The sequence below is a fragment of the Mytilus edulis genome, chromosome 6, assembly GCF_963676685.1.
Source record: "Mytilus edulis chromosome 6, xbMytEdul2.2, whole genome shotgun sequence".
In the NCBI taxonomy this organism is placed as follows: Eukaryota; Metazoa; Mollusca; class Bivalvia; order Mytilida; family Mytilidae; genus Mytilus; species Mytilus edulis.
Genome location: NC_092349.1, coordinates 59,316,949 through 59,893,664, shown reverse-complemented (window position 1 = coordinate 59,893,664; position 576,716 = coordinate 59,316,949). Strand labels below are relative to the sequence as shown.

Genomic DNA, 576,716 nt, shown 5'->3' with positions numbered 1-576,716 from the left:
TTGGAAGACAAAATTATAACCGGATGTTTTACGACAATAGTAAAACGACCAATTCCGGACTCATTTCCGGGATTAGTTTTGTTTATCAAATTCACAGGAAATCGTCAGCTTTTTAACTGTTTTACCTTTAATAGTGTTTGAATATTAATTATAATAGTTGGACTTGTTTAATTTAGCATGAAATCATTTTGAATTTACGATTTAGTGTCTAATTTTCGGAAGAGCATTACAAGCATGCGTATTAGTGAACAAAGCACGTGTGTTTGTAGTGAAACAATATTTTGTTCTACGTAAATTAATTTAATTTTAATTTAATTTTAAATCAGAATTGACAATTGTCTAAGCTGAGAAAAGTAATTAAATAATGCAGACAGTTGTTATGAACTTTTAATTTCTTTAAAATATTAGTTCTGAGCTTGTGATCAATAGAAAATTTAATTAAAAACACAGGTAAAGAGATTAGCGATCATTAGCCAATATTTCCCCGAGGCATTACTATAGTTAATAGGAGGGCCCTCAGGATTATAACACTTTACTGGAGTGGCAGTTTTATAACAGGAAAAGGATAACAAACAAAAAATAAGTTCAAAATGGCGATTTAGACAATGTTAGAAACTCGATCTCAACGAAATGACATTAAATGACCGAAATTGTTTCTGTAAAAAAATAAAATTTGTCCTAAATCCCAATTACTCATTTAGGACAAAATACTTTCAGTTTAGGTCAAGACTGGCATATATGACCGTTTCCGGACCCTTGACCATGAACAAACATAACAGACAAATATATCTACATAGAATTCCATTGAAAATAGGGTTTGACTGGTTGTTCATGAACAACTCTTGGTCAATGCATGATACAAAAGGGGCCAAAGATACAAACTCATTGGTCAAGAAAAACTGACAACGCCATGGCAAAAAATGATGGAAAGACAAGTTCACAAAACACTACATAGAAAACTAATGACTTAATGATTTGAACCCACACCAAAAAAACTGGGCGTGATCTCAGGTACCCTGGAAGGGTAAGCAGATCCCTCTAGTGTAGAAATGAGTGTGGAGAAAAGGTAATAAAAAATAAATATAACAATAATTATTATTTTATGTTTTAGGATTTTCTTTTGACAAAATACAGTGTTGTGATTATTGATGAGGCCCATGAAAGGAGTGTTTATACAGACATTCTGATTGGTCTGTTATCTAGGATTGTACCACTTAGAAATAAGGTAGGATTGATTGGTTTATTATCATTTGGCTATGTCTGATTTTAAGGAAGATATTATGAAATTGCTTGAAAATTGGTGAGTTTCAGCATATTTGATTTTGTAAGTCTGAAGTTAAGAAACATACTTTAGTCAAGAGTAAAAACTTGACTATATCCATCACTGACAGGCATAGAAATCCATTCAGGTAAACTTAAAATCAAATTGACAAAAAAATGTTCCTGAAACCAAACTAGCTATTCAACCATAACAAAGCAATTTGTATGTTTTCAGCATTGATGAACCAGTGAAACTGAATAAACAAAGCATGGTACCATACTTATGAAATTTCTACAAACAGATATAATAAACGAAAAACCATGCACATATCTTTTTACATTGTAATTGATTGTTTACTGATTTCTTTAATGGTATAATTTTTAAATTGATTTCAGCAAGGAAATAGACTGAAGTTAATCATCATGTCTGCAACCTTGCGAGTAGAAGATTTTACAGAAAACAGACGACTATTTAAAATAGAGCCACCTGTTGTAAAGGTCAGTATTTTTAAGTTAAGGGAACAGTAGAATCTTAGATTTCAAACCTGCTTGTAGGAGTGTGCATGTATAGTATGCCTCAGATTCATTATCATTTTGGTTTAAAAAATTTAGAGTTAAAGTCAAAATCAAGAAGTACAATATTGATAAATCAATTTATAATTTACCAGTATTCCTTGTACCATAATATAAAATTGCACTGAAAGTAGTTATTTAAAAGAAAAACAAAATATAAGCACCGTTTATAATTATTTCCAAGAACAGGTTTGACTAATCAATATTATCCCCATATACCTAGCTGCTGTGTATTCAAAGATGTACACATTTGTGCATTTGAATTTGTGATTGTTAAACATGTTTATAACAATGAAGACAAATGAAAGAGCTTTTTTTTTTTTTAAATTTCAGCAAAATGTTGCATATAAATAATGCTATCAAATTTATCAACTTGTAATTTTTTCTGTTGATATTGTTTTTTTTTTTTATTATGACAGGTAGATTCTAGGCAGTTTCCTGTTACAATACATTTTAACAAGAGAACACCGCTGGAAGATTATCTTGGCGAAGCCTTCAAAAAGGTAAATCAATGTTGGAAATTAGATTTCTGGTAGATCAAGAGGGGTATATGTTTAGTTTTCCAAAAACCCAGTAGGCAAGAAAGATTTCTTTGCATAAAATTTCAACAATTCAACAGGCTTATATTATTTGTTGAACTGCAGGCATTTGACAAAGTTGCTGATTAAAATTTTTAAAGACTTTAAAATTGGCCAATGCTGTTTCTGTGCAAATAATGCAGAACATAGTCTGCCTGTATTGAATGAATTGTCCAAGTAGGGTGACTTGTTTTTCTGCAAATGATAGTAAGTAAGACAGTTAAATTTCTAATTTTGATGTGTAGGTCTAGTTAGAAGCACTGCCTTGGACATTGTAATATAGAAAACTGGAAAAATCTTTATATAATTAATACTTTAATGGTATGTTTAAGAAAAGTGATTGATCACCAATGGCTATCTATAAGCATGGCTGCTATTTCCAAAAATTATTTTGTCTCTTGAGAACACAATTTCACAGTGCTGGTAATAAATTAAGTCCGTGTTATGAATAGAAGTGTTTGTAATACAAGCTTCTTTGAGCCTCTAGTTTGTCAATTTTAGCTGCATTTTGTTTTATAGGTGTGTAAAATCCACAGAACGTTACCTGAAGGAGGGATATTGATGTTTGTTTTACCAGCTCCTATGAGCCTCTAGTTTGTCAATTTTAGCTGCATTTTGTTTTGTAGGTGTGTAAGATTCACAGGACATTACCTGAAGGAGGGATATTGGTGTTTGTAACTGGGCAACAGGAAGTACACACCTTATGTAAGAAGCTACGTCAAACCTTCCCTTTTGAAGGCAAAGCTGGTAAGTATTAAACATGTCTACAAGACTCTCCTTTATGTAAACGGCTTGTATAGATATAAGTATAACAAAGTTACTAATCATTCTTTTTATGCATTCAATTTCATTACAATATCAGGAAATTGGGTCCTAGCAATGTTTTATAGTCATACATTTTTGTAAAGTAACCCTGGTCCAAAGTTAATGACCATGATATCGATGAAGAAGATGTATGCACAAAACATAGCCAATGAGAAAAGAAGCTTGTCATGATAGGAAGCAAAAAATTATATCTGTCAAGGGAGATAATTAGACCAAATGGTCCACATTTTAGTACAATAGATTGCTTTGCTGTTTAATGCAGGGTAAGGCTTTATATAAAATAAGAATCAACATGCATAGAGAAACTTTTGCTGTATCAAATCAGAAGTTCCCATATTATATCATGAAAATACAAAGTAGAAACTAATTAACTCAGTTAGTATTTCTATTTACTGTAAACAAGACCCACTAGTTTGTTACAACATGTACAATGTGACTGATGCCAACAATTTATAAAAAACATTTAAATTTTAAATTAGTTTTAGTATTTAATTTATCTTTTTCACAATTTATGAACATGATGAATGTGATTGAGGTATCATGATTATTTTCTTTTACTGTTTTCAGAACAAAAGTTGAAGAAGAGTCGAAGGAAAAAGAAAGAAAGCAAGACAGAAATTCTCCCAAAAATAAATTTAGATAAGTATGTATAGTAGTAGCTGTAATATCCTTATTTATAGGACTTCTTACATATAAAATAAAACTTAACAAATTTTATATAGAGTTGTCTTCCTACAGAGTCGATATATGCAAATGCTTCAATAACAAAACATAAAGAGAATTATACATGAACAAAGCTACAATGTATTTTTTTTCTATTTTGATGAAGATATAGTTGGTACATTGAGACTTTAAATATATTTGCGCAAACCTTAAAGGAGTAGGTCTGGTAAGGACCGATTTTGGCCTCAAATTTCAGGTTCATCTGATGAAAGATTTTGACCATTTTTAAACACTTAAGTGTCTATTTCATTTGATTCGATTAGTTTATGTGAAAGATTTTAACTGATTTAGTCCTTAAAAACGATCCGATTCAAGTCTAAATATGAAAAATCTACCAAATATGCCGGAAAATGTCACTTTTCAGATGTTTTTTGTCAAAAATGAAAGTGGCCACATCCGTGTTTATCCTCAACCTTTATATATGTTATGTATAATCATAAAATACAACTTACATTTCAATATTAAGGATGAACACGAATGCGGCCACTTTCGTTTTACATGAAAACCGTACAAAATTCAACTAAAATGCTAGAATTGTGAAGATTCCAGTAATTTAGCATGACTTAATGGTGCTAGTACCCGATATATGTGCATTGTATTATCAAAAACAGCCCATATTTATGTAGCAGAAGCATTCTACTGTCCAATAAATAAATAAAAGATTACATTTTAACAATTTTGTAAAAGTGTTATATTTTGGGGCCTAAAACGGGTCTAACCTGACCTACTCCTTTTACACACTTGACAGATACTTGGCAACGCACACTATAAATGATTTTGTAAGAACGATACAAATTGACACACTAGACAGATACACTGAAACACACACTATAAATAATTGTGTAAGGACATTTTTAGCTGTATTTTATAGAGTTATAATTAATATTATTTATAGTTATTCCATTGAACCAGTAGATGAGGAAGCTGAAAGAGAGGCTGATGATTCAGATCAAGAAATAGAGGATAATTTTATGGAGGGTGATGATGATGTGACTTCACAGGTACAGTTATATACTGAGTAATACAAAACATGCAATGCCACCTCTTATCTGATTAAATTTTCTTATTTTCTCTGAAACCACTAAACCAATTAGATAACAAATGACAAGATTGCTCCTTATGGTGTCTAGAATATTATAGGATTAAATGTCTTTTTAAAGGAATTTATTGGTGTATAAACTCAACCAATTCACTCACTTTTATAAAATGTTTGTGAGTGACTTGGTCCAATTTATACACCAATAAAAGCCTTTAAAAATGTGTTTCATCCTTGGAATTCTTTAAAATTGGAAATATGGAATTCTAATCACATGTAAATTGTATATTTGTGTCATTGAATTGGTGTGGCGCATGCATTTATCTTTATTAATATAATCTTCACAATATTAAGTATTTGATAAAGGGGTTCTCTTTGTAAAGATAAGGAGATGTATTATAATTGCAAGTGAGAAAACTATTCAATTATCAGAACTTGTATATATTTAGGATTTGTTTATTTATGGGGGTTAAATTTTTGAAGAAAATTGCATACCCCTCTGAATGTTTTTGCTGTAAACGGGGTGGAAAACAAAAACATTTTTTGAACCCTTAATTCTTTTGCAGCAATGAGAGGTTATACATTATAACTTCTTTAATTCTTTTTTCAGCTTGGTGAAGATTTACAGACAGGTGGCACCACAGAACCTCTCTATGTTTTACCTTTATATTCATTGTTGTCAAAAGATAAACAGAGCAAGGTAAATATAAAATAACAAGTTGTCAAATTAAAATGTGTATTAAGAATTTTATAAAAGATCCGGTTGCAACTCCATCAGTACCGTAGTACATATATTCTATACAGAGGGTAGGAAGGGACTTTCAAATTATCCCTACAACCAAGAACCATTTTTTAGATAATTTTGCATTGTAATAATTATAGATGCATATCCAAAAAAGACCCACGACCTGTCCCACTTTCAATTATTAAACTTCCCTTCCTACCCTTCCACATACATTTTAATGGAATAACCCTTAGATTATCCTTCGTATGAGACAACATGTTGAATTATGACTTGTAAGATTTCTTATTGAATGGGAAAAAAAAGGTATATCACTACCTTGCTACCCATTGGTTATAGCAAATTACATGTAATGAGCTTAAAAAGTATAAATTGACTCTGGTTGGGGAAATATAGGCATTTTTATGTTATGTTAGATAATAAATATACTAAATGACTATAAAACTTCTCTGATGTAATATTCAGAAAAAAAAACAGATTTCATTTGGTCAATATTGGAAATAATAAAATTATACATTGTTTTTTTTTTTTTATATACTTGTAGGTATTTGATCCTCCTCCAAAAGGTTGCAGACTTTGTGTTGTGGCAACCAATGTGGCAGAAACTTCTCTTACTATACCCGACATAAAATATGTGGTGGATACAGGAAAGGTAATATTTTATACAGAACACTTAAAAAGATATAACAACATAAACACATGTGAAGAAGAGAATTATGAACACCAACTGTGTATACAGGGAAAGTAAAAGAGGAATTACAAAAAAAAGTGTTTTCAGAGATACTAGATTTGCTGGTTTTGTTCAGTTCTGTATATAGTCCTATAGATAATCAGCATTTTGTTTAATATAAATTAGTGGTTTTGAAGGGTCGTTATTTATTAAGAAAGTGGTACAAATAAACATGGTATTAAAATTAGTAAAAAAAACTGTTATAATAAGTAAATATAGTGCTCAAGTTGATGTGTGACATCATAATATGTAATTCTTATTTATTAAGTCTGCTTTCTAGATGGATTTTGTAGTTACCAGTTTGACAAATGCAGGGGAAAATCTAATCTGGTATTGGAAGATATTACATCTACATCTGAAGTTTTATATTTCTTCATTTTGTATCATATTTTTTTTTTTTATATATTTGTACAGGTAAAGACCAAATTTTATGACAAAGTGACAGGTGTATCAACCTTTAAAATTACCTGGACTTCTAAAGCATCAGGTAATCAGAGAGCAGGACGAGCAGGTCGTACGGGTCCAGGTCACTGCTACAGGTATGTTATCAATAACTTCATTGTGATTGGGGGTTACTGTAAATCAGAAATTGTTATTGCAATTTTGTCATTTTAGATTAAAATGCGTTTAATTTATAAAAATCTGGTTTAAATTATTGCAATAATAAACCTGTCCCATTTTTCGCAAAAATAAAAACATCACAAGAATTTACAGTATTGGGAAATTAAGGGGTATGGCCATGAAAAAAGAAGGTCCTTGTTGTAAAGTAAAAAAAAAATTTTAAGGAAGAGGTGTTATTGACTTAATAGAATCACACCTTCAAAACGTAACTAAATCTGTCCGTAATCAGTATTAACAAGATATTTATGATAAAGTTAAGGTCATATTATAGAAATGTTGAATGTTGTATGTCTAAAAAGTAATTCAGTGGACAGTGGACATTTTATAGATGTTCATATCTTTCATGGATTAATATAAAAATTATCTGTTAATGCGCTCAATCAGTGATTAAAAAATTAATGAAACAAGATGGACACTTTACATGTCAGTTAGTGAACAAGATGTTTATTTAAAATTATATCAATTTTGTTACTTATTATCCCTTTGTAGATTATATTCATCTGCCGTGTATAATGATGATTTTGAAAAGTTTTCATTGGCTGAGATCATTAGACGACCTGTTGACGACCTTGTTCTTCAAATGAAGGTTAGTTTACTGATCAAGTATAAAATATCATCAGAAATTTACAGATTGATTTTTATTATTCTTTAAAAAAGTCATATTATGAACTTTTTTTTTTGTACTGACCATACAAAACAATGCTTTGTAAATTTCTTGTGTTTGGAGCATTTTTCTAAATTTCAATAACTTCATCATAAAAGATCGAATCCTAAAACTTGAAAGCCAGGGTTGTATACATACTTAAGGAGGAGATATATGACCAAGTAGGACAATTTTTGTAAGCTAATACCATCCAAGGAAACTTATTGTTTTAATTATTTCAGAATTTTTAAACATTTGTGTTTGATATTAAAGTAACCTGACTTGTACTTTGACACCTATTTATCAGAGAAAAGAATTCACTGTAAAACTTAAAATGTGTATTAAGATGTTCTGTATAATTTTATCAATACAAGAGTTTCTGACCATCATCAATGTTTCTAAACAACATTTGCCCCTTAGTTCCTTATGGTGACTAACAACATAGGGGATAAGTTGAACCAAAACAGATTGATTGCTAATTTGATATCAGATTGATACTGTGAATTTGGAAATTATTGCGTGCATTTGTTATTGTGATTTTTCCAGAATAGACAAAAATACAAGTTTGATCATTGTGATTTTCAAAAAAACTGTATACAGGTCTATGTTTCAGTTATCAGAATAAGTGTTCTAATTATTGCAATTCTCACCCAGTCACATTATTCTTATTAATACATGTAATAAAAACCTAACAATAATTTCTGAATTAATATTACATTTACTTTTTATACGCCCGTCGTCTTTTAGACGGGGCGTATTATGGTATACCGTTGTCCGTCTGTCCGTCCGTCGTCCACACTTCGGACAATAACTCAAAAACGCTTTCACCAATTTCCATGAAACTTGAGTGAATTGTTTATATCTATTGACGTAAGCTCCCTTTTGTTTTTTTTTAATTTCAGATTTTAAGTTTTGGATTTATGGGGCTTTATTCATAAAAAAAGGGGGGATTTTCAACACTTCGGACAATAACTCAAAAAGGCTTTCACCAATGTCCATGAAACTTTGGTGAATTGTTTATATCTATTGATGTAAGCTCCCTTTCAATTTTTTTAAATTTCAGATTTTAAGTTTTGGATTTATGGGGCTTTATTCATAAAAAAAAGGGGGATTTTCAACACTTCGGACAATAACTCAAAAAGGCTTTCACCAATGTCCATGAAACTTTGGTGAATTGTTTATATCTATTGATGTAAGCTCCCTTTCAATTTTTATAAATTTCAGATTTTAAGTTTTGGATTTATGAGGCTTTATTCATAAAAAAAGGGGGATTTTCAACACTTCAGACAATAACTCGAAAAGGCTTTCACCAATGTCCATGAAACTTTGGTGAATTGTTTATATCTATTGATGTAAGCTCCCTTTCCATTTTTATAAATTTTAGATTTTACGTTTTCTTAAGTAATGAATTTTTATACTTAAAAAAGGGGGATTTTATGAAACTTTGGTGAATATATTAATGTAACATCCCTTTTGATTTGTATATATATTTATAGTTGATCATATAAATTCATTTAAAGCATAAAAGACAAGTTAAAAGAGCAACGGGCGTATCATGCGCTAAAGCGCAGCCCTTTATTATAATACAGAATTCTACATGACTTGTATTTCTTCACTATATTTTTTCAGTACATGAATATAGACAGAATTGTAAACTTTCCTTTTCCTACACCACCAGATGATGAGCAAGTGAAGGTAAATAGTTATTAATTGATTTTCTGTTTTTTTTCCTTAATGATTATTGAAAATATTCATTTTGCACCTAACATCATTGAGATTATACACATGAATTAAAACTGCATATATACATAGTTGTATAACATTCTTAAATGATACAGTCAAATTAAACATATAAAAAAAATATTGATGACAAATGTTTATATTTAGAATTTTAAGGGTTTAATTTTTGTATTAGACAGTCCATGTCTAGGATTAAATATATGAAACAAATTTGATATATAGGATCAGTCTTTTTCTGTCAATCAGACTTACTTTTGTTCAGGAAAGTTCTTTTTCACAATCAAACAATAATACACCCTCTTTAATTGTTATATTGATTTTATTTATGATATTTTAGGCAGCAGAAACATTACTAGTATCTCTTGGAGCTCTGACAGAACCAGTAAAATCTGTTCGTATGAAAGACTTAAAGAAAACACCAATTACAAAAATCACACCTCTTGGCAAAGTCATGGCATGCTTTCCAGTGTCTCCCAGATATGCTAAAATGTTAGCTCTAGGTCATCAACATGACCTTCTGTCATATGTGGTTGCCATAGTAGCAGGGTTATCAGTTCAGGAAGTATTTGTAGAAATGCAGAAACCACCAGATACAGATCAAGAGGTTAGTAGGTCAAATAGTAAAGCCCCTGTTTCTGACAGAAGTTAGTGTCATAGAAACAATAAGTTTTTTTCTCACAAATTTGCAAAAAGATCTGTCAAATCATGATGTATATTATTGTCGTTAACACAATTTGGTCTCCATGGGATGTTAAAATACAGATGAAGTTTATAACTCTGAGCAAACACTAGGGAGATATGTTTGACAATAAGTTGTCTTGCATTTGATTGTTAATTGAATGATCTGGAAAATGAGAAAATCATAAAGAGTTGCACATAATTTATTTTACATTTTAAAGTGAATATTATCTGCTCTTTGGTCAGGGTTGTTGTCTCTTTAACATAATGCCCATTTCCATTCTCAATTTTAACAGATTACAAAATTGTCAAAATGACTCATCACACAAATAAAAACAGCTAACACAATCATCATTTCAATTTTACAAATGAAATACATATTTCTCTATTTTTTGTGTTATTTTGACATTTCCTGAGCATTCAATATGACAAAATATTTCTCATTACTAGCAATAAATCTGTTCTCAGCTAATGATTGGCCGAAATTTAATTATGATGTTAAATGTTCTTGATTTCTTCTGAATTACCTATTGTGACTTTAAAAAATAAAGGCAACCATGTCGGATGACGTCACATAAAAAGTACACAACTTTCTACAAATGTTTGAAAAGGAAGGAAAAAAAATATTAGAGAAACAGTGGATATGAAAATTAGGAGTTCAAAATCTTACCAGAAAAGGAGAAAAAAGAGTACAATAGATCCTAGTGTAAACATTCTTAAGGAAGGTTGGTCAAGTTACTTTTGAGATCCTAGTGTAAACATTCTTAAGGAAGGTTAGACTAGTTACTTTTGATATTTCTTTTACAGCAAGATGATTTCAGAAGTCAAATACAGTACATGTCACAAGTGAAAAAATTGTGGGCAGGAACCGTAAGTCATTTACTTAGTTTAAAGTGCACTTTAAAGTTAATAAGATCATTAGATGTTGTAATAATAAATAGAATCTCGGATAGATATTCATTAGATGAATGAAGTAAAATTCTTCAAGATTAGAACTTAAAATTACACAGAATAGCCTGCTAAAACTAATCAATTTGAGACCTCCAGGACCAACTGACGACATTCTGATAGTAGGTTTATAAGTAATTGCTTTGATCTTTTGAAAGAAAATTAATGTGATGTAAAGAAAAAATCTATAGAAAGGCATCCCATATTTAGAGAACTTTCCCAGGCACTAACCATTTTAAAATAGTAAAGATGTGAGCATTTTCAAACTTTTGTTCTAACAATCAGAAGTTGACGAAAAAAATTGTTTGCAACTGACAAACAATCAGAGACATCAGTGTCAATGAACTTTCTGTAAACGTTTTTTTTCTGTATACACTAAATGCCTAACATTATGAATTGACAGAAACTTGTTGAGAGAAAAAATATAAGAAAGAAGTGAAGTCCAAAAATCTGACAGTATAATTTTAATAAGACGCATGTCATGAAACAGACAGACATAAAGATTGCTGAATATGTATGGTTTAAAAAAACCCAAACGTTTTGTATTACTTGCACAGGCCAACACTTTAGGATATATTACCATGTAAAGTAACCAAAGATTTGACAACTGATTCTTAAAGAGACCTACTATCTACAAAAAGACAAAAATTCCAGATACATATAGCAAAGAAATAAGAAGAGATTTCAAACATTGATATTTTTAGGGTCATTCTATGTTGCTTGGAGACTTAATGGTATTACTAAAAGCCATTGGTTCAGCTGAATACCAGGGATGTACCATTGAGTTCTGCCAGAAACATGGACTACGATATAAAGCTATGAAAGAAGTTAGGAAATTGAGAGCACAGCTAACAAATACAGGTAGCAGAATTGTAGTTTATACAATTGGTGATGTGATTTTGATCAGATTATTTTAGAATTCTCGTAAATCATTTGAACAGATTTTATTTTTCCAAATTCATTTTTTTGTTTCTCCTGTCACATAAAGTGATGCTATATTATGAAAGTACTTTTATCTATGAGCACCAGTTCTTTGGAGGTTTTAGAAAAATTCTAATGTATGAATTCTTGGTTTCTGTTTCACATGTTAAAATAATGAGTAGTCAAATCATCTTGCAGTTTTCATCCTAGTGACATAAAACATTGTTTGTATTTATGATGATTATATGCACTTCATTTTATTTACTCATGTAAAAGAGTTTTCAAGATTAATTAGATGCTGATAATCCAACCAGTGTTCAGCCACATTTTGGATGAAGGGTTATCAATTTCTCTACTACAGTTTACAAATGTCAGCTTTTAAACATTTTAAAAGAAAAACAGCTGTTTCATTATAACATACATGTGACCCAGGGAAGGAAGCTTTAATTTACCACAATCATACCTGCCAACTTTTGAAAATGCCCATGGGGGTTTTAGCGCGCGACAACAGATTCAAAGGTAACAATTCTTTGCGACGACTATTTTGCGCGTGCTGTTTTGTAGTCTAGAAAAAGTGTCATATTTGTAAGATGAGCTTACATGCCTTTTTCTTAAGTTTATTTGCATGATTCTAGTTATTATATCAGCAGAAAATATGAACATGTAGCTGTAAGACCAGGAATTATTTTCATGTGTAAGGATACTAGATAGTTGTTGACTTTTAAAATTTTAAATTATACACAAAGAAGGACCTTTATCAGGTTAGGAACAACACCTAGGGATCCCCCCTCTATGTAAGGACATTAAAAACCACTTTTTAAGTACAAATGAGCACACATTCATATTATTTGAAGAAACTTTTCCCAAAGAACTATACATCTTATGATCTATATGGTATTATATGGTCAACACATGTCCAAAAATTTTGATATGTTCTTGGCCTTATATCTTCTTTATAATTGAAAATAATAGGACTCTTCATTTAGAAAAGCTGTTCCAAATATAATCTCAGAATTTCCCATTTTTAAGTTAATAAATCTACATTTTTCTATTTTATTTTTTACAAGAGTGACCCCTTGACTAAGGGTAGTCCCTCATTTAAAGGATTCCTCATGTTGATGGGGGAGGGGGGGGGGGGGGGCATGTGAAAAATAATGAATAGTACATTATACTTTAAATGATTGAATACATAAATAAAATTATGTTACAGCAAGTGTACATGCATGTAATGTCAATAAATTAGTGAATAAACTACTATTTATTATCTTTATGGTAGTACTGCATCATTGTAGTTTGTCAATCAGCCATGCTTTTATTCTTATTCTGTGTAAGAACCTCCTTGCAGTTGAAAAATCATTTGCCATGTTCACGTTTTTAACCAACAAACAGAGGAATACAACACAAGTTCAATATCTAGCATGTTAAAATAATCTTGAGAGAAAACGTTTTTGATTGGCTGATTAATTTGATCATGAGAAACACACAATTTTTTTTTTTTTTTAATTTTCATTTTTTTATTGAAATCTGTACATTTGTTAGTAATGAAAACATCGAATACCGGTACCTTATCCCGGCCTCGTTAATGTTAGCAATAGATCATGTAAATATATATGTGTTAGTATTTGTTAGTTCATTTTACAAAAAAATATATCAGCTGTAGTTACAATATAATACAACATTTTTCATTTGCAATAAAAATAACATAATAAAAGTTCAAAAATAAGGACCACAAATACATGAATTCATCATATTAGAATAATCATTTTAACAAACATACAGATATTCAAGATTTTTTCATTTTTTTAAGAATGGAAAATTTGAGGTTAAATTAATCAATTTAAATTAATCAAAATTTAAAATAAAGAAAAAAAAAGAAAAAATTAATACAGAAAAAAAAATAAAATAAAAATAAATATAATTTTCTGATGAATATTTGATGTAGCTTTTTTGATAGTTCAAAAATTAACATTCTATCATTTTTTTTTCACATATGAATTATAATAGGACTTTAATTACAATTGAAACAAATGAGTAAATAGAATCCACAATTTATTAAAACTCTCAAGTTTATTGTTTCTTACTGCTATACACTTCTCTAAATTATAAAGATCTTTTAGTACTTTCTTCACAGCATGAATTGATAAAACTTTCTGGAAATATCTTGTATTATAAATATATTGTTTAAGACACAGAAAAATCAGATTTGAAATTTCACCCTTGTATACATGTGAGACATCACCAAACAAAAAATTCTTTTTGGTGAATGAAATACTTATACCATTAGATAAAAACCATATATCTATTTCTTCTAATAAATTCTGGACATTTTCACAATTCCATAGTACATGTTCTATAGTTTCTATTTCTTCCTTACAAAAATTACATAGCTGGCTATTTATGACATTAATTTTACACAAAAATTTGTTTGTAGCTAATATTCTATGATTTACTCTAAACTGTAACCATTGTAATTTTGTGTTATTAGTAACTGTAAAAGGAAGTTTGAAAATTTCTCTCCATTCCAATTCATTAAGTTCCAAAATTTGATTCCACTTTTTCTCCCCATTAGGAACCACTTTAGGTATTAACATCCAATATATATCTTTAGTTCCCTTTTTCCTTTTTAAAATGGTTTGAACAAAAGAGGGAATAAAAGGTTCTGTGAGCTTATTATCTCCCCTTGAATACAGCTTCTTTGTCTTATTTAATGCTGAAATGATACTATTATACATCATTATATTCCCAGAAATATCAAATTTGTCTTTTATTTCCCCATATGAGAGAAACTTTCCACTATTACTAATCACATCATTTACAAAAACAATACCTTTATTATACCAACTTCTATAAAATACATGTTTATTGTTGATATTTATATTCTTATTCATCCATAATGGACTAGCAAGAAAATATTCCCATGTAGAATTTATATCTTTATCTGCAAAATATTGCCATGCTTTAAATACATCAATCCAAAATTTATTTTTGACATTTGAAATAGTATTTGTTGTGTAACTATTTCCTAGTTTAAACAATTTTTCTTTATCCATATTTGTAAATAAAATAGTTGACCATTTACAGTTAGAACTAAACAATTTTCTTATCCATGTACATTTTAAAGCTATCATAAATAGATGAATATTTATCATCTTTAAACCACCATTCTTATAATCCATGTGTAACACTTCTTTTTTAACTCTATGAACTGGTGAGTTCCATAAAAAATAATAAATAGCATCATTAATTTTCTTAATCATCTCAGCATTTGGGTTTGGTAATGTTAAAAAGAGATGATTAAGTATTGGAAGAATAAGAGTTTTAACCACAGATATTTTACCAATAACTGTTAAGTTTCTTTTAGACCATGTATTTATCAAATTTTTTATCTGATGATACCTATCAGTATAATTTAAGTTTAAAATTTTATCAAGATCAATATCAAAGTTTATCCCTAACAGCTTAAAAGAAGTTGACCCCCATGCTAAATCTCTGTTCTGGCATAACATTTCTCTACTGTATTTTTTACTTCCTATCCATACTACTTGAGTTTTTGTAAAATTTATCCTTAGTCCAGAAAGTTTCGCATACCAATCTAGCTCTAATAAAGCTTCTTCCATAGATTCTTCACTTCCATCTAAAACCAGAGAAGTGTCATCTGCAAACTGAGATAGTTTATGTTCAACTTGAGAAATTTCTATACCCTGTATTTTCTTATTACCTCTAACCTTTATTGCCAAAATCTCTGCACATAATATGAAAAGGTACGGTGATAATGGGTCCCCCTGTCTACAGCCTCGTCCAATACCAAAGAACTCTGATAAATTTCCACCCTGAATGACTGAAGAGCTAATATTATTGTAAAGTACTTTTATCCAGTTGATTATGGAATTCCCAAAGTTGAAAAAAGTCAGAACTGCTAAAAGAAAATCCCAGGATACTGTATCAAAAGCTTTTTCAAAGTCTATCAACAGTAATAAACCAGGTATATCTTTTTCCTCGGTATACTGCAAAATATCATATATAAGTCGGATATTATCTCCCATATAACGCCCACTTATAAAGCCAGTTTGATCTAAATTGATAAGTTTATCTAAAACTTTTTTAAATCTATTTGCGATCACCCCTGACCCAATTTTATAAACTGTATTTAATAATGAAATTGGGCGCCAGTTCTTCAGAAAATGGCGTGGCTTGTTATCCTTTGGTAAACATGTGATAATACCTTGTTTTTGAGTGACTGATAATGATCCAATGTGAAATCCATAATTTAGAGATTCTACAATAAAATATTTTAAATCTTTCCAAAAAAATTTAAAAAACTCAGTCGAAAAACCATCAGATCCAGGAGATTTATTATTTTTCATTTTATGTAATGTTAAACCTGCCTCAGCTATAGTTATCTCCCCTTCTAAATTATTTTTTTCATCCTCTGTCAATTTTTCAAAATTTAAATTTTTTAAATCATTTTCTAATTGTTCTAATTTACAGCCATTTAAACTACAGTCCCTATTTTTATATAATGTTTCATAAAATACTTTTGTTTCTTTTAAAATATCACATTGCTTTGTTATAATCCTTCCATCTTCTGTTTCGACTTTTGGTATAATTTTACTAGTAAAATTTTTTGACTCAAGACCACAAAAATATTTAGTTGGCTTTTCTCCTTCCTCAATCCATTTTACCCTTGAACGTATTAATTTACCCTTCATCTTTTCTTTCCTTATATCCTCCAGTTCTTGTTTTTTATCTTTTAATTGATTTATTAATTCTTCCTTAAAATTTGCTTCTAATAAATCAATTTCCCTTTGTAAATCTAGAACCTTTTTATCCTTTTCTTTTTTCTTATAACTTGCATATGAAATAGTCTTTCCTCTGATTTCCATCAATAAAGTCTCAAGAAATAATTGCTTGTTTATAGTAAGTTGTAAATTTTCATCATAAATTTCATCAATATGTTCCAAATCATAAACATGTGCACAATATTGTTTCTTGACATCAAATATTTTATCTTTAACAATATTTACATATTCTTGATCATATAATAAGGAATTATTGAATTTCCACAGTCCTTTACCTCTTATAAATGGGTTAAATTGTAGCTCTAAAATTACAAAAGAATGATCTGAGCGATAGCTAGGTTCAATTTTACAATTTAGTAAATTTGTTAACATATTATCTGTAAAAAGAAAAAAATCCAACCTAGCCTGTTTAAAGGGCTTCTTTTTTCTCCATGTATATCTACGCAAGTCTGGGAAAAGTTCCCTAAAAGGGTCTATAAGGTTCCATTGATCTATAATTTCTAAAATTTTATCTCTAGCACTAGGGTTATTAATATGTAAATAGTTACAATAGTCTATATTGGGATACAATACAAGATTAAAATCACCACATATTATAAAGTTTTCATTTCCAAAATCTTCTATAATACACATAATAAGATGGTAAAAATTAGGATTATCTGCATTAGGACCATACAATGATAGAAGTGTTACTCTCTCCTTGTCTATAACAATATCTAATGCTAGATAATTACCATTTACATCTTTCTTCTCTTTTAATACTTTAAACTCAAAATTATTATTAAACATTACAGCAACTCCTCTAGAGTTTGAGGAGAAAGATGAAAAATAACACTCATAGCCCCACATGGTCTTAATATTCATTTCACTTTCATTTGTGAAATGTGTATCTTGAATGCAATAGATGTTGCATTTTTTAGACTTAAGGAAATTAAATACATCTCTTCTCTTTTCAATGTCACCTAGACCTTGACAGTTAACTGATAATATCTTTAGAGACCCCATTCAATTATGCGAAGAACAAAATGTGAAGTCCAAAAAGAATACAATAAATTAAAAGCAATATTCATCAGATGGGTTATTTGTACTGAAAAAGTATCTTGTTTTAACAAAAAAAACAAAAAAGGAAAAAAAATAATTTGAAAAAGTGATGAAACTATGAGATAAAAAATTATAAACAGTATCAAGACAACAGGCATTCTTCCTGTTTTCTGCATACAATGTAATGATGCAGTTTCAATTTTTGCAATATTTTTCTCTGTTTAGTTAAATATTCACTCAACTATCTTAATAAATCTTTATTTTGATTGACATAATATATAATCAGATCAGAAATTTCGAAATAATATACAAACTTTAAGTAATAATTGTGTGTTTTTTTTTTTTTTTAAAGTATCTAGAATTATCTCCCTTCTTTCAGTATTGAGTCTAAATCAACAAAGTACATGTATATTTCTTAACCTCCAAAAAGTCAGAGTTACTTCCCTTCTCTCAGTCTTCTGTTGATGTCATCATACAACCCATATTTCATTTGGAGACCATTATCAGTTCTGCCATAAATGCCACAGTTGAAATACCACACCTGATCAAACCTTCCACTATCTTCAAGTCTTTTTATAAGAGCCATATTTCTGGTGGTAACATCATCTACAAATTTTACTTTGTTTCTTAGTTCTTTTCTTTTTCTCATTATACTCCTCTTTACGTCAGTATTAAAACACCTTACGATTAATGGTCGTGGTTCTCGCTGTGCAGGTAAACGATGGATGGCTACAATATCTCGGTCATGCAGTGTTATATTTAAGTCAGACTTTACCATTTGTATAAAATCTTGACGGAGATCTTGCTGCTCTTTCCAGGGAAAATTAAATACCTTGATGTTATTCTTTCTGGAGTATTGTTCATTGTAGTTACTGCTTATATTTGTTACTTTAGCAATTTCTGTTGTTTCAGACAGTTCTTTTTTAATTGATATTGTTTTGGCTTCATTCTGATCTATCTTCCTTCTCAAATGTTCATTTTCAATCGATAAGGCCTCCACCTTTTCTTGCATGTCTGTTTGGATTTTATTCAATCTCTCATTCATCTTTTTATCTAAAGTGGATTCAAATTTACTAAAAAGTTTTTTCACAATACCAGTAACCATATTCTCAAGGTCCGCTGTTTTGACAAGGTCTTTTGTTACTTCATTCAGATCATCTTTTGTTGTTACATCCTTGAGGCTAAACTTGATTTCATCTAGGTCTTTTTGAAAATTAATTATCCCTGATAAATCCATACTTGTATTGGAATCTGTTGACACATCTGAGCGAGTTCTCTTTGTAGGTTGTTTACTAATATCTTTATCTTTCTTAGCTGTTAATAAAGACTGAACAGTTTTAACTTGTTTCTGTTTATCTGCTGATTGACTTGAAAGTCTATTTGAAGGGTTACTACCTCCAGGCATATTGCACACAATATAATTATATATGTCTATAGTAGATAAATCCAATCATTCAAGTTTACACAATAAAATCCTTGAAAATGTCTAATATTTCCTATTTTCTTGAAATATATCACACAAAAAGCATATCAATGGATGCATCACTTCAAAAACTACTTCTTGGCCATAAAATTAATCCATTTCAGACAATTAAACTGCTGAAAATATTGCAAAAATTGGGAGCTGACTTTTCACAGTGTTATCAGCTCAGCGGCCATCTTGATCCATGAGGAATACAACACAAGTTCAATATCTAGCATGTTAAAATAATCTTGAGAGAAAACGTTTTTGATTGGCTGATTAATTTGATCATGAGAAACACACAATTTGATTGGCTGAACACGATTTTCCTCCATTGGACACAGTTCAAAATCGGGAACAACAATATTTTTCGTGAAGATTTTCACCAAATCGTGTTTTAGAGGGTTTTCCAGGAACACGATCGTGCAATCGTGACAAAGGGTCAAAATCGTGTAGTACACGCCTAAATCGTGAAAGTTGGCAGGTATGCACAATGGGTGGGTGAGACAACACTTCTCATATGTATGCAGGTCTCTAAAACTTTTATGAGTGGTTACCTTATACTATGTGCAAATGTATGTCTTAAATTAATGGAAAGCCTAATGTATATTCTAGCAATATAATAAACATTTTTTTTTATATTTGCAGTTAATATGGTGATACCAGATGCCAATATTTGTTTGGACCCTAAACTGAAACCCCCATCAGATATACAGGCGAAATTAATCAGACAGATTATACTTGCTGGACTAGCAGATCATGTTGCTAGGTAACACATTAAATTTAGTATGAAGTCCCCACAAGTAGTCTGTTTGTATCAGCATGATTTGATCTTTTTATCATAATCATACCACATCATTTTATTGTGGAGCCTGCAACTTTTTTTTGCAGAAAGCTCGACATAGAGATGGTGATCTGGCGGCGTTAGCTAACTTCTTAAAAGGTTTATATTTAAGAAGGTGGAAGACCTGGATGCTTCATACTTTGTATATGGATGCCTCATGTTACAAAGTTTCCATCAGTCACATGTCCAATGTCCTTGACCTCATTTTCATGGTTCAGTGACTACTTGAAAAAAAAAAAAAATTTGTAATGTTAAATTATCTCTGATTATAAGTAATATGATAACTATATTTGGTATGTGCGTACCTTGCAAGGTCCTCATGCCCGTCAGACAGTTTTCACTTGACCTTGACCTCATTTCATGGATCAGTGAACAATGTTAAGTTTTGGTGGTCAAGTCCATATCTCAGATACTATAAGCAATAGGTCTAGTATATTCGGTGTATGGAAAGACTGTAAGGTGTACATATCCAACTGGCAGGTGTCATCTGACCTTGACCTCATTTTCATGGTTCAGTGGTTATAGTTAAGTTTTTGTGTTTTGATCTGTTTTTCTTATACTTTATGCAATAGATCTAATATATTTGGTGTATGGAATGATTGAAAGGTGTACATGACTAGCTGGCAGGTGTCATCTGACCTTGACCTCATTTTCATGGTTCAGTGGTCAAAGTTAAGTTTTTGAGTTTTGGTCTTTTTTTCTAATACTAATTACAATAGGTCAACTATATTTGGTGTATGGAAATATTTTATGATCTATTTGTCAGTCTCGCAGGTTTTATTTGACCTTGACCTCATTTTCACGGTTCATTGCTCAGTGTTAAGTTTTTGTGTTTAGGTCTGTTTTTCTTAAACTATATGCAATAGGTCAACTTTATTTGTTGTATGGAAGAATTGTTAGTTGTACATGCCTGCCTGGCATGGTTCATCTAACCTTGACCTCATTTTCATGGTTTATTGGTCAATGTTTAGTTTTCTTGGTTAAGTTTATGTGATAGTTGTAAGAAAGCTTTATATTTCAGTGGCGGATCCAGAAATTGTCATAAGTGGGGGCCCACTGACTGCCTAAGAGAGGGCCTGCTCCGGTCATGCTTCAGTGATCCCCTATATAATCAGGCCATAGTTATTATATTTTTAGTTTTACGAAATTTTCTTACAAAACCAATGGGTAGGAGGACGAAAAAAAAAAAAAAAAAAAATTCAAGATTTTCTTTTTTTTTTTATTTATTTCGTTTTACGGACACCTATTAAGAAAAGAATGGGTAGGAGGAAGAAAAAAAAACAAACTTCCAAAACAGAACACATTCCAAAAACAAACTGCAGAACTTCACAAATGATGACATGCGCTTGTGCTCTGAACATGGATTGATTTAATACTCTTTAATATGTCAGTATCTATGTACTTCATCTGGAATTAAAACAAATTTTAATTCAAGTATAAATACTTTTTTTATTTATTTTTTACAGCAGACAATGACAGTTCAATGTTCAATTTTGGACTTTTTAACTTTTTTGGCATTCCTGGTCGCAGGTTTCATTTTCTTCCAATGCATCCTTTGTATATGGGCTGCACATTACTGAAGTCTTCCTTCAGCTGAACTATTTCAGGATTGTTTGCAATGTCTTCAAAGTCCCTACAAAAAAAGCAAACATCATTGAAAACCTGTGATACCTATTTAAAATAAAAGATGAAAAAAATCTCAGAAATTGTTTCATTCATACCAGTGATTCAATCATATCATACCACTTTTTCTGCCTTGTACATTTTTAATATAAAGGGAAGAACCAAAAATTTGCGAAAGCAAATTTACAGATGTAACATTGTTGGGTTGATGTTTAGACGAGTTGTATATATATATATATATATATATATATAAAATAGGAATTTTGTTTTACACTGAAAAATACAATTTAGATTCCAAAATTGTTTGAGACTCCAATCATGTTTGTGTATGAGGGTTTTGATTCCCTCCTCTAGGAGACAATTCAAATGTTATCCTGGGGCAAGGTCGGACAGACTATCTTAAGTAACTAAGATTCAGTCACAGTGGACTGTTTGCTATTGCAGTATTCACTACTAATATGTTTTTTTTTCACATATAACTATAAGAAAAAAATCTCAGATAGAAACTACTACAAAATTACAGCTATAAATATTGTTTTCATGCATTTCACCAACACACAAATGTTGCATACTTTCATATTTAAGAATTGCTTTTCATCTTGATGAAATTCTAATTTAAAAATACATACCTGCATAAATGATAATAAGTCACCTCCATCAGACTTTCACAGGACAAGGATTCCCTGACAATGACTTTGTCTTGTTACACATTTGGCCAATAGATGTATCAGACTCCCCTTTTACTTTGTTTTTGATTACCGCAAGGTCAAAATCATAACCAACTATATACGGAACCACCGCACCATGGTGGCCAAAAACATTCAAGTCCTTTCTAACATCGATCGCTAAGCGTAAATTCCTATTCTTTCAAGCGCTGTGCAGAGTCGGATCTAAAAATACAACTAAAAACCAAATTATTTTATTTTTACAACAAAGCACCGCGGCGGGCGGAAAAAAAAATTTAAAAAAAAATTGTCGTTTTCCAATTTTATTTTTTTTCCAATTCGGCAAAAGTTAGGGTCGGCGGATTCGTAAAACTAAGAATAAAATAACTATGGCCTCAACCAAATTTTTCCAAGAAAAGTGGGGGCCCGAGCCTCCCTGGGCTCCCCTCTAAATCCGCCTCTGTATTTAGGACTATCAACATAATATCAATGATTAGTGAAAGCCAGACATTTCAGCATGTGCACTCTTCTTGGTGAATGTTAAGTTTATGTGACAGTTGTAATAAAGCTTTATATTTAGGACTTATCAACATAATATCAATGATTAGTATAGAAGGCGAGACATTTCAGTGTGTGCACTCTTGTTTTTAAATTAAAAACATAAAAACAAACTTTGGCAAATCCCATCATATCAAATCAAATAATTTTTTTTTCAATCTACAAAAATTGGTATCCTAGAAATTAGATGAATCTACAGTACTTTAATTTAAACTTCACTATTACAGAAGATTCCCTGATCCTCCACCTGATGCTGATGAAACTTTAAAGAAAAGGAAACATGCCTATCAGGTCAGTTGATGACATTTAATATGAAGACTTGATTCTCATATTTTTTTTACTTTTGATCTTATGTTTTGTTACTCCTGAGAGAAATTATTTAAACTTGAAGTGGTAAACAAAGATTTACATATAAATTAAATACCTGTCTATAATCGTGTCAAATAGAAACTTAAAATTCTCGGCTTTACAGGGATTACTATAAAACATGGAATTTTTTTTAAGTTTGATAACTTTTAGAAAACATGGTTTCAATAGTAATGATAAGAACTTTTAAATCAAAAGCTCAAAAACATCAAACAATCAGAAAACAGTTGCCATATTCCTGATATCGTACAGTCATTTCCTAATATAGAAAATGGTGGATTATACTGGTTTTATAGATAGCTAAACCTCTCACTTGTATGTTACATTACATTATTTTGAAAGCAATATGTGAACAAAACAGACATAATATGTAAAAATATCAAATTATGGGTACCACTTACAGGTATATGGTGAATAAAAAATCATGCTTTTTTATTTTGAAGATTTCTAAAGCTTTCATATGTGAAATCTACCTTGAAACATTCTTAAAATGTGGACATTCTGTATGAGGAAATCTATTTAGGCTGTTTAGTGTAAATGATTTTAAAATATCTGAACTATTGTTTATTTTGTGTTACAGTGTACAGAATTAGATGAACCAGTATTTATTCACCCTTTCTCAGTATTATACAAACAGAAACCAGAATTTATTGTTTACCAACATATAGAAGAAACATCAAAACTATACATGAAAGGTATTGTCATATTTATACACAGCTTAATATATGGATATGCCTTTTATCCATACAGTATATCTATATAAACCATTTAAATTAAGGGATTATCATCAATAACATGTCTACAAATAATCACTTTGCATTCATCAAGATTTCAACATATTTTAACAGTTGCATTCTGCAGAACAAGATCGTATTGCTTTAATTGTATTATTTTTATACCAGCATATACAAGAGAAATCAGAAATAACGTTTAAAAAGGATGTTCGGGATAAATGTCAATAGAAGAGTTACTCTACAACACAATAAAACTATAGATGTAGATATCAAAATACAGATTTCAGAAGACATGTCTACAAACCAATTTTAGCTCTAAATGTCTACAAGTCTCAAAAAGTTATGAGTGAATAAAACAGAGACTATAAAAGATCCACCATAAACACCAAGTTATCCAAATATGAAGGAAAAAAACTCATTAAGTCTAAGACAAAAGACAATAACTGAAGAGGCTCCTAAGCTGTCAGAGTTTTCTGAGATCTCAATTGGTACTTATATAACATTTAAATTTGTGTTTCACATATATCCAGGAAATCCATGACAATTGGTATTCCTGAAATCAAATAATTCCACAATATGTTTTAAGACCAATTGAATTTAAGGGTTTCTTATATGATTGTGTTTAAATCAGAAAGGCTGTATTTACATCAGAGGCAAATGATACCAAAGGCACATTAAACTCATAAGTTGAAAATAAACTTTACAATGCAATGGCTGAAAAAGGAAAAGACAACTAAAGACTAAACACCACCAATTAAGCTGTTAAATTTAGCTTTTACCATTATTTTTGCTAACTTTTCAGGTATCAGTGCCATTGAATCAGAGTGGTTACCAGTTTATGCACCAAGTTTTTGTACTTTGTCCAAACCACAAGAAGATCCTCCACCATCTTATGACAAATCAAAAGATCAAATAAGATGTCACATGACTAGCACTTTTAGTAGGTGTTGCTGGGAAGTCCCCAGTGTTGATTTAGAATACCCAGCTAATTTAGATAAATATCGGTGGTTTGCCAGATTTCTGCTTGAAGGAGCTGTTGTTCCAGGAATGAAGAAATATGTTACTATGTTGCTGTCGTCACCATCAACTATGGTCAAATCTTGGGCAAAGTAAGTTTCTTATAATCAACCTTTTCAAACACCAAATATGCTTTTGTATAATGAGAGTTGCAATACATCTGCAAAATGAAATAAAAATGACAACGTCAATGACAATAACACTTAAACACTGTAATTTTTTAGAAAAAATATGTTTCATAGGTCATGATATAAGCAACAATTAATTTATGTTATCAAAAGAATAATTTCTAAAGGATTTATTTTGTTTATGCATATTTTATGAAACCAAATTTTTTCCTCAAACCAGTAGAATTGCTGTTACTTTCATAGATTAAACTTATGTTTTATATGCATCCATCACACAGTTTTAGGATACATTTGATTTTCAGATCTTAAATGGTTCAAATCTAAGAAAGAAAAATACAATATGTCATAGATTTAGCAGTTGAGTCCCTTAAAAACTATGTTTTATGAGCTAGATATTACCTTTAATTTTGAAATTTGGCACCTATGGTAAAAGAACTGTGAAAGTGAACTTGATAAGGACAATATTTGCCAGAGGCTAGGTCCCTGCTTAGTTTTATTATCTCTGTGTATTTATGAATTACAGGCTTTAGCAACTTCTGCCTGCCCTTTCTTATAGTGAAACTTTTACATGGAAGCCTAATGCTTTCTGCACCAGTTGATACCAAGTTTGATTTTTAGGTTCTTTGTGATATGTATTGGTTGTATTGGTAATCACACATGGTTTACTTTTACAAATTGTGACTTGGATGTAGAGTTGTCTCATTGGCACTCATACCACATAGATCTAGATCTTCTTATATCTATGCAATGTCTGTGAATCTCTTTATGCATATATTTTATTCTTTTCAGATTGCAACCAAGAACAGAAAAATTATTGAAGGAACTAGTATCAGCTGGTGTAGATAGTAAAGAATCTTTGTTAAAAGCTTGGCAGAAAGATCCAAAATGTAAGTTCTACAACAAGTTTTGATATGTTAAGGTTACACAATATTTTTATTGATGAAATCAAGTATTTTTGTTGTTGTTGGATTTAGTATGATCAATAGAGTTGTCTGTTTTTTGTTTTATATAAATCCTATGTAGGTTTAAGATAAACAGAAGGGAAAGAATCTTGTTCATTTTTTCACGTCAAGGTCATAATTGTTAAATAGGACTGAGATATATAAATGTGATGTGCAATTCATTTAAAAGAACAATTGTAATAGGCATGATCCTAAAGACCTTGCCTGGTCAAGGGAAAACCTGTTTAAATTTCCTTTACTTCGGTAATCAGAAAGTTTTTATGCCCCACCTACGATAGTAAAGGGGCATCATGTTTTCTGGTCTGTGCCTCCGTTCGTGCGTCCGTTCAGGTTAAAGTTTTTGGTCAAAATCAACTTGAAACTTAGCACACATGATCCGTATGATATGATCTTTCTAATTTTAATTTCAAATTAAAGTTTTGACCCGAATTTTAGGTCCACTGAACATGGAAAATTATAGTGCGAGTGGGGCATCCTTGTAATATGGACACATTCTTGTTTTCTATATATGATGATCTAGAGAGTTATTTTGATACTTTCAATTCAAATAAATTGACTTTTATTTTGCATTAATATCAATGGGTATGATGGGAAAACATTCAGTGTAGTATCGGGAGCATAAATTAACTTGGAATTTCTGTATTGATAATGAAGGATTTTTCAACCTGAATTAAAGCACCATACCGAATTCTTTTTCCATTATGCCCACATTTTGACTTCATTCTTTTGGCTAAGCATTCATATTTAAAAAAAAAATTAAATTGGTTAATTTTGCAGTTTAGTAAAATCTCTGGCTACAATTTCCCTCAACTTTTAAAGTTAACTATTTACTGAATTCTGATTTTCATAATGGGTATCAATGACCTATATAACTATGCCCGCATTAAAGAGTGTGGCTATATTGTAACCCCCTTGTCAGTCTGTCAGTTTGTCTTTAAGTTCATTAACCAAATATTTTGGTCAATCTATTTTCACAAGGTGTTCATATTTTATCAGCATCTTGTGTACCTCTTTTCTGATCAGTCAGATACTTTTGACTAATACTTAGTTACAAGTGGGGTATGATTAGCACACCTACATTTTATTCCAAAATTTTGAACTGTTCTGTGTTAGGGACGACATCAAAAGTTCAATGTAGGATAAAAAACTTCATATAGTTTATATATAGTATATTGTCATAGTTTTTTCACTGACCCCCTACCCCCCTCTTAACTTAATTTGGGAAAAATTGATTGACCAATAAGGATATATATAAAATCGATGTCAATTAAACAAAACTTGCAGCAATTTTGACCCCCACCCATAAACAATTTGAATTAAGTTATTTATCCTTCATTGATTTTTTTATGTCGTCCCTTATGTCAGTCAAATTGGAATTCTTTCAAAACAGCAATAATTTTCAGATAATATTTTTTTTTCAGATCTGCTCAACACATTTTGCCAATGGGTACCTCAGTCTAAACATACAGAAATTGAAATGACCTGGCCACCAGTTAAGTGATTCTATCCTATAATTCAAAGGAATTAAAACAACCTCTACACAACAGATATTGAGAGATCAACCTCGCCCAGCAGATAACATAGATAATGTTCAGTTCATTCATGCAAGGAAAAACCATGAGGTTAAGAAATGTCCTACGGTCAAGCGACAGAAGAAACTTAAGTAGTCTGTACATTGATAACATGAGAGTTTATTTGACCAAGTGATTGTGTTGTCTAGTTGTGTATACAGTCTGTGATAAAACATTCATCTCTTTATACATAATATTGTTATGATGTTTGCCAATAATGAGGTTCTGGATGAGAATAATGGATCAATAACGCAGAAAAAAAATTAAAAAAATAAGAATTAGAGAAAAATAGGCCTAACATATTATTAGGGTGCTTAATTCTAAAGAAGAGATAATACTTTTTAGAATAAAGAAAAATTGCCTAAAAAAAATCAGTAATACAGAAATGGAGATTCCCCATCCAGACCCTATATGTTATTTGTTAATGAAAATATAAAAGCATTTAAATAGACTACTAATTGGTTTTTTTTACTTTGTTGATTTTGATTTCATTAATTTATTAACCAAGCTATGTATAGATGTTGGATTACATTCATAAACTTGTGTATATAAAAGTAAGAAGATGTGGTATTATAGCCAATGAGACAACCCTCCACTAGTGTGTTTGTCTTATTGTTTAACATGTGAAGATATCTGCATTCCTTATATTATAGTAATAGTGCAGTAGGAGTTGCCATGCTGTCACAAATCCACAAGTTAAAATTCCTGCAGATTCCCAAAAAGTGTGGTACTGTATCTATCTGAACTTTCTTATTAGTTGATGTTCCTTCTGATGGAAGCACAAACCTTTGTGGTACATTTATCTAAACATTCCTTTTAGTTGATATTCTTACAAAGAGAAGCACAAACCTTTGTGGTACATTTATCTAAACATTCCTTTTAGTTGATATTCTTACTGAGAGAAGCACAAACATTTGTGGTAAATCTATCTGAACATCCTGCTGAGGGAAGCACACACTTTTGCTGTGTATCTATATGAACATTCCTGATTATTCTATATTCCTGCTAAGTGATGCACAAATATTTTTTGTACATTTATCTGAACTTTCTTATTAGTTGACATTACTGCTGAGGGGAGAACCAAAACAAATCTGTTGATCTTTCTAAACATTTTACATAATTTTTATTCCTGCTGATTCAAGCACAATCTCTCTTTAAACATTTACTCAAAAGGTTTCATACTTTGTAGGACTGTTTTTAATAGTGTGTTATTAACTATACTACTACAATATGGACAGTTTGCTTTAACAATTTTAAGGAGTTGCAGGACTTTTAGTATTTTGATATCTGCTGTTACCAGACTTTTACTATCTGTTGTTGCAGGACTTTTACTACTTTGATATCTGCTGTTGCAGGACTTTAACTATTTTGATGTCTGCTGTTGCAGGACTTTTACTTTTTTGATATCTGCTGTTGCAGGGCTGTTGCAGGACTTTTACTATTTTGATATCTGCTGTTGCAGGACTTTTACTATTTTGATGTCTGCTGTTGCAGGACTTTTACTATTTGGATGTCTGCTGTTGCAGGACTTTTACTATTTTGATATCTGCTGTTGCAAGACTTTTACTATTTTGATGTCTGCTGTTGCAGGACTTTTACTATGTTGATGTCTGCTGTTGCAGGACTTTTACTATTTTGATATCTGCTGTTGCAGGACTTTTACTGTTTTGATGTCTGCTGTTGTTTGGCAGTTGTCTAAAAACGTTGTAGCATTTAGAAAAAGACAGATGCTTGAGGATAGTATAAAATCACTTGTTTGAATTAAATGAAACTATAAAAGAATTAGGTATACCAGACATGTTTTCCACATCTAAGCTCTTATCACAAATATTATTATTAGTTTGGTTGTTAATCATATTAGAATGATTCTTTTTGGATTTTACTTTTTTAACTCTGAATCTTTTTTTATCATCAGGGATTGTGAAAATTGTTACCCAGTGTAAGATGATAGTAGCGTAAATGTGAAGATATTTTGTTTCAGTTTTTACGTACTTCACATGGTTTTCCAACTTGTTGTTTTACTGTACTTGACTGAACCTGCCCTCGAGGTAGCTAGAACTTGACTCTAGAAGTTAAAATGATGATGTTTAAGAGAATTACTACCTGTTCGATTTAAACTCTACTTACACAAGAAACCTGAGTCAATCAAATCGAAGTCGACCCAGATGGAGGTACTGAATCGGCGGAGTAATTTACAATATTATTCATTATTCTAATAAGATTTGGATTTTCAAATACTTAGGCGTCAAACATTAATGAACAGAAATTTGTTATCAAAATGAGTATCTGGTGCAGAAAAAGTGGTATAGTTTATGTTATAATAGTTACAATAAAGATCTAACGACAACAATTATGCCCAAACAAAATAACTTAACATGGAGCAATGACCAAAGGCAGGGTCAGAGTGTGCGGATGACGCATGCAATGCAAAACATCAGCATACCACGTTTTGTCAACGTTAGTTCCATAGTATTTTAAAAATATATTGACAGAATAGATACAGGTCAGACATGGTTTCAGTGTTCTCCCCAGAAATTTTGGATAGTATCACATTTGGCGTAAAAAAAATCAGTTTTTTTCTTTGTCATTCACCGCTGTGTGACGATGTCTTTTTTCCTCTTGTAATGTAATTGTAATACTGTATGTATGTTATATGGTTGCAGATGTGTCTATATGTCTATATTAATAATAAAATAGCAATTTGTAAGTTCTATATACTTTGATAATATATAACTAAAACAAGCAACAAAATACACAATACTGAAGTTAAAAGCACAAGATTTCAAAAGCACTATTGTCTAAAACTCTAGGTTCAGTTTTCTCTTCTTTTTTTTGCAAGTGCTGTTACACAAGCTTGGAAATCAAAGTTCTGTAAAGAAGGCCCCTCTGAGGAGATTGTCATCAGGCGGTTCAGAATGTGTTGGCTGAATCTGTTTCTCAAGATACTCTTTACACTGTTCAGAGTACTGAAGGTTCTCTCACAGTCTGCAGTGGAGACTGGCACTACTAAGGCATTCTGGCAGTATTTACTGAGTATTGGGTAGAGGTTTGTCATCTTTGCTGTCTTTTCAAAAACCTGTCTGGTTGTCCGGTCTTTCATCTTGGAGGCAATGATGTATTTTAGTGAGGTTAATTCTTCTTCAGCAGTATCAGAAGTTCCAACTTATGGGAATTGCTTGGCTAGTTGCTGAAACAGATAAATATTAAAATTAATAAATAAATATCACAAAGAAATTAGAAATTTATTGCTTGTTACATATAAAAAATTGTGTCATAGTTGTCATTAGGAACCTCTAAGTAACTAAATATTTAATAATTTATAGCATCTGCATACAATTTGAACAAAATTAATATGTTGCACCAATTTTCAATATTATATTAGAAAGAGATAATACTTTAAACTTCTGAAACTGCAAGTACTCATTGGTGGATGGATCTTTGTTGTCAAGCAAGTCTTGATCAAATACTGAGAAGGAGTCTAATACACTGGTGTTTGGGAATCTGTCATGAAGGTTGCTGATAACATTGTTGATGAAGGGTTGGTATACTTGCTCCCGGAATCTGTCAACTTCTGTCTGCTTGTACTGTACATCATACTCCTCAAGGCTGTTGAAGTAGGCTGCAATGTCTTGTATTGGTTCCTGGGTTGTCTAGTAGGTTTGTTAGTACCAGCTGAGTTGAAGAAAGAAGTGTGTCTACAATAATGAAGTCTATAGATGTTTTCTGTAAGAGTTTGGACAGGCAGTTCAGGTGTGGTAGGATATCCAGTAACATGGCAATGGCACACAGGAAGAATGGAGACTTCACAAACAAGGCTAGTCCAGCTGCTGTAGCATCTGTACTTGCAAAGGCTTCCCTCTCAAGACTAGCAATGAGTGCTGGGTGGCAACGCTTGACTGCTTAAAATGAGTTTTTATTATTATTGGTCTCAAAATCAAGTTTAGAGTGATCTGCCTTTTGTATCTCGACCCCCTCCCTTCTGATCCAGTCCATGATTCAACTTCAAACCAAATTTGGTCAACCTATTTTATGTAAATAAGAAATACAACCATGTCAATATTGTTATTTAATTCAGTAAGACTGCTAACGAGAAAACTATGCAGATAACGTTTTGTGTACAAAACAAAAATATTTCCTTGCATCTTTTGACCAACTTACACTTAGTTGTGTAAATATTCATACTTGAGTAAAATCTCGAACTGGCATCACCAAGGTTAGATTTTGATTTCCTTTTAAGAACTCAATTTTAGCTTTTTACATGTACGATAAATAATGTTCGATATAATTGATTTAATACCTTAAAAATGATATATTATTAAAACAAATCCTTTATGTAAATCCTTCTAGAAAGAAGATTTTTGGGGATTTTTTTGGCGAAGTCTTATTTCTATCATACTTTCATCTTGGCCTTGTCACTACCTTCACTTTTCACAATACATTGTTCCTACATGATTTACTTATTTGAATATATTATGCAACTGCTAGGACTACTTAAATAGTAAACATTTCAAGAAAGCAGTAGTCAAAATACTCCGGAAGAAATGCTCAATATAATAATTAGGAACTATATTCCTTGACCACGAACAAATGGAATGAATTGTGAATCCGCTACTCTTCTTTTATCTTTGATGAAGGAACGGTATCGGCCGATTTCACTCTCTTAGATATATTTGGCTGAGTTTGATTCTCATTGTGACTGATACATGGAAAGACGGAAAGGATTTACCTATTTTCTTTTCTTTCACAGTTGTAGTGTAAATCGCACCGTTAAATTTCTCTTTTACATTGTTTTATATTTTATAATACTTGGGTCCATCATAGCTTATATCATAGTTATGTTTCGAATTATGATTCCTGTACGTTATATGTCAAATTCCTTGTGTGTTAATTTATAAAAACTGTTTACAATTTAAATAGAATCAAATCAGATATCCTCATTACAAGTACTTACAACTTTGTACCAGGACTCTCTTCTCTCTTTGTTAAAGCTACTTTTAATCATTCAAGTAACATTGTTAAGCAACACGTGTATATTAAGCAGCCCATTTAAAGAGGTAAGATATACATAGAAGAACATGTTTGTTCTAATCTATTTTCTTTTATAGTTGTAGTTTAAATCACGCCATCGGTTTTCTCATTTGAATTGTAATACTGGTGTCCTTTATAGATTTCTAAAACATGTTAAGATAGTGTATGGACTTTCCTTATTGTTGGTTACCTATTATTTATAATATAGTTGGGTTTTTTTCTCTCTATAAATACTAGTAGTTGATAAATTTACAATCATTTCAAATATTAGTATGCTTATAATTTCACATTCGATTGTATATCTTATTTCAAATTAAAAAAAAAAAAAAACAATTGGAAAAAGTGTCTGTCAGAAAGCATTTACATATAAAAATAACTTGCCAGGACTTTGGGCATGCGCTAATATAGATGGACGTGTAAAAAATCTCTCTTGTGGAATGGGACAATACGATGGATAACTAAAATATAACGGGTCAAAACTGAATACACCGACAACAGAGTGAATCTTGTATGATTTACACAAACATTTAAAGCCAAATTATAATTTTTTGTTTACTTATCGAGACTTTCCTTTGTCAACATTCAAGGACAAAGGACAAACAACATGGCTGCCCCCACGGATCAAAACAATGAACTTAATTCTGAACCATTGATTTGTAGTTCACAACCTGTAATGTCTCTTAACACTCCTACAACTAAACCATCAAACAAACGAAAAGAACTATTAAGTCCGGAGCTTCTCCCAGGAACACAAAAGCAAACAACACGTCAAATAAGGCGTCGCAACTCAGTGGGTGATCTTAGAGAAATGGAAAAAAAAAAAAATACCTGCACCAAGGAAAAGTATTGCAGATAAAGTTCTAGAGGCCCTGTCTAGCCCTGATGTTATTAATAAAATTGTACCCATTCTTGCTGAAAAAATAGGTGAATCTTTTTCCTCAATGATTGAAGAGGAGGTTAAAAAATGTGTTGATCAGCAAGTAAAACCGATAGCTGAATTAGTCGAACAACATGGTAAAAGACTTGACACTGACAATATTAGAATTAGTAGATTATATTCTAATGTCGAAAAAGTCAACGAGGATGTAAAAAGTAACACCACAATTGTTAATGAAATTGATACAGAAGTTGGCACTCTCTTCAAAAGAATTGTAGAACTTGAAACCAGATTAGAAAACCAAGAACAATATTCACGCCGAACAAGTTTGCGTTTTCATAATATCCGCGTGCCTATCGATCCCCGTACCGGTAAAATTCCTCACCCTATTAACACTGATATTTATATATTACAAGTCTGTAATTCCAAACTTGGCCTGAATCTAACTGTGAACGATATAGGGCGTAGCCATGTTATAGGGAAGGTAAAAAACGGTAAATCCCAGGTTATAGTAAGATTTCTATCATATCGTACAAGAAGCAAAGTTTATACCAACAAAAAAGCCTTAAAGGGTGATGCAGATGGCATATTCATAACAGAAAACTTAACACAGTATAGAACTGGTCTTACACAAAAGTTAGCCGATCTCAAGTATAACCATAAAATTTTCGAATACTGGACATCCGATGGTCGCATATTTGCCAAAACAACAGAAAGGCACCAAAAAACTAATCAAAAACTATGACGACATAACAGCTCTTGAGACAACCACAGACGACGACAATCAACAACAAGAACCAGATCTATCCCCAGGTACCACCAATCAGAACAGCGATGAGAACCACAATAATGGCACATATTAGATTACAAAAACATAAATAGTGTAAATATATGTATCTTTGACAGTTGTCACTTGTTCTTTAAATGTCTCTAATGTACATTTTAAAAATTGCTTCATGTGTTATTAATATTGCTAGCAAGTAAATCTAGTATAACTTAATTGTATCAAAAAGTGTCAAACAATTAAAACGTCTGAATAAATTCCTAAACTCATGTTACAATGAGAAAATAGTATATAAAAAAAATCACGTTATACTTTTTTCTTTCTTTTTTTCTATTTGACATCTTTTCCTAATATCGATTTTGTTGTTGGTATTCCTTTTATTTTCTATTAATTTAAACAAATATATATAATTCCTGAAACCTCGTTTAAATAATATTTGTACTGGCATCCGTATGCCAGTTATAGTTACAAGGAGCAAATTTAAATAAACAACAAAATATAATTGTCCCAAAAATTTATACCTGTATAAAACTATACTGCTATCAAATATTGCAATTGAGTTTATCATAGTTGTAAGAAATCAATTTCAAATCATGTTATCAGATGTTATATCACGGCCGACACTCGGCTAACCGAGAGATAGGTCGGTTAATCTATATTGAGTATGCGGCTATATCGGCGGTTGGTCTGTTAATCGGGTTGGTTATACGTCTGTTAAGAGTAAAACGCACAATTTTAATATTAAAATCTATTTAATATACAGATTTTAGGTACATTATAAGAATCAAATCAAAAAAAGAAAAGTGTCTGACAAAATGATATATATCATAGAACATTTTCCAACTGTAAAAACATTTCATAGTCTGCGCAGTTTTCAGTAAAACTAAAAGGCGTCGCGCAAGTATGTAGTATTTATGCTTATACGCATAGCAATTTTTGTAATGAAAGGCGAAAAAAAAAAACAATTTTAGATATCATTTAAAGGACACAAAATCGTACTTTGGTTCTAAAATATAAATTGAAATTAGTAAATATTTCATAATTGTAATATAACGTGAGTAATACCACGTTTTAGTGAACATTATGGGAATAAAGTCTGTTAATGGGTTGGACAATTGAAATTGTGTCAGTTAAGAGTTATTTAGCCACGACAATAGTTGTGCTACCTTTATATTTTCCCTTTGAAAAAGTTAAGAATGAGATGCTCTTGAGTAAAAAAATGACAATACGCTGCAACAGTATCCTTCTAGTAAGAACATTTTTATTTTCACTTCCTTTGCATTTTATTAAGGGGTGTGTCACTTCAATATATGGATATCGATTGCCTGCTGGAATATGCATGAATCTATTATTAACGTTTTCTTCAGCCTTAATTTTTTGTGTCTGTTTAAAGTAGCACGTTCTCAAATCCGCCCGAAAGTGTCTTTCTAATACAACACAGGGTACATATAACGTGTTGTCGTTCTCATATGCACATGATATTTGTCACTGGACGTTAAACTCTAAATCGTCAACATCATCCGATTGGTTCTTTTCTTCTATTACTGAATCATCTGTTGTTTACAAATCAGTCTAAAGAAGTAAATGGAAAGGAGCGAATGCAGCTACATTTGGTTATCTTAAGTTTTAATTCATTTTATTCTGTTTAGTTCCTTTCTACATACGTGCAGAGGAGAACTGCAGTTGTCCGCACGTAAACTTTTAGCATTTATTACCAATATGAGTACATAGCAATCCGTTACTGTTTCAGCACCCAGGGGTGTTTCATGTCTTTATTCTCAAACAGTTATTATTTTTTTCTATCTTTTTTTTATTAATGCATCACTTCCTACTGTCCTTATCTATTATTCTATATATTCTGTGTTTCCATCCAGATTCTCGTGTATACAATGAGGGTCCGGATTGGGGGTGTTGTTTATTTCTATATTCTTTAAATTGTCTGTTACTTTTCTCTACATTTTATTTTATCTTACTCATTATTATTTCTTTATTCTTTATATATTCTAGCATCCCAATATATTTTACTTACTGATGTTTAGTTACATTACGACGTTTATCTCTGATTTATATACTGGTTAATACCAATTTAGATACAAATTAGTGTCATTCATGACAACCTAAACAGAATCTACATGATATATGCGACCATTCTTAGATGAAATCAATATGTATAGATTATAACATGCCCTTTTCTATATTAGCCCTGGTATCATCCCGAGACTCCCATATCGGCCTCGAGGCTTTAGCCGAGGGCCGATATGGGTCGAGGGATGATACCAGGGCAAATATGGAAAAACATGTTATAATCTTTAAGCTATTTATCACATATTTAAGTGTTGCAGAAAAGAGGGAAAAAAAGTTCAATTATAACAATTTAATGAAACATAACAGGTAAATCTTAAAAATGTATCCGTATCCGTAACAAATATGTGATAAGATATAAATAACACATAGCTGAGAGGGTGATAGAGCAGAATCACGGGTGTCATTCGGTTTATCGAGAGAAATGATCGTGAAAGAATATCTAACGGCGGTCAAGTATTGAGAGACGATCGTGAAAGTTCTGGTAACGGATCGTGAAAGACATTTAACCGAGAAGACATATGAAAGGTCAATACATATTCTAATTTAATTAATTACACAGACAAATTTACGATAAAATAAAACTGTCTGTCAAAATGGTTCAACATTATGATCAGTATGTGAGAACATCCAGTTTTAAAAGTACATAGTTATTACAAAACAACAAAAGGCAGATTGCTTCTCGACATTTCAATGACATAAAAAATGTAAACAAACATGATTTTTTTCACAAATTCGACTAGAAAAACTACTTTAATACGAATAAGGGCATTCTATTTGAATTAATCAAATGGTTTCATAGTTATTTTGTATAAACATAATCTTAAACTTGGTCAATAAAGAACTATTTACACAAAAAATGATTTTTCGGATCGTGAAAGATCACGTACCGCATTTTTGAAGATCGTGAAAGATCTGATTCTACGAAGACGTTCAAATTATTCTTCAATTATATCATAATTAATATTTGTTATTGGTATTGAGAAAAGCTATATAGGTCAACATCCTCAATAGGTTTAAGCTTTTCAAAGTATTAATATTTTCAGAAAATGAAATGTAAAATAGTTGGATGATTGTAGGATGAAGCTTTTTATTGTCATGTGAAATACTCACTTATCACGAGTTATAGGATACCCACATTTTGTATATTGGATCCTATAAACTACATGTCCGTCAGACAGGATTCACCTGACCCCGAATTTTCCTTATTTCATGGATGAAGATTAATTTTTGTGGTCAAGTCCGTATCGCGGATTCGTTAAGCTTTTGGATAACTGTCTGTTGTTATGATTGTGAGGTGTACATTTTCGACTTCTGCAAGGTTTCAAATAACATCGAACTCATTATCATGCATCATTCGGCAATGTTCGTTTTATGTTGTCTAGCCTTTTGGATATATACCTGTATGCTATAGCGCCATGGTATTTCGTGTATGGTATACATATATGTCTGCATGTTTCATATATGACCATGATGACGTCAATTGTATTTGATATATTGAATGATAGTAAGATGTCTATGTCTGGCTGTCGTTCAGGGTTAATATACTTTTGACCTTATGTTTCGAAGTAATTGGTCAAGCATAACTTTTACATTTATCAGTTTCTAAGGCACTGTAAGGATCGGAACACATTTATTTGGTCTACGGGATATTTGTAGAGATCTGTATGTCATGGTTCATCTGACCTTGCACTCTTTTTATGAACCATTGACAATCATGATTTAAAAAAAAGATGTGGTATGATTGCCAAAGAGACAACTATCCACAAGAGACCAAAATAACACAGACATTAACAACTTTAGGTCACCGTACGGCCTTCAACAATGAGCAAAGCCCATACCGCATAGTCAGCTATAAAAGGTCCTGATATGACAATGTAAAACAATTCAAACGAGAAAACTAACGGCCTTATTTGCATAAAAAAAATGAACGAAAAACAAATATGTAACAGATAAACAAACGACAACCACTGAATTACAGGCTCCTGACTTTGGACAGGCACATAGATAAATAATGTGGCGGGGTTAGACATGTTGGCGGGATCCCAACCCTTCCCCTAACCTGAGACAGTGGTATAACAGTACAGCATACATTTGTGTAAGAACGAACTATAAAAATCAATTGAAAAGGCTTAACTCATCAGATGGACAAAAATACATTAAGCGCATTAAGCGCATTTGACACTTCTAGTAAAACCCTTGATATTATAGATGTTCCAAAAATAATTAACTATCATAAGTAAAGCAGACGAAACATTACAGCATTTGCGCTCTGGTATTCTATAGTCTGTAGTATATAGTTAAATAAATCCACTTCTGCGTTGTATATACAGAACTTAAGAAAGTACTGTTGCACAAAATGTTTGGTTATCGTTCAATCTCAAATTACTCATGAAAGATGCTGTTTTGCTGTAATTTTTTGTTTGATGGATATCATTTTGGTTTAAACGTTGCATATCCATACTATTGGCTAAATAGTGTCGGTCTGTCTGAATTGCACTTGACCGATTCTCAGAGCTGAATCTTTCAAACTTATTTAGAGACGTTTTAAGTTGTTGTTTTTTAACTTTCGAGGTAAAGTGTTGAATAAAAAAAAAAACTTTAATGTTCATCCTTATCAAAATAGTTACAGGCTTCAACCAGTTGCAGGTTTATCAAATGGTAAAAGAAATACTGATTTCTGATTACTATTAATAAGTCGGGTCACGCATTATCTTTCACGATCAAAATAATGCGTTGCCTGATCTTTCACGATCAAGTTTGATGAATATTCAACAAATTCAAGGTTTTCATATACAAATTAATGCTTTTAAGAGAAGAACTTACCTTAATTTCACTGTACTATCAGATACACCAAAGATTAAATTTCAAATATATCACGATAAACTGATATATGACCATTATAGGTACAAAAAAGCGTGTTATTTGTAATTAATTCCATAGACATGCATTGCGCCTTTTGTGTTTTTTCATAAAGTACTGCATATTTTCTCTATCTTATTTCACAGTTATGTTGAGGAAGTTAAACCATTTTGACAGACATATTTTTTTGTTAGGATTTGTTCCGCGTTTTGAAAATTAAACGATTTTTTCAAAGATTCTGAACTAGAATGTACATTAAATTTCTTTCACGATCCGTTACCAGAACTTTCACGATCGTCTCTCAATACTTGACCGCCGTTAGATATTCTTTCACGATCATTTCTCTCGATAAACCGAATGACACCCGTGAGAATGGGTCCCGAGAAAACATTGTCAACCGCGGCGAAGCCGAGGTTGACAATGTTTTTTCGAGGGATATCGATCTGCTCTATCACCCTCTCAGCTATGTGATATTTGATTTATTATAATGAATGTCCTATCATCATTTTCTTTAACAGATGCGTTTTATTATAAAGTATTTTCTATGTAGTCACGTACTTGACAGCGTAACGGGTATCTGACAAATCATCAGAAGTGAAGTAAATAGACAATAGTTACTGTAGTGCATTGACTTGACATATAAACGATACAAGGATTAGGCCTGAAACGGGGAAAAAGCTCTGCTATCAAGAAAAAAAATATTTTCAATTGTTGTTATTTTGTTATTGTTATTTATTTTATTTAAATTTTGGGTAAATACCCCTTTTAAAAGGCCTCATATCTGGCTGAGAAATATACATCACAATGAACATGATGAAATGTACATCACCAGTTGAAACCCATCGATGGTGAACGAATGCGTTTAATATCAACAATAAGCATAACACACAATGATTTATAGGTTTTAAAGTAAATATATTAACAAGTGAAATACGTTTTTCCAACAATTGTAAAAGAAATAAGTTTGAGTCGTTCCACGCTTCGTTGTATAGTAAATTAGAACTTTAAGCATTGTCTATAAAATAACTTGATGTAGATTCAAATCATTGTCGTTTAAACTGCCGATTTTTGATTGGTCTAGCCGAGAGGGTGACATTCCAAAAAATTGTAACCCGCTCAGCCATGTGATAGAGTAAATTAACACCTTCGTATTAGGCAATCAAAATATGGCATTTTAACATGATGTATAATAATACTTTAATATTACACTTTTTTATATCAGTTTTCAATATTCATGGCCTAAATTCATTGTTCATGTCAGTGTTTCCGTATATATTATGTTTCATTGCTCATGTGTTGTTCCGTATATTTTAGCCACTCGTCTTGAGCCTACCCATTTGATCCGATAACACCCTATACAGCAATAAAATTATACTTTTATTGCCATTCATAACTCTTAACAGACCAATAAACAGACCGGGTTTTATACATCCGACCCATTAACAGACCAGGTTTTAAATAAAGATTGATTTATGTCACCAAAATACAGATTTTTGTGTAGATTTTTCACACAATGATATCAATTTGGTTGACAAACATAATGCCTGTCTTTGTGCGATGTTCAAAATATCGCATGCAAGTAAATTCAACCAACGTGTCTTTTTGTGTACATTTTGTGTGTGTAAAATGTGTATAAATTTATTGATGAGTAACACGCCTTTTCATTTTATAGATCGTACATCGAAGATAGAAAAATAATAATTACACCACTGGATTCAGTACATTGAATTGTTTTGTTAGACATGAATAATTTTTATGATAAACATATATTTAAAAAGTTATACAATGAAACATGCATGATTTCCAATGATTTCTTCGATAACACCTGATTAACAGACTTTAGCCAACCCGATTAACAGACCCACCGCCGATATAGCCACATACTCAATATAGATTAACCGACCAATCTCTCGGTTAGCCGAGTGTCGGCCGTGTATATGTATATTTCATGTGCAGCTACAGAACACCCCTTTTATATATTAAAGCTTTGATCAAAATCAATTAATCAAAAGATTTGCTATATAGATAATAGCATAAAGTATTGAATAGTTTTGTTAAAAAAAAAAAAAAAAACCCAAAAAGCCCGGAATTTATATTTAAAGTTTGTTGTGAACTAATTTTCCCATTTTATGAATCGAAAATGATTTCCTTCAATTTAATTTGTTTAACAATGTACTTTTCTTTTCTTTGTGTATGTTTAATACCTGTAAGACTTTGGATGATGATGTGTGTGATCTACTTTTTTTGTGTAACCTGAATGGCAACCTGTCTTATAACATGTTATTGTTTGTTGTACTTTTACCTAATGGGTAACTGTATTGAACAATACAGGGTAGCCATAGGGTTATTTAATTCATGTAAATTTAATTTTTCCGGATCAGATATTTTTTGTTTCAACGGAGAAACATTTTCGGAAATTCTACTTACCAATTGTCGTTGTTCATTTCTCGTCGTCTCCTTGTCGCTTCTCCAAAGCCTTGATCCAAACATAAATGTTTTATTCCTTCTATTTGTTTTACATTTTATCCTTATAATTGGAAGCGTTGAACAAAATCCTGGTCCAATTGAACATGAAAACGACTTTTCTCGTGAAAGTGATAACTCCATATCAATATGCAATATTAACATTCATAGTTTACGAAATAAGATTGATTTCATTCAAAATTTCGCAGAAGAGTTTGATATTGTAACAATCACTGAAACGCACTTAGATCCAAACATAAATAACGAAGAATTAATGATAGATTCATTTTCACAAAATATATTCCGTAAAGATCGTAATAACGCCGGAGGAGGCTTACTCATTTACACAAAAGATGATATGTCAGTCACCAGAAAAGGTGTACTCGAAAACCACATTGACGAAACTATCTGGGTTGAGATCAGAGGTAAAGGTAAAACTTTTTTATTATGTTGTACTTATCGACCGGAATGGTCAGGTGTTGAATATTGGACACGGCTACATCATGCTATTGAACTTGGTTATCAGTATACAGAAAACATTGTGATTTCTGGAGACTTGAATTCAGATTTATTTTCGTATAATAATAATAAGTTATATGATATAATTCACCAATTTAATTTAAAAAAATGTAATTAATAAACCAACAAGGGTAACTGATCACAGTAGTACTTTGCTTGATCCGATCATATTAAGTGATGCTATACAATTTTCTTTTTCTGATGTACTGAATGTACCTGCTAACATCAGTGATCACGATGCCTCTATTATTTTTTTACAATGTCCAAAGTCCGAAACAAAGTCGTTTAAACGGGAAATATGGTTATATGAAAAAAACAGATGTTGAAAAGTTTTCAAATATGATGAATGCAATTGAATGGAACGAACTCTTTTCCAATGTTGAGGAAGTAGACGAAATGGTCACTATATTCACTGAAAAAAAATCCTAAGCATTGCAAGAGAGAGCATTCCAACCAAAATAGTAACTATACGTGGTAATGACAAACACTGGTTTAACAGTAATATCAGAAAAGCAATTCGAATAAGGGATAGATTACGAAAAAAATCAATTAAATCTAAAAAAGAAACGGATATTAATAAATATAAGAAACAAAGGAATAAAGTAAATAATATGAAAAAAGAAGCGAAAGAAAATTTTGAGAAAAACTTGGAAAATATAATACTAGATAACGCTTCAGACTCTAAGACTTATTGGAAAATTATGAAGATGCTTATAGAGCCAAATAGAGGATATAATAACATACCCCCATTAAAAAATCTTCTTAATGATGATCGTTTTGAGGAGTTCGCCGATAGAGACGACGAGAAATGCGACATTCTAAATAAGTATTTTTGTTTCATTTCATCGCTAGCAGATGTTGATGCTCAATTACCCGATTTCGACAAAAAAACTAACAATTTATTGAATGATATAGTGATTAGTACTAGTGAAATTGTTGATATCCTAAAAACTATAAATCCAAAAAAAGCGTCAGGCCCGGATGTCATTAGTCATAAGATGCTTAAAATTTGTCCCGAAAAAATTACAATTCCATTATGTATTATATTTAATAAATCCTTGCATCAGTGCAAATATCCTTCCAGCTGGAAAATAGCAAATGTTATAGCCTTATTTTAAAAGGGGGATAGTTCATTACCTTCCAATTATAGACCTATATCACTCATAAGTTGCATAGGCAAAGTCATGGAACGTGTTGTATATAAATATGTTTACAACCACTTACAAAGATTTAAAATAATTTATGAGTATCAATCGGGTTTTCTTCCTAAATGTTCAACGGTTCACCAACTGTTAGAAATATATTATTGCATATTGAACTCACTTGAAAAGAAAGAGATAAGTTGTTTTGTTTTTTTGCGATTTCTCTAGAGCCTTTGATAAAGTTTGGCATGATGGTTTATTACATAAAATGAAGGCTTATGGTATAATGGAAATCTGTTAAAATGGTTTAGAAGCTACTTAAGTGATAGAAAACAAAGGGTGGTTATCAAGCAATCTTCTTCAAAACTTTGCAGTATTTCAGCTGGAGTTCCTCAAGGGTCGGTCCTTGGACCATTACTTTTTATAATATATATTAATGATATTGCAGAAAGACTTATTTCTCTGTGCAGACTCTGATCATGATCTAGAAAAGCTGAACGAATGGTCCAAAAAATGGTTAATGTCTTTTAATCCAGATAAAACAGAAATTATGTTATTTTCTAATGTTGAAACCCCAGAAATGAACTTTATATTCAATAATAAAAATATACCTATTACAAATATTCATAAACATTTAGGGGTTACATTTAGCAATGATGCTAAATGGAATGCCCACGTTGATAATATTATCTTAAGCACGTCTAAACATATAAATATGCTAAGGAAGTTGAAATATAAACTGAGCAGGAAAAATTTAGAAAAACTCTATTTAGTTTTTATAAGACCTTTATTTGAGTATGCAAGTGAGGTTTGGGATAATATTGGGGTAGGTTATGTCAATAAACTGGAGCAATTACAGCTCCAAGCTGCTAGGATAGTTACGGGGTTACCTATATTCACAAGCTCAAGGATTATTTATGAAGAACTTGGATGTGAAACATTAGCTGAAAGAAGAGAGAGAAGAAACATTCAAATGTTTTATAATATTCAAAATAATAATGTTCCAGAATATTTGTCAAATTTAATTCCCCAACAAATACAAAGTATGACGGTCTATCCTCTACGTAATGGAAATGACACCATTATTCCATTCTGCAGACTAGCATTAACTAATGATTCTTTTATTCCATCAACCATACGTCTTTGGAATAATCTTGAGGATTCAACTCGTGATGTGGAATCAATTAATAAATTTAAAACTGAACTAAAAAACCGTTATCCTCAGAGTAATATATTTGTACCGAAGCAATATGAATTTGGAAATCGAAAATTGAATATAATTCTCACCCAACTTTTTTTGCATCATCCTTAAACTATGATCTATATAGGGTCAATATTATTTCTGACCCTTCCTGCCGCTGTGGTGTTAATCGTGAAGATTCCTATCATTTCTTTTTTAAATGTATATTATATTCAGACATACGAAATAAAATGTTTGAAAGTCTGCGCTGGCTTCCAAATGATTGTAAAATTAACATAGAACTACTTACCTCGGGTAGTTGTCTTCTTTCTCTAGAGCAAAACTAAACCATTTTCAAAAATGTCTTTGAGTTTATTAAAAGTTCGGAAAGATTTCAAATTGTCTAGGTAGCAAACGATGATCGCACACACATCATCATCTAAGTAAAATTTCTTCTCCCCTTTTTTGTCCTTTTTATTTTTCGATTTTTTGTTTTTTTTGTTTTGTTGTTTTTTTTTATTATTATTTGTTTTTTTGTTGTTGTTATTTTTTTTTTTTTTTTGTGTTTCTGTTTTCTAAATAATGATTTATTTATTTATATATTTTTATTTTTGATTTTTTTTTCTGTATTATTATTGTTTTTTTTTTCTTCAATTTTCCGTCTTTTGATCCATATTTATATATATATTTACTAAATAGATATACCATTCTATACATGCATGCTCATACATATATTTTTGTATTATATTGCTACAAATGCTAAATGGAGAAGACTTCATAAGTCTGTTTGACTTGTGTCTTATCCAATTTGTACTTTAACAAATAAAATATGTTTAAACTAACCAAAAAAATAAGTAATACTTATGCTATATTATGACCCCAAGGAATTTCATCATGACACGTCAAGAAAACAGTCGGCAGGTGAGATTCTTTTATAATATCCGATTATTTTATTATAGTGGATTGGGAAACAAGTTTTGCAACTTATATTAATCCCTTTCCACTTTGCGGGTGCGAGTGTGGTCTTATAGCGGCATTAGCCTGCTCTTTTTCGAAATCTACAAGGGTGTCTTTAACGTGCAAAGGATATGGGTCTCTCTTAACACGGGTCAGCCATTTATCGTCCTCTACGATAGATTTTCATCATTTCCCCAAGAACATACTTGCAAATGGTATCAAGAGAGAACCGAACTTTCAATTTTATCTATTTGATTGCCTTAAAAAATGCCCATTGACCTCAATTTTCTTTTTTTTAAATCTTTTACATGTATATAATTATAAGCCATCTGTAAAAGTCTTGTAAAATTTTAATCATTTTTTGATAGTTTTTGAGAACTTAAACTTGTCAATGATAAATCTATGAAAAATAGAGAGAACATTTTCACGCAAAAATTTCAATGGTTTATATTTCGAAAACAAGCACATTGATCATATATATATATTTTTGCTCGTTTGATTTCTTTATTTATCACCTATCAATGTATACATAAGTTTTGAAAAGCTTATTATTTTGAAACTGTGTAGCGAACTCCCTTAACAGACTGAAGTGATCGAACAATTGAGTAAAAATAACGTCATCTTGGTACATTTTAGTGTACTAGTATGTCAGCGCAATCTCGAATAAGCCCAACATTGTCATACGATATACACACGAAGGACGCTTCTTTAAACCGAAGGTAGCAACCCTTTAACTTAAAAAAATGTAGTATGATGGTCATTGAGGCAATTCTTCACAGAAGAACAAATGAAACTGAAATCAACAATTATACGCCAATGTATGGACTTCAACAATGTGGAAAGTCCATACTGCATATTTAGCTACAAAAAAAAAGATCGCGAAATGACAAATGTAAAAAAGTCCAAGTGAGAAAAACTAACTTTTATGTACAAAATGATAAACGAAAATCAAATATGTATTGTTGTGTGTTAGTTTTTTTCTATATTGGCTAGAGGTTAAGGTGGGGAGTTGAGATTAAAAAAAACATGCTTTACCCCACCAGGTGTCCCAAGTCGGGATCTTCCGGCTTTTATTAGCCTTGTACGCTTTTTAATTTTAGTTTGTTGTGTATATTTCGGAGTTAAGTATGACGTCCATTATCACTGAAATAGTATACATTTTTGTGTATGGCCAGCTGAAGAATGCATCCGGGTGAAAGAGTTTCTTGCTGCAGTTAGGACCCATTAGTGGACTTTGGCTGTTGTCTGCTCTTTGGTCGGGTTGTTTCAGTATGTTGAAAATCGAATGTTGAAAACGAATGTTGAATGTTGAAAACGAATGTTGAATGTTGAAAACGAATGTTGAATATTGAAAACGAATGTTGAATATTGAAATCGAATGTTGAAAACGAAAGTTGAATGTTGAAAACGAATATTGCATATTGAAAACGAATGTTGAATGTTAAAAACGAATGTTGAATTTTGACCAATGTTGAATGTTGAAAACGAATGTTGAATTTTAAAAACCAATGTTGAATGTTGAATACGAATGTTGAATGTTAAAAACGAATGTTGAATGTTGAAAAAGAATGTTGAATGTTGAAAACTAATGTTGAATGTTGAAATAGATGCAAAAAAAATGTTGAATATTGAAAACGAATGTTGAATATTGAAATCGAATGTTGAATGTTGAAAACGAATGTTAACAACGAATGTTGAATGATGAAAACGAATGTTGAAAGTTGAAAATCAAATGTTGAAAGCTGAAAATCAAATGTTGAAAACGAATGTTGAATGTTAAAAACGAATGTTGAAAACGAATGTTGAATATTGAGAACGAATGTTGGATGTTGAAAACGAATGTTGAATTTTGAAATCGAATGTTAAAAGTTAAAAATCGAATGTTGAATACGAATGTTGAATGTTGAAAACGAATGTTCAATGTTCAAAACGAATGTTGAAAGTTGAAAATGGAATGTTGAAAACGAATGCTAAATGTTGAAAACGAATGTTGAATATTGAAAACGAATGTTGAATGTTGAAAACGAATATTAAAAGTTGAAAATCGAATGTTGAAAACGAATGTTGAATGTTGAAAACGAATGTTGAATGTTGAAAACGAATGTTGAATGTTGAAAACGAATGCTGAATGTTGAAAACGAATGTTGAATATTGAAAACGAATGTTGAATGTTGAAAACGAATGTTGAAAGTTGAAAATCGAATGTTGAAAACGAATGTTGAATGTTGAAAACAAATGTTTAATGTTGAAAACAAATGTTGAAAGTTGAAAACAAATGTTGGAAACGAATGTTGAATGTTGAAAACGAATGTTGAATGTTAAAAACGAATGTTGAATATTGATAACGAATGTTGAATATTGAAAACGAATATTGAAAGTTGAAAATCGAATGTTGAAAATCAAATGTTGAAAACGAATGTTGAAAACGAATGTTGAAAACGAATGTTGAATGTTGAAAACGAATGTTGGATGTTGCCATCGAATGTTGAATGATGAAAACGAATGTTGAAAGTTGAAAATCAAATATTGAAAACGAATGTTGAATATTGAAAACGAATGTTGAATATTGAAAACGAATGTTGAATATTGAAAACGAATGTTGAATGTTGAATTTTAAAATCGAATGTTGAATACGAATGTTGAATGTTGAAAACGAATGTTGAATGTTCAAAACGAATGTTGAATATTAAAAACGAATGTTGAATGTTGAAAACGAATGTTGAATTTTAAAAGTTAAAAATCTAATGTTGAATACGAATGTTGAATGTTTAAAACGAATGTTCAATGTTCAAACCGAATGTTGAAAGTTGAAAATCGAATGTTGAAAACGAATGTTGAATTGAAAACGAAGGTTGAATGTTTAAAATGAATGTTGAATGTTGAAAACGAATGTTGAATGTTGAAAACGAATGTTGAATATTGAAATCGAATAGTGAATGTTGAAAACGAATGTTGAAAGTTGAAAATCGAATGTTGAATACGAATGTTGAATTTTGAAAAAGAATGTTGAAAGTTGAAAATCGAATGTTGAAAACGAATGTTGAATGTTGAAAACGAATGTTGAATGTCGAAAATGAATGTTGAATGTTGAATACGAATGCTGAAAACGAATGTTGAATATTGAAAACGAATATTGAATGTTGAAAATGAATGTTGAATGTTTAAAACGAATGTTGAAAGTAGAAAATCAAATGTCGAAAACGAATGTTGAATGTTTAAAACGAATGTTGAATGTTGAAAACGAATGTTGAATGTTGAAAACGAATGTTGAAAATTGAAAATCGAACGTTGAAAACGAAAGTTGAATGTTGAAAACGAATATTGCATATTGAAAACGAATGTTTAATGTTAAAAACGAATGTTGAATTTTGACCAATGTTGAATGTTGAAAACGAATGTTGAATTTTAAAAACCAATGTTGAATGTTGAATACGAATGTTGAATGTTAAAAACGAATGTTGAATGTTGAAAAAGAATGTTGAATGTTGAAAACTAATGTTGAATGTTGAAATAGATGCAAAGAAAATGAATATTGAATATTGAAATCGAATGTTGAATATTGAAATCGAATGTTGAATGTTGAAAACGGATTCAAGAAAAAAAAAATAAAAAAAATTGAATGTTGAATGTTAGGTATTGAAATCGAATGTTGAATGTTGAAAATGGATACAAGAAAAAAAATTTGAATGTTGTTGAATATTAAAAGCGAATGTTGAATGTTGAAATCGAATGTTGAATGTTGAAAATGGATACAGGAAAATAAAAAAAATTGAATGTTGAATGTTGAATATTGAACCAACTTGACACCCGTCCTTTATGAACATATGTTCATTTATCAAAGAAAAAATGTTTATGTAACTTCAACTTTGACATATATTTTCTTAATATGTTTTACATTACTTTATAATTGTGCAAAAGTGCACGTAAAACTTATCAAAAAATAAGTTCATCAAATCTATGCCTCTTTCATCTTGCAATCGTATTTAAACTATTGACTTTTCTATACTTTACGCAAGTATTTCCCATTCCAAACTAAATGTCAAATAGACAATGTTGTCTTAAGGAGAGATACATATTACTTTGTAAAAACACTCAGATTCAAACAAAAAATTCTCTGAAACGAACATTATCAAGATGCTTGATTTATTGATTGACAACATATTTGATATGTTTGGAGGACGCGTTTTTCAACACACTATCAGTATTCCCATGCGAACCCGTGTCTGGACAATTTGTTCCGTTATTCTTATGAGGCTGATTTCATACAGGAACTTTTTAAGAAGAAAGAAAAGAAGTCACTAGTATCCTTTAACTTACTTTCCGCTTTCTCTCACTAAATAAGTCAAAATATGGTGACTAAGTTGAACGCATCTATCCCATCAAACTAGAGATAAAGGACATAACATGAATTTTGAAACATCCTTCAACTTTTACAACATCTTGATATTCAAAGTAACTTGCATCAACCTAACTAGATTTGAATGTCAAACCGGTTGAAGTAATCATTAAGCAATGCAAACCAATATTCATTTTCCACATTGTTAATTACTAAATGTACCGATAAAAATTGTTTAAACGAAAATTTAATTTGACGTGCTTAACCTTAAGCTGTAACAAACAATCTTAAAAAGAAAGTGCAAAGAAAACACTTAACATAAATATATTTGAACTAAAGTATGATATAACGGGTATCCTTGAAATTTTTTTCTTTAAACCCTGACCATCTGCAATTTGAAAATTAAAATGTTTACCTAAATATGATCATTTCAACGCGCAGATGTTGCGGTCATTTGCCTTTGACTTTGGGTAGTAATAAATTGGTTTTTCAAAGATGAAAGTTGTGCAATAGAATTCATTTTTAACCAACTGATGACTTTTTCAGTCTTCAAAGAGGCTTTAATTTACATCTAAATAAAGGTAGTCGGATATATTAACTATTGTAAGTGTTGTAATCGAAGATTATGATGGTTCATGTTCAATTAACGGTAGGATTAAATGATATAAGTCATAAAAATAAACTCTGCAATTTAAAACGAATAGTTTTAATCTCAGTATTATAAGCAACAGAACGAAATAAAATTGAGAATGGAAATGGGGAATGTGCCAAAGAGACAACAACCCGACCATAGAAAAAAACAACAGCAGAAGGTCACCAACAGGTTTTCAATGTAGCGAGAAATTCCCGCACCCGGAGGCGTCCTTCAGCTGGCCCCTAAACAAATATATACTAGTTCAGTGATAATGAACGCCATACTAATTTCCAAATTGTACACAAGAAACTAAAATTAAAATAATACAAGACTAACAAAGGCCAGAGGCTCCTGACTTGGGACAGGCGCAAAAATGCGGCGGGGTTAAACATGTTTGTGAGATCTCAACCCTCCTCTATACCTCTAGCCAATGTAGAAAAGTAAACGCATAAAAATACGCACATTAAAATTCAGTCCAAGAGATGTCCGAGTCTGATGTCAGAAGATGTAACCAAAGAAAATAAACAAAATGACAATAATACATAAATAACAACAGACTACTAGGAGTTAACTGACATGCCAGCTCCAGACTTCAATTAAACTGACTGAAAGATTATGATTTCATCATATGATCATCAGGCACAATCCTTCCCGTTAGGGGTTTAGTATCATACCATCATAACATATATGAGAAGAACATAACCCGTGTCATGCCAACAACTGGTTTTTGAATAAATGTGTTTAGTTCCGATGCAAAGACCCTATAAGTGAATCAATATTAACGCCAAAATATGCAATCTTTAATGACCTGACAACAGTATCGTAACTATATCCCTTCTTAATAAGTCTATTCAAAGGTTTTGTTAGTTTTTGAGGTGAATACTGACACCTTTGTGCTTTATAAAGAATATTTCCATAAAAAATTGGATGTGAAATACCTGAACGTATAAGAAGTCTGCATGTTGAGCTATATTTACGAATGATGTCCTTATACAGGTGATAAAATTTAATAAATGTTTTGACTAGTTTGTGATATCGAAACCCTTGTGTAATAATTTTTCAGTAATACATAAATTTCTCTCGTTAAAATCTAAAACATTGTTACATACACGAGCGAATCGTACAAGTTGAGATATATAAACACCGTAAGATGGTGACAAGAGAACGTCACCATCTAAAAATGGATAAGTAACGATAGGAAATGAAAAATCATCCCTTTTATCATAAATTTTAGTATTCAGCTTTCCGTTAGTGATATAGATATCAAGATCGAGGAAAGGACAGTGGTCATTGTTAGTATTAGCTTTATTTAAAGTAAGTTCAGCAGGATGAATTTCTTTAATATACATACTGAAGTTGTCATTATTGAGAACCAAAATATCATCCAAATATCTAAAAGTATTATTAAATTTGTTTATCCGATGTTGTTTCGATGGGTCTTTGCTTATTTTTGTCATAAATTGTAACTCATAGCAATACAAAAACAGGTCCGCAATGAGTGGTGCACAGTTAGTCCCCATTGGAATTCCGATAATCTGACGATAAACGGAATTCCCAAAGCGAACAAAAATGTTATCTAGTAAAAATTCAAGGGCATATATAGTATCAAAGCATGTCCAATTGACATAGTTTTTTTGTTTATTGCTACTAAAAAATGACCTAAAAGAGTTTGAACATATATATTCACATTCTGACTTTTTAAATGCCCATTTAATTAGATGTGTGAATTTTTTCTTAATAAGAATGTGAGGCAATGTGGTATACAGGGTAGAAAAATCAAAACTTTGAACAGATTCAAAATCACCAATATAAGCATGCAATTTATCAAGTACTTCCAACGAGTTCTCGACACTCCAAAAGTAATTAATTCCACTATTTTCGAAGGCCTTATTTGAACAATTTATTATCAGATTTTTAATTGTACCAAGTGTGCTGGTAAGAAGAATAGACAATTTAGTAGTGGAACAATGGCTTGAAGACCAAATAAATCTATATTTGTAAGGTGTTTTGTGTAGCTCCGGAAGCCAGTACATAGTTGGGACTTTCATTGTATTTGGCTTTGCTTGTAAAGCGGTAGCTAAAAGTTTATGTTTGTTACAGATGTCGTTTTCTGAAAATGGAGTCAGTTGGAATGTTGGTGAATTGGTGATTTCTTTTTTCAGAACCTCAATGTAAAATTTACGTCAAACAATAATAATGTTATTAGCAGCTTTATCGACCGGGACATAAACAAATTTCATGGCTAGTTCTTTTAGTTTATGTTTGATACGAGAAATAGGTTTTTTTGTGGTTATTGTAATAGTAAAATGTTCTTTAAAATGTTGAATACGTATATCAACTATCTTCATTACTGAATTAAAAAAAGGAGTCCAAAGATTTTTTGTCAGCTTTTTCCCGTTTTATCCATTTCATACAGTAAGTATGGAGTGAGTCGTGGATGATATTACGACACTCATTCCAATTAATAATTGACGGGGGACGATATTTAGGTCCTTTACTGAGGAATGATTTTAACTCTCGGTCTTGAACGATGTTAAGATCTCCTGTTATAACATGGGAAATGGGTCCATAAATATATTCGGAGGTACTACAATTACATCAAGTAGGTGTATTTTCACTGATATTAACATCTTTACACAGTTGACTATAACATGTATAATTAAACACAAATTTCCGTAAATTCAACTAAATTCAAATTGATCTCTGTTTTGTGGTCCCCCCAAGGGTGACTGGGGTATAGAAATATGGTCACTTGGTCTTCTCCCGACCGGCAGTAAAACGCTTGCTGAAGTGGTGCGTCCGTTTGGCTGTGCGGGGTGTATCAAGTTCGCAGTCACGTCCGTCAGAAGGGGACGTTAAATCCGATGCCTCGTGTAAAGAGAGTGCCACGCTCTTTGCACGTTAAGAACCCTTGCAACAACTCTTTGAGGGGTCCGTAGGTGGCCTGTTGCAAGGCAAAATTTCTGTCCCTATCCAATATACCCTCATTTTCCAGTGGCAGTCCAAATTTCCCCGACCATCATCCTAGATGGCCTCTATTACAACAACCTACCTATTGTATTTATTGTGAACTTGTTCTCGTCCTGAATATGCATGAAATATTTGCCACTGGACGTTACGCAACCAACAATCAATCAATCAATCAATCAATCAAATTTCCGGCTAGATTTCTTGTAAATATAACAAATAAGAGGTAGCTCAGTATTGTCAAAATATCCAGGAATTTGTTCTTTAACAGAATGGTCGTTAAATATACCGGCAATATTTACAAAATCAAAACCTTAATTGACATACTTTATTTTAATAAAATGCTTTTTATGATCTTCGAAAGAAGATATGTCACCATACAGTGACAGTGATATACTATATTCACGCCTCCGTCATTCTATATTTAAATTTTAAAACCTATTTAAAAAATTATCATTGCTTCGAACGTTGTCAGATTTGACACAACCTGTTTTAATCCACCAAAAATCATAATTCATTTGGTTCTTCACAATTGTAAACTAGATGGCAATTTTGTGCATTTAATTCTAATAACTATATCTTTGGTATGCATTTACTTTTAGCGTAATAGTACAAGGAATCCTATGCAAGTTAAAGTTGATCATCAGCTAGAATATAAAATCGGTAAGAAGACCACAAATCAAAATTTTAGCTGTAACATTTATATTTTGTAGTTGATTTCTTTCTACATGTACGTATGGAATATATAATACGATTTTATTAACGAACTTGATTTAATCAGGTCATTGCATTCCATTGACTTTTATGAACATATGTTCAGTTATATAACTATTAATGTAACTTCAACTTTGACATATATTTTCTTAATATGTTTTACATTACTTTATAATCGTTAGATATGGTACGTTAAACTTATCTTAAATTAAGTCCCACCAATCAGTCATACATACATGGCAGTGACGTTTTATGTAACATTAAATGTCAAAGATTATTTGAGAAGGAAGGTAAAGAGGCAGAATTCTATCCTCATATCAATTGATAAAGTAGTGTGAGTAACATGTAAATTATTAATTTATTTAGGAAAAATTTTCGATATATAATTGTTTATTGTATCTTTGGTATTGTCTGTCTTTTTTTTACTTAAGTATTTAGGCATTCTATTATTTGAATCAAGACCGCCTAAAAATATTTACTTTTAATCAAGAACACAAGCACTCGGGCAAGTATAGTAAGTAAAACGAAGGAGAAAAAAGAACACCGATGAAATTTAAAAACCATTTTGTTCTTCTTTGGTACATATTTGTATGTTTTTTAGTGATTCAGATTATAACACGATATTGACCGCTGTAATGTTGACATTTTTACCTTTTATGTCTGTTTCATTTGTTCACGCATCGTTGTCAATATAATGGCATTTGATGCAACTGTCATACAATTGAGAGGTTTAGCTAGCTGTAAAACCAGGTTCAAACCACCATTTTCTACATAAGAAAATGCATGTACTAAGTCAGAAATATGACATTTGTTATCCATTCGTTTGATGTATTTGAGCTTTTGCGATTTGATTAAGGACATTCCGTTTTGAATTTATTCGGAGTTTTATCAGAAGGCAAAATCAAAACTCAGACGCATCAACCGAATGGATAACCACTGTCATATCTTTAACTTGGCACTTGCATTTTGTTATGTAGATAATTATGGATGAAACCGTCGCAAAACATTCTATTATATTGACAACGATATTTGAACAAAACACACAGACATAATCAGAAAAAGGTAAAAAAAAAAATGGAAACAGCAGTCAACATTGTGATATAATCTCAATCACTATAAAAACAAATATAATGTAAAAGAACAACAAAATGTCATATAGACACTGCTCTTAAGCAAAATTTTAAGTCAAGACTACAAAAAAAATAAAATGGCAGGATGTTTACGTACCGAGCCACGTTAAAAGGATATTACAAAAATGGACTTAGCAGTTAAGATTAACAATTTACAAAGACAAATAAAGAACACTATAAAACGTAAAAAAAGTTGCTATTTAATGTCAGTACCTATGATTTTTACTGCAAGATCATTATGTATTATTCAAAATATCATACAATCATGTTAACATGCATAAAAATTAAGGTCACAAAAATACTGAACTCCGAGGAAAATTCAAAAAGGATAGTCCCTTATCAAGTGGTAAAATCAAACGTTCAAACAAATCAAACAAATGGATAACAACTGCCATATTCCTGACTTTGTACAGGCAATTTTTTATGTGGAAAATGGTGGATAGCCTGGTTTTCAAGCTAGCTAAACCTTTCACTTGTGTGACATCAAATACCATTATAAACGAATCTTTCGTCATATCAAATATAAACTTTGAAATGTCCGGGATGTGTGTAAACAACTAACTGGGATTGACCTTCTTTTATGCCGATGATGTACCATACGAAATACTTTTATCCTGGAAGTTTCAATTTGATGAAGTAAATCTGTCTACATGTTTTATTAAGTATCAGTTATATTGATGAAATATTGTTATTCTTCATGTTCTTTATAGTAATCATTTCTTTGAACTAATACTCAAATATGAAGTAGAGTAGACTGCTGTCCCCTGATATGTCAAGACGTATCGCACAATACTCCGTCAAAAAGTGATAAAAATCGTTGTTTCGAAACTTAAAATGAACGCAGAAGTGGAAGCATTGTGTAAGAAAATGACCCATGATCGCTTTCTGCGGCTTTTGGAAGGTCTACAAGGTATAGAATCGTTTATAGATAACAAAGAAGCGACAGCTCATCAAATTGTAAACACAGAAAAAATGACGACCTACGCCGAAGTAATGTCATATACACATTTCAGTCAAGTTAACACACTATCTGAACAAACTAACATTGAAAAAAGCAGTCAATATAGTAAACCAAAGAAATCAAGTGACCCTAGTGATCTTTTTAAGCCAATTTTTCTAAAAGATCAAGATGTGCATGGCTCGGAAAAACCTCCTCGGGCGCAATGGCTAACTAATGTTGAAATCTTCAAATCTATTAGTGCCAAAGTCCCTAAACAGTGTATAAAAGGAATACAGAGAATCAGAGAGATATGGCGAATCTATATGGACAATGAGGGTGACAGACTGTCTTTGTTGGTACAGGGGTTAAACTTACGTGGCAGGCAAGTACCCCTTCACTCACAAAACCCTCACAATCCGTCAACGCTACAAAATGACACAATACGCATAAAGGTGAAAAACATCCCCCTTTCTGCGGATGATTGGCAAATACACCGAGCCCTAACCCTTCAAGGCTGTGAAATACAAGGTTTATTTCGAGAGTATCTAAGAATAGATGGTAAGATGACAGCTTGTGAAACAGGAGATAGGCTTGTTATCAGCAAGACTCTAGACAAACCAATCCCAAGAAATCTGCCTATTGGAAGATATTTTGGGAGAGTTTTCCATGCTGGTCAACCAGAATTCCAAAATAACAACACTGGTTAAAGAGAAGAGAGAACATGTCACAAATGCCTTAAACCTGGCCATATGTTATTCCAATGTCCCAATGACTGGGTGTGCAAAATATGTAAGGAAGGCGGTCACAAAAGATAGACTGCCCAAAACATTTTCAGACTGTTAATGAACATGATCATGATGAAGCTAGACAGCAACCTGAGAATGACAATATTGCATCTGTTGACAACACAGATCAGGATGAAAATGTAAATCACACTGAATTAGAAGTTCCTACAATACCACCTGCTAAAAAACATTCTGAAAAAAAGAGCAATAACAGCAAAACATCTACTAGCAAGACAGTAGCAACAAAAAGAAATAAAGATGGAAATAGTGACAATTTAGACAAAGCACAACCCCCAATAGATAGATTTGTTAGAACACCACATAGGAGAACAGTAAATGCAAGTGACAGATCACCTCCAACACCTACAGAAGCTTTACATGACAAAACAAGTGGAAATATTGGAACTAAAAAAAGTAAAGGATAATTCAAATGTATAGAATCACAAAACAATGACAATGATTGTACGATAGTTTTATCATACAAATTTACTAAAAAAAAAATGACAAAAATGACAAATAAATTACAGCTCATTTCAAGAGTTTACCAATCAAATAGACAAAACATAAATTGTAACTTTTGCTTAATCTGTTTCAGTATTGTTTTTGTCTTGCTGAAATTTTATCTTAATTTGATATCATTTAAAAAAATAATAAAAATATGTAAAAGTTCTAAGCTCTTTAAAAGAGTTAAAAGTTGCTATGAAGAAGTATTTTTCAAATGTGAAGTTGTACTAAAATGTGAAATATGTAACCAAACTGTGAAAATGTCAAATGTAGTGTGTAGATGTTGTTTAACTATCATGATACATGTAATCATACATTAGCTGTTCAATGTTTACATTATAAACTTAGGAATTAGGTTTTTACCTATGCTATATATAGTAACACGATTCACACTATCAGTTAACGGTAAACAGAACAAGAAACTGTTCTTTCTGAACCTTACATCACTGTTGAGATATTATCTACAAATCAATAAAACATATAGAAGTAATATGATAGACCAAATTAACTACTTACCTGTAGAATACGTATATAGTCAGGCAGTATGCACATATATTTGTCCACAACTTTTCAATCAGAAAAAAAATGCACAAAGTATATATCAATTACACATGTATACAATAAAGCACCGCACTATATCCATTGTATTAAATTGAAAAACCATGCAAGTAGCGTAAATCAGAAGAAATTCTCCACGATTCAGAATATTTCGAAACATGCTATATGCTGTGTTTCTGGTTCTAAACTTAACCGTAAAAACATGAACGGCATTAAATTGTCCACCTTTCAATCGTGTCGAGTTCATGCTGTCAATTTAATATCTAATATTTACATGATAGTATTTTCCTTTCAAACACGGACATCAAATTCTAAATTATTCAATTACCATGCGTTAATTCCTACACTATCAAACTATCCAAATTTATATACAATGCGTTTTAAAATACACATTACTTTCACGAGGTTTAATAGCGGAACAATTAGTTTAAGGTCACACCAGGTGAAAGGTGATTATTATGTAGGTTGTATAGATATGTGTAACAACTATGCATTAACTAAAATAATGAATATGTATTTTAATTGTGTACCAATTGATGTAACTGTATTAAATATCTCTGAGTGTTATAAAATTGTAACTGTGTGTAGTGTGTTGAAACTTAAGTATAATCATAATTTATATATTATTAACTATGACATTTACAAATACAGTTAATCTATGTAGTCTCAACGTAAACGGAATTAATTCAAGAGAAGAAAGAAATAGAGTTATAGAATTGGTTACCGCTCAAAAAAGTGTCATAAGTTTTTTGCAAGAAACACATTTTGATGAAATTATCGAAAGGGATATAAATAGTAAAACAGAATATGATGCGTTTTGTAGTCATGGTACTACGGCTAGTAGGGGTGTAGCTATCTTAATTAAAAAATCATTTAGCTACGAACTAATTAATAAATTTATTGATAGGGACGGAAGATTAGTGCTTATCAATGTGCAGATGAATAATTCAATTTTTACATTTATTAATGTATATGCACCTAACTGTAAAACATCTAGAAATTCTTTCTTTAAAAAAGTCAGCGATAATTTAAAGGAACACGGTCTAGGAATAGCAATAATTGGGGGCGATTTTAACGAGACAATAAAACCAATTGATAGAAAATCTATACGTCCAAGTAAATTTACTCAACCTGTACATGGTTTAAAAAACTTGATTAAATCTAACAAACTAACAGATATATGGAGAAACTTGAATGAAAATAAACAGCAATTCACATGGAAAAGAAGAGATAAGTCACAAGCTAGTAGGATTGACATGATTTTTATTGGGTCAGATTTTTTACCACTAGTCGAATTTTGTAAAATCAAACCAGCTGTTATTCGGTCTACTGACCACCAAAGCTTATTTCTAAAATTTAAGCCAGGGGTATCAGAAAGGGGCAATGGGTATTGGAAAATTAACAATTCAGTATTGCAAGATAAAGCTTACCAAGAACTGATTTATACTTTGATAGATAAATATAATTTCGAAAAGGAAACATTAGATTGTAGATTATTATGGGATGGGTTTAAAATTGCTGTAAGGGAAGTAACCACAAATTATTGTAAAAATAAAGCAAAGTTAACAAAGGGACGAAGATATACTCTGGAAAAAGAATTAGAAGAAAAAATAAAATTAAGAGACGAGACAAATATAGATGACGATGAAATAGAAAAAGAAATCAATGGTATTGAAGAAGAGCTAAATAAGATATATGATGAAAAAGCGAAGGGAGCTCAAATGAGATCTAGAGAAAAATGGTTAGAGTTTGGTGAAAAAAATAATTCTTACTTCCTTGGGTTAGAAAAAAAATGACAAGTTAAAAAATCTATAAGTAAGCTTATGGGAGATAATGGGGAAATAATTTCGGATCAAGAGAAACTTTTAAATAAAATAAAAGATTATTATGAAAACTTGTATAACAAAAAAAGTTTAAATAAAGATTTAACAGAAGAATATATCAGCGATACAAAATTAGAAAATACCGTTGATGAAAATGACAAACTTATAAATAAAGGCAACAGTAGTACACCGCTGTTCAAACTCATAATTGGTAATTAAATGAGTTTGAAATGAATATAACAGATATACATAATAAAACTGAAGTATTAACTCATTACATAAAACAAACACGAATACATAAGGAATGACCAACACAGAATAGACACGCCCGACTCAGTTCAGGCCTCAACGCAGTAAATTATGAAAAGGACGTCACATACGACGGTGAAAAGGCATTAAAAATTACGTCACATACGATGGTGAAAAGGCATTAAAAATTTTGAACATATGAAATTTCTGAAACAGCAGAAAAATTACGTCACATATATAAAACTATATCTCAAAAGTGAGATAGAATTAGGATTGATTAAAGATTAAAATAGAACTAAATACTGATATTACATTTAAACACAATGCATATTGCAATACTTATTAATAGCAATTAACTATAATATGTATATGTGCAGTTTGTTATGAATCCAACTTCAAACTTAAATTATCGTACAGATTATGTTGACCAAAATTAAATCTAATAAATGACGGCGGTGATTAATTTTTGTTTCCATAACACATAAATATAATAGAAAAAACGTCAACACATTTGACAAAATCCGATGAGAATTACAAATATAACATTAAACATTTAAAACTAAATACATGAGTTTGGGATAGACAAGTACAGTAACACGTCTTACAGTAATGCAAATTCACACTCAGCAAAACAGTCACAATCGGGAATAAGTCACGTTTGGTAATTAAAAGATTAGACGACATAATGACAAACCACAATCTACCATGTGGTAAAAATGTCCTTAGCTAGTTTGGTTAAACACACATCGTATGGATCCACCAATTCGTGATGGTGTCCATAAAATTTACGGAGTGTCAATTTTAATCTGTCCTCCTCATAACTTTGTTGGAGAAGTTTCTGCGTAAGTAGCACACTCCTGTATATAAAGTCCGTATAGTGTGAACAAGCACGTGAATAACGTATCAATTGTGATATGTAAACACCATACGAAGGGGCAGATGGTATGTTACTGCTGAGAAATGGGAAATTGATAATTGGGAAGTTGAAATCGTCCCGTTTGTCATAGATTTTCGTGTGAAGTCGTCCATCTACGTCAATATTGAGGAAAAAAACAAGTTATGAAGCAGTCCTTCTAGTATCAGTAGTATCCTTAATTTCAAGTTCACTGGGATATATGAGATGTAAGTATTGGCTGAAGTATGGGTTATTCAATGATAGAACATCATCAATATATCGGAAAGTAAAATTAAAGGTGCTTTTTCGTTTTGTCTTTTAGAAGGTTTTGAATGAACTCTGCTTCATACGAGTACAAAAACAAATCAGCCAGCAGGGGTGCACAATTAGTACACATTGGAATACCGATTGTCTGTTGAAATATAAATCCTCCAAACTCAACAAATATATTGTCGATCAAAAAGTCCAGCATTTTGATAATATCCTCTTCAGTATATTTTCTGGAAGATTCAGTGTGATTCTTCACAAAATATGAATTATTGTAACCCAAAACAAGAAATTTGTATCTACGATTCCCATTTTTATAGAAAAAGCTCTGTTTTATGAGATGGTGAAGTTGATCTTTCAACTGAGCATGGGGAATAGTAGTATATAGCGTAGAAAAATCAAAAGTTTTTATGTTGCTGCAAAATTGCAAAGATTGTGATCGAAGGTTAAGCAGTAGATCTTTGGAATTTTTGAGAATCCACATCTGGTTAACACCACTGGTAGAATATATCTCCTCACAATATTTTTGAAGCCCATCTTTAACTGTAGAAAGAATAGTAGTCAGTACTTTAGAAAGATGTTTAGTCGAATATTTTGAAGAACCAGCTATGTATCGTTCTTTATATGGAGTTTTGTGTAATTTAGGTATCCAGTGTAATGAGGGCAAGTTTTCTTCGTTTTCTTTGATGTTGATACCAAAAGAAAGAAGGACAGATTTATGATTTTGTAAAATTTCGTCCTTGGTAAATGATGTTAAAGAATATGTAGGATTACCAGTATTTTATCAATTCCAAGCTCTGTAGTGAGACATTGCAAATAATGTTTTTTTACATATGAAGACAATATTATTGGAGGCTTTCTCTGCTGGAACAACGACATATTTGTCATGCAAAGAGGATAAAGCATCCACAACCTCCGGATTCTTGAAAGGGTTAGAAACTCTAGTACTCATATTACATCGTAGTTTATGTATGCGCCTCTGAATGCATGATCGAATAGCTTTGATCCATTCAGACAAAGTGTCCAGTTCTGGTTCGTCTGGTTCGCGCTTTACCCATTTTCTTGCATAGTCCTCAACTGCATCCATCAGTAACTTGAAATTCTTTTTCCAGTTGATGGGCTGGGGAATTCTATATTTTGGTCCCTTGGCTAACAACTCTCTTAGTTGTTCATTGGTAACAATGCCAAGGTCACCAGTAATGATATGACCAGCTGGACTGTAATTGTATTGTGACGATGTACATGAGCAATCCGGAGGCTTGGATTTTGTATCTTTGAGGTTAAAAGCCTCTAAAACTCTCTTGTGGTTGAAAATCTTGGATGCAATAGACTTGGTGTAAGTATAAGAAATAACAGGTGTAGCTCTATTTTTGAAGTAATCAGGTATAGTTTTTTGTACAGATTTTTGATGGAAAATATTGCTAATATTTACAGCATCTAAACCTTTATTGGCGAATTCTACCTTAAAAAAAACAACGTTTTTCCTCACTGTTGGATGTAGTGGATACGGGTTTGAATAGTCTATGGTTAGCAATGTCCATGATAATTGAAACTAATCTATACAAAACAGAACGAGAATCAGTAACGGAAGTATTTTTGGCATCTTGAAATAGTAAAGAAAGTTTTGACAATGGAATGGAGTATAATTTAGTTCTAATGTGATGAATTCCTAAAGGTTTTTGAACAGACGTTAATAGACTATCAATTGTCACGGTGTGTACAGCAGGTGGTATATATTTTCTGTGACCATGAATTCTATTTCGTCGAGCAGAAGTATTAAATAATTGTAATGTATTGACGGTACTACACCTGGGACTAGACAACATACCTACACCATCAATTTTGTCATTGCATCCATAGGGAATGGCTGTTCCCAACTCTCTTATCCAAAAGTCTTCTCTTTGTAAACGATATGGTGTACTCAATATGGGGTCATTTGTTGGATGATATATTTTCTCTATAATCCGGACTTTCATTGAAACAATAGAATGGTCAGGCTGATTGAAATGTTTATAGAGAAATTTGTTGTTATTAGGATCATTTACATTAGACCGATGATCATTCATTCTAAAATTGAGTCTTTGTCGAGTTTCCCCGACGTAGATCAATCCACAAAGAGTACATTCAATACCATATACAATATTGGAAGCAGTGCAATTCAAATCCTCATGACTATGTGTATTGTAATTTTTGGTGGTTAAATTACTTTGAAAGTGGGTATCAGTTATTAGCATATCACAGGTTTTACAATTTTTACGGTTACATTTGGAAATAGAGCAATATTGATGGTTGTCATTGAAATCTAAAATATCTGAAAGTTGAACAGTACACGGCCGAATATATTCAAACTTGTCTGAATTTTTATAGTACAATGAGGATTCAGAAGACTGCACATGTGTCATTTTCATAACATCATTTAAGATGATCCTGGGGACACCTGATAAAATCGGTGTTGTTGTGTCCTTGACAACAGCCGATTGACACCTTTTTATCCTGGGCGTCGTATCATCCAGTATAATATTTTTTGTTCTACTAGTTTTCATGCTGTTAGGCTACCGGACTGGTAGAATCCTCGGGGACAGATTGTCTACAGCAGAGATTCCGGTCCGGTGGTGATAAATAAAGGCAACAGTAGTATACCGCTGTTCAAACTCATAAATCCATGGACAAAAAACAAAATCGGGGTAACAAACTAAAACTGACGGAAACGCATAAATATAAGAGGAGAACAACGACACAACACTACAATGTAACTAACACACACAGAAACGGACCAAGCATCAGACAAAATCCCACGAAAATAACAAATATAACATCAAAACCAAATACATGAATTTGGGATAGACAAGTACCGTGACACGTCTTATCGCAATGTCAATTTACACTCAAAAATAAGAGAAAACAAACGACGCAACGTTAAACTGTAACACACACAGAAACGAACTATAATATAACAATGGCCATATTCCTGACTTGGTACAGGACATTTTTAAAGGAAAAAATGGTGGGTTGAACCTGGTTTTGTGGCATGCCAAACCTCGCACTTAAATGGCAATGTTAAATATAACATAGAAATGACAACATAATATTACAGGACTACAATACAAATAAATAGGAAAACGTATTAGACAAGGAAACACATGATTAATGAATAACAAAAAGGTTTAAAATTTAATACGCCAAAAACGCGCCTCGTCCACACAAGACTCACCAGTGACGCCCAGATATAAAAGATCGAAAGCGATGGGAAAATTACAGTGGAGGAATGCACATATGGTATCTTTAAAATGAAATTAAATAAATCTCCATGTCTTGATGGACTTACGGTAGAATTTTATAGATTTTTTTGGAATAAACTTAAATCACTACTAGTAAATGTCTTAAATACAGGATACGATAGAAACAGTCTTTCATATTCACAACGTACTAGTATATTAACTTTGATATTTAAAAAGGGGGATCCATTACTTTTAGAAAACTATCGTCCAATATCACTTCTTAATATAGATTTTAAAATTTTGTCATATGTTCTTGCGCAACGTTTAAAAAAGGTACTTCCAAAAATAATAAATGAGGATCAAACCGGTTATGTTAAAAATAGATTTATTGGGTTTAATCTGAGACAAATCCAAGATGTCATAGACTACTCAGAAACATACAAAATAGAGGGAGCAATTGTTTTTGTGGATTTCACAAAAGCATTTGATTCTTTAGTGTTATTGTTTGTTTTGGCTGTTGAAATTATGGCTCTTAAGTTGAGGAACAGCAACGAAGTAAAAGGAATCACTATTAAGTTAGATGGGAAAAGTCACAGCATTAAAATTTCACAACTAGCAGATGATACAACATCATTTTGTAAAGATAAAAACGATGTAATATCTGCAATGAATATAATCGAAATTGTTGGCTCATTTTCAGGACTTTTGGTAAATAGAAATAAAACAGAAGGATTGTGGATCGGGAAATTAAAATCATGTAAAGATAAAATTGCGGGAATTAATTGGGGAGATAAACCCATTAAAGCATTAGGGGTGTTTTTTGGACATGATAAAGATGAATGCAAAAAATTAAATTGGAATTGTAAAATAGAGAAAATGATGAAATTGGTCAAGACATGGGAAAAAAGGAATCTATCAATTTTAGCGAGAATACTTATTATTAAAGCATTAATTTTGCCGTTATTTACGTTTTTGGGAAGTGTCTGCTTAACTCCTGAAAATTATATTAAAGAAATAGAAACAAGAAGCTTTAAATATATTTGGGATGGGAAACCAGACAAAGTAAAACGAAACCTGATAACACTTCCTTACGAAAAAGGAGGACTACAAATGGTCGATTTTAAAGTTACTTTATATCGCTTAAAGCATCATGGGTATATAGACTACTTAATGGTAAATTTGCCAACTGGAAGCTTTTAAATATTTAAAAGTGTCTAATAATATTTTAGTTATATTTAATATGAATTTAAATGATAGAATATTTTAAATATGTTCCAGAATTTTATAGAGAAGTAATAAAGTCCTGGATTTTGACTGGGGGTGGGCAAACAAAACAAGCAGTGACATATGCTAATATAAGAAAACAAACAATTTGGGGGAATAAATTTATTGCATTTCATAAGAAACCAATTATCTTTGAAAACTGGATTAAAAGTGATATAATATACTTGAATGACATTCTAGATGACACTATGTCACTATCAGAAAATTATATTTTGAACAAATTAAAGTGTAAAGTAAACTGGATTGCTGAATTTCATAAATTGAAACAATCCATTCCACAAAATTGGATTGACATAGTTAAACAAGAAAATTCTGTCCAAAGTAAAGTAAATATCCAGAGAAATAAGATCACATGGAAAGATCGTTATTTTGAGACTACATTTTTTTTTAAAATAAAATGTTATATGACTCTCTAGTGAATAGTAAAAAAGAAACGTCAGTAAGAATACTTAACTGAAAATAAATTTAAAATATACAGATGGAAACTACTACAGGTAATTGTACCAACCAAAAAGCATTTATTACAATGGAAAATAACTAATAACAGTTTGTGTAATTTTTGTAACATAGAAGAAGACTATGCTCATTATTTTTTCAATTGCTCTTATTTAACAAGATTTTGGCAACAAATAAACGATCTCTTAGAAAAGAGTAATTTAGATTTTTCAATAAAATTACAACACATGATATTTGGATACAAAATTGCAGACAGCAAGTATTTCCCAATAAATTTTTTGGTTACAATTATTAGTTTTTCAATATATAAGTCGTACTATGTATCTGAGCAGAAAACAAAAAACATAGACGTATTCAGAATTTTTATTAATGAATACTCCAAGAGAGTAGATACCAATATTAATGGACATAAGACATTAAGTCCAATGTTGCTTTCAATTAAAAGAAACATAATCAATGAATAATTTTTTAATATAGAGTTTTGTAAACAAAATGTATGTCAATTAATTTAATCAGCTGCATTATTCCCTGGGTAGTCAGTGGATTGTAACAGGGTACGTCAAGAGAAGCTTGGAATCTTGATGGTTTATGTAACAAGCAATATTTGATGAATAAAATTATTATGTAGTTAAAAAAAAAATTATGAAAAGTAATTGTCGTCTTTTCTTTGAATTCATACACAAATATGAAATGTAATTGTCGTCTTTTCTTTGAATTCATACACAAATATGAAATGTAATTGTCGTCTTTTCTTTGAATTCATACACAAATATGAAATGTAATTGTCGTCTTTTCTTTGAACTCATTTACTCAAATATGAAATGTAATTGTCGTCTTTTCTTTGAACTCATTTACTCAAATATGAAATGTAATTGTCGTCTTTTCTTTGAACTCATTTACTCAAATATGAAATGTAATTGTCGTCTTTTCTTTAAACTCATTTACTCAAATATGAAAAGTAATTGTCGTCTTTTTTTTTAATTAATATTCAAATATGAAAAGTAATTGTTATCTTTTCTTCGAACTAATACTAAAATGTAAAAAGTAATTGTCGAGATGTAAAATGTGTCACCAGTGTATCTGTTAACTATAAAACAAAGATAAAACAGGAACCATCTTAAATTTATGTCACGTTCCTAAATCCGTTTTTGAAATTAAAATGGACAAGGGGAGTGGAGTTAAATTTTCTTTTAATATACTTGGTACTTTATTATATTAAGCTAAACTTATATATAAATAAATAAAAGAAAACAATATGGAATTGATAATAGATTTCACTTGTGAATAAGAGAATGTGTTGTACATACATTTATAATCTGAAAAAGAAGAATTAACAAATATAACACAAGTGAACCCAACCTACGCTTAAATCTATAGAATAAAACTGAACTGCGTCCAGTAATTTCTAATATTAAAGGAATAAGGTCAGTTTCAAATACAGTAAATCTACACTGACACTATAACAAACCAAATTTAAATACTGCTTATACAACATAACCTTTTTAAAAAGAAACTATTGTAACTAATTTGTTTGTTATTTTGCATCAAAATGAGGCGTATTTGTCAACTGAACTAAAACAATCTGTTAAAAAAAATGAAAATGAAACAGAGAGTCATTAATGCTCTTAAAATACAGTATCGCGTTTCGATAACAGGATTATCATCTGATTAAATTGTATTAGTATGGAAATATACAAAGAGGTGTTAAAGTTCACAAACGATGTATTTATGCAAATTTTATACGCCTAGTATTCAAAAGTTATATGTGAGCAGTTGCAAAGAATGCCAGAAACAATAATTTAGAATACTTGGAATAGCTACTATCCCCTTCCCTGCAATATTTTCGGTAAGAGTAACGACATAAAAAGTAAAGTTATATATTTAGACTAATACAAATTAGGGAATATTCTGAAATTATAAAAAAACAGAAATATTATTGTCTAAATGTTTTTGTTTTTGTTTTTGTTAAACATGTTTTATTATAACATATCGTACAGAACAAAAAAATAGAAGATTGGAGGTTAATACACAATGGTAAAGTAAATATCATGTCCATACGACTGCATAATAAAGGTGTTATATAATGTAAGCAAATGCCCTCCAAAGATAAAAAAATAATTTTGGTTTATAATACACACCAATAGATAAGCCGATAAACAGACTCTTCATACCTGTATATACGCATGAAACTTTTTTTTCGGAGGAACGTCTATTTCTTTCCGTTCATTGATACAAAAATAACATAGGTTTCGAACTTCAAAATTGCAAGATTACTGACCGAAATATTACATTTCGGTTTCATTTACAAATGTATCTATAGAAACTAATTATATATTGGTTGATGTAATCTTTGATGTGCATTTTATTGTTGAAATATGAACAATGCATTTTCTTTCTATAATAACTATTGAATGATAAACTAGTTTAATAATACTCATTAAAAGCTGTGCATTCGATATTTTTATATATGTATTTGTGAATTGTAAAAAGAGTAATAGGTTTGGAAGTCACCCTGTACACTAATTACAAAATATTTTAATGAATTCTCCCTTTACAAATATGGATTATGTTAATATTTATGTATTTTATTACAACTACCTACTACAACTTATCCGAAAATATCTATTAAATCCCACTAAATTATATCATTAGACTTACTATAAAACATTTGGCTATGTTGAAAAATATTTTAGGACACTTTTGTTTTTTGTTTTTTGGTTGATCGTTATGGGATAAATGTAAATTTCTGGGTTACGGGTAAGTTATAAATAAGTGGTTACCAAACGTGTCAAGTTTTCATATATCAGATGTATATTAACTGCAAAGCTGCTCTATTCTAACATTTTATTGATTGAGACTGCTATTCTTATGAACTCCTGAAAATCATTATTCTTTCTTTACTAACTGCCTGAATAATTGACAGTTTTTCCCGTTATTTAATATATATTTTAATACAGCCAAAATCATCAGACTCTAGCTGGCACCCTATTTTAACTGATAATCTGTAAATAACAAAAATGATTGTCGTTCTATGAGAATCGCGACAAAACGCGAATATTTCGAATTCCTCTGTCAAAAGAACCCTTCTACACTCGAAATAATGAATGTGTTTTTATAATTTGATAGATGCTTTCTGGTTTTTTTTGTAAATGTGTGTTTGTTTTGAGATTGTAACACAGTGATGACTGTGTGTAACCATATTTTGACTATTTTACCGATAAGTCTGTTTTGTCCACGCATTGTTGTAAAAAAAAAAACGGAATTTGACGCGACTGCCATACAAGTGAGAGAGAGGTTTTGCGCTTTAAAACAAGTTTCAATCCACCATTTCTAAATTTGAAAATGCTGGTACCAAGTCAGGAATATGACAGTTAATGTCCATTCGTTTGATGTGTTTTATCATTTGATTTTGCAATTGGATTAGGGACTTTCCGTTTTGAAATTTCCTTGGACTTCAGTTTTTTATGATTTTACTTTTTAATATATACAATAAGTTTTTAAGATTTTTAGTATGATTAAATTTTTAGAATTGGTTTTCGATATGTCATAAAAATTGGCTGCTGTAAAAAAAAAAAGCGGTTGCTATCTTGATTGGTTGCTTAAAGTGACTGCCGGTTCGAGTCTTGAGCAACAACCCAAATTTGTGATAGCGAACCCTAAGGATATTTGCCTAAAGATGAAAATAGGTTTAAATGGACGAGCAATGTCGAATGATAAAATGAAGCATTGTTCATACACATATCGATTGCAAATCAGAAACGCAGTTGTATCACTTAAAATAATATTGACTTTTTAAACTTTTATAGAATGTTTCTAGGAGAAGCTTTGTTAAAGATTTCCTCGATTGCGTCATTGACAAACTTTCTGAGTTTAGTTCTTCATCCCAGACCTGTGGACCCACCAGGAATATTCGAAACTCCAATCAGTAACATATATGACTACATCGTGGGTAAGTTTGTCATTAGAGATTTCCTTTATATTCGTTTTGTATGACAGCTTCTCTTATTATTATCAAGTTTTATTATAAAAAGGCTATTCCATTCGAGAATAATTCTAAAACATAATATTAAATTATCAAAATGTGATATGATTGCCAATGACACAACACTTGATCAGAAACAAAATGACAAAGACTTTTACAACTGAAGGCATAGACAGCTATGAAGAGACCCAAAATGACAAATGGGGAACAAATCAAACTTGAAAACTAACGTCAAAATTGTATAGAATACAATGGACGAAACACAGCTTTACTGCCAGTGACATGGTAAGACTTTGAATTGAATGTTATTTATTATCAAATACGAATGAATGTATTAAAAGTGAGGTAGTAACTAAGAAAGGTAAATTCCATTGTTTTTACCAACTTTTTTTTTATAAATATAGAGGGAGAAGATATCATGACAATTCAAAACCATAAGTTAAAAACAACAAAGTAGAAAACGGAGAAAAAAGAAAACAATATATCTCGATAAACAAGAGCCCATTACACGAACCACAACATCGACCATACACTCGGGTTCTCCTGCAGAATGGTCAGCAATACCTGCTTCACTCGCAGTCTTATTCTTGTTGTCTTTCATTGCATATTTTTGGTTGCAACTTATATTGTATGTGTTGTGTGATTCGGAATCCAACATTTATATTTCTGTCCTGTCAATGTTAAATCAATTGGTTTAAGTCCTTCTGAGAAGACCAACTTAGTGACTTGTATCAATTATATATAACTTGCAGTGTTGTTGCAAAGTTGTTTAAAAAAAAACACCAAAAAACTTCAACCAATCTTTCTCTCATTATAAAAAAAGTGCCAGATAATAAGCTGAAACATCGAAGATCAACTATGTTTGATAAACATTACAGTCTTACGTTGAAGCCAAGATGTTCATCAATCGACTTTTCATTATCTATTGCCATATCGATCAAATTTAACTTCTTCAATATTAATCCTTATTAATGCTTGAATATTTTATACCAAGTAAAACCATTTCCACTGTAGTGGTTTAAGAATATTTCTATATGTACACCTAATAGTTTTGCTCATGCCGTAGTTTTTATAAAGACTGAGGTATGAAACATTGATAACAATATAACCAAAAGGGATTTGATGTTGTTTACTAGTCACAGATAATAACGAATGAAAAAACACAATGTTCACTCCGTAGTATTGTTAAGATCGTAGTTTGATAAAATCTGAGATACTCAAATATTTATAAAAATATAGCCAAAGGGAATTTGATATTTCTCACTTTGATGATGATATAACCAAAGGGAAACCTGATGTTTTCAATAGTCCCAGATAGGAAAACACAATTACGAGCACGTTATCAAACCTTTTGTTTAAAACTAATTTTCTATTGAAGTTGGAGCAGGGTCAGCAGGCAGTATTGTTGCTACACGTTTATCTGAAGATGGTGCTAATGTATTACTATTAGAAGCGGGAGGAACAGATCTTGATGATGAAAGAACACAAATACCTTTAATGTGGTTTTTCCTTAAAGGCACTGCAACGGATTGGGGATATTGGACAGTGCCTCAAAAGTTTTCACATCGGGCAATGAAAAATGAGGTAGCAATGTGAAGTTAATGGTTTTATGTTCCTATGTACTGCATACGTTTTCTTGTGGCTGATTTGCATACTTCTGTTAAGTCGAGACTGACTTGATTTCCATAGATATGTAATTTTCGTTATCATTTGTGACTTATTTCGTAAAAAAAAACAAATAAAATGCGCCAGTGAATCAAAAGTGATTTTTACCGTAAGAAATGTTTTGGTTTATGTTGGAGATTTAAATAGAAAAAATGGTATCGTTTTAAAAATACGATCGATAGTGATTCATCTAAGATAATAAATCTAACTAAAGAATACCTGTAATGTTCAATTAGAGCCCTATGCATGTTTTTAACAGTAGCTTCTATCTTTATAAGGTCGTGCGTAGGAAGGATTGTAAAAAAAACTACAACAAAGAACTCGTGCCTTCTCTACAACTACATCATTTCCGGCGAATGAATTGAAATAAATAAAGGATGAAACCAATATAAAAGAACCATCATTTTCAAAAAATAATGCTCCAATATTGGTTAATGTCATTCAAACTCAAGGTAGGAAAACTTAAGTACGTCTAATGATTTTAAGATTTGACGAACAGTAAAGCTATGAAGCTATGAAAACAAAAGTACAAAAAAATCCTAAATCCAGTTTTGTTCGTCTGCTTGAATCTAAACTGTTGGAGATTTATTCAACATATATGAAATAATCATAGATATGTATTTAAAACTGATACCCACTCTTTATTATATATAATTATCATATAGTTATGCACGTGCCTGTAAGCCAAGAAAGAAGGACTCTATAGTAAGTTTTATTCCACTGAAAGTACAGATAAATGTTCATTAGATATAGCACCATTAAATTGAGGAAAGACACGGGGCATGTGTCAAAGAGACAACAACTCGACCAATGGATAGAAAAGAGCAGAAGGGCACTCATAGAACTTCAATACAACAAGAAAATCCCGCACTCAAAGGCGTGCTTCAGCTGACCCCTTAACACAAATATGTACTAGTTAGGTGATAATGGATGCCATACTAAACTACGAAATATATGAAAGAAACTTAAATTAAAAATTAAAATCTTACAAGACTACCATGCTCATGCCCATCTATTTTGCATATACCTTCCTCGTATTTAATTAAATAACTGCAGTTTAATCTTAGGGAGTCACCATTGACTTAAAAAAACATTTCACATCTTAGAATATCACAATATTCCAATGGCAGGTTTTACAATCTATAGAAATAAGATACTCTGGAGTGTTACTAAAGCAACGTGTACTTATGTATCCCCTTTGATAAATCATTCCTCGTTTAATTGCTGAAATGTATCTAGTAAGCCCAAATTCCTTAACCATGCACACGTGATTTTTTTTTCTTAAACTTATATGATTTCGAAACTTTCTTTATTTAGAAATGGTTCTACATGTAGTACATATAATGTAACAGTTTAACATATTTGTTTCTTTTTTTGCACAGAGTAGTTATTGGGCACGAGGAAAGATGATTGGGGGTTCATCGGCAATGAATGCTATGGGATTTGTTCGAGGGAGTCGGTTCGACTTTGACCAATGGGAACGTGAAGGGGCCACTGGCTGGGGATACGATGAAGTTTTGCCGTATTTCAAGAAGCTGGAAAACGCAAAATTAACGGATTTTGGAAATAGCGGTTATTACTTTTAACAATATATTTTGTCAATAATTGAAAAAAAGAATATGTTTTAGAAACAGATTAAACACTACTAAAAAGAGAAAAAAATGGAAAGTATCCAGCATCAAAGTTGATCGCCAAACCTGGCAAATAATTTTGTTGAAAGTTCCACCGCGAACTTGTGCTACAATGTTCCTGGTGAAAGAAAACCATGAAATTCACTACAGACGCACGAATTTTATACATTTGTTTTATTATTCAAAGGTTGTTGTACACAAAGCTATGTTTAACATTTGTGTGTTGTTGGGTATAATTTTAAAAAAAATCGTAAAAAGACAAAAAGCTTAAAACGCAAAAAAAAAGAATAAACGACATTTAAATTCTTAAATCATTTAAAGTATTGAAATCATTACAGGAATATTTATTTCTAATATAAATTTTAACCCATTTGTTTCGTCTTTGTATATTATCATACTAAGTGTGAGGGTTATTTCAGGGCCTGAAGCTAATGTTTGTCCTTCACATTTGAAATTTAACCAATATTTTATTTTTTATGTGGTTAGCAATACACATTCTTGTAGTCATTTTTTTAAATTGTTATCATATAATGGATATATACAATAGACAACTTTATTGATATATAGAAACTCGAGGAAAATTTGGACCCATAGTAGTGAATCAAGGAAGCGCAACACCTCTAAGCTTTTTCCACCAAAAAGCGGCTGCAGAAATGAATCTTCCTGTTATTGACTGCAGCGATCAAAACCCAAGAGGTAAGTTTAAAAATGTGAAAGCATGCATAAAACGTGGAATATTTCCATTTTCAGCAACTGAATTTGCATTTGCTGTTCTACATTCAGTAATAACAAAAAATAACAAAACTTTAAATTTTTTTATTTTTTTCGACATGGTGGTGATCTCATTTTTGTAAATAAGCGCAACTGTATGCAAATGAGGCTAGTCACAAATAACATGAATATGGAAAGCCAAAATTGTTAGATATTCTAATTGAATGCACAGAGTCAGACTATTAATAAAGGTACATGCAAAAACAGTTTGACGTCATAATAAATTAACATAACAGACATATTTGTGGCATAGTAAAGTGCGGTTATATTCTTTTTGTCATTTCAACAATCCTGCTTTATTTACCTTGAGATACCGAAAAAAACACAACAAAATAGTTTCCTAGATGCGTCTAAATGCTTGGTTTGAACCTCTACCACATTCAGGAACAATAATCTGCTGTAATATTGAGACAAGGTTACCTTAAATACATCATAACTAATTTAACGTAACCTCCTAATTTCAGATTGTATGACGGTTGAACGAGTCACATCACAGATAACAAATAAACTTTCGTAACATATATGTATAGGATATTGAATGATATATTTTATTCACTCTTATTGAGTACACTACTGTTTTTCATATTGCAGGTATTTGTGTCACTCAATCCAATATAAAAAATGGAACTCGTTGTAACTCCGGAAATTGCTACTTGAGGCCTGCCTTGGAAAGACAAAATTTGCAAGTTAGTCTGAGATCTCATGTTACAAAGGTAATTACTAAATAGTTTGTAAAGATAAAAAAAAACAATTTGGAGGACCGTGATCATAAACTAGTTTTTGTTCATTTAACATAAAATAGTAAATGTAAAAAAATGACATGCATAACATTTTTCCTTTGTTTGCGTCATTTGTATTTCTACAAACAACTACATGTATTGTTTTTTTCATTTTTAAATGCAACTTCCATATCCTTGCCTTTTTTTTTCTTCATTTTTCTTTGTTTTATGCCACCTATATTTAATCAGTTACAGTCCTTATTCCCTAGCCTTGATCTGTGTCTTGTGAATGATCTTTATTCTCATAAACCAAATACATAGTTACAAAGAAGAACAACCAATTACATTAATTATTATGTCGTCCTGAATATATATGATATATTTGCCCCTGAGAATTAAGGGATTAACAATTAACCAACCAGTCTAAAATAATTGATTGTTGATTTTTAACCTGCAAGTTTCTATAGATATAAGAAGATGTGGTATGCGTGCCAATGAGACAGCACAGTCTTCAACACATTGGCTCGCACCAAACAGCAACCTATACATGCTATAAATGGCAAAAAAAAATTTACTTGTTTAAAACCATTCAAACGGGAAAAACCAACGGTCTAATCTATATAATCTCTCTCTCTCTCTCTACATGTATATAATTATTTTCGAAATCAATAAACGTTGTATAATGGTTTTATGTCAGACAAAGTATTGACAATCCAATAAAAAAAGGTAAAGGTAATTCAAATCATATGTCCTTCGCATTTAAATTGTTTTACGTTCATAGTTGGAAAAAATAAAACAGATTTTTTTAAAGATTTTGTTAATGAAGTTTTTGATGAACGTTTTAGATTTTGTACACCAGTAAACTGTCATTGCCTTTTGTGACATTTATATTACATTTAATAAAATGATAAATATACGCCAATTAACAAACAAAAAGAAGGTTTTTCAAGGTTTAAAAAAGTAAAGGTAAACTTGTATTTAATTTTGAATATTGCATATATTAGTGTGACAATAAGAGAATGATAGCATGATTCCAATTTTTCCTGTAACTTCATGAAAATATTACAGATTATATTCCGCAAAAACAAAGCAGTAGGAGTAGAATTTGTGAAGGATGAAAAAACCATGAGAGTGTTTGCCAAAAAAGAAGTAATACTGTCGGCAGGGGTAATTGGTTCAGCTCAGATTCTTCTTTTATCAGGCATTGGACCAAACGAGCATCTTCGACATATGAATGTAAGTTGATTTAGTCTAAGGTTTATTTTTGTTGAAAAGTGTTTAAAAAAAATTAGGACGCATCAGGTAAACATTTTTCATGAATTTTGTGTAGGTCCAAGAAAATCCTTTAGTATTATCATATGCGTATGCCAACGGATGGAGCGATTGGAAATATTGAATAAACACGATAAAGGCAATAGTAGTATGTGACTGTTAAAAGTCATAAATAGTTTTAACTGTAACAAATAATCGAATGATGGTTCTTATTATATTTATTATTGATATCGAATCGCCAGGACACGCAAATATATCTTCCTATTCGTAGTGAAGAGGTCAACAATTAGGAAAACTCTGTACATGCAGCGTGCAAATAAAATGCAAGTTCTGTTTATACTCGACCTTTTGCAGGTTCCTTTCTGGTCGATTTCGAACTTTAAATGACATATATATTTTTGTAAATCCATATTTTCATAGGACTCTGATTGCGGGTCTCGTAATAACAAAAGAGCATGCCGATGAGAGCGGACGTGAAAATTTTTGCAGAGACAATCCTTCAACATCATTGAAATTGCTTTGTCAAATTGATTTCATGGATAAATATTATTATCCTTACATCGTATATTTTATGATTTGGATTATATTTTTTTGTTGAGAAAGGTTTCTGCAGATATTTTCAGGTTTATTTGAGACATGTAGTCAGATGGGATCCATTAGTAGATTCCATGTGGGAAACTATCAGACCAATCTATTTGATGTCTGAGGGTTTTAGCTGTTCCCCTAATGGATCGGTAGTTTCTTTCCGAGATCCTTTATCATAGGATTTTCGGCTTTCCTCTACCAGGAATACAGCTGGGCATTTAGCGGTATCGGTTTGGATTCCAAGTATGTCCTCTCCGGTTTCCCGTTCGTTGTCTAGGCATTTGTGCGGCATCCGGGTTGACCTTATCCTTTATTTTGTATATAATTTTTTTTTATAATATGCATTTTTTATATTTTTGAGGATGAGCGAGTCAGGTGAGTGGATGTGTTCGTATGCTTTATTACATTGTACTTATTGTTTTGGGGAAGGTTAACTTTCTGGTAGTAAGACCCGTCACGACCAGGCTGGGAAACTGGATAGGCAAATGCTCACATTAAATCTGTATCGATACAGTGTGTTAAATGTCTTCCTTTTTACACCATAACCCATGGTGGTGCTCCTACTAAAGGAGGGAGATACGGAACATACATACATACATACAATAACGACAACCATTTCCATTGTCAGCACTTCGGTGTTGACATGAATATCAATTATGTGATAATTTTTATAAATTTCCTGATACAAAACTTTAAATTTTTCGAAAAACTAAGGATTTTCTTGTCCCAGGAATAGATTACCTTAGGCGTATTTGGCACAACTTTTTGGAATTTTGGATCCTCTATGCTCTTCAACTTTGTATTTTTTGGCTTTATAACTATTTTGATATGAGCGTCACTGATGAGTCTTATGTAGACGAAACGCGCGTCTGGCGTACTAAATTATAATCCTGGTACTTTTGATAACTATTTACACCACTGGGTCGATGCCACTGCTGGTGGACGTTTCGTCCCCGAGGGTATCACCAGCCCAGTAGTCAGCACTTCGGTGTTGACATGAATATCAATTATGTGATAATTTTTATAAATTTCCTGATACAAAACTTTGAATTTTTTCGAAAAACTAAGGATTTTCTTCTCCCAGGAATAGATTACCTTAGGCGTATTTGGAACAACTTTTTGGAATTTAAGATCCTCTATGCTCTTCAACTTTGTATTGTTTGGCTTTATAACTATTTTGATATGAGCGTCACTGATGAGTCTTATGTAGACGAAACGCGCGTCTGGCGTACTAAATTATAATCCTGGTACTTTTGATAACTATTTAATGTGTTAAAGTGGTTGAAATTGAAATAGAAAAGTTATGAGAAAGGAAATGTAACAAGACTTCCTTAGACCAAGGATACAGGCAAATGTAATGCAAATAAAAGTAATGCTGGTAACTTAAATTTTTCGAACATTCTTAATGATAAAACAAAATGTCTTTTCATTTGTTACGAATAAAAGTTCTGATTTGAGTGCCCAGATACTGGAAGCTATTACAAAGCCCATAAAAATAATTAATTTATCAATTTCTGAAGATAAAATAATCAATTTAGACACTCACAGATTCAGTGTACAGACTTTATAAACAGTTAGCACAAAACAAGACATGTGTAATTTCATGGATCAATAAATCGTAGATCGCATTTACATTTACGGCAAATAAAAGCGATATCACCTTACAATTGAGGATGTTAAAACCTGTTTGGAATACAAATGCTAGAAACTTGCTCGTTTGTGTGATTTTAATTTCTATCTTATTGACTCAAATGTATCCGTTTATCCGTGTATCCTTTTTTTTAACTTCATTAATATGTTTACAGTTTCAGGTTAAGTGTCATGTGTGCTTTTCCCTTTAAAGTTTACGTAATGATGACACTGTAAGCCGTTGAATCTTTTATAATATAATTAACCTATATTTTCATGTTACAGATTAAAGTCAAAAAAATCTTACCAGTTGGAAAAAATATGCAGGACCATCTTGAGTTTTTTCTCCAGTATAACATAAATATGAGCTTGAATACCAACAGTGAAAATTTTGCAACACCTAGGCGAATACTTAACTACGTTTTTAACAAGAAAGGTATTTCAATAAAGTTGTATTTGAAAGAAAACGATATCTTTAAAGAACATATCACTTAGAGATCATTCATAAAAAGGACTATTTATACATTGAGAAAATTAAAATAGTTCATACAGGGCAACTCAGTTTTCTTAAATGCGTATATTTTCAATTTAGACTCGTTTATATTTTTTCGTTTGGGCTTGTATCATATTTTCCCTCCGGTTTATATGATCCGTTCATCCTATACAGACTCTTAAAATTCAAGAGTCTATCTAAAAATGAGGGTACTTTTTATATGGCCTTCCAAATACCGTTTCGATCCCTAACATCACTGAAGAGACATTTATTGTCGAAATCCGGATCTGGTGTACTAAAAAATATTGAAACCGTATGTTTGTGGCATAACAACGTGGCCACCAGTTAAATTTTTTTTTCTGTTCAGTATTAAATTTATATTAAGATCCATTTTGTGACATCTTGTGATCAATTTTATTTGGCAATCGCCATGCAATGGCAGTCAGCAGGGTTAAAGAACATCAGTTGTTCGACCTGTTAGTCAAATGCGTTTTGTTTGAATATACTTTTTCACTTTTTTGGTCTTTTGGAAAATGTTGTTTGTGCTGTTTTTAGACCCTTCTACAACGAAATTTGTTTTACATGCACACGTATAAAAATTGCAGTTTTTATCCAACGCAATCATAGGTTTGAACGTAGTTTTCAATTTAGACTCGTTTATATTTTTTCGTTTGGGCTTGTATCATATTTTCCCTCCGGTTTATATGATCCGTTCATCCTATACTGACTCTTTAAATTCAAGAGTCTATCTAAAAATGAGGGTACTTTTTATATGGCCTTCCAAATACGTTTCGATCCCTAACATCACTGAAGAGACATTTATTGTCAAAATCCGGATCTGGTGTACTAAAAAAATATTGACACCGTATGTTTGTGGCATAACATCGTGGCCACAAGTTAATTTTTTTTTTCTGTTTAGTATAAAATTGATATTAAGATCCATTTTGTTACATCTTGTGATCAATTTTATTTGGCAATCGCCAATGGCAGTCAGTAGGGTTAAAGAACATCAGTTGTTCGACCTGTTAGTCAAATGCGTTTTGTTTGAATATACTTTTTCACTTTTTTGGTCTTTTGGAAAATGTTGTTTGTGCTGTTTTCAGACCCTTCTACAACGAAATTTGTTTTACATGCACACGTATAAAAATTGCGGTTTTTTCCAACGCAATCATAGGTTTGAACGTGGTTTTCAATTTTAGACTCGTTTATATTTTTTCGTTTGGGCTTGTATCATATTTTCCCTCCGGTTAATATTATCCGTTCATCCTATACTGACTCTTAAAATTCAAAAGTCTATCTAAATATGAGGGGACTTTTTCTAAAAATGAGGGTACTTTTTATATGGCCTTCCAAATACGTTTCGATCCCTAACATCACTGAAGAGACATTTATTGTCGAAATCCGGATCTGGTGTACTAAAAAAATATTGACACCGTATGTTTGTGGCATAACATCGTGGCCACAAGTTAAATTTCTTTTCTTCTGTTTAGTATTAAATTGATATTAAGATCCATTTTGTTACATCTTGTGATCAATTTTATTTGGCAATCGCCAATGGCAGTCAGCAGGGTTAAAGAACATCAGTTGTTCGACCTGTTAGTCAAATGCGTTTTGTTTGAATATACTTTTTCACTTTTTTGGTCTTTTGGAAAATGTTGTTTGTGCTGTTTTCAGACCCTTCTACAACGAAATTTGTTTTACATGCACACGTATAAAAATTGCGGTTTTTTCCAACGCAATCATAGGTTTGAACGTGGTTTTCAATTTAGACTCGTTTATATTTTTTCGTTTGGGCTTGTATCATATTTTCCCTCCGGTTTATATTATCCGTTCATCCTATACTGACTCTTAAAATTCAAGAGTCTATCTAAATATGAGGGTACTTTTTCTAAAAATGAGGGTACTTTTTATATGGCCTTCCAAATACGTTTCGATCCCTAACATCACCGAAGAGACATTTATTGTCGAAATCCGGATCTGGAGTACTAAAAAAATATTGACACCGTATGTTTGTGGCATAACATCGTGGCCACAAGTTAAAATTCTTTTTTCTGTTTAGAATTAAATTTATATTAAGATCCATTTTGTTACATCTTGTGATCAATTTTATTTGGCAATCGCCAATGGCAGTCAGCAGGGTTAAAGAACATCAGTTGTTCGACCTGTTAGTCAAATGCGTTTTGTTTGAATATACTTTTTCACTTTTTTGGTCTTTTGGAAAATGTTGTTTGTGCTGTTTTTAGACCCATCTACAACGAAATTTGTTTTACATGCACACGTATAAAAATTGCGGTTTTTATCCAACGCAATCAAAGGTATGAACGTAGTTTTCAATTTAGACTCGTTTATATTTTTTCGTTTGGGCTTGTATCATATTTTCCCTCCGGTTTATATGATCCGTTCATCCTATACTGACTCTTAAAATTCAAGAGTCTATCTAAAAATGAGGGTACTTTTTATATGGCCTTCCAAATACCGTTTCGATCCCTAACATCACTGAAGAGACATTTATTGTCGAAATCCGGATCTGGTGTACAAAAAAAATATTGACACCGTATGTTTGTGGCATAACATCGTGGCCACAAGTTAACAATTTTTTCCTGTTTAGTATTAAATTTATATTAAGATCTATTTTGTTACATCTTGTGATCAATTTTATTTGGCAATCGCCAATGGCAGTCAGCAGGGTTAAAGAACATCAGTTGTTCGACCTGTTAGTCAAATGCGTTTTGTTTGAATATACTTTTTCACTTTTTTGGTCTTTTGGAAAATGTTGTTTGTGCTGTTTTTAGACCCTTCTACAACGAAATGTGTTTTACATGCACACGTATAAAAATTGCGGTTTTTATCCAACGCAATCAAAGGTATGAACGTAGTTTTCAATTTAGACTCGTTTATATTTTTTCGTTTGGGCTTGTATCATATTTTTCCTCCGGTTTATATGATCCGTTCATCCTATACTGACTCTTAAAATTCAAGAGTCTATCTAAAAATGAGGGTACTTTTTATATGGCCTTCCAAATACCGTTTCGATCCCTATCATCACTGAAGAGACATTAATTGTCGAAATCCGGATCTGGTGTACTAAAAAAATATTGACACCGTATATTTGTGGCATAACATCGTGGCCACAAGTTAAATTTTTTTTTCTGTTTAGTATTAAATTTATATTAAGATCTATTTTGTTACATCTTGTGGTCAATTTTATTTGGCAATCGCCAATGGAAGTCAGCAGGGTTAAAGAACATTAGTTGTTCGACCTGTTAGTCAAATGCGTTTTGTTTAAATATACTTTTTCACTTTTTTGGTCTTTTGGAAAATGTTGTTTGTGCTGTTTTTAGACCCTTCTACAACGAAATTTGTTTTACATGCACACGTTTAAAAATTGCGGTTTTTATCCAACGCAATCAAAGGTTTGAACGTAGTTTTCAATTTAGACTCGTTTATATATATATATATGACTGTATACAACTATATATATATATATATAACTGGTCTAAACATCAACCCAACAATGTTAGATCTGTAAATTTGCTTTCGCAAATTTTTGGTTCTTCCCTCGCCGGGATTCGAACCATGCTACTGTGATATCGTGACACCAAATCGCCACTGCAGCCGTCCCGCTAGACCACACGACCACCTGGGCTCTAAAAAAAAGAGCTTTCGCTGGCCGTATGTTACCTTTCCTCGTCAGTTTTAATCTAGCGGCGTACTACAGTACATGATATATAAGGCATGAAGATGTTATTGTTACAGATCCGCTAAATTATCTATAGTAAAGGATCCTACAAATTAATGTAATATACAGTCACAGAAAATAATTATATTTATAAGTACGTCTGAGTCAGTGACAACTCTACAACAGATGTATCCATCGGATCGCCATCAATGATGGTGATACATGGCTGTGTACATAATGTATATACAACTCGTCTAAACATCAACCCCACAATGTTAGATCTGTAAATTTGCTTTCGCAAATTTTTGGTTCTTCCCTCGCCGGGATTCGAACCCATGCTACTGAGATATCGTGACACCAAATCGCCTGCACTGCAGCCGTCCCGCTAGACCACACGACCACCTGGGCTCTCAAAAAAAGAGCTTTCGCTGGCCGTGTGTTACCTTTCCTCGTCAGTTTTAATCTAGCGGCGTACTACAGTACATGATATATAAGGCATGAAGATGTTATTGTTACAGATCAGCTAAATTATCTATAGTAAAGGATCCTACAAATTAATGTAATATACAGTCACAGAAAATAATTATATTTATAAGTACGTCTGAGTCAGTGACAACTCTACAACAGATGTATCCATCGGATCGCCATCAATGATGGTGATACATGGCTGTGTACATAATGTATATACAACTCGTCTAAACATCAACCCCACAATGTTAGATCTGTAAATTTGCTTTCGCAAATTTTTGGTTCTTCCCTCGCCGGGATTCGAACCCATGCTACTGTGATATCGTGACACCAAATCGCCTGCACTGCAGCCGTCCCGCTAGATCACACGACCACCTGGGCTCTCAAAAAAAGAGCTTTCGCTGGCCGTGTGTTACCTTTCCTCGTCAGTTTTAATCTAGCGGCGTACTACAGTACATGATATATAAGGCATGAAGATGTTATTGTTACAGATCAGCTAAATTATCTATAGTAAAGGATCCTACAAATTAATGTAATATACAGTCACAGAAAATAATTATATTTATAAGTACGTCTGAGTCAGTGACAACTCTACAACAGATGTATCCATCGGATCGCCATCAATGATGGTGATACATGGCTGTGTACATAATGTATATACAACTCGTCTAAACATCAACCCCACAATGTTAGATCTGTAAATTTGCTTTCGCAAATTTTTGGTTCTTCCCTCGCCGGGATTCGAACCCATGCTACTGTGATATCGTGACACCAAATCGCCTGCACTGCAGCCGTCCCGCTAGACCACACGACCACCTGGGCTCTCAAAAAAGAGCTTTCGCTGGCCGTGTGTTACATTACCTCGTCAGTTTTAATCTAGCGGCGTACTACAGTACATGATATATAAGGCATGAAGATGTTATTGTTACAGATCAGCTAAATTATCCATAGTAAAGGATCCTACAAATTAATGTAATATACAGTCACAGAAAATAATTATATATACAACTCGTCTTAACATCAACCCAACCATGTTGGATCTGTAAATTTGCCTTCGCAAATCTTTTGTTCTTCCCTCGCCGGAATTCGAATCCATGCTACTGAGATATCCTGACACCAAATCGCCTGCACTGTAGCCGTCCCGCTAGACCACACCACCACCTGTGTTTCATAAAAATGAAGCTTTCGGTGGCCTGGTGTTACCTTTCCACGTCAGTTTTAATCTAGCGCCGTACTACAGTACATGATATATAAGGCATGGAGTTGTTATTTTTACAAATCAGCTAAACTATCTATAGTAAAGGATTCTACAAATTAATGTAAGATACAGTCACAGACAATAATTATATTTATAAGAACGTCTGAGCCAGTGACAACTCTTCAACAGAATTATCCATTGGATCACCAGCAGTGATGGTGATACATATATATTTATACAATACTTTAACTATTTAATAATTTCGTCAAAAATACATGAGTTACTCTGTTTTAAAATTCTGTAAAAAATTGGAAAGTGATACCAACTCCTACTGTGTTAAATCATTTGAATTAGAGATCAATAATTGAAATAAGAAAAAAGAATAGTTATATTTGAAGAGTTTCTGTATAATCATGTAATTTCAAGGTTGCTATTACCTAGATTTCTGAATTCAAACTATTGATAGAGTTAAAGGAATTTTAAATGGGGTACTGATCATTTTAAATATCACCATACCATATGTTTGAAACGTGTATATTTGCTGCAAACAAACAGAAATTTAACATTGCTTTTGGTATTGTTTTGCAAAAATGGATTTTTTTTAACAGTTTCAAACAATAGACGAGGGCATTTCACTATTTGTATATGGTATTGTACATCGTGATTACTGCTATATCTAAGAATTAAAAATCAACTGTTGTGCTGATTCAAAAAGACGTTTTAATTCTCAAGTGAAAATATTCTTTTCGCAAATAAACGTATGTGCAAAAACATAGCAAATAAGATCTGTAGTAAAAAATCTTACGTCTTTTATGAAAATTTTAATCGAAAACTTTCTACTTTTCTGAATTGAATGACAGGTATATTTTCTGGAAGCGGAGGGGATGTCGATGTTTTTACACATACATGTAGGAAAATGAACGAAGGTCCAAATATTCAACTTACAATTATTCCAACTGCTTACGAAAAAGGCGCAGTTGAAGATCCCTTTCTAGGTCTAAAGGAAGAGGTAAGCTCTATGTATATTAATACCACTAAACTATAGTATGTCACATCTGGTTTCGTGCTAAAATAAATATTTGTTTGTAGAAAATAACGTCTTAGTCATAAACACATGTCTTAGATGTTTCAAAGCACCATTATTGGTTTCTTTTGTTTGTGTTAAATATTTTTGACACTGTTACTTCAGCCAAAAAAAAAAACCCATAAAAACATGAAATGACCCTTTCGTTGGATTAGAAAAGTATATGAATTAGCACACACAATTGGTTGATAAATTTGTTGTTGTAACTCTACAATGTTGGCTGCTTAATCCCTGTTTGACATTTTTTAATTTTTATTTCTTTTGTGGAATTTTATTTTTGAATTACATAATCCAAGTATGGCATTAGTGTCTAAATTATGAGTCCTAATAACTTTTTTTTTTAAATTTTACTATCAATGAACATTAAATTAAAATAAATTAAAAATTTTGTTTTAATTCTAAAAGAAGTTTGATCATGGTTTTATCAGGAAAATTCTTGTCAATTTACATCATATATCTTGATAACACAGAACATTAAAATCATATCACAATATTTATCGCCTTTAGATAAAGGTTTTAATCACCGGGCTCACGTAAAAAACATCCGTTATGCTTCATGATTAAAAAAAGAACACGAACTAGCACACACAATTGGTTGGTTGGTTTGTTGATGTTACTCTTAAATGTTATAAAACTTTACAATCAAACACAATAGTGCAAAAATAGAACACATCAGTTTTGAAATTTTACCTGTATTGTTATTTTCATTACAGGTAGTTAAGGAACATCTGAAACGTGTTAACTCAAACAGTTTTCAAGTTATTCTATACATCCTGAAACCAAAGAGTAAAGGATATATGGAACTAGTATCTACAAATCCAATGGATCATCCTTTACTGGATCCTAAGTATTTATCACACAAAGATGACGTGAAAACATTTATAAAAGGTAATGCTGTGAAACGTTTCGAAACACGAATAATTGTTTAAGTTTCTTTGTAGCAGAATACAAAAACGTTTTTTTTCTAATTTTAGGTCCAACACTATACAAGTCATGAGAATTATATTTGAATGTATAGATTCTAATCATATAACAAAACATAAGTCTTATATACTAGAAACTAACATTGTACGTATGCATGTTCGGATCACAATAAATAAAAAAACCACACTGACATCTTACACTCATTTTTGTTATGTCTTTAATGCCCTTGTGACTCAATGAATCGAGAAAGGAATTGTAGGTTTAAAAAATGAGCTATTATTGACTAATTATGATCATAGATAGTTTAAGGCACTTAACGTGTTGATTTGGTTGATTGTAGAATATAATGAATAATTAATCAACGATAAACCTTAACTCAGTTCTTGTAGCAGCAAACGTATTTTGACCATGGTGTTCATCGTGTTTATATCAGATACCTTTCTATTAATTGTATGCTCATGTTAGTGGTCATTCTGATTATATATCTGCATTGCAAAGGCACATAGTCTCGTCCCGTTCGGGATTTATGACATATCAATAACTACTAGTAAGTCTATTTTTTCAAAATGGATTTCTGAGTTTTGAACATAAATACCCATATCTAATTTTATCAACACGGAGAATGATGGGTTAAAAAGTTGGCGCCTCATTTTATATTTTCATCATCTGTAATTTTAATATTTCAGTATATACCGATGCTAATGCTATTCGTGTACTTTGAACTTCTATACGCGTCACGTTAAATTACGTTAAGCAGACGGCATGCGATTATGCAGAATACATGTCAATGATAGAAGAGAAAAACTAAAATCATCATGTTTTTCATTAGATATAAGTTTTAAATCGACCATTTATGTCAATTTCAAGAAAGAAATCCATACAAGTGTAAGAAAGAAAAGTTACATTTATATTTTAGGTATCCGTTTTACTCGTCGTCTAGAGAAAACTAGTGCTTGGAAAAGTATAAATGCAACTTACATAAGACACGATACACCAAATCACTGCAGTGAAATAGAGTATGACTGTGATGATTATTGGGAGTGCATGCTGCGCCATTTTACAAGAAGGGGAGATCATCAAATGGGAACATGTAGAATGGGATCAGTAAATGATCCCTCGTCGGTCGTGGATCCTAGATTGAGGTTAGTACATTATTTAGGGCAAATAAAAAAGGATTCAAAAATAGAGAGATACTGGTTATCAAAAGATTCAAATAGATTCGCTCATGAGGAATCACATTAATTTTGAGGAAGAATTATGCATGACAGCAAACACACTACATAAATAACCAAATGACTTCCACCATGGGAAAACACAAACAGGTGTCTGAAAATTACGTCAAGTCCTTAAGTGTCCCAAAAAATTAAATGATTGTGCATGTGAATGAGTTAAGCACTACTCAGTTTAGATATACTGTTATTTAAATATGTTCTAAATCAACAAAATAATTAAATAAGACAGAAAAAACGTTGAAAACAACAATTACCTCGGGAGTCATGTATACATGTTACCAGTTAAAGCTGGTCTGTTGAGTTATCAGCCCTCACATGTAAAAACTGAATATGGTTAATAACAAAATACAATGAAACATCAGTACACTGAAAAAAATAATTTTACAGTTAGGGCATAAACATAACAATAATTAATAGGAAGTATCAAAACACATATAACATAAAGAGACATGATATGATTGCCAATAACACTACTATCCATCAAAGCGCAAGTGAAGCGGATTTAAACGACTATAGGTAGAAATGGGCACATCAATACCATGATAATAACTATAAAAATTCATAAGGGTTCCGCGGAACCTAGTGTCTCGCCTACATTTGCTATAAATCACAGTCTCAACAAAAATGAGGGAAAAAAACAATACAAATATTCCTCTGGATACTAGCTTTTGTTCAAAAATAAGCTTCTGTCTAAGTTTGGTACAAATTCAAAATAGTATGAGAAAGTTATTAAAATTTTAAAAACTTTAACCACAGAGTGAACGTGTTGTTTCCTGGCAGAAAATCTAAGTCCATTTAAAAGTAAAATACGGAAAAAAATGGATTTATTTTTATTACAAAATTTACTACTGGATACTAGCTTTTGATCATAAACAAGCTTCTATTTAAGTTTGGTACAAATCCAAGATAGTTTAAGAAAGTTATTAAAATTTAAAAACTTTAACCACATAGTGAATGTAATGTTTCCCGGCAGAAAAACTAAGTCCATTTATAAGTAAAATACGGAAAAAATGGAATTTTATTTTTACAAAATTTACTTCTGGATACTATCTTATGATCATAAACAAGCTTTAGTCCCAGTTTGGAAGAAATCAAGTATAGTTTAAGAAAGTTATTAAAATTTCAAAAACTTTAACCACAGAGTGAATATGTGTGGACGCCACCGACGACGACGACGCCGACGCCGATGGAATGTAGGATCGCTTAGTCTCGCTTTTTCGACTAAAGTCTAAGGTTCGACAAAAATGTGTAAAAAACTAACGACGTGATATTTTACATCATAACAATCAATGAAAAGAATGCTTTCAACTATATAAATATAGCTATACGCATTATTCCTGCTGATAAGCTGTCATGAAGTCTTCCATTTTTATACTTGTGGCCTTATTTGATGAAAGAATTCTTTCAATTATATAAATTTAGCTATACGCATTATTCCTACTGATAAGCTGTCATGAAGTCTTCCATTTTTATACTTGTGGCCTTATTTAATAGAAGATGGTATTCACCAACGTCAAAAACAATGCAAGAAGACAATATATTCTGCAATTCCAAGAATATACTTTCGGAACAGAATTTAAACACTGTAATTTCACATTTCTTCAACTTATTTGTCAGTCAAAAAGGGTGTTTAACCAAAAAATAAACCAAGAAGCAGTTATTGAAAGATTAATTTATAAAACCGTAATCAAGATCTACAAGACAAGATCTAACCTTCTTAGACTTATATATAGTTTTGTACACAAATGTTGAAAACCTCTTTTAATCTAAGTAAAATAAACACGCTTTGCAATTTAATTCATTTAAAGGTACTCCACTAAAAATCTCTATATTGTGATAAAACTCATTGCGAATAATGTAAGATAAATCCAGAATACATTTTTTGTCCTAATGCACATTATGTTTCCATTAATATTAATCAATTGAAAATTTACACTTTCTGAGAAAGCTGATGGAAAATCACCAGAAAGGAGGGACAAAATAAAACAACAAAAATAACCGAACTACGTGCAAAATTTGAAACGAAAAGTCCATACATTTCAGAATGGCAAAATATCCTGTTTGTTATACATTTATGAATGAATTACCAGTAAAATAATGTTAAAACACACAACCGAAAACCAAAACGTGATAGAAATTTGAAGCAGCTATTTGTAGAGGTTCAAAGTTTCATTCAAGCAGAAAAACAGGTCAATTACGATAAAAGGACCTTGTATACGATAGGTGATAATATTACAAATAAATAGCTGTACATCGATCTATTTTAGGGTCAAAGGAATATCTAGCCTTCGAGTAGTTGATGCATCAGTTATGAGAACTTTAACCTCAGGGAATATCAATGCACCTGTAATGATGATCGCCGAAAAGGCGTCGGATATGATTAAGGAAGATAACAACAGAGTACACTATCAGTACAAATAGTTTTTTTTAGAAATACGATGTAAACTAAATTTGGAACTATAGTCTAAGCAATGATGTAAATAAATACGAGATAAGGAAACTAGAGATATTATCATGACATGAATTATATTAGTTACTATCATACCCACATGACCCATGAAAGAATATTGTTACGAATGTTTCTGCTTTAAATAAATTCATTTATGTGCTTATTTATGCGCCAATAGTATCTTTGTTAGTTTTGTAGTATTAGAGGAGATCTTTGATTGATGTGCATCGAGTTTGTAGTATTAAAAGTAATTGCACTACAATTAAATTTCTTTAAAATTGGAATGCAAAATGCATGTATTACTTCATATCTCCCCATTCATTAACAAGATCTTCTTTTTCGAAGTGAGTTTTAGCCTAACGGACTAAAGAAACTAAAATGAAGACTTGGTGGTCGAAAAGTCTACCAGTCAAACAACTATATAACTATCCTATCAACACTGACGTTGTGTGTTCGAATCTCAAGCGTGGCAATTGCGCTGGTATCTTATTTTAATTAATTACAGTTTTCTGTTTTCTTACCGATTGTAGTTGATTCTCTCCGAACCTCCACCAATAAAAACTGACCATCACAAAATACATGTAGCACATAAGTGCAGAAAGTGGCATTAAAGACCGACAATTTTGCCAAGAAATAATAAGAAGGAAAATTATCAGTACACATATATAAAAAATAGATTTGTCAGAAAGACACTGTGAACTAGACGGTGAACGAATCGTCGACGCAAATAAATACATTTATGCGCCATTATTTTATTAGTTATATTTGTAGTATTATACGTGATTTTTTGTTTGTTATTTCAATTCTAGTTGCAAAACATTGTTATTTCTACATTCATTAACTTCATGATTTTTTCCAAGGTGAGTTTTAACTCATTAGCTAAAAAGCAGTCCTGTCAACACAACTGATCTTGGTCAGTTTGCCTTCACTGGTGGTAAGCGAATGGTCGTAACGTAAATTTACGGTTAGCCGAAAATAGGAGTCAACTCTGGAAGTCATTTTTTTCTCCTTCATATTTTTTCATTTGATTCATTTGAGTCAAACTGCTTGTCTCATACATACTTATCGTCAGTGCGTTGATATTGATGAAATAAAATTTGATACTTAAAATAATTTGAACTTTAAAAAAAATAGTCTTTCAAAAATTCGAGTATGCTGGTCGTAACTAAAACAACAATAATGTTGAGGATGGTCGTAACTCTTATTAAATAGGTCCGAAAAAGGCAAGTCAAGAGTTTTTAAGCATGTCTTTTATGATATGAATATATTGTATGATATGTATGTAAATTTTTACAACGTATCATAAAGCAATTTTGGTCCGTGTATTTCTTATCAATTTATAATTTTTAAAAAGTTTTTTGGAATTTTGATCAAAGTTTTGATATATTAAAATTCAAAATTTTACAATTTTCACATAATAATAAAAAATAAAAGGGGTAAAAATATAGGATTTAACAATGTCCCCCATGAAATTATATCCACCGGCCATTATTTCATAGTAAATACTGTCAATGGACAATTTTTACTAATTTGAATGTGCCAAGGACACAGTTTCCTGAGGTATGAAAAAGTGTCCATGAACATGGACATTATTTAATAGGTGGACATTTTTTCACATGACATTATTTCCGCTAGGAATTTTTTTGATATGATTAGGTATCAATTGATATCCATTGCCTTGCTATTACTGGACGTATTTTAAAATATACATTGTTACATTGACAGAGTTGTCTCATTGACACTCTTCTTATTTATGTTTTTCAGTTTATATATATGTATAATGATTTAAATTCAAACAAGTAACAGATGTTGTTCAGTATTATTTTCCTGAGAGGACACAATCAAATAACAATTACTACGAAAAATTGTCATTTGGATGGACCATATTTCATAACAGTTGCTGTAAAATGCTGTCCACTTGAACAGTTACTGTTACTTGAAAGATAACGCATAAAAAAACCCAGAGTCAATAGTTGTAAGAGGTTATATTCATTACAAAATAAATATTTCTCAAAAGTGGAGACTTCATTTAAAAACAAGAGACACAGCTCTGGTTACGATCATTCTTAGTTAGGAAAAAAAAGCACGAAATGTATCAAATCATTTGTAATTACAAAATAAATGATTTTTAAAAAAACCAACAAACAAAACTATTTGAGGATGTAATTTAACAAAAAATCTACATTTGAAAATTGATACTATTAGTCAGAAAAGCATTAGTTAGGAATAAAAAAAGTAAATAATATTGATCGGTTATGTAGGTTGTTATCGAGACTAGATCAAATGTCGCGGGTTCGTACCTGAATTAAGGAACGTACGCCTCATTTTCAGCCTGGATTTTTAGAATTTGTATTGTCATTTAGTAAAGTTAAGCTGACCCTAAGATGCACAGTTATTCCCTGTGCAATAAAGAAGTTCAGGTATGGTTATTTCACGTGGTTTTAGCAAATCCTGAATACACCTATTGGCACCATGCCAATTTGTCTATGTTGAAATTATGCAAACATCCTATATAGAAAATTACACGGATTATTTATATCATAGCCGTGTTCTAAGTGACACGTACATGCAGGTCATAAATTAATTTGTTGAATGAAATTAAATCGTTAACTACTGATGGGTGCCGTAGGAGGTCCATTGGAGTTTCGAGCGAGGATTTATTGGCATGGGTTGGAATACCAAATTGCGACAATGAACGATGTGGTAGTTTCTAACGTAGGAGGCTGTTGATATATATCCGCTATACACACTGAATTGAAGAATTAAATTAAATACGATTGAATGAGTGTATGAGTAGTTAGGAGCCAGGATAATATTTAAAGGTTGAACTTTATGCTTCAACTCAGCGTTCTGTTATTGTAAAAGCTGAATACATTCATACAATTAAAACATTTATCGTCTACATTATTTTCAACCTGCATAAGTTTGCAGTATACCGTAAATAACATCTGAGTTTATTAACATGGTTATGTGCACATTAATTTTTAAAATACTTTGATAAAAGTTACCACCATCGTGTGTTAGTTACAACCAGCATCTAAAATGCTATAGTTGACGTTACGACCATCACACATTTAAGTAGCAACCATCATGCTCGAATTTTTGAATGAATATTTTACGAATATGTTCCTTATGCCGTAACTACGTATACAATACCTTTTCCTTTTCACGATTGTGACCCCTTTGAATTAGACTTTTTACCGGATTTGTAATAACATAAGCAACACGACGGGTGCCAAATCCTTAGATTGAAATGATTTAGTTGAAAGTTTCCCGATAAATATGAATCCAGACTTGATAAAGTGTTTATCAAAATACCGAATTCCAAGGAAAATTAAAAAGAGTAAGTCATTCATCAAATGGCAAAATCGACAGTTCAAACACATCAAAAGAATAGGGAAAGATGTCATATTCCTGCCTCGGTACAGACATTTCTTTATGTAGAAAATGGTGTATTAAATTTAATCTTATAGTTAGCTAACCAATCACATGTTTAAGTGTTGCATAAGTATCCATTATATTTACAACATTGTGTGAGCAAATCAAACAGACACAATACATTTTGTATGTTTAAACATTAAAAATTTGGGCAGAGCAGTCAAAATTGTGGTATAATCTAAATCATTAGGTAACTATTTCATGAAAGAAAATAAAAAATGTTATTTAGACAATGTATACTCAAAAATGAAAGACACGAATGCGATATTGACCATATCGCATTTACAAACAGTAGATTACTTTTATCTACGAATTTAAATGTCCAATGAAATATAACAACTATTGTCTAAACTAAGACATAGATGGACAGATCCCCATGTATGTTCGACTACATGGATACGGGAATTGTTACTTTTATCTAGAAAATACATAGAATAAAAGGAAGAACATTATGAACTTCATTTTAAACTCCAGAGAGGATTTACCCATTTAATCCTTTTATGATATTAACTTTGCAATATTCTTCAACCGAGACAATTTGTAAACATCGCTAATATCGAAAAGCAATTATCTTCATACATATTTGATCAATATTGTCATTTATAAAAGACAAAAAACCATTAAATTTGCAATGTCTCATAAATCATATAGAACAACAGTCAATTCTTTTCAAGAACTTTTTTTCGCAATAATTGTTTTCTTTAGAAAACTAAATTATCAATGCTATTCAACTTCGTACTTTATTTTGCCTTCGAATAAGAGCACTTTCATAGTATCAAACTTGATGTAAACAGTAAAGGTAAAAGATACATAGAGATTCTTACATTGATACGAGTGAATTATCGGATTTGTCCAATCGAGATAGTTAAATTATCAATTTTAAAGTCCGAGCCTCGAGTGCCTTACACATTGCACGAAGTTGTCAATTTCATTAACACCTGTTAAAGCATATTTTGATTCATCCAGCTAGCTAAAAAGGTCATGACCCGTAAAATCATCCTATGATCTTTTGAGATCACCGACAACCGCACGTTGATTAATTTTTTTTATACAATGGGTTCGGAAAGGGATAAATTTCCATAGAATTAGAGAAAAGTATTTATCAACAAGGTTTCGGTATGTTCCGATGAACTTCTTTTAAAAAATGACGAGACGTTTGTTGTTAAACGGTTTACATATTAGAAATATAAAGACAACAATTACTATAAAGTTGTCATCATCAATTCAAATGATGAACATAGAGAGCATTGTAACTGTTTACCAAAACTACATGTAAAAAATGAATTGGCATAAGTTAAGCTTTTACTACAAGATGAAAACAACTTTGAAACCAAATTTATGTAGTCATGGTTTTGCATTTTGATTTATGGTAAACGTGCTTCCCCATATATGCATTAATTGTTTTCAGAAAACCAGAGTATATTTAGTTGCATGTTGCACCTGTCAATCATTAAATGAACATCAGGGTTGATCCTGATACTGATTCGACGATGCGACCGCCAGATAACTGCCAAATTAAATCAAAATGTTCAAACGAAAACAAATACACTGACCGGACGATGACCAACCACTGGACAACAAATAGACGAATGCGTTCAAATATGGTAAATTGCTATACACAATTTTGGATCAAAATTAAATTATTAAGGAGGGAGAAAAATGTTGTAGCATACTTCCGAAAAATTATTATTTCCAATTAAACTGCACCTGAATTAGGAATTCTATTTCCATTCCTCAGTCTTTAGTTTTCTATATAGTGTTGGTGTTGTTTTTGTTTATCGTTTTAAGCTCTCCTTGTCAAAAACTTTTCTTTTCATATGACGTCTGTTGTCCGTCGTCGTCTATCGTAAGTCGTCGCCAATCGTCCGTCATCATATGTCGTCCTTATCCATTAAGCCATGGTCACAACGAACCCACGACACATCTATTCAGCGCAACAACATGAAATTTGGTCAAATCGTGGGTCATCTGTGGTCATCGTACGACAGTTGCACGACAGTCGCACGATATTTTCAGCATCGTGGCACTGTCGTGTGTCGTGGCACAAAAATTGAACATGCACTTTTTTTGCTCTACGATTTGTTTGTCGTGTCACTGTCTTGTGGCTGTCTTGAGAGTGTCTTACCACTGTCGTGCGATAAACACATTGTCGTGGGTGCCAAAATAAACCATTTTAATAAAAAAAAAAAACAATCGTACGATTGTCGCACGCCTGTCGCAAGACACTCGTTATACAGTCGCACGATTGTCTCAAGATCACCAAATTTCGTACGATGCTATCACAACATTGATTGTATATCGTACGACAGTGGTACGTTCGTCGTGCAACATATTTTCGTTTTGTTTAGAAAAATACAATTCGGCGGGAATGTTTCCGTCCCCCGTCACAGTGACGACATTATCAGCAGGGTCGTCTACAGAAGTTTCCAAATAGTTTAAGCTTGTGGTAGGGATCTGGTCACCATCAACTACGTTTACTGATACCACCTTTCTTATGATAACTTTTCTTTTCGTGTGCATCCTGGTTTAAATTCGCTGAACAATTATAATATAAACTAATACGAAAAACGTCGTTTATTTGGACCGAACTTATAATGACACTGAACAACATTGTAAGCAAATGGCACGCAATAAATCGGGCCTTCTTTACAGAATAATAGTTCTGAGTCAAACGCGCGATTGACCCACGACTATTGTGCGACAGTCTTGCGACAGTCGTTCGACAGTGACACGCACATCCCATGACAGGAAAACCTGAAAAATAGCACCAAACAATTCACGATTGTCGTACTGCTGTCGCACCACTCACTTGCGACAAACCCAAGACAGTACAATTACCATTCTTTTTTTTTCTGTATTGTACCCATCGTGGAACCATCGTGGACATGTCGTATATGATATGACCACTCGAAATATTTTTTTGACACTTTGCACGACAGTGCCACGACAACTATTTATAGATCTTCCACGACAAAAAATCGTACGATCTGTTGTGACCGGGGCTTAACACACATCTTCTCTTCTGAAACAACTTGGACTAATCTAACCAACTTAGTTTCAATCATCATTGAGGTATCTTCTTTAGAAATATATGTCCGACGACACTACCGGTCAACCAAGTTGGTTGGGTTGGCTAAAAATTACAACAAAGGGGTAAATCAAGTTTTGTCTATCTAGTATTTTGACGAAGAGCCAAAATCTGACATGACAGAACTGTTCATACGTAATGTTAAGCACTACATGTTATTAATCTACGTCAAACTGTCAGACGATTTCTTCTAGTAGTTCAGTCCTATAAAAAGTCGAATTTAACCGGATTTGTTTTAAATATTTGCCTATTAACATGAAACCTATAATTGATTTTCTCTTTCGCTTCGATTTTTTTCTCATTTTAGTTGCTAAACAAAATCTGTATCTTACCGTCAATTCATAAGAATGCAATAATTAGCAAAGGTTAAATTCTTCGTTATACTGACAAGTAACAGACATAAGTGCGATACCATCTGAAATTTCTTTAGGCTAGACGTGCATCATAAATGTTGAATCCAATTAGCCACAATAATTGATTTTAATTCTCCATGTTCTCGTTTTTACTTCTTTTTTTTAACTTTTTTTTTCAGATTGTATTTTAAAAATGTATTATTTCGTTAAGTTGTGATATTATTTAAATGTACAAATATTCAAAATGCCAACTGTTTTATATTCGATTGCATTTGATGAGGTTATGTATTGTTTCATTTATAAGCCTGATATCTTTAATAAATTTTAACAACTTAGTTTTTTTTGCACTCCCAGGCAACGATTGCCTTTTCTACACTCAGTTTGGAAATTTTTAGTTTTAATGCTCTTTAACATTGTTATGTTAGCAGTGACCTCGAATATGTTATAATGCTGTCTAATTTCGTACTGTAGAATAGTGTTTTTATCAAGAAATTGTTTTTCATCTATATGTACAATGTATAATAATTCGTCTATATTTATATCCGTTGACATATCCGAAAGGGATTAAAATGAGTAATTATATAACACAATGGAAACAAAATCTCGTTTAAATCGGATGTTAAATAAAATTGGCAGTACGTTGACTGAGCATGCACGAAAGCGTATAAGACACGGATCGTTAACGGTCTCCGAATTTGGATATTTTCTCAAAAATTGAGGCTTTCTGTGAATTTTTTTTTTTCAAAGACAAATTAAGGCAATACAAAACACTTCATTCATACGTCATATCACAAATATTTCCGACTCTGTATGGTTTCAGAGGCTCAATGAAATGTCATTTTTTAATAGTATAGATGGATGTGTTTAAAATGATATTTCAATTTTAATTAATGTTATATTTTCAATACATTTACAGAGTCAAAATAAAAACAAAATGCTGTACAATTTCACGATAATCTATATTTATCGCTGTTGTAAGAAATTTTTCTTTGATCTTGCTCAGAGGAGTCAAGTGATATGAAAAATTATCGCTAAAAATTAAAGGGGCACGTTGCGTTGCTAATGAAATTGACATGAACTTGACAACATCGTCATAGGTAAAATAGCGATAAACAGATTATCATTGGTCATCTCCACTCGATTTTTTGCTTTTCTCACTTTCGCCGTACCGGCTCACGCGAGAAAATCAATCTCGTTGAGACGATAAACGATAATCTATAAATACGTTAAATACTATAAAGTATATAATATAATACAATATAGTTTTGGGTCAAAATGTTTTGTTTGTATTTGTATGTTTTATTAACTTTCAGATTACTAGCGTTTTGCCATGCAAGTAACGTGTTTTTCTTTTACTAATTGTCCTCTTACATGTACATACACTTTGTAAGTCATTTGGTCGAGATTTAGAAGAAGTAGATATCTAGAATCTACTAAATATTTTAAAAACATATGCATTGTAAATATCTTTTGTGTGAATAACTTATCCTGTTATATGAACATCTTGTATTCTCTATAGAATATGCCTTTCACCCAGGTCGAACCATTTAAAATTTTTGGAATTATTTATTATGTAAATTGTTCTGTGTGTTTGCATTTTATAGATGTTTGTCCCGTTGCTCCTAGCAAATAGAAATAAATCAGTGGTTTATAATTTGGTGTCCAATTAAGCATTCTCTTCGCATAATAAAAGCATCCATTTAAAATGCAACCAATCGAGTAGTTATGTAATTCTAAAAGCTCATTAATTAATCATAATTATTTCAATATAACCGTATTTGACATCAATTTAACAAACCTAAACGCTTCAGCAGTAAACCAAGATAATATCTTCAGCAAGGAAAAAAAAAACCATAGCTTGAAATATTTCAAAAGTGGAAACAGACCAATCAACACATACATGACATAATGCGCATCACCTGATCATATAATGTCAGCGCAAAGAAAAACAACTTACTGATAATTTTGTAAGAGCAAGCTATTGAAGTTGATCTTCTTGGAATGTCATTCGACATGACAAAAATTATCATATCTATCATATTTCTATACATGCAAACTATGTTCATTGCTGTTATAAGTGAATCAAGAACTAGATTGATCTCAGCGCACCTTAAACCTGAATATGACAACATGTACGAAGTAGAGAACGCCATTGGAAGCTATTTTGATATATTTGTAAGTGAATGCGGTGTGATGTGTTTGTCAAATAAGCGTTGTGTATCATTCTTCTACAACAATCTTACAGGAATGTGTATTTTACACTCAAATTCGTTCACCTATACTGTGATGTCAATCTCAGAGAAAGGGTGGAAATTTTACCTTTCACAGGAACGTAAGTTTTATAAATTTATGCACAAGTAACGTCGTTTTTTCCCCCGGTTAAAACATTTAATCCTAGGACATACGATACGTTGTTTTACAAACACTGGGTCGGTGTCACTGCTGATGGTAGTTTCCTTCCCAATTGTATCACCAGACCAGTAGTCTGCAGTTCTGTGTTGATATGAATTATTGTTGATTATGTTAAATTTGATTTTTTCCACATGTTGATGATTTTCTACTCCAGTGTTGGCCCTCAATGTTTTTTCAATCTTTTACATTATATGGCCTTTTAAACGTTTTTGGTTCGAGCGTCACTGATGAGTCTTGTTTTCAGAAAAAAACCCGTTATAAAGTTATTCTTTACAATCTATTGTTATCGCCTTCAATAAGATTGTACTTGTTTAATGTCAAATTAATCATAGTAATCAGCTGGTGCCCCGTTGACTTCAGCTCCGGTTGGGGTTGCTAAGTGTTTTGTTTTTTATGTTGTTTTTTGCATAATGTTAGCCTTTTTGGTAAGTTTTCAGTTTTTGTGTTGCCATGACAAATAAGTTTGAATACTCTTTGGTATCTTTCACCACTCTTTTTAAATCACATGAAATTAGGGTAAAATTTTATTATAATTCATTAGGATTTTAAATCAACATATTCTCAGGTGGTGTTTCAGGGAAAAGACATTAAATTTCTTCTGGATGTTTTTTTGTGTGTGTACATAACCCTATCTTTATTATGTGGACAAGTAGAAAACAAGTATCGTTACTTATTCAGAAAGGTTTAATTTTTACGAACTAAAGATAATGCACAAGTATATTGAATGCATAATTTTCGTTCTTTTGAAGCATGTTTGGTACATGTCCTTAACCTTGATTATATAAATAAATACGGAAAATCTGTAAGGTTGAAAATGAAAAGCAAATAGTGAAGCAGAGTAGTGAAATAATAGTGTTGAAACCTTTATCTTGTTGTTTTTTTGCATAACACTGATCAAGTATTTCACTTAATTTATAGACGTAAGGTCCTGCAACCCACTCACTTACTTGAAATTTGCATTGGAACCGCTGGACATAAATACCAAATCAACAGCTTTGTTTGAAATTCTGAAATACAAATGTATTTAAGGAACATGCCATTACAAAAAATTCCATGCCAAGACAGAAAACTATAATTACAACTCGGGTCTCTCTCACAGTGTAAGTGGTATAAAATTTGATATCTTCCAACGTTAACTTTCAGGATGATATTTTTTTGATTTACTTTGTTAGATAACAATGTCATCTTTGTTTTTAATATGGACACTGTGTAAAGAAATAATTGTTTAAAATGTCCGTCAACAATAGTTGATGAAAATCCCACATATTTCTCTATTCTTAGATAAAAAAAATGACTATTGATGGATATATTAAACAATAAATTTCTTGATCTTAAAATAAACATTTTTAGTTTACTTACTATTTCATCTATCAATATTTTTTTCCATACTATAATAACTACAGTTAATAACCATCTTACCAGGTGCCGGTCGCTGTTTGGTCAACTTCTTCTACTACAGAGAACTGGACTTGTGTTATGAATTTAAACCGCCAATTCCAAGATCTGTTATTGATACAGGTTTCGTGTGTACAGGAACTGAGCTCATGCGTATTGATTCCATTGAAAGACAAGAGTATATCAAGCTTGTTACAGGTAATTAAGGAGGTAGACCTAGGTTAAGGGAAATAACTTTTAAAATCATCAGTACGTTTGTGTCAACCATTTTCAAAAACATATTCTAAGCTTCTAGGTTACATAGATTATTTTCAATCTGTTTCAGGTAAATGCTTAAAATACATAGGTGAACTTGACTTTTACAAACGCTTGTCTGATTTAAAGAGTTATCTCCCTTAACCTAGGTCTACATCCTTAAGTAATACAATAAAATAGAAAACAACACGTTATAAATTGTCTGAACCAGTTTTATGGATTTGCCTCCATCAGAAACGCTTAGAGCCGAACATTTTAAAGCCAAGGATTTACAATACCGAAAAGTTACTTAATATGTGTAAGTAATAAATCATTTTATCTGACCTCCTATACATTTCTAGGAATATGATTGGTTAAAAGCGTCCTCGTGAAAACCGTGTATATTCAATGTTAGGTTAGTTGGGAGGCGGGGCTTATTCCATACACGGTTAGTAGTGGAGTTACGTCCCTTTATATTCCATATAAGGTAATAAGGAGGCAGGGCTTATTTCATACACGGTTAATAGTGGTGTTACGTCCCTTTAGAAAAACAAAACAGTACTGAGAAAAAATCTTAAAGATTTCAACAGACGAAGAAAGTGATGATCAAGTGAAATAAATTCAGAAAACACATTTAAATCTAACAAGTTGTCATCATGTTAATGCTAACTGTATTGAAGACTTGCTCGTTTTGAAAGGTCACTAGTCTAAATTTTTCACGTTAAGATAGTCGGTAAGATAAATTCGTTACATAGTGTGCTAGTGACGTAATACGGTATATATGGGGTCAGTAAATTCCATATGGGGATTCGAGCTTCGCTCTCACCCCATATGGAATTTACTAACCCCATATATACCGTATTAGGTCACTAGCACACTATGTAACTAATAATATTATATTTTTACTTTAGGAAATGTTATAATTATAGAAAGAATGCAATAAGCATGATAAGATTACGGAAAAAAAGGAAAACATATTTCTTTATAACAAAAAATCTTACGATTTCCAAAATGAATGGGTATCAATCATTTGCAATCAAACGTTAAAAATAATATAATTTCCTTCACTACCTTAAGGAAAGATAATATTTCGAGAGTTCCTTACCCACAACGTTTAAACCAATGCCACATATATGTACTTGATTCAAGTTTTCCAGAATATTCCTAAGTATTTAGAAATATCCTTAGTACTCTCATATCATCAATTAAGTATAAATACTTTAGAACATATGCAATAAGAAGACATTATTGAATTATTGGATTATTAACCCAATTCTTTAAGTCATTGGTTCAAAGGTCACGGTGACAGCGGCTATATGTTATGGTATTTATCAGACATCTTTAGCAATATGTGTTAGATTAATAACCCATGAATGAAAAAGGCCCCCAATGAAGTCAATGGGTCAATAGTCAAAGATAAAGTTTCAGCAGCATAAAATGTTTTCGAATTATATCTTTTGAACCAATCGTCTTAAACTTTGGTACAATTCCTTTGGAAACCTCTATTGATTATTTATACTTCAGAGAACAAACTTCTTCCAGACAATATCGTTAATATATAAAGGATGTATCAATTACGAAAGGGTAATGAGCTTTTGTTTAAGATACTTAAATTCATTTTGAGGCAGCTGTGTGAAAGGTCAAGTTCACAACAGCAAATATTTATAGCCCTAATTGATAATAATTACAGACATGCATTTATTTCAGCTGACATCGGAAAAGTGTACCCTGATGAAATCTGTATACAAGGTGAAAAGACACAAGGTAAATGGACGTACAACGATGGATCTACGATGGAGTATTTCAGGTGGCTACCAAATGAACCTAGTGAAAAATCTAACGTTATCCGTATGGTTCGGTTGAAAAACTACGAGTGGGGGGTTATTAATCTTCGAGGAAATTGTACCTATATGTGTGAATATCGATTACAGAGTTAAAGCTGGTGACGCTATTCAATATAACGAAAAAGTTTTTTTCTTCTTTAATGTTAACTTTTCAACTTTTCTGTTTCGTATACTAATCACCAGAATTAATTTACAAATTTCCTATTCATATGCTAAAACAATTTATCGTTGGTAAATCTTATACTTGTACGAGTGCACATGTCACCACAATATTACCGAGACGTTTATATCTGATTAATACTACTACTCAGTTATTCATGCAAGCCATAAATTTGTTTGGGATTTTCACACTGGTCCAAGCCATTTTTTATTTTACCCCCTGAGGAAAAAAATAATTTAAAACTAAAAAAATCAAAAGTATATATAAAAGTCTATGGTTTGCATGAATTATATATTAAAAAACCTTCCGAAAAAAATGTGTTAAATTCGTATAATTTCTACAATTATTGCAATTTATTTTTAATGGTTTATTTATGCTGGATCCAATTTACTGTCTAATCAACAGTTAACGAAATGTAACTTATGAGTGAGATCACATATTTACTTGTACATATCCGTTATCATATTATGCGATAAATGCAATAGAACAAAATGAAAATAAAAACTATATAAGAAATTCATTTTAAAGATAGATTTTTAAAATTTGCAGCGTACACATGTTTGGCCAACCTTCAGCTTGGGAGATTTTATTCGTATGATATCATGATTTGCAATGACGTCAATACATACCAAACTATGTTAGACATCACGTGACTTAGCTGACGTAGCACTCCGCCATCTTTAGTAAATTTGTCTCATAAACTGGCCCTTCAATAAACTCTAATGTTACCGTTTGCTAGCTTTTGCTAATCTTTCCTTTCTTACATATATATCTCTTCACATATTGAACCTGATAGTTTTAATTCAGACGACATTACGTCCCTGATCAATTGTAAATAATCCTCTTTTTTCCAGATGTGCCCATAGTCTGTATTGTAAAAACTAACAAACTTTAGCCTTCTTATGCATCAATTTCACAAATTCCTTACACAAAAGTATAAATTTGATGCTATATTGTAATATCTGAAACATATGTTTAGCACTGCATTCTATTTTTAACAGTTTAGTTCGTTGGCTAATTATGTCTCTTATCAATTTGAAACTATGAATTTTTCGACCATGTTGGAATTTTCAAAATGGCGGCTTTGTCATTTATTGTGTTCATACTTCAAATAAATTTGCCTTTCTCATTATGTTTTTCCATATAGTTTTAATTGTAGTTTTTTGAAAAAAATAAATTTGTTGTAATCCATGTATATTATGAAATCTGCATTAAGATACACAAAGGCACATACCTAAATAAGAACACACGTCTATTTATTTCTCTAAGGAAGGCAAAACACCAGGGAAGCCTGACAATATACATCAAGACTACATCACACAATTATTCAGGTATTACATAGGAAACATATCAAAAACCAAATGTCCATGTTATAATCCTCTATTAAACAAACTAAGTTTAAAAAAAATGTACGATATCAATACAAGATATAATATCAGATCAATAATAATGAAATAAAATCAATATCTTTAAAGTATTTTTTTCTGTTGTTTTTTGTTGTTGACAAAATTAATATTGAAATTTGACCTATTGGAAATTTAAGATAAAATACACATAATTAGATAAAATTATTTATCATATAATGTTATGTAATGTTGTCATTTTAATGTTATATTTAACATTGTCATAAAAGCGGAAGGTTTGGCTAGCCACAACACCAGGTTCAACCCACTATTTTCCTGTACCAAGTCAGGAAAATTGCCATTGTTATATTATAGCTCGTTTCTGTGTGCGTTGCACTTTAATGTTGTGTTTCTGTTGTGTCGTAGTTCCTTCTTATATTTGATGTGTTTCCCTCAGTTTTAGTTTGTAACCCAGATTTGTTTTCTTCTCAATCGATTTAGGAATTTCGAACAGCGGTATACTAGTACTGCTACCTTTATGTATCAGCCATTTACCAGCCGAGCTGTGCCGACAGAGTTATCGACCCTTATATTGACTTGTCTAGCTGCGTATGCCGTTAATACTTTTCATCAAATTTCGCAGTATATCATTTTATTTTGTTATACATTTTTCAAAACTATACCGCACTTTTTCGTTTCGGTTTGTTATGCAATAGAATAGAAAAATTTCCTGTTCAATAGGTTGTTTTAAATTTTCAATTTCAACACAGCGAAATCGAAAAAAGTGTTTGCCCAAAAGTTTACAAAAATAATATATTAAATTATATGGGTGGTAATTTGCAACCGCAAAACATACAGTACATTTGGCGACATATGCCTGACAGTCATAACTCAATTATTTGTCAGGTACAGCTACCTACATGATCCCCTTTCATCCTTAATTTTATACAACTCATATATAAACATGGTAAAATATAATCAATTTCTTGTCATTAAGTAACAGTTCATATTTTAAGTATTCTTTAACAAGTTGGTGAATTACGGTATATCAGGTGCAAATCAAAAAATTAATCATGCATTACAATCTACTGTTAGATTGTCGGAAACGTACATTTTTTGACACAAAGCAAACAAATTCGTAATTATATAATTAAATTTATCCGTAATATCAATTAAACACATTATTAATTCATAAAATGAACTTGACCTCACTCATTTTATAAAGGATGTTTTCTAGCTGACAACAATTTACAAAATCCTGCCGACAGTACGAGCTAATATTGGCGGTAAAATACTTAACGGTGAACACGAGTTATATCAATAGGTCAGATTGCCAGGGTCAAATAAGTGTATTGACTGATGAAAAACTAAAATGATAAGGCTCTTACGGGTATGGAGATGTGGGAATTAATTTTGTTACAACTTATTTATTTCCCCGATTTTGAAAAATGATTCAGTTAGAAGGATTGAACAATTTGGATGTGTATGTATAATTGGAACTTTTGGATTATAGCTCTACATCTTTTATATAAGCTTTGGATTTTACATATTTTGGCCACGAGCATCACTGAAGAGACATTATTTGTCGAAATGCGCATCTGGTGCAGAAAAATTGGTACCGTTAATGTTATTAAATGATTCTTTTTAGAAATTTTTTATGCATTCACCAAAAATAATTATCCTTTTCTGTTTATTCAGCCGTAAATTCTTTCATAAATTGGTTCGGCTGATCTAGGTCAAATTCCAGCAGTGATCGACATGAGAAAATAAATGCAGAGGCTCTTACGGGGAATGTGAAATCGGAAGAAAAATAAGTTTATAGTTTAAAACTGATTAATTTCCAAAGTTTTAAGTGAATAACAATTGTTTTGTACATGACTTATATCTAGCATGATGAAATATCTAACTAAGCTGAAATAAACAATTTTAATGTTCATATTTTAGCTAATAAATAAAAACTGAAATATTTTTTTATCCGTAATTTCATCTATGAAAACGGTGAAATAGGTTACAGGATGCTATCATTCATTAATCTATCAAATGAATAGGTAAGATTACAAATTTATCAATCACAGCTACAGATTAATTTACGACCTTCCAACAAGGTATTACACAGGTATATCACTGCAGGGGTAATTACAGTCAGGCGGATGTCCGACTAGTTTGTCTTCTTGTCCCATTGGCACATATATAGGAGCAAGACTTAAAATGTACTGTATGTACATGTCTGAGTTTGAGCTTAATATTCATATTTCGATGATTCTATTACTCTGTTTATATAAAGAATTGTTATAATGAATGGCTGTGAAGGAAGTTCTTTGTTGTACGACTCAATGGCATTGACGAGAAGTTTGTATTTACATATAAAACTGTTTACATGCCATTAGAGTACCAAAAGTGTTTTTCCCTTATACCAAACTCCATTGCGCTTTATATACACTCTATAATTTTGATTTCGCTTTAATGATCGGAAGTTACTATTAAAGTATTAAAATTTACACACTGAATAAAATGTCTTAAGGAGGTTCGCTACTCAGTTTCAAAATGTCAAGCTTTTCATAACACTAGTATATATTGTTAAGGGATTAATAAAGGAACCAAAGAATAAAAAAAAATATTTAGATCAATGTGCTTGTTTTCGAGTTATAAGCAATTGAATTTTTGGCGGGAAAATGTTCTCTCTTGACTTTTCATAGCTTTATCATTGACAAGTTTTAGTTCTCAAAAGCTTTTGAAAAATAACAAAGATGTTATAAGACCTTTACAGATGGCTTATAATTATACAAGTAAAAGATTTATAAAAAGAAAAATGGGTATCAAAGGGCAAAAATTGTTAAGGCATTCAAATGGACCAGAGGATTCCGAAAATCTGACAAAAATCACAAAACATGACAAACGAACATCCTAAAGATGTAACAACTATACAGATGGCATACGATAGAATATTGAATAAGCAGAAAGTTTTGAAATTAACAATCAGTTTAATAGATATTTCAATCGTACAGGAGCATATAGGTTTGTTATAAACTTCAGTCTGATAACGCAAACATATGTGTTTCTTTTGAAATTGGAATTTGTACAAATTCTTTTTTTGTACAAATTATAATTTGAACAAAGTCAAAATACAAATATAATTTATACGATTTGTTTTGTACTAATTACAGTTTTAACAAAATGATAACTTGTAAACAACATATGTTTATCAAAACGTCAACTAATCATTTAACATGATTTTATCAAGGAGCGTGAGTGTTGATTTTCAAACCTTGATTTTATTTTTAAATAATTGTATTATTCTATTACTTTTAATGGCTCATATATAAAAAAGTATCTATCTGAATAATGTGTTCACAATCTACAACTTAAATGAAGATATACATGATATATGTAAAACATATCTCATAGACTTTTGACTTTTTTTATGTTCTCAAAAAAAGGTATTTTTCACTATAAGAAAAGAATGTACTGTCTTTCTTTTGATTATTATTTTATTTGTAAGTTTTGTCGGTCCAGCGTTAACAGTCCGAAACCTAAACGGCTTGTTATCATTCAAACACCGTAACTGTAATAGGTAGACTAATCTCTAATACCTCACCTTTGGTTGATATACTAATTAGCAGGATATATTCATTGTCATTGTAATTTTTTATTTTATCGTTTTTTATACCAGTTAGATGCATGACAAAAAAAAAAATTTGTAGCTTCATCTCTAAAAGAGTTGTATAGGTGTATATTTTTAGACGAGTTGTATATACATTATGTACACAGCCATGTATCACCATCATTGATGGCGATCCGATGGATACATCTGTTGTAGAGTTGTCACTGACTCAGACGTACTTATAAATATAATTATTTTCTGTGACTGTATATTACATTAATTTGTAGGATCCTTTACTATAGATAATTTAGCTGATCTGTAACAATAACATCTTCATGCCTTATATATCATGTACTGTAGTACGCCGCTAGATTAAAACTGACGAGGAAAGGTAACACACGGCCAGCGAAAGCTCTTTTATTGAGAGCCCAGGTGGTCGTGTGGTCTAGCGGGACGGCTGCAGTGCAGGCGATTTGGTGTCACGATATCACATTAGCATGGGTTCGAATCCCGGCGAGGGAAGAACCAAAAATTTGCGAAAGCAAATTTACAGATCTAACATTGTTGGGTTGATGTTTAGACGAGTTGTATATACATTATGTACACAGCCATGTATCACCATCATTGATGGCGATCCGATGGATACATCTGTTGTAGAGTTGTCACTGACTCAGACGTACTTATAAATATAATTATTTTCTGTGACTGTATATTACATTAATTTGTAGGATCCTTTACTATAGATAATTTAGCTGATCTGTAACAATAACATCTTCATGCCTTATATATCATGTACTGTAGTACGCCGCTAGATTAAAACTGACGAGGAAAGGTAACACACGGCCAGCGAAAGCTCTTTTATTGAGAGCCCAGGTGGTCGTGTGGTCTAGCGGGACGGCTGCAGTGCAGGCGATTTGGTGTCACGATATCACATTAGCATGGGTTCGAATCCCGGCGAGGGAAGAACCAAAAATTTGCGAAAGCAAATTTACAGATCTAACATTGTTGGGTTGATGTTTAGACGAGTTGTATATACATTATGTACACAGCCATGTATCACCATCATTGATGGCGATCCGATGGATACATCTGTTGTAGAGTTGTCACTGACTCAGACGTACTTATAAATATAATTATTTTCTGTGACTGTATATTACATTAATTTGTAGGATCCTTTACTATAGATAATTTAGCTGATCTGTAACAATAACATCTTCATGCCTTATATATCATGTACTGTAGTACGCCGCTAGATTAAAACTGACGAGGAAAGGTAACACACGGCCAGCGAAAGCTCTTTTATTGATAGCCCAGGTGGTCGTGTGGTCTAGCGGGACGGCTGCAGTGCAGGCGATTTGGTGTCACGATATCACAGTAGCATGGGTTCGAATCCCGGCGAGGGAAGAACCAAAAATTTGCGAAAGCAAATTTACAGATCTAACATTGTTGGGTTGATGTTTAGACGAGTTGTATATACATTATGTACACAGCCATGTATCACCATCATTGATGGCGATCCGATGGATACATCTGTTGTAGAGTTGTCACTGACTCAGACGTACTTATAAATATAATTATTTTCTGTGACTGTATATTACATTAATTTGTAGGATCCTTTACTATAGATAATTTAGCTGATCTGTAACAATAACATCTTCATGCCTTATATATCATGTACTGTAGTACGCCGCTAGATTAAAACTGACGAGGAAAGGTAACACACGGCCAGCGAAAGCTCTTTTATTGATAGCCCAGGTGGTCGTGTGGTCTAGCGGGACGGCTGCAGTGCAGGCGATTTGGTGTCACGATATCACAGTAGCAAGGGTTCGAATCCCGGCGAGGGAAGAACCAAAAATTTGCGAAAGCAAATTTACAGATCTAACATTGTTGGGTTGATGCTTAGACGAGTTGTATATATATATATATATATATATATATATATATAAATATATATCAAAATTTACAGGGATGAAATAATAAATAGAGAATAATACATGGCAAAATCCGTATCATATGTCGTATCATCCCGAGACATCACTATCAGCCCAAGGGCCTTTAGGCCCGTTGGATGATATTGGGCGAGGGTGATACGGCATGTGATACGGATTTTGCCATGTATTATACACTTTATCATATATTTCAACAGAAGAGTATTAATATGAACTGTTTTCTGATCCATAGCACTGGGTTACCTTCAGTTCTACTTTTGTCTTGTTTCAAAGGCCTTAAAAGAACTGCCCAATTACTTATCCGAAGCACCTGGGTTACCTTACAATTTGAGTGCTGTTGTTTTAAAAATATTTTGTTTATTATTGTATTAATTTGTGTGTTTTGTATATTCTAATTGTTGCATTTAGTGTGCAAAAAAATATGAAAACTTGACGTTCGTGACGTCACATACAATATGAAAACTCGACGTTCGTGACGTCACATACCAAACAATGACGTCATTCAAAAAAATTACCTATTTTGAGGAAAATCTTTCTTAAGCCAAAAAAAACACCAAAACTGACTTTATGTAAAAAAAAAAAATAAAAAAAAAAATAGGGGTGTGATAAAGGGTAGGGGTGTGATAAAGGGTATTTGATAAAGGGTGCGCATCACAGTTGCGCGATATGGATATAACAACAGGCTATGTATCACATATGCAAAACTACTGTATTTACTACTAAACATATGATAAAGGGTTTTAGTAAACGGTACATTAACATACTTAATTTCTTGATTGACAACATATTACGTTTGAAGGATGTGGTTTTCAACAAGCAATCAAAATTCCTATGAAAACTATGCTCCTCTTGTTGCCGTTTTTAAATTATTCATACGAGGATGACCCCAAATAGGTGTTTCGTATAAAGAATAGAACGATAAACGCATTATCCATAAATTTTCTGCTATAAAGATGATGTCCGTTCTCTAAATAGTTCAAAGATTGGTGACTTTGCATATATCCTGTCAAACTTAAAATGGAGGATCAAACAAATTCAGTTAAGACCGTCTCATACCTAAACAGTGTTTATGAGGGTCAGTTGCGAACACAGCATACCTTTCTATGTAGCAATTTTCAAGCAGCACCAACAAATGGAGTATGTATCTGCCAAATAACACGATATTCCAGAGATTGCATTGTCTATCATGATTCCCTTGATAGGGAGTTGTTGTGTACAATGATGCTTTTGAACCAACAGTTCGAAGTGGTAAAGTTGAAAGCCTCCCATCCAAACATACGAAAGTTTATCAACGTGATCACGAATTGGTTAACCTGTATTGAATATATGACGACGGATATGTTCCAATTTACGTATCAAGAATCCCTTACTAGAACATAACATACTGTTTGCTTACTTTTGATACATTGTGACTCAGGTAGAGAGTTGTCTCATTGGCACTGATAAATGTTCTTATTCATATTGTACTAGCAAGAGCAACATGACGGGTACCAAATGTGAAGCAGAATCTGCCTACCCTCTCAGGAAATTTAAGATCATCCCCGGTGTTTGATGGGCATGATGAGGTTCATGTTGCTCAGTATTTAGTTTTGTTACGGATTTTTTTTCATCTCATCATCCACGTATACCATGGCCTTGTTAGTATTTTTTCTACTAATGATAACCTTTGGTATCTTTCTTCACTCTTCTGCAACATGAATCCAACTATCATAATGTTTAAGAGGTAGAATATACCAAAACGACAATCCAAATGGATTAGTTGATCAGTATGAGCTGTGCATATTCGGTGATAGGTACTAGCTGGTGTCGTCACAAACGAAGAATATGATTTTACTACGACAATATAAATATATCTGTTGCTTTGGTTTGAACAGTCAACAAACAAATGTGGCGAACGGAAAATTTCCAATAGAATGCAATCTGGTACCGGAGTCCAACAAATACACAAGCTTTGTCTCGATAGGTTAATCTGAGAAATACGTACTCCATATGCAGTCGCAAATGTGATATTGGTTTTTTAATTAGGAGTAGTGCCCAACCGACTTCTAACCTCCATTTCCAAATTTAGTAAAAAATATCACGCAGGCTTGACTGTGTCCGTAGCATTCTTTATTCTACTGTCATCGAAAAGATGAGTAAAAAAAAGTCACTACACTTTGAATTATTTAGTAGCTCTACATTACATTTTGTTCTAATCAGAAAGGATGTCATGATAAACTCAAAACAACTTTCAAATTGCCAAAGTAAACAAAAATAAACAACATTTCATTTAGCTATACCCGTGTCTGTTGTGACGTATTTGATTTTAACGAACGCAAATTATTTTACCAGGTATATCGTTACCATAAATTACTTGAAACCTTTACTGATTTTTTCCATATATATAAAGATTTGGTTTTGAAGTTTGGTCGTACCTGTAGAAAACTTATTTCAAACGGGATAGCACATCCTCGTGTTTACGGAAATGTTGTTAACCGTGCCCCGAAATTTAGAAATGATCCTGGTAAACTTATCGCTCCTTTAAATAAACTTATTGTAAAAGGTTACCAATTCAACACTGTAATTACATCATTGAATATTGTTTTTATTGGTATAAATATTGATTTTGTTATCAGTAAATTAAAAGCAAAATAAATATCACTAGTATGTTATATACATATACACATTCATGGATCTACAATCTGTCGATACCTGTATCTTGGCATTGCACAAGGTCATGTTTTTCTATGACTGTTTATGACGTCTTTAAAATAAATCTATTGGGGGTTGGATGTGTACGGATTGATAATTTAGTCTTAGATGCATAATTTTTTTATAAGTTGTTAGTGGCTTTGAAATAGCTGTCAGTTAACTGCGAGTACTCTAAGATCTGTATCAAGTGTCTTTTTGTTGTTGGGATTTACAAGTACCCGGCCACGTCCACTGGTATTTTTGTCCATCCGATGAGTTAAGCCTTTTCCAACTGATTTTTATAGTTCATTCTTATGTTGTATTGTTATACCACTGTCCCAGGTTAGGGGAGGGTTGGGATCCCGCTAACATGTTTAACCCGGCCCCATTATGTATGTATGTGCCTGTCCCAAGTCAGTAGCCTGTAATCAGTGGTTGTCGTTTGTTTATGTGTTACATATTTGTTTTTCGTTCATTTTTTTTTATATAATTGGCCGTTTGTTTTCTCGTTTGATTTGTTTAACATTGTCATTTCGGAGCCTTTTATATCTGACTTTGCGGTATGGGCTTTGCTCATTGTTGAAGGCCGTACGGTGACCTATAGTTGTTAAGCTCTGTGTCATTTGTGTCTCTTGTTGAGAGTTGTCTCATTGGCAATCATACCACATCTTCTTTTTCATATAAGTTATGTATTCTATTACAAGATTTATAGTAAAAGCTATTCAGATGGTATGGTTTGTGTACATAACATTCTGTAACTCAAACAGTATTTTTTTCTTAGAATGCACAGTAAAATGAATAAAACAAACACACAAATTATTTAGTAAATTATAAATTAAAAAAAAGAAGTTTTTGTGTTACCGTTTATAGTATATACACTTTTCGATAACGTGAAAAATAAGTAAATATAAATACATGCCTGGGCTAACAAAACAGAAGTATCACTGTAAAAAGCTTATGTATTCGAATTGCCACCCAGGGCCTTTTCCACTCGCATGTATAAATACCAAATCATGTCAAAAGTACTGCGGCAAATAAAAATTCCAAAATGATAGCACGAAAACAAATAAAAAGAAATTTAAGTAAAATAAAAAGATTATTAACGTTAGCAACTTTAATATATAGCAAAAGAACATCCTGTTTTATTTGTAAAGTATACGCTGAATATTAATCCATTTAATTTACGTACTTTTCGAAAAAAAAAAGGACTAAATGTTGTTTAGAAAACCCTGACTCAAACTTATATAAAATATAAGATCAAAATTAAAAGGACTTTCCACCTTTTAAAAAAAAAATGAAAGAATCAGTAAGAAAAAAAAACCAAACATAGCAAATAAATGCACGAACTTCAAAAGGAGCAAGAAAAGGAGCAAGAACAAGAATGTCGATTAGAAGAGCGATTTATGCTATGTATATGTTACAGTGAATTTGTATAATCAGTGATTATGTAGAATCCCTGAAATTTTCAGGGATTATGTAGAATCACTGGCCAGTTTAGGGATTATGTATAATCACTAGAAAAAAAAGTCAGGGATTATACATAATAACTGAAATGAAGAAATAGTTTTAATTTATAAAGAAAATGAATAAAAGTCAAATAATTTAGGCTATAAATGATCATAATAAAACAGCATTACACTGTATAAACATAAACTGTAAAATGTTAGGCACAAAATATCCAAATGATTACCCATTTTTTTTTAAATATTAGGCACAATATATTAAAATGTTAAACACAATATATTAAAACAAATGCCTCTCATCTGTTATTACCACAATATCCTAATTTTAGAAACCATTTTCATTCACATATCGATTCAGATTTTATGACCCGCTTAAGAGAAATAAAGTGTTCAGTAAAAACATCTGTAGGTACCCCCCAAAAAGGAAATTAGCAACACCGATGTGGTTCGAGCAAGACACCATGTTTTTGGCCAGGCGATATCCTTTTTCAGACTTTTGGTGAACAATTATCATTAATATTTTTGGTATCCCCTTTTCTTTTTTACCCTATGGAATCATGCTAATAAGATTTAATCATTCAGCATTAAATCAATTTAATAAATTGAGAGTATCGTCTGCTAAACTAGAGTTAACTTTTCTTTAATTTTGACGGACTTAAGCGTCTTTTGTTAACCTACATTTTTCATAAGCGGTTTTCCCGCTTTTATTTGGTATAAAATTGCATGCTTTTCGTGATTTGTTCATTGCGTGATTTGAACTCTGAAGGAACACAAACAGGACAGGTAGATTCGGACATAAGATAAGTACATAATGTTTTATTGATAGTTAGATTAGTTACTGCAATTGTATTTTCCGGATTATTTTTATTTCTGTAATTTGTAAAAGAAATTATTTGATTTTAAATGAAAGTTATTTCTTGCAAATAGTTCGATTCATTAATTCAATTTTCTCTCTCACTTGAATAGCATATTACACGGAACAAACTATATTCTAATAATAATAGTTATGTTATATTGTGCACACTTATATTTCATTGACTAGCATTAAAATTAAATGCTTTACTACAGGTGATATATTTTGTTTTAAATGTATTAGCGATACACTTTGAACAGGTAATTACAATGTATGTTGTGTATGCCGTGTTATCATTAACATGACCGGAAACGTTTAATTTGCGGAAACATAGTTTAATTAAGTTAAGCGTGGTAATAGAAGCTATCAAACGTTTTTAAAACGATGTGTATTTTGTTAAGAAAGCACACATCGTAGCTGTTTTGAGTTATGTTTTTATAATCAATTTCATTTGTTTTGATGCATAAAAATATATCAAAAGTTTAGTTAAGACTACGCAGTGTAAACATTTTGGTATTTCAATTTATTTAAATTTGAGTAATTTATCTCATGTTAAATTCATACATGTTTAAATATGATCTGGACTTTTAAGACTTGATGTATGTATCTAATCTGTATTTATGATTATAATAGTTATAACAATGCCAAGAGGTAGAGGTAGACATCGCCGACAGGACCAGGTCAGAGGTCCGGAGCTTCGGGTTAGGAGGGCTCCCATTGAAGTACAACAGCCACAACCAGTTGTGAGAAACGTGGGAAGGCGTCCGCCAGCTGATATAGAGCAAGATGTATATATAGAAAGAAGACGGCGGGTTGATGAACCCGAATTAGTTGCCATGCGACCTGTTGACATTCGAGTTAATGAGCCTCAATTAGCTGCATTAGGTGAGGTAAATGAAGTTTATGATGAACCTCTAATGTTACCTGGCTTTAATGAAGTCGACATATTTATAAGCCAAAAATTTAAGGAAAAAATTTGGAATTTTGAATACATTGATTTGTCTCTTATGCACCGTAAGAATTTTAACAGCCAAACAAATAATGAAAACACAATTGGCATCAATGAGGGTATGCTTGTTATTCAAAACAAAGTTAAAAAACCTCATACTGTTAGTTCTGTTGAAGATTGGACTGATTCATTTATTGCCTATGCCCAGGTCCTTATCGAAAGGTATCCTGGAAAGGCAACTGAACTTTTTTCGTATATGTCCATAATAAGGGGTGCAGCAGCTGATCATTCTTTTGAAAAATGCTATTCTTATGACCAACAATTCCGTTTAAGGGTATCAAGGGATCATACAAAGAAATGGTCATCCATAGATGGTTTTTTGTGGTTACGTATTTTAACTGCCAGTACTCCAAAACAACAACACGCTGATGTTAGTAATAAATGCTACGATTTTAATTTTAAAGGTTTTTGCAACAAAAGCAATTGCCAATACAGACATGCATGTCTCAAATGTGGTTTAGATCACTCTTCCTTAAGATGTCGTCGATTTATGGACAATGAAATTGATACTGATCCATCTAGGTATAATAGGAATGACATTGCACCTTTCCAAAACAACTCTGCTAATAGACAAAACCCAAAAGGAAGTTTTAACAAAAGATAATTTACATATAATGTAAATGAACTCTTTTCTAATGCTGATTTACATTTGTATGCTGACAGTGCAGGTGGTTTTTTCTTGGGTTGTGCAGTTTATTTAAATGGGTCATGATCATTTTCAAAATAGCCATATAATTGGGAAAAGTTTTATTAGTTGACATCACTTATTTAAAAATAATACCTATGCTTTAGTCATCTTTTTATTCATTCAAATGAATTTCGTTGTGGTAATTTGGCTATTGTTGTAATTTGAAATATAAAAATTATAAGCTTCAAATAGCATGTAACTTCGCATTTGCTGCATTTTTACGTGCGAGTGAACTTGCCACTCCATCACATGTTGAACATAGGCGAGATATATATATTGATCATGTAAAGTCAGCTTTTTATTACTATAGGTTTTTCTGAACTGATAAAAAAGGGAGATCCATTACTTTAAAAGTTTGTTGATAAAAATAAACAAATGAGAATTGTCCTCTACATTTACGTAGTTTGATAACTTTTTTCCAAATAAGACCTGGAAATAATGGTCCGCTTTTATACATATTAAAGGGAAATCCTTTATAAGAGTTCAGTTTCAAATTTGTTTGAACATAGGACTCCGGTCAAGTGAATAAATGTTGAGTTGTACACGTTGCTTATATTTGTATTGTTGTATAGTATGGTTGTTATACTACTTTGAACTGTTGTATAGTATGGTTGATATACTACTTTGAACTGTTGTATAGTATGGTTGATATACTACGTTGAACTGTTGTATAGTATGGTTGATATACTACGTTGAACTGTTGTATAGTATGGTTGATATACTACGTTGAACTTTGTATAGTATGGTTGATATACTACGTTGAACTGTTGTATAGTATGGTTGATATACTACGTTGAACTTTGTATAGTATGGTTGATATACTACGTTGAACTGTTGTATAGTATGGTTGATATACTACGTTGAACTGTTGTATAGTATGGTTGATATACTACGTTGAACTGTTGTATAGTATGGTTGATATACTACGTTGAACTGTGGTATAGTTAAGTTCATAAACATGTACTACGTTGAACTGTTGTAAGTATGGTTGATCTACTACGTTCAATTGATATGGTTGAATTTAAAAACCTATGTAATTTCAGAATTTGTTTAAGTGTGAATTTTTTGTCATGGATTGATAAATTTTGTTTGGCGATGCTCACAAACGGAGTTTGCTAGCATTTGGCTGAATTTATCACAGTTGGCGTCTGGTAGCCCAGTTGCCATTTGGAGAAAACATATGATGGTTGCCCTTCAATGTTTTTATCTTGGACATTAATGAGAAATTGTCGATGAATGCAAATTCGTTGGCCGGTTGATACATAGTTGAACTGTCCTAATAAATCCATGACAAAAAATTGCCAAAATTCAAACTTACTATTTGTTGTTTTTTATTATGATCATATATTAGTTTGTCTTACAATTTGTTCACATTTGTATAACGAAGGTAATCTGGAGTCGTTGGAAATATTACGAGGGATTTCAACGAATTTGGGTTATCTTTTATCTGGTATATCTTATCCTAAATTGACTTCTGTTGGTTTCTTTCGAATATTTAATAATAAGATTTAATCATTCAGCATTAAATCAATTTAATAAATTGAGAGTATCGTCTGCTAAACTAGAGTTAACTTTTCTTTAATTTTGACGGACTTAAGCGTCTTTTGTTAACCTACATTTTTCATAAGCGGTTTTCCCGCTTTTATTTGGTATAAAATTGCATGCTTTTCGTGATTTGTTCATTGCGTGATTTGAACTCTGAAGGAACACAAAAACCCACCCTATCCCACCCTTTAGAATATTTTTTCTGCTGTTTGTTGTATATTTTCAGATATTGCCAAAAGAAGCGTCATGGATTGGACAGAATTTTTACTGAATACATAGTTTTACTGAAGGGCTGAATTTATCACAGTTGGCGTCTGGTAGCCCAGTTGCCATTTGGAGAAAACATATGATGGTTGCCCTTCAATGTTTTTATCTTGGACATTAATGAGAAATTGTCGATGAATGCAAATTCGTTGGCCGGTTGATACATAGTTGAACTGTCCTAATAAATCCATGACAAAAAATTGCCAAAATTCAAACTTACTATTTGTTGTTTTTTATTATGATCATATATTAGTTTGTCTTACAATTTGTTCACATTTGTATAACGAAGGTAATCTGGAGTCGTTGGAAATATTACGAGGGATTTCAACGAATTTGGGTTATCTTTTATCTGGTATATCTTATCCTAAATTGACTTCTGTTGGTTTCTTTCGAATATTTAATAAGAGAATATTACACCAAATGCCAGCTTCCTCTAAACTTTTGTTCTAATTGTCAATCCTTAGTTTTTCTATACATTTAGATACGTAAGTTCTCTCTGTTTAAATTTCTTGTTCAATTGAAAAAAAAAAAAAAAAAAAAAAAAACAAATGTTCCATAATCGTCTTCACCATTTGTTTTCCATGTACCACAAATAACATGGTCTGTGGATTTACAAATAGAACATAAATATCCATTGGACTCTGGCTTTAAATAAACAAACAATACATGTAAAGTTATCGCTTTAAAGTGAATCTTGATAATATTAATTTTGAAAGTGTTCAACTATATCTCTAAACCTTCAGTTGGTTGTATCTTTAAGATCATCCTCTGTGTTAAAAAGCAAAATTATTTCATCTACAAGGAATATGAAAGTATGCTTTACTTGTGTCTAATCCATTTTGCTTTAATTTAGCAAATAAAATATGTTTAAACTAAACTATGAAAGTAAAAAATGATGATTAGTCTATATGTATTATTCTTTTTTTATCAAACAAAGGATCCTTAAATTATTCATAATCCCTGAAAAAAATATTAGGGAATTTGTAGAATAATTATTAAAATGTTCAGTGATTATGTAAAATCACTGGTCATTTTCAGGGATTATATATAATTACTAATGATTTTAGTGATTCTACATGTTCCCTGAAAAATCAGGGATTCTACATAATCCCTGATTATACAAATTCACTGTAACATATACATCCGATGTTATGTAAATCCAGTCTCATTCTAAATGAAAGGGAAATGAACTAGCTTTCCAAGTATCGTGAGAGATCCAAGACCATAGGTAATGTTCCTCATATGTAGAGATGCAGGTACATCTTATCGTTAAAAAAAACCTGTTGAATACAAACATTGTGTGTTATCGATTTCAATTGCTCTTCCTAAACACAAAGTTTAATCAGTTTTTTTGTTGGAATATGATTTTTTCATTTTGATGGTTTAATTGTAATATGATGACGAACACGCATCAAATATCAATAAAGTTATGACAAAGCCATACGATTGGACAAACTTTATAGTTCTTTTCAAGAATGCGAGGTTGACGATTAGAAAACAACAATCATATTTGTTTATAAATCGAGTTTCGTGCGTACGAATAACTTTTCTCGAAAAACTTTGCCAGGAACTATAAAAAGTGCATTCAACGGAAATCCTCAATTTGAATTGTTATATATTTAATTCCTACAAGTTCACTCATCTGTAAACACCGAACGATTATTGTATTTGGTTTTGTGCATAGCACAATCTTTTCATAAGATTGTTAAATATTTTTAGATCTTGTCGAATTTAAAATGATTTGAATTGAATTTTGTTACTTTTTGAAGTGTCTATCCTTGAATATAACGTACAAGTTAATCCGATTACATGCATCTTGCACTTAACTCCAAAAGAAGCAATTAATAAGTTTAGTCGGAATTAGATTATCACTTTCAAGAGGTTAACTTGTTACAATATACGGGCTTACGTTAAAAAGCAGCCACAGTGTCAATTATAGACCAATAAATTTTAGATCTAGAGGCATTTAAAATGACTGCCAACAGATAACATTGCATTATGTAGCTAAACAAAGAAAAACCAATTGGTATTTTTACACAATGCAAACAAAATATTGCTATGATCCTATCTCTTAAATGCATTATATTTGACTTGAAACAACTAATTATGATGTACATCAAAAAACTAATTATGATGTACATAAAAAAACTAATTATGATTCACAATTTCTATTGAAATTCAGAAATAATCGCATTTCGTATTATTCAATAATCAAAGGAATACATACATTATGTTTCATCAAAAGAAGACGGATAAGTTTTTAATGAAAATGATACACCGGATTCATACCGCTCACATGATTTATAATATACTAGTATATGTTTGTAAGTAACCAAAAAACAAAACAAATCATGTAGTGAAGGCCGTTGACTAGTTTATAAGTACGAGTGTATTCTTGCCTTAGAAACTCAAATCTATGCTACAGAATTGTGACATGTTTATGGGTCGTGATTCGCAAGACAGGAGATGCATCGATTGGAAAGGGGAAGATAAAAAAAGCTGTGTCGACTAACCAGGACTCGCTTCTTTTGAGGTCATGTTATTTCCGCTGTGTGTGTCTGTTTTCTTTTTTGCAATTTAAATTTATAAATGAATTATGAATTATTAATGAATAATTTATAATTGACTTTCATACGTTTAGGCTTTAGCGTACCTGATACATGTTTATCATTAATGTCATATACATTGCAAACAAATTATATTCATTTGCTTTATTTTTTACTCTTGTCTGTGTAAACCTGGACAAAAGACACTATTTCCTAAGCATCAGAAATGAATCATAAAACGTACTTTTTCAACTGAATTTCATAGTTCGTTTTTATTTTGTACGGTTACAATACTGTCCAAGGTTAGAGGAGATTTGGGATCCCACTACCATGTACAACCCCAACACTTTTTGTATGTATGTGCATGTCCAAAATCAGGAAGCTGTAATTCTGTAGTTGACGTTTGTTGCTGTAATCTATGCCTGTGATAAGGAAATCATTAGTTTATCGAAAATCATACTTTTGTCAACAGGAGATTTTGAACAGATATATCATGTTAAGGAGGGGTATTTGCGAAAAATACCAGTCGAGAGAATGTTAAATTTCATGAGCCGTAAGGGAAATTCATTCTCAAGACTGGTATTTTTCGCAAATACCCCTCAATAACATGATATATCTGTTTAATTACACCGAATGTTAATGTACTAAAACGCATTTATGATCGTGACGTTACAAGCGTCCAGTCGGATAGAGTATTTTTTGGCAAATACCACGGCAGAGAGGGTAAAAAAGGCATATCCTTTTAGCAAATACCCCGGCGGCGTTAAAAATGAACGATATTAATTTGATCAAGGAAAATTGGTGAAAAATACACTGGCTATTAACCAATCAAAACCCCGGATTCTTACATAAGGTGTTATTAATAAAAATGACCATATAATTAAATTAATGTCAACACCGAAGTGCTGACAACTGGGTTGGTGATACAATATGCAAGAGAATGTTTTTTTTAATTACATTTTTTAATTTTTAAGTTATAATTGGTTTTGAACTATTTCCTTTTTAATCCGAAACCAATATATCATTGGCTTATTGTTAATAAAAATGAATTACACTTACTTTATCAAAAGCAACACAGCAATCCGACAAATGGTAACATTGATGTTTTACTATTCAATTCGTCCACATGTACAACAAATGTATAGATCTTACAAGTTTTGTTAACTATATTTTAAAACTATAACTGTTTATTAAAAATGAAGTGCGTTTACGTAAGAAATACCTTTAAAACCATTTAAAAGGTACTTTTTACATGTAAATTTGACATTATATAACTGAACAAATCTATAATAATACTAGTCTTCAGTTTATTTAAAACCTGTAAAAAAAACCTTTGTTCGATTACTTATCATGTATCTGTATCTCTATCAAATATAACAACTTATATTTCAACCGATCAAGTGCAACAAAATGGCTACAATTTCAGATACTACTGTCAATAGATTAAAATCACTGTCACATACAATAATCAGAAGAGGAGTTGTATTCTGTTTAACTTTATGCCGTCATTTCCGAAAACAAACTATCCTTTTTAAAGAGGGTTATAAATGCCATGTTAAACTTTGTTTTTTACTAACAGAAAAATCCATTTATAAAATGTAGACGTAGTATATGACGTAATGTTACTTAGTTTTTATCTATCACTGGCTTCTAAATGTTTTTTTTTCAGCATTTTTTGGTGACAGCTACAAATGCATTGCATTAATCAAGTCTTATTACTGACACCTGATTCATACCGCTCACATGATTTATAAAATACTAGTATATGTTTGTATGTAACCAAAAAACAAAAAGCGGTTGAAGAACTAACAGGGTTTTTTTAAATGCCAAAAATTTCATGTAGTGAAGGCCGTCGACTAGTTCATAAATACGAGTGTATTCTTGCCTTAGAAACTCAAATCTATGCTACAGAATTGTGACATGTTTACGGAGTGTTGATTCGCAAGACAGGAGATGCATCGATTGGTCAGGGGAAGATAAAAAAAGATGTGTCGACTAACCAGAACTCGCTTCTTTTGAGGTCATGTTATTTCCGCTGTGTGTGTCTGTTTTCTTTTTTGCAATTTAAATTTATAAATGAATTATGAATTATTAATAAATAATTTATAAATGACTTTCATACGTTTAGGCTTTAGCGTACCTTATACATGTTAATCATTATTGTCATATACATTGCAAACAAATTATATTCATTTGCTTTATTTTTTACTCTTGTCTGTGTAAACCTGGACAAAAGACTCTACTTCCTAAGCATCAGAAATGAATCATAAAACGTACTTTTAAACTGAATTTCATAGTTCGTTTTTATTTTGTACGGTTACAATACTGTCCAAGGTTAGAGGAGATTTGGGATCCCGCTACCATGTACAACCCCAACACATTTTGTATGTATGTGCATGTCCAAAATCAGGAAGCTGTAATTCTGTGGTTGACGTTTGTTGCTGTAATCTATGCCTGTGATAAGGAAATCATTAGTATTTCGAAAAAAATCATACTTTTGTCAACAGGAAATTTATAAAAATGACCATATAATTAAATTCATGTCAACACCGAAGTGCTGACAACTGGGTTGGTGATACAATATGCAAGAGAATGTGTTTTTTAATTAGTTTTTTTAATTTTTAAGTTATAATTGATTTTGAACTATTTCCTTTTTAATCCTAAACCAATATATCATTGGCTTATTGTTAATGAAAATGAATTACACTTACTTTATCAAAAGCAACACAGCAATCCGACAAATGGTAACATTGATGTTTTACTATTCAATTCGTTCACATGTACAACAAATGTATAGATCTTACAAGTTTTGTTAACTATACTTTAAAACTATAACTGTTTATTAAATATTAAGTGCGTTTACGTAAGAAATACATTTAAAACCATTTAAAATGTACTTTTTACATGTAAATTTGACATTATATAACTGAACAAATCTATAATAATACTAGTCTTCACTTTATGTAAAACATGTAAAAAAACCTTTGTTCGATTACTTATCATGTATCTGTATTTCTATCAAATATTGCAACTTATATTTCAACCGATCAAGTGCAACAAAATGGCTACAATTTCAGATACTACTGTCAATAGATTAAAATCACTGTCACATACAATAATCAGAAGAGGAGTTGTATTCTGTTTAACTTTATGCCGTCATTGCCAAAAACCAACTATCCTCTTTAAAGAAGGTTAGATATGCCAGGTTGAACTTTGTTGTTCACTAACAGAAAAATCCATTTATAAAATATAGACGTGGTATAGGACGTAATGTTACTTAGCATTTATCTATCACTGGCTTCTAAATGTTTCTTTTCAACATTCTTTGGTGACAGCTACACATACATTGCATTATTCAAGTCTTATTTGTTTTGTTCTTTTTACTTACACCTGATTCATACCGCTCACATGATTTATAAAATACTAGTATATGTTTGTAAGTAACCAAAAAACAAAAAAAAAAACGGTTGAAGAACTAACAGGTTTTTTTTTTAAATGCCAAAAATTTCATGTAGTGAAGGCCGTTGACTAGTTCATAAGTACGAGTGTATTCTTGCCTTAGAAACTCAAATCTATGCTACAGATTTGTGACATGTCTACGGAGTGTTGATTCGCAAGACAGGAGATGCATCGATTGGTCAGGGGAAGATAAAAAAAGCTGTGTCGACTAACCAAAACTCGCTTCTTTTGAGGTCATGTTATTTCCGCTGTGTGTGTCTGTTTTCTTTTTTCCAATTTAAATTTATAAATGAATTATGAATTATTAATAAATAATTTATAAATGACTTTCATACTTTTAGTCTTTAGCGTACCTGATACATGTTTATCATTATTGTCATATACATTGCAAACAAATTATATTCATTTGCTTTATTTTTTTACTCTTGTCTGTGTAAACCTGAACAAAAGACACTATTTCCTAAGCATCAGAAATGAATCATAAAACGTACTTTTTCAACTGAATTTCATAGTTCGTTTTTATTTTGTACGGTTACAATACTGTTTAAGGTTAGAGGAGATTTGGGATCCCGCTACCAGGTACAACCCCAACACATCTTGTATGTATGTGCATGTCCAAAATCAGGAAGCTGTAATTCTGTGGTTGACGTTTGTTGCTGTGTTACATATTTGTTTTTCTGTCATTTTTTATACATTAGTTAGGCCGTTAGTTTTTTCTTGTTTAAATAGTTTTACATTTGTCATTTCGGGGCTTTTTACAGCTGTGTATGTGCTTTGCTCATTATTGAAGTCCATATGATGACTTGTAGTTGTTAATTTCTGTGTCATTTTGTCATGAGTGACTCATTGGCAATCATACCACGTCTTCGTTTTATATTAAATATAGTATTAAAAAACCTAACATGTTTCTTGAAACTGAAAGAAACAAACTCGTAATTGCTTTTTGTTATTCAAAAGATAAGTTTTGGTCAATTATGACTTTGCAATTAAAAGAACAGTTTTGAAATAATTTATTCTATCATTGAATTTAAAAAAAAAACTTACTGAGGGTCAACTTACAAATCACTGCATCACAACATAACGCGATACTGATTAATAAAGTAGTTTGCATAACCCTTATTTAGTAAAAGATTTCTTTTAGATTAAACATTTAAATACGAACGAAGTCAATAGAGATTGTAGACTGATGAGGCAAATACAATAAAAACACATCATCCTGATCATAATCAAACATTTTGCTAATCGTAAATTACATCAATTTGCAACTGTGGAACGATTCGGTATTAAAGTTATCCATGCACATATATATTGTTATGTTTCACTATCATTATCTCGTCTTGATTTTAGTACATAAATGTGTAGTATTGAAGATGAATGATTTATTTACGAACATTTCAAACCATGTAATTAAAATAGCGTGTATGGTGTTTTATAAATAAGACATGAAGACAATCATTAGATCACGATTTGTGTATACTTTGAAAGTTTTATAGCTAGTTTTAGTAGAGGAAAACATAATTCCCAAAACCTAGTAAAGCTTGGGCTCGAAAGATCGCTTTTGTATGTTTCCTTATGATTTGGAATAAGAAAATATCGGTTCCTATGGTTAACAAGAGAGATTTGAGATATATGTGTTACTATATATTCAAGATAAAAAATAATGGCATATTGGAATCATTCAAAGGAGATTGTTCGTTTGCCTTAAATGACCGTCTTACTACAGCTCAACTAATCAAATTATCAGAAAAATGTGCAAAATGTATCTTACATATTGTATATTGACAATTCACTTGGAAACTCAACATATACCCTCACGACACTTACCAAAGAGGAAATCTTGGATAATCATAGGTCTGTTCTGTGTTCCTTTGGAATTTCAACCAAAGATGAAGAACTGGATCTGCCATCTCTGTATTGAATACCTAAACTACATAAGTGTCCTTACAAACAACGGTATATTGCTGGGTCCTCCAAGTGCTCCACGAAACCTCTTTCTAAATTATTAACATCTATTCTACCAGCAATCAAAGACGGGCTTCAGAGTTATTGTGAAACTGCCTATTCTAGAGGGGGCGTGAATCAGATGTGGATACTTAAAAATTCCAAAGATCTTTTAGAGTACATACAATCTAACTCTCTTTCATCTTGTAACAGTATTAAAACATTTGACTTTTCTACTCTGTACACTAGTAATTGAAAGAGTTGGTATTGCTTTGCTTCGTAAAAAGCAACTGATACTTTCCGCATAATTTTTGCATACAATAAACAATTCTATATTTAATCATAATAACTTCGTTCCTCTTCCAAAACATGAGAGAGAATATGATGTGAAAATTCATGGCGCACTTCATGGAATAAAGAAAAAGTGAAGGCGGATATACTACAATAAAAGAACAAAATAACAATAGATTAATTTAAATAACTTTAATTCACGTTTCAGTATCAAATACATATTAAGTAACTGTTCTCATAACGATACATCAAGTGTTCAAGTAAGAACTATTATACAGTCCTGTATTATAATATCCGGAATTTAACATAATCTTTTTAACCACATGTTCCTGAAAAAAACAAAAAAAAACGACAACTTATTAAGAGTTCAGAAATGTCAAACAATGATAATATTATTAACTCAATTCTCTTGTTATGATTAATTAATGAAAATTCCTTAAAAAGCATCAATTGAAAAAAACGTGACTGCTTCCATCATGTTATGTATAATAGTGACTTTGTATGAATGTTTGATTTTCCAAAAATGGAAGAAGGACGAAGGACGAGGAGAAAAATGTATTCTTTAATTTTAAAAGATAAAACATAAATAGATAAAGGAGAAAACAGAAGAAAACCAAATGAAATTTAAGTGAAATAAATGTACATATGAATAATCTAAAGTACTTATACATCCCCGTTATTCTGTTATTGTGCTATGGTTATTTTATGTAGACTTGTCTTTAATTTTTGCTTATATGCTTGGTCAACATGGTCTATATGCCATTTTGTGCTTCTTTGTTACATATTTGTTAGTTTCTATGTCATTAAGATTATAAATTAATGTTGAGTGCTGTTCCCCTATTTTTGACATGTTTACTTAATATGTCTGTTTGTTCACACAACATTTTCAATAGAATTGAGTTTGATGTGACTGTCATACAAGTGAGAGGTTTAGCTAGCTTTAAAACCAGGTTTAATCCACTATTTTCCAAATAAGAAAAAAGCCTGTCCAAGTTAGGAATATGACAATTTGTTTGATTTGTTTGAGCTTTTGATTTTGTCATTTGATTAAGGAGTTTTCTTTTTGAATTTTCCTCTGAGTTCAGTATTTTTGTGATTTTACTTTTTATAATTATTTACCACTTAAGATCACCAGAGACTTTTGAATTAGTTTTTATTTAAAATACTTTAGATTTATATGTTTTAGTTTCGCATTTTAATTCATTGTTTTTCAGACTTGTTTTACAACTGTTTAGCTTTAAATATTTTGAAATTTTCGACTTGGTGGTCTGTTCATATCGTAATTTTTGGATTAATTCTAAAAGAACAAATTTACCAATTTCACCGAGTGGAACCTCAATCAATTGTTTACCAATACATTTTAGCGGACTTTGACATGGACATGCATAGGTAACCGCATCAGGAGGAGTAGAGGCTGATCCGTATCCTACATAACATGCTGAAAAAGGAACATTTAGGACTCATTCAGATCATCGTCCTAGTGACAATAGCAATATTACACATATACAGCCATGTTCAGTTCTCCTTAAAGACATTTTGGTGTTTGATGACACAGTACAACACTGTCGCATTTCAAAATGTGAGACCAAAGGCTGCAAAACTTGTGCTATTTTAATTACAGATGCTGAATTCACTAGCAATTTGACCAAGAAGTCATATTTTACCAGAAGTTACGATGATCTGAATTGTAAATCGATAAATGTCGTCTACGGATTAGAGTGCAACCTTTGCGGATTGGTATACGTCGGTGAAACGAAAGGAAGGCTTAACAAACGTATGTGCGGTCATAGATCAGACATTAACCTTAATGCTAACGACATTCTATACCAGCATTTCAATCAGCCCGATCATTCCATCGTTTCTATGACAGTTCGCATTATCGAAAAGATATACCATAGCTCTAACAATCCTAATCTTTCAACGACTCTCCGTAGACAAAAAGAAGACTACTGGATTAGACAATTGGGAACTGCAACACCTTATGGCTGCAATGACAAAATTGATGGTATATGTATAGGTATTCTATCTAGTCCTTCGTGTAACTCGGTGAATGTGATGAATATTTTCAACTCGACTCCTCGACGTAGACGCAGTCATGGTCATCGTCATTATACATCACCTTCTCTGCATGATGTCTCTATTAATGACTTGCTGCCATTCATACAAAAGCCGTTAGGTATTCATCACATTCGCACGAAACTTTATTCATTACCCCTTTCGAAACTTCATTCTCTGTTCAATTTATGTTTGGAATCCACTGTTACAAACCCTCATTCAAACCAATACAAACTTGAATCTATAATTTCGGATATTGCAAGTCACAGACTTTTCAAGCCAGTTCGCATTGGAAAAGATGAAAAAGAGAAAAGATCTTTTCTTAATCTTTCCTTTGCCAACAAAGGTCTCGATGGCGTCAACCTAGGCAATATCCTTCATCATAAATTAGTGCAATCGAAAATACCTCCTTATTTCAAAGACCAGTCTGTACCAATAATTTCTTATACCTATACCAAACCTATTGCAACTAAAATTTTCAATTACAAACGCGTTTTGCAGGATCTCGATATTGACGACTTCAAGTCTAAACCTCCTGATTGCACTTGTGCTAGTTCCAAATTCACATATAATCCTGCTGGCCACGTTATTACCGGTGACCTTAACATTGTTAATAACACTTCTCTACGAAATGTGTTATCGAAAGGTCCCAAATATCGTGAGCCTAAATCCATCAATTGGAAATACAACTTTAAAATTTTGATGGATTCAGTCGAGGATTATGCCAGGCAATGGGCTAAGCGCGAGAAGGAAGACGTAGACACTCTTTCCGAATGGATTAAGGCAGTGAGGTCGTTGATACAAATCAGAATTAAGAAACTGAATGGGTCCATCAATGCCCATGCTACGTCAATCTTTAAGGACCCAAATGTTGCAAAACACCTATCCGACCTCCATGACAAATATGTTGTTGTCCCTGCAGATAAAGCCCCAAATAACATCGTTTTTGTGTGTAAAAGTCACTACATCAACTGCTTGATAAACGAATTAGGTATTGACAATTCACTTGGTAACTCAACATATACCCTCACGACACTTACCAAAGAGGAAATCCTGGATAATCATAGGTCTGTTCTATGTTCCTTTGGAATTTCAACCAAAGATGAAGAACTGGATCTTCCATCACTGTATTGGATACCTAAACTACATAAGTGTCCTTACAAACAACGGTATATTGCTGGGTCTTCCAAGTGCTCCACGAAACCTCTTTCTAAATTATTAACATCTATTTTATTAGCAATCAAAGACGGGCTTCAAAGTTATTGTGAAACTGCCTATTCTAGAGGTGGCGTGAATCAGATGTGGATACTTAAAAATTCAAAAGATCTTTTAGAGTACATACAATCTAACTCTCTTTCATCTTGTAACAGTATTAAAACATTTGACTTTTCTACCCTGTACACAAGTATTCCACATTCCAAACTAAAAGACAAATTGAAAGAGTTGATATTACTTTGCTTCATAAAAAAGAATGGCCAACGTAGATACAAGTATCTTGTCTTAGGGAGGGATAAATCCTACTTTGTAAAGAATCACTCTGATTCAAACAAAAAATTCTCTGAAACTGATATTATCAAGATGCTTGATTTCTTGATTGACAACATATTTGTTACGTTCGGAGGACGTGTTTTTCAACAGACTGTCGGCATTCCAATGGGAACAAACTGTGCCCCTCTACTCGCCGACTTGTTTCTTTATTATTATGAGGCTGACTTCATGCAGGAACTTCTTAGGAAGAAAGATAAGAAGTTAGCAATATCCTTTAACTCTACTTTCCGCTATATAGATGATGTTCTTTCACTAAACAATTCAAAATTTGGTGACTATGTGGAACGCATCTATCCAATCGAACTAGAGATAAAGGATACTACAGATACAGTTAAGTCGGCTTCATATCTTGACTTTCATCTAGAAATTGACAATGAGGGTCGGTTGAAAACAAAACTTTACGACAAAAGAGATGATTTCAGCTTTCCAATTGTGAACTTTCCATTTCTAAGTAGCAACATTCCAGCAGCACCTGCATACGGGGTATATATCTCCCAATTGATACGATATTCCCGTGCTTGCATTTCCTATCATGATTTTCTTGATAGAGGTTTGCTGCTCACAAGGAAGCTATTAAACCAAGAGTTCCAAATGGTGAAGTTGAAATCATCCCTTCGTAAATTTTACGGACGCCATCACGAGTTGGTTGACCGTTATGGAATAACCGTTTCACAAATGATATCGGATATGTTCCTTACGTCGTAACTACAATCCCCTTCCCTTTCATGAATATGACCTACCGAATTAGACTATTTACCGGATTTGTAATCACTTAAGCAACACGACGGGAGCCACATGTGGAGCAGGATCTGCTTACCCTTCCGGAGCACCTGAGATCACCCCTAGTTTTTGGTGGGGTTCGTGTTGTTTATTCTTTAGTTTTCTATGTTGTGTCATGTGTACTATTGTTTTTCTGTTTGTCTTTTTTATTTTTAGCCATGGCGTTGTCAGTTTGTTTTAGATTTATGAGTTTGACTGTCCCTTTGGTATCTTTCGTCCCTCTTTTAGTTTCATATTGCTATCTTTGGAACATGTGCAGTTTATAAACTGAATCATACATAAATTAATGGTACTAATTCTCATCATCCAACATGCTGAGCAATAATACAAATATTTACCACAATATGTTCAATTAACTAATCTTCAATAAAATATAAGAGAAAAAACAACATAAAGGCAACAACAAAAGAACACTTTACTTAAAAGATATATTAAGATACATCTTATACAGCACGACATAAAAGTTTGGAATAACAAATGGTGGTAAGTGTGTTGCTCAGTCGTTAGTTTTGAATGTTGATGTGTGTACACTGTTGTTCATCTTTTGGACTTTTCTTGCTGTTTTGCCATGCTGTTGTCAGTTTGTTGTCGACTTATGAGAGTGAATGCCCCTTCGTATATTAGGCCTCTTTCATCGTTCATATATATTTAGCGTATTACATAATGTACAAAATATATTTCAAAACCCTTCTCTATTCGGAGGCCACTTTAACAGTGTTAGCGTGTTTACTTCCACAATATTACAATAACTATAAAAGGAAAACAAATACTTTAAGTATATCTTACAGGCACCGTGATGTCCCAATGGTACACAGTGTCCATAGCTGTTTTGTCTTTTTCCTCGTGGAGGGTTATTGCTCAAACAGCATTCATTGTGATGACAGTCTTTTTGTAAATTACAGTTTCTTGGTGCGGCCGTGCCCAAGATAAACTGAAACAAATATGTTACATGTTATTTATTTGTCGACAAATACATAAAGCAATAACCCTTATCCTTATTGTATCGAATAATCCGAATATCGAACGCTTAATGTGATTAAATACTTTTACAATGTATCATTTCATTTAATGAAGTATACATTATTCAAATGACGTGCTCCAGAATAGAAGTACAGAACAAGATATAACTCAAGTCTTATTAAAGTTGAAACGTTTGACATACATATATATTCCTTGCATAAATTTGTTATTAGCCCATTTATAATCTCTTTTCTTTTTATCGCTCTTTACAATAGTTGATGGCCACTTTACTGACACGTCAAAGGGTTATCGCTATCTTTGGTAACCTAGCAGTTTTCATAAACATATCAGACACAGTCTGTCTAAAGAAGTACAAGAACAGTCTAACCTTGAATCTGCATTTTAAGAAACATCCCAATTACTTACCCCTAAACACAATACAAGAACGCACAACTGTAAAACGAACTGCATTGTATTATTCTAAAAGGAAAAACGTGTCCTATTCAAATGATAAGATAAACATGCATACCGTTACTATATTTATCAATTAAGTACAACCACCAGCTGTCGTTGAAGGTCAAAGGTGGGTATAGCATTTCGTTTGGCAGACCTGCGCATGCTCCTTCCTTACTTTTCTTTGTTTTGAAACTTCTTGCATGTAAAAGGACATTTACGGTACATATATACTCAATTCAATGACAAGATCAGGAAGCAGTAGAAAAGGTTTATAGGTACATAATGCTTACGTAGTAGTCAATTACAAGATAAGGTTTATATCGTGTAAGTTCCGTTAATCTTCATATCTGGCGTGCAAACTGTCATTATGAAGTTATTTGTTTTCACATTTCTGTTGGGAATTAGTTTTATTTTGTGGTATGTTTTTTTATTCTTCTTAAACAATAAACATTTCCTAAAAAGACGTATTTTATGAAGCACAATGTATATATTTGCAGTTTGATGAAATTGTCATGATAGTAGTTTCAGGAAATGAATTTTGTTTCTTTATTTTGATACAAAATGTAAATTAGATGTTTTTAACTTTCAAACTCAATGAAAAATGTAAACCGCATTTTTTTTATTCATAAAGACCAATCTTATCACATTGTAAAACAAGCATTAGCCTTTCAAAAAGGGCTAGTCGACTCTTAGCTGATGAAAATGGAAAGTGCTCTCGCTTTGTAGCTTAATTCATTTACTAGAATAGCCACGTGCATCAATCAACAAATTTTACCACACACTTGAAGTCACACGTTATGAAGTATTATATATCGTTTAACGTTGTTGTTTACGAAACTCCAGAAGATTCGACTATTTATAGATAAAAGTTACCTGTGAACCAATATCATGAATATGCATGATTAATGACCAGGCAAAATCTAATTGCTAAAATAGAGAGGACAAATCCGATACTCTACGGGATTGAAGGACATTTACTAGGTTTGGATTGTCCTAATCAATCAATAAACTTTGCTTATTTACGTCTCGTAATATCTTCCAATCAGGTAGCAAGAAAAATTCACGCACTGATTGTCCATCGTTCAATTCTAATATCGACTCCTAGGAGTCGATAACAAATGTTTCATATGTTAAATGTGAATGGGATAAATGTTAAAAACGTCTTTTATATCAATACAGCGCCCATCCACATGGTGGGTTAACTATTCCGGAAGTTATTGAGAAACTATGGCTACTAGCAGATTTAGACAACAGCAACTGTTTGTCACTGACAGAATTTCAGGCAGAATTTATTACTTCATTCGACCATGACCGTGAGTAAATATTAATGACGTCGATTCAACATAAAACAAATGTGGTCTTTCATATGAAAAAGAAGATGTTGTATGATTGCCAATGGGACAAGTCTTCATAAGTAACGATTTAGTCAATCATCGAACAATTCGCCGTTTCAGAATCTAATGCATCCTGGGGAATATTTTCAAAAGTGTACACCAAAACGTCGTGATTGGTTAAAAATGTCATAAACCATGGAAATTCAACCATTGACGTGACGTTATTTTCATTTTGGGGTACGAACAATGAAAGAGGGACGAAAGATACCAAAGGGACAGTCATTACCCATAATTCTTTAGATTCTTAAACGGCCAATTATAATCATTACTGTTACTACTCTTATTGTTACTGCTTCCTTTTTGATAACCAAAGTATTGATGTTCATGTTAAATATAGATAAGAACTGACCTGTAGCCTTTCAATCAAAACCATGTTTAGCATTTGCGTATTCCCCCCTCCCCTTTCAATTACTATTAATATTTGGCTTATGTGTTACTTGTACAATGTTTATCTTAATTCTGTAGTAAATATGAAAATATGAAGATGTGCTATAATTGCCAGTGAGACAACTCTCCACCAGAGACCAAATGACATAGAAGTTTACAACTATAGGTCATCGTACAGCCTTTAACAATGAGCAAAACCCATACCACACAGTCAGATATAAACGACAAATGTAAACATTCAAATGAGAAAACTAACGACCTGATTTATTTGAAAAACAGTGAACGAAACACAAACGACAACAACTGAATTACAGGTTCCTGAAATGGTACCTCTCTTTTTATGTCATTCTCGACTTATTTAAGTTTTAAAAAATCTGATCTTTTTATGGTTATTTCAAATAATTTCAAACTGATTGGTGCACATCAACTGTATATTTCTATAGTTGTATCATTGTTTGAATTTATTCTTATTGATTCAACTAAAATCGATAATATCTTATGTGCAGTTGTAATGTTTTTGCTCATGTCAGTTTTATTCAAATTTTTACCTGTATGAAGGCCATCGAACTTCATGGAAGATGCATGTGTTTTAATTTACAGCCGATTGCATTAGGTTTTAAACTACCCTCCTTTAAGGGTAGACTAGTCCGACAAATAATCAATCTATCTGTCTGTAGGACTAGGCTACTTCGAAAGGAGAGTAGTATACTAGCTTTACCTAATAATGACTTCACGGTTCAGCTAGAAAGCAAGCTAACCAAATATATTAACTTTACCTACACACTCAATGCAATCGGCTGTATGGTTCAGTCTTGTTTGAATTGCTGTAAAAACATCGTCTTTCTTTCAATAATAAATGACGTCAACACACGACATATCAGCTAAGCACGTACATGATAAAAATGCATTAAAACTGTTCATATTTTTTGCAAATAAGCCTTTTATGTATTTTATTAGATTCTGGGTCTGTAGCAGAGCACGAATTTGTTCACCAATGGCAGCATAACTATAAGGAGCACCACCAGATTGTTGTCCACATTTTCCAACATTTTGACATGGATAAAGACGGCGCATTGTCCAGTACTGACCTAAATAACCTTTTCCAGCGCCTGGACAATAATGGTAATATAAAAATAGTACACGGGATTTTTTTTCATAAAAAAATCTTACGACAAAAATAGATCGTACATACATGTAGTACTGAAATGTTCATGATTAAGAGAGTTTCTTATCATAAGATTTTTTTTTGTGAAATTGAAAGCAGCTTAAGAACCTGTTTCAGTTACACGACTCAATTAAAATATCAATGACTGTTTTATTTGGAATAGTTTGATCCACCAAAATGCGGCAATATAACTATAGAACCTTGTGTCAACTGCCATGATAATCTACTCAGTCATAAATCACTTCGCGGGTTTATTTTCTACAACTTTTAAAATCATTCAGATAAGAGAGGCGAAAGATGCAAAATGAATATTCAAATTTATCAATCGAAAAAAAAACTCACAACAAAGAAAAACAGAAAGAAAAAGAACAAATTTGAAAACACAAAACTCAAAACACAACGTAGTAAACTTAATACCTAGAGCAATACGAACTCAACCAAAAAATGATGGTGATCTCAGGTGCTCCGGAATGGTAAGCAATTCCTGCTCCTCACCATGGGGCACCGTCATGTTACTGAAGTAAGTATTTAACCTTTTGCGATATTAAGAACATATCCACTATCATCTGTGAAACGGATATTTCTCAACGGCCAAATAATTCATAATTGCGCCGTAATTAACGACGGGAAGAAATAAAAGACAAAGTATTTTAATTCCAATTTTGTATAATCCTATTTACTGTTTTTGTTTTTGTTTTCAGTCAATCACTGTTTGGAACACAACGAGTATGCTGCATTGATGTCATATGTAAGTAAACGTTATCATTGTTTTAACTTCCTTTCATCATTCTTGTTTCACTTTTTGATACATGTTTCTATCTGACAACATTAATGATCAATTCATCAACAATTTATCGCTGATGTTATGTTTTAAAAGGACATATAAACTGGAACTATTTCATGAATTTTTTTTAATGAGTTTAACAAATGAGGATTTAAAATTTCTGAAATGAAGTGTTTCAATACAAAGGATACAAGTCATTCATGGTTTACTTTTATAAATTGTTATTTGGATGGAGAGTTGTCTCATTGGCACTCACACCACATCTTCCTATATCTATTTGACTTATTTTGTAATTTATATTTTTCAGTTGTACGGTACTGCACCATTGCCAGAATTACAACCCTAGAGAATGCATAAAAGAAAATACGTCATAAATCACTGTAAGCCCAGATGAAAAAAAAAAAAAAACAATTACAAGCAACTAGCATTAAAATACTTGATATACTGTAGTAGATGTATAATATTTTTTTGAATAGTTTATCTATTGAATATAACTATCCATCAAACATCAAACGAAAAAGAACTGTTTAACCACATGTCCTCGTTTGGTCTTCAAGAATGAGCAAAACCCACCAAATAAGTGCGGCATTGCAATGTACAATGTAAAAAAAAAGACGTTAGAGAACAACAATGGCCTTATTTATAGTAAAAACAAAAAACGAAAAAAAAAAAAAATTTGCTGAAATCAGCTTATTGCCTGTTATTAATTGGTAGTATATAAAAACAGAACTTCAAAATAAGAAAAAAAAGTGACAGTTTCGTGTCCTTGGTTTCGAGATATCACCATTTCCAAATTTGGCTGGAAATGATCTCTCTTGATTTTTCCCTACATTTCAGATTGCCACTTTTCTTTCATTCAAAATATATGACAAAATAAATAGATGTAAAGAAATGTGAAAAAGCAATAACGGGTAAAGGGGCACATTTCTCTACATGGATAACAAGTAAAACTGCGAGCTACTGCTCACTGATGATACCCCCGTCAAAATATTTCGGTAAACAGGAAGTTGTTGAGTGATGGATCTAAAAAAACCATCACACGGTATAGCTGACTTATATTAACCATGAAAACAAATTTCAGAAATCCGTGTATAGAAGTTCCTGAGAAAATGTGAGGAAAGTTTTCAATTTGGCTATCATGTGTAAAATGATACAAGTGTTCGGTCAACAGAAAGTTGTTGAGTGATGAATCTAAATACCCATATCACACGGTATAACTGGCTTATATAAACCCTGAAACCAAATTTCAGAAATCCTTGTTAAGTGTTTCCTGAGAAAAATGCGACGAAAATAATCATGGGACGGACGGACTGACTGACGGATGGATGGATAGACAGAGGTAAAACAGTATACCCCAACTTTTCTTTTAAGCTGGTGTATTATAAAAGATTCCGAATATCTAACAAGAAAAGCAACCATACTTCAAGTAATACAAATTAAAGTAGATGTGGATGGACGTCAACGACACGTCAAAGCATCGACACAGAAATCTTTATGACATCTAGAAGTGAACTACGGTCTTCCAAGATTTATAGGTGTCTATAGTATCAAAGGGTCCAGGCCAATAATTCGATACGAGATCACACAATTTGTAAATAAAACTAGTCTATTTTCTTATTCTGAACAGTTAAATTTTTAATTTTTTTTAATCTTAAATAAAGGAAGGACATTAGCCCACAAACATACAGTAACAATGATCGTCTAAAACATTAAATTCTGTTATAACGATACAATAATATTTGATAGAAAAAAACAAATACAAATAAAACAATAATACACAATATCGTTTAAATGTTCGTTATTACTAAAAGTAAGCTGAAAGGTTTGACATGCTGATAAGAAACACGCCGTTCTACACTAAATATAATTCGATGACACATAGTTCATATACGAAGCACTGTAACATTTCGTACTCTTTTAGTTGACAAAATCCTATGTCTTTACAGAATAAGACCATAAAAGTAAGAGCAAATGTTTCAACTCAACATTTACATGATAGCGCCTAATACGCCAATGCATGTTATTTCATACAGAAATAAATACGTCCACGTGTTACATGCGTAGTCTCAAAACTATTTTGTAAGAATTTACCTAATAAAACATTGCACAGTCTTCGTTCATCACATTTTATCCATTGAAAATAAAGTCATAACATAATCAGCATTTCAAGAATATATCTGTAAACTATAGCTGAAACAAAGAGTTGAAACAATAATATAATTAACGATTTATTATAATAAAGTTATTAAGAATTTGACTGTGCCACATGTGGAGCAGTATCTGGTTATCTTTTTGGAATACAAGAGTATTTTGGCTTAGTCTAGTTTTCTATGTTGTGTTGTGTTTAAGGTTGTTTGTCGTTTGGTCTTTTTATTTTTTTGCCATAGCGTTGCCAGTCAGTTTATTATCCAACTTATGAGTTTACATATTCCTTTGGCATCTTTCCCCCTCTTTTACATTGTGAAAATGACAGTTTGTAAAAACGTAATGGTATATGGTATAATCAATCAGGATTAAAGAGATAATAAATCGATACGGGTCGATTAATAAAAGTAGGTTGTTAACTGCACTGATTCTTAAAAAGGTCTAATGCAACCTGATAAGTTCTGATTCCGTTTCATCTCAATTATAACAACAAATTACTACCACAACAACAACACAACACATAAAAAAACCAATAATATATCTGCTTTCACAAAAGGTTTTCCTCTGATAAATAACTAGTAATCAAAAGACGTTGTTTTGCCCATTGTATGATTTTTCATTAGTATGTAACTTTACATTATTAGCAAGAGCTTTTAATCATATATTTCAAATAAAATTCAGATGTATAAAACATGCAGTAACAGTTATGATATGTGTGGATGTTTAAGACCTTGATAATTATGCATTGGTGGCCAATATCTTATGAATATCAGAACTAGAACATGTGCATTAAAGAGGACCCGTAACTTAAAACGAAACCGACACGGAAAGCCAGATATTTTTAACGTGACGGTTCACATTGTGGCCGTCATCAGAAAGACATATTCCCTATTCCCGACACTGAGTTCATAATTCCAGGCTTCTAGGGTCGTACAAATGTATATATGAAGATACCACTGAAACTGGGCGCTGATAGTTATTTATTTTTGATTTTATGGGTTAGTTTTTTAACGTAAGTTAAAATTAATTTGGCAAGACTTCGGTCTTTTTTAGTTCGGAATGCCTTTAATCTTCATACTCTGCTTGGCCTTTAAATTTTTAAATTCGAGCATCGCTGATGAATCTTTTGTAGACGAAACGCGCGTTTGTCGTACAAACTTGTCAGCCTGATATCTTTGATGATTTAAGGGTATAATAATTACAAAGAAAGCAAATAGAGGTTGAACAAACATGTACGGTGATGAGACAATTATTTATATAGTCTTTAAATTAAGACACCATCTCAGCATTTACTCAATCTACCTTTATAATAACGGAGTTAAACATCTCTATTCGTCCGGCCATCCGTCTGCGGATGCGCAAGTCTTCAATATCAATAAAAGTGTCCTGTGACGCGGAAAGTGTCCCGGATGAGGTGTCGGATAACACACGCGCGTATGCAATGGACGTTTTGAGAATTTCTATAGCAGTGATTCCAGAACAATAGCGTATATATACATGTTATCTGTGAGGAATAAGCCTGAAATCAAAGTGAAATTGATGATTTACCCCCATTTTCCTTATGGAGGCAAAACGCATTCGGAAAAAATACTATATCAAACTTGCTAGGATCGATGCATTATTATCAGGTTATACTGCAACAGAGATCTATGAACATACTGATATGCCTGGACTGGGAATATGACACGCGGCGAGGGTTGGGGTATCGCCCCTTTTTTTCTGTTGTATCTAATATACATTTTTTTCTAAAAAAAACCCATTACTTATCGAAAACACAATCCTATTTTTTGTGACAGGTTAACAATTTAAATGAAGACTTGTGCATAATCATATTACCAAATTTCACTGAAACAATAAATTCAGGATCTTTTGGAATCATAGATGAAGCCAATAATGATTGTCCCGACTATTTACTTTACAGAAAATTCATAGGCAGAACAACAAAAGAAAGAATCATTTTTGCCCCCCCCCCTTTTTTACCCAAATTCCTTTAGAATATTAGAATAACAAAAATCTGAATCGTTTATTTTTCTTTTATTAGAATGAGCTCTTTTTCATGAAACGATGTTAGACAATATATTTTAAAACAACTCGTGCTTTATTTAAAACCTTTAAAACACGATGTTATATCTTCATCGTTACATTTTTGGCTGGACAAATAGCGAAAAGCCGTAAAAATGCTATTTGTCTGGCTTGCCGGATGAATAGACATTTTTGACTATTTGTCCGGCTAGCCGGACGAATAGCCACTGCCTTATAATAATGTGTTATTGATATAATTGACATAACAACAGATTATAAGTACTTACTAGCTGTAATAGTATACCTAATGTTATAGATAAGTTTATTGTTTATTCCGGATGAAGTGTTCGATGGTGAAGGTAACGGCGCTGATAGCTGATCTTCGGGAACCCCTTACAAATAAAGAGTTTATTAATTTACTCATACAGTACAACTTCCACTAAAAATGTTGAAAGTTTTTTAAACATAAAAGCTAATTAATAAAGAGTTTATGCATGTGAAAAGAAAGCTACTATATACTAGAACACACCATCTATATTGTAAACGTCATACTTAAAATAACATATACGATTGGTATTGGTGTCGGATTCGACACGGAATTGGTTTAAATATTAATATTAATCATGTTGAAAACAAAAGAGATTTAAATCATGTAAATTTTTATGCGGCTAAAATTACCCTAGGTCCAATAACAGGGTATTGCCTGATATCGTTGGTAAGCAACAGTAACAAGAACAAGTATCAATTTAAACTATTGGATTATTCAGTTATTGATTGTTATTGCTTAATGAACAGTGAGAAAAATATAAAATGAATATAAAAAAATAATAAATCACGTGGTAGACCTACATGCATATAGTTAATTAGAGTTGAAAAAATATGGTCAACAACCGAGTGTAAAACCAATGCTTAAGTTTGACTTCTGTTGACCCGTGTATGTATACAAGCTAAAATTAATTGGGGTTGCAAATGATCATTATTACGCGCAAAAGTATAAAAAAAAAGTATTACCATAGAGTGATTGTATTCCTGTGATGTCGTCCTGGTGAAGATTCCAACCTGTGTCCATTCTTTTATAAAATGGCGCCATTAAAGACTCGGTATTTTGCGAATGACCAAGTCCTAAGGCATGTCCAAATTCATGTGCAGCTACAACTTCAAGGTCTGTTCCAGTTCCCGATCTAAAAATCCAGGTTTCATCGTCATCAAAATGGGTGTCGCCATCGGTTGGATAAAACGCATGAGCTAAAACTCTTCCTGTTATACAAACAATTGAGAGAAAAGAGAAGAATCACTTATCGAAAAAACTGGAGTAAATTATAATGGTCTCATTTCTACTTTTTCTTTAGTATTGCCAGTTGTACGGGCATTGTAAGAAATTGATTATAGATACGAGATTAAATTGTGTACGCCATAAACGTATTTGATCTACAAAAAGCTCAATAGTGAATCCCGAATCAATACTAGTAGTTACAAAGTTGATTAGCATTGTGGACCTAAATTACGAAAGGTTATGTAAATTATAGCTAAAGTAGAAAAGCCTTATTATTTTGAAAAAGTTGAACATTTAATAGGAATAAGACATTTAATATTTATATGTCCATTCTTTAGAATTGGTTTAAACAGTGAAAAATACAATTTCTAGAGGAGAAGTATGTTATTTTAATAGCTACTCATTTGATTATCAACATGGAGTAAGTTATACCTTCTCTTCTTAGGACACAATTAATATATGTATCTGTTCCTAATCATATGTGTATTTGGACCAGACGCGTTTGGTCATGACTCGTTTGGTTAAATGTATAAACTGACCGGATTATATAAGTGAAGACCATATAGGTGCTTTTCGAATAAATATATCTTCGCTGGAATATTCAGCTCGTTTTCCAAACCAAATCTGCATATGTTACTTACTTAAATCCTTTATTCTCTGATATTTTGATCTGTTCTGCCCATTTTGAACATGTGTTGTTTGGTAAAGATAATCCTTGAAAACCAAGTCTTGCTTTAAAAAAAAAATCTTCTTATTCTACTTAATTCTACTTGATTTATGTGGTCTTTTCCTATTCAAACGATCTTACAATAATATGTATCAAAGTATATCAGTTTAGAAACTTCTAATGTCATACCTTATGAAAATAACAGTGATATTCATCGCAATCACTGGCACTTTTCTCAATTTTTTATGCGTTATTTATTCAAACTGCATTAAATACCTGGACCATCAAAGGCGTTATATGATCCGTCACCATGGTTACCCCTGGCAAATAGAATTTCAATATCTGGATAGCCTTCTGTGTTTTCAAATATCAATGGCGTCACATCGGACCATTTCTTTAATGCACTTTTGAAAGCTGATCTATATAAATATAACTGATTTCATATACATTATAATACAATACAAATTAATTAGGTCTTTCCACTTTTCGTAGAAAGACCTTTTGTTTTTCTTCTGATTATTTTTTATTTTTTATTTATTTTGTCTTCTGCCGTCTGAGATGCTTTTCTGTCTTACAACATATCGAATGGATTTTTGGCCAATGATGTTGTACAGTAATGGGGGTTTCAAAACTCACCCTGTGTGACCGAACACTTATTCTTATAGGAGTTATCTCCCCGCGTCCCCTCTTTCTTGTTATCGCTATATCTCTAAAACCGTAAAAGATTTTAACAAACTGTTTTCACAAAATTGTTGTCTACTCTAAGGAATGATTTGGTTAATTTTGACTGGAGTGATCGGAAAACATCTTATGAGAGTTATTTCCCGTTGAAAATTTAAGATAAGCGATATGTTGGATAAATTCCATCGTTATAAGTCGTAGAGGCCTACAGTCTTTTGCCCTGAAGTCCTTGGTCCATGTGAAGGAAATTGAGGTCACGGTCAAAGGTCAAGGTTATGTAATAAATTTTGAATTTTGCTTGTTATCGTTATTCAAAAAAACTGTTACAGAAAATGATATGATGTGTTTGCCAGATAACTGTTTACAATAAGGCGCAACTTCAACTTATTTAAGTCGGAGAGTTTTGGTTAACTCTTATAGGAGTTTTCTCCCCTTGTGTATTTGAAATCAGTATTTCTCAAAAACCATACAAGTGATTGACCTGGGGTCTTTTGATTTCAGATCACTGACCTAAGACCTCAAAAATAAGGTCAAGGTCAAAGGTCAATTTGACGTTCTAGATTTTGACCTTTGCTAAAAATTCTGTCTGGTTCATTATAAAACAATTAAGTATTCTGCATAAACCTATTAATCTTATTTTTTTTATAATCAGTTTGATTTACCACATTACATCAACACGGAGTGACATTTTCTTAAACATCGTTTTTCTAAATTTCAGTCTTATTATCGAGATGGAAAGACCTTTAATTGTTTTCTGAAGAATTGGGTTTTAATTCTAATTGTAGTTGTTCCGTATTGGAAGCGGCGGTTTTTAAAAATTTTGATAGGATATTTGTGTTGACGTATTGATGAGGGGTTGAACGACTGTTTGTTACAAAACTTAAAAATGTGAATTTAATTACCGATATTTAAAACGCAGCATAGCTGGCCATGGGGAGCTCATGCAAATTGTTTTCATTATTTAATGGAAGGCAAATATTTGATGGTTTATTTCTAATTCGTTCTCAATATTTATAGACTATTGTCGTTTTAGAGCTTGATAAATTTTTTTACATAATAGTTCCTATGTATTGTTGAATAATAATAACACTCTGTAAATTGCGTCTGTTTGAAGAGATTTTCTGGATTTATATCATCATGAACGCTCAATCCGACAACACTGCATACAACTTGACGATTATTCCCGAGGACATAGTCGTTTTATTTAGGATGATAATCTGACAGTGTCCTTGCAGTAGGTTAAAATAAATATATAAACAATATTCCGATTACCTTTGTGTTGCATTAGGAATTTGATTTGTATATCCTGTAACCTTCCATGTTATAGTTTTCCTACTCCACTTATAACCTAAAAATTATTTTAAAAAATGACTTAAAAAATATTTACTTAGCATTTCATACTTTATATCATATGAATTTTTGTTTTGTTGAGATTACTAATGTCTTCTGACAATGAACATATTTTTAGATTATCTGAGTTTTTTTTACGTATTACCAGCGTCAAATTCCATTGCAAAGTGTTTCCCTTGTGTGAGCGCAGCGAAAACACCAACAACTATTCATACTGTGATAGGCAGATATAATATCTTGCAATGTTTGTATACAAAAATAAAATAAAAAAAATATCCATGTCAAAGTTCACAATTTCATATGTCAAATCTTTTGTCACAAACATATAAATACAGAAGGGCAGAACAGAATGATATACCCACACGGAAAAACAGTTTAATGATATATTTTGAAAATTACATGGTCGTTGACTCTATTTTCGTAGAAAGGACATTGCTTTGACGCGGACTGAACACAACCACCAACCAGAACTGTCCGTTAAACAGTCATTCGAAAATTACCACATGTTTACATAATAGGAAATATACCAACATACGATATCATATAAAATAGCAAACCGTTTTAGTATACCAATATTTGGTGTAATAATATGACTGTTTCTATGAACAATTGAATTCCGCAAATGGCATCTATATGTATGCTTTAAGATTTAGTATTTTTCTATTTAAAGAACTCCACAAGAGAACTCGGGTCCACTCTCCCACAGAAATAAAGAAAATAGCACTTTCACAAGTTTTGAATCGGGAACGTTAAAAAAGAGGGACGAAAGATACCAAAGGGACAGTCAAACTCATAAATCTAAAACAAACTGACAACGCCATGGCTAAAAATGAAAAGGACAAACAAACAACAGCACACACGACACAACATAGAAAACTAAAGAATAAACAACACGAACCCCACCAAAAAACTAGGGGTGATCTCAGGTGCTCCGGAAGGGTAAGCAGATCCTGCTCCACATGTGGCACCCGTCGTGTTGCTTATGTGATAACAAATCCGGTAAATAGTCTTATTCGGTAGGTCACATTCACGAAAGGGAAGGGGATTGTAGTTACGACGTAAGGAACACATCCGATATCATTTGTGAAACGGTTATTCCATAACGGTCTTAAGAGACGAGTATTATTTATGAACCAGCGCATATATTATTCCTCACCTGGCGCATTGAACTGCAATGGTCTGTCTCGAGAAGACTCGTTGAAGTCTGCAACTCCACAACGAGGTTGTTTTATTTTCTCTATTGTTTCTTCGTCTAGCTCTCCCGTGATATTCATTCCATTAAATTGTTGAAATTTGCTATTCAGAAAATTAAGAAGGAAAAATAATTGAAAACAAAAACAGTGCTTTGTCTATATTGCGGCATATCCTTTTTCTTATTAACGATTTATCTGATCTACGTAAACTATGATGTATTTGTTATCAGTGATCGTGGTTTTTTTTTGCATTAGAGTATTTTTATTACCAAAGACAAATCAAATATATATCCGTCTTAATCATCGTTGAATGATAATGTTAAATTTTGCCAGTTTGTGAATTCTAGATCTGTAAATAGTCACTGTTATATCCTTTAGTTGGTAGTTCCATTATATATCCGACATTTCTCCATATTTTTAAATCGGAAGTAAGATTTAGAGAATGCAACTATCAATCCCAATTCATGACGTCAAAGTTTGTAAATAAATCTAAAATAAATGTTTAATTTAAATACTTAGACGCTAATTTAACAATTTATAAGTTAACCGTATTGCTTCTTTTCTTTTGACAGCTTTGTTCACATGTCTTGTTCTTGTAGTTATGTTTTTCATATAACCAAACCGCATGAAAAATTCCTATAAAAGAAAACAAAGCAAATAAATGATTAAGATATGTACCCTGAGTTACCATGATAAGCTCTACTAGGCTTCGAGCAAGGAGGAGTTTGACGACGCTGAACATTTCTGTCCTGTTATATGACATTTACTAATAATTTGTCTATAAAGACAATACAGTGTTTAGCATATGATATCTTCCAATTTATGATTTTTATGTATTGAAGATACTCAACACATATTTGAAATTACATAACAAATAACTTTTATACCCACCTTTAAAGACGTCAGACCACCAATTCACCCACTTTAATTGGAAACTAGTCTTCCTTGACAAAAATCGTACTTTTTTTATGTAATTATTTCCTAAACTTTACCAACAAATTTACACAATTGAAATTTTCGGTAAAAGAATACTATATTTTGACCATTTTGAGCCTTGTCTATAACTTTGAATGAAATTGAGAATGGATTCTAACATAAGATTTCCAAAAGAAAACACGATTTATTCTTAATAATTGTATTCTGAACGGTGATGTTTCATTACAAGAGCTTAAACAGTGGCACGTAAGTGATGCAATGAACATGTACAATGTACAATTCAAATTAGTTGAAAAGATGAGGATTTTGAATCGGTGGTCTGACACCTTATAGTGATTACTTATACTGTAATATTACGTACCGATTTATAAATATTATGGTTATTATGCATTCGTCTCAACTCGACCGATTCCGTACCCTAAGAAGAGTAGCGGATTCTACCGAGGATTGCCGAATGGGTTATTATGATGTAAACATATATTTGTAACAAGATCAAATGGAATAGGAATGACTGAACAAATACTTACATCCGCGTTCTTAGCCTGGATAGCTTCTGTAAATAATGTTTCGTCCGCAAATGGTCGGATAGGAGCTGCTTGTAACATTCCTATTAACATAAAAACATTTACTATGAATATATGAAGTTTCATTTGAAGAAAAATTGTATAAGTAACTCTTCAGCAAAATATGTATGCTACTTCTGTTGTTTATTTACTGTCAATATGTAATATTTTTGTGTGTTGTCTAATGCGTGGTGCGTGGTTAAAGTACAACCGGTAAAGAAAACATACCTAGTAAACAGTAACAGGAAGACTCTTTCCTTATAGTTTTTTAGTACAAAATTAACACTATTTGCTATGATATAATACACGTAGGTATGTATGTAAATGTGTATATATGCATAACATTGTTTACATCATATATCTTATTTAGAATTCATACACATGTAATCTATACCTATTAAAAGAAAAACCACCTCTTTTATTATATGTCACAGTAAATAATTCCGGCCCGAAATTAAAAACACATTTATAGGTTTACAGATACGAAGTATTAGTTCAACAGTATTTTTGTCTTCTATCTTCCCTCCAATATACATTCTATAACTTGTAATATAAATAGAAGTCAGTTTTTGAAAGAAAAAAAAACCACCAAGAAATATCACTGAATTTCGATATTTCGTGCAAAATCTCATAAATACATGTACTTGACTGCACGTACTAAAAGTGTATATAATTCATTTTATTTACACAATAATTTATTCAGAAATCACCATGCAATCGACCTTACTACCTTACAAATACAAGTGTACTGATAACATCCTGTTTCTGCTGCGAGCGAATGATAATAATCGAATTACTATTATAGTAAAAAGTAATTAACAATTAACGTGTAGTTCAATGTGAGTTCTAATTGCAGTCTACGTTTTGAGTCGAGTTGATTTCGTTAAAAAATAAATTCGACTATTAAGAAGTACAAATCTATAATTCAAATATTGTGCTCGCTACGAAACAGGATACTAAGTTACTTTAGTTTACTACAATGTACGAATAGTGTCTACATTGGTATATAATTGACTATTTTAATGATGCAGTGTATAATACATAGCGGAATAAGTGTAACCATTGGTCGGAAGCGTTATTTTTGTAGTACATGTATTTACGTTTACCCACAAACCGTATCTTTGATGTAAATAATCAATACACATATACATATACAACATGTAAACTCAAATAAAACCAACAGTATAAAAAAATAATAGCCGAGAGTGAGATACAGGAGATTGATGCCCGTAGAATACTTTGTTTCGTCTATACCATTTTGTTGTTCTTTATTAAAATGGTTATTTGTTTTTATATATAATGGTTATGATTATAACACAAGGTTGACTGCTGTACCCAATTTGTTTTTAAATCTTTACCTATGATAGTTTGTTTGTTTTTTGCTTACACATTGATATCAATGTAATGGAGTTCTGTGCTACTGTCCTCCACGTGACAGGTTTACCTATTCATACAACAACTTGAAGGTTTAATCCATCGTATTCTACTGAAGGAAATACATGTACCGAATAAGGAATATGATAGTTCTTTTCCAACCGTGTGATGTGTTAAAGCTTTTAATTTGCTATTTGAAAAAGGCGTTTCCGTTTTGAATTTCTTTGGAGTTTGGTAATTTTGTTATATTATTATCATGAGAATTAAACAAAAGTGAAAAAAATATGTTGCTTTTTATGTTGACAGTCTATATGAAAGTATGCGGTCGAAATATAATACTTGTCTTTAAAATTATCGTTTTGAGATTTGTCTGCATGAGGGATGACGTTTTTAAGAATTTAGAGATTTCACTGGCTGAGCAAAGGATACGGCTAATTGTCTCCCTCATATAAACCAATCAAAATCTAGTATTTTAACGTAGAGAATAATGACAACAATCATCATCTATAAATGATTTGTAAATGCTCTTCAAGGTTTGCACGGTAAATAAATGCACAGCAGTATACCGCTGTTCAAAGGTCACAAGTCGATTGAGAGAATACACATCTGGGTTACAAACCAAAACGAGTCGGCACAAAAACTATGAGGAAAACAACTGAATAACCCGGACACTGATGTGCAACAAAAACAAACCCCAACACAAATAGAGACGAACATTTTGATAGAAACTGTCAAGAAAATAAAGAAACCAATATATTTAAATAACTCAAAGCTGAGAAGTGTGACATAGGAGATTTTTGTCACTAGAAAAAAGTCTCCACGATACGATTTTACACCATGAATTTATGTATCCGTTTACATACATAAATATAGGAAGAACTTTTCTTAATACAAGGTCATAAACTGTAAAATTGTCTTTTTTACGAATGAAGAAGAAAACTTTGACAAATCCATGGGCAAGGTCACAAACTAAAATATTTTCTGTTTTCCGTCTGTGAAAATGTCGAGTAGGGAAACTGTCGACTTTATTTATGAAGCACACGAACGGATAAAGCCGTTCGTTCATAAAACACCTGTTTACACTAATACAACCTTTAACAATCTCATTGGAAAAGAAGCCTTTTTTAAGTGTGAAAATTTGCAGAAAACTGGATCTTTTAAAGCTAGAGGAGCATTAAATACTGTAAGTTCATGCATGATAACTTGTATTCAATTCACTATCCAAATGCAAATGCATCATACAGAACACATGAAAATATACATTCGTAAAGATAAAGCCCCAAAATAACATTATGTGTATGTGTTAATCACGTTACATTAACCCGCTTGATAAATGAATAAGTTTTGACAATTCACTTTGAAACTCAAAACATACCCCACGACACTTACTAATGAGGAAATCCTGGATAATCATAAGTCTGTTCTATAATCCATTTGGAATGTCAACCAAAAATGAAGAACTAGATGTTTCTATGCTGTATTGGATACCTACATTTCATAAGTCTCCCCACAAACAACGTTATATTGCTTGGTGTTTCAAGTTCTCCATGAAACTTCTATCTAAATTATTAACATCAATGTAATCAGTAATCAAAGCCGGGCATCAAAGTTATTGTGAAACTGCAAATTCTATACTTGGCGTGATTCAGATGTGGAAACTAATATATCCCAAAGATCTTTAAGAGTACATACATTTTAAGCCTCTCTTATCTGGCAATAGTATTAAAAAACATACAACTTTTCTACACTTTACACAAGTATTCCCAATTCCAAACTAAAAGACAATTCAAAGCGTTGGTATTACTTTGTTTTATAAAACAGAATGGCCAACTCCGATTCAAGCAGAAAATTCTCTGAAACTGACATTATCAAGATGCTTGATTTCTTGATTGACAACATCATTGTTACGCTTGGAGGACGTGTTTTTGAACAAATGATCGGTATTCCAATGGAAGCTAACATTATCCCTCTTCTTGTCGACTTTTTCCTTTATTCTTATGAGGCTGATTTCATACAGGGACTTCTTAAGAAAAATAAAAAGAAGGTAATAGTATCCTTAAACTTTACTTTCCACTAAAGAGATGATGTTTTTCACTAGATAATTCAAAATTTGGTAATTATGTTGAACGCATCTATCCAATCAAACTATAGATAAAGAATACAAACGATACAGTTAAATATACATAATATCTTGACTTACATCTAGAGATAGACAATGAGGTTCGGTTTAAAACAAAACTTTACGACAAAAAAGATGATTTCAGCTCCCCAAATGTGAACTTCCATTTGTATGTAGCAACATTCCATCATCGCTTGCATACAGAGTATATATCTTCCAATTGAAACGGTATTCCCGGACTTGTATTTACTATCATGATTTCATTGATAGATGGTTGATGTTCCCAAGAAAGCTATTAAACCAAGAGTTCTAAATTGTGAAGTTGAAAGCATCCCGTCGTAAATTTAAGGGACGCAATCACGAGTTGGTTGACTGTTATGGAATATCTGTTCACAGATTATAACAGATTAGTTCATTTAAGAATTGAATGCCTTTTTTGTAACTTTATTGGGGTGTAAAAGCGTTGACCGAAGTACATTTTATATGAAGCGCGGAAGCGCTCCATTCTAAAATGTGCGCACGGTCAACGCTTTTACAACCCTATGAAGTTACAAAAAGAAGCATTCAATACTTATAATTACATTTCTTTGCTATGATGATGAGAACACGAATACTATAAATGTTTTATTTAATTCAAATGTGCACTTTATTGTGGGACCACGTGTTATCATGAATGATACGTTTTATTGAGTAATGCAATTGTTTAAGGTATAACACGTTATGTGCAGTTAGCCAATCAAAATAAAATATTATAGTGAAACATACATCGAATTTATCATATGAAATTAATAAAAACTTACATTTCAGATATTGAAACTCAAAAAGAGTAATCCTAATCTAAAAGGAGTTGTGAGTATTGATGATTGTTTTCCATAGTATAGATTATAAAAAAAACACGGCTTTATGGAAGAATCAATAATATATACGTAACACAGAAAACAAAGAACTGATTATTTGTAATAAAAACACGTATAATTTCAACTTCTTTCCATATGACGTGATGTCAGAATAAATGTTCAACAGACTTAAAAGTCAACTAAAACAGTCGTGTTTTTAATGCGAGAGAGCGTTTAACAAAAAACTGAATGATAATTATTTTAAAATGCATGAAAGCGTTTAACAAAAACGGAATGATAAATATTTTCAAATGCATGAAAGCATATAAAAAAACGGAATGATAAATATTTTCAAATGCATAGAAGCGTTTAACAAAAACGGAATCAACACACCGATCGAAGAAATTTATACCAGTGAGTGTTAGGTTTTTATTCGGAAAAAAGTCAGTATATATACAATATACGTAGAGTTTGCTTTAGATGTGGTCGGCATATCAATTGATTTTGAAGTATGGAATTGGAAACATCTTTTAAGGTAGCATACAGTAGTGGCAATCATGGTCTAGCTACAGCATGGGCATCTCGTTTGGCAGGGGTAAAGTGTTCGGTAGTTGTTCCCAAAACGACATCTGAATTCAAAGTCACAGCAGTACAAGGTTATGGAGCAGAAGTAGTAAAATGTGAATATGATCCGATATCTAGGTTTGTTTTTGAAAAATATATGGGGAATATGTATGTGCGGCCAATAAAAAAAATGTTTCTGAAGAAAAATTGAAATTCACAATTGGGACCTTGAAATCAAGTATTAATTCTTAAAGATAAGTAAAAGAGTCCTTTTTAACTGCTGGAAGAAAAAGTTGATCGATCTTTATCTTTGGTATCATGTACTCAAATAAGTTAAAGAAAGAGTAGATAGATCTTTATCTTTCGTATCCTTTATTCATATTTCAATTGCGTCACTCCAAAACATACAAATGAACCAATATAAAAAACACAGAGGTCACTATAAGAATTGGAAACTGAGGAAACTAAGCAAAAGTACAATGACGAAAAGGACTACTAGCATAACTGACGTCCCAGCCGATGTAAAACTGATCGAGAGATTATGTCTTCGTCATCATCATCAATTCCTCCCGTTCGTGGTTTAGTATCATGACATTTTGATTTATACGATGAACAGTGAACCCGTGTCATTCCAACAAATTGTATTAGAATACATGTATTAAGTTGCGATACAAAAGACACCATCCGTTAATCAATATCTATTACTTAAGATGAATTTTAAGTGACTTGGCAACAGTACCTTAACTATATCCCTAATGCATGAGTCTATGTAGAGGTTTTGGTTAGATTTTGAGATGAATGACGACATTTGTGTGCCTTGTATATAATATATTCATAAAAGATGATAATGTTATATACCTAAAAATATAAAGAATGATGTCCTTGAACCTATAACATGTATAACATGTATAAGTATTAGTAAGTTTTAGTAAATTTTATTATAGGTTCAAATTTAGTAAATGTATTGGCTAAGTTGTGATATCGAAAATCCTGGTGTAATGATTTATAACAAATTGAAAATAGTGGATATCCACAGAAATTACATAAGAACTGGTCATGGTTATAAAAAATATTGTATTATTTTTTAAATCCTATATTTAGATTAGAAGCCTGTGAAACTATAGCAACAAAGGAAGGATATGAAATAATCCATACTTCAGATCATGATGACGTTATACATGGACAGGTATATTATATAGGTCAAAAAGCATACGAGTTTACATCAATGAGACAGTCAACCAGTAGCACAAGAAAGCTTTTATCAATAGGTTTCGATTGCCCTATGTATACATATACAGGTACGTTCATGCGTGTTTTTTTTCATCCAATGAACAATGAATTTATTGTTTTTTTCTGGAAATGTGAGGTCTATCCTTGAATATAAAGATTACTATATAATCACAGCATCACAACAAGGGTTGGTTCAGGTACAACACATTGTCTTCTTTTGTTTCAACAGTGGTACCATTACTAAAAATTTGTTTGATTATGTGTGATATATACATTTACAGCTACGTTCGGTAGGATTAATAAACCAAAACACAGAAAGCAAACAACACTGATACTTTAAATTATTCACATTGAACACGAATACACATGTGTATTCATAAACATATTAAGAGGTAAATCATTACATCAATAAATTGTTCACGTATCAGTCGGTGTTCATGTGCAGGAACAGACTGTTTTGTTTTATGGTGGACCATTCAAACAAACATTTCTGACTGAAACGATCACATTTTCAAATGTTCATAACTAATTAATACTGATTTAGTAAATGTCAATCATTCAGGGAACAATCGCATTGGAGTTATTACAGGAAGTACCAGATTTAGATGCGATATTGGTATCAGCTAGTGGAGGCGGAATGATATCTGGTATAGCCATTGCAGCTAAAGCTACCAACAAAAATATAAAAAGTAATATATACTATTTGTTATATTTTCATTTATGTGTTACATCTGAATTATTTTGACAAGAGTAGAAGATCCCCAGAAATCTGTATTCCAAACTTTACTCACACCTTAAATAAGTCGTCCCTTATAACTTATTTGAAAAAAGTGAGTTTTAGCATTACTATTTGCGTTTAAACGAAATTACTTTTCAATTGGAATGCATACCCTACATTATGTTTCAAAAGCCAGTGAAACACTGTAAAATACTAGAATGAAAATAGATACATAAAGGCAACAGTAGTATACCGCTGTTCAAAACTCGTAAATCTATGGACAACAGTAAATTGCAACTACTAATTTCAATGAAATATCGTTTCTACGCAGACTCTGGTTGTTAGCAATCTTTGCATTTGAGAGGCAAGCCATATTTTGTCAATAAGATTAAATGATTTCTGTTTTAGTTTTTATGGTAGAACCTAAAGGTAAAATGGCCGAGGAGAGCTTAAGGTCAGGTAAATATTTCCATTCAATATTATAGGAATGAGCTGACAACATATTATCAATTTATCTGCGTAATCTGCTGGATCAACTTTCATCGCACACTTTTTTTGGACATATTCGTTTTGCTTAGTTTTTAGTTACCTAGGTAGTGATTGTTATCATCCGCCTTTATTTCAATAAATAGCTATTAAAATGATTATCATTAATTATAATTGTGATAACAGTTATTTAAAAAATATGTTTAACAAGAACAAGAAAAGTTTATACTATCTTCAAATTCACAATTGTTTATATTTCATGTTTGAAATTGCTGACCCCGGCCCTTTCTTAGGAATACAACCGAAGACGATGGACAGAATTTGGCAGCACCTAACATGTAACTTGATACAAAAATACACAAATAACATGTGTGTCCTGTTTTCTTCTTCATACTATGGATAGTTATCATTTGTCTATTAGCAATTTTTTTTTAGCGCAAACACGAGTTAAAGGAAAACCATTTTGTTTATTGTTATCACTCTTCGGTGATCTACAATTGTTTATATGTCATTTGATCTCTTGTAGATGGCTGTCTCATTTTTTTATTATATCACCTCTTCTTATATTTAAGATGTACATGTATATTTAAAATTACATGTTAACTGAATTTTTTGTAGGTTTTTTGTACATGCATGTTATGCTTTTGTTGTAGGCAAGAGATTGTGGCCCAACCCCCCAAAGTTTATAGATACTATTGCAGAAGGACTAATGAGTCAACAATTAGGCAATCTCACCTTCCCAATCATCTGTAGATTAGTAGAAAAGGAGGTTTTCACTGTTGTAAGTTTTGCTATTAAAAGCTTAAAAAAAAAGAATGACACACTTAAAAAAACTGTCGATGTTAATCGGGGATATAGAAATATAATTATCTGCACTTATTACATCCATCAGTTAAAGGTAAGCTTAATGAAGGGATCGGATTGATTGTACGTGATTTGCATGTATATATGCATAGCAACGTCCGATTGAAATTTGGCAGTTTAATAAGTTCAACTGTTCAATGTAACAAAAGAAGTCATTGATACATTTGTCTATTGAATAACGCTCTTAATTAGACTACCCTCCCCTCCTACAGGCTCTCTAGGAAAAACATTAATGCCTAGTTTTTAAAACAGATACTCTTTAAACTTTGCATTTTGAAAAGTATTTAACAAGTTTTGAAATTGGACTAGGTGATATTTATCAATTTAAAAAAAGATCACACAAAAACAATTATTGGTAAAATGTAGAGTTTTTAACTGAATATATCATACAAAATTCATAACATCCCATTAATATATAATTAAATTCATATTCTAAAATAAAAGGTAAGACAAAACTGTAATGACACTGATATTGATATAAAATCAAGGTTAAAAAATGTATAAGTAATCCAAAAAAATATGAATTTGGGTATTTATTTTCGGTATTTTTGATATATAGCTCTTCAACGATTTTCGGTACTTATACATCTTCGGATTTCAAATGTTTGGCTTTGAGCGTTCCTGATGAAGGAGAATCCAGAAAAGCGTTTCGGACGCAATAAATTATTAAACGTGTTGTTTTCCATTTTGTACATGAATGGGTCGATACCTCTGCTGGTGGACTATCAGTCCGCGAGGGTATCATCAGCTCAGTAGTCAGTGCTTCGGTACTGACATGATTTAACAAACTTTACCAAAATTGTTCGTTTACAAATTTTGAAATTATTATAAAACAAAGGTTTCAACTCACTCTGGCAAAGTTGGCTTTAGGTGAATTTGGGTATTTATTTTCGGTATTTTTGACATATTGCTCTTCAACGACTTTCGGTACTTATACATCTTTGGATTTCAAATGTTTGGCTTGAGCGTTCCTGATGAAGCTGAATCCAGAAAGGCGCTTCAGACGCAATACATTATCAAACCTGTTGTTTTCATTTTTTACATGACTGGGTCGATACCTTTGCTGGTGGAATATCAGTCCGCGAGGGTATCATCAGCTCAGTAGTCAGTGCTTCGGTACTGACATGATTTAACAAACTTTACCAAAATTGTCCGTTTATAAATTTTAAAATTATTATGAAACAAAGGTTTCAACTCACTCTTGCAAAGTTGGATTTAGGTGAATTTGGGTATTTATTTTCGGTATTTTTGACATATAGCTCTTCAACGATTGTCGGTACTTATACATCTTTGGATTTCAAATGTTTGGCTTTGAGCGTTCCTGATGAAGCTGAATCCCAAAAAGCGCTTCGGACGCAATACATTATCAGACGTGTTAACGTTGTTTTCCATTTTTTACATCACTGGTTCGAAACCTCTGCTGGTGGGGTATCAGTCCCCGAGGGTATCATCAGTTCAGTAGTCAGTGCTTCGGTACTGACATGATTTAACAAACTTTACTAAAATTGTCCGTTTATAAATTTTGAAATTATTATGAAACTAAGGTTTCAACTCCCTCCGGCAAAGTTGGCTTTAGATGAATTTGGGTATCTTTTTTCGGTATTTTTGACATATAGCTCTTCAACGATTGTCGGTACTTTTACATCTTAGGATTTCAAATGTTTGGCTTTGAGCGTTCTTGATGAAGGTGAATTCAGAAATGCGCTTCGGACGCAATAAATTATTAAACGTGTTGTTTTCCATTTTTTACTGTTTACAACAATGATAAAATAGTTTACGTTTTATATTTCTGCATGCCCCAATATTGGTTTAAGTTCTTTGCCAAATTCATAATGGCAAGAAAAGAGTAGAATTGAAAATTATGGAATTTTATTGAAAAGAGTTTATTTATTTGTCAAAAAAGTTGCAATATATATTAAAGAAACTTTAAAATTAACAGATACATTCCTTAATCATACATACAGTAAAAGTACAAATGTATTACTGCATTTAAAGATAATATGGTTTGAAAGTTGACGAGAGGTCAAGGATACATAAACCATCAACACAACATACAGTCGACATCAATATGACATAAAACTTCAAAAGTAATCTGGTGTCTGTGTAATGTTATTAGCCTAATATAGCATACAAATCAGTACAATGAAATATAATGCGTGCAAAAATCGGTGTGATAGTAAGCTCAATCTGTATATCCTCAATTCCCAATAAACGACAGCCATTTAGAACCAATGTATTAGCCTTCACTGCACTTTGGCTTCACTTCTTTTCAACTGAATATTCACGTAAGCGATATAATACAAGGGTAGTTATATACATATTGTATTGCATTGACATTGACTTGTTTATCTAATTAGAAAGATTATTTCCTTTAGGGAAATGAAGATATTATAAATGGAATGGTGTTCTCTTTCCGGTATATGAAGGTAAAGTTACATATTCAACGCTCCTGTGATTACTTACTCTGTCACATTTGAAACAATTAATAAAGACAGCAGTAGTATACCGCTGTTCGAAATTGATAAATCGATTGAGAAAAAAAACAAATCCGGGTTACAAACTAAAACTGAAGGAAACACATCAAATTTAAGAGAACTACGACACAACAGAAACACAACATTAAAATGTAACACACACAGAAACGAACTATAATATAACAATGACCATTTTCCTGACTTGGTACAGGATATTTCAATAAAAAAAAATGTGGGTTGAACCTGGTTTTGTGGCGTGCCAAACCTCCCGCTTTTATGGCAATGTTAAATATAACATTAAAATAAAATTAAAATAAGTAAGACACGCGTAAATATACTCGAAAAGAAAAAAAAGAAATGTCTGTGGTGAAGAGTCGGTCCTGCTTTGTTAAAAATAAAAGAATTACAAAGTAAATACAAGTATCCTATCTTAGGGAAAGGATTTTCCACTCTTCGGGGGCATATGAAATCACCCCCAGTGTTTGGTTGAGTTCATGATGCTCAGTCTTATGTTTTCATAGTTGTGATTAGTGTATTGTTGTTTGTTTGTCTTTTTTTTTTAGCAATTGCGTTCTCAGTTTATTTTCGACTAATGAGTTTGAATGTCATGAGTTTATAAGTACTAAACCTGATTATTGACACTAATCATGCAACTCTTGAAAAAACATACTTTTAAATGTGTCAATTATTTAAAATTGTCCTTGTATTTAAGAATGCTTGATAAAAGTTGATGTTTTAAAAAAATATCTATAGATGTAGAATCACTTGTTCGAGGTTGTTAGAAAGAACTTATACTACTTTACACAAACTAGTTTGCATAACTATTATTTTGTACACACATAAAACATTTTGATACTATTGATTTCAAATGAAAGCTTGATGACTTTGGATCACTGTATAACAGTTATTGCAAGTTCCCGTTGTATAATAAGAAAAAGCAAATAAGGTACAAAAGGTTGACATTTACAAAATTTCAATCTAGGTATCTATGATGATTTTATTTACAACCACTGGGTCGATGACACTGCTGGTTGATTTTTTTTCTCCGAGGGTAACACCAGCCCAGTAGTCGAAATTTCTGTGTTGACATGTATTATCTTTGATATGGTAATAATCGTAAGATAACTGTTTACAAAATTTTGAATTTTTGAAATACTAAGGCTTTTCTATCTCAGGAATGAATAACCTTAGCTGTATTTGTCAACACGTTTAGGAATGTTTGGTTGTCAGTATTCTTCAACTTTGCATTTAATTTGGCCTTTTTACATTTTATTGTATTCGAGCGTCACTGATGCGTCTTTTGGTGACGAATCGCGCCTCAGGCGCCAATACAAAATTTCAATTTAAATGCAATTACAAATGTAAAGATATGTTCATTTTCAGTACGAACAAGGATAAGATTTTGACTTGAAATGTCTGACACTTTATCGAATCACAAGATTTTTTTATTATTAATGCTTGAATTTGCTGCATTTTTCAATCGGGATAATATTAATTGGTGTTATTCCATAAAAGTGAGATGACAACTGAATCTTAAAAGTAAAATATTAAAACCAAAACTTAGTGAAATATTTATTTTTATTTAAGATGGTAATAGAAGCCGCTGCTGGAGCTACAGTGGCTGCTGCCATGTCAGAGAAGTTAAAACAGATGGATCCTGGTATAAAGAAAATCGGAGTTATATTATGTGGTGGAAATATAGATATATTAAAATTACCATGGTACTCATCAACATAATAAAAATGGACCGAAACGGTTTAAACTATTTTGAAAAAAAAAAATATTGTGTACACGTTTTTTCCTATGAAACAAGAAAGAATCAATAAATTTCTAAATAACCTTTTTTGCAGATTACTACACATTTAGCATGTTTAGGTAAAAAAAGAAAAAAATCACGAAAAAGACAGACGGATAACTAGAGGTTTCAATTAGTGACACTCGTCCATATCACATATTAACATATATGTCTTTCAAAGGGTTAACACTTAGTGAATACATCAGATCACTTATTCTTGAACGATAACAAATGTCGAATAAAATAGGAGGCCAAACAAATGCAGCCTAAATTTATGACAGATACGCGCGTTTATCCATATTCATGCTTTTCCAGAAAATAAAAGAAGGCACTCTTAGAACTTATTTTCAAATTTAAGTGAACCAAAAAAAAAAAAAAGGAAGAGAGAAACAAAGGTCTGTCATTAAGATAATTATAGAAAGACCAGATTATGCTGTCTGAAACAAGAGGTTGTTTATAAGGTTTGTATTGTTGTACATACCAAAGGACAACAAGAGTTTAAAGTAAAACAGGGCAAATGATTCTTGAGGTGTGTTTCTTAGCTTTTTCACTACAAACATAAAACGCATTTGTGTAAAGCTATACCTTAATTTTGAAGTTGAACGCATGCATTGATTCCTGAATCACATACTTATTGCAAAAATTAAAATCACAAAAATAATGAATATCTGTCATATTCCTGCCTTGGTACAGGCATTTTATTGTGTAGAAAATGGGGAATTGAACCTGGTTTTATCATGTTTATAGGTAGCTAACTCTCTCACTTGTATGACAGTCGCATCAAATTCCTTTATATTGACATGGATGTGTAAACAATCTCGTCTTCTTTCCTACAAACTTTACCTACCGAAGCTTAGACCTTTGCGGTGTGTACTTATCATCTCGTTTACACTTGCGAGAGCAACACGACACGTACCACTAATGGAGCAGTATCTACTTACCCTTACGGAGCACCTAAGATCAATATGCATTTAAACAGTTTCTGCATACGAACTATTTAATTTTTCACGGCACTGAACAAATCTGTATTAGGTTTTTGTAATTGTAGCCTTCATAAAGAAAGAAAACAATTAATGTTAGAATATTTACAAAATTATTATTAACCTCTTAAATAATCTTTTTACACCAGTTATAACTTCTGATCATTTATAATACATGTTTTGTAATATTTGTAACTTTTTTTTTGTAATTTGTTTATTTTTGACATAAAGACAGAAAACAATCAAGCAGGATTACACACATGTACAGTTTCAAGTATGGTCTTAAAGATATTATTATTATATGACAACTCTAAATAGCAAGACATACAACAAAATATAACTATAATTTTCATACCAGTTATAAAATATTTAAATCACCTAGGACAGATTGTAATGGCAACCATTTTTTATCTATATATTCTTTTTGTGTAGGAGATAAGAAATTTACTGTATGTTGTTCTATTCTTATACAGTATTTTAAATATGCAATACTACCTTTCACAGAAGGTTTTTCTCCTGAGTTTTTACAGCTATAAATATAAAATTTTAAAATCAACATTATATGTTGTACTACATTATATGGGTCAAAAATTTCCCCAATACCAAAAATAACATCTTTTGCCTCTATATGTTTAAGGCTAAATCCACATTTTAATAATAAATCTTGAAGTGCTATCCAAATATTTTTGCTATATATACATTCCCAAAAAATATGCAATAAGCTTTCTTTGGTTTCAGTGCAAAAAGTGCACAGTTCTGTTTCTATTAAACCACATTTATAAAGAAAAGAGTTTGTGTATACAATTCTATGTAATAACTTGAATTGAAAATTTTGACGTTTAGTGTTTTTTGTTGCTTGAAATGCCATCGAATAGATTTTGCCCCAATCATCAATCTTAACACATAAAGCATCAGACCATTTATTTTGTGATCTTAAAGGATTTTCTTTAATTTTTTCTAGAAATAATTGATAAAAATATTTACATGGTTTTTTATCATTTTTGAGTTTTTCTACAATATCATTTTCAATAATATCTAATCTACCATGATCTGAAATTGTTTTCTTCCAGATATCTGGGATTGCACTAACAAGACCATAATATTCAACAAAATTGGTTTTAACTGCATACTGAGTTTTAAGCTGCTCAAATGTCAATATGTTTTTCCCATCTGAGATTAAATCATTTATAAAAAATATACCATCGTTACAATAATTTTCAAAAATAAAAGGCTTTCCACATCTTTTAATATTAATATTCAGCCAAATGGGTTGACTCAGGATATTAATGGGATTGTTTTCATCTTTCACCTTTTCTGGCTTCAATTTAGCCAGATTTAGAAAAATGTCCCTCCAAAAAGGATTTAACTTTTTTGCAACTTTTTCAAGACCCTCTTTTGTCAGGTACAATATTTTATCCCCCCCATATTTTTCTATATAACTCAATAATAGAATTTTCCAGGGAGAAATATTCAAAGGATCTAGCAATTTATAAAGCCATGACATTTTAAGGGACATACAAAAACTTTCTATATGTGGGAACTTTAAACCTCCCTCATCATAATTATTAATAATAACTTTCCTTTTTATTTTGTCTGGTTTTCCATCCCATAAAAATTTAATGAAAATTCCTTGTATTTCTTGTATAACCTGAACTGGTGGATTTGGAAGGACTGTCAGAACCTGTACCAAAAGTGGGAGAGCCAAAGTTTTTATAACAATGGTTTTGCCAATATATGTCAAGTTTCTGTATGACCATAAATTGAGAAGGCTTTTCATGCTTTTAATTTTTTCTGTATAGTTTTCTAAAGTTTTATCCTCATTTAAGAGATTGAAACGAATTCCCAACAGTTTAAACTTTCCTGAAGTATTCCAAGATAAATTCCTATTTGGTAACAGTTTTTCGTTACTGCCTAATCTTGAGCCAACCCATATGGCTTCAGTTTTATATACATTTACCCTCAAACCAGCACAGGCAGCAAAACTATCAAAAATGTGCAATGCTTGTTTAAGAGATTCCTCATTTTCATCCAGAATCAGAGAGGAGTCATCTGCATATTGACTTAGTAAAAACTCAGAGTCGTAATATTTGTAACTTATGTATACAGTCACTGAACATTTCAAAAGCAGATACATATTTCACCATGACTTTTAGCTATAATTTTAGAGTGACTATTTACTTTAAAGGCATTTAAATTGTTTACATAAGGTTGCAAAACCTTGCACATAAGCACAGATTGTGAAGATTAAATTATAATTGACACCACCTAATTGTTAAAATAAACTTCAAATCGGTGAACTAATTTACTACTGTCAATCAACATTTAAAAATCTTTTATCAATATCAAATTGTATTTATATATATATATATGTCCTCGATTGATGACGAGGTCAATCAAAATGTAGATTATGTTTATAGTACGACAATTATCCACTCATTCATTTAGTATAAAAAATTAACCCTTGACAAACTATTTTTTAGTATATCTGTAGAACGTATTTAAAAGGTAGTGCTGATGTTGTGTAAAATGTTATAGTTTAACATTAAATTGGACAAAACATGCATATGGAAACAATGGTTCGTTGATTTTGTTGAAGGTAGTGTTGGCGTAAGTTATGTGAACTTTAACAATACAAATTAATAAAGGTTATACGAACTCGCAACAGCACAGAAGTGACAGAATGCTGTTTGTAAGATAATTAAATGCAAACGTACAATATTCCAGGGCTTGCACTTCCTATCATGATTTCCTTGATAGAGGGTTGCTGCTCACAAGGAAACTAAATAGTTCCTAGTCCTAGTGAAGTTGAAATCACCCTTATGTTAATTTAACAGACGTTATCACGAGTTGTTTGATCGTTACAAAATATCTGTTCAACAGATGACAACATCAATTGTCTTTAGTACAATCCCGTCTTCTTTCCTACAAACTTTTCCTTCCGAATCTTAGACCTAGGTGATGAGTACTTATCATAGCGTTTACACTTGCGTGAGTAACACAGCTATTACCATTTATGCAGAAGTATCTGCTTACCCTTTCTGAACACCTAGGATCAACCCCAGTTTTTGATAGGGTTCTTCTTGCTCAGTCTTGAAATGAAAACTTATAGATATGTTAAAGGCATATCATCACTTCAGGACGTCATTCATTGGTACATGAAGTATTGTTCGGACACTGTCTTTTTTAAAATAACCTTCTTTAAACAATAAATGACAACTATTAAACTCGACATACATGAATATTCAGGGTTTTAGTGTTCTAATAATAATCTTGTACTATGATAACTTTTTATTTTTTCTAGGAACATGAGTTGTTAATGCTAGATAATTGTTTTTCCACAGACATACACATATGTACGCGTTGTTGTTCCAGCAGACAACCACTTTAACAATGCTGGCTGTATTTGCCATAAAAAATATGAAATGTCTAACGAAAGAAAACTGGATTCAAAACATGACTCCGAACCCCACATTTACCACTACATCATTTATGAAAAAGGAGATTTAAGAAAATCACCACTACGTCTTCTTGGTGCCTAATGTTAGGTATAACCATAAAATGGCTATGAAAATCTCATGTCTCTATACTAAATACATAAACTTTACACTTTTTCTTTAAATAAACTATATTTAGCCGAATTGATAAGATGTTATATGATGACGGGTTGCAACGGTCAATAGGTGAAATTATGTTCGTCCTAGATAAAACAAACTGTTTTAGAACATGTGAAACTGTAATCTACACCTTATTTTCTAATTGTCATCTTTCAATTTCACAGTAAAAAAAATTCCTCTGCCAATCGCTTGCGGTTTCCAAATTTCATTCAATACTTTAAGCTCTAGGTTGATCATATAACATAATGTTTGTTAGTAAGGTGGCCTCCTTGTGTAAAAGTTGAAGAGTAAAGACTGTAATTTTATCAATAAGTAAAACTTTTCGGTTATTTTGTTTCAAGATGAATACTTGGGATCACTCTTGTGCCCTTGATAAAGGTTTTTGTTGAAAAATATAAAATGTGTTTAAATTTAAAAAGGATGGCACAGTTACACTTTAAATCAGAACAACAGTATCTTTTGTATGTACTATCAAACCAGGAATCATTGTGCTTTTATACATGTATATGCAATTAAAACATGTAAAAGTATACGCTTAATTTGTTAACACAAGTCAGAATAAGGTATATTGATATAGGAAGATGTAGTATGAGTGCCAATGAGACAACCCTCTATCCAAGTCACAATCTATAAAAGTAAACCATTATAGGTCAAGGTACGGTCTTCAACACAGAGCCTAGGCTTACTAGTTTGGACATGAAATAACCGACACTTTATTTCAACTTAAGACAGAGTAGCTATTAATGCTTTAATTAGAAATGGAGCTATCAATTAGTGGTTGTACTCCTAAATATTCTTGTTACATCAAATTAAATAGACCGATACTTTGTACAAACTGACTGAATGATATGAAAATGATTTTTCTTTTTGGAAAAAAACGAACAGCCATTAAGTTAAAAATTGCGACGAAATACGAATTCGATTATTTTTGACAAAGAAAATGAAATCCTAACAGGATCAGTAGACTCACAGTCGCGTCAATAAATTGATGATATTCAAAAAATGAATTAACTGTTAGTATGTTATCTAAAATTAGCGAAAACACAGGTTAAATAGAAATGCCATATCAAGTGATATTAGATTTTTTTTTTATAAAGAAATAAAGAAAAATCATTTTTTAAGTAATATGTAAAAAACGGGTTTCTTAAAAAATTGTTTTGACCCTAATAAGATAAAGACAACAAACAATATTTTCGGTGCACTAAATATGACTTCTGGTTTTACACAAGTTCACTTTTATGTTATTTCTGCATGTCTATACCATATTAAATACTCGAAGCAATACCTATGTTATCGGATTGATAATATGCTGAAAGTGTAAACGTTTATTGAGAACTCTTAAAAGCAAAATTATTTAAAAAAAAATAATGGCATTTACTACGCCATCACCGCCTGATTTGAATCTTTCCTTGATTTTTTTCTTTGCTTTTCATTATGTTTGCAGCCTTTTTATAAAAAATGCAAAACAAAGAGATAATTAGGTTAATATTTAAGTAATGTCAAATAATTTAAATACAGGTGCATCAATACCATAAAACGTTTTTAACAATTAATTCTAATTTGTACACAAATGTTTAAATAGACGGTCATTAATTTTGGTATCATATCTGATTGCGTATCTACACATACTTTAAGACTAATTCTTCTCGTTGAATAAACACAGAGTACCATACAGTGCATATTGTATTTTAACCCATATATTTAAGTTTAAAATATCACATGGTTCTGCGAAAACATTAAATCTTTTCATTACAAATATTCCTTAAATGACCAAGAATTCTTAAAATATTACCGAGTTCAGTAATAGACACATCAATATTACGAGGATTGATATGAAAGCTTTGATAAAGTAAGTGTCATTTTTATTTACTACGTCAATACTATTAAATGATCTCTAACATCTAACATCTAATAAATATGCATGTATGATACTGATGAAACCGTTCTATTGGTAAAAGGTTACAATATGTAGTTGTTAAATCATTTTCATACTTGTAAATTCCATATGGCCTAAAATGTAAAACTAAACCTTATATGTGTATTGGAAATTTATGCCTCTGGCATACTAGTCAGAGGTTAAGCTAGATTTAAGATCAGGTTTAATTAACCATTTGCTACATAACAAACGCCTGCACCAAGTCAGGAATGTGACAGTTGTTATGTTTTGTGATTTTACTTTTTGCTTCTTGAATCATGATTTATATTACTTCTTCGCCCGGAACTATTTAGGATTGTATGATTTATTCTTTCAAATATTGTGTGCGAGCTATATAATTTAAAATGAATTTGCATAGATTACAAACCTGGACTGGAAATCAGAAATATAACCAATATTGACGAAACAATTCGCCGTAACATAGGTCAAGTTCAAATGCAATTTTATGTATACACAATCTAATGTTCAGTTTGATTTAAATATAGCATGAAGGGTTAGGATAATTAAAAGAGTTATGAAATGTCTATCTTTGTATTTGTCCGGGTTTAAATTCTCAATCAGCTGTATATGGCGTCAATCCTTCGAGCCTTAGGGACAATACAACCTTCCTCGAATATATATATACCAGAGTTCTTACTGAAACTGCTTGTTAATAATACTTTATTATTTCTTATTTGTATCAAATTGATAAATGAAATTGAAAAAATTAAATCGAAATCAAATCGATAGTAAACGGAACAGCCTTTTCAAAACGACTTAACAGTCTTAACTTACAACAAGAACAAACATTTGTGAACACAACGTTAATGCATTTAAACATCTTTGATGAAATGCATCAATGATTCCAAGTATATGATTACGAGTTATTTCCCTAACAAGAGGTCTACCACATTAAACGCACCACACCTGATACAAATCAAAACACCGAACATGTTTGATAGGTCATGATTTAAGAAATGATTCATGGAAGCCATACATTTGTTGAATATTTACACATGGCCTGGGCTGTGATATTCGAATTTTATCCTGAGGTGATATACTAATGTGTGACCCTGACCAATTGCAGTGATATTAAGCTGAATATCGCTCAAGACCATAGCTTTGTAAACGATAATATAATATGCACTCTCAAGGTAGTAACAGTGGTGGGAATTTCCATAGCATTTCTCAAATGATGTAATAGATTCTTTTGTATTTTGTTTTCATTCATGCCTTTGAGGGTAGGAGCAGATGCCTTATTCAGGAGGAATATTTGGTTTTAAATCCACAAACCAAAGATATAAAAAAAGTTACACTTACGGACTTCATTTATAACTAGTGTTGTCAACGGTTAACCGTTTGAACGACCGAATACCGAATACCAAAAACGCTCACCGGTTAACCGGACTTTTTTTCAATTTTGATATAAATTTGTTATGAAATCATTAAATAGTTATGTTGTCTTTAAAAGTTGTCAACGTGGTAATTAATTTGATAGATCAATTATCCAGTAAATTGATTGCTATTGTTAATAAAACAAATATAATATTAATAAGAACTTGTCTCTCAGCTCGGAGCAAGATCTTAAGGGAACATAATTATTATATATATTTTGTTAACAGTAAAAAGTAAAATCACAAAAATACTGAACTTAGAGGAAAATAAATTCGGAAAGCCCATAATCACATGGCAAAATCAAATAACAAAACGCATCAAAAACGAATGGACAAGAACTGTCATATTCCTGACTTGGTACAGACATTTTCAAATGTAGAAAATGGAGGATTAACTTTAAATCAGTAATACGATTAGGTTTCACGATTTACTTTATTATTTCATTTTTGTTCTTATATTGTGTAGACCTACATCTGATTGTGCAATCTCCGTCGTGCAAGGCTTTGTCAAACTTTGAACGAAATGCTAACTCAAAAATGTTGAATTGTAAACCTATGTGAATGTAATCATTGTAAACGTGATAGTACGAGTAACAAGCTTAATCATTTCAAATTGAAACACTTCACATTATTTTCGGAGAAAACAAGAGAAAATGAATGAATCATCGGTTTCAGACATATAAATTCTACGAGATCAAGAAGTTTTTTTTATTTTTTAATTTGAATTTAGTACAAACTCCATAGTTGATACGATTTATATGATTATTAAAAGTAAAACTTTGCGGCAGGAATCTTCATAAACAGGCCTTGTAATACCAACTTCAATTCAGCGTATTATAAAAACGTAAATGTAAGACTTGGATGGAAGGTTGTCACATTAGCACTCATACCATATCTTCTATATATACATGTGAAGGGTACTATACATAAGGTCTTCAAACATCAACATAAACTACCGGTTAACCGGTTAATCGGTTGAACATTTATCCGAGTAACCGGTTAGGCAAAAGTGTACGATTTGACAACACTACTTATATCTGTCGGTCTATTGAGCACTAACACATATGTAACTGAAAGAGGATCGAAAGATAAGAGAGGGAGAGTCAAACTATTAGATTGAAAATAAACTGAAAACGTAATGGCTTAAAAAAAAAAGACAAACAGACAAATAAAAGTACAGGAGACACAAACTAGAAAGCTAAAGACTAAGCAACACTAACCCCACGTAAAACTGGGAGTGATCCCAGTAGCTCCGGAAGATAAGCAGATCCTGCTCCACATGTGAAAATGATGTTGTTAATTCGTACATATCAATCCCTCTTAAATTATACTTTGGTAAATAACTTCCTCTTCCTTTTTGAACAAATTAGGGTTATTTGTTGAAAGCTAAAAATTTACCGTTAATACAAAAATGTTCTTCAAATTTCTAATAAAACAATAGTGTCGTCTATAGATATAGGAAGATGTGGTGTGAGTGCCAATGAGACAACTCTCCTTCCAAATAACAATTTAAAAAAAGTAAACCATTATAGGTCAATGTACGGCCTTCAACACGGAGCCTTGGCTTACACCGAACAACAAGCTATAAAGGGCCTCAAAATTACTAGTGTAAAATCATTCAAGCGGGAAAACCAACGGTCTAATCCATATAAAAAATGAGAAACGAGAAACACGTATAAATTACATAAACAAACGACAACTACTGTACATCAGATTCCTGACTTAGGACAGGTGCAAACATTTGCAGCGAAATTAAATTTTCTAATGGAACCAAACCATTCCCTTTTTCTAAAACAATAGCATAACATTACAACATAGAAAAACACACGATAAAATATCAATTGACAGGCCTAACTCAATCAAATGACTGTTTGCTGTACATGCAAAAACAAAAGAAAGAAAAAAAGAAAAATAATCTTACTCATCTCTTGTAATAAGTTTAAGATTGTAACAAAAATGTTTTGATACTTCATAAAAATTTAGATACGAATAATATAATCATGCATGTATTTTTTTTATCATCTCTATGATTTCAATTATGCATTAAATCGTTTACGTTCATGTTCTTTGGACTCTGGTGGATAGCGTTCACATTGCCAGTCATACAATTACAAATACAAAAATACCAAAACAATTATTAAACAATCGTTATAAATTAATAATAAATAACTCATTCCTGTTCCATATTCCTTGAAAAGGTGAATCAGGTTAATTAATAAAGTGTAATTTTCATTTACATTTGGGACTAATTCACTGCTAGTACAGTGTTTTTTTAATTATAAAATAACTTTCTTTACTTTCAAATCACCTTGAATACATTCACCGTAATCATTCGACGGTATCTAACAGAGGGCATATGGTTTTATTTTCCATATCCAATTTCCCATTATAATTACAAACGGGTGATATAATTTCTCCACTGCTTTTCTAGTTAGTATTGTACCCACCTTGATTCTCATATCTCAATATAGATTTATCCTTTATACAAATTTAAAAATACATATCAAGGTTATTTGTATTTTGTTTCTTTTTATTCATTTCCACTTTTTAAAAAGTTTAAATCGTATCTATAAAAGGACAAACAAACATTTTGGATCACTAAAATAGTATTACTGGTAAATGTGTTTTAAATATTGATTATAAACATGATTCAACACTTCAAAATTAATTGTGAAATATAAATCTGTATGCATTTATAAATGAACACGATTCTCAGTGATTGTCTTTGAAAACTATTGACATAACTATATAATATGTAATATAAATTTCTATCTATTATATACTATCAACTATTTAATTAAAGTCGCATTCAACAATTTAGTTGTACAATGTAATTATAACGTTATTGACATTTTTAATCAATGCATGCATATAAAAATAATTAAGTCCTGTATACAGGTAATCTTTAAATGTTTACAAATCTGCTACGAATTTTTGACATATCATATTTCATACAGTGATAGTTGGTCGCAAGCTAAGGCAAAACAAACAAAGTATATATGTTTACTGTCGCATGCTGAAAAAACCCAGGATAGGTAGGTAGGGATTTCTTTCTTTTACATTAAGTCTATGGGAGCACCATTGTGACTTTAACAGTGCTTAATTATAAATGGCCACAGTCCACTGAACATAGACAATGATGGTGCGGATGGGTCATCCGTATACTATAAACAAATTCTTGTTTGATGCTATTTTTCCACTGCTGTTTTTAGTGCCACTGCTTTGCTTTTGTGCAGGATATAAGCACCAAATAAAATACAATATAAATTTGATGTGGTTAATAAAATTTTTATAACCATAAGCATACTCAACAAATATATACCCATTGCTTGTTACGGCTAGATAGTTCTTACTAGTATTTTCATTGAGATTAAAAATAGATTAGAAATAATCACTATTGATTGGGTAAATAACACCCATTTGGTTTCCAAGTCAATAAAGTTCCAAAAAGATAATTTTAATCTGAACATCTTTTAATTTTCTGGACGTTATTAAATGTTTAACACCAGAAACGTTAAAAAGATTGATGAATATCTAGAAACTAAGATCACAAACTTATAACATTAATTCAGTTTTGCAAATGAAACATTCTTTATAAAGATGTTTAAACCCATGATTTCAATTTCCTCAAAAGAACTGTGAATTCAACATGTAGACCATTATATAAATGGCTTTGTCGTTGTGTTCCTGGTCCACTTGATATGACTAATATGTAAGACGTTTGCCATTGTAGCATTCACCACATTAACTTGATTAAGGGTTTTCCCTGTCCACAACTCTGAGTTTATTATACTCCGATAAATTGCCCTTCCAATTTTATATACTTTAATCTAGACTTATACTTTTATGATAATTAATTTCAATAAATAATTTGTAACAACCTGCGAATATATTGCCTATCACAAATATCAACAGTTTGAACCGATATCAATACATACACGATTCGAATATGTATGGCAGAAGTTATTGCGTTTCAGATTACCTGGATTATTCTATTTAATGATTGATCATGTGTACTTGTAAATTATAAAGGTAGGATGTATCAATTATGATTTATAGGTATGACGGCGGTTTCTTCTACAAAAGATGGTTTTAAGATGGAGACTCTAGGTGAAATTTCGAGAAAAGAGGGATTTGATGACATAAGGCCATCACAACCAATCACAGAAGAACAAGACTATCATAATTATGACCTTATATCTGTATGCATATTAGATTTTTTCTTTATATCGTTTGACTTTCTTTAGAGTTGATGTGATTCTCCCAGTCATGATAAAATGATTTTTCAAACTATTTTTTATTATTATACTTTTTCTGTCCAATAGTCGACTTTTTGAGAATTTGCTGAGATATTCTTATCATACCTACACATCTATTGTTTCTTTATACGGTACCCATGGTCCTTATTTGAACCAGGAAATCTATATAAAAATATGATAAATCAGGCCATGAATGAAGATGTTGTAAAAAGAACCCCAAAAAACAGTATTAGTAAAGGACCCTGACTTAGGAATGGGTCTAGTTGAAATATAACTGTAAGTGTCACCACAAAATTAAAAGATCTACTTGCAAATCTTATGACGTTTGAGTTTCAGAATGTATGCGGCTTGCTAAAAATTGTTCTGGTAAACTACTCTTAAACAGTATAACAAAAACAAGGAACCTTCTGGCTTTGGTAAATTCCATGAGGGGAATTGAAAAAAAATTACTGAATCAAAAAATAGAGTTTTTCAACTTAACATTAATACTTCCAGACAATCTCGATCTAACACATAGGCTTGTTTAAATTTAAAACATTCAAATTTCAGACGATCGGTATCTATCAGTTTATTGATATGTGAAGGTAAAACTTTGTTATTTTTGGCAGTGTCTTACTTGTTTATATTTGTATATATCTAACAATTGGATGGACAATATTAAGATGAATTGTCATTTTCGGAAAATTTTGGAAACGCAGTTGAGGAGACATTAAGTGGACATGGTGTAATGATTGTTTATTCATAACTATACATTTTAAAGCATTGGATTGTTCAGATAATTTAAATAATTATTTATATTGAAATAAATATTTTTTTATAGACAGAAATTCAAGATGAACCACGAGTCCAGGGTTATTTATCTTATTTTTCTACTTTTGCTGGAGAAAAAATTACTGATCGCTATGCTGGAGGTTTGTGTCTTTGCAAGAAGTGTTTAAATACAAATATACTAGTAGATATGTTATTTTGATGCTAAAATCATAATATTGAAGAGACTTTTATCAACACCTTCGCATTTACGCATATTTGAATGACAATAGTGACTAAGCTCGATATCTATCAATAAGGGACATGCAATGTAAAAAGTAGAATAACAAAAATACCGATTACAAGGAAAATTTAAATCTGAAGTCCCTTGTCAAAAGTAAAATTAATGCTCAAACACATCAACCGAATTAAAAACAAATGTCTAATTCCTGAATGCGTACAAGCATTTCCATGTGTCGGAAATGAGGGATTAAACCTGTGTTCAATGTTAGTTAAACCTCTTAATTGCATGACAGTCAATACAATTTCACAATATTAAAAGCAAGGTTTGAACTAACAGAAAAAATAGGTGAACATGTCAAAATAAGGGGACAACAATACCCTATGTGTCATCAAACTTATCTTCAATACATCTTTCAATGAATTAAAAAAAAAAAAAAAAAAAAAAAAACCAAGCCGATATATAGAGTATTTTTAAATGAATGCAAAATCTATCAAATTTAACAATATGCTAAATTTCAATTTATCAAAAAACTAAATGTAATGAAGAATTGCACATGTTTAATGCTACTTTAGGTAATGCATACAATTAACTAACCAAGCAACCTACTGATAATCATGTTAGTAAAGGTGAAAAATCCATTCAAATTTGTTTAAATGTTCATTAGAAGCAATATTATAGATTAAAGCTGGTTTTTTTTACAATACTGAATTATTTTGAGCTGATATAAAATCGTTTACATGCTCTTTAAACTCGTATATATATTTTTAAAGAAAAAATCAAAGAACGGTCAAGAGTAGTCAAAACATCATGGACACCCAAGGAAGATATGCAGTTAGGCACCATAGTCAAGGTGAAGAAATCAGGAAAAGAAGTCCATGTGCAGTGGGACAAGCTTGAAGAAAAAGTTAACCTGTTAGATCTACGCTTACTTGACAATGCGCCAACAGGTATGATCAAATTGCATTTTTTTACTTTTTGTTTTATCTTGAATTGACTTTAACCATTGTCTTTTTTGTGGGGCTTTATGTCTTTTATCCTTAATTTCAGTTATTTATCATTTCTACTTACCGAATACTTTACTTTATTGCACGAAATTAAAGAACACAGCAACAAATATCAAATTAAATGATAATTTGATCAATATATTTTCACATTATCACAACCCAGTTAACATGATCATTTAAGAATTGACCTTCTAATTACCGAAAAGATTTCAGTGAGAAAACGTCATTTGTAAGCCATTTAACAACATGCATAATTCAAAGTGTAAAATTGAATGAAACCACCATGTGCTTGAATGACAGATTTAACCTTGCATCTCATTCTTGCAGGCAATCATCGGATTTTCTGCTGTGATAGATGTCATTATTTGAGCAATGTTTTTTTTAAATCAATATTTACATTTGATATTCGTGGTAAAACAATGATATTCAATATATCATTGGGTGTTTTTCTTTTGTTTGTTCATATTCGAGCCGCAATGTTTCACGTATAGGATTTCAAATTATTGCACCGCTTGAACAATTGTATTTTGCCACGTAAACAACCTTCAACAAGGTGTAAAAAATCATTTGACTACTGTCAGCACTCTAAAACGCTTGAACTGTTTCAAGTTTTTGGACATATGGGTAAAATTGTATACACTGCTAAAACTCTGACAATATATTAGAAATTGCCTGTGCCAATTCAGAAATATGCATATGACAGTTGTTATCCATTCGTATGATGAGTTTGAACTTTGGATTTTAGCCACTTGCTTAGGGACTATCCATTTATAACTTTGTTTCGGAGTACAGTATTTTGAAGTTGTACTTTTGACTGTAACATATAATAAGTTTACTGTTGTCACGCTTTTAAATACTACAAAACAGGTAAAGTTAAAGTAAATTTCACTTATTTTGTTGTTTTAGATCCTATCTTGATTCGAAAAATGTTATCAACTGTTACCTCTCTTACGGCTATAATAATTTAGTTGAGGACTTGAGTATTATCTAAATGAGTGATGATTTTGTTTGCCTTTGACAAAAAGTTGTAATTATCGAGTTACATTTCATATCTTTACAAATGTACTTTAACAAACTAATGTGAAGAAACACATATTTTCACACGAGTTATATAAAATTTATGAATGATTACATTTTCTTTAGAGAAAAAAGAAAAAAGTTCAAGAGTAGTATTGATATCTCGAACAACCATAAACAGCAGTACAGTAAGCGGCATACATGCTGAAAGAAAAGTAAACCTACGTTTATTAGACAATGCACCCATTGGTATGCACTTTTTATATTTTTAGTTTTAACTGTGAACTCTACCTTTTTGCACTAAGCTGAGCCTATATTAGCTTTAAGATATCAGGTAATCATAAAGGTCAGTGTAAAGCATTATTCCTGTTCTACATCAACGACATGCCAGATGGGATCAAATCCACTGTCCGCCTATTTGCTGATGATACAATAGCATATCTTACCATCTCATCTGACAAAGATTCAAATGACCTTCAAAGCGACCTCGACAAACTGGGAACATGGGAAGACAAATGGAAAATGTCCTTCCATCCGGACAAATGCAATGTTCTCACCATCAGCCGCAAAAACAACACCATTCCAACATCTTACACATTGCATGGCCACAAACTGGAACCTGTCAAAAGTGCTAAATACCTTGGTTGCACCTTCACATCCGAACTGAAGTGGAATGATCATATCAATAATATATGTAACAAAGCCAATAGGACAATAGGCTTCCTTAAGAGAAATTTAAACATAGGAGCAACTTCAGTAAAAGAAAATGCATACAAAAGCCTCGCAAGACCAATAATAGAGTATGCAAGTCCAGTATGGGACCCATACTTTAAAACGGAAATAGATCGCTTAGAAATGGTCCAGAGAAGAGCAGCAAGATACGTTTCCAACAAACACCATAACCACTCAAGTGTCAGCAAAATGATTGAGCACCTGGAATGGCCATCTCTGGAAAAAAGGCGAAAAGACGCTAGGCTAACCATGCTCTATAAAATAGAACACGACAAAGTGGCTGTAACTAAGGAAGGTCGTCTTATGCAACCAACACGACTGTCGAGGAACATGCACGACAAAAGTTTTCAAATTCCTGCAAGCAGAAGTGATTACAGGAAATACTCATTTTTCCCAAGAACAATCAGGGATTGGAACGCTCTCCCTCCTGGGGTAGCATCAGCACCGTCAGTTGAGGCCTTTAAAGCCTCACTGACAAATCTGAACTAAATTATCGAATTGGGGGGGGGGGGGGGGGGGGTCTGTATGCGCACCTAAGTCATGGCATAATAATCAGCTCGTTGATTGTGGCCATTATCAGGCAGAAGCAGAAGCAGAAGCATACGGCTCAATATGTATGAAGTTTTGCCTTTTATTTTAATTGATAGAATACACAAAAAAAGAAACAGGATGATGATTGATTACGAATTAAGCAATTGTAAGAATTAAAAAACATAACCAATAATTGATGTCTGCCTGTTTCGAAACCAGTGTATCAAAAATGTATATGTAATAATTTTCATCAAATCTTTAGGAAATTATTTTAATTAATTTAAATGTTTACAGCGCTTAAGTAAGCAAATATAATATTTTATGGTTTAAAGAGCCTTAATTGGGATAAAATAACATTCTAAAATGCTTATATCTCTCAGTCTATGACATATATGTGATACCACTGATACAACGTCGGACGAGTTTTCCCGTACATTACTGTATTAGATATAACGGATGTGATTTTTTTATATGAATAACAATCTATCTTATCAATCCGATGCAAACAAAATAAAGTTTGTCATTTTTTAATCAGACTAAATTTGATTGGCATTCATTTCAAATTTCGAAGTTACATGTCAATGTTATATATTAACCCAAATATTCCAGTGGAAAAGTTTTGACATTTTGATATTTTTGTATCCATAGACAAAATAGAACATGGAGTAAGAGTAGTAAAAAAATCATGGATACCTAAAGAAGAAATGCCATTAGGTACAATAGTTATGGTGAAGAAAGTAAGAAAAGAAGTGTATATCCAATGGGACCAGATTGAAGAAAAATGTAACCTGCATGATGTACGTTTAGCGTCTGATCTTCATTGCGCTAACAGGTATAAGTGTATAATATTTTGTATAAAATATATTTAGAATGTGACGTGGCTGTTGTATATATTTGTTTAAACAGAACGCATAAGAGTTGATTGCGGGTTTGCAAAAAGGTGAATTTCAAGATATATGTTGAAATTTGCGTCTAGTATAAGGCCTGGCAAACAGTAATTAGTTCAATGATATATTAAAAATTAAGTAAGTAAAAATTCTTAACAAATAAGGACCCGATACCTATAGTACTATTTATGTTCTGCTATAGATTATTTAATAGCAGCAGCATAGTTTTTGCCAGGTTATTTTCAGTTTATTTTCTACTTATGAGTTTCATATTTGAACAACGGTATACTACTGTTGCCTTTACTCGATTATCCCTATGAAAACGTATGCCTATTTTATTTTTACAGCTATTACAATTTATTATGACTGTTATGTCAGAACCGGATTAATTGTAGCGCTTTTAAATTGAATTAGAAAATGTTACTAACAGTCTTATTAATATTACCAAATTTTTGAAGAAATGTTTTTTTTCTCAATTAATAATAAATGTATTGTATAGTTTGTTATTTAGATATAACTGGTTTGAATTTGGCATAACATTGAAAATGATAATTTCTTTTATTTTAAACACCAAATGATTTAAACAAATGTTTACATATACAACAGAACGCATACTTAGGTTTTACATTTTTGGGTATTTGTTTTATTTATAGTGAAAAAAAGGAAGGTTCAAGAGTAGTAAAAGTTCTGACGACCTCCAATGAAGAAAATTGTCTAGGTACCATAGCTAAGATCATCAAAACAAAACAAACAGCTCGTGTTCAATGGGACAAGCAACCTGAAGAAAAAGTTAAACTTGTTAAAATACGTTTAGTCGCCAATTATCTTACAGGTATTAACTAATGATATCTTTAAAACTTTTAATTGCTTACTCTATATATTTTCAAAAAAAAAAAAGAAAGAATCGAAAGACAATTTCGCATTGTTGAAAAGTTCAACACACAAGTTAAATGTTTATAGAGATCTGTGTCTCATATTAGGTCATGATATCTATTCCATTACTTGACAACTTGTATTTCCGATTAATGCATTTTACGTTTTAAATCTGTTTATGCTTTATCTCGTATAAAACGTTGTTTTAATTCAATCATGTGTTGCCAAATGCATATATTGGATGTGCAGGATGAAGGTCATTATTAGAATATGAGCCTGGGACTCGTAAGTAATGAATTAGCTTAACTTTTCTATGAGGGGTGAAGCTTACATGTAATATCTCTGTTTAAAGAAACAAACTATAACCACCAGACCATAGATGGCCAGTGACCTCAACCCTAGTATATAAATACCTGTTCCATAATAATTTGTCATAATTTAAAGCAATATTGTGTCGACCATAAAACCCATTGGAAAAGGGTGGGTTTGACTGATAATCCCTAGTATGGGAAGTAATTACTTTCGAGCCTCAGGCTCATATTCTAAGAATGACCTTCATCCTGCACATCCAAGATATTCTTGGATGAAGGAACATTCTTATTCATATTTCACCTTCGGTCTCAAGTAATGAATTAGCTTGGTTAAAGTGTAGACACAAACTAAACACAATTTTTAAATAAATGCCACATTTAATAAAGCATAAAACTCACAAGATCATCCAGTAATTACAACCGAAGAAAAGTGTTGTATTACTGATATTATTCACTTCCCTGTTATAGAACTTATAAAAAGTGTTAGCACATGTCCAGACTAAGCTGTTGCCATAATGTCTTTAATAGAACATCCTGAAGCTAAAGGCACTTATGAAGAGGTTCCTCGAAATGAGTGAACCTTAAAACGTCGGCTAAAATTAGAACTCTCTCTAACTGTCTAAACTTAACGAAAAGTTCCATAAAAATAAACAGACTAAGATGAATTCCTCACATATTTTGTACACAAAACCTAATAAATTATTGTCTTAACAACACAAAGTTTAGGTTTATCAAAACCCTTGAACACCTCATTAGGTAGACTAACTAACAGATCTAGTATTTTTCAAAAGCTCATGTTTATGAAAATATAAAGTGCCTTGTCTCTGAATGAAAAACATATAATGTAAATCTAAAGATTGTACTTTAACAGCTGTAGTCAAGGCAAATAACGACACACGTATAAAACACAGTCTTCAATGTTAAATCCTCCAATGAATATAAAGAACTTTAAAAAATTTGCACTAAATTCACCTCCGAAGTGAAAGAGTATCGAACTCTTCAATTGCAGATTCAGGTTTAAGAAACCTTTCACATATAGTAAACTAACAAATTTAGTAACATCTACTTCTTAAAGGATCTAGTCTGTTTCAACATAGATCAAGTAAAATTTACATTGAACATGCTGAATATGAACAGCTTCTGTTTTACAAAAAAGTTCAATAATCAATAACATCCTTTTCAGATGGTGATAAGGAATTGGTTCTCCTTTGAATACACAAAATAATGAAATTTCTAAACAAATATCGAAATTGCTTCATCATAGATGCATGGTCTCCACGATGAAGTGTAAACATATTTTTCAAATGATTCTGAAATCTTCTATTTATGAAAGAGGGACGAAAGATACCAAAGGGACAGTCAAACTCATAAATCAAAACTAAACTGACAACGCCATTGCTAAAAATGAAAAAGACAAACAGATAAACAATAGTACACATGACATAACATAGAAAACTAAAGAATAAACAATAGGAACCCCACCAAACACTAGGGGTGATCTCAGGTGCTCCGGAAGGGTAAGCACATCCTGCTCCACATGTGACACCCGTCGTGTTGATTATTTGATAACAAATCAGGTAAATAGTCTTATTATTTAGGTAAAATTCATGAAAGGGACGGGGTTTGTAGTTACGACGTCAGGAAGATATCCGATATCATTTATGAAACGGTTATTCCATAACGGTCAACCAACTCGCGATGGCGTCCGTAAAATTTTCTACTAAGAAATGGAAAGTTCATAATTGGAAAGCTGACATCATCTCTTTTGTCGTAAAGTTTTGTTTTCAAACGACCCTCATTGTCAATTTATAAGTGATTTCTGAATACAATACAGACGTTTTTACCCTACCGCACAATCACCACTTCAGGTGTTGGTTCAATTATAGTTTTACAATACACATAGGAAATAAACAGATTGTCCAATGATTCAACCTCTTAATTAGCTCCATTAGCTATCCATTTTTGGACTTAAATGATTTCCTCCTTATGTAAATCGAAATGTATTTTATTCACAATGACGAACCTTGTGGCACAACATTAAAAATAATTTTATAACAATTTCTTATTAAATCTAATATAAATAGATCATTAGTTATATTTTCCAATTCATAATATTTAAGTTATCTACTGTATATAGGAACTGGTTGATAATTGGTACCTCTTTGAGATTCTCTGTTCCCTGTTGGGAAACCTCTCCCTTTCAATGAAGGGAATTGCCATACACCCTGTTGACAGACAGAGCATCCGCAGATAAAAGACTGATACTGCCTTTCCAATAACTGCTGGGAATGAAATAATTGCTAGACTTGGAACCTCTTCCAAGGAATTTAGGATTTGCTTAGAATCGTTGTATAATCACCAAGTTTGCATTTGTTTGGCTTTTTAACTATTTTGATCTGAGCGTCACTGATGAGTCTAATGTAGACGAAACGCACGTCTGGCGTATAAAATTATAATCCTGGTACTTTTGATAACTATTGCTTCATGCAATCATAACTAAAAATGTGATTAATCAACTATCACTATCAGAATTACAAATTGGTTTTATCATCTAGATATTTCTGAGCATGTCGTAAGCGTTTAATCAGAAACCCATGGTCAAACAAACAAATATAATATCACAATAAATTCCTTGTATCATTAAGATCTAATGGCTCATTCTTACAACAAATATTAGCCAACTCAACAATAGGGGTGATGGTCAACCCCTTTATAAAGTATCTCTGGGTTTTCTGCATCTTTGAAACCACTGAAAACTTTAATGCAGGATCGAAAGAAGTATCAAATTCAGGTCTGGCTGGACTATAATCAGCCATGGCACAAACACCAAAAAGGAGGTACATGCACTGTATCATTTCAGCATTTCAGATCAAAATCTATAACTAAATGTTCATTAAAGTAAGCCTCTAATGGCAAAATTGGAATACAGAAGCAGGGTTCTCTACAACCTCTGTTTAAGTGGAAGGCAGATAAACTGTCCCACGCCTCATGTTACATACAAGCTTTTTACTACATTTAATAAAAATTAGTCAAATTCAATGTATCAATCTACATGCCTATTTGAAATCTCAACAGTGCTATCTCCTCTTGAGAAATATTCACAAATCTATGAGATTTTGAAGCTTTACCAGTAGCACTAGATTTTAAAACTTCCTTTTGACAAGTTTTGTTGCCTTTTCACTTGTCATTAATTTCCAATTGCAATGCCATTTTTGTTCTTTTATAAAACTACTAGGTTTTATAAATGTTTAAGAAGAGGATTTACTCAAAATATCTCTAGTTTTCCGATTAAATTTATCATGTTTAATAGCCATAACCCTCATTAGAGTTAACATCATTCTAAACATCTTGCAAAAGCAATACATCTGCATTATCAAATTCAGCCATTGTAATAAAATAATGCGTACCTGTACAGGTAATACACATGCAAATTCTGAAGAGTACGCACGACCTTCGGGGCAAAAAGAAATACTTTTAAATATCTACCTGTTTAACAAACAGGAGTTTATGAATTGCCGTACATCGTAGGCAAAAACTTAATGAATATACAAAATTGTCTAAATCGTAGACAATAAAAGTTTAAATTTATTTCCATCAACAATTGTCATACATCGTAGACAAGAAATCTTTAATTCATTTCCATCAACACTTGTCATACATCGTAGACGATTGAGAAATAAGTATGTCTAATTAACATAATAACATTAGCACTTGTCAGACATCGGAGACAAGTTAAAAGAAATCTAAGTAACATTCCCCTAAATCTAAGATAAAAAATAAAATAAATAAAAAAATGCAAGTGAAGTGTTCATTTCACACCCTCTAGAAAAATAATGACAAGTTATTATGGAACAGGTGCTTATATACTAGGGTCAAGGTCACTGGCCATCTGTGGTCTGGTGGTTATATTTTGTTTCTTTAAACAGAGATAGTACATGTAAGCTTCAACCCTCATAGAGAAGTTAAGTTAAGTAATTGCTTGAGACCGAAGGCGAAATATGAATAAGATTGATCATGTTTGACAAGTCCAAATAATTTACACTGTAAAACATCTTTTTTAGGAGATTATGACTGATGATGATAGTACTATAATTTTTTACAAAACTATTTGGTATCCGTTCAATATGTTCAAGAAGTTAAAACGACATTTTATCTTTTCTTTTGTAACTAATTTTGCGTTAATTAATACTATATTGAGAGTAATAAACTAACATATAATGAATTGACACTATTCAAACGTTACATCACAAAAATTATTCAAAATATATAGATTTAGGAAGATGTGGTATGAGTGCCAATGAGGCAACACTCCTTCCAAGTCACAATTTTTAAAAGTAAACCATTATAGGTCAAATATAGTATGTTTATATTTTGAAATCCCTGAAATACTTAAGCAGCTGTGTGTACTATTTGATGATTCTGAAATGATTTCAAGAGATATAATCTACGATTTTGATTTTGTGTAAACAATATGCGGTACTTTTAATGATGTTAGCGAAAAGACCATTTTTCATGTCATTTGATATTGTAATAAAAGCAATTAAAACCATATACTGTATATTCCATGCCAAGAGCGATAAAATAGACCTTCAAGAAACATACATTTGAGTATAGAGTACACATAAGCTTGACATCTTCGAATAATTGATTTTATTTATAGAAAAAATAGAGAAAGGTTCTAGAGTAGTTAAAAGATCACAGACAGCAAGAGAAGATATACCTTTTGGTACAATAGTCAACATAAATCAATTCAAGAACGAAGTTCAAGTTGAATGGGACAAGCCGGAAGAAAAAGTTGACCCGCTTGACCTTCGCTTATATGACAATGCGCCATCAGGTAGTTCATAGTTATAATGTGTAACTTTTATATGTGAATGACATTTGTAATTGGAAACAAAATACAAAGCTTTCGTTAATATCCGTTATCTTGAAGTCGCTTTTATGTATTTTTGGTATATTCCACTTATCATTTTTAAAGGTTCAAAAGGTTTTTCAGCTATAAGTTCAAAAAGTTACATTTGATCCAGTATCTATTTTTAAAATAGATGTTCCTGTCTTTAAGGCAAAGTTGACTTTATCACTATTGTATTCATCTCCAACTTCCTCAGGCAAAGTTGAACTCAGATGATTTGTCTATTGTGTTCTTGTTCTCTTTATAACAAACCTCTCTAACCGCTTTGTTTCTTATTTAAAAAATGCTTGTCTTTCAAACATTTTGCATGAATTATACTTGATGATAGTAAATCGTGAAAAGCTTTATCCGCATGGTGACCAATAGATGTAAACTTCTATGTCATCTTTTGGATTGTTGTACCCATGACAAATATACCACATCTTTTTATTTTTATATTTAAAAATGTAATAATGAGGACTTCATTAGAAAAAAAAAGTAGAAGTAAAGTCAATTTTGATGTTAAAATGTTATTTGAATGTTAATTGAATTTGTGAAAAATAAAAAATTGAAAACAATGGTGTTTCTTCATACATATACAAGTAATGGCAGGAAAGTCAATTTTTGGTGAAACCGGATCCATTTTTTTGTAATTGCTAACAGTTAAAAACCTTGTCCTTGATTGAAAAAAAAAATAATCAGCATATTTAGGAATTTATCTTCTTATGTATTTTTTCAAACAAATTCTGGACTTCATATGATTAGGTTTAAGAGTTCCTAATGAAGATATCACCAAGAATAGTTTGGGACGAAGAACATATATTAAACTGTGTTTTCATCTCCTGTGAACACTGATCAGTATAATGTTTAAAAAAAATTCGAGGTGAATGAAAACAATGAATTGAAAAGAAAACCCTTGTGATTATTGCACCACATCATGTCAATCTTACATAACACAATAGCTATAAACCAAAGCGCAGTCATAGGCAATACTTATGAAATGATATTATGACCATTGAATCTCACACTACTAATAATATTTCCATAGAAAAATTGTTTTAACCAAATGAGATTTGCCTGTTGTATTGTATTATATATTGTATTCTAAAATGTATTTCACTGTTTGTTCCAGGAGTGAAGCATTCAAATGTAACATGTGACGAATGTTATACGTATCCTCTTCGTGGCATACGATGGAAATGTCTCCACTGCGACAGCTACGATCTTTGCACAGTCTGCTATATGGTTGATGAACACAATGTCAATCACATTTTCAGTCGTATTCAAAGTGAGGATTCAAAAGGGTAATAATCTACTATTTTAATCTCCATTATTTTCCCCCTTTTATCCTTTATTCTATTTTTGGGTCTTGGTGGCTGAATGGGGTAAGAAGCCCAATTTATGTATTTCCAGCCTACCAACATTGTTGTGAGATTGATTATAATCATCTCCACTAGAATTATCTGCTTCCTAACCTAAGATAGTTCTTTATAGACAACCCAGCTTCCCCAATAAGTATAAAAAATGGCTATCACAAAACAGACATAAGTTCTTAAAGAGGCGATAAACACCAATTTATTAACAAACACACATATATATATATATTTGTTCAAGAAAACAATGTTCAATACTGTTGATTTTTAAGTATATCGTATGCATTTTATAGAACATTATGGATTAAATCTGGTTTGATAGCTAGCGAAAATCCCACTGTATTGACATCAAACTGTGAGCCAAATAATACGATATGGTGAACAAAAATGGGATACAGCTGTGTTACATTGTTACAATAAAACAAGCAAGTATGTCGACAAATAAATGGCACAATAGCACAATGAAGGGATTAATAGATACCGAGCCACTCCGAAAGGATATTACCATACAACCTACTAAGTTATACAAAGACACATTAAATAAAAACACGTAACCACGTAATTTAGATGTCAAGTGGGTTCCGTTCCTAGAAATTATATTTCAAGATTAATATGTATCATTTGTGATGTTTATACGATTATCTGTCAACAAGGGGTTTGTTTTAAGAAAAGGACGAGACGTTCGTTGACCCAACCCAGAGTTACAGTTGCAAGCTCTACGAGTAAGGTAAAGAGATATACATTCGTTTTCGTTACCCACAATTTACGACAATCAAAAGTATTTGTACGAAGAAAGCTGATTTCATTAAAAAAATCGTTTCATCTTTGTCTTACAGAAAAGAACTGCCAACACGGTTTGATGTGAAACTGACTGGCTATGCATTTGCATGTGGCATATTAGAGAATGCAGAAGTGTCGCTCCGGAAAGATAACAGAAAAAGAGGTACAAACATTACAGTTTGATTGTCATACTAAAAATTAATTTTCCCCTCTGTGGTAGTTTCTATGAAAATATATCTGATTAACATGACTTCATAAAATTTTAAAAAATCCCTATGCGATCATCAGCTATTTTTCAGTTCATTTTATGAACACTGAAATTAGTATAATTGCGAAATCCTGCAAGTCGATAAACTTTAGATATGCTTTTCATCAGCAAAAAACATCAGTAAAAGCATTGTTTCCAAATGTTATGTTTGTCAGTTATTTTTATTATGGTCCAATGAGGTTTCGAAATATTTACAAACATTCGTATAGTTTTGTTATAAACAGCAAGGGAGAGTGGTGAAAATGTGTAGTGACAAGAACCATCAAACATATACTTTTATTTAGGTTATTTGCCTCACATTTGCACTTTGATTTATAGACTTATAATTAATAATAATTTTTGCGTTTTTTCTCTGAAAAATATAAAAAAAAAATGGAAAATTAATTCGTCTAGCTTATTCAGATGGAAACTTCAAATGAAATTAATAACATCATGTATAAATGTAGATGTTTACTTAGATAAACTCCTTAACAACAGGTTTAAAAAGGAGGAAAAGTAATTACCGAAGGCAGTACAATAGTAATTGCACATCTTATAAACATAATTAGACATCACCGAAATAAAAACAAGGTATGCACGACATTGATCAAAAGTGATCAGTAAAGAGGAAAAGGCATTTGAGAAATGTTCATTGACTTTCAAAATAAATTATAATATTTGTAGTGTTAAATGAGACCTGTATATATTGAAGAACAAAATATGTAATGCATTGTGTCTTTGTCACCTCTAAACTGTAAAGCTAAAGGGTAACATGTATTTCATTTATGGAAGTTTAATTTACAAACGTCCAACATCATTGCATTTGTATGTTCTAGGAATTGGGTATGATTTCATTCGTCACTTCCATTTATACATTTCGTATGATGATTAAACAGGCGTTGTTGATAAAGATATAGATATTCTGTTCGTTTTAATAGATTTTAACATGTAACCGTAAACATAGAAAACACAATGAACTTTGTACTGATATATTACCCAACTGATATTTCAATTCAAGGTTTAGTACTAGCAATACGTGATGATGTAGTTGACGTACAATGGTTGACTAATCATAAAAGAAGTCGACACAATATTTTGGAGCTACAATGCGAGGTTGCAGAAGCACGGCAGTTTTATCCGGACCATCTGCCAATACTCGGGAAAGGTTACAATTATTTACTCTTCAAATCAAGTATCTATATAGGACATGATAACGACTATGTTTAAATAATAATGGTACCATTTAATTTTGAACGTGCCTTTAACATAACCAGTACGCCCCTTCACCAGACTATTGAGACAAAGTATATGTATAACTCGTTTCAACACTTCACATTTTATTTAAGGCTATTAAGTTTAATCTTAATTCATGACATATCGGAAAAAGTACGAATACATGTTCCATTGTTGCTAGGCACATCTTTTGTTGTATTTTAATGCTAAACTGTCCGAGAAAAAAAAAATTGAAAGCCCACAACAAAACATCAGATATAGGAATTTTATATTTCATTTATATATATAAAGAAGTGTAGAACGAAGCTGGTCAAAGTAAATAAAAAGGGAATAACGGAAAATGATACCGTATATCTATTATTTTGGAACAACAAATGGCCTTTGTCACTGTCAACATTTTTTTAAATACGCAATGATACAATTTACAGAACTGATCAAGTTAAAAAGAAGGTTGACACTGACTCATATCAATAAAAGCCTTTGACAGTTAAACGCGTTTGACATGCTTATATGCAATATGATCCGATTTTATGACAATGTCGTCAATGAACGGTTACCAAGACAATGGTTGAAATATTTATAATTTGGGAATTAGACTTTTGCAATGGACGAGGTCATATATATTCGACATCGTTGTTTTCCATGAACATTAAGATGATGTTCATCATTAACGAGAAATTCTGTTGGGAGGCAAAAAAAAAAGGACGTCGATAAGAAACTTAAATGAGCACACAGGGTCTTCGACCAACACAATAATTTTTAACGTGCTTTATTTCACGTCTGTTTGAGACCTAACGTCAATTTCAGTCGAATTCATACACATAAATGAAAACATATTATTAGACCTTTAGACGCGGATAAACGCACTTACAATGATGTTCAGCGTAACTGGTCCCAACGATTAATTTTGCTATCAACAAATGCATTATAAAACGAACGTTGTTTTAATTGTAATTATTTGTATAGATACTCTAGGCCATGTTGACGTTGATTTCAACCACAACAACATAACAGAAAAGGTAATTCATTTTAATTTGTGTACGTACACTCTGATTTTTGTTTAATTAAAAATACGTTTTTTTTTTTAAATACATCTTGTTTCAAAAGGCATGTGATGATTGGACGTTTTTCTGGTTATAAAACGTGATTGTAAATATTCAATTTAGTAAGCCTTAAAACCAAGTTTTAACAACCATTTTCTTTAGAAAAAGTATGTACCATGTCAAGGAGAAAGGACTATGGCAGTTTTTTTTCACTGATTGTGTTAAGTCGTTGCATTTAATTTTGTCAGTTTTACTGGATTTCCCATTGGAATTTCACTTGGTATATTTGCTTTACTTTTTAAAATACCAATTGAATTAAACAGATTCAGGTTAACATTCGGTACCGGATTGAAAAGGAACAGAAACGATCATACAAACCTGTGCTGTACCTTATTTTCGCAAATAATCAAGACACAGATCACAAAAAAGAAAAATGTCTCCTACTGGATGAAGTCTTTGAATATTCAAGTAGGTAACTATAAACATTTAAAGTTATAGTAATTATGCATACATCATACGTTTTTAATATTTATATTTATCTTTATTTCGCGTCTCTGTTGTATAAAACGTATTACACGACTTATTTTTTAAGCTTAATTTTTTCGTTTCTTGATATAATTCCGATTGTTTGGTCATATAAATTAATTAATCACATTATGATAGAAAACTATTACTTTTATTAAGAAATTAAGTATGTAATTTATGTTTCATATTTCACGAAGGTAATAATAAACCTGACAGATTGTATTGTTATACGTTGGCCTCTTCTGTTTTATACAGGCTGATATTTAATAAAATTATCAAATAAAGAGATCCTTTGGGATTATATTAATGTTATCGTATTTCAATATAATTCTGCAACGATCATGTTACAGAAAAGACAAAATTACCATGCCATGTCATCGGAAAGAAGGTATTATTTCTGCATGGTTCTTCACGAGTTGTATGTATTCACCATACCACCAGTAATCATACAATCAAGGTAATTGTAGATTACATTTATTTATCATATAGCAAACTAATCTGTTTTACATAGTACACATATTTTTGATTTCAACTAGCATCTGACTCTTTGCATATATGATTCATATAATACAAATTGCATCACATTCCAGCTCTTAAAAAATTTACAAAAACACTATACTAATCATACAGGTTGTCAAGAAAAAATTGAGACACAAGTCATACTTTTTTTAAAATGTCGAGTAATAGCCCATGCAAATTAATACAAAAAGTGTTTTTTTCGGACTTTTGGACTTTTTTAGTGTATGTTTTGCTTTTGAGTCAAATTGTTTGTTAAATAGTAAGTTAACGAAATGAATTGATATAGATTGTTGTTTTAATCAAACAAAGGAATTAGTAAAGAAAGGATTCCGGATTTTCGAAAAAGGCGATACAAACACAAAGGAAACTGAAATCAAATACTTCATCAGAATGGCAGAATGTAAGTATTCCAAAAATATTATTAAATTTACAACAAAAGTGATGATTTTCAAGTCCTGCTATGAACTGCAATTTCTTTGTAGCACCTGCATATTGAGATGTTTACATCCTAGTTTAAACAATACTCCAGTACTTATGTTTATTTAGTATGCTTTCCTCGAAAGATAGTTGCTTGCGAATCATAAGGATCCTACATGCAATAACCACAATAATTTTCAAATGTTGAAGTCACATTTATTTATTTACAAATTTTACGGACGACATCACGAATTTGCTGATAAGTCTGACATGTCTTTTTCATAGATGATGCAATATATATTCCAATATTTGTTGTAACCACAATCCGGGTCACGTGTTTTTTGAATTTGACATTATGTTATAAACTCCTTGTTACTCATTTTTTTGTTTTCTATGTTTTGATTCGTATGCTGTCTTTTTTGTCTTTTTCTTTGTATTTGCCATGTCAGTTTATTTTTTTTACTTATAAGCTTGAATGTCCCTTTGGTATCTGTCTCCTCTCTATTAAAAGGTATATGTTATTTGTTTTATAATATTTGCATTATGATATTACTTTTACATTTTCAGATGTGTTAGATGAGAAAGTTCTACCAATAATTATTTCCTTGCGCAATGGTGGATTGCATAAAGACGTTTTAGTCAGTGCTAGCAGTTTATTACTCCCTATTATTCGATTTAAGGTACCAGATTAATTTAACAACATGTTATTTGTTAAAGGTATTTTTCAAAGTGATACAATGCTTTATGAAATTGTTCAGGATGGGCCTCTCATTGATCCTTCATTGATAAAAAAATGGCTATAGTTTTAGTAAGTAAGATACATGTTGTTATCAAATAAAACCCTTTAGATAATCCATTCGATTACTTTAAGGGACACTATTCGAGACATTATCTGTGCATTTCTAATAATCTGCTTTTGTAGAAAAACAGTCCAGACGCAACAATTTTAACGCTTGCAAATGACGGGTCTACTGAACAAGCAACTGAACATATCACAAATTTAAAGACTCCGTGGACTGTCAGAAAATCAGAATCCCTTATTGTAATAAAGAATGCAGAAACAACAGAAGAAATATCAGCTATAAATGATGTGCAAAGTAATTTGGATTTCGGAGCTTTGATATGTCATGTCGTTATTGGAGGTATGCCCGTTTCAAATAGTACATCATTAGTATTTATCAAAGGTACCAAGATTATAATTTAGTACGTCAGTTTTCTCGTTTGAATTGTTTTACATTGTCATGTCAGGGCCTTTTATAGCTGACTATGCGGTATGGGTGCGGTATGGGCATTGCTCATTGTTGAAGGCCGTACGGTGACCTATAATTGTTAATTTCTGTGTCATTTTGGTATGGTTGTGGACAGTTGTCTCATTGGCAATCATATCACATCTTCTTTTTTATATTAGATGTTATATACATAGATATTAACGAAATTCAAAAGAAACTATGCATACATTGTTTGTGAATTTGATATGCATTAACAGCAATTTTTTATTCCAAATAAACGATTTATCGATTTGGCGTATAAACTACCAAATGAAGACGTTTTATGTATTTTATGATATATAGGCATATAATTTTAACTAATGTGATGTTTATATCTATCTTGAAATCATGTTTCCTTTTTTGCAGTTTTCATGGCAAACAAGAAAAACATATACGTAAGTTCAAATTTACCATGCTAATTAAAAAACTATTTTTATTTACTTTCTTAAAAGAAACAGCACATGTAATATACCAAAGACTGTGCAACTCAAAACAAACTCTCGAGTGGTCTCATGTTCTTTTGAAGGGTAGGCACATCCTAGTCCAATGGTTATATCCATCGAGTTGCTCTTCATCACAATAGTACACTTGAGAAACAAAAACCGCTTGAAAACCAATTTTAAAAAACCTTTAAAGTAGATTAATCGGAACAGAGTACGACGTTCTCCAAGACAAAATAGAGACTCAATTGAAAAAAGCAATCATAACCAGAATCACAGTAATTGATTGAATAAAAACAATAAAACTATGGTTTACAATCGATCTAGACCTTTCGATCTCTAAGTTTGACTGTTCCTCTTGTATTTTTCGAACCTGTTTTGCACAACGCTTTGCTCCAAACTTAAGTTGCGTCCGAGAAAAAGGTCCTCCACTGTAAATGAGAACTGGCATATTACTTATCTTGCGAACAAGTTGTAATATAGGGATTCACGCCATTTAGATTTGATAAATGTGTCTTTTCCAATAATAAGACAATTTCAAATCTTCACAACGGTAGCCAATGGAATGTTCCCAACACATCAAAATTTCAACGTAAAAATTGATCAATTTTAAAGATATGTTTATAAACAATACCACATATCAATGGTTCTATAAACTAAACAGCAACTTGATATTGATTTATTGGTTGGTTTTAAACATCAACTTAAGCACTATTTGTGAAGAAAGTCACATTGTCGGGGAAGAACCCCCGATCATCGACAGAAACACGCACTTTATACACAACTCTATAATTTTCGGAAATGTTACTTAATTAACGCATCGTTGTAAAAATAATGCAATTTGATGCAACTGTCATACCAATTAGAAGTTAAGCGCTATAAAACCAGACTCAATATACCATTTTCTACATTTGTACCAAGTCAGGAATATGACAGTTGTTGTCCATTCGTTTGATGTGTTTTATCATTTGATTTTGCAATTTCATTGGGGACTTGCAGTTCTGAATGTTCCTCGCAGTTCAGTATCAGTATGATTTTACTTTTTTCAGTAAAAATACAAACTATTTTAGGACACAGATAAAGACGTTTACGCAAACATATTATCGATGTACCTTTTGAAGATTGAGAAATGGAGAATTCCGGAGGACGCAATCAAAATGGCATTTGATCATCGATCTATTGAATACATATATGAAAAGGTAATGAAAGTAATGGAATATATTCATCTACATTATAAGACGACACAAGACACATTTGTACATCATTAATTATCAGTTCTGACTTCACTTATCAAACCTATTTTTGCAATTAAAAACAATTGTAATATGACGTATTTAGAATGAGAAGTTCAATACTGGTGCCAATCGAACATTTAGTTGTTTTGCAAGCCTTTTCATAGTGTTAATATATGTTTGTTTTGATCGATAAAAACGAATAAAAATCAAAAGTATAAGGATTATAATTTAGTACGCCAGATGCGCGTTTCGTCTACATAAAACTCATCAGTGACGCTCAAATCGACATATTTATATTGCCAAACAAGTTCAAAGTTGAAGAGCATTGCGGATTGAAAAGCCACAACAGTAACCCATAAGAGCAGTTCAAGAAATTGTTTATGACATTTATAATTCGATTACACTTATTTATGATTTAAAGAACTGTTTATACACGTTCCATTCTTGGTGTGGAGCTTTAATCTTAAATTATTATATGACGTGCTTCGTTCACTTTGTAAACAAACCCATGCTCGAAAACCAATAAACTTTGTTTGCACATGCGTATTTTGACTACTACAGAAAAATGAATTTAATATATTCTGTTAACTTTAAACACTTTCAAACTTTTAAATGATGCACACGTTGTTAAGAAAAGATAATCAATGAGTTCAATGTATTACAATTCGCAATCGACATATTTTACCAAGATACGACAACGTTCAAGTTGGCTGTTCAAATTCACTCCCTCTGAAAAACACATTGCTTGTAGTATGCTTGTTTACCTACAAAAAAGGGAGGTTCATGTAAGACCCTACAAAAACGCTCTACATTTATACATATCAGACATAGAAATTACCGTAACTGTCCTTATCAGAATCCAAATAGTTGATGCAAGCTATCGCTACGTAAAAAATAATCATGAATATAATGCCTTACCATAAAACTACAATAAAGAATAGCTTGAATCAATTATTTCTTAAATCTTAACCATACTCTACCAAATCTGAACCATATTTGACCAAATCTGAACTGTATTTGATTAAGTTGAACCATTCTCGACCAAGTCCTATCAGCCTCGACCTATTCGTTATCTATATCTCTTTATTTATTCTGTTTAGATTCTTTTTTCCCAATAATATAGCGTATTATCATGCTATTGTAAAACTTGTTTGTTGCTTGAAATTCATTTTTGGTTTGTGCTTTGTCTATACGCATTTTTATGTTTCTTTGTAACATATATGACTTGACTCAGTACTTACAAATGTATACATCCCGTCATTTTGTTATTGTGATATGGTACGTTTGTGTATTTTTGTCTTTAATTTTTGATAATATGCTTTTACTTCTTTGTTACATATTTGTCTGTTTTCTTTAGTTATTAAGATTATAACTGAATGTTGACTGCTGTATATTTGACATTTGTACTAATTATGCCTGTTTGTTTTGTTCACGCCTCGTTGTCAAAACTTTGATGCGACTGTCATACAAGTTAATTGTTAAGCTACATGTAGCTATAAAACCAGGTTCAGTCCACAATTGTCTACATAAGAAACTGCCTGTCTCAAGAATATGACAGTTGTTGTACATTCGTTTAATTAGTTTGAGCTTTTGATGTTGCCATTTGATTCGGAACTTTCCGTTTTGAATTTTCCTCGGAGTTCAGTTTTTTTTGTGATTTTACTTTTCAATATTCGAGAACTATTTATTTGATATGAAAAGTAAAATCACAAAAATACTGAACTTATAGGAAAATCAATTTGGAAAGTCCATTATCATATGGCAATTTCAAATAACAAAACGCATCAAAAACGAATGGACAAGAACTGCCATATTCCTGACTTGGTACAGGCATTTTCATATGTAGAAAATGGTGGATTAAACCTGGTTTTATAGCGCTAACCGTCTTAATTTAATGACAGTCTCATCAAATTCCGTTATATTTACATTGATGCGTTAACTAAACAGACACAATAAATAAATAGTCAAAATATCGGTACATCAGTCATCATCGTATAACAATTTTAAAAGGGTTTCAATATATTGTATCGAAAATAAATGTTAAATTATCTACATTAATGTATAACACTTAAAGGATTTGACAACTGCATTCGGTAGTGGATTACGGACTGATTTGGAAGCTTTGTCGAGGTTATCGGATTTGCCAACAGATTGGAAGGAAAAAGGTGAATATATTTTCATTGATAATGCTTTAAACATTAATTGATAATCTTAGTAACAATGTAGGAGTATCAGAAACAAGTTTCTAAAAACCTTATACGTTACTTATCAAAGGAAATGCATAAAGTATGGAAAAATGCTTATTGATATTGCACACAATTCCAACATTTACAGTTCAGCATTAGTCAATTAATATGCTATGCATGTTTCATAAATATATTAGACGGCCGTGTTCAGACCAATCACTATGTACAGAAAACATGTTAGTTAAATGTAATGTACACTGGTTTCACATTAAATGTGTTCACAACTATACACTTGGTTTAAAACCTGTACATGATATTTGTTCACACTTAAAAAGTACAGGTCATAAAATCGAATTTTAATTTCTCGGACAACTATTCCAGCCGTTATAAAATCCATCTACTAGATGATTTGCAGTACTTTAAAGATACTAAAGATATATCGATTACTCAGTAAAAAATATTTAAACGAATCATTTAATGCCGATATGCACTGTTTTCACTACAAAATACATTTCGTTTTACTTTAATCGTTTAAAACCTGATATATTTATTAGATATTGAGAGGGCAATCACAAATTCTGATGTAATCGGCCTCATATTTTTGACATTACTGCGGAAACAGTTTTATTCTGGGGCAACTCAGCTTGTAGACACAGGATTTGTAAGTAAATTTTAAAGTTCAACATCAATACATTGAAAGGTTGCATAAAGTTTGAAATGAGTATCAATTTTTGTGGTACGCACCTTGCACATAGGTTAATTTATATGATATGCGCTATACGAATGTCCATATGAATATAAAAAAATATGGAATTATTGCATGTTACATTTGTAAAAATGTGTACATTGTATGACTGTTTCATAACAAAATACATTGTTTTTGTTATTGCCAATGAGACGACTTTCTACATGAGAATAAAAGCCGTAGATAAGTAGTCGCGCAAGCAACATAACATATACCATATACTGATCTATTAAGCGTTTTTTTTAAACTTCAACCACAAGGAATATCATTGTTGGTTTATTGTTGTTATATGTGTTTAGGTATTATTTATGCTTGTTTATTGGGAAAATGATTAAGTTGTATGTATGTTGTTAACATAGTTACATTAAGAGCATTGTTGAAAAATGATGTAATCCAATTGAGCTTCTTTAAATTTTAATTTCGAAATAAACATTTCTAAGGTGCTAGTTTATATGTTTTGATTTTAAATGAACTCATCATGCATACCAGGAAAAATAATGTCTAAGCTACAACAAACTCACAAGAGGTGCCAGAGCAAAACAGTTTGAATGTGCCAAACAAATTAAGAAGCTGGTGAGCAAATCAGTTCCCAATAGTTCAAAGAGTTTTTTTCAGACACATATAAGGGAAAGTTGAGATGAAAATGGGGAATGTGTCAAAGATCGAGACAACAACCCGACCAAATAGCAAACACAGCCAAAGGCAACAAATGGGTCTTCAATATAGTCAGACAAAACCGCAGCCGGATGAGTGTTACAGCAGACCCATAACAAAAAAACGTGTACTAGTTCAGTGATAATGGACGTCAAACTTAGAAAAAAATAAACGAACTTAAATTAAGAATTATAGAAGACTGACATAGGCCAGAGGCTTCTGACTTGAGAGAGGCACAAAACTGCGGCGGGTCTAAACATGTTGTTTGATATCTCAACTATCACCCTTTGCCTCTAGCAAATGTAGAAAACACAAATACATAACATACGTACATTAAAACTCAGTTTAAAAGTAGTCAGAGTCCGATGTCAGAATATGTAATGTTACAAAGGAAACTAAACAAATGATCAATCAATTTACAAAGGTCTATTAGCAGTCATTTACATGCCATCTCCAGACCTCAATTATATTGATTGAAAGATTATGTCGTCATCATATGAATATCTAGCACAATCCCTCCTGGTAGGGGTTTAGTATCAGTACCATGCCATCATACAGTGTTTATGAGACGAACCCAACCCGTACCATACCAAAATTGGTTTGAATAAATGTGTTTATTTCCAATGCAAAGTCAACATATGTCATCTTTTACATGTATAATTACCCGACAACTGTAACGTAACTATATCCATTTCTAATAAGTCTATTAAATGTTTTGTTATCTCATGTATCTTTTGAGGTGATTGCCGACATTTTATTGCTATGTAAAGAATATCACCAGAAAAGATTGGATGTGATAAACCTGAACGTATAAGATGTTGCATGTTGATTTGTATTTAGGAATGATGTTCTTGTACCGATGATAACATTAAGTAAATGTTTTATCTAGTTTGTGATTTCGAAAATCCTTACGTAATAGTTTTTCAGTAATATGTATATTTCTTTCGCTGAAATCTTATACGTTGTTAAGCCCTGTCCCACTAGACCACGATCGGACAACGCTCACCGCGATCTAAAATTAATTCAGCTCGTGGTGAGGTCGCGATATAAGCGGCATTAAAATGTTAATTTTCGTTATTTTCACGATGATACTACGTCCTCATTACGCTTCTACAACGATCCCGATTATACCACGTTCTACGATTATCATGATTTTACTACGCTCATCACGTTCTCACTACGACTATACCATAAGTTATCCGATTGAAACACGATATTACCACGCTTCTGCTGCGATTATAGCAAGTTCTTACCCCGATTGTACTACGTTCATACCGCGATCTTACTACGTTCTCAGCAATAACGTCAACATCGTTTTCCATGTCAATACTATTCCATTCCTTCTTTTTCTGATTAATACGTAGATTTCTTGGAAACAATACAGTCATGCCACCAAAATCTACTAGAACTCGAAGGCGTGGCTGTAGGGTAGATATAGAGATGTTGGACCGACCAATCCTACCTTAATTACAACCTATTGCTCAAATGACTATATTAAAGTGAACTTTAGCAGAGATGACACAGATGTGTCAAGCATGGCTGAGCCGCTAGAGAAAATGAACATGAAGTCCTTATTACATATAGACAAACAAAAACCTGGAAAGATTTAATATATTTTCTGTGAAAATGACAAAGAGAATGATGGTCGTGGTATGAACGTAGTCAGGTCGTAAGAAGAGCTTGATTAGGACGGCAAGGCGTATAAGAATCGTACCATGGTCTTGAAAAGCGTGGTGTAAACGTGGTATAGTCGTAGTGGAATCGTAGTTGCGTCGCGGTGATAACGTGACGATCGTAGTGAGGTCGTAATGACCTCACTCTGAGATCGTAGCGCCGTATCTCCGAATAGAATCACGCTTTCGCTAAGCTCTAGCTACGATAGTACAGTAACCTTTGCGATCTTACCACGACCTTATTACGCTCTCACTACCCTTCTACTACGATCTGATTTCGACACGACCGCACCACAATTGTTTTGAACATGTTCAAAGTTGGCCACGCTCATCACGATTTTGAAGACCTCACCACGACCGTGATACGACCTTACTGCGATCTACACGAGCGCACTACGATCGTCAAAATTTGCATTTTTTCACAGATCGTAGTGCGATCGTGGCCTAGTGGGACTAGTGAGACTGCGGTATTACATACACGAGCGAATCATACTAGTTGAGATATATAAACAACAAATGATGGTGTCAAGAGAATGCCACCATCTTAAAGTGAATAATAAACAATACAAAATGAAAAATCATCTCTTTTATCATAAATTCTAGTATTAAGCTTTTTGTAAATGATATAGATATTTTCCTAACGGAAGAATATTCTCAGTATTTATTTTTTTAACTTGGTTATGTCAATTTGAAAGTTAAAAATGCAAAGAATGTTTTTTGTTATTAATGTTAATGTTTAGTACCTGAACAAAACAAGATTAACAAAAAGAACATTGTAACAATATATGTATAGTGAAATTTAAGATTTGATCATAATATTTGGTTTACTCTTGTTTAAATAGGAAAATTGAAGTTTGTATAGCGTGTCTTTACATTTAATGACAAAAACAGGTATCCAAAAAAGGGCGCATAACTATTTGAAAGACATGAAATATGTCTTATATTTAAATTGTTATCGAAACGAAAAAATGCATTTATTTTCAAAAATTAAAACAATCATAATTTTGGTATCTTCATCTACTTTTGAAGGTTCGCATTAGTCATATTTTAGTTGGTTGCAAAATTCTACAAGATGCTAGTGATGATAAGAAGAATGAGCAAATACATAGGGAGACATCCACAAGATTAAAATTGTAAGGCAAATACCAAAGCAGATGCAATATAGAATGTTTAAAAGATTGCGAGGCCGTCTGTAATTTTTTTTTTAATGAGTTTAAATATTCATATATCCTACTAACTTAAATGTGAATGTTATATAAACTGTTATTATTAAAGGATTACTAATTACCCAATTTGACTCTAGTTCTTATATTCGACTAATAACATACTAAAACGCATATCCATATTATAAAAAGTCCAAATTAAAATCAAAGATTCGATATTTTTTTTTAGCATGTCGTGTGTATTTCAGTTGAAACGCCATTTTACCATCAAGGTGACATTGGCAGATTGCCGACTGTCATATTATCCGATTAAATCATAGGCATACTGATTGCAAACTCCTGCACTTTGATTTTGCTGAGTCTGTTTGAGTTCATAAAAACAGGTCAAAAACATATGTTTATAATCGTTTTAACTTGTATAAGAATGAGTTTTTCTTGTTCAAATCGTTTTCACTTCCAAATTTTACAACTTTTTAATTTAATAAATAAAAATGATTATTCCATGCATAACCTATCTCTAGCTATTTAAACCAATTAAAATTCATATGAATACGGATTCAATTAGATCGAAGTATTCAATTGCATGTGAATAATTTATTAACCCTCTTTCGTTATTTAATTTGAACCGACAAAAAGAATCATATTGATTTTTCCTGATAAGCATCACTGTATATATAATATACAATAATTATTGTATATCCGGTTTACTGAAAAAAAAACATGTGTTGATTTAAACTCGAAAACTAAATATTTGATTGAGAACAATGAGTTATAGTTTAAATTGGAGATTATTGATGTGATTAAACAAAATTTGTATCAATATCAATGTTGTTTTACTATTCAAAATCATAGCCTAAAAACTATTATTTTTTGGAACTGCACATACAAACACTACATATACATATGAGTTTAACATATGTTGTAGTTTTACACTTTCAACAATACGAAAAAGATTCATCTACATCATTGTAAACATGATTTGAAAATGATAATAACTAAAGACTATAAAATGGTTTAAAGATTAGTCATCTATACGTTCGGTCCATGTTAGATTTTCAGAAAATGTTTCTTTATTTTAGATATTTCACGGAGCGTGCAACTCTGATTACGAGTTTTATTTACGAGGCCACTTCAAATAATGATTTAGTTGAAAATGAACTTGATGAACCGGTTAATCATGCTGGTCGTCTTTTGGTGAACCACGGGTATTTAGAAGATGCAATTAGGACACAAAACAAGTCATTTCTTGAAAACAAAATCGTTACCGATATCCTGCATAAAATGTGGTACGGAGAAGAGGAATCTGTATTTCGTCAGGTATGTAATAATTATGCATACTGAATATTAAATGGCTTGGCAGTCATTTTAAGACAAATATGTTGCTTTCAGTTTTTTCTGAATTGTCGTGTTTTTTGGTTTATTATGTTTTGTCTTTTATATTATTAGATAGTGATATTGATTAAACCAAAGTTTCCCTATTTTTATAATATACTGTGGACTCATTATTATTCGTTGGATACCAATTTTCGTGGATTTCGTTGATTTAGGTGAACCACGAAATTAAATGTTCAACGAATGACAAATGTCCTAAAGGCTTGTATAAAGACTTCGGCAAAACCACGAAATTAAATGTCCACGAATATGCAAGTTTTCCTTCATCCACGAAAATAAGTGCCCACGAAAATAAATGAATCCACAGTATTTGTAAACAAGAAAGATTTTTGTGTACATGAAATTTGTGCGAAACTATCATCCTCGCTGATAATTCATTTAAAGGGTGGATACATGGTGAGGGTTAAAAGATATTACTGTTTCGAATAGTACTTACAATACGTACGGAGCCCCGCTAGGGACATGCACAATATATTATTTTGTGCGCACAATATATTTTTTTTTCTTTGCATGTCCCTAGCGGGGCTCCGTACATACGTACTTTATATTTGTTTTACCTTTTGGTTATATATTTAGACGTTTAAAAGTCTATAAAGCTCAAAATAATAATGTTAGCAGTTGACTGTTTGATAGTTTTCAAGAATTAACTAAGTTTTTATATAATTTACGTTTTGCATTGTTTGTGTAGTGCTAACATGGTTAATAAAGCAGATAAAGTTTATCAATGCAATTTTCTAAAGCAAACCCATTCAGGTAAGGAATGTGCACTTCCTGCAAAGACATGATACTTGTTTTCATGTGATTGATATGACCAAAAACTGTAAAGACATATGTTCGTGGTTGAATTAGAAATACATCGGAAAACATTTTGTGCAAATTTAACACAGTGTCATAAGTAATTAAGATGAATCTATGACGGCCATTATCGCTGAACTAGTACATATGTTTAAACAGCGGTATACTACAGTTGCCTTTATTTAACTAAGGGACCCGCTAAAAAACGCTCCGGCTGCGGGATTTTCTTGATGCATTGAAGAACCATTGGTGGCCTTCGGCTGTTGTCCGATCTTTGGTAGTATTGTTGTCTTTTTGACACATTTCCCATTTCCGTTCTCATTTTTATTAGTTACTTGAAATGTATTAGGAGAGGTTATTTTTGGATGATGATTATCTATCTTGCAGCCAGAATGTCAGCCATAGAATCTTTTTAAAGACAAAATATACAATATGTTCTACATATCACGACACAAGCACGCATATATATATATATATATAGATCTGCAGTAATGTGTTGGTTAACAGTACGTCTATATAACAGATGATTCATTAAAGGAATAATCATACCACGAAGTTGCAAAATTAAAATAACACCATGTCAAAACAGAAAAAGAATACGAATACACACAACCAAAGGTTATGATACATAAATAACCCTGTGAATGAGCTCACATACTCCGGAACCTCAAACAGCATCATTTGTACATTTTACAAGTACAAGCTATGACGAACAGACCATGATCTACACTGTAAATAGTTAACTCTTTATAGGTTGGCATTTTCATCATGTTAGCCCTGTTACACTTACTTTTGATGCCAGTGCTAATGATCAACATTACAGCTCCTCCTCTTAAATGGTGACTGTTAAGATTTAAAAATATTACAACATGTATAAAACGATTCAAAACTTAATAAAGGTTCGTATCATAATCTATTTGAAGGTCCCTGTTTGTCTATAATATGGAAGGTCCTTTTTGATGTTTTATTTTGGTATGAATTATATTTTTGTTTATGTAAACATTTAAAACTCATTCTAATATGACGTGCTTCTTTCGCTTTGTAAACAACACCGTGAAGTTCTCTATATATCTATATTTAGCGCAGACTTACAAATACTAGTGCTTTGCGAAATCTACAAAATCCAAAAAAACAAAACAATTCCGTGTTTGTCCATTAATGCTTTTGGCGTATTTAAGCTCGTTTAAAACATGACGTCATACAAATGGAAACGCAAAAAGATAGAGGTTTTTCCGTTACGTGAACCATCAAAATTCCTATAATTTTGCATTAAATACATTTTTGAGGTAGATTTTGATTTGTTTTCTATTCTATGACATTATTCGCATATTTACTGATTTTAGCAAATCACATGGTGGCTCCTTAGTTACGAAAAGTCAACTTTGGATTTGACAGTATATTACAAGAAAAACATGGAAAGCAAAAATGGAAAATATTGGGTTTGAAAAATCATAGGGAGTAAAAAAAGAACAGCCCCACATTCGGCATACCAACTCTTGCTTCAGTTTTTTAATGATCGTAATTGTCCTATTAGAATCGAAATAATGCATTGAAGCTTACGCTCAGGATACAATTCGAATAGCACGGCCTAGGCCATGTGTACAGTAAATGTCCAACAAATCTATGGCTTCCATTTAAAAAATTAATTTGCAATTGGTGTAGTAATGATACCATATACAATACATTTTGGTTGGATATGAAATCGATCTGATTACCACAATTACAAATGTAGCTGCCATATTATATTTTGATTTGCACTTTGAAATCTTAACACGCTGTTTAAATTATCGTATAAAGTACCATACCTGCTCTATGGTCGGGTTTTTGTCTTGGTGACACATCCCAATTCCCATTCTCAATTTCTGTTTACTTCAAATACAACATGCATGCTTTCAAATGCTAGTGTCTGTTTTAACATACAACATTTTAACTTATGCTAGTGTCACATTGTAATGTTTGAAGTTGCACATCTTTTCTTTTCCCTGCGTGAAGTTTTTTGAAGATGATAAAATTAAAAGAATGCACGTTAAATAAAGCGAAAAGAAATATAATGCATTGTTTTGATTGTAGGTTCTACCAGAAATACAATCTCCCTTTTATGAAAGCCTTGATTCAAATGGTAAGAAACATTTATTTCCTTTAAGGAAACATGCAATATACTACCATCTAATGGTCAACTGTATAAAAGTTCTACGTAAACGTATCTAAAGATTATTAAACATGTTAAAAGAAATATATCAATTGACTCCTTAAAAAAAGAATTACATTCAGAAAAAGAAATATTGTTAAAGCTACAAATTAAACGATATATTTACATAAAAAATAAACGATTTCTAAAAGCAGTATTTGAATAGTTTTTTCTCGTGATAACGGGTTAGTTTGATTAATAGGGTATGGAAGGTTTGTCTCCTATCTATGATTTTAAAATAGAATATTATAATACTTAATTTCTACAAGAAAGATCAATTTAATCTCATACAAGTGAGAGATTCAGCTAGCTATAATACCAGATTTAATACACAATTTTCTACAGAAGAGAATATATGTACCATTTCCGGAATATGACAGTTTTAACTATTCATTTGATGTTTTTCAGATTTGATGTTATCATTTGGTTAGGGACTTTTCTTTTTGAATTTTCGTCGGACTTCAGTGTCTTAGTGATTTTACTTGTAATACGTATATTAATATCAAATTATAGAGTTTTTTGTTTTTGTAACTGTCAAAGTTTATCTGTTCACATTTTAGCTTGGATACTTGGCTTTGCTGATGATATATGCGTACATGTTGCTCTTTAACTACATACATGAAAAATTTTCTTGGACAGATGGAATAATAGTAGGATGGATGATCAGTTTTTTGCTTAATGAAATTAAGCAGGTATATAAAATAGTTGTATTGTTTTTTAATCCCTTTTTTTTTAAGAAAAAAGGGGTCTGCTTTGACTTGCTAGTTTTGATAAAATCTTACGTACATTTGAACCAAAAAGTATACGAGTCTCCGTAAAATACTTCTAGTAATTCTGACACCAAACCATGTGTCATACGGCAAGAATTACTTTACTCTATGCATTGTTTAGCCTACATACCGTAAAAAAATAAAACAAATACAAATCTGTCCATTGAATGTCATAGATGAGTCTTAATTGAGATATTCTTTTCAAATGCATTTAGGTTTGTTTTCGATCTACGGTTCATTTATAATTTGAACACACTAGTAATTAATCATGCTAATAAAAACCCGTCTGAAATCATTAACCAATTGTACTAAAAATGTACTGTAATTGCCAGAAACAATTATCAATAAATTGCTTTGGTGTATGAAATATATAACTTCATTTGTATGTTATAAGGGGTATACTATGTGTTTAATAAAACATTTCTATCGTGGAGACGCTGCTTAAAAAGAAGCATTGTTTTATCTCTTTTGTTGACAATCAAATGATTCTAAATGTCTTAAAAGGGAATCAGGATAAAATATTATAACCTCCCTCATGTATAAAGTAAGCGGTTGTGTTTTTTTTAGAAAATGAGAATTTATGAACATTCAATTATTTGATAGAGTGAAGGTATGCATAAATTTAATGTGATCATAAGAGCTAGCACGACGAAAGCTCGATATCTTTTTGAAAACAAAACATGAACATCCAGAAGTAAATTCCAGTTTTCAAATACTTTGTTAGCCACTTTTTTGGCATTTTGAAACTCATGTAATTTCTTCACTGATTTAATATATTAAAAAAAATCACATAAAGCATGTTAGTTTTTACGAAAGTTACATGATGTGCAATCTACAAGGTTTTTGTATTTCAGTCTAATAAATCGAAGAATGGATAGTTTCTGCGTTATCCCTACCAATGAAATGAAGTGAAATCCCGATTGGGAAAACACGATTACTGTCAAATGAATGTAAGGCTTCGGACATGTTTTTAAGTAAGACATACACAGTCATAGTAATCAAAATAGCAACATCAATGTTGATAGTAAAAGAAATCGTTATTTCAATTGCATATAATTTTATTCATTTAAACTTGAATTATTGATTTAGTTTTAAGTTAACGATTTTCTTTCCAAAGGCAATTGTTTCAGCTATAAGACATAGATTTAAACGGTATGTGTGTAATGTATGGAACCTCCTAGATTGGACACTGATGTTTGTGTACGCAAGTGGAATGTTTCTAAAATTGGGAAAAGATGTTACATATGAAGACTCGACAAAAATATTATTGGTTTTAACTTTCATTCTACTTAGCATTCGCATATTAAACATGTTTAGTATATCTGAATATCTTGGACCAAAACTTGTTATAATTCAGAAAATGGTAAGAATAATTTAACATATTGACGGAATTAAAACAACTGAACTCCCCCAAAAAAGACACTTCATCATAATTTGACAATTTTTTCATTTAATAAAATGCTGATTAATTGCAATAAACTTGCCCAGATATAAGCACTTTTGTGCTGACTTGAAATATATATGTTCCTTTTTTTGTAAATTTACAGTTAATTCAATCTTGCAATATTCGATTCAACAGATTATTCAAATCATATGTATAGATTATCAAAGCCGCACAAATTTTAAGAATGTTCAGTAGTTAAACGCCTTGAACGTCGTTATGTTTGATACATTTGAAACTTTTGAATTTGACCGCGGCGCCCCTTGTGAGTCTTCGGCAGACGAACCACTTGTCTGCGGCACCAAATTATATAAACTTGTATCTGTGATAAGTTTTGATGACAGCGAAATACCCGTATTTTGCCTTAAATGCACGGTTGTCAGTTGCGCTCAACACAGTAAGACATCGAAACAGTTGTTTTATTACAAGCTTTGGTTTGAACCTAGCAACGGTAACATTATGAACATGATGAATGTACATGTATTCGGCGAGAAACTAATTTTTGAAATTGATTCATGTAAGCAGACATGGTAGATTTCTACGCAATATAGGACATTTGTTTATAGAGTCTACAAAAGGAGAGACGGACGATGCAAAAGTGATATGTTAACTCAGGAGAAGACTTAAAGGAAACCCTGTAAAAAAACGACCAAAAATAGAAACAGTCAATATTTGTTTTATATATGAACATGTGTTATACTTATAATTAAGATAACACAGCTACACCGATTCAATTATACAGCTTCCTTCAGGTTGTATCTCCAGTTGATATCAATATGTAAAGATAAATATCTGTTTTACAATATGAATAGTCCTTTTTTCTTGTTTAAAGGTTTCATTATTTAAATCAACAATATGCATACAGAAATTAAGATACAAAACTTAATATATAAATATTATGAAGTACTGTATATCATACATTTTGTCATAAGAACATTTTTATACATTTTTTTCCGTTTAATTCATAAACTTTTTCTCTTTTTTGCAGTTCAAGGACACGTTTGTCTTTCTCGTTATCTTAACAGTTATCATGATGAGCTACAATGTATCTTATCATTCTTTGCTCTATCCAAACTCTGAACTTAGTTGGCAAGAGATAGAGAAAGTAATGCAGAATGGTTATTGGACGCTTTTTGGAGAAGTTGGGTTAATAGACAGCGAAACACGTGGGTTATTTTTTCTCATTTAAGATACGTTCGTTATTCAAACCCCATTGATTGCGGTCGAACATATTTTTGACAATCTGTCGAATACACCAGTTTAGCTTGATACCAGGGTTTACCTTACATATCTTTATTTTTCGAGATTAAGAAATATATAAAAATATTGTGAATGCTTTCGACTCCAATATTGATTGACTAGGATTATCAATATTTTCTGTCGAAGGTCGGTGAATTTCTCCGGGAATTTATGGCTTTTTCCATAAAATTTGAACTAGCCGAAATAGCACAAAACGCTGGTTCAATGTGGCGTTAAAATACGAAAAATCAGAATCAAATTTATGTAAAATTATTAGTTTTGTCTTAGATGTTGATATGATATGCAACATTACACACTAAAGAAAGAAAATTACGTTGAACTTATAGAATAATACATAGAGATTTGCCTATTTAATTGTCATACATTCATGTATTTATCACAGAATTTTCGTTTAACATATACATAAATTTTAGATTCATAATGAAATGGCAATGATCTGTTTGCTTTTTTTTTTAGTAAAAAAAGAGCCAGGGAATATTACTTTAATTCTATCTTAATTATTTGTTAGTCTCTGATTGTACTGACGATGAAACCATTTACACTAGTCGTAACCATACAGTGAAAAGGGATAGATGTCCTACGCATTTGGGAATACACATTTCACCATATTTAAAAGCCCTCTATGGATTGATTGCAGTGATTATACTTCTGAATTTGCTCATAGCAATCTACAGGTAAGATTTTAAACAGGTGATATTGACAGTTATGATCCATTGGTATTGTATTTGTTGATTAGAACAAAACCAGCAGTTTAGTAGCATATTTATTTAAAACATGATATCAGCGGTTACATGTTTAACTCACTGAATGAATGTTACAAATACTATTTTTTCCAACTAAAGTAACAGCCATGTTAACTTTAATGAACTATGTACGTGCAAAACCACAATTTATTTTCCACTATTAGTCTTTGTTAAATTTTAACTTTCCAAAAAATTGTCCAGAATTTATCTTTATTTCAAATATAGAAATACTTGACATGTTTTCCCTGTCCAGTACTATAGACACAATTTCACATAATAATTCATTCTATAAGACAAAATACCCGTCATTAGAAGTTAACCAATCAAATTGCCACCACCTTTTCACCCGTGTATAAATTTTAGAACTTACCTCGTAATTCAGAAATATTATATAGAAACACCCAATGAAAAAATAATGGGTTTTTAAAACAATAAGATATATATGTTTATGACCCAGAAATGATTTACTGCAATGTTATGTAGAATTAATTTCCTAAAGTCCGGGGAATATTTTATTTCGACCTTTTCTTGGTTAGCAACTGGATGTGACGTACTATGATTTGGTAGTTTTACATCTGTAACTCTTTTTAAATATGAAATGAATATATGTGAACATCTTGTTGCAAATTATGTGTATATAGTGTGATGCTGATACTACACAAATAATTTCAGTGATACATATAAAAAAGTGAATGATGAATGTAAATTCCATTGGTCACAGATTCAGACTGATTTCCTTGAAGAGTACAGCATAGAGACAATTTTCCCGATACATTTGAAGCTTCTTATGTTACCTTTTGGTATTGTCCACGTCCTCGTTTGGTTAACTCAATATTGTTGCTTCAAAATAAAAGATCGAAGATTGAATAAAATTGAACACGAAGATCAACATGACAGTTTAAATTCTTATGACAGTGAAAGGGACAAGTGGAAGGAAAATCCAATGTTTGTACGAGGTAAAATGAATTCCGATAACATTAAGATTATATATCTTCATACCTTATAAATAAAGGCAATGTTAGTATACCGCTGTTTGAAAGTCATACATCTATTGAGAGAAAACAAATCCGGGTTACAAACTAAAACTGATCGACACATCAAATATAAGAGAAAAACAACGAACCAACAGAAATACTAAAGTGCAACAAAAGTACCAAACGACAATGCAACACAAACAGAAACGAACTATAAGATAACGATTGTCATTTCATGACTTGACACAACACATTTTTTGAAAAAAAATGTTAAGTAGAACTTTTTTTTGTGACTAGACAAACCTTCCGTTTTCATGGCAAAGGTAAGCATAACACTAAAATGACAACTTAACATGACAGGACTTCAACAAAAATAACGTATACAGATATTGAAAAAAAATATATAATTACGTTTTGTTTAAATATTATAACAGAGTAATGCATTTCTTTTATTTTTAGTATTATTCATATATTACTTCAGTTTGAAATCCGATGGCCATATAGTCAAATTTAAAAAAAATAATTAAATTTAAAGAAATTAGAGAAAAGATTTGCCTTTTTCGTTTCATAAATATAAATTCATAGATTTTATGTATTTGACTACTTTATATTTGTATATAAAGTTAACAATAAGTATCCAATATGTTATGATAGATAACAGGGGTAAGAGATTTTTGGGAAGAGGAATTAATTTTCTCACTAATCAAACAGTTTCCCCTATGTGTTTTGACTGATAGTTTTATTAATTCAAATGTGACGTCATTTTTCATTTTTGGTGTGCTGTTTTACAAATTCAAATGTGACGTTATTTTTTTTGGTCCTTTTTTACAAATTCAAATGTGACGTCACTTTGCGTTGAGGCCTTGACTTATTCGGGTGTGTCTATTTTTTGTGTTGGAATTTGTCAGGTTATGTTATGTATCCGGTTGTTTTCTGTAATTATTTAATACTTCAGTTTTATCATGTATATCTTTTATATAGTCATTTTATAAAATTTACTGCTTGCAGAAGTATAAATTATTATAAATGATAAGGATGTTTTAGTACCTAACAGAAAACCCTTGCCGTTTTTTGGCACAACTTTTTTGAATTTTTGTCCTCGATGCTGTTCAATTTTGTTCTTGTTTTGTCTTTCAAACTTTTGTATCTAGGCGTCACTAGTAAGTCTTGTGTGGACAAAACGCACTTCTGACGTATTAAATTTTAAACCTGGTGCCTTTTGGTAGCTATTATTCGTGTGTTTCTTTGTTAATGGTGTTCTCCTATTTTTTTGTATTAGTCCTGTAATGTTGTGTTGTGATTTTAATGTTATATTTAACATGGCCATAAAAGAGGGAGGTTTGGTATGCCACAAAACTATATTCCATCCACCATTTTTTTCTTTAAAAAATGTCCTGTACCAAGTCAGGAATATGGTCATTGTTATATCATAGTTCGTTTCTATGTATATTACATTTAAACGTTGTGTTTCATTTGTGTCTTTTGTTTCCTCTTATATTTGAGTGTGAACTCATATTATTATAAGACGTGTCACGGTACTTTTCTATCCCAAATTTATGTATTTAGTTTTGATGTTAACTTTGTTATTCTCATCGGATTTTGTCTAATGCTTAGTTCGTTTCTGTGTGTGTTACATTTTAATGTTGTGTTGTCATTCTCCTATATGTAATGCGTTTCCCTCGGTTTTGGTTTGTGACCCGGATTTGTTTTTTTCCTGTCGATTTCTGAGTTTTGAACATCGTTATACTACTGCCTTTATTTCGATAGATGAAAACAACCGTTTTCTACATTTGAAAATGCCTGTACAAAGTCAGGAATATGACAGTTGTTTCCCATTCGTTTGATGTGTTTTATGCTTAGTTCGTTTCTGTGTGTTACATTTTAATGTTGTGTTGTCATTCTCCTATATGTAATGCGTTTCCCTCGGTTTTGGTTTTGGACCCGGATTTGTTTTTTTCCTGTCGATTTCTGAGTTTTGAACATCGGTATACTACTGCCTTTATTTCGATAGATGAAAAACAACCGTTTTATACATTTGAAAATGCCTGTACAAAGTCAGGAATATGACAGTTGTTTCCCATTCGTTTGGTGTGTTTTATCCGTAGATTCTGCCGTTAGATTATGGACTTCGTTTTGAATTTTCCGCGGTGTTCAGTTTTTTGCGATATTACTTTTATTTTCATGGTGAATTCATGTTATGGTCAAACGTATAAATCAAAATCATGGCATGGTACACAAAGATAAAACCCATAACGTATGAAAGGCACAAACATGAAAAATATGAATCTAAACAATTGAGAAAACCAACCACCGAATCCATAACAAAATAATTAACGAAAAACAAATATGAGAGACATGAACCAACGATAAACTTCAGGCTTCTGACTTGTGACAGACACATACACAATGTGGCATGGTTAAACATGTTTTGCAATACTCAAACCTTCTCATAAACTGGTATAGTTTTGTTTAAGCACACATAAGCACACACTTGTAATCAGTTAAAAAGAGCTAAAATCAGATCGACATAAAGTAAAATCATCAGATCGACATAAAGTAGAAAAACACAAACAAAAACAACAACGGAACGTAGCAGAGTAATTATACACCATTAAATAGTTATCAAAGGTACCAGGAGTATAATTTGATAACGTCAAACATTGACATTAACCTTAAACTCCAAACCATGTTGTACATTAAGTAAAATATAGAATTTCCTTTTCTTTTATCTTAGTGTTTTTGTACAACGCAGACTATGATCTGAAACTGAAGTCTACAGAAGAAGCGGAGAGAATTGGAGCTGCTAGGTCAAAGGGGTAATTAACTTTTAGTTGTATGCTATCTGAGCTGCTAGGTCAAAGGGATAATAAACTTTAAGTTGTATGCAATCTTGCTGTATCGTAAAAGTTAGCAGTGCATAGAGAATTGGAGCTTTAAGGTCAAAAGGGTAATACACATTTAGTTGTATGCTATCTGAGCTGCCAGGTCAAAGAGTGATACACTTTCAGTTGTAATGCAATCTGAGCTGCTAGGTCAAAGGGGTAATACACTTTTAGCTGTATGCAAACGGAGCTGCTAGGTCAAAGGGGTAATAGACTTTTAGTTGTATGCAATTTTCGTGTATAGTAAAAGCTAGCAGTGTAATTGAATAAAAATTACGTTTTGTATTGAATGTAGAATCTTTGAAAATCTGTTTTACTATTAACTTAATTCTAAAATATTTTTTTCAACGACCATGGTACTCTGTATATTTGTAAAAGCTCGTACGAGTTAAATAGTCTAAAGTGTGAGTCAATTCCGTATTTCGCGAGACTTAACTGTCATTATAACGCTGTATTCTTGATGATGGAGCTATGTTTTAAGCAAAAACCGCATTTTTATACCTGAATAAACTGCTCGTTTGCGTTTGATAGTCGGGAAAGTAGAATTATATTTATTATTATAATCTTAATAACTATCATCATTATCATGTGGTTTATAAATATGTCATGTTTTTTTATATGGCTTGTTTCTTATAAGTCGTATCATGAAACGAATAAACTAAATTTTGTTTGTGTTTGGTTATAATAGGAAAATTGAGATCACAGAAGAGGATAAAATAACGGTAAGAATTTGATATTAAATCAAAAAGATAGACAAAAGATACAACGGGGACATTTAAACTCTTAAGTCGAAAAAAAACTCACAGCTACATGTCGAAAGAAGATAACGACAACACACCAAAAACAACAATAATATTGAAAACACAACATAAAACAATAAAGACTGAAAGTTCAAATTCCAACAGGTTACATAAACTATGTGTGTGCCTTAGTTAACAAAACATTGCTGAGAGAAACATTGTTATCAACCATTAACAGTTTTGTGAAATAGAATAAAAGATCAGATATAATCAACCCAATTTGACATCAATGATGAGGTTGACAATTTTGCACTGATTAATCTCTTTAGACAAAAAACGAGTTATTTTGATTGAAAACAAATTATGACATACATTTAAATACATATGACGTTTTCTAGGTTAGTGGTGTAACTTTACGAAATCTTTGTATATGTTGTAATACAAACATATTATATCGAGTTACATGCATGGAAAATATGTTAGGAAATCCCCCTGGTTATTGCTCGCAAGCAAAATATGAAAATAAAATTGAGAAAGGAAATGGAGAATGTGTCAAAGCGACAACAAACCGACCATAGAGCAGACAACAGCCAAAGGCATCATATGAATATCAGGCACAATCCCTCCCGTTACGGGTTTAGTATCATACTATCATAAAATATATGAGAAGAACATAACCCGTGTCATGCCAATAACTGTTTAAAAAAAAATAATAATGTGTTTAGATCCGATGCAAAGACCCTATAAGTGAATCAATATTAAAGCCAACATATGCAATCTTTAATGACCTGACAACAGTATCGTAGCTATATTCCTTCTTAATAAGTCTGTTTAAAGGTTTTGTTAGCTTTTGAGGTGAATACTGATATTTTTGTGCTTTGTAAACAATATTACCATAAAAGACTTGATGTGAAATACCTGAACGTATAAGATGTCTGCATGTTGAGTTATATTTACGAATTATTTCCTTATGCCGGTGATAAAATTTAGTAAATATTTTGCCCAGTTTGTGATATCGAAAACCCTGGTGTAATAATTGATACAAACATTAGATTGATCATATCGTATTACACATACAATGTATAGGTATTAACTTCTCAGTTGTTATAATTAACACTGCCATTAAAGCAGGAGGTTTGGCATGCTACAAAACCAGGTTCAACCCACCACTTTTTCATAAAATGTCTTGTACCAAGTGTCAGGAAAATGGCCATTGCTACATTATAGTTCGTTTCTCTGTGTGTTACGTTTCGGTGTTGTGTCTCTGTTGTGTTGTAGTTCTCTCATATTTGATACGTTTCCCTCAGTTTTAGTTTGTAACCCGGATTTGTTTTTTTCTCTAACGTTTTGTGAATTTTGAACAGCGGTATACTACTGTTGCCTTTATTCAGTGTCTAACATAATAAGTTATTTACCTTATCTCAGTTAAAAATTCAATATTGATGTACCCAGACTCTTTAACAATTTTTATATTTCTCTCGTAGAAACTTCAAAATCAGATAGACGTTATGAACAGAGAGCTTAAGGACCAGCATAAAAGAAGTGACGAGGTAACAATAAGAAATTAAAAGATATTATTAAGTTTGTTTTTTTATTCAGTTTATTGGTGTAATTGGTTTCAAATTATACATTCATTTCTTTAATTATTCAATGAAGTATTTAAGATCATTCCATCCAAAACAAATGAAAAAATACAAGAACAACAATTTAGTGTTGGAAATTATTGTTTCTCTCAACTATAAAACAGACAACTATGGTATATAGATATAGGAACTTGTGGTATTAGTGCAAATGAGACAACTCTCTATCCAAGTCACAATTTATAAATGTAAATAATTATAGATCAGGGTACGATCTCTAGCACGGAGCCTTGGCTCACACCGAACATTCTAGCGTAGAACCATTCAAACGGGAAAACCAACGGTCTAACCTATAAAAAATAAAGAAAGTTGTTACGATGCTTTTAATTGTATGTTTTACTTTGTTATTGAAGACATGTAAGCTTGTTATTTGATATTTGCACATTAAGAGAACTACATGTACTTTCATATGTTTAATTAAAAAGTAATTGCATTTGTTTTTATGAAAAGATGTTCAAGACGATGAAAGAAGACATGTTGAAGACGATCAAAAATGAGATGTTGAAGATAAACCACGACAATTTGAAAGAGATAAAATCTATGGTTTGTTATTTTCTTGCAAGCACTCATACAAATTATAACATTAGTCAAGCATTTGTTATTAATATAACCGGAGTATTTTTAATATAGGTTGCACTTTGTAAATACAGCTGTTTCTGAAAACACGCCTCTTTTGGGGAGATCTTGAATATTCATAGAAAATTAATTTTGTTTACATACTGGTTCCCAGTTATGCTCTCTGTGTTCCATCTCACAGAGACATAACTTGGGAATGTTACCAGTAAATAAACATGTGCATATTGCATGTATTGTTTACATTGAAGTCTGTGGAAACCTTTCATTCGAGGTAGGGGTATTTAAGAAAATAAGGGTTAGTTTAAACTCTGAGAAGTTCAGGGCATATAAACGTTGAAAATATGCCGCACAGCCCTATATTTTGACATTTGAAAAAAATTGTGGTGCATATTAACTTTCAATTCTAGGATAAGATCTATTTTACATTTGTCATTTTGGGACTTTTATAACTGACTATGTGGTATGGGATTTGTTCGTTGTTGAAGGCCGTGCGGTGACGTATAGTTGTTTATTTTGTCTCTATGACAAACATTTTCTGCCACAATATCTTCCACTAAGTTATCAAGAAACTTCGAAGTAAAATCGGCACTATTTGATAAATCCTATGAACAATGTTAAACTGTATTATCAAATCGACTTTATTCAACTTTATTCCACTTTCAAATTTCATGAATTCTTGAAAAACAGCAATAATAAACTTGCCATCTAAAACATTCTTGTAACAAACATGTACATATCCCCTAAAAGAGGAGCCAAAGATACCAAAGAGACAATCAAGCTCATAGACCGAAACTAAACTGACAACGCCATAGCTTAAAATGAAAAAGACAAATAGACACAGGACACTACATAGAAACATAGAACATAGAAAACCAACGACTTAGCAATATGTTTCTCAACGAAAAATGGGGGTGATCTCAGGTGATCCTGATGGGTTAGTAGATCATGTTTAATATGTGGCGCCCGTCGTGTTGCTTATGTTATTTCCACCCCGGTAAATAGTCTTATTCGGTAGGTCAAATTCATGGAAAGGGTAGGGGTTGTACTTACGACATGAGGAACATATCCTATATCATATGTGAAACGGTAATTCCAAAGGGTCAACCAACTCGTGATGGCGTCCGTAAAATTTACGGAGGGATGATTTCAACTTCACCATTTATAACTCCTGGTTTAATAGCGTCCTTGTGAGCAGCAACCCTCTATCAAGGAAATCATGATAGGACATACAAGCCCGGGAATATCGTATCATTTGGGAGATATATACTCCGTAAACAGATGCACTAAGATTTGCACAATTGTCTGACATCACACTGACATAAGCAATGTTACATATATAGACAGAAAGTTATCATGGAATACACTTACGAAAAAACTTAACATTTCCTTGTAATGATTGACGCATTGTACTATCTTTAAATTACAAACAGTCACGTGTCGATAACATCGGTCATTTTGAAAGTTTAAAAAGAGAACCGTATTTCTTTATATTTCATTTTCAAATTGTTGAGAAGTAACCACCATTTATAAATTAAAATTCATGTATTTATCTCTTTTTTTTAAATTGACATATATCAAAATCTGCAATACCCTTATTGATATTTCTTTTTCAAGGGTAAACACACACAAGCTACTTATCCAATTGACGCTTGTCATTTACATTTATTATCACCACCCGATATTTCATATAATATTAATATTAATAGCGACTTTAAAATTATGATTGTTTCTAAAATATTCTTTATGAAAGACATCAATGTATTGCTACAGATAAAGGCACAGTTCAAGCACAACAGTGAACAAGAAGGCCAGCCTGCATCAACTCAATTGTAAAAGTAAGACACTGATATCGTTCATGATAATGAACCGAGCATATGTGCTATACATATACTACACTCCATACATCGTGTTACATTCGTTGATTCAGCCGTTAATCATAAACATCACAGGCCGAAAGATATATATTATATGGATTAGGTCTAAGGTTCTTTACATTACAAATGGTGTTCAGTCGTTAATATTATAAATGTTTTAAGTTATTTCTTTTTATGTATCGTTTTATATGGACTTTAATTGGTAGCTTTAAATGCGTGTTTTGATAGTTGATTTCTCTAACTAGGATTTCTAGATTCAAACTTCTTAAATGAATAAAATCAGTTAAAATCAGTAAGAGGTTTGTATTATATATCTGATATTTAAATCTTCAAGAAAGCCTTTATAAGAAAAAAAGCATGAATGTTAATAAGGTTATGGCAATCCTACGGACAAAATGGTGATTATCAAATCAAAACGCGAAATGGAATCAGCATTTTAAATACTTTAATGTTTTAAGGTAAGAAATTCGAGGTGAATTTTAAAATTTCAGCTTAAATTTCGGATAAGATAGATGTTAATTATTTTTAATAAGATTTCAGTTAGTATGTTTAGGTAAACTGGCGAAAAAAGTTTTTTTTTTGTTTTAAATTGAATTCCAAAATATTATATAAAAACCTTGATAGCCAATCATCCCCTCATTAATAATAAGATTCTGCAGCCAACGTTGTGTTATTACCTCAATCACTATAAAATATAACAGATATATAAACAAACATTTACCATGACACAATAACACAATGATGGGATGAATAAGTACAGAGCCGCATCATATGCAAGAGTGGAACACACAAATGCACACAGACAAAACACTTTAGCAAAACCGAAAGACATGAATACAGAAATGTCATCTAAATAAAACGCAAACACTTGATTGTATCAGTCTTTGCTTCGAATACAGCGTCATATTCGTGAAGGACAACACTATTTCTAAAAAGTGATTTGAACAGCGTGACCCTGCTGAGAGTACTAATCTACAAAGTTTTCTTTCTATGGAAGTTAAAAAAAATGTCAAATAGTTCTATAATATAACAATAGTAATGATGATAATGAAAACTTTGTTGCTGTAGATCAAGAAGTCTTTAAGAAGAGATAATGACAAAGAAGAAATAAGAACAAAGTTGTTCAGACATTATGTTACGTTATATGTGATCAATTTATATGTATAATATGTATGCATTTATATATGTAATGGGTTTTCATTTTAAAACATGAGTCTTACATTTAATGATTCTTGTACAATAAACTGGTTTTTTTTTTTAAATTATCTTAGTTGCTTTATTGGAAAAGGTGGCGGGGGAGGAGGCGGCTATGTTTAGTTTAGTTTTGATTTGTTTTTGTTTGTTTTTGTGTGTTACTGTAGTGTAGAGGAATTGTGAATTCTCATCGATTTATAAAGTTTTGTTTAAAATAATTTGATCTCGATACATATTTCTTTAATGTATTTTTATCATAAGGATGTCATCGACTACTGGAGTATTTGAGTATCCATCCAGCTAGGAGTATTTTTTGTTCTTCATTTACTTGTTATATACATGTACACATTAGTTAACATAAATGTACAAACTGTATTTGTTCAAAGCTAAAAAATGTCAAATAAAAGAGGGGCGAAAGATACCAAAGGGACAGTCAAACTCATAGATCGAAAATAAAACACCATAGTCAAAAAAGAAAAAAAAACCAAACATTAGAATAATAGTACACAAGACACTACATAGAAAACTTAAGACTAAGCAACACGAACCCCAAGTTGATAAGGATGAAGCGAATAATATTTACAGAGATGTTGGTAAATGTTGGATTTGTTTGCCATTATCAACAGATGTACTTTAAATATTGTGTATGTCTTGCTTAATAAACTGTTATTGCTATTAATATTGCAAGATTTTTTTTAAACATTCTATAATTATGTGCTGTTAAACGGTAATAAATTAACTCACATTTGAGCTAAAATTAAGCAACAGAAAAGTTAAACAGATTTTTTTAGCTGTTTATTGTTTCGTCACGTGCTGATGTTTTCTGATACTAGTTACGTAGCTGCTTGTACGGTTGCTTGATCGCACGTGGATATCTACAATTTTTCCCATCCATTGGCAAAATGTGGCTCAGCTGTTTTGATTAACTTCACAAAAAACTGTAATGTCATCAGTGAACGGAAGAGCTGTTTAAATCTCTTTTTTATGTGACATAACATGAACATTTTTCAACCTTATATAAGAAGTAACTTGTGGGACAGACGAGACGAGGTAATTACAGAAGAAATCAAGAACATCTTTACCGCTTTCTTGAACCTAAAAAAGATAAAGTTTGATTTACCAACATCTGGATTAGCATTATCACAATTTACAATTAATAAAATTGCAATCACTTGAAACCGTTCAGAAACAGCCAGGACAATCCCAGAAGCAATGTAAAACATCCCGTGAAGTTCGGCAATTATTTTGGATAGAAACACATCAAACCTTCTTCTCGGTCTTAATGACAAATATTAGAACAGGTGAACATAACTTAACTTTCTGTTGATGTCATTAATATTGTCGAAAAACGTCTTATAAATAAAAGGTCTCATGGTAAACGTAAACGTAAACCGTAGTCAATGTATTAAACATCGTATACATTATATCCTATCCTGATTTCTTTGATAGGGGATTGCTGCTCACAAGGAAGCTATTTAACCAAGAGTCCCAAATGGTGAAGTTATAGATTAAGTAATATTGTGTTTTATTTCATATCAGTTAAGAATAAGCTTCTCTTATTGGATAAAAAGGGACCACATTATTCTTCGGTAATAAATTCCATCGATCGTTAACAGAAAAAAACGGTCCAGAAAACTGGTCGTAAACGGATTTTTACATGATAATGACCGGTGGGCATAGTTTCCGTCTGTTAATGGCCGTTGGGGCGTGGTTTCTCTGTTTAGAGAGATGTCTCTTTAATAAAACATTTTCCTGTTTTCAAAATAATATTTAAGTTGTTGAATTGCTTACCATATGTTTTCGTACATTATAAAATTATAGAGACCTTGATTCAGTATTCATATACTGAAAAATTGCATTAAAATGAATGGCAGTATTACTACGACTACTCATCAGTTTTTGGCATAGAAATCGCACAGCTACTCAAGTTTGCTTTGGACATTTTGAATTTAATAGAATTTTTAAAAACATGGTTCCTGTGGGCAGTCCATATATCACGATAATGACAAGTTTTTCAAGAACTATTATGTAATTATCATATCATTCACCGAATAGATAAAACCAGAACAAAAAAGAAAACTAAAATATCTGTGCTTTAGGCAATTTTCATATTAGGAAATTCAAACATAAATGAATTATTTAATCAAAACTGAAATATTTACAGTACTTAGTGCATTCATGACATCTTTATATAAGAATATTTACAATGAACTCCTCCCCTAATTCCCATTCACAAAAATAACTTCAAAGCACATGAAACATATATTATGGTTAATTTCTGTAATTTTGTTATACAGATACTGAATCATTCTAAATAAAAAAAATATTATTTTAACCATGACTCCTAATAGCTAAAAAATGTAGATGTCTAACGTGAATTCTAAAATAGTATAAAGTTTAAAGATATTTAAATTGTTTGTCTTATGTTGCAAAACCTTGCAAACTTATACAGATTGTAAAGATTAAGTCATATTTGACACCGCAGTATTGTTAAAATAAAGTTATCACAAAAAGACCGCATGAGTCGATTAAATCTACAACTGTCGATCACATTCTTAAATATTTCCTAAATATAAAATGTGTAAGAGAATATATTTAGGTCATCTATTGAATATAATATAAAGCTACATGTAAATGTTAAGTGTTATGATAAAATTTAAATAGACAATAATATAAATAAGAATAATACTAGTAGACACAATGGTGCGATGTATTTGAGAAAGTTAATAAGAATAAGATATGTGACCTTAAACATCCAATACTTAAGCTTCATCGACCTTGAAAAATCACAAGACAAAAATTGAAGTCATGTTGTTCTTAGGTCAAATGATCGAAAGCCATTATAATGTCACGGGTTTGGGTAGCGTGTACGTGATACATTTAACTCTACTAATAAAAATGACGTTTTTGTTCATGGGATGGGGAAAATATGCATTAATCAAATCGAGGAATAATGTAATACATGTATACAATAAATGATTTATTGAACTTCTAATGCTATTTTTTATGACAGGATTTCCAAGAGTTACAATAAAGAATCACCTCAGTAAAGTAATTGTAAAGCTTAAATAAGCTATGAAATATACATGTATCTTGCTTTTATATTAAATAAAATAATTTTTTTTTGTACCTTTTCTTTTTGTGAATATCTGTATTTTTTTCCGTAAGTCCTTTCCTCTTTGACTGTCGAATCCCAGAACCCCCGAATAAGCCAAACGCTCTTGTTTTTATATGACGATGTTATTTAGCTATATCAATTGCTAAAATTAAGCTATCCCTATGGTGTCCCCATAGTTACAGCTAAGAGTGGCGCGAAATTCGCCATCTCTTAGGTAACGATAAGAATCTCGTATTTTCATCCCAACAACATGTTACTTCTTTGTACTATCAATATCATTCAGCTTCCGTTAAATAAACCTCAAATAAACTTTATTTCATTGAAAACTATTACCAAATATAGAATCAGGATAAATTTACCCATATCGAGCCTCTGAAAGTTTCCTTCTTTTTTCATCCAAGTACGCACATGCGCAAAGTCAACTTTCGAATACACATCCTCTATGGAACTTTGTACATCAGGAGTTTGTAAACATTGACCGATAAGACAACAATTTGAAACAAAAATGAAATGTTGACATGCTAAAAAAGTAAGACCAAAAGAAGTCCGACCGACGCATAACCTCCGGAACAGCTGCCATGGGCTTAAACGAAAGAAATCCTCTAAAACCAGATGTCCCACTTCGTACACAAAATGTATGTTGACTCCTCCACATGTGCTTACATTTACCAATCTCATATACCAAATATTTAAATGAACTATACCATTACCTATAAAAGAGGGACGAAAGATACCAAAGGGACAGTCAAACTAATAAATCCAAAACAAACTGACAACGTCATGGCTAAAAATGAAAAAGACAAACAGAAAAACAATAGTACACACGACACAACATAGAAAACTAAAGAATAAACAACACGAACCCCACCAAAAACTAGGGGTGATCTCAGGTGCTCCGGAAGGGTAAGCAGATCCTGCTCCACATGTGGCACCCGTCGTGTTGCTTATGTGATTTCAAATCCGGTAAATAGTCTAATTCGGTAGGTCATATTCATGAAAGGGAAGGGGATTGTAGTTACGACGTAAGGAACATATCCGATATCATTTGTGAAACGGTAATTCCATAACGGTCAACCAACTCGTGATGGCGTCCGTAAAATTTACGAAGGGATGATTTCAACTTCACCATTTGGAACTCTTGGTTTAATAGCTTCCTTGTGAGCAGCAAACCTCTATCAAGAAAATAATGATAGGAAATGCAAGCACGGGAATATCGTATCAATTGGGAGATATATACCCCGTATGCAGGTGCTGCTGGAATGTTGCTACTTAGAAATGGAAAGTTCACAATTGGAAAGCTGAAATCATCTCTTTTGTCGTAAAGTTTTGTTTTCAACCGACCCTCACTGTCAATTTCTAGATGTAAGTCAAGATATGAAGCCGACTTAACTGTATCTGTAGTATCCTTTATCTCTAGTTCAATTGGATAGATGCGTTCCACATAGTCACCAAATTTTGAATTGTTTAGTGAAAGAACATTATCTATATAGCGGAAAGTAGAGTTAAAGGATATCTTTCTTCCTAAGAAGTTCCTGCATGAAGTCAGCCTCATAATAATAAAGAAACAAGTCGGCGAGTAGAGGGGCACAGTTTGTTCCCATTGGAATGCCGACAGTCTGTTGAAAAACACGTCCTCCGAACGTAACAAATATGTTGTCAATCAAGAAATCAAGCATCTTGATAATATCAGTTTCAGAGAATTTTTTGTTTGAATCAGAGTGATTCTTTACAAAGTAGGATTTATCCCTCCCTAATACAAGATACTTGTATCTACGTTGGCCATTATGTTACTTTGGTATAGGTTATGTGCAAAGTTAATAACTTGCACAACCTCTTGTAATAAAAGGGGGGTCAGTTTTTAGATCATTACAATAATTAACGCTATAAACCCAATTGACAATTGACAATCGACATAATTTCTTTCTAAAACAGTTCATACAATTCATACAACCATTTTTCCTATTAATCTATTGCTAATTATAGAGAAATCCATCCATTATTGTTATTCATATGTAAAATTGAGAATGGAAATGGGGAATGTGTCAAAAAGACAACAACCCGACCAATTAAAAAACAACAGCAGAGGGTCACCAACAGGTCTTCAATGTAGCGAGAAATTCCCGCAACCGATGGCGTCCTTCAGCTAGACCCTAAATAAATAGATATTCTAGTTAAGTCATAATGGACGCCATACTTAACTCCAAATTGTACACACGAAACTTAAATTAAAAATAGTACAAGACTAACAAAGGCCAGAGGCTCCTGACTTGGGACAGGCGCAAAAATGCGGCGGGGTTTAACATGTTTATGAGATCTCAACCCTCTCCCTATATTACTAGCCAATGTAGAAAAGTAAACGCATAACAATACGCACATTAAAATTCAGTTCAAGAGAAGTCCGAGTCTGATGTCAGAAAATGTAACCAAAGAAAATAAACAAAATGACAATAATACATAAATAACAACAGACTACTAGCAGTTAACTGACATGCCAGTTCAAGACTCTCATTAAACTGAAAGATTATGTCTTCATCATATGAATATCAGGCAAATCCTTCCCGTTAGGGGTTTAGTATCATACCATCATAACATATATGAGAAGAACATAACCCCGCGTCATGCCAATAACTGTTTTTTTTTTTTAAATAAATGTGTTTAGTACCTTTGATAACTATTTACACCACTGGGTCGATGCCACTGCTGGTGGACGTTTCGTCCCCGAGGGTATCACCAGCCCAGTAGTCAGCACTTGGGTGTTGACATGAATATCAATTACTAGTATATGGTCATTTTTATAAATTTCCTGTGTACAAAACTGTGAATTTTTCGAAAAAACTAAGGATTTTCTTACCCCCAGGAGTAGATTACCTTAGCCGTATTTTGAATAACATTTTGGAATTTTTGGTCCTCAATGCTCTTTAACTTTGTATTTGTTTTGCGTTTTAACTGTTTTGATCTGAGCGTCACTGATGAGTCTTATGTAGACGAAACGCGCGTCTGGCGTATTAAATTATAATCCTGGTACCTTTGATAACTATTTAGTTCCGATGCAAAGACCCTTTAAGTGAATCAATATTAACGTCAAAATATACAATCTTTAATGACCTGATAACAGTATCTTAACTATATCTTTTCTTTAATAGTCTATTTAAAGGTTTTGTTAGCTTCTGAGGGGAATCATGACATTTTTGTTCTATATAAAGAATATTTCCATTAAAAAAAATGGATGTGAAATACCTGAACGTATAAAAAGTCTGCATGTTGAGCTATATTTACGAATGATGTCCTTATACTGATGATAACATTTAGTAAATGTTTTGACTAGTTTGTGATATCGAAAACCCTGGTATAATAATTTTTCAGTTATACATAAGTTTCTCTCGTTAAAATCTAAAACATTGTTACATACACGAGCGAATCGTACAAGTTGAGATATGTAAACACCGTAAGATGGTGACAACTTCTAAAAATGGATAATTAACGATAGGAAAATGAAAAATCATCTCTTTTATCATAAATTTTAGTGTTAAGCTTTCAGTTAATGATAAAGATATAATCAAGATCGAGGAAAGGGCAGTGGTCATTGTTAGTATTAGCTTTATTTAAAGTAAGTTCAACAGGATACATTTCTTTAGTATACATGCTGAAGTCGTCATTATTGATAGCCAAAACATCATCCAAATATCTAAAAGTATTATTTAATTTGTGTATCTGATGTTGTTTTGATAGGTCTTTGCTGATTCTTTTGTATAAATTGTAACTCATAGCAATACAAAAACAAGTCTGCAATAAGTGGTGCACAGTTAGTCCCCATTGGAATTCCGATAACCTGACGATATACGGAATCTCCTAAGCGGATAAAAATGTTATCTAGTAAAAATTCAAGGGCAAATATAGTATCAAAGCATTTCCAATTGACATAGTTTGTTTGTTAATTGCTACTAAACAATTGTGCATTTTTAAACATTTGATCGGTATACTGCAAAGTCTTAAATAACAATCTTTACAATTTTGCATAAATACAAAAAACTTTTTTATTTTTCTTCGCTTGAGAACGCTTCTTCTTTGCTTAATTAAAGATCAAATTCATCCTCTTCATGAACAGTACTTCTTCTTCGAGAATGGTAATAGTGAATACAAAATACTTGTTTAAGGTCATGAAAAGTCTTACGTTATAGATAACGCATATTTTAAGGTTTTTCTTGTCGAAGAACACACCGAGGGGTGTCAGGATTGATCAAATGAAAGACCGACCGGAGGGAGGTCATTCTGTGAACAATCCTGACACCCCGAGGTGTGTTCCAAGACAAGAAAAACCTTAAAATATGCATTATCTGACTTATATACCGTCAAAAAATATTAATTTTATAAAGTTTTGTAAAATTTAGTATCCTATTTTACCGACAACACTAAAGTGGGATATTCCTTTCTAATACGTTCAGGTTTTAAATAAGCCCTGCGGCTCATTTAGAATGTAAAATAAAACTCACTAAATAATTTAGATATAAACCTTTTAAAAATTATTATCCATACACAATAAAAATATTACTGTAACTACATGAAGTAAGACACAAATGTATTGTTACCATCCGATAACGGTGTATGACAAATACAAGACACATTGTAATTGTAAGTAATTTATTGTACCACATACAAATGTAGCTTATGGAAAAGGGGGAGGAGTATGGTTTTTTTTCTATTTGTTATGTTATTTCTATCGCGGAAAAGTGTTGTTTTTTTTTAACAATTTTATTTGAATCGAATGAGATTGTCTTTTGAATAGCAATACATTTTATTAAAAGATAATCTGGATATAATTCTATACCCTCCGCACCTGACCTTTTCGTGAGTTACGTTAATGTTATTCAATAGAATATAAGATTATCTTATTAGTTGATCATTTGATAGAGTAAAAGATATACGTAAATTTAAAAAAGTTAAGAACTGACACGAAGACGAATATAAATACATGTAGGTCACAGTATGATTTCCTATTCAGTGTGTATCGTTCTGAACATGCATGAACTATTTGCCACTGGACGTTAAGCAAGCAACCAAAAATCAGTCAACCTTTTCAGTTTGACTCAATAAGATTTTCAAAATCTTACACACGAATATGTTAAATCTGGATTTATTTTATGAAAGTCTACATTAAAATTCATCTGACATATATGATAATGTTTCTTTATTGTAGCGATAAATTAACAAAACTTCACGTTATTTGTTTCTAAAATTAAAATACGGGACTTCAATGACGGTTTCTTTTACACCTTTCATCGATTGAACTCTAAAAAATAAATTTCCAAATCGGCAACAAAAAACTATTAGACGAATAAAGTTTTGAAGTAAATCATAGATTGCATGTTTATCAAGGAAAATAATGACCTCACACAGGTCATTATTTTATGCCTTGGAGCATATATCATTGAAACATGGTATCGTCCGGGTTGATTCTGAAAAAGAATGACCTGTCGTTCTGAATGAAAATAACTCCATATAGGTATATAAGTTGTGATAAACCACTTTGATTCCGAAACTAATATATTGAAGATGATTTTATCTGAAGGCTTGATGTTTTGATCGACACCATATTACCTTAATTTAAAGAATTGATGATTCAATAGTAAACAGCTGGTATTGTAAAGGGTTCCAATTGTTCATTCCTACTGATCGACTTTTTCATATATTCACAATGAAACACAATTCCCTCAAGTCATTTTGAAATATAAAGTGAAAACTATCTTGAGAAGCTCTTTTATTTCAGTTTAAGTTGTGTTTCTAAACGCCCTCTTTGGTTTAAATAGATTGAACTTATGTTATGTGTTTTTGTTTTGTTAATAATATTTTTCGTAGCCCTTATAGTATTATCAATATTGTTAATAAGCAGTCAATGAAGATTCATTCAGTCTATTTTCAGACTGAAAAGTAGCCATTATGAACCTTTATTGAGCATAACAGTTTTTAATTTACATGAAAAGTTACCAAAAAGTTGTGTTTTTACAGCAAGAAAAGTTAATTCATCTCACTTAATTGACGCAACACATATTTGCTTAAAATTAATTAGAATGATCAATGCTGTAATACATTGGTATGTTAAGACTATATTAAAGATAGCTTTTAGCTCAAATTCACCGATTACTTATACAAACTTTTGACTGGATAACATGAGTATGTTTGGAAACACAAACTTCCATCAATATAGGTTTAGTAGCAAATATTTCAGTCAGATCAGACGGCCATGCATGATATACGGTTAAAACAAATAAGTAACGGGACGCACGCAAGTAATAAATGATAAACGCTGATTTAAGTAATAAAAGAAAAGTTGTATCCAGAAATTAAAAGAAAGTTCAGTACATAGATGGATGTGGAAACAAATTTAAATGTGTCATAAAATCATGTTCTACCTTATATTACTTAATCATACATTGATATATCTTTTAACCTGTCATAACATAATGAAAAGATAACTTGATACTATATTGGATTCACTAATTTAAAAATGATTCTACTGGTTTAACTCAATTTCACTGCTTTTATTTCTACTGGATTTACCTAACTTAAACAATTAGTCTTGTTCATAAAGTGATGATAAGACATTTTAACGTTTTTGAAAGACTTAAACATTTGTGTCAGATGTAAAGTAATTAGGCCAAATCAAAATCATCATTTCGTAGTGCTGTAAACGTTAAATTTAAGTTTCAGCAATGAATGAGGAAAATCGAAGACCTATGAGTTGGCGGTTTGGGGAGACAATAAACGGACATAGAAATGTCCCCTCTGTCACATACATACTTCAGTCCCTTTGTTAGGGGGTATATAATATTTCTTCTGGTAACAGTTGCATCTCCGCAGTACACGTAATTCAGGTCGTTTTTGTAGAGGGGTGTGTAAACTGAGAATATTGTGTACAATCATTATTGCACGTAGTTAAGATATTTTTTTACTCTGAGTTGCACATAGGGTCCTTATTATATTCTTTTTAATTCATTGGCTATAAGATTGTTTGTCTCCCTGGAACTGGCAAAACATTTTCATCTGTCATTTTAAAATATCAAATATTAAACATGATGTTGGTTATACACTTTTTGCATTTTTTGTAATATAAAGGCCTTGTCACTGAACTACTCCGTTACTTGAATGTTTAAATGGACAGTGATTCCTATTGATATCATATCTGATTTTATGTTTAACACACAACCAATTTTATAATGCAATAAGAAGTAGAAAGTGCATATTATGTTTTTACCCATACATTAAGGTTGAAAATGTCACATGGTTTGGAGAAAAAAATCTGTCAATTCAATATTTAAAAATGTTAAATTACGATTTTACCTAACATTTAAATTTTGAATTGAATAAAAGACAACATCAAAATTACCATTCGTCGGATTGGAATACTGATTTCTAAACAGTAAGTGTATTTCAAATATATTCATATTATATTTATGAACATCAATACAAACATAATATTTTAAGAAGTGAATGAGAAAATCAGATAAATACAGAAACATCAGCATGTTCAGTACGAATGATATCGCCCTGTTGATATGACACATGCACGAGTTAAAATTGGTCCATAACGAGGAAAAACTAATTTGTGCGTTTAAATTAAAAAATATCGGACACAGTTTTTAGTTACAAATGACACGAACTAAATCATAATGATCCGTTTTTGATTTGAAGGGAAAACATTCCACAACCTTCCTGATTAGAATTTTAAATTGATCAACATTGTTTCTTTTGCGTCATTTAAAAACACAAGAATGCATACGTTGCGAGGGTATTCTCATTATCCTTCTAAGGTAATAACTATTGGTGCTAGATAATATGAATTGCATAGGTATAATTGAAGTGCCTAGAATAGAAATAAAAAATAAATTATCAATATTGAAAAAACAATTCGCTGTGACTGGAAAAGGTGAAGTTCAAAGTAATTTCCTGTGCCAACAATGTATCTATCGATAAGATTACAAGTGAGTACGAGGGGTTAGACAAGCTGTTTCTTTATTGGCCCTTCTATAGTTATTTGTTCAGCTGTATTTGACGTCATCTCGTCGGTTCTTGGGGATATTATAGCTTCAATTGTATCTATATTAGAAACAATAATACAGAAACAGCCAGTAAATAACACTATTATATATCTAAGTTATAAACCAATTATATCGAAACCTAGATGACAGTCAACAACAAATTAATCAAGAAAAGACATTTAAACATAGCGAACAGAACAAACGCAAACGCACACAACGGGAGTTATATAAGTACATGTACAGTATGCTTGCTTATAAAATGTAAATACATCATGCTTGACATACAATATTCATGGCATTCCCTAGCAGGTAATATAGTGATATTAACATGCTGTTTCTGTAATTGGCCAGATATACATTCGAGGTTCGCAGGATTGGCACCGAGTTGTCGAATCGAGGGCCCAAAATGACCGAGAATTTAAAAGATAAAGAAAATGGAGTTTTAAACTTTTTGCAGTTACCTTGCACTATGAAATTTCCAATTTCTCCTCCAAGTACTTTATATGTGCTATTTCAATTCATTTTATCTAGAAAGTGTAAAGTAGGATTAATCAAATGAAATTCTCTTAAATCCGTTTCAAATCGTCGAATAATATTTTTCTTATTTTATTTAAAATCACAAAATATTGAAGAAATGTATGATATGACTATTGGTATACGTCCAGAGTAAAGTTAGGCATTCATAAGTTTAACCGGAAGTGAACGTCCCGAAATAGCAATCGGGTCAAAACGGTTTAACAATGAAACAGCAGTGAATTAGTTCATAATTTATTCTAAAAAGCCGTAATGGCCCTGTTCGGAAAGCAATATTAACTTAATATAATGATTTGGACATATCAGCTAAAAAAATCCAGATATCAATCAATTTTGTTGATCGTTAATGGTTCAGTATGCACAAATGATGCAGGCGTGCTCTGCATCAGGTAGAGAGGGCAGAGTAAATTGTGAACCTGGGTCTTATTCATAATTTGTAGTGATATACTTTCATTTTAACTGAATATTACCCGAACTCAAAGATCTGTGAAAATAATGAATTCTGCATCATCAAGGAAGTTACAGTTGTGGAAATATTCAAAGTATAAATCAACTCATATATGGTTTATAGATATGAGATATGAGTTGCGTCGGGTAGAAATCGACCTTATACAAATGAATAGTACAATGTAATACAGCTTTATGCAAAGTCTTTAACTGTTAGACAGTTTGATTGCTGTAAGAAGTCTAAAAGAAGATGCACTCATGCTTTTGTAACTAAAATAAGTGTTCTTCTCATATATGTTATGATGGTATGATACTAAACCCCTAACGGGAAGGATTGTGCCTGATGTTCATATGATGAAATCATAATCTTTCAGTCAGTTTAATGAAGTCTGGAGCTGGCATGTCAGTTAACTGCTAGTAGTCTGTTGTTATTTATGTATTATTGTCATTTTGTTTATTTTCTTTGGTTACATCTTCTGACATCAGACTCGGACTTCTCTTAAACTGAATTTTAATGTGCGTATTGTTATGCGTTTACTTTTCTACATTGGTTAGAGGTATAGGGGAAGGGTTGAGATCTCACAAACATGTTTAACCCCGCCACATTTTTGCGCCTGTCCCAAGTCAGGAGCCTCTGGCCTTTGTTAGTCTTGTATTATTTTAATTTTAGTTTCTTGTGTACAATTTGGAAATTAGTATGGCGTTCATTATCACTGGACTAGTATATATTTGTTTAGGGGCCAGCTGAAGGACGCCTCCGGTGCGGGAATTTCTCGCTACATTGAAGACCTGTTGGTGACCCTCTGCTGTTGTTTTTTAATTGGTCGGGTTGTTGTCTCTTAAACACATTCCCCATTTCCATTCTCAATTTTATTTGTTCTTAATTTTTACGTATCAACCTGTCTTAGAGTTATGCTTTTTTGAACATGTGAATTATTAAGGTCTTTCCTTTTTCAAAAGGGAAAGACCTTACTGTATTTCTTCTGTTTATTATTATTATTATTATTCCGCCAAACTTTGACGAAGTTAGCAGCCCTAACCGTAAGACGTGTCGCTTTCGTGTTCACACTTTGTATCGGTGTCATGAATACCTATGTGGAACTCACCCTGTGAGTCGAAATATTTTGTCGGTTCGGAGTAATGCCTCCGAAACCCAAAAACCTTGTAACCGTTCCAACACCGTAACCGTAATAGGTAGAAAAAAAACAAAGGGTGAAATTTGTTCAGGACCAAACCCCGGTTCTTCGTCACATTTGGATCGAAAGGATTCAACGACTCATTGGTAGGGTTATGCCCCCATTAAAATTAACCGGTGTCGGTTGGCCACCCAAACTCAGAAACCGTGAGTCGTAGACACCTAGGATCTTCACCATTCATCATTAATTCATGAGACTTTGAAAAATACCTCAAGGTCAAAAGTGTATGTTGACCTTGACCTTTGACCTAACACCTTGTTACCGGATAATCTCAGCAAATATTAAACTTACAGAAGTTTTAAATAGTGGAAAATGTTTGGGTCATTACGCCGCAACTTTGTTACATTTTTTCCGTAGAGATTTGACCTTTTTCTAAGGGGCATAACCCCTGTTTTAGGTTTCTGAAAAGACAAAATCAGCTTTTACTATATAACCCAAGGTCCTAGTCCCATGGGGTCTTCAGCAATCACATTGGGGACTAATGACCTTGACAAAGGTCAAAAGGTCAAAGGTCAAGGTCATGTCTCAGATAGCGAATTTAGTGTTTTTTACCTTATATAAACGATTTTTAGTGTGTTTTCAAGCTTTGTAAGGTTGACCTTGACCTTTGACCTGTCAACTTTTTATTGGATATATCAAAAACGATTATACTTACAGAAATAGTAAATAGAGAAAAATGTTGAATTGACTGAGGCGCAACTTTTTTACATTTTGACCGAAGAGCTTTGACATACCCTTAAGGGGCATAACCCCCATTAACGGTTTATGAAAAGACAAAATTAGCTTTAGCTCTTGTACCAAAGGTCCTAGACCCATGGGCTCTTTTATGATGACATTGTGGACCAACGACTTTTACAAAGGTCACAAGGTCAAAAGTCAAGGTCATGTCCTAAAAAGCGAATTTGTTGTTTTTGTCATATTTTAACGGTTTTTTGAGAGCTTTTCAATGCATTCTACGACTATTGGAACATGTATTTTACATTACGAAAAGGAAAGACCTCTCAATTGTTCAAGAACAATTGACATTTTAATTTGTTTCTACTTTTTGAGCAAACGAAAATAATGTAAACAGAAAAACATTTAAAGGATTGGAATGTTGCATTTTGTAAATATCACAAACCACGCCTCTTTTGGGATGACATATAATACTCATAAATAATTTGTTTTATTTACGTACTGTATGTTTTATCTCATAGAGATAAAGTGAGAATATTACCATTATTAGAAAAATTATTGTGGTAAAAATTGAAATTCTGAAGTAGGCTAGGAGGGGTAGTAGAGATATTTAGTTAAAGTTTAAACTCTAACACGTTGGGGCATTTACATGTTAATAATATGCCTCACAGCCCTATGCTATGACCTTTTGATAAAGTAGTATTGCCTATCAATTTTCCATTTTAGGATATATTTTTTTACGAAACTTAAAAGTGACACAGGTTTAGCCGCAAAGGGAATTCCTTTGATAAATTGCATTGTCTGTATTTACATAAATTCAACCTGAATGCGCATTGCATTGCGACGGTGAAAATAAACATGTTGTTGTGGTCAAAATCTAAACAAAAATTGTTTTAATTATAGATAAGTCATTTTGATAACAGAATAACTTATCAATTATGTTAAATAAATCACAACAGCTGAAAAGTATTAGCTCAATCCGTTAATTTTACACAACAAATGCAGGCATCAATTTCTTAGGAATGCTGCAGAGCAGTTGAAATGGAGTTAAAATTAAGGTACTTTATCATATACACCTGTCAATCTGTTTGCCTTCTGACCTGTCCTGTAAATAAACTCACCATAGACACTAGGATTAAATTTGAATTTACGCTAGACGCGCGTGTCGTCTACAAATGACATGTCACGTTTTGATCAGACTTGTTTGCAGATCTGTCCGTTGATATCTTGTTGTGATGAAATCAAATTTCTCAATAAATCTATTTTATCTAAAAGCTCTATGCTATAATGGTAAAATGTTAAATTATGCAGTAAATGAAGCTTCAGTTTTATTTTTAATGACACTGTAATGTCTTCTATGACAGTTTCGTACAAAAGAAAACAAAAAAAACGAAAACAATCCAGCATAAGTAAGAAGTAAATAAATAGTTTATTATAGTGTCACGCGAAAATATACATAATCATATACAATATCGTACCATTAATCATATCATTTAAACATTTCATCCTTTTCAAAATAAAAATATTTTCTATACTGTAGATTAAATAGTTAGATAAGAAAAGCAGTTTTAATATGATACTTAAAACTTTAAATAGATGTTTTTTTTTATCAACTAAATAGTTGATAACCGGTATAATGTTTTAAATTATTTTTCCAAAAGCATTTTGCATATTTTAAGTCATACTAGTAAACGTTTGAAAAGAAAAGCATGACAGAACAGATCTTAAGATATTATTTTCTGACATGTTTGTTCGTGAACCTGAAAATGTTAATAGCTACAATGCATAGTGCTATTTATATCTATATTATTCGGTCAGTAGAATGTAGAAAACAACTTTACAATTAACTGCCATATTGCCATTGTGTGCATAACTGATAAAACCTTTTAATACAGCACCCCATTATGACATAATATAGGAAGAGTCAGTCATGTGCTCAACTGGTTTACATTTTCTAATCGAATTACAAGGTTGATATTTATTAGATAAGCTATTTAATAAAGAGACTTTTAATGTATTTTTAAAATAATCGTTGCATATTTTTTTTTTATATCAAACGTAAAATTCCTGCATTACACTGATCTTGGTAGCTGGTTTTAATACTTTTTTTCTAAATGAAATTTTTCTGTTTGCTTAAGCAACACATTATAAATTATATACATTTGAAGCGCTTAAATTGGTGAACAGGCATCAGGAATGATCAAAGCCAAATATTTGAAATCCAAGGGTGTATAAGAATCGAAACAGTTGAAAAGCTTTTTGACCAAAACAACATAAAAAATACGCAAACCCATCTAAGGTAAACTTTTATTGAGGGAATTTAAGGGCATACGGTACAGACTTGTTCCCACGATAATTTATTCACTTTCAGCAATTTGCATACAAGCTATGTTCACCTAGTCAGTTAAAATATATAATACAGAGAATACCTGTATATGCAAAATTTTAAGATAAATGGGATCCAATTTAAGACATTTACTAAAAATTTGGTTTCTTGGACAATTTAATCCTTTGGACGAACAACCTAAACTGTTTTGTTTCAAAAGATTAACACATGCGAATTTTTGTGAAACGATTTCGAACATTTACCTTGCAAAAGAATGCTATTAATTCGTACAACAGTTGTATATATGAATAACTGCTTTTTTATGATCAAAATCTAAGATTCAATTGTGAAGACAGACTGCCAAACAAAAGACAGAGTATTCATTTGTGAGAAATTTGAAAAACAATCACCCAAGACAATGCAATTCGGGAAATATCTAGCTACAATATAACATTTCGGACAGATAGATATAAACACATATTTTATTTGTAGTAAATGCCTCAAGAATGGCCATAATACAAGTGACTGTTCCAATGAATGGACGTGTACTGCAGGCTGCAACTAGTCACGTCACATATTAATAGAATGTCTCTCATTTTTTTAAAGAATGAAGCAATTAGAAACAAAAGACCAACAAGATAAGGAAAACAAAATAACTGAACATGTCAACACAATACAAGAAACAGAAAAATATGAACACAAAGAAGAAATTAGAAATCAAAACAACAAAGAAGATGTCACAACAGATGAACACACAAACCCTTCTAAACAACCAAGTGCAATTTTGGAACACAACATACCAGAAAAAACACAGTGTAAAATCAAAAACCAACAATACTGATAAAGAAACAAAGGAAACAAAGTCCAGATACACTTGGACATAAGCAGATTTACTACTCCAAATAGAAGACGAGAAACTCTGAAAGGAAGAACCCCACCGTTTCCACCAGACCAAGATAGAAAAAACATGGCTTCAAAAATTCTTTTTGATTCTTATTTGTCATTTATTACAAAAGAGTAATAATACAAATTTATTCTATATGTCATACACTCAGTATCAACATAAAAGCAAATGCTATCTGAAGTATTTAACATTGATGATACACGCACGTCTGTATTTTATCAACATATTTACTTTTGAGAAACGTATAAACGATTTTAAGTAACAAATCAAGCACTATTAACAACAGGTACAATGCAACTAAATCGCAACAAAAAGTATTTAAAGAAATGAAAACAACCCAATACTTCTGTCTGACAATTACTGCTTGTCTAATCTGGTCTAATACACCTAAAACAAAATCAATTAAAGTAAGTAAAGTATTACATATTTATATTAATAAGATTTTATATTATTTATAAATGATGCAACTGTTTGTAGATAGATGTGTTCAGGTACATATTAAACAAAAGTTAGGTAAAACAGTTATGAAATCATGCAGTAAACGAATAAGTTCATGTTTTAGAACTTGTTGTATTACTATAACGCAAGGTGAACATTTACAGCTATATAGACATTGGTTCATATGTGAATTGTTGTATACTCTTCGTTTCGACAACACAACAGAGAAACAAAAGAGTGTTTACCATCCTATAGGTACTCTCATGTTTTTATCATGCATGTATTACAGTGCATATGATACCATCATTGTACGCGCATGGGTTGCATGCTTGTGCTACTGCTATTTACTCGTATGTATATGTTATATACATCGTATAATACGCTTAACTCTTATAACATGTATAAGGTCATAAAACAACATAAAGTGTATATCTAAAGTAAGAACAAACATGTTAAACTACCATACATGACTACCGAGAACTTCTACTAAACTAGTCACATTTCAAAACAAAGCTAATGAATTAAAATTATCTTAATTAAGGAGGTACAGAACACCTAGGAAAAGATAACTCTACATCATAGTCTGATTTATTGCTACATTTTAAAATCATGTGCAACATGCAAGCTTTTAAAAGATCATGATCAGAATGTGAACATTATTGCTAAGAGAAGCTGTACATCTATTATTATTCATTTAATCTTTTAATTCATTTAAAGTAACTCATTTTCCATAAATGAAACTTCAAAGAGACATAATAGGGAAATTTCAAAGTGAAATGAATTTACCAAAAGAAAACCAGGACGTTAGAAAAGGAGGGAAACAGAAAAGACCATAACTGTTTTCGTTTTTTACTTGCCAATGCCTAGGTCTTACATAAAATAAAATAAAGTTCAAAGAGTCAAAAGTCTAAGGATGCGATCATTTGATTATACGATGTGGGAAGGGTAAGGGGATTGGACTGGGATCGGGTGTTTTTTTAAGCTCGGTATTTCGGGATCCGGGAATTCTTTTTTCGAATTTTGGGATGTCGGGATTTAAATTTATTTAAATTCGAGATATAGTGTTTTTTGTCCATGGATTTATGAGTTTTGAACAGCGGTATACTACTGTTGCCTTTATTTAAGCCCGGAATTTCGGGATCAGGATCCTTCATCTGACATCATTGTCCTGCATTTTTATTTTTCATTCTTTAGAGAGCTGCAATTTTCATTAGTTTATCCTGAAATTGTTTACATTAATTGTAATCCTGTTTGTAATGCCAAATTACTGTTCCTGCCTGATTTGCTAAAAAACCTGTCTTGCCGTTTTTCATATTGCATCAAAGCCTCCCCCTCAAATGGTAGCTCCCTCTGACAATCAAATTGTAACCAAATAAATAAATAAACCATTGACAATTATACAATGCTTCTGTTCGTAGATCTCCGTACCAAATTGATTAGAATCAAAACTAAATTGGCTCAACAATACCTATTTTAAAACCATACAGGTAGTTTTTAATATAATACAATATGGGCTTACATGTAGTAATACACGTAGTAATGTTAAATATGTTATGAATAATTTAAAATTTTACAATTTCTGGCATAGTTTTTTTAAAGTGCAATTGAATATTTTATTACACGATTTATATTCATGTAAAAAGTTAGAAGATACCGAGGGGGATAATCAACCACCAGTGCATCAGTTACATGTTACGGAACAAAGACAAAAAGAAGAAAAGAACCATCCAATTCAGTCCACAAAACACTACACATATTTATGTACTCTCACATTCATCTGAATAAAAAAATACTACATCTTCCTAGTATCTTTTTTCAACCTTTATCCTGACAGGTGTAGAAAATAAACGAGTGTCTTCTATTCCGTTTGCAATTTTAGGGAAAGTAAAGTCTATATTAAGAATCATGGCTGAAACTACACATGTATGATATAAATAGAACATGTTATTTTGGCTTTATCAAATTTAAATTTCGAAGGGATAGCAACATTTGTTATTTTTCCTTTGTTGTGCTTTTGTCATATGTGTGTATGTTTCCGAATTTTTTGAACAACTGCAATTTTGAAATAAATATAAAAAAGAAAATGTGGTGTTATTATAATATTGCAAGTGACAAGTAAAAAAATGTTTTTTTTCTCAAGTCTCAATTCAAGATTATTACTGAATAGAGTAATCATTTTCTATAATAATAAGAGTTCCAAAAATTTGGCATAACTCCTCCTACTGTTTGATTCCTAGAAAGTTTTCACTTTGCTGTCTGTTGAGTAGTTAAGTACGTACTCTGCCCTTCAATAGAAAATATTTCTTTCTTAAACAATTTTATGTGACTACATGTTCAGTATGTATTTCGTGTTCATGGAATGGGTCGACATGTCATAAAATGTGTCAATAATGTTGTATGGTCGATTAAAGCTTGTGTAAGATGATTTTTTAAAATAAATATGAATTCATAACTACATAAAAGTCATGGCCCGTACAATTGTTTCTTACCAAAAACACAATTATCGTCCTTGAGGTCAAAGTTAAAGGTCACATGAAGGTCAAAATGTTAAGAAGGCACACCACCTCATGATGATACATCCACATGCCAAAGATGTAAAGCCTAGGTCAATAGGTGAAGCAGTTATGACCTACATGGTTGTGTATTTTTTAACTAAAAAAAATCAAAAACATAATGTTGACCTTTATGTCACATTTGAAGGTCACACACAGGTCATCATGATGCAAGACCCTTAACCCCGTGATGATATATCCACATGCCAAATATCTAAGGTCTAGTTCAAAAGACGAAAAAAAATGGTTATTATGTTCTTTTTGAATAGATTTTGCTCTTATTTAATGAATCAATTTGAGGGTGGGGCGTATTTTAAACTTAAATACCAAAATATATAACGGTTAAATTTTGAAAAAAAATTGCAAGAACAACCGACTAGTTTAGCAATCCAAATGCTTAGTTATATGTAAAAAATTAAACGACACGTTTTTTTTTCAAAAAAATATTTTCTAATTAAATATTAGAAGCACCGCATTCACTTTTTGGGGCTGACTCTGATACCCTTCTTAAAGCTCGGGCAACATTTTAAATCCGGAATAAAAAAAACTTACAAGAAAAGGATATCAGTGAACTACAAATGTAATATTCACCTCAGCTATCATTATTAGCTATGCCAAAAAATTTAACATATTTAACCCTATACCGATATTTCAGAAACGTCCAACTTTGGTCGATACTAGTATGTAAAAGATGCCATTTTTGATTGGACAAATCTTTTGAACCTATGGTTCAAATTTTTAAAAATTTTACAAGATGTTTAGGTTGGCTTAGTTTATCAATGAGAATACATTAGGAAAAAATAAACGACAATTTTTTTTTGGGTGTAGTGTCGGGTACCCCCTTAAAACTCCCAGCAAAATATATTAATATAAACAACAAGTGTGTATGTGTAAGAAAAAAAACCAACGATTATTTGTATCTTTATTCTTGAAATGTAAAAGCGTGTTTAGAACGGAAACAATACCTAAAACACCCAAGATAAAAATCAAAATTATAAACAACTTTGAAATGTTAATGACAATGAATGAATGGCATTATAAGTAACCCGACAGCTTTTAACAACTTTATCATCAGGTTGTCACCTGTTACACCTTTTGAATTTATCAACAAAGAAAGAAAGTACATGCCAGTCAAACGTACTTTAAATAAAGTAAACAACAAACTTAAGAACAATCAAATCAATACTCAATATGATTTTTTGGTGTTTTAACGCCAATTTTAAGCACTGCATGAAGGCTATTTCGTGGCGGTCAGTTTTTATTGGTGGAGGAAATCGGAGTGCTCGGAGAAAACAACCGACCTTCGATAGGAAAATTGACAATCCTAGTCAAGTAAGATTGGAGTCGAGTGTACCTGCACGATCGGGGTTCGAACTCACTTTCTCAGTGTTGACTGGCTAGAGATTACAGTAATGACTACTTATTAATTTTATTTTTTTATCATTAAAATTATTTATTTACTATTTACATAAAAACACCGAGAGACAAACCTCTTTGGTGCCATCTTTGGTATGTACAGAGTTGTAATTATTAACCATTTTGTTAGTAATGATTTCCATCTTGATATATTTTTTAAAAGACAAGTGTTTATAAAATAATGATTATTAATTCAATGTATACCGAAAGAGAGATAACTCTAATGTTTTCTCAAAAGTCAAACACACCTTTTTGATATTCATTTATCTGACACTTTTCCTTTTTTCCTTGTTTTTCCAAAATTGTAATGTTCTTTTAACGGTTCAAAATAAAATATTCAGAAACTGCTCGTTAACAATTGTAATCATTTTGATATAGATTTCATTTGTTAAAAAAAATAAAATTATTTTGTCGTTTTCAATACGCAGTAAGGAATTATTGCGTAAAACATATTTATCGAAGATCTGTTGTTGATGTTTTATTTTGTAATAAGTGTATGCATATTCTATGTATTTTCTAATTGTAAATTTGAATAGTCTCACTGTGTATATTTCTTTGTCATAAAACACTTTAAGATTGCGTGTTTTGAAGATGCATAATCTAGCTATACTCAGAAAAAAATTGAAAAAATATGTGTTCACAATCTTTGAACTACATTGTACCAAGGTACCCAAATATCATCAGTTTCTCATAATTGATCAAATTCACAACATCAGGAGGATAATCAATAAAAATGTTATGCAACATATCTTTCAGAAAGTAAATGTGTAGCGGTAATCAATGAAAACAAAGACAAAGACGGCAGAATACTTATGTTAAACATAGAAATAGAAAATATAATGTATTCGCTCATTAACATAAATGCAACAAACATAGAAACTGAAAGAAACAAGTTCTATAAAAACTTTCTGATTTCATCAGTAATTATGCAATTGGAACTGTAATAATAAGGGTTGACATGTGTGATGCACTGTCAAATTTAGATAGAAAACTTACTAGCGATAAACGCAAAAATATAAATCTAGTAAATAGTTTAAAATCATTTATCAAAACACACAATCTTATAGATAAATCATGTACTTTGTTAGAGAAGTTCTGCACAAGGAACACATATATATATCAATACCGTATAGTATGAATATGCATGATCATAATTTGATGAGACTGTCATTAAAGTGAGAGGTTTAGCCCCATAAAACCATGTTTAATTCCCTATTTTTTACATTTGAAAATGCCTGTACAAAGTCAGGAATCTGACAGTTCGTGTCTATTCGTTTTTGATGTTTTTTGTTATTTGATTTTGCCATGTGATTATGGACTTTCCGCTTAGATTTTCCTCTGAGTTCAGTATTTTTGTGATTTTACTTTTTACAGAAGGTTAAAAAACACAAATTGTAACTTATTGTTAAAAGAAAATTACCCAAAAGACTGAATGAGTCAATTTCATTTACAATCTCAATTATATTTTATTTAAATCTTTTATGTATATACAATTTGTATGGGAGTACATTTCGGTCACCTGTTGATAATGATGTCAATCTAAATATAGATTCTGATTTAGATCGACAATTATCTATTCAATTATTGAGTTGCAAGTATTTTCAAATATTATTCTGTAGTTCTTATATATGACATGTATAAAGGTAGCACTGCAAGTTAAATCATAGTTGTTAAAAGAAAATTATCCAAAGGAATGCATCAGTTGATTTAATTTACAATGGTAAATTAAATTTAAAAATCTTTTTTAATATACAATGTGTATGTGAGTATTTTTCGGTCATCTGTTTATAATGATGTCAATATAAATATAGATATTGTTTTAGATCGACAGTTATCTGTTTATAAAAAAATAAACTCCGTGAAAAATTCAAAACGGAAATTCCCTAATCAAAAGAAAAAATCAAAAGCTCAATTATTGAGTTGCTAGTATTTTCAAATATTGTTCTGTAATACTTATATATAAAGATAGTACTGATATTAGATACAAGTGTTATGCTTACATTAACATAGACAATTATAGAAGTAAAACAAATAGAAACAATGGTTGGATGGATTGGATTGTTAAGTGTATTGACATATTTAATGTGACCTCAAATAAAGGCAACCTTAGTATATCGCTGTTCAAAAGTCATATATCGATTGAGAGAAAACTAATCTTGGTTACAAACTTAAGATGAGAAAAACACACTCATTATAAGAGGAAAACAACGCAATAACAGAACACAGAATTGCAACAAAAACAAACAACAAAATCAACATACGTAGAAACGAATTATGGTATAACAACTGCCACATTCCTGTCCTGGTACGGGACATTTTTAAGAAAGAATGGTGGGTTGAATCCTAGTTTTGTGGCTCGCTAAACCTCCTCGCGTTATGACAATGTTAAATATACCGTTAATATGACAAAATCACAAGACGGAAATACTGTACACATGCATGTAGAAAAAGATACATGTACCTACATAAAAAATTACATTATAGTACATTTCGACATGTTAACCACAGAATAACTACGAATAATTAAAATTAATTAGAAAAGTACACAAAAAAGAGCTTAGTAAAATTATGAAGTATTTGTCCGTAACATGGATCAACGCCACAAAAAATAACGTCACACTAACAGGTACATTTTTAAAAATTGGATATAAACCAAGATTATGTTTCTTATATGTAGACATCATGTATAATTGTGTTTTTTTAGTGATAGTGCAACTAAATATGTAGGCCTTTCTTCTAAATCAAACTGTTAAAAACAAAAAGATCATGTGCACATGATTTTTTTTAACCAAAAATCACACACATAAACTGGGTGATACCCTCGGGGACTAATAGTCCACCAGCAGAGGCATCGACCCAGTGGTAGTAATAAAATTAACGGTACCAATTTTCTTGCACCAAATGGGTATTTCGACAATACATGTCTCTTCAGTGATGCTCGTGGCCAAAATATTTGAAATCCAAAGCTTATATAAAAGACGAAGAGCTATAATCCAAAAGGTCCAAAAAGTATAGCCAAATCCGTGAGAGGAATCAGAGCTTTGCATGAGGGAGATACATTCCTTAATTTATAATAATTTCGATCATTTTGTAACAGTAAATTTTAATAACACAAAAAATCCGTATTTTCATGCCAGTACCGAAGTACTGGCTACTGGGGTGGTGATACCCTCGGGGACTAATAGTCCACCAGCAGAGGTATCGACCCAGTGGTAGTAATAAAATTAACGGTACCAATTTTCTTGCACCAGATGCGCATTTCGACAATACATGTCTCTTCAGTGATGCTGGTGGCCAAAATATTTGAAATCCAAAGCTTATATAAAAGATGAAGAGCTATAATCCAAAACGTCCAAAAAGTATAGCCAAATCCGTGAAAGGAATCAGAGCTTTGCATGAGGGAGATACATTCCTTAATTTATAATAATTTCGATCATTTTGTAACAGTAAATTTTAATAACACAAAAAATCCGTATTTTCATGCCAGTACCGAAGTACTGGCTACTGGGGTGGTGATACCCTCGGGGACTAATAGTCCACCAGCAGAGGCATCGACCCAGTGGTAGTAATAAAATTAACGGTACCAATTGTCTTGCACCAAATGCGTATTTCGACAATACATGTCTCTTCAGTGATGCTCGTGGCCAAAATATTTGAAATCCAAAGCTTATATAAAAGATGAAGAGCTATAATCCAAAAGGTCCAAAAAGTATAGCCAAATCCGTGAAAGGAATCAGAGCTTTGCATGAGGGAGATACATTCCTTAATTTATAATAATTTCTATCATTTTGTAACAGTAAATTTTAATAACACAAAAAATCCGTATTTTCATGCCAGTACCAAAGTACTGGCTACTGGGGTGGTGATACCCTCGGGGACTAATAGTCCACCAGCAGAGGCATCGACCCAGTGGTAGTAATAAAATTAACGGTACCAATTGTCTTGCACCAAATGCGTATTTCGACAATACATGTCTCTTCAGTGATGCTCGTGGCCAAAATATTTGAAATCCAAAGCTTATATAAAAGATGAAGAGCTATAATCCAAAAGGTCCAAAAAGTATAGCCAAATCCGTGAAAGGAATCAGAGCTTTGCATGAGGGAGATACATTCCTTAATTTATAATAATTTCTATCATTTTGTTACAGTAAATTTTAATAACACAAAAAATCCGTATTTTCATGCCAGTACCGAAGTACTGGCTACTGGGGTGGTGATACCCTCGGGGACTAATAGTCCACCAGCAGAGGCATCGACCCAGTGGTAGTAATAAAATTAACGGTACCAATTTTCTATTACCAGATGCGCATTTCGACAATACATGTCTTTCCAGTGATGCTCGTGGCCATGATATTTGAAATCCAAAGCTTATATAAAAGATGAAGAGCTATAATCCAAAAGGTCCAAAAAGTATAGCCAAATCCGTGAAAGGAATCAGAGCTTTTCATGAGGGAGATCCATTCCTTAATTTATAATAATTTCTATCATTTTGTAACAGTAAATTTTAATAACACAAACAATCCGTATTTTCATGCCAGTACCAAAGTACTGGCTACTGGGGTGGTGATACCCTCGGGGACTAATAGTCCACCAGCAGAGGCATCGACCCAGTGGTAGTAATAAAATTAACGGTAGCAATTTTCTTGCACCAGATGCGCATTTCGACAATACATGTCTCTTCAGTGATGCTCGTGGCCATGATATTTGAAATCCAAAGCTTATATAAAAGATGAAGAGCTATAATCCAAAAGGTCCAAAAAGTATAGCCAAATCCGTGAAAGGAATCAGAGCTTTTCATGAGGGAGATACATTCCTTAATTTATAATAATTTCTATCATTTTGTAACAGTAAATTTTAATAACACAAAAAATCCGTATTTTCATGCCAGTACCGAAGTACTGGCTACTGGGGTGGTGATACCCTCGGGGACTAATAGTCCACCAGCAGAGGTATCGACCCAGTGGTAGTAATAAAATTAACGGTACCAATTTTCTTGCACCAGATGCGCATTTCGACAATACATGTCTCTTCAGTGATGCTGGTGGCCAAAATATTTGAAATCCAAAGCTTATATAAAAGATGAAGAGCTATAATCCAAAAGGTCCAAAAAGTATAGCCAAATCCGTGAAAGGAATCAGAGCTTTGCATGAGGGAGATACATTTCTTAATATATAATAATTTCTATAATTTTGTAACAGTAAATTTTAATAACACAAAAAATCCGTATTTTCATGCCAGTACCGAAGTACTGGCTACTGGAGTGGTGATACCCTCGGGGACTAATAGTCCACTAGCAGAGGCATCGACCCAGTGGAAGTAATAAAATTAACGGTACCAATTTTCTTGCACCAGATGCGCATTTCGACAATACATGTCTCTTCAATGATGCTCGTGGTCAAAATATTTGAAATCCAAAGCTTATATAAAAGATGAAGAGCTATAATCCAAAAGATCCAAAAAGTATAGCCAAATCCGTGAAAGGAATCAGAGCTTTCCATGAGGGAGATACATTCCTTAATTTATAATAATTTCTATCATTTTGTAACAGTAAATTTTAATAACACAAAAAATCCGTATTTTCATGCCAGAACCGAAGTACTAGCTACTTGGGTGGTAATACCCTCGGGTATCACATGAAGGGAGTTTCCCTAGCCACCTTAAATTGACGTGAAGTGCACATGTTCCTAAATGGTGGTTAGCAGGCTGATATTAAAACATTATTACTAGTAACTGCTTCCGGTCATTACCGCATTGCTTTCGTAACGTTAATGCATGGCATTACTCCGATAATTCAGGAATATAGACATCAATGGTGCGTTTTAAGTAAAAAAATACATAACAATAAACTTATTAAAAAAGGGTACAACACGAATATTGGGCAACAGGGAAGTATATTATGTAACATACAAAACACTGATACAATAAATGCATTATTCAAAGTTTTAAAAACATTCATTTTTCATATGAGGTATACATTGTATAATTAAAAAATGGTAGCATGTCATTTTTTTTTATTAAATATTGATGACTTTTTATCCGTCAATATAAAACAATTTACATTTGTATATATTGTTGTTTTTCCTCTCTGTGAAAGAATATGATAGAGAATTCCATATCAAACATGTCAGATGGGTTTTGTTTTCATTTAGGGTGTGTCGTCTGTAAACCACTAACGTTTTGAACCTCTACTTGAACTAATTCAATATTTTTAGAATTGGTGTTTAGCGGGCTGATAGGGAAAAAGTGTCACATGCTTCCAGTTATTATCACATGCCTTTCATTAACGTTGTTGCATGGCAGTGAAAAAAACCAAACAAAGTACATGTAGGATACAATCAATTAAAAAAAAGTATATGATGTAAAACGGAAAAAGATATTCAATAAATGCGTTTTATCAAAGTTTCAAGCATTATTTAGAAACTTTAAGATACTTTACAGATATTGACCTTTCTCAACTGTGCTCATTATGTTTTTTTGATTTGTTTTCTAGTCAAATGTATTAAATTGTTGCTTCCACCTCTTTTGAGAAATATGACATTTTTTTTTATTGGACGCTTTACATTTTGCCGCCCGACGTCTGTACATTTAAAGGATAAATATATTAAACAGGTATTTTTTCGGCATTGTTGAAGTATATGATAAAAAGACCATAGCATGTCATTTTCCATATCAAATGTATTATCAGCTCCCTGTCACTATCAGCCCTCGAGCCTTCAGTTCTGAGGCTAATCGATATTACATCTGATATGAAAAATGCCATTTTCTCATATAATATCATTTAACGATGAAAATCTCCGCTTTTACAAACAAATCAGAATGTCTAATAATGATGACGTCGCTCTGTTTGTGTGTATCATACGTTATTATTTATGTTTGGTATAGTCCATAAAAAAGCCATATTTGCGCGGCTGCATTGGCTTATACGGAGTTTTCACTTTGAGTTTGACATTGTTTACACTTAACCTATTTTGTTATGAACATAACATAAATAGGACATATTTTTCTATTACAAATGACGAAAACAATTTCAAAATGATCCTTTTCTTTTCTTACGATTTGAAGGGAAAATATTTAAATACATTTCCGAATAGAATTTTCAATTTTTCATTATTGCTTAATCTTCATTTTTCAATACAAAAACACAAAATCGCGTACATTACGAATAAGACTTTATTCCTCCTACATGAAGGTACTTAGTGCGTGCTCGATAAAAATGAATTGCATTAGTATAATTAAGGTACAAAGACTGGAAATTTAAAGACAAACATTATAAAAAAAAAAGTTATTTCCTGTAACAACAATGTATATAACGGTAAAATTTCTAGTGAGTACAGATGTTTAGAATCATTATACAAGTGTTTCAAACAGACTGTTGCTGTTAATTCTCTATTATCTATTTTTGACGTCATCTCTTTGAGCCTTGAGCAATAACATCCAGTTAATAACATTATAACATATCTTAGTTTTCTTCAATTTACATATAGAAATTGACAATGATGGTCGGTTGAAAACAAAACTTTACGACAAAAGAGACGATTTCAGCTTCCCAAGTATGAAATTTTTATTTCCATGTAGCAACATTCCAGCAGCACCTGCATACTAAGTATTACTTCCAATTGATACGATATTCTGGGCTTGTATTCCCTAACATGATTTCCTTGATAGAGGGTTGTCGTTCACAAATGGTGAAGTTGGAGACATTCCTTCGTAAATGTGATGGACTCCCTCACGAGTTGGTTGAGCGTTATGGAATATCCGTTTCACAGTTGGTATCAGATATGTTCCTTATGTCGTAACAACAATCCGTTTCCGTTTTCACAAATGTGACCTACCGAATAAGACTATTAGGTTTGTCATAACATAAGCAACACGACGGGTACCACATATGGAGCAGATCTGCTTAACCTTCGGGAGCACCTGAGATCACCTCCATATTTTGGTGGAGTTCGTGTTACTTAGTCTTTAGTGTTCTATGTTGTGTCTTGTTTACCGAACTGAACTCATTACCGAACTGAACAAAGAAATAACATGACGGATGCCGTATACGGTGCAGGACATGCTTACCTTTCCGGAGCAACTGATTTCACTCCCGGTTTTTAGTGGAGTTCGTGTTATTTCTTATTTATTATTTGTAACTGTTGATGTAAATGTCTTTTGGTTATATGAGACTTTGTTTACTACCTGGTTTTGATTGTTAATGTCTTACTATTATTTTTTAAAACTTTTTTTTTATCAATATATTTGTCAGTTTATTTCGATCTATGAGTTTGACTGTTACTCTGGTATATTTTGCCCCTCTCTTATCAATGCAATCATTCAAATCGAAACCAAAATGACAGTAAACAGTCAACTTGATGAAAAAAAGGACAGTCTTGCCTTGCGAACAGAACAAACACGAACGAACACAACGGAAGTTATATAGTTGTTCTTGTCTGTGTCATTTTGGTTTCTTGTGGGCAGTTGTCTCATTGGCAATCATACCACATCTTCTTTTTTTTTATATTATATAGGTATATGTATGAAGTACTAATCAAAGGTAAATACACAATTCTTAAATGTATTATAGATCCCCAAGGCCTTTCCAATAAAGAGAAAATCTGAGGCAGTTATCACACAACAAATAAACGATCATGTCTTTTTCCCTAATCTTCAATGGATGAAGTTGTCGCATTGGTAATCATAACCATTTTCCTATCTATAGGAGATGTAATTATTAGTATTCAATCTGTCGATACAAGTATCTTGGCATTGCAAAAGGTCGTTTTTTTTCTTATACTGTTAATGACGTCTTAACAATAAATCCTTTTGATATTGGATGTGGAATGATTGCTAACTTAGTGTTAGATACACAATGTTTTTTTTATATAACATGTATAAGTTGTTATTGGCTTTGAACTAGCTGTCAATAACTGCGATTATTTTCATACATGTACTTAGTTTCCTTTTGTTGTTGGGATGCACACGTTCCCGGTCACGTCCTCTCTGATATTAATCTGTGTATTTATATTTGTATGAATCCAGGTTAAGGAGATTGTTTGGAAGGCTGAAATGTTTAATCATTTAACAAGTGTCTCTCCCAAGTCAGGAACCCGTAATTGAGTTGTTGTCGTTTGTTGTTCTATTACATGTTTGTTTTACCTTCATGTGTTTGGTACATGAGTTATGCCGTTTGATTTCTTGTTAGATATATTTCACATTTTTCATCTTGGTGCTTTTTATAGATGACTGTGCAGTTTTGACTTTATTCATTTTCGCAGACCTTTAGTTGTTTTTTCCTTTGTCATCTGTTCATCGTAAGAAGAGTTGGCGCATTATGCAATCATATCATATCTTCTTTTCCATAGTTAGTCTACTTTGACTTTAATCGTGACTAAAATGGCTTAAATATATGTTATGTTATCTCAGATGGACAGTTTTGATATTTACATACATATCTCTCTTTTATTTCTTTATAAAACCATTAATGTCGAAAAGGATGATTCTGAACGACCGTTGACTACCCACGAGGGTCTTAAAAGGTCTGCTCGGGCTTGTGTCTTTTTTTGGCATTAGAGATTATTACAGATAATTGATATAATTCAAATGACAAAAAGAAAAAAAAACTACCATGAGCTAAAAGCGAATTGAGCAATAATCTGAAACATCAAATTAATGAATAGATAGATATATAAATAGGTACTAGATACATAGATAAATAGCTATAGATACTAGATAATTAAATATATAGATATTAGATATTAGATAAATAGATACATTGATGAATAAACGATAAAACAAATATTACTTGAATTAAGAGTTTGTATATATTGTCCTCTTGTACACATGTATGTGTCTGAAGTTATGAATATAATCTTGAAATTCTTAAATTAATCAAATCAATGACATAATGCCTTTATTAGGTATCGTTAATAATCCGTTCATTAATGGAAATACATAGAAATTACCTTTCTATAATGTATCTCCCTCGGATTTAGCTAATTTGAGAAACATTTGGCAAATATGTTTATGTCTTGTTTGGTTATGTACTTCATATCATGTTCAGATATCTATTTTTCCCGAGCTTTCACATGTTTTGTTAGAGTTTTAATGATGATGATGAATACAGAAAGAGCTTTATAAAATTTTATTTGAATCAAAATAATTTTTGTTTGCTTTATCTTTTTTTTTTATCAAAGCAATGTCTTATTTATCATGTAACTGTATCTACTAATGTGTCTAACTTCGATTCGACGTAACTACAATCACCTTCGAATAATACATTTAAATGCCTAATTTTATGTAGTACCATAAAACCTCACATGAAAAAACCACCAAAACGATTTTCTTGTGTGTTTTTACCTAGCATCAAACTTGATCAATAGTAAGTACTGTTGCAGATCTAGTATCAGAACTAGCCCTTTAATACAATAGGCTATAAACAAGACCACACAGAATTATGATGAGCGACAAGCAGTACCATCGATACAAAGGAAATACAAAGGAAATGAGACAGTTCAGAATTAAGTGATAAGATTCAAAGATACAAACCAAATTGTCCCTTATATAGCCATCTTTAGAACACTCGGATGACCATATACCGTGTATTATCAATAATCTATCAGAATTCCCGTTCTTAGCTGCTTAGTAAGCACTTCCACTTTTAAATCTATACAAAATGCAGATTTATCCAAACCAATATCTTCCAGCTAAGTAATAGTTCACGAGCTGTAGTGTACGATAAAGATGTATTGTTTTTATTTACCTTGTAAACACCTTCTGATTTTAAAAAGGACCAATAACGAAACATTAAATACTATGAATCAGATTATAAGCCAGCTAAATTTTAATAAATCTTTAACCACTTAATAGAACAAATGCATTCCCGGTTCTAGCAATTAAAACCTTGTGTCCTCTTCTGTACAATCCCTTTTACTCTAATCAATATCAATTTCACCATATGTATCGTGGAAACTGATGTTAATTTCGTTTTATATCAGCTAATTCAGTTATGAAATGAGTTTAAGTTACAAATCATCAAGATTTTCATAAGTCCAAATTTTTAAATTCGAAAATTTAGATAATGTGGTTCAGAGTGTCAATTGAAATTTTCTCCGGCATCGTCAACTACGGAGTGTTTGTTTATCGGTTCACTGATACAGTAAGGTGTTCGCGTGTCTGTTTTACAATCTATTTCATAAAATGATATTACATGTAAGTATAACATGTATGAATACAATTCTTGTTTTGATAGATGTTTTAGAAACTTTTGTAGAAGGCGGTCGTAGAAAATTTTTGAGTAAACCAATTAAAGAACAACAGCCGATCACTACTTACAATGTAATTTGATTGTTTATATCTATTGTTCTAAACATGATTTGTTTAACTGTGTTTACTACGTCTTCTAGGATTTATCGGTTTCTTGCACTACAGAAATTAGTGGCGTAGCTTGCATGACTGCTCAGATGCTCAAGCGTCCACATCATTTTGACAAAAAAAAATAATATAAAAATAAATATATAATTGCACATGTTCGAAGCAGATACACACAGATGTGTCTGAATGTAACAAGGGTGAGGATATGAGATTAACGTCTAATCATTTCCAAAGCAGTCTACGTGGTCTTTCCTTTATGATCATTTATTTTATGTAAACAAAATGGATAAATCGCAGAAAAGTGCTATTGACTTTTTCGTATAAAGTCTACGTCTTAGCGTGTCGTCGGCAACGACAAGCGCAGGGAATGATGATACGTGGACCTGCAGACATGTTGAGTCTGAAATTGAGCCAAGCGGAGCAATGAGATTGCAAAGTTACTAGTTAACAATGAAATGAATTTATGTCGAGAAATTTATACTGGCGTTGAATATCGCCCTATTTATCATAAACATGCTCTATTGGACTCTATTGGAGAAGAAGTCACGGTTGCACGTTGAAGGTAGTTAATACAGCCCTTGACCGCTGTTACGACGAAAACAGGGCTAGCAGCTATATATCATCTATATGTTTCATGTCATAGAGAAATAACGTGAGCATATTACCATTTTTAGAAATATTATTGTGGCGAAAATTGAAATTCTGTAGTAGACCAGTGGGGATAGTAGAGATGTTTAGTAAAAGTTAAACTCTAACACGTTCGGGGCATTTACATGTTAATAATATGCCGCACAGCACTTTTCAATTCGACCTTTGAAATAATGTAGAATGTCATATCAATTTTCTATTCTAGTAGATATGTTTTTACGAAACTTCAAAGTAAAAGTGACACAGTTTTAGCCGAAAAGGAAGTTTCTTTGATAAATTGCATAGCTATATTTACAGAAATGCAACCTGAATGCGCATTGCATTGCGACGGTGATGATAAACTTGTTATTGTGGTCATAATCTAAACAAAAATTGTTTTTGTTAGATACTAGTAAGTCATTTTGATAACAGAATAACTTATCAATTATGTTAAATAAATCACAACAGCTGAAAAGTATAAGCTCAATCCGTTAAATTTGACAAAGTTTAAACAAATGCCGGATGCAGACATTAATTTCTTAGGAATGCTGCAGAGCAGTTAAAATGAAGTTAAAATAAAGATAATATATTATATAGAACTGTCAATATGTTTGCCTTCTGACTTGTCCTGTAAATAAACCCATCATACTTGAATTTCGCCAGACGCGTGTTTCGTTTACAAAAGACATTATACATTTTGATCAGACTTGTTTGCAGATCTGTCCGTTGATCTCTTGTTGTGATGAAATTAAATTTCTCAATAAATTTGTTTTATCTAAAAGCTTTATGCTATACCGGTAAAATATTAAATTAGGCAGTAAACGAAGCTTCAGTTTTATTTTCAATGACATAATACTGTCTTCTATGATAATTTCCCGTACAAAACCAAAACAAAAAACGAAAACAATCCAGCGTTAGTAAGCAGTAAATAAATAGTTTATTATAGTGTCACGCAAACATATACATAATCATATACAATATCGTACCTTTAATCATATCATTTGAATGTTTCATCCTTTTCAAAATAAATAATTTTTCTATACTGTAGCTTAAATAGTTAAATACCAAAAGCAGTTTTAATATGATACTTGAAACTTTAAATAGATGTTTCCTTATCAAATATATACCCGATATAGTTGATAACCGTATAATATTTTGATTATTTTACCAAAAGATTATTTTTTGCACATTTAAGGCATACTTGTAAACGCGTTGAAAGAAAAGCTAGACAGAGTAGAGCTATGTCACTTTCTGACATGTTTATTTGTTCACTTTACAATATTATTAGCTACAATGAACTTTACAATATTTATAGCTACAATGCACATTGTCATTTAAAATTACATTATTCGTTCAGTCGAGAGTAAGTTACAACTTTACAATTAACCGCCTCATTGTTATTAGGTGTTTAACTGAAAAAAAACTTTTTAAATGCGACACCAAACAAAAACATGATACATCCAAATAAATAACGTTAATGTTAGTGAAAAAAGCTGTGCATGTTATTTTTCATGAATGAAAACTTAGAAAAAAGATCAAGTCTCAGTCGTTATCTAAACATATAGAACTGCTCAATTATTTCCTAATTTCTAATAATAAAATATTCTTATTTTTATGAGTGTTATCTTTTTGATAAGCGCCACTATCATACTAACTTATTAGCCTTATACTTATAATAACTGTGTGCAATGACTCGTTAATTAAAGCTTATATTGTTAAGCATATTCATATTTGATTATAGTCTGACTTAGATTGAATCGAGCAGACTTGAGCTTACTATTTGAAATTCTATTTTCACTGCTTTCTAACTTTATTGTTTTATTTTTTTCCTTTTGCTTCCAATTCAGCGCCCTGATTTGCTTAATGTGAAGAACATGCGTATCAGATTAAATACAACATAAAGGTTATGTGGCTAATATAACGTTACATCCATACAAATGGTATAAAATATATACCCTTTTCTTTTTTTAAGCTAGATAATTATTTCTTATATGTTTATTGAAGTTAATAGTACAGCTTGAAAAAATACAAACCGAAAGAAAGTCATGTTGTTCTCATGTCAAATGTTTGAAAATCATTGAAATCAACCCAATCGCCAAGATAATCAATTTAATTTCTTTCTAAATCAGTTGATACAACAATTTTTTCTATGAATATATATTGCTATTAGATACATTCAGTCATTATTGTTATTCATATGTGTATTTTTAAAATTTTTATCGATATAGTGCATAGTTTCAAATTACAATCTTTACAATTTTGCATAAATACAAAAAAATAAATTATTTTGTTTCGCTTGAGTTCGCTTCTTTTTTGCTTAATTAAAGATCAAATTCATGGTGTTCATGAACAGTACTTCTGCTACAAGAATGGTGATAGTTAATACAAAATTCTTGTTTAAGGTCATGAAAATTGAACGCCCATGATACGTTTATTAATCACCAATAAAAGGGTTAATAAGGTTGTTATCTGAGTAATTTAAAAGTGTTTGGTTACAGAAACATCATTTCCATATAAAGGCCTTGTCAATGAATCCTGCTGTTACTTGAATGTTTAAATGGAAAGTTTTTACCTATTGAAATTATATCTGATTTAATATTCAACACACAACCGATTTTCTTCTGTAATACGTAATAGAAGGTGCATATTATGTATATACCCATACGTTAAGGTTGAACATATCACATTGTTTGGAGACAAAAAATCAGTCAATCAATACCTTAAACATGTTAAATGAAGGTCTTACCAAAATTGTTTTCATGTTACTAAATTGAAAAAAGAACAACATCAAAATTACCATTCGTCGGATTGGAATACTGATTTCGAAACAGTAAGTGTATTTCAAATGTATTTTATATTATAATTCAGAATGTCAATACATACATATTATCGTAAATAGAAATACAGAAACATCAGCATGTTCAGTACACATGATATTGCCCTGTTGAAATAAACCATGCATAAGCGAAAATTGGTCCATAACGAGGATAAACTAATTTGTTCGTTTATTAAGTAGAAATCGGACACATTTTGTACTTACAAATGACGCGAACCATTTCATAATAATCAGTTTTGTTGTTATGATTTGAAGGTGAAACATTCCACAACCTTCCCGAGTAGAATTTTCAATTGATCGACATTCAAAAACACAATAATGCATATGTTACGAGGATATTCTCATTATTCTTCCAAGGTAATAACTAATGGTGCATGATAATATGAATTGCATTTATCTAATTGAGGTGCCTGGACTTGAAAATACAAAAAAATATCAACATTGAATAAACAATTCGCTGTGACCGGAAAAGGGCAAGTTCAAAAGTAATTTCATATTCTGACAATGTGTCTATCGGTAAGATTTCTATTGAGTCCGAAATGTAAACTCTTTTTATATAAGTATTTTGAACTAGCTGTTTCTGTATTGGCCCTTCTATAGTTATTTGTTCAGGTGTACTTGACGTAATCTCTCCGGGTCTTGGGGATAGTATAGCTTCCATTGAATCTATACCAGGAACAATGCAGAAACAGCCAGTAAATAACACTTTAATATATCTAAGCTATATAGAAATTATATAGAAACCTAGATGACATTAAACAACAAATGAATCAGTAAGAGACATTTAAACCTAGCGTAATGAACAAATGCAAAAGCACACAACGGAAGTTATATAAGTACATGTACATGTATGCTTGCTTTTAAAATGTTAATACATTATACTTGACATGCAATACTCATGGCATTGCCTAGCAGGTAATATAGTGATATAAATATGCTGTTTCTGGCCCGATATACATTCGAGGTGTTGGATTGGCACCGAGACTCGTCGGATCGAGGGCCAAAACAGATGACCTAGAATTTAAAAAAGATATAGAAAAATGCAACTTTGAACGTTTTTGAAGTTACTATGTACTATGACATTTCTAATTTCTCCTCCAAGTACTTAATATGTGCTATATCAATTCAATTTATGTAGAAAGTGTAAAGTAGGATAAATCAAATGAAATTCTCTAAATCCGTTTCAAATCGTCGAATAATATTTTTCTTTTTTTATTTAAAATCACAAAATATTAAAATGTATGATATGAATACTATTATACGTCTAGAGTAAAGTTAGGCATTTATAAGTTTAACCGGAAGTGAACGTCCGGTAACAATCGGGCCAATACGGGTAAACAATAAAACAAAAGTGAATTAGTTCATAATTTATTTTAAAAAGCCGTATTGACCCTGTTCGAAAAGCAATATTACTTTATATAATGATTTGTACATATCAGCTGATAAATCCAGATATCAATCAATTTTGAATGATCGTAATGGTTTAGTATGCAGGCGTACTATGCATCAGGTAAAGGGGGCAGAGTAAATTTTGAACCTGGGCAGTTCATGCAATTAGTGGGGTCTTATTCATAATTTGCAGTGATATACTTTCATTTTAGCTGAATATTACCCGAAATCAAAGATCTGTGAAAATATTGAATTCTGCATTCCCAAAGAAGTGACAGTTGGGGAAATATTTAAAATATGAATCAACTCATTTGGTTAATAGATATGAAATATGAGCTGCGTCAGGTAGAAATCGACCTTATTCAAATGAATAGGTGTAACACCACTAATTCGGGCCCGGCCAGAAAGCACATACCAGAAAGTAGTACATATTTAACGCAAAATAGTTCCTACGCATGAGTGTAACTTTCAAAATATGTAGGATATTTAGGTATTTTTGGCATCAAATGAAAGCTAAAGGACTGGTGATCATTGTAGAACACTTTTGGACTTTTAATTTTAAATATTAAAAAAACTGCACCAAATTTTAAAAAGAGGGTACATTTAGTCTGTTTGTCAGATCTGAAGTACCTGTTTTGGTATATCCGAAGTTCCGGGAACCAGTTCTTTCTTATATGCCATGTAAGGTATGTTGATTTTTTCAGTAGAAGACACCATAAAGTGTTGCTTTGACATGCAATGATTGTCACTTTATTTGAACTTAAAATGAAAGAGGTGTGCCTGGTTGAAATGGAGGAATTTAACATAGAAAGTAATGGGACCATGAATTAGTTGTGTACTTCCAATAGTAATATAGCTATATGCAAAGTCTTCAACTGTTAGACAGTTTGGTTGCTTTAAGAAAGTCTAAAAGTAGGTGTACTAATGCTTCTGTAACTAAAATAAGTGTTCCTAGTTCTTACGTATCAACCCGTCTTAGAGTTATGCTTTTGTAAATATATTAATTATTTGTTTCTACTTTTTGGGCAAACGAGAATAATGAAAATAGACAGACATTTAAAGGATTGGAATGTTACATTTTGTAAATACCGATGTTTTACAAACCACGTTTTTTTTAAGGAGACATATAATATTCATAAATAATTTGCTTTGTTTACGTACTGGTTCCTAGATGTTATCTATATGTTTCAGCTCATAGAGAAATAACGTGAGAATATTACCATTATTAGAAAAATTATTGTGGTGATAATTGAAAATCTGAAGAAGACCGGTAGGGGTAGTAGAGATATTTAGTTAAAGTTTAAACCCTAAAACGTTCGGGGCATTTACATGTTAATAACAACCCTATGCTATGGCCTTTTAATAAAGTAGTATTGCATATCAATTACCATTCTAGGATATATTTTTTTTAAGAAACTTCAAAGTAAAAGTGACACAGGTTTAGGAGTTCCTTTGGTAAATTGCATTGTCTATATTTACAGAAATGCAACCTGAATACGCATGTATTACGACGGTGATGATAAACATGTTGTTGTGGTCAAAATCTAACCAAAATTGTTTTGGTTATAGATAAGTCATTTTGATAACAGAATAACTTATCAATTATGTTAAACAAATCACAACAGGTGAAAAGTACAAGCTCAATCCGTTAAATTTACACAACAAATGCCGGATTCAGGCATTAATTTCTTAGGAATGCTGCAGAGCAGTTGGAATGAAGTTAAAATGAAGATAATATATCATATAGACCTGTGACTATGTTTGCCTTCTGACCTGTCCTGTAAATAAACTCATCATACATACTAGGATTAAATTTGAATTTACACCAGACGCGCGTTTCGTCTACAATAGACATGTCACGTTCTGATCAGACTTGTTTGCAGATCTGTCCGTTGATATCTTGTTGTGATGAAATCAAATTTCTCAATAAAAGAAAAAAAATAAATTAGGCAGTAAAAAAAGCGTCAGTTTTATTTTCTTCTATGACATTTCCCCGTACAAAACAAAACGAAAAACGAAAACAATCCAGCGTAAGTAAGAAGTAAATAAAGAGTTTATTATAGTGTCACGCAAACATATACATAATCATATACAATATCGTACCTTTAATCATATCATTTAATTTTTCATCCTTTTCAAAATAAAAATATTTTCTACACTGTAGGTTAAATAGTAAAATAACAAAAGCAGTTTTAATATCATGCTCAAAACTTTAAATAGATGTTTCTTTATCATATATATATGGGTAACAACCGTATAATGTTTAAAATCTTTTTTTCAAAAGCTTTTTTATTGCATATTTAAGCATATTAGTAAACCTTTGAAAGAAAAGCTAGACAGAACAGATCTTAAGATATTATTTTCTGACATGTTTGTTCGTGAACCTGAAAATGTTAATAGCTACAATGTTACTTATATCAATATTATTCGGTCAGTAGAATGTAGATAAAAACTTTACAATTAACCGCCATATTGACATTGTGTGCATAACTGATAAAACCTTTAAATACACCACAACATAATGGCATAAAATAGGAAGAGTCAGTCATATGCTCAATTGCAACTGGTTTACATTTTCTAATCGATTTACAAGGTTGAAATTTATTAAAGCTATTTATTAATGTGACTTTTAGTGTATGTTAAAAATAATTGTTGCATATTTGTTTTATTTTTTTTATATTTATCAAACGTAAACTGTCTGCATTAAACTGATCTTTTTAGCTGGTTTAAATACTTTTTCTAAAGGAAATTTGCCTGTTTGCTTAAACAACACATTACAAATTATATACATGTCGGCATTCCAATGGGAACAAATTGTGTCCCTCTACTTGCCGACTTGTTTCTTTATTATTATGAGGCTGACTTCATGCAGGAACTTCTGAGGAAGAAAGATAAGAAGTTAGCGATATCCTTTAACTCTACTTTCCGCTATATAGATGATGCTATTTCACTAAATGATTCAAAATTTGGTGACTATATGGAACGCATCTATTCCATCGAACTAGAGATAAAGGATACTACAGATACAGTTAAGTCGGTCTCATATTTAACGTACATCTAGAAATGGACAATGAGGTAAGACAAAACTTTACGACAAAAGAGATGATTTCAGCTTTCCAATTGTGAACTTTCCATTTCTAAGTAGCAACATTCAGGCAGCACCTGCATAAGGGGTATATATCTCCCAATTGATACGATATTTCCGTGCTTGCATTTCCTATCATAATTTTCTTAATAGAGGGTTGCTGCTCACAAGGAAACTATTAAACTAAGAGTTCCAAAAGGTGAAGTTAAAATCATCCCTTCGTAATTTTTACGGACGCCATCACGAGTTGGTTGACCGTTATGGAATAAACGTTTCACAAATGATATCGGATATGTTCCTTACGTTGTAACTACAATCCCCATCCCTTTCATGAATGTGACCTACCGAATGAGACTACTTACCGAATTTGTTAGTGTTTGGCAGGGTTCGTGTTGTTTGTTCTTTAGTTATCTATGTTGTGTCATGTGTACTATTGTTTGTCTGTTTGTCTTTTTCATTTTTAGCCATGGCGTTGTCAGTTTATTTTCGATTTATAAGTTTGACTGTCCCTTTTGATATCTTTCGTTCCTCTTTTGATGCGCTGAAATGGATGAACCAGCATCAGGAATGATCAAAGTCAAATATTTGACTTTTATTTTCATTTTTATTGCGTTTAAATAGATAACGATAATGCTATTGCCAAAAACCGAAATACTATTCATGACAGAAAACTTAGAAAAACAGTCTAGTCTCGGTAGCAATCTTAATATATAGATAAGCTATTTGTTCATAATTTCTTTCCATCAACAGTCTTATTTTAATAAGCGTTATGTATATGACAAGCGCCACTATCATACTCACTTATTAGCCTTGTATTTTTAAGTTTGGGCAATCACTCGTTAATTAAATGGTTACATCATTAAGCATATTAATACGTGTGTTTACATCCCTACGAATAGTTAACAAATATATACATATTTATTTTTTAAAGCTAGATAATTTCTACTTGTATTTTTATTGAAGTTAAGAATAAAGAATTACTAAACAAATGCATAGTTTATTAGGTAAACAACACCTATTGTCCACCTGGAATTATAAATGTCTTTCTAATTATGTTCCTGGTCACTTGAATATGTCTGAAATATATTGAAGTGTATAGCATTAAAAATATGATTTGTACCCTGTCGACAAGATTAATTTGATGGAATTACGATAAATTGTCCTTGAAATTTTATCTGCCATAATCTAGACATATACTATTATAATAATCAAGTTCATTTGAATAATGTGCAACGACCTGAGAATGTATTGTCTATACAAAGATCAACACTATTTCAAGACTTTAACGATTTGGATATGACACATATATGTATCACACAGGTTGTTACGTTTCATATTCCTTTTTGCAACTATGATTATATTGTATTTGTGAAACATTCAAATAGAATAAACATTATTCAATTTATAGGTATGACAGCAGTTTCGAGTTCAAAAGATGATTTTAAAACGGAGACATCAAATATTTCTCCTGGTGAAACATCGAGAACAAGCGGGTTTGACGACATCTTGCAAGCAAGGCCAGTCGCAAAAGAACAAGACTACTATACACATGACCTTATTTCTGTATGTTAATTTCTATATTGTATGTCCTTTTACTCCTTTTCGAGTTCATGCAATTCATCCATTTTTTTAGTTCCTTTAATTGTTCTTCCTAGAGCTTATTACATTATGCTTTGTACCATAATCAGAATAAAATGTATACATGTTTAACTCGGTCTATGCATATTGTTTGCAAGTATCAATCTGAATAACCTTGTTTTTGGTAACAGTTTATTCAAATAAAGCAATCAAGCCAAATTTATGAACAATCATGTCCAGGTTTTAAAAGTAATCATATCCATGAACCAATCCCAGCAAAACTTTGTAATATCATGGTCTATAGGAGATGTTATTTCGTGTCCGTATTTAATTTATATAACTAATTCCAGGTCTCGATATGTATTAGTTATATGCATATATATGTTTGCCTCCAAAAGGAGATTGATTTACAATTATTATATACCTAATATACATACTTGAAGATATCTCGAAATTAGAAAAAAAAGCCTTCTAGAAAAGGAGATCGATTTACCATCATAATTTACTTCCGATAAATGTCATCTCTGATAAGACTTTTTTTCGCAATGGGAAAAAAACTTCTAAAAAAGGAGATTGAATAATATTTTAAAGAAATTCACTATAGGTGAGAGATTATCATCAACTCAATACCAATCTGAATCTTATCTTCACAAGCACATGAATTCACACTTGTGTTTACTAAAATCACGATAGAGAGTTTTGTATTCGTATGACCACAAATAGAGTCAACAAACGCCATTAAAAAATACAATTAATCGTACAGGAAAGACTTAACATTCAAGAATGTCTTATAGAAAGAACATATCGTTCAAACAAATGGGAAGGCAAATAAGAAAACATTGGCAGTTGATTTAAAATGACACAATTTCTAGAGATCTATTTACCAAGACCGACTATAATTGCATATCGGAAGCACAAAAACAGTAAGGAGTACTTGACCAATAACAGTAGACGACAACAGTATAAATAGACAAGAAAGGACATAAGATAATCAGGGTTTTACAGATTCAACAGGTTGTGCCCCCAAAGTTTAACTGCATTTGATACGTTACACGATAGACACATATTGATAACGTTGGAAAAATCCTTTCAAATAAATAGGTGTTTAAAAGCTGATTATAAACCACAGAATAATCTACCGAGAAAAGGTTAAATCATGTTTTAACAGTTAAAGATAATATGCATAATTCAAAATAATTATATATATTAGCGTAACATGTAATATACTTATGAATCAGCAAATCATGCATTAACAAACATGGAAAAGCAATAACAAAATAAGCTTGTAATTTAAGACAAACATTTAAACATGTTAAATGGACATAAAATTGCATATATCGTATACACAGCGATTTACCTTATAATAAAGAATTCAAACATAGAAAATAATTATAGAAATTTGATATAGGCACTAATTGTAGAAAGTTTTGCTCAGATTAGTTCATGGACACGATTATTTATACAAAGTATTACTCTACAAACAATTAGAAACTAGCTCTCTTATAGAATTGTGCTTTTGTCACTGTTGAAAATATATATGTGTGCAACTTATTTCGTTTTTGATGTTTTCATTTTACAAAGTAAATTTTGCAAATAGTGAATTATTGTATACCAGATCTATATCTGTGGTGCACCGTACACCTTGCAAATATTACAAAAACCAAAATTGTTTGCAGTACAAGGCCCCGACATTTTAAAAACACGTAAAACAATGCAACGAGAAAATTACAAAATTTATAGTCATATCAGTAACGAAAAACAACCAACATATTTGAGTAGCATGGACCAACAAAAACTACTGCAGTACATGCTACTGGCTTTTAATAGGCATTCAAGGAATATGGAATGTTTTATATATATTTGGAGCGTCCAATCCTTCCAGAATCTCAGAAAGCTCAATAAATCTTAAAAAATAGTTATGAACGGCATACCCAATAGATAACCCAATAGATTGGTAGGGTTCGTATTGTTTATTCTTTAGTGTTCTATGTTGTGTCATGTGTACTATTGTTTGTCTGTTTGTCCTTTCCATTTTTAGCCATGGCGTTGTCAGTTTATTTTCGATTTATGCGTTTGACTGTCCCTCTGGTATCTTTCGTCCCTCTTTTATTTCAAAACACAAAAAATAAAACTACTAGCAAACAACAATTGACTCAAATATTCGATATAAAAGTTTCATCGCACTTGCCATCGGCTCATTGATAGCCAATTGTAACAAAAAGATACACTAAGTTCACTTAGCAAACTAATATGACAGACATTATTGAACCAACTACACACACTTTATTACAGACACTTGACTTGGGACAGGTACTTAATAGAATTGAGAATGGGAAGACGGTTTGTAATTTAAGAGATATTATGTAATTCTGTTTGATTTACGTTCATATATTTTTAAAGTAATACATGCAATGGTTAAGATAATCGGAAAATAATGTCTATTAAAGTAAATTTTTTGATAGACAGAAATTCAAGATAAACCACGAGTACAGGGTTATTTATCACATTTTTTTACTTTTGCTGGTGAACGAATTACTGATCGCTATGCTGGAGGTAAGTGTCTTTGTAATTAATGTTTGTATTCATATATACACATATAGGATTGTTTTTGCATTCTAAAAATGTGTGTTTTATCTTATAACGTTTATAAGATTTGAGTATGACATCGATTAAAAATACCCTTTTGTGGTAAATTTAAAATGGTCACTTTGAATAAGTAATTGGTAAATTTAAAGAAAAGGTAGAACTATGGTAACATTAGGTTTTTATCAAATTAATCATCATGAATGTCTCAAAATACCGAATTATAACATGTCTGTTTTTTATTTGTTTGTCATTTGATTTTTCCATGTGATTAGAGACTTTTCGATTTGATTTTCCTCTGAGTTCAGTATTTTTATGATTTAACTATTTTCAATATAAAGTTATCAAGATTCCAGTTTTTGAATTTGTCGAATTATTTTCTTTACCGGTACCGTTTCAGGTTAAAAACTTATGTAATATATGTGTACACCATTTTTTAATTGTTAGCAGGTTTATTCTTTTCCTGTTGATTATTGTTATGTAACTAACGTGTGGGATGTCAGTACTTCATTGACCAAAATCATTCCTTGCGTTACATTTTCCTGCTCTCTTCTGAATTTCATATAGTGTTGTCTTTAAAAAAAGGCGAAGGATGATGTTAAAAATGTTTACAAGAAAAAGGAGTATAAACTTTGTCTGAAAATCGTCTTATGTAAGAAATACACGTTTTAACACAAAATTTATATCTTCAAAGTATCCAACTTAGAAAACAGACAACACAAAAAAAAAAACATATACATGTTAACAATATTTGCAATTAAGATTGGAATTTTTGAATAACTTCTTACATTTATAGAAAAAATCAAACAACAATCGAGAGTTGTTAAAACATCATGGACACCAAAGGAAGATATGCAGTTAGGCACAATAGTCAAAGTGAAAAGATCAGGAAAAGAAGTACATGTTCAATGGGACAAAATTGAAGAAAAAGTGAACCTTCGTGATCTACGCTTAGTTGCAGCAACAGGTATTCATCAATTAGATTGTTTAACTTTTTATCGTGAAATATGTTTATATCAGATTTCAACAATAGCAGGACCTGTTGACCATCCCGAGGCACGCGTGTTGACCACCGTTTCGTGTCTGTTACTTGGTCCTCAATCTTTAGTTTTCTTCGTTTTTTTGCGAAGTAATTTACAACTGTAATATTTTATACAACTTTTTATTTGTTTATTTCGCCACAATGGTGTCTCCTCTAGGGTTTTGATATTGTTCTTTTGTCATTCTGTCATTAATTTAATGAACAGTAAATATTACGGATGGTTTTTTTATTCATTTTCCAAAGGTCAGCATAAAGTATACAAATTTCAACTAAGTAGGTTCAGTAAGACCCCTTTTTGGCCCCAAAATTTAGCAGTTTTGCAAAATTGTGAAAATGTAATCTTTTAGCTATTTTTTTGGAAAGTAGAATGCTTCTGTTACATAAATATGTGCTGTTTTTGACAATACAATGCACATATATCGTGTACAAGCATCAAACAGTCATGCTAAATTACTGAAATATTCACAATTATAGCATTTTAGTTAAATTTTAGACGGTTTCCGTCTTAAATGAAAGTGGCCGCATTCGTGTTCATTCATGATATTGAAATGTAAGTTGTTTTTGATGATAATACATAACATATATAAAGGTTGAGGATGAACACGGATGCGGCCACTTTCATTTTTGATGAAAACCATCTGGAAAGTTACGTTTTTTGGCATGTTTGATAGATTTTTCATATTTAAGCTTCAATCGGAGCGTTTTTAATGACTGAATCAGTTAAAATCTTAAACATAAACTAATCGAATCAATTGAAATAGACACTTAAGTGTTTAAATAGTGTCCTAAATATCTCGTTAGATGAAACTGAAATTTGGGGCCAAAATCGGCCCTTACCGGACCTACTCCTTTACTTGTAAGGCTGTTTCTCAAAATGAGGTCTAAAAAATTTAGAAAAAATTTAAAAAAAACCCCCAACAATTACTGTCTCCTTGTGCACAACCGTTTTGGTATATTATATAACTGCTATAACTTTGGCTTCACTGTAGGACATTGTTTTACCTGTTGCCTTTTTTTTAAACGATAAGTACAAAGTTATAGTTTGTTTGACTTTATTGTTGTGCTAAACCCTATCTCGTTACATCAAATGTAATCGATTGTAATCTCTTATACATCTTATAGCTGTACTCTCTTTGTTGAGCATTCATTTTCAGTTATCCATACAATAAAAAATTTAAAAAAAATACAAGAATGAAGTTTTTGTTGGTACAGAGCTGAATTAAATGTTGATTGATTCGTGGTGGAATCATCTTAGACAAAATAAGATATAATTATCTATTTTATCAAATCTTTATACGTCATTAAACACAGATGAATACAAACAAAAATTATATTTTTATCATATTTTAAATTAGTGATGAAATTTTAATCTTCAAATTACATATAAAAAGAAGATATGGTATGATTTCCAATGAGACAACTGTCCACAAGATACCAAAATGACAGACATTAACTACTATAGGTAGTTCATCATACGGCCTTAAACAATGAGGAAAGCCCATACTGCATAGTCAGCTATAAAAGGCCCCGATAAGACAATGTAAAACAATTCAAACGAGAAAAATAACGGCCTTATTTATACAAAAAAATGAACGAAAAACAAATAGGTAACACATAAACAAACAACAACCAGTCAATTACAGGCTCTTGACTTGGGACAGGCACAAACATAAATAATGTGGCGGGGTTAAACATGTTAGGGGGATAACAACCCTCCCCTAACCTGGGGCAGCGGTATAACTGTACAACATAAGAACGAACTATAAAAATCACTTGAAAAAGGTTTAACTCATCAGATAGACAAAACTTGTCTTTTTTTATCTTCATTTTAATAAAATTGCATGTTGTTTTGTTTTTACAGAATTATATTAAGCATTTTCGGATGAATGTATTTTTTTTATAGAAAAGAGTTATACGACATTAAACACAGATGGATACAAACAAAAATTATATTTTTAGCATATTTTAGATTAGTGATGAAATTTTAATTTTCAAATTACATGTCTCTTTTATCTTCATTTTAATAAAATTGCATATTTGATTTGTTTTTACATAATTATATTAATAATGAATGTATTTTTATAGAAAAGAGTTCAAGAGTAGTTTTAATGTCGCGGACTATCATTCCAAGCAGTACAGTAAGCGAGATGCAGGTTGGAAAAAACGTTAACCTACGTTTATTAGACAATGCGCCAATAAGTATGCACTTTTTTTCTTTTCTTTTCTATTTTGATTGCGAACTCGTCGTTGTTGTAAAACAGAGAGCTTAAATGAAATAGATGATTTCGGGTATTCGAAAATGTTAAGGTAAAGCATACAATTCAATAAATATGATGATCAGCCTTGTCTATTTAGTGAGTTGTTTTTACCAGTATAGAGGAATGCCAAGTCAGTGTGTCTATAGTAATTATATGGGATATGAAAATAGGATAACATGTTATTAAAATATGATGTTTCAAACATATGATGTCGCCCTCTTGCTCTTATTCCTTGTCTGACTTTTGCTCCTCTATATGTTCAATAAATATGATGATCAGCCTTGTCTATTTAGTGAGTTGTTTTGACCAGTATAGAGGAATGCCAAATCAGTTTGTCTATGGTAATTACTAGATGATTTTATGTATTCTTTAATGTTACGGTAAAGCATACAATTCAATAAATATGAAGGTCTGCCTTTTCATCCACTTATATAAAAAATAGCAATAATTATAATGTTAGAAACAAATTGAGAACATGTTAGTTTAAGATCAAAGCGGGTTCTGTCTAGGTCAAATCATAGGATTTTTTTTTAATAACAGAATAATCGATTAGAGCGTTGTAAGATAGATTTTTGTATGCAAAGCATACACTTAGAACCTGTATTTTAATCAGAATGAGTTTCGATTCAAGTGTCATCGATGATTAGTGTTAAGACGAAAAGCGAAAAGACTAAAGATAAGACTTGTCAATTTAGTGAGTTGTTCTGACTAGTATACAAGAATGCCAAGTCAGTTTGTCTATAGTAATTATATGGGATATGAAAATAGGATAACATGTTATTAAAATATGATGTTTCAAACATATGATGTCGCCCTCTTGCTCTTATTCCTTGTCTGACTTTTACTACTCTATATGTTCATTCTGGTTTGATCGGGTCTTCAAATTTGAATTAGTTTTGGATTTCAAATATTTTGGTTTATGGTAAAACAAAACACGAATTCGTGCCCTTTAAAAAGAACATACAAGAAACTTGTACACATTAAAAAGATAGATCCCACGTATACAAGGATCTGTAACTTTGTCAATAGGTTTAAAATTTGAACATTGTGATACTGAATGTAAACGTAAAGGGGCACTGACTGTCAAATTCATGTTCACCGATTTTAATAAAATTCTCATATCTAATTTATAACAATGTAAAGCATTTATCAAAACTATTAAAAGTCTGAAATAGGCAATTAACAGGGCATGTGCATGATAACATGTAGCTCCGTTTTTTGTGTATTTTATTCTATATGCCATCCAATTAAATATCGAGTTGACCTCAAAAATCGTCCGATGACCATATAATCAATGTAAACATAAATATAGATACAAATAGATTAAGCAAATGCGTGTTGTTGGATATGTATAGGTTTAATTGATTTCATATTATAGATGATAAAATTAAGGTTTATCATCGTTTTTACTTCTATACAAATGGTTTTTTTGTGGATCGAATCATTCATTCAAATCATTTATCGTTCAATGTTGAAATTCTTTTCCTTTAAATAACTTTACGCATACAATTCACTTGTTATCCGTCCCAAGCTAAGTTCACATATATACGGATTCAATGAGGGCAAATTATTCACTTGCAAGTGAATAATTCATAATCAATATTTTTTCTTTTCTTTATTTGACAAAATTGAACCATACTTGCTGCTAAAAGCGAATTATTAGTTCACTACTTGAATTTCATTAATGATTGAGCAATACAAATAATATATTAGATTTTTCTATATTTTCTATATCTCATATCCCTTTAAGGACTATGGATCACTGTAGAACCCTTTTTGAGATAGAATCCATGGCAAAAGAAAGGATAAATTTTACACCACTTGAATGTTGGAAAGTTGTAACTAACACTTACAGTTTTGATTATTATGTCTCTATAAAACACTGCAAGGTCACTTTTGAATGCCAAATTCAAATTAAGATATAAGTAGGCAACATTGTTATATCATAGTTCGTTTCTGTGTGTGTTACATTTTAACATTGTGTTTCCGTTGTGTCGTTTGTTTTCTCTTATATTTGAGTGTGAATTCACATTACTATAAGACGTGTCACGGTACTTTTTTATCCAAAATTCTTGTTTTTGGTTTTGATGTTATATTTGTTATTGTTATCGGATTTTGTTTAATGCTTATATATAGATATAGGAAGATGTGGTGTGAGTGCCAATGAGACAACTCTCCATACAAATAACAATTTAAAAAGTAAACCATTATAGGTTAAAGTACGGCCTTCAACACGGAGCCTTAGCTCACACCGAACAACAAGCTATAAAGGGCCCCAAAATTACTAGTGTAAAACCATTCAAACGGGAAAACCAACGGTCTAATCTATATAAACAAAACGAGAAACGAGAAACACGTATATATTACATAAACAAACGACAACTACTGTACATCAGATTCCTGACTTAGGACAGGTGCAAACATTTGCAGCGGGATTAAACGTTTTAATGGATCCAAACCTTCTCCCTTTTTCTGAAACAATAGCATAACATCACAACAAAGAAAAACATACGATAAAATATCAATTGGCAGACTTAACTCAATCAAAAAACGTATGATTAAACAATGAACGAATAAATTTGATCTGCGATATCTGAATACAAATGCACAGTTAATTAAATATTAGAGACAAACATTCATGACCAAAAAGCTAACAAACAAATTCAAAAACAGGACATGACTGAGAAATATTTAACCAATCAATGTTCACTTTAGAAAAAAAACGTTTTTTTTATAATCTTGAAGTGTATACAAATGTTAGTCTGTTTCTGTGTGTGTTTCATTTTAATGTTGTGACGTTATTCTCCTCTTATATTTAATGCGTTTCCCTCAGTTTTAGTTTGTTACCACGATTTTTTTTTCTCCGTCAATTTACGAGTTTTGAACAGCGGCATACTACTGTTGCCTTTATTTAACATCCCTTTCACATTTGTTGTATTTACTCATACTTTTTTGGCTGTAATTTTAGTCATCTACAAAAAATGTATATAGTACTGAATTAAGTGCCACTGGTGAGAGTTGTTTTACTTTACGTATTGTATTATGTTTATCTAATGTTTGTTATCATTCAATTTCTTTTGGCAAATCAGTCTCATATATCCTATCTACTTTTTTGGAGAAAAAAAAAAACAACTTTAAAAAAACTAATTTCATAGTGTATTTTGTATCAGTGTAAACCTAATTGCATTCCACTTCGAAGTTAAATGACGCAACTGTATCATGTGGTTATATTCAACCTAAAAATTCCAGGAACTAACGCTTGTACATTGACAAAAATTAAACTTGACATGCTTATATTTGACTTTTCCGGATCTTGAAATTCATAGAAAAAATAAAACAAGGTTCAAGAGTAGTAAAAAAATCATGGATACCCAAAGAAGAAAAGCCTTTAGGTACAATAGTTATGGTAAAGACATTAAGAAGAGAAGTGTATGTCCAATGGGACCAGATTGAAGAAAAAGTTAATCTTCATGATATACGTTTAGAGTATAGTCAACCATGCGCCAACAGGTATTACTCATCTAGATTATTTATTTCTTGATTGTGGCTTTTGTTATCCAGAGAAAATGATGGTTTCTAGTTTTGCGAAAAGATTCAAAGAAAAAATATATAACCAAGTCTGCGTATTAAAATGTACATTATGTCGTCTAATTGACAACGACTATTAATTACGGGTAGTGACGTCGTCATATCGTGGTATATTTTGATTTTGTCATAGTCTGGTTGTCATAGTTTGAATAAGTAGATCATAGTTAAGTTAGGTTACTTCCATGAACGATTGGTTCCAATACTTTTAAGTAAACAAATAGAAATCAAAGAAGATGTTTGAATATATAGGGTAACTAAAATATTGAAATTGATTTGGTTTGGTTAGGCAATTGGAAAGTTAGTTTTAAGTGTCTAGATATTGTAATGGTGTTGATCATATTTGTCATGGTTTAGTTGAAATACATATATATGTGTTTCATATTGATATTAATAGTCTATATGAGGGCGCCTCAAAGGTATACAATTTACCAGTTGACTACGAAGAAGAAATAATCCTTTTAAACCAAATTTGGTGGTCGTAATTGACAAACCGTAGCTTATACATTCTTGTGTGTGTTTCATTATTTAGAATTACTATTGCCACTGCTTGTTTAAACTACAATTCAATTGAGTTAGTTACTTCTGTTTCAATTGAATTTTTACTCTGTATTTCTATAACAGACTTTGCCGGGAATACCGTGAGTTCTCACTAATTAAATGGTTAAAGACGTCTACCTAAAATTAGAAAATGTAGCAGCCAGTCAAAACATAATGTTTGTTTGACAAAAAAGTGTATTTTGTATTAGTTTAAATTGAAATTAATTTGGCTACCACTTGGCACAAACGTGAATGGAATAACTTATTATTAAACTTAAAAAGTCAAGAAATCAACTCTCACAGTTTTACTTACAGTCAAATATAGCATTTAAGAATAATTGATCTCTTGATAGAGCAAAAGAAGAAGGATCAAGAGTTATTAAAATATTATGGACATCTGAAGACAAAAGTTATGTAGGTACAATAGTAAAGGTCAACATAACAAGACAAACAGCTCGTGTTCGTTGGGACAAGCAGCCTGAGGAAAAAGTGCAGCTTTATAAACTACGTGTAATCGGCAATTATCTAACAGGTATATACCAATAATAATTTTTTACTAGTACCTGTCTACTATATATATATAGGAAAGTAGAAAAGATGACTTCATTTTGTGGAAAAGTTCAGCATACAATTCAATATATACATATGAGAATATGTCTAACAACAAGGCATCCAATTCATTTCACAGCTTAAAATCCTTCTTTGTAAGTGTACTAGAATTTGGGCAAGCGTTAACATGAGTGAATTAGCTGCTTAATTCATTAGGCATGGTTTTTTTTCTTAAAATGTTCTGTACCAAGTCAAGAATATAGCAGTTGTTTTCAACTAGCTCATCTTAATGTATTTGGTATTACAACGTTTGGTATTGTTGTAGTTCAGTGTTTCTACTGTTCTGTTGTTTTACCCTTATACAGAATGTATTTCCCTCGGTTTTAGTTTGTGACCCGGATTTGTTTTCGCTCAATGCATTTATGACCATTGAAAGTCGGTATTCTACTGTTGCCTTTACGACACGTGTAACGCCCATATATATCAAATATCAATACCAATAAAGGTAATATCTATATTCATTAAACTATCAATTATTTCCTTTTCCTAAATGTGCGAAACGCTTAAGTAACTGTTTTTGATATTGTATTTTAATATAACAACATTCAACTTGCCGTTACAATATATTTCAATGATTTAAATTTATTTTTTCTACGATTATTTTTTAGCTGTATATATGGAGAAATGTTATAGGCGTAAATGAAAAAAAAAATATATTTCATGTCATTGAGGTACTCTAATGAGCGCAGTTAAGATTATAACTGTATTGACAATCGTTAACAATTAAAAATGAGCCCATAATGTATGCATTTTTGTATACATGTCTAGAAGGATGAGCTAACTATATAGATGATGTTTCGAACTTCCCTCACTAAATAACTCAAACTTTAGTGACTATGTTGAACGCATCTATGCAATAGAACTTTAAATAAAGGATACAACACATACAGTTTAGTCTGCGTCATATCTTGAGTAACATCTAGAAATTGGTAATAAGGGTCGGTAGAAAACACAACTTTACGACAAAAGAGATGATTTCAGCTTTCCACATATATATGTATCAATATTCCGGCAGCGCCTGCATTCGGAGTATATATCTTCCAATTGATACGATATTCCCGGGCTTTTATTTCCTACAATCATTTCTTTCATAGAGGATTGCTTCTTGCAAGGAAATCAAGAGTTCTAAATGGTGAAATTGAGATGTTCACTTCGCAATTCTACGGCCGCTATCACGAGTTGGTTGACCGTTATGGAATAACTGTTACACAGAAGATATCGGATACTATGTTTCTTATGTTATAACTATAATCCCCTTCCCTTTTCACGAATGTGACATATCTAATTAGACTACTAATATTTACAAGGTTGCGAGAACATGACAAACACGACGGGTGCCAAATTGGAGCAGGATCTGCTTAAACATCCGGAGCACCTGAGATTACCCCTATTGTTTGGTAAGGTTCGTGTTGCTTAGTATTTAGTTTTCTATGATGTGTCTGTGTACTATGATTTGTCTGTTTGTCTTTTCTTTAATAGCCATCGCGTTGTCAGTTTATTTTCGATCTATGAGTTTGATTGTCCCTCTGGTATCTTTCGGTCCGCTTCTAGATATGTGACATCTTAAAATATTTTTTTTTCAATTTATAGATAAAATAGAAAAAGGTTCTCGAGTAGTTAAAAAGACACAGACAACTCGAGAAGAAATACCTTTCGGTACAATAGTCAACATAAATCAATCCACAAAGGAAGTTCAAGTTAAATGGGACAAGCCTGAAGAAAAAGTTAACCCGCTTGACCTTCGCTTATATGACAATGCGCCATCGGGTAATGAAGAGTTATGATGTTTAATGTACTTTGAAATGTGAACTATATACATTAAATGTTATAAACCGTTTTATAAAGCGTTGTGTTCAACATAACTGGAAGATATATTCCTTGATATTTTCCGCCTTTTGTGGCAGGTCATTAAAAGGATAAAAAAGATTCCATGGAACTGATCAGTCACAGAAATGCAGCAAACACCTCACAATTTTAAAAAAGAATAAATGCAAGGTTAATTTTATACTCCAAAACCTTTTAAAAACAATCTTTGCTCCTTGTTATATTTTGCTGTCTATATACTGATTTTGTGTCGTAGGTGGATGCCACACACTCTTTATGGTCTTTTATATCATTCTTGTTTGACAAAAAAACCAACAAAAACACAGTCAAAGGGATATCTTGTATGATAATGTGATGTGTATGAAGTTAAACAATATAAAATTTTGCAAAATAAAAGCAATTAATATTTGTGTTGAAAGGTTTCTTCGTTGGATTATCTAAATAAGATATTGGATACTATATATATTTCTTTAATGTAATTAACTGTTTGTTTCAGGAGTGAAGCATATGAACGTAACATGTGATGAATGTTATACGTATCCTCTACGTGGCATACGTTGGAAATGTCTTCACTGTGACTGCTACAACCTTTGCACAGTCTGCTATATGGCTGATGAACATAATGTCAGTCACATCTTCAGTCGCATTCAAAGTGAGGATTCGAAAGGGTAATGTTTTGCTTTTGTTGGCATACATTTTGTTGTCGACCAAACATACTTAAGTTATTCACGACTTCTGAACGCATTGAATATAATTTTAATATTTATCAAAGGTACCGGGCTTATAAATTGATACCCAGACGCCTTAATGTTCTTTGCAGGTCTTAAAAAGTTGAACAAAATAAATGTATTGTTTCAAGTGACAAAACGTACATATATGATAATTTACAACAGTGTATCAAGTTGATCAATTGACAATAGTGAAATAGAACTTTTTATGTCTACAATGTATCTATTCTCACAAAGCATTCACAATAACATAACATTAGAAATTGAAAATTAGTTTTGATTAAAACCATACTAACGCCTGATAAACAAAGAGCGCAAAGTTAACAAACTAAATAGTCAAGTTAAAGTTCAATATACAATTTTCGAAAAGAAGCATACTGTTAAAAGATTTTTTGTCGAGTAATCCGCTGTTTTCAACTGCAAAAGTACATCTATACATTTGCTATACTTAATCAACCTATTTATGGAAGTAAAAGGACGGGTATGACATATAAAAAAAAAATCTGCTGACACTTTCTGAAAAAATAAGCTCACTTCAAATTGATGTATGATTTGTAATCTTCAGTTTTCCGTTTAAAGTGTTTTGTAGACATTTGTTCGTTTTGTTTTTAAATTAATACTACAAAATCATGAAGACATAAGCAAATTTCATAAGACATTTATTTTCTTTTCGTTTCAGTAAAGAACTACCAGCACGGTTTGATGTGAAACTGACTGGCTATGTATTTGCATTAGGCATACAAGAGAATGCAGAAGTGTCGCTTCGGAAAGATAACAGAAAAAAAGGTAACACAGTTACTGATTGATTGCCAGGTTTTTTTCTTAATTCGATTTTTCTTTCTCTGGTGTTTTTTTTAAGAAAATGTTTTAATTCTATAAAAAGTTAAATACCAAAACAATTCCTATGAAAAATTCAAAATATTAAATCAGTAATGTATGAAAATTCTTACAATGTTGCAATTCTAACAATGATTCATCTATCATCATTTTAGTACCATAGCCCTTCTCGGAATTTGATAATGCATGATAACTCTAGGTTTCAGTATATATCGTGTTGCTGTTATACCCCAATTTGTGACATTTTTGCCTATTTTATCTGTTTGTTTTTTTCCCACATCGTTGTCGATAAAATATAATTTGATACGACTGTCGTATAAGTGAGAGGTTTACATAGCTTTAAAACAGTTTAATCCTTGGAATTTTTGGTCAACAATGCCCTTCAATTGTGTGCCTGTTTTGATTTCTATTTTTTTTACGTGAGCGTTACTGAATGAAATCTAGACGAAACACGCGTCTTGTGTATTAAATTTTAAGCCTGGTATTTTTTATAACTAATCAATCCACCATTTTCTACATATGAAAATGGCCGTACAAATTCAGGAATATGATAGTTGTTATCCATTCGTTTGATGTAATTGAGCGTTTGATTTTGTTATTTGATTTGGGACTTTCCGTGTTGAATTATCCTCGGAGTTTAGTTTTTTTTTTTGTGATTTTACTTTTTGTAAGGTTGTGTCGTCATTGTCCTCTTATATTTAATGCGTTTCCCTCGGTTTCGGTTTGTGACCCGGATTTGCTTTTTTTCTCTATCGATTTATGAGTTTTAAACATCGGTATAGTACTGTTACCTTTATTTTGGACATTAATTGTTTTACAAAGATACATTTAGTATGAATGAACACAAAAGGTACTAATTATAATCGAATACTTGCAGTCTATTTTTGCAATCAATTAGCATTCGATCACTCTGATGTTTGTATGTATCGATTACAATTGACTACTTAATCAAATGGGTTTTTTGTTTCTTTAAAAACAGTCAATAACTTGCTATAACATGTTTAATATAAAAAAAAAATAAAAGTTTGCCACCGTTCTTAAAAGTTTCTTGGTATTTGCATTGTTCCCTCTAAAATTCCATTTCGAATTGCAATTGAATGAAGAAACGTATAACACAAATGTCGAGATCGACGATATACCAAAAAAGGGAAAGTTCATCTACAAAAAACAGTTTTTGTAAGAAATATGAATTTAGAAGTTCGATTGTTGTCCAATTTCTATTCTTTATACATTTTTGGTCCTATTTAAATTAATCAGTAATATTTCACAACTTAAAAGAGATAAATATGCTACATGTATTTTTATCGATTTTCAGTTGAATGCAAAATTTTACCATTTACCAAATCAGATTGACTGTTCTTTGACCCAAACATGTTATAAAAGTCTACTTTTGGTAAATTTTGTATAAAATGAGGCGTTGTAGATTTAACAATATGGTATTATATTGTGATGATAAGATTTTCTCTGCACTTCTTAATGTAGAAAAACAAAGCACCATTCTCGTTTTACTGTTGATATTATCTAAATGATGTTTCAATTCTAGGTGTAGTACTGGCAATGCAAGATGACACAATTCAAGTGCAATGGTCAGCAAATCATAAAAAAAGTCAACACAATATACTAGAACTACAATGCGAGAGCACAGTAGCACGGCAGTTTTATCCTGATCATCTCCCGATACTTGGAAAAGGTTACCATCATTTACTATTCAAACAATATACTTAGAATACAAAGTTATGACTATACTAATATAACTTAAAAATGAATCCTAAAAACATAACACTATGGACCTACACCAGATAGAAATTGTATGTATTACCGATATAAATGGAATGAAAAGTTGGAAATACCATTAAAAATAAGTTACATGTAATTATTTGACACTAAAACTATGATTTCTTTTGAAAATCCCCCCGAAAAGTAAGTTTTTACATTCTGTATTATGTTAAGAATAAATTTCCCTGAAATTTTGAAAGTCCAATACAGAAAAAAAGGCATTGGTATTTCATATCATATTTCTATCTGAAGATTTGTGGTGCGATTCTTATAAAAGTAACAGAAAATAATATCGTATTGCCAAACCTTTCAGTAACATAAATGAACTCTGGCAGTGTAAATAATTCTCTGTGTGCAATGTTACAATAAAAAAATCTGTCAAAAGGTACAGAAAAGTGACGGTAATAAAATAGCACAATAAGTTGACGCAAAAGAGCGAGAGGGGCTTCGAACAAGCATATTGATCATGATGTCTCTTATTGGACTCGATTTGAGTCCAATACATATATAGGTAATCGAAACATATTTAACTTTTTAGTGTTCAAAACGCTCGTCAACGATTCATAAACTCTCATACAATAAAGTGTGGCGTTACTGACCGTACCATTATGTTGTAATTACTATCAAATATGTACTTTGAAAGCTTTTAAATACATTTTATCATTTAATTATTTGATTATTTGAATAGATACGATAGGCCACCTTGATGTTGATTTCAGCCACAACAATACAAATCAAAAGGTAATTGATATATGCATGTTCATTGTTAGCTATTAGATTAAAAGAAGAGAAAAATACAATTTCATACATATATTAACGATATATTAAACAGAAATCACAACTTTTTTGGTCTGTTCGTGGTCCGTCTCCGCACTGAATATAAGTTGTTATGGAGTTCAAATATGTTTAGCCCTTAGTGGTAGTTTCAACTCAGTCACTATGCAACTGTATCAAATACATCTAAAGCTTACTGCACCTGGGATTAGTCTATTTTATGAGCTTAACTTATTTAAATGGAATACATAATTGGGAAAGTGACATTTTAGAATAGCCTCTTCATGGTCTTAGTTTACGAATGTATGTACCAACGGCTCCATCATATATCATTCGAAAGTCAAATAGTTAAATAGACGGTTGCTGCTCATAAGGAAGCTATTAAACGAAGAGTTCCAAATTGCGAAGTTGCTTCATCATTTAAGAATTGAATGCTTCTTTTTGTAAATTTATTGTGGTGTAAAAGCGTTGACCGAAGTACATTTTGTATGAAGCGCGGAAGCGCTTCATTCTAAAAATGTACGCACGGTCAACGCTTTTACAACCCTATTTTTGCGCCTGTCCCAAGTCAGGAGCCTCTGGCCTTTGTTAGTCTATTATTATTATAATTTTAGTTTCTTGTGTACAATTTGGAAATTAGTATGGCGTTCATTATCACTGGACTAGTATATATTTGTTTAGGGGCCAGCTGAAGGACGCATCCGGGTGCGGGAATTTCTCGCTACATTGAAGACCTGTTGGTGACCCTCTGCTGTTGTTTTTTATTTGGGCGGGTTGTTGTCTCTTTGACACATTCCCCATTTCCGTTCTCAATTTTATTATAATTACATTTTTTAGCTATGATCAAGAAAACACGAATTTTATATATTTTATTTTTTAATTCACCTGTGCACTTTTTTGTTGGAGCACGTGTTATCATGAGTGAAAAGTTGTATTGAGCAATGCATCTGCTTACGGAATAACACGTGATGTGCAGTTAGCCAATAAGAATAAAATATTATAATGAAACATACATCTAATGTAATTATTATGGCATATCCGTTTCAAGTGATAGCGGCTATGTTCTTAGTGTAGTTACTACAATCCCTCACCCTTTTCACAAATGTGACCTACATTATTAGAGGTGATTATAAACGTTTAACCAAGATACAAATTAAATTATATAGATTCAGGTGAACATTCGGTATCAGATCGATAAGGAACAGAAAAGATCATATAAACCTGTACTGTACCTTATTTTTGCAAATAAACTGAACACAGATTACAAAGACGATAGATGTCAACTGATGGATGAAGTCTTTGAATATTCAAGTATGTAATTTTAAATCTCTAACATAAAATATAAAGTAGCAATATGCATACAGGTATTTTATGTCTTTACCTCTTATTTCTGCTCTCTGTCATGAAAGACGTTTTACAAGAATTCATTTATCTAGACTATACGCATGTTTGTTAATATGATTTCGTTTTCTTTAACATTTACGAAAGAGAAACGACAGATACTAAACTGACATCCAAAGTCGAAAACAAACTTACAATGTCATAGCAAAAAAAGAATGAAAAATGACAAAAAGGTCACACAGCAGTAAAAAAAATGCAGCACAGAGTTATAAAAACTGAGCAATAATTAAAAAAAACCAAAAGAACCGAACTCAGAAGAAAATTTCCAATTGGAAAGGTCGTAATCAAAAGGCAAAATCAAAAGCTCAAACAAATCAAACGAATGGATAACAACTGTCACATTCCTGACTTGGTACTGTCATTTTCTCATGTAGAAACCAACACCAACCCGTACTAAATTGTTAAGCGACGTCATAATTATAATAACTGTTTACAACTTTAGTAAGGCATTATATGTTAACATTTCACATTAACGATAATAATACTGATGTAATATTATATTAGCAACTCCAAACTTTTGAGACTGATTCAAATTTTATAAAAACAAAAACATACTAAAAAATTTATCAAAATTCACTATTTAATTGTTTCAGGCATTAAAATGCACATATTCATTGCAATATAATCATGGTTTTAAATCATTTCAAAATTGAGGAATGTGTCTCAAATTCATTTTTGCGCTCTGGCTTTAATTTGTTCTTTTTGTTGTTTTTAACAGCTCTCAAATTTTTCTTCTGGGAACTTTTACATATTTTGACCTCAATAAACACAGATTTATAATATGTTATGGTTGAAATGCGCACGTATTGCAATTAAATCAATAAAACGAATTGGAAAGAACTTGACTTGATTTAAGAAAAAAATAAATGAGCATACATACTTGTTTATATCGTTTCGACATATGATATCTTCTCACTGATTCCATTGCTCAGACTGTTGATTTTGTTACAAAAAGACTATCGACTCAAGTTGAACTTGTATTCTAACATGAAATACAGACCTCTCAACTGTACAATACTCCAAAAGTATAACTCTATTATAAAAATGAAGTATAAACCTGTTCCAAGTGTAAAATGACAAAACTGTAATACTAGAAGACATAAAAGAAAGGCGAAAAATACCAGAGGAACAGTCAAACTCATAAATCAAAAATAAACTGACAACGCCATGGCTAAAATGAAAAGGACAAACAGACATATAACAGTACACAGGAAACAACGTAGAGAAACTAAAGACTGAGCAACACGAACCCCACCAAAAACTGGGGGTGATATAACGTGCTCCGGAAGGGTAAGCAGATTCCGCTTCAAATGTGGCATCCGTCGTGTTGCTCATGTTAATACAAACCCGGTAACATATAGATGAAAACATTGTGTTCCCAATGTAAGTTTTGAACTCAGACTGTTTGTTAACATAAATGTTTGGTGTATTGAACTTTAACGCTCTATTATTGCCACTCTAACATTACATTTACAGACGTTATAAATTCCGTCACATTTACAGATGCTCCTTAATTTCGTTACATTTACAGATGTTATAACGTTCCATCACTTTCACAGATATTGCTGTTTCCTTCGACTTATAAATGTTTATAGTCCACTTTTGGACCTGACCCCTTTGTTTTTTTCAAAAACGAATTTAACTATGAAAAATGAAGATACTGTTATATCAGATTAATGAAATATCTTAATACAATTCTTCGACGATCATCTTACAGAAAGGACAAAATTGCCATGCCATGTCATCGGGAAGAAGGTACTGTTTCTGCATGGTTCTTCGAGTGTTGTATGCATTCACCCTACCACTAGTGATCGTACAATCAAGGTAACTGTACATATGTAGTTCATAATGTAAATAGCAATCGAGTTGCTTTTACATACAGACATTCTTTAAACCCGCCGGACATTGTTACTTTGCATATTTAGTTCATATTCATATTTTGAAAGAAACTAAATGCAACTTTCTCATAATGTGTGTTCATATGCAATTGAAATTACATGGTTCATTACTTATTCTGATTCGCATGATGAACATTCCTTTTCTGTCTATGCAATATTACGAAAGGTAGAGTTTCACCATCGTCAGGAAGCATTGGTTAACTTTCCAAAAGAGACCAAAATTGACACAGCTATAGGTCACCGTTCGACCTTCAACAATTAGCAAAACCCATGCCGCATAGTCAGCTATAAAAGGCCCCGAAATGACAATGTAAAACAACTCAAACAAGAAAACTAACGACCTTATTTATGTACAAAAAATGAACGAAAAACAAAAATGTAACACATAAACAAACGACAACCACTGCATTACAGGCTCTTGACTTGGGACAGGCACTTGCATACAGAAGGTTTGGTAGATACATTGCCATGTTCAAAGTTTTAGCTGTTTGTGTGTACGTTTTATTCGTCTTTTTTATGCATTCTTTTCTACATTAATTGTTCTCTGTTCTGTATTGTCGAGTGCGTTTTATTTCTTATTCTCATATTTTTTACATAATGGTTTGCCTTCCTATCAAAATATTATGTTTAATAGTGTTTGATGTAATAAAATTGTCTTACATTTTTGTTTTTATCAATATAAGGAATTGGTGAAGAAAGGATTTCGAATTTTCGAAAGAGGGGATACAAACACCGAAGAAAGTGAAATCAAATACTTCATCAGAATGGCAGAATGTAAGTTTTCCAATTGAACCAATGAGAAGCAAATTTTTATGTAGCAATTTTGAGCAGCGCCTGTATATAGAGTGTATTTATCCAAGTTGATACCATTTTCCAGGGGATGTTTTTTATCATGATTTCTCTGTCTTTTTTTCTTCTTATATGTATATATATTAACTGTATGTCCTTCTTATCGAAGATTTTTCAAGTATTAAAAAAGATTGTACAATAATGATATTTACATATTGATCAAGACATGATAGCAATTGAATGATTTAAATGTCACATATTAATTAGAGTGATTGAATCAGTTGAATGTCACTTTAAAGTAAATGATAATATTTCTGAAGGTAAGTTAACTGTTATAAAAAAACGCTGCACATTCGATAAACATGTGTAATACAAGTTTTGGAGAATTAAATACTGTTATCATTATCCAGATCATATTGCGTATAACATGACAAAAGTGTTGCTGTGAATGTGGATGACTCTATATTGTCTAGATAAACACTGAACACAATCGTATTAATACTTATTAGGTCCTCCCAAAGCTTTGCTTTTAAGTCGGATAGACGATCGCACATACACATGATATGTTCAATAACGTTAAAGAAAAACTGGCCACATTTATTGCATAAGAGAGGCGACTCTTCTGTTCGGATGACGGAACATAGGTCAACAATATATTTAGCACCTTCTCTGAAATTAGGATTAGTTTTAGCAATAACCCAAGCTCTGTGCGGTACAATGTGTTTGTGAATTGTAAGGAGAATTTTAAAGTCACTGTCAATAGTTATCAAAAGTACCAGGATTATAATTTTATACGCCAGACGCGCGTTTCGTCTACATAAGACTCATCAGTGACGCTCAGATCAAAATAGTTAAAAAGCCAAATAAATACAAAGTTGAAGAGCATTGAGGACCCAAAATTCCGAAACGTTGTGCCAAATACGGCTAAGGTAATCTACTCCTGGGGTAAGAAAATCCTTATTTTTTCAATAAAAAATTCAAAGTTTTGTAAACAGAAAATTTATAAAAATGACCATATAATTGATATTCATGTCAACACCGAAGTGCTGACTACTGTGCTGGTGATACCCTCGGGGACGAAACGTCCACCAGCAGTGGCATCGACCGAGTTGTGTAAATAGTTATCAAAAGTACCAGGATTATAATTTTATACGCCAGACGCGCGTTTCGTCTACATAAGACTCATCAGTGACGCTCAGATCAAAATAGTTAAAAAGCCAAATAAATACAAAGTTGAAGAGCATTGAGGACCCAAAATTCCGAAACGTTGTGCCAAATACGGCTAAGGTAATCTACTCCTGGGGTAAGAAAATCCTTATTTTTTCAATAAAAAATTCAAAGTTTTGTAAACAGAAAATTTATAAAAATGACCATATAATTGATATTCATGTCAACACCGAAGTGCTGACTACTGGGCTGGTGATACCCTCGGGAACGAAACGTCCACCAGCAGTGGCATCGACCCAGTGGTGTAAATAGTTATCAAAAGTACCAGGATTATAATTTTATACGCCAGACGCGCGTTTCGTCTACATAAGACTCATCAGTGACGCTCAGATCAAAATAGTTAAAAAGCCAAATAAATACAAAGTTGAAGAGCATTGAAGACCCAAAATTCCGAAACGTTGTGCCAAATACGGCTAAGGTAATCTACTCCTGGGGTAAGAAAATCCTTATTTTTTCAATAAAAAATTCAAAGTTTTGTAAACAGAAAATTTATAAAAATGACCATATAATTGATATTCATGTCAACACCGAAGTGCTGACTACTGGGCTGGTGATACCCTCGGGGACGAAACGTCCACCAGCAGTGGCATCGACCCAGTGGTGTAAATAGTTATCAAAAGTACCAGGATTATAATTTTATACGCCAGACGCGCGTTTCGTCTACATAAGACTCATCAGTGACGCTCAGATCAAAATAGTTAAAAAGCCAAATAAATACAAAGTTGAAGAGCATTGAGGACCCAAAATTCCGAAACGTTGTGCCAAATACGGCTAGGTAATCTTCTCCTGGGGTAAGAAAATCCTTATTTTTTCAATAAAAAATTCAAAGTTTTGTGAACAGAAAATTTATAAAAATGACCATATAATTGATATTCATGTCAACACCGAAGTGCTGACTACTGGGCTGGTGATACCCTCGGGGACGAAACGTCCACCAGCAGTGGCATCGACCCAGTGGTGTAAATAGTTATCAAAAGTACCAGGATTATAATTTTATACGCCAGACGCGCGTTTCGTCTACATAAGACTCATCAGTGACGCTCAGATCAAAATAGTTAAAAAGCCAAATAAATACAAAGTTGAAGAGCATTGAGGACCCAAAATTCCGAAACGTTGTGCCAAATACGGCTAAGGTAATCTACTCCTGGGGTAAGAAAATCCTTATTTTTTCAATAAAAAATTCAAAGTTTTGTAAACAGAAAATTTATAAAAATGACCATATAATTGATATTCATGTCAACACCGAAGTGCTGACTACTGGGCTGGTGATACCCTCGGGAACGAAACGTCCACCAGCAGTCAACTGATATTCTTTGTTGCCATCTGTTGTTTTCAGAATACGCTATGGAAGTGGAAATATATCTGTTCTATACAACCTTACTTGGGAAGCTGCCTGTATTAATGAAATATTCAACAAAGTTTATCAAATCATATCTAACGGCTATTTTGATTAAATCTGATACAAAACCATTTTGCTTTTTAGCACATTTGTTTCTAAGTCGTAGTAATAGTATACGTTTTTGAAGCAAGTTATTGTCCATCCTACATAATCTTCCAAAAAATTGTAACTTACACTTGTCAATATAGCACTCCACAGGAAGTCAACCGAGTAAGCTTGTGTACTTGTCGGGTCGTGTTCGTGCAGGAAGTCCTTGAATTATTTTACATATATATTTGTGAGAACGTTCTAACATAGTTAATTCAGTATTTGACCGTACCAAAGCTTACACGCAAACATTGCCTTTGGATAACACATCTGAAATACTATTTTGGAGCACGTTAATAGATTAAGAAAGGATGGGTATATTCCGGATTTCATTTCAAAATCCGGCATGCATTTAAAGTTCTGGACATGCTCTTAAATTCAGCATTTAATATAATTCCAACATGCTTGGTTGATGTTACTACTGGAATGTCCGCTCCGTAAAGTTTAAATGGTTGACTGATGGTAGCACATTTTGAAGAACCAAATTTCAGTACTTTGCTTTTTGCTGATGAAAATCTTTAGCCCCAATTTTTACTATATGTTTGGCAAATGTTCATTAAAGTTTTCATACCTTTTGAAGTTGTAGATATAAGGGCAATGTCGTCCGCTTGTACGGTACTGATTACTCGAAGATTGAATAGCATACTTCCATAAGGACTTTCATCTAATTGTCTAAGAAGATCATTTATGAACACTAAATAAAAGATAGCAGACAGTATACCGCCTTGTTTTACGCCTCTTTTGAGTTTAAACCATTTTGAACACTTTCCTTTAAATTGCACAAGATTTCTGATACATTTTATAGATCAACAGTTAAGTTAAACCTCGAACTCAATATATATACAACGTAACTAATAGTCCTTTGTGCCAAAGAGTATCAAATGCTTTCATGCTGTCCAGAAGTGTTACGATAATATTGCTGTGACGCTCCAAATTATGGTGTACGACTTAGTGCCTGTTAAAACTTGCATGTGTGCTAGATAATGTCTTCTGGTAGGCAACTTGTGATTGGTGTGGAAAGTTGTGATGAAGCGATGGTAAACGAGTATATAATGCCTTTTCAGACAGTTTTGATATGCTACATAGAAGAGAAATTCCCCGATATAAATTCGAATCAGACTTTGATTTGTTTCCATCTTTGAATAGAGGTATGATACAACTGTCTTTCCAGCTTATCGGTGTGTAGCATGTTTCCAGTACAAGATTAAACAAACTACATAGATGACACTGAAGTAGCTTTCCGCCGTGTTTCAAATGTTCGTAACAGAACCCTGACGATTTGTTATGCGGAAAATTGTCGCAACGTTTATATAGTTCGTCGAAAGTAAATTCCTCGATATTTTCATTTGTGTTTGTACGGATAGTTTCTAACAAGTCGTTGATAGTATTATCGACAGCTTTTTCATTCACAGGGTTGATCAAGTTGCTATCGAAACTGAATACAGATTGGAAATGAGTCACCCAACCGTCACGTATTTCGTCTGAAGAAATAAGTTGAATACCGCTAATATTTAATTGTTGACAATGCGATACACTTTTCCGGCCACTTTTTATCACAGACCATACAAAACGTTGATCACAGTCTACAGATTCTTCGATTTTACGATTTATTTCACTAATGTAGCTTTCATATGCTAGCTCAAGCTGTTTTCTAAATTTCAATTTAGCGGTTTTGTAATCACTGTAATGTTTGTCATTACAGTCGTGAAATTTGCCATTCTCAATCCATGTTCGACGTTGTAATTTCATAATTGTATGATATTCTTTCACAGATTTTGTCCAATACGGTTTTAAATGTTTTACATACATGTACTGTTTACCGGGAAGAGTCTCGATATCGGCTCTCAAAATAACATTCACTATTCCGCTGTAGTATTGTTCAATATTAACCGGAGTAGCAGTTGGTGTTTTAATGTCCCATAAATAAAGGCAACAGTAGTATACCGCTGTTCAAAACTCATAAATCCATGGACAAAAAACAAAATCGGGGTAACAAACTAAAACTGAGGGAAACGTATTAAATATAAGAGGAGAACAACGACATAACACCGAAACGTAACACACACAGAAACGGACCAAGCATCAGACAAAACACCACGAGAATAACAAATATAACATGAAAACCAAATACATGAATTTGGGATAGACAAGTACCGTGCCACGTCTTATCTCAATTTCTCAAAAATAAGAGAAAACACCAACGACTTAACGTTAAAATGCAACACACATAGACACGAACAATAATATAACAATGGCCATCTTCCTGACTTGGTACAGGACATTTTAAAAGGGGAATAAAAGTGAAAAAGGTACAAAGTTGTACAGCACTGAAGATAAAAAGTTGAAAAGGTTTTGCCAAATACGGCATTGTTTTTATGCCCGGGATAAGAACATCCTTATTATATAGAACAATTCATGCTATTGCAAACAGTAAATTTTAACAAATGAATATGAAAGAGATATACATAATGAAACTGAAGTATTAACTAATTACAGAAAATTAAACCCAAATACATAATGCTATTAAAGTTTAACACAGAATAGACACACCGGAATCAGTCCAGGCGTCAACGTAATTAAAAACATTGTGACACGGCAAAGGAATAAACGGCTATAGCACCGTTCTGTACAGCTTTAGTCCATGATATACGCCTTTGATCACTAAGATCATCGTCTTTAGATACATAGATTGTATTGTCCGATAGGGCAAACGAACATCTAATGGGCTAATGGTCTGAAACGTTAAACATATGTTCGTCAGAGACTTGAATTTTTGAACATTTGGTTAGATTTTCAATGTATTAGTGGCGGTTTTTGGTCCTCCTTGATAGGACTGAAAGGTACAAACTGGCCCATTTCCATTTGTTTGCAGATATAGAGAACGCAGATTATATTCCTGCATAAATGACCGAAAACTGTCACTTCGTTTATCATAATCGAACGTGTATCTTGGACCTTCAATTTTACAATTGAAATCTCCAATAAGGACAACAGTTCCCATAGTTGAATAAATGCTATAGACATCTATCAGAATTTCAACTTCTTTCAAGAATAATTCAAAACTTTGTGTTACTGCTGGTAGATAAACATATATGAGATGAATGCTTGATGTGTCTGGAATATTTATTTCAATCCCCATTATTCTATTACTCGGAATGTCAAGTACTTCAACAAAAGGCTGTAGCCTTTTCGATACCAGAAAGGCGAAGCCGCCTCTTATATTAAAGTTGAATAATTGGTGACAATTGTCGTCAGCGCCTTTCCCGTAACAAATATAATTAGTCGAATCAATTGTATCTAAAAACATCAACTGACAAGACCGAAGCCATTGTTCTGCAATAGCAATTACATCAATTCTATTTGTATTTAAGAAGTCAACAAGATAAGGAACACTAGACATTTTTCCACGACAGTTCCAACAAGCAAGGTTTAGTTCCATAATTAGGAGTCTCCTTTGTCGTGAATAAAATGAAGCCCAAGGCTTCCAATCTCTAGTAAAGATTCCCTTCGACCAGAAACTGGAGTCGTGTATATTATGTTCGTCTCGTGCATCGATATTGAGTTGAGCGGAAGCTATTTTAAGTGATTTTTTGTCAAAATATCTCAGAAATGTCATTCTAATTCCGCTTTGTTGTAGAAAATATCTCATTTCTTGTTCTGACGAAACGGTTTTGTCAATACCACCGACATCAAAACGAGCGACTCTTTTACGTTCAACATGAATGAGACCAGAAAAGTTATGAACTGGGTTGCATAATGATCGAGGGAAGTGAACTAAAATGTTATGATTTCCGTTATCTTGGGAATTTTTAATATGGTCTTTTGCTGATTCAGCATCGTCAAACGTATTATGTATTTCAGCTGTAGTGACAGAGTCTCTATTTGAAAGTTCATCTAATTGAGCCGAGTTTGGTTTCGGAGGCAGTTTGCACGATGTATCAGTAATGTTCATACCTTGACTACTCACATAATGGACCGTTGACTTACAGAGGTGTTCATTAACCTTGTTCGCTTCATTGACTTTGTTTACTTCGTTGCCATTGTTTACATCATTTATTTTCCTTGATTCGTTGACTTTATTGGATTCTTTGTTTTCAACCAATGATAATGGGGTAACCTTTTTAACAATTTCTGAATAAGTTTTCTGGTTTTTGTTTACAGTTTTTAATTCCTTTTTTTCTGCATTAACAAGATGTTTAAGGACATCGGATACTGATACGCTCAGTGAGCTATATGTTTTACATGCTAATTCTACTTGGGCATCTAAGTCTTTCAGCTTTGAATTAATAAGATCTGTTTTAGATTTCAGACTGCTTACACCTTTAGCGCGGATATCGGACTTTCGGTTTAGTCGCTCGGACTCTGCATTCACAGTTTTGTCTATTGTTTTCATGTTTACAGTATGTTTCGATATATGTTCATGAATTTTATCAATGTCTGATTTCATCTTTGTTACTGATTTTACACTCTCCGAAAATTGAGAAACCAAAGATTTTAGTTCACTGTTTGTTTTACTATTCTGTTTACAGTTTTGTTGTAATTGAACTTTAATTGTTTTCACGTCCATTTGAAATGTTTCTGTACATGTTGTTATTGATTCTGTTTTGGTTTTTATCACATTAATTTGATTTTGTAGGTTCTTGAAACGATCACTGTATTTGAAATCCCGGTCTTTGAGTTGTTTATTTTCTTTCTTTAGTTTCTCAATTGATCTGTTCAACATCTTAGAGTCACGTGCATATTCAGATTTTAATAAAATTATATAATTTTCTAGACGAACTAGAGTATCCTTTACTGCAAGGTTAACTATTGCGTCATTTTGTGATCCAGATATCTCATCAGTAAACGATAAAGTCCTATTTAAGCTTGATGAAGATTTTACACTAAGCGCGTTTTTTTAAATCGTCTCCAAATTCCCCGACTGAGGCTAAATACAATACATAACAATCATTTCCAAGTTTACTTTTAACCGAATCTCCTGTTAATTTTCTAGGACATAATCTTTTCTTTAATATTGCATTTGGATTTGGAAAATTCTGTTGACGTTTCACGACGTCAATAAGTTCCTGTCTGACTGTTTCAATGTTTTTCTTTGATGATTTGCAGTTTTGTATTAATTTTTGAATGAAAGTGTCTCTAGCATGTCTAGGAAGTGAACCCAACTCATTGTATATTTAACTTATAAATTCGTTGGATTTATTTTCTAATATTTTAGAGTCATTCTCTGTGTACGGACATGGTTTGGATAGCGGTAAATTGTAATAATGCTCATGTTGGCTCCCGTCAAAACTTGAAATAGAAATACTCTAGAAATACACAAAGATAAAGGTACAAAGTCCAACTCCGTTCGAAATGTTGTGAGCTCTTTCCTATGGGTATATCTGCCTAAGGGTATAGTCAGGACAGGTCTCAATGAACGAAATTTGAAGTTTCTTTGTTTAGTTCATAAAGTTAATAAAGTGGAATTTCGAGCTTCTAATGTTCAAAATTTTCATAGCATCAGTAATTTATAATAATAATATTCACGTTTGCGAAATGTTAATTCCATAGCATGACTAAAACTATCCTCAATCTGTGAATTTTGGCAGAGCGAAAATAACAATCTATGTTGTACAGATCATGTGACAATATCCTTTTTATGATCATAAACACATGTTGCTTATTCATGCAAAAAAAAAAACAGTTTATTAAAAAAAGCATTGAAAATATCTTTTAATTTTTATATGATTTGCATTATAATTACAAACACTTTTTCATTGCAGATGTGTTACATGAGAAAGTTCTACCAGTCATTATTTCCATTCGTAATGGAGGATTGAATGAAGACGTATTAGTTAGTGCTAGTAGTTTATTACTCCCGATTATTCGATTGAAGGTACGAAATTCTGGCAACAATATGATATTTGTTTGGTGCATTTTTTCAGGAATATACGACTTTTTTTAATTTATGCAAACTTCTTATTACTGCTGTATTATTGCGTCACTGATGAGTCTTATGTAGACGAAATGCGCGTCTGGCGTATTAAATTGTAATCCTTGTACCTTTAAAAATGCGTTACACCACTGAGACAATGCCATTGCTGGTGGACGTTTCGTCCCTCAGGGTATAACCAGCCCAGTAGTCAGCATATCAGTGTTGACATGAATATCAAATATATGGTCACTTTTAAAATTTCCTGTTACAGTACTTTGTATTTTTCAAAAACCTAAGGATTTTTTTTTTATCCCAGGAATAGATTATCTTAGCCGTATTTGGCACAACCTTTTTGAATTTTGGGTCCTCAGTGACCTTCAACTTTCTATTTGTTTGGCTTTATACCTATTTTGATCTGAGCTTCACTGAAGAGTCTTATGTAGACAAAACGCGAGTATGGCGTATTAAGTTATAAACCTTGTACCTTTGATAACTATTGTACCTCTTTAAAAATGAAAAACCGAGAATTAAAAAGTGTAATATGTTTCTACAATGATTTTCAATGTTACGGTCATTATTGCTTGACGTCATAATCGAATGACGTCATTGTTTAGCATGTCACGTCACAAACGTCGAGCGGTCGTATTTTCTGGCATATGAAATGCAACCCTGAAAAACACCTGGCAGCAAGAGGGTTAAAAAAAGAAATCTCTGTATAACTTATCTTATATTATAGGTATTTGTCAACAATGGTAATATTCTATACAAAGCACACAAATGCCATCATTCACCGAAAAATATAACCACCCTTTAAACAGACTTATTCAAAAGGAAATAGACACGAAATTGTAAGCAGTTCATTAAAGATGGTGTAGTTTGGAATTAATATTGATCTACTCATAGGTGTTTTGCATCAGAAATAAACACTTTTATTCTTAAACCAGTTGGAAGTTGGTTAAGTTTTTTCCTTCATTGTATGATGGTTCGATACTAAACCCATAACAGGGGGGATTGTGCTTGATTTTTATATGATGAAGGCATAATCTGTCACACTGTCTAATTAAGGTCTGGAGCTGGCATGCAAGTAACTGCTAGTAGTCCTTTGTTAGTGTATAAATCATTGTTATTTTACTTAGTTCGTTTTATGACATATTAGTATTATGAATTTTGACTCGGACTTCTTTTCATGATTTTTTCTTAGATTTCACAAAATTTTGTTATACAGTACAGTATTTTCGCACTGTCTCCAGTAAGAGAATTCTGGCATTTCTTAGTTTTGTATGTTTTCAGTTAGACTGGTTCCTGATCGCAATATTCAGTGTGAGAGAGTATGGCTAATAGCTAATACCTGGAACGTAGTGCCGTGAACAAGGATAGTTTTTAATCTATTTATATGTATCGGATGTGAGTGTGACGTCTTTTTTCTAGTAGTTGTCACTTTGACACATTACCCATTTTATTCTTAATTTTAAAACAAAGTTGTATAGTAAGGGCCTCATATGGTATCATTGATGTAAGTAAGAATTTTTGTAAGTAAGAAGCATATTTTATCAATGTTGTCATAAGGTTTAAACCTGAGGATAACTCGTTTGATTATGAGATACAATTCGGGAGATTGACTTTGACAATGTGTCTTTTATCGTAGAAAAGCAGTCCAGACGTTACTGTTTTGACACTTGAAAATGACTCCATTGAAAAAGCAACTGAGCATATGACAAATTTAAAGACTCCTTGGACTGTCAGAAAATCAGAAACGCTTATTGCAATTAGGAATGCAGAAACAACAGAAGAAATTTCAGCTATTAATGAGGTGCAAAGCAACTTGGATTTCGAAGCTCTAATATGTCACGTGGTTATTGGAGGTATGTCTGTTTCAAATTACGCATCATTTAATAAACTTTATAAAAAAAAAAGTAAAATCACAAATGAATGTTTCATTTCACATGTACTTCATTGTCCTTATGAGAAATGAAGCTTTTATGTAGTTTTATGGGTTATAATATTTTTGTATGCTTTAAAAATGAGACCATACCCTAATTACTTAAGTAACCTGGACTATAGTATTACATTCTGGAAATTCTTTTTAGTTGTACCAATTCATTTTTCTCTGATGTTTCTCAACTGAAGATTTATTAAACGAAACACACACATTTTCAATTAATTTGCATAAATACTATAGATCTAGATTTTATCTATCACCTGAAATACCACTTAAAAAACATCAACTGTTCAATCCCACTACAAGAAAGACGTGTGTATTCAATGAATTAAAACATAAATCTAGATGAAATGTATTCTCATTTTTTTTATTTTAAGTATTGTTCTGTTCAAAAATACTTCCTTAAGTGATTAGATGGTCAGATTAATTTTGCTCGCGAAATATTGGGTACAGCATTGGGAACAATCAGATATGATCTTTCAAATTTTAATGGCAAATTAAAGTATTGACCCAAATATCACGGTCTACTGAACAAAGAAAAAGATAGTGCGAAGCTCAAGTTAAAGTTTTGGTTAAAGTTTTTGGTCAAGGTAGTTTTTGATGAAGCTGAAGTCCAATCAACTTGAAACTTAGTACACATGTTCCCTATGATATGATCGTTCTAATTTTAATACTAAATCATTTTTTGTCTATACACCAGTGACGATTTGTTTTTATAATTTGTAGCTTTAAAAAGAAAATGTTTGGCATGTGCCTGTTCGATTTATTAAAAAAAACAAACAAAACAAAATATTACTAAAAGTACATTTATACAGCCTGTACATGAAAAATTCTGCCTTTATTGTTCTTTCTAATTTGCTGCAAATACAAGGTCCAACAAGCATAGACTTTTACAAAAAAGACAACGGAATGTGATTGTTTTCATCTATAATTGCCAATGAGACAACTCTCAACAAGAGACCAAAAGATACAGAAATAGATAAATATAGGTCACCGTACATTCTTAAACATTGTGCAATTCATAGTCAGCTTTCAAAGGTCACACAATGACTAATCTAAAACAATATACACGACACAAAATTAACGGCGTCATTTATTATATGAACAAAAAACAAATATGTAACACAAAATCAAACTACATCCACTGAATCACATGCTCCTGATTTTGTACAGGCACATACAAACAGAATATAGATAGATATTTTAAACATGTTTAATTCAAGGCAGCAGTAAGAATAATATGTCTTGCTATTGTAATAATAAAATAATAGGTGGGTTTTTTCATTGTAATATCATCTAAGTATATTGTTTTTTCTCCTAAATACACTATCTATTTTGAAATTATTTATCTCTATTGCAGTCTCAATTCAGAACAAACAAAAAGTATATGTAAGTTTTTATTAACATGCTGATAAAACATTGAGTTTCTTCAAAAAAACAGATATTGTATTGTTGTACTAAACACAGAGCAACGTGAAACAGAACAAACTCACGGGTGCTCCGATATTCTTTATAGCAGAAATGAAAACTGGCATATAAGTGAGCTTGGAAAGGTTGGAATATAGACTTGGTTAATGTCTCTTTTCCAACAATTATACAATTTTAAACCGGTAGCAAATGGAATGTTCCTAATACAAAACAATGTCAGCGTAAATATTGATCTTTTTAAACTATGTACATAAACAATAAGGCGTATCGATGGCTCAATACATTTCACAATTTCTTGATATTTATTGAGGGATGATTGGTATTTTAAGCTATTCTGAGCACTATTGGTTAGTTTGTGATGGTTTGTTTTGTTTTGGTGGCGGAAACCGGAGAGAACAACCGACCTTCGACAGGAATACCGACTTTATATAAATCGATAAGCTTCGATTATTTTGTTGATATATATTGAATGTTATGATGTTCGCTCCTCTGTTTCAAAATAAAAAGCTTTTGAAAAGAGACTGTTAAAAAGAGATAATATAAAAACAACAGAATTCAAAAAGCACAAAAAGTAAGGTCCGTGGCCTTTTAACATTGACACCTTTTTTTTCTTTAAATAAAACTATGAAATAACAAAGATGTTATAAGATTTTTTATAAATGCCTGTTCAAACTATATGTAAATTTCTATATTGGCATTACAAGGATAAACTGGAGGCTTCCTATTATCTGACAAAATTAAAAAGACAAGAGATGCAAATATCTTTAAGAAAAATTATTAACAATTTTAGGAGACAGACAAAGAAATGTATGTAAACGTATTATCCATGTACCTTTTGAAGATTGAACAATGGCGTATTCCAGAAGACGCCTTTAAGATGGCATTTGATCATCGATCTATTGAATACATTTATGAGCAGGTAATTTAAGTAAATAAATATATTAACCTACATGCCTTCCATGCATTAAACTATCGACTGCTGACATACAACCTGTTCACACATTTCATTCAGCTATGTTTTTATTGTTTACAAACGTCGAGTAACGACGACATGTACTAACATGATCTGTTCTAGCAACAGTTCCATGTAACATTGAATTATAATATTCGTATTAAAGCAAATTCAACATTTAGAATGAAGCAACAAAGTATCTATAAGAAGGAGATATTACATATATATATATATATATATATATCTATATATTTAATATATAATATTATTCTCAAAACTATTTCCGAAAAACTAATATGACAGACGCAAACCAAATCCAACTTCTGACTTCTTCTTATAGTAATTTGCGGGATTGTCAGGCTGTGTTGGAGACCAATTGGTGGCATTGCGCTGTTTGCTGCTCATTGGTCGGGTTGATATCTTTGGATATATTTTTCCTTTCTCTATTTTATAACACATAGGTAAGATGATGATAGAGCGGATTTTTACCCCGATAATTGTCAACCAATTCAAAGAAGCTTATCACCCTCTCAGCTATGTGTTATTTATTATTCTGAATATTCTGTCTATATAATTTCAAATTTAAAGTAATAAGCTATGACTGTTGTACATAACAACTATCCGTATTGAATAAAGTGTGCAATTGATCAAGCGTCTACATGAAGGATCATATAGTATAAGTCAAGGAAAGGAGTAAATTATATCCATAGTATTAACTGATCAAAGTGTGGCATTCTAATTTGAAGATTAATAAAGCAAGACGACAACCAAGATGACTGATAAACACTTCAATTATAGTGGGATGTTTTATATATATATATATATAAACACATTTTTGTTTTTGAGGTGTAGCTTTAATTTATCGAGATATTATATACATGTACTATATGACCGACAATAGGATTTGAAAACTGCATTTGCCAGTGGATTACGGAATGATTTGGAAGCATTGTCCAGGTTAACTGGTTTGCCAACAGATTGGATGGAAAAGGGTGAATATATCATATTGAAGATAATTCTAAACATTAATTGAAATTTTCAGTAACAATATATGAGTACCAGACACAAGTTATTGAAATATGTACATTAATGATAAATAAATAACCGAATTTAACAAAATGGTGGTTGATACTACCTTCAATTTATGTTTTTAGTTAGGTAATCCATGTTCCTTTTTTGTTTTATAAATATATATGACAGGTATTTAATATGCCTGTTTAGCGCTCGAGAGAAGGCATACTGAAACTGATTGTCATATATGTGTTATCGGTAATTTATCCAACCATATTTTCAAAAAGTATGTCATGTGTATATAGTCTACATGTTCTTTTAACTTTTTTCAAGAAGACATACTTTTTTAATGCTCTAATCTCCGCAATATTATTCTATATAACTACTTGTTAACATTTTTTTTTTAAAATATTAACCATTTTATTGTTTTCCAGTAAACATAAGTGAATGATGACCTATGTTGCTATATGAACATACAACATGTACAATGTGTTTACTTAGAAAAAGTTACCAAATTATTATCTTTTCTAAAACTTGTGTGTTTTAATTTATACTATTGTCATAACAAAAGACATTTCATTTTGCTATAATCTTGTATAAAATACTGATGATTTTTTATAGATATCAAGCGGGCAGTCTCGAATTCTGATGTTATTGGACTCATATATTTAGCATTACTGCGGAAAAAGTTTTATTCTGGGGCGACTCAGCTTATAGATACAGGAGTTGTAAGTCAGTTTTTAAATTAAGTGAACAATCATATAATTTGCTATTCAATTATAATGAATTGAAAGGCTGCAAAAAAGTTTACAGTTATTTCTATGCTCATAGTATGCAATATGCACTAGTTTTTATTTATCGTATATACGATTTTGACCATTTTTAAATTGGAGCTTTAATCATAAAAAAAGATAACTACAATCATTGAAACGGGTGTCGAATGCAAACCAATAAAAACCATTCAAATTCCGTTTCATCTTCGCATCTAGTAAGCGTTCTACTACTAAATTATTAGTGCTTCTCACTACCTTCTTTACTACTATCAAAGAACTTGTTACTAACTTTTGTAACATGCTACTTATTGTCCTTGTAAATTTGTTGACAGTTATGATTTTTCTAATCTCTACACTACACTTCCACACAATCTTATCAAGAAATGTTTTAATAAAATGATTTTTTGAACAATCTCATTGCAAATGTATTTTCTGTAACTCTTTTAAAGCCCTTTTCTGTTACGAGAAAGGAAAGTATGCTAGTTACATTAACTGGAAATATATGGAGAAATGATTGACGCTTTATTTTTTTCTTCTATACAACATATGTGCACGTTTCGGCGATTAAGTGTATCGACAAGTAGTAGGTATTCCTATGGGCACTCACTGCGCCACTTTAATAGCAGATGTATTCCTGTATTTCTAGGAATTTCAGTTGAGGACCAAACTCAGTAAAGACACGTCATTTTTTCATTTGTTGGATAGATTCAACAATACCTACCGTTAACTGGATGATATATTTTCGTTAAAATCCAGAGTTCTCTAAACATGCTACCAAAATTTACCAAAAGAAACTTACTTTCACAAAATCCAGCTTAAGTAGCAGTAGTTGTTCTTGTCTAGTTTAGACTTTCAATTTCTTAGTAGAAACTCCATACAAAAACTTACGACAAAAGAGACGATTTTCCGTTACCTATTGTTAATTTTTCTTTTTTAGACGGCAATGTTCCTTTATCTCTATCATACGGTGTTTACCAACTCGTTCGTTATGCCTGTGTGTGTGTTTTGTGATGTCATAGATTTAAACGAACGTAATCAGTGTATCACTGGTATTCTATTAAGTCAGGGTTTTTGTTACCATTAATTACTGAAAGAAAATTACTAAATTCTTTTATAGATACAAAGATTTGATTAGTAAATTTGGCCGTACCTGTAGAAAACTTATTTAAAAACGGTATTTTACATCCTAAATTTTACGGTAATATTGTACTTAAAGCGCGTGAATTACTATGTGATCCGTGTGAACTCAACAAACCTTTAAACAAACTTAGTAAAGGTTATTTTATCAATATCGTAATTATATCTTCGAATATAGTTTACATTGGCACTAATATCGATTTTTTCATCAAATTATGACATAACTGAATTCGTATTATTTTCAAACGGAATTTATAAAACCACACACGTTCATCTTGATCTCGAAAGAGTTAAAACTCCTAAATATCCTAATGCCTGTCGATGCATTTATTTTTGGCATTGCATAAGTCATGTCTTCTCTGACTGTCCATGACGTTAAAATACTAAATCCCTTGGATATGTCTTCTTCTTCTTCTTCTACTTCGGAAGACCACCCTATTTGCAGGGTCACCGCATTAAAAATATCCTAGTTTTAGATAATTTTCAAAAATGCGTACTTATTTATAAAATATTAAGAATTGTTCGGTTAAAAATTGTAACTTAGTTTAAGTAAAACAAAAATAACAAGGATAAAAGGTAAAAACTTGTTTTTACACTGTGGAGATCATACTGCCATAAGATTAAAACACTGATTAGATTTCAAATTAAAAAAATGGATAAAACTTAAAATTAATAAGTTTAAAAAAGTCCACTTGTTAAAAGATAAAAATATGTGTTAAGATTTATTTATGTCAGTGATGATAAAGAGTAAACATCAAACGAGGTTCCTCATTAGATGTTGTATTAAAGTCTAAAAAAAACTCTCATTAATTCATGTCGTTAATTTATTTTAACATGTATTATTATCTATGTTAAAAAATAGAACATTGAGGGTAACTTTAGATATAACTTAATATCTAGCAACTGGTTTACATTTCTATTTAAATGGAGTATTTAAGGTTGGAATGACAACAAAAATATCATTAATAACCATGATGATATGTTATTATTTATACCCCTTCTCATGACCGACATAAGCTAGAATTTTAGATGATGGGATGTTCATCTGCAAGGAGTCAAGTACAATTGTTCATTATCCTTCACTGAATTTCTGTACCCTTGCAGTTAATATGCAGAGTATAAATGTTATATATATATTTCACTGTAATTCTGCTCTTTTGGTATGTAATGAATATACCCAGTCTTTGCAGATTCTTTGTATAGCTACTAATTGAGATTTTGGTATCCGACGGTTGGTGGAACTGTCAATTGATAATTGGAGTAGATCATTTTCAGATTCAATGATGTAGTCGTAGTTGATCTGATTTTCAATCATCAAATGTTTGAGTCTGGTATGGTGAATTTTTCTGACCGGGTTAAGGCTTTTGCAGTTCACAAGAAAATGTTTATAGTTTTCTGTTTCTTCCACACATAGTTTGCATTCTGCAGATTTTGTTGAAGCGGTTGTTTATACTTTGAGTTTTATACGTTCCAGTAAGTATTCTGGATTTAATTATGCCTTTAGCAACATCTCTCCTGTAGTCTCTGACACTGCTCCAACAATAAGTAGGACTTCGGAAATTCTATTTGCTTATTTCCATATATTTAATGTTGATTGTGTTTCAGCTATCTCAGACCATTTTGTTTTCCATGTTGAATCTATCATATCATGGGTCAATCTTTTCCAGTTTTTCCTTGGATTTAAGACTATCTCATGCGTAGAGGGCAATCCATATGCCTTGAGAATATTATCCACTTTGATGTACCAGCTGTTGGAGTTCTCATCTTTTATCGCTAATTGTCTGATTCCTATTTTGTACTCAATTAAATTTGTATCTTTTGAAGTTCTAAGGAATAGAGAAATCATTGCCTTGTGGATGAGTTGTTCAATGGATTTAGCTCCAAGCAAAATATATATTGCAGCATATGCAGTACGTTGTGGTAGAGATAGCAGATGTTTAAATGTCTTTTGCTGGAAATTCTCCAATTTCAAAATATCAGTCTTAGTAAAATTAAGAATTTCAAAGCCGTATAGCATTCTTGGTATGACAAATGTTATCCACAGTTTATATTAAATCAACGGATTTACTCCATTTATTCCATGCAAGCCTGCTCCCATGAGAGAATACATGGTAGCTCTAGCAGTGAATATTCTGTTGACTACATTTGTGGTATTTCGGTCTTGTCTTTCAATACCCAGATGCTTTATGGTCTGTTTTTTACTAATCTTCTCGGTGAGAAGTTTTTGTTGATCAATAATATTTCGGTCTATTTACTATTGATTTTAACTCTATCATTTTTTGGACAGCTTTCAATGATACGGAGTTGAGTTGAAGCATCCTGTTCCGAAGTTGCACATAGCATAATATCATCTGCACACGTTTGACAAACCAAGTAATTGGTTCCGATCTTATAAACATCAAAAGTTTTTCCGTTTATCTTTTATACTGTGTATACATCACAATTCCGGTACCTGTACATGAAGAACACGAAGATTTATCGAGCACCAATTTTATAGTTGTATTGCTGATGTACACCCTACATGTACCACGTTTTAGAATAGTTTAATTGATATACAAGAAATTTCTAGGTATTCCTAAACGGAAGATTATACAGACAGAAGAAGACGTATACTTAACAACACAATTATTTTAATTAACCTGTGTATAATATGACGTATTTTTTTTTCTGAAATTGTTTAAAACTTCACAGCGGTATATGATTTTTACTTTAATTATTCATCCTTTGTATTACAATGTATCATTTCGTTGATTGTATGTTCATTTGTGAAACTACGTTTTGTGATTAAGCTATGCCATTCCAATTATTATTTTATAGTGTTTCTTTCTATGTTGTGATGTTCCTTTATTGTTTAAGATAAGGAGAAGGTTTGGTACCATTAACACGTTTAATTCCGCTGCAATTGTTGCACCTGTCATAAGTCTGAAATCTGATGTTCAGTAGTTTATTGATGTGGTTCACAAGTGTTTCTCTCTTTTTTTCAATATAGATTAGACTGTTGGTTATCCCCTTTAAATGGTTTTATACTAGTTATTTTTAACCTTTTATAGCTTACTGTGTGAGCCAAGCATCCGTGTTGAAGTCGGTTCCTTGATCTCTAATGGTTTATAAATTTTTACTTGGATGGAGAGTTGTTTCATTTGCACTGATACCATATCTTCTTATATCTTATACACTAAGATTACTGTTATAGATCAACCGATTCATCTACAACATGTAGTGGTAATCGGATTACCCACCATTACGGTTTTAAGTGTTTTATATTTTGATTTGTTGATGTGTCAATTTGCATTTGTTATTTCGTATATTCCTATACTTTATAACGGTTTGCATGTAGCTGAACTCCATTTAGATTAATTGGTACGCTTTGTTTCTTTAACGGAAATGATATACGACTGTAAATAGGAAAAAGAAAACACAGGAGAATTACAAATAAAACTAACCCATGCTGTATAGTCAGCTACATATAAACAGGTTAATTTGCAACTTCAAACACACCGTATTCTATCGTTGTTTTATTTTTTGCATATATATATTGTTTAAGGTGAAAACATTTATTATGTTATTCATGTAGGTTATATTGTAATTAATGCCCGACGCGCTAAACCAGTCGACCATCTTAGGTGATCGATTGGTATAGTGTGTCGGGTATAGTGCAAGGCAAGTTGGTGCACTGATATCTCAGTAGCTTGATTTCGAATCAAAGCAAGGGAGGAACATCAAATTTATTACCGCAAATTTTCAGATCAAAAGTTTTTGTCTGTAATTTAGACGAATTAGGAATACAGAATGCTTTATGTAGCATGTACTGTGTTACAACGCTGGATAAATACTGACGAATAAAGTTAACATCGGCCACCTAAAGCTTTATTACTGTAGAGTCGAGCTCCGAGGTGGTCGAGTGGTCTTGCGTGTCGGAAATGGTGCAATGCGATTTGGTGCCACGATATCTCAGTAGCATTAGTTAGAATCCCGGCCAATTTACAGATCTAACATTGCTGGACTGATATTTAGACGAATAGTATATATAAATCCGTTTCGGGAGGTGTTACCGTCCCGTTTGAAATCAAGACGCAATACACAAAGTATTTTTTAGTATACAGAAATGATCATCTACACATCTCTTTAGTATCATTATACAGGATGCCGTTTTATTTTTAGAAACATAAAATCACTGTAAATCTATATAAAAATATGTCTGCCCTATGGTCGGGTTGTTGTTTCTTTGACACATTCCCCATTTCCATTCTTATTTTTATGTATGCCTATATATATAATTACAGTGAATTTGTGTAAGTAGGGATTACTTTGATATTTTTTATAGAAACAAATTCTATCTTTCTGAAACACAAAATGCATTTAACTTTATATATATGGACAGGTAAGTCTGTACTCAGAGCACTACAAACCATTAAAGTCTGAAATGGCCTATATCTGTACTCGACTGTACTGATTTTTACTCGACCAGTCTGAATTGGTCTGACTTTTACTTGACATTACTCGATCCCAGTCTGAAATAGAGTAAATAATATGAAAAAAACGACAAAAAAAATTTTGAAACAAATTTGGACTGTCTAATATCGAAACAACCCTCAAACTCGAAAACGTATTGGAAATTAGTGAAAACGTTAATTAAATCAAAAAAAGGTTCAGAAACCATACCCCCTTCTACAAAATATTATAAATGATTATGAACTGAATGATACTGAATATGAAGATGAGGAGAAATGTAATTTGTTAAACAAATATTTTAGTATGATTTCAAAGCTAGATGAAGATCATGTTGATTTGCCCGAATTTGATACAAAAACAAAGAGTAAGTTTTCAGACATCCAAGTAAATATAAAAGAAATAATAGATATTATTCAGATATTAGATCCAAACAAAGCATCTGGTCCTGATGTGATCAGTCATCAGATGCTAAAGCTGTGTCCAGAAAAGGTAGCAGTTCCGCTCCATATTATATTTAATAAGTCCTTAAGAGAGGGGATTTACCCAACTAGCTGGAAGATGGAAAATCTGATACCCATTTTCAAAAAGGGAGGCTCATCTCTGCCATCAAATTATAGACCGATATCCTTAATTAGTTGTGTAGGAAAAGTTATGGAAAGAGTTGTGTTTAAGCACTTATACAATCATTTAAAAGCTAATAAATTAATTTATGAGTATCAATCAGGATTTTTCTCTAAAAATTCAACTGTTCATGAACTCCTAGAAATATATAATTGCATCCTTGAAAAAAAAGATATAAACTGTTTTGTATTCTGTGACTTCTCTAAAGCTTTCGACAAAGTTTGGCATAGGGGTCTTATATGTAAAATGAAAGCGTATGGTGTTGACGGAAACGCATTGAATTGGTTTCAGGATTATCTACACGACAGAAAACAGAGAGTAGTATTAAATAACTCGTCTTCTTCCTTCTGTAATGTCTAAGCTGGTGTGCCCGAGGGATCAGTTCTGGGCCCTCTTCTCTTTGTCTTATATATTAATGATATTGCTGATAAGCTTACTTCACTGTGTCGGCTATTTGCTGACGACACATCATTCAATTATTCTGGTAACGACGGAGAATAGATTAAATCTGTTATCGATCGCGACTTGAAAGAGCTGGATGTTTAGTCTTCTAAATGGCTTATGTCATTTAACCCAGATAAAACCGAAATTATGATATTTTCAAATATTGAGACTCCAGACCTTAGCTTTTCCTTAAATGGTAGAATATGCCTTTAAGTACATCTCATAAGCACCTGGGAGTTAATTTCAGTAGTGACGCAAAATGGAACAATCATATTGAAAGTATAATTACAAGTGTAAAGAAACACTTAAATGTTCTACGTAAACTTAAATACCGATTATCTCGAAATAATTTAGAAAAGCTATACTTAGTTTTTATTCGACCCATTTTTTGAATATGCCACGGAAGTGTGGGATAATTGGGGAATAGGCTACTCATATACATTAGAAAATTTGCAATCAGAGGCCACAAGAATAGTAACAGGTCTACCAATATTAACAAAAACTGAAACTTTATATTTTGAGGTTAGCTGGGAATCTCTTTTTGAAAGAAGAAGTAGAAGAAAATTACAGATGTTTTATAACATGAACCAAAAGCATGCACCATAATATTTATGTAATCTTGTACCTCCTTGTGTACAAAGTACAACCAACTACCCGTTGCGAAATGGTCAGGATATTATTGTTCCATTTTGTAGACTTTCCCTTACTACTGAATCGTTTATTCCCTCCACTATACGTGAATGGAATAAACTTGATCCAAAAATTCGCAGTGTCGACTCTATTTCTAAATTTAAGAAAGAATTAAAAAAACGATAGTCTATTATGTAAAATTGAAACGTTTTATTTGTACGACCCAAGAAAATTAAATATCATCTTAACGCAATTGCGATGTTCCGCTTCATTCTTAAACAATGACCTATTTAGAGCTAATATTATAGATGATCCTTCTTGCCATTGTGGGTCCGATATTGAGGATGTCTACCATTACATGTACTTCTTTGTTTACCCAAAATGCACATTATGTAGAAAAACCCTGTTCCATAACCTTAACTGGCTATCTGAAAACTTTGTTTTAGATACAAAACTATTAATTTGCGGACACTTGGAACTTTCGAACGAACAAAATACCCAAATTTTCAAACATGTTCAAAATTTCATAAAAAGGTAAAACAGATTTCTTATGCCTTGATAGAGCGTTATTATTACTGACACGGAACGTCATCATTGTCATCAATTCACAAGGCAACGTCCCAGAATTATACGACTTTTCAAACTTTCTTTTTCTCTTTTTACTTTCTATCCTCTTTCTTCACCTATCAAAGCTAGTATTATATTGCATAAATTGTTTGTTTTATATGCATGTCCATTATATTATAATATTATTGTAACTTTATATTGTATTATGGAGAAGACTTCATAAGTATGATTTACTTGTGTCTAATCCATTTTGCTTTAATTCAGCAAATAAAATATGTTTAAACTAAATTCCAGTCTGAACCATACTCGACTGTACTTAATCGTACTTGACCCTTATCTTTGTCGTTGAAAATAGTCTGAACTATTACTCGACCAGTCTGAAACAGTCTTAACCCATTCTTGATCTGTACTCAACCTATTTTTCCAGTCTGAACCATACTTAACCAAAGGTCTGAACAATACTCGACCAGTCTGAACCATACTAGACCAAATAACCTCTACTTTTTAACTGTTAAAATAAAGGAGTAGGTTCAGTAAGACCCCTTTTTGGCCCCAAAATATAACAGTTTTACAAAATTGTTAAAATGTAAACATTTAGTTATTTATTGGACAGTAGAATGCCTCTGCTACATAAATATGAGCTGTTTTTAACAATACAATGCACATATATCCGGTACTAGCACCATTAAGTCATGCTAAATTACTGAAATCCTCATAATTTTAGCATTTTAGTTAAATTTTAGACGGTTTTCGTGTAAAACGAAAGTGGCCGCATTCGTGTTCATCCTTAATATTGAAACGTAAGTTGTATTTTATGATAATACATAACATATATAAAGGTTGAGGATGAATACGGATGCGGCCACTTTCATTTTTACCAAAAAACATCTGAAAAGTGAAATTTTTTGGCATATTAGGTAGATTTTTCATATTTGAGCTTGAATCAGATCGTTTTTAATATCTAAATCTGTTAAAATCTTTCGCATTAACTAATTAATTCAAATAAAATAGACACTTAAGTGTTTAAAAAGTGGTCAAAATCTTTCGTCAGATAAACCTGAAATTTGAGGCCAAAATCGGTACTTACCGGACCTTCTCCTTTCTTTTGAACTGACTTATATAACAACAGCCAACAAAATTAATACATTGTTTAACCTATATTAGAAACATATTTATTATTATATTTAGGATAAAAAAATAATATATTATATATAATTTATATCAAAAAGGGATAAAAATAAATAAATAGATAAAATTGTTTTTCTGAGTAGTGGTGAAATATAAAGTATAACCTCTGCTTGGGGCAAACTCATAAATAAGATCACAACTGGTCAGAGGTATTAAATTCTAAATAACATTGCAACATCCTGTTTAACTTAAAAAAAACAAGGCCTTTCGAATATACAAGATAAGTAATACACAAATGTAAGAAAATAGGACTTTTGTTTTACCTACAGATAAAACACACATGTACTGAGGCAATTAGACCATATTAAAGTGCTTAATGAATGCCATGTCTTTAATTTGACAAAAAATACTTAAATCAATTGAAATAGATTTTTACTGTTACTTTGAAACACATTTCCTTTTTAAAAAGGTTATCAAGGATCGCCATGGAAATTCTATTAATAATGATTATGTTAAATTTTTGGTTTAATAAAATAAAACAATTGAGGTCTCATTATTTAAAATTTATTAAGTTATTTTATAAACTATTTTATATTAATATTAGTCAACTGACAACATAAATCTATACTAAGCGTAAGTTAATGGTGAAAAAGCCTGTTAGCATAAAATACTTAAGAAATATTCATAAAATAATATTGAATAATATTGAAAATGATAGTCGCAATTCATTTTTTTATATTATTTGATCAGCTTGTTTTATTTGTATTTTAAAGTTGATATATTATTATGTAAGTGTTAATTAATATTGTGTTGAAGTTATATTATGATTGATTATTGTGAAATTTAAATTTCAATACTATATTGAATACATTTTTAATTTAAAGTTGTGTGTTCGAATTTCATTTTTCTTAAAAATATTTCCTAAATTGATAAAATTCAGTAGATAGATACAAAGAATAGGTCTAGGTTGGTTAAGACTTGGTCGAGTATGGTGCAGACTAGGTCAAGTATGGTTCAGACTAGGTCGAGTATGGTTCAGACTAGGTCGAGCATGGTTCAGACTCGTATAAAATAGTTATGAACTGGTCAGGCTACAGTCGAGTATTATCAAGTAAATTTCAGACCAATTCAGACTGGTCGAGTAAAAATTAGTACAGTCTAGTACATAGATAGGCCATTTCAGACTTTTACTGGTTTGTAGTGGAGTATTTTTTTAATGTAAATACAGCCATTCCTTTTCAGATGAAATAATTTTGCTTTTAAACATAGATGTAATCTTAAAGATATAACCAGTATAGGGTTTCGAGATAACGTTGAAGACATCGAAATTAATAATATCAAAATTCCATTTAAAGCGATAACTTTACATGTAAGCGTCAAATTCACAGTCATATTCTAATTGTAATTCACAATGTTATGTTCTTTTTTTTTTTTGTCACAAACCCACCATTTTTCTTTTTGTACCAAGTCTGGTATCTCGTCGTTTGGGTTTTTGTTGCATTTAAATGTTTCTGTTGTTTCGTTGTTTTCCTCTTTACTTGGCGTGTTTCCCTCGGTTTTGGTTTGTAACCCGAATTTGTTTTCTCTCAATCGATTTATGACTTTCGAACAAGGTATATTACTGTTGCCATTTATAAATGGAACATCTTTTTTTTGAGTTCAAAAGAACAAGAAATTCCAACCGAGAGAACTAAAGCAACTAAATGAATAAAGAACAGGAAAAACGTACATGTACTATGGTTGACAGATCGAACAAACTTCATATTGATACGATATTCCCGTGCTTGTATTGCCTATCATGATAGAGGGTTGCTGCTCACAAGGAAGTTATTAAACCAGGCGCTCCAAATGCCGAAGTTGAAAGCATCCGTCGTTAATTTCACGTACGCCATCACGAGTTGGTTGACCATTATGGAATAACCGTTTCACAGATTATATCGAATATGTTCCTTACGTCGTAACTACAATCCCCTTCTCATTCATGAATGTGACCTACCGAATTAAACTATTTACCGGATTTGTTATAACATGCACTACAAACCACGAAAAGTCTGAAATGGCCTATATCTGTACTAGACTGTACTGAATTTTACTCGACCAGTCTGAATTGGTCTGAAATATATTTGATAATACTCGACTATAGTCTGAACCATACTTAACAGTCTGAATTTGTACTTGACCAGTTCTTAATCATTGTTTACGAGTCTGTACCATGCTCGACCTAGTCTGAATTATACTCGACCTAGTCTGAACCGTACTCGACCGAGTCTGAACCATACTCGACCTAGTCTGAACCATACTCGACCAAGTCTTAACCAACCTAGACCTATTCTTTGTATTTATCAATTGAATTTTATCAATTTAGGAAATAATTTTAATAAAAATGAAATTTGAACAGCAACTTGCTATTAAAATGTATTCAATATAGTATTGAAATTAAAATTTCACAATAATCAATCATAACATAACTTCAACACAATATTACATGATAATATATGTCAACTTTAAAATACAAATAAAACAAGCTGATCAAATAATCTAAAAAATGAATTGTGACTAATATTTTCAATATTTATAAAAAATAGTATATAAAACAACTTAATGAATTGAAAAAAAAAATGAAACCTCAATTGTTTTGTTTTATTAAACTAAGAATTTAATATAATCATGATAATATAATTTCCATAGCGATCCTTGATAACTTTTTTAAAAAAGGAAATGTGTTCCAAAGTAACAGTAAAAATTTATTGCAATTGATTTAAGTAGTTTTTGTCAAATTAAAGACATGGCATTCATTAAGCACTTTAATATGGTATAATTGCCTCAGTACATGTGTGTTTTACCTGTAGGTAAAAAGAAAGCCCTATTTTCTTAAATTCGTGTATTACTTATCATGTATATTCGAAAGGCCTTGTTTTTTTTAAGTTAAACAGGATGTTGCAGTTTTGAATAAATGTTATTTAGAATTTAATACCTCTGACCAGGTGTGATCTGAGTTTGCCCCAAGCAGAGGTTATATTTTATATTTCACCACTTCTCAGAAAAACAATTTTATTCTATTTATTTAATTTTATCCCTTTTTGATATACATTATAATATTATATAATATCTTATTTTTTATCCTAAATATAATAATAGATATATTTCTAATATATGGTTAAACAATTTATAAATTTTGTTGGCTGTTGTTATATATGTCAGTTAAAACGAAATGTATTTTTACAGTTAACAAAAGTAGAGGTTATTTGGTCTAGTATGGTTCAGACCTTTGGTTAAGTACGGTTTAGACTGGAAAATAGGTCGAGTACAGAGCAAGAATTGGTTAAGACTGTTTCAGATTGGTCTAGTAATAGTTCAGACTATTGTCAACGGCAAAGATAAGGGTCAAGTACGATTCAGTACAGTCGAGTATGGTTCCGACTGGGGTCGAGTAATGTCAAGTAAAAGTCAGACCAATTCAGAATGGTCGAGTAAAAGTCAGTACAGTCGAGTACAGATATAGGCCATTTCAGACTTTAATTGTTTGTAGTGATGAGCAACACGACGGGTGCCACATGTGGAGCAGGATCTTGGTTGAGTTCGTGTTGCTTATTCTTTAGTTTTCTATGTTGTGTCATGTGTACTATTGTTTGTCTGTTTGTCTTTTTCATTTTAAGAAATAGCATTGTCATGAGTTTATGAGTTTGGCTGTCTCTCTTGTATCTTTCGTCCCTCTTCTTATGGTCAGATCTCAAGAAATCAGTTCGAGGCTACTGATTCCCTTTTTGGACCTTCAGATGTTTGTACCGAAAATTTTATTTCTTAGGCGTGCCGTAGAATCGTATGAGATATGTGAAGGAAAACGTTTGGTTATTTTTTGTAATCAAAGGTACGCTAGACAAGCGTTTCGTCTATATGAGACTCGTCAGTGACGCTCAGTCCAAAATAGTCATAAAGTCAAAAAGTTGAAGAGCATTGAGGACCCAAAATTCAAAAATATAAACCAAACATAAGGTAATGTATGCCGTGGGTAAGGAAATCCTTTAGTTTTTCGAAAAATTCAAAGTTTTGGAAACAGGATATTTATAATAATGACCATATAATTGATAGTCATGTCAAAACTGAACCGCTAACCACTGGGGTAAGAAAAAAAATGCATTTCCCTCGATTTAATAAAATATTCACAATCTTTTTCTATTCTGCAGGTTCGCATTCGTCATATTTTGATAGGATGCAAAATTCTACAAGATGCTAGTGATGATAAGAAAAATGAACAAATACAGAGAGAGACATCACAAAGATTAAAACTGTAAGGGAAATATCAATGCAGATACTGTACTGAATGTTTGACAGATGACGAGCTCGAGACCTTTTGTCAAATTACGAATTTATTTCATAGCATTTTGATTAGTTTCTATACTTCTTACTCGTAATAATGGTGTAATAAATGATTATTCAAAACAAGTACATAATAATATTATATTTTTTTTTATGCATGATGGTTTTTGTCCGTTTTACCAAGGGGTTTGTTCATTAATAGCGCACTTCACAAATACACGTTATGCAGATGCTTTTTTTTCCATAATTCAAATGCAAAATTGCAATAATTTTACAATCTTTGTATTTTGTGAAGAACTAAAACTGTCAGATATGTTTCTTAATGTTATGTGAGTGTAAAGAGATTCAAACCTATATTTGATGTCATTTCAATAGAATGAAAAACTACTGAAATAACTTGTAGTTAAAAGTGATAACAGTCTGTGCTCAATCGTTCAATTATAATCTGTGTCTCGTTGAGTCCACATTTTTTACTGATGTTGCATTACACAGTTATTACAATGTATTATCAATCAAAACATTACCTTACAATTTAAAACCATTATCTAAAAGCCTAACACGATTTCGAACTATATCTACATGTATGTTTGAGTATAAAACATAATATTTATTTACCAATGCCTTTATAAAATATATTATATACAAAAATATGCCATACTTTGCAATCATAATTTGAAAAGGGTCAAAACTAAAGACTATATTATGGATTAAAGATTTGTCATAAATATGTTGTACACATGCAATGTTCAGTAAAGGGGTCTATTTTATAGATATTTAACTGAGCGGGCAACCTTAATAACAGGATTTATTTATGAGGCTACATCAAACAACAATTCAGTCGAAAATGAGCTCGGTGAATCAGTGAATCATGCTGGTCGTCTGTTGGTGAACCACGGTTACTTGGAAGATGCAATTAGGACGAAAAATAAGGCATTTCTTGACAACAAAACCGTTACAGATATTCTGAATAAAATGTGGTACGGAGAGGAGAAATCTTTCATCCGTAAGGTATGTGATAAGTATGCATATTGAATAACGGGGAACGAAATAAGATAGTGCTTATCCTAAATATAACGAACGCATGTCGGTACCGCACGCTTTCAAAACTAAGCTATAAAACAACCAATTGAATATTCCCTGTTGTACTTTCATTTAACTATGCAATTAAGCCTTTCCCTTCGCAAGTAAAATGGATTCCCTCTATCAGTCAGAGGCGTTACTTAAACAAGTAACTTTTTTTAGTTACTTATATTGGTAATTTTAGTTTTAAAAAAAATATAAAATTACTAAATAGAGTTAGTTTGAATTTCAATAAAAGCAGGGACTAAATGTAGTTTTCATGAATTTTTACATCATTTTATATCATAAATTTAAGAATTTGTAAGATTTGAGAGGAAAATAGACATAAAGGGTTACTTTAAAATTAATGATAAAAATGTTACTTGAATAAGTAATATTGTACATCTTTGAAAGAATTAGTAATAACACTTATTTTAGGAACATATGTAATTGTTTTGGGTTACAAATTATAAATAACTTCAAGTCTTAATCAATTCATAGGTTCTATCTATTTAACGTCTTTCCTTTTTCAAAAGGGAAAGACCTTACTGTATTTCTTCTGTTTATTATTAAGGTCTTTTCTTTTTCTAAAGGGAAAGACCTTACTGTATTTCTTCTGTTTATTAGGTCTTTCCACTTTTCCGTGGAAAGACCTATTGGTTTTCTTCTGATTATTATTTTTTTTTTCTTCTGCCTAATTTTTTTTTCCTTCGCTGTTTTTTTGTTTCGCAAGATGTCGCTTTGATAAATAAAATATGATATCGAACAGTTTATGCGCTTTTGAAACTGACCCTGCTAAACCCAATACTTTCTCATATAAGAGTTATCTCCCCGAACACTGTTTTTCTTGTTATCGCTTAATCTTCGCAACCGTATAAGAAACAGACATATTTATTTTACCAAATTGCTCGTTATATCCTCAGGATAATTTGATTCATTTTGACCGAAGCTATCCGGAGACTCCATATGAGAGTTATTTCCCCTTTTATATTTGATATAAGTGATATGCATTTTTAACTGGAAAACCATAAGTGGTAGAGGCCTAGGGTCTTTTGATTTGAGGTCCTTGGTCCGCAAAAATGAAAATGAGGTCAAGGTCAAAGGTCAAGGTCATGATTAAAATTTTTATTTTGGCTTGTTATCTCTTATTTTCAGAAATCATACAAGATATCGACAAAATATTTTCACACAATTGTTAGTAAGTGACCTTAAAAAACACAACCGGAAGTGACCTTTTGTAAACCGCTAGAAGCTATTTTTTGTACTAAATCAATGTAAAAGTATATAGAACCATATATTTTTGTAATCAGTGTCAAGTAAACTATCAAACAATATCGAAAGTAAACTTTTTAAACCGGAAGTAAAAGATTATCTCCCTTTTCTATATATTTTTTTTATATAAAACATATATTTTTTGAATAAGCGTTCAATAAGCTGTCATTTGACGCTAAAATTGAAAGGAGTAGGTCCGGTAAGGGCCGATTTTGGCCCCAAATTTCAGTTTCATCTAACGAGATATTTAGGACACTTTTTAAACACTTAAGTGTCTATTTTAATTGATTCGATTAGTTTATGCTAAAGATTTTTACTGATTCAGTCATTAAAAACGCTCCGATATGAAAAATCTATCAAATATGCAAAAAAACGTCACTTTTCAGATGGTTTTCGTCAAAAATGAAAGTGGCCGCATCCGTGTTCATCCTCAACCTTTATATATGTTATGTATTATCATCAAATACAATTTACATTTCAATATTATGAATGAACACGAATGCGGCCACTTTCATTTAAGACGAAAACCGTCTAAAATTTAACTAAAATGCTATAATTGTGAAGATTTCAGTAATTCAGCACAACTTTATGGTGCTAGTACACGATATATATGCATTGTTTTGTCAAAAACAGCACATATTTATGTAGCAGAAGCATTCTACTTTCCAAAAAAATAGCTAAAAGATTACATTTTCACAATTTTGCAAAACTGCTTATTTGTGGGGCCAAAAAGGGGTCTTACTGAACCTACTCCTTCAAAACCAAATTAAAATATGTTTATATAAAAAAGGTCTAAACCGGTGGAAAGACCATCAATGGTTCTCTGAACAATTGGTTTTTAATTATTATTAGGTCTTTCCACTTTTCTGTGGAAAGACCTATTGTTTTTCTTCTGATTATTTTTTTTTTCTTCCGCCTAATTTTGTTCTTGCGATAAACATTTGTTTCGCAATATGTCGCTTAGATATTTGGTATATGATATTGAACAGTTTATGCGCTTTTGAAATTTACCCTGCGTAAACGAATACTTTTCTTTGTAGGAGTTATCTCCCCAAACACTGTTTTCCTTGTTAGCGCATCTCCTTCGCAACCGTAAAAGATTATGACAAATTTATTTTACAAAATTGCTCGTTATATCCTTCGCATGATTTGTCCTATTTTGACCAAAGCGATATGACCGCTCCATATGAGAGTTATTTCCCCTTATGCATCTGATATAAGTGATATGAATTTCTATCTTATAAATCATAAGTGATAGAGACCTAGGATCTTTTGGTTTGAGGTCCTTGGTCCCAAAAAATGAAAATTAGGTCAAGGTCAAAGTTCAAGGTCATATTCTAATATTTGAATTTGGCTTATTTTCACTTATATCCAAAGACTGTTTAAGATATCAACAAATTATTTTTACTAAATTGTTACTTGCGACATGTCGTAAGATGTAAATTTTGATTGCAAGCGTACGTTGAATGTAAAAGGGAGTTTTCTCCCCTCTTGTATTTAAAAATACGCGTTTGGTGATGTAACTCATTAACTAAAATATAATAAAGACCTATGGTCTTTTGATTTGAGGTCCTTGGTTTATGACCTTGAAATTGATCTCAAGGTCATAGCTTAATTTGACGTTCTAGATTTTGACCTTTGCTTTTATTCTATATGTATACATGATAAAGATATACAACTTTTAGAAAAAGGTATCAAACCATTTAACCTTGTAAAAAACAACCGGAAGTGACCTTTTGTAAACCGGAAATAGCTATTTTTTTGTACTTTATTAATACAAAAGTATATAGAACCAGATATTTTTGGAATCAGTGTCAAGTAAATATTCAAATATAATCGGAAGTAACATTTTTCAAACCGGAAGTAACAAATTATCTCCCTTATTTAAAAAAAATGTATGGAAACAATATATTTTTGGAATCAGCTTACTTGGAGCTATCATTTGACGATTGAAATGACATTTTAAACTTAGTTTCACAACTTTTCATATCAAAATACATTGTTTTGATGGAAAGACCTTCAATTGTTCTCTGAACAATTGGTTTTTAATTATTATTATTATTCTTCCGCCAAACTTTGACAAATTTATCCGCGTAAACCGTAAGAAGTGTCGCTTTCATGTTCACACTTTGTATCGGTGTCATGAATACCTATCAGGAACTCACCCTGTGAGTCGAAATATTTTGTCGGTTCGGAGTAATCCCTCTGAAACCCAAAAACCTTGTTATCGTTCCAACACCGTAACCGTAACAGGTAGAAAAAAAAAACAAAGGGTGAAATTTGTTAAGGACCAGACCCCCGTTCTTCGTTACATTTGGATCGAAAAGATTCAACGACTCATTGGTAGGGTTATGCCCCTATTAAAATTAACCGGTGTCGGTTGGCCACCAAAACTCAGAAACCGTAAGTCATAGACACCTAGGATCTTCACCATTCATCATCAATTCATGTGACTTTGAAAAATATCTCAAGGTCAAATGTGTATGTTGACCTTGACCTTTGACCTAACACCTTGTTATGGGAAACTCAGAAACCATTATACTTATAGAAGTTTTGAATAGTGGAAAAGGTTTGGGTCATTAAGGCTCAACTTTGTTACATTTTGACCGAAGAGATTTGACCTTTCTATAAGGGGCATAACCCCTGATTTAGGTGTCTGAAAAGACAAAATCAGCTTTTACTATATAACCAAAGGTCCTAGACCCATGGGGTCTTCAGCAATGACATTGGGGACTAATGACCTTGACAAAGGTCAAAAGTTCAAAGGTCAAGGTCATGTCCCAGATAGCGAATTATGTGTTTTTGACCTTATTTTAAGGATTTTTAGTGTGTTTTAGAGCTTTTTAAGGTTGACCTTGACCTTTGACCTTTCAACTTTTTAGTCGATATCTCAAAAACGGTTACTCTTACAGAAATAGTAAACAGTGAAAAATGTTTGGGTGACTGAGGCACAACTTTTCTACATTTTGACCGAAAGGATTTGACATATTCTTAAGGGACATAACCCTCGTTAACGGTTTCTGAAAAGGTAAAATTAGCTTTAACTCTTGAACGAAAAGTCCTAGACCCATGGGTCTTTTATAATGACATTGTGGACCAATGGCCTTCACAAAAGTTACAAGGTCAAAAGTCAAGGTCATGTCCAAATTATCGAATTTGTTGTTTTTGTCATTTTTTAACGGTTTTGTGTGTGTTTGAGAGCTTTTCAATGCATTCTACGACTATTGGAACATGTACTTTACATTTCGAAAAGGAAAGACCTCTCAATTGTTCAAGAACAATTGACATTTTATTAAATCTGTCTTTCTTCAAGATTTTGAAGGAAAACGATATTTTAATAGTCCCAAGAGACCAATCTTTGACCAAGAAGCGTCGATATCAAAGATAAGTGCATCAGAAAAGCAATTAATGTTTCAGAAGGATTAGATTTTATATTTCATGGGAAAACTAACCAGATGTCTGTAAAAATTTGTTAAAACTAGTAAAATTTGTATAATTGGTCACCTATAAAAATAATATTTAGAAAAGTTACTTATATAAGTAATTTTTAAAATAGCCTCGTTTTCAACATTACTTATACAGGTAATTTTAAAAGTTACTTGTTTAAGTAATGCCCCTGACTGTCTATTTGATTGGGTCTAATACCCTTCAAAATTTTTGCTAATGATTCAAAATCATAATGATTTTATTTTTTAGAAAAATATTGTTTTAGCTTTAACTTATTATTAAGACAAACTCTATGTGTTTCTTTTATATGTTCAGTTCATTGGTCTTGAGAATCAATGTTTCATGTTGATCATATTTGTTTTTCGTAAATTATTTGTTATAAATTTGGACGGTTAGCTTTCTTGTTTGAATTGTTTAACAATTTTATGTTAAGGCTAATACAGCCGACTATATGGTATCTGGTTTTGATAAAAAAAAAAAGATCGATAGTTTCAATCAAATGTTCAGTTCATTGGTCATCTGAGTTAGTGTGAACTTTGTTCCGAGAAATCGACAGTATTTATTTTTGTTTCCGATGAAGTCTTTTAAAATGGGCCTACAATGTTCCAATATTTTCTTGTGTGTGTGTGTGTGTGCGTGTGAGTGCATTTGTCAGCTTTCCAATGTATATATGTAGGACTCAAATATATGGTGAGTTCCAAATGTATGGCATATTCCTAATCAATGGTAAATGTGACGTCATGCCTTCCTAAATCTAGGCAGATTTTTTACAATCCTAATTTATGGTAAGTTTGGTAATTTCCTAATCTATGGCGGATTCTTGATGTTTCCAAATATATGGCACGTCATGTTGTGCAAATGGAAAACAATGCAGTAAAGACACATACGACCAATGACTTGTCTTAAACATGTGGAAAGGTACGACGGAAGCATGTCTATAAATATTTGTGAAATTAACATTTCATAATGATCAACCAAACCGTGTTGGCAACCAACAAATTCGTAAATGGTGAATTCATATACTTTATTACAGACTTCATGATTGAAATGATGTGCAACGTATAAATAAACATTTTCTAATCTGTGCATGTTACCTGTTTAATCTAAACATTCATTAAACGAACTGGTATGTAACAAAGTATTAGATTTTAGCGCAATTTTTTGCAGCAGACCTGTCGCGTATTTGCAGCAAACATTCCGCAAATACAGAATCTATGTTCGCTGCAAGTCTGCAGCAACTTCGCAGCAGACCTGGAGCAACTTTTTGCAGAAGGCAGATTTTTTCGGTAAGGGAGGTGCAATAAAACTGCACTGTCTTACATGCTGTTCTTACAAAAAAGGTAAAACCTGGAAAAATAATGTTTATAGGCGGGTAAACGTAAGGATTCGTTTCTAATGAAAAATATTGGGCAAATAAATTTACACCTGCTGGCACGGTAGAAGGTGAAAGAGTAAAATGTTTGAGTTTTTCACCTGACGTCGTCGTCATAACATTTGAATCAAATGATATTAGATCAAAATTATGTGGTTTGTAAGTACTTTCTAGTATGGACAAGCTTTCTAAACTAAGTTCTGAATCAAGTGAAGAAACTGATTGAGATGGGGCGTCCGCCTCATTGAGAGTAGGTGGAATGTACTGTAAACGAAGATCAATATTATTTTCGCACACCAGCATAAATGAATCCTTCATGATGTCATTAAATATTTTGTTTTTACCTCCCTGATTTTCCCGCACGGCAATAACTGATTTATTATCAGTTACGATTCTAAACTATGTTACAGACCTTCTAAAATTCAAACTGACCATTATTCCGTGCGTTCATCGTGTATCGTGCGTGTTGCGTGCGTGCATCGTGCGTGTATCGTGCGTGTACCAATCGTGCGTTCATCATTCATCGTTCCGTGTATTTTCCGTGTAACGTGCCTGCATCGTGTATTCTTAATCGTGTATCGTGCGTGTATCGTGCGTGTATCGTGCGCTCATCAAACATCCATTCTTAACCGTGTATCGTGCGTGTATCGTGCGTTCATCAATCATTCATTCTTAACCGTGTATCGTGCGTTCGTCAATCGTGTATAATTGTGTAGATCAGATAACGTGCATTTGTGAAACGTTCATCTCTAATTGTGTAACGTTCATACATTGCGGTTTTTATATGATAGTCGGTTATAGAGCGGTTAAAGTATATGTATGTATATATATATATAATATATGTGTATGTTCCGACTTTAAATAAAATTTACAGTCATACTTACTTTCTTGTAGACTCTTAATTAACTTCTTCGTACATAACGTTCATACAGATTCATGACTGTTTGTGTAAATATTTTATCATCTGTAAAGATTTTGTGGTTATTCGGTGAATCTTGGCTGGGACTGACACATTTTGATATAATGATACATGTTGTACGTACAAACAATAACATAATATTGACATTTCTACGACAGAAGAGTTAAAATTGGAATTTCTATTCAACTGAGCCAAAATGGACTTAAAAATATACTGTTGGCCAACTGGTATTTGTTAAAAATATTCTGTCAATTAAAAACAAATGTGTTTTTGCAAAATTTAAATGTGGGGTAGCTCCACTAAAAAAATAGAAACTGGAAAGTATGAAAGAAAAGAAGTCCACGAGATGACATGTGTTGTAGCTCTACTATTGAAGATGAACTTCATGTCATTCTAAAATGCCCATTATAGTATAATATTATACATTTTAATGAACATTTTAACCCGCGGCTATAATTATCAGATAGCGAAAATTTAATATTTTTATTTAATAACGGCAATGTTGCTGCTATAGTCTCCAAAAACACCTTATTTCATTGAGAAAATACAACATACAAGATTGTCGGGTAAATGTGGATTGCGGATTAAAATGTTAAATGTCAAACATGAATTAACAAATCAAAGTGAGGCGAATTAACACGAATATGTATATTCTCTTCAACAGTGGTTGAATTCTCTGTTCTGAATTTCGTTTAAACTAAGCTAAAATGTTTTGTTGAAAATTGAATAAAAATAAACATTACATGTATTTGAAGGCATTATTTTAATTAAACAAATATAAGATCACGCAAATATGTCATGTATTATTTTAAATTGAGGAACTTAAAATTGGATTTACAAGTTTGAGATATAATATTGTTTTTTTTTTATATAAATTAGTTAAATATATGGTATTATCATAACAAGTATTTACTTGAATGGAATAAACATGGAACACTTTCACGGATTCATTTTTCATTGTGTTCATGGTTGTCTATCAATGACACCGTTTTTAATGTATGTCTAAAAGATTATTATCCGAAAAATAATTCACAATAGTACGTTGTTACTGACTAGGTTGGTCCCCTCCGTAAAACATTCAGTATGCCTTCGGAACATACAAATATTAAGGTATTGTCAAGAATTTCAATAACGGCCGGGAAACAAACTAGTTGTTAACCTTCTATGATTATTAAAGAATGACGGATGTTTTTTTTTTTTCGGTACGTCTTAACACTGCTAAGAAATCCTTAGTGCTCACTAAGGCTTTAATTGACTATACAATGCCACTAAGGAATAGAAGGAGTGCTGTTATATGTATTATTTTTATATATCGTGTTAGAGATTGATATTTAATGCATAAATTTCAAATTTTACAGAAAAATAATCATAAATAAACGAGATATTCAACATTGTTTAGACACGTGCCGGTTTTTCTTTGATATGCCGAAAATCAATGAACTGTTTGACACGTGCCAAATAACATATATATATATATATATAGCAACTGACGATCTTTTTTATTTTAAGTGATTTAAAACAATTGTATCGAAAAGATTTATGCTTCAAATACTTAATTTATGTGTTGTTCTTATTTAAAATGATGAAAAGGACAAAAAATTTTGCTGTTGTTTCATGTCTTTTGCAACAAAATTGTTTGCCATAGGAGCACGACTTTGATGTGCGCCAACTTATAAATAAGAGTGTGGTCAGCTTGTTAAAATGTTTATGTAAGATATACGTCGACAAAAGGAATATATATATTTAAAAGTATTTTGTTTTTATTTTAATTCCGACAAAGATGCGCCCGTATGTCAGAAAGAAATCTGATTTGTATGTTTTTGTCGAGTCTTCGACTTTAGTCGAAAAAGCGAGACTAAGCGATTCTACATTCCGTCGGCGTCTTTGAAATTTTAATGGCCGTTTCTTAAACTATCCTGGATTTCTATTAAACTTGGACAGAAGCTTTAAATAAAGCTAATACTAACAATGACCACTGCCCTTTCTCGATCTTGATATCTATATCACTAATGGAAAGCTGAATACTAAAATTTATGATAAAAGGGATGATTTTTTATTTCCTATCGTTAATTATCCGTTTTTAGATGGTGACGTTCCCTTGTCACCATCTTACGGTGTTTATATATCTCAACTTGTACGATTCGCTCGTGTATGTAACAATGTTTTAGATTTTAACGAGAGAAATTTATGTATTACTGAAAAATTATTACACCAGGGTTTTCGATATCACAAACTAGTCAAAACATTTACTAAATTTCATCATCGGTATAAAGACATTATTCGTAAATATAGCTCAACATGCAGACTTTTAATACGTTCAGGTATTTCACATCCAATTTTTTATGGTAATATTCTTTATAAAGCACAAAGGTGTCAGTATTCACCTCAGAAACTTACAAAACCTTTGAATAGACTTATTAAGAAGGGATATAATTACGATACTGTTGTCAAGTCATTAAAGATTGCATATTTTGGCGTTAATATTGAGTCACTGATAAGGTCTTTGCATCGGAACTAAACACATTTATTCTAAAAACAGTTGTTGGCATGACACGGGTTATGTTCTTCTCATATATGTTATGATGGTATGATACTAAACCCCTAACGGGAAGGATTGTGCCTGATGTTCATATGATGAAATCATAATCTTTCAGTCAGTTAAGTTGAAGTCTGGAGCTGGCATGTCAGTTAACTGCTAGTAGTCTGTTGTTATTTATGTATTATTGTCATTTTGTTTATTTTCTTTGGTTACATCTTCTGACATCAGACTCGGATTTCTCTTGAACTGAATTTTAATGTGCGTCTTGTTATGCGTTTACTTTACTACATTGGTTAGAGGTATAGGGGGGAGTTGAGATCTCACAAACATGTTGAACCCCGCCGCATTTTTGCGCCTGTCCCAAGTCAGGAGCCTCTGGCCTTTGTTAGTCTTGTATTATTTTAATTTTAGTTTCTTGTGTACAATTTGGAAATTAGTATGGCGTTCATTATTACTGGACTAGTATATATTTGTTTAGGGGCCAGCTGAAGGACGCCTCCGGGTGCGGGAATTTCTCGCTACATTGAAGACCTGTTGGTGACCCTCTGCTGTTGTTTTTTATTTGGGCGGGTTGTTGTCTCTTTGACACATTCCCCATTTCCATTCTCAATTTTATTGTTAATAATCATAAGATAGTATCAAGAAATTTTAAAACACTTATTAGATTCATAAACTGTCCCGGGTTTTTATCAAACTTGGACAGAAGCTTTTTTCAATCAAAAGATAGTATCAACAAGAATATTCTATTGATTTATTTCCTTATTATTTTTTTTTAACAAATTGTCTGTTTAACATATTGTTTGAGATAATTTATGAAATAATTACTGTGGTGTGTTCATTACTAACTGTTGAAGGCCGTGGGGTGACTTATGTTGAAAACTTCTGTGTCATTTTATTTCTGGCGATGAGTTGTCTCATCCCCAATCATACCACATTTTTTTTTCTTGTTATCAAAACTTCAACACGTATTTTCAAAAACTTTAAGAACGATTGTACGAATATGTATTGAAACCTCGTAACCAGCTTCAACATGTTCATGTGTGGACAAGTATCATTTGCAAATATTTAAAACACGTATTCAAAATGGCGATTAACTGGAAACAACAAAGTATTAAAACCAGAATTTGTGAAAACGCTCCACGAACAACTCAAGCTGACGACTTTGGCGCAATGGAGTGCGATGGTTAATAAAACGCGGGATATCTTAATTAAAGTCTACATATGTGTAATTATCATGAGCAGTATATTTGTTTCAATGTCAGTATATAAAGCATTTTTTTTAATTTGTTTTTTAGGGATGCACCCAGTTGCACCTTTTCATTTAAAATATATTTCCGTGACGTAACCTCGAAAGATTAGTCACATCACTAAAAACAATAAGGGAAATGAAACTTCTTCTCGCATGTTGCACTTTGGGTAATAGTTCTCTTCGACAAAATACTGCCTTACACTCAATTTTGGTATAAATATAAAGAAGCCAAAATTTGGTTCTGAAATGTATATTTTTGTAAACTCTAAAAGCTAGGTAGCATATCCCTTAATTGATATACTAGGCTCTTAAATTCGACAATGTTTAGAGACAGTGCTAGGGCTGTTAGCAAGTCAAGGTCGTTTAACTCTCATTACCCGTTTAGAGATTTTCTGAAAATACAATGGCTTTTGCCTTATTCGAAACAAAAACATTAGCAAATATAACTGGTGGCCTTCGGCTGTCAATTGTTCTTTTCGGGTTGTTGTCTCTTTGACACATTCCCGATTTTCATTCTTAGTTTTAAAATAACTAAAAATACTGTTTACAATTGTCAGTTCAAAATACATTTAAGAAGTCAGTGCGTTGATAAATGATATATTCTACTGAATTTACTATATCCGTTATTATTACGTAATATATATATTATATAAGTCCTGTGTCCAGGTGGAAATAACGGGCCGTAATAACAATATGTGATTTGTATGTCAGGTGAAAGTGACAACGGGTGGTATGTATACTAAAATGTTTATCGTCTTCCATTATACATGAGGGTGTGAATGGGGGTTTATAGAATGAAATTATAGACAAAAAAATAAAGAATACAAAAAATAACCAGACAAATAGAAAAGAAAATGATGAGGTACTAGAATATATGGAATAAAGACTGATCGGCAAAAGGTAAAACGAATTATAAAACAAATTGCCTAAAAATATAGAATACAGAAATACTGAATCCCCATTCAGACCCTCATGATCTGACATTTAAAGCTTTAGGGCATTTATGGGCATGCGATACAGTTTTAGACCGACAGTGATTTTTTTTACAAAATCAATTTGTACATGTGTATATGTGCTAAAAATTATATCTTCATGTGCTGAATTTAAAAGACAAATGCGTTTGAATTATTCGACATTTACTTATTAATATTTCGGTTTCTTGGACATTTCTGTCCTTTGAGCAGACAACCTTAACATTTTATGTTTCAAAATATAAAGATATGCAGATTTCGGTAAAGAGATAAGGAATATCTTCGTTACAAAATTGGGTTCTTCCTACATTTGTGTAACAATTCTTTGTTAATAATTCATTTTTGTTAAAAGAAATTGATTTCAGAAAAAACGGTATTTTTGTTGAATATCATCTTCGCTAGCCAAGGGTTACGATCTACTCCCGTTCTCTGAAGAGAACGGGGGTGGATCGTTCAGAGAACGGGAGTGGATCGTTCAGAGAACGGGAGTGGATCGTACCCCTTGGCTAGCGAAGATGGTTGAATATTTATCTAGTTAAAAAAAGTCGTTAATTTCTTCATAATAGTTGGAACAAAAATCTACATACGGTATCAAGCCAAATTTCTAAAAAGAAGGGAAATATGCTCTTAAGCTAATGGTTAAATCTCGAAAAAATGTTAAAATGCTAAAAGTTTTTAAAAGAAAGAGAAATAATGTCTGCTATTTTAGATTAATTCTGCGAATCGTTTTTGTCTGCAAAAACATAAAACAGAGAGATAAAGAGAATCACAACTAATTGAATAAAATGGAGGATTGAAATGGAGAATGTGTCAAAGAGACAACAATCCAACCAAAGAGCAGAAAATGGTGCGTCTAAACACGGCTAAGGACTCATAAATGCACTAATATGTTATAATATGCTACTTAGGACTAAAAGAGTGATGTGCAGTGTAAACAAATTTCCTATCTAGATTGAGATTGATATTTAATGCATATATTCAAATTTAATCAATAAAAGATCATTGATAATAATTGAACAATGCCTGGTGCCGGTTTTCGTTAATTTTTCCAAAAATCACTGAACTATAAGACACGTGTCAAATTACATAACTGATAACACTATTACCTTAAAAAATGAAAAAAAAATTATTTAGAGAGGAAAATTACCCAGACATTTAGATATATTTACCACAAAAATATGTTTTTAAATTTAAAAAAAATCATTTAATATGAATCGGTTTATGATTTAATGAAAACATATAGAAAATTGTGAAGCTGGTTTTTTTTTCAGGAAAGAAAATAATGTTTGCATCTAGAAAAATAGCCCCTCCCCTATAAATGATCATTAATTTACCTAAGTGGGAGCTTAAATTTTGGAATCAATCGCGAGGCCTTGTTGTCACAGTGGAAAAATGGACACAAAAAAAATGATTTGAGACTTTTCGGACATTTTGTAAAAGATTTTGTAAAATCACTGTTTTGTTATAATTGCAATATTTCACTAAGGGATTTTGTCATTTTTTATTGTGCAAGATTTAAGTCAATTTTAGAAGATTAAGCTAATCTAATTTCATGTTTTAATTTGTTTTTCAATTAGCGACATTTTACTTCAAAATGATGTATTATTCGTATATGACCAGCCAAACCTTTAATTCCATAAATACGTCTGTTTGTTCTATTGTTAATTATTATCTATGTGTTGATTTTTCTGTTATCCCTTAATTGAATTTTCCCACTCATTTAGAGAAATATTTGTCAAGTCTATTCAAGTAGTTTTTGGTTTGTTATATAAACTATGTTGTTTTTTAATGCGGCAGATTGGATTTAGTATTACACTGAGCAGTTCCAACTCTGTTCAATTGTATTCCATGCTGAACTTATTAAATTATACCTCGCGCTAACCAGAGTCGTCTTTCGTTACAAGAGCTTGTCCCAGAGTTAGAAGTCCGTGCAGACTTGTCGTACTGTTTATTGTGTGTGTGTGGTTCCAGGTCAACACATTTCCCAGTCACAGATACACCCAGAATCTATTTGTGACATTTTCGTTAAATCAATCCGAAGCACGGGGTCGTGCTTCAGTGGGAGAAGAGGCATGTTGTCACAGTGGAAAAATGGACAAAAACAAAAATAACAAAATCCCTTAGTGAAATATTGCAATTATAACAAAACAGTGATTTTACAAAATCTTTTACAAAATGTCTGAAAAGTTTCAAATCATTTTTTTGTCCATTTTTCCACTGTGACACCTGACTGCCATAAACAACAGATTACGAACAGCAAACAGTGGATACACCAATTCATTGATATGTATGAAAGACAACGACGGACACAAAATGATTGCACTGAATAATTTCAACTACTATTGAGATAGATTTTTCAAATCTCCTTATCAAATTAGACATGCATTTAAAAAAAAACGTTAGGATATCTATTACCGTTAGGTTTCAAATTGGAATTAAAAATTGCATTTTCCCAAAGAGTTTTAGGTAAAACCTCGTGAATCTCACCTCCTAGAAATTTGAAGTGTCAGCTAAGATGTTTGAAAATATGTATGAATTTTCTTACATACTTGAAATTGGAAAGGAATATAAACACATCCAGTATGTTTACTGTACAAACAAACAACAGTCACCAATTGTGTCTTATATTGTTGACGTCATTTTTATTGAAATCAAAATTTGATTAATTGATTATTCAGTGGTTGTTTAAACGTCCAGTGGCAAACATTTCATGCATATTCAGGACGAAAAGTCTTTTCAGAAGTATATAATGAAGTATTTGGTATTACAAATGTTTAAATTTTCTAATTATTTAGTAAATGTCATTTTCTTAGGTAGTTCTAATTAATTTGTACGAGTCAAATTTTTCTGACAAAATAATATCTTTTGCTCTCAATTAACACATACGATTCTGATAACAATGGATAATATAAGTAACTTTGTAACTTAAAAAAAGAAATTATGATTGTTTAATCAGGTGTTATGTCAGTTCGCTTGTGTCAGTCGGATCACTGATTTTCGGCAATATCAAGGAAAAACCGACACTTTCTAAAGATTGTTCAACTACTCATTTATTGGTGAAATTATAACCTAATATGTCCTGTTGATAAGTATACATGTACATAACTACAAAAATTTGCAGTGAATGTTAACATAAAAGAATCAAATAATTTCTGCTATGCTTGTAGTGAAAACGAAAACCGCTTACAATATTTTTTAGATATATACATATATAATCGTTTATAAAATGTATCCGTCAAAGTGAAAAAAATATATAACATGTAAAAATACATAGATCATTCATTTATTGCAATCAATTATATCAAACATGTTAGTTAAAATAATTTCTAGAACCAGTCACTCTCTGTAGATATAATGCGTCGGACATTGTATGCATACAAATAAAATCTCGATTTTTAACTGTATGAAATAAAATTAGTAAGAGTTTCGTGGAACACAATGTCTCGCCTTCGTTTGCCGTAAACTTGAACTCTCAGGGTGAGGCTGAACAAAATCAAGACACTATATTTTGATTGTTATGAGCTTCTGTCCAAGTTCAAAAATATTTCCGGTGCCTATAAAATAGCCGACTTTAATTAAGTTATTTGAATCTGAGCTGGCAAAATAGCATATTATCTATTATGGTGGTATCGGCAAAACAGCTACAAGTATTGCCTTTAATGAAAATGCATATCAATTTTAAATACTATTCTAAATAAAATAGCTTTGAGAATCGTGTAAAAAGCGTTCGTTGTTCAGTCGTCAATGAATCATTCAACGTGCGTGTATCGTGCGTGCGTGTATCGTGTATTTATCATTCATCGTGCATCGTGTGTGTATCGTGCGTTCATCATTCATCATTCATTTTGCGTTAATCCTCCGTGTAACGCTCATCGCTCATCGTGCGTGTATCGTGCGTGTGGTCAGTTTGAATTTTAGAAGGTCTGTAGCACACGGGGACACATGAAGACTCCATTGCTTTGGTAATGGCATCTGCCTCTTTCGGGCGAAAAGGACGCTCGTCTTCATTTTCCCAAAATTCCCAAGGCTGTAAACCCTGATTTTCCCCGTAGTAACTGAAACCCCATATTTTTATAATGAAGCATATGTTGCAATAGTCAGTTGCTTGTGTGATTTGAGTCTCCAAGGTGTTACGCCCTTCCAATTATCTAAAACCTTCCAGTGTTCTATCTCCCTCTTCAGGTCACCATCAATGTTTACATCACGTGAACTTTTATTGCCGCTTGAAATAGTTGCGTTGACCTCTCTGTAAAAAAAAATGTGCTGCTGGTATAGCTAAGTTCATTGACAGACATTTACCTTCAAACCGTTGCAAAGTCCTCACGCTGACCTTCTCAGATTTCAAGATAAGCTCTCGCAATGCAATAAATGATAGTTTCTTATCTGACGGCAAATAAAACATTTTTGTTCTGAGTCAATAAAGAAACATAAAAAGTTATAGTCTGGGAATGGTTAAATCTACTTTTTGTTACATAGATAGTGTGTAACCTAGTCTAGTAAGTAATTCCACTAAAGCATAACTGATGGTGTTTATATTTCCATGGGGAAGGTGAGGCTTTACAGATGCAATTAATAGCCGATCACCAATGTATTGTAAAGTCAAGATATCAAGCTTCCTGAGGAATGACGTTACAAGCATACCAATTGATTAATAAATGAAAGCGGAAGCTTTCCAACCGAAAAGAAGAAATGAATAAAAAACAGCCACTAAACTGAAAACCGCAAAAAGGTTAGGATTTCCTAGTAATCTTTACATGATCGTAGCCTGATTTTTCATCCAACGCTATCATCTCGACTCTTTCCGAACCATTCGGGGTACATGTTTTATATTTTTTTAATTGAAACGGATTAACTTTGACATGTTTGAGGTTAAGAAAGCGTTCATTGTGACAGAGTCGAGTTTTACTTGGCTCTATTGTCTAAGGAATTATTATACGAGGCAACACACATTCTTCCAGCTTTCCCCAAAGTCATATCGAACCTGATTGTAACATCTTCGTTATCGCTTTCTCAATAAAAGGTATAAATAATAGGCATGAAGAAGAGTTATGAAAATAAGCTTTTGGTGGTATCTTTCCTTTTAAAATTACATGTAGCTTTACAAGATTTAAAGGAGTCGTTTACGTCTACACCATTGGTTACCCAACCTTGTATTTGTATCGGAAGATTGTCGTCGAAATGTTTTAACCATTCATCGTTATTTTAATTAATTCCACCAGATACAAAACTGTCAGGATCTCAAATATGAATTATTTTTAGATCATGATGTATATCTGACTTCAAAATATCAATTGTAATATGGTGAACTGCATTTGCTGGCTTCTCCCCCTACAGCGTTACCCATGTTGGGTGCTTCCTAAAATGATGCAATACACTACGAGAATCAAACTGAACCTTTTTCTCCCATTCCGGAGTAGAAAGGTGCGGAAAACCCGAATTCTGTGTATTTACATTCTGGAATACAGAATAGATTTCTATACCAAAATGCAACATGTGCAAGGTATACAGATATAATGGAGGCAACCAACTTAGGTAAAAGGAAAGGGACAAGCTTAGCAGCTGCAGTCCACATTATTTAGGATTCACTAGGGAATCAGTGTTCACGGACAGAGTTGCTGGCTTGAAAATAAAAATATATAAAATACATAGGCAAAAATTATGCAAAAATATGCTTATCTTAAAAAACTACAGAATATGATTTAAAGCACTAATTAATTAAAAAGCTAGATACACAAAATTTTACAAACTAGATACAAAAATCAATACAATTATTTCCCATTAGCGTTTTTCATCTGCTAACAATCCTTCACAACGTGATCAGTCGAATTGTAGAACATTTCGGACATTTTACCATTGCTTTTCCCACTTAATCAGAAGCTTTCCTCCTTGAACATTCAAGGTAAGAGTTGAAAGATTTATCGAACGCTGATATATTTGCGTGCTGATTCATCGAATGTTTCTGCATCTTCGTCGTTTTGTCTTTTGGACTTATTTGCCAACTCGTCAAGATTAAGGAGAACTAGAGGCTCGCTGGGGTTTGCCTATAAAGCTAAACTCTTTACCTTGTCTTTAAACTATTTAACGTTATTCTCCTTTGACTTTTCTAAATCTGCTACTCTTTGCACAATATGATGATTCTTCTTTTTCTTCTTAGGAGGAGGGTCATCATCTCCCGAATCTTACAATCAATTATAATCTGTATCTAATGTCCCATTAAAACTGTAATTACTATCATTTTCATTTAGAAATATATTAATATTAAGCGTGCTTTATCATAATAAACCTAGGGGGAAAACTCATTAATGCTAAAACAGGAAAAACAAAACCGGGAATGTAACCTTAAAAATATTGAAATTAAAAATGTTTTATTTAATGAACACGTACATTACTGTGAAACGAAAACAACAGATAAATCTAAAGGGGATGCGACTTCACGTGTAAGCAAATTATCAGCGGATAATGGAGGTCATTAACCGGTGACGCTCGTACTATCGAATAAGGTTTCCACTAAACTCTAGATAAAATATATATATATTGATCTCGTTTTCTACATACGCAGGTCCTCCCCCGCCGGTTGCCCTATCTTATTAGCCAGGATAACCGTTACATGTAGGAGTTTTTTTTCAAGTTATCCCCGTTAACAGGTCCAGCCGCAAGCTCTAGTATATGCGCTTCATCCCCCCTCCCCCCGTAATACTCGTGAAATAACGTTTGCAGTCATTGTCTGTTAAGTCCTCTGTACGAACAGAATATTTTACTCTCCCTGGCTCTGACCTGGGGGAATTCTAATATCATTAAACTTTTTAAGGAGCTTCAGACCCATATTATTATCCGATTTCAAATCATACCTCCTTTTAAGGTCATGGTAGGTGGCATCTGAAACAAAAGGGATAGCAATATAGTCACAAGAAAATTAGAAAAGCGTACTCTAAGGAACATATTAATCCCAACTTTATTAAAGAGATAATATTGTAAATAGTAACTAGTAAAAAATATCACGGTATTCAAAAATAAAACCCAACATTTTAAATAAATATGACCTCAAGTGACAACCAAAAATAAATTACAATATCAAGTGCCAATCAGGCTAAATATAACTATGACTTCATTAAAGCCTTTAGAAAATCAAATCATAAACGGGGACTAATCAAGTCCTAAAAAAAGGGAACACATCATGTTCCGATCAAAAGTAATAGAATAATATACCTTTGAAGAAGGCGATGCGTCCTCTCCGGTAGCAAAATTGAAAGTGAGGCTTGTAATCGTGCACAGTTACACTTCACTGAGAATAACAACGAAACAACAGAAACACTCAAGTGCAACAAAACCCAAACGAAAATGCAACACACACAGAAACGAACTATAAGATGACAATTGCCATTTTCCTAACTTGGTACAGAACATTTTAAGAAAAACATGATGGGTTGAACCTGGTCTTGTGGTTTACCAAACCTCCCACTTAAATGCAATGTTTAATATAACACTAAAATGACAATATAGCAAGATAGGACTATAGTACAATTAAATGAAAAAACACCAATATATCTTTTGCAATAAATAAGCATGTACTGTAATTAATTATCTTTAAATAGGTTGTATTGTTTATCCTGTTAGCCCTTATACACTTACCTGTTATGCCAATATTGATGATCAACGTAACAGCTCCTCCTCTTAAATGGTACGTACATGTATAACATGCATCACTGTTACCAAAAGAATTCAATAAATGTAAAGATTTTTATGATGACGTATTTTAAGGTCCCGATCTCTCTAAATGTTTGATCTTTTTAGCCTCAATTAGTTCGTAAATGTTTTTTTCTGGGATTTGGTTAAATAAACAAATTCACTATGAGCATCATTGAAGTGACAGAAGTTTCCAGATTACGAATCTACTTCAGTAATGTTAATGCTATTAACGATATCTGTAAAATCGATGTACAGTGATTACCACAATTCGCTATCTTATTCTATTTTGATTTAACTTGTCAATTAAAAAGGTGAACAACTCACTTAAGTTGTCCGGCAGGCACCATATATGTATACGCAATATACTACATACATGCCGTCAATTGCAAGTGTCCTTTTTTTGTTGACATATTGTAGTTTAGCATATCTCAGTTCACTGTGTAGTGTTTAGATGTTAACTTATAAGTTTAATTTTTTTCATTTTTGAAACTTTTTTAAGCTGACAAGATCAACAGATGTTTGAATAAAGAAATATATCATATATAGTAGTTTGTTTGTTATAGGTTATACCAGAAATACAATCTTCCATTTATGAAAGCCTTCATTCAGATGGTAAGACACATTTGTTTCCAATGAATATAGATATGCTACATGATATATGATCATCTACTGAATACAAGTTGTGCGTAAATAGTAATTGCAGAAATAAAAAGTCTAGGTCACACATTCACGGATTTGACGCCGGATTAGCTACGGATACGATCCGGCATCATTGGTGGCAATCTGTATTAGTCCGTAGACATCCGTATTGTTGCCGTAGTCATACGTAGTAGTACTCGTATATCCTTGACAATGTTTGAACGTGTTCACAATTTGATCACGGATCAAACGACCGTAGTAACTCCTTACTAAATCGTATCAAACCGTACTGATCCGTTTTAGTCCTTATCAAAACCGTATTAAACCGTACTCATTTGTAGGCTAGAATGATTTCTACGGCTTGTTTCGGAGAACCGAGAACCAGCACGGTTACAACACGTACTGGCAAGGATACAATACGATTTTTACGAACGTGTCAAGGAACGACACGATTTTATAACGTTCCAATACGGATAGCTATGTATTAGCCAGGGTTCTGAAAGTCTATTACGGTGTACTTCGTTACAACACGATAAAATATAGAATACTGTGGATTCTTTTACTTTTGTTGGTACTAATTTTCGTTGATTGCGAAAACCTTGCATTTTCATGAATATTTAATTTCGTGGTTCTGCCAAAGTGTGGATACAACTTTATGGGTATTTGTTTTTCGTTTAACATTTTTAAAAATTCGTGATTCACCTGTACCCGCAAAACCGACGAATTACACGCATATGGGTATCCGACGAATTATAATGAATCCACAGTACGACGACAAACTGACATAAGGCTTTGTATAAATACTCCATACTTATAGGGCCCTACGTATTCTGTGTCTTGACGTTGCGGTATACATAATGATTATCCATCATGAATAGTCTACAACTGCTGCTGGCAATTAATATAATTGGCTGGAATTGGATATTGATACGGCACAAAATGACAGGACAGGGTCTAGATACTTAATGATAGACGTAGAGGTGACAGGAGGCAGAGAAGTTAGTGGACTAGGGATTGACTTCAGTATTCATGGCCAGTTTGAGTCCCTCATGACTGAATTGTATGCGGAAAATTCAACTACATTGAAGAACTTTGAAAGAATAGTGCTAAATATGTTTCAAGAACTACTACATGTCGGTGGTCCGAGGATTACGAATAACACCGCGCATAGTACAGACAGACAGATACATATTTTTTTTTAACAACAACGAAAAATAATCTACGATTTACAGCCATATAGAAATGATGAATAACAAGTAAAGTATAGAAATGTGACGGTTCTTACTATTCCGTTTCAGACCATTCTCATTCGTACTAACCCTTACTTATACCGTAGCCAACCGTTGTTTATCGGCAGTACATACGTCACGACACGTATCGTTGCATACCAAACTAGATTAAATCCGTAGTGGATCCGGCAGTTTAATCCGTAAATGTGTGACCTAGGCAATGCTAAATAAATAATGTAAATTTAGAAGAAGAAATATTGTTTCAGCTAAAAATCATATAAGATATATAAAACTTGCATATAAGATTTTTTACAGCAGTATTTGCATATTTTATCATATCATTTTTTCAGTGTTGAATATAACTACCAAAAATTTGTGTCAAGTACGGGTAAGGTAACCTAAGCTTTGGATAAAATAAATCCGTACTATTTCGAAAAATTCATACTTTTGTAAACAGGAAATAAAAAAACCCAACATATTATTGATATTCATGTCAACACCGAAGTGCTGACTACTTGGCTTGTGATACCCTTTGGGGACGAAACGACACAGTGGTGTAAAAAGCTATAGAACATTCCAAAGGTACCAGACTAACAATTTAATACGCCAGACGCGCGTTTCGTCTACATAAGACTAATCAGTAACGCTCGGGTCAAAATAGTTATAAAGCCAAACACGTACAACATTGAAGAGCAGTGTGGATCCAAAATTCCCAAAAGTTGTGCCAAAATGGCGAAGGTAAACTTTGCCTAGGATAAGAATAAAATCTTAGTATTTATAATTCATACTTTTGTAAACAGGAAATTTAAAAACAAACTGACCATATAATTGATATTTTTGTCAACACTGAAGAGCTAACTATTTGGCTGGTGATACCATCGGGGACCCTTGGGGACCCTCGGGGACGCAACTCTACCATCAGTGAATCATTTACAACATCTTATGCTTTAAATGTGATCATTATTATATCTTATGTAACCAGGAAAGATAAAATTAGATGTACATTTATATCAAATAAAGGTGCTTATCATTTATAGTATTAGTTAAATATATTCTGTTACTATTTTAGCTTGGATACTTGGCTTTTCTGCTAATATATGCATACATGTTGCTGTTCTATGAGGGTATTGAAATAATCTATAAGACACACTACGCAATTGCTGGATGGATGATCAGCTTAGGGCTCAACGAAATAAAGCAGGTATTAAAATATAGTTCAAATGATTTTTTCACTTTGTTTTAAACAGAGTGAGGGATTATGCTTTTATTTGATAGTTTCTATCCGATGTTAAGTCTGTTTGGACTAAAACGTCACATTTAGCTCTCGGTGTTAAAAGGAATGGTAAAACAATAACGTTATTTACATAATGTTTCTATCAAATGTGTGGTGTCATATGATTGATAACAATTGCTCATATACTCACTGATCTGAGAAGTTAATGTTTTATCCTAATCATTATTCTTTTCAGAAATATATTAATATTCTTTGCCGTTATAAAGCATCGTTTTGCATCATTGATGCTGGTTAAATGATGGTCTGTAAACTTCCCTCTACTCTAATATCTTTTGATAATCTTATAGTGTGGTTCTTGTCACATTGTCGTACAATGTATACCGACATTTTATCTATGTATATGAAAAAGAAATTGAAATGATATCGTAGGTCGGTGATATTAGTTTCTTTCACATAAATATATATATTTATATGCATGAACATGTAATATCAATATGATGTTGGTGATTGTCGTATTGCTATATTTAAATGGCCCCGCAACTAAGTTGTCGGTACCATATAGTTTTACCCTTGTCCGTACTTTCGTCATTCCGCAACAAACCATTATATGGAGTTGTTTTTTCTAAATGCTTTCAGATATTGCGATGATGTTTGGCATGTTAGTTAACCAAGATGAGTTACAGATCAAATTTAAGTTTTGTTCCACTCGGCCAAGTTTTTGCCAAAATTACGGGCTATAGACTTTGATAATTTTTTGACAGTTATATGGACATTTTGTTCAATTCTTTCAGATATTTGGCTGATTTTTTGGTATGCGAGCTAACCATGATGAGTTACAGATCAAGTTTAATTTTCGTTCCGCTCAGCTAATTTTTGCCAAAATCAAGGGTTTACAACTTTGAAAATTGTTAGAAATCACAGTTATACGGACATTTTTCTATACGCCTCCAGATTTTGAGCTGATTTTTGAAATGTGAGACTTCCGTCATGTGTGTGTCCACATTTGTTATTGCAATTGCAGATTTTTCAACTTTTTGAGACGGGGTCATTCGTATCGCTTTTACACATCTAGTTTTATCTCTGTTCTTTTATTTTGAAAGAAATATAAAAAAAAGTTATAGTTTCGGTAACCTACTTTACAAACAAATAAAACGATGCAGTTTCTAGTATAAATACAGATCACTTCAAAAATAAATGTATCAATGAAATTGGACATCGTGATGAGAATATCTTTATCGAAGAGACTTTGCTTTCATAATTTGTTACGTCACGTTGGGTGTCGATTAGGCGATTAAATATTTGTCACTTATTCGAGATCGTGACGTCAGATTGGGATGTCGATTTGAGGAACAGACGTCGATAAGAGTTCATACGTCGATCTGAGTCTAACATATAGTCCGATGTGGACAACGTATAATTAGAACTTTTGTATATATATATATATATATATTCAATACGTATTTCTATATATGGCTTCACATTGTTAGAATAGGGAAGAAATAACTTGTAAAACAAACTTGGATCCTAATTGATTCAAACAATTTAAGTGGACATATTAGATTTGGTCTAGTTGAAAAGGGAACAATATTATTATTTCTGCAGCTATCAAAAAGAACTATATACACCTTTTATATAAAGTTATCCATATTGTAAATGAGAGGTTGGAGATTTATTTATAATGTTCCCCCTTAGTTTTACCTATATTATCCCCTGTATTTCAGAGAAAAAAATTTGCCCCCCTCTCCCCCCCCCCCCCCCCCCCCCCAATATCCCACTCTCAAACAAAGCCGTGTCATTCAGTGTCATTCCTCCTCACTGCGTTGAGTAGACATTGGCATTAGATACTCGCTTGTTTTAACGTGAAATAGTGATGACAGTTTTTTGAAATACAATAAAATGAACTGCAAATTGGTTTTTGGTGGGATTCCTGTTGCTCAGTCTTTAGTTTTCTATGTTGTTTCTTGTGCACTATTATTAGTCTGTTTGTCTGTTTGTCTTTTTGTCATCTTTAGCCATGGCGTTATCAGTTTATTTTCTGAATGTGCATATAATTTCTTCTGTTGTTTAAATAGACATTGCCTAAAATAAACCGAAGATCAAAATGTTAGAAGTAATATTTGGTTGTAAGTTACATTTACCTTTTCAAAGGAGTTAGTTAACTATCTAATTAGATTGGCCCAAAAAATCTGAAAATATTTGATCCTACAATGTAGAGAAAGTTACAGAAACTTCTTAGGAAGTAAGATAAGAAGTAAGCACTATCCTTTAACTCTACGTTCCGCTATAAAGATGATATTCTTTCACTAATTAATTCAAAAACTGGTGACTTTGTTGAACGCATTTATCCCATTGAACTAGATATATAGGATACATTTAAATCAGCAAAATATCTTGAATAACATCTAGAAATTGACAATGAAGGTCGATTGAAAACAACAGTTTACGACAAAAGAGATGATTTCAGCTTTCCAATTGTGAACTTTCCATTTCTAAGTAGCAACATTCCAGCAGCACTTGCATACGGTGTATATATTTCCAAATTGATACGATATTCCCGAGCTTCCATTTCCTATCACAAGGAAGCTATTAAATCAAGAGTTCCAAATGTTGAAGTTGAAATCATCACTTCGTAAATTTTACGGATGGCATCACGAGTTGGTTGACCGTTACAGAATAACCGTTTCACAAATGATATCGGATATGTTTCTTACGTCGTAACTACAATCCCCTTCCCTTTCATGAATGTGACCTACCGAATTAGACTATTTACCGGATTTGTTATCACATAAGCAACACGACCGGTGCCACATATGGAGCAGGATCTGCTACCATACCGGAGCACCTGAGATCACCCCTTGTTTTTGTGGGGTTCGTGTTGCTTATTCTTTGGTTTTCTATGTTGTGTCATGTGTGCTATTGTTTGTCTGTTTGTCTTTTTCATTTTTAGCCATGGCGTTGTCAATTTGTTTTCGATTTATGACTTTGACTGTCCCTCTGGTATCTATCGTCCCTCTTTTAGATTAAATTATATGTTAAAATGTCCAATTGTTTGACTTAAAACATATGTTCACGAATTGCCGCATTAGTGACGTATTTGTAACGTCATAATGTAAGAGAATGTCGTAAAAAAATATTCTGCAAAATTTATGACAGTTTTCTGAAAAGATAACGTACGTTTTTTTTTTTTGTGTTATTAAAAATATGCTGTTACAAAATATTATAAATTATTATAAATTAAGGAATGTATCTCCCTCGTGCAAAGCTCTGATACCTTTCACGGATTTGGCTTTACTTTTTGGACCTTTCGGATTATAGCTCTTCATCTTTTATATAAACCTTGGATTTCAAATATTTTGGCCACGAGCATCACTGAAGAGACATGTATTGTCGAAATGCGCATCTGGTGCAGGAAAATTAGTACCATTAATGTTATAGCCCACAAATATATTGCTGAAATAATCTTTATACTATAGTATGAATGAAGGCAACATTAGTATACCGATGTTCAAAACTCATAAATCGATAGAAAAAAACAAATCCGGGTCACAAACCTAAAAAAAGCGAAGGAAACGCATTAAATATAAGAGGAGAATGACGACACAACATGAAATTGTAACACACACAGAAACGATCTAAGCATTAGACAAAATCCGACAAGAACAACAAATATAACATCAAAACTAAATACATGAATTTGGGATAGAAAAGTATACCATTTTGATTTGTTTTCGCCAAAATTTCAATGGGCAAGGGGTGGCGCCACGTATTAAATGACAAACGTAGAAACAGTTGGCAAATATATAGAAAAGTTGGCGAAAACAAAATGTATTCCTATTTTAAGCTAAGATATTTTCAATACAGATGAGGCAGACATGCATTTATTCGTATAACACTTTTAAATATACAAATAGCAATATATACCCATTAACTTTAATAATTGAGGTTAAAACATCACCTATACAGGGCCGTTAATTCGGGCTGCTAGCTCTGCTCGTTTTTCCTGAGAGGCAATTGGTGAAACGTACACTTTTTTTAAATTGCAACCTAAATGTTAATAGTTCGGGCAAAAGTTATTTTAGGTTAACTTTATTTTATTCATTTTAACATAGATTTATGATTTGATTTTATTTTAATATTTTTTCTTAACAGGCATTTGTATCAGCTAGAAGAAAAAGATTTAAAAGATATATATGTAATGTATGGAATCTTCTAGATTGGGCAGTGATGGTTGTGTACGCAAGTGGAATGAGTTTGATATTTTCAAATATAGTCTGGTCCAATATATTATTGGTCTTAACATTCATTCTACTCAGCATTCGTATAATAAACATGTTTAGTATATCTGAATATCTTGGACCAAAACTTGTTATTATTAAAAAAATGGTAAGAATTATTCAACATATTGACTGAAGAAGCAATTTTGCAATATGCAACGAACAATAGCAAGTCTTACAGCACGATTCCAAAAACCCAAATCAAAAGAAAAAACAAGATTAAGTAATAATTCATGACAACCGTAGGTTTGTTTCCTTAAACCATGGGATGGGCATTTATATTCGATTATTTTATCCCGTGCGATAGCGCTGCTTTTTTGTCAACCGTGAAAGTCATAAACACACCGTACTGTTTTGGTTGTTTTGCTTTACCCTCTATATGTTTGGCTGATTCCAACACAATAACATTTATTTGTTATAGAGTCTACATCAAGAGAGACTGAAAATATCAATTATATGTTAAAACTCAAACGTCGGAGATAAATTAAAAGCAACATGGCAAAACACGACTAAAATACTCATGTTATCTTAACTTGGGTCAATGTGAGCAATGAAATAATGCAGATAAAAAGGTAAAATTATATCATTTCCTACAAGTGTTAACGCTAGTAAAAACGATAAATATAAATAGTGTCTAAAAATAGACAAAATTCAACATTCAATCTATTTATGCGTGTATCAGTTTATAGAAACAAACCATATAATAATACAACACAAACAAAAGAATAACTGGATATAATATCAAATTGTTTTAATACTAGTGTAAATATTATTCGACTACATTGATAACCTTTCTCTTTTCAGTTCAAGGACACGTTTGTCTTTTTGATTATTCTTATAGTTATCATGACGAGCTATAATGTCTCATATCATTCATTGAATTACCGAAGAACTGAACCTAGTTGGAAAGAAATAGAAAAAATAATGCAACATGGTTTTTGGATACTATTTGGAGAAAATGATCTGGATGGTAATGTATTGGGGTTCATATTCAACTCTCAAGTGTGTGTTTGGGGGTATTTTCACATTCTATATATTTCCATCATTGAAACTCCATTGGCAACCGTCGTAGCCTTTTTTACAACTTTTTCTAAAGAAACTTTACCTTGTAAGACAACAGTTTCACCAAGTTTTTTGATATATAAAGATCCAGAATAATATTTGCCAATAAAATATATGTAAACATATTTTCAGACTAAACTTGAGGTAATGTATGCCAAAGCCGTGTCTTAGTTTTAAATATTCCCGAAAGTCAATACATTTATCGTTTGCTAATATGTTTGGAAAGCAGTTTTTATTTTCTAGTTTGATAAATTTGATGGTTTAATCTAAGTGTTTCTATAAATTTGATGCAAAGCATATTCCCTATTAATAAAATAGAGTCATTTTATTCTGGTCATAATAACGGTCAGAATATAGGACAGAAAGTCACAGACAACACGTCACAGACAAAAAGTCACGGAAAAAAGTCTCATGTATAATATGTTATGAACATTAAGTCCTGTTTCAAAGTAAAAAAAAAATATTTTTGAATGAATGTAGCGGGCCATCTCTTAAGGTAGTCAGTGGGACCCCTTATATGAAAATTTTCTAGATAGTATATTTTCCCCCGCTGCTTGTTGTAAGACTCATACCAATCCGCTGACATATTTGCCGCGGGTCCTCGTAGGGAAACGTAACTTTTTGGAAAATCTTGAAAATTTCTCCCCGGCCCGAACGGTAAACAATAAATTTGTCGGATTGATAGCAGGGACCATCGGGTCGACGGCAAACTGTAGCCGCTCTTGTTGGTTACGCCGTATGATAAAGAACCATTGTGTTTATTCTTTTAGTGGCTCCCTAGTTTACCTATTAAAATTTCTGTACTTGTCCAATTGGTCCCGATTTCCAGTGATATTTCAAATTGTCCACCTTCATCCCAGCCTACTCATTTTGCAGGACCTTGTTGAAATTGTCTATATTTTCAACTTCACCTCGAAAAAGATTTTCATGTAGATATCATTTTCCAATAATACAACAGTATTCAAAACGCATAGATATACATGCTTTGCCGTTTCAACATTGAGTTTAAGAATGGATAAGACAAAATAAACCGCTCATAATATATTTTTTTCCTTTTATGAAAGAAAGGTTAGATGGTCTATTATCATTTATTCAGAGCATCAACGTCTTTTTGTTCTATTTTTTCTTGTGTTGAATATTATTAAATATTATTAAATATTATTAAATATTACCTTTAATTAATCTTTGGTCAGTAGACTAGAAGAGGACCTACAATGTTCTTATCAAGTTTATTGATTTTGTTCTCTTCTGAAATATGCATGAGATGTTTAACACTGGACATACTGCAAAACACAACTAATCTTACAATCCCCAACCAACAATATTGATTTTTTTCATTTGTGATAAGTATTTTTTTTTTGCGATTCATACAAACGATTTTAAGCTTGACCTTTCTTAAACTGTCAATCTTCAAATTGTATCTTCTTAATATCATATATATATTTAGGAGTTAGTAGCTATAATTCCAAACTGTCGGCACCTAGTTGCATTTTAATCCTTAACCTTTCCTACAGCTTTTGGATACTAGTTGATGGACTGATTTGTAAAAACCATCTTTCTTTGACACTGCATTGAATTGAAAACTTAAAGAAAATATTTTTTGTATGATATATTTAGATATAGGAAAATGTGGTATGAGTGCCAATGAGACAACTCTCCATTTAAATCACAGTTTATTAAAGTAAACCAATATAGGCCAAGCTACGGTCTTCATCACGTAGCCTTGGCTCACACCGAAAAGCAAGCTATAAAGGACCCCCCAAAATACTAATGTAAAACTATTCAAACGGGAAAAACCAAAGGTTTAATCTACACAGCTACTTTTGCATAGGTACTATTTCTGTACTATGTCTGTACTAAAAATCTGTTGTACTAGAAATCTACTTTTAACATTCAGTACTATTTTGTTACTTTAAAGCTATTGTAATATTTAGGTACCTGTATTTTACAGTACTTTATTTGTACTTGAGATTTAGGCACTACAGATTTTTGGTTACTACTGTTACATTTTCAGCATTTTGAATGTTTTTCTATTTCAAATCTCTTAAAATTTTTAGTACAGAAATAGTACCTATGAAAAAGTAGCTGTGTAGTATATAAAAATGAGAAACGAGAAACACTTAATATGCACCTTATCAACAAACGACAACTACTGAACATCAGATTCCTGACTTAGGACAGGTGCAAACAATAACAACGGGATTAAACGTTTAAATGGTACCAAAACTTCTCCTTTATCTGCAAAATATTATAATATCACTACAAAGTATACGCACTATACAATAAAAATTGAAATGACTTAACTCAATCCAAAAACGTTATAACAAAATGAACATGGACTGAACGAATAAGTTTTATCTGTGATACAATGCAAATACAAATTTTATAAAAGTAATGGACGAATAATGAAAGTAAAAGTATCATACCACTGTGAAATGCGAAACAATTTCAGAAAAACATCAGAGTCATATTATACACAAGCAAATGAAAACAATTTTGTCTATTCAGTCTATTTTTAAGCGTTTTTCAAGTTCATGCATATAATTTGTTGTATCTATGGCAACACTAGCACTAATAATGTCTGGAATATTATAAATGAAAATTAAAAAAAACAAAAGAAAATGCATAATGTTATCAAAATTGTATACATGCATTCCTATATGTATCGAAGTTCATTAAAACGAATTTGTAAAAATTAGCACTTATCAGCATTTTTGCAAATGGTCTGCTTGTTTCCATGGCAACACATTCAATGGAGAATATTGCACAATTTAATACTAATATAATTTTCTAAATGATATTTGTTTCTAGATTGAGTAATTTTTTTTCGTGTATACTTTTCATGATCATAAAAATGTAATAAATGTGTGTCCATATTAGAGAAATTTTGTGTGTTTCCATCAAGTGGTAACACCATTATCGATATACTATACTAGCCAAAATATTTATATGTATACATGTTTTTATACAGTGAAACTTAATATGTGTTTGAGTTTTTCTACTTTTTTGCACAATTAAGAAACTAACTGATTTTGTTTTTAATTGTTTTAAATATGTGTTTCATCGTGAAATTGTTTCCATAGCAACAGAGTTAAAACTATAATACCGTTATATATGAATACGATTACAATAATTTCTACATATTGTCTATCCATTTCCTTTTTTCTGACTGCAGAATTAGGTTTAAAACAAAATCAAATTTTTTTTCTCTGTAAAAATGAAAACTTAGCATGTTTTTTCCGTGGTAACAAAATATTGCGTCATATTTCCCTGTTACTGTTTCTGATCGTTGAGACTGTTTATTTTAAAGATTAAAGATTAAAATCGTTTGTATGAGGCGCCAAAAAAAAATACTTATCACAAATGATAATAACCAATATTGTTGGTGGGGGGTTGTAAGATTAGTTGTGTTTTGCGTTATGTCCAGTGGCAAACATCTCATGCATATTTCAGAAGAGAAAAAAATCAAATAAATTTGATAGGAACATTATAGGTCCTGTTCTAGTCTACTTACCAAAGATTATTTAAAGCTAATATTTGATAATATTCAACACAATAAAAAATAGAACAAAAAAAGTAAGACGTTGCTGCTCTGAATAAATGATAATAAACCATCCAACCTTTCCTTCATAAAAGTAAGAAAATATCTATCTCATGAGCTGTTTCTTTTGTCTTATTCATTCTTAAACTCAATGTTGAAACGGCAAAGCATGTATATCTATACGTTTTGAATAATTTTGTATTACTGGAAAATGATATCTACATGAAGATCTTTTTTGAGGTGAAGTTGAAAATGTAGACAATTTTAAAAAGGTCCTGCAATAGGGGTAGGCTGAGATGAAGGCGGAAAATTCGAAATATCACTGGAAATCGGAATCAATTGTGGTTATATTGATAAAGTAATGGTGTCAGAACACTCCTGGAGTGTTCTCAGTGGAACTTTTGTATTAATGATGCATTTATAGGGGTTCTAAGGGGGAAAATCAGTTTTTAAGTCATTTCTCAGAACAATTGTTTATGAGAATTGTTAGCAAAAAATGAAAATAGAAACTTTATGGGTACCCCTTTTGGTTTGACTTTGATATATGTGATTTAAGGGAGTATTTCCTACAATATCATGTCCCAGTTTTTGGATAACTTGTTTCTAAATGAATTTATAGGTGTCCAAAGATGAAAGGTGAAATGAGGTTTGGCATCCAGCAGTTAAATCAATATATCTTCTTACTGGAGGCATATATCAAAAATCTGAGACACGGTTTAGTATATAGTGTATGGTTGTTTAAAGTGATGAAAACAAGTTTTTACTACCATTGACCTGAATGTGCCATTTTAATCCAAGTTGCAAGACACTTTTTTTGGCAATTAAGAAGCTATAATTTGAGATCAATTATACCAACAAAAAAAATCATCTACAGATTAAGAAGGATTAAAATTTCAGCTTTATAATGAGTTAAAGATTTTAAAAATCCATTGAGTAGTTTTGGAGAAATTAATCTTTAACGACTGTTGGTTGGAGTCAGAAAATTCTGACTGTAGTGCTACCTTAAATAGTCACAATGTCCTGCTAGTGGGCTGCCGTCGTCACCTGTCAACAAATAATTTCCGCAATTTTCCCTCTTTTTTTATTCTCGCGTCTGTTTTTACATAAGAACACACTATCATTTTTAGATACATTCCATAGCCCTCCCATTTTTACATATTAAGGTTCTTAACATCGTCATAAACCTAAGTCTCCTTCTGAAAAATCCAAAACGTTATGTTGACATCTGTTCATGTTTAATAACATTAACGGTACCAATTTTCCTGCACCAGATGCGCATTTCGACAGTATTTGTCTCTTTAGTGATGCTCGTGGCCAAAATATTTGAAATTCCAAGCGTAACCATATAAAAAATACTTTTAATCATTTTCCGGAAATTATCAAGTCATAAAGTCTTTTACAATACTCTTCCTACAACAGTTGACATGCTTTCAACCAATGCGTGCTTTCAATGCCCGCGATTTTGCGGATGTTTTCTAGTTGATATATATTCAACAATGCAACAGTCGATGTGAGATAAGTTGAAAATAGCACGTTGGAAAATTTCATTTGGTAGCATTGTATCTGGTGAAGATATACATGTACACTTTACATTTAAACCGTGTATACATAAGTGTAATTCAATGAATGAAATATATGTGTGAACAGTGTAATAAAGGTGTTATAAAATGAAAGGGATCTTGTTTTTATTCAAAGATCATGTATAATTCAAACATGGTAGTGAAATAAGTCACATGGACTTTAATCTAATTGATCATCGTTAGTAAGTTTTGAGTATAACTAACATAACAGGATATTTGTTTCGTCGAAGAATGGAACCCACTTTGCGTGCTCAGCACAACTAAGCTTAATGACAAACAACAAATAATAGGAAAATGAAGACCGAAAAAAAAGCCACAATGTTGTAAGATTTAGTTCCAAAGAACTGTTTAAAAACTCGTACGAGAGTACATGTCATGAAAGCAAATATGTAATATCCTAAACTGACATCTTGACTATAAACCTGTTCGATTTGTTCTGATATATAATTAACTCGTTGAAACATGATTGATCTATTAGTTCAAAACACTTTGAACAAGCTTGCAACTTCAAGTACATGTACTCCAACTACTCTTAAATCAGTACTTTGGGGATATTTGTTATACTTTTAAATTGTTTTTGTTGTGCCAATCTAGACAGTCAATACATCCAAAATAGTTTACCGATAATCTAATAGCAGTATTCGCTGAATGTTAAAAACAACAACATAAAACTGGTGGCTTAGAAAAATTTCTATAGGGAGCGACACCGAGTGCATAAACAGGTTAAACGCCTTCTGATATATATATTTATCAGTCGTTTGTCAAAGCAATACTCATTCAAAAAGAAACAATCGGGAATAAGACAAAATTGGTAAAATTACAGATTAAACAACTATTCTCATTGGTATTTAGATATATCAGATTTCTCCACTCTTTTGTGATGTCTATCTTGTATATCATATAGTGTCGCTTTCAGTTTTTCCTCACACCTCTGGTGAAGTAGTATTCATGGCAAAGGCATATCCGTACCACTGAAGTGACGTAGTAAAATTGAGAAAGGAAATGGGGAATGTGTCAAAGCGACAACAACCCGACGATAGAGCAGACAACATTAGAAGGCCACCAATGGGTCTTCTATGTAGCAAGAAACTCCCGCACCCGTAAGCGTCTTTCAGCTGGCCCCTTAAAAAATATGTATACTAGTACAGTGATGATGGACGTTAGCATTGTATGGAAATGCACATGCGTATCATATCGATTCAGTATACGCAATACGATAGAGGTGGAAACAATGTGTATGATCAGAAATGTAAATTTGATATAGGTTCAAGTTTGAAGTTTGTTCTGTTTAAATCAATAACGGTATGTTTAAATTGTATATTAGTCTTAGTCTTGATTCTTTTTCCCTTTGTTTTTGCATTTAAGAATAGAAACATGTATAGTTTGATTTTGTATTGCTTAGAGTATTTTTAGATAAGTTTTGTGTAAAACGTTTAATAGTGTTACAAATATTCCATGGCAATGTACCTCAATATATTTTGACAAATTAAGGTATTTTCACTGAATACTTCGAGAACACCATTTGCCAACTAAATTCTTTTTGAATTTTATTTCTCAACATATTCAAAGAAATCAGGACCCATTTGCTTTTACTGCCTGATAAAACAAGAACCAGTGATATTTACTTCAATTATCTTACTTTATTACAGATGAACCTTGTATTTTTAATTTGTACGGTCGTAATTATTCCATTAATCATGTTAGTGGTGAAAAGGAAGAGTGTCCTTTCACATTGGGTAAAAGATATACACCATATCTGAAAGCTCTCTATGTATTGATAGCAGTAATTCTACTATTGAATCTGCTGATAGCAATCTACAGGTAAGATTAAAAACAGTTGATACTGAAAAAGATAAAATCACAAAAGTACTGTATTCCAAAGAAAATTCAAAACGGAAAGTCTCTAATCAAATGGCAAAATCAAATGATAAAACATATCAAACGACTTTACAAGAACTGTCATATTCCTGACTTAGTACAGGCATTTACAATTGTAGAAACTTGTGGATTAAAACTGGTTTTATAGCGCAAAACATCTCATTTGTATGACAGTCGCATAAAATTCCATTATATTTTACAACGATGCGTGAACAAAACAGACATAATAAGTGAAATAGTCAAAATATGGGTACAGCAGTCATCACTATGTCACAATTTCTATACAAGCACACATTTAAGAAAAAAGCACAAAAAGCGTCTATAGAATCTAAAAAAACACATTCATTGCGTCGCGTGTTTGACGTCAGAAAATGTAAACGTCACATAGGTAGAAATATAAATTATTTTATGGTTCAAAGTATTTAAAAAATATATATATAATTTCACATGGGGAATGGTAGTATACAGGGTTAGGTCTTCAAAAGTTATGCGAGAACTTATTTCAGAAACAGACCGAAATTTGAAATTATCAAGAAGTTCATTAGAAATCTTTAGAATCCACATATGGTTAATACCACAACGCGAGTAAAATAATTTTGTTGTTCAAAGTATTGTCAAATTTATATTATAACAATAAAATAATGGCGGATCTTTAAAAGTACAGAGTCACGTCATATAAACCAAAAGAAATACAAAAAGTCGCTTATACAAAAACATCAGCAAAAAAGAAAATTAATTCAAACACATTAACGGGATGTATAAGTACCGAGCCACGTCAAATAGATATTACAGAAAACAAATCAAACAGTAAAAGTAATATTAATAATAGAACAAAAACAATTAAAAGAACAATATTAAACGTTGTTACGATCATAAACAACGTCAGTACGCATAATTCATACACCAAGACCATCATGTATTATTTGTGAAGTTGATACGGAATATTTATCAACAAGGTATTGGTACCTTCCGATGAACTAGTTTTAGATAAAGGACGAGACGTTCTTTGATATACCCTGGTTCATCAATTTCTGCTCATAAACTGTGACGTTTTACAAAGTAGGAGTAGGAGCTGCAAGCTCTTGAATATCGAATAAGTTGGGAAATGTATATCCCATATGCAGTAGAAGTTGGAATATTGCTACTAAGGTACACTACCAATAATTTACCTATACTTTTTTGGTACATTTCTACCCTCGTGCATATCAGTACTGTTAGGAAAGACTGAAAACTTATAATGTTATACTTTCAATGAAATCAGTACTGATTTTGTCAGTACTGTTTTAGTACTGATTTTGACAGTACTGTTTTAGTACTGATTTTGACAGTACTGTTTCAGTACTGATTTTGACAGTACTGTTTCAGTACTGATTTTGTCAGTACTGTTTCAGTACTGATTTTGACAGTACTGTTTCAGTACTGAGTTTGTCAGTACTGTTTCAGTACTGATTTTGTCAGTACTGTTTCAGTACTGATGTTGACAGTACTATTTCGGTATTGTTGTTTTCAGTACTGTTTCAGTAGATTTGGTGTTGTTAATCTTTTTAACTTGAATGTGTATTGTTTCAAAAAATATTTGGAACTGAAAACTTTTAAACTCGGTAAGTATAGTATGCTACATTGTATATAATAATTTGTGGCATATTTTGTATCTTTTGTAGATATCTCTGATTAAGTGTTTATCATTAGAGAAGTTTTTACTATGTGCATCTCAGTACAATTGGTATCCAAATATAGGTTTGATAATTCTGTGACAATATTATTATTATCCTTTTTTAGCTGGTTACGTTTTTCTCTTAGACTATATCACCCTGCTGCGCAGTTTTTTTTTAGCGACGTGAACATGACCAAGGAAAATTATCAAGCTTACTCTCGTCTATCGAAATACTATTGAAGCGCAGGAGAAAACAACAGAAATGAAGCAAGATAAGCAGTTTATCGGATTTTACCCATTAGGAGCACCTGAATTCACTCCCGGTTTTTAATGGAGTTCGTGTTGTCTTTTATGTATTTTTCAAAGTGTTGTTGTAAATGCCCTTTTGTTTTGTGATTCTTTGCTTACTTCTTGATTTTGGTTGTGACTGTCTTTAAGTGTTTATAAAAATAATACGCATTAGGAGCACCTGAATTCACTCCCGGTTTTTAATGGAGTTCGTGTTGTTTTTATATATGTAATTTTCAATGTGTTGTTGTAAATGCCCTTTCGTTTTGTGATTCTTTGCTTACTTCTTGATTTTGATTGTGACTGTCTTTCAGTGTTTATAAAAAAAAAAATACGCACTCGACATCAGGAAGATTCACACTGTGGTTCGAGGCTGATATTTTACAGTATCAATTGTATAATAGCGCATAATTTATATATATATCAAACAAGATTAGAATCTTCAATACTGTTCATTTTTTGGTATTTTGCTATTGCTTAAAATATGTTGTAATTAATGCAGTTATATGTTACTATGTGAGGCAATGCATTATAATCAACACAAAACAATCTTCTGTATTACCTTATTTTTAATCATAACTGGAATTTCTTTTATTTATCATAACCATTTTTTAATATATAATAAAACATTCAATGTCATACCAACATGTGAAGTTTGTGGCAAAAATCTCTGTCATTTTTACGCCCCTTGGTTATTTTATGACCCTTTAAAGCTCATAAATAAAACAATCAAAGAAACAATTAATTTTGCATGTATCATGTTTCATTGTTCTCCCCCTATGCCATCTTTTCTTTGGAATGCTTTGTTGAATGTCAGTTTCCTGGCTCTTTTCCTCAATTCAGTCCCGGATATAATGTGTCTTTTTACATGTACAGTGGTAATCCAAGAGGACACTTTAGTTCTAATATGAGCTCATTATAAGCATCCACCTTTAATGTTTTGGTACTTGTACGAAACTCAGGATTCAATGGTTCATGATCAAATGTTGGGGTTTTTTTTTCTGATGAGTGCCATATTGTCTAGATACATCATTTTGTTTATAGGTCTTCAATTTTCACATCGAACATTCCCATGTCTGCTCCTGTCTCCATTGCTGTTAATCATTCTGAGGGAAAAAAATGTAATGAATTTATAAATAATAAAATTGAGAATGGATATGGGGAATGTGTCAAAGAGACAACAACCCGACCAAATAAAAAACAACAGCAGAAGGTCACCAACAGGTCTAGGCTACAATAAATTATCTTATGTTAAAACTTTCCTCATTTCTGTGTTATGTAAAAATAAAAAGAATGCACAATTATGGATGGGAATGGTTTGACATCAAAATTTACTTATTACTTTATATACTACCATAAGTCCAGTAATCACTAATGGACTGGACTTCTGATACTACATGTATATATAATATTATAATCAATCAAAGTTGAAATTTGTTTCTAAATAAAAAAAAAAAAAAGGAAAATATGATAATTTAATTCATCATCATCATCAAAGAATTAGTGTTTGCCAGTGGCAAGTATTTCATACACGTGTAGCTTTAACCATCGGTCTATTTATGTGTTCTTTATAATAAGATCCGTGAAACAACGACGAAAGACATTAAAATATATACTAACTACTTTATACAAAAGTACATTAATGTTTAATAGATTTAAGTGGAAATTTAATTTAATTGAAAATTTATCGTACATAGTCATATATGTAGCACCTAGCCAGATATGTTATACATCTATCTATGGTAGCACACAGAAACGTGTCCGATTCCTCAAAAACGCGTCAATGTGACGTCAATGATTTGATAAACATGTCAAATTGCACTGGCGAAACCACTTCTGCGGGACACCGGTCGAGCAGTACCCTCATAGACATACATTTTGTAAAAAGACATTTATAGGCATCACCGGATAATATTAAAACAATAGAATTTACTTACTATTTATAAACGATGATTTAAACTTTACAAAACTTATTAAATGCAATGTTAATGGGTTTTTTTTTCTAAATACGCATGACATATTTGCCACTGGACATTAAGTAATCAATAGTTAATTATGTGTTGTAAACTTAGCCTGCAGTTATGCTTGTTATGAATTACCTATGCTGAACAAACTAATGTTTATCAATGACATACAGTAAACGTGGTCAAGCACCGGGAATAAAATACAATATAAAATGTACATGATGTATTAGTTTTCTATATTGTGAAGTACCTCTGTCTGAACTTTATAATAATAATAATCAAATTGATAAAGAAAATCATAAATTAAAGCGCTTCAAATAAAAATAACTTTTTATTGTGCAATTTTTTTTTAACCAGACCTATAGTCTGTGTCTGCAAGCAGAAGAAAGCGTGCACAGTGTAGCATACCTTGGACATTTGTCTGTACGGATTACTAAACCTTTCCTCCAGATTTTTTTTTGGCACCTGCTTTGACTTTTTTTTCTAATCATTTATAATCCAACCGAACAATACGGGTTCTATCGTATCCCACACCATTAATATTGAATTGCGTTTTTACTTTACAGAGTATCATTGGGGGTATATGAGTTTTGAAATATTCTGGCGTTTTTAACCGGACACATTCTTAAATTATCGGACACGTTTTTGAGATTGTAACAATACAAAAGAGGTTATTGTCTTAGGTCAGGAGTTTGGTATTCTGTAGTTGGTTTTCAAGTTTGAATGGTTTTACACTAGTCACTTTTGGGGCCCTTTACACCTTGATGTTCGGTGAGAGCTCATGCCGGCACGGTGTTGAAGACCGTACTTTGACCTATAATGGTTTACTTCTACAAATTACGACTTATATGAACAGGAGACTTTTTTCATTGGCAGTTATACCACATCTTCTTATATATTAATACAACACTGAGCCACCCAACCCATCCACCCCAATTACTCGTTTGTGAGGGCTGCCTAGAGTCAGAGGTGGATTTAGGGGGGGCTGGAGACCCGCCCCCCCTTTTTGGAAAAAAATTGGTTGCTTATATAGGGGAATCATTGAAGCGTGACTGGAGCCGGCCCCCTCTTAGGTTAGTCAGTGGCCCCCAACTTATGTAAATTTCTGGATCCGCCACTGAGAGTGGTTACACCGGGCCAAAAATGCATCGGACTGAAACAACATACTGGTTGTGTGTACACTGACAATCAAATTAAAATTAAAATAATGTATAAAATATTGTAAAAAATAATTTTTCATTTGAGTGCATTTACGTAACAATAACACAATGTAACCGTAGACATAAATATCATTGTTACACTCGTAAGTATTCTATGTAGTTCCTTAGTCAACCATAGGTCTGCATTCCGGCGATATAGCATAAACTTCATTGTAACAATAACTTTTTTACGATTTTACATTTCAATGTAACCATAGCCAGTACCAAAACAAAATAGAAATTCAAATATTTCACAGACATCTTTATTTACAATATAAAAATAGGAAGACTGTTGAATGATTTTCAGTGGCGGATTCAGAGGGGGGCGTAGAAAAAGGAAAAAGGGGGGTTCCAACTCAGTCCCCTAAAGATTTCATAATTATAGCGAAAAAATGGGGGAAATAAAATATTTTAAGTGGTATTATATAGAATAAATAATGCATTGAACGTCCAAATTAATTTGGTGTTCCCACCCCGGAACCCCAGGGGTCCGCCACTGTGTAACGCGTATTCTGCTTTTTTTTAACTAACGTAATATGTTTTGAATTAGCTATGTTACACTTTTCTCAGTTTTAAAATATTCAATGTACTACTATACCTTGATCTACCTTCAATCCCATTGTGGTATTCAATCCAGAAGAAGTTTGAACTGTTGAACTGTTGACATGTCAGTGCGAGTGCAAAAATAACGTTTGTAAACAATGAATGACGTCATGTGTAAATCCAATCACATAAACGTTTTACAATAGGCAATTGTATGTTCCATATTGACGCGCTTTTGTGATGACGATAATAACATCAACGGCAAAATTTGAGACAACAGTAGATCAGCCGGGAAGGATAGGATACAGAAATACAGCAGAGGAAATATCGGTTTACCAGCCACTTCACAATTCTTAAAGTTACAGAAAGAGACGATTGTTACGACAAGTCAGAGATGGCGGATCCTTTTCGAATCATCTACGGATTGCTATTGTTCATGTATGTTTTAAAAGTCAAATGTAGGCTATGTCTTCTTCCATCACAAGTTTTATTTCGTGAGCATCCTGTCAGATCATATATTTTGCCGGAATCAACATTCTGTATACTGTGTCAACAGAATACAGAATGTTGATTCTGTATTCTGTTGACACAACATTCTATATTCTGTTGACATTTATACAAAAACAATGTCTTTCCCTTCAAGAATTTAGTTCAAATTTATGTGGTTCATAAGGGAACAGAACATTCGATTTACATATATATATATATATATATATATATATTTGTTTATAAAAAAAGATGCCGTATTATTGCCAACGACACAACAACAACAGCAACAACATATATTTTATTTGCCAATCATGGCACCCAAAATGAGCGGAATAATCACAACTCTCCACAACAGATCAGATGACCAGAAATTAACAAATATAGGTCACCATACGGCCATCAATAATGAGCAAAGCCATATCGCATAGTCAGCTAAAAAAGGCAACAAAATGACAAATGGCAACGAATTCAAACAAGCAAACTAACGTTCTAATCACGTACAAAAATGAACGAACAATGAATATGTAACACACCAACAAACAACAACCACTGAATTACAGGCTCCTGACTTCGGACAGGAACATATATACAGAATGTGATGAGGTTAAACATGCTAGGGTCTTCCCCCTAAACCTGGAACAGAGTTGTTACAGTACTACATAACAACAAACTATAAAATTCAGTTGAAAAAGGCTTATTTAACTTTAAATAACAGATGAATGCAAATAGAAATACATCTCAGTAACAAAAACATAATGGACGTTACCGTTACTCAACAAAAAAGGTCACTAAATACAGATCTGAGAGTACTTGCAGTTACTGACAGCTAGTTCAAAGCCACTAACAACTAATAACAAAAATCATGCATCTAACTTCAAAGACTTAGTTCATAGTTTTTTTTATACTTCTGTTGATTATATTTAATCTTAGTTTTTTCATTCTGTTATGCGGGGTTCACACATTGCCGATTATTGCTCCCGTTTGAGATCAGACAGCGATACGACACGAAAAGTGAAAAAGTCGGATTAGTATCCTCAATTATCTGGAATGTCCTATTATTGTCTGAACGCAGTCGTTTTAGTTCGTAACAGATTCCTACTGGTCGGGAAGGGTCCGAATAGTTCGGCAAAGCACCCCGACAGTTAGGTGCGTCCCGTAACATTCGGGGAAACTCAGCCGATTTTGTCTAGTCGGATTACAATCGTGCCTATGTCGTGACAGATTCTGCTGTATCGGATCGAATTCCTAACAATGTTCTGTGTATTCGGGACGGTGTCCTGTGGAACGGGAATGATCTGGAGAAGTCCCGACAATAACAGAATACAATACGACTGAGACCAGACAAAGCCGTTTGCAATGCGATAGAGCGGACCGTGATAGGATTACGTTCCGACAGTACCTGATCATCCCGATTATGCCGACAGTTTTCGAACGGATAACTTCCGTCAGCGTCGGTTCACTGTCTTGTCACTATCTGATCTCTGTCGGATTACATTCGGTAGAATCGGGACGCAGTCGTGACAGACTCGGTCGAATTTTACCTGGCGAAAGATACAAATCGAATTTCAATCCACGATTCACAGGATCTTGATCAGACTTTTGACAAATTTTAATCGGGAATGGTCCTGTCAAGGACGGCAGTAAAAATCCTGAATGTGTGACTCCAGCTTAAAAAAGAGATTAAATAACAGACACAATGTTCAACAAATTTGTTTAAAGATGGCAAATTTGTGTTACATTCGTTTAATTTATAATAATACACACAAACTAAAGAGACAGAAAGACAAAGTTTGTCTCCAACGACAAGCAAGAATAAACCAAGAAACAGAAAACAGACAATTTTCCAATGTCCTATATGGCTGGCTTTCATATTATTCCCATTGTTGTTATAAAGTAGACAAAAGCAATGAAGAATCGATAATAGTGTGGTGCTTGAATATGAAGAAAAGAGAATAACAGGCAAAATTAATAATAAAAAGTGAAAAATGATATAGAATATTACAGAATACAGAAATGAAGAAACCACTTCCAGACCAGACCCTTTTATAAGTTGCACATTTTTTTTATTTTTTTTTTGCCTTTTAAATCTTTCTGTTTGGACACCATATTGGTCCGACACCCCAATAGCCTGACGCCCTATTAGTCCGACGACCCATTGGACCGACACACGAATACTAGTAATCCGACACATAATTATTGAGCAATACTTTGTATGAATAATATTTATATTTTAAGAAGTTAATCCCCATAGTTTAAAATGATCCTACTGAGATTCCTCAAAATAATAACATATTAGAGTACATGTATTAAAAATTTGCTTAATGTCCAGTGGCAAATATTACATGCATGTTCAAAACAATTGTTAAATAAGTTCAATAGGTAAGTCCTGTAAAAGATGTCATCTGGGGTGAAAGAAGGTCAATGAAACTTGGACTGCCACTGGACAACGAAAGCATATTGAAGGTGGACAGGAATTTGCCCTGCTGCATATTCAGACAAAAGGCCACCGACGGCCTCTCAAATAGTTGTTGCAATAGTTATTAACCTGCAGAGATCATGGCACTCTCTTTCTATACATGCTATATGAGGCATCCAATTAAAGGTGACCAATCTTACATTTGTTGAAAATTAAACATCCCGCACAATTTTACTACCAATGGTTTTACTGTTTTTACTGTATCACATAAACATTATCCGTTGTTACATCCCAGCTCCTTTGTTCTAACAGGGGTGGTCTGAGCCGGATCACCCCAACCAGATCACCCCAGTTTAAGTTTCTTTGTTATGCATGCTTTCCTTTGTTCTGTAACATTTTGGCGGGAATGTCAAATCCAGTATAAAACTTATAATTAATTATACGGAGAAGACTATCTATCAAAATTCACGTAGAAAAAATCCAGTGTATATGCTGGGATTCGAACTCAAGACCTTTAGCATATCAAGCCACGACACATACCACTTCACCAGGACGACTGGATACGAACTATCAGAAATTTAACATACTTAAAGGAAGCAAGATATTTTTAAAACTGGGGCGAGTTGGCAGACCTTTACTCAGTGGGGTTAAAACCCTTTTCGTTAAATAAATGAATTGTCAGACTGATTGTTCAATTTGATTTTACACTTTTTTAAAGTTGGGCGAGTCGGTTACAAGAGTGGGGCGATTTTTTCATAAAGTGGCGATATTGTGTGGGCCGATTGGCCAGTGGGGCGAGTTGACATTGTTTGATATCTACTCATCGTGTTAGGGGGTCAGAAAGGGTATACATCATATAGTAATATATAAAGTATATTATAATGGTTGTGTGGCGTTCTAAACTAGATTTTATGAATTGTAAATGGTTTTTCGTCTAATCTAAAACAGCTGGGATGTAAAATAGTTATCCCATTCGGACTTGGTGTGTCAGTGTAAGATCACCCTCTGGCCTCCGGCCATCGGGATGATCTTACACTGACACACCGCGTCCTTATGGGATAACTATTAATGATGACTGACTTGCACTTCTGGTGACATTTTCTTAGTGAGAATGTGTTCACATATGGAACATATCTTGTCCTTATGTCCCACGTAAGTGTCATCAATAACTCCTGAACCACTTTACAGAATTTTGTAAATCATCGATACAAACTTTATCTCATGATGTATTTTTTCAAAGGACATTTTACAAAGTGTTACGTCCATAATTAATACCATAACATGCATGTTGGGAAAAACAACTTTTTATAAATGCATGCAAAGTATTTGATGCAGTATGATCTATTGTTATAGGTATCTAAAATGGATCCCACCAGAACACAAAGACTAAGTCTATGAGGAAAATAAAGTTTTAGATCAACGACTAAAAATTGTCATGAACAGATAAAATATGAGATAGAGATAGCACTGGTATGAAAGGTGACAGTAGAACATTGAAATAATTTGAAAGGTAGGTATATATATAGTTACACTCAATTATGATTTTTTCAAAGTAAGTATTTGCAGTTATTCCTATAATTTTATTTCAATATCATGAAATGTTGTAGTGTGTTCATATGACAACAAACCAACAACGAGCAAGTTCAAAAAAATAAAGAGTAGAAATACAATTCTTCAACAATTGAAATATATCATTAAAGTTAACAAAGAAGTCTACGGGAAGTACATATCCGTACACACAACTTCTCATTTAACTGTTTCACAGATTGCATTGATATTGTGCTCGAATAATCAGATTATATTAATACATATGTGTTTTGTTGCCGATCCAAAGATGTCAGAGTGTTACAGCAGGACATAGTTGAACTTAGGAACCTAAAGGAAATATAAACAAAGATCTCCTTCTCTGTAACCGAATAACAGATTTAAAAGATAGTATTTTATTATAATGAGAATTTCCACTGGTACTAATAATGAAAAAATTCACAAAAAGAATACTTTTATTTAATTTTTAAACTATTGCATATGTATAAAATGATAAAAAGTTGTAGGATTGTCACTAAGACAACTATCAACCAAATTTGAGACGATGTGAATTTGAACAATAATATACAACTGTGCAGACTTCAACAATGAGAAAACCCATACCGTATTGTCGGCTACAAAAGACCATGACATAAACAATATATGAAACAATTTAATTCAGAAAAATTAACGACCTAATTTATAACAAAACAAATTAAAAATGTTAAAAGTGCAGCCCGTATTGAAAACATGGATATTTGCCATGAACCCAGACTTGGGACGCTAAAATTCTTCTCCAAATCGTATAAGATCAGGCCATGAAGTCATACAAAATTTTCTCAGTGCCCGGAGAAAAAAAATCGTGGTCGAAAATTGAAATCCAGCATTTTGATTGGTTGATTTGTTGATTTTGGAGTTTGCGTAAATAACTGACTCGAAAGTTTAATGACTTCAAGGCCAGTTTTCAAGTAGGTAAATCAAACATTGTTCCATTTTTTTTCTTTCATTTTTCTCCCTGTATAATATAAACCTTGTATAATTAACGTTATACCACCTTTAGCAATGCATGTACACTGATTCACATTATGTCATGGTTGACCTATGTTTAATCTTATTATTGGACTTTAACAAAATGATAAATGTTATAATCCACTTTTTCCTTTCCAGAAACAAGTTGGCAAAGATATATATCACATGCATAGGAAGAGCAATGGAAAATAACATTGAAGCAGAATTATGAAACAGTTATTAAAAAAACCCATTAAATTTAGAGAGAGAAAAACATTTTTTTTTACTTTTTAATGCTGTTCATTCTTAAGATTACTGTTTATTGTATTTCAATGGAAGTTATTGCAGTTGATAAGAAGATAGAACAAAAATTTGAGTTCTTCAGCTTGTTTTATTCAGTCAGTAAAAATTAATTTTGAAAAGCAAACCATATATGTTCAAAAATCAAAAAGGTTAATTATGTACCAAATGACCTCCGTCTGACATTTATCAGTCTGTTGGAAATCTTTCTTTAAATTTTTATGCTTGTTTTACAAAATGTACTTTTGTTTGTATGTCTGTAAGATTCAAATCAATCAGAGATTTCTGAGGAACTACAAACCAAGAGTTTCTGAAAGTCATCAGTCCTCATGTGAATATGCTATACTGAGTAATGTAGTTCTCACCCTTTCAACTCCCCGTTAACGGGATGCCTAAATATTGAAGCACTAAATTTCATATATTCTTTTCGTAAAATACGCTCTGCAGTTTTATAGGAAAGAGTACAAGAGTTATGCATACATGTATTTAAGTTACTATTCACAATACACTCATTACAAGTGAATGAAATTGCAGCATGATTAATGTATACAAAAAAAAAGAGAAATCTGTCAATAAATGTGTTTAACCATTAAAAATCTTACATTGAGCATATGATTGGAAATTTACTTATGAGAAGTTAGACTAAAAAAAGTGGTCGTATTCTGAATATTCGCTCAGCTCACAGTAAAAGGAGAAAAACATACACTGTTCAGTCTGAAGGTACCTGGTCATGTAGGGGGACATGTCTTATAGCAGATTCTCTCCTTGTGGTGAACTAGCATGTTAAAAAGGAGCTCAGTGCATTATTGGTCTAGTTCTGTACAAAATATGTTAATTACATTGTATTTATATCTGAGTATCATGTCCTCTTCCTGCACTTAACTTGCCACTGGATCACATAACATCAATCCATCCACCCATCTTCTCAAAAGTAATATATCGAGTTCCAATGTTCAATATGTTCTGATTTGACTGAAGCAAGATATAAATACATGTAATATGGTATTGTCAAATAGAAGTATTAATAAGTATTAAAAACATAAACCTTGTAGACCACACAAGATGCAATTCTGACAATAAATATGACATAAAGCCAGAATATTTAAAAAAAAAAACTAAAGTAACTGTCGAAGAGCTGGATCTAAAGCTGAACCACTTCAGGACAACAAAAATCAGAGAAATAAAAAAAAAATAACGAAAACATTAACATGTCACGATAAAGAAAATAAATGGAAATGGGGTAAGTGTCAAAGAGAACAATTAACCCACCCCAAATATACAAAACAACTAGGCATCACTATACAGATACAGTCTGATTTAAAAAGTGTTATAATGAAACAGTACTGAAGAAATTAGTAACGAAACACTACTTACGAAATCAGTACTGAATCATTACTGACGAAATCAGTACTGTCAAAATCAGTACTGTCAACATCAGTACTGAAACAGTACTGACAAAATCAGTACTGAAACAGTACTGTCAAAATCAGTACTAAAACAGTACTGTCAAAATCAGTACTGAAACAGTACTGTCAAAATCAGAACTGAAACAGTACTGTCAAAATCAGTACTGAAACAGTACTGTCAAAATCAGTACTGAAACAGTACTGTCAAAATCAGTACTAAAACAGTACTGTCAAAATCAGTACTGAAACAGTACTGTCAAAATCAGAACTGAAACAGTACTGTCAAAATCAGTACTGAAACAGTACTGTCAAAATCAGTACTAAAACAGTACTGTCAAAATCAGTACTGAAACAGTACTGACAAAATCAGAACTGAAACAGTACTGTCAAAATCAGTACTGAAACAGTACTGACAAAATCAGTACTAAAACAGTACTGTCAAAATCAGTACTAAAACAGTACTGTCAAAATCAGTACTGAAACAGTACTGACAAAATCAGTACTGATTTCATTGAAAGTATAACATTATAAGTTTTCAGTCTTTCCTAACAGTACTGATATGCACGAGGGTAGAAATGTACCAAAAAAGTATAGGTAAATTATTGGTAGTGTAGCACTCCACAGTTAGAAAATAAAATAAAAAATGAGCCACAAAATGTTTTATCATATCCTTTTCCTGGATTTCTAATACATAAACCTAACTGTTTGTGTTGTACATGTGCATATGCTTGTAATCAGTATCTTCCATAGATTTGATTTTCAAAAGTTAAAAGTGTGAAAAATAATTCCTTTTATGTATATCCATGGCAACATTCTGCATTTATTTATCATAAAATATTGCAAAAAGGGGGTGAACATGTCACATATCCCCCAAAATTTGGATCAAACCAGAATTTCAATGCCTTTGGGTGATACCTTTTTAAAAACTATTGACATACATCTTTCTAATGATCAAATAAAAAATGGTTGTCTTTCGCCTCATTTTTTCGTAAAATCTAATCACAAAGTTCGTGCGATAAAAAGTTGGAAAATAACATTACAATAATTGCCGGACCAATGTATGGTACGGACATGCAAATACGGACTGTCATACAGAAAACAGCCTATATTACATACATTACATAATCTTGATGTTCATATAAACCCAATACGAAGGCTATTTTGATACTCAGCTATCCAAAAATGAATTTTATTGCACACTAGCTCTCATATTTGAAAATCCACAGGGGCCAAAATACGAAACTACACACCTAACTGTGGAGTTCTACCTAAGAGGGGGAATTGATAATTATCAAAATTGAAATCGTCTCGTTTGTCATACATTCTTGTACTTAGATTACCGTGTATGTCGAAATCGAGGTATAATTCTGAGGCAGGAGAAACCGTGTCTTTCGTTTCTTTAATTTCTTGTTCTTTGGATGTATTAATGGAACCCAAACAGAAATTTTCGGATTGTAAATGGAAAGAACATCATCAATATATTTGAAACTATATAATCTGGCTTCTTTGATCTTCTTGTTTTTGACAAGTGTCTGAAGAAACTCTGATTCATTTGAAAATAAGAAGAGGTTGACCGGCAAGGAGAGGCTCACAGTTCGTTCCACTAGTAATGTCGACAATTTAAAAGAAAAGTCTACATACAAATTCAACAAATATGTTGTTGATAAGAAACTCCGGATACTGATCACTTGTTTTCATGTGTAGCATGTTTTACCATTTTGTTCAATATCAACAAAATATGCCTTATATTATATCCCACAGTAATTAATCTAGAGCGTATGCTAACATTGATATGATGAAAGGTATCGTTGATTATTTCTTTTAGCCAATTTTTCAATTTCACATGGGAAATAGGGGCACTATGGGTTGAAAAATCAAAAGTCTTGATAGAAATAATAACAGAATAAGACCCAGATTTGTAATTATCTAGAAGTTCTTTAGAATTTTTAATAATCCACATATAGTTAATACCACAACGCACGTAAACAGTTTCACAGTATTTCTGAAAACCTCTTTCACTGAGGACAGCATTTTTATATAATGAATAATTCTTTAGTGGAACATGCAGATGAGCCGGTAATGTACCGTTGTTTTTTACGGAATTTTGTGAAGCTTAGGTGTCCAATACTAACAAGATATATAGAGTCTCAGGGTTTTCCCTGGGTCAATAATGTTTTTCGCCACCTCTTTCGTCAAAACAATATATTTTAGTAACTTAGTTTCTTTATCGCCAAACAACATACAAAGATTTTTCGATTGAGATTTTCCTCCTTTATAGATGTTAAGTTCTTTTGGAAATGTTTCTTCAAGTAATATAAATATTTGCCCTTTTGTACTGCGAAGTGTTTTTTACAACACTTTCTATCACTTGAAATGATCCCTCATTCCAAAGGAAAAACATTTACATTGAAGGGTTACCCTCATTTGGGTGGTTGTTCCCAAATATATTTCTTCATAAGGACAGTTTTCCTTTCCGGACCATCAACTATGCTTGAAAAACGTGCGTCGTCAAAACGACTTTAGAGTAACCTTTCAAATCAATGATCTTTATTAAAGGTATAGGATAAAAATTTTAAGGCGGTGATTTTTCTTGCTTTTGAACAATTTCCGTCAACAACAGTTTTCCTTTCCGGACCATCATTAATAAAAGAAGGAGGGGAGATGTCAAAATTTTGCTTTAAACACGTGCGTTGCAAAGAGGTTTATAAATCCTTCATGTGACATGTGACAGATGTCATTTAACCTTAACATTTTTCAAACAATATAATCAACAACATTATTATTAATTTGTTAATAAGTCCTTTAATTTGAAGCTAACAGCTATAAAATGCAATAAACTGTTAATTGATTTTCTTGTAAAAATCTTCAAATGTTCAAGGTGAAATCCGATTAATGTCTGACGAGGTAAAGTCCGAGAAACCTGAAACTTAATAAATAAACGAGATGGATGAAATTCAATTGTAATATATACAATGATATATTTCTTTCTCAAAATTCTTTCGCAAATGTCCAAATTGTAATCGCCAAAATTATTATTGTTTCAAAAACGCGAAAATGGTAACTGCCAGCGGAAACCTTGGAGTCTCTTGGTATTATGTTCGTTTGATAAAATAATTTCAACAGTTTTGATTTATCATTTGTTTTTAAAAGCAAATTCTCTCAGCGGTTAAATGATTTACTATAAAACTCACTAAACTTATAATACGCATACTTATTTTTATGCCCCATTTATGTGCATTTTTTTATTGGTTGGTGCGTGCGTTTGTTCTTCCATTCGTCTGTCCTGCTTCAGGTTAAACTTTTCCGGTTAAAGTTTTGTGGTCGAGGAAGTTTTTGATGAAGTTGAAGTACAATCAACTTGAAACTTAGTTCACATGTTCCGTATGATCTGATCATTCTAATTTTAATGCCAATTAGAGATTTTGCCCTATTTTCACTGTCCACTTTGCCCTATTTTCACAGTCTACTGAACATAGAAAGTGATAGGGCGGATGGGGCATCCGTGAACTATTGACACCTTCTTGATTCAATATGCAATAAATGTATGTGAACAACATGTAAACCATAAGTATACAGTAAGATGTTGATACTGAACATATAATTTCAGTGATACATATCAGAAAGTGAATGATGAATGTAAGTTCCACTGGTCTCAGCTTCAGATTGATTTCCTCGAAGAGTATAGCTTAGAGACAATTTTCCCGATACATTTACAGATGCTAGTGCTACCCTTTTGTCTTGTTCACTTCCTTATTTGGTGTGCCAAGTATTGTTGCTTTAGAATAAGAGATCGAAGAATGAATAAAATCCAAAATGGAGATCATCATGATAGTTCAAGTTCTAACAAGAGGGAAAAGGACAAGATAAAGAAAGATCCAATGTTTGTACGAGGTAAAAATGTAAAAGAAGGAAGATATTATTAAGATCATATGTTTTCATGCTGTAACAATGTATTCAACAGAACAAATTACAAATTATAGGGTTTGCTACTGACCCCATAGAGGGTTAGTTAAATCCATAGGGGGAGATGCCGTAGCTCTATGAATTCGAAGGGGGTCAGTAGTGAACTGTATAACAAATTTATCGCAATGCAGGCATTTTCTTGCTGCGTTTTGTACAGAAAAAACATTGAAATAAAACAACATCAATAGATGACGTCGTCTTTAAGAATAGATTTGACGTCCTGATCCCCTATGAAAATTACTACGTGGCGGTGTTCAACTTATCACAACGCGATAATGAATCAGCGGTGAGATAAAGTGTCTTAGAGATAATGTTCATATCCGACCTTATAAACACAGAACGTACATTAATTCTATATAGAAATCTGGCAAATGGAATTAACATACAAAAAATAAACATGGCAATTGGTATTGAATTCACATAAGATGACACTATATGGAACGTTTTCAGAACTTAATCAAATTGTTTTTTACGTTTTGCAATTGTAAAATGCATTTATTTTAATTTAAGTCTTATTTAGATATTACTAGTGCTTGTTATATAATACAACATCAGTAAACCGCTGTTCAATAATTCGGTTAAGCAAAAAATAAAAAAAGAATGTGAAGTTTTAATTCTGATTGGGTTACAGCTAATTTTATTAAATTATTGAAATTACAAAAATGTAAGGATTTGCATACATTGCTCCACAAGTCCATAAAGTTTTTTTTTTTTTCAATAGACTGTTTCTTTTTTATAAGAATATTTTCTAAATATCTGATACATTATGATAAACACTAGGATTAAGACATGTTGGTTACACGTGGAAAAAGGGTTTAATTTCTATAACAGCAAAAGCTTTCTCTATGTTCTGATATAGGAAAGAGAAACATTTCGTGGTGGATACATCATTAGGTTAAATACATATTATGTTAAACCGTAGTTTGTTCAATAATAAGAAAACCCATACCGTAAAGTCGGCTTTAAACGGTCCTGACATGAAAGATATGACATATTTATTGAGAAAACATAGGACATAATTTAAAAAAAACATCAATTAACGGAAAATAAAAATCATGAAAATGGCAAACATGAACCAACAACAAACTCTGAAAACAATTTGGGACTGGCACATAAAGAATGTGGCTAGATTGACATGTTTGTGAATGCGCAACCCCCTGAGTAATATAATGTTATATGCAAAACATAATATCATGCTATCAAAATCAATTGATAAAAAAATAACATCGAACAAAAACACAGACCAAACGTGGCAGTGTACTTGTGCATCCCTAACAACAATAAAAGAACCTAGATCTGCGAGTATTTACAGTTACTGACAGCTATTAAAAATATAACACGAATGGCCGATTTTTAACCACTCACCGAAATTTTAGCAGTTTGACCTACGATAAACTAGTTTACTCCAATCACACAGTTATACGTCTGTATCTTTTAGTTACCTTTAAAATGGTCGTTCCATGTCATAGTTATTAGTTGTTGGGTTTTAGTTTTTGGATAAGTTGGTGTTTGGACGGATTATTACACTTTATGGTTTATTCACACATAACTATCATATAAACGGGTTATTTTACAGGTGGTCATTTGATTTAGTCATTCGTTATTTTTCAAGTCTGTATGTTACCAATATTTTTTTGGTTAGTAATTTCATTGTCATTTACCCAAAATACTCTTTCAATATGACAGGAATATCTGTTAACGCCTGATACCTTTGTCTTATTTAATAGGCGAACCTTAAGCTAAAACTCGAAACCAATTTGTATAACAAGTAATGTAAAGAAGTTTTTTTTATCATAGTGTTTTTGTACAACGCAGACAATGATCTGAAACTAAAATCAACAGAAGAAGCGGAGAGGATTGGAGCGGTGAGATCAAGAGGGTAATAAAGTTATAGTTTTCTAAATCTTTATGTACAGTAAAAGTAAGCTCTGTTTATGAAAAATTAAATTTATCTATAACATGTATAATAACACAATGTGGACTGCTGTATCACTACTTTTGACATTTACCTATTATGTCTGGTTTTTTTTATCACACATCGATATAATGGATTTTTCGGCGACTGTCATACGAGTAAGAGGTTTAGCTAGCTATAAAACAAGGTTTAGTCCACCACTTTCTAATTAAGAAAATGCCTGTACAAATTTCAAAACAGGAATATGACAGTTGTTGTCCATTCGTTTGCTTTGGATTTTGAAATTTGATTGGGGACTTTCCGTTTTGAATTTCCTTGTAGTTTTTTTTTGGGGGGGAGGGGGATTTTCTTTTTTAATGTAGCATATTTTTTATAACCTCTTTGACTGTAAAATTATAATAACATAAAGGCAGGCTTCTAAACATCAATATGGAATTTTTTTTCATTGAAAGATCAGTAATTTCGTTCTTAAGGTTTTATTTATGGCCCTAAGACGTGTACATGTGGTGAACGATTATTTTAAATATGTTATAGCTTACGATCTTAGTTAGCAAGCCAATTTTTGGACTCAAGGAATTTGTAAGAAAGTATGACATTTCAAGAACAAATTTTCTTCTAAATTTTTCAAGATGTTATTTAGTCAGATATCGGTATTTTTTTTTTAATTTTATTAAATCGTTTATTTACGCCTTCATACATTTTGTATGTCGAAAAACGCGTAAAATCGGCCAATAGGAGTCATTTTGAAATCGTTATGGCTTGTACTATTTAGTCGAAAAATTGAACGACTGACAGCTTTAATTTTTTTTTATTATTATAATAGGAAAATTGAGATCACAGAAGAAGATAAAATAACGGTATTTAATATTTAATGGAACATAACTGATATAAGTGTGAACTTAATGTAGCATAACATTGCTCAGCGAAATTTGTTCTAAACATACAAAGATAGACAAAGATAAAAATCAATAAAAAAGCCTACATTTAATAAACACAAAGGGGCGTCAATGATGAAATAGACAATGTAGCACTGACCAATTACATCAGACTGATTGTAATTTGAAAGAAAAAATAATAAAGCCATCAGCAGAAAAAAACAAATGGTGACTATATCTAAATATATATGTGTTAAAGTGAATTTGTATAATCAGGGAGTATGAAGAATTCCTTTTTTATAAGGGATTCCGTATATTCTGTATAATCACTTAATCCATATTATATATGATTCATGAAAATGTCTAGTGATTTTACATAATCACTGAAAGCTTTAAGAATTGTTTTACAAATTTCCTTTCGTGTTTTTAGTGATCATCAATAACACATGTAATACACAGATTCTTTGTTTTGGTAAAAATAAATCAAATACAGACATATAAATAACCTTTTTATGGTTTGGGTGGACAGTTTACAGTTTAGGTCGACAATTGTTCAGACTGAAAACATAGGTTGAGAACTGGTCGAGTATTGGTCGAGTACAGGTCTAAAGGGTTTAGACTGTTTCATACTGACAGAGTATTATTTCAATGGCAAATATAAGAGTAGAAATGTGTACAGTCAAGTATGGTTCAGATGGGGTCGAGTAATATCGAGTCATATCCAGCCCAAATCAGATTGGTCGAGTTAAAGACAATAACAATCAAAATTAGAACAGTCGAGTATAGATACAATCCTTGGATGGTATAAACTTCCCACTAACACCATACACCATTACACCATACACCATACCCCATTACACCATACACAATACACCTTTATACCATACACGTTACACCTTTGCACCATACACCATTCCCCATTCTATACGATCCGAAATTACCCATAATGCAATTAAATTTAAATATTAAGATTTGTATTATGTTTATGCTTACAATCCGAAAAAATGAAATAAAAAAAACTTCGTTTGCAACCAATGAAAGGTCGTACACTATCATTCACACAATTCCCGATCGCACGTTACACCATCACGCCATTCCTCATACAGCATTACACCATTCCCATTACACCATACACCATAGCACCATACACCTTACACCATTGCACCATATGCCATACACCATTACACCATACACGTTGTTTTGGGAAGTTTACACCATCCAAGGGCTGTATAGGCCATTTCAGACTTTTACTGGTGTGAAGTGGTACTAAGTCAGGCATATGACAGTTGTTTTCCATTCCTTTGATGTATTAAATATTTTTGTTTTGCGATTGATAATTGACTCTCTGTTTTGAGTTGTTTTTCCCAAGCATTTTATATATATGTTATTTCACTTTTTTTTTATATCATAGGCAATTCCTCAAATACTTCGAGCAGATTTTTTTACATGTTAAATGACATGACGTGAAACATGTTAATAATGTGAAAAAAACCTTTGCGACCGTCATTGATATAGATACACATAAAATTTACCTGTATTTACTACTACGTACATAACAAATTCAGTTATTGTCACTCGATGTTTAACAATTATCAACCAATCAATTATCATATGGCGGGATCAAATTCAAATTCAAATGTTATCCTGCTGATGAGATCCCAGCTGATAAAATGAATCCAAATACTGTATTGAAGTTTGCCTTCTTAATAATAACTAGTCGATAACATGTATACACCTGGAAAAAAGTATTGCAACACTTCCAAGGAAAACAATGTAAAATGACATGGTTATAGAAAGTGTATAATTTGGGTTTTACCAATTACTTTTAATCCGTTTATGGTTTAAAATTCAATTTGTATTAACTTACTTTTCATCCAATATTAATGCTACATTGATAGGACATTACAACTGCACTGAAATAGTGACTCGCCCTTTTTACAAAAAATGCAAATTTTGCAGAACTCATTTTTTCAAAAACATTGGTTCTACAACATGCACAATAAATACAAAATTTTATGCATTAAACTCATTCAGAAATGGCTAGTTTAACACACATTTCCAGTATCTGATGTTTAGTTTGCTGTAAACATTATTTAAAAAAAATGTCGTTATAGAAGACAAGGCAACGCTTGAATAACTTTTTCAGTACATCTCTAATGATGCATTTCTCTAGTCCTAAGTTTGCCTGAAATGTAAGTTAATAACACAAATTCCCTTTTTAAACCATCAATGGATTAAAAGTATTTGGTAAAACCCATATCATACACATTCTACAATCATGAGATTTTGCATTGTTTACAACGGAAGTGTTGCAGTACGTTTTTCCAGGTGTATATATTCAAATCTTTGTGGGTTGTTAGGCAGCATGAAACGTACTATGATAAAACAGATAATGCCTATTTTAGATATGTTGATGCTGATTGGTTGAATTGTTAAATAACATAAACAGTAACTGTCGTCTTTATTCTTCTTTGTTGTATCTATTCATACTGTTTAACAATTGTGTCAAATGTTGTGCATTGCTTAAATTTTCAAAATAAAGAAATGATATAACGCACAAAATAGATTGAAGTTTAAGTAATGTAGCAACAACATATACATGATGTGATACTATACAATAACGTACCTTTTTATTGTTTCTTTCATTGTTCCCGAAAAAGGTAGTCATAGTGCAGATTACAACATATTAGGTCGTGTTCACATTGACCTAAACTCGGTGTTGTGTAAGTGCAAATCACACGTAAACTAAACAAAATTACGTTCCCATTGATAAAACTCAATGTTTACATGTAGTGTAAATCATGTTTTGTCTACATGCAGTCGATACTCGATGTAGGCCTTGTGTAGATTAAGTGTACACAAAACTAGGCATTTAAAACATTAGTTTCACCGTGCATATTTAAGGAAGAAACGATTTTTTAATAAAATTGATATTTATAGCAATTATTTATGAAGTTCTTTACAGAAATATTTGTCTCAACTTGATATATTTATTTGTTTTGTTTAGAAATAAAACTTAACGTAGCTTTATCAAGCCCTTATCAAGACCCAAAGCAGCATCATTGCTGAACACATAATTCATTTGAAAATTAAAGTCTTTCCGAATTGACTTAACTTACACAGAAATATTTGCCACTGGTCTTTACTCAAACAACGATTCACTCATAAAATTACTTAAAAAGTGTGAGGTAAATGTATTGTTTGTCTAGTATCTCGGATCCGTGAAATTACACTTAAAAAGAAAAAAAAACATTACCCACTCCCTTTGCCAAATACTTCTTGGAGAAGAAATACCATTTGAACAAACAGAAAAGACAGAAATATAGTGATCCCTAATATTTCAATCCTTCTTCTTCGTCTGTAAGCACGCTGTTGCAGCCTACGTTTTCTAATGCTTAATCGAGACATCTTTAGTATCTTTAAACTACTGCAAATCATCAAAATGGCTTTCATAAAGAAGCAACCACTTAACTTAAAAAAAAGGGGGGGGGGTTATTTTGTTTATATATTTGAGTCAGAATTTTGCCGCGCAAACGTTTTATTCCGGGTTTGTTTTTTTTTTCTCGATGCTGGTAATCAATTTTTTTTCTTCAACATTTAACACTATAATGTATGGGGAAACTCTTGATTCAGAATATTTTTTATTATCTGTAGAACCAGAATTGTTTTCTTTATCCAATTGGGGTTCGGAATATTTCCATCCCCCCTATTTAGAGTCAAATGGTCGTTCCCTTACTGCTAGAAAAGTTGTCCGAAAATGTTTCATTCGATTCTACGAATTGAACATTTAAATGACATAGAGTTTACAAATGTGAACAAATCTTATGTACAGGTAATTAAACAAGGTGTATAGATGTGAACAAATTTAATGTGAAACCAATGTCCAGTTCATTAAACTAATTGTAAACAAGTTTACTGTACATGGAATTTGGTGTGAACACGGCCTTAAATTTGTATGTTAGAATAGTCTTAAAAATTCTCAATTTTTTTTAATTTAATTGTTTTTTTTAATTATTTTTTTTAATTCATTTGTCAGGCTATGCATTATATATTAGATAATAAAAACTTCATCATCTGAACAAGGACATCATTCATAAATATAAATCAACATGCAGACATATTCAAGTATTTCACATCCAATATTTTATGTAGTATTCTTTACAAAGTACAAAATTGTCTGCATTCACCCCAAAAGCTAACTAAACCTTTACACAGACTTATTTGGATAGGGTATAGTTACGATACTGTTGTCAGGTCATTAAAGATTGCATCGTTTGGTTTTAATATTGATTCACTCATATGCTCTTTGCATCGGAAATTTAAAAAGTTATTGCAAAACCAGATGTTGGCATGATACGAGTTATGTTCTCCAAATATATTTTATGATGGTATTATACTTTACCCCTAACGGTAGAGATTCGACTGATGTAGATATTCATTCTCAATCAGTTTAATTGAGGTCGGTAGCTGGCATGTCAATAACTGCTAGTAGTCCTTTGTTAAGTAATATATCATTGTCATTTTGCTTATTTTTTTTTTTGGTTACCTATTCTGACATCGTACTCGGACTTTTTGTAAACTGAGTTTTACTGTGCGTATTGCCATGTTTTTCTTTAGTCTATATTGGCTAAAGGTATAGGGAAGGGCTGAGATCTCACAAAACATGTTTACTCCCGCCACATTTTTGCGCCTGTTCCAAGTAAAGAGCATCTGGCCTTAATTAATCTTGTATATTTTTCAATTTCATTTTTTTTTATATGTTTTGGAGTTTAGTGTAACGTCCATTTTCGCTGAATCTTTAATTTATTTAGGGGCCAGCTGAGGACCACCTCCGTGTGCGGGTTTTGTTTTGCTGCGTTTTAGACCCATTTATGCCTTCGGCTGGTGTCTAGTCTTTGGTCGGGTTGATGTCTCTTTGACATACTAGTATTCCCCATTTCCATTCTCAATTGATATATCTTGATAGAAGTTACCTTAGCATGAGTTTCCTTTATATATTCTTTTACAAGGAAGTAATTGAACCAAGGTTTCCAAGTTTTAATGTCAGTCCGTCTCCAAGATGACCGCCTCGTGTTGCCAAGTCCTTTTTTCTTACATAGTGTTTGTGCATTTATTCGTCTTCTCATCGTTTTTCGATGTTTGCCATGCCATTGTCAAGTATCTTCATGATATTTATTTATAAATTGTAGTTTTGAATGACCTCTCGATATATGTTCACTCTTTTTTTTATCAGAAATTCGTTCTATTTTATATCTATGCATTATAAATAGTAATATAAACAAATTATATCAAGACGTCTTATTACAAGTAATATTGCAAAACGTTATTTAGATATATTAACAAAATGATTTTTAAATACATTTTTGTATACTGGTTAAGGTGAAGTATACGTAGTTGTTCGCCCCATGTGGAATTTGGGTTTAAAGATTTGCGTCGTTGGTTAAAGAACATATACACATAACAGAGAAATGACTTCGTGTAGTATCGGATATCTCCTATTTATATTTTATTTTCTGGTGTATGTTCACCAGAAGAATCCATATGTGAAATGTAAACAGACCATGTGTAGTAGTTAATTACGTACATTTCGCATTAAGCTGCAAACTAAGATATCAAGAAACCCTTTTTTGTTCAGTTGATCCACCTGGTGTAGGTGTTCACACTAATTAATACAGTAAATAGTTTAATATTGATGTAACAAGAATTTATACTGCTTTTTATGTCTTCCATGTAGAAACTTCAGAATCAGATAGACGTTATGAACAAAGAGTTTAAAGACCAGCATAAAAGAAATGACGAGGTAACAAAAAGAATGCATTAGACATGTTAACTATTCAAAAACTATTATTTATCTATTAGTATATACATAAAAGAAATTATTACATGTATGTATGATTTTGTTCAATCTTAATATAAATTGATAAGAATGTATATATATATCCTATTATTTGTCTTACCATTTAGTCATGTTTTTTTTTAATTTCTAAGGTAACTAATTTAAGCTCATGAATTGTATATTGTAATGTTAAAAACAAATGAAAAAAGGAAACAACATTTAATGAATTTAATACGTCTGATAATATTTTACGCCCCACCTACGATTGTAGAGGAGCATTATGTTTTCTGATCTGTGCGTCTATTCGACTGTTCGTCTGTCCGTCCGTTCGTTCGTCCGTCTGTACCGCTTCAGTTTAAAGTTTTTGGTCTAAGAAGTTGTTGATGAAGTGGAAATCGAATCAACTTGAAACTTAGTACACATGTTCCTTATGAGATAACATTGTATCTTTCTAATTTAAATGCCAATTGAGATTTTTTTCCCAAATTTCACGGTCACCTGATAATTAAAAAACGATAGTGCGCGTGGGGCATCCGTGGACTATGGACACGTTATTGGTATGAAATTACTTTTCTCAGGTACAATTCAAGCCGAATATTTGAATATATAAAAATTACTAAACCATATTGAAGAGCTATATTCTTAAAAAATGATATAAAATAATAATCTAATATCAATTTTGGTGACAAATATAAAAAAAAAATGGAAACAAATATGAAGCAAAAAAAAATTAGTGTCGTGTTCTTAGTTAAAATGCGAATTTATGGTAAAATGTACTCATAATAAGTTTGCATTACAATGAAAAAGGTTATTGAACTATCACATTTTCATTGATATATGATATTTTCTAACAAGGAAGCTATTGAACCTAGGGTTCCAAGTTCCATCACCAGATAGCTACGGGTATATTCAACAATATCGTCTCCTTTTATTCTTTTCCTCAATTGTGTACTTGCATAAGCATGGCGATGCATGCAAAATATGTACCAGAAACTGCTTACCCAACCGAAGGAAATGATTTTATTGTTGGGTTCTGGTTGCTCAGTCTTAAATTTCATATAAAGTGTTTAGTGAACTTCATCGTCTTTTCGTCGATTTCCGTTTTTTTCAAATATCTTCAACTTATGAGTTTTTAATGATCTCTTGGTATATTTTGACTCTTGTATATCAGAACTTCGATTCCGCATACATTTATTCATTGGAAATACTAATAAACAGAAATAACATCTGGATGTCTTATCACCAGGCATATTGTAATACGTTACTTAAATATATCTAAGAAAATATGTTTTTAATCTACTTGCTAAGGTGAAAATTACCGTGTCGAGGAACCCTACTTTGTTACCACCAAAGGTCATTTTTAGCAATGATAAAAACAATAAATATTGAATTGCTGTAACAAGAAATTATACTACTTTTTATGTCTCCCACGTAGAAACTTCAATATCAAATAGAAGACCAGCGTACAAGAAATGATGAGGTAACTGTCAGATTTCATTAGATATTCAAACTTCGATATTTTAGTATAGAAGAAATTGTAATGTGTAGTATTATTTAAAATCTTATTGTAACATGACTATTTTTATTTTAAGCTTTCTTACGTCCTATTTGGATGTTAATTCTACGTTTAAATGTTTTATGGGAGATGTTATAGCTTTCATTAGTACATTTACAGAAATACTTGATGATTACGGTCGTTTGGAGATTTAATCAATTTGATATGTCCGTATGTTTCCGAGATCTGTCGGGATTTGTTTTATAAGCGTCTAGAAAATAACGAAAAGACGAAATGGAACATACCAGCATTTGATATTCCTGATAGTATTTTTTTAAAGATATACAAGTGTATAATTTTTGGATGCATAATGAACGATCTATGTAAATGTCAATACAACACCGGACAATATGACTGCCTCACGTGTTTAAAGCTTGATTAGTGAAAAAAAGTTGAGAAAATTATGCAAATAATTGTTACAAGTTTAACTGTTTTCGACAGTATTTAATTAAGTTGATATACTTACGGTATGCGAGTCTACAATTTTTCTCGAAAGGACCCGGTGTTCATTCGAAAAAAATGTATCCGATACACTATAACAAACACATTGCAACCAAACATTTGACATACCGTGTTAAATATACGACCGTCCAGTCCATGGACTGACTAATCGGTGGCCGCACATATAACACCTTTAGCACGCACAATCCAGCAATTAAAGTTAAACACGCTACAGGTTTTCTCACATCGAACAATATTTTAGATCACTCAAAGATAATGCATCGGTCCGTCATATGGTTATATAAAAAGGAAGTTATTGCCAATGAGACAACTATCCACAAGAGACCAAAATGACACAGACATTAACAACTATAGGTCAAGTAAAAGACATGTGATTTTATGCTCACAAAAATAATATTGAAAAACTCAACACCAAATTTTATGAAAGAGAAAAAAAAAGGAAATATTTCATTGGATGCATTTTCTTGCATATGTATAATTCAAATGTTATAACGTTTCATGTAAAAGATGTTGAAGAAGATCATGGAAAATATGAAAATAAACCACGAAAATATGAAGATAAACCATAAATATATGAAGGAGATAAGATCTATGGTATGTAATTTTCTTGTTTGAGCAAACACGCATACATAAAGTAACACTACCGAACCATTTGATTCTTATGTAGCTGGATTTTTTTTTAATTTCCTTTTAAGATGTGTATGTTCATTACGCAGTCGTTTAGAATGAGGACTATGTTGAACTATAATTGATGGCCACAATACCTGAACTTCTTATAAATATCACATGTTAGACAGTTCAAAAATATAAGTATTTTAGCTAGCGGTCAAAGCAAATCACAGGAGAACTAACATAAAACGAAAGCTTATGATCAAATTTTACTATGCGCTTAATTTGTAATTGTATTATCAAACCAAATTCCCCTTTTAGTAAGAAGTAAAAGTGGCACAGTAAGAAACATTCTTTAAGAAATATCATGATATATTTTACACAGGAATTTATTAAACTTTCCAGTTTCTTGTCACAACAAAATGTCGATTACAACATAGATGGACAAACATATCGGTTTGTTAGATTGTTCGTCATATTTCATTTTACTTAGATATCAATGTCACGTACTTTCAATTTTGACAAATCTCTGATATCACTCTGACTTAAGCAATGCGTTTCTGTTCTAAAATGACAACAAAAGTTATACTGATATTCAATTGTTAAATTTCGTTGGATATTTGGCAGAACCAACATTATAAATTATAACGTCAATATAAAGTAAAGTTGGTTAACGAACAAACTGTGATTGTGTATGATTTCCACGTTAGTAAGTATCGTTATAAACTTTATCATTTTATTTCTTTCGACGTCAAAACAGGTAAACGTTTCTTTAGTGATTAAGAGACTGTGTTTTAGAGTACCGTTCGAAATACTTTCTATAGTCAAGAAAATGGAATAAAATGTCTTTTTGTTACAATATTAACAACAATAATGATAATTATAATTATGGTTGTGAGATAATAATCGCAAATGCATTTTTTTCTGTAGAATACGAAGCTGTTCGATAGATTATAAAAAGAAGAAAAGAAAACACAACTTGTACCATAAAATGTTTAAAGTTATTTCAGCAGTTATCAACCTATATGTATAGTATGTAGGTAGATTTGTTTCCTTTTTTTACACTTCCAAGCACATTTTACAGTTTTTATTTATTTATTTATTTATCTATTTATTTATTTATTTATTTATTTATTTATTTTTTCTTTATTATAATTTCTTTATTTTTTAATTTATTTTTTTAATTTATTGTTTTAATGTGAGGGGGTACTGTATTTTTATTTGTCGGTTTGAGGTGGTTTATGTATGTTGTTCATTATTTCTAATTTTTTTTTTTTTTTTTGTATGTCTATAAAGCGTTATCAAGTGTCTAATTATGCAATGTAGTCATAAACATGATATGTTTCGTTTTTATATTCTAGCTAAGTATGTGTTTAGTAGATTTTGATAAAGAATATGTTTTGCTACCAAGTAGAGGGTCAATTTCTTTTTTCTTAATTTAAACAGTTAATAAAATGGTATTAACACATAAAACAACTCTAAGGTTTGATGTCTTTTTTATGGAGGAACAACAGTCTATGTGTTTAATCAGGTTAGATAAGTGTTTTGATTAATTTGAACAGTGTGGAATTTGAAGTCGGAAAGTTTTTAGGAAAGTATGTATGCTTCAGAATATTTCCTATCAGAATCTGAACAAAGACTTTTAATTTTTCCACATTTCAAATCCTGACTAAAAACAGAAGCCCTGTTTGTTGTCACTTCAAGGGGATTTTTTTGAAAAACATGGATCACTGTACAATTACAGATTAATACATCCTGAAATAAGACAATAAACTATTTGACTTCCAGAAAATATATTAACTCTGGCAAGTCAAGGTATTAAAAGTGTGTCTAAAAAAAATTTCACAACATTGAGGTAACACATTTTATGTTTAAACGAACAGTACTTAACTTTGCTTTTTGTTCTTTAAGGAATGACTGTAATATTTTTTCTGCCTATTAAGAACTAACATCAAAAATGTGGTGCACACTGAATAAACCTCGTAGCGGGTTATTTTAGAATATGCACCACATTTTTTATGCTATTTCGAATAGACAGAAAAAATATAAAAGTCATTTCTTATTATTTAATTCAAGATTTCATTTTGAACCTGAGTAAACCATGAAAAAACGTTGATGACGTCACAGTGACATGACAAAATTATTTCTATGAGCTGATAAACAAAACAGCGTCAGCCAATCAGAAGACGCGTTACATCCAAAATTAAATCAACATATTTTCACTTGATCAATATTTCATACTTCCACAATATATAAATAACCATGAATGGTATGTCAAATTTTCATAAATTATGATAACACATCTGATCGACAAAGTACATGTATCATTTTAATAGAAATTGAAAATGAAATTAATTGTAGCATTGTTTTAATGTACCAAGTTAGAAATATGACAGTTGTTATCCAAGTGTTTGATGTGTTTTAGCTTTTGATTTTGAAATTTGATAATAGACATTTTGAGTTTGGTAATTCTGTTATTTCACTTTTAAATTAAACAAAATACTTATATATAACGATATCAAGGTAGATGGGGTGTCTAAATTGTAATCCGTATATTTTTTTTAAAGATTGGCCAAAATGTACATGATGTAGTTTATATCATGCTTTTCTAAATAAAAAAAAAATAATGAGTCACGGGGATTATTTACAGGCTACTGGTTGTGCAAAATTGACAGATTTTGTATAGAGTATGCATGGAAACCCAATTTTCGGCCATAAAACGAAAACTGCACCATAGAATTTTGAGATAAAATATGAGAAGATAGCTCTAATACTATGCTAATACCAACACATTCTATTGTAACAGTAACCTTGTCTGAATTATCTTCCCTTACATTTGAGTTGCATCCTTTTATGTGCCAATGTTGGAAAAAATTGAATCAAACAAAACTTCTCTGTATTTTTGTAAAATACAACTAAAAATATGATAAAACATGTCATTTTCTATATAAAAATGAAAAATTCTTACACATGAATTACTAACTACTCTCAAATTTGCACATTGTATTAAAGATATCGATCTAGACCGATTGTTTGCTCGTAGTTCAAAATCCAAGATGAAGGAAGACACCTTATCTACCTTAATAGTAATAATCGTAGATAAATTTCTCCTTAGAACCTGATAATGTTTAATAGATGAGTATATATTGTATCTAACCAATTGTCTCAAGTAATAAGTATATAAACTTATGTGTTAAATATGTACAAAATGTATCAAGCGTGGATTCTTTTTAGTTTTTTCTTTAAGTATTGTGATACCACATGTTTCACATTTTAAAGCATTTGTTTGCTATACATTATTACACTTTTCAAATGTCAAATATCTTATAACATCGTTTATTTTTTTATTTTAATAAATGTATCACAAAAATGTATATGGACAATTGACTTACCCTTGAAAAAAATAGGGTTTATTGGATACATGTAGCGTGGTTATACATGACTTGTTACATACAGGGGCTATAATACGTTAAAGATTTTTTTAATGGTGATCGATGAAACTCTACCAGTAGATCTTTTCATGAGGGAAATCAAATTCAATTGAATGAATGGTAGCCGTGGAATTCAGACTATAGCCTTTTATTTGTTATTGGATATGTTTTCTGCCCGTAAAATCTTTAAAAAATATTGCGAAATTTTATTCGATGTGTGTCTGCCCTCAAACCAGACAGGACGTGTATACGTGTAGTCTCAGAGAAGTTTTACCATTGTGATTAGAAGGAAATGTTTGCTCATAACATTTATGAACGTAATTATTTCTATTTATGCACGAGTTAAAAATGTTCAGATATCATTTGAACCTCTCTTCACGATGCAATGAATAAATATCCATAATATGACCATATTAGGGTACAGATTTACACACCCCTAACAGCCAAACTGACGTCCTACTGTGCTACCGGTTTTTCTGTCAGTCGGCGGAAAACCAAGTAATTTTGATGCACAATTCAACCTTCTGGGTGACCATTCTTGGTATAAATATCCCTGTAAATGAGGTTATAAGCAAACTTTGAAACAACAAATAGTTTACAATATTTAAATCTAATCAATCGATTAAGAAGTCAAATGAATGCAGCCAAAAAAACCACAACCCAATCAATACTGTGTCAATCGAAAGACAAAGCGTCTCATGCTACGTATGCATAACTCGGCATGCGAATCTACACTTAGTTAAAATGTCGCAATCGGTAACAGTACAGATAAGATAACTATGTTAGTATCGAAAGATATTTAAAAATTGCAAAAACAGTCCGCTAGTAAGATTCGTGATTGTGACCATAAAACTTATATAAATGCGATTTCAGTCGTTCTTCTTCATTAATAATAAACATTTTCATATGTAAATTAATATATAGATTTGAAGTCGTCTTACTGATTTAATATCCATGATAAGATCTAGATGTGAAACAGACCTTAAATATTCGGCTGTATCCCTAATCTATAGGATATTAGGTGAAATCACTCCCTTAAATGCGGTATTTAGGTGACAGGACATGATCCTAAAATCTGAAAACTAATCAAAACTCTTGCAAGAGAAATTATGTTCATTTTTGTGGTAATTTGATTAGTTGAGATATGGTAAGACGGTAACTTAAAGCAAACGAACAATCTTCTTTGAAAGCTTCCAGTATGCCACTATTTTAATTTTGATATTTATAGTAACCAATATCTAAAATATCTGTTGTTAGCCATAGGAACCGATATTTACTTTTCCAAATTTTAAGGAAACATACAAAAGCTAACATTCGATCCCAAGTTATACTAATGTTTTGGGAATTTTGTTCGCCTCTAGTAAAAATCTAGCTATAAAGCTTTTAAAGTATACACTAATCGGATCTAATAATTGTCTTCGTGTCTTATTTATAAAACACAGAAAAAGCTATTTTAATAACATTGTTTGAAATATTCGTAAACACATCACTTATCTTCAATACTACACATTTGTGTACTAAAATCAAGACGAGATGCTAATAGTGAAACATAACAATATGTGTGTGCGTGGATAAACATAATAACGAATCGTTCCACAGTTGCAAATTGATGTAATTTACGATTAAAAAATTGTTTGATTATGATCGCGATGATGTGTTTTTATTGTATTTGCTTAATCAGTCAACAATCTCCATTGACTTCGTTGGTATTCAAATATTTTATCGAAGAGAAATCTTGCACCAAATAACGTTTATGAAAACTACTTTATTATTCAGTATCTCCTTTTGTTAATATGCAGTGAATTATAATTTGACCCTCAGTAAGTTTAGAAAAAATACAGAGATATAATAAATTATTTCAAAACTGTTCTTTTGATTGTAAAGTCATAATTGACAAAAACTTTTAAATAACAAAAAGCAATTACGGTTTTTTTTTTAGGTTCAAGTAACATGTTAGGTTTTTTATACTGTATTAAATATAAAAAAGAAAGATGTGGTATGATTGGCAATGACACAACTCTTCATAAAAGACGAAATGACATAGAAATTTTCAATCATAGGTCATAGTATTACCTTAAAAAATGAGCAAAACCCATACACAGCTGTAAAAGGCCCCGAAATAACAAATGTAAAACAATTCAAACAAGAAAGCTAACGGCCTAATTAATGTACCAAAAAAATGACCGAAAAACAAATATGTAACACAGCAACAAGATTCTACCACAGATTTACAGGCTCCTGACTTTAGAGGGGCACATACATTCAAAATGTGTCGGGGTTGAACATGTTAGCGGGATCCCAAATCTCCTATAACCTTAAGAATTGGTATAACAGTACAACATAAAAACAAACTATAAAATTCAGTTGAAAAAGTACGTTTTATAATGATTCATTTCTTATGTTTGGTAAAAGTGTTTTTTAGTCCAGATTTACACAGTCAAGAGTTAAAATAAAGGAAATCTATATTATTTGTTTGCAATGTAAATGGAAAAAAAATATAATCATTTATCAGGCACGTTGAAGCCTTAACGTATGAAAGACATTCATTTGTAAATTTAGACAACAATGTGTTACGGAAAATCAAAACAAGATAACAAATACAAACTGCGGAATATTACGAACTTAAAGCGGATTGAGTACGGGTACAACGACATGGTAAGCGTTTTTTTTTTTTAATTCTATCGATGTCTTGCGAGTCAACACTCAATGGGAAATAGGTGACAGTCGGTAAAACTATAAAATACTGTTTTATTCTGGTATCTAAATATACACAAGACTGCAAAAACATGTCGCTAGATAGTAGAATCACAAATATAACGTATTTGTTGAGAAAATCGTCATATTTAGCTTTCAAAAGGATCTCTACGCTGCTTATGAAGTTCACAAATACTGTACACGAACATATATATAGAGTCGAATCAAATCTAAAAAATTGTCAAGTCACTAGCGGCATGGTTACGCACTCTTAGATCTTTTCAGATCAGAATCATCGTCTGGTCTGTCATTTTACCGATTATGGGAAATAACGAGTATTATAATTTTTAAATTATAAGAGGAACTAAAATGAATAGCCAATGCATCTACATTAATTATTTGTATAAATATAAACAAAAATCAATAAATTTTTAATACACAAGAAGTAAAAATTTCCAAACAATATCTTTTTCCATTTTTGATAATAACAACTTTGTTGATTGAATTTAGCACATGTATTGCCATTGTATTGTCATCGTTTTCTTTGTTTTCGCCTCCATTTTGATCATTCTTGGTAACAGACAACTCAGTTTCCTTCTTTATATGCTTATTAACGGACGGCGGCTGTAATGCCTGGCTTACATTCTCTTGTTATGCTTCCAATGGAGGTTGATATGTATTAAGGGCCGACGATCGGTGACCACTCCTGCTTCATACCTGGATCTTTTCCTCAATATTGACGGAGATGGACGACTTCACACGAAAATTTATAATAAACGGGACGATTTCAACTTCCCAATTATCAATTTCCCATTTCTCAGCAGTAACATACCCTCTGCCCCTTCGTATGGTGTTTACATATCACAATTGATACGTTATTCTCGTGCTTGTTCACACTATACGGACTTAATATACAGGAGTGTGCTCCTTACGCAGAAACTGCTCCAACAAAGTTATGAGGAGGACAGAATAAAATTGACACTCCGTAAATTTTATGGACACCATCACGAATTGGTGGATCCATACGATGTGTCTTTGACCAAACTAGCTAAGGACATTTTTACCACATGGTAGATTGTTGTTTGTCATTATGTCGTCTAATCTTTTAATTACCAAACGTGACTAATTCCCGATTGTGACTGTTTTGCTGAATGTGAATTCGCATTAATTTAAGACGTGTTGCGCTACTTGTCTATCCCCAAATTCATGTATTTAGTTTAAATGTTTGATGTTATATTTATAATTCTCATCGGATTTTATCAAATGTGTTGACGTCTTTTCTATTATATTTATGTGTTATGGTAAAGAAAATTAATCACCGCATTCATTTGTTAGATTTCATTTTGTTCAACGTAATCAGTACGATATTTTACGTTTGAAGTTAGATTCAAAACAAATCGGACATAGCTTTATGATATAGTTAATTGCTACCATAGTTTGCTATTAATAAATATTAAAATGTGCATTGTTATTAATTGCAATATCAGTATTTAGTTCAAATATAATCTTAAATCAATCCTAATTTTATCTTATTCATTCAAATGAATTCATTTTTCATTTTTTGATGATCTGTTTTACAAATTCAAATGACGTCATTTTTTTGTCATTTTTTACAATTTCAAATATGACATCACTTGGCGTTGAGGTTTAAACTTATTCGGATGTGTCTACATTTTGTGTTGCAAATGTCTGGTTATGTAATGTATTTCAGTTGTTTCCTGTAATTAGTTAATATTTCAGTTTTATCATGTACAGCTTTTGTTTAGTAATTTTATAAATTTACTGTTTGCAAAAGTATAAATTATTCTTAATAATAGGGATGTTCTGGTAACTAACAGAAAACCCTGGCCGTTTTTGGTACAACTTTTTTTTATCTTTTGGTCCTCGATTCTGTTCGACTTTGTGCTTGTTTCGGCTTTCAAACTTTTGTATCTGGGCGTAACAAGTAGATCTTGTGTGGATAAAATGCACTTCTGACGTATTAAAATTTTCAGCTTGTTGCCTTTGGTTGGCTGTTGTTCGTGTGTTTCTTTGTCAATTGTGTTCTCCAATTTATTTATATTGTAGTCCTGTGGTGTTGAGTTGTCATTTTAATGTTATATTTCACATGGCTAAAAAAGAGGGAGGTTTGGCATGCCACAAAACCAGGTTCAACCCACCATTTTTTCCTTTAAAAATGTCTTGTACCAAGTCAGGAATATGGCCATTGTTAGATTATAGTTCGTTTCAGTGTGTGTTACATTTTAACGTTGCGTCGTTTGTTTTCTCTTATTTTTTAGTGTAAATTCACATTGCGATAAGACGTGTCACGGTACTTGTCTATCCCAAATTCATGTATTTGGTTATTCTCGTGGGATTTTGTCTGATGCTTGGTCCGTTTCTGTGTGTGTTACATTGTGTTACATTGTAGTGTTGTTTCGTTGTTCTCCTCTTATTTTAAATGCGTTTCCCTCAGTTTCAGTTTGTTACCCCGATTTTGTTTTTTGTCCATGTATTTACGAGTTTGAACAGCGGTATACTACTGTTGCCTTTATTTATTCCTATAGGCTGCACACGGAATCAGATTGAACCATTTGAAGCTTTACGGGGTAGATGCATACCCTTACGTGGAATTAATGATAAATACTTTTCAAAATTCGTTACTAAGCATCTAGGATTTGATGGATCATTTTTCTGCGTTATGCGTTTAACATCAATATTTGTATAAGCACACCTTGTACATTCTTGCACAGCCTCTCGGTATAATGCAGTTACTTTCTACTATTCGTATCAACGGAAATGCGATAGGGGGGCTCGTGGGTATAAATCATTTTTTTTTTCTAATATAGGACTTCGCTATTATTTTCTATAAATAAACTTTATCCTATACCTAATAGAAAAATAAAATAAAAATATGGTGTCGCCGCTCAGTTAAGCTCACAATCTGCCTCCGAAAGAAGCATACATTTTTGTTAATGTCCTTTTTATCTGTTGAACTAAGAGGAGAAATATATGTATTGAAATAAAAAAAGAACTAAATTACAGAAATCGCGTAAATTTTAGAATTATTTAGTTTATGTACAGCTTATTTGAAAACAATAATAAAAAAATATAGGTCACCGATGAGTTAAAAAAGATATTTCAATTTTAATGCCCAAAAAATGGCATGTTTGCACCAAAGGGAGATAATTTGGAGCTTTTTCAATGATATAAACATTTTAAAAGTCATCTGGGGCCAAACCGAATCGATTTTTTTTGGTTGATTTTTGTACCATACCATAAGTAATAACTAATAGTGTAATAAATAAAATTTGTAATGAAAAAAAACAAATGTTTAATTTTTCGCTGAATTCTTTGTACCCGCGAGCCTCCTTAAATAACTACAAACATCTGTATCCTATGGCTAAAACCTAACAAACAGGGTTTTATCTATATAAAAATGTAGGAAGTAGATGCAACTGATCAGTCCCCCCCCCCCCCCCCCCACATTTCCATCCACCATTGATATTTTAAAATAAAATCATACCTTTGAATGCCTGATGCAATTGGGTGGATAAGGAGCCGAAAATTGACGGGTGGTAGCAGACTCACACACGACAGGCTCGGTTTCAATTTTCACTAAATCCTGGGTAGGTAAAAGCATGAGATCATCCTCGGACACTTCTTCATGCAATTCAAAATTACCAATTCCAACATGTTTATTCATTATAAGGTTTCAGAGATGAATTACAGAATAAAATACAAACTTTTTACAGTAAAAAAAAAAGGACTCACCAATCAGTCGTGCAAGACGGTTACAATATATGTAAATATATATTGCTTCAGGGGTCATTTGTTGTAACTGATATTTGAGAACTATATTCATTCAGAGCATTTACAGAACATACAATTAAACAATAATAGAGCCTATATGTTCTAAGTTTGTAAGAGAATGATAATACCTGTCTTCGCTCGTACTTATTCATGAAGACAGGGATTATCATTCTCTTACATATACTTATTGCTAACCATCATATTTTCGACTAGTTTATATATACATATATATATAAGATAAATAACAAAGACTGTAATGATGCTCTGACCGGCACTATAGCCAATGCAACATATATTGTAAATATAGTATATTGTATAAGTCAGTAAACCAAAGAAACAAAAATTGTTCTGATAACACTAATATCTTCATAAGATAGTGCAAATATGAGCAGTGATTACACATATAAAATTCATAAATACAACTGTAACATAAACTAATCTTCAAAATGCAGAAATACACTCGTACATGTACTATCGAACTAGTCAGCAGGCTTCATACATAAAATTTGTGACACGGGGTATTTAAATTACCCGGGAATCTTTCAACCGGTTTCTTTTTAGTTCTTTAAATTACTAGTTCTGGAATAAAATCATTCACAAAACATACATAACATATACTAGGCTTGTATATATCGTGCCAGCTATGTCGATTCAGGTAAATGAAAAGACTTGATAAATGTCATTTGTTTCTAGCATTTTTCAGAATAAACATTCGCCAAGGAACGCTGAAACGAAATATTTAGAAGCCAGTGATGTATAAACATAATTAATAATAAGTAACGTTGTGTTCTCTATAATGACTATATACCATACATTGATTTTTCTATCAGAAGGAAAAAATAAGTTTATAATGGCATGTATATAACCTTTTTGATTGGTTAGTTAAGCAAACACATCCTTCCAACTATTATCTGGCATCACATGCAACATAAATATTATATTAGTTCTAATTTAAAGTGACGAAACACTGACTACTTGGCTAGTGATACCCGGTTAAAATACCTGTCAACCTGTATCTTTTAAATGTAGTAAAGCTCATTGTAAGTTGATAAAAAAACATTTTGCCTACCTTAGCTATTCCTTTTTGGTTTATTGCCGAACTGCACACTTAGGAGAAAGCAATTGGTAGCGATGGTTTCAAATTAAAGTTTGTGTATTTGAGTTTTATTTACAAACATCAGGAATATTTATGTAAAAACATTGAAAAGCTAGGTATTTGTAAAAATATAGCAATGTTATGAGGTATGTAAGTATATACACGGATTCAAATAGAAAACGCAGATTTATCTACGTATAAGGCAAACTTTGCCTCAGAAAGTGTGAATATAGCCTTTAATGAATGTCTTAATTTATCAACAATTCATTGTAGTAAATCATGTCAGTACCGACGTATTTTGTACAGAGTAAAAATATTCATATACGTGTTACATACTAAATAAACTCATTATAAATACCAGGATTGACATTGTATATTTGCGCCAGACACACGTTTATTCTACAAAAGTCTCATCTGTGACGCTCGAATAAAAAATGTTAAAACGGCCAAATGAAGTACAAAGTTTATGAGCATTGAGGACCAAACAAGTAATCAATTGCGGTAGAAAAGCCTAAGGGGGTGCAAAAACTAAGTTATCTGCGTTGTGATAATGGATTGGGATACAAATACATACTAATCGTACATAGAGTCTTATTCAAAAGGTTTTACATAAACTGAATGCTTGTGACAATACAAATTTCTTCAGTTATAGTATGTCAAATTAACATGTGAAAAAGTATTATTTTAAAGGGATTAAAAGATCTTTCTTATGTTAACGGATTTAAGATTTAATAAAATATGCCTCGTTTAAAATACAGTATAAACATGTTTAGGTTCTGGGAACTTGTAGGATCGATTTTAATTTGTTTTAAATGTGAACGAATTGAATACAAAAACATCAATGTTTCAATTGGTCGGATTGCTATAATGCGTTTGATAAAGTAGGTGAAATTCATTATAAGTTACAATTAGCCAATGCTATATTTGTTAAGGATTAATAATAAAAAACAAATAGTTAACAATTATTAATCAGGTGTAAAAGTAGAAATTAACAATATTTTTTGCATATTGTACCAAATACAAAAGACAAATCAATTCAGTACTTGTATTTTTGATTTATAATTATTTGTCCATTCTTATATGATAATTCGAATGTATGTATATGTTTTTGTCCCTGTCGCCTTTTTTTTTTAATTTAAAAGTCAAAACTTTAGAAAAAAAAAAGAGGAACGAAAGATACCAAAGGGACAGTTAAACTCATAAATCGAAAATAAACTGACAACGCCATGGCTAAAAATGAAACCAACAAACAGACAAACAATAGTACACATGACACAACATAGAAAACAAAAGAATAAACAACACAAACCCCACCAAAAACTAGGGGTGATATCAGGTGCTCCGGAAGGGTTAGCAGATCCTGCTCCACATGTGGCACTCGTCTTGTTGCTTATGTGATACCAAATCCGGTAAATAGTCTAATTCGGAAGGTCACACTCATGAAAGGGAAGGGGATTGTAGTTACGACGTAAGGAATATATCCGATATCATTTGTGACACGGTTATTCCATAACGGTCAACCAACTCGTGATGGCGTCCGTAAAATGTACGAAGGTGGATTTCAATTTCACCCTTTGGAACTCTTGGTTTAATAGCTTTATAGTGAGCAGCAACCCTCTATCAAGAAAATCATGATAGGAAATGCAAGCACGGGAATATCGTATCAATTGGATGATATATACCCCATATGCAAGTGCTACTGGAATGTTGCTACTTAGAAATGGAAAGTTCACAATTGCAAATAGACACACCGAATCAAAGTAGGGATTACAGAAACAATTTTTGAACTAATTGTTTTTTTTTCCATCTACATGTATTTTTATATTAATATTGTTGACAAAGCTTACGACCAAACATGATACTGCACGTGTTGTGAACGCAGTTAAAATTCGACAGGACCAATATCAATCAATAATAATGCGATATTATTTTAAACGGCGTAACTTTGAAACTTATGCTTCGTATTTTGACCTTCATCTAGGACTTTACCATGAATGTCGCTTAAATGTATCAAAAATCCATCATCTTCTGTATATGAATAATACATCTCAAAAGCAATACGATATCCCATGTACTGCGCTTCCTAATATGATGCTGTTGGACGTTGTTGAACCAAGTGCTGATTGTTGTTTTACGTTTGTTATAGTACTTGTAAGCGATTCTGTTTAACATGTACTTGACTGATGGTTGGGTAGACGATGACTCATATAATCCAACAGATATCTCCAATAAGCTAGAGAATTGCCGTGACAACAGTCAACAATCGATAAGGTTAAAATTATATGCACGTCATATCGGACGAATACATATATAATTGAAATTCTAATGTACAACGAACTCCGCAGTAGTTACATACGATAAACGCAGAGATCTACGACGACTTCTTTACCCGAAATTGATTATCAGCTAGGTCGCAATCATATATTAGAAAAAAAAAACATATGTTACTTTTAATGCATTGTGATATGTGATTTCTGTATTATTTACCCCCCCCCCCCTTTTTGATAAACAAATTACATAATTGTGACATTATTCTGTATCACTTTAAGGAAATAGAATTTTAAACTTTGAGATTAGTATTCTATTTAAAACAAATTATGCATTTGTATTCGACTAGATGAGTTATTTTTCATCAAAAGTAAACACTTTTAAAGTAAAGATACCCAACGCTTTGTTCGTGTCGATTAAGAGTGCAATTATTCTTTATCTTAATCAAAATCATGACCTGGAATTTTGGGATAAGTTACTACTGTTTTGTTCGAATTGTTTATACATACCAATATTTTGTTTTTCTTTATATTAATCAAACCACCTTTTTTTGCAATCAATGAACAGAATGAATAAGGAAAAGTATGCCTCAATTTATGTGTGTATTGAAAAGAGTGCAATTATTTCTATATTTTAAAATTAATCATAAGCCGTCATTGGTTTTTACTACTTTTTATACATCGTTATGTGATATTCTGCAGAGAGATAACAGAAAAGAGATATTTATACTCTGGCAGTGATGTTTAGAAAACCCATATGTTTTCTTTTCATACAAAAATGCACTGTTGTTTGCAGTTAGTCGCGTTTAATATCTATGATTAAGTTCTTGAATTTTTTTTTTAATTTCACCAGGAGAAGAATATTTGAAAAATTTATTTCGTTAAATATGACTGTTATTTTTTCTTTATTATCATGGTAATCATAAATCGTTGTTGTATTTTGGTAACATACTTCATCTTGATGGATTGTTTTCCGAAGATAGGACAACAGATTTACAATGTTTATAGATACCGATCTTTCTTCTTTTCATGAAAAATGATTCATATATTCCAATCAGTATTCGTTAAGAAGGCGATTATTTATTTCAAAAGAAATAATGAATCTTCATTAGACTTTAAAAAAATTAGAGATAGGATTATAGCAACATTTTGTTTGCATTGTTAAAAAATGAAATACCTATCGTTTCCTCTTTAATTTGTTATGATAGATAATGCAACATTATCTATGGACAGTCATTTTAAATGCCTCTCTATAAGTATTTTTTGATAAAAGGCTAATAAATGAAGATACAGATATTTCAATTGTTGTTGGTATTACCCTTTAAATTCCTAAGGGTGTCATTTAAAGTTAGTTGGTCTATAATCGGCTGATTTAATGTAAAACCGTATATTCAACTATATGCAATAATAATCGAATTATTGTTCCCGGCTAAACTCAGTATTTGCTTTTTTTTGTAGTTGAGTGCAACATGCATGTATTATGGTTCGCACTTTTAACTGTGTCATCGGATTAATTTGTAAATTATTCAGTGAATGAAAATATTCCAAGATACGCACTCTAAAAAGTAACAAAATTCAATTCAAATCATGTTAAATTCGACAAGATCTAAATTAAAAAAAAAACCAAATACATTTTAGATATTTGGAAAAGTAGTGATATTTTCTAATGTACACGCTATTCTCAAAACCACATACAATATTTGTACAGTATTTACAGATGAGTGAACTTGGAGGAACTACTTCTAGAACAAATAAAACTGAGGATTTCCGTTGAATGCAATTATGAATGTCCTGACAAAGTTTTTCGAGGAAAGTTATTTGTAAGCACGAAACTTAAGTTATTTTCCCCTTTTAACATGTTTAAAATTTGTGTTTGAAATAAGGAAAAAAAATAATGAGACAATGTCAACCTTTCATAATTGGGTGATTTACATCACAGTTCGATATAAAAAGATTGTTGTTTTCCGATAGTTTTACAATTGTCAACCTATCATTCTTGAATAGAAATATAAAGTTTGTCCAATCGTATTGCATTGTCATTACTTTATTGATATGTGATGCGATTGCGTCTGTTGCTGTCTTCCTGATATGAAATTGATCTTCTTAAGAACCTCTTTCTGAAAATTAAAAAGGAATCACTGATAAATCATACTAATAAATAAAATGCATTTTGTTTCGAATGCCTCAGAAAACACGTAGGCTATATAATACATAGGCTAACACTTTAAACTCTACATTTCTTAGACATTCTGTTAAATCGGTACCGTCGTAGCAAATATTTGTCGTCTGCAAGGCTATAATTTACAAAGTTGCAATAGTTATCAAAGGTACCAGGATTATAATTTTGTACGCCAGACGCGCGTTTCGTCTACATAAGACTCATCAGTGACGCTCATATCAAAATATTTATAAAGCCAAACAAGTACAAAGTTGAAGAGCATTGAGGATCCAAAATTCCAAAAAGTTGTGCCAAATACGGCTGAGGTAATTTATGCCTGAGATAACCGACTGTCCCCAATAATAGTTTACAAGAAAACATTTCCAACTGAAATAAATTCGTTGAATCCTATGATGACCCTCGGTGAATAGTTAAACTTCTTATCCTTACGCCTTTGTAAACATTGAATGTGTTTTCTTAAATATTAACAAATACTTTTTTATACGGTTTTTCTTTATTGTAATTTTTCAAAAATGGTGTGTTCTGAATTAAATTGATTAGATTATTACTTTTTACTTAAACTTTTAGGTAATTAGCTAGTGATTATGACGTGTTATTCCTTGTCCAAGTTACTTATGTTACTGGTTTTTTGTTGTTCTTTGAACATCAAACCACAGAATATTAAATACATATATATATTCCCGAGCGAATACTCGAGTAGCAGTAGATAAAACTAACGAATACATGTTTAGTAAGTGTAAACCAAGTTGACATCGCTAATTAATAGACATAATTTGAATTGTTTTGATAGTTATTTTACTTAATATCTATAGATGAAATAACTTGGGATTTGTGGTTGTTTTTCATTAGGTTGTTTAAGATTTGTAAGAAAATTGAGAACGGAAATGGGGAATGTGTCAAAGAGACAACAACCCGACCAAATAAAAAACAACAGCTGAGGGTCACCAACAGGTCTTCAATGTAGCGAGAAATTCCCGCACCCGGAGGCGTCCTTCAGCTGGCCCCTAAACAAATATATACTAGTCCAGTGATAATGAACGCCATACTAATTTGCAAATTGTACACAAGAAACTAAAATAAAAATAATACAAGACTAATAACATGTTAGTTCACCTGAATGTATTTATTGTATATGTTCAAAACTATGAAATGTCTAGTGAGTTTAGAAAGATGAAGCTGATGTTTTTTACAGAGATGTGATATATATGTATATTGATTTTGTTTGTCATTACCAATAGATGTCTTTTTAATGCTGTATATTTTATGCTTAAAAAACTGTTGATGCTATTAATTTTGCATGAATTTCTTTCGACATTTTATAAAATATGTGGTTATAACGGCCAAGATTCTGTCAAGATTATAATTTCGGAAAAACTCAAAAGAAAATTAAACAAAACATAATAATATTCACGATTGAACATAAAATCACATATTGCACCGAGTGTCAACCTGACGCCCCTAGTGCTGCATACAAAAGTGAAAATGATAAAATACTTAAAGAATGTTAATGTATGAAACTTATAACTTGTTGTTTTCATTTTTTACAGCACTGGGTCGGAACCTCTGCTGGTGGACTATCAGTCCCCGAAGGTATAGTCAGCTCAGTAGTCGGTACTTTGTTACTGACATGATTTATAACACAAGTTTCTAAATAAAGGCAACAGTAGTATACCGCTGTTCAAAACTCGTAAATCCATGGACAAAATTGTCCGTTAATAAATTATAAAAACATTAAAAAAATATCAAAAAGTAAGGTTTCAACCCCCTCAGGAAAAGTTGACCTTAGACATGTTAGATGGATTTAGCTTTTTTTTAGGTCTTTTTGGTTATATTTCTCTTCAACTGTTTTGGTTCTTAAGCATCTTTGGCTTTCAACGTTTGAAGGTAAAACTCAGAAAAGCGCTTTGTACGCATGAATTTATGACGTGTTTCTTTAAATCTGTTCATACTAGAATACACTGCTAAACTATATGTGGTTTGGGCAATTTTTATAGGATATTTGAACCTAAACGACTGAATAAAACAAAAAATAATGTTGTACATTAATTAGTGCATTCATAAAGTCTTTATATTAGAATATTTAATGATAAACTCCTACACTAATTTACCTTGAAAAAATATATGAGTATATAAATTATATATATGGTAATTTTTTGTAACTTGCTTATACCATGTATACAGACACAACAATTCGAAAACAGACAGTTTTTTTCACCATGACCTGTAGCTATATTTTATGAGTGACTTTTAATTTTAAAAGCAATTAAATTGTTTAGATAAGGTTGCAAAACCTTGCACACTTACACAGATTGTAAAGATTAAGTTATAATTGACACCGCCGTATTGTTAACAGAAAATTACCCAAAGGACTGCATGAGGTAATTTAATCTACAATCTCAATTAGATTTTATTAAAATCTTTTATAAATATACAATTTGTATGGGAGTATATTTCGGTCATCTGTTGAAATGATGTCTATATAAATGTAGATTATGTTTTTAGCACGACAATTATCCATTCAATTCTTGATTTGCAAGTATTTTTAAATATTGTTCTGTAGTACATATATATAAAGATAGTACTAATGTTAGATACAAGTGTTATGATAACATTAAAATAGACAAATATATAGAAGTAAAAATAATTGAAACAATGGTTCGATGAATTAGTGTACGTTAATTAACATTATTAATGTGACCTTAAACAATACAAAATACACAAGCTTTTTCAAGGTTAAAGCAACACAGGAACTAGTAACAAGCATTTTGTTCTTAGGTCAAATGATTGAATATTTTTATTCGACTTATGAATTTAAATGTCCCCTTGGTATCTTTCGTGTCTCTCTCTTAAAATATTCAAGATCCACAACAAAAGTGCGAATCCCACATTTACCTCTATAACTTTTATAAAAGAGGAGATTTGAGAAAATCACAGATATTTTTCTTTAGTATTACCATAAAAAATGTCGATGACATCTGCGATCTTTATACTGGATACCTTAACTTCACAACAAAAATCCTTAAAATTAACTATACATGTATAGACTCGTGTCACCAAGTTAATCGACTTAATTTCTTTCTTAAGTTTTTACCATCATTTTTCTAAAGTGATCTATTGTGATAAGTATATTCAACCAGTGGTGTTACTAAGATGTGGATGTTTACACATTTTAATGATAAACTGCAAAGTTTTCAATCACAATCATTACCATTTTGCAGCAATACCAAAACTTTTTATTTTTCTACGCGTTAGAATGTTTGTCCTATGCACTTGGATCAAATACATCGTCTTTTTGAACAGAATTTCTTCTGCAAGAATGGGAGTCGTCGTATATAAAAATAAATCTTGTTTAAAGTCATGAACAGTCTTATTTTGTAATAAACCACATTGATTCAAAAAACAAATACACCTAAGATGATCTCATATAAGAGCTGGACGTTTCGTTCAACAGCATATTAGCTGAATTTGGAGGATTCATGATTCACTAGTTAATAGTCGGTATTGTAATGGGTACTTATTGTTCACCGCGACGGGCTGACTTGGTAATGTACTCATATGAAACAAAACTTTCACAAATTCTTCTGAAAGACAAAAGAGGAACTAATTTGGAAAGCTCTTTGGTTTGAATTTCCATTCTGTACTGAAACGGCCTCTTTAGTCTAAATAAATCGTACCTCATATTCATTTTTTTCGTTTAATTCATAATATTTGTTATCAGTCCTTACAGCTGTATTAATAAAGTTAATTACCGGTCATTTAAGATTCGTTCAGCCTATTTCAGAGTGAGAAGTAGCCGTAATAAAACTTTATTGACATTTATTTGTTATTTACATGAAAAGTAACTAAATAATTTTGCATTTACCACAAGAAAGTTAATACACATAACTGAGTTGACGCAAAACATATCTGATAAAAATTAATTGAAATGCTGAAATGCCGTAACACATTTGTATTTTTAAACGCTAACAATTGTTTTTTTTTGGGTCAAATTCAATACATTTAATTACATGAATTACTTGCACAAACCCTTAACTCGATAACATGAGTTCAAGAAAATAAAAAGTTTCGAAACACTATCTGCCATCAAAATATGGCATTTAGTAGCTCATATTTCATTCATACCAGATGTTGTCGTAGTCGGCAATGAACCGTATCCGGTTAAAATGAATTACAGGTAAGCAACGGGGTGCACGCGACGAAATCTGTGTTCAATTCATTATGACAATGACAAAGTCACCCGAAGTGAACCGATAGATCTAGAGTCACAATTGCCTCCATAGCATGAAATGATGAAAACAGTAAATATGTTAGCATATTGTATATCTCTGAATGAAATAAGTGGAAACGCAAGTATAGAAAAATATCAAGCTTCTCATAAAATCATTATCTGTCTATATTTCTAAAAAGATACATGGATATTAGTTGTATATCATTATATACCCCAACGCTCTTTTGTTTCTACTTGTTTTGTCTAACTTTAACACTCGAAACAAAAATCTGTTTTTGCAGGTTGATGTTATGTTTCGGTATATTCCTCTTTTCAAAGAACACTTAGGAGAAAAAGTTTTAAAAAAAATGAAAAACAAAAATGCTATGCTATCAGTCGAGGCGAAAACATTTTGGTCTGAAGCTTTCTTTTATCTGTCAGATTTCTAGGCCTACTGAAAAACTTTCCAGTACTTTATATATATAATCACTAATAAAAGGGATGATAAGGTCGTCATTTGAGTAATTTCAAAATATTTAAGTATAAGAGCATCAATACCGTATGAAGTCTTTGACAATGAATTCTTCTGTCTATATGAATGTTAAAATATATGGTTATACCTATTGATATCATATTTGATTGTGTATTCAACATACAAGTTAAAACTGATTTATCTCATTAAATAAGAATGGAGTAGTAGAAAGTGCATATTATATTTTTACCCATACATTAAGCTTTAAATTATCACATGTTTCCGAGAAAAAATTGAATCAATTTATTGCCTTAAATGGCAATCTTAACCAGGAATTGCTTACATGTTACTGAATTGGGTAATAGACAACATCAATATTACCATTCGTCGGATTTGAATACTTTCTTTTAAACAGTAAGTGTATTTTCATAACGTCCATACTACATATTGTCATATACTCCGAGTAAATAACTTATAATTTTTACAGTATGATAAAAAATTAAGGTAGTCTAAATTAAAATTCGTCGATTTTTTAAGAATTTGTCAATATGTAGTTTATATCATGCTTTTTCCAAAATAATAATAAAAAGTATTGGTCACCGGCCTTTTTTTCATGCAACGGGTTCTCCAAAAATTTTTAGATGATTTTGTAAAGATAATGCATGGAAAACCCAATTTTGTGTGACAAAAAAGAAAACTACACCATAAAATTTAAAGATAAAATATTAGAAGATATCGAGCCTTCGGTTCTAGGGCTGATATTACATCTGATATGAAAAATGCCATTTAGTAATATAATATTATTAAAAGATAAAAATCTGCACTTATGCAAATAAATCAGCATGTCCAATAATGATGACGTCGCCCTGTTGGCTTGAATCATGATTTAAAATTGATTTTCGGCTAGGTTCATAAAAAAGAGTGCATGAGCTAATATGGGATTTTCACTTTTTGTTTTAAATTGTTTACACTATTCCTTTTTTAATTTATAGAATACAAAAAGGACACATATTTCAATTACAAATGACAAAAACAATTTCATAATGATCCTTTTGTTTTCTTACGATTTGAAGGGGAAATATTCCTATACTTTTCCGAGTAGAATTTTCAATTTTTCGTTATTGTTTCATTTCCGTCCATCAAAATTACAAAGCTTGTACATTACGAATAAGAAAAGTATAATGTCTCATGTATATTTCCTACATGTAGGTACATTTTTGTACTTATTTGTTCTAGATAAAAATGAATTGCATTAGTGTAATGTAAGTACCTAGACTGGAAATTTAAAAAAAAAATATATTGAAGAAAAAATTAATTTCCTGTACCGACAATGTATATAACGGTAAGATTTCTAGTGAGTATGGAGGGTTAGAATAACTTTATTTGAGTGTTTCTAGCTGACTGTTGCTGTATTGGCCCTGGTATACTTTCACTACTAGCTGTTTTTGACGTCATATGTTCGAGCCTCGTGCCAACAAGCTTACATTGAATATATACCAGGGCCAAAACAAAAACAGCTAGTTGATAACACTATATTAGTTTTTAGTAATCTTAAACTTATCAATACAATTTTTAAGTTAAATCGAAACCCAGTTGATAGTAAACAGACAACTTAATAAACAAAAGATAGTCTTGCCTAGCAGAATACAAATGATCGAACACAACGGAAGTTATATGGGTAGATGTATGCAGTGCTAATAAAAGGTAAATAAATCATTCTTGAATCTGTAATAGATCCCAAAGGTCTTTCAAATAATGAAAATATCTGAGGCATATAACACACAACAAATAAACGCTCATGTCTTTTTCCTTGATCCTTAATGGATAAAGTTGTCTCATTGGTAATCATATCCATCTCCCTTTTTATAGGTTATAGAATTATTACTATTCAAGAATTAAACAATAGAAGTAATAAGTTAGCTTCCTAGATTTAGATATTTTGGTTTTACACGGGAAACTCCACACTAACATTTACAACAAAAGGAATGATTTTCTGTTCCCTATTGTTGATTTTCTCTTTTGGATGGCTATGATCCTTTGACACCATCTTACGGTGTTTATATATCTCAACTCATATATATGCCCATATCTATGGTATCGTGACGTTTTGGATTTTAATGAACGTAATTTATTTATAACAAGTAAATTATTAAGTCGGTGATTTCGTTACCACAAATTACTTTTAACCTTCACTAAATTCTTCCATAGACAATACAGATTTGGTTTTAAAGTTTGGTTGTACCTGGAGAAAACTTATTTGAAACGGGATAGCACATCCTCATTTTAACGGAGATATTGTTTACCGTGCTCAGAAATTTATCGATCTTTTAAATAAACTTAAAGGTTACCAATTCAACACTGTAATTATATCTTTTAGTACAGTTTTTATTGTAACTAATATCATTTCGTTATCAGTAAACTAAAAGCAACCTAAATATTATTGTTTTCTACAATTGCACATTCATGGATCTACAATCTGTCGATACATTTATCTTGGCATTGCACAAGTTCATGTTTACTATTACTGTTTATACCGTTTAAGTACACGGCCAGTTCCACTCTGTGTTTTTGTTAGGTGTATTTCTATTTGTATCCATCTGATGAGTTACGCCTTGTTCAACTGAATTGTTTAGTTCGTTCTTATGCTGTACTGTAACACCACTGTATTAGGTTAAGGAGAGGGTTTGGTTCCCTCTAACATGTTTAACACCACCACATTCTGTATGTATGTGTCTCTCCCAAGTCAGGAGCCTATAATTCAGTGGTTGTCGTTTGTTGCTGTGTTTTCTATTTGTTTTTTTTTTTTCATTTTTTATACATGAATTATGACGTTAGTTTTCTTGTTTGAATTTTTCACATTTGTCATTTCGGGGCCTTTTATATCTGACTGTGCAGTATTGACTTTACTCATTTTTTAAGGCCGTACAGTGACCTATAGTTGTTTATTTCGGTGTCATTTAGTCACTTATTAAGAGTTGTCTCGTTGGCAATCATACCACATCTTCTTTTCTTTAATTAGTCTTCTATGACTTTAGTATTTGCTTAAAATGGCTTACACTCATATTCTGTAATCTCGGATGGATAGTTTTCACATTAAAAAACATACATACCTCTTTTTTATTTCTTTACAAAACCATTAGTGACGACAAGGGTATTTTTCAACGACCTTTGACTACCCAAGAGGATCTTGAACGGTCGGCCCTGGCTTGTGCCAAAAACAAAAAACCTAACATGAGTTAATTTAGCAATTATCTTAAACATAAAATAAATGAATAGATACATAGATAAATAAATAAATAAATGAATGAATGAATAAATAAATAAATAAATAAATAAATAAATAAATAAATAAATAAATAAATAAATAAACGAAAATAAAAACAAATAGAACTTAGATTAAATAAAAGAAAATAATCAATGACATTATGTTATTATTTAATTATCATCAATGTTCTATCTCCCTCCGGTTAGGCTAACCCGAGATACATTTAGCAATCATGTTTATGTCCCTTATCTGGCATGGTATTGGTTGTAAAAATTTGATATTTTTCATTTAAATGCAATATTTTTGTTATTTAATTGGTATATTTCTTCATTTAAATGCAATATTGTTTTATTCAAATGGTATATTTCTTCATTTAAATACAATATTTTTTATTCAAATGGGATAATTGTTTATTTAAATGCAATATTTTTTATTCAAATGATATAATTTGTCATTCAAATGCAAATACATAGCTAGTCCCCCTCCCCCTCTAAGTCCAGATACATGTAACCATGACGTTCTCTGATGCTATATTAATTTTTAATTGTCTTGATCCTCAGACATTGCAGGAAGGCAAACATAAAAAAGAGTAAAAAGCCTTTCAGGACGTTATGATTATTTGGACTAAGCCACCTCTTTTTTGCTACATGTAGAAAAAAAATCACCTAATTATACTCCGGAACTAATTCTTTAATAAAGACAATTCGGGATAAATTGGAACCAATTAGTAACCCATGTTACAACAATAGTCCTATGACATAGGACGTACACTGTATATAAAAGCATAAACTTCATATTTTGGACTATCTATAATATGTGCTCTCATGTCTTATGCCGCATATCATTTTACATTTAGGATTCGTTGCTGAGCTTTTTTACTGTTCCCATCTCCGAATCCCTTAAATAGATTTTTTCTCAAGCCCCACAGTAGTTCAATAACTACTTTTTGTCTTTGCTTAAATAAGTATGCACGGCATATTTCAAAACATATTTTTTCTTCAGGACTTTTAATTGATAAACTTTTCAATACTGCATTGGGAAAGGGGGGGGGGGGGGGTACACAAGTAACTTTATTTTGTGACACAGTATATAGTATAATTAGATACAAATCTATGATGATTTGTATCCAACAAATTGTAGGATTTTACGTTTAGCTATAATCTAGACCCGTACAAAATGTATATAGTAAGATACATTTAACAGGGCGGATCCAGAACCTCGGTGTCTAGGGAAGGGGGGGGGGGGGGGTTCAGACTTAGATATTTGTATAGAGATGTATTATATATGCGAGTATTGGCAGTAATGGTTATGGTGTGTTTGTGTGTGTGTGTGAGGAGTGGGGAGGGGAGGGGGGGGGGGTGTCAGATCAAAGATCGTTTCTATAATTCTATATCTTTTAGTTTTTACCATTTCACTCTGTTCATTATCCTTTAATCTCTATTATATTTGCCCTAAACATGTGTGAAATATTTGCCACTGGACATAAGGCAACCAAAAAACAATCAACGTATTCGTTATATTTCATCATTTCTTTATTATGTTATCTATAGTTTTGGTCCCGCCCCTTTCTTTCTATGTAAACCAAATTCCTGTCCTGATAAATGGTACTCATGCATAGCATCACATGTGGTTATTAAAACAAGAAACATATTCATATTATAAAAATTTACTGTATGTTTTGACTTATAGTATACGTCATTAGTCCCAGATGATCATGTAATAAAGTAGGTCTTATAAAAATACAATAGCATTTTAATGATGATAATATATATATGTATATTTGGGGAAAAAGGTAGGGGCAAGGCGTTTTTAAAACATAATTTGAAGCGCGTACTTTTGTTCCTCGGTAGTGAGCCAGAAGAAGTCCATTTCTGGTTTTTTTTTTGCATTGGGAAGATCTTCTGGCTCTCTTCCACCTCTTCTTTTTTGATAGGTTGTTAGACGGCACATGCACATAACAAACATATGGCGTCATTTAGTATAAATAACAATAATAAATTGATGAATGCAGATATATTAGAATGTGAGCTGTGTTATACACGTTTTTATGGTATGACAGCCTTAGTAGGACATCCCTGTAAGACGATAAGCTAGATATATATGAGAACTTCACCGTCGGACATTGACAGTTAAGGGACGTTTATTTGATATTCTAGGGAAGGGATTTTGATTGATTGGTGTTTAACGCTACTTTCCACACTATTGGGCTATTCCGTGGTGGTCAGTTTAAATGTATAGATGAAGGATGGGGAAGGGAAGAGAGGGCATTATTATTCATTTCACTCTGTCGCTAATCATGCTTATTTTGCAGCTCTTACCGGCCAACCATATTCATATATGAAATCCGTCTGTCCCCCACCCGAACAAATAGAAACATATCAAATGGTTTCCACCTATTTAACACAATTTTAAATTGATTGATTGTTTGTTGCTAATTTTTAACGCCCAGTGACAAATATTTCATGCTTGTTCGGGAAAACACGAGTTTAAAAGTCAGGTTAAAATATAAAAAATAAGAGATGGTTTATAATTGTTTATAAGGCAACTATCCACCAGAGTTCAAATATGAAGTGGATGTAAGCAATTATAGACAATCGTAAAGCCTTTAACAATGACAAACACTTGAAAGTGTAAAGTCGTCTATAAAAGGCCCGATATGAAAAATGTGAACAATTCAAACGAAAAAACTAACGGCCTAATTATACATAACAAAACAAATTACAAAATATCAAATAAGAGTCGAGACATGAACCAACGACAACCACTAAATTGCAGGCTCCTGACCTGGGACAGGCCAATAAAGAATATGGCAGGGTTGATATAAAAACGAAGATTGGGTATGATTGCAAATTATACAACTCTCCACAAGAGACCAAATTACACAGAAATCAACTGTTACAGCTATAAGTCACCGCACGGCCTTCGACAATAAGCAAAGCCTACAACGCATAGTCAGCTATAAAAGGCCCCGAAATCACAAATGTAAAACAATTTAAACAAGAAAACTTACGGCCGAATTAATGTACAGAAAAATGAACGAAACACAAATATGTATAACACAGCAACGCACAGCAACTACTGAATAACAGGCTCCTGACTTGGGACACGCAAATGCTACGGATTAATGTGGCGGGGTTAAACATGTTAGCGGGATCCCAATCCTCCCCCTAACCTGGGACAGTGGTGTAACAGTATAGCAACATGTTTGTGAGCACTCAAACCATCCCGAAGCTGGGACAGTGGTGTAACAGTACAATAAAAGAACAACCTGCACTAATCAGTTGCAATAGATTAACTCAAAAGATCGGTACGAGACACACAAAAAAACTAACCTAAAGACAATAGACGCAAAGTACCGACATTAGAGTATTTTCAAATACTGGAAGTTTGCTCAAAGCTAATAACAACTAGTACTGAAATAAATCTTGTTCTCCCAGGCTGAAGTATCAATCAGTACACAACGCGCGGCAGAGGATTTATTAAAAAAGAAAACAGTCTTAGAAACGTCTGGTTTACGTTGTATATAGATATAAGAAGATGTGGTATGAGTTCCAATGAGACAACTCTCCATCCAAGTCATAATTTGTAAATGTAAACCATTAAACGTCACAGTATGGACTTCAACATGGAGCCTTGGCTAACACCGAACAGCAAACTAAAAAGGACCCCCAAAAAATTACTGGCGTAAAACCATTCAAACGGGAAAACCAACGGTGTCTCATCTATTTAAAAAAGATATACTTACATATAGATCCATATACAATGAAATTTTTGAAAAGTGGTGGTCCGAACGTTTTGACCATCGAAATTTTGCAATAGAAATAATAGTTAGGACCAAGAGATATTAACAGCCAGTGCATGATTCGCACAACGCCAGATTTAGTTAGTTTGAGGGGCGATATTCTGATGCGTTTTGTTTTAATTCTTGTTCACTCATGTTTAGAAAGAAAGAGGAGAAATCCAATCAATACCCGACTAATCACAAACGTTGTTACAAATTTGACCTTATGCTTATGACGTCAAAGAATTTCCTATAATGCAATTATTGCATATACATAAAAAAACTACTTTACCAACTGATTAAAAAATATTGCATTAAAATGACAAGTTATATCAATTGAATAAAAGATATTGCATTTGAATGACAAACTATACCATTTGAATACAAAATATTGCATTTGAATACAAAATTTTGCATTTAAATGAAAAAATATACCATTTAAATGAAAAAATATTGCACTTAATTGAAGAAATATACCATTCAGATAAATAATAATGTATTTAAATGAAAAATATCAATATTTTGCAACCAATACCATGCCATATCCTCATGATAATTTAGTTCATATCATGTTTAGATAGCTGTTCTCCCCGAGATTTAAAATGTTTTTGGTTAGAGTGTGCCTGAAAGGTGAATACAGAAAAGCGCTTGATCAAGTGTTATTTGACTTCCCCATCGCAATTTTTTTTGGCTTTATTATTTTGTTTTAATCAAAACAATGTCTTGTATATGAAATCACTTGGAATACATTTGCCCTAGGCACTTCAGGGGCTATAATTTTATTTTACATATCCGGTTTTCAGAAAATTACAAATGGGTGACACAAGTTGTTTTATGTTTTTCCAAAAAAATATTCTATTCACTTTGAACCTTGTATTTTCATATAGATTTATCCTTTTCATACAAACATAAAAATAAATATCAAGGTTATTTCTTTTTTTTTTCTTTTTATTCATGTCCACTCTTGAAAGTTTAAATCTTATCTCTTAAAGAAAAAAATAAACAATTTTGAAAGCCATTCGTGTTTAAGTTATGTTATTGGTAAATAAATGATAAATAGTGACACGACAAGTGATTTAACACTTAAAACATTCTTTGTGAAATTAATTATGAAATACAAACCTTCGTGTAATTGTAAAATATATAAATGAACACAATTCACTTTGAGCAAAACACTTTTTTAATAATTTCCAAATGTAATATGAATTTCTATTTAAAGCATGCATCAGATAGAAATGGACCATATGCAAATTAATACAAATAATCTGTTAACCTATTTAAAATAATCTTTTCTGAATTCAATAGGTTATAAACATGACCCCACAGAAATAGGATTAGTTTCTCGCAGTAACATTGAAACAAATAAAATGAAGTAGTTAAGAACTAGATGCTAAGATTCAAATATACAACCGAACGACGATGTAGCTTGTCCTTAATATAACCTTTAGCATAATCTGATGACCATCTACGTTTTCAGCTTCTGAGGTAGCACATACGCCTCTAAATCTATGCAAAATTTAGATTTATCCAAACCAATATCTTCCAGCTGTGGTTAAAGTAATATCTCACGAGCTCTAGTGTACGATAGGATGTATTGTTTTGCTTAGATATAGCTTATCAACACCTTGTGATTTTAACATGGACAAATAACGAAACATTAATTACTCTGAGTCAGATTATAAACCAGCTAAATTTAAATGACTGTCTCTTTTACTCTGATCAATAGCCATTTCAACAAATGTATCGTGAAAAAATGGTGTAAATTTCTTTTATATTAGCTAATTCACTGAAGCACAAGAAACTTGAAAATCCTAGAAAACATATTAAACACACACTGAATGTAGACAAATCATGTACAGAACCATATATACAAACAATAAACTTTAAATTGTAAGTAGTGATCGGCTCTTGGTTGTAAATGGGTTTACTAAAAATTCTACGACCGCCTTCTACAAAAGTTAAAAAAAAAACAATCTATCAAAACAAGGATTGTAATTAAAGTTAAAATCATTTTATACCATATCATATAATATTTCTTCATTTCCGTAACTCCTCGTCTTAATAAATATCTGTAAAAGTAAAGTCAAGCCTAGCAAACCAAACAGTTAATACTGTCGGTACATTTATCATATGCATTCGAAAGTATTTGATAATATTCTCCCTTTGTTTCAGCAACTTTTTTTATTAACGTCTCCATTTCTGAAAAGTATTTAAAAAAATCATTAAATATAAACTCAATACTTATCCATTTAAAAAATATCTATATTATATCCAACACAGATATATACATTTCTTTGTAAGGTATGTTTATTCATAAAAGTCTATCCTCGTGCAAATCAATTGTTATACATATGAAGGTCAATATATTTTACCAGTCAATGATTCTAAATATATAAATAAATGGAAACCTATTAAAGTCGGTCATTATGAAATTAAATGAATGTGTGTACATGAATGTATACTAACAACTCACAGATACAAGGATAAAAGTGTCATTCGTGATACACAAAAGTCATATGATTGTCATTTTGTCTCTAAAATCTGTAATCAAAAATATGTGTATATCAATCTATTGAAGAAACAATATTACAAAAAAATTTAAAATATAAAATAATTAAGACTTCTAAATATACATTAAGAAGTTAGTTAAAAGCAAAAGCTGATGTCCGTGTAAAATTTGAATTTCTTATATAGATAAATAAACAAGTGCTGTAAATTCTAATATGCGATACTTTAAATGTATGAGAGCAGTATTTTTGTTATGTCAATATAAGTAGTATTGTATGTTAATAAGCAGTGTTAAGGTCATTGCTTAAATTCAAATTGTTTTGGTAGCATCTTTCCAGTTTCTTTATTGGTGTTGGAAGCAGAACCAATCAAATAAGGGTTGTATAAACATCATCGTAATTAAATAGCCAAGTATAAAAATTATTGTTCACATATGTAACATCTATTATATTTCTTGATGAACGTATCGAAACCATACATATCCGATATTCTCCCTACACACGCATGGAAGACTTTCTTTATTGGGAACAATAAAACTAACTTTTGCCAAAGCTGTATTATACTGTCCTCTTTCAGTTTGATTCCACAAAATCTGACCTGTACTTTTGAATCTCGTTTTTATACAGATTAGACTGTTGGTTTTCCTGTTTGAATGGTTTAACACTAATAATTTGTCATTCCCTATATAGCGTGTTGTTCGGTGTGAGCCAAGGCTCCGTGTTTAGGCTGTACTTTGATCTATAATGGTTTACTTTTAAAAAATTGTTACTTTGATGGAAAGTTGTGTAATTGGAACTGATACCCCTTATTCTTATATCTATAAAATGTCCCATTAAATGACTGCTTTCAGGTCCTCCAAAACCGTCTGACTACTTCATTGTTTCGCATTGCACATCCATTTTCAGAAGTGAACCAGGTAATAACATCAAGAAATAACTGATATGATGTGTTGTTAAAGGAAGAATTGTGGGCAAAGCATCTGAAAATCAAAGTACTGAAGTACTGAACATCGGATGACTGCAAGTTCTTGTGGATGGTCACAAGCACTTGTCTAAAAAAATCACATCTCTAAAACAAAAGGTAAGGTTAATATACCGAGAAATATTTTTTTCTGAGACAATGTCGTGCATGAATGATGAATAAATGACAGGGAATTCAACCTCACCGCAATAACTAGTATATTGTAGTGATACAAACCAGTATACTCTGGTTTGTTGTTATATATTAAGTTCTCTAATTCTATGGTAATTTGTTTTATGTGGTTCTTAGTGATATCAGAAGATTATTGGACGAACTAAACGATCATAACCTTTATCAGCTCACTGGATGAATCAAAATATGCTAGCATGTGTTAATTAAATTGACAACTACTTGGAATGTGGAAGGCACTCGAAGTGGATTTTAGTTTAATACAAAAATTTAAAAAACATTTCATCGCCGATGCTCGGACTTAAAAAATGACAATTTAACTATCTCGATTAGATAAATCCGATAATCCACTGGTATCAATGTAAGAATCTATATTTATATTCATATTTGTATATAACAGTTACATGTACATATAATTTTCATCCATTTGTATATCATTCCATTCTACTATTCTAATAATAGTGCAGTGCATGCAAGTGCTTGGCGGACACTCTTCTATAATAATTCGAATTTTCTAATCGATTGGATTTTAGTAATCATTCATTTTTTCACGCAAAATGTTCTTGAGATATTCTTCCGCATGCGTAAACAAAAAATTTCTGTACTTGTGCATAGATAGTAATGATTTTTTACTTATATACATGTATTTATATTTCTAACGTCAAAACATTTTTATATTATTAATCTGTGTTCTAAAAATATGATTTTTATTAGTATTCATTGAAGAAATGAATTTATAGCAAGCGATAAGGATTGTTATTTTGCACTCGATAATGTCCGCATATTTATACGATCGGTTACCAGTCAAAAACGAAAGTCAAATCGAAGTGGCACAACTACATCGGAATGCCCTCATGGTCATCGCGATGTAAAAAGCGTCCAAGCGGCGAGCTGATTATGTTCACAAAGATATCGAATTGCCTACGGGAAAAAGTCTTTGATATCCAACAAGAACTGTTTTCCTTCTCGATAGTTTTGTCTGTGTTAATCATAAATGCATCTTCTGTTTGACAACATTTTTCGTTCGTGGTATCTGAAGATGTTTAATTTATAGTCTGAGGCTACTCAATTAGATTTTCATTACTTGCTTTAAGTTTTTTTTTTATTTGGATGACAAATGGTACATATATCTTCAAAGTTCGGAACAACAGGTTTTGTACATTTTTCTTTGTCTGGAATATTAATTTTTCCATTTGAATATTCATTATTAGATGTAATTGGGAACCGTATTTAATCGGATTGTTTGTAGGAAAGTTTTGTTTTGTCTATTTCGATATTAACAAGGCTATAACTGGCCTAAAATAGAATCAAATACGTCGGAAGACTATCTACAGTAGCGAAATTAAAAATTCACCATTGAATCATCACTGCAAATAGAATTAGTCGGTATAAGCATATGATCGGAAATAATGGACTTAGCACGTTGTTAACACTGTCAGCAATCGATGGTCAATCAAATTTAGACATAGTTAATTCATGTAAGCGTTAATTTTGTTACAGGTACGAAATTGTAGTGATTTTTGGCCTATAACATTAAACCGGTCATGAATTATGATTGTGAATTATATTTGCGGTTTTCTTGACATACATTGTGACGTGTTATCGTATTCAATTGATATGAGAAAACTATAGCAGTTATATTTGAAAAATATTGCATTCATACATTTTTCATATTAAAATCACATCGCTATTATATCATAAAAATATCGACATGATATAATAAAATATAGCAGTATCATTGAATTATGGGTGATTTTGGCTTAGAAAACAATCGAATTCATCGAAATTAAATTCCACTAATTTTGCTACATGATATTTATTGAATGTGTACATAAACAATTGATAAATAGTGCGTAAATGTGTCAATTAATCAACAATTCAAGTTTCTCGTATTAATACAACTTGCTTGTTATTATATTACACAATTCATGGAAATTATACAGCAGACGTTTGTCGTGTTAGATGTCACCTTGTTATAAAAAGAAAAGTCATTACGTTATACCGAGAAATCTTCCTTTCTTCATACAAATGTTAACATTCGTCTGAATATATCCCACAGTGCAACTCGTTGATATAAGACAATATCGCTACTTCATATAAAAAAAGTTTTTATCGATTCGCTTCTTCCATATATATACTGTATATATATTTTTTTTTCTATTTGTCATATATGTATCAAATACCTTAAAAAAACTATTGCATTATATGTTTTTTTTAATTTGTCAGGGTTTAAGAAAATATGAAAAAAGAGTTCGACTAAAACAATTGATGAAACAAAAGAAATGCAACATTATATGTTTACATGAAACATACTTTTCAGACAATTCAGTAGATAAAGAATTTACGGGAGAATGATATCATAGTTTTGGAAGTACAAAATCACGAGTCGTTTTGATTTACATCACCAAAATATTTTAGCCTGATATCATAGATAAGTATGTAGATCAAAACCGGAAGAATTGTTTTAATCAACAAAGAAATTGAATTGAAATATTTTTACTTTTGTAAACCTTTATGTCCCAAACACATGGAAAGATAGAAATATATTCTTTTAAAAAGCTTTAAGTGTCATTGAAAAATAAAGTCTTCGTATATTATAAATTATTATAGGGGGCTATATGAATGAAACGCCTTATATAAAGGATAGAAAAGGTAATAGAAAAGATCAACAAAAAATAAAATAAAGACAAAAGGGCTGAAAACTTTGATAAAAAACTAAAAGTCATAGAAATCTAGAGCTATAAATAAAAAAAAAACGTAATGTAGATTGAGAAGAAACTATGACGTAGCTAGTAGAATTGAGTATTTTTTTTTAAGTCAAGATGTGAGATCAAGAGTACTAAACACTGATATCAGACCTGCTATCATTCATTATACAGATCATTTAGCGAGTTCACTTAAAAATTTTCATTGCCAAGAAAACAAATGAGATTAATATTTCAAATTAAACAACAGAATTATAACGACGAATCATACAAAAAAAAAACTTTAATAGATAAATATAAAAAATTCAGAAATACAAAACCTTAGCAATTGTGTGGGATCTGTTTAAAATAGAAGCAAGACATAAACTATAGAACATTGTAAATTAAAAACTTAACATCAACGAAATGAAATTAAAATTAGAACAAGGACTAAACATTTTGAATGAAATTCATGATGATATAACCTTGATGAAAAAAACAATATTTTGCCAACATAATAGATTCAATAAAGAAAAACCGATGAGACGCTACAAACTCTTTATTCAGATAAAATAAAAGGGCCACAAATAAGATAACGATTTAAATGGACAAAAGAGGGCGAAAAAAATACAAAATATTTCTTTGGATTAGAAAAATCAACACAAACAAGGAAAACATTACTGCTATTATGGAAAGTAAAGGGGAAATAACTGAAGATCAAGGCAAAATATAAGAAAAGGGGAGTTATTATTATGTAAATTGATATAATACAACTAAGACTGAATTAAGAGAAATTGAAAATGATATTGAAAATACAAACTAACTACACATGAGAGCAATGAAATCGACGGAAACCTGACATAAGAGGAATGTACAAAATGTGTATTTAAAATGAAATTTAATAAAACAACGGGTAATGATGGTCTCCCCTTTTCAATTTTATAGATCGTTCTGGTCCAACTTGCAAAACTTTGCTGTAGATGTCTTTAAGCATTGCTATGATAAAACAAAATGTACAGAAACTAGGATTGATTAGCCTTATTTACAAGAAAAACGGCCCATTAAATTTAGATAATTATAGACTAACTACTAAATCAAATGTAGATATCAAAATAATAGCATATTCTCTTGCACATAGACAAAAACCAATATTGCATAAAATTATTTACAGTGATCAAAACAGGTATGTATAAAACAGGTATATTGGATTTATTATAAGACAAATCCAAGATATATTGATTATTCAGAACAATTCAATGTAGATGGAGCAAACTTTTTTTTTTAGATTTCACAAAGGCATTTGACTCCTTATAATTGGAATTTGGCTTTCAGAAATCTCTATTGATGTGGATAAATTCTTTATATCCAGATATAAAGGATTGCATATTAAACGATGGCTGCATTTTACGATCCCTCAGCATTGAGCGCGGGATCCGTCAAGGGATGTCCCGCGAGTTCTATAATTTTCGTTATCGCTGTTGAAATTTTAGCAAGTAGACTAAGAAAAAATAGAAAAATTAAAGGTTCTCAAATTAAACAAGACAACAAAACCCATACTTTAAAATCAAGCCAGCTTGCAGATGACACCAATTGTTTTTTTTTTTTTTTTTTTATTTTATTAACTTTAAATATAATCGAAAATTGTTGATCACTTTCAGGCCTAAAATTTAATCGATAAAAAACAGAGGGGACATGGTTTGGCAATTAAAAGTCCTGCAAAGATAAAATTGAAAACATTTAGTGGACAAAAGAACCAATAAAAGTTCTGGGAATATACTTTGGACATAATGAAAATTACAATTCGAAAAATCTGAAAAAAAATAATTAAAGATTGAAATAAAAGAAATTTAACTACGTTAGGTAAGATAACTCTTTTTAAATCATTAACTTGATCGAATATCACTTATGTTGCATCAGTAACCGAAATTGATCAAGAATACCAGGCAAACTTTAAAATAATAATGTATAGTTGTAGATGGAACAATAAACAAGAAAAAGAAGTATAATAAGTAAATAAAAAAAATACAATACTAGCGGGTTTATAATTATAGACATAGATAAATATCTAGAAGCGATTAACATTAATTGGGTGAAAAAAAATCATTGATAACAAAGACCTATCACACAATTGAAAAGTGTTACCTACATTTTATTTTGATAAATTTGGACAAAAATTGCTTATATTTAAAATGAACTTCAACAATATTAATTTGATTAATAAACTAGAAGAAATGATTCCACAAGTTATATGTATAGCACGCCTTTTACGAATTAACTTATTTAATTCACGAAAAGCGTACTACAGTTGGGTGCAGACCAAGCATTACATGTAGACGGGCGGAAAAAGTTACCGCGGCGTTTACTCGCGTGCACTTCAAGTAAACGCCGCGTTAACTCCAAAATTTCAGTAGACATAAAAAGTAAACGGGCGTTTACTTTCGCGTTTATCTCCGCGTTAAAGAAAAATCGGCGAGTCTTCTAATTTTGTAAACAGTAAACAGGCGCTTACTTTCGCGTTTACTTCCGCGTTAAAAAAGGCGCGTCTTCTAATTTCGTCAAAAGCAAACGCAAGTTTACTGTTTGTAGTAAACGCGCGTTAACGCAAATTGTCATCGTATTCTGGATACACTGACCTTAAATATATATTGTAAAGTACATCAAAATTAAAAGACCAACTGTTAATTTTCGATTGACATATAAACGATTACAGTTAATTAATAATGTTATTACACCTCTTTAATTAATTGAAAATTAATCACAGTAAATTTCCTTTTCTGCACAAATAAACAGTTCAAGCATGTCCTTCTTTAATTCAAATGACTAAATCAACCCCAAAATCAAGCAGTTTTCATATCTCAGACTGTCTAACTCAGTATAATACAAATGATAGTAATATTGGAAAACAATGACTACAAAATTTTGTTTGTCAACAAATATCAATAGTTTCATGCCTCAAACTGACTCGTATAACAAAATTATTTGTCCGCATCAACCAAAATTGACCATATTTGGTCTTTTTTATGTAAATCTGATAGCCGCATAGTAAATCAGTAATATTTTGATATCAGGATGGATTGTATAATACAAATGACAACAATATTGGAAAACAATGACTACAAAATTTGATTCACATCAATTTATAGTGCCAGCATGTCCTGCTTTTATTCAAAATATTGAATCGTCAACAAATATCAGTAGTTTTTATACCTTAGACTGACTCGAATAAGACATTTATTTGTCCGCATCAACCAAAACTGACCATATTTGCTCTTTTTTTATGTAAATTTTATAGCCGCATAGTAAATCAGTAATATTTTGATATCAGGATGGATTGTATAATACAAATGACAGCAATATTGGAAAACACTGACTAAAAAAATTGATTCGCATCAATTTAAAGTGCCAGCATGTCCTCTTTGTATTCAAAATATTGAATCGTAAACAAATACCAGTAGTTTTCATACCTTAGACTGACTCGTATAACAAAATTATTTGTCCTGATCAACTAAAAATGACCAAATTTGCACTATAGCATGCAAATCTATTTAGCTGCATAGTGAATCAGTTATATTTTAGGTCAGAAGGAACTGTATAATACAAATGACTATAATATTTGAAAACAATGGCTACAAAATTGTTGTTCGCATCAATTTATAGTGCCAGCATGTCCTCTTTTATCTGTAGTAAACGCCAGTTCACTTTTAAGTGCACGTAAAACTACTGACTAAACGGACACAGAGTAAATGTGCGTTATCTCGGGTAGACATTAGAAATTTCCGTTTGGACCACGTTAACGTAATAAAAGTAAACGCGCGTTTACTTTTAAGTGCACGTAATAATACAGTTGTGAAATCTGTAGTAAACGCCCGTTTACTTTTAAGTTCACGTAAAACTCCTAACTAAACGGACAAAGAGTAAATGCGCGTTACTAGTAAATGCGAAAATTGAAGTTAACTAATGAAACATGTGCACGCGGCGTTAACTTGCGTTTACTTTATGTAATGTTTGGTCTACTGTATATCTGATTTCCAGAAAATTAATACATGCAGCAGATGTCAGTTTGATTTGTTTGTCCGATAAAGGTACGTTTAAAATTAAAAGAATTGTTGCCGTGGGATTCATACTCGATAGTCATTTATGTGTTATTGAATATTTTTTCTTCCCAAAAATTCTTGAAAAAGTGGATGTGGTTGGGAGAGAAAATAAGGAGGGATTGGGGGTGGCGGGGTAATGCAAAATTTTATTCTATGTTTATTTGCCCTCAAATCCGAAAGAAAGACGTGTAGTTTTTAAGGACGTTGTAATAAAAAGGAAACATATCCTTAATACCAATTATAAAGGTAAATCAACATGTTCTTTCATTCCCAAAAACTGGGGAAATATCGTTTACTTGATTGCAAAGGTTGCATGTTGAATGCATGCAAGGTCCAGAGACAAAAGATTTGAAGCATTTTCAATACACGGAAATAGACCTTTATGAAATTAAGACCATTACTAAACATCACTGCCATATATTTGTTTAGACAATTATCAATTTCGACATGATAAAACATGCATTCAAGCAAATTAACTGTAGGAAAATGTATAGTCATTTCTATTTCATTTATTTCATTTTGTTTAAATCTTTCATTGAGGGAATGACATTTTAACTATAAAAAAGGAGGGGTATGTTTTTTTTTCTAAAAAGATATTATAATCCCGAATTTGATAAGAGAGAAAAAATACTCTGGTCCAGTAGATGACCAAAAAAAAATCTGAATCCAGATTTCCCCCTATCGTATAGTTTTAAATATTGAAAAAAATAATTTGAGTGTTAGCGTTGAAGAACTCAATAAGATTGATCGCGCTTTGCGCGTAAAACAAATTTCCGTCTCAGACATTAAACTATAGCCCCCTTGAAGTTAAATTGTTACTCCCTAATTACCATCTCAAGGAGGCAGAACTTGACTGTGCATTGACATTTATTTGAGATGGAAGTTAATGTACTGGTTTAAGCTCCTCCCATTCTTTGCTATTCAAACGCGAATCCTCAACGGCGGGATTGTAGAGTGAAATAACTAAATCATTCAGTTAACACACTCCTCTAAAAATAACCGAATTAACTCACTAGAAGATCAAAGAAAATTTACCATTCGTGATACAATTTTACTTAAGAATAATCATATCATGATGGATAGATTAAAAAAAGAATCAGAACAAATATCATATCAACAGATTAGACACTCACATATATGGGGCAATAGAAACATCAAGTTAAACGGTAAATGTCTCATTCTTAAAAACTGGATAAACAGTTAAATTTTATTTGTAAATGACATATTTAATAATAGGAAAATTCAATCAACCTATGAGTTTGATAAACTATCCTGCCATGCTAATTTGGTGACAGCGAAGCTCAAATCCCCATATGGAATTTACTAACCCCATATATATCGTATCACGTCACTAGCACTCTATTTAACGAATTTATCTTACCGACTAGCTTAGCTTGTGTTATTTAGACCAGTGGCTTATAAAAAGATAAAGTCTTCAAAACGGTAAGTATTTAGAACCTACTTTGATTGGTCTATACAAAAAACAAATGCCAACAATAATAACTTTTATGAATGATTTATTAACAATTATACTTTTTACTGTATACAAATTATATTGTATATCCGAGCAAAAAAACAAAACAAATTAATGTGTTTAAATTTTTTTTAAATGAATTTCTGGTAATGAACTGACAATTTTAGTCAGTCTTCAATGACTAGCTTATTTCTAAAACTGTTGCAAGTGAGTCTGTAAAAAGGAAAAAAACAACTAAATATCTTCATACATGTATATCATGTATATGCATACATTCTTAATCGAAAAACATTAAACTTCTATTATTATATACATACCTCATATCTACAAGTATCAACTTCTAATCACACTGTATGATTCTTTATGTTACACTGTAAAAGATACCTTATGGCAGTCCATACATATTCCATTATATTACTGTACAACATGTAACATAACAACTATTTTGGTCACTTAGGCCACACCAATTTAATTTCTTGTTCTACGGATTTTTGGACTCCAAAATTTGGGGCGAGGGAGCGATTTATAAATGTTAATAAAAAAATATTCAATTTGCAAATTTTTGAGGCGAAGCTTGAAAAGTAAAGGCGAGCGATTATAATTTTTTTTGTAAACATAAAATAGTAGGTTTTGACAATATTAAAACTTGATTGATCACTTGAACTTTGACATTTCTTTAATTTTTGAAGTATTTTTTCCCCTGTTCATCATGTTCACCAAGAAATAATTAAATCTGGTCTATTTATGTGTGACTGACAATGAGACATTAATTCTCAATCCAAGTCATAATCAGTTTGGGGGCAACCCCTTAATGTTATAAATATCCCTTTTACATGTTTTATGAGGGATCAATATAAGTTATAATATATTTGTTTGTACAAAAGGGCTCATATTTTCTCAAAAAACTATATATCTATCTGGTATTAAATGGTCAAAACATGTCCAAGAATTTTGTAATATTTCTGGACTTTAACCATGTTAAATCAACACATTTACTTTAACAGTTTAATATTATTCAAAATAAGTCATGTAAGTGGACCCCTCTTTTAAAAAAAGTTGTTTAAAATATGATGTAACTCTCCTCTTTTTGAGTACAAAATTATAAGTTTTCAAAGGTTTTGTATAGAAGAACTATACAAATCCTTGGTATTTCTAGGTTTCTTTTCTATGTCAGTAAAATGACTCCTTGTCTCATGGAAGGTTGTTCTCAACATGATAATAACAAACACAGGTCAAAGTCCGGCCTTTTACACAGGGCTTTGATACAGACCAAACAGCAAGCTATAAAGGACCCCAAAATTATTATCGTACACAATTCGAAGAGGAAAACCAACGATCTAATTTATATATCCAAACGGAAAAATACCAATGAACAACATCAACAAACGATAACTGCTAACGTTAGGACCCCTGAATCAATCAGGACAGATGCATCAACATGCAGCGGCTATGGATAGTTTTGTTTCGCCAGCATACAATATAATTGCAGTTGAAGGTTAGGCAAATCCTTCAGAAGTTCTTTGTACTTTATTCTAACAACGAACATTTTTTTATCGGGAATAAAAGTTAGGGGGAAAGAAACCAATCTTTTGTTCGTTACAGGTATTTTACGCTGTTATAAATTTAAATTGGAGCACTCCCACTCTGAATAAATAGGTTTCCTGCTGAAACAAATATTCTCTCAGATATTTACACAGTGTGGTGCGGTGCTTTGATGTTTAAAATCGTTATATACAGGTTAATGGTTAGACTGTGATTTTAAAAACAAATGTTGATATCTTTTTATAATATTTACTAAAAAAACGGTGCGGGAAATGGGCATGATTACATTTCCGGATGCGGGAAGCGGGAATATTAAAAACACAAAAAAATTATGATTGAAAAAAATAGTGCGGGCGGGTCCGTCGAACAAGGAATCAAATTGATGTGGCCTTAAAAACATTTTACCCTGTGTGACATAAATATATATATATACAACTCGTCTAAACATCAACCCAACAATGTTAGATCTGTAAATTTGCTTTCGCAAATTTTTTGCTCTTCCCTCGCCGGGATTCGAACCCATGCTACTAAGATATCATGACACCAAGTCGCCTGCACTGTAGCCGTCCCGCTAGACCACACGACCGCCTGGGCTTCACATTATAAAGCTTTAGGTGGTCGTGTGTTACCTTTCCTCGTCAGTTTTAATCTAGCGTCGTACTACGGTACATGCTAGATAAGGTATGGAGATGTTATTGTTACAGATCCGCTCAATTATCTATAGTAAAGGATCCTACAAATTAATGCACGATACAGTCACAGAAAATAATTATATTTATCAGTACGTCTGAGTCAGTGACAACTCTACAACAGATTTATCCATCGGATCACCAGCAATGATGGTGATACATGGCTGTGTACATTATGTATATACAACTCGTCTAAACATCAACCCAATAATGTTAGATCTGTGTTCTTCCCTCGTCGGGATTCGTACCCATGCTACTGAGATATCTTGACACCGAATCGCCTGCACTGTAGCCGTCCCGCTAGACCACACGATCACCTGGGCTTCACAAAAATAAATACAATATATATATATGTAGGACTCGGAGGTGCTATGGGGACGCTGAAGTGCGATGCTCACGCTGAAGTGCGATGCTCACGCTGAAGTGCGATGGTCCACGCAAAAGTACGATGGTCCGTACGCTGAGGTGCGATGGTTAAGCATGACGTTTGAATATTGTGACGTTTTCAAATACAACATGGATTCGAAGGCAGGAAGATAGTAATGCAACTGGAGGTTACATGTTAACTGAGGAAAGAGTGAAAAAGGAAGTCACGAATATTTAAAGTCCCGGAACGTTTTTTGCATTACATGTGGAGGCAATGCATGGGAAGCAAAGCGCATGAAAGATCAACTTGATCAGCCAATGGGCGCTTCAGTGTTCGGATTTATACCCCAAATTTTTTGCACTGTTAAAAAATAATTATATTTATGTTTATATTTTGATTTATCTTTAAGTAAGCGTCACATGATTTAATGTGGACAACTTAATAAAACGAAAATTGCTAGTATTAGCAATGTTTTGTTATACCAAGTTGATATAATGATGTTTTATCCTGATTTGTGATAACACCGTCGCTGTAGTCTTATTTTCTGATGTCTAATGGCTACTGTGACAATTGTCTACAACATGTTAGACCGAAATTAACATGACTGGTTCCTACGTGTACTTCCCAATTTACGATCCTCCACTAAGTTGAACACAATAATTTCTGAACCCATACTAATGCGTGATAATCGGAAAATTGTCATATTTGAAATTAGATTAAAAGCATCAACATTTTTGATTTGACCTAAACAGAAGTTAAAAGATTTACCAAATACGAGGCTAACAAACTACGGTTGTCAAATCTGAGGGAACGACTGACAAAAAATATATTTTGAATCCAAGATTTTCACAGTACCTTATATTGTTATTTCTTAATATATTTTTTTTTAAATGAAAGCGTTGACAAACTAACAAAACAATCTGACTCAGACAAATAACATACCCCCCCCCCCCCCCCCACTTAAATAGTTTAATGCTTTAATGATGTTGTTTTATTCAAACAACTTTGGCTCTATTTTGTTTGTATACTCAGTGTATACTCAGTGTCACAGACAGACCATCGCATGTCAGCGTACCCACCATTGCACTTCAGCGTAGCTATCAACAAATTAACGTCACAATGTCACCATTGCACTTCAGCGTGATAACCATCGCACTTCAGCGTAGATCATCGCACTTCAGCGTGACCATCGCAGTTAGGAGTACCATCGCGGTTCCGAGTTCTACATATATATATATATATATATATATATATATATATATATATATATATATATATATATATATATATATATATATATATATGTATCTAAATAGATTATCATATAAATTACTTAGTAGAAAAATCAATAGACAATGATAGATAATGCTTCATTAATGCCTTCTAATTAAACTTTTAATTTTTCTACATATTTATTAATATGTCTTAAAAATCTGATACATGGCTTTTTTTCTCCTGAGGTTTGTCCTAAAACGGAGACACTCTACTTAATTGATACAATTAATAGTAATAATTTCATCTGTTAATTTTTCAACAAAGTTGCAAGCTTAAAAGCTGACTTGTTATTAGGTAAATATACACGATTAAGTTTAAAGTAAAATAATTGCATGTAAAACAGTTTTCTAAGAAGAAAAACACATTATCTTAAATTCCAATTAACGATAAAAATTTGAGCTCCAGATTTGATTTCATAATCGTTAATAACACTTTTGAGTTTGAACATGTTTAGGAAAAAAATAGATATAACAATTAGTTCGGGACCAGGAAATGTTTTGACCAAACTTTCACCTTTAGACATCTGAAGTTTACCGATATTCAAATTCCACAAATCTATTCCAATATATAGCATGAAATTCAAAAGATCGTGAAAGTCGCAAAAAAAGATCGCACGCACAAATTAGTTGGTTTGCACTATTTGCACGCTTTTCCACTGCGGTAAATTACTTTTTTCTTTTTAAATACAAATCCGACATTTCGTCGCAGTGTATGTCGAGTCTATGCTTAACTTGTTCAGTAGTTGTTGTTTACCCTTACACGTCAGCAACTTCCTGAACTGTCTGAAAAGCTACAAAGTAATACTGAATTGACCGCACACGATGTGTCTAAAATGTAACGAATGTTTAAAATCGGATAAGTCAAAACTGGATGGATATTTCAAAACTAAGACCTTTGACTTATTTGATTGATTCAGTTTTGCTATTGGAACGTACCCTGTAGATCCAACATATAGACCATTTTCATTCTGAACCATTAATGACTTTTCCGTTGATTTCAAGGTCCACTAGAAATGACTGAAATATAATGGCGTGATAAGCATTCAAAACATAAGTTCTTAATGTTATTAGGATAGTTCTACACTTATACTAAAATAATAATGAAGTTCAATTGACTGATTTTTAACGACTTTAGAAAATCTTGTCTATGAAATAGAAACGTTGTCAGTCAATTTCAAGAAATAAACGATTTGGATATGCCACAAGTATATATGGCACACGGTTTTTTTGCTTTTAATTAAGATTCTTTTGTACTTGTGAAACATTAAAAAAATGAAAATTTTTCAAGAAAGCTTTTAAACCATGATTTCAAAGGGGTGAAGTTAAAATCATTCCTGCGCACGCTGTTACCATGTTCAAGGGTTGGTTGGCCCTTATGTAATATTTCACAGATGATAGCATATATGTTCCTAATGTCATTACGACAATCCTGTCCCCTTTTCAAGAATGTGACCTACCGAGTATGACTTATAACCGGTTTATTAACATGAGCATCACGCCTAGTGCACATGTATTTGATCATCATTAGCTTATGGTTGGGTTGATGTTGCTCAGTCTTTAGTTTTAGTTATGTTGTGGTTTGTTTACTTTTGTTTGTCTGTTTGTCTTTTTTCTTTTTTAGCCATTGCGTTGTCAGTTTATTATAATTTGAATATTCCTCTGGTATATATCGCCTCTCTTTTATAGGTATGACAGCAGTTTCTTCTTTAGGAGATGGTTTTCAGACGGAGTCTCCAGGTGAAAGATCGAGAAAAGACGGATTTGACGACATAAGGCCAGCACATCCAGTCACAGACAAACACGACTATCAAACTAACAACCGCATATCTGTATGTTTATTATACTATTGTATATCGATATAAGAAGATGTGGTAGGAGTGCCAATGAGACAACTCTCCATCCACGTCACAATTTATAAAAGTAAACCATTATAGGTCGAAATACGGTCTTCAACATGAAGCCTTGGCTCACAGCGAACAACATGCTGTAAAGGCCCTAAAATGACTAGTGTATGTCGTTTCACTACTTTTCGAAATCATGCAATTAAGCCAGGTTTTGTCAATCTAAATTACAAAACTTTAACAACAAACATATATGATTTAGATGAACCAACTACGAAAATACAGGATCCTAACTTTGAATAGCTCATATGAAACGTGGAAGGGTTTTAAAATGTTTTGAGCACTCAACCCTTCCAGAATCTCGGACATCATTACACAATGTAAAAGTAGCTGCAAAGTGCTTACAAAATGTAAGTCAATATATCGAAACGAAGCACACAAAAAAAACCAGTTACTAACAAAAAAAGCAATAGACTCAAATATCTGATATAAGATACATCGCTGTGGTCGAAATCTCATTGAAAGCCAAAAACAACAACTAGATAAATCAAGTTATCAAAGCAAATTAATGTAAAAGGTATTATTAAACCAACCAACTACAAACACTATATTACGGATTTCTGGCTTGGACAGACACATAAAGACGGTTTGACAATTGAGAAATATGGTGTAATGATTGTTTAATTATGTTTATATGAAATAAATATTTTAATAGACAGAAATTCAAGATGAACCACGAGTCCAGGGTTTTTTATCACATTTTTTTACTTTTGCTGGAGAAACAATTACTGATCGATATGCTGGAGGTATGTGACTGTATACTCATGATTACTAATGTTTATATTCATACATTACCATTTTTAAATGTTTACCAAAAATATTCATTACGAATTTATTCACAAATACAGAACTATTTCATTTTTTTGTGATTCAATATAGCCTTCACTTATCAATACACAGGCTTCTAAATTATTTGAATTTGTTCATACCCATATTAGGTTATTAAAAAGTAAATACAATAATACGTAACAGGAACGGAAAATCCTACTGAAATGGTGAAATCAAAAGATCAAACGAAAGGAAAACAACTGTCCATAATTCTGACTTGCTATATGCATTTCGTTATGAAGAACCAAGGTAACGCAGGTGAATAACTATGTTTTCATTCCTTTCCGATTGATCTTTTACCTGACGGATTAAGTATGTATGAAAATCGTCTTATCTTCTTAAAGACATACGTCCTACCACTTAATCTCAGACAATGCAATATTTGTCTATTCTTCACAGTTTAATTATAAATATTTAAACTTTCCCCAGTGGAGATATAATGTATCATACTTCATGGTTAAATCTGTATTGCCAACAAAAAGAGATTTGAAAGGAATTTAAATATTTCTTATAATATACAATAACATTAACAAAATAACATCATTCAAAAGAAGTTGGTTGTAAGTCTAGTATCACCAACAAGAAATAAAGAAAGGACTGTTCGCGACTAAGAATGTAATCCAATTAAAATATAAAAATGATATGGTATGTATGAACACTTTGTTAAGTTGAGTGTGAGATATTTAACAATAATGGCTGACTGCTGGTGTACAGTTTGACTGCATATATACATGTACACTTGTTTTTGTTAAATGTCAGCAGCATATGCAAATGGCGTACACGCATAAAAGTTATTTAACCACTTATATGAGTTACTGTAACTGCGCATTTTTTTTAACTGACCTCATGAATTAATTGCAGAATTAGGTATAACGAATGACAAAAGGAAGCATACATATTTACTCTGTTTTGGGTATGTCAATACAAGACCAAAATTACGTATACTACTATGCATACATAGTGTGTAGGGATTTTATATTTGTACTTGCATGTAACGTACGTTTTCTACATTTTTTTTGTTCGGTAGATTTATTGATTGATTGGTATAATGATTTATTGATAGACAAATTGCATAACGTAAAGAGATGCATATTTCATGCTGAGTAGTTTATTGAGTGTGTGTTTATTTGACGTTCATTGACAAACAATTTGTTTTTCCACCCCCCACTCGAATTACTAGACGAGACAGTACGGGGACCACTCCCTCGAGTAAACACGAGTAAATGTCCCCAGATAAACAGTGATAAAAGAGACAAAAACTCTGATTCATGTAAAAAAAAAACGTAAAGATCCAATCCTGATTTTAGATATCACTAACACAACATGCTTATACAATGAATACAAAAAATATACAAGCCGAAAATAATAGATAAAATAAATGCATGAAGGAGGATTCAAGGATATTTGGAATTTTCGATTAACTTCTTATATTTGCAGAAAAAATAAAACAACGCTCCCGAGTTGTAAAAACATCATGGACACCGAGGGATGATATGCAGTTAGGCACAATAGTCAAGGTAAAGAAATCAGGAAAAGAAGTTCATGTGCAATGGGACAAGCTTGAAGAAAAAGTTAACCTGCTTGATATACGCTTAGTTGCAGCAGCAGGTATTCACCAATTATATTTGTTAACCTCTAATCTTGAACTATGTATATGGAGGTGTCACTAGTGTATTATAAACTGCTAACCATTCCGAGGAACCCGAGTTAACCACCGTTTTCTCTGCAGTTTTTAATACTCAATCTTTAGTTTGTTTTTTTGTTTTATAATTTGCTATGCATATAATTTGTTATTCGACGTTTTTTCCTTTATTTTGCCACCATGTTGTCTATTTTATCGTTTGGATTGCCCTTGATATTTTATCATTAAATTCACAAACAGTAAACATAAAATATATAATTCATGTGTAAGGTTGTGTCTAAAAATGATGTATACATTATTAAGATAAAAACTACAATGTATTTCTGCCTGTGTAAAACTGTTTTGTACGGTCATATACATATCATGGTTTAACACATAGATCATCTGTATTTTTGTATTCTCCTGTTTCACTGAATTCTTAAATAAATGATTAAAAGTTGACTGCATGATGCGAAATGGTAAATCAAGGTTGTCAATTTGTTTACACGATATACATGATATATATGTTGAATAAAGATTACCAATTTGTTTATGCGATATATATATAATGAATCAAAGTTGCTAATTTGTTTACCCTGTTTCGTTACTTTCCATAAAAGGCCCTAATGGTGTATCGTACATTTATTATTTCTACTTACCGAATACTGGACTCGGCTTAGTAAGCAAAACTAATATTGTACATGTTGTAGTCAAATGTTTTCAACCTATTGAGCAATTAACTGGTATTGAGGATGTATCTGTTAATACAAACTACATGTAGTTAGCGTATAAATTAATCAAACTTTTCTAGTAATATTACAGATTTTTACAATATCTCAAAATATGATTATTAACAATTCAAAAAAATATTGCATTTCAGTGTTCTATCTCTCTTATATCTATTACAATTAGGTTAAGCAGTCATTTTCAGTCATCCATACAATAAATAATTAAATGACTTTCACTATTGTGAGGTTTTTTTCGTACAGTCCTGAATTTATTATTTCTCGGTTGAATCATTTTAAACAAAATGAAACAGTGTACTTATTTATACTATCAAAGCTTTAAACATGTAATTCTTAAAACCAAATGATTAAAAGAAAAATGCTATTTTCTGCAGTTTTGATTTGATTTGATTTGACAAAAAGTTTTTAATTACATCTCTTTATTATTGTCTTGTTAACAAATATCCCGAAGAAATATTTTTACATAAAATCTTTAAACAGTTCCGAACAATTGTATATTTAAAGAGAAAAGTTCAAGAGTAGTCTTGATATCACGGACAATCATACGCAGTAGTACAGTAAGCAGCATGCAGGTTGGAAGAAACGTTAATCTACGTTTATTAGATAATGCGCCAAGAAGTATGTATTTCTATTTTTAATTTTGATTGTGAGCTTGTCGTTGTAAAACGAAGAGCCTAGTATATAAAATAGATATTTTAGGTATTTGTAATGTCAAGGTAAAACATATAACTCAATACATATGAAGGTCTGCATTTTACATCAAGTTATATAAATTAAAAAAAAAATAACAACGATCATGAAATATAACGCATTAAGAAAATGTCATTTGTAGCTTATAGCAAATAATTGGCTTCTACCTTGGTTGAGACCAGAAGATCTTAAAAGGTCTTTCAGACATAAATCCTTGCATTGTATGCAACGCTTGAACAAAGTAATTGTATCAGAATGAAGGCGAACAACGATGCTTGATGAGCTCTTTTTAACCAGTGTAGTGGAATACAAAGTAATTATTATATGGTTAACATGGTTAATAAGTTGGAAATAAAAAAAATATATTACAACATTTATGATATTATTTTTTATTAATGATTAAATCTTTCTCTTGCAAAGCTCTGATTCCGTGCCTGACTTTGGCTCTTTTCTTTTTTTTTATCAGCTTTTCAAATATGAAAACGTTTCGGATTTCATATATTTTAGTTATTGTTGTAAAAACCACTTATTTAGGCACATAAAGAAAGAACATACAGTTGTACAAATGTTAAACAAAACATTCCAACGCATAACTTTGTCAAAAAGTTTTATTTTGGTACCAGATGAAAGCAATAAGACTTAGGATCACTGTAGAATACTTTTTTTTGTTACATTACATACCACTTTTATAATTTTGGAAGGTTGCAACGAATAGTTGTTGATTGATTGATCTCTACAAAACACTGCAAGATCACTTTTGCATGCCAAATGAAAATTTATGATCCATGTATACGTAGGGAACTGTTATATCCCTTCCACATCTGCAATATCTACATTGTATCCCCACTTATTTTGGTTATCATTTTACTCATCTGAATTGTTATAAAAGTGGTATTAGTTATTGTTTTACGTGCAGTACAGTGTCATATGTAGCTAATATTTGTAATCTTTCCAAATAAAATGGTTAAGTCAATAGCAAATAAATCTCATATATCTTATCAACTCTTTAGAAACATAGCTTTCAAAAAAAGGTTGGTTTTTTTATATGTATTCGTAAAAGTCTTAATTTAATCATTCTTAAAATATCAAGTGACATGTCAATACTATAGTTTAACCCAAAACATTCCAGACACGAACGCTTATATTTTAACATGTCTTAACATATTAAACCTGACATACTTTTATCTAGCTTTTTCGAAAATTTGTTTTATTCAAAGAAAAAATAGCACACGGTTCAAGAGTAGTGAAAAAATCATGGATACCCAAAGAAGAAAAGCCTTTAGGTACAATAGTTATGGTGAAGACATTAAGAAGAGAAGTGTATGTCCAATGGGACCAGATTGAAGAAAAGGTTGATCTTCATGATATACGTTTAGAGTCTAGTAAACAATGCGCCAACAGGTATTACCCAATAAATATAAAAAGAAGATTTGGATGAATGCCAATGAGACTGCACTCCACAAGAGACCAATTGACACAGAAATTAACATATTTAGGTTACTGTACGGTCTTCAACAATGAGCAATGTTCATATCGCATAGTCATCTATAACAAGCCCGAAATGACAAATGTAAAACAATTCTAACGAGAAAACTAACAGCCTAATTTATGTACAAAAAATGAACGAAAAACATGTCAGCGGGATTGCAACCCCCCCCCCCCCCCCACACACACCTGGGACAGTGGTTTAAGATTGCTTATCTCAAGATTTTTTTTTTAGATCTTTGTTTTTAAATACAAGAGATGAGTTCGGGTTCGAGTTTAGTAAAGAAAATGAATTTACTGCCGTCACAAACAAAACGTAAAATGAAGTATACGCATCACATAAGGTCGTCTAATTGGCAACCACTAATTATTGAAATGATATATAAAAAAGCACTAAATTGTCAGTCTAAGATCAAAGCAAATATTTGTTGACTGCATCGGCTACTGTCCTACTGTTCTACTGAAAATCAATTCAGTTCGGTTGCCTAGCTGCAACATACATGTATGCCACTACCTTATATAAAAATGATGTTATCATTAAACTGGACACGAGCAACATCAGACATGGAGATTTAACCAGATAAATTGATCGTTGTTTGCTTTTAAGTCCAATGACATGTATTTCATGCATGATCAGGACGAAAACTAATACACAATTATTCCAGAAGGTTTGTCTCTCTCTCTGTGAGGCAATTCGATATATCCTGAACAACAAAATGAACGCCAATTTCAGAAGTTTTTTTTGTAAATGTTGGTACAAAAACAAAACGAACATATTTCAATACCTCATTCACACTTGGAGTGATCACCAAAGAAAGCCTTCTATGAACACAGTTTTGATATGTTTCATTAAACAAAAACTCAGTTTGCATTCAAAGTAATGAAAGCCTATTATCCTATAAATTCAGTTCGAATACCGAATGCAAGCTGCAATTTCAACTCCGCTCTTTTTCTTAATTCAGTGTAATGTTCTGTCTCATTTATATATTTTGAAGGACGCGCCAAATATTTAACTGACAGATAACATTTCTTCTGAAAAGCTTATTGATGATTTTATGAGTTTGTTGTTCCGAAAAGGAGATATGATATGTGCATCAAAGTTGTAATGAAGTGCATAAAAGAAAGGTTAGGCAATTGTAAGGCAACCAATAAAGAAAACCCATAACGTGTGGTCAGATATTGCAGGCTCCGACATGAAAATTATGACACAATTCAATTGAGAAATTTAACGGCTTAATTTCAAAACTGTTTACGAAAAACAAACATTACAGACATGAACCAACAACAACCGCTGAACTACATACTCCTGTCATTAAACATACACATAAAGCATGTTAAACATATGTTTGAGAGCTCAATCCTCCCCTATCCAAGGACAGACTATTACAGTACAACATATAAGAGTGACTATAACAATAAGTTGAACAAAGCTGAACGCATTATATGGATACAAATAGAAATACATCTATCAAAAACACAAATTGTACGTGAACGTGTACTTTGACTTCCTAAAAACAAAAATGAAGATAGCAAGTACAGTTCGGAGCGAACTCAGGTTTGATTTAAATTTCATTGGATTCAACTTGGCATAAACTCGAATGAGATAACTTACTTTTTTTAATTAAAATTTAATGATAACGAACAATTACAAGATAACTTATACTTAAGTTTAGCATCTATGTATAATCATTATTCTTGATAGAGAAAAAGAAGAAGGTTCAAGAGTAGTTAAAATAGCATGGACATCCAAAGAAGAAAGTTATGTAGGCACAATAGTTAAGATCAACAAAGCAAAACAAACAGCTCGTGTTCGATGGGACAAGCAGCCTGAAGAAAAAGTTAAGCTGTTTAAACTACGTTTAGTCGGCAGTTATGTAACAGGTATTAACTAATGATATATTTTAACTTTATTCTGTTCGCTATTTGCATATGTTTTTTTTTTATTCAAGCATGAAAGATGATTTCAGTTTTTTGAAAAGTTCACAATACAATTCAAAATGTAAATGAAGGTATGTGTCCCAAAGAGGCCATGCAATTTATTTCACAGCTTAAAATCAGTCTGTTCAAGCGTATTTGGGCAAGCGTAAAATTGAGTTAACTAGTTGTTTACTTGATTCGGCATGTTTGTTTTCTTCAAAAATCCTAATCCAATTCAGGAATATGGTTTCTTATTGCAGTTCATTGTTTCCATTGTTCCGTTGTTTTTCTCTTATAGTTGCTGTCTTTCCATTGCTTTTGGTTTATAACTCATATTTGTTTCTCTTAAACAATTTATGACTATTGAACAGCAATAAACTATTGTTGCCATTACGGTACGTCCGGTGACAATTAAACTCCTTGGTGACGCTCACATTTAACAGTTTTAAGTTTGTAAAAGGCAGTATGCAGTATTATTAAAAGGGAGTCGAAAGATGCATAAGGAAAATTTAAGGTCGAAAATAAACTGATTATGTCTTGGCTAAAAAAAAATAAAAATAAAACAGACAGACATACATACATACATACATACAAACAAACGAAAAAGAAAACGACAGTAAACTTAACACAACATATAAAGCAAAAGACTAAGCAAAACGAACAAAAATCATAATATTTTTTAAAATGTGTTCAATAATTAACATCTTCAAAATTTATCATACACTATTCAAAATACAGTGTGAAAATTATTTAATTGCTAACAGTCATTCCGCATCTTTTTTAAATCAACCTTCATTTTTAAAATAAAATATAACATTCATGATGGCATAACATTCAACAATAAAGTCCACAGGTAACAGGAATCGTGTTTGCATGATCCTAGCGAAAAATGCAATGATAAGTATTAAATGCTTTATTTAGTAATGTTATAGGGTTGTAAAAGCATTGAACGTGTGTACATTTGCTCAACGTTTTTAAACCCCGTTGCATTTAAGAAAAGAAGCATTTAATTTGAAAGCTTAATGTTTACATGCCTACCATTTTAAATTATCATATGACGTTTTCAAACGTTTGAGTGCACATCGGAGGCAAAATACGAATATATTGTATGTCAGCTTATCGAGAATGATTTCTTTCTGTTGTTTTCATTGTGAAAAGGATGAGTTGGAACGAATGCGTAACTGAATATCATTAAAACACAGAAACATAAATAATTATATAAGCTGATAAAAATTGTTGACTGTCGACGGTCATCAATGCATTTAACTTCTCCAAACTCTCCATGTACATGTATTTTATTTTAACTCGTGTTAGCATGTCACCTATAACGTTTTTCATTCACGGTTTTTTATAAGTGTGAGAATAAAGAGAAAATGAAAACATTTGCCTTTGCTTAGAGAGCTTCGATCCAAAATAAATGCCGTATTTGTGCTTTTAGAATAGAAACAATGCATGGGGTCTTGAATTTATACTGATTCTAATACTGGTTTGCCCTTTATGCCGTGGTAATAGTTATCAAAGGTTCCAAGCTTTTAATTTAATACGCCAGACGCGCATATCGTCTACATAAGACTCATGAGTGACGCTCAGATCAAAATTGGAAGAAAACCTAACACGTACAAAGTTGAAGAGTATTTAGGACCCAAAATTTAAAAACGTTGTACCATATACGGTTAAGGTAATTTATGCCTGGGATATAAAATATTTTCCATAAAGGGCTCATCCATGGCAAAATCAGTATTAAATAAAGCTCCCATGAATTACAAATAGGAACTGTTCGATATATTGTAAGACTAAATGAACATTTAATTAGCCATCACAAGATTTGTCAACTATGTAAACTTTGAAGTGGTTTAAAAGTATATTACCGGTGTAAAAAATTCCCTGCACATATGCGGTAATTTTATAGATGGAATTGAAGCAGCTATAATGTCAATATAGTTGAATGAATTGTTGGCGACTGTCATACAAAAAAAAGTAAAATCACAAAAAAACTGAATTCCGAGGAAAATTCAAAAAATATAGCACATCAAACGAATGGATAGGAAATGTCATTTCCATGACTTATATTTTAGTACTCGCATTTTCTTATGTAGAAAATTGTGGATTAAATTTGGTTTTATAGCTAGCTAAACCTCAAACTTGTATGACAGTCGCTTCAAATTCCATGAAAACGATGTGTGAACATAACAAACAAAATAGGTAGAAATGTCAATAATAGGGGAACAGCGCTCAACAATGAGAGCTATAAAACCAGATTTAATCCATCATTTTCTACATAAGGAAATGCATGTATCATGTCAAGAATATGACAGTTGTTATCCATCGTTTGATGCGTTTGTGCTTTTAATTTTGCCATCAGATTATGGACTTTCCCTTGATGATATATCGTGGGATTCTGTATTTTTGGTTATTTTACTTTTCATTTCATTCTGGTGCTGAAATGAGTGCAATGAGGATCCGAACTGTATTGATTATCATTCACTGTTAGACCAGAGCCCATAATGCATGAGCGCATACACGCATACATTGTACATGAACACATCATGTCGCGAGGGATGACCTACATTTGAATTATTGTTTTTATTTACAGAAAAAATAGATATAGGTTCTAGAGTAGTTAAAAAAACACAGACAACTCGAGAGGAAATACCTTTTGGTACAATAGTCAATATTCACCAATCCAAAAACGAAGTTCAAGTTCAATGGGACAAACCTGAGGAAAAAGTTAACTCGCTAGTTCTTCGCTTATATGACAATGCGACATCAGGTAGAAAAAAGTGTAGTTGTGTAAATTGTTTTATTTTTGAAATATATGCATTAAATGTTATATGGAAATCATTGTGTTCAGAAATACTGGAAAAAATATCCTTTAATATACCGCCTCTCTTTTTAAGAGTTCCTGCAACTCTTACAAACCGTACAGAAAGACATAACTAATCCCTGAAACCGACAACTGTGATATCTTTATTTCCAAAACTTCGTTTATATGCATATCACAATGAGAGGCAGGTAAAAGAAAAGTTAAAAGATACCATGGCCAATTTAAACCAATCAGTCAAAGAAAAAAGCAAACACCATGACAAACAAAAACTTCGAAATGTATACACATTCCATAGTCTCCTTGATTTATAGTTTCTGTTTACAAGGAAGGTATTGAACCAAGAGCATCAAAAAGTTATTTTTGCACCTTGTTATTTGCAGATATTTTGCAGATCCTGATTAAGTGTCGTGGATGTATACCCAATATTTTTTCTCTTCTATCCTATCATTCTTGTTCTACAAAATAAAATAAAAAACACCCAATCAAAGGCAAATTCATTTTAATAATATGATGTGTATGAATGTAAACACTAGTAAACGTATTTTACTGTTTGTTTCAGGAGTGATACATACTAACGTAACATGTGATGAATGTTATACGTATCCTTTGCGTGGCATACGATGGAAATGTCTTCACTGCGACAGCTACGATCTTTGCACAGTCTGCTATATGGCTGATGAACACAATATCAGTCACATCTTCAGTCGAATCCAAAGCGAGGATTCGAAAGGGTAATAATCATGATCTGCTTTTATTCACATATTATTTTCCATTACTATTATGTGTTATTGTGTTTTAATCTTAAAAATACAGTGTTTTATTTCGTTGAAATACATTTGGTTTCGACCAAACATACTGAAGTTATTCAAGACTTCTGAACGAATTGAATTTAATGTAAAAGTTCGTTGCAGGCCAGACAAAGTTCAATATTAAGTCCATTGTTTCAAGTCAAACAGTGTATCTCGTTGATAATGTACAACAGAAAAATAGAACTATTTCTGTTTATTTTTCCTTAGAAAGCTTTTAAAATTACAATCTAAATTGAAAATTAGTTTTGATTGAACCCACATTCAAGCTTATAATCCTAGAGCGCAGAGTGGACAAACTGAATAATCAAGTTACAGTTAGATATACAATTCTTTATTGATTACAAGCATAATGTCTATGCAATGACTCCGTAATATATTAAGGTGACAAGCATTATACATGTATATTCTAAATTTTACAATCCTTAAATATTAAGTTTAAATATTTTAAAAGTATTGTATATGAAAGAACTATTTTGGTATTCCATTATTAAAAATGTTTGTGTTATCAAATGAAAAGCGCCAAAATATTGAACCGGTACAACAAACAACAAAACATTAGTGTTATCCCCCGATGGTTTGTATAACAGTCATATTCCGCCGCTTTAAGATTAATGACGTATTTAAAAAAAAACACAATATCGGTATATAAATATTAAATATTTTGTCGGCTACAGACTGCCAAGATATCATCATTTAATTTAAAATGGTAAACCCGGATGTACATCAGCGATATGTATTTTTAATAACGGTTTATACAACAAAAATGCATCTCTGTATGAACTATTACTGGCCATATTGGTACTTTACACTTTAAATATATGCTTTTATCATGAATCAGTAAACGTTTTTACTAAAAATTACTTTATAATTATAAATTACACCAATATTGGTATAAAATAATTTCAAACATTGCTGGTGTCAGCATTTCCCCTTTAAATTCAGATTATTTTTTTAGATTATTGTTAAAAATAGAAATAAAATTAAAAATTTATAGACAACACTATATGAATTCTTTACGTCCGAATGGTTTTAAATCATGATGGAAAGTACATGAACTACATCAGGAGGACCTCACGATATTGTGAACAAAGCAACATGAAACTAGATATGGACAATGCCCCCTTTTGTGCTCTGTCATATGCATATGTATAGTTCCACATTTAATTTTGACAAACCGTGATGTTGGGATACAACTTGAAATTGTTACAATGTCTGTTAGATAAAAATTGAGGACACACCTGAACAAAATATGACTAAGTCCAACTACCTGTCAATTTCAGAATATTTGATATTAATTGAATCCTGTGGCCAAACACATCTTCATTATATATATGAACATCCTACCAAATATTAAAGTTGTACCTCTAAATCTCTAGGGGGTGATAGCCAGACAAACAATGCATCCTAATCCGGACGGACGGACAGGGATAAATTGTTATGACCCTCAACATCTTATCGAAGGGGCATAAATATATTGTAAATATCCCATCCTATCAATATAATAGTTCTTCAAACGCGTTTACTCAAACGTTGGCAATAAAGTGTCTATACTTCTATTATACTTACATGTACAAAAAGTTTAATCAATGTCGACACTTGAAAAGTGAAATAAGCAAAAGACATTTTTTTAAACAAAAATTTACATGAACGATAAAGCATGTGAAACAATGTGCGTACATGTATATATTACGTAAACATATTTTTTTCCCCGATAATAACTTTTTTTTAACTTGAAAGTAACACGACTGGTGTGGCATATGGAGCAAAATCTGCTGACACTTCTAAGTCAACTAAGGTCACCCCAAATTGTTTTAGAACTTGTGATCATCAATCGTCCGTTTATTGCAGTGTTTTGTAGAAATTTGCTACTTTATTCTTTCTATATAATCAAACACTTAAATATTTGAAGAAATAAGCTTATTTTATTAGATTTTTTTTCCTGTGTTACAGAAAAGAAATGCCAGCACGGTTTGATATGAAGTTCACAGGCTATGCATTTGCTTGTGGCATACAAGAGAAATCAGAAGTTTCGCTTCGGAAAGATAACAGAAAAAGGGGTAACAACATAACAGATTGTTTTTCTTTTTTTATATTTGAATTCGATTTTATTTCTCTAGGTAGTTTTCAAGAGAATGTCTGAAATTCTATTTAAACGTAAAATAACAAAAATAAATAACTTTGAGCAAAAATTCTAAACGGAAAGTCTCCTACCAAATAGCAAAATCATAAGCTCAGGCACATCAAACGAATGGATAATAACTGACATATTCCTGACTTGGAACAGGCATTTTCTTATGTAGAAAATGGTGGATTGATTAAACCTGGTTTGATAGCTAGCTGAACCTCTCACTTGTATTAATGTCGCATAAAACCTCATTATACATTTACATTAACATTGACGGCAATTTATGAACAAAACAAATTGACACAATGTACTAATTTGGGTACAACAACCAACTTTCGAAGATCGAATCCCCATATGGAATTACTGACCCCATATATATCGTATTAGTTCACTAGCACATCGTGTAACGAATTCATCTTACCAACTATCTTCAAATGTGGTATTTTGACTAGCGGCCTATCAAAGTGATCAAGTCTTCAATACTTAGTATGACGATCCTGCTTCCATTTGTCTATACAGAAAACAAATGCCAACAGAAACAAATTTTTAGCTTTATATTTGTTGATGAATTTTATTTCAATCGTTCATTACAGGTATCAATTTCTTCGTCTGTTGAATTCTTTTTGAAAGGGAAGTAACTCTGTTATGCCAACAATACAGCAACTTGTTAGCTTCAATTATGTTTTATGAACTTATCTCAACCTTTCATCATCAATTTCTTCGTCTGTTGAATCCTTTCTGATTTTTCCTCAACACCGTGTTGTTTTTAAAAAGGCTTGTGGCATCTTTTTTGTTTGAAAGGGAAGTAACTCCTTACTAACCCCATATGGTTGCTTAACCTCTACGGTAACTAACCATGTAATTTTTTAGAGCACCCTATATGTAATATATAGTCAGCACGTGTAGTCCGTTAACCAATCATATTCCCATAAATCTAAAGGTAAGATAATGATTTATATATGTTGATTTTATTTTTCATACAATTTTTATGAATTTGACAATACATGTTGATTCTAGGTTTCAGTATACATCATAAGGGCATTAAATTTTGTTCCAAAGATACGTTAAGTGGGAATGGGGACAATTTTTGCAAAAAATGTACAAATTATTAATCTAATATTTCAAGTATTTTTGTGCAATCCGTTATCATTCGATTACCCTGATTTTGTATTTGTAATAGAGTACAATCAGTTACTTTGTCAAAAATTATAACATTATATTCAAGTAACTGTTATATACCTGCTACAATATAAAACAAAATAATAAAGACATTATAACACCATTATTTCGACTTTTTTTTTCTTTTCCCCAAAAGCACCATCTTGAATAGTGTATTAAAAAGTAATACAAAAATACCGGACTCAATGATCAATTCAAACATGAATTTTCATAAAAACTGACACGATCAAACGTTTTCAACTGACGGAACGAGTGGAACATAACAGTATTATATCTTCATATCGAAGTCTGTGACCACATGATTTGTGTAGATCATTAAAACGCAAACGTATTTATCAACAACATACAACTTGTTAAGAAAAGTCTGAAATCGGATATAAGGGGACGACCATTTGATATTCTGGGGGGGGGGGGGGGTCAGGAGGATTTAGAAAATAGATAACTCGGCCATGATAATCACAAAAACAAAAGGTTTGTTCTGTGGTAGTTTGAAAATAAATTACCTGACTTGCAATGTATTGATAATAGATAACTCAACAGGTCTAATTGAAAGTATGAGATGGCACCAGATTCTTCGTAAATTCATCTTTTCCCCAAAAAAAATCGCGAAACACTTCCCAAATTTTTTTCATAATAAAAGTATAAATATTATTCAAATATACTTGATATGTCTGAAAATGTGTTTTATTTAACTTGAGGTATCTTGTCTCAGGAAACCTTACCTTACTTTTATTTTAACATATGTTAAATGCTTCATGTAGGAAATTTCAAAACGATTGTCTCCATATCAAATTGTGTTCACAGCGAGTGCCTAGCAAGAAGCAAATTCTGTTTTCCCTCAGACGTAGCCCTGATTTTTCGGGATCAATATTTCTTATTTATTTGTCTTTTGTTCATTGATTGCCCTTCTGTATTCTGATAGTGTTGCATTCCTTTTGTAATGCAGTAATTTTGTTATGAACTTGCAGACTTTACTATGTGAATTCCATTTTTACTTTATCATGTACATTGGTCTTTTGATGTTGTCCCTAGAAACTTAAGTCTTACACTGAATTTATACATTTTGCTTTGAGACCAAAATATTGTCAAAAAATTATTAATACAAAACTTTCATTTTCAGATTATGAAAGGGTCTTCGGAACACTCAGAAAACATGATTTTGCATCATTTGTTCTATAGCTTCTTGGGCTTTCAGTGGCTCCATAATCCTTTAAAAAAAAATTGCCTCGCTCCGCTCGACGAAATATGTTTCCCAATACTTTTAAAAGAGGTGTTACAACCAAACTTTAATACTATGAATGTATGCAATACATGTATATGCAGTTGGGAATATAAAAGATTAATTTCTGCAGAGGATGATGATTAATTCTGATTAAAATGGTACATAATGACTTGACTATACATGCATTTTTTTTATAATGAACAAATCATTTAAAAATTGTATGTTTTCGAATATCATAAATATAGTTAATCAGTCTCTTGCTTTAATGATAATGAAAAATCTTGCTTCAATAGTGCGGAAGATGAATAATCTGTCCTTTTAGTTCACAAAAATAAATAACCGATCAAAAGCAAACCCTTCTTGCCCCCTCCCCCTTTCAGAATAGCAAATGGTCGTCCCCTAACATGATTTAAAACCAAACTTGAGAACTTTATTCGACGATTTTTATGCTTTTTACAAATGTTTACCTATTCCAAAACAAATTCAGTAATATTTCAGAAATAAGAAGAGACAAATGAGCATTTTATATGTTTTCAGTTTAAGTTGAATGCAAACTTCAAACAAAACCTGACAAAACTGCTCCTTGACATTGAGACAGTTCGATTTACATAATTATAAGCTTTATACAAAATGAGCCGTTGTGGATTTTGATATTGATATTATATTGTGATAATTATATTTTCACACGTTTACGTAGAAATAGAAAGCCACTTTAACATTTCACTGTTGATTTTATCTATATGATGTTTCAATTCAAGGTGTAGTACTTACAATGCGAGGTGACGAAATTGAAGTGCAATGGTCAGCCAATCATAAACAAAGTCAACACAATATACTGGAACTACAATGTGAGAGCACAGTAGCACGGCAGTTTTATCCTGATCATCTCCCGATACTTGGAAAAGGTTACCATCATTTACTTTTCAAAGCATGTACTTACAATACATGATCATGACTGTACTAAAATGAGAAAAAAGATTAATATTGATTCTATCTCAAACACAAGCAGTACTGACTATTGATAGAAAGTGTATGAAATACTCGTATAAATTAAATGAAAGTATAAAAAACAGATAGAAAGAGGTTACATCTCAACATGGTTTATTTTGAAAATCCCTTTAAAGTAATGTTTTTGCGCCTGAATAATTTTTAAATGAATGTTCTGGGTCTAATTTTGAAAGATAAATAAAGAACTAGCAAAATGTTGAAAAAGAGAGGTATTGATAATTTGGTTCAAACGATATATATGCAAAAGAACGAGGTAGTATTTTGTTTTTTTTCTCTCATTAAGGAAGCTGGCTTGTCATGTTTTAGATTTTTTTGTCAAATTTTTCGGAATCCTCTGGTTTTATCCATTTGAATGCCTTGAAAAAAATTGCCCGGTGACCCCCATTTTTCTTTTTGTAAATCTTTAACATGTATAATGATAAGCCATCTGTAAAAGTCTTATAACATTTTAATTACTTTTTAACAGTTTTTGAGAACTTCAACTTGTCAATGATAAAGCTATGAAAAGTCAAGAGAGAATATTTTCCCGTCAAAATTTCAATAGCTAATATCTCAAAAACAAGCACGGTGACCTATATATATTTTTTGCTTTTTGGATTCCTTTATTAATCCCCTATCTATATAAACTAGTGTTTTGAAAAATTAATTACTTTGAAACTGAGAAGCGAACTCTCTTAAATTGGAGATAGTGTTCACCATTGAATGCACAAGTATGTCAGAAGGTACAGAAAAGGGACGTTACTAAAATAGCACAATAATTTAAAGTAAATGAGCGAAAAATGTAATATGACGTTTCTTTTTGAACCTCGATTTGAGACCGAACATCGGTCTGAGTACAAAATATATATATATAAATATTGCACTCAGACCGTTATATATATATATGTAATGGACTCAGACAGATGTTCCGTCTCAAATCGAGTAGTTGAAACCTATTTAACCTTTTGAAGGTATGATCTGCTCATCATCGATTGATAAACGAACTTACAATAAAGTATAGCGGGACTGCCGTACTATATTTTTTTTGCTATTAAACATGTGCTTTAAAAGAGGGGCGAAAGATACCAAACGGACAGCTAACTCATAGATCGAAAAAAAAAACTGACGACGCCATGGCAAAAAAAGAAAAAAGACAAACAGACAAATAACAGAACACAATACACAACATAGAAAACTAAAGACTAATTTGTAACAGGAACTCCACCAAAAACTGGAAGTGATATCAGGTGCTCAGGAAGGGCTAGCATATCCTGATCCCGTCGTGTTGCTCATGTTATTACATGCTTTTAAATGCTTTAAGTGCTTTTTAATAATGGTGAATATTTTAATAGATACTCTAGGCTACCTCGACGTTGACTTCAGCGACAACAATATAGCACAAAAGGTAAATGATATATGCACTCTTTTATTAGAATAAATTGTTCTACAATGGTATACAAATATTAAAGATATGCACAGAAATCCAACATTTCCTCAGTGATTAATTTATTTTGTAAGCTAAACATATTCAAATTGAATACTTTATAATTAGATGAGTGTCATTTTATAATAGCCTCTTAGTTAACGAATTTCATGCACCCACTTAGCAGATGGCAATATAATATATCATTCTAAAGTCAATTATTTGTCGTATGGTGCAAATTGATGTACAAAAAGCATATCTAATGTTTGACACAAATATAAATAAAAGAACAAACTTGAAAATTATTGCATACCTCTTTAATTAAGTAATAGTAATTGTTATTTATTTAAAAGTTTTCCAAAAAGGTTTTAATGACTGTGAAATAACAATATAATTATAAAAGTTTAAAGTTTATAGCTCAAGGAAATTTTGTTCATTACTTCAAACTACACGTGTTGTATATTATTATAGTAATAGCCTTCTTTTGAAGATAAAGTGCAATTCCCTTGTTAGTTAATCGCATTGATCTTTTAGCTTATTGTCTTCAACCTGATATTTATAACATTCAATTAAAACAGCTAAAAATTGTTTTTACGAAAGGACGGAATTTGGAAAAATGTGTAAATTGTTCTGATTGATTTTTAGTAAGCAGTTAGCTTTGCCATGTTCAATTGATGATGTAAAAATCTTTCTATAATTGTATGAGATATTCTAATTGGTATTTTAAAGTATCAATCAGCTTTACAAGTGTCAAGCACTTTCTTAGCACAAAATGCAGTATTTGATTTGGGATTAAAAATAGTTGAATATATACAGATATTTTGGTTTTCATTCTTTTTTTCCCTTCATTTTCACTGGAATTCCTGGAAAAGGCATGTGTGTTGTCAAATGAAAGGCATTGGTGTGTTTATTGCATTTGAAAAATGACTATTATTTTATTCTCTAAACGTTTTTCTTGTTTGAATGCATTGCTTTATTTTTCAGTAGACAGAACATGCAAACTTGCTGATATCCATAAAAATAAGATATGGTTCGTCCGTCCGTGACCTTTGAACTTGATTTTAAGGTCATTGCACCGTTAGAATAATTGACGGCGACGACTGGGAAAAAAAAACATGTTGTTCAAATGACATGCTTTTGAAGGGTATAGGATTAATTCGTATACTAGGTGGTTGCATTTAAAAATATCTTTCATGATTAGTGTCACTGGCCTAATTGTAAAATTCCGCCTACAGTACACATATCTAAGTAATAATATATAAGGATATGCAATTTTGTCTACTATAAAATGTAATTGTAAACGTTTAATTTAGATACAAATTAAATTATACAGATTCAGGTGAACATTCGGTATCAGATAGAAAGGGAACAGAAACGGTCATACAAACCTGTGTTGTACCTTATTTTCGCAAATAACCAAGACACAGTTCACAAAAAAGACAGATGTACACTATTGGATGAAGTCTTTGAATATTCAAGTTGGTAACTCTAAACTTTAAACATTATAGTTGTAATATGCATACGTGCATTTTATGTTTATAACTCGAGTTCTGCACTATATCATGCAAGACGTATTACAAGAATTCATTTTATTGTATCTAAATTATAATCATTATTTCTTAATATGATTCCAGTTTTCTTTAATAGTAACGAAAGAGAAATGAAAGATACTAAAGTGACATTTAAAGTCGAAAACAAACTTACAATGCCATCGCATACAACGAATGTAAAATGACAAAAAGATTAAAAAACAGTAAACAAAACACAGCACTGAAATCTAAAAACTGATCAAAAAGTACAATAATAAAAATACCGAACTCCGAGGAAAATTCAAAACGAAAAGTCTGTAATTAAAAGGCAAATTCAAAAGCTTTTATACATCAAACGAATGGATAACAACGGTCATATTCCTGACTTGGTACAGGCGTTTTCTTATCTAGAAACCTATATCAACCCGCACTGAATGATAAAGCGACATCCTAATTATTATCACTGCTTAAAACTTTAGTTAGTCATACATGTTTAACATTTTACACAGACGATAATAAATCTGTTATAATGATATGTTAACACCTCAAAATTTCGGAGACTGATTACAATATAAAAAAATTTATTACTTTAGTTCAGGCTTGAACATGCAGATATTGTTTTTAAAATTATCATAGTTAAAAATCATTTCAAAATAAAGGATTGTGTCTCGCTTATGTATAGCTCAAATTCATTTTCGAGTTCTGGCATTAATTTGATATTTTTGTTTGTTTTAACAGTTCTCAAACGTTTCTATTAGAACTGAAATTCTAAATATTTGTACCTCAACTGCATAGTACTCCAAAGTATATCAATTTTGAACTTTTACATTTCATATATAGCAACATGTAAGCAGCGGCAGTATTCCAATCTTTTTGTTCTTGTTCAATACTATCCAAGATGCAACTTTTCATCGAATATTTAAATTAATGCGCCCTTGTTCAGCAGTTGAAGCGCATATTTCTCGAATTACCTCAGGCTTTTCGTTAGGATATTATTTCTAAACTAAGTGAAGTACTTTATTGACGGATATTGTTTGTTTCCCGTTTTGCCACGTTGTTGTCTGTTTCCCTTCGACTTATAATTTGTTATGTTTGACTATGAGCTTAATACGTTTTTGCTGAATTGAATATTATTTTAAAACATGCTAATCCTTTCATATTATATCAATGACATATCTCAAAATAATTCTGAAACGTTGTCTTGAAGGAAGGACAAAACTGCCATGCCATGTGATTGGAAAGAAGGTATTGTTTCTGCATGGTTCTTCGCGTGTTGTATGTATTCACCATACCACTAGTGACCATACAATCAAGGTAACTGAACTTTATATTTGAAAAAGCAAACTAGTTGTTATGACATACAGCCGTTCTGAAAATCAATCGGGACATGTTATAATGCATACAGTTTATGATTTATATTTTGAAAGAAACATAATCCATAGATAGCATTCCAGCTCCATAACCATTCGCAATAACACGTTTAATTATTATACAGGTTGTTTTTAAAGTTTGATTATGACGTATATTCTACATGTTCTATACAAACGATTATCATTTGAACAAACTGTGAATGATTTTCATTTCTAACTTGACTTTGCTAATAACTAAATTTAGTCATTATTGTTGTAACATTGAAGCCGAAGATAAGCGTGACTTATGCAATTCTTTTAATTTCAAATAAAGCTGCAACTATCTCATAACATGTTTTCATATGCAAATAATATGACATGTTTCATTAATTACATTAATTCACATGATGTATTTTCTTAATATGGCTATGCCATTTTTATAAAGCTAAATTGGCACCATCGTTAATAAACATTGGTTTAAGATAATTTACGTCTACATGCTTTCTTTTCACACTTAAGGTCTCGATGATGACGGTTATTCCATACACGTGTTTTGTGCATGTCAATTGGTTACACATATTTCGTTTCCTTAACTTATCAATAAAAAAAAACAAAGCTTTAAAATATGAATGTTGTAAAACATGTTTGATAACACCCACTGTCATCATATATCATTCAAGAGTTTTTAGTTGGATATAGACTCATAGGTTATCGTATCTTTTTTACATATATTTTTCTGTGTTCTGTATTGTTCTTTACATTTGATGTCTTATTCAAATATTTTTCATCATTATGGTTTAGCTGGATATCACAATAGTTTGTGTTATAGTTAGTTGATGTAATAAAATGATTATTTTTTTGTTTAAATCAAACATAGGAGTTGGTAAAGAATGGTTTTCGAATTTTCGAAAGAGGGGAGACAAACACCGAAGAAAGTGAAATTAAATACTTCATTAGAATGGCAGAATGTACGTATAACAATAGGTCCAATGCGTATCTGTTAAATTTACAACAAAAGAGATAATGTTAGACTCCTATAAAGTGTGAACTTCAAATTTCTATGTAGCAATTTTCAAGCGGGGCTAGCGTATTGGGTATACACTACAAAAGTCAGAAAGTTTGAAAAGACCAGTTTTTGTCTGAATTTGCATGAATATTTACTCGACATTTTCCAAAATTATGATTTGTGTATTCATGTTTCTTGACAATTTCGGATTGATATTAAATTTGTATGAAATTTACTCAAAGAATTCTCATCATTCTACATATTGTCTTTAAATTTCTTGACAAATTCTTGACATTTGAATGCTGTCTTGAAACTCTAGACATGTTCTTGACATTCTTTTTGTGGCTTGACTTTTCTGCACATTTTGAATTGTGTCTATATTTTTCTTGACAATTTCTTGACAATTTCTAGTTTTTATTAAATTTATATGAAATTTACTCGACAAATTCTGAACATTCTGAATATTGTCTTAACATTTCTTGACAAATTCTTTTCATTTGAATGCTGTCTTGAAATTTCCTGGCCTATTCTTGACATTTAGTTTTTTCTAAGTATGGCTTGACTTTTTTGGCATATTTTGAATTGTGTTTTAAATTTACTTGACAATTATGAGTTTTACAAATCTTGACCAATATACATCATGCATAATTATTCATTCTTATATATATACTGTTTTTTCACGTTAGATAAGTTTGGCACGCAAATATTTTTATAATTAAAACTGTCGGTATATTAATATTTTTATAAATACGAGTATGGAATAAAATTTTATATACTAACAGATACAAATGTGATTTCGTTGATATACATCAATGTAAATGTTGGTTTGTAAATAATTACTAATGTTGGTTTGTAAATAATTACTAATGTTGTTTTGTAAATAATTACTAATGTTGGTTTGTAAATAATTACTAATGTTGATTTATAAATTTCATATTGTATTCTAATTATTCTACGCTTAATTTAACGATAATAAAATGAGTAGAACACCACAAAAGACAGTGTTTAAAGTATCAGGAATGTGTCTATACAAAATTCTGGCGAAATATATACTGTTAAGATAGTGTCAAGACATCTGTAAGACCGTCAGAAATGTGTTTAGAAATAATTAGACAGATTTAAGAATATATCAAGACATAGTCAAACAATATTAAGAATGTCAAAAATATGTCAAGACTGATCGAGACAAATTTAAAACAGTCAATAATTGGTCAAGACTAATCAAGAAACGTATCAGATAATAATAAAGTGTCAAGAATGTTTAGAAATGTTAATACTGTCAAGACATATGTCAAGAAAAATCAAGAACTTGATTGGACAAATTTAGACTCTGTCACGAGTTTAAAAAAATATTTTTGACAAAGAAAGAATGTGAAGTAAAAGTTCATGCACATTCAGACAAAAATTAGTCTTTTCGGACTTTTTGACTCTTGTAGTGATATATATATCCAAGTTGTAACGATATTCCAGGGATTCTTTCCTTAGCATGTTTTCCTTGAAAGTGGGTTACTTGTACATGTACTCCTAAGAAAGTTATTATACACAGCGTTCAATGTGGTAAGGTCAGCCCTTCTAAACAAAATTTACTGAAGCTTTCACGAGTTGTTTGACAGTTATGAAATATATGTTGACAATGGGTATGTTACTATCGTCCTAAAGCTCAATCCCGTCCTTATTTGTCACAAATTGTATATACAGAATTAGAACCTGGTTTAAACTTACATGAGCCACACGATAAATGTCACATTTGGAGGAGTATCAGCGTACCCTACCGGAACAAATGAGAATACCCCTCTTAAAGAATTTATTCTGTATATTGCTGTTTGCGTTTATTTTATTTTATTTTTATTTTCCCATTTAAGGTTATTTTTTTTTACCTATGACCATGAAGATCCTTCTGGTACTCTTCACCTCTATTTTAAAATTGATTTGTTATTAGAGAATAAAAAGAAGAACTGACAAGCTATAATAAGAATGTTACATTATGTGTTTTATCTAGGATTACATAAAAATTAATCAACATATCACTAAGTAAACATGTTTGCTACATGACGACTTTTTGGATTTGGTGGGAAAGTGCTCTCTCTGTATTTTATGTATTTTGCATAAAACATTTGAAATATTAAATTATAACATAAATGAAAAATGTATTGGAAATAAAATCTGATATAAAAGCAATTCATGCAATATATAATTTAATCATATTGACAAAAACACTTAAACACATATAATTGTTCAGTTAATGTATCACTAGCCTGTCAACACCGATATTATCAACTCGAACCCAGCACGCTGGCAACCTGTGTGCTCGACTAAACATTTAATTGAAAAGAATTTTCAGATTTCGTGCCGAAGGTCTATGATTTTCTCTTTGCACTCTGTTTACTCCCTCTGGCAATAAAAACTAAACGCCACAAAATTGCCAATAGTGCTGAAACCAAAGAATATGACTGCTGAAAGCTATATATATAGAAACTAATGGTCAATATATTTGCAGGACAGTGACAAGATAGAGGTGGTTATATTCATTTTATTTTGTATTTTTGAGTCGAACTTTGTGTTAAATTAATGTTATTTCTTACAACTGATCACAAGAGTACGCATCAAATAAACCCAAATACTGTGATAATCCTCAATTGACTTCTTTATCTTTATTCTTATTCTGAATTGTTTTAATTTCCCTTTATTATACAACCATTATCCCCACACAGTAGCCATACAAACTACCACTTAAGTAGTAGAAAGGTACAGGACTTCTGCGTTCGGAAATAGTGCAACAGTTTGATAAATTAACATTGCACATAACCTTTAATTTTAGAATGATTTGCATCATAATTGCAAATACTTTTCAATTGCAGATGTTTTAGATGAAAAAGTTCTACCAGTTATTATCTCCATGAGTAATGGAGGATTGAATGAAGACGTCTTAGTCAGTGCTAGTAGTTTATTACTCCCGATAATTCGATTAAAGGTACAACATTCTGATAACAATATGATCTGTGTTTATGGCATTTTTCAAAGTGATACACGGATTTCTCGACGGTTTAATTTGCTCGTGTATTTAAAAATCTATTCAATTTTAACGAAAGTCATATCTGTATTACTGAAAAATTATATCACCAGGGTAAAATATGTACTTAATTTTATCATCGGTACAAGGACATCATTCATGTCATTCGCAAATATAAATGAACATGCAGATGTCTTATACGTTTATGTACTTTACATTATACGAAACCTTAAACAGACTTATTCAGAAGGGCTATAGCTACGATATGTCAGGTAATTAAAGATGATATATTCCAGAATTAATATGATCTACTTATAGGTCTTTGCATTAGAAATAAACACATTTATTCTAAAATCAGTTGTTGGCGTGTTATGTTCTTTTCAATATTTGATGATGATTAACAACTTACGCATGTAACGGGAGGAATTGTGCTTGATTTTCAAATGATGAAGACACAATCTTTTAATCAGTCTAAGTGTGGTCTGGAAATGCCATGTAAGGAACTGCTAGAAGTCCTTTGTTAATATATATGTATCATTGTTCTTCTGCTTTGTTTGTTCGGTTACCTATACATATTTTGAAATCGAACGCGGAATGTTTTCAAACTAAGCGTTACTGTGTGTATTGATGAGTGTTTATTCTACATTGAATAGAGATACAGAAGGAAGTTTGAGACTAAATTAACATGTTTTTAATACCGTCTTATCTTCGCGTCTATCCCAAGTTCCACAACAGGAGCCTCTGTTAGTGTTGTATTTCTTTTTAAAATTTAGTCAATGTATAGGTGTCCGACGTCTTTTTTTTTTTACTAAACTACTACAAATTTTGGGTTAGGGGCTAGCCAAGGAACACCTCTGGGTGCGAATTTTGTTCTTGTTTTGGTAAAGATCCGTTGGTGGCCATGAGCTTTTGTTTTACTCTTTGGTCTGTTTGTTGTCTCTTTGAAACATTCTCAATTTCTTTTTTATTACAAAGTTGGCTCCGCATGGTATCATTCAATAATTATAAAAACAATTACGTTTTTTGTAAGTAAGAACTTATTTTATTGATGTTGTCAAAAAGTGTAGTTTTTAAGAAAACTTATTTGATTATTAGACACTGTTCTGGAGAGTGACTTTGTTTCTTTTTACATATTTTGTATCGTAGAAAAGCAGTCCAGACGTAAGTGTTTTGACACTTGAAAATGGTTCCATTGAAAAAGCAACTGAGCATATGACAAATTTAAAGACTCCTTGGACTGTTAGAAAATCAGAAACTCTTATTGCAATTAAGAACGCAGAAACAACAGAAGAAATTTCATCTATGAATGAAGTGCAAAGCAATTTAGAATTCGAAGCTCTGATATGTCATGTGGTTATTGGAGGTATGTCTGTCTAAAATTTTAGTAAACTATAATTTTTTAATGTTTCATGTCACTTGTACTTATCATAACAGAATGTATTATGTATCACTGAACTCGTACACTTTTATGTTTCTGGGCCAGCTGAAGCACACCTCTGGGTGCAGGATGTTCTCGCTGTTGGTGGTTTAAGGCCGTTTTCTACTCTTTGTTTGGGTTGTTGTCTTTTTGACAGATTCCCAATTTCCATTCACAATTTTGTTACAATTTTTATTTATTTTTTGTCCTCCACAGCGCTTGAAAATACTGTGTGTCCGTCTGTCAATCCAGTCATGTGCTCTCACAGGTACGATTCTGGCCAAATGGTTATATTACTTATACTATATATTAATATTATCAATTTTGCGAACAGATTTTACAATTGTGGTTAATCGACATTTTTTAAAAGAGTTATAACCCTTGGAAACATAACATGTGTGATAGATGGCCTCGTTAGCACTCTCATGGATACAATTATTGTTAGATGTTAATGACACTCATGCTATAAGTTAATATGATCAATATTTCGGACAAGTTTTATAATGATATTTGGGACGCTCGACTTTTTTGAAAAAGTTATGACCCCTGGAAATATTAAACTTATTGAAAATGATATCGTTAGTGTTTTCACGGGTACAATTCTTTTTATAAAACTGATGGTTTGCTGAAAAGAAATGCCCTTGAAGGTTTGTTTGAAATTTTAAGTATAAAATAAAACAAAACTTCGTTTTCCCCGGGCACGCTTATTATTTATGAATTGTTTAAAAGAACAATAGTTTTTGCCCATAAAATATTTGCAACGCGGAGGACATTGGAACTCTGTTATTTTATTCACTTTGAGAATACCATAAAAGTGAGTACACGCCTTTAGATTATTAGTTAAATAACCTAGACTAGTCTGTTTGTTTCTCTCAACTTAACTACCACTTAAAGACACATATCAACATCCTCTCAATCACTCTGCAAGAAAGACTATCCAATGAATTGAAACATTGATCTGGATGAAATTTATTCAAAACATTTTTATAATAATTTTTTTCTGTAAACAAATCCCTCGTGGAGTGAGTAGATGGTCAGATTGATCTTATAAAATGAAGTCAATACGTATACAAAATGACTTAAAATTCTTTAAAATGTTATAATCGGAAAGATTGTTCTTACTATTTAAGATGTTTTTTTTAAGTTAGCGAAAATCCAAATAACTGTCCATTCTTGGAAAATAATACAGATGGGTACAGTCCTAACCTGTACAGCAAGTTAACTTGATAACCAGTCATTTAAACTGGTCAAAGTAAACCTGTGCCAGGATTTAGGACTGCTCTGACCAGACCACAATCTAGGTTACTTGGTCCTAGGACTGCCTTTATGTCTGCCGAAAAAGTTAACATAGATACATGTCCGCTTCTGATATAAGTTAACTTAGAACCAGTCTTGTCATAAGTTGATAGTTATCAAAGGTACTAGGATTATAATTGAGTACGCCAGACGTATCAGTGACGCTCATATCAAAATATGTATAAAGCCAAACAAGTACAAAGTTGAAGAACATTGAGGATCCAAAATTCCAGAAAGTTGTGCCAAATAAGGCTAAGGTAATCTATGTCTGGATAAGAAAACCCTTAGTTTTTCGAAAAAATAAAAGTTTTGTAAACAGGAAATTTATAAAAATGACCACATTATTGATATTCATGTCAACACCGAAGTGTTAACTACTCACTGGGCTGGAGAGACCCTCGGGTACGAAACGTCCACCAGCAGTGGAATCGACCCAGTGGTGTAAATAGTTATCAAAGGTACCAGGATTATAATTTAGTACGCCAGATGCGCGTTTCGTCTACAAAAGACTCATCAGTGACGCTCATATCAAAATATTTATAAAGCCAAACAAGTACAAAGTTGAAGAGCATTGAGGATCCAAAATTCCAAAAAGTTGTGCCAAATACGGCTAAGGTAATATATGTCTGGGATAAGAAAATCCTTAGTTTTTCGAAAAAATCAAAGTTTTGTAAACAGGAAATTTATAAAAATTACCACATTATTGATATTCATTTCAACACCGAAGTGTCGACTACTGTACTAGTGATACCCTCGGGGACAAGTTAACATTAGTTCACTTCGAAACCAGTGATGCATAAGTTAACCTGATCTGAAGTTAAATTTCGGCTGGTTTGCTCAACACTGAGTTAACTTGTAACCAGGACCGCTCTTCTTCGATTTTAAAAAAGATATCTCCTTATGTCTTGGTTTCTTGGTACAGTCCCTGTAACGTAAAAGTTAACACTTTTTTCGTTCGGGGATCGTACGTACAGCGTTCGTGAATCGTTCGTATAGAGTTCGGTCATCGTTCGTACATCATTCGTATAGCGTCCGTACAACGTTCGGTCAGCGTTCGTTCATCGTATGGTAGATGTCACCGTTTAGGGTTTTGTATATCGTATGGTGCATGGTATCGTTGAGCGTTTTATTTGTCGTATGGTTCATGGTATGGTTAATCGTTTAGCGTTTCGTTTATCGTATGTTATGTGATATCGTTTAGCGTTTCAGCAATCGTATGGTATATCGTGATGTTAAGCGTCTGATATGTATGTTAGGGTTTTATTTCAGAAAGTGGTTTCAATTATTATTTTGAGGTAGAATGATTTATAATAAAAAAAAAAACAATAATAAGTTTGGATTGGATTAAATCTCCAATTAATATCATTAGGGAATATAAATCAGTATAAATCGAACGGGAAACGATTCCTCCCATCACATTTTGACATGAATAACATGAGACCAATTACTGCGATATAAGTCTCGCTCTTTGTCCTCTCTCTCCTCCACCAAATATTTCTCTGATATAAATATTTCCCTGACACTATAAATTATATATAATGTTCTATAAATGAAGCTTTATATGAGATACACGTTTTATATCTAAATGTATTAAAAAAAATACAAGCCATCCATGGTATTTGTTCCCCTCAATATCAGAGTCTGATATAAACCGAAAATTGTCAGGGATATATAAAAAATTGCTGAAGACATATATAGAACCAGCGTCGCTTGTGATTCATGCTGTCGGTGTTAAAACTGTTATTTTGACTGTAAAAAGTGCTTAATCTTGTGATGTTATGCTATTGTTTTAGAAAAAGGCAGAAGGTTTGGATCCATTAAAACGTTTAATCCCGCTGAAAATGTTTGTACCTGTCCTAAGTCAGGAATCTGATGCACAGTAGTTGTCGTTTGTTTATGTAATTTATACGTGTTTCTCGTTTTTTTTTTATATAGATTAGACCGTTGGTTTTCCCGTTTGAATGGTTTTACACTAGTAATTTTGGGGCCCTTTATAGTTTGTTGTTCGGTGTTAGCCAAGGCTCCGTGTTGAAGGCCGTGCATTGACCTATAATGGTTTTCTTTTTTTAAATTGTTATTTGGATGGAGAGTTGTCTCATTGGCACTCACACCACATCTTCCTATATCTATTAAGTCCATGTATGAGTAAATACAGAATTAAAAAATAATTCTACCTTTCTTATATTTCTTTAGTTTAGAAGTAAGCTTCTGGCTAAGTTTAACTATTCTAAAGCAAATCATTTAACTTTAAAAATGACCAATCAATTGTATTCTAAAAGATGTTGATTTGTTCAATGTACGAATACATGAAATATTTGTCACTGGACGTTATGCATGCAATCGATGATCACATACAAATCTACAGTATTTATAAACATACTGCAATTGTATATATGAAAGAGACTAAATAATATATTTTTTTATTACTATTTTACACATATTTGAACATATTCTACAATCGGTTGCTATTGAAAGACTTTAAATTTTACAAATATCACATGCCTCCATGAAATGTTTTATCGACGCACCAAATGTTTTCCTTTCATCGTGCATAGCTCATTTTCCGATTCACTAAAGGTTTCTAAAGATCTTCTTACTTGTTCATTATATTTTAAAATATTTTAAAATCTTACAAAAATTGCCAAAACTTTTATTCTCCGGCTAGACTGCGTAAAAGATTAATACTGTTTTGTTTGTGTATCTATCCAAGATACACTTTTTTCTTTATTTTTTATATTAATATCTCCAGAGAAATAAGAGCGTCAGAACAAAAACAATGGGATTTCCATTAAAATTTATATTTCCAAGGGTTGTACTTGGTTAAAATTATTTCATCAGGACTCTTTTCGTAAGTGTCAAAGACATTGCTGATGATATAAATTTCACAAAAATCTGGCATAAATTGTACACATGACAGTGCTAACTAGACCGGACAGACGGACGCCCGGTATTTCCATGTCCCCTGCAAGCTTCAAGATAAGTAATCAAAAAACCCTTTGGAAGGCTCAAGTTCTGGGAAAAGGAGGGTCAATTCGGTTCCTATATTCCGGAGTTATATATATAGAAGTACCGCTGAAATGGGTCTGATTTTAAATGGTTGAATATTTGATTGGATGTGAAACATCAAATATTTCTGATTTGAATGATGGTAGTAGTTTCGAGAAAACATTAAAATTTTGTTTGAAATAGAAAATATATATTGGTGAATATTTTGAAATTTAACAAAAATCTAGTCTAGGGGCGTACACATGCATACAGGGAAAATGTCCGAAAAATAAAAATTTCTGCATAAAATGTTCCCAAACATTTTTCGTCTCGCTCTGCTCGGCGTCACTTTTGCATTCACATCGTTTTAACCCTGGCTACGCAACTAGGATTGTAGTACACGCTTGTATTTTGTCCTTTAAAGTTAGTCTGTCTGTTTAATATAATTTACAGTTTAAGGAGAATTATTCGTCTTTTGCAAAAAAGATAGAGAACTGTATGAAAATGTGCTTACGATTTCATTTAGGCAGAGGGAAACATTTTTTTATTTTATTTCAGAAGATTATTTAGTACAGATATAAAAGTATTTTTAATCTTTTACAATTTACAAAAATAATTGAGTAGTGTTTTTTTATGCACATGGTAGATGAAACTTGTATGATCTAACTTTTGTCAGAGGTCTGTGAACTATTAAAAATAGGACGTTCTGGAAAACACAAGTCGCTTTATAAAATGCTTGTAAAATTCCGTTATATGTTGTACTCTCATATTTAAATACCTTTCTGTTGAATAAAAAAGTGTAAAAACAGTTATTGAAATTCGCCTGAAAAAGGGAAAACGAATAGTTATTATCCAACTAATTTTTCAAATATCGAATACACAAATTAGTCTCTATCTCTATACACACTTGCAATTTATTTTTACTGACAAGTGTCTGCTGGCATTCGATTGGACATCAGTTTAATGTAGGCGTAACAATCTATCACATTTATCCAATCACCTGTCTAGTGTGCCATGACATACGGTCCACAAAGTTTAGTTTTTTTTATAAGAATTATAAATATGATTGTAATAAAAACTATTCATATACTTTACATACACTAGTAATACAAATGCATAAATAAAAAACAATATCCTGCCCAAAAATTACTTACTTTACGAGATATAAAATTGAGAATGGAAATGGAATCACTATATTATACCAAATAACTATTTACATATTAAGACAGCGTAAAAATAAAATAATAACATTAATAACAATTACTATTTAACGGGGACTATTATACTATTACATAGATATAGAAAGATGTGGTATGAGTGCCAATGAGACAACTCTCCATCCAAATAACAATTTATAAAAGTAAACCATTATATTATGATAGTTCCAGCAGAGACATATAATACATGTCTCTGGTTCCAGCAATTTAAAAAATTTATCATGAAAAGGACGGTGTTGTAATTGAAGGCCAGGGACTTTCCGCTACATGTACGTCTAAAAACCACCTAGGCCGTCATGTTGCACTAAGCTCATGAAACTGCACCAAGACCATGATTGAACACTATAGCGATATTTCCATACTAATGAACAGTCCATGTGTGGTTGGGCTTGTCAGATAAAAATAGACAACGCTTATATTTAAAAATAAAAAAAGTGAAGAAAAGAAATATTACTATACATTTTACGGACGTTTAGACTAAGTCGCTAAATCCCGTATTTTAAAATCACGAAGTAATTGAAATCGGATTTAGGTTAGATTTGTGATCATTAATTGGAATTAATTAAGACTTTTTAAAATAACTTTTCTTTATCTTTATCAAGAATTTGTATAGTGAGATACACTATACAAATCCTTGTGTTAATAGTATTTTATTTAGATCGAAATTAATGAGACACGTTTGCAAAGCTCATTTTCCGTTCACTCTGATGGTCTCTTTTTCATTTATAACCTGCAAAAATTTTTTAAACTTTAATTCTCTGACTAGACAGTATGAAAAACCAAAACACTTTTATAAGTCAGTATACACACGGTGTTTTCCAAACCGGTAATTCCTTCGCCCAGGGATATGAATTTGACATTAAAAGTCCCTCAATAGCTTTACAATACCCGGCCGTGTCATTTCCGTATATTGTAAATGGAACGAGTGACATACATACATGTACACCAGACATACATGTTCCAATACAGGTAAATTTTACCTTTTTGGGGGACTCCAAAGAGGGGGTGTGTTGCATGTGCGCTAATTTATTTAAAAAAATCCAATCTTATATTTTTCTAAACTACGTTACATGCAAATGCGAAATAATTAGTGTTGTTCGTTCAGTCCAATTTATTTATAAATATTAATTTATTCTTTTGAATGAAAGAAAAAAAAACTACGCATGTCAACTTCAATGAATAAAATAGTATTTACTACTAGTAGCCTAAATGTAAAAACTTTTGCAGCAAGATTTGAGGTTGAAGTGGCTCGATCAAAACGTGAAGAGATGAGAAATTGTCATCATTTTTCTAATTAATTACAAAGTATTATATGAGAAAAAACACTTTTATATTAGTCGCCCAGCATTCTCTTTTCTCGGCTTTAGATGATACGTAAAAACGTTGAAAAAAACTTTTACATTTCTACGTTTTATAATCTCCTGACATACATGTATTCATATATAATTATACACAATCACAAAACGGCAGAATTTAAGAACCATGATAGTAAAGAAGTATTTGAGAAAGCTATAATTGTTCAGTTTTGTGGTCAATTGCTCAAAATAACATGAAAATGTTTGAACTATTATTCAGTGATTAAAATTGATATTAAAGCATTTTACAAGATCATGTCGTGTACTATTTAAATGGAATCATTTTTGATGTTGCTTCATTGTTGTTTGCCTCACCTCCAGTGGCAAATATTTCATTCATGTTCATGACGAGAACACATTAATTTTAAATATATTAGGAAGAACTTCCAACAGTCGTTCGACGGGTACGTCTAAACACCGCTCAGGACCTCCTGAATGCACTCAGGACATACAATGTGCACTCAGGACCCTTTATAGTCATCGTATTTGCACACAGGATGAATGAATATGTTCGTTACATGCTGCTTATTTAAGAGTTAGATTTTGGTAGAATTTGAAATAGAACTTAGATAGATATGTTAATTCTTATGAAATAATGAGGGCACGTGTCACTGATTACACAACTACTGAGCCGTGAATTATCCAATCAACAAAATTGATTGGATTATGTTTATTGTTGTTTATGAATTGTGTTGTTAGTACTGTACGTGTTACGTTTAAAATGAATAGCACTATGTTATTAAGTTTTGCGAAAGTTGCAGTGTAGAGACTGATAAACATTTTCTTATGGCATGCACACTTAATGACCTTTTTCATGAATGTTAAAAATTTATTAAAGATTTTTACAGCCTTGCCATATATAACAAATTTCTTGAAATAGCAAGTTTCGGGGGCGGGGGGGGGGGGGGGCACTTCAAACTCTGTGCAAGAAGACTTAGTCGTGGTTTTGAACGTGGTTTGAACGGATTTCGTTTACTTACAAATCATTTAGAAATAATTACCAAATATGATAATTTTCAGAAAACGTAGACAAATGAGTTTTTCAGAACTTATTTTCACATTTGAATTCGTTCAACTGAAGGCTTGTATTACAGCTAGACAAGAACAACTTTAATGAGAAAGATAAATCTTACCGTTAAAACACTCGTATTACTCAAGAATAAAATTACTGGAAAAGAACGATAAAAATGAGAAAGTTCACGTCTAACTACATGAGATTTGATTATTTGAAAAGCGTATTTTCTACAGTGAAGAACGGATTCCCTTTACAAAACTAAATCTTAATTCATGAAAAGTATGACAATTTTATTTCCCTTTTCAAACTCGTTTAAGGAATTTATTACAGGACAAGAACGAGTTCAAATAGGTGAATAAATCTATCTAAATGAAATTTTGATTGAATCGTTATGTTATACATACACAGCCTCTCATTGGTTAAAAAGTCGGTTAATTATTTGAATGAATCTCAAAGACAAGAAAATAGAACAAAACACACACACACACACACACACAATTGTATGAATAAGAATTAGAACAGAATGATACCAATATATTTATTTTTGAATTCAACGCTATTTTTAGTGAGTGATCTGTCCGGAAGCCCTGGAGTGCCACGCAAAAAACTACAACTTGCGCATGAGTTACTATCTTGCGCGCAAGTTGTAATGTTCGTTCATGGAACTCCAGGGCTTCCGTACTATTGTAATATATCTAGAGATATGAAAATACGAAAGAATTATTCTTTTTAATTTTTTTAACTAAAAATAAATCTTTAACTTTTTATTGCACGAAATTTTAATAAAATACGAAAATCTGATTCTATACAAAGAATATAATAACGATATTTTTTTTTATCTATTAGGTTAATGAAATAAAATGAATTTTATGAACGAAAATTTCCTATATATATAACTATATATGTACATTTCTCATATTTCTCGACTGGCTTCAATTATTACAAACAAAAAGAAAAGGTTAACTTTTTTCTAAAACAATATATATATATCTTCATTGTTCTTTATTTTTCAAAAGACATCTTGATTTTGCTTGTTTTCAAAGCTTACTTGTATGGGGTTTGTACCATCACTAATCACTCCTAATTATTAAAGATTAAACGACCTAATCAACATGATAATTGGTATTCAATATAATCCACGGTCATGCCTGACATATTTCCAAAAACGGCACGTGCCGATGAAATCTTCAATAACTCCTTAAATGTTAAAATAATTTAATAAAAACAAAAATTATTAGATGGAGAATTAAATTATCTATCGAATGCATACCTCCAACACTCACTAAAACATATAGTTCATGTCCTGAGTGCACTTTGTATGTCCTGAGTGCACTCAGGAGGTCCTGAGCGGTGTTTAGACGTACCGGTCGTTCGACAGTAAGATTGGACGTAAACTTAAAATACCACTGGATAATGGGGGTAGATTTAATAAGGATAGAAATTTAGCATTGCAACAGCTCGTTAGCCTACAGTGGGACCACTAAAATAATTAAAACAAGTGTTTTCAATTTGCAGAGAGTGATGGTCCTCTCAATCTACTCTGGTGTCGGCCATCTTTATGTATACGTGTAGTTTCCAATATCACATAACACATCTAATTCAGATAAGATCATGACTTTAAAATCGCATTTATTTAGTAACGGTGAAAATTACGGAAGCGTATTAGCGCCACACATTTTTTTTCTTATTTTTCTTCCTATGTTTGCGTTTAACGCAAACCTTTGCGTTATAACGCAAACCTTTGCGTTATAACGCAACCTTTGCGATATAACGCAAACCTTTGCGTTAAACGCAAACCTTTGCGTTACAACGCAAACATTTTGTTTTATCTTATTTCTTATTTAAGATTCAAAGGAAACAGTAGTTATTATATAATGGAGGAGGCTGTATATATTAAAATTTATCACCTTTGTAGTCATTGAAAAGTAAAATGCTTGAATAATTAAATCATATCAATGACTAATAATGAGCAGAATAATATAAGAAGATGTGGTATGAGTGCCAATAAGAAAACTCTCCATCTAAGTCACTATTCGTAAAAGTAAACCATCATAGACCGAAGTACAGTCTTCAACACGGAGCATTGGCTCACACTGAACAACAAACTATAAAGGTCCCCAAAAACGATATCCATGTTACTACTAGTATATATATTACAAAGAAAATTGAGTAAATTGAGGTTAATTATACCTAAGAAAAAAATCAACCCTGCTAATATAGCTATAACCGAATATAAATATACTTCCAAAGTAAGCTCTCGTTTGAGAACTGTGTAAAGTAGGTTAGATTCAAACAAGCTACCCTTTGGCAATAAATGTATAGAATGAAGATGTTTTATTAATAAAATTATGTTCTCTCTATTCAAGTTGCTACCCAAGCATCTTAAAAATACTTCATTATATTGAAATGAAAATTCAATGACTTTCTATCAAAGAATCCTGATCATATTCTGAGATTTAAAAAAAATGTTTCCTTATTAATAATTCATTTTAAAGCAGAAAGATCATTTTATCTATTTGACTTGGAGGTTTCACAATTGTATGACATTATTTTTGATCTTTCAATTTAAATATGACTACATACTAAACTATATCTATTTTCTTGTTAAATTATATACTTTTCTGATGCACAAATCAGTCTTAATTTATGTATAATTGCACTTAAAGTATTCCGTTATTCCTATGCATATTCATTATAATGATTTGGCCTTGTATGTATGTTTCTTGTTTTATCTCTTAGTAAATCACATCCGAAATGAATGACAGACGGACATATATACAAAACTTAATGAATTATTGAAATCAAGATATTTGCGTTCACGGTAACGCAAAGGTTTGCGTTGTATCGCAAAGATTTGCGTTATAACGCAAATGTTTGCGTTATATCGCAAAGGTTTGCGTTATTTACAACGTAAAGGTTTGCGTTTGCGTTATAACGCAAAGGTTAGCGTTGTACATAACGCAAACATAGGAAGAAAAATAGAAAAAAAGAATGTGTGGCGCTAATACGCTTCCGTAGAAAATTCTGTTAAACAGTATTGTTTATTATGCTCGAGTTTGATATTCTACACTATGCGACCGCTCTCCTGGTTGGTCTCGTGAGAATAAGTTCGTCTCGAGAGCGAGAGGACTTTAGTCCGAATCCCAAACGGGTCTAACAAAAGTATTATTTTCCTACGAACTGTTAGCTTGTGAACTTACACGTTAAAAATCCATCTCAGTGTGTCGGTTTAATACTAAGTAGGTTTAATTTTCATATTATATTTCCATTCCATAGTTTTGTCCTTAATATTCATTTAATTTTCCACTGGACGTCATCCGTGATAATCATATTTATTTTACCGTTACTTTACAGTTAAGTGTTTTTCTTCTACTGATTTATATTACACCTGCTATAATTTTCAACGATCGAAATAAAAAAGGGCACGTGAAATTTTTCTACCAAACACTTGTCTAAATAGTCACTTATCCCGTATTATTTAGTCTTGTTGCGGTTTCGGCTTTTTATTCTGTATAGGTTTCTTTCTATTACAAAAATCTGTATGTTGACTCTTAATGTTTTGATTTATATGGGTCGTTGGGTTGTTGTCGTATTAATGTATACCTTTAAAATTGTTTTCAAAACCAAAGGATTGATTGGGTATAGAAATATTCACATCGCTTGACTTCGACCGTTCGACAGCATATCTTTGCTAAAATTGGGTGCGGACGTTTGGTTGTTCGGTTGTAAAAATATGCAGCCTTGTTTGGTCGAAATACAAATAGTCTAAGCATGGTGTAGTGAAAGTTTCGCGCTATCTATACGTTAAAAAAACCATTTGAATAAATCGTTGAAGGGATATACGAACTTCGATTGAAATTTCTGAACAACAAAAAAGGTCACCTGAAACTCGAAGTAAGCCAGTCGCATGGTTGAATTTAACACTTTAGAAGAAACGAAACGTCCAAAATAAGTTTAGTCTTATTATAAATTGTAGCCAACTTTTTTCGTCTGTTTTTGCTTTTATGACAACTTTACCAGATATATATATAAAGATTTGACACAGTAATTGGTCCACAAAAACTAGCCTAACTGCATGTCGTTGTTTTACGATTCAACATATGAGTTTTTGCATGTACACAATGGAGATTGTTTTCTGTTCTACTGCCCTTCTCCTAAAATGGCTGTATACAATGTAACCCCTGATATGGACTACTTTATTAAATGTCAACAAACAAATACATTCCAAGAGAAAGATTCGGAAAGAAATTCTAAAATTTACGCTAAAAAATAAAATACTTAAAAATGGAAAACAATTTTAGACAATTATCATTTTAAAACTATATATAATTAGCATGCATCACTAAATGAAACTGATAAATTGATGACTCCCGTAATGTCCAGTGGCAAATATATCACGCATATTCACGACAAGATGTGAAATTGATCGACCTGAATCAAATGATTGATACATCACTAAGATAGAGAGTTCGCTAGAGGTAAAACGTATGCTTTACTAGAATAAAGTTGAATATGACCAACATCTCTAGGTAGGCCCCCCTTTTCTCCACAGAAGACGCACGCCAAAAAAATTAACATACCAATTATAAGATATAGGTTAGAATAGAATAGACAGGAAACTAATAACTTATAATAATAGGACGTACGCCAATTCATTGACGAGGGCGTGCCAAATTGTAACGAATGTCCATCAGAATTTTCTATTGTTCAAAGTTTGACGGCGGTTATGTTTGAACAGTGTTGAGTGTATTTTACATTTGTCATTTCAGAGTCTTGAATATCTTACTGTGCTGTATGGATTTTGCTCATTGTTGAAGACCGTACAGTGATCTTTGATTGGTCATTTCTACGTTATCCAGTCTCTGGTTAAATTCTCTTAGTAGACATTATCCCATCATTGATGATCAAGTGTGATATAAAAAAAAAAGAAAACTACATTATCATATCTCGGATATATATCTATTAAATATAATTAAGAAAACTTTTATTAGTAAGATTGAGTATAACCAAAAGCTTTGTAAAATCCTTGATGCTGTCTTCTTCAAATACTGTCACCCTAATTGTTAACATGGTATTATATGTGATAACTTGCTGTAAATAATAGTAAATTGAGTATTTATTCACAGTTCCTATGTTAGTTTTGGTGATATAAATCCTAATATCATTGATACACAGTTGAGAATTATGGTGCAGTTCTTCAAATGCAGATTTAATCCTTATTAATATTAAACCTAGCTCCGCATGCAGCTGTGGTCATCCTGTTGAGGATATTATTCATTATTTTTTAAGTGCCCTTTTATCAACGAAGCAAGAGAAATAATTGTTTGGCTGGTGACGGTGACCTTTCATTTCAGCAAAACAAAGACATTTTTGAGTCTGTACAATCATATATCAGACATACACTAAGATTTAGAACATTCAATTAAAATTCGGAATTCCTACTTCCCAACTCTTCTCTCTAGTCCAGTTTTATATATATTACTCCTATACGTTTTATTTTTGAGACAAGTCCATATTTTTTTACCCTAAAGCAAATTGTTAGAAGTAGTTACGTTTTTCGTTATAGAAGCAAAATTCTAATAGTCTATGTAGAATAACGACTTCCATACGGTGTCGCGTTAAAATATTTTTAATACATTGGTGCAATTGGATGCAAAAAATATCGACCATAAAATATCAGGTTTGCGAGATCAGACAGTAACCTAACAACTAAACAATTGAAAACCTAGGGATCAATGTTTAACCTTCGTCAGCAATGGGCAATTTTCATAAATAAAACATGATTTAGTCGAATACTAAAAATGCGAGTAAAGAAAAAGAGACTATACCATAGATTTGTTATTCACCACATATGCTTAAGAGGTACAAATCAGTATTCAGAAGTTACCTTTTTAACATTGCACCACAATTCAACAGAAATTAGAAAATAGAGGGTCTCAGACATTGTTGTTTTCCTGTTCTATGTAGCTTTCTTTCTGGCAAACACGGTGTTAGATTTTACAAATTGTGACAGGCACCGACCATTGAAAAACAATTGATCTGTTTAAGATAAGAAATGAAAATAATTGTTTGGTTTTTTTTTTTTTTTTTTTTACCGCAAAAAAGAAAACGACCGTTTGATTTAAAATTGTTTAAACTTATTTAGAAATAGATTTATGAAAATAATGCATTTTAATGCGAAAAGGCTAGACTTTATTTAGTGCCAAAAGGATGTGATTAAGTGGGTTTTTTTTTACAATTATTTCCCATTATTTCCGTAGTGAAAATCTGCAATAATTATTAATTCATCATGTTGTTTGATTTTCACATAATAACACAACTAAGTATATGACGGATGAACTTATAGTTAGCTGTTTAATGTCCAGTGGTAACTATTAGATGTATCATTAGGGAACATTTAGAATGTTATAATTTCATTAGATTTATGTTTCATTATAATATGTTAGACCATGTTATTCTATAGATATCATATGTATATCTAGGATGGATTGCACCGAATAAAGGAGGTATAGATACAGGAATATAAAGGAAAAAAAATATAAATTTAGAATAGAGTGAAACGGGCAAAATAAAGATCAGAGGAAAAGGGTATAAGAAAATTAAAAAATCGAGGGAAATGGTCTATTTTTTTGCCGGACAATTGTTGATGATTGTTTGAAGTCAAATGCATTTATAGGTTAAATAATGCACAATCGTTTGTACATTGGTAGGGATTTATGTTTGGAGTTGATGAGGCACATAATTAGTAATTGTTTTTATTTGAATTTTTCTCGTCTGATTTTAAAGTGAATAAAAAACTCTATCATCTAAAAAAATATGGTTTAATTACGACAAATATATAGTTAAAACTGCTATTCAGTCGATTTTAAAATCCATGCTATAAAAGAGAAAACATAAAAATATTTAGCAAAACTTTTGAACAAAAAGTCAACCTTAAGACCCCGAATATACTTTTTTAAGAACGTTAGATTAAGTTCCGGATTCCATTTAAAATAAATTGTTCATTTGGGGGGGGGGGGGGGGGGAATGGTGATACCTTAGGCTATTTTCAAAAAATGTTGACTGAATTCTCTGCAGACTGTAGTTTACTCGCAAATTCACCAAGAACGTATTTCTACGGCTAAAAAAATCATAATTGTATATTTTAAATTGTTTACATTTATTTCAGTGTTTATTTTTCAAACTTTTGATGTAAATAACGTTGGATTAACATCGAGTCAGCTTAAATAATAATCTACTAAATATTAATTAAAAACTAAAACATGCAGCCAATCTAAATTTTACGCATATTATCACCTATATAAAAAGATTTAACAGAACACCATTCATATTTTATATTTAAAAAAACAACATATACGCTAAACGAAACCATTCACGCCAAGAAACGATGTACGCTAAACGATACGATATATACGCTAAACGATACGATGTACGCTAAAGGATACGGTATACGCTAAATGAAACGATGTACGCAAAACCATACGATGTACGATTAAAGGGCGCTAATGTTATCGTTTATGGTATGGTTTATGGTACATGGTTTCGTTCGTACATCATTCGTTCAGCGTCCGTACAACGTTCGGTCAGCGTTTCGTTTGCATTCGTACACCGTTCGGGAAGCGTACGTACATGGTTCGGGCATCGTCCGTACATGGTTCGGGCATCGTTCGTATTGTTAACTTTTACGTTACACGGACTGTATAAACATAGAAAAATAAAGTAAAATTAATACTTCTGTGATATTAATACGATTTAATACATGTATTTATAAATAAATGACTCACATAACTTTACTTGTTATTCAAATGTATCCGTCATCTGCCTTTCTATAAATTAAAAAAAACGATAGTTGTTACAATGCTAACGGGCATTGAATAAACCTTCCAATACATCGTATAAAACATATTTGCACTTTATTGTTCAAATCTATATAGCCGCATTGTATATCAGCAATAATGTTTTGTCAGTATAGAATATATTATCAATGACAGCAATATTTGAACACAATGACTACAAAATTTTGTCCGCATAGGTTTAGAGTGCCAGCATTTCCTCCTTTTCTTCAATATATTGATACGAAAAAAAATATTTAGTAGTTTTGACATCTCAGGCTGAATCTAATTATTTGACTTCATCAACCGAAACTGACCTTTTTTGCAAATATAGTTTTTACGATTTAATACTTCCGTGATATCTATATAGCCGCTTAATAATTCAGTAATATTCTATGTCAGGATGTATTGTATAAAACAAATGACAGCAATATTTGAACACAGTGACTATAGAATTTTGTCTGCATCAATTTAGATTGCCAGCATCTCCACTTTTTATTCAAAATATTGTCTCGCAACAAAATCTCAGTAGTTTTGATACATCAGGCTGACTCCTTAAAATATTTAACTGCATCAACCAAAACTAGTTGCACTTTATTTTGTGGGTCTATATAACATTTTGTGAAATTTTGTTTATGAATATACAAGTTTTTTTTATGTAATTCTGGCCTTTTGCTATATTTTATTAGCTCCAACGCAATTTTAACTGCTAAATGTTTAAAGCAATTTGAAGATTATTTTATTTACATCAAAGTCACAATTTTTTTCTACCTCCACCTTAGATAATTATTCTACACGATTATAATAATGTTATCGAAAAGTTTGAAGCTGATCAATATATAAATAATTTATGTTCAAAGTCTGCTCTTTTATTAGTCAAATTTTCCATCAGTCAGTTACATTAATCTCCATACATGTTACTGTACAATTCTATTCACATTTTTGATTTTGTGAAATTATGTTTATGAATATACAAGTTTTTGTTATGTAATTCTGGCCTTTTGCTATATTTTATTAGCTTCAAAGTATTTTTAACTGCTAAATGTTTTAAGCAATTTGAAGATTATTTTATTTACATCAAAGTCACAATTTTTTTCTACCTCCACCTTAGATAATTATTCTACACGATTATAATAATTTTATCGAAAAGTTTGAAGCTGATCAATATATAAATATTTATGTTCAAAGTCTGCTCTTTTATTAGTCAAATTTTCCATCAGTCAGTTACATAAATCTCCATACATGTTACTGTACAATTATGTTCACACTTTTGATTTTTGACAATCTATGCTTGGTCCCGCTAAGAAATTTTGAGAAAAGTGTACATAAACGATTTTTATAATAGCTGCATTGTACTAAGTAGTATCTGATCTGTTCAATGTTACACATGCTTGTTATGTACTTATTGTGATAAATAGTGTCATATTTTTTACTTGTATGCATTTACGTTTAAAAAATTAGCTAAATGATAGCTATAGTGTTTACATACTATTTTGATATCCCAGCAAATGGGATAAATTATTATCATATATATCAACTGTCAGAATTTAGTCAATTCTAAGTGATAAATTCTCTTTTATCTTTTATTTCGATTTCTATATTTTTCATAATATAATGTGGATACGCGTACAAAGAGAGACAACTCTTATCTTCCTAATTTTCCATGTACAACCCTTAAATTATCAAACCAAAGGTTACTAAGTTACCTCCATCTTTATTTTCTCATTTAATTAGTAAACACAACTGATATATTGAAACTACATTGTATTTATTAAGAATTAAGACTCAGATATAATACGGATTCATGGATTTGAAATTTATTCATATAATTTTTCGTACATAAATGACAGTGCATCATAAGCCTCTAAAGGCTGGTTGGTATAAATATACATGTTTATTGACTGCTTATGTTTAAAATTGTAATATATTGTATTTCATGTATATATGTAACAGTGAATTTGTATAATCAGTGATTATGTAGAATCCCTGAAATTTTCAGGGATTATGTAGAATCACTGGCTTTTTTAGGGAAGATATAAAATCACTAAAATTTTCAGGAATTATGTATAATCACTAGAAAAAAACATCAGAGATTCTACATAATAACTGAAATGAAGAAATAGTTTTATTTATAAAGAAAACGAATAAAATTGAAAATATTTATTCTTTAAAATCACACAAAAACATCATTATAAAGAAACATAAATTGTAAAATGTTAAGCACAATATATCAAAATCATAACCCAAATTTTCTAAAATGTTAGGCGCACTACATGAAAATGTCAAACACAATATATCAAAATGATATGCTTCACATCTGTTATTACCACAATATCCACATTTTAGAAAACATTTTCCTGCACATATCGAATCAGATTTTAACGACACGGCTTAGTGAAATAAAGTGTTCAATAAAACAGCTGAAGGTACCCTCCCCCCCCTTCCCAACAAAAGATGGGAATTTGCAACCTTGAACCGGTTCGAGCAAGAATTATACCATGTTTTGTAGTCAGGAAATATCCTTTTTCAGACTTTTTTTAAACAATTGTCATTATGTTTTTCGGGTTTCCCTCTCCTTTTTTACCATGTGGCATTGCTATGAGAATATTACATCAAATGCAAGCTTTCTCTCAAATTTGTTTCTTTGTGTCAATCCTAAGTTCTGCCTGTTTTTCCTACATTTAGATGCCTAAGTTTTCACAGTTTGAATGTTTTGTTCATTTAAACAAAAACAAAACACACAAAACAGATGTTCCATAATCTTCTTCACCATTTGCTTTACATGTATCACAAATAACATGCTTTTTCATGTCAGGATTGAATGTATAATACAAATGTCAGTAATATTGAAAAACAGTGAATGGCAAATCTTTTCCGCATTCATTAGGTTGTCAGCATTTTATTTCTATATTCATAATATTGAAGCGTCACTTAAGTTAGTAGTACAGGATAGTGTGTATAACAAAATAATTTGACCACATCATCCAACACTGTCGTGTCTGGTTTCATGTGTGCTTTATAATGATAAGTATATGAGGTTCTGTGAATAGTATACTGTTAGTATATTGGTTGATATATTTGGTTTGTAGCTAAACGTCAAGTGGCAACAATTTCATAAACAACGAGTATATTGACGAGATTGTTCATATTTATACAACACCTTATGTATCCGGACACTGTACAATTTTTGTTAGAATTGTTTGTGAAAAACAGAATTGTAAATCCAAGGCAAACAAGTTGAATTACGATGAAATATCTATGTAATGCATAAAGTAAAATTTAGGAAGAGACTGTAAAAAATGAGGAACGAGGCAACGTCGACAATGATGTTGATATCCCATGATATAAGAATATTGTTCCGATGCGGTGGATAACCTTTCTATCCGCCTTCTTATTAAAAAAAAAACTTCGTTTCTTTCTTTTATGCTAGCTATATATGATAACTAGCCATTGTTTAAAACTTAAATAGGTGTTTTTTTAGTTTTTTAGGAATGTTTTCGAATTTTATACGATTTTTAACCACAATGTGCCAAAAAAAAATGTGTTCTTAATACTTTGAGGAAGTTCCATTCAATAACGAAATGAAGCTGGAAGTAACAACTTTCTTGATTTGAAAAGCTTTTCAAATCTCAATATAGAATTGCAATTTATTTTACGATTGTTTTGCATAAATCGTCCCTGCCCATCATAAATCAATCTTTTCAATCATTTGTATGAAGGAATTTGTCCATTCCTCTACTCAACAGTAATGTATAGTTCAATCAGATCATATTTCATAGAAGAATAACATGAAAATAATGAAAAATGAAATTATTAGTATTTTGTCCTTACACAATAGACGATGTGTTCTAAACTGTGTAGCTTAAAAAAAAATCAATGTTTCGCCTGTGTTTTTTAATCTATAAAAAAAAACAATTAAACAAATCAGACTAAAAAATTAGTATATATATGGAGTTTGTACAATAAGAATACTGCCTTTATTGTTCTCCCGATTTTGCTGTCAATACAAGGTCAAACAAGCATAGCCTTTAAGAATTAAAAAAAAAAGATTTTGAACGTTTATACATGCATAGATATTGAACAAATGTTGAACGGAAAGCAACACTAAGAAGAAGAATAATGCATTGCTATTTCCTCAATAAACACTCAGTTGTAATGATTTTTTTCTTAATTTTTATACCATCTATGTCGTTCGATATGTATACTATGTAACATTCGTAAGTACACAATCTATTGTGAAATCCTTTTTTTTGTATTGCAGTCTCAATTACGAACAAACAAAAAGTATACGTAAGTTTGAATTAACATGCTAATAAAATATTGTTTTACACTAATTTTTTCAAAGAAACAGATATTGTTTTGAACTGAAGACAGCGCAACATGAAATACTACAAACTGTTGGGGGTGATCTCGATATCCAGAAAAATGAAAATGTTTCTTATAGGTAGAAAGTCATCCACCATAAATGAGAACTGAAATATGAGTCATCTTGGAAAAAGTTGGAATATAGATTTGGTTAAAGTTTTTTGTCCAACAATAAGCCAATTCTGAAATTTCGAACTGGTAGCAGAACACAAAAAAATTACAACGAAAATATTGATTTTTTTAAAAACTAACTTCATAAAAAATAACACGTATCGATGGCTTTATACATTTTACGACTACTTGATATATGATTGGTGTTTACGCTTTTTTAAGTACTGTTGGTTATTTCGTGGTGGTTAGTTTTTCTATAAGTGGAAAAATCTGAAAAAGAATAACCGGCCTACGAGAGGAACACTTACTTGATACACATCAATTCGATTATTTTGTAAATGTTTATCTCTGTTTCAAAAAAACAAGCTTTTAAAAAGACTGTTAAAAATGGATAGTTTATAAAGAACAGGACTTAAAAAGCACAAAAAAAAATTTAAAGTTCGTGACCTTGTTTCTTGAAATATAGTCGATTGAAATGTTGCAGTAAATACATGTAGTTCTCTCTAGATGATTCATATATTTAACATTGACTCATTTTTCTCTCTCAAAAACTATGATAACTAACACCGATGCTTTAAGATTGTTATAAATGCCTATTTAAACTACATATAATAAAATTATGAAAAGAAACGTAGGAGTCAGGGTGAATTCTTGTTATTGGCATTACATGGATAAAACAGGAATTTCCGAATATCTGATAAAAACTCAAAAAGAAGAGAAGCAAACATCCTTAGTTAAATAATACAAACAATTTTAGGAGACAGACACAGAATTGTATGTAAACGTATTATCGATGTACCTTTTAAAGATTGAAAAATGGCGCATTCCAGAAGATGTCTTTAAGATGGCATTTGATTATCGATGTATTGAATACATTTATGAACAGGTAATTTTAGTAATAAAATTTATTAACCTACATGCCGACCATCATTTAGATAACGCAAGATAAGTGATACATCGTTCAAGTGAATTCTAATGACTGCCATTATCAAGCTAATTGTTGTTATTAAGAACAATTAGTTCAATACCTTATTAAGAATGAGAAGTTCCATACAGGTGTCGAATGCACAATGTTTTCATTTTACAATATAACGAGACGTGATATGATTGCCAACGAAAAAGCTATAAATGGCCCTGACATGAAAAATATGCAACAATTCAATTTAGAAACCTAACTGTCTAATTCACTTGTAATTTATACAAAACTATTTACAAAAAACTAATATGACAGACCTGAACAAACGATAACCACTGAACTACCTGATTTGGGACAAGCACATATAGCATGTTCACACATCACATTCATCTGTGTTTTTCTTGTTTGCAAACTACGTGTAACGACGACATTTATCAACCTGATTTGTTCAAGCAACAGTTCCATGAACCATTGACTTTATAATGACTTATATTGTGATTCTTATTTAAAAACTTCAACATTTTTTATTATGCAGCACTGTTACCTTAGGAAGGGGATATGATATATATATTTATAAAATATAGGTGAGATGATGATAAAGCAGATTGTTACCCCGAGAAATCATTGTCAACCGAGTCAAAGCTGCTTGTCACCCTCTCGGCTATGTATTACTTATTATTCTGAATATTCTGTTATCACTGTTTATCTTATTTCAAATTCAAAAAAATAAACTATATATGACGACTTAACATAACAGTCATTCGTATCTAATGAAGTGCAAAATTGAGCAAAAGTCTACATGAAGGGTAATATAGAATTAGTCATGGGAAATTGTAAATTACATCCCTCATATTACCAATTAAGATTAGAATGTGGCATTCTAACATGAAGTTTAATAAATTAAGATGATGACCCACATGATTGATAGAAACTTCAATAATAGTGGTTCCTTTTTAATATAAAGCTATGTTTAGAAACATAATTTCATTTTTGAGGTGTAGCTTTAAGATATCGAGCATACATCATGTACATGGGGATCCTATATACATTTAATATATAACCACTTACAGGATTTGTCAACTGCATTTGCCAGTGGATTACGGACTGATTTGGAAGCTGTGTCCAGGTTAACTAATTTACCAACAGATTGGAAGGAAAAAGGTAAATATATTGTATTAAATATATAAACATCAGTGGAAATTCTCAGTAACAATTTAATAGTATCAGCAACCAGTTTATTGAAAAGTTACACATTAAACATTTAATAAAGATGCGAATATAACACAATGGTTATTGAAACTACCTTTAATTCTGTTATTTATAGTTAGTAAATTCATTGTTCTTGTTTGTTTCAAAAATATATATGACACATATATAAAAATTTATTTTGAAAGAAATTTCGAGAAAAGGCATTCTGAAACTTATGGTCACATATATGTTATCGTTAATATATTCATCGATGTTTTCAAGAATGTACCTCATGTGTATGTAGTCTACTTTAAACTTTTTCAAAGAAGACAGTTATTTGTAATGCTCTGATTACTTTACTATTTTTCTATATTACCACTTTTTTACTCATTTTTACACATTAACCGTTTTGATGTTGTACAGTAAGCATAATCTTTCGGTCAGTTTAATTGAAGTCTGAAGCTGGCATGTCAGTTAACTGCTAGTAGTCTGTTGTTATTCATGTATCATTGTCATTTTGTTTATTTTCTTTGGTTACATCTTCTGACATCAGACTCGGACTTCTCTTGAACTGAATTTTAATGTGCGTATTGTTATGCTTTTACTTTTCTACACTGGTTAGAGGTATAGGGGGAGGGTTGAGATCTCACAAACATGTTTAACCCCGCCGCATTTTTTGCGCCTGTCCCAAGTCAGGAGCCTCTGGCCTTTGTTAGTCTTGTATTATTTAAATTTTAGTTTCTTGTGTACAATTTGGAATTTAGTATGGCGTTCATTATCACTGAACTAGTATATATTTGTTTAGGGGCCAGCTGAAGGACGCCTCCGGGTGCGGGAATTTCTCGCTACATTGAAGACCTGTTGGTGACCTTCTGCTGTTGTGTTTTTTTATTTTGGTCGGGTTGTTGTCTCTTTGACACATTCCCCATTTCCATTCTCAATTTTATAAATAAATAATGATTTATGTGGCTATATGATCATACAATGTGTTTCCTTTGAAAAAGTAATCATCGTATTATTTTTTCTATAACTCGTGTGTTTTAGCTATACTGTTGTCATAAGAAAATATATTTCATTTAACTACAAACTTGTAAAGCCTAATGAATTTTAATAGATATCAAGCGGGCAGTCTCGAATTCAGATGTCATTGGACTCATATTTTTAGCATTATTGCGGAAACAGTTTTATTCTGGGGCGATTCAACTTGTAGATACAGGATTTGTAAGTCAAATGTTTATGTTAAGCTTTAAAAGAAATAATTTGCTAGTCAACGACGATGAATAAAAAAGGTTGCATAAAGTTAACAGTTATTGTTATTATGTGTAGTATGCAGCCTGCACGTGTGTTAAATCATGTGATATGAGATTCTGACCATTTTCTCAATGGAGCTTTTATCAGAATGAATGCCAGCATAAATTAAGGTTACCGTTACAAATGAACTGATTCACCCATGACATCCAATGGTAATATTATTACCAACCATTACGGTTTTAAGTGTTATATATTTTGATTGAAATTGCTCGTCTATATACTTGTTTACGTATACTTGTTTACGTCTTCAAATTGCAATCGTTATTTGATATATTCCTGTATCATATGTTAGCTCACGGTTTTTGAATATAGTTTAACTCCAGCTAGATTCATTTGCACTTTTTTTTTCAAACGGAAATGATATACAAACATCAATATGAAAAAGAAGATATTGACGGGTTACAAATGAACCTAATCAATACTGTAAAGTAAGCTATAAACGGGTTAAATTTGTAACCACACTATATACTAATATCGTTTTTTTGTTATATGTATACAAATTTTGTTGTGGTTTGGAAATTTATTATGTTTTTCTTGTAGTTAATATTGTAACATTGACAGCCTCATTGAATATTGGTTGTTGAAATCGAATTTTGAACATTTGAATTGTTTAACATTTAATGAATTAAATTTGAATGCTAAATATTGCACTACTTGTCATAGTTCTGAAACGGTCATTTTGAACTGATCAGCCCTTAATTGATTGAAAAATATAATATTTAATCGTGATCAGTCTTTCAATCTTTTTTTTTGAGTTAATCGCTGCGGTGCACTCAGTACTGTAATATGTTTGCAGACTGGTTCAGTCTTTTTTTAGACTGAATTGTACGAAAATTAACTGCAAAGTGCTGAATTGACTACAAGCGAGTTGGCTGAACAGTACTAATTTTGCCGCAGTGGAAAAGTAGCAGAAAGCCTGCACATAATGAATAATGATTTATTTTAGACTTTTCAGATGAAGTTAAGATCAACATGAATATATGAGACTAACATATATTTACTGGTGTTGAAATCCAACCTTAAAATTGAATATTTGATGCTGAGTGATAAAAATAGTTCGAACACTAAAAATTTGAATGTTGAATGTTGATATCTCATATTCCATAAAATTATTTATTAAAAATCTAATAGTTTCATGCAAAAGAGGTATGTTGAAAATCGGTTATTGAATATTGATTGAAATCTAATTCTGATTTCGATAAATGTTGAATGTTAAACTCAAATGTTGAATTTTGAAAATGATTACTTTGTTTACTTAATTTGATTGTTTTTAATTGAAAGCTGGATGTTAAAACACAATGTTACAAGTTAAATGTTGAACATTTGAAAGTTGAATATTTAGTCTAAAAAAAGGTCAAGCTTTTAAACATTTATTTGAAAACACATTAAAAGTTGAATGTTCAACTTACGTGTACGACAACTGCTCATCATTTATATTATACAGTTTGACAGTTTGTGATATTGCTCAGAAATAATTGATTTAAACGAAAACACACATAATGTTACAAATTTTAATAGAATCATCATTATATTCAGTGCTACGTATTGCTGTTGACAGCATTTGATTAAAAATTGCAAATTTTCATATTTTGTCAAATTTTAAATTCTTTGACATCGATAATTAAAATGAATCATTTGGAATCTGAAACAACAATACATATTTATTAATTCAAAGTAATTTTGATTTGATTTATAATTTCCTTATAATCTTTTTTTTTTTGTACTCAGAATTTGTCAAAATATGTCCAATTGTGATTTATATCTTTAGTTTTTTTTTGTAACAATAAACCATTATATCGATAGAACCTTAAAGAACCCATGATGTCTTGTGATAAATTTGAATAAAGATCGAAAGATATTTTGAAAAAAGCCCTTGTGTAACATGAATTCAATTCTAATTGGTCCTATCACTCTAGCATTTGTAGGTTTACTTTCGAGCAATTTCTATCTTTGAATCCAAAAGTAGTTTTTTAGGGTAGCAAAAACATGTGTTAGATAAATCTATCGAATAGTAGTAAGCTACGAATTGAATAATACTTTTAAATAAAACGTTTAGATACTAGTCATCGATTTTTTCGTAATGAGGGCGCTGGATCTTTACGAGTAACGATACATGTTCACAATAAATAAATGAAATAAACGATTCCAACGTTTACAAAACAACACCAATATCAAAAAAAGGAAATATTAAATGTAAATATCTATACAAATTTCTGATAACAGATAAATTTCATCAGTATGATTATGATATGAAATAAATCTATTCTGGTTTTGCTCTAACAATCTTGAAAATTATAAAATTAAAACCGAACACAGCAACGCTTGTACAATTGTAAAATTTAAAAAATGACGTAGACTAGGTATTTACGACAAATTTTTATATATATATATATATATATAAAGATATATAGAAGCATTTTTCCCGAAAAGTAAATAATTGTGCTTCTATCAAACAGTAAGAAATGCATTTCTCACGAAAAAATATAATATACATAATTTTGTGTATTAATCTACATAAATAAATGCCCGTACCAAGTCAGGAATATAGTAGTTGTTATCCATACGTTTCAAGTGTTTGAGCCTTTGATTTTGCCATTTAATTATGGACTGTCAGTTTTGAATTTTTCACACGGAGTTTGGTATTTTTGTATTTTACTTCTTTCTATGTTGCAGATTTGCATTCGACATATTTTAGTTGGATGTAAAATTCTACAAGACGCTAGTGATAATAAGAAGAATGAACAAATACAGAGGGAGACATCACAAAGATTAAAATTGTAAGAATAATACCAAAGCAGATATCATATTGAATATTAGAAAAATGTTAGGCTGTCTGTCAAATTGCGAATTCATTTAATTGCAATTTAATAAGTTTCAATAATTCTATATCGAGATCCTGGTGTAATTAATGATATTTAAAAAAAAACTTATAAATTCCAATATAATTTTTAACATGTGTGATTTAGTGTAGGACACAATATTGTTTTTTTAAATTTTGGTTCAATAAACTCAGAGGAACAGTCTAAATGTTAACCTCATAATTTTAAGGCTTCTTTTGAATGCAAGGTTGATATTTGTCCGTGTTCATTCGTAATTTGTATATTTACAGCGTTATTAAGGCTGCATTTCTTTCTAACAAACATTTTGTAAACGTTGTGGCGTTTGTTGTTGTTTTCTAAACGCTACGAAAGAAGAAACAAATACATCGTTTATTAAGTCTTTACTGACCCTGTTTGAACTTTCAATAATGCATGCACATGTTGTTGTGAAGCAGATTTTTCCAAATTAGAATACTTTACATCGTTTAATCAGGCTAAAGTTAGAAACAAATGTAGCGTTTGTACTAACAAACGACGAACGACAAACTGTAGACGCATCTTTAGCGATTGCATAGTTTGTCAACGTTTATGTAAACTTTGCAAACGTATGTTAGAAACAAATGATCCAAACATGGGCGCACTTTGTCGATTGCATCGTTTGTGTTATAAAAAAAACCACCCTAAAAAAATACACGAAAAAAGAACAATAAATGCCTGCGGATGTTTTTCTATTCCAAAAGCAACCAAACTGAGAAATTCGAACCAAACCAACACCCGGGGAGATTCCAAGTGCTCCGGAAGCGTAGTATTTTAATAACAAAATGTCATACTTAGGGCATGTAATTTGCGACACTTGATAAGATAGAGCGTTGGCTAGAACTAAAACATATGCCGTACTAGAATAATGTTGAACCATGATTAAAATTGTTCAGTTATTCGCCCCTCCTCTCACTCTTTTTTCTCCATGGTAGATGAACGCCAAAAACAAACCGACATGGATTGTCAATCAATAACGGTCACTATAAGTAAATGAGATACCGACTTATTTTGTAAATAAATTCCCATTGAGGCCAATATTTTCCAGTTTCGGACAGGTTTTCACTCAATTACCGTCTGGTTATTGACTGGATAAATTAAATTAACTAAATACACTTTGATTCTCGGAAATTGTTAATTATGGTTTTTCACTTGTGTTTTTTTTTTATGCGATCCTATTTTCGACCCCCTGATTATAAGAGGGCGTATGTAATTAGTCATGCCCGATTAACTTTTAGTAAATTGAATCTCAACTTAAAGAACTAAAATGGGTTGATAAGTTTGAGGTACAATTAGTAAAAGAAAGAGATCCCTTGATGAAATGAGATCGTCCCAGGTTTCCTAGATGATTATTTGTCGTTGAATAACAGTGAAAAATGCACGAACAGGTTTGTACGTATGTTAATTAAAGTACTTTCACTCTATTGGGAAAAGATATATATATATATATATTCCTCACACTACAAACAGATATTTTGCTTAATTTAATTTCCGGGTAAATATATTTAAACCAGCATTTGATATCATTTTATGTCAAATCTATTACTCATTGTTACTGATGAGGCATAACTCATTTATTAACAACCAAAATATGCTTTTATGATTTGGAAACATTACCTAAACATGTAAAAGATTGTCAGGAGCCTCTGGCCTTTGTTAGTCTTGTGTGTTTTCCCAATTTTCATTCTCAATTTTATCACCATTTAGTACTACACCTATAACTTAATATATAGAACAATATATATTCCCTTTGCCTTTATACGAAAATTACAAATAATCTCCTGACTTTGCAAACATGATTGGAAAAGGGTCAATACTGAAGACTTTATCATGGATTAAAGATTTGTCATTAATACATGTAATATGTTCTATACATGCAATATTCAGTAAATGGGTCTATTTTACAGATATTTCACAGAGCGTGCAACCCTGATTACAGGATTTATTTACGAGGCTTCTTCAAGCAACGATTTAGTTGAAAATGAGCTAGGTGAATCAGTGAATCATGCTGGTCGTCTATTGGTGAACCACGGGTACTTAGAAGATGCAATAAAAACAGAAAACAAGGCATTTCTTGACAATAAAACCGTCACAGATATTCTGAATAAAATGTGGTACGGAGAGGATAAACTTTTATTTCGTCAGGTATTTAATAAGCATGCATATTTTTAAATCTGGGAACGATAGTGCTCATTCTGAATATATACATGTCGGGTCCGGACGCTTTCGAAACTTTTTCATGCTATGCTCTTTATTTTAATGGAATATTTTCATTAAATGTTACAAATATTCATAAAGCACATTTCAAAAATAATCTAGAAATTTAGAAATTAATGGATCTAAAAATGCAACACTGTGATCACTGTGATTGAGCACAGGCATGTATCTATTTTGTAATTAGGGTTACCTAAAGTATGTCTGAACCAGTGACAACTCTGATGGATAAATCTGTTGTAGAATTGTCACTGGTTCAGACGTACTTATACATATAATTATTTCTGTAAATTAATGTATCTTGCATTAATTTCTAGGATTCTTTACAATAGATAATTCAGCTGATCTGTAACAATTCCATCTTCATGCCTTATATATCATGTACTGTATTACGACGCTTGATTAAAAATGACGAGTAAAGGTAACACCCGGCCACCGAAACTGTATTCGACGCTTGATTTAAAATGACGAGTAAAGATAACACCCGGCCACCGTGAGCTTAATTATTGTGAAGCCTAGGTGACCGAGTAGTCTAGCGTGTCGGATACAGTGCCAGGCGATTTGGTGTCAGATCGTTCATTGTTGGGCTGATGTTTAGACGATTTATATACACAGGACCATAAAAAGCACGTAATTTATCTAAATCATCCAAAGAATTGTTTACACTCCAAAAATTGTTCATATATTTTATTACATTAGTTCATGATAAACTCTTTAATAGTAGTTAATGAACTAGTTAAAAGCACTGAAAGATTAGTTGTAGAACACTCTGAATATTGTTGATATTCGCATTTCACATTTCGGATATATTTTCGAAATTAAGTGTCAGTATTTGTAAGCATTATGCAATGTAGTAGAATATCAAAATGTGACCGGAACAACCCTCTGACCTAACCATCCTATTTCGAAGTTACCTTCGTCTCTCTTTTGAAATGGTAGATCTTTCGTTTCTGTATGTGGGGTTTTCGAGAAATATCTAGATAACGTTTGGATAGAATGATAGTAAATTACGGAATTAACTCTACTTAATTGTTTGGTTTTAGTGCATTTCAATCAAATTATATCTATAAATACCAGAACAAGTTATAGAATCGAATGCTATTTCATGTACCATTATTCATTTTGAACATAAAGTGATGTAAACTTGAACGGGATCTTGATTGTCTAGTGTTTACCACTGTCTGATTCTTAGGCAAATTGACACTTAATAACAGGATAGGTACATTAAGTAATACTCTCATTTCTAGCATTAAAAGGGAAATTCATGTTCCCGCAAAGCGTTTTGCTTGTGCCGACAAAGCAGCAAACCATATGGTAGTGGAATGACGTATATACTACATGGAAGTCTTTAAGAATGAAATTATTCATTCAGCTAATGTCATGTGCTTCATAGAGAGTTAAATAGTGAATAAGCATTGCACGAACTCATCTCAGCGGAAGCCTCCTTCGAAAATTTAAAAATCCATTCTACGTATTGGCTTCCTAAACTAAACAAAAACCCGTTCGAATTGCGTTTCATCTCAGCTGCTAGTAAATGTTCTACGATCAATCTTTCACTGCTCTCAACCAGTGATGTTACTGCTTTTAAAGAATAGTTTATCATTTTTTTGTAATAAAGCATATTAAATAATGGAAATAACATTTTTTTAAGTATGAAACACGCAATGGATGTTTGGGATATAATACCTGCCTTCGATTGCCCGTTCAATTTCGGTTGACAGTTTTTTGATTTTCGACTCTTCACTTTACTTCCACACAAATTTATCAACAGCAGTTGTCTTTTTCAAAATAAATGGTCCTTTGAAAAATCGGATTATAGTATTTTTTGCATAGAGCTTTAATAGTCCAAAATTTTCTATTTTTAGTGGTGAAATGTACTCAAAAGAAAATAAGTTTAAATGAATCTAGTACTGATAGCATTAAGTGTCCTTTTCTAGATCGAAATATTTAAAATCTATGCCAAAATTAAGGGAGGATTTTACTTTCACGATTGTCAATTTTCCATTTTTGGACAGCCATTTGCTTTTTGTCTGTGCCTATTTCACATCTCTTTCGCTATGCCGGTGTTTGTAGTTGCCTTTTATTTTACAATGAACGTTATTTGTGTATAACTGGTAAATAATTAAATCGGGAATTATATTACAATAAATTATCTCAAACCTTTACATAATTCTTTTGAAGACAGAATGAATTGGTAAGGCAATTTTGCTGTACCTGAAGAATTCATATTTAAAACGTGACATCATATCCTCGATTCTTTGAATAAATGTATTCTTAAAGGTTTTCAACTTATCACAGTAGTAAAAGCTTTAAATTTAAATATAATTGTTGTTATCAGTACTAACACTGATTTCTTTTTTTTTAAATTAAAACATTACTTAATATATATTGCTATATATGTATAATTTTTCGAAAATAAGTTCCGACATATACATCCTATCGATACCGTTTACTAAAAGATTGGCATTGCTCAATAGCATGCGTTTCTCAAACTGTTTACGATGTCTTTACACTTAATCCGTTGGATGTATACTGATTGATACTTTGTTCAGGGAGAACATGATTTATTTATTCGTTGTAATAAGCTTTGAGAAAATCTCATTTCGGTGCTTTGTGTTTTTTAATTTTATTTTTGATGCTTTGTTTTTCGTACTGATCTTTTAAGTGATGCCAGTGGCAACTAATGTGTACAGTTTATTCTTATGTTGTGCCGTTCCACCAAATTCCCAGGTTAGGGGTATGATTCGAGCAATGTTTTACCTTGTCAAATTTTATATCTGCATGTGCCAAAAAAGGAACAAAAGTAGCTGTCGATGGTTCATTTCTATTATATTTGTTTTTCATAAATTCTTTTGTAATAAATTAGGATGTTAGTTTTCTTGTTCTTCATGTCGGGGCCTTTATATACGACAATACGGCATGTTTTTTTTTTTTATTGTTGACGGTTGAACAATATCTTATTATTTCGCACTAACGCCTCAATTTAACTCTCGTAATACACAAAAATTCAGCCATTACAGCAACAAAAATCATATTAATTGAATAATGACAAAAATAGCAGAGGTGGAAAGAAACAACTTTCCAACTAACAAAAATATCCTAGTATACATTATTCTTAAGATGCCAGCTAAAGCGCGCATCTTGATGAAGGATATTCTCACCACGTTGAAGATCCATTTATAAACTTGGGCTGCTTTCTCCTCTTTGTCGGATTGTTTTTCTTTTCATATCAATTCTATATCTGCTTCCAATGATAAAATAAGAGGAGGTATGCGGGCATGAATTTCCGATAAATTGTTTGATATGAATAACTAGTTAACAAGTCAAAAGCTGGCTCATTTACGCGATCTCGTGTTGTCCACTTAATATCATTGGCCAATAGTTAGACAGATGAAATTCACTTACGTATTGGTCCTTAATATAATTTTACTACACGTGAAAACGGGATATCTAATTTCAAATACATATATATATATATCGATTGATTCAGTATGACAAAGCTGACCTTCTGTTCAAAACATAACCATCATAAACTTACAGTATGAATAGATCCCTCTGTTTATAAATTTAAGCTATAGTAATCTACAGAATAAATATTCCCTGTTGTACTCAATTGTTCTATCAAGCTTTTTCCATTTGCAAGTAAAATTGGTTATCTCTATTTGATGGAGCCTCATACTCTTCAGAATTTTCGCTAATGATCCATCATCATAACGTTTTTGTTTGCCAAAAGTTGTCTTAGCCTTTAGTAGTTACTACTTAATCCGTTTGTTGAGTTTATCGGTCATCGGAGTTAGTGTGAACTTAGTTCCGAGTAATATATTGTGTTTTTCGTTTTTCCAGGAGTCTTAAAATGTTCCAATATTTTGCTTTGTGTATGTGTGTATGCAGGTGTGTGTGCATTCATCATCTTTTTTATGTATATATATGTGATTTTACCGAAGACTTTACATTGGATAGTTCGGAATGTATACGGACACATTCCCCAACGCCTTCAGTATTGAGTGTTTTTATTGTATAAGTTCAGGAATAAGGATTACAAATCAAAATTACCAGTGTACATGTACGGATTTTTGGATTGCGTTAAAACTTTTTAAAAGCCAATTGACACGGACAAGCCTTTTGTTTTTGCCAAAATATTTTCCAGCACGATAACTTTCATCTTATTCGTCAATAATTATTTTTTTCCATCATCGTTGAACAAATCTTTAGAATTATGAATTCATATAAGCTTATAAGACCAATATATCATATACATTTTTATAACATTTTGTTTGTAGTGCTGCGAGTTATACCTTGTCCGCCGGATGTCCTACAATTGATAATGACATGCATTTAGAATTTGACGAAAAGGACTATATTAACAAAACAAGGTTAAAGCAGATCCGATTCCTCATTGCCTCTCAACCTGAGACTAAAACTCTGAAATGTTCAAATATTTCATTTGAAAATATAACTGTAAACGTCATAAAAAAAGTCAGTATCGTGAAGATGTTTTGTGCACAAAGCATATTAGAACACTGAATTGTTTTTTTCAAGAGCCCTATAACACATTTTATTGCAGTGTTAATGTTTAACTTAATTGAATTAAACCAATCTTCATATTTTCTCACAAAATGAAACACCAATATAACTGTTTGCAATCTAACAAACATGCACTGTAGTTCATTACCTCTAAATAGGTTGGATTGTTCATCATGTTAGCCCTTATACACTTACTTGTGATGCCAGTATTGATGATCAACATAACAGCTCCTCCTCTTAAATGGTAAGTACTAAATACAATACTGTTACCAAGATATATCAATAGCAGTTCCCAAATGTAAATATCTTTATGATGTATTTTGAGTTCTCGGTTTGTCTATATGTTTGGTTCTTTTTTTTTTGCTTTTATCAGTTCTTCAATTTTATATTTGGATTTGGATAATAAAACATTTCAACTCTGATTATCATTTAAGTGACATTAGTTGCCAAAATGTGAATCTTCTGCAGTAATGTTAATGCTATTATATAACAATACAAATTAAATCGATGTACAGTGATTGCCACAATTTGCCGTCTTATTTTATTTCGACTTTAACTTGTCACTTAAAAATGTAAACAACTCGGTTTTTAAGTTGTCTTTCAAGCACCATACATGTTTACTCCACATACAACATGTATGCTGTCAAATGTAAGTGTCTTTTTTGACATATTGCATTTAAACATATATCAGTTTCACTGTGTAGTGTTTAGAAGTTGAATACAACGGGTTTTTTTCTCCTATGAAATCATTTTAAGCTGACTGGATCAAAAGATGGATGCTTAAACAAAGAAATAGAACATATATATCAGTTTGTTTCTTATAGGTTATACCAGAAATACAATCTTCCTTTTATGAAAGCCTTCATTCAGATGGTAAGAAACGTTTATTTCCATTTAAGATACACATGCTACACTATTATCTAAGTATATACTGAATGGAAATTGTGTGTAAGGGTATCCTTATATCAATTTACAACAATATACCGAATAGCTTTAAGAAGATTGATGTAAATTTTGATGAAAAAAAATCATATATCTTTTCTTCTCTTATATGTTGAATTATAATCAATCGAAATAGTAACTACATATAAATATTTTCTGAAATATTAAAACAAAAGAATATGCATACAGTGACTATGTGGAATGGGTTTTACTAATTTTTGACGGCCGTACGGTGATCTATATTGATTAATTTTTGTGTCATTTGGTCTCTTGTAGAGGGTTGTCTCATTCACAATCATACCATATCTTCTTATTAGATTACAAATATTGCATGGGAAGTGTGCATCCTTGGTTAAAAGCGTCTGCGTGCAGACCGTTTATATTCCGTATTAGTTTAGTAGGGAGACGGGGCTTATTTCAATACACGGTTAGTAGTGGTGTAGGCTTAATATCACAAGTTAAGTTGTCGGTAAGATAAATTCGTTACATAGTGAGTTAGTGACGAAACACGGTGTATATCGAGCACCCCATACGGAATTTACTGACTGTATATATACCGTATTAGGTCATTAGCACAATATATAACTGATAATATTATACGTTTATTAATATCAGATTATAAAGCATATCATTGTTAGTATTCATCAAAGACATTCTATTCATATTTTAGCTTGGATACTTGACTTTTCTGGTGGTATATGCAATGATATTGCTGTTCGGCGAACACAGATTATTAGTTAACATAAACATATTTACAGTTGCATGGATGATGAGCTTTTGCCTGAATGAAATTAAACAGGTATGAAAATGTAGTTGTATTGTTTGTTCACCTTTTTTTATGGTGGAGGGGGTATGCTTTTTTTTTTTGATAGTTCTATCCAAAATAACGTCTATTTTAACTTAAAAGTACACATTAGTATGTTACAATGAATGACCAAAAGGGTGTAATTACATGTATATAACTAACAAATATGTGGTGTCGTATGGCTGAAAACAATAGATCAAAATCAACTAATCTGATAAGTTGCAGATAATTTTTGATCTGGATGATTCATCAATAGAAATACAATGATACTGTTTTGCCTTTATAAAAGCATCTTTCTGCATCAATGTTGTTGGTTTTGATAACATATTTGAACATTAGAGTGAACATCGGAAATTATTTGATGTAGAAAGAGAAGACATATTTCATTCTTGCAATTCTTTTCTTACAGTTGGATAATAAAAGCTGATGATAGGTATACTGTTTTTGTTTCAGATTCTTGTTTAATATTGAGTCTGAATGTTGCTTATGAAAACAATTACGAAAGAAAAATATTACAAATAGTCCAAATGAAATAGCTGAGACATGCATTTTCATTACAGATAAGTTCTGTTACTACAATGTATGTTTGTAACATTTGTTAAATATGCCAAAAACAATGCGTGGAATTTCGTTTTATTTTTGATATTTTTACATATACGCTGGATTTTTTTATACAAAAAGGGTCGAATCGCTGCTATTTGACCACCATTCTCCAATTAAACCGTCTTGCCACTAATCAAATGTACGGAGGTACTTCGGTATGGCCATGATATCAACATGAACTATTTCTGCAGATTATCAGTTCATCAAATTGTTTATTGTGCTAAATTTAAGGCAGCAAGTATTTATTTTGTAGTCGATTAAAAAAAAACAAAAAAAAACCGTCATAAACAGTCAAGAAATAATGATCATATGCAATGCCACTAACGGATTATTTAAATTTGAAGCAGTAGCTGTTTACCGCTCTTCTAATATCTTTAAACCATTATGAAGATTCAACTCCTAGTAAATAACGAAAAACCCTAAAAGGCTCGAGAGATAGTGCGCCAACAGAATAAGCGTCTCCTTAAACGCATGAAACAACCGCCTTAATCCCCATTCGAAAAGTGTCCCAATGGGGAATATGCACAAATTAGAAGATGCATACATCTGTTGATTATAAATTTGTAAAGTACGAACAGCACGACCATAACGTAATAATTGAGATATGTAATCGCACAGAGTAGGTTACTGATTAGAAAAGAATTTTTTTTATGAAGTATTGTTTTAATACAGAAAAAGACACTTTTAAAGTAATATTTTGGTAAACTATAACCCATAACTATCTAATGTTAGACCAAAGCATACCAGATGTAGTAAGTGAAGAACAACAGTATAACTATAACATGTATAAACTTAATCAACAAGTCTCTCAAAGTCAAATAGACACCTATTAGAGCTTTCTTACAATTTGACGAAAGGTACGTATGCTTGACGAATCATACGTAAGACTCGTTTTAGGAATCCTTTATTTTTACATATTTAAATTATAGTCGTGGAACTTCAGACAATTATCGTGCATGCAACGACACTTATTAAATTGGATTTTTCTTGAGATATATTTATGATTTCGGGACGTACGGTAGGTTAGAATCTGATTATTGATACCACCAGGTCGGAGGAGATAACACTACAAAATATTTTAAATATAGAGTAGTCAGACGAAAAAAATGACTTAACCACCCCACTCTTCAATATTACAATGTTGCACTGTTTAACCTAAGAAGATGTCAAAGCAATTATAACCTAAGAAAATGTCAAAGCAAATACATTGTCTTCTTCCCTAACAGAAACACAAATACTTCCTTGATTCAAAATTTGCAACACTCAAAATAATAAAATGAAAATGTAGAAAAAAGATGATCTTCATACTATGCCATACACTGGTACTCGTTTCATAACCTTTGAATCATCGCCTCTCCCCCTGGTAATATTTATTGCGCCCCCCCCCCCCCCGGCCCCCAACAAAAAGGTGTATATATGATACACCAGAGCAATGGAACGGTTATTTTAGCGGATAACTGCGTTTTGCCTATAGTCCTGAACATTCATGAAATATAAGCCACTGGACGATAGATGACAACTTCGCGTCTATCTTCCAAACATGTGTACTCTTAAATCCTCATTATAGAATCCATATCTATATGGTGGAGAATTGTAGATTTATTTTCTTGATATAAAAAGTCTTTATTTCTAGATTTATTCAAAATTACTTTTTAAAAACATTGTAGCATCATTTTGAAGCAAATCTCGATATTCCACTTTAACAATTTGCTGAAAGAGTACTGCAACAAATAAAAATAAATATGAATCTTGTCGTTAAATTTAGACTAATTAACGGACTTCAATACTGTCATTGAAATGTTAATCGTGAAACTCGTGCTTAAAAAATTCCCGCGGAAATGTGTGTACTCGTGGTTTACGTAAGTAACGTATCGGAAGTAAGTGTATTTGACCCTATTTTTCTCTGTTTGATTATATTAAAATTGTGTATTATTTGCGATATTTTTTTTTTTTTTAATAAACTTGATTTAGAAAAGAATGCTGTTTTACTGGATAAAACAAAGACTCTTTTAACTGTTAATGTAGACATTAAATACGTGCTTCCTTTACGTTCGTTCGTACCTTTCGTCAATTTGTAAGAAAGCTCTATTAAGAACAATTGATTTATTGTGAATGTCTCTTTTTATCATATACATTATATTGACAATCAGAATATTATTACAGAATGATCATGCAGCATAGTCAAACTGGTTTTTGGTTTATATTTTCTACTCAAATCCATGTATATTACATCGATACACATTTAGAAGGATATATTAAAAATTAGTTGACACAATAATATTATTTGGCCATTTGATGTCATTACTTCGAACATCACTACTTAAGTATAAAACGACATACTCTTATCTCAAATATATCTTAAAGCATATGGGTGCTGATAATTTTTAAAGCAATTAATCATTTTTTCTTAATGTCCGATGTTCTGCTTTTTTCTGTTTGAGTTAAGGCATTTGACTAAAATATTTATGTCATACAAGTGAATGTATATGACAGTTCTTCTGTTGCAAATACACTTTGGCTATAATAAAATTTCAAATTTCTTACTTAAAGCATGTAAAGCATATGGGTGAGACGTACAAATCTTTTGTTTTTAATTTGCAACCTAAATGTTGATAGTACGGTTATAATTTATTTCATGTTTACCTAATTTTATTCATTCAAACATTGATTTATATTTGTTTATTTTTATCATTTTTTTCTTTATAGACAATTGTATCAGCTATAAGAAAAAGATTTAAAAGGTATATGTGTAATGCATGGAATGTTCTAGATTGGGCAGTGATGTTTGCATACGCAGGTGGATTGGGTACAAATTACCTATATCGAGAAGATGCGACCAACGTATTGTTCATCCTAACTTTCATTCTACTCAGCATTCGAATATTGAACATGTGTAGTATATCGGAATATCTTGGACCAAAACTTGTCATTATTAAAAAAATGGTAAGAATAGTTAAACATATTGACGGAAGAAACAATTGTGCACAATGCAACTAACAAAATAGCAAGTCTTGCTGCATGACGCCAAATCCAAAACTAATAGAAAAGAATGATTTAGAAATATTTCATAGCAGGCGTAGATTTGTTACATTTAACCAAGATTTGGGCATTTATATTCGATCCATTTATCCAGAGGGACAGCAATAATTTTGTCAACCATGAAATTCCTATACAAACCATACTGTAATGATCAAATGATGATTGTTCCGTTATACCTTCCATATCAAAATAGTATTACTATTACATCATTCAAACACAAATTACAAAAACTCCCATTTGACACCTAACACTGTTCTGTTAACCTGAGTACATGCATATGACGTCACCTTGTTTAGTTGCAAAAGACGAAAACATGAAATTTTACACCGAAATAATAACTGAGATAACCGCAATAAATGATGCGGGCTTTGCATGGAACAGCCGAGTTTGTGTATTAATGTGTTTGCGCTAGATATAGATATATTGTGAGTATACTGGTTGACGATATTAGGATGTCATATAAGAATAAATGTTAATATTTATGAAACAAAAATTACAAAAAAAAACGTTTATTACATACGAAAGATGCTGTGATTATCCTTGGACTTACAAATACAATCTGGACTATTTAAGAGACAGGCGAACGCATAAACAAAGTAATACTTCATCATTATGACAATCATTTCACTATTCAAAGTATATGGGTTATTGTAAATTTATTGTGATGAAGCTGAAAACAACACAATAAAGGATATTTGTTTTTAGAGTGTACATATGGAAAGGCGGAAGATAACACATGTATATTGAAACTCATAAATCGAAGACAAACTAAAAGCACCATGGCAAACAAACGACAAAAAATTCGTTTTATGTTGAAGTGAGTCAATTTAAATAAAATAAAGCAAAACCACAAAGATCAAATAATATTACTTCTTACAAGTCGTATTGCTAGAATAAATATATATATATATATATATATCAATATGTCAACAGGTTTGTTGGTTTACGACAGAGACGAATACGTTTTTTCTTGATTAAATATTATATTATTAAGATTTAATCAAAGTCAGTTCCAACAATATTATACACGAAGAAAAAAACAAACAAAAAATTATACCTTAATAACTAAATACTAGTATCGTACAAAATGGTTTCAGTGTGAATGTAAATAGATTTAATTGATAATTGTTTTTCACTTTTTTTTCAGTTTAAGGACACGTTTGCCTTTCTGATTATCTTATCAGTTATTATGATGAGCTATAATGTCTCACATCATTCCTTGCTTTACCCAAACTCTCCACTTAAATGGGAACAGATGGAAGAAGTAATGAATAATGGATTTTGGATGCTTTTTCAAGAGCTTAACCTAGAAAATGATTCAAGTGGGTTTACTATAAACTGTTTAGCTTATCTTTAAAGTGTGTGATTTGGGGTAAATGTATTTTGTCATTCAAGCTTTGACCATCATTCAAACTCCGTTTGCAAACGATATTTTTCTTGGTTTTTATTGCAAGCATCCGTTTTTCTGTGCTTTTTTTTTTGCCCTTCATAACTGCAAATAAGAATAGGAAAAACTTTTATAGAGGGAAATTGTATCGCCTTGAGTGTTTTCAAATTTTGGATTTCAATACTTGCAATATGACACACCATAGAAAGATAAATGATTTAAACTAAAAGAATATTTCTTGGCTTCTTACCTCATTTTTTTTGTCAAATACATGCATGTATTGCAGAATTCTTCGAAAACATCGTGTGTAAAATAATTATTTTACATTTCACCTGTTCGAAGTAACGCAATCTACTTGCTTTTTATGGTAGACAAAACAGGAACATGTAATAATTATTTTAATTATCTTAATATATTTCAGAAATTGACAATAAAACTCCTACGCCTTGGGGGGAACGCTATTCACCATATTTGAAAGCAGCCTATGGATTGATTGCAGTGATTATACTTTTAAATCTGCTCATAGCAATATACAGGTACGCTATAAAACAGTTAGGTTCAAGATGGTAAGGGTCTTTTGGTATATTATTTGTTTAATAGAACTTTAATCATATATTTGTTTTGAAAATCAAACCAACTCAGAGTGTTTTACTAGTGTTACACATACTTATTCTCTTTCTCCTAATTAATGTAATGTATTTTTTTTCATTATGATATGTTTATATGTGAACAACTCGTCATAAACCATGTGTATATAGTATGATGTTGATACTGAACATATTGTTTCAGTGATACATATCAAAAGGTGAACGATGAATGTAAGTTCCACTGGTCACAACTTCAGACTGATTTCCTTGAAGAATATAGCATAGAAACAATTTTCCCGATACATTTACAGTTACTTGCATTACCCATTTGTTTTGTTCACTTCGTTATTTGGTGTGCAAAGTATTGCTGCTTCAAGACAAGAGATCAAAGAATGAATAAAATCCAACACGGAGATCATCATGACTGTTTAAATTCTTCCGAGAGTGAAATGGACGAGTTGAAGAAAAATCCAATGTTTGTACGAGGTAAAAAAAAATGCAGATACTATTACGATCATATATCTTCATACTGTAAAAATTTGTTCAAAGAAAAGTTTCTTAGTGATAATTTCCATACCCGACCTTATGGAGATATAACGTTTATCATTTGATCTCAATTATGAAGAAATATGGCATATGCAATGTCAAAAAAAAATTAAACATGACAATTGGTATCGTTTTCAGTAAAGATGACACTATATCGAACTTTTTCTGAACTAAATCAGATTGATAACTACGTTTTGTTTTTCTAGTATTATTAAAGAGTAATGAGTTTGTTTTATTTTAAGTATTATCTAGGTATTACTTAAATACATGTAACAGTAGTATACGGCTGTTTAATAGTCATAATTTGATTAAGCAAAAGAAAAAAAGAAAAAAAAAAAAGAAAATAAGCATGTTAAGTTTTAATTTACTGTGTTACAGTAAAATTTCAGAAACTATTGAAAATTACCAAAATGAACATATTTTCATAATTTTCTGTTTACAAAACTTTGAATTTTTCGAAAAACTAAGGATTTTCTTACCCCAGGAGTAGATTACCTTAGCCGTATTTGGCACAACTTTTTGGAATTTTGGGTCCTCAATGCTCTTCAACTTTGTATTTATTTGGCTTTTTTAACTATTTTGATATGAGCGTCACTGATGAGTCTTGTGTAGACGAAACGCGCGTCTGGCGTATAAAATTATAATCCTGGTACTTTTGAAAACTATTTACACCACTGGGTCGATGCCACTGCTGGTGGACGTTTCGTCCCCGAGGGTATCACCAGCCCAGTAGTCAGCACTTCGGTGTTGACATGAATATCAATTATATGGTTATTTTCATAAATTTTCTGTTTACAAAACTTTGAATTTTTCGAAAAACTAAGGATTTTCTTACCCCAGGAGTAGATTACCTTAGCCGTATTTGGCACAACTTTTTGGAATTTTGGGTCCTCAATGCTCTTCAACTTTGTATTTATTTGGCTTTTTTAACTATTTTGATATGAGCGTCACTGATGAGTCTTGTGTAGACGAAACGCGCGTCTGGCGTATAAAATTATAATCCTGGTACTTTTGAAAACTATTTGCACCAGTTGATCCACAAATCCATAGATTATGTTCATTTGTGTAGACTCCCACCTTTTATATTCATTAATTTTGTAATATCGTATACATTATGATAAATACCAGGAGTAAGACGTTTTAACTACATATGGAAAAATAGTTCAATTTCTACAACAACAACAGTTTCCTCTATGTTTTTATATAGGAAACACAAACATATCAATACGGATGCATGATAAGATAAAACATATAAAGTTTAACCATGGCATTTAACAACCGTTTAGGCCACACAAATCAGAAAATCCATAAATCCGTAAAGTCGGCGTTGAAAGGTCTTGACATGAAAAATATGAAATAATTCAAATGAAAAAAACTTAAGATCTCATTTGGAAAAAAAACCCAACATTTGACGAAAAACAAATATGGCAGACATAAACCAATGACAAACACTGAACTTCATGCTCCTTACTTGGGACAGGCACATACAGAATTTGGCGGATTAAACATGTTTTTAGTGCTAAAACTTTGCCTTAATCTGATGTTACTGCACAACATAAGAACATACTATAAAAATCAATTGAAATGGGATTAACTCATGTGATCAAAATAATTTCGAGCAAACAGATTAAAAATGTTTGACCTTCTGATAAACTAGTCTACTAAAACCACAAATGCATACGCTTGTCTCCATTCAGTAACATTATGAATGGTTGTCTCATGTCAAAGTTATTAGCAGTTGGGTTTAATTATGTGGATATTTTGGTGTCTGTGACGGATTGATACAATTTATGATTTTTTTCACTGACAACTATTATAGACGGGATGTTTTAGAGGTTGCCATATGATTTACACATACGCTAATTTGTTTAGTCTGTAATGTAACGGTTTGTTCCTTTTGATTAGGTGTATCATTAAAGTTTACCTCAAACAGCCTTTCAATATTCCATGAATGTGTGTTACTTTTTTTTTAGACCTTTGTCTAACATATAGTCAAACCTTAAACTCAAATTAAAACAATGCCATACAACAAGTAAAATATAAAAGTTTCTTTTTTACCATAGTATTTTTGTACAACACAGACTATGATCTGAAACTTAAATCAACAGAAGAAGCAGAGAGAATTGCAGCTGCTAGGACAAAAGAGTAATTAAGTTATAGATTATGCAATCTTTCAGTAAAGTAAAAGTTATTGAACATTCTACGTTATCCGGTTAATGAAGCATCTTCGATGCATATTTGCTTTACTGTAGGCCATTCATTATTTAACCAGGCCATTGATTAGTTGCAAAGCTCGATATCAAGCTAACATTTATTCTTCAATATCAAAACATGTTTAAATATTGTCTAATTGCTACTAAAATATAACATCATTTTTTTTCTTAAAATAGTGTTCAACCATTGAAATATTTCTACAAACGTCACGTTTAAATGAATATGATGGAGACTTGTTAAAACTGCTTAGATGGTTTTAAAATTAGATCATCGCGGATAAGAGTAATGACGCGTATTAACTCTATTCCATATAGAATTACTTCGAAATACTACAAAGGCAGCAAAAACATTTCATTATTAACGAGTTAACTTTTTGGGGGGTAAAAAATTGACGTGGAAAAAAGTCAACAAAGATATGCATACTTTTTACTTCAGAATTCGACTTTATATTGTGAAATTTTAGTCTTCGGTGCATAGAGTTTCCGCTTTCTATTCAACTTTCAAAGGAGAACACACATTTTTGTTCATTGGTACTGTATATTCACTTCTAATAAAACATTGTATGATACCATTACTAAACACTTTATTACCATCAGAAGAAGGACCTTCAGACACTGTAAAAAACAAACAAAGCCTTGATGACACTCGGTTACTATAACGTCAATAAAGTGACGTCAAAGCCACATGTGTAAAGTTTCCCTAAATTTGGTTTAAACAACAGAAAGAACAAGCTTCGCTAAAAATATTATGCTATTGGATAAATAACTATTTTATACAGTTAATATTGAAATATGATTTTGGACGACCGTTAAACTCTATATTTTTGTCTGCGCACGTTCGAGTCAAATATTTAGAAGCGTGAGTTATTTCTTCATTCTTCAGACTTTACTGTTTTTATAGCTCATGATGCAAAACTGCAATGTTTTATTAAGGTTGCAATATAATAGGCGCAAATTTCGACTCATATTTGATTTTATGACCAATAAGACAATAAGATATACCTTATCCGTTAACTTTATTACTACCACTGGGTCGATGCCTCTGCTGGTGGACTATTAGTCCCCGAGGGTATCACCAGCCCAGTAGCCAGTACTTCGGTACTGGTATGAAAATACGGATTTTTTGTGTTATTAAAATTTGCTGTTACAAAATATTAGAAATTATTTTAAAGTAAGGAATGTATCTCCCTCATGCAAAGCTCTGATTCCTTTCACGGATTTGGCTATACTTTTTGGACCTTTTTGATTATAGTTCTTCATCTTTTATATAAGCTTTGGATTTCAAATATTTTGGCCACGAGCATCACTGAAGAGACGTGTATTGTCGAAATGCGCATCTGGTGCAAGAAAATTGGTACCGTTAATGTTATTACTACCACTGGGTCGATGCCTCTGCTGGTGGACTATTAATCCCCGAGGGTATCACCAGCCCAGTAGCCAGTACTTCGGTACTGGCATGAAAATACGGATTTTTTGTGTTATTAAAATTTGCTGTTACAAAATATTAGAAATTATTTTAAAGTAAGGAATGTATCTCCCTCATGCAAAGCTCTGATTCCTTTCACGGATTTGGCTATACTTTTTGGACATTTGGATTATAGCTCTTCATCTTTTATATTAGCTTTGGATTTCAAATATTTTGGCCACGAGCATCACTGAAGAGATATGTATTGTCGAAATGCGCATCTGGTGCAAGAAAATTGGTACCGTTAATTTTATTACTACCACTGGGTCGATGCCTCTGCTGGTGGACTATTAGTCCCCGAGGGTATCACCAGCCCAGTAGCCAGTACTTCGGTACTGGCATGAAAATACGGATTTTTTGTGTTATTAAAATTTGCTGTTACAAAATATTAGAAATTATTTTAAAGTAAGGAATGTATCTCCCTCATGCAAAGCTCTGATTCCTTTCACGGATTTGGCTATACTTTTTGGACCTTTTTGATTATAGCTCTTCATCTTTTATATAAGCTTTGGATTTCAAATATTTTGGCCACGAGTATCACTGAAGAGACGTGTATTGTCGAAATGCGCATCTGGTGCAAGAAAATTGGTACCGTTAATTTTATTACTACCACTGGGTCGATGCCTCTGCTGGTGGACTATTAATCCCCGAGGGTATCACCAGCCCAGTAGCCAGTACTTCGGTACTGGCATGAAAATACGGATTTTTTGTGTTATTAAAATTTGCTGTTACAAAATATTAGAAATTATTTCAAAGTAAGGAATGTATCTCCCTCATGTAAAGTTCTGATTCCTTTCACGGATTTGGCTATACTTTTTGGACCTTTTGGATTATAGCTCTTCATCTTTTATATTAGCTTTGGATTTCAAATATTTTGGCCACGAGCATCACTGAAGAGATATGTATTGTCGAAATGCGCATCTGGTGCAAGAAAATTGGTACCGTTAATTTTATTACTACCACTGGGTCGATGCCTCTGCTGGTGGACTATTAGTCCCCGAGGGTATCACCAGCCCAGTAGCCAGTACTTCGGTACTGGCATGAAAATACGGATTTTTTGTGTTATTAGAATTTGCTGTTACAAAATATTAGAAATTATTTTAAAGTAAGGAATGTATCTCCCTCATGCAAAGCTCTGATTCCTTTCACGGATTTGGCTATACTTTTTGGACCTTTTTGATTATAGCTCTTCATCTTTTATATAAGCTTTGGATTTCAAATATTTTGGCCACGAGTATCACTGAAGAGACGTGTATTGTCGAAATGCGCATCTGGTGCAAGAAAATTGGTACCGTTAATTTTATTACTACCACTGGGTCGATGCCTCTGCTGGTGGACTATTAATCCCCGAGGGTATCACCAGCCCAGTAGCCAGTACTTCGGTACTGGCATGAAAATACGGATTTTTTGTGTTATTAAAATTTGCTGTTACAAAATATTAGAAATTATTTTAAAGTAAGGAATGTATCTCCCTCATGCAAAGCTCTGATTCCTTTTACGGATTTGGCTATACTTTTTGGACCTTTTGGATTATAGCTCTTCATCTTTTATATTAGCTTTGGATTTCAAATATTTTGGCCACGAGCATCACTGAAGAGACATGTATTGTCGAAATGCGCATCTGGTGCAAGAAAATTGGTACCGTTAATTTTATTACTACCACTGGGTCGATGCCTCTGCTGGTGGACTATTAGTCCCCGAGGGTATCACCAGCCCAGTAGCCAGTACTTCGGTACTGGCATGAAAATACGGATTTTTTGTGTTATTAAAATTTGCTGTTACAAAATATTAGAAATTATTTTAAAGTAAGGAATGTATCTCCCTCATGCAAAGCTCTGATTCCTTTTACGGATTTGGCTATACTTTTTGGACCTTTTGGATTATAGCTCTTCATCTTTTATATTAGCTTTGGATTTCAAATATTTTGGCCACGAGCATCACTGAAGAGACATGTATTGTCGAAATGCGCATCTGGTGCAAGAAAATTGGTACCGTTAATTTTATTACTACCACTGGGTCGATGCCTCTGCTGGTGGACTATTAGTCCCCGAGGGTATCACCAGCCCAGTAGCCAGTACTTCGGTACTGGCATGAAAATACGAATTTTTTGTGTTATTAAAATTTGCTGTTACAAAATATTAGAAATTATTTTAAAGTAAGGAATGTATCTCCCTCATGTCAAGCTCTGATTCCTTTCACGGATTTGGCTATACTTTTTGGACCTTTTGGATTATAGCTCTTCATCTTGTATATAAGCATTGGATTTCAAATATTTTGGCCACGAGCATCACTGAAGAGACATGTATTGTCGAAATGTGCATCTGGTTCAAGAAAATTGGTACCGTTAATTTTATTATCCTTGTTATTTTATATGTATCAGGGATGTCATTCAGTATACAATGATGCAGATGAATATCAATAAGTCCCAGTTGAAATCTATTCATATTGTAAATCAATAATATCAATTCAATATACTTAAAATATTCAATTCACAAGATTTAAATTAAAATTTTAGTCATACTACATGTACTAGTTAAATATTAATATAATAATCATTATTATAGTTATCAAAGGTATCAGGCTTATAGTTTGATATGTCAGACACGTGTTTCTACATAGACTCATCAGTGAAGTTCAGGTCAAAATAGTTAGAAAGCCAAATAAGAATAAATTTTAAGAGCATTGAGGACCTAAAATTCCAAAAAGTTTGGCCGAATACGGCTTTGTTAATCTATTCCTGAGATAAAAAAAATCCTTAGTTTTTTGAATAATTCATACTTTTGCAAACAGTGAATTTATAAGAATTACAAAATAATTGATATTCATGTCAAAACCGAAACGCTGACTACTTGGCAGGTGATACCCTCGGGGACGAAACGTCCAACAGCAGTAGTATCGACCCAGTGGTGTAAATAGTTATCAGAGGTACCAGGCTTATAACTTGATACACCAGACGCACGTTTCGTATACATATGACTCATAAGTGACGCTCAGGTAAAAAAAGTTAGAAAGCCAAACAAATATAAAGTTGAAGAGCATTGAGGACCCACAATTCATAAAAAATGTGCCAAATACAGCTAAGGTAATCTATGTCTTGGATAAGAAAATCCTTAGTATTTCGAATAATACATACTTTTGATATTTATGTCAACACAGAAGCGCTGACTACTGGGCTAGTGATACCCTAGGGGACGAAACGTTCACAAGCAGTGGCATTTCTCTATTCACAACTCTTTTTTGTTTTTAAAATCAGTCATTTCTCAATTCACAACTCTTATTTTGTTTTTAAAATCAGTCATTTCTCTATTCACAACTCTTATTTTGTTTTTGAAATCAGTCATTTCTATTACATGTATAGCTTGTTCTAATTACTTGATTCATTGAATAACTAACCGATTTTTTTGTTTGAATTTAATAGAAAAATTGAGATAACAGAAGAAGATAAAATAACGGTGAGTATTTAACATTGGATGAAACATGACTGATGTACTTGGGTACATAATGGAATAAAGCATTCGAATGCTAAAAAATGTTCTTATCGTACAAAGTTAGGTAAAGATAAAAATTAAATAGATGATTACATTTAATAAACTAAAAGCGACATCGATGATAAAGTAGACAATTTGGCAATGATCAATCCCCTCAGAAAAAAACCCGAGTGATTGTGATTTAAACAAATAACTGAAGCCATCAGTAAAACAAATGATGACTATATATATATGTGACTGTTTGTAGGACACCAACGTTACTTCACGGTAGTAACACACACATCTTATATCGTATCACTTTCAAAAGAAAACGTTTGGCAGATATAACCCTAAACTGGTTGCTTTATAAAAAAAATTGTGAAGTCATATATAAATAATGTGATTAAAACTAAAATGATTCGACAGAAAATAGTTCAAATGGTCTTAGGTCATAATTGCCTAAGAATTTGCTACCTAATGTAATGGTTATTTTTATTTGCATATCCTTTGGCTTTTTCAATATCACATCCACTAAAACATACGGTTGTTATCTTTTTTTCCCCGTTATCCTGTTTTAAAAAAAGGAAATGAAGAATACATGTTCTTTATCAAATAATATTTACTGTGCAACCACCGTCACTGATATCAATATCATCACGGATAGGTGATTCCTCAAGAGTGTCATTGACTGTATTACCTAAAAGTATACAATTTACCTGTATTTACAACTAAATATAAAAAAAAATTCAGTTATTGCACTTGATGTAAACACGTATCAACCATTCAATTGATTATGTGAAACAAACACAAATATCTTAAATGATGTAGATCAAAATCACTAACTTTGTTTAGGTGGTATCATACAGCCAATTATAATATGGCGGGATCAAATTCAAAATGAAATCATGCTGATCCATGTAGCAGTCTAAAAGATGAATCCAAATACTGCAATGAGGTTTTATTACTGGGTGATAATAAGCCGATAGAATATTAGCATATTTAAAAAAAAAAAAGACTCATTTCAGTAAATAAATATGTAATCAAATATATTTCTGTTAGTAAGCAACATCAACTGTTAACGTACTATAATAAGACAAATAAAGGCTATGCTCTTTTAGTTGTTTAAAGTATAACGCAGTTTAGGGGATAGAAAAGACAAGTTTTATAATTGGTATATTGATTTATTTATCATTACTTTTTATACATTTTCAAGCATGTGGAATATACATATTGATATTAGTTTCCTTTTTACAAGGAATCAATTGAAACAAGGTTTCTACATCAGTAACTTAATATGAAGGTCATCCCTTCGAATTTTTGGTTGACCGTTATGAACTATATGGCACACAGATGACCACTGCTATATTCCACCATATCGTCCTGTTGTCCTCTTTCTATGAATATGACATCATCGAAGACGATTTATAAACGGCATTGTACTTGCATGAGCAACACGATGGGTGCCATATATGTAACAGGAACTGCATACCTTCCAAAGTAACTAATATTAGTCTTTGATTTTTTTTGGTTCGTGTTGCACAGTCCTAAATTTTATATGTGGTGTTTTATGGACTTGTTCGTTTTGTCTTCGTTTTTCGTTGTTTGCAATGCCATTTTCAAAGTTTCGCAGCTACATTAAGGACGCAATTTTGTAAATTTGACGAAAAAAGGGGGGGTGGAAACGGAATTGTCAGAATCGGCTTAATGTCAAATATTTCATAGTCGTACATGGGTTATAACGAAAGGCCGTCTGATTTCTCATCACTGAACATAAAATTATGACCCCGTGACACTAACACTGTCACATGACATGCCATTTTCATATGTTAAAACTGTCGTCTGTATTTGGCTCGAGCACAACCTTTTACCATTCACCATCCTCATCCAAATTTTAACAGTAGGTTAAGCAACTACCAGTGTCACTTAAAAGTGCTGGGGGTTTAAACAGTTTGTTAATTTTTTTTATTTAGAATGATTTTACGTCTTTGAAGGTCAAATTCCGTGATTTTGTCAACTTTGCTTACCTCGTATGACTCTCAGAAATAAAATTGGAGAAACCCCCAGCAAGATTCATGATCGTATTTAAATTCTTAAAATAATTTTCTTCAGTTTCTGGCATTTGTTTGAGATTAAAAGGTTGTGCTAGGCCAAAATATTGAAAATTAAACCAAAATTCTATTGTCGGCAATATTTTGAAGCGCAACAAAGATCGCGATTTTGAATCGGTACCGGGGAAAGCGAGGGTTGTTTCCGCGTTTAACGAGAGATGATATAATACGTTTTTAAATATAAAAGCCGGTGTTTTTAACATTTATAAGAATATTTACACTTTGAGTGAGTGAATAAAAGTACTCAAGATACATATGATGTGTCCGTTTTTATTTATGGGACTTTACTTAAATCATTTCATTTATTTTATATCTGCAGGACACTTAAATAATGGAAGATTAACTATAAAAGATATTGATTTACTAAAAACGGTATAAAAGCTTTCAATCTACATGTATCTGCAATGATGTTAAATACAAGTTTATCAACATGTGACTTTTCATTTCAAAAGGACCTATAATCTTTAAATTTTTACCAAATACATTTAAGTGTACATACCATGTATACTCTGATATATCTGAAAAAAATTGCAAGCGTAATATTCCAACAGAAATTAAGGAAGAACTCTACATTTTTAATGAACTTAGACAAAGAATAGATTTTACTTTTACAAACTTATGAGTTTTCAGTCTGTGATAATACATCTAACAAATCTAACAATGCAAGATCAAAATCTCCAAATTTCAGTAGTAATATAACCCTTTTTTGCAACCCCATTTATAAATGTACCAGTAATCAGTGTCAGATATGCAAGAATAAATTTACAGAAATTCTATTTGCTAAATTGTGACCGCAAAATCAACCATTGACATATTTGCAACATAAAAATACTAAACAAAATATAGAAATAAATATATCTTTAACATCTCCTTAATGTTATAGAATGAATTTTGCACCCATTAATTGTATATTTGATTATTTTAAAATCTCACATGGTCAGATTGTATTCCAAGAATTTAAACAATTAATTTATGAAATAATATTGTTACAAATTTATGCTTTAGCACAAATTTAACTATCTTTTAAATCATAATGTATCTTTGATATACTGGTATAGGGGATCAAAGCAATATGTTTTTTTCAAGTTTGGATATAAAAAAAACTATCATGGTTCTATAATTTGGTTTAAATTAAAACGATATGAACTTACAAGTATCTCAATTGTAACAGTTATCATTACTATATAAAAAAATAATGAACAAATGTATTAAATTCATTATCTGTTACCCTTACTTTTAAAATGCAAACAGCATGAGTCACCTAGGGAATATTGTGTTTTGTCATATTAAATAACTGTCCTTAATTTTTTATTGTCAGCAATAAGAACAAATAATTTTCATTCCTCACATATATCTTCTTCAGTTTAATTTTAATTTTGAATGTTACTGGTCTGTAGTACAATGTATGATGCTTTCTACGATTGAATACATTTATTACAGTGCTTACATTGAATTACCATGGTTTCCAAGTGATATAAGATTAATGCGTTGTTCGGTCACTTGTTGACTATTTTTCTCTATTTAAATTCTTCCATAAGTTTTTTTTTTAGCTTTTGATCATACACAACCTTCTGTCCAAGTTTCGTACAAATCCAGGATAGTTAAAGAAAGTTATTAAAATTTTAAACTTTAGCTGCCACAGAGAAAATGAAATGTTTACTACGGTTAACTAGGTGCTCCGCAGGGCGCAGCTTTATACGACCCCAGTGGTCGAACCCTGAACAGTTGGGGCAAATTTGGTCACAATAGTCAAGCTTGATACTGTCTGAATTTTGATTGTGATCAAATTTTTGACATAATATAGGTTTTTGCCACAAAATTAATGTGGTTCAAGATCTAACACATCTATTGCACAATACTGTGCAATTGAATATTTCTCATTGAAACTTTTCAAAATTTGAAATTTGAAAAATTATTGTCAGGATTGTTTGGAAACGAGAAACATGCTTCTTTTTGGCCCTTAATTCCTACATATTTTGGGCAATTAACCCAAAACTTAATCCCAGCCTCCCCTTTGTTATATGTACATTGTGGTACAATTTCAGAGAGATCCATGCAATTACACACAAGGTATTGTCTGGAAACTAGAAAAATGCTTGTTTTGGCCCCTTTTTGGCCCTTAATTCCTAAACTTTGGCCCCATAACCCCTTAAATGAATCAAAACCTGCTACTTGTGATTTTAAATATTGCAGTATACTTTAAGAGCAATACTGGTAAACAAGTTATTATCCTTAAACTAAAAAAATGCTTGTTTTGACCCCTTTTGGGCCCCTAATTCCTAAATGGTTCGGACCATCATCCCCAAAATAAATCCCAACCTTCCTTTTCTGGTATTGAACCTTCTGAAAAATTACATTAAGATCTATTCACTTAAACTAAAGTTATTATCTGGAAACCAAAGTGTCTTCGGACGACGACGACGCAGATGACGCTGACGACATCATACCATTATACGAACCCAAAAATTTTTTGGGGTCGTATAAAAACTCATTTATTAGTAAAATAGTACAAAACTTTAACCGCAGAGTGAATATTTGTGGAAGCCGCTGCCAACGCAATGTAGAATCGTGATGTCTCCCTTCTATGACAAAAGTCGGAGACTCAACAAAAATGAGATGTAGTATGATTGCCACACATGATCAGACACAAAATGAAGTGGCGATAAGCAATTATATGACTTCATACATTCTTAAATAAGTTAGTGCTAATAGTATAAGTAAAACAGCATATTCCAGATAGTAAAACTTACAAGTAAATGGTCAGTATGGATTTCTTTTACATCAACAATTGAAATAGGCAATGACCCAAGGAACTCATCATTTCAGTTTCATTTTTTCATGAAGCCTCATCTTCTTTATTGCTGCCATGTTTTTAATGCTGAGATATTTTAACCTACCCAGCAACTGTAAAGTGCTACAATTTTAATGTAAATAGCACATAAACAGTTACCAGCCAGGTAATATGGCATAATGCCAAGAGTTACCCTGCCTGATCTTCTAGGAAGCTATATATAAAAGTAAAAATAGCATGTGCATGTTGAATAAAAAAGTTTACATCAGCAAATACCATTAAATTACAAAACTTAATAACATAATGAATATAAACAAAAGTGGAAAAACTATATAATGCCTATGTACCAGACCGTATGAGTAATTGGACCGTACACGTTTCAGTCCATACTTTTTTTTTTAAAATACTCATATGTTCGACCGTACGCGAACGGTCTGACTAATATTAAAAAGTTAGTCACGTTTATTGGATACAAATGCATATAACAGATCAACATAACTTTATTCTCAAATTAATATAAAAAGTTCAATTGTAATTGAAATAAGAAGTTTATATTCAAACTATTTAAAAAAAGTCATGCTTATTTTAAAATCTGTTAATTTCTTATATTTAGCATGTCCATCAGTAATTCATTACTTGAATTATGGCCACTGAAATTGAAGTTATGGGAAGTAAATATAATGTGGGAGGGCAATTGTTTTATAATATTAAGCAACTTTACAAAAAGTGCAAATGCTTAGGATCATGCATGAACTGCAACATGTTAATATAAAAAAATAGTACGTTATTTGTGGTAGCAAGTGTTACCTTGGGCGAGAGAACCAAAATAGCATTCAGATTTAAAATTAATAAAATATCTAATTTCAATTGTTCGCTTGTTCACTTTATCCATCTAATTGTTATAATTTCAACTTTTAAAACTAAAAATAAAGATTTTGATAAATCTTTATTTCAATTTAAGTCAAATGCGGGGTAAAGCAACCAACAATCAATCAATCAATCAATTTAACCATATGATTCAAATACATGTATGGTCAGGTCCATATACTAATGTGGTCTGGAACACTGATATGGTTTTATAGCTGACTATGAGGTAAAGGCTTTGTTCATTGTTGAAGGCAGTAAAGTGACCTATAGCTGTTAATTTCTGTTACATTTGGTCTCAAGACATGCAAATGCAAAAAAGCTATGATATAAACGTGTGGAAGTCAATGCCATCCTAAACATACATGCAAAAATAAAATTAGAGATGAAAACTTAGATCAGCTGACTGTGGTATCTATGTTCAATGTATATGTATAGCCTTTGATTTATAAAAATAATACATTTAAAATTTAACAAAGTTTATTGTATTATTGAAATGTTTTAAATGCATATTTGAAAAAATACCTGTACTAAATGGTCAAAATACTCATATGGTCCAGAACATATATTATATATATATTGAATGTGTTTACCAATCTGTCTAGTATAAATATTTGAACCATGGTAACAGTATTACATGTCAACAAGGCTGAGCACAAGCATAGTGTGTTCACAAATCAGTCGTAGGAAAGTGTCATCTTATTACATGTATGTAAAAATAATATCTTTCATGTATCTCAAATATCAGTATTATTATTATTTGGAGTACTGTACAGCTAAACTAAGCTGACAAGGTCATGTTTACAATTAGGCAATATAGGAAAGGTGTACTGACATAAGTAGTCTCTAAACACATTAGCTCCATGGAGCTTTCGTTAGTAGAAGCCATATTAACTATGTGTATCAGTGAGAAAAATGTAAAAGCATAAAAATATAGTATATACCAATACACATAATTAACAGCGCCTGGTGATGTTTGATAGCCTGACCGGTTTCGGTCCATAAAGGACCTTCATCAGAGGCAGAATGGTGGATTAATGTTTGCACCCTATTTATATAGATATGGTAACCGGCGGTTGAGTTAACCAGCGGTTGAGTTAACCGGTGGTTGGGTTAACCGGCGGTTGAGTTAACCGGCGGTTGAGTTAACCGGCGGTTGAGTTAACCGGCGGTTGAGTTAACCGGCGGTTGAGTTAGGCGGCGGTTGAGTTAACCGGCGGTTGAGTTTACCGGCGGTTGAGTTTACCGGCGGTTGAGTTTACCGGTGAAAAATCCCACTGGGATTTTCCATGGTTACAATTATCTATATTTAGCTAATGTTCATGTTACAGTAAACTTTTTGACATGTTACGGTAAACATTTTTACACTATATGGTAAACATGTGACCTGATGATATAACCATATTTGGGCTTTAGCATTGGATAAAGGGTGTTTTAATAATTTAAGAAGTACATAGTAATCATTTAGTCTTGATCTTTGGCTTATGATCCACCTAAATATCAAGTCTTGGAATAGTATTTCATGGTAGTTATGTGATCTTAATATTTGGCTTATGATACACCTAAATATCAAGTCTTGAAATAGTACTTCCTAGTAGTCATGCAGTCTTGACCTCAGGCTTATGATACACCTGTATATCAAGTCTTGAAATAGTAATTCATGGTAGTCATGCAGTCTTGATCTTTGGCTTATGATACACCTAAATATCAAGTCTAATAATAGTATTTCATGGTAGTCATGCAGTCTTGACGTTTTAGCTTGTGATACACCAAAACATCAAGTCAAAACTATTACCCCCCCCTAACCAAACAAAATTTGGTTTAGGGGGGGGGGGGTTCTTATTGAGAATGCTTCATTTAAGCCTTTAGTACTCCTTTCAAGATCAAAGGTAGATGAATATTAATCCTCAATGTTAAAAAGTTTTCAACACCTTAAGTTTGTAATGTAGGTATTACATATATACATCAATTTCAGGTAATCGCTAGGCTTACGCTTAGAGCTCCTATGCCAGTGAAAAATCAATAGGCAATATAGGAAAGGTGTACTGACATAAGTAGTCTCTAAACACATTAGCTCCATGGAGCTTTCGTTAGTAGAAGCCATATTAACTATGTGTATCAGTGAGAAAAATGTAAAAGCATAAAAATATAGTATATACCAATACACATAATTAACAGCGCCTGGTGATGTTTGATAGCCTGACCGGTTTCGGTCCATAAAGGACCTTCATCAGAGGCAGAATGGTGGATTAATGTTTGCACCCTATTTATATAGATATGGTAACCGGCGGTTGAGTTAACCAGCGGTTGAGTTAACCGGTGGTTGGGTTAACCGGCGGTTGAGTTAACCGGCGGTTGAGTTAACCGGCGGTTGAGTTAACCGGCGGTTGAGTTTACCGGCGGTTGAGTTTACCGGCGGTTGAGTTTACCGGTGAAAAATCCCACTGGGATTTTCCATGGTTACAATTATCTATATTTAGCTAATGTTCATGTTACAGTAAACTTTTTGACATGTTACGGTAAACATTTTTACACTATATGGTAAACATGTGACCTGATGATATAACCATATTTGGGCTTTAGCATTGGATAAAGGGTGTTTTAATAATTTAAGAAGTACATAGTAATCATTTAGTCTTGATCTTTGGCTTATGATCCACCTAAATATCAAGTCTTGGAATAGTATTTCATGGTAGTTATGTGATCTTAATATTTGGCTTATGATACACCTAAATATCAAGTCTTGAAATAGTACTTCCTAGTAGTCATGCAGTCTTGACCTCAGGCTTATGATACACCTGTATATCAAGTCTTGAAATAGTAATTCATGGTAGTCATGCAGTCTTGATCTTTGGCTTATGATACACCTAAATATCAAGTCTAATAATAGTATTTCATGGTAGTCATGCAGTCTTGACGTTTTAGCTTGTGATACACCAAAACATCAAGTCAAAACTATTACCCCTCCCCTAACCAAACACAATTTGGTTTAGGGGGGGGGGTTCTTATTGAGAATGCTTCATTTAAGCCTTTAGTACTCCTTTCAAGATCAAAGGTAGATGAATATTTATCCTCAGTGTTAAAAAGTTTTCAACACCTTAAGTTTGTAATGTAGGTATTACATATATACATCAATTTCAGGTAATCGCTAGGCTTACGCTTAGAGCTCCTATGCCAGTGAAAAATCAATAGGCAATATAGGAAAGGTGTACTGACATAAGTAGTCTCTAAACACATTAGCTCCATGGAGCTTTCGTTAGTAGAAGCCATATTAACTATGTGTATCAGTGAGAAAAATGTAAAAGCATAAAAATATAGTATATACCAATACACATAATTAACAGCGCCTGGTGATGTTTGATAGCCTGACCGGTTTCGGTCCATAAAGGACCTTCATCAGAGGCAGAATGGTGGATTAATGTTTGCACCCTATTTATATAGATATGGTAACCGGCGGTTGAGTTAACCAGCGGTTGAGTTAACCGGTGGATGGGTTAACCGGCGGTTGAGTTAACCGGCGGTTGCGTTAACCGGCGGTTGAGTTAACCGGCGGTTGAGTTAACCGGCGGTTGAGTTAACCGGCGGTTGAGTTAGGCGGCGGTTGAGTTATCCAATGCTAAAGCCCAAATATGGTTATATCATCAGGTCACATGTTTACCATATAGTGTAAAAATGTTTACCGTAACATGTCAAAAAGTTTACTGTAACATGAACATTAGCTAAATATAGATAATTGTAACCATGGAAAATCCCAGTGGGATTTTTCACCGGTAAACTCAACCGCCGGTAAACTCAACCGCCGGTAAACTCAACCGCCGGTTAACTCAACCGCCGCCTAACTCAACCGCCGATTAACTCAACCGCCGGTTAACCCAACCGCCGGTTAACTCAACCGCCGGTTAACCCAACCACCGGTTAACTCAACCGCTGGTTAACTCAACCGCCGGTTACCATATCTATATAAATAGGGTGCAAACATTAATCCACCATTCTGCCTCTGATGAAGGTCCTTTATGGACCGAAACCGGTCAGGCTATCAAACATCACCAGGCGCTGTTAATTATGTGTATTGGTATATACTATATTTTTATGCTTTTACATTTTTCTCACTGATACACATAGTTAATATGGCTTCTACTAACGAAAGCTCCACGGAGCTAATGTGTTTAGAGACTACTTATGTCAGTACACCTTTCCTATATTGCCTATTGATTTTTCACTGGCATAGGAGCTCTAAGCGTAAGCCTAGCGATTACCTGAAATTGATGTATATATGTAATACCTACATTACAAACTTAAGGTGTTGAAAACTTTTTAACACTGAGGATTAATATTCATCTACCTTTGATCTTGAAAGGAGTACTAAAGGCTTAAATGAAGCATTCTCAATAAGAACCCCCCCCCCTAAACCAAATTTTGTTTGGTTAGGGGGGGGGGAGGTAATAGTTTTGACTTGATGTTTTGGTGTATCACAAGCTAAAACGTCAAGACTGCATGACTACCATGAAATACTATTATTAGACTTGATATTTAGGTGTATCATAAGCCAAAGATCAAGACTGCATGACTACCATGAATTACTATTTCAAGACTTGATATACAGGTGTATCATAAGCCTGAGGTCAAGACTGCATGACTACTAGGAAGTACTATTTCAAGACTTGATATTTAGGTGTATCATAAGCCAAATATTAAGATCACATAACTACCATGAAATACTATTCCAAGACTTGATATTTAGGTGGATCATAAGCCAAAGATCAAGACTAAATGATTACTATGTACTTCTTAAATTATTAAAACACCCTTTATCCAATGCTAAAGCCCAAATATGGTTATATCATCAGGTCACATGTTTACCATATAGTGTAAAAATGTTTACCGTAACATGTCAAAAAGTTTACTGTAACATGAACATTAGCTAAATATAGATAATTGTAACCATGGAAAATCCCAGTGGGATTTTTCACCGGTAAACTCAACCGCCGGTAAACTCAACCGCCGGTAAACTCAACCGCCGGTTAACTCAACCGCCGCCTAACTCAACCGCCGGTTAACTCAACCGCCGGTTAACGCAACCGCCGGTTAACGCAACCGCCGGTTAACGCAACCGCCGGTTAACTCAACCGCCGGTTAACCCAACCACCGGTTAACTCAACCGCTGGTTAACTCAACCGCCGGTTACCATATCTATATAAATAGGGTGCAAACATTAATCCACCATTCTGCCTCTGATGAAGGTCCTTTATGGACCGAAACCGGTCAGGCTATCAAACATCACCAGGCGCTGTTAATTATGTGTATTGGTATATACTATATTGTCATGTTTACAATTAGTTGAAGATAAAGTCCACGTAAAATATTACACATAAATACGGTACATGTATATGTCACGTGTAACATTTTTAAAACAACGATGATCAAAGAGTGTTTACAATTCAGTTGAAGAAATGTATCAAACAGACATGACAGACAAAAGTAAAAATAACATGTACATGTATCTCAAATATCATTATCGTTAGAAACTATTGACTCAATACTGTACAGGTTTTAAATATATGCTACAGTAACTAAACTAATTCATGTAATTATTGAGTCTATTCCAATCGGTCATAAGAAAGTGCCAAAGTAAAAATAACAAGTATTGAAAGCATGACATCACAATTTTTAATAGGAAGAACAACCAAGAGACGAGGATAATATTGAGCTACTCCTATTAAACGATAATTTTTAGAATTTTGAGAGAGGCTTTAAGTTAATTGCTGCATAGCTATCACAAAATGAATGACTGAATGGGTTAGATCACACATTCAGAAAGATGGTCTGCGTAACTGCACCAATTCTGGTATAAATATATCATTTTCCTGGCTTGAAGACTATATGAACATGATAAAGGGGTATAATTTCACCTTCTTGTAACAAATGTGCCCTCCCCTTTTTTGTGTATATCTTCATTTGTAAAGGAAATGCATCAAACATTCATTTAAATCAACAAAAATGTGAAAACAATAGAATGGATCAGTGCAAATAACTTATTATAACCGAGAGAATGCATAAAATTTAGGCTAGTTAGACATCCAACATGTCGGAGGCACAAAATCACAAGTCGGAGGCCTGATATTTGCAGACTACTCCGTTTAAACGTACCGTTTCCATTTTTTGTGATGTTGTTGGGTTAATTCTTACTAAATATCTATCTAGATTAACACAAATTCCACATTTCTGTCCATATTTACTCTTTTTCGTCACATTACAGGTGCTCGAGAAAAATGTTGATGCAAGCTTCTAAATGAAGCCGGTATTTTTTGATTGGCTAAATATTCGTAAAAGGCGGGGCTTAATACTCGACAGAAAATCGCCTAAATCATATAATTTATCCATGACTTTTTATAATTTTTCAATAAATACCCTGACTTTGACCATTCCGCATCCTAAGGCAACGATTGCTGCAACGTTGTTCCATCAAAAATTGGTGAACTGGACATTTTTGTCTCCATCATGGCGTCGCGTGTACAACGACGCATGAATATTTAATGATATTGAACGGAGTTATCTGCCCTTGTCGAAAGTAGTGTGAAAACGGCCTAAATGTAACTGCGTTGTCCTCAAAAACTATATAGAAATTGAAATTGAGTATGAACATGGATCCCACCTTAACATTTATCTCAGAATAATTGAAAGCTATGTAATTCAACATCAACATTAACTTCATTCAAAAGTGAAAAAAAATCAGGTGTCTTATATTCCGTTCACAATTATTTTTTTGAAAGTAAAATCTAAATTTAGACTAAACTGTACAGTAACATGTGTGATAAAAAAAGAGCATGACATATCGTCCTTATCGTTATAGTCAATTTCAAGTCTAAATGGGTAGGAGAAAATCGTGTTGTTTTATTGTGCATTTTTGTATCATTTAGAAGTAGTGAATACAAATTTGAAAGCGAGTTTGTTATTAAAAATTTTGAGTTTCAAGAAGAAGAAAAAACCCAGACACATGTTTATTGCTTTTTCTAATCATCATATGTTCATGGTAAATGTAGAGTAGTTCATTTGATATATTTTGTGAAATGAGAAGTGAAATGAGTTCAGACTTACAATTATTTTTTTTTCATTTTCAAAGGCCTATTTGTTTTTAATTTAAAAAAATCGATTTCAATCATTTTTCATACACTCTAATAATACTACTAAAATCAACATACTCTTTGCTATCGTCTATGTCGAAACATTATAAAACAAGAATTTTATTAAGTCAATCCACTTTATTTTAGGCACAATTCATAAAGCACTACACTAGGTTCACTCGTATAACATAATAAAATTGAGAAAGGAAATGGTGAATATGTCAAAGCGACAACCACCCGACCATAGAGCAAACAACAGCCGAAGGCAACCAATGGGTCTTCAATGTAGCGAGAATTCCCGCACCCGTAGGTGTCCTTCAGCTGGCCCCTAAAATATGCATAATAGTACAGTGATAATGGACGTCATACTAAACTCCGAATTATACACAAGAAACTAAAATTTAAAATCATACAAGACTAACAAAGGCCAGAGGCTCCTGACTTGGGACAGGCGCAAAATTGCGGCGGGGTTAAACATGTTTATGAGATCTCAACCCTCCCCCTATACCTCTAGCCAATGTAGAAAAGTAAAACAATAACAATACGCACATTAAAATTCAGTTCAAGAGAAGTCCGAGTCTGATGTCAAAAGATGTAACAAAAGAAAATAAATAAAATGACAATAATACATAAATAACAACAGACTACTAGCAGTTAACTGACATGCCAGCTCCAGACCTCAATTAAACTGATTGAAAGATTATGTCTTCATCATATGAATATCAGGTACAATCCCTCCCGTTAGGGGTTTAGTATCATACTATCATAAAATATATGAGAAGAACATAACCCGTGTCATGCCAACAACTGTTTTTTTAGAAATAAATGTGTTTAGTTCCGATGCAAAGACCCTATCAGTGAATCAATGTTAAAGCCAAAATATGCAATCTTTAATGACCTGACAACAGTATCGTAACTATATCCCCTTTTAATAAGTCTATTTAAAGGTTTTGTTAGTTTCTGAGGAGAATACTGACATTTTTGTGCTTTATAAAGAATATTTCCATAAAATTTTGGATGTGAAATACCTGAACGTATAAGATGTCTGCATGTTGAGTTATATTTACGAATTATTTCCTTATACCGGTGATAAAATTTAGTAAATGTTTTGACCAGTTTGTGATATCGAAAACCCTGGTGTAATAATTTTTCAGTAATACATAAATTTCTCTCGCTAAAATCTAATACATTGTTACATACACGAGCGAATCGTACAAGTTGAGATATATAAACACCATAAGATGGTGACAAGGGAACGTCACCATCTAAAAATGGATAATTAACAATAGGAAATGAAAAATCATCTCTTTTATCATAAATTTTTGTATTAAGCTTCCCGTTCCCACTATTTTAAACAGCATCCTTGTATTTATGATAAGCAAGTCGGTAATAAAGTATTCCATTAGTTGGATATGCATAAAATGTGTGCACAGGAAGTTAAACTATAAAAGTCCGATTGGTTATTTGAGTTCCTCATTTGACCTTTTTACAGCCAATAAAAAAAAATAATATGCAGTTTTTCAGCCGTGCATGTTGAACAAATAAACATTAATGGTTTTTTTTTTACTGTACTTCGTTCATCAACAAACATAGCATCGTGATTTGTCGTGTAGCTAAGGAAAAAGTAAGCAGGCGAGACATTTTGTCAACAGGAAACAATCAATTATATTTGAACTGTGAAACTCAGTACGAAAAATACTAAACTCCGAGGAAACCGAAGCTAGCAGTACGAAAAAGGTATGAAGGACAACTGTTTAAGGTAGTTCAGGTGTATAGAAAAAAAAATGGCAGAATTTTCTTATACTTTGCCTAAATGAAGATTTTACTATGCTTTTTTCTAAAAAATGATAAAAAGTATGGGTCACCGCGTTATTTTGCAAGGTACCAGTCGTTCAAAATTGCCTAAATTTGCTTAGATTGTTCATGAAAAACTCTTTTTTTTTTGCATAAAAAGAAATCTGTGAGACAGAATTAATAGAATATGAAAAGATATGTTTTATAATATATTTTAAGAAAATAAAAAGAAAAAAGGGTGTCACCGAACTAGTTTTCTTGCTACAAATAAAAAAATGAAAAATTCCCTATATGTTCAGTATATATTCTGTACTAAAAGAGTTATCTCCCGTTAAATGGCTTATTTGAAAAAATAATTCTAAAAGCACAAATATTTGGTATTTGATAAAACATTTTTGATAATGCAATGAATAACACAGTTATTTCTTTATATAAATAAACAGTGTAAACAAATAATTGCAAATCTGTCTCCAAATTTGCAGATTTGGGCAAAGAAATAGACCGATTATTTACTAGGATTGTACAATTCAAGATGGCGGAATACCCCTGGACAACCTTAATTAAGTAAAGATAAATGCATTATGATGATTGAAATCGACTTTTTGCAGTAGTTAATGAAGATATCAATAACTTCACCGATTTTTTTCCTTTTTCCGCTAAAGATGAAAATTCCAGATGATATAGCTATAAAACTAGCACGGTTGATTTTTTTTGCATCAATCAATTCGTAGTTCATTTAATTTTTTTTAGTCATGTGGACTAAGTAAATAGAATATCTTGATAATGTAAAAAGTCTTGCCAAATTTCATGATTTTCTGGCATTTCATGTTGTGTATTTCAACAGCTCGGAACTCAAAACCGAAAACAGTTACATCCTTATTTTCCACAAGTAAAATCCATACGTAAAATTTAAACAGATTCTGTGGAACAGTTAATTACGTACACATCGCCTTAAGCTAACAACTAACAGAGGAACCCTATGTTGTTCAGTTGTACCACCTGGGGTAGGTGTTAATACTAATAAATAGAATATATAGTTAGTATTGATGTAACAAGACATTATATTACCTTTTATGTCTCCCACGTAGAAACTTCAAAATCAAATGGACGTTATGAACAGAGAGCTTAAGGACCAGCAAAAAAGAAGTGACGAGGTAACAATAAGAATGCGTTAGACATATGAAATACATTTGTATTGCTATTTTTAAAAATAAAAGAAATTCTTGAGTATGGCTCAATTTTCATCTTATTATACATTGACAAGGATATATTTATTTGTATCAATTATGGACGTTTTACAAAGTCAATACGTTATACATGTTTTATTTGGACCTGTTCAGAGTATATCAACCGAGGAAGAAGTGTGAGATTCAATATAATCCGAACAGGTCCATTTAAAACGTATTTACTGAGTGAAAGTCTTAAAACTATATATATCATATTATATTTATGTATAGTAAATGGTGTATTACGGAAATGTTCCCAATGTTTATTTACATAGTATTTTGCAAGATTTCTAATATTGACGGTCAATATATATATATGTAAATAGAAATATAGCTTTTACAAGATTGTTTTTATATTGTCGTCAATATATAAATATCAATAGAAACATAGAGTCCGTAGACTATATAGCCTTTGTAAAAGCGTTTACCGTGCGCATATTTTTAGAATGAAGCGCTTCCGCGCTTCATACAAAATGTACTTCGGTCAACGCTTTTACACCCCAATGAAGTTACAAAAAGAAGCATTCAATTCTTAAGCAAAGCAAATGTAAATGTAATGTCGTTAGTTCTTTTGAGAATGGAAATGGGGAATTTGTTAAAGAGACAACAACCCGACCAAAGGGCAGACAACAGCCGAAGGCCACCAATGGGTCTTCAACGCAGCAAGAAAATCCAGCACCTGGAGGTGTTCCTCAGCTCTCCCCTAAATAAAATTGTGTACTAGTTCAGTAAAAATGGACGTCACACTACATTTCAAAACATATAAATGAACTAAAATTAAAAAAAAACATACAAGACTAACAAAGGTTCACTAATTACAAAATAAAAAGAAGTAAAACAAATGTAAGTGTAATGTCGTTAGTTCTTTTGACAGTTATGGCTAATTAATACTGCGAAGTTATTGTAAAGTGTACTCATATACATTTGCATTACAATGAAAAGGGTTGTTGAATCTATCACCAATCTTTGATATATGAAAGTGAGAATGGAATAGGGAATATGTCAAAGAGACAACAACCCGACAACAGAGCATATTCTAACAAGTAAGATATGGAACCAAGAGTTTAAAATTGTAAAAGTCAACATCATGACTTCAACATTTGACGGACGCCATCACTAGTTGGTTGACCGTCATGCAATATGATTCTCAAATTTACAGATGGTTACGGGTATATTCCGCAATATCGTCCCCTTTTATTGTTTACCTCGAATGCGTCTTATCATCGAGTTGTACTTGCATAAGCATCAGGATGGATGCAGCATATGTAGCAGAAACTGCTAAGAACATGATTTCAATCCTTATCTATTGTATGGTGATTGTTGCTCATTTTTTAATTTTATAAATAGTACTTGCAGACTTGTTCGACGTTTCATCCATTTTCGTAATTTGCCATGCCATTGTCAATTATCTTCAACTTATGAGTTTTGAATGATCTCTTGGTATAGTTTGGCTCTCTTTTATCAGGGATTCGTTTCACCATACATTTATACATTAGAAACAAAAAATATATCCGGATGTCTTACCACATGGAATTTTTTAATACGTTATCAAAATATATTTTTGCAAATACATGTTTGAATCTACTGACTAAGCTGAAAATTAACCTATTGCGGAACCGTAATTTGATTAGTTGTACCGCCTATGGTAGTTGTTAACACTAATGAATACAATAAATAGTTTAGTATTGCTGGAATAAGAACTAATAATACTTCTTATGTCTCACACATAGAAATTTCAAAATCAAATGAACATAATGAACAGAGAATTTAAGGACCAGCATAAAAGAAATGACAAGGTAACATATATAATTCATTAGATATTCCAAAGTTGTTCGGGTATTTTTTAGTAAAGAAGAAATTTTAATGTATGGCTTGATTAAGAATCTTATAATCAAATGACCATTTTTCAGTTTTATTGATTTCCATTGCGTTTTGATACTAGGTTTGTTTCATCCAGTTCTGAAAATGATTACATTACGATTTCTTCATCTATGTAAATATGATGTTTCAAATTTTATATTATTTTAAGTAATTTCGATAGTATTTAATTAGACTGATACATACATGTACTTACGATATATGAGTCAATATATTTGTTTGTATGCCATTTCACTGTAAAAAAACCCGGTCTTCATTTGAAAATAATAGACCAATTCATTCGAAAAGTAGACATTTTACATATCGTGTTAAATATGCGACAATCACATCGATGAACGGATGATGTCTGCACTCATAAAACCTTTAACACGTACAGTCTAGTAATTTGAGTTTAATAAGGAACAGATTTTCTCACATCGAACAATATTTTGTATCACTCAACGTTTATTTTTCGGTCTGTCAAATGGTAATGGTTATCATTTATAGTGCAAGTACCATTTCATGTGTTTGAATGTTAATTTCAGTAAAAGGAAAAAAGGTATTTTACTACAGGTATTTTCTTGCATATGTATCATGTGTATAATAAACATGTAATTATATTTTCTTGAAAAAGATGTTCAAGATGATAAAGGAAAATATGAAGATAAACCACGAAAATATGAACGAGATAAAGTCCATGGTTTGTACTTTTCTTGTTAAGAGCAAACACTCATACAAAGAGTTACTTAACCTAACTATTTGTTACTTGTGTAGCATGTGTGGCTTGACTATTATTTCAGTTTCCGTTCTATGACGAAGTTCAGTTTTCATATGATGTGTTCCTAATTAGGTCTTTCCACTTTTCTGTGGAAAGACCTATTGTTTTTCTTCTGATTATTTTTATTTTTTTTTTTTCTTCCGCCTAATTTTGTTCTTGCGATAAACATTTGTTTCGCAATATGTCGCTTAGATATTTGGTATATGATATCGAACAGTTTAAGCGCTTTTGAAATTTACCCTGCGTAAACGAATACTTTTCTTTGTAGGAGTTATCTCCCCAAACACTGTTTTCCTTGTTAGCGCATCTCCTTCGCAACCGTAAAAGATTATGACAAATTTATTTTACAAAATTACTCGTTATATCCTTCGCATGATTTGTCCTATTTTGACGGAAGCAATATGACCGCTCCATATGAGAGTTATTTCCCCTTATGCATCTGATATAAGTGATATGAATTTCTATCTTATAAATCATAAGTGATAGAGACCTAGGATCTTTTGATTTGAGGTCCTTGGTCCCAAAAAATGAAAATTAGGTCAAGGTCAAAGGTCAAGGTCATATTCTAATATTTGAATTTGGCTTATTTTCACTTATATCCAAAGACTGTATAAGATATCAACAAATTATTTTTACTAAATTGTTAGTTGCGACATGTCGTAAGATGTAAATTTTGATTGCAAGCGTACGTTGAATGTAAAAGGGAGTTTTCTCCCCTCTTGTATTTAAAAATAAGCGTTTGGTGATATAACTCATTAACTAAATATAATTAAGACCTATGGTCTTTTGATTTGAGGTCCTTGGTTTATGACCTTGAAATTGATCTCAAGGTCATAGCTTAATTTGACGTTCTAGATTTTGACCTTTGCTTTTATTCTATATGTATACATGATAAAGATATACAACTTTTAGAAAAAGGTATCAAACCATTTAACCTTGAAAAAAAAACAACCGGAAGTGAACTTTTGTAAACCGGAAGTAGCTATTTTTTTGTACTTTATTAATATAAAAGTATATAGAACCAGATATTTTTGGAATCAGTGTCAAGTAAATATTCAAATATAATCGGAAGTAACATTTTTCAAACCGGAAGTAACAAATTATCTCCCTTATTTAAAAAAAATGTATGGAAACAATATATTTTTGGAATCAGCTTACTAGGAGCTATCATTTGACGATTGAAATGACATTTTAAACTTAGTTTCACAACTTTTCATATCAAAATACATTGTTTTGATGGAAAGACCTTCAATTGTTCTCTGAACAATTGGTTTTTAATTCTAACTGGTTTTTGTTTCCATTAACACCAACATTTGTCTTTTTTTGGTAACCTATGTTTGTTGGTGTGTACATTTATTACACAGTCGTTAAGAATTTTGACTATATTAAACTATAACTGATGGCCACTACACCTTAGCTTCTGAGAACCATTGCGTGTTTAAATCAATGTAACGTTAGAAAACTACTAGACGTCTTTCTTATAAATATCAAATTAATACTGTTATAAAAAGATAAATAGAAGGGAGAGGCATGGCAAGGTAATTTATAATTCCTTTAATTAAATTCAGACGAAGAATTATCGATCAGCCCAATAATGTCTAACATATGTGCTTTAAACATTCAGTTTGATATAGTAAATATAGATGTGAACACACTACGTCCTTTTTTCGAGAAATACTTAATTTGCATAGGTCTTTCGGGTTTTTCTAATTTTTTTGCTCCCAGATATGACTCCTATATTTAATCATATGGAGAAAAATTGTAAACTTATAGAAATAAGTCGTTTAGCTAGCGATCGATTTCGATTCTCATGAGGACTAAAACAAATTCGACTGTGAGCATCATTTGTAGTTAAATTATCAAAGCATATGAAAGTTTAATAAAAAAAAATACCAAGAAACTCTCACTAATTTTACGTTGCTAAAGTCTTACATTTTTATACATGTGAACCATTTTCCAATGTCCCCTAAGAGTAAAAAGTAAAAGTGGCAAAGTTGGAGACATCCTATGAGAAATATCATTATATATTTTATACATAACTTTTTTCAACTTTTAAATTTTTTGATTTTTTTTAGAAAAACAGCAAAAAATAACTTGCCATTTAGCTTCATTTTCAATATAATGGCGACTACAACGGAGATGGTATGCACATATCGTTTTGTGAAATTATTTCATTTTACTCATATTTATACGTTCAAATTCGACCATAATCTGATATCCAACTGTCATAAGCATTGTCGTTTCTGTTCTACAATGACAACACTAGTTATCCTGATATTCATTTTGCAAAAAATACACATTTCTTTGCAATGATTGACGCGTAATACTAGTTTAGGCTACAAAACACACACTTTTTAAAACAATACATGTAGGTCTGTTATGAATGTTTTCAAATGTAACACAATAACATTATTTTGGGGCTTTAGTTACCACAAAGAAGAACTTGAAATGCATGTTTGTTTTTTTAAACTGATAATTGTAATTTTCAAAAAATTCAATACATTCAGGAATGTTTCGTATGATTTATGTACAAACCAAATATGATACACAATCGAATTACGCTTGTCAATACTACCACGACTAAATAGCAAACATATTTATAGAATGTTAAAAATGAAAGCAAATTACAAATTATATTTGTTTCTTGAATTAAATTTAATTATATTTAACAATGTATAGCTACAGACAGAGACACAGTTCAAGCACAACACGGAACAAGAAAGACAGCCTGCATTTACTCAATTGTAAAAGTAAGTTATTGCTATCATTTATGATGATGAACCACGCATCAATGTAATTTACAAGACAAAACCGAAGTTCTTTTAAAATTCAATAATGACATTGCCAAATAAATATAAATATAATAAGTATGAAAATTTAGACTGTCAGTTTGATATGATATAACATTTCATTGAGTTCAGTCGATCAATTGTTTTAAATTTTTTGAAATTGTCGTAACAAAAATCCTTAAATGTGAACAATCGAATTAGGCTAAATACCAGATATGTACTAACATGCGCAACAGGACGGGTGACAAATGTAGAGCAGGGTATGTTTACCCTTTCGGAGCACACAAGATAACCCCAGTATGTTGGGGTTCGTGTTGCTCAGTCTTTAGTTTTATATGTTGTGTTTTGTATACTGCTGTCTGTCTGTATGTATGTTTGTCGGTTTTTTTTTGTCATGGTGTCGTCAGTTCATTTAAGACTTATGAAAAAATTGAGAATGGAAATGGGAAATATAAGTGACAACAACCTCACCAAAGAGCAAACAATAGCCGAATGCCACCGATAAGTTTTCAACGCAGCGAGGAAATTCTGCAACCGGAGGTAGTCCTCAGCTTGACCCTTACTAACATGGTGTACTAGTTCATTGAAAATTGACGTCACATTTAACTCCAAAGCATTATAAATGAAATAAAATTTAAAAAAAAACATACAAGACTAACAAAGGCTAGAGGATCATGACTTGTTACAGGCGCACACTTGCAGAGGGTTTTATGAATTATTTAAAGTCAGTTCGGCATGATAATTAGTAATCAAAGGTACTAGGATTATAATTTAGTACGCCAGACGCGAGTTTCGTCTACATAAGACTAAAAAATATCTTTAATGTACATACTAAAGTCGTTATTTTTGAAAGGCAATAAATCATCTAAATATCTTCAAGTGATCTTAAATTTTTGAATCATATGTTGTTTCGATTGGTCTTTTGAATTTCCCTTTGGTAGCTTTCGACTCTCTTTTAGAATCCACCACTTTCTACATTTGAAAATGTCTGTACCATGTCAGAAATATGACAGTTGCTGTCCATTCGTTTGGTGTGTTTGATCATTCGATTAGGGACTTTCCGCTTTGAATTTCTTCCGAGTTCAGTATTTTTGTGATTCAAGTTTTAAAACTGTTTATGAAAAAGGAGAAACACAAATCACAGACTTACAAACAAAATAATCTGTTTACCTACAATACGTGGTTTTTAAATAAACAACCCGGAGTCTTATGAAATTTGATTCACAGCATGAATTTTGCATCGAATTAAAAACGACGAACACAGTTTGATCAAATTTAATCAGGTTAACAAAATCACGCAATGGACACACACTTCTTCATAAACTGAAATGAAATCAAATGCCAAGGAAGGATCAGTACTGGTAAAATGCGTCAAGGTACACCAATAAAATCAATGTCTGCGGCATATTCGGTGAAATGATTGATCCTGTTTGACTCTACTATTAAATCAGCAGTACGTGTTTAACAGATTCTTCTATACCTTTTTGTGACCAAATGTTTCATATTCAAATATAAACACCCATTCATATTTACCGGAATGGCACAGAAATTAAAAAGAAATCAACGCTTAAAAATAAAAAAAAAAGCAATAACACATAAAACAGTAACTTGCAATACAAATATCATCAATAAAACAAGGAGTAGAAATAATGCGAATGATGCAGGGAAAAATAAAACGTAAATTTAAAAAAAGCATATGGAGAGACAGTAACTAAACTACGCCACATAATTCTATGTGAAATGTGAGGTAAACGTAATTAAAAAAGGAATAACTTAAATACATCTATGGGACACCTTACAGTTTCAACAATAGACATACGTCGATAGGAACAGGAACCTGTTTAATTAAAGGTTTCACTGGTATAGAAACATTCGTTCTTTTAAAAGTTTTACGGTAATCATATTGATTTGGTTGACCATTTTGGAATATCTGTATCACCACGGTCAACGGATACATAGCATTTGTCGTTGTCAAATTTCGTCTTCTGATCCTTAATAGCGAAAACACCGAATGCATCGCTGAACTAGTTATTTCCGTAAACAAATAGGTAAACAAAAACTATACACTCTTCTTGAATTTCACGGTTTAAGTCACATTTAATACAGATATAAGATCTCTTAATGAAATTTCGTTGAATATTTTGCACAATCAACCTTACAATAAAAAGTAAAGGAAAACAAATATAATTTATTTTTGGTTGAATTCCAAGAATAGATATAAATCAAATAGATATAGGAAGATGTGGTATGAGTGCCAATGAGACAGCTCTCCATTCAAGTCACAATTTATAATAATAAATGTAAACCATTATAAAACAAACTTTGATTGTCAATGATTTCCCCTTTGGTAAGTATTGTTATAACTTCATTGTTTTAGACTTTGTCTTCGGAAACGATAGTCTTTTCGTCAAAACAGGTAAATGTTGCTGTAAGTAATGTAAAGCATGTGGTTTAGATTACGTTCGGAAAAAAAAACCTTATACATATGATATTTTCAGAAAAATGGAATACAATATTTACGGTTACAATATCAATAATAATAATGATAATAGTAATGCGATTATAATCGTTTATGCAACTCTTCTGTAGAATACAAAGCTGTTCGATAGATGATAACAAAGAAGAAAGAAAAGAAAAAAAAACGCAATTTGTACCTGATATTGTATAAAATTATTTTATTAGTGATCCCCTATATGTATAGTGTGTATCTAGATTTATATTCTTTTTTTCTAAATAATTTTTAAAAGTATTTTTAGTTAACCATGTTAACTTGACGGATTGTGGTTGTTTAAGTAGGTTTTTATTTATTCATTTTATTTGAATTTTGCTATGTATTACATGTATAAAGTCTGTGATATCATGTATATAAATTTGCAATGTATTGCTAAATATAATTTGTTTCGTTTTTGTGTTTCAACTTTGTGTGTATTTAGTAGATTTCGTTAAAGTATATATTTTGATACCAAGTAATGTGTCTTCTTCTTTTTTTCTCCTAATTTAAACAATTCAAATTTAAATGGCAATAACACACATAAATATTCTAATGTTTGGTGCTTTGATGGAGAAAACAACAGACTACTAGTATGTGTTAAAGCAGGTGATACAAACTTATTGATCGATTTGTGTGGTTTTTAATGTGGGAAAGTATTTAGGGTTTTATAATGTATGATTCAGAATTAATCACAACAAAGACATATTTGCCGTCAATATGATAAAATCGAGTTAACAAATAATTTCACAACATTGAGGTGACTCATTTTATGTTTAAACGAAGATTACTTATCAATATAATTTTGTTATTAAGAAATCAACATATCCTCACTGGATCAACAATTTATACTTCCAGAAAATGGAAAAGAACCATGAATGAAATGTCAGATATTTATAGATTGAAATAATCTTATCGACAAAGTATATATATCATATATACACAGTATTGAAAACAAAATTAATTGTAGCATTGTTTTAATGTATCAAGTCAGAACTATGGTAGTTGTTATCCATGTGTTTGATCGAACTGTTTGAGATTTTATTTTCGAAATTTGATTACAGACTTTCCGTAATGGTAATTTTGTTATTACGCTTTTTTATTAAAAAAAAATAATTATATTTAATTATATCAACAGTTATAATCGTATCTATTTGTTTCTTTAGAACATGATAATGTTTGATCGATGAGTAAATGTTATATCTAACCAATTGTTTTAAGTAATACTTATATCAACTTATGTGTTTTTTATGTACAAAATGTATAAAGTGTAGATTCGTTTTAGTTTCTTCTCTCAATATTGTGAAACCACATGTCTCACACTTCAAAACATGTGTTAACTGTACACTATTTCTCTTTCAAATGTCAAATATCTAATAGCCTCTTTTAGTTTAAATTTTAATAAATGTATCACACAAATGTATATGGACAATTGAATTATCAATGAACAATAAGGGTTTATTGGATACATGTACATATAGCGTGGCATACATGACTTGTTATATAATTGGGCTGTGACACATGTCAAACGTTTAATGATGACCAATAAAAAAGTTCCAATAACACTAGAGGATCAAATTCGATTAAAATTATTGTAGCCGTGGGATTCAGACTATAGACATTTACATGTTATGGATATTTCTTCTCCCTGTAAAATCGTTATAAAATTGAGATGCGAAATTTTATTTGATGTTTATCTGTCCTCAAATCAGACAGGACGTGTAGACTCAGAGAAGTTGTGATAAGAAAGAAATATTTTCTAATAACATTTATGAACATAAATATTTTTATTTATGCACGATTTCTTAACGTTAAGATATCATTTGAACCTTTATTTACGATGCAATGAATAAAACATCCATATTATGACCGTTTTACACATTTACACACCGCCTTACAGCCAAACTGACGTCCTACTTTGCTACCGGTTTTTCTGTCAGTCGGCGGAAAACCAAGTAATTTTGATGCACAATTCAACCTTTTGGGTGAGAATTCTTGGTATAAATATCCCTGTAAATGAGGTTATGAGCAAACTTTGAAACAACAAATAGTTTACAATGTTTAAATCTGATCAATCGATGAAGAAGTCAAATGAATGCAGCAACAAAAAAAAAACAACAAAAAAAATAATACTGTGTCAATCGAAAGACAAAGCGTCTCATGCTATGCATGCATAACTCGACATGCAAATTTACACTCAGTTAAAATGTCGAAATCGGTAAAATTACAGATAAGAAAACTATGCTAGTATCGAAATATTTTTAACAAGAATGTGTCCTAGAGGATCAAACATTCAGTGGCACAAACATTCAAAATGTGTCGGGGTTGAACATGTTACCGGGATCTTAAACCTCGATCCTCTAGTACACAAATGCCCCATCCACACTATCATTTTCTAAGTTCAGTGGACCTTGAAAATTGGGTAAAATCTCCACTTTGGCATTAACATTAGAAAGATCATATCATAAGAAACATGTGTACTAAGTTTCAAGTTGATTAAACTTCAACTTCATCAAAAACTACCTCAACCAAAAACTTTAACATGAAGCGGGACGACCGGACGGACAGACGAACGAACGAACAGACGGACGCACAGACCAGAAAACACAATGCCCACAAATGGCCATAAAAATTGCAAAACAGTCCGATTCGTGATTGTGACCATAAAACTTATATAAATGAGTCATCTTGCACCAAATAAGGTTTATGAAAACTAGATCTTTATTATTCAGTATCTCGTTTTGTTAAGATGCCGTGAATTATAATTTGACTCTCAGTAAGTTTAAAAAAAGGTAAAACAATTCAAACAAGAAAACTAACGGCCTAATTAATGTACCAACAAATGACCGAAAAACAAATATGTAACACAACAACAAGCGTCAACAACAGATTTACAGGCTCCTGACTTCAGAGTGGCACAAACATTCAAAATGTGTCGGGGTTGAACATGTTACCGGGATCTTAAACCTCGATCCTCTAACCTTAAACATTATTGTAACAGTACAACATAAAAACAAACTATAAAATTCAGTTGAAAAAGTACGTGTTATAATGATTCATTTCTTATGTTTGGTACAAGTGTTTTTCAGTCCAGATTTACACAGTCAAGAGTTAAAAAAAGGAAATCTATATCATTTGTTTGTAATGTACATGAAAAAAAATGATAAACATTTATCAGGCACGCTAAAGCCTTAACGTATGAAAGACATTCATTTATAAATTTAGACAGCAATGTGTTACTGAAAATCAAATCTCCCAATCAATATAGAAAACAAATCAAGATAGCAAATACAAACTGCGGAATATTACGAACTAAAAGAGGATTGAGTACGAATACAACGACATGGTAAGCGTTTTTTTTTTAATCCTATCGATGTCTTGCGAGTCAACACTCAATGGGAAATAGGTGACAGTCGGTAAAACTATAAAATACTGTTTTATTCTGGTATCTAAATATATACAAGACTGCAAAAACATGTCGCTAGATAGTAGAATCACAAATATAACGTATTTGCTGAGAAAATCGTCATATTTAGCTTTCAAAGGTATCTCTACGCTGCTTATGAAGTTCACAAATACTGTACACGAACATATATATAGAGTCGAATCAAATCTAAAAAATTGTCAAGTCACTAGCTACATGGTTACGCACTCTTAGATCTTTTCAGATCAGAATCATCGTCTGGTCTGTCATTTTACCGATTATGGGAAATAACAATTATTATAATTTTTAAATTATAAGAGGAACTAAAATGAATAGCCGTTGCATGTATATTAATTATTTGTATAAATATAAACAAAGATTAATAAATTTTTAATACACAAGAAGTTAAAATTTCCAAACAATATCTTTTTCCATTTTTGATAATAACAACTTTGTTGATTGAATTTGGCACATGTATTGCCATTGTATTGTCATCGTTTTCTTTGTTTTCGCCTCCATTTTGATCATTCTTGGTAACAGACAACTCAGTTTCCTTCTTTATATGCTTATTAACGGACGGCGGCTGTAATGGCTGGCTTTCATTCTCTTGTTATGCTTCCAATGGACGTTGATATGTATTAAGGGCCGACGATCGGTGACCACTCCTGGACTTTACATTTGAATCAGTAAAACCTGCATTTAAGAGTGCAGTACAGCAAGTCACTTTTCCAGAATAATTAGATATATTTCGATCAGTCATAGAAATTCCAGCAGCCTTGAATAATTCCTTCATTTTAAAAGATAAAGTGTTTATTACAGGATACTACTGATACTAGAAGGACTGCTTCATACCTTGATCTTTTCCTCAATATTGACGTAGATGGACGACTTCACACGAAAATTTATGATAAACGGGACGATTTCAACTTCCCAATTATCAATTTCCCATTTCTCAGCAGTAACATACCCTCTGCCCCTTCGTATGGTGTTTACATATCACAATTGATACGTTATTCTCGTGCTTGTTCACACTATACGGACTTAATATACAGGAGTGTGCTCCTTACGCAGAAACTGCTCCAACAAAGTTATGAGGAGGACAGATTGAAATTGACACTCCGTAAATTTTATGGACACCATCACGAATTGGTGGATCCATACGATGTGTCTTTGACCAAACTAGCTAAGGACATTTTTACCACATAGTAGATTGTTGTTTGTCATTATGTCGTCTAATCTTTTAATTACCAAACGTGACTTATTCCCGATTGTGACTGTTTTGCTGAGTGTGAATTCGCATTACTATAAGACGTGTTACGGTACTTGTCTATCCCAAATTCATGTATTTAGTTTAAATATTTGATGTTATATTTGTAATTCTCATCGGATTTTGTCAAATGTGTTGACGTCTTTTCTATTATATTTATGTGTTATGGTAAAGAAAGTTAATCACCACATTCATTTGTTAGATTTCATTTTGTTCAACGTAATCAGTACGATATTTTACGTTTGAAGTTAGATTCAAAACAAATCGGACATAGCTTTATGATATAGTTAATTGCTACCATAGTTTGCTATTAATAAATATTAAAATGTGCATTGTTATTAAATGCAATATCAGTATTTAGTTCAAATATAATCTTAAATCAATCCTAATTCTATTTTATTCATTCAAATGAATTCATTTTTCATTTTTTGATGATCTGTTTTACAAATTCAACTGACGTCATTTTTTTGTCATTTTTTACAATTTCAAATATGACGTCACTTGGCGTTGAGGTTTAAACTTATTCGGATGTGTCTACATTTTGTGTTGCAAATGTCTGGTTATGTAATGTCTTTCAGTTGTTTCCTGTAATTAGTTAATATTTCAATTTTATCATGTACAGCTTTTGTTCAGTAATTTTATAAATTTACTGTTTGCAAAAGTATAAATTATTCTTAATACAGTCCTTGGATGGTGTAAACTTCCCACTAACACCATACACCATTACACTATACACCATACACTATTACACCATACACATTGTACCATAACACCATACACGTTACACCTGTGCACCATACACCTTACACATTACACCATACACAATTCCCCATTCTATCTACACGATCCGAAATTTCCCATAATGCAATTAAATTTTAAATATTAAAATTATTATTATTGTTTATGTTTACAATACGAAAAAATAAAATAGAAAAGAACTTCATTTTCAACCATCGTACACCATCATTCACACCATTCCCGATCGCACATTACACAATCACACCATTCCTCAAACACCATTACACCATTCCCCTTACACCATACACCATAGCACCATACACCTTACACCATTGCACCATACGCCATACACCATTACACCATACACGTTTTTTGAGGAAGTTTACACCATCCATGGGCTGTAATAGGAATGTTCTGGTAACTAACAGAAAACCCTGGCCGTTTTTGGCACAACTTTTTTTATCTTTTGGTCCTCGACGCTGTTCGACTTTGTGCTTGTTTCGGCTTTCAAACTTTTGTATCTGGGCGTCACTAGTAGATCGTGTGTGGATAAAATGCACTTCTGACGTATTAAAATTTTCAGTTTGTTGCCTTTTGTTGGCTGTTGTTCGTGTGTTTCTTTGTCAATTGTGTTCTCCAATTTATTTATATTGTAGTCCTGTGGTGTTGAGTTTTCATTTTAATGTTATATTTCACATGGCTAAAAAAGAGGGAGGTTTGGCATGCCACAAAACCAGGTTTAACCCACCATTTTTCCCTTTAAAAATGTCCTGCACCAAGTCAGGCATATGGCCATTGTTATATTATAGTTCGTTTCTGTGTGTGTTACATTTTAACGTTGCGTCGTTTGTTTTCTCTTATTTTTTAGTGTAAATTCACATTGCGATAAGACGTGTCACGGTACTTTCTATCCCAAATTCATGTATTTGGTTTTGATGTTATATTTGTTATTCTCGTGGGATTTTGAGTGATGCTTGGTCCGTTTCTGTGTGTGTTACATTGTAGTGTTGTTTCGTTGTTCTCCTCTTATTTTAAATGCGTTTCCTTCAGTATCAGTTTGTTACCCCGATTTTGTTTTTTGTCCATTGATTTATGAGTTTGAACAGCGGTATCCTACTGTTGCCTTTATTTATTCCTATAGGCTGCACACGGAATCAGATTGAACCATTTGAAGCTTAACGGAGTAGATGCCTACCCTCACGTGGAATTAATGATAAATACTTTTCAAAAATCTTTACTAAGCATCTAGGACTTGATGGATCATTTTTCTGCGTTATGCGTTTAACATCAATATTTGTATAAGCACACCTTGTACATTCTTGCACAGCCTCCCAGTATAATGCAGTTACTTTCTACTATTCGTATCAACGGAAATGCGATAGGGGGGCTCGCGAGTATAAATATTTTTTTTCTAATATAGGATTTCGATATTTGTTTCTATAAATAAACTTTATCCTATACCTAATAGAAAAATAAAATAAAAATATGGTGTCGCCACTCAGTTAAGCTCACAATCTGCCTCCGAAAGAAGTATACATTTTTGTTAATGTCCTTTTTATCTGTTGAACTAATAGGAGAAATATATGTATTGAAATAAAAAAAGAACTAAATTACAGAAATCGCGTAAATTTTAGAATTATTTAGTTTATGTACAGCCTATTTGAAAACAATAATAACAAAATATAGGTCACCGATGAGTTAAAAAAGATATTTCAATTTTAATGCCCAAAAATATGGAATGTTTGCACCAAAGGGAGATAATTTGGAGCTTTTTCAATGATATAAACATTTTAAAAGTCATCTGGGGCCAAACCGAATCGATTTTTTATGGTTGATTTTTGTACCATACCATAAGTAATAACTAATAGTGTAATAAATAAAATTTGTAATGAAAAAAACAAATGTTTAATTTGCGAGCCTCCTTAAATAACTACAAACATCTGTATCCTATTGCTAAAACCTAACAAACAGGGTTTTATCTATATAAAAATGTAGGAAGTAGATGCAACTCATCAGTCCCCCCCCCCCCCATTTCCATCCACCATTGAAATTTTATATATGGATAAGGAGCCGAAAATCGACGGGTGGTAGCAGACTCACACACGACAGGCTCGGTTTCAATTTTCACTAAATCCTGGGTAGGTAAAAGCATGAGACCATCCTCAGACACTTCTTCATGCAATTCAAAATTACCAATTCCAACATGTTTATTCATTATAAGGTTTCAGAGCTGAATTGCAGAATTACAGAATAAATAGAAACTTTTTACAGTAAAAAAAAGGACTCACCAATCAGTCGTGCAAGACGGTTACAATATATGTAAATATATATTGCTTCAGGGGTCATTTGTTGTAACTGATATTTGAGAACTATATTCATTCAGAGCATTTACAGAACATACAATTAAACAATAATAGAGCCTATATGTTCTAAGTTTGTAACAGAATGATAATACCTGTCTTCGCTCGTACTTATTCATGAAGACATGGATTATCATTCTCTTACATATACTTATTGCTAACCATCATATATTCGACTAGTTTATATATACATATATATATAAGATAAATAACAAAGACTGTAATGATGCTCTGACCGGCACTATAGCCAATTCGACATATATTGTAAATATAGTATATTGTATAAGTCAGTAAACCAAAGAAACAAAAACTGTTCTGATAACACTAATATCTTCATAAGGTAGTGCAAATATGAGCAGTGATTACACATATAAAATTCATAAATACAACTGTAACATAAACCAGTCTTCAAAATGCAGAAATACACTCGTACATGTACTATCGAACTAGTCAGCAGGCTTCATACATAAGATTTGTGACACGGGGATATTTAAATTACCCCTGGTAATTCTTCAACCGGTTTCTTTTGGGTACTTTAAATTATTAGTTCTGGAATAAAATCATTCACAAAACGTACATAACATATACTAGTCTTGTATGTATCGTGCCAGCTATGTCGATTCAGGTAAATAAAAAGACTTGATAAATGTCATTTGTTTTTAGCATTTTTCAGAATTAACCTTCGCCGAGGAACGCTGAAACGAAATATTTAGAAGCCAGTGATGTATAAACATAATAAATAATAAGTAACGTTGTGTTCTCTATTATGACTATATACCATACATTGATTTTTCTATCAGAAGGAAAAAATAAGTTTATAATGGCATGTATATAACCTTTTTGATTGGTTAGTTAAGCAAACACATCCTTCCAACTATTATCTGGCATCACATGCAATATAAATATTATATTTGTTCTAATTTAAAGTGACGAAACACTGACTACTTGGCTAGTGATACCCGGTTAAAATACCTGTCAACCTGTAACTTTTAAATGTAGTAAAGCTCATTGTAAGTTGATAAAAAAAACAGTTTGCCTACCTTAGCTATTTCTTTTTGGTTTATTGCCGGACTGCACACTTAGGAGAAAGCAATTGGTAGCGATGGTTTCAAATTAAAGTTTGTGTACTTGAGTTTTATTTACATACATCAGGAATATTTATGTAAAAACATTGAAAAGCTAGGAAAAGCTGTAAAAATATAGCAATGTTATGAGGTATGTAAGCATGTACACGGATTCAAATAGAAAATGCAGATTTATCTACGTATAAGGCAAACTTTGCCTCAGGAAGTGTAAATATAGCCTTTAATGAATGTCTTAATTTATCAAGAATTCATTGTAGTAAATCATGTCAGTACCGACGTATTATGTACAGAGTAAAAATATGCATATACGTGTTACATACTAAATATACTCATTATCAATACCAGGGTTGAAATTGTATATTTGCGCCAGACGCACGTTTATTCTACAAAAGTCTCATCAGTGACGCTCGAATAAAAAAATGTTAAAAAGGCCAAATGAAGCACAAAGTTGATGAGCATTGAGGACCACAAAAAGTAATCAATTGCGGTAGAAAAGCCTAAGGGGGTGCAAGTACTAAGTTTTCTGCGTTGTGATAATGGATTGAGATACAAATACATACTAATCGTACATAGGGTCTTATTCAAAAGGTTTTACATAAACTGAATGCTTGTGACAATATAGATTTCTTCAGTTATAGTATGTCAAATTAACATGTGAAAAAGTATTATTTTAAAGGGATTAAAAGATCTTTCTTATGTAAACGGACTTAACATTTAATAAAATATGCCTTGTTTAAAGTATAGTATAAACATTTTTGGGTTCTGGGAACTTGTAAGATCGATTTTAATTTGTTTAAAATGTGAACGAATTGAATACAAAAACATCAATGTTTCAATTTGTCGGATTGCTATAATGCGTTTAATAAAGTAAGTGAAATTCATTATAAGTTACAATTAGCCAATGCTATATTTGTTAAGGATAAATAATAAATAAAAAATAGTTAACAATTATTAATCAGATGTAAAAGTAGAAATTAACAAAAAATTTTGCATAATATTAAAATCAATCGGGTCCAGGACCAATCCAGTATATCTTATCATAATCCTTCGTTTTTAAATCAATTTCCTTTGTGCATACATTTAGAGTAATTAAGAGCTGGTAAACGTAGTGTATGATAAATATTTCCGGTTATGGAATACATTCTTCTGCATTTATTTCCATATTTTTCTAGAAATTCACACAATTGCATGTTTGTAGTTTAATTATTGTGTGCATATTAAAAAAAAAAAGGTGTTTCGGTTACGGTCATGTAGACCTAGGCTTATCCTCATCAGGTATCCCTATCCTATATGTTTCCTTCTTTGTAGTATGTAAAATAGTTCCAATTTGATTTTTCTTATAGGGATACGACACCTGTTTATACATTCGTTTTTTTATCTTTTTTCTTCTTTCTATTTTTTTGGTATTGTTTCCTCTTTTTTTATCAATAAGCTTTGCAGTTAGTTTATTGTTCTTTATAGTTTTTTCTTTATTGATTTCGTGTTGATATAATTTTTCCTTCTTTGAATTAGTTAAATACTCTTTTAGATTATTATGTCTCTTTGTATGTAAAACGTTTTCTCATTGCTTTTAATACTTTATTTGAGATATTAAATATCTTTTTTTGTTATTCTATTTGAGAACAATTTAGTTATTAAAGCAGCGTCTATTTGAGAGTTTACTTTGTATTTGCTATTCTATTAATAGCAGTCTCTATTTGAGAGATTTGTTTTTGTTCTTTTTGAGAATAACTTGTATTTATCAATCCTTAGAGTATCAATCTCTATTTGAGAGATGATTATTACTGTTTTATCAATCTCTATTTGAGAGATTATTATTACTGTTTTATCAATCCCTATTTGAGAGATGATTATTACTGTTTTTTCCCAAAAACAAAAGCAGTCTTTATTTGAGAGATTACTTTATTTTTGCTATTCTATTAATATCTCTTTTTGAGAGATTATTATATGTTGCTATTCTACTTGAGAATAACTTGTAATATCAAACTATATTTGTAAGACGATTATAACTGGTTGTTTTAACAAAAATAAGACACAATAGTTCTTTACTTTCGATGTTATAGCATAAACATAGATCCTGTCATGTGTGATAGATAAGTATGTGTATTTCATCAGTCAAATATTTCTATCTAATTACTGCCACGTGATTACAAGATCTCGTATGCTGATTGGTTGATTCTATATACGTCACAGATGCATGCACGTGTGTTTTTGACATCACCTGACCTAAACTATATCTTAAAATAGTTCAGGATTGTCCGTAACATATACATATAATAATGTATTATTTTCTTCTTCTGGATCGATATTACTAATGTAAAATAGAAAATCCTTTACATACATTGTATATATATATATCTCGTATCTCTATTAAAATAATAGTATAATTTATTGGTCAGCTAAATAATTATAGTTTGATAGTTAAAGTCAATTAGTATGTTTCATTTAGAAAAAAAAACTATTATTTGTCAGCGTTCGAACCTATAATTATTGTAATATTCGTATATACAGGTGGTCGAATCCCCATGAGAATCAAATCTGAACTAGTGACTTGTAGGTATAAGTCAAGAACTTTATAACATTCTTTTGATGCAATTAATATTTCTTGTCATTTCACATTAATTGACATAACCTGCCAAAAACAAATGTAGAAGTTTTGTAAATTTTCTTTTAGACAATACGAGAACAAAAATTGTTGATGAAAGAAGACATGTTGAAGACGATCAAAAATGAGATGTTGAAGATAAACCACGACAATTTGAAAGAGATAAAATCTATGGTTTGTTATCTTCTTGCAAGCATTCATACAAATAGTAACATTACTCATTACTAATATAACTGGATTATATTTAATTTAGTTCGAAATGTTGTTATGTTGTAATGTTACACCACTACCCCATGTTAGGGGAGGGTTGGGATCCCGCTTGTTTAACACCGCCACACTCTGTATGTATATGCCCATCCCAAGTCAGGAGCCTGTAATTTAGTGGTTGTCGTTTATTGATGTGTTACATCTTTGAACGTTGATTTTGTGCACATAACTTAGGCCGTTAGATTTCTCGTTTGAATTGTTTCACATTTGTCATTTCGGGGCCTTTTGTAGATGACTATGCAGTATGGGCTTTGCTCGTTGTTGAAGGCCGTACGTTCACCTATAGTTGTTGATTTCGTCTCCTTTCCGAAACTTTTCTGCCACAATATCTTTCACTAGATATATAGTTTATCAAGAAACATCAAGGTAAAAGCAGCGCTAGTTGATAAATCCTATGAACAATGGGAATCTATATTTTAAAATCGACTTTATTCAACTTTCAATTTTCTTAAATTCAAGAAAAACAGCATAATTAAACCTGCCAGGTCAAATATTCTTGTTACAAGTAGGTACATTGCCTCTTAAAGAGAGGCAAAAGATACCAGAGGGACAATCAAGCTCATAGTTTGAAAATAAATTGACAACGCCATGGCTAAAAATGATAGTACACAGGATACAACATAGAAATCTAAAAACTAAGTAATACGAGCATCACATAAAAATGGGGGTGATATCAGGTGCTCCGGAAGGGTTAGTAGATCATGCTTCACATATGGCACCTGTTGTGTTGTTCATGTTATTTCAAACCAATAAATAGTCATTTCATTTATTTTCTTTTGTTACATCTTCTGACATCGGACTCGGACTCCTCTTGAACTGAATTGTAATGTGCGTATTGTTATGCGTTTACTTTTCTACATTGGCTAGAGGTATAGGGGAAGGGTTGAGATCTCATAAACATGTTTAACCCCGCTGCAAGTTTGCGCATGGCCCAAGTCAGGAGCCTCTGGCCTTTGTTAGTCTTGTATGCTTTTTAATTTTAAGTTTCTTGTGTATAATTCGGAGTTAAGTATGACGTCCATTATCACTGTACTAGTATACAACTAAAGGAAACCAACGGAAACCAACGGATAAGGAAGTTTCTCGCTACATTGAAGACCTATTGAACCGAGCATATGTGCTTTACAAACACTACACTCCATACATCGTGTTACATCCATAGATTAAGCCGTTAATGAAAAACATCACAGGCCGAAAGATATATTTTATATGGTTTAGGTCTAAGGTTGTTGACATTGTAGATGGTGTTAAGTCGTTAATATTATAACAGTTTTAAGTTATTCATTTTATGTATCGTTTCAAATGGACTTTAATTGGTAGCTTTACATGTGTGTTTTGATAGTTGATTTCTGAAACTAGGATTTCTAGATTCAAACTTCATAAATGCATTAAAGAAGTTAAAAGCAGTAAGAGGTTTGTATTATATATCTGATATTTACATCTTCAAGAAAGTGTTTATAATGCTTATCTAAGAAAAGTAGCATGAATGTTAATAATATTATGGCAATCCTATGGACAAAATGGTGATTATCAAATCAAAAAGCGAAATGGAATCAACATTTTAAGTACCTTAATGTTTTAAGGTAAGAAATTCGAAGTGAATTTTAAAATTTCAGTTAAAATTTCGGATAACATATAAGTTAATTATTCTAAATAAGATTTCAGTGAGTATGTTAAGGTAAATTTGCGAAAAAAGTTTTTTTTTTGTTTTTAATTGAATTCCAAAATATTAGATAAAAACCTTGATTGCCAATCATCCCCTCATTAATAAAAAGATACAGAAGCCAACGTTGTGTTATTATCTCAATCACTATAAAAACAAACAGATATATAAAAAAACATTTACCATGACACAATAACACAATGATGGGATGTAAAAGTACAGAGCCGCACCATAAGAGTGAAACACAAAAATGCACACAGACAAAACACTTAAGCAAATCGAAAGACAAGAATACAGAAACATTATTTAAATAAAACACAAATTCGTGATTGTATCAATCTTTGCTTGGAATACAGCATCATATTCGTAAAGGACCCCAATATTGTTTAAAAGTGATTTGAACAGCGTGATCCTTAAAGTACAAATCTAAAAAGTTTACTCTTTATGAAAATTTTAAAAAAATATGTCAAATAGTTCTTATATATAACAAAAGTAATGATGATAATGAAAACAATGTTTCTGTAGAACAAGAAGTTTTTAGAAGATATGATGACAAAAAAGAAATCAATACAAAGTTGTTCAGACATTTTGTTACGTTATATGTGATAAATATATATATATAATATGTATGCATTTATATATGTAATGTGTTTTCATTTTGAAATCATGTGTCTAACATCTAATGATTTTTGTACAATAAACTGTATTTCTTTCAATAATCTTAAATGCTTTATTGGAAAAGGTGGCGGGGGAGGAGGCGGCTATGTTTAGTTTAGTTTTGTTTCTGTTTCTTTTTGTGTGGAACTGTAGTGTAGAGGAATTGTAAATTCTCATCGATTTGTGAAGTTTTGTAATGTTTTGTTTTAAAAAATGTGATGTAGATACATAATTCATCAATTTATTTTTATCATTAAAATGTCAACGACTACTGGAGTATTCGAGTATCCATCCAGCTAGGAGTATTTGTTGTTCTTCACTTGCTTGTTATATACATATTAGTTAATGTGAATGTATAAACTGTATGTGTTCAAAGCTAAACAATGTCTAATAAAGGTGGGGCGAAAGATACCAAAGGGACAGTCAAACTCATAGATCGAAAATAAAACACCGTGGTCAAATCAAAAAAAAAAACAATCGAATAATAGTACACAAGGCACAACATAGAAAACTTAAGACTAAGCAACACGAACCCCAAGTTGATAAGGATGAAGCGAATGCTTTTTACAGAGATATTGGTAAATGTTGGATTTGTTTGCCATTATTAACAGATGTCCTTTAATTATTGTGTATGTCTTGCTTAATAAACTGTTATTGCTATTCATATAACAAGAATTTCTTTATAGTTTCGATAACTATGTGGTGTTAAACGGTAAGGATTCTCTCAAAATTAAAATTTCCGAAAAATGCAATAGAAAATAAACCCCAAGTTGATAAGGATGAAGCGAATAATTTTTACAGAGATGTTGGTAAATGTTGGATTTGTTTGCCATTATTATCAAATATCCTTTAAATATTGTGTATGTATTGCATAATAAACTGATTATGCTATTCATATAACAATAATTTCTTTATACATTCTATAATTATATGGTGTTAAACGGTAAGGATTCTCTCAAAATTAAAATTTCCGAAATATGCAATAGAAGATTAAACGACATTTACATTCACGCATCATTGTAAATATTGTAACGTTTGTGGGTCATCGTAAATTCCCCTTTTTCTATTTTTAGATACTATATATAACTATAGTTGTCCGGTCACTTTTTCGCGGGGATCGTTTATCTCGTGCTTGAACTCAATGTCCAGACTTGGATATTTAAACCTCGTCAGGGCAGTATTTCTTTAGATTGGGGAAAACTTTCGTACTGGTAAGTTGTACTTTAAATTTCAATTTATTTTGTATTTCGATGTTTGACTTAAATATTTATTTCTTTACATTTGATATATTCTTTTCGGTCTCGTAGTCAAACAGTTCTAAAATGTTAAATTTACGTTTCTGTTCAAGAATAAATAGAGGGAATTGTACACTAGCTTGATATTTTATGATTTCGGGTTTATAAAGAGATGGGTTTCATTTTGATAGCGATATTTAGACAGAGGGTTAATCCGAGGGATATTTTGGAGTAACGGTCGTCAATCTACGGGATTGTTCGTGCCTAATTACTCTGAAATAGAATTTTGTATTATCGCATGTTTTGGTTTTGGATCTTGAACTGGTCAATTTTATTGAAAAACGTCTTTCAAACATTGCTCTGGTTGGATTGAAAACTAAACGGAAAATGCGATGGTTTTTTTTTACTGGATCGATTTTTGTTCCCTAGTCATAGAATAATGAGATTCATGTTCTAGTCTAACAAAGTCGGTGGGAACCAGTGGGTATAATTATTTTGTCTCGGAAGGTTGACGTCACAACTTGATTGATTGAATTTAGTTAAAAACGAATAGTGTACAGCTCTCAATATTTAAAGTAAACGGACACCTCAAAATTCTAGTATTTTATTTTATTCAATTAGATAGCACTAAGGCCAAACGCTTCTTTGAAATGGTTAACTTGTATGGGTATTTTTCACCGCATTGTTTGTCCAAAAAAGGGGAAGTTCGAAAGTGTATTGAAATTCTAAATTGATATTTTTGCCCTGGAGATACCGCGATATGATTTATGTATTTATGTTGTCTTTGTCTATTAAATATGAAACTGTTTTATGAATTTTGGTCATTTGTTATATGAGCAAATACATTGCTTGGCAAATCGTCATCACTGGTCATTTTTAGGTTTCTTATTCCTGTCATTATTGAATTTACTGTTTCGTTGTATTGTCAGTATGCTGTCAGAAGTCCTGGAGCGAAAGCACAGGCCGAACCCTCTCTACCAGTAACGTAAATGGCTGAGCTAGCAGGGTATAATGTCATGAGACAGATTATGAATGAAAAATACGTTTACACACGAAAACCCAATTACGTTGCATTGGCGCCCACGTAGGGACCCCAGCTTTACTAGAGTCCCCCCGATTCGCTAGCTTTAGGACCTTTCATTTCATTTTCGAACTTCCGCACCTCATTGCTTTGATTTTATTTTAATCTCGAGAAAATTGGTAGCGACAGTGGAAGGCTGAGCTTGTAATATAAATTGTATAGCTTGTCAGATTTTTCACCGGCTGTGTAACATAATGTTGTTATCATTCATTTCATGTTCATAAAAATAAAATAAAAAAAAGTTTATTTCGTAATGTTTTTTTTTTTTACCTTGCCGACAGTGTATGTATTTGTCGTGCCTCCTTATCTGCGAAGTATAACTATAGTCGAACGATTATATTGGTGGGTTTATTTCTATGAACAATCTGTATGTTGAAAGTTTGATTCTGACTCCTGACCCAGGTCAGAACCTACGCTTGTGAATAATATTCTTGACTGCAGCAAGGATGCGTTATGCTGAAAAACTATTTTATATATGTGCGGAATAACGGAATTTGGACTATTTACAGTCATTGTGTGTCATGAACTGATACTTTGTTAAGATAGGGGGGTACGAAACCTTTGTTTCTGTATGTTGGCAAATTTGAATATTTCCATAGATTGTTTTAATAAAAGGTCATATTCATTGAAAGGTTGATATATGTTGTAAATTACGTATGAGTGATTTTTTTTTACAAGTCCATGCATAGACTTGTTGTGAATAAGGAATTGTTTTCTACACAGCCGGTGCCTTCATACTTGAATATACTATTATATATCATATATATTAAGGGGTTTAGTATACATTTTTTCAGGGTTATTCTATTTATTCAGATGTTCATTTTTTATGAATTGACTTCAGATTTGCGTCTTGCGTGAATGGTCAATTTTGCCTGCGCATGGACGTTAATCTTAGTCAAACGTATTCATTGGGAGGAATTTAAACTTAACTCAAGTAATTTGGGAAGGTAATAACCTGATATGTTAATATGTAAACATTATTGAGTTTGGTGATGAAAGTTGGCCTTCCACTGGTGCTCTCTATAATATGGATAGTATATTTACGGTGTCTTGTGATGACATATGTTTATTTATATATATGGTAAAAGATTATTGCAGTGTAGATTGCATGTGATGATGATATATAGAAAAAGTCAGTGTGCTGAACCCAATTTTAGAGGTGCATAAAAAAAAGTACACGAATACATTATTTTTTAATCTTATTCATGTAAATCATATACATGACAGTAAATACATGATTTTATGATTCACCCATGCACATGACCAGTTGAACATTAGTATACAGTTGAAACTGCCTGGATATAATATACATAGAAAGTATTAGCTTTGCTCTGGCCATACATCGCTACCATAAGCTTTGGTGGTGCAGTAGTTTTAAGCTGAATATAGATGATTTATGAATAATATTGATACGTGAACTAAGATTCACAGTATGGCAGTATACATATAGATATATATAGAGTCATGGGTGAAAAAAAAATGCACTCTGAAATAAAAGAATAGCATTTGCACGTGATTGTTATCTTTCTTATGTTTTAATAGTTAGCTTACTGTACTTCTGAAGTTGGGTTTAGTACACACATCATACACACTTATTTAACTTCATTGCATTTGATATATTGATTTATAGTATATTTTGTATTGGTCATACTGTTTAATTTCATGATTGTTTTGTTCTGGTAGCACAATCATGTAATCGGTACTGATTTTCTCGAAAATAATTGCTTGGCCTTAGTTCATTTCAGATTACATGTATCCAAAATTACGTTAATTTAGTATTTTTACCTTCCCCAATCTCCGTGCTCTGCACGTAAAATGTTAATATATGTGGTTGTCGGTATCTCCAAAAACATAAAGATTTTTTTAATTTTTTTTATATTTGATTTGATTCTATTTTTTGTCAGTTATTATTTTTCAGTGTTTGTGCATTATTGGAGTAAAGGAATATTAAAGACGTATATGGATTCAATTCTTAATTAGCATGGAAATATCTGTTGAACGTTTATGATGAAATTGCCTTTAACAATGGAAATGTTTGGACCTTCGTCACCATTTGAACCTTCATCACTATTTGGACATTCATCATTATTTGGACCTTCATCACTATTTGGACCTTCGTCACCATTTGTACCTTCATCACTATTTGGACCTTCGTCACAATTAAGACCTTCATCACTGTTTGGACCTTCTTGGACATTTATCAACATTTAGACTTTGAAATTTAAAATTATATACAATAAATTGCACATTTTCAACTGTTTAAAGACAACCGTGTCTTGTCCTTTAAATTGTCTTACTATGTTGTCAAATCGCGGACGATTTGTTTTCTGGGTAGGGGGTATTGTACCGTTTGTGGGTCATCGTAAATTCCCCTTTTTCTATTTTTAGATACTATATATAACTATAGTTGTCCGGTCACTTTTTCGCGGGGATCGTTTATCTCGTGCTTGAACTCAATGTCCAGACTTGGATATTTAAACCTCGTCAGGGCAGTATTTCTTTAGATTGGGGAAAACTTTCGTACTGGTAAGTTTTACTTTAAATTTCAATTTATTTTGTATTTCGATGTTTGACTTAAATATTTATTTCTTTACATTTGATATATTCTTTTCGGTCTCGTAGTCAAACAGTTCTAAAATGTTAAATTTCCGTTTCCGTTCAAGAATAAATAGAGGGAATTGTACACTAGCTTGATATTTTATGATTTCGGGTTTATAAAGAGATGGGTTTCATTTTGATAGCGATATTTAGACAGAGGGTTAATCCGAGGGATATTTTGGAGTAACGGTCGTCAATCTACGGGATTGTTCGTGCCTAATTACTCTGAATTAGAATTTTGTATTATCGCATGTTTTGGTTTTGGATCTTGAACTGGTCAATTTTATTGAAAAACGTCTTTCAAACATTGCTCTGGTTGGATTGAAAACTAACCGGGAAATGCGATGGTTTTTTTTTTACTGGATCGATTTTTGTTCCCTAGTCATAGAATAATGAGATTCATGTTCTAGTCTAACAAAGTCGGTGGGAACCAGTGGGTATAATTATTTTGTCTCGGAAGGTTGACGTCACAACTTGATTGATTGAATTTAGTTAAAAACGAATAGTGTACAGCTCTCAATATTATAAGTAAACGGACACCTCAAAATTCTAGTATTTTATTTTATTCAATTAGATAGCACTAAGGCCAAACGCGTCTTTGAAATGGTTAACTTGTATGGGTATTTTTCACCGCATTGTTTGTCCAAAAAAGGGGAAGTTCGAAAGTGTATTGAAATTCTAAATTGATATTTTTGCCCTGGAGATACCGCAATATGATTTATGTATTTATGTTGTCTTTGTCTATTAAATATGAAACTGTTTTATCATATTGGTCATTTGTTATATGAGCAAATACATTGCTTGGCAAATCGTCATCACTGGTCATTTTTAGGTTTCTTATTCCTGTCATTATTGAATTTACTGTTTCGTTGTATTGTCAGTATGCTGTCAGAAGTCCTGGAGCGAAAGCACAGGCCGAACCCTCTCTACCAGTAACGTAAATGGCTGAGCTAGCAGGGTATAATGTCATGAGACAGATTATGAATGGAAAATACGTTTACACACGAAAACCCAATTACGTTGCAATATAACGGAATTTGATGAGACTGTTAACAAAGTGAGAGGATTAGCGCTGTAAAACCAGGTTAAATCCACCATTTTCTACATTAGAAAATGACTGTAACAAGTCAGGAATATGACAGTTCTTGTCCATTCGATTTTGATGTGTTTTGTCATTTGATTTTGCCATGTAATTATGGACTTTCCGATAAGATTTTCCTCTAAGTTCAGTATTTTTGTGATTTTACTTTTTACGATGAAATATAGAAATCGTATATTGCACCAAATGTCAACCACAAGTTTTAATGACAAAATAATTATACAATGTTAATCGTTTCACTGTTAAAAGAATAATTCTCAATTTGAAATTTTCTCTTTCCTATAATAGTCTTAGAAATTATAATAGTCATTAGACATGTGTTTATCAAAGTAATGGGTTACTTGATGACGTAACGGTTTGGTGATTGTTTACCATAAACACCTGTTTTTGGTTTTAATAAACACATGGTTTGTGTTAATGTTATGATTCGACGATTTATATCCTGAATGTGGATTAAATGGGTATATGCAACTCATCTGACTCGTGACAAGCATTATTGTAAAAGTATAATTTAAGGGGTGTGAGTAATTCTGGTGATACGAAGTTTTCTCTGGTTATAAAGTTTTCTCTGGTTATAAAGCAGCATTTCGTTATTGTGGCATGTCTGACTAAGAAAAATCACTTGATTCAAACCATGAATCATTGGCTGGCCCTAATGTGCATACGTTGTCTGTGTTTAATACTTCACACTGATAGACATATATTGCCGAGAAGACTTCTACATTTCCTAAGAAAAGGGCATTTATTATGGAAACTTTGCAACCACACTTTTTCAGTCAATCTTCAAGATGAAATAAACAAAATACAGTCTAGTTTCAATTGCATGTGATATCATGGGCGACCATGTTAAATGGCAGATGTGAAACCCGGCAGAAGATGCAGCAGGTCTTTCATTTCTATAAGGTGTTATCCTCATAGTTAAGAAGCAGAATAAACTCATCTGCGTTGAAAAAAAAGTATTCCGTAAGCTTAAAACCCGATTTACGGCCGATTCTAAAAACGGGAAAAGCATTAGTTCAGCAAATAAGGAAACTATCTGATCCTTATAAAACCGCTGCAGCTACAGCTCTAATTGTTTCAGTTTCAATCAACAACATCACGAAAGACTAATTTAAAACAGTATCAACAATAGCCCTCCATTTGGACCAGCGGATAGTGAAAACCTTATCTGATGGCATCTGTTACAACTGCACCAAGCTTCAGTGGTTCTGTGTTTTCATTTTAGGAAACTCCTACATTTGTGACATTTAAGAATAACAAATCTGCAAATTATGAAGGTGATGCACTTTGAGAATAACTGAATTTCGCATGTGTTATTGAAATTCCATTTAAACCGTTTAATGTCAATCAGCTAAGTGTTGTTGTTCAAAGTTCAGGCAAAACATTTTGATATTAGGTTTAAGTGAAATGAATGTTTTAATTGAAATATGTAATTTTAAGTTTTGAATGTGAAATTATTTAAAATAATATTGCTATAAATATGCATTCTATTATTAGTCTGGATATTTCCTTCATGACGTATGTATTAATCAACAAATATATTCAGGATTATGCTGAAACAATACATTCAACTGCTTTACTATGTAGCCGTTTCGTTTATCATCTGCACAATACCTGTTATAAATATGTAAACAACCAATCGAAAATATTGGCATGGAAATGACGGGGTTATTGTTTATTACTTAGATGATGAACTTAGAGTGAGTAAAAATAAACTAGAAGCTGCGAAATGTCTATCTCTGAACAATCCCATTGATAACAAGCATGTGTTTAAAATCAGAAAGGCAAATCTACTTTTTAACCAGTACACTATTTAGAATAGTTAAGTTTAGTTTGAGTTGTGTATGATTTACCAATTTATATATACACTTATATCATTGATTGATATTTTTAATAACTTAACAAAATGTACAGCGATAAAATAAGCTGAGGTGCCAAGATGAATAATTTCAATATGTATAGTCATGGGTAACATAAAACTGTAAATAACCTGTAATTCACACTTGTTAATGGAAATCAGATCGTAATAAGATTTAAAGTTAAATTTTGAAAGATGAGCGGAAGATACCAGATAAACATTCGAAAATAAAATGACAACGCCATGGCTTAAACAGAAAATACAAAGAGACAAATATAAACACACAATTCACATTTACGAAAACTAAAGACTAAGCAAAACAAAAACCGGGGGTGATATTAGGTGCTACGAAAGGGTAAGCAGATACTGCTCACGATGCCACGATGGTGTAATTAATTAACTCACATTTTGGCTAAAATTAAGCAACAGCTGGTTGAATCTCTTTTTCCTGTGACATGACCTGAAAAACTTACAACTTTATATAAGTAGTAACTTGTGGGACAGACAGGACGACGTAATTACAGAAGAAATTAAGAATACCTTTACCGCTTTTGAAGACCTAAAAAATTAAAAGTTTGATTTACCACATTTGAATTAGCATTATCAAAATCTAAAATTTACAATGTATTAAACATCGTTAACATTATATCCTATACTGATTTTCTTGATAGAGGATTGCTGCTCACAAGAAAGCTATTTAACCAAGAGTTCCAAATGGTTAAGTAAAAGTTATCCCTTCGTAAACGGACGCCATCATGAGTTGGTTGACCGTTATGGAATAACCGTTTCACAGATGATATCGGATATGTTCCTTATGTCAACGTCACTACAATCCACTTTCCCTTTCACCATGAATATCACCTACAGAATTATACTATTAACCTGGTGTTAAATAACACGAGCAACACGACGGGTGCCACATGTGGAGCAGGATATGCTAACTCTCTGGAGCATCTGGAAACTACCCAAGTTTTTTGGTGATTTTTTTGTTATTAGTTTTCTATTTTGTATCTCGTGTACTATTATTTGTCTGTTTGTCTTTTGATTTTTTAGCCATGGCGTTGTCAGTTCCTTTTCAATTGTTTCTAAAAAAAATTAAAAAGTCATAATTGTGTTTAAAGTTCAAAAACACATTTTTTGCACACACAACATAATGTTTAGATTGATTTGGTTTCGTCACTGGCATGCACTCGTTTCAAATAGTATAACACGTTTTTTTGAATGACAGTGTTTATGCTCGAGTACACCTCCTTCGATATCGGCCTAGATATCGAAAAAAATCAGCTTCGAATTTGGCTTTGAAATTGTCACGCCATCAATATTGCAACCATAACACTTTCTATGAACAGGCTATGAAAAGATCTGCAAGAAAATCACTATTAATGTATAAATAAAAACATCATCTGGCAGTGTTTTAAAAACGACGCGTTGGTGTTTTCTGTATTTTAATATTTGCACGTGTGAAAGGTTTACAACACTTTTGTAAAAGGTCAATACTACCATTATTAGTTGTCGTTTTGTTTAAAATTCACCATGTAACTTATTCAAACGGTGTTCGCTCAACATTTATGTTGTAGTATGGAGAGTAGATGCTGAATTTCTACTATTAAAAAGAAAGTGATGTAGATTCGTTTTTTTTCACTATTGGTGAAATAATCAAATTGAAAATTATTGTTTTAACATGTTTAATATCTTTATGTTTATAATATCATTCATCCGAATTGATGAAGCTAGAACACACAACTAACATATATGTAGTTTAGGCAAGGTTATACTTTTGGTCCTCTGCGCTCTTCAATTTGTACTATTTCGAACTTTTTTCATCTGAGCGTCACTGGTAAGTCTTGTGTGGACGCAGCGCGCGTCTGGCGTATTAAATTTTAAATCTGGTACCTTTTGTTAGCTCTTATTCGTGTGTGTGTCTGTCCTTTATGTTCTTCCATTCATCTGTATTGTAGTCCTGTCATGTAATGTTGTCATTTTAATGTTATATTTAACATTGCCTCAAAAGCAGGAGGTTCTTCCGTTTACCTGTATGGTAGTCCTGTCATGTAATGTTGTCATTTCAATGTTATATTTAACATTGCAACAAAACCAAGTTCAACCCACCATTTGTTTCTTAAAATGTCCTGTACCAAGTCAGGAAAATTGCCATCGTTATATTATAGTTCGTGTATGTGTGTGTTACATTTTAATCATGTTTTTTTTCTGTTATGTAGTAGTTCTCCTCTTATATTTGATGCGTTTCCCTCAGTTTTAGTTCGTTAATCGGATTTGTTTTTTTCTCAATCGATTTATGAATTTCGAACAGCGGTATACTACTGTTACCTTTTTTTAATAGGACATTTGAACATAAATGACTTAATAAATCAAAATGAAACAGTAATTAGTGCATTGATGACGTCTTTATATAAGAATATTTACAATGAACTCCTACACTAATTTCCCTTCACAAAAATAACTTCTAAGCACATGAAGCATATGTTATGGTAAACTTCTGTAACTTTGTTATACAGATACTGAACCATTCGAAAGCAAAGAAAAATATTAATTTCACCATGACTCCTTATAGCTAAAAAATGTAGATTTATAAAGTGACTACTAAACAAGTATTAAGTTTAAAGATATTTATATTGTTTGTCTTTTGTTGCAAAACATTGCACACTTACACAGATTGTAAAGATTAAGTGGTATTTGACACTGCCGTATTGTTAAAATAAAGTTATCACAAAAAGACTGCATAAGTTGATTAAATCTACAACTATCTATCACATTCTAAAATATGTTATAAATATAAAATGTGTAAGGGAATATATTTCGGTCATCTATTGAATACATGTAAAAGTAGATTAGTACGACAATTATCCATATAATCCTTGTGTTGCAAGTATTAAGTGTTATGATGACATTTAAATATACAAGAATATAAGTAAAGATAATAGAATCACTGGTTCGATGAATTTGCGAAAGTAAATAGGCGTAAGTAATGTAACCTCAAGCAATACAAAATACTTGAGCTTCACCGAGCTTGACAAAAGCACACGCCAAAAGAGCAGTCATGTTGTTCTAAGTTCAAATAATTGAAAGTCATAATATTTAACGCTAAAAACCCAATCGCCAAGATATTCGACTTTATTTCTTACTGAATTAGTTCAAACCACCATTATTATGGCACCCTCAACGGAGTTGGGGTGACATATTGCTTTTCTACGTTTCTTTTTTTCTTATTATGGCACCCTCAACGGAGTTGGGGTGACGTTTTGTTATTCTACGTTTCTTTTTTTCTTATTATTTTTTTTCTTCCACTTTTTTTGTCCAGCTTATATTTTGGAATTGGATGAACCAAATGTTATGGAACTATACCATAATGTTAACCAGCATGTGCAGATTTGCAATCGGGGTATGGCATTTTCAAGATGGCCACGGTTACCATGGAAACAGAACATATGTGAAAAATAAATTTTTTGTTTTTGGTGAATAATTTGAGTATGCCTGATCTTAGAATTATCAAATTTTTATATATTGTTGATGTCCACTATATACAGGTTTAAGAGGATTTTGAGAATCTTTGGAACTACTATATTGCCATGGAAACTAAATATCTTTAGCATTAAACCCTATGGGAAAACCTTAAAGTAGCATTTACTCCGTTAACAAGGAAGGTCAAACTCAATGAAACTACATGGATATGTAACATGGCATGTTTTAAAGTGGCACCTGTCTTTGGAATTTTGGAAATGGTAACCGTTACCATGGAAACAGCAAAAATTTCAAAATACTCCAAACTTTATAAAATTTTACATCAATGTTCATTGACATGTGTAGATGAGCTGTTTGACTTTGGAATTTTCAAAATGGCTGCCGTTACCCTGGCAACGGGGGAAGGGTGCCATCCGTTATTGCTAGCAATTACAAATCTAGTTATGGCACCCTCAACGGAGTTGGGGTGACGTATTGTTATTCTACGTTTCTTTTTTTTCTTATTATTATGGCACCCTCAACGGAGTTGGGGTGACGTATTGTTATTCTACGTTTCTTTTTTTTCTTATTATGGCACCCTCAACGGAGTTGGGGTGACATATTGTTATTGTTCCGTTCTTTTTTTTCTTATTATGTCACCCGATCGACAATGTCGGGTGACATATTGCTATTCCTCTGTTTCTTTTTCACTATTATTATGTCACCCGATCGACAATGTCGGGTGACATATTGCTATTCCTCTGTTTCTTTTTCACTATTATTATTATTATGTCACCCGATCGACAATGTCGGGTGACATATTGCTTTTCCTCTGTTTCTTTGTTATTATTATTATTCTTCCAACTATTTTGTCCGCCACTTTTCTCGGAGCCAATGGAACCAATCATAATGATAGTTAAGTATAATAGGGAACACAAAATTGCGGGTTGCAGTAGGGTCTAAGACCATAAAAGATGGCTGCCGTTTCCATGGAAACGGAACAATTGTGAAAAATTCCACTTTTAGTTTTTTTGGAATAATTTGGAGATGCTTAAACTCAGAATCATCATATTTTAATACAATGAAGGTGCCACCCATATACTGGTTTGGGATGATTTTGGCAATCATTGGAACTACTATGTTGCCATGGATACTACACCAAAAATTTCAAAAATATAAAAATGCTCCAAATTTTTTGAAATTCTAGCATAACGATGAGCAACTTTGGTAGATGTGGAAATTGGCGTTGGAATTTCCAAAATGTCTGCCGTTTCCATGGAAACAATGCAAAAAGGTCAAAATGCTCCAAAAACTTCCGGGTTTGGTGAATAACTTTGGTATGCTTGAACTTAAAATCATCAAATTTTTATACAATATAGTTGTCCACTATATACAGGTTTTGAATGATTATGACAATCATTGGAACTACTCTGTTACCATGGATACAGGATCAAATGTTTCAAAAATTTCAAAATGCTCCAAAATTGATGAAACTTTATAGGATAGTTGACTGGCAAGTCTGGATGAGACTTTTGACTTTGGAATTTCCAAAATGGCCACCGTTGCCATGGAAACTGCAAAAAAGTCAAAATTTCTCAAAATGCTTTGAACTTAATGAAACTTGATATTATTGTTAACTGCCAAGTACAGATGAGACTTTTGACTTTGAAATTTTCAAAATGGCTACCGTTGCCATGGAAACAGCAGAAATGTGATTTTTTTTAAAATGCTCTGAATGTACTGAAAATTTACAGAAAGATGTACTGCAATGAATCTATGTGCATTCACTGTTAAACCATTTTGAAATGGCTGCCGGTTAGTGGCAATAGGGGAAGGGTGACATCCGCTATTGCTTGCAATGGCAATTCTAGTTATTATGTCACCCGATCGACAATGTCGGGTGACATATTGCTATTCCTCTGTTTCTTTTTCACTATTATTATTATTATTATTATGGCACCCTCAACGGAGTTGGGGTGACATATTGTTATTCTACGTTTCTTTTTTTTTCTTATTATTTTTCTTCTTGCAACAAATTTTGTCCAGGGGATTTCTTGAAATCCAATGGACCAATGTCGATGGAACTCTACTATAATAAGGACCCCCACGTGCAGAGTTGCAGTAAGCATGGAATGGTTCAAGATGGCTACCGTTTCCATGGAAACAGAACAAATGTGAAAAAATCTAGTTTTTGGTTTTTGTGAACTGTTTGGATATGCTTTAACTCAGAATCATTATATTTTAATAGAATGTAGGTGCCCACTATATACAGGTTTTGGATGATTTTGGCCCTCATTGGAACTACTATGTTGCCATGGAAACTGCACCAAAAATTTCAAAAATATCAAAATGCTCAAAACTTAATGAAACTTCACAGTAACGATGAGCAACATTGGAAGATGTGGAATTTGGCGTTGGAATTTCCAAAATATTTGTTGTTTCCATGGAAACAATGCAAAAAGGTCAAAACTTTCAATTTTCACAGAACATTCCAGAACATCAATGTTAAATATCTAGAGACATTAAATGGTATATGATGGTATATATGATTATGGAGGGAAAAAATTGCAGCGGGGGTTTCACTTTTGAATATTCAAAATGGTCGCCGTTACCATGGAAACTGGGGCCAAGTTTTGCATTGACCCTATGGAAAAATGCATAAAATCAGCATTTTCTCAGAGAGTAGTGCACCAAAGTAAATGAAACTGTATTGATATATAACATGACATGTGGCAATGAGATGTACGCTTTTAGAATTTTGGAATTATCTACTGTAACCATGGTTGCAGCACAAATGTTCAAAATTTCCAAAAAAAATAAAGTGCTGCAAACTGGATGAAACTTAATAGGAATAGTAACTGGCATGTGCAGAGTTGCATTTTGAAGTTGGAATTTCCAAAATGGCCGCTGTAACCATGGAAACAGCAAAATTGTCCAAAATTTCAAAATGCTCCAAACTTAATGAAATTTTGCAAAAATGATAACTTGCAGGTGTAGATGCACTCTTTGACTTTGGAATTTCCAAAATGGCTGCCGCTTGCCTGGCAATGGGGGGGGGGGGGGGGGACGAGGGTGCCATCCGTTATTGCTAGCAATTACAAATCTAGTTATGGCACCCTCAACGGAGTTGGGGTGACGTATTGTTATTCTACGTTTCTTTTTATGGCACCCTCAACGGAGTTGGGGTGACGTATTGTTATTGTACGTTTCTTTTTTTTTTTATTTTTATTATTTTTCTTCCACCTAATTTTGTCCAGGAGATTTCTGGAAATCCAATGGACCAAAGTTGATGGAACTCTATGATATAGAGGACCCTTAGGTGAAGAGTTGCAGGCACCATGGAATGGTTCAAGATGGCTGCCGTTACCATGGAAACGGAACAAATGTGAAAAAATCTAGTTTTTTGTTTTGGTGAACTGTTTAGATATGCTTTAACTCAGAATCATTATATCTTAATACAATGTAGGTGCCCACTATATACAGGTGTTGGATGATTTTGGCATTCATTGGAACTACTATGTTGCCATGGAAACTACACCAAAAATTTCAAAAATCTCAAAATGCTCCAAACTTAATGAAACTTCACAGTAATGATGAGCAACATCAGAAGATGTCCCATTTGGAGTTGGAATTTCCAAAATGTCTGTAGTTACCATGGAAACAATGCGAAAAGGTCAAAAAATTAAAAAATAAATAAAAATCCTGCAAACTGGATGAAACTTAACAGAAATGATCACTGGCATAAGCAGATTTGACTTTTGAAGTTGGAATTTTCAAAATGGCCGCCGTAACCATGGAAACAGCAAAAATGTCAAAAATTTCAAAATGCTCCAAACGAGATGAAATTTTACAACAACATTAATAAACATGTGTAAAAGCTCTCTTGGACTTTGAATTTTTCAAAATGGCTGCCACTCGCCTGGCAATGTGGGAAGGGTGCCATCCGCTATTGCTTGCAATGGCAAATCTAGTTTTTCTTATTATTATTATTATTTTTCTTGCAACAAATTTTGTCCAGGTGATTTCTCGAAATCCAATGGACCAATGTTGATGGAACTCTACTATAGTAAGGACCCCCAGGTGCAGAGTTGCAGGAAGCATGGAATGGTTCAAGATGGCTACCGTTACCATGGAAACAGAACAAATGTGAAAAAATCCAGTTTTTTGTTTTGGTGAACTGTTTGGATATGCTTTATCTCAGAATCATTATATTTTAATACAATGTAGGTGCCCACTATATACAGGTGTTGGATGATTTTGGTGATCATTGGAACTACTATGTTGCCATGGAAACTACACCAAAAATTTCGAAATTCTCAAAATGCTCCAAACTTCAGGAAACTTCACAGTAACGATGAGCAACATTGGAAGATGTGGAATTTGGCGTTGGAATTTCCAAAATATCTGTTGTTACCTTGGAAACAATGCAAAAAGGTCAAAACTTTGAATTTTCACAGAACATTCCAGAACATCAATGTTAAATTTAGTCTAGATACATTAAATGGTATATGATTGTGGAGGGAAATAATTGCAGCGGGGGTTTGACTTTGGAATATTCAAAATGGCCGCCGTTACCATGGGAACAGCAAAGATACAAAAAACTTCAAAATGCTTCAAATTTATTGAAACTTATAACAAATGTTGCTCAGCTAATGTAGACTTGACTTTTGAGTTTGGAATTTCCAAAATGGCCGCCGTTACCATGGCTACCGCTCACCTGGCAATAGGGGAAGGGTGCCATCCGCTATTGCTTGCAATCGCAAATCTAGTTATGGCACCCTCAACGGAGTTGGGGTGACATATTGTTATTCTACGTTTCTTTTTTTTCTTATTATGTCACCCGATCGACAATGTCGGGTGACATATTGCTTTTCTTATGTTTCTTTGTTATTATGTCACCCGATCGACAATGTCGGGTGACATATTGCTTTTCCTCTGTTTCTTTACTATTATTATTATTATTCTTCCAATGATTTTGTCCGGCAGTTTTCTTGGAGACAATGGAACCAATCTTAATGATAGTTGACTATAATGAGGAACACAAAATTCCGGGTTGCAGTAGGTCATAAGACCATTAAAAATGGCTGCCGTTACCATGGAAACGGAACAAATGTGAAAAATTCAATTTTTGGGTTTTGGTGAATAATTTGGAGATGCTTAAACTCAGAATCATTACATTTTGATACAATGTAGGTGCCCACTATATACTTCTTTTGGATGATTTTTGGCATTCATTGGAACTACTATGTTGCCATGGATACTACACCAAAAATTTCAAAAATATCAAAATGCTCCAAATTTTTTGAAACTTTCGCATAACGATGAGCAACTTTGGTAGATGTGGAATTTGGCGTTGGAATTTCGAAAATGTCTTGTGTTACCATGGAAACAAGGCAAAAATGGTCAAAACGCTTTAAAAACCTTAAAAAGTGGCATTTACTTCCTTAAAATGGTAGGTCAAATCCATTGAAACTCTTATGGTATGTTCCCTCCCATGTACCAATGTGGAATCTGCCATAAGAAATTTGGAATGGTCTGTGTTACCATAGAAACCAGCCAAAATATCAAAAATTTCAAAATGCTCAAAAAGTATTGAAACTTAGTATGAGTGTTGACTGTCAAGTCTGCATGAGACTTTTGGAGTTGGAATTTCCAAAATGGCCACCGTTGCCATGGAAACTGCAGAAATGTCAAATATTTTCAAAATGCTCCAAACTTAATAAAACTTTATATTATTGTCAACTGGTATGTATAGATGAGACTTTTGGCTTTGAAATTTTCAAAATGGCTGCCGTTGCCATGGAAACAGCAGAAATGTGAAACTTTTGACAATGCTCTTATTGTACTGAAAATTTACAGTAAGATATATTGCAATTCATAGATCTGCATTCACTGTTAAGTTGTTTTGAAATGGCTACCGCTTAGTGACAATGGGGGGAAGGGTGACATCCGCTATTGCTTGCAATGGCAATTCTAGTTATTATTATTATTCTTCCACCTAGTTTTGTCCGGCAGTTTTCTCAGAGCCAAAGGAACCAATCTGAATGATGGTGCACTATAACAAGGAACCCTGACTTTCCAGTTGCAGTGCAACTTTGGAACTAAAAAATGGCTGCCATCACCATGGAAACCGAAAAATAATGGAAAATTCCAGTTTTTGGTTATGATGAATTATTTGGAAATGCTTTAACTTAGAATCATTATATTTTGATACAATGTAGGTGCCGGGCATATACTGGTTTTGGATGATTTTGGCAATCATTGGAACTGCTATGTTGCCATGGATACTACACCAAAAATTTCAAAAATATGGAAATGCTCCAAATTTTACAAAACTTCACAGTAATGATGAGCAACATTGGTAGATGTTGAATTTGGTGTTGCAATTTCGAAAATGTCTGCCGTTACCATGGAAACAATGCAAAACAGGTCAAAATGGTCTAAAAACCTTCAAGTGGCATTTACTTTCTTAAAATGGTAGGTCAAATTGATTGAAACTTTGATGGTATGGTCCCTCCCATGTACCAATGTGGTATATGCCATTCAATTTTGGGAACGGTCTCTGTTGCCATAGGAACCATCCCAAATGTCAAAAATTTCAAAAATTTCAAAATGCTCCAAAATTGATGAAACTTAATAGGATTGTACACTGACAAGTCTGAATGAGACTTTTGAAGTTGGAATTTCCAAAATGGCCACCGTTGCCATGGAAACTGCGGAAATGTCAAATATTTTCAAAATGCTCCAAACTTTATGAAACTTAATATTATTGTTAACTTGCATGTATAGATGAGACTTTTGACTTCGGAATTTTCAAAATGGCTGCCGTTGCCATGGAAACAGCAAAAATGTGAAATTTTCTAAAATGCTCTCAATGTACTGAAAATTTACAGAAAGATGTACTGCGATGCATATATGTGCATTCACTGTTAAACAATTTTGAAATGGCTGCCGCTTAGTGGCCATTGGGGGAAGGGTGACATCCGCTATTGCTTGCAATGGCAATTCTAGTTATTATTATTCTTCCACCTAGTTTTGTCCGGCAGTTTTCTCAGAGCCAAAGGAACCAATCTGAATGATGGTGCACTATAACAAGGAACCCTGACTTTCCAGTTGCAGTGCAACTTTGGAACTAAAAAATGGCTGCCATCACCATGGAAACCGAAAAATAATGGAAAATTCCAGTTTTTGGTTTTGATGAATTATTTGGAAATGCTTTAACTTAGAATCATTATCTTTTGATACAATGTAGGTGCCGGGCATATACTGGTTTTGGATGATTTTGGCAATCATTGGAACTGTTATGTTGTCATGGATACTACAGTACGGGTAGGGACTTATTTTTATGGATGTCTTAATCCGTCTAGTCGGATATGAATAATCCGACATTTTTATGGTAGGTAGTATGGTCATTAATCAACAGATCCAGGTGTGAATAGTCCTTTCATCTTAATCCGTGTTACTAGAATTACGGTTCACTGATTTCAGAATCAGATTACCTGTAATTTTAACCTCTGTCACTTTATTGATTATATTAGTTCTACATCGTATTTGACATAAAATATTTTTACAGGTGAAGTACTGGAGAAAACTTTGTTTAATAAAAATAGCCTATTTTTGTTAATTATGGTTTTGATATTTCAACTGTTATTTGTTTTCTTTGTTCCTAAAAATTATTTTTATTTTATGTTCCTTTTCGTTTTTTTTTTTTTTTTTTGTATCTTTTTCTTATTTGTTTGCATGAACTTTTTAAACATATATATTTTAACATGTATTCTATTTCTTGAAGCTTACGGTTATTTTCATTTTACTGATTTATTTTCCACGTAAATCCATTGATAAGCAGAATGCTGTCTCAAGTGCTGCTGCATACGTTTTAGTTAGACGCGGTCACATGCAAAATATTTCTATAATTTGTATTAATTTTTAATATTCAGTCTGTGTTGTGTTCGTTCCGAGATAAAAATAATTACAGTGAGCAATACTTGTATATTATTAGTAGCTTGATGATTCTTTGTAGTTTTTACTTTTTACTGTAAACAAATATTGTCCGAAAGTTGGAGATGTATAACTAAAATAGAACGCAAATAATAACACTAGAAGAAAATATTGATTCTTCCCGGGCATAAGTTTATTTTAAGATTTCCGTGTTTGTTCATTATGCTAAATTAATATAATTAATCTGCATTTGGGGGTAGGGGGTAAAAGGGGTCCGGATCTCGAAATCCCGGGCTTTAAAACACGAAGTCCCAAGGTCCCGAATTAAAATAAATTTAAATCCCGACATCGCGAAAAAAGAATTCCCAGATCCCGAAAGGGTTAATCCCGAAATCCCGAACTTAATTGCATAATATTAATTTACGCACAATCCATGTAAAAAAGGAAACTTGTATGTTATATTTTTTATAGCAATCTAAAAGAAAAAAATGCCGTGAAAAGACAATTCCATGATACACATATCAGTGATCAACAGCGTGTGCACGTGGTTGAACTTTAACTTGACTCCACTCACATAAATATTGAATGCTAATAAAAGATATTAAAGATCGATTTTGTCCACTGCACGAGATTTTTATATGGCGGGAAATGTCGTAACAGTAAACACAGGTGACCTTACTGACCGACCGTGGGAAAATTCATTCATGATTAAATTTGATGTGGAATGATTGACAGTATTGTGCTTTAGTTTTGAGGCTCTTGATCGATTTACCAGAATAGAAATTTAATCGATTTACATACATGTATAATCAAAACACGATTTAGTCTTCTTTAACTATTTTTTGTTTTATTTTTATCAGTCATTTCCCGGATTCCCATTTAAATAATCTATTTGGAGACCTCCTTTAAACTTCGGAAATAATACAACATCGATTTAAAAAATCATACTGACTGCGCAAGCTTTAGAATGACTAGAAGTACGACGAAAAAGTAAAGACAGCTGATCATGACTAGTACGACTAGCCTTCATCCCCATTGGGGTATAAATGTGCATTTAGTCAATAAACTATACAAGGTTGAACTTTGATTTTCGTGTATCGATTTAAAACAATTTGTAAAATATATTTATAACACCGGCGATTTTCATAAAAAAATTTAGACATGAAAATAAAAAGGCATATTATGATATCTCGATTGTCAACAATTTTAAATAAAATAAAAAAAATAGGAATCGAAATATGATCTCGGCGTTATAAATATTGTATTAAAGGAGACCAATTGTTTGACTTTCAAAGAGATTAAATTAACGGGAAATATGTCAAAATAGAAAGCACGAGTGATCTGTCTGACCAAAATGTTTCACTTGCGATAAATGATTAACAGGTGTGAATAGATGTAGAGGCTCCGACGGGGAAAGTTGTATCAAAAGGAAAATAACTTAATTCACAATGCCTATACATATTTCATAAATACGATATGTTGGCCTTATACTTAAAATTGAGTTTCTTATAATAACATATAAAGGAACTTCAACAGGACGTTAAAAGCGGGATTAATATAACCATCAACGAAAACTCGTATAATTTACGGGATTGAAGTCTCAACAATTTGATTTAAACTTCTATTGAAAACAGTCTTGGTTGTTATTAGGCTTTTTATTTTGAATTAGATGAAATATTTACGGTTTACAAATACAAATACAAAATAGTTTATTGGCACAAAACTATTGAAATAATTGGCAACACAATATATTGTTAAAAATCGTCTTTATTTCATTTTCAAATTATAAAAAAAATAAAATTATATTTAATTTTTATTTTTATTCTTATATTTAATTTAATTTTATTTCTTATATTTAATTTTAATTTTAATTCTTTCTCTTTGAATACAAAACAATATTTTACATTTATCTATCCTCCATAAATATACTAATAGATCTGTACAGGTAAAATTTATTTCTAATCAAGCTGGTACAGATTGATTTACGACCTTCCTCTTGGATATTGTACAGCAGGTGTTTATTACACTGGGACAACTGTCCGACCAGTCTGACATCTAGACGGATTAAGGCATCCATAAAAATAAGTCCCTACCCGTACTGTACATCAAAAATTTCAAAAATATGGAAATGCTCCAAATTTTATGAAACTTCACAGTAACGATGAGCAACATTGGTAGAGGTGGAATTTGGCGTTGGAATTTCGAAAATGTTTGCCGTTACCATGGAAACAATGCAAAACAGGTCAAAATGGTCCAAAAACCTTAAAGTGGCATTTACTTTCTTAAAATGGTAGGTCAAATTGTTTGAAACTTTGATGGTATGGTCCCTCCCATGTACCAATGTGGTATCTGCCATTAGAAATTTGGAATGGTCTGTGTAACCATAGAAACCAGCCAAAATGTCAAAAATTTCAAAAATTTCAAAATGCTCAAAAAGTTATGAAACTTAATATGATTGTTGACTGTCAAGTCTGCATGAGACTTTTGGAGTTGGAATTTCCAAAATGGCCACCGTTGCCATGGAAACTGCAGAAATGTCAAATATTTTCAAAATGCTCCAAACTTAATGAAACTTAATATTATTGTTGACTGGCATGTATAGATGAGACTTTTGACTTTGGAATTTTCAAAATGGCTGCCGTTGCCATGGAAACAGCAAAAATGTGAAATTTTCTAAAATGCTCTCAATGTACTGAAAATTTACAGAATGATGTACTGCAATGCATATATGTGCATTCACTGTTAAACAATTTTGAAATGGCTGCCGCTTAGTGGCAATTGGGGGAAGGGTGACATCCGCTATTGCTTGCAATGGCAATTCTAGTTATTATTATGGCACCCTCAACGGAGTTGGGGTGACATATTGTTATTCTACGTTTCTTTTTTTTCTTATTATGTCACCCGATCGACAAAGTCGGGTGACATATTGCTTTTCCTCTGTTTCTTTTTCCCTATTATTATTATTATTAAGTCACCAAAACGGAGTTTTGGGGACTTTATGTTTTTGTTCGGTTTCTTATTATGGCACCCTCAACGGAGTTGGGGTGACATATTGTTATTGTTCGTTTCTTTTTTTCTTATTATTATATTTATTCTTCCACACTTTTTTGTCCATGCTATTTCTCGGAATTGGCTTGAACAATATTGATGGAACTATACCATAATGTAGACCACAACATTCTATAGTGCAGTGGGGTATGGCACCATCAAGATGGCGGCCGTTACCATGGAAACGAAACAAATGTGAAAAAATCCAGTTTTTTGTTTTGGTGAACTATTTGGATACTATTAAACTCAGAATCATTATATTTTCATACAATGTAGGTGCCCACTATATACAGGTGTTAGATGATTTTGGCCCTCATTGGAACTACTATGTTGCCATGGAAACTACTCCAAAAAATTCAAAAATCTCAAAATGTTCCAAACTTAATGAAACTTCACAGTAACGATGAGCAACATTGGAAGATGTGGAATTTGGCGTTGGAATTTCCAAAATCGCTGTTGTTACCATGGAAACAATGCAAAAAGGTCAAAACTTTGAATTTTCACAGAACATTCTAGAACATCAATGTTTAATTTATTTTAGAGACATTAAATGGTATATGATTATGGAGGGAAAAAATTGCAGCGGGGGTTTGACTTTGGAATATTCAAAATGGCCGCCGTTACCATGGAAACAGCAAAAATACAAAAAACTTCAAAATGCTTCAAATTTATTGAAACTTATAACAAATGTTGCTCAGCTAATGTATACTTGACTTTTGAGTTTGGAATTTCCAAAATGGCCGCCGTTACCATGGCTACCGCTCACCTGGCAATAGGGGAAGGGTGCCATCCGCTATTGCTTGCAATCGCAAATCTAGTTATTATTATTATTCTTATTTTTCTTTTTCTAACCCCTAAAACGGTCCTACCATTTTCTTGGAAGGAGTAGAGGATGGAAATTTTATATTTTTTCTGGGTAAGGGTCTGCATCATGGGGGGTGCAGAACCCAATGTCCATGATACCAGGGTGTCATCTTGGCATAATTAGGGGGGCTCAAAGATGGGTGGGGTTAATTTTTTTTTTCATTTTCTAAATTTTCCACTGTATGGAGAGTAGATGGAATTATATATTCTCTTATGAATATTTAGAGACACATGTCTGCTTCAACTTGGCACTAATTTTATTTCAGTAGGGGGTCTCCATGGCATAATTTGAGGGGGGTGAATTTTCATGGAATATTCTAGAACATCAATGTTAAATTTGTTCTAGAGACATTTCATGGTATATGATGGTATATAATTATGGAGTGAACAATTTGCAGCAGAAGTGACACTTTGGAATTTTCAAAATGGCCGCCGTAACCATGGAAACAGCAAAAATAAGAAAAACATCAAAATGCTTCAAATTAAATGAAACTTATAACATATGTTGTGAAGCTAATGTAGACTTCACTTTTTAGTTCGAAATTTCCAAAATGGCCGCCGTTGCCATGGAAACTCCAAAAATGTGAAAATTTTCAAAAAGCTTCAAAATTGATGAAACTTAAAACAAATGTTGCCTGCCATATGTAGACATTACTTTTGACTTTAAAATTTCCAAAATGGCCGCCGTAACCATGGAAACAGCAAAAATGTGAAAAAAATCAAAATCCTTTAAATTTAATCAAACTTTACACACAGGTTATGTGGCATCATGGATACCGTAAAACAATGATTTGGGGTCCGTTTTGGTGACTTTTGTGTTAGCATCCTAACACAGGATTACTTGTTATTATTATTATTATTATTTTTCTTCCACCTAATTTTGTCCGGCAGTTTTCTCAGAGCCAAAGGAACCAATCTGAATGATAGTGCACTTTAACAAGGAACCCTGACTTGCCTGTTTCTTTCCGGTATTGGAACTAAAAAAATGGCTGCCATCACCATGGAAACGAAAAAATGGTGAAAAAATATAATTTTGGAGTTAAGGGAATTGTTTGAGAATGCTCAGGCTTAAAATCTTTAGATTTTAATACAATGTAGCTGCCCACTATATACTGCTTTGGGATGATTTTGGCAATCATTGGAACTGCTATGTTTCCATGGATACCACACCAAAAATTTCCAAAATATGGAAATGATCCAAATTTAATAAAACTTCACAGAAACGATGAGCAACATTGTAAGATGTGGAATTTGGCGTTGGAATTTTGAAAATGTCTGCCGTTACCATGGAAACAATACAAAACAGGTCAAAATGGTCCAAAAAACACCTAAAAGTGGCATTTACTTTCTTAAAAGGGTAGGTCAAATCCATTGAAACTCTGATGGTATGTTCCCTCCCATGTACCAATGTGGTATCTACCATTAGAAATTTGGAATGGTCTGTGTAACCATAGAAACCAGCCAAAATGTCAAAAATTTCAAAAATTTCAAAATGCTCAAAAAGTGATGAAACTTACTATGATTGTTGACTGTGAAGTCTGCATGAGACTTTTGAAGTTGGAATTTCCAAAATGGCTACCGTTGCCATGGAAACTGGAAAAATGTCAAATATTTTCAAAATGCTCCAAACTTAATGAAACTTAATATTATTGTAAACTGGCATGTATAGATGAGACTTTTGACTTAGAAAATTTCAAAATGGCTGCCGTTGCCATGGAAACAGCAAAAATGTCATGTTTTTAAAAATGATCTAAATGTACTGAAAATTTACAGAAAAATGTATAGCCATGCAAATATGTGCATTCACTGTTAAAAGTTTTTGAAATGGCTGCCGCTTAGTGGCAATGGGGGGAAGGGTGACATCCGCTATTGCTTGCAATGGCAAATCTAGTTATGTCACCCTGACTGAGGTCGGGTGACATATTGTTATTGTACGATTCTTTTTATGGCACCCTCAACGGAGTTGGGGTGACGTATTGTTATTCTACGTTTCTTTTTTTTCTTATTATTATTTTTCTTGCAACACATTTTGTCCAGGCGATTTCTCCAAATCTAAAGTACCAAAGTTGATGGAACTTTACTATATTAAGGACCCCCATGTGCAGAGTTGCAGGAAGCATGGAATGGTTCAAGATGGCTGCCGTTTCCATGGAAACAGAACAAATGTGAAAAAATCCAGTTTTTGTGTTTGGTGAACTGTTTGGATATGCTTTAACTCAGAATCATTATATTTGAATACAATGGACGTGCCCACTATATACAGGTGTTGGGTGATTTTGGCACTCATTGGAACTACTATGTTGCCATGGAAACTACACCAAAAATTTCCAAAATATGGAAATGCTCCAATTTTTTTTAAACTTCACAGTAACGATGAGCAACATTGGAAGATGTGGAATTTGGCGTTGGAATTTCCCAAATATCTGTTGTTACCATGGAAATAATGCAAAAAGGTCAAAACTTTGAATTTTCACAGAACATTCCAGAACATCAATGTTAAATTTATTCTAGAGACATTAAATAGTATATAATGGTATATATGATTATGGAGGGAAAAAATTGCACTTTTGGAATATTCAAAATGGCAGCCGTTACCATGGGGACAGCAAAATTATGAAAAACTTCAAAATGCTTTAATTTTAATGAAACTTATAACACATTTTGCCAAGCTTATGTAGACTTAACTTTTGAGTTTCGAATTTTCAAAATGGCCGCCGTTGCCATGGAAACAGCAAAAATATTTTAAATGGCTGCCGCTGGCCTGGCAATGGGGAAAGGGTGCCATCCGCTATTGCTTGCAATGGCAAATCTAGTTATGTCACCCTGACGAAGGTCGGGTGACATATTGTTATTGTACGATTCTTTTTTTTATTCTTATTATTATTATTCCACACATTTTGTCCATACTATTTCTTGGAATCGTATGGACCAATTGTAATGGAACTATACCAGAATGTTAATGACCATTGTCAGAAGTGCAGTCGAGGTTGGCACTTCCAGGATGTCTACTGTTACCATGGAAACAGAAAAAGAGTGAAAAAATGAAGTTTTAGTTTTTGGTGAATAATTTAACTATAACAAAACATTTAATCATCATATTTTTATACAATGTAGCTGTCCTCTATATACATGCTATGGATGATTTTGAGATTCATTGGAACTACCATGTTGCCATAGGAACTGATCAAAAATATCAAAATTTTGGAAATTCTTTAAAAATATATAAAACTTTTACAGAAATGTTGCCTGGCAAATCTAGATGTTGCATTCAACTTTGGAATTTCCAAAATGGCTGCCGTTACCATGGAAACAAGGCAAAAACATCAAAATGAGAAAATGTGATGGAACATTCCAGAACATTAGTGTTGTACAGCTATTAAATGTTATATGATTGTAAAATATTATGGGGAGTACAATATGAAGCAGAAGTATGACTTTGGAATTTTCAAGATGGCCGCCGTTGCCATAGAAAAAGTAAAAACAACAAAATTTTAAAAATGCTTTAAACTTTCTAAAAATTTGCAAACTGATGCATTGTAAAGTAAATTAGTTAATTTAATGTTAACATTTCGAAATGGCTGCCGCTTAGTGGCAATTGGTGGACCAGGGTGACATCCGCTATTGCTTGCAATGGCAATTCTAGTTATGTCACCCTGACTGAGGTCGGGTGACATATTGTTATTGTACGATTCTTTTTTTTATTATTATTCCACACTTTTTTGTCCAGACTATTTCTGAGAATAGGATGGACCAATTGTTATGGAACTTTACCAAAATGTTAAAGACCATGTGCAGAAGTGCAGTCGAGGGTTGGCATATCCAACATGGCTGCCGTTGTCAAGGAAACAGAAAGAATGTAAAAATGTAATAGAACATTCTAGAACATTGGTGTTAAAGTAAATCTACGACCATTAAATGTTATATAATGGTATTATATTATGGCGATCACAATATAAAGCAGCAGTATGACTTTGGAATTTTCCAATGTTGCCATGGAAACTGTGCAAAAAAAGCAAAATTTTGAAAATTCTTCAAATCTGTATGAAACGTTACAAAAATGTTAACTTGTTAATCTAGATGCGGCTTTCAACTTTGGAATTTCCAAAATGGCTGCCGTTACCATGGCTGCTGTTTAGTGGCAATTGGTGGACCAGGGTGACATCCGCTATTGCTTGCAATGGCAATTCTAGTTTTTATTATTATTATTCCACACTTTTTTGTCCAGACTATTTCTGACAATAGGATGGACCAATTGTTATGGAACTATACCAAAATGTTAATGGCCATATGCAGAAGTGCAGTCGAGGGTTGGCATATCCAACATGGCTGTCGTTGTCATGGTAACAGAAAGAATGTAAAAATGTAATGGAACATTCTAGAACATTAGTGTTACAGTAAATCTACGGCCATTAAATGTTATATAATGGTATAATATTATGAGGAGCAAAATATGAACCAGCAGTAACACTTTGGAATTTCAAATGTTGCCATGGAAACTGTTCAAAAAAAGCTAAATTTTGAAAATTCTTCAAAAATGTATAAAACGTTACAGCATATTAATCTAGATGCGGCTTTCAACTTTGGAATTTCCAAAATGGCTGCCGTTACCATGGCTACTGTTTAGTGGCAATGGGTGGACCAGGGTGACATCCGCTTTTGCTTGCAATGGCAATTCTAGTTATGGCACCCTCAACGGAGTTGGGGTGACGTATTGTTATTCTACGTTTCTTTTTTTTCTTATTATGTCACCCGATCGACAAAGTCGGGTGACATATTGCTTTTCCTCTGTTTCTTTTTCCCTATTATTATTATTATTAGGTCTTTCAACCTTTCTGTTGAAAGACCTATTGAATTCGTTCTGATTATTATTATTATTATTATTATTATTATTATTTTTTTTTTTTTTTTCTTCCGCCAACTTTTTTTTCCTTCGCTGTTTTTTTGTTTCACAAGATGTCGCTTAGATATATGGTATATGATATCGAACAGTTAATACGCTTCTGAAACTGACACCGCGTAACAAAAAACTTTACCTTGTAAGAGTTATCTCCCCGAACACTGTTTTTCTTGTGCCCTCTAAGGCTTTGCAACCGTATAAAAAACCGACAAATTTATTTTTCCAAATTGCTCGTTAAGTCCTCAGGATGTTCTGTTTTATTTTGACCGAAGCTATACGGAGACTCCATATGAGAGTTATCCCCCCTTTTTATATGATATAAGTGATATGCATATCTAACTGGTAAACCATAAGTGATAGAGACCTAGGGTCTTTAGATTTAAGATCCTTGGTCCAAAAAAATGAAAATTAGGTCAAGGTCAAAGGTCAAGGTCAAATTCTAAATTTTGATTTTGGCTTATTCTCACTTATTTTCATTAACTTTATAAGTTTTCGACAAATTATCTTTACTAAATTGTTAGTTGCGACATGTCGTAACTTATAAATTTAGATTGGAAGGGTGCGTAGACAATAAATGGGAGTGTTTGCCCCTCTTATATTTAGAATTTTGCGTAAAGTGATATAACTCATGAACCATACATAATACAGACCTAGGGTCTTTTGATTTGGGATCATTGGTGTATGACCTTGAAATTGAGGTCAAGGTCATAGGTCATCAGTTAATTGGACGTTCTAGATTTTGACCTTTGCCTGAAATTCATATTTTTATATCATAAAGCCATAGGAACTGACATTTTCAACTGAATCTTAATATTTTCATATCAAAATAGATCCTTATTGGTTGAAAGACCTTCAATTGTTCTTTGAACAATTGGTTTTTAATTATTATTATGTCACCCTGACGGAGGTCGGGTGACATATTGTTATTGTATTATGTCACCCTGACGGAGGTCGGGTGACATATTGTTATTGTACGATTCTTTTTTTTATTATTATTATTCCACACTTTTTTGTCCAGACTATTTCTTGGAAACGTATGGACCAATTGTAATGGAACTATACCAGAATGTTAATAACCATTGTCCGAAGTGCAGTCGAGATTGGCACTTCCAGGATGTCTGCTGTTACCATGGAAACAGAAAAAGAGTGAAAAAATGAAGTTTTAGTTTTTGGTGAATAATTTGACTATGACAAAACATTTAATCATCATATTTTTATACAATGTAGCTGTCCTCTATATACACGCTGTGGATGTTTTTGAGATCCATTGGAACTACGATGTTCCCATAGAAACTGATCAAAAATATCAAAAATTTGAAAATTCTTTAAAAATATATTAAACTTTTACAGAAATGTTGCCTGGCAAATCTAGATGTGGCATTCAACTTTGGAATTTCCAAAATAGCTGCCGTTACCATGGAAACAAGGCAAAACATCAAAATGAGAAAATGTGATGGAACATTCCAGAACATTAGTGTTGTACAGCTATTAAATTTTATATGATTGTAAAATATTATGGGGAGTACAATATGAAGCAGAAGTATGACTTTGGAATTTAAAAAATGGCCGCCGTTGCCATAGAAACAGTAAAAACATCAAAATTTTAAAAATCTCTAAACTTTCTAAAAATTTGCAAACTGATGCATTGTAAAGTAAATTAGTTAATTTAATGTTAAAATTTCGAAATGGCTGCCGCTTAGTGGCAATTGGTGGACCAGGGTGACATCCGCTATTGCTTGCAATGGCAATTATGTCACCCTGACGGAGGTCGGGTGACATATTGTTATTGTACGATTCTTTTTTTTATTATTATTATTCCACACTTTTTTGTCCAGACTATTTCTTGAAAACGTATGGACCAATTATAATGGAACTATACCAGAATGTTAATAACCATTGTCCGAAGTGCAGTCGAGATTGGCACTTCCAGGATGTCTGCTGTTACCATGGAAACAGAAAAAGAGTGAAAAAATGAAGTTTTAGTTTTTGGTGAATAATTTGACTATGACAAAACATTTAATCATCATATTTTTATACAATGCAGCTGTCCTCTATATACACGCTGTGGATGTTTTTGAGATCCATTGGAACTACGATGTTGCCATAGAAACTGATCAAAAATATCAAAAATTTGAAAATTCTTTAAAAATATATAAAACTTTTACAGAAATGTTGCCTGGCAAATCTAGATGTGGCATTCAACTTTGGAATTTCCAAAATGGCTGCCGTTACCATGGAAACAAGGCAAAAACATCAAAATGAGAAAATGTGATGGAACATTCCAGAACATAAGTGTTGTACAGCTATTAAATTTTATATGATTGTAAAATATTATGGGGAGTACAATATGAAGCAGAAGTACGACTTTGGAATTTTCAAAATGGCCGCCGTTGCCATAGAAACAGTAAAAACATCAAAATTTTAAAAATGCTTTTAACTTTCTAAAATTTTGCAAACTGATGCATTGTAAAAAAAATAAATTAATTTAATGTTAAAATTTCGAAATGGCTGCCGCTTAGTGGCAATTGGTGGACCAGGGTGACATCCGCTATTGCTTGCAATGGCAATTCTAGTTATTATTATTTTTCTTCCACCTAATTTTGTCCGGCAGTTTTTTTGGAGCCCAAGGAACCAATCTGAATGATGGTGCACTATAACAAGGAACCCTGACTTTCCAGTTGCAGTGCAACTTTGGAACTAAAAAATGGCTGCCATCACCATGGAAACGGGAAAATAGTGAAAAAATATTATTTTAGAGTTCGGCCAATTATTTCAGAATGGTTATGCTTAAAATCTTTAGATTTTGATACAATGTAGGTGCCCACTATACACTGGTTTTGGGATGATTTTGGCAATCATTGGAACTGCTATGTTGCCATGGATACTACACCAAAAATTTCCAAAATATGGAAATGCTCTAAATTTAATGAAACTTCACAGTAACGATGAGCAACATTGGTAGATGTGGAATTTGGCGTTGGAATTTCCAAAATGTCTGCTGTTTCCATGGAAACAATGCAAATAGGTCAAAATGGTCCAAAAAACACCTAAAAGTGGCATTTACTTTCTTAAAAGGGTAGGTCAAATCCATTGAAACTCTGATGGTATGTTCCCTCCCATGTACCAGTGTGGTATCTGCCATTAGAAATTTGGAATGGTCTGTGTAACCATAGAAACCAGCCAAAATGTCAAAAATTTCAAAAATTTCAAAATGCTCAAAAAGTAATGAAACTTACTATGATTGTTGACTGTCAAGTCTGCATGAAACTTTTGAAGTTGGAATTTCCAAAATGGCCACCGTTGCCATGGAAACTGCGGAAATGTCAAATATTTTCATAATGCTCCAAATTTTATGAAACTTAATATTATTGTTAACTTGCATGAATAGATTAGACTTTTGACTTTGGAATTTTCAAAATGTCTGCCGTTACCATGGAAACAGCAAAAATGTGAAATTTTCTAAAATGCTCTGAATGTACTGAAAATTTAAAGAAAGATGTATTGCCATTTATATATGTGCATTCACTGTTAAACAATTTTGAAATGGCTGCCGCTTAGTGGCAATAGGGGGAAGGGTGACATCCGCTATTGCTTGCAATAGCAATTCTAGTTATTATTATTCTTCCACCTAGTTTTGTCCGGCAGTTTTCTCAGAGCCAAAGGAACCAATCTGAATGATGGTGCACTATAATAAGGAACCCTGACTTTCCAGTTGCAGTGCAACTTTGGAACTAAAAAATGGCTGCCATCACCATGGAAACCGAAAAATAATGGAAAATTCCAGTTTTTGGTTTTGATGAATTATTTGGAAATGCTTTAACTTAGAATCATTATATTTTGATACAATGGAGGTGCCGGGCATATACTGGTTTTGGATGATTTTGGCAATCATTGGAACTGCTATGTTGCCATGGATACTACACCAAAAATTTCAAAAATATGGAAATGCTCCAAATTTTATAAAACTTCACAGTAATGATGAGCAACATTGGTAGATGTGGAATTTGGTGTTGCAATTTCGAAAATGTCTGCCGTTACCATGGAAACAATGCAAAACAGGTCAAAATGGTCTAAAAACCTTCAAGTGGCAAATACTTTCTTAAAAGGGTAGGTCAAATTGATTGAAACTTTGATGGTATGGTCCCTCCCATGTACCAATGTGGTATATGCCATTCAATTTTGGGAACGGTCTCTGTTGCCATAGGAACCATCCCAAATGTCAAAAATTTCAAAATGCTCCAAAATTGATGAAACTTAATAGGTTTGTACACTGACAAGTCTGAATGAGACTTTTGGAGTTGGAATTTCCAAAATGGCCACCGTTGCCATGGAAACTGCGGAAATGTCAAATATTTTCAAAATGCTCCAAATTTTATGAAACTTAATATTATTGTTAACTTGCATGTATAGATGAGACTTTTGACTTTGGAATTTTCAAAATGGCTGCCGTTGCCATGGAAACAGCAAAAATGTGAAATTTCCTAAAATGCTCTCAATGTACTGAAAATTTACAGAAAGATGTATTGCCATGCATATATGTGCATTCACTGTTAAACAATTTTGAAATGGCTGCCGCTTAGTGGCAATTGGGGGAAGGGTGACATCCGCTATTGCTTGCAATGGCAATTCTAGTTATGGCACCCTCAACGGAGTTGGGGTGACGTATTGTTATTCTACGTTTCTTTTTTTTTTCTTATTATTATGGCACCCTCAACGGAGTTGGGGTGACGTATTGTTATTGTACGTTTCTTTTTTTTTTTATTTTTATTATTTTTCTTCCACCTAATTTTGTCCAGGAGATTTCTGGAAATCCAATGGACCAAAGTTAATGGAACTCTATTATATAAAGGACCCTTAGGTGAAGAGTTGCAGGCACCATGGAATGGTTCAAGATGGCTGCCATTACCATGGAAACGAAACAAATGTGAAAAAATCCTGTTTTTTGTTTTGGTGAACTGCTTTGATATGCTTAAACTCAGAAACATTATATTTTGATACAATGTAGGTGCCGGCCATATACAGGTGTTGGATGATTTTGGCACTCATTGGAACTACTATGTTGCTATGGAAACTACACCAAAAATTTCAAAAATATCAAAATGCTCCAAACTTCATGAAACTTCACAGTAACGATGAGCAACATTGGAAGATGTGGAATTTGGCGTTGGAATTTCCAAAATATCAGTTGTTACCATGGAAACAATGCAAAAAGGTCAAAACTTTGAATTTTCACAGAACATTCCAGAACATCAATGTTAAATTTATTCTAGAGACATTAAATGGTATATGATTATGGAGGGCAAAAATTGCAGCGGGGGTTTGACTTTGGAAAATTCAAAATGGCCGCCGTTACCATGGGAACAGCAAAATTATGAAAAACTTCAAAATGCTTTAAAGTTAATGAAACTTATAACAAATGTTGCCTAGCTTATGTAGACTTAACTTTTGAGTTTCAAATTTTCAAAATGGCCGCCGTTGCCATGGAAACAGCAAACATTTTCCAAATTGCTGCCGCTGGCCTGGCAATAGGGAAAGGGTGCCATCCGCTATTGCTTGCAATGGCAAATCTAGTTATTTTTATTATTTTTCTTCCACACATTTTGTCCAGGAGTTTTATGGAAATCCAATTCACCAAAGTTGATGGAACTCTTTTATATTGAGGACCCTTAGGTTAAGAGTTGCAGGCACCATGGAATGGTTCAAGATGGCTGCCGTTTCCATGGAAACAGAACAAATGTGAAAAAATCCAGTTTTTTGTTTTGGTGAACTGTTTGGATATGCTTTATCTCAGAATCATTATATTTTAACACAATGTAGGTGCCCACTATATACAGGTGTTGGATGATTTTGGTGATCATTGGAACTACTATGTTGCCATGGAAACTACACAAAAAATTTCGAAATTCTCAAAATGCTCCAAACTTCAGGAAACTTCACAGTAACGATGAGCAACATTGGAAGATGTGGAATTTGGCGTTGGAATTTCCAAAATATCTGTTGTTACCTTGGAAACAATGCAAAAAGGTCAAAACTTTGAATTTTCACAGAACATTCCAGAACATCAATGTTAAATTTATTCTAGAGACATTAAATGGTATATGTTTATGGAGGGCAAAAAATTGCAGCGGGGGTTTGACTTTGGAATATTCAAAATGGCCGCCGTTACCATGGAAACAGCAAAATTATCCAAAATTTCAAAATGCTTCAAACTTAATGAAACTTTGCAAAAATGTTACTAGACATCTGTAGATGCACTATTTGACTTTGGAATTTTCAAAATGGCTGCCGCTCACCTGGCAATGGGGGAAGGGTGCCATCTGTTATTGCTAGCAATTACAAATCTAGTTATGGCACCCTCAACGGAGTTGGGGTGACGTATTGTTATTGTACGTTTCTTTTTTTTTTTATTTTTATTATTTTTCTTCCACCTAATTTTGTCCAGGAGATTTCTGGAAATCCAATGGACCAAAGTTAATGGAACTCTATTATATAAAGGACCCTTAGGTGAAGAGTTGCAGGCACCATGGAATGGTTCAAGATGGCTGTCGTTACCATGGAAACGAAACAAATGTGAAAAAATCCTGTTTTTTGTTTTGGTGAACTGCTTTGATATGCTTAAACTCAGAAACATTATATTTTGATACAATGTGGGGTCCGGCCATATACAGATGTTGGATGATTTTGGCACTCATTGGAACTACTCTGTTGCCATGGAAACTACACCAAAAATTTCAAAAATATCAAAATGCTCCAAACTTCATGAAACTTCACAGTAACGATGAGCAACATTGGAAGATGTGGAATTTGGCGTTGGAATTTCCAAAATATCAGTTGTTACCATGGAAACATGCAAAAAGGTCAAAACTTTGATTTTTCACAGAACATTCCAGAACATCAATGTTAAATTTATTCTAGAGACATTAAATGGTATATGATTATGAAGGGCAAAAATTGCAGCGGTGGTTTGACTTTGGAAAATTCAAAATGGCCGCCGTTACCATGGGAACAGCAAAATTATGAAAAACTTCAAAATGCTTTAAAGTTAATGAAACTTATAACAAATGTTGCCTAGCTTATGTAGACTTAACTTTTGAGTTTCAAATTTTCAAAATGGCCGCCGTTGCCATGGAAACAGCAAACATTTTCCAAATGGCTGCCGCTGGCCTGGCAATAGGGAAAGGGTGCCATCCGCTATTGCTTGCAATGGCAAATCTAGTTATGGCACCCTCAACGGAGTTGGGGTGACATATTGTTATTCTACGTTTCTTTTTTTTTTCTTATTATTTTTATTATTTTTCTTCCACACATTTTGTCCAGGAGATTTCTCGAAATCAAAAGGACCAAAGTTGATGGAACTCTATTATATTGAGGACCCTTAGGTGAAGAGTTGCAAGCTCCATGGAATGGTTCAAGATGGCTGCCGTTTCCATGGAAACTGCAAAAATGTGAAAAATTTTCAAAATTCTAAATTCTTCATTATTAGACCCAAGTGGATGAAACTTTGTGGAAGTGTTACCTGATATGCCTAGATGTGCATGCAATATCAAGAGGTTCCAAAATGGCCGCCATTGTCATGGAAACAGTGCGAAAGTTTAACATTGACCCTATGGGAAAACATATTAAAGCTGCAATTTCTTGAAGAATATAGCATCAATCCCAATAAAAGTTTATAGATATGTAACATGGCATGTACCAATTTGGCACCTGTCTTTGGAATTTTCGAAATAGTACCCGTTACCATGGAAATACCAAAAATTTCAAAAATTTCAAAATGCTCCAAAATCAAAGAAACTTTACAACAATGTTTATAAACATCTGTAGATGCGGTCTTTGACTTTGGAATTTTCAAAATGGCTGCCGCTCACCTGGCAATGGGGGAAGGGTGCCATCCGTTATTGCTAGCAATTACAAATCTAGTTTTTATTATTCTTCTTCAACACTTTTTGTCCACACAGTTTCTCGGAATTGTATGGACCAATGTTGATGGAACTATACCATAATGTGGACCAGCATATGAAGTTGTGCACCTGACTTTGGAATGGTCAAGATGGCTGCCGTTTCCATGGAAACTGCAAAAATCCGAAAATATTCAAAGTGTTCCAAACTGGAAGAAACTCCACAGGAATGGTAACTGGCATGAGATGATTTGCAGTTTGACTTTGGAATTTCCAAAATGGCTGCCGTTACCATGGAAACAGCTCAAATATCAAAAATTCTAACTCTTTCATTCTAACATCCAGCTGGATGAAACTTTATGAAAATGTTACCCAGTATGCCAAGATGTCAAAACACTATTTGGATAGTTCAAAATGGCCGCCGTTGTCATGGAAACTAGGGCCAAGTTTTGCATTGACCCTATGGAAAAATGTATAAAATCAGCATTTTCTCAGAGAATAGTGCAGCAAAGTAAATGAAACTGTATTGATATATAACATGACATGTGGCAATGAGATGTCTGCTTTTAGAATTTTGGAATTATCTACTGTAACCATGGTTGCAGCACAAATGTTCAAAATTTCCAAAAAAAATTGAGTGCTGCAAACTGGATGAAACTTTACAGAAATAGTGGCTGACATGTGCGGAGTTGCATTTTGAAGTTGGAATTTCCAAAATGGCCGCCGTAACCATGGAAACAGCAAAATTGTCCAAAATTTCAAAATGCTCCAAACTTAATGAAATTTTACAAAAATGATGACTTGCATGTGTAGATGCACTCTTTGACTTTGGAATTTTCAAAATGGCTGCCGCTCGCCTGGCAATGGGGGGACAAGGGTGCCATCCGTTATTGCTAGCAATTACAAATCTAGTTATGGCACCCTCAACGGAGTTGGGGTGACGTATTGTTATTCTACGTTTCTTTTTTTTCTTATTTTTATTATTCTTCCACACATTTTGTCCATCGTGTTTCTAAGAATTGAGTGATCCAATAATGTTGGCACTATAACATAAAAAGAGGACACCCATGTGAAGTTGTGCATCTGACTCTGGAATTTTTTTTAATGGCCGCCGTTTCCATGGAAACTGCACAATTGTGAAAAAATCTAGATTTTGGTTTTGGTGAATTATTACGTTATGCTTAAACTTAGAATCATTATATTTTAATACAATGTAGGTGCCCACTATATACTGGTTTTGGTATGCTTTTGGCAATCATTGGAACTACTATGTTGCCATGGAAACTACACCAAAAATTTCAAAAATATCAAAATGCTCAAAACTTAATGAAACTTCACAGTAACGATGAGCAACATTGGAAGATGTGAAATTTGGCTTTGGAATTTCTAAAATATCTGTTGTTACCATGGAAACAATGCAAAAAGGTAAAAATTTTGAATTTTTACAGAACATTCCAGAACATCAATGTTAAATTTATTCTAGAGACATGAAATTTTATGAAAATGTTCTCCAGTATGCCAAGATGTCAAGACAATATTTTGATAGTTCAAAATGGCCGCCGTTGTCATGGAAACTAGGGCCAAGTTTTGCATTGACCCTATGGGAAAATGCATAAAATATGCATTTTTTCAGAGAGTAGTGCACCAAAGTTAATAAAACTGTATTGATATATAACATGACATGTGGACATGAGATGTCTGCTTTTAGAATTTTGGAATTATCTACTGTAACCATTGTTGCAGCACAAATGTTCAAAATTTCCAAAAAAAATTATGTGCTGCAAACTGGATGAAACTTTACAGGAATAGTGACTGTCATGTGCGGAGTTGCATTTTGAAGTTGGAATTTCCAAAATGGCCGCCGTAACCATGGAAACAGCAAAATTGTTCAAAATTTCAAAATGATCCAAACAAAATGAAATTTTGCAAAAAGGATAACCTGCAGGTGTAGACGCACTCTTTGACTTTGGAATTTACAAAATGGCTGTCGCTCGCCTGGCAATGGGGGTACGAGGGTGCCATCCGTTATTGCTAGCAATTACAAATCTAGTTATGGCACCCTCAACGGAGTTGGGGTGACGTATTGTTATTCTACGTTTCTTTTTTTTCTTATTATTATTTTTATTTTTTTTCTTGCAACAAAATTTTGTCCGCGCGAGTTCTTGGAATCCAATGGACCAATGTTGATGGAACTCTACTATAATGAAGACCCCCATGTGAAGTTGTGCACCTTGCTATGGAATGGTAAAATATGGCCGCCGTTTCCATGGAAACTGCACAATTATGAAAAAATCTAGATTTTGGTTTTGGTGAATTGATACGTTATGCTTTAACTCAGAATCATTATATTTTAATACAATGTAGGTGCCCACTATATACAGGTGTTGGATGATTTTGGCATTCATTGGAACTACTATGTTGCCATGGAAACTACACCAAAAATTTCAAAAATATTAAAATTCTCAAAACTTCATGAAACTTCACAGTAACGATGAGCAACATTGGATGATGTGGAATTTGGCGTTGGAATTTCCAAAATATCTGTTGTTACCATGGAAAAAAAGGCAAAAAGGTCGAAACTTTGAATTTTCACAGAACATTCCAGAACATCAATGTTAAATTTATTCTAGAGACATTAAATGGTATATGATGGTATATATGATTATGGAGGGAAAAATTTGCAGCGGGGGTTTGACTTTGGAATATTCAAAATGGCCGCCGTTACCATGGGAACAGCAAAATTATGAAAAACTTCAAAATGCTTTAAATTTAATGAAACTTATAACAAATTTTGCCCAGCTTATGTAGACTTAACTTTTGAGTTTCGAATTTCCAAAATGGCCGCCGTTGCCATGGAAACAGCCGCTTGCCTGGCAATGGGGAAAGGGTGCCATCCGCTATTGCTTGCAATGGCAAATCTAGTTATGGCACCCTCAACGGAGTTGGGGTGACATATTGTTATTCTACGTTTCTTTTTTTTCTTATTATTTTTATTTTTCTTCCACACATTTTGTCCGCGCGAGTTCTCAGAATTGAACGGACCAATGTTTATGGAACTCAACTATAATGAGGAACCCCACTTGAAGTTGTGCACCTTGCTATGGAATGGTAAAAGATGGCCGCCGTTTCCATGGAAACAGCACAAATGCGAAAAAAATCAAAGTGGTCCAAACTGGAAGAAACTCCACAGGAATGTTAACTGGCATGTGCTGATTTCCAGTTTGACTTTGGAATTTTCAAAATGGCTGCCGTTACCATGGAAACAGCTAAAATATCAAAAATTCTAACTCTTTCGTCATAACATCCAACTGGATGAAACTTTATGAAAATGTTCTCCAGTATGCCAAGATGTCAAGACAATATATGGATAGTTCAAAATGGCCGCCGTTGTCATGGAAACTGGGGCCAAGTTTTGCATTGACCCTATGGAAAAATGCATAAAATCAGCATTTTCTCAGAGAGTAGTGCACCAAAATAAATGAAACTGTATTGATATATAACATGTCATGTGGCAATGAGATGTACGCTTTTAGAATTTTGGAATTATCTACTGTAACCATGGTTGCAGCACAAATGTTCAAAATTTCCAAAAAAAAATAAGTGCTGCAAACTGGATGAAACTTTATAGGAATAGTGACTGGCATGTGCAGAGTTGCATTTTGAAGTTGGAATTTCCAAAATGGCCGCCGTAACCATGGAAACAGCAAAATTGTCCAAAATTTCAAAATGCTCCAAACTTAATGAAATTTTGCAAAAATGATAACTTGCAGGTGTAGATGCACTCTTTGACTTTGGAATTTCCAAAATGGCTGCCGCTCGCCTGGCAATGGGGGGACGAGGGTGCCATCCGTTATTGCTAGCAATTACAAATCTAGTTATTATTATTTTTATTATTTTTCTTCCACACATTTTGTCCAGGCGATTTCTTGAAATCCAAAAGACTAAAGTTGATGGAACTCTACTATAGTAAGGACCCCCAGGTGCAGAGTTGCAGGAAGCATGGAATGGTTCAAGATGGCTACCGTTTCCATGGAAACAGAACAAATGTGAAAAAATCCAGTTTTTTGTTTTGGTGAACTGTTTGGATATGCTTTATCTCAGAATCATTATATTTTAATACAATGTAGGTGCCCACTATATACAGGTGTTGGATGATTTTGGTGATCATTGGAACTACTATGTTGCCATGGAAACTACACCAAAAATTTCGAAATTCTCAAAATGCTCCAAACTTCAGGAAACTTCACAGTAACGATGAGCAACATTGAAAGATGTGGAATTTGGCGTTGGAATTTCCAAAATATCAGTTGTTACCTTGGAAACAATGCAAAAAGGTCAAAACTTTGAATTTTCACAGAACATTCCAGAACATCAATGTTAAATTTATTCTAGAGACATTAAATGGTATATGTTTATGGAGGGCAAAAAATTGCAACGGGGGTTTGACTTTGGAATATTCAAAATGGCCGCCGTTACCATGGAAACAGCAAAAATATGAAAAACTTCAAAATGCTTCAAATTTAAGGAAACTTATAAAAAATGTTGCCTAGCTTATGTAGACTTGACTTTTGAGTTTGGAATTTTCAAAATGGCCGCCGTTACCATGGAAACAGCAAAATTATCAAAAATTTCAAAATGCTTCAAACTTAATGAAACTTTGCAAAAATGTTACTAGACATCTGTGGATGCACTATTTGACTTTGGAATTTTCAAAATGGTTGCCGCTCACCTGGCAATGGGGGAAGGGTGCCATCCGTTATTGCTAGCAATTACAAATCTAGTTTTTATTATTTTTCTTCCACACATTTTTGTCCGCGCGATTTCCCGCATTCCAATGGACCAATGTTGATGGAACTCTACTATATTGAGGACCCACAGGTGAAGAGTTGCAGTAAGCATGGAATGGTTCAAGATGGCTGCCGTTACCATGGAAACGGAACAAATGTGAAAAGTTCCGGTTTTTGGTTTTGGTGAACTATTTGGATATGCTTAAACTCAGAATCATTATATTTTAATACAATGTAGGTGCCCACTATACACTTGTGTTGGAATGATTTTGGCGATCTTTGGAACTTATATGTTGCCATGGAAACTACACCAAAAATTTCAAAAATATCAAAATGCTCCAAACTTTATAAAAACATCACAGTCACGATAAGCAACATTGGAAGATGTGGTATTTGGAGTTGGAATTTCCAAAATATCTGTTGTTACCATGGAAACAATGCTAAAAGGTCAAAAAATTTCAAAAAATATAAAAATGCTGCAAACTATATGAAACTTTACAGGAATGGTAAATGGCATAAGCAGAGTTGACTTTTGTAGTTGGAATTTTCAAAATGGCCGCCGTAACCATGGAAACAGCAAAAATGTCCAAAATTTCAAAATGTTCCAAACTTCATTTAACTTTACAAAAATGATAATTTGAATGTGTAGATGCACTTTTTGACTTTGGAATCTTATAGTTTGCTGCCGCTCGCCTGGCAATGGGGGAAGGGTGCCATCCGCTATTGCTAGCAATGGCAAATCTAGTTATGGCACCCTCAACGGAGTTGGGGTGACATATTGTTATTCTACGTTTCTTTTTGTTTTTTTTATTATTTTTCTTCCACACATTTTTGTCCAGTCTGGAACTCTCATATGAATGGACCCAAGAAGATGGAACTATACCATAATGTTAACCACCAAATGAAGATTTGCTTTTTGGGGGTGGCACTTTCAAGATGGCTGCCGTTACCATGGAAACGGAACAAATGTGGAAAAATCCAGTTTTTTGTTTTGGTGAAGTGTTTGTATATGCTTTAACTCAGAATCATTATATTTTGATACAATGTAGGTGCCCACTATATACAGGTGTTGGATGATTTTGGCACTCATTGGAACTACTATGTTGCCATGGAAACTACTCCAAAAAATTCAAAAATCTCAAAATGTTCCAAACTTAATGAAACTTCACAGTAACGATGAGCAACATTGGAAGATGTGGAATTTGGCGTTGGAATTTCCAAAATCGCTGTTGTTACCATGGAAACAATGCAAAAAGGTCAAAACTTTGAATTTTCACAGAACATTCTAGAACATCAATGTTTAATTTATTCTAGAGACATTAAATGGTATATGATTATGGAGGGAAAAAACTGCAGCGGGGGTTTGACTTTGGAATATTCAAAATGGCCGCCGTTACCATGGAAACAGCAAAAATACAAAAAACTTCAAAATGCTTCAAATTTATTGAAACTTATAACAAATGTTGCTCAGCTAATGTAGACTTGACTTTTGAGTTTGGAATTTCCAAAATGGCCGCCGTTACCATGGCTACCGCTCACCTGGCAATAGGGGGAGGGTGCCATCCGCTATTGCTTGCAATCGCAAATCTAGTTATTTTTATTATTCTTCCACACATTTTGTCCATCGTGTTTCTAAGAATTGAGTGATCCAATATTGTTGGAACTATAACATAATGAGGACCCCCATTTGAAGTTGTGCACCTTGCTATGGAATGGTAAAAGATGGCCGCCGTTTCCATGGAAACAGCACAAATGCGAAAAAAATCAAAGTGGTCCAAGCTGGAAGAAACTCCACAGGAATGTTAACTGGCATGTGCTGATTTCCAGTTTGACTTTGGAATTTTCAAAATGGCTGCCGTTACCATGGAAACAGCTAAAATATCAAAAATTCTAACTCTTTCGTTATAACATCCAACTGGATGAAACTTTATGAAAATGTTCTCCAGTATGCCAAGATGTCAAGACAATATATGGATAGTTCAAAATGGCCGCCGTTGTCATGGAAACTGGGGCCAAGTTTTGCATTGACCCTATGGAAAAATGCATAAAATCAGCATGTTCTCAGAGAGTAGTGCACCAAAGTCAATGAAACTATATTGATATATAACATGACATGTGGCAATGAGATGTACGCTTTTAGAATTTTGGAATTATCTACTGTAACCATGGTTGCAGCACAAATGTTCAAAATTTCCAAAAAAATCAAAATGCTGCAAACTGGATGAAACTTTACAGGAATAGTAACTGACATGTGCGGAGTTGCATTTTGAAGTTGGAATTTCCAAAATGGCTGCCGTAACCATGGAAACAGCAAAATTGTCAAAAATTTCAAAATGCTCCAAACCTAATGAAATTTTACAAAAATGATGACTTGCATGTGTAGATGCACTCTTTGACTTTGAAATTTTCAAAATGGCTGCCGCTCGCCTGGCAATGGGGGGACGAGGGTGCCATCCGTTATTGCTAGCAATTACAAATCTAGTTATTATTATTTTTCTTCCACCTAGTTTTGTCCGGCAGTTTTCTCAGAGCCAAAGGAACCAATCTGAATGATGGTGCACTATAACAAGGAACCCTAACTTTCCAGTTGCAGTGCAACTTTGGAACTAAAAAATGGCTGCCATCACCATGGAAACCGAAAAATAATGGAAAATTCCAGTTTTTGGTTTTCATGAATTATTTGGAAATGCTTTAACTTAGAATCATTATATTTTGATACAATGTAGGTGCCGGGCATATACTGGTTTTGGGTGATTTTGGCAATCATTGGAACTGCTATGTTGCCATGGATACTACACCAAAAATTTCAAAAATATGGAAATGCTCCAAATTTTATAAAACTTCACAGTAATGATGAGCAACATTGGTAGATGTGGAATTTGGTGTTGCAATATCGAAAATGTCTGCCGTTACCATGGAAACAATGCAAAACAGGTCAAAATGGTCCAAAAACCTTTAAGTGGCATTTACTTTCTTAAAATGGTAGGTCAAATTGATTGAAACTTTGATGGTTTGGTCCCTCCCATGTACCAATGTGGTATATGCCATTGAATTTTGGAAACGGTCTCTGTTGCCATAGGAACCATCCCAAATGTCAAAAATTTCAAAAAATTCAAAATGCTCCAAAATTGATGAAACTTAATATGATGGTACACTGACAAGTCTGAATAAGACTTTTGAAGTTGGAATTTTCAAAATGGCCACCGTTGCCATGGAAACTGCGGAAATGTCAAATATTTTCAAAATGCTCCAAACTTTATGAAACTTAATATTATTGTTAACTTGCATGTATAGATGAGACTTTTAACTTCGGAATTTTCAAAATGGCTGCCGTTGCCATGGAAACAGCAAAAATGTGAAATTTTCTAAAATGCTCTTAATGTACTGAAAATTTACAGAAAGATGTACTGCAATGCATATATGTGCATTCACTGTTAAACAATTTTTGAAATGGCTGCCGCTTAGTGGCCATTGGGGGAAGGGTGACATCCGCTATTGCTTGCAATGGCAATTCTAGTTATGTCACCCTGACGGAGGTCGGGTGACATATTGTTATTGTACGATTCTTTTTTTTATTATTATTATTCCACACTTTTTTGTCCAGACTATTTCTTGAAAACGTATGGACCAATTGTAATGGAACTATACCAGAATGTTAATAACCATTGTCCGAAGTGCAGTCGAGATTGGCACTTCCAGGATGTCTGCTGTTACCATGGAAACAGAAAAAGAGTGAAAAAACGAAGTTTTAGTTTTTGGTGAATAATTTGACTATGACAAAACATTTAATCATCATATTTTTATACAATGTAGCTGTCCTCTATATACACGCTGTGGATGTTTTTGAGATCTATTGGAACTACGATGTTGCTATAGAAACTGATCAAAAATATCAAAAATTTGAAAATTCTTTAAAAATATATAAAACTTTTACAGAAATGTTGCCTGGCAAATCTAGATGTGGCATTCAACTTTGGAATTTCCAAAATGGCTGCCGTTACCATGGAAACAAGGCAAAAACATCAAAATGAGAAAATGTGATGGAACATTCCAGAACATAAGTGTTGTACAGCTATTAAATTTTATGTGATTGTAAAATATTATGGGGAGTACAATATGAAGCTGAAGTACGACTTTGGAATTTTCAAAATGGCCGCCGTTGCCATAGAAACAGTAAAAACATCAAAATTTTAAAAATGCTTTAAACTTTCTAAAATTTTGCAAACTGATGCATTGTAAAGTAAATAAATTAATTTAATGTTAAAATTTCGAAATGGCTGCCGCTTAGTGGCAATTGGTGGACCAGGGTGACATTCGCTATTGCTTGCAATGGCAATTCTAGTTTTTATTTTTATTCTTCCACACATTTTGTCCATGCTATTTCTCAGGATTGGTCAAACCAATGTTGATGGAACTATATTATAATATGAACCGCCATGTGAAGTTGTGCAAGAGACATTGGAATGGTAAAAAATGACCGCCGTTACCATGGAAACTGCAAAAATGTAAAAAAAAATCAAAATTTTAAATCTTTCGTTATAAGAGGCAACCTCTTGAAACTTTATGTAAATCTTCGCAGTGGTGCCCTGAGGTACCAACAGTACTTGGAATTTTCAAAATAGCTGCCATTGCCATGGAAACTTGAGAAAAGTTTAACATTGATCTTATGGGAAAAAATATCAAAGCAGCATTTTCTTAAGGAATATAAGATCAAAGTGGAACAAGTTTCATGTATATATAACATGGCATAATTCAATGTTGAAATTGCTGTTGGAATTTTCCAAATGGACACCGTAACCATGGATACAGCAAAAATGTCCAAAAATCTCAAAATGATCCAAACTGACTGAAACTCATTATAAATGATAAATGGCAAGTAAGGATAAGACTTTGGACTACGGAATTTCCAAAATGGCCGCCGTTGCCATTGAAACATCAAAAATGTGAAAATTGAAAATTGCTCAAAATTTTCTGAAAATTTTCAAACAAATATGTTGTTATGTGTTTATGTGTAAATACTATTTAAAATTTTCAAAATGGCTGCCGCTCGCCTGGCAATGTGGGAGGGGTGCCATCCGCTATTGCTTGCAATCGCAAATCTAGTTATTATTATTATGGCACCCTCAACGGAGTTGGGGTGACATATTGTTATTGTTCCGTTCTTTTTTTCTTATTATATTTATTCTTCCACACTTTTTTGTCCATGCTATTTCTCGGAATTGGCTTGAACAATATTGATGAAACTATACCATAATGTAGACCACCACAGTCTATAGTGCAGTGGGGTATGGCACCATCAAGATGGCTGCTGTTGCCATGGAAACGAAACAAATGTGAAAAAATCCAGTGTTTTTTTTTGGTGAACTGTTTGGATATGCTTGAACTCAGAATCATTATATTTCAATACAATGTAGGTGCCCACTATATACAGGTATTGGATGATTTTGACACTCATTGGAACTACTATGTTGCCATGGAAACTACTCCAAAAATTTCAAAAATCTCAAAATGTTCCAAACCTAAGGAAACTTCACAGTAACGATGAGCAACATTGGAAGATGTGGAATTTGGCGTTGGAATTTAGAAAATATCTGTTGTTACCATGGAAACAATGCAAAAAGGTCAAAACTTTGAATTTTCACAGAACATTCCAGAACATCAATGTTAAATTTATACTAGAGACATTAAATGGTATATGATGGTATATATGATTATGGAGGGAAAAAATTGCAGCGGGGGTTTGACTTTGGAATATTCAAAATGGCCGCCGTTACCATGGGAACAGCAAATTTATGAAAAACGTCAAAATGCTTTAAATTTAATGAAACTTGTAACAAATTTTGCCTAGCTTATGTAGACTTAACTTTTAAGTTTCGAATTTTCAAAATGGCCGCCGTTGCCATGGAAACAGCAAAAATTTTCTAAATGGCTGCCGCTGGCCAGGCAATGGGGAAAGGGTGCCATCCGCTATTGCTTGCAATGGCAAATCTAGTTATGTCACCCGATCGACAATGTCGGGTGACATATTGCTTTTCCTCTGTTTCTTTACTATTATTATTATTATTCTTCCAATGATTTTGTCCGGCAGTTTTCTTGGAGACAATGGAACCAATCTAAATGATAGTTGACTATAATAAGGAACACAAAATTCCGGGTTGCAGTAGGTCATAAGACCATTAAAAATGGCTGCTGTTACCATGGAAACGGAACAAATGTGAAAAATTCAATTTTTGGGTTTTAGTGAATAATTTGGAGATGCTTAAACTCAGAATCATTATATTTTGATACAATGTAGGTGCCCACTATATACTTCTTTTGGATGATTTTTGGCATTCATTGGAACTACTATGTTGCCATGGATACTACACCAAAAATTTCAAAAATATCAAAATGCTCCAAATTTTTTGAAACTTTAGCATAACGATGAGCAACTTTGGTAGATGTGGAATTTGGCGTTGGAATTTTGAAAATGTCTTGTGTTACCATGGAAACAAGGCAAAAATGGTCAAAACGCTTTAAAAACCTTAAAAAGTGGCATTTACTTCCTTAAAATGGTAGGTCAAATCCATTGAAACTCTTATGGTATGTTCCCTCCCATGTACCAATGTGGAATCTGCCATTAGAAATTTGGAATGGTCTGTGTTACCATAGAAACCAGCCAAAATGTCAAAAATTTCAAAAATTTCTAAATGCTCAAAAAGTATTGACACTTAAT

At 31.9% G+C, this 576,716-nt stretch overlaps 9 protein-coding genes and 2 long non-coding RNA genes across 15 annotated transcripts in view; 8 read left to right on the top strand and 3 right to left on the bottom strand.

The window, feature by feature from the left end:
* The window catches only part of LOC139528004 (probable ATP-dependent RNA helicase DHX37), a 43,544-nt gene extending 15,296 nt beyond the window's left edge, over nt 1-28,248 (top strand). Inside the window, exons 8-27 of the mRNA XM_071323768.1 lie at nt 1,112-1,225; nt 1,657-1,758; nt 2,253-2,336; nt 3,038-3,158; nt 3,804-3,879; nt 4,855-4,960; nt 5,606-5,695; nt 6,282-6,389; nt 6,882-7,006; nt 7,578-7,674; nt 9,361-9,426; nt 9,809-10,075; nt 10,957-11,019; nt 11,802-11,958; nt 19,969-20,089; nt 23,238-23,301; nt 23,957-24,071; nt 24,913-25,219; nt 26,045-26,142; nt 27,639-28,248. Coding sequence (XP_071179869.1) covers nt 1,112-1,225; nt 1,657-1,758; nt 2,253-2,336; nt 3,038-3,158; nt 3,804-3,879; nt 4,855-4,960; nt 5,606-5,695; nt 6,282-6,389; nt 6,882-7,006; nt 7,578-7,674; nt 9,361-9,426; nt 9,809-10,075; nt 10,957-11,019; nt 11,802-11,958; nt 19,969-20,089; nt 23,238-23,301; nt 23,957-24,071; nt 24,913-25,219; nt 26,045-26,142; nt 27,639-27,718 — 2,361 coding nt within the window. The 3' untranslated portion in view covers nt 27,719-28,248. The remainder of the gene's footprint in view (nt 1-1,111; nt 1,226-1,656; nt 1,759-2,252; nt 2,337-3,037; nt 3,159-3,803; nt 3,880-4,854; nt 4,961-5,605; nt 5,696-6,281; nt 6,390-6,881; nt 7,007-7,577; nt 7,675-9,360; nt 9,427-9,808; nt 10,076-10,956; nt 11,020-11,801; nt 11,959-19,968; nt 20,090-23,237; nt 23,302-23,956; nt 24,072-24,912; nt 25,220-26,044; nt 26,143-27,638) is intronic.
* A 26,318-nt stretch (nt 28,249-54,566) lies between these two features.
* On the top strand, nt 54,567-90,391 carry LOC139526158 (glucose dehydrogenase [FAD, quinone]-like). Its single transcript, XM_071321291.1, has 12 exons — nt 54,567-54,667; nt 70,249-70,391; nt 71,803-72,008; nt 73,472-73,661; nt 74,288-74,416; nt 75,083-75,204; nt 76,279-76,446; nt 78,982-79,132; nt 85,395-85,543; nt 86,332-86,506; nt 87,459-87,684; nt 90,042-90,391. The coding sequence occupies exons 1-12, from the start codon at nt 54,570-54,572 to the stop codon at nt 90,193-90,195; spliced, it is 1,911 nt and encodes a 636-aa protein (XP_071177392.1). The 5' UTR covers nt 54,567-54,569; the 3' UTR covers nt 90,196-90,391.
* Nucleotides 90,392-99,059: 8,668 nt separating this feature from the next.
* On the top strand, nt 99,060-103,097 carry LOC139526157 (uncharacterized). The gene is made up of 3 exons (XM_071321290.1): nt 99,060-99,434; nt 100,937-101,107; nt 102,851-103,097. The coding sequence occupies exons 1-3, from the start codon at nt 99,104-99,106 to the stop codon at nt 103,078-103,080; spliced, it is 732 nt and encodes a 243-aa protein (XP_071177391.1). The 5' UTR covers nt 99,060-99,103; the 3' UTR covers nt 103,081-103,097.
* A 23,849-nt stretch (nt 103,098-126,946) lies between these two features.
* LOC139528003 (uncharacterized) lies at nt 126,947-132,682 on the bottom strand. Its single transcript, XM_071323767.1, has 4 exons — nt 132,539-132,682; nt 131,939-132,083; nt 128,085-128,207; nt 126,947-127,098 (listed from the first exon to the last, which is right to left on the bottom strand). Exons 1-4 carry the CDS (start codon nt 132,581-132,583, stop codon nt 127,085-127,087), a joined length of 327 nt encoding a protein of 108 aa, XP_071179868.1. The 5' UTR covers nt 132,584-132,682; the 3' UTR covers nt 126,947-127,084.
* A 160-nt stretch (nt 132,683-132,842) lies between these two features.
* On the top strand, nt 132,843-136,742 carry LOC139528002 (uncharacterized). The gene is made up of 5 exons (XM_071323766.1): nt 132,843-132,985; nt 133,748-133,881; nt 135,307-135,471; nt 136,216-136,262; nt 136,606-136,742. Exons 1-5 carry the CDS (start codon nt 132,936-132,938, stop codon nt 136,642-136,644), a joined length of 435 nt encoding a protein of 144 aa, XP_071179867.1. The 5' UTR covers nt 132,843-132,935; the 3' UTR covers nt 136,645-136,742.
* A 1,165-nt stretch (nt 136,743-137,907) lies between these two features.
* LOC139528001 (stromelysin-1-like) lies at nt 137,908-147,390 on the bottom strand. Of its 2 annotated transcripts, XM_071323764.1 has the most exons (9): nt 147,357-147,390; nt 147,093-147,172; nt 146,177-146,265; nt 145,593-145,732; nt 144,359-144,434; nt 142,682-142,824; nt 141,477-141,722; nt 140,753-140,857; nt 137,908-138,488 (listed from the first exon to the last, which is right to left on the bottom strand). In XM_071323764.1, the coding sequence occupies exons 2-9, from the start codon at nt 147,168-147,170 to the stop codon at nt 138,445-138,447; spliced, it is 921 nt and encodes a 306-aa protein (XP_071179865.1). In that variant the 5' UTR covers nt 147,171-147,172; nt 147,357-147,390; the 3' UTR covers nt 137,908-138,444. The 2 variants fall into 2 exon arrangements, with proteins under 2 accessions (XP_071179865.1, XP_071179864.1); XM_071323763.1 differs by lacking the exon at nt 147,357-147,390 and having other exon boundaries at nt 147,093-147,331.
* A 919-nt stretch (nt 147,391-148,309) lies between these two features.
* On the top strand, nt 148,310-159,966 carry LOC139528000 (serine racemase-like). The gene is made up of 9 exons (XM_071323762.1): nt 148,310-149,685; nt 151,429-151,470; nt 151,993-152,159; nt 153,123-153,207; nt 153,814-153,940; nt 154,378-154,428; nt 155,109-155,236; nt 157,695-157,745; nt 159,381-159,966. The coding sequence occupies exons 1-9, from the start codon at nt 149,503-149,505 to the stop codon at nt 159,528-159,530; spliced, it is 984 nt and encodes a 327-aa protein (XP_071179863.1). The 5' UTR covers nt 148,310-149,502; the 3' UTR covers nt 159,531-159,966.
* Nucleotides 159,967-165,858: 5,892 nt separating this feature from the next.
* On the top strand, nt 165,859-217,578 carry LOC139527997 (uncharacterized). 3 transcript variants are annotated; one of them, XM_071323760.1, is made up of 36 exons: nt 165,859-166,031; nt 171,551-171,693; nt 172,571-172,661; nt 173,512-173,688; nt 174,889-175,011; nt 176,674-176,857; nt 177,566-177,744; nt 182,757-182,933; nt 184,120-184,291; nt 185,197-185,303; nt 186,406-186,552; nt 187,587-187,639; nt 187,987-188,131; nt 188,539-188,645; nt 189,017-189,107; nt 189,692-189,804; nt 190,047-190,266; nt 190,759-190,787; nt 191,903-192,031; nt 194,142-194,232; nt 194,808-194,914; nt 198,355-198,458; nt 199,568-199,805; nt 201,429-201,514; nt 202,746-202,794; nt 203,424-203,555; nt 204,751-204,996; nt 206,063-206,240; nt 206,843-207,008; nt 207,750-208,033; nt 210,786-210,867; nt 211,622-211,655; nt 213,158-213,223; nt 213,764-213,856; nt 215,660-215,724; nt 216,832-217,578. In XM_071323760.1, the coding sequence occupies exons 2-35, from the start codon at nt 171,553-171,555 to the stop codon at nt 215,720-215,722; spliced, it is 4,404 nt and encodes a 1,467-aa protein (XP_071179861.1). In that variant the 5' UTR covers nt 165,859-166,031; nt 171,551-171,552; the 3' UTR covers nt 215,723-215,724; nt 216,832-217,578. The 3 variants fall into 3 exon arrangements, with proteins under 3 accessions (XP_071179861.1, XP_071179860.1, XP_071179862.1); XM_071323759.1 differs by lacking the exon at nt 216,832-217,578 and having other exon boundaries at nt 215,660-216,798; XM_071323761.1 differs by lacking the exons at nt 203,424-203,555; nt 216,832-217,578 and having other exon boundaries at nt 215,660-216,798.
* Nucleotides 217,579-227,248: 9,670 nt separating this feature from the next.
* On the top strand, nt 227,249-516,597 carry LOC139527996 (uncharacterized). 2 transcript variants are annotated; one of them, XM_071323756.1, is made up of 37 exons: nt 227,249-227,489; nt 259,293-259,447; nt 261,925-262,015; nt 262,842-263,012; nt 265,173-265,286; nt 268,672-268,855; nt 269,824-270,002; nt 271,670-271,846; nt 272,400-272,571; nt 273,311-273,417; nt 275,012-275,158; nt 275,933-275,985; nt 277,185-277,329; nt 279,137-279,243; nt 280,001-280,091; nt 288,582-288,694; nt 290,379-290,595; nt 292,033-292,061; nt 292,891-293,019; nt 293,954-294,044; nt 294,685-294,791; nt 308,000-308,103; nt 308,903-309,140; nt 328,553-328,638; nt 329,210-329,258; nt 331,584-331,715; nt 335,898-336,131; nt 336,827-336,992; nt 343,855-344,026; nt 360,482-360,765; nt 362,635-362,716; nt 363,576-363,609; nt 507,127-507,192; nt 508,995-509,060; nt 509,756-509,821; nt 512,579-512,649; nt 515,278-516,597. In XM_071323756.1, the coding sequence occupies exons 2-36, from the start codon at nt 259,295-259,297 to the stop codon at nt 512,645-512,647; spliced, it is 4,425 nt and encodes a 1,474-aa protein (XP_071179857.1). In that variant the 5' UTR covers nt 227,249-227,489; nt 259,293-259,294; the 3' UTR covers nt 512,648-512,649; nt 515,278-516,597. The 2 variants fall into 2 exon arrangements, with proteins under 2 accessions (XP_071179857.1, XP_071179858.1); XM_071323757.1 differs by lacking the exons at nt 259,293-259,447; nt 261,925-262,015; nt 262,842-263,012; ... (26 more) ...; nt 362,635-362,716; nt 363,576-363,609 and adding exons at nt 416,741-416,883; nt 417,611-417,701; nt 419,221-419,391; ... (26 more) ...; nt 486,279-486,360; nt 491,312-491,345 and having other exon boundaries at nt 227,354-227,489.
* Nucleotides 346,577-349,910, bottom strand: LOC139527998 (uncharacterized). Its single transcript, XR_011665500.1, has 2 exons — nt 349,787-349,910; nt 346,577-347,131 (listed from the first exon to the last, which is right to left on the bottom strand). It is a non-coding gene; the product is annotated as an uncharacterized lncRNA (long non-coding RNA).
* On the top strand, nt 350,094-356,076 carry LOC139527999 (uncharacterized). The gene is made up of 3 exons (XR_011665501.1): nt 350,094-350,169; nt 353,990-354,146; nt 355,328-356,076. It is a non-coding gene; the product is annotated as an uncharacterized lncRNA (long non-coding RNA).
* Nucleotides 516,598-576,716: the final 60,119 nt, after the last annotated feature.

Excerpts from the sequence above, each read along its gene's own strand:
- LOC139526158 (XM_071321291.1), top strand. The coding sequence starts at position 54,570 with ATGGCAGTGACGTTTTATGTAACATTAAATGTCAAAGATTATTTGAGA. Across the intron at positions 70,392-71,802 it reads CATATATGACTACATCGTGG|TTGGAGCAGGGTCAGCAGGC; the intron begins GTAAGTTTGTCA and ends TTTCTATTGAAG. Across the intron at positions 72,009-73,471 it reads ATCGGGCAATGAAAAATGAG|AGTAGTTATTGGGCACGAGG; the intron begins GTAGCAATGTGA and ends TTTTTTGCACAG.
- LOC139526157 (XM_071321290.1), top strand. The coding sequence starts at position 99,104 with ATGTCATTCGACATGACAAAAATTATCATATCTATCATATTTCTATAC. Across the intron at positions 99,435-100,936 it reads ATTTTACCTTTCACAGGAAC|GTGCCGGTCGCTGTTTGGTC; the intron begins GTAAGTTTTATA and ends CCATCTTACCAG. Across the intron at positions 101,108-102,850 it reads GTATATCAAGCTTGTTACAG|CTGACATCGGAAAAGTGTAC; the intron begins GTAATTAAGGAG and ends CATTTATTTCAG.
- LOC139527997 (XM_071323760.1), top strand. The coding sequence starts at position 171,553 with ATGACGGCGGTTTCTTCTACAAAAGATGGTTTTAAGATGGAGACTCTA. Across the intron at positions 185,304-186,405 it reads GAAAGATAACAGAAAAAGAG|GTTTAGTACTAGCAATACGT; the intron begins GTACAAACATTA and ends TTTCAATTCAAG. Across the intron at positions 210,868-211,621 it reads GGAGCTGCTAGGTCAAAGGG|GAAAATTGAGATCACAGAAG; the intron begins GTAATTAACTTT and ends TGGTTATAATAG.
- LOC139527996 (XM_071323756.1), top strand. The coding sequence starts at position 259,295 with ATGACAGCAGTTTCGAGTTCAAAAGATGATTTTAAAACGGAGACATCA. Across the intron at positions 263,013-265,172 it reads ACGCTTAGTTGCAGCAACAG|AAAAGAGTTCAAGAGTAGTT; the intron begins GTATTCATCAAT and ends GTATTTTTATAG. Across the intron at positions 288,695-290,378 it reads TCCCGATTATTCGATTGAAG|AAAAGCAGTCCAGACGTTAC; the intron begins GTACGAAATTCT and ends CTTTTATCGTAG.
- LOC139528000 (XM_071323762.1), top strand. The coding sequence starts at position 149,503 with ATGTCGAGTAGGGAAACTGTCGACTTTATTTATGAAGCACACGAACGG. Across the intron at positions 154,429-155,108 it reads CGAGGAGAGCTTAAGGTCAG|GCAAGAGATTGTGGCCCAAC; the intron begins GTAAATATTTCC and ends CTTTTGTTGTAG. Across the intron at positions 157,746-159,380 it reads TCTCTTTCCGGTATATGAAG|ATGGTAATAGAAGCCGCTGC; the intron begins GTAAAGTTACAT and ends TTTTTATTTAAG.
- LOC139528003 (XM_071323767.1), bottom strand. The coding sequence starts at position 132,583 with ATGCAGTTCGTTTTACAGTTGTGCGTTCTTGTATTGTGTTTAGGG. Across the intron at positions 132,084-132,538 it reads TTCTTGTATTGTGTTTAGGG|TTTATCTTGGGCACGGCCGC; the intron begins GTAAGTAATTGG and ends TATTTGTTTCAG. Across the intron at positions 128,208-131,938 it reads ATTGGGACATCACGGTGCCT|CATGTTATGTAGGATACGGA; the intron begins GTAAGATATACT and ends TTCCTTTTTCAG.
- LOC139528002 (XM_071323766.1), top strand. The coding sequence starts at position 132,936 with ATGAAGTTATTTGTTTTCACATTTCTGTTGGGAATTAGTTTTATTTTG. Across the intron at positions 135,472-136,215 it reads CCAGCGCCTGGACAATAATG|TCAATCACTGTTTGGAACAC; the intron begins GTAATATAAAAA and ends TTTTGTTTTCAG. Across the intron at positions 136,263-136,605 it reads ATGCTGCATTGATGTCATAT|TTGTACGGTACTGCACCATT; the intron begins GTAAGTAAACGT and ends TATATTTTTCAG.
- LOC139528001 (XM_071323763.1), bottom strand. The coding sequence starts at position 147,215 with ATGAAACTTCATATATTCATAGTAAATGTTTTTATGTTAATAGGAATG. Across the intron at positions 146,266-147,092 it reads TCCAGGCTAAGAACGCGGAT|GAATTTTTCATGCGGTTTGG; the intron begins GTAAGTATTTGT and ends TTTCTTTTATAG. Across the intron at positions 144,435-145,592 it reads ATTGCAGTTCAATGCGCCAG|GTTATAAGTGGAGTAGGAAA; the intron begins GTGAGGAATAAT and ends AATAATTTTTAG.